This window comes from Lynx canadensis, chromosome C1, assembly GCF_007474595.2.
Source record: "Lynx canadensis isolate LIC74 chromosome C1, mLynCan4.pri.v2, whole genome shotgun sequence".
Classification (NCBI taxonomy): domain Eukaryota; kingdom Metazoa; phylum Chordata; class Mammalia; order Carnivora; family Felidae; genus Lynx; species Lynx canadensis.
In genome coordinates, this window is record NC_044310.1 from 208,152,337 (window position 1) to 208,729,052 (window position 576,716).

A 576,716-nucleotide genomic window follows, 5' to 3' on the forward strand; every position below is an offset into this window, starting at 1 on the left:
ACGGGTCGTGAGCATCTATGTCATGTATTGGTTTCGAGACAATGCAACTATGAGGTTAAAATCAGAGAACTTAGCCATTCACTTTTTCATTCATTCATTCATTCGTTCATTCATTCATTCAACGTATGTTGCTCTCTAAGTGCCAGGCACTGTTCTAGACATGGAGGATGCAATAAACTCATGATGCAAAAATGCAACAGAATTTCAGGTTAAACAGAGAACCACTAACTGGTGGGAAGCCTCCCTAAAGAGAGAGGGCCAGGTCAAGATCTTTGAGCAGGGCATTCTAAACGGCTGTCTCTGCAAAAGTCCAAAGTAGAGTGAAGTGCAAAGCATAGAAAGAAGAAGCATGGTTGGAACACATACTCATGGGGAAACGGTATGAGATGCTCAATATTGAGATTTCTTAGACACCCATGACTTCATAGCACAGCTGGTAAAAGACGAGCGAGTTCCAATTCGTCCTATTTCTGATACAAAGGTAGTTGATCGTACACCCATCTGGCATATTATGCAGAGCATTTAGCCTACTAGAGACATACATGGTTTTGCGATGAATTACCTAAAGAGCCTACTTAGTCCCTGTACTTTATGCTTTTAATATTACCAATGTCTTTTCTGAGGCTTTTTTCAATTAAGCCTTCCCTTTACTTCCTGTTAGTAGTGGGATGATATATATATATATATATATATATACACACACACACATATATATAGTAGCTATTTGCAGGAGTACTATTAACAAGTATTACAATGTGGGTTCAAAGGAAATAAAAACTTTATTAATAAAATAAGAGATTTTGCAAATTCAACAAACCAAACTCCCTTTTTATATGCTTTGCCAACAGTTGTAACCACACCCTTGAGTACATTAATTCTTCAGATCTCTGTAGGGACTCACACGCATGTACCTCTGCCTGTGGGGTGGAGATTTGCAAGCAACAGGATTCGATTAGAAGCAAAGAACGTTTTAGTCATGCAAAGATATTAACTTCTCTGTGCCTAAGCTACTTTCTTCCGAATACAGCCTAAGAGAGAGCTCATCCCTCTGAATGTTTGACAAAGTGACATTCCACAAGGAGCCGTGTTAAGGAGATAGTGCCTCTGAAGGTTTGTACTCGACTGTGCCCACCTGAGAATAAGAGCTTCCATTATTTCCTCGTGTGTACTTAGAGCTTTACTCATACTGTCATGCGTGGTTAATAGCAAAACCACCCAGCTCCAGTAATTCTCCTACTCAAGTAAGATGGGTGTGGTGGGTAGAAAACTAACTATTAAATTACAACTATACACTGTATTTCCCAGCAAGCTTTACAGCTGAGGGAAAAGGTTCGGAGAGATGACTTATCCAAGGTCACTTGGCAAGTTAGTGCCGGGATCAAGATTGCGGTCAGCCAGAACATATTGCGATATATTCTGTATCTTCAGAATATAGTCCCTCTGGGAAGTCTGTTGCCAGTTTTATTCCGAAGTAAGGAGGAACTTGCAAACTACTTTATTTAAAAATTGGAACATTGAAAACGTTCTTTAAAAACTTCCCTGATTAAAGAATTTAGGGCATTGACCTCCCGAGGGCGAGTCTGGGGAAGCCTGAACATTACTCTTCCTTGGAGGACTTCTCGTCCCCCCCTTCTGTATTCTACTCTGCTAATCCTTCCCTCTATCCGGCTCTGAAAAAACCTGATGTTGGTAAATTGTGTATATTCATGTTACTCTGCCGTTGTCACAATAGCAGTTCTGTTTCAGTGGGGTTTTGTTTTGTTTTGTTTTTCTTGTTTTGTTTTTGAGAGAGAGCGCACATGAGGTGGGGACAAGGGCAGAGGGAGAGAGAGAGAGAGAGAGAGAGAGAGAGAGAGAGAGAGAGAGAGAGAGAATCTTAAGCAGGCTCCATGCTGATTACAGAGCCTGACAGGGGGCTCAATTCCATAACCCTGGGATCAGACTTGAGCTGAAATCAACAGGCAGATGCTCAACTGACTGAGCCACCCAGGCACCCCTGTTTCAGTCTCGTCTTTAGAGGAGAACAAAAGGCTTTGAATCTTTCCATAGACTTTCTGTAGTGTTTGGCTAAGTTTGAGGGCTTCTTTCACTTTTAATATTACACCATTGGTATTGGGAACTATAGTAATGACCTATTTGAATAAATCTTTCATAAAAAAAAAGCTTCAAAAATGTTATTTCATCATCCAAAAGTTGTGTGATATTAACACCTGACTTTACTTATCAAATACTTACCAAATCAAAGCACTGAGGGAGGATCCTGTATTGAAATAAAATGAAACAAAACCCCAAGCCTCAAACTGATAGGCTTTAAATCTAGGATGTATTCTCGGATCTTCATTCATTCAGCATTAATTGTGCAGACATGCATTGAGCGTCCACCATATCCAGAGCCCCAGGGATTTCTACTGAGACAGACTACTTGCACCAATGGAACTCGCGATCCAGAGGGAGATGCTGTCATGTAAACATAGTTATCATGCGATGTGTTAAGGACAACATGACAAGCATTAAAACAACAATATACGGACACCCATTGTCTTTTACACTTAGGTTCCCCAGGCATTGAATTTTGTCTGGGAAATTGTCAGCAGAGCTTTGTCAGAGATTTTAGAACTTGGATATTTCAGGAAGCCAGAATCCACCATTTCTCCAAATTCCAAGTAGATTTTGTTAAAGATTTTATCGATGTTTGGGCAGAAACAAAAAGATTTTTTAAAAAAGGTGAAGACAGTTTTCCTTTATTAGGTGTATGTGAGAGAGAGACAAAGACAGAGACAGTGAAAAGGAAAAGACATTGAAATTATTACCCAGAAAACACCAAGGACTAAAACTGGCCTTCCTTGAGGAATAGGTGAGCCCTTATGGGAGGATCTATAATACTAGTGTTTTTTTATTTTATTTTATTTTATTTTATTTTTTTATTTTGCCTTTAGTGGGCCACCAGTAAATTATGGTTCACCACGTTTTTAACCATATAGATAGATAGATATAGATATATATCCATATACCTATATAGACATGGATATAGATAGAGATAGAGAAATCCATTCTGCTCATTGGCACTTTGCTAAGATAACTCAGGAAATCTGCTGTCTGATTTTTCTGAGATTCAAAATTTTGCTTTGGTCATTTCTGCATTAATAAAATTCTCTGTAATAAGAATTTCAGGGTTGAACTTAATATTTTGATTTTATCTCTCTTCACTGACAGATAGTTGTACTGATTTTAATATACTTCAATGGTCCATGAATGCATATATCCTAGGAATATCAAGACTGTTTAATCCCTAACCTTTCACACACTTCTCTTTAAATTTGAAAAGGAACTTCAAAACATCACATCCAGCTTCTTCACTTTTCAGATCAGAGAAATGAACCCAAATGAATCAGAGTGAATTGCCAGACATTGGTGAAAAATCCAGAAATACAGCCTTGTTTTATTCCAGTCCAATATTCTTTTCTCTACGAAAACTGCCTCATTTGTAGCTTTTCACAGATAATTTTGAATTATTTGCTTATGTTTTGAATATCTGGATTCTTTGAGTGTCCAAAATAATGTGTGAAATAAAAGGCTACCCAAATCTTCCACAACAAAGCAACTGAATTTATTTTGAAATGCCATTCAGTAAAGCCAAGTCTCAAAGGGGTTTCAAGACTATCACATTCCAAGGTATTTTTAGACGAGAAGAGAATAGAATTCTGGAAGCATGGACCTTCTCATTAAACAATTTAATACCAGTCTCCTAAGAAACCAATTTAGGCTGTGAGGTTGATTCTCCAAGGACATATTAAGAGTGCCAGGTTTGTCTTTCCTTATGACCTTTAGATTCTTTTTCCCCTCTGCTCACCCACTCCCCCCCAAAATATTAGACTGGAACTCTGTCTGCCATCTGGGAAATTTTGAAGACAAAATAAATATGAAAACATGAGACTTTTATTTATTTTTTTTTAAATTTTTTTTTCAACGTTTATTTATTTATTTTTGGGACAGAGAGAGACAGAGCTTGAACGGGGGAGGGGCAGAGAGAGAGGGAGACACAGAATCGGAAACAGGCTCCAGGCCCTGAGCCATCAGCCCAGAGCCCGACGCGGGGCTCGAACTCACGGACCGCGAGATCGTGACCTGGCCGAAGTCGGACGCTTAACCGACTGCGCCACCCAGGCGCCCCAACATGAGACTTTTAAATACTATGGATACGAATCTCAAAGGAAAAAAATTCTTTCCTTAAAAATTCCTTTTTAAATTTTTTATTAAATATAGTTTTAATGTTTATTTATTTGTGTGTGTGAGAGAGAAGGCAACCAGGGGAGGAACAGAGAGAGGGGGAGAGAGACACAGTATCTGAAGCAGGCTCCAGGCTCTGAGCTGTCAGCACAGAGCCCGGTGCAGGGCTTGAACTCACGAACTGAACTGTGAGATCGTGAGCTGAGCCAAAGTCAGACGCTTAACCGATTGAGCCACCCAGGCACCATTGCTTAAAATTTCAATGTCAAATCTTGTAAGAATCTAATGATCTTTGAAATATATTATTAGATATATCTATATCAGAAAATCATTATTCTAATTCTTTAAGAACACTCAAAGCAAATATTATAAGGCATGTTAGCTAGAATTTAAAGAAAAATCTTAAACATAAATAAAAAATTAAAAAAGAATTCCTGGGGCGCCTGGGTGGCGCAGTTGGTTAGGCGTCCGACTTCAGCCAGGTCACGATCTCGCGGTCCGTGAGTTCGAGCCCCGCGTCGGGCTCTGGGCTGATGGCTCAGAGCCTGGAGCCTGTTTCCGATTCTGTGTCTCCCTCTCTCTCTCTGCCCCTCCCCCGTTCATGCTCTGTCTCTCTCTGTCCCAAAAAATAAATAAACGTTGAAAAAAAAAATTAAAAAAAAAATAAATAAAAAAGAATTCCTTTATCTTATCTTATGTATTCTGCTACTAAAATTGCAACACATAGTCATATTAGGAAATCTTCATAAGCCTACCACCCAGTTACGGCTTCTGTTAATTACTTGTGCACTTTTAATCCAGAATTTATTTCACTGCACCTACCCATGTATCTATTTCTGTGTCTCCCTCCCTCTCTCTTAGTAAAATCTGTACCCACCTTCTTTCTACAATTTTCATGTTGTTTTACTCCAACATTTGCCTTTGTTTTTGTTGATGTCCTCAAATATCATTCAAATATATGAGTTTAATTTTGGCAAGTTGACCTCCTTGAAAGGATCATAATTAAGTCAGTCAATTCTTTTTTTGGGCATTCAGATTATGTTTGTGTGTGAATTTTGATACAATAAAAATCAGCATGTTTTAAGCGCTTACTATGAGGTATATAGTTTTATTAACTCACTGAAACAATTCATGATGTAAATACAAGTCTTGTGCAGAGACGTTGTAAGGGGATTTCAGAAGATAAGGTACTTGCCCAAGGTCATACTGCTGTTAAATGGAGAAATCTGAGTTTGATCCAAAATCAAAAGTCCATGTTCTCAACCAGGCTATAATGCCACCACATGGATATTTCTCTTTTGAATACTTTCAAGTCCTTTGCCTGCTTTTTAACTGGCATGATAATCTTGCTATTCACTCATTAAGAATACTGTACATCGAATACCTCTTTTCTCTTTAATTTGCCCTGACATCTTTTTGTACACTAAATTCAGAGCACATTGTGACTAGATTTGTAATCTGTCAATATTTTGATAGTTACTGGTAGTAAAATTTAATATCAGCAAAGCCAGATTGTCTCCCTGTTTTTATTTTTTTTCCAATACCTTTGGCTATTTAGATGAATTTCAGGTTTATTTTGCGAAGTCTCAAATCATTTCCAACTGGGAATTGCATGAGCTCTAGCAGTTAACTGGAGAACAATGAGTATACATTTCTTTAATCAGCCTCTGGATATTGATTGAATTCCTACTATGTGTCATGCACTGCTCTCTGAGCCTTCTCTCCAACAGTGAACGATACAGACAAAAATCCCAGCAATCTATCACAGACCTTACCTTCTTGCTGGGAGATACTGAAAATAAACCGGCAAATAGCTTCAATATCTGGGTTGTCAGGAGGTGATGAGTGAGATAGGGAAGAGTTGGTGGTGGGGTACAGCCTCTGGAATACTGAAAGTACACTTTTTCAGATCTCCTTCTGACTCTTATGACATCTATTCATCTTCGTACAGACATTTGGCCTTATGTTCTTAGATGTTTTCATTGCTATTAACATAGGATCTTTGTTACGTTATCAGAGTTCATCTAAAAATCTACTCATTCGTTTCAATGTGTTTCTGACTATCTTACTGCTTGCTCTTACCTAACTGTAGTTCCATTTGTTCTCCGAGTGTTAACATTGTTCTATTATGTCATCTGGAGAGAATATTTTTACTTCTCTGCTCTGATGGGTATATTTATTTTTAGGTTTCTTGTCTTCTGCTATTGTCTAGATTCTGGACGCTCGAAAAAGTAGTTGGCCAACTATTGCCAAGGGCCAAATCCAGTGTTCAACCTGTTTTTGTAACATGTCTTATTGGAATATGGCCACACCCATTTGTTTAAAAATTATGTGTCTGTTTAGTGCTAAATTGGCAGAGTTGAATAGTTGTGATACAGACCACATGTCTGTGAAGACCTAACCTACCTCTCCTCTGGAATATTATTGGAGTATAATCTAGTCCTAACTTCAAATATGCACTGGAATCACCTGCAGGGCTCCTTAACAAAGTGCTGCCCCTGCCTACACTCTTCCTTATATGTATGATATATATGATATTTGTTTTTCATTTTAGTATTTACGCATCAAACTGCATTGACAAGAAAATCCTGATGCCATTTTTATAGTATACTTCTGAAGTGAACATATTAGGTCTCTGCTGTCCTCATCATACGAAGTAGGAAATTTTGAACATTTTATTGTGTTCTGATCCAGGTTATATAATCTAGAAACCACAGTTTCTTTTAATAGCTTATGAAATTTCAACTGCAAGTACATCTGCATTCTGACTTTGAATTGAAAGCAATCCTTTATAACTTGAAAAAATGAGTCTAAGTTTATAGATCTCTTTATTTTTTCCCTACTTGGTATAAGGGTCAATTTTGTTAATTTCAACTTTTCCCCCAGAAGACCGTCTGTTTTACATAGGATAGTAACTGTTATTTACTGATGACTTAAAAATAGTTTCCTCCTCTTTTAACCCAAATTGCATATGTATTTCTTATCTTTGCAATTTTATTGGACATGCCATAAGGTTGTCTTTTGATGGCATTGTGGGTTTAATAGCTCCCTTTTCTCTTGCTAAAAAACAGCACTTATTTTCCTAATGCACTATTTTTTACATCCGCTTTATTTCTCCCTGTTTCTTCGTTGTTTATTTATTGTCATGGGGCATCTTTAATGACAATATTTGAGTACATTTTAAGAAGGATCTGATTTATTTGGCGTTTCCTGGGATGCCGCCATAACTCACAGAGATTTACAAGATGTGCTTTTAATCAGTTTACACCACGAATGTTATTTTCATTTTGTAAATCTGTACAATCCAATGGAAATTTGATACTGGCTTTTTTCTTAAAATGTTACTATTATTTATAGAATTACTACTATAACCTTACATATTTAATGGAAGCTATATATTTTGTTTTTTCAATATGTAGACAATATGTTGCACCATGTTAAAGTAATTTTACACGGAACAATTCATGTTTAAACACTCGGCATGCTAGAATGTATTAATTCCACAAGAATTGTCTGAATTTTGAAACTTCATAATATTGTACCTAAAACTGAAATAGATGATGTTTAATCCAGAACGAAGCAGTAAAAATCATTTGCCTGTTTCCGCCAATGTTTCAAAGAGTATATTGGCTAAAAAACAATGCCCCAAATTGGGAGAAATGGGATTTCCTCTTATTTCCTTTCTATTGTTTCTCTACTTCAGTTTGACAATTGCTACAGTTATCTTTGTTATTAGTCTTTAACTTTTACTTCTTTAGGCTGCCAGGGAAATTAGAGGCCACATGAAAGCAAATGTCTTCTTTAATGAGAGCGAGTCAATTTGCAGGGAACTTTCATTATGGAGTCTATTTTCTGTGTCCCATTTGAAGCTAATGGCCATGTTCTAGTGCTCAGGGAAGAGCAAGTTTAGTTTGTGGCACAAACGCATCGTTCTTGGGTTGCTCTGCACTTGTCCCTTGTTCTTGGTGGAACAAAAATGCTACTGAAATCCCATGAGGGAACATGATGCGTAACTATTGGCATTTGCTGACCTCATCTTATTCTGTTTAGGAAAATGTGCACTTCTTAAGTTATTCCTTTTTGCGATGTTTCCAAGTGAGGCTGTTTTTACTGTGAAGTCATTTGAATTGGACGGAACTCCTTGTTACCAGTTTGCCTTCTGCTCAGGAGGAGGAGAGGAGGAGGATGCCCCTCATCCCTAAACTGTGGCTAATCAGTGACCGTTGAGACTGAACTTTACCGAGAGCAGACGTACCATTCGCTGGGAATATTGCGGCCCTACAGAGTTCGATCAAGTTATTATTTTGGAACTCGTCAAATGTGTTTGGTCTCCATACCCCACTGACATGAAGGATCCTCGGTGCGATGCTTTCTCGTTGCCTTGTAGAAATTGATCCTAAAAACCAGCAACTCTTGAAAGATCACGACCGTCTGCTAATTGAATCAAATGCCTCCTGTATTAAGAGTTACATTCCAACAGTGTCCGTTCGTGCAGTATTTCTTATGCCCTGGTGTATTGAAGTGTATTCTGTCACGATTCTGAAACGAAACAATTCTTCCGGTAGTGGGTCCCCACTGACAAAAACAAACGCAGCCCTGGTTAAAACACCAAACAGTCACTTGTTAGCCTGCCAGCACATTCAAGCCTATAAGCATCTAACTTCTATTACTGACCTTTGCATTGCAAGAGCGTCTGCAATTCTTTTTTTAAGATATTTATTATTTTTGAGAGAGAGAGAGAGAGAGACAGAGTGCACAGGGGAAGAGAGAGAGAGGGAGACACAGAATCTGAAGCAGGCTCCAGGCTCCGAGCTATCAGGACAGAGCCCGACGTGGGGCTCGAACTCACGAACCTAGAGATCATGGCCTGGGCCGAGGTCAAACGCACAACTGACTGAGCCACCCAGGTGCCCCTAACGTCTGCACTTCTATGCGCTGAATATTTTAGCAAAAATTGGCCCGTTTATTTATATAAATGTATATCAAAGCATCTTTTCTCACTTTTTAAATTGAAACTACCATTACTTGGCACATAGAGTTATTAATGGTACAGATGAAGACAAGGAAATCACGCAAGTATTCTGGTCTTTGAACTAGGTCCCGGTGCCCACCAAAGTCTCTGAGTAAAGACAGCTCTTCTTGGCAAAAATGAATGTTAAAACACATAGACTTCTAGGGTCCAAATTAAGATTTTCTTGGCCACTTGAGGAGAAGGACTTGTAGGGGCACCTGGGTGGCTCAGTTGGTCGGGCGTCCGACTTCCGCTCAGGTCATGATCTCACGGTTTGTGGGTTTGAGCCCCACGTCGGGCTCTGTGCTGACAGCTCGGAGCCTGGAACCTGCTTCGGATTCTATGTCTCCCTCTCTCTCTGCCCCTCTCCCGCTGCGCTCTCTCTCAAAAATAAATAAACATGAATTTTTTTTTTTTTTAAAGAGAGAAGGACATGTAGAGAATGCTGTTTAAGTCCACGAGGACTCACCTACCACTGCCAGTCGTGGAGAAGCACCCATTAGGTGGTATCTTTTAAGTGTTGTCAGAAAGAAAAGAGCAAAAGAGATTGATTGGCACATTCCTCTGCCAGAGAGAGAGAGAGAAAAAAAAAATGAGCAAACAAAGCTGGATCACATAGTTAATATGTAAGCAGTAGCAGATTAGCACTGGGGAGAGGTTGATTATAATAAATGATAATGCCCCTGAGGAGGATTAAAAGAACATGTCCACACGTGGCATATGCTTTCCCTCTCTTATTTGAAATAGGCACTTGTAGGTTTGAGGACAGCAGAGAAGTAAGCATTGGCATCAGAGAAAATCACCACGGAGAAAATAGAGACATATGAGGAGCTAATTCTTACTATAGCAGGGAGATTATGACAGTGAGAAGCGGTCATAAGGGACATATATATATATATATATATATATTTTTGGTCTTCCCAGTCAAGGTCTGCTCTCCCCCTTCTAATAAGGACATCCCAGTCTCCTTTGGGGGCGTCACTGCTCAACACTCAGTCCACATGGAAGAGGCAGGGATAACCCCAGTCTTGGTTCCAGAAATCACCGTGTGATCTAAACCGGGACCATCAAAGCATCCCACACGGACACTTCCCATCACACACCATGCTCTGGTATAGTCTATACTGATACAAAGGTTGGCTCACCTGGAATTCTGCTGGCACAGTCAGGAAAAGGGTCTTCTTCTCCATGAGGATCGGTGAGACAGCAACCAGGGACAGTCAGCTCCAGGCGTCTGCACCTGCCTGATCCCCACCTTGAGAGGACAAACAAGCAGAACAGGGAAGAGAGCACCGCTGAGAGCTGGAGCCTCGGATTCCTGCCGTTTCATTCCAGCCCCTGCCCTGCTGAGGCCTCTACCAGTGGCTTCACCGACCACAGAAGCCGAAACTCTCTTCCTTTGCTTATGCTGCTTTGAGTTGGTTTTTCTCACTTGAAAGCAAAATAGTACGAATTCAGAAATATTGACAAAAGGTTGAGAAGTTTCTGGTGTACTTTGTAACACTACCGTCATCTCCACACGGACGTCAGTGATTCACTGGATTGAGTTGTGCCGTCACTCTCTTTCTCATGCATTTCTTATCTCTTTCTTTCTTTTTTTTTTTTTTAAATAATCCATCAATTTACCTTTTTTAGAAGCCAGGTAATCCCATGCTATGTTTTGGGCCCTGAAAACATGGTTTAATGAGACGCGAGTTTGTCCCTCTGCAGTTCCAAATTTAGTGAGGAAACAGAAATATAAACATGTGATGAGGAAAGAAGAGGGGTAAACACGATACTCTAAGAGTGTGCAAGGAGTGTCCGTGCCCAGAAGAGTAGACAAGGCTTTGTTGAGGTGGGCGTGATGGAGAAATGAGAAGATCCTCCCTGGTGAAGGAGGGTTTTCAGGGTGTTCTAGAGAGAGCAGACAGCAGATGCAAAAGATTGGGAAGGAGAGAAAGGAGGTCATGAGGGTGGTGTGGTGGGAACTAGGCATAGTGCAGAGGAACAGAAGCACAGGGTGTATGATGGGCAAAGCCCGGCTAAGAAGTTGGACAGGTCTGATCTTTCCTCTCTCGAAAATCGCTGTGCCAATTTCCACTTTGTGCCTTAGCTCACTTCTTTTTTCCAAGTGAATTTCTTACTTGTTTTTCATCACATGGCCAGAGTCCTCCTTTCCATTCCAGGCCCACCTCTGATCCTGCTGATGCCAAAGATGATTCTCTAGTCCTCTACTGTTCTCTCTCCCAGATGAACTCCTTCCTAGATTCTCATCCACCAGCCCGTGCAGGTTGAGCAAGGCACCTTGTCACTACCAGCGGGGGGGAGGTACCTGCTGTGATAATGACAACCCATGAGCCTGTCTCTGTTCCTGATGCCCTGAGACTGGCAGTGAAATGGGCACAGTCAGGAATGGGCTTTCCACAACCAGGCTTGGAGACAGTCTAACGCAACAAAAGGGAGCCTTGGTACACCTGAAAACTGGACAGGGGCAGAAGAGTTTCACCCATATGCTGATGTGGAACTCAAAAATTGTCTTCTTGTCAGAGAGAGTATTACAGAAAAATTGAAACGTTTAAATACTACACTATATATTTGCATATATGTGTATTTTCAGATATATGCATTTAAATAGCACTGTATACCTTTTTATATCCGTATAGTGTTATACGCATAAAATGTCCACTCTCTGATAGATTTTCAAGGGTAATTTTTGGCTGCATACCATCTGTTCCTTCTGCTTTTATTATAGAGGGAACTTTCATTTGAAATTAAGGGATTCAAGAGAGTCTGCAGTTATGGGTCAATGACATAAGAATCCATTGTTGTATAGCCCAGTACCATCCAATAAATATTCTTTGATTAAGGCAATGTTCTATGTTCATGCTGTCCATTGTGATAGCTCCTAGACATATATGTCTACTGAGCACTTAAAATGTGGCTAATGTGATTGAGGGACTAAACTTCCACTTTCCATTCATGAATCTAATTTTAATGGGGTCTATAGAAATTTAAAAACCACACCTGATTAGTGACCACCATACGATACAATTTGATGATGTTATTGGGGGTGAATAAAAAGATGCCTCACGAAGCCCTCTGTCCAACGGACATTGCTGGAATCTGTGTGTCTAGGCAGATGTCACCAAATAAAATTGCCTTAGGAGTACGGATTAGTTAGGATCCTCCAGAGAAACGGAACCAGTAAGATGTATATGAAAAAGAACTATCATAAGGAATAGCCTCACACAATTATGGAGGCTGAGTGGCCCCGAGATCTGCAGTCAGCAAGCTAGAGTCAGAACTGCGTTTGTGTTGTTCTAACCTGAGTCCAAAGGCCTGAGCACCAGGAAAGCTGATGGTGTGAATTCTAGTCTAAAGGCCAGCTGGCTGGAGATCCAAGAAGGGCTGATGTCGCAGGGGAATCTTAAGACTGGGAAAGACCTATGTTCTCACGCAACAGTCAGGCAGAAAGACTTAGTGTTTACGTTCTTCTCAGGTCTTCAAGTGAGTACGTGGGGGCCCCCTCACGTTAGGAAGGGCAATTTGCTTTACTCATTTCATTGATTAGGATGTAAATCTCCTCCAGGAACACCCTCTCAAACGCGTCCACAGAATAACGTTCGACCAAAGATAATGTTCACAACTTGCAGCCCAGCCAAGTTGACACATAAAATTATCCACTATAGAATATTTCTTTTTTTTTTTTTTTTGAGAGAGAGAGAGAGAGAGAGAGAGGTGGGGGAGGGGAAGAAGGAGAGAGAATCTCAGGCAGGCTCCATGTTCTTCATGGAGGCTTGAGGGGGAGCTCAGTTCCACAACCCTGGGATCGTGACCTCAGCTAAAATCAAGAGTGGGACGTTCAATGGACTGAGCCACCCAGGTGCCCCTCCACTACAGAAGATTTCTAATTTAACCTTAAGAGACAGATTACTTTGGGAAACTCAGGCAACAGGCTAGACAACACGTTAAAACATATTTGCAACTCCCTGGTCCTATAAATAGACAGGAGGGTAGAGAAATGACTCACAGGTCAAATTATGCTTTCTAATCACTCAGGTTTTCTGGTCTTTCCGTCTCTTCCTTTATTAACCCTTCACCCATCCACCTCCTGTTCTGTTGACCCGGAAAAACTAGCTAAGCACTTATACATTGGTACCACTCGGAAACAAAATATTTTCCCAGGGATTTTATTGCTCACAATTACATAATCTTCTGGAAGGTTTTTTTTTTTTTTTTTAAATCTACTTTCCCATTTCAGCACAGCATCAATTAAACATGACCTCTAATATGCCATACAGCCCAGTCTCTACATGGGAAGAGGTAGCTGTTGTGTATATAGATGCCCACCATTCCACCAGTGGGGACCATTTTCAGACACATAGCCTTGAAGGAATAAAGTGTTGTTGAGACCATCTGGACGGTGTATGCCACTGAACCCAGTTAAGGAAGGTCTCTCTGTCTGTCTGTCTGTCTCCCTCTCTCTATATATATTAATATAGACATTTAAGTCTCTATTAACATAGATTTATTAATTAATATTAATCTTATTAATCTTTATTAATCTTATTGATATAGACTTTTTATTAATGTCTACATTAATATGGACACTTAATATTCTGGCAGTCAGGTATAGAATTCTACAAGTCTTGCAGATGCCCAAGACAAGCCTTATAAGAATGTTCCCTTGCTTATTAAAACTTCCACCTACTAATTTGCAATGACCTGTCTCTTTCTTTGGTCTGTCCTTGCCCTCTGTGTATGGGGCCAGCTTGCAAAACAACACTTCTGCAGAAGCGTCTCTATCGGACTGAGATTGAAGCCAAAGCACAGAAGAAGGCAACGCGACACGAATCACAGAGAAGCAGTGTCGGAACCCTGACGCATGCCAAAGTCTACCCTATCTTCAGTCTGGTTATGAGATTGTCAATATCTGAGAAGCATCTGAAAATTTACTCTTTTTTGCAAGTCAATGAGTTAGGCTGCCAGTTCCATGGATGCTGGCAGACGGCATGAGACTAAGTACTAAGTAACAAAGGATGATTTAGTTCTTAAAACAATTGTGGCAGCCAGGGTATGAACATGGGCGCTGGTTCTCTGACCCCCGCCCCCCCCCCACCAAGTCTCACAGGATGGCATGAAGAGGGCTGGGAGATACCTATTCTTTTTTTTAAGTTTATTATTTATTTTGAGAGAGACAGAGAGAGAGAGAGCGGAGGAGGGGCAGAGAGAGGGAGAATCTCAAGCGGGCTTCACACTGTCCGCCTAGAGTCCAATGTGAGACTTGAATTCATGCAACTGTGAGATCATGACCTGGGCCAAAACTGAGAGTCAAACACTTAACCAGCTGAGCCACCCAGACACCCCTGAGAAGTACCTGTGCTCACAGTGGTTTGTGTTACAGGAGAGAAACCCTAAGCTCAGGGAATCTGAATCTTCATAACGGCGGTAAGCATGCCTTCTCTCTGCTCATGAAGGAGACATTACTCTTATGATACATACACTAACCTGGCCTGTTGTTGACTTTGGAGAGAGATGATATCTATCTTCCAAGGTTATTCACCATGCAACATCCTTGAAAAGATAGGCTGAGAGAAATACAGGCAGTGCCTCTGCTCACAAGATGTGCAGAAACAAAAGAGGTCCATCAAGAATTGTCTTTCAATAAGGAATAATAAGACCTAGTAAGGTTTAGGCCAACTTGGGTTGGTATTTTCTGTTATAGGATAGCTATCAAATCGTCCTTACTACTGTATGGAGGAAGGGTACACAGATCAGTATCGTGGGAATGTACCAGGTGCAAATGAGATCTATGTGAGCTTACTTTTGAGCAGGGAAGGCAGATGTTTTCCTGTCTTGCGACGGGTCTCAGTAATACATCTCACCCACTGATTTTACACTGACTGCTGGTTGAAATCCAGCATTTCCCTTCTCAAATCAGACCTTAGGCTAATATGTTGAGAAGAGGAATACAAAAGAGGGAAAGGGGTTTGATTTCTACCATGGGAGCTTCAGAGGTTGAGGGATGGAGATCAAAATGAAGAGATCAAGAGGACAGGGTGGACTCCGTTTCTAATTTAATTGCTAAAGTGAGTTTTTGTCTCTCAAAGAGTCTAAATCAATAGTGAGTGTTTATATCCAGAAAGCTGTCCTTTTCAAACCGTTTTTCCTTAGAGTTGGACCTCTTATATATCCATAGTAAATTAACTGAAGCTTTGAACAACCTAATTCCTTGTAAAAGTTATGTTGCTAAATAAGTTGTCAAGGGATTGTGGCAATGAATCGATATAATATGATTATCCTGGGAAAACATTTTATGAGAACTACAGCTACACAATTCAGAACAGTTCTGGTTTTTCTTGGTTCAGAAAAAAGGACCCTGTGGGTTTCATTACTGAAAATGGTTTCATTACTGAAATGCATATTTACTTTTAACGGATAAAAAACTGTGACATATGAGGAACATGCTAATTTTAATGATGCTGACACCTATGTTTAACAAAAAGAATGTGGACATTTGAATGACAAAGAGCTGGACATAGATGTGTTATGGTTTACATTGTCTAGTGAGGAAAAGAGCTCATACCCGGCTAGACAAAAAATTGAAATGGGGAAAAGAAAAGTTACATCTAGTCATATCTAGTTGATCCAACTTTGTCACATATTTCTATGTAAAAAATCAAATGGGGGGGGCGGAAATTTAAGCTGATTTGTATTGATTCACTCAACTAATAGGTTTTTTTTAAAGAACTTTTACAAATAACTTAGTATCTTTCTTTGCTGTCGTTAAATGTTTATTTATTTGAAAGAGAGAGAGAGAGAGCATGCATGGGGGAAACAAGCAGAGGGAGAGAGAGAATCTTAAGCAGGCTTCATGGTTAGTGTGGAGCAGGATATGGGGCTCCATCCCACGATTCTGGGATCATGACCTGAGCCGAAATCAAAAGTTGGATGCTCAACTGACTGAGCCACCCAGGTGCCCCAAGACTTTTTTTTAAGAAAATAGAGTAGGGGAGGGGCAGAGAGAGAGGGAGAGAAGAGAATTCTAAGCAGGGTCCATAGCCAGTGCAGAGCCCAGTGTGGGGGCCAGTCTCATGACCCTAAGATCATGACCTGAGTTGAAATCCAGAATCCAACACTTAAGCTACTAAGCCACCCAGGAGCCCCAGTAGTTTTTTTTCTTCTTTAATGAAATGACTCTCTTTAGTTCCCAGTAGTGAATAAACAGGCAAGTCCCTGTTCTCATGGGACTGATGTTGTGAAGATGCTCATCCAGACTGTCAATCAAGTTTATACTTTTGATGCATCCATTTCAAAAGAAAAATGACCTCAGTGACTTGGTGAAATGAAAGATCATGGCAATAACTTGAAACAGAAGATGCGGATTTGTTTCATTTCCTCTGCTTCTTGATTACCTGACACGAAAAACAAATAAACACACAAACAAAGTGGATAAAACATAAACACCCAATTCTCTAAAACTCTTTAAATCTTCTCTTCTCACCCCAAAATGGATGCCGCTCATCTGACCTCCCAGATTCACACTAAGTTGCAAAGGAAGAAACTTGATGTTTTGAGTTTTGCCTCAGCAGGGAAGAAATTACTCTCCCCTGCATTAACCAGGCTGGTTAAATGTCCTGCCTGTGACGTTAGAGAGCAACAAACAGCTCTGGGTCAGTCGGGGAAATCTGGCAGAGGGTGGAAGTTGAGAACTTCGCACAGGCTCTGGTCTAGTATTAGGGAAGGACAAAGAGAGGAGTATAGTGGCTTGTTTAGGCAGGAGAAGGTAAAGACCACTCTCCAGTTGATGGAGGTATGCCCAGATTCCCGTGGGTTTGCAGATCTAGATGTCACAGGGGAGTATTTTGTCTTTTGTCATCTCCCCAGAGAGGCTGATGAGAGGGACCCCCCCCCTCCCCGTAGAGGCTGTGAGTTAGACTTAGGGGAAGCGCCAGACCTCTCCCAGCCTCAGCCTTCTGTTATGGAGAAGCCCATTTGAGTACACAAGACCATCTTCAGCTGTCAAGATATAGAAGTATCAAACATCAGAGATAATGAGAGAGCCACTATCAGGACATGAACAGCTAGACCAGCCAATGTCAGAGACCATTATGAGAATTCTAATAGTGGACACAGGCAAAGCCAAGCTATGTGGATCCAAACACAGAGCCTTTCCACCCTGAGATACGAACAATCACACAGGCAGATAGTCTTTCTCGAAGAGGGTCTCATGCTAGTAATGTTTGCTTACAAGCTGGACCAGAAGAACAAGGGGAGAGAATCTACCAGCGCAGAGGAAGCGGCAAAGTCCTACAGATCCGATAACATAATTTGATCTCCAAAACTCTTCAGTTGTATAGAGTTTGCCAGAACAGTCTAGAATAAATTGTCATTAGATATACTTGGAAGTGAGGTACCGTAGCCAATTAGGCTACCATAATTCTGTCTAACAAACCCTACCCCATGCAACATCACCCATCTATGGCCCTGTGGGTCATCTGGAAAGGTTCTGCATGACAGGAGGGGGGCTTCTTTGGATTGGGTTCTACCACATATGAGAAGAGGCCGTGGCTACTTGGGGTCTGCTTTTTTCATGTCCTTCCTAAGAGTGCACAAAGACGAGCCAAACCACCTGTTCATATTTAAATTTCTGCTGGCATCGCATCTGCTCACTGTCCAAAGGTCACATGGCCAACCAGCAGGGAAGTACTCCACCTCAACAGAAGTGTGGGACTGAAATACTTGCTGAACAGGAAGCCAGTCTATGACAGGTGGAGACCATTCAGAACTCCATCCCCCCACATTTAATTATTAATATGATCATTAAATGCAATGATGTTTATTTGTGTTTATACCTGTTTCACGTGCCTTATATCTACCTTGCCATATATGCAAATTTACTATGTCACGCTTCACTTGATAGTTTGGTGGCTCTCTATTTTCAACTTCTTGGGGAGAATATCATTGTGCATCACAGATTCATTGGAATGCTGTTTTATCTTAATTAGGAGGAATGTTGCTGTCAATGGGTGCTAGGGAAAAAAAAGCTAATGAAACACTCTTAGACTGTTAATCGTAGCCCCGATCATGAGTGGTATGCTAAAGTGATTTTTTAAATTTCTTTTATTTTAAAGGTAATCACTACTCCAAATCTTTGCCATCATTGTGACAGCTTCAGAATTGTACTGATTTACAAATAATGTCAGAAGTGACTTAAAAATCTACCATTTTTTTTCTAACGCTCTCCCCAAAGTGGTAACCAAAGCCTTAAAATTCTGTGTTCTTTATTTGGTGAAGAACACACATTTCCCTTTTTATTTTAAAAAACGTTAGTGCACTTATACTAAGAATTTTACGGAGGAGCAAAATCCAGGTCAAAACTACTTGCTAAGTATACGTCCACCACTCAGGACAGGTCAGGGATCTTTCACACACAGTGTTCGCAGAGCATTTCAGTAACGCCAGGCGTCTAAACCCACTAATGAAAGAATCAAGGATTTTCAGGGCTCCCAAATATATCCACCTGCTGGATCAGACCCTGGGGGTTGTCAGAAAACCATGTGGGAAGGACCAGTCCGGCTTCCTTCTCTCTAAGTGTGCTGGCAGCCGAGGTAGGGATCTAAGATGCTTGAAACGTAGCTTCCCAAAGTTGCCTAGGAATCCGAAAGCTGAAATCTCTTGGAATCACATCACAAGCCAAAGCACAGATGTTTTTGGAAATGGTTTTATTGTGAAATTTTTGTCTAAAAACAAAAAGAAGTAAATGTGGTTACGACCACGGATTTAGGCTTATTGGAGTCTGGATTCCCATGCTGACTCTGCCCTTCACATAATGATGTGACACTTTGCAATGGTGCTCCGTGTCTGTACAATTGGGATGGCTCATAGCTACTCTTTGGAGTTGCCTGAGATTTGAACAGATGCACCTAAAATATTTCACACAGGTCTTGGCACATTATAAATGCTCACTCTATTATAACCATTATTGGTAGATGGCCATTTCCCCCATTAATTTGGTAATAAATCTCTCCCCAAACTCTGATTCATTAGCATTGCGATTGTGAGATTGGGCACGTGGGGATTTTGATGGGCAAGCCTTGTGAAAATGCATCATTAAGCATTTTTATGGTATGTTTGAATTGTAACAGAGCCAATTCTACCCCCGAGTACAGGCAACCTTGCTTTCCCCTTGAAGGTGATTTTGGCATGCATATTTATTCAACTCCACTCTGTCTACAGGGCCCCGTGTCTTTGATAAAATGTGTTAACAGAAGTCACTGGGCTCCTGCACAGGCTGCAAACTCATCGTTATACCCAAACTTTCTGGAAGCTACTTACATCCCTGGTTTGGAAGGCAGGGACACGGGACACCTGGAAGAAAAACATAGCTCTTCTGTACCCATCACCTCTCCCCAACTTCCCAGAAGAGGAGAAATGGGAAGCAAAATTAGCACGTGCCTTTTCTTCTGAAGAAAATGAGATTGATCTGAAATAGTTTCAGAAGAGGTTATCACTAGAAGTAAGTGGGAATTTAAGGCTCCCTATTGCCCACGGCAGTGGCTCTTAGAGAACATGCAAATACTCAACTACACTGAAAGCTGTTTTGTTTTCTTGTTCTTTTACTCAGCAGACAATCTCAAACCTTTTATAAGGCTTGTGCCAGTTTGTACCCATGATCCATTATTAAGAAGCATCTTTTTCTTTCTAATCTCCTTTATCTCACCCATTCCTCACCCACCTCCCGTCTTTACAAGATCATTGGCACTCTTTGGGAAGCACTGAGTGACTGAGTACATTCCCAGAAAATGCTGATATTCTAACCCCTCCCTCTGTCTTCAACCACATATGTAGATATGACTCCCTCTACTTGCCTCCCTAACTGCCTGGGCTGGCCCTTTCCCCAGGCAGGCTAGAGTCTCTCCCAGTTTGACTTCTTTGTGTTCAATGCCTACTTTGCTGGAGATGATATCATAGGTTCACTAAACACGATGGTACCACGATACCTCTTTATCAGCTAAGTTTTCTCCTGAAGCTTTAGATCCTCTGTGAAGTTTGTCTGATCATCTCATACGGTCCTCTGGCCCCGGGGATCCCCCAAAGTAACTTTGCGACAGCTCCTTTCCAAACTTCATTGCCCCCGTCAGCCTCCTGAGGTCAGGCTCACTCTGGATTCCTAGCCACGGGCTCAGCAGTAGGCACATGGCTAGTGTCCATTAAACGTCCCATGTATCACCGAATAAATTAAGAAATGGAATGAACAAAATAATGTAAGCTACAAAAATTTTTTGTTTTGGTTTGTTTTGTTTCGTTTTTCCTAGTCTCCTCCTTGGGGAGCAGAGATGGACAGCAGGGCCTGAGGAATGCCTGATTCAAACCCCTGTCTCTCCTTGCTCTAGCCAAAACTCTAACAAGCTATAAAACGTAAAAATTTTGCTTTCTTCACCTTCAAAACTGGATTAATTGAAGCCACTATCCTCATTGAACTATTGCATAGATAACATGAGTAAATACTTGGAAATAGCTCAGGGGTCATGGCTCTCCAAACTGTGCAGTGAGGTGCCCCGTGTGCTGTCCCGAACTCCGAAGAGAGATTTTTGAGTTTTCAAAGGAAAACAGACATCACACAAATTCCTGGCTCATAGTTTCCACATCAGACTGCACTACAATACTTTTGATGGTGGTTGTGACAAAAAGCAACTCTTTATTTATTTATTTTTTAAACTTATCTAAGTAATCTCTGCACCCAAGGCAGGGCTCAAACTCACGACCCTGTGGTCAAGAGTTGCATGCTCCTGGGACTGAGCCAGCCAGGCGCCCCCCAAAAGCAACTCTCATGCAAAAACCCATGTGGAACAGAGAAGGAGGGGAGATGTGCTGAGATGGGTTTTAAGTCTGGAGAAATTAATGACGCCTAACAGTTGCCTCATTGTGACACATTGGTGAATAACTATGGATACTTTGGAATGGAATAAAAAATTATCTTGGGGGAGGTCCCCTGGGTAGTGCAGTCGGTTAAGCGTCCGACTCGTGGTTGTGATCTTACAGTTTGAAAGTTCAAGCCCTGCATTGGGCTCTGCACTGATGCTGCGGGGCCCGATGGGATTCTGTCTCTCCTTCTCGCTGCCCCTCCCTGCTCATGCGTGCATGCGCGCTCTCCCTCTGTTTCTCAATGCATAACTAAACTCTAAAAAATTAAAAGAAAAAATATACATTATTTTTCCGCTCATATCTGTGTAGCAATTTTTCGAATCACTGCTAAGTTGTTACAATGTAACCTATTTGCAATACACATAGTTACTCAGATGTTCAGGACCTAATCATTTAATAAATGGAACTTTTAGGATTTATTTTTTCTTTGCCTGTAGGTGCCATGAAAAAGTTCCTGAGGGCTCCATGACTGAGAAAGTGTGGGGCCCTTTTACGTAGCATGGTGAATGGTTCTGACAGCAACTCAGTGAGTCTTAGCTTTTTCGACGGGACAGTGGTATTGAGATATATTGTGGGTTTCGTCCCTCATGTATTTTTTCCTCTTATGTCATGTCCTTCCCGTGAATGTATCCCACGCCTGGCGGGTTATTTCTCTGGGGAAACCACATGGCAGAACCGAAAACTTTTATGCAGAAGGCTTCCCTGCATGGCTTTGAAGGCCCAAGCTTATTATGTCGGTTTCCTCAGAGAGAAGAGAGCGATGTGTGCTTTGAAGGAACAAGGTGTGGAGAGGATTGCCCCGAGTCATAGAACAAGATGGAAATCTTCAGGTCCTGTGAATAGAATGGTCTACACCTCCCTTGTGGGATGCTCCGGGGAGATCAGTATGAGAACAAATCTTTCTCAACCTATTAAAAGCCGCTAGTGGTTCTCGGGTTAAGTGAAACTCAAGGACTGGTGGTCCAGGAGATGCGAACTCGAGTGACTGACCTAGCCTATCCTCTGTATACGTAATACTCCATGCATTTGAGAGAGAGATCTCTACAGATCTTTAACAAATAATAAATACCGTGTATTGGGCTCATTTTTTTTTTTTTTTTTTTTTTTTTATTCCAGGCACTTGGAAAAGACTTGCATCTTCTCACACGGTGCTAACAAAACTGTGAGTTCAGGTACCGTTATTAAGCTCCTTTTGAAAGCAAAGAAACTGAAGCTCAGAGAAGGCGTGTAACTTGCCCCAGGCCACACAGCCAATTAGTGGCAGAGAGCAGATGCAAATTCCAGAACCCTTGCCCTGCTGAATGTTGGTGGGGAAGCTTCTCATTCCAAAATGGCGGAAACCGAATCCAAACTAATTTACATGTAAAATACACACAAAAAAAATTGTCCAAAGTTTAGAGAGAGTGTATCTGCGCCAACTGGACCCAGTTGTTCGAATGATGCAGTTCGCCATCTGGCTCGCGTCTCTTGGCCCTGGCTCTCCTCTGTGCTGGCTTCATTCTGAGGAACTTACGTCCACAGGGGGCAAAGTGGCCACGGACCACCTCTGGTAGACCTCCGGCAGACTAGGACAGCCCAGCAGAAAGAGAGCCCCTCTTTCCCCGGACATTTCGAAAGAAGCCCCAGAACGAGTCTCATCGTCCTGGCTTCGTCATATGCCTAAAGCGGGGCTCAGGGAAATGAAACACGCTGATTGGCTAGTTCTGAGTCCCTCGCGCATCTTAGCCTCAGGTTGGATTTAGCCCCATGGGAACCGTCTGGATTAGAGTGAGGACAAAACAGTCCCTCCAGAGAAGATCAACTCGTCTTGACTGCAAAAGACAGAAGGGGTTCTGGCAGGCTAAGCAAACATCTCCCCTGTAAAAAGGATCTGCATCTGTATTTTCTGGCAAGAGAGGGCTTGGAGCGCTTGCGCCCATTTCAGAGGTTGGTCAAGTCTATTTGCACTTCTAGAATCCTCTGGATTTGGCACCAGCTGCCGCTGTGGGTTTCCCCTTGTTGCTGACACCTTGCAACGGGCATGCTTTCTCGTTCTTGCCCGACGGGAAAAGACGGTAGGAATCTGTCAACGGGAAACACCCTTCCCTGGTCTTGAGGCTCCGTGCGGGGAGGCAAAAACCACATCTGCATCTCGAATTCCATTCAGTTATCAGGAAGGACGAGGAACATGCCCTCGGGCAACAGGTGGGGGCTCACCGGCTTGTGGTCTAGGTGCTGGCTTGGCCAGGCTGCTTTGCAGCCCTCGTGGTAACTCCTCTGCGTGGTCGCAAACACCACTAGGTTTCAGTTGCCATGCAACTGCACGGTATTTCTCCATAATACTGCATTTCCTATGATTACAGCGTGAGCAGCTTTTATAGTCATAATATACCTTACACTCATGGCCAGGGCCTTTACATAAGAGGATCCCGATAGGGTGAATAGAGGGGCTCTTTATGTAAGTCCTTTCACCAAGCACTAAAAATACCCGCGCTTCCAATTTAGCTACGTGGCAGCCATCCTCTTCCAGTTAAATACACAATAGCTATGTTGGCAGGAGGTGATACGGAGGATTACACATCAGATTTCAAATGCGAAGATATTAGGTGGGCCGTAATAGAAACATCTCCGCCGAGAAGGCCTTGGGCACCTCGTCGGGGATGCTCCTCTGCCGACAGCTATGTTGGGGGTGTCTCCGAGTTGGGGACCTGGAAAAACGTCCTGATCGCCTTGGCTTTTTGCACGGAATGAGAGAACCCATGGAAAAGTGCACGGGGTCAGACACTCCTGAGTGACGCAGCCGTCCCGGGTCTGAAATGGCCACTTAGAACAAGCATTGAGGGTGACCTCACTGGAGTGCCGTTTGCCATTTGTTACAGAAAATTACTCCGTGTTCTGATGTCCTACTTTTCACCGAGTGAGTAGTCACTCACCTGGCAGGATCCGGCGCATTATTTTTAATCCCTTCACAAGAAACTTTCAAAAGCAGTATTATCATCAAGGAAACAATATTCTCTCTGAAAACAAGCAGGTCATCGAGTCCGCAAACATACCCATCAACCTTTAAAGGAAACTACCACATAACACGATAGAGGAAACCAGAACTAAACCGACTCAGTCTTAACTTGAATTAGCTGGCTAAATGTGTTATGAAAAATAAGTTGAAAGTAAAAGCTTTATTTGCAGTAACAAAGTAATTTTTTAAAAGATGTCTTCAAAAATCCGTCTTTTTTGGGAAACCACCCATTCTGGTCCTTCTCTTTTCTACCCAGTTACATCAAGCAAACAATATTTGGATTATTCTTATTTCATCTCCACTGCCATGATTGTTCAGTGTGAGCTGTCTTCCAATATTTATACCATTCTTTTCCTTTAATAGATTCCTTAAGATTTATAGGGACACATGGCTGCCTTGGTTAAGACATGTTTTCCCATCTTCCTTACAGCTAAGTTCGGCCATGAATATAAATCCCGACTTGTAGGATGTGAGTAGAAGTGACTTGTGTATCTTTCTGGTCATGCCCTCAGGGAAACAGATGAGTCCTCTCCTCTCCCCCACCCCTGCCTTTTTTTCCTTGGAATTTCAAAAGTGGACAATTCTTATGGGTGTTAAGGACTGGGAACTGAGTCTTGGGAGGTGTTGGCAGCCAGGTCTTCTATGGAGACCAGTCTAGTCGATAATGGGAAAACTTGAGCCAAGATGTAGGAGAAGAAAGAAAGAGAGAGAGAGAGATGAGAGAGGGAGAGAGAGAGAGAGAGAGAGGAGAGAGAGAGAGAGAGAGAAATTCTTGTAGGCATTGAGCCCTGTGTCTAGCTGGCTCTGGGGTTGTCTCTAGGTTGCTCAGACCCTCAATGGTGATGGAATACAGCATAGTATCTTTCTGATAGCTGTCTTCTTTTTTCAAGTTGATTTAAGTCTCGCTTCTGTTACAAGTAAAAACAATGATTTATCAAGCAAGATAGAGTCTCCTGCATTGTTCTCTAAGTTGGCCTATATAGATAGACTTCAATGAGTTTAAGACCTATAACCTTTTATATACACAAAAAATCTCCCATCATTAAGTACTCATTTAGGCTGTGTCAATTGTTTGCTGCATACAGTGACCAATTTCATTTTAGGACCTGAGTATAAAGAGAATAGCCATAGCTTATACTAGGTTTAAAATACAGGATTCCTCGCAGGGCAATATTTCCGTTAAAAACATGCAATTAATTTTAAATACACAGCTAATTTAAGTGGTTGGGAAACAAGCAACCTGCAGGTAGTCTAGGCAGCTTTAAAATGATTTTTTAAGATGAGTTTAGATGACTCGACATGTATGTGTTTAAAAATAAAATAAATGCTAAGGATCATTTACTATTTCACAAAGCAGTGAAATTAAACTGGGCTGTGTGTATTCAGTGCCTCAGGTTTTGGTTTTGCTTTACTATAGTATCCCTCCATTTATGCATTTTATCTTAACATGAATAGAAAATTTAATCATTATGGACAATGTTCTGAATATTTTAATTGAGATAAGAGTCTCCATTCAGATAAACATGCTGCTAAAAATCACCGGTAATTACCTTGGATGGACTTTTACTACCTGTTAATGGTGCACCCAGAATCAACTATTTCCCTTACTCTAATTTTATTTAATTAAATGAAATTTAGAGCATCTACTAAAAACTAATTTATGTCAAATCATTTATCTTGTTGTAATTATTGTGAGTTTATTTCAAATAAGTTGAATTTAAAATTATGGCAGTGCAGTGACTTTGAGAAGAATATATATTCTCCATATATATGTGTCTGTACATAAACATCTACACATGGCATTTAAGAGTTTATTAAAATTGGATCTTTTCAAGATACAGTTTGACATTCTTCTGACTTGTTTGTCTTTTCTTGTTTTTTTTTTTAATCTTTATTTTATTTTTGAGAGAGAGAGACAGAGCACGAGCAGGGGAGAAGCAGAGAGAGAGGGAGACACAGAATCTGAAGCAGGCTCCAGGCTCTGAGCTGTCAGCACACTGCCCAGCATGGGGCTTGAACTCAGGAACCATGAGATCATGACCCAAGCCAAAGGCAGCACTTAACTGACTGAGCCATCAGGGAACCCCTGTCTTCCATTGTTTTTAACAGGGTCAAAAAGAGTGGAAAAAAAGCAGAAATTCAAGAGAACAAAAGTTTCACAAAATTTGTTTTCTCTCATACCAGCTACATACACATCGCACTACATGATTTCCCAGGTGAATGCACCTGGGAACCCACCTGAACACAAAATATTATTTCCTAGGTGAAGAATTACAAGTCTGGTCACATTAACTCCAGACTGTCTCTCTGGGGGAAAGAGCACCAAACTGGGAGACAAAATACTAGATTATTTTCATGAATTCTTTTTTACTAATTTTTGCAGCTTTATTGAGGTATGAACAACAAAAATTGTCTACATTTAGGTCGTGATTTTTTTAAGCTATACAGTGTAATGATTTAATGTGCATATAATATGTGAAATGATTACCACAATAAAGTTAATTAACACATCCATCACCTCACATATTTTTTGCTGTGGTAAGAATACCTAAGATCTACTCTCAGAAAATTTGAAGTATACGAAACTGCATTGTTACCTATAGCCATCATGCTGTGCATTAGATCTCCAGAATTTGTTCATCTTCTAGCTGAAAGTTTGTACCCTTTGACCAAAATCTCCCCATTTCTCCCTCCCCTCAGCCTCTGACAACCACTATTATACCCTCTATGTCTATGAATCTGACTCTTTAAAATGTCATATATAAGTGTAATTAAATATATATATTATACACATACATACATACATACAACATGGTCTTTATCCATTCATTCACTGATGGACACGTAGGGGGTTTCCATATATTTCTTGGCTATTCAGAATAATACTTCAGTGACCATGGAGGTGCAAATATATCTTTGAGAATCTGATTTCATTTCCTTTAGATACATACCCAGAAGTGGGACTGTTGAATCATATGGTGGATCTATTTTTAATTTATGAGGAAACTTGATATTTTCCATAATGACTATACCAGAACATTAGATTTTACCACAGATTTATCATTGATGGGCTTTTCACAAATCATACACTTTTTCTGGCTACAAGTTCTAATTTTAAAATAAAGTCATTGGAAAAAACTAATTTGATGTATTTTATGTTATGTGGTTGGATTTAATACTGTTTTCTTACGATAACATTGCTGTAATTTTGATATGGTTGTGCTTTGTTTTTAGACAGGGTAGTTATAAATCTTATTTTATTATCAAGGAATAAAAAGGCAGTTTATTGAAATGCCTCATCTATACATAAGCATATAAGTGAGAATTTAATAGAGATATCTAGACTATACCAGGCTCTAATTTAAACTGTAAAATAAGTGAACCGTGATGTTATACTCTTCTGACTTTTACATTCTTTCCCCTCCTTATCTCAAAATGTCTTCACTAGATGCCTAAGTAGAGCTCACTCACAAAAATTTTCTTTAATTGTTTACTTATTAATTGTAAGCATTTGTACTTACAACCATACTTGATAGCCATGGGGAATATAATAATAACAACAACAGTAATAATGAAGAAGAAGAAGAAGAAGAAGAAGAAGAAGAAGAAGAAGCAAGAGGAGGAGGAAAAGGAGGGGAGGAGGAGGAGGAGGAGGAGGAAGAAGAGGAAAGGAACTCCATCGTTCCTATTCTGTATAATCATTTTTCAATAAGTAGTATTTATTTGGGTGCCAGGTGAATGTAGCCCCTGGGCTAGGGAGCAGGTGGGTATCTAAATCATCAAAGGTTTTTTCATGTCCCAAAATCCACTATCTACATTTCCTTAACTCTGGTCATTTTGTATGGTTGGCCTGGTTCTCTGTACTTGCTTTTAATATTTTGTTAATCTTTTGAACTTCAGGTTAAATATGATTTAAACTTGGAAAGTGACTGGCTTTAATTCTTGACTCTTTTCCTAAAGCTAGTACATTTCATTTCCCAGTGAAATGTATATTTCATGCATATTTTCCTATATATTCTTTTATTTGAAATTCTATTCCACATCCGGTTCTCTCAGACCCAAGAAAGGAGAAAACTAAAATGTGAAGAAATTCATAAAAATACGAAATTTTCATAACTACAAACTGACAAGCTAAGTCGCCTCCATGTTTCATTTCTATCATTGTCAGTCCTTCCGCCTGCCTACCTACATAGGCATTGGCCAAAAGAATCACAGGATTATAAACACACACTTTGCTTTTGTGGTCAGAGGTCTATTTATGATGAGAAAAAATTATTAAGCCAGTTGATATCCCCCAAAGTTAGGTGTAGGTGAACACAGATTCCTGAGTGGGTATTTGGTAACCTTCAGATAAAGGCAGAGCTTAAGTGAAGAAAAGAGAAGAATTGCAGAAACAATTGTGGTTCACTTGGGGAAAATCATTTGGAAAAAGGACTTTTCTCCATGCTCACAGGGCACTGATGTAGACACAGAATTGGGGCCACTTGTCCATATGCGTCCACTCTGCCCTTTACCGCCCTCTTTACTGAGGCCTGAAACACCTTCAGTCAGAACAGAGCTTCTGGTTAGAAATAAGCCTGAGACTGAAGTGCCCCCAAACGTGAACAACCACCAGCTACTTAACAAAATATGTATCAAGAGCCTTCTGTTTTCCAAGAAACTTTCTGAATACTTGAGAGGTGAGAGGAAAAAGAAAGTCAAGTTCCCTGCTCTCTTAGAATTTTATTACCACGGTAGAGACAAATAATAAATGAGTTAATAAGTGAATATATTATTACGATAGTAACATGCAATAAAAACGCATGAAAGGAAGTCAAATAGGGCAATCAGAAATAACGTTTTGCATTTTGCAAACAGTAACTCATGTAATTATCTCAAGTCTATGACATAGGTCCGATTGCCAGTTTTCCAATGAGGAAGTTGAATCACAGAGAAGTTAAGTATTGCTCACGATGATCACCAAGAAACCCCCTCACATTCGTATCTGAAATTTCTCAGAGCCCAGTGAATATTTCGTGTCTTATGTCTCCACCCTACGAAGTCTGGTTTACTTTTGGACTCCATTTGAAATATGTGACTTTATTCTTCCTAACCTTCTGGGCAAGGGCCGAAAAAAACCCGTGAATGAGAATAAAGCCTTAGAGACTAGAAACAGAACTAAGTTCTAGACAACCAAAGAAGAGGCTGTCTTTTCTTAGGCAAGCTTTTTAACATTCTGTCTCCAATTTCCCAATCTGTTTAATGAAGGGATTGCACTGGATTATCAACAAGGTCCTGTTGCTGTATTTAAATTTGACCTCAGAGTAATGGCCAGTCACCGAGAGAGTGAGCTAGGGCACGATCAAATCCGAACTTTATCCACAAGCACCTGAAATTTAATTCGTAGTCAGCCTGGAGTTAGAAAATGGAATGTTTAGGAATGATAATATGGGATTTATTATTTCCATTGTTTATCATGTTTTGAAGGAGTGTTGGTACCTCATGCCTTACTTTAGTGGTCAATTTCCCTGGCCTCCTTCATCAGCCTTAAAATGCCCCCAAATAACTTTATTTGGATCAACCAAATGAAGTGAGGAAATAGGCTTGGAGGAGAATACGTTGTAGGCTACAGCTTTCATTTGCTTCTTCCACTGTTCTCTCTAATTACTGATGGGTATTTTCAAATACTTATTAACTCTGTGTGAGCTCACATAAGACTACAATGTCTCCATTTAGGAAATACTATAGCATTTTAAGTGGCAGAAGCTGAAAACGAAGGGCGAGACTTGGCTCAGCATCGACTAAGGCAGTCACAGACGACCAAGTGGTCCCCAATCCTGAAGGACACAATCTTCCAAGCCCCGTTTTAAATGTTTTCATTAGACAGGTTGTTTCCACCTGCAATTCCTTCTTTCTTTATAATATGACTTTTCCCCAAATCCTATCTGGCCAATACACTACTCATACCTACTTTTGAATTTTTATCTCCTGGTTGCAGATATTGCCAACTCGGTAATGCGTTGGCCACATTTCCATTTCACAAATCCTCCTGACCCAGGCTTCTCATTTTGAAAATAAATGGAAACTCACAGATTCCAAAGGCTTCTCTTTCAGGGGGAATTTTGTGAAGACGGAATTTTACGTTTTCCCCCAAATTACCATATAAAATTATTATAAAAATAGCATATGCTTATTCGAGAAAACTAAGCAACACATACATCTACTTTTTAAAGAGTAAAAAAAAATCATTACCCAGATGTAAAAACAATTATACTATCTTTTCTGTACTAGAAAGTTCTCTCTGCATATAATAATTGTGTAACCTCAGACAAATCCCTTTAACTCCCCTTCAATATTCTAATTTCAAATGAGGAAAATTTGCTTGCTCATAAGATCCTTGTGGTGACTGAATGAGTTAATTTAGGTTGAGCACACAAAAACATCATGTTTACTGTTGTTATTATATTATGTTTATGCATGAGTTTTATATATGCATGTTTTATGCAATATTCTATTATTTCCTATGTAATAGAGCTATTCAATAAGTTTTAGTTCAATATCCTATAGATGAACAACCACTCTATTTGCTGGGATCCAGCAAAGAAGTACCTGGAAGGTACCTGTTCTCACAATGCTTGTATCCTCGTAAGAAAAAACTGGTAAAATTAAAACCGCGGTAAAAATATATTCATATACGCATGTATGTATGTGTGTATGCATTGGTGCATAAACAAGATAATATCACATAGCGATAAGTATTTGCAGAGAGAGTGGTCTGATTGATGGGATGATCAGTGAAGGGGTTGGTTTTCTTTTACAGATTGGGGGAGCAGGAAAAAATATGAAATCTGGGGCATTACTACATTTAGAAACCAAGCAGAGGAGGAAGCCAGCAAAGGAGACGAGGAGGGAGAAGTCCCTGAAATAAGAAGGAAAATAAAAGAATACAGTGTCACGGAGGATGAGATAAAATAGTACTACAAGTGGGAAGATAAAGGAAGACAATGGTCCCTGGATTTGAAAATATGAACGAATTGGTTTTAGGTATAGTATTGGTTATCTTTCCGAGTACTGCTCACTTTTCTCTGATTGCATCTATCACGAAGGTACACATTTATTGGTGCACATTAAGCACTAGACACGGGTTTGTTTTGTTGTTGTTTTGTTTGTTTTTACATGGACTTTCATATGGATTAACTGATTTAATCTTCACAATAAATTTCTGACCTCCACCAATATTATTGTCTCTTTTCAGATCACTAAACTGAGGCAGGGAGAGGTTTCGCAGCTTGCCCATTGTCAGGCAGTCAGGATACAGGTTGAGGGGCACACCAGCCTGACGATTCCTTCGTAGAAATAGTGTTCTCTTCCTCTTGACAGGGGTCACCTTCACATAAATGAATATGGATCTATACTGGCATTTTAATACTTGCGTAATATTTTTCAATCTCCTATTGTTGAATGTGTAGGAATGTTCAAATTTCTATTATAAACCATAAGCGGCCACAAACATATAGTTTTGTACGCTTACCATGCCCTTAACGTGCAACTATGATTTCCAAGACTGTGCTCCTTAAAGTAAATTAAAACACCATCAGATGTCCCTTCTTTTGGTTGTGTGCATTTATACAACTATCCATTTCTCCACATACTTGCCAACGCGGGCAATTATTTTAAAAATGAGCCACTTGTGATTTAATTTGCATTTTATTACTCTCGAGGTTAAACATTTTTTTTCTGTATTTACTTGCCATTTCAAATTCTTATTTTATGAATAACTCATACCTGTCTTTTGTTCTTGTTTAGCACTGTGGTGTTTCATTCTTGCTTATTTATAAGTTTTCCTTTTTATTAATAATACTAGCGTATTAATATTAATAATATAGGGGGACTACGTAACTGCTTAGCTCTCATCTATGTTGCAAATAATTTCTCAATTTTGCATTTAAATGATAACTTTATTTATAATCTTTTCCCATTTAAATATTTTGCATTTGCGTTTTGGAGGGCGCCTGGGTGGCTCAGTCAGTGAAGTGTCTGACTTCGGCTCAGGTCTTGATGACACAGTTTTTGAGTTTGAGCCCCATGTGAGGTTCTGTGCTGACAGTTCAGAGCCTGGAGCCCACTTTGGATTCCGCGTCTCCCTCTCTCTCTGCCCCTCTCCCGCTCATGCTCTGTCTCTCCCTCTCCTTAGAAAAAAACATTAAAAAATTAAAAAAAATAGTTGGCACTTTTATATATTCATGGGTTGTCACTTACTTGTTTCTAGGTTTCATGTTCTCTTTAGTTGGGCCAAATCCACCCCAAGATCGTATTAAAGTTTCTTTGCATAGATTGTTTTTAATTTTTTTTTAACATTTATTTATTTTTGAGACAGAGAGAGACAGAGCATGAACGGGGAGGGTCAGAGAGAGGGAGACACAGAATCGGAAACAAGCTCCAGGCTCTGAGCTGTCAGCACAGAGCCCGACGCGGGTCTCGAATTCACAGACCGCAAGATCATGACCTGAGCCGAAGTTGGCCGCTTAACTGACTGAGCCACCCAGGCACCCCTATAGATTGTTTTTTATATGCAAGCATTTGAGAGGAAGATGTGGAGCTGCATTGTCCAATATGGTAGCACTATCGGTATGTAAATTTAAGTGAAAATTAATTAAGATAAAATAAAATTTAAAATTTAGTTCCTCATTTTCACCGACCGCAATTCAAGCGCTCAAGAGCCACGTGCGGCTAGTGGCTATCATACTCAGCAGTGAAGGTATCATCGTATGAATTTTCACTGGACAGTGTTTCTTTAATGTTAATACGCATACCAATCCCTGAGGCATGTGTTAAAAGGCAGCTCCTGATTTCAGATGGTCTGGGGGAGACTGGGCTTCCACGTGAAACAAGCCCCCAGATGATGATGCTGTAACTTGTATCATACTTTGAATAGCAAACGCTGAGGCTTATTTTTATAAAAATCCTTTATGTGTATATATACGCGTTTCTGTTTGTTTAACTGTATTACTTACTGATATGCAATAGCATATCTATCATGTGCTAAACACCCGTATATGTTTGCCCTGGACTCTCTGAACTCTTCTATTGATTCACAGTCAACTGTCCGATGCTACAAGAAAATCAATATAGGTTTGCAGCATGCTTTCATGTTTAGTCAAGAAAATATCTATCAATAGCTTTGCAAGTTCCACCAAACATCAAATTTTATTTAAATTAAAAATACATTCACTTTGAAGCCAATTTAATAAGATGGAATTATTTACCAAATTCTTTCTTTTCCGGAAGAAAGCATTTATCTGTTTTCCTCTATCTCATTTTATGTCTCTGCTGTCAACTGAATGTCTGTGTCTCCCCAAATTTATATATTGAAACTCTACCCCCAATGTATTTGGAAGCAGGGTCTTGGGAGGTACTTAGGTTTAAATGAGGTCAGGAGAGTCTTAATCTCCATGATGAGATCAGGGTCCTTTTAAGAAGAGAAAGAGGGGCGCCTGGGTGGCGCAGCGGTTAAGCGTCCGACTTCAGCCAGGTCACGATCTCGCGGTCCGTGAGTTCGAGCCCCGCGTCAGGCTCTGGGCTGACGGCTCGGAGCCTGGAGCCTGTTTCCGATTCTGTGTCTCCCTCTCTCTCTGCCCCTCCCCCGTTCATGCTCTGTCTCTCTCTGTCCCAAAAATAAATAAACGTTGAAAAAAAATATATAAAAATAAAAAAGAAGAGAAAGAGAGACCAAATATTCCTTTCTCCCCACTGTGAGGACTCAGCAAGAAGGCTGCAAACCAGACCAGAGGAACTTCACTGGAGACTGAATCTGCCAGCACCTTGATCTTGGACTTCCCAGACTCTGAGACTGTGGGAAATAAATGTCTTGTTTTTTAAGCCCCCCAGTTCATGGTATTTTGTTATAGCAGTGTGAGCTCCAAGACAGTGCCTCATAAAAAAATTGTATTATTTTCTCTAATTACAATCCCTATGTTTGTGTATTCAGTTGGTCTTCCTATGGTACCCTAATTATTTCTAGTCAGTATTATTGATTATTCCTATGGTACCCTAATTATTTCTATGGTATTCCTATGGTACCCTAATTATTTCTAGTCAGTATGATTATTTTGGATTTTTCAGGAAAATTCGGATTTTTTTGGATCTAATATCCATTTTGGATTTTTCAGCGAGAAAATGGAGTTCCTTTGGAAAGGTTTTCCCTCTTTGAATGTTTGAGATTTAGGAGGGTCATTTTTTTTCTTTTAATTTTGATTTAGAATTTCATTTTTAAAAAGAGAACTTCATGTTCAATATATGAGCCTTTTTGAGTTTTCTACTTTGGCAAGCCACGCCATTAGTTGAGATCCAGAGTCACGCATTCCTTGAACAAATCCCTGCCACTGGCTAGATGCAACCTATATGCTGGGGCCCAGGGAATATAAAGGAAAGATACCACTTTTTCAGGAGTATTTGATGAGCACACTTGGAGGATGGAGTGAATATGTTTGGAAGAACATGAAAAAAATCTCCGGGGCACCTGGGTGGCTTATCCAGTTGAATGCCTGACTCTTGACTTCAGCTCAGGTTGATCCCAGGGTCATGGGATCGAGCTCAGCATCAAGTTCTGCACTGAGTGTGGAACCTGCTTGAGGTTCTCTCCCTGTCTCTCTACCCCTAACCCCCTCAAAAAAAAATCTTGTGACTTTATTCTTTACTAGTGATGTATTTATTGATGGAGTAGTTCATAATACAGAAAAGAGGTTTGGCTGTGGTAACTCAGGAGAGGCAACCTAGGTAAGGTATTCTTGATTTTTGAAACTTGAGTAAGCAATAGCCTTTCAAAAGAAGGAGAAGATTTGTTAGAGTGAGAGTATCGGTTTCACTAGAACATACGATGGTTTTTAAATAATTTTTTATAATTCTTGAGCATAGAGACAAATATAATTTATTATAACATAAAACCTTTTGAAATCTGCACTAGGAAATACCAGCTTGATAAAAGAAGAGGGATAGATTCATATGTTTGCATCAATTCGTGTGTTTCCAGTCATGGAATATTCCATTTATTGTCAGTTCCCCCCCTTGGCAGTATAAATTTAGCTTTTGTATATATTATTAGGTAATAAATCTCTCCCCCACCCTTACACACCAAGTTACTCAGTATTCTGGATCCTGGAGCAATGTATCATTATCCACTGCTTGACAGTCTCTAAGTCATGCACAACTTCTGTTGACATCTATATCATTGCATAGGCAAAAATCATGAGGAGCATATGGTTCTCATTCTACCTAGACTTTCATTTCATGCTGTTACCAGAATGCTCAGAAATCCTGATTGGATGGGAAGATTAGCTTTTCCCTAGTGGAATAATTTCATTATAATGGAGGTGTCATCTCCCTAAGCTAAATGTGGAAAGAATAATGGAAAGATTACAGATCATGAAAAAAGAAACTAGAGAGACTTTATTATAAATTATGACATGGCTTCGGAGAGTATATTTTGATATATTTGAATAAACCCCTTAAGTTTAGGTAACTAGATTGCTCACTTTCAATTTTCATGTTCTCGTGTGCCTCACTTTTATACAAAAAGCATTACCCACCATCTGGCTGATTTATAGACTAAGAAGCACTTTCAAGGTGCCAACGCTCCTTGTCTATCTGAGTTCATGGAAAGGACCTACTTAACCCCAATGACACCAACTCTGTCAGCCAGTAGAGCATAACAGAAAGAGCCCAACTTTACCCTGACGTAAGAACTTTAAAAGAAATAAGTCATGAGGCATTTAAATGACTGGTTTCTATGAGATCAGGAACACCTATGTATTTTACAGAGATGTTTAAGAAGTAAACCAACACATAATTTGAGCTTTGTTGGTTTTTCTGTACCTTTGTTGTTAATATAAAAAATTTCAACTTTAATTTTTGTACTGTGACGTTCTTCTCTAAATACTACTGAAATGAGTAGAGATGAATTCCACATTTGAATCTAAGGTTACTTGAAAGTAGAAATCCTTTTCTATTTCAATCAGTGAGACCTAAGGAACTAGTTGGGGGGACCTTCTAGACACCAACCCCCAAAGATGCCATTAATTCCTATACTCTACTATATCTCCAGAGAAGAAATTGCCTGATCAATATATACTGTGGCCTGGAATGAGGAAGGCATGGGATTGAGAAGATAGAGTTGATATAATGTGATGGCTCCCAAACTCTATTCTGTGCAAAGGAGAGAAAAAAATAAAAGAAATGAAGCAGGACAGAAACACAATAATCATAAATTTTTCTAAAGCTGAAAATGTTAAGTTTAAAGGGCTACACATTATTTTCTTGGGGTAAAAGTCCCTTTACTCTTGAGATATTTTGGGGGGAAATTTTTTTTTTATAGTTAGCAACCATAAGCCAGTGTCTCTGCATTTTATTTGAAATTATCCTGGGGCATGATATTAAAGTGACTGAACAGCTCCCTGTTGGCCAAAGATGATGAGAGGCACAGCAGCCCAGTGACCCTCAGATCCTAATCGCAATGAGCCAAGGAGTGTGAGGCCTGAAGCAAGGCAGTATGCTTGTCTGGGTTTTATTTTCTCCAAGGTAGAAATGGGCTTTACGCTAGTGTCTATTCAAGCTCTCTGTAGATAAAAATGTGTTCCACCGATCTTTATGGAGTTAACCAGTCATGATTAAGTATTTACAACTTCCTAAAATATCTGCCACATAATTTCTTTATAAAGAATCTTTTCTGCTTTGGGTCACATGCTGAAAGACGACTCCTATGACAACACTTGACCACCAAAAATAACGATACGCTCCTAAACCTCTCAATGAAGTGTGGGGCTGTTACTAGTTTGTAAGTGGTACTTGAGACAATTTTTCCCCCTACATGGTGCTAAGTTATTAGAATCTTCATAAGACAGAGGAGAGAGAGAGAGAGAGTGGGGGCAGGGCAGTAAAGAGAGGGAAAGAGAAAAAGAGAGAGGAGTGAGAGAGATGTGGCCTCTTCTCTTTCACAATTAAATTTCCCTTCCTTCTTTCATCTATCTGATCTTCCACAGATGTTCTGTTCTGTCCAAAGAGTGGAGGCACAAAGACTAGGAAATAAGTGACATATGGGATTTGTTTTAGGAATGCACATTAGGACATGTGAAAACTGAAACTCTTGTAGCAATGTAACATGTTGATTTTATTTTTCCTCAGATACATACAAGTTAAAAAAATAACATTTGCAACATCGTGGTACAGTTTCAGATGGCATTTACGAATCAGGAAGGTAAACCTAAGTTTATTATTTTTTATGGTCTGTTGATGCATGAAAAATTACATTCAGATCACATTTTTCTAAGAAATTAGTTATGAATTTAGATTTTGGGGATAACCTTTAGGAAAATCAGTTTGTGAGTGAAAGTAATTTACAAAAAGAGTTACTGGGAAAATGTGATGAAAAGAAATCTCCTGGTCACTATTGAATAATTTTCCCTCTCAAAATTGGTATTTCAGTCTCAACTAAGCAGAAACTCATTGCTTATTGTTATATTTACCATAATACCAACTAACACAATAAAACACCTATATTTTACTTCACTATACTTCTTACTTTGAAGGAAAACAAGTTAGATACAAACTTATGGGCTTGTATGTGTATGCATATACGCACGTATTTTTGTATACATATATGCATCTGTCTATAGAAGTTGTATTATATAACATGATAGATCTGCATATATTCAGCAGGCTTTTAAGAACGGAATGAGGAGAATCCTCAGGAAATGTAGGGAATAGGTTGACTTTCAGAAATTTCAACAGTGAATCTATAGGAGTTAGTGGCACACCGTGGTTAATTCACATCTTATTTTTGTTAAAAAAAAAATAGCGCGCTCTCTGAGTGAGAGCTTTATTCAACATACATGTGTGCTGTACATGTTCCTTCTAAGTGGGCTAGTTTTGTTCTCATGCCATGGGAGCAGGTGGCACGAGGCTGTTTTGATGAGGTTAAAAGGCTCCTCCCCTCTTTCCCCAAGCAGCAGCCTGAAGTACGTCAGCAGTAATTGTGTGCCTGGCTCGGCAGGGAGGGTGGAGGCAAAATTGGTATCAAATAAGGGTCTCAAACTGAGATCTTGATGTTCCATTTAAGTTGTTGCTCATTTTCATTAGCCATGCCAGGGGTGAAAAGCTTATAACTTAAACACCCTCTGTAGTAACAACATTTATTTTTGATGGATTTATGTTTTTCTTCTCCACAAAGCTGGAATGAGGGTTGTAGTGGATATAAATGAAGGGGTTTCTTTATCCTCTTTTCATTTTATCACTTACTAATCAGACTTCAGTTCAGACAGATAAAAGGGAGAGATTCTGTTGCCTAAATGTGAGGTCTTTAATGAGGATGGGAGGCCCCAGGGAGGCGAAATCCGAAGTAGAACGATGCTGCTCTCGGGTTTCTTGTCATTTCTTCAGTTGCTTCTTCGCCTCCCTTTTCCAAGGGGCCTAGTGAGCAGGAACTATCCAAGGTGCTAGAATGCTGGCCGCTTTGCCGTTCAATGCAGACGGACTGCAGAAACAGAGAAGAAAGATTACTGCTTATTCAGAAGGTAGGTTCTTTGTTTCAGAATCCCTGATTAATCAGCAGCAGCATCAACAGACTAAGGCAGCTGGAGAGGAGAGAGAGAGAAGCAGGAAGGGAGGGAGTCAGGGGCAGGGAGGGAGGGAGGGGAAAGAGAGAGAATGGGAGAGAGAGAGCTGGTTGTCACGGGGGAGGGACGATACCACAAGCTAGGCTGCTCTAAACCTTCTGTATGTAAGTGGCAATGAGAAAGAGCATCTTTTGGGCTGAGAGGAGACATTTAGAGAGGATGTTTCTGATTTTTTGTTTTCATTTATTGTTGTCTTCACAGAATATAATCAAATGAGGCACCTTAGCCAGCCTGGGTGATTGCTTCGAGTCTTGTAATCATCTGTGTAGCAAAGTGGGTAAAATCATTCAATTCCTTCCCTGCTGGACCTGGAAAGAGAGGGGCTGTGTGTTCATCCCCACCCATTAGCTATGCCCTCTTTTCTCTGAATGTCGATTTAAGGAAGCAGGCACCTGTCTCCTGCCACCGCATCTTCCTAGCAAACTTTAAAGGCCATTTTATCTGATAGGAAGAACATCAAGGATGCTCTGATCTCTAGTGATGAAGAATCTGGGAATGGACACTTTCCCCATCCAGATGCAATGCACTTTAATTGAAGAAAAACTGAGCTGAACTACAAGTCTATTTCTTATGGTGCTGGATTACTCCTACAGAACTGCCCAGAGATCAACCGCGAGAGAGGGCTCTGACAGACACTAGTCACCTTCTGATTGTTGCACTTAGCTCTCCCTGGAGACGTAAATTTTGGTATGTATCTCATTTTTCAGATTCTCTAAGCATGCTAATTGAATCCAGCACTAAATAGATCAAGCAATCTGGTTATGAAATGGAATGGGATTTTATCTGGGGATACTTAATGCTGAAGTTTGCATGTCTTATTAGGTGCAACAGAAATAAAGCCACAGCGAAGGCATCCAAGGCTTTAATAAGCCTCCGGCTATTTTGTGTCCTCTTACCCACTTAGTTACATTATCACGGAAATGGCTAAACTAGATTTTCATTGGTAAAATGAGCCATGTTGAATTATTAAAAGCATTGAAAATATTTTCCAGGGTATTAATTGGCATTCACATTGTGCATGCTAGCTATTTATCGGCTATTCCATACCATAAATATTTTACAACAGTCTCTCAGCACATTTGTGTCAGCCTACTTTGTATTCTCAAAAAAAACCTACCAAAAAATAAATAAATAAACTATCAGACTACACCAAGCTGAAACTGCTCCTTCCTAACAGAGTAGACATAAACCTCTTTGAGAAACATGAATTTTAACAGTCAGTATCAGGAAGATCTCATTAGTCTTATCACAACAATTATTTCTATAGAACTTTAGGGAGATTGTTTTACCTGGGGACACACACTTAATTTGTTGGGGTGTCTCCATTTAATTTTTCTAAAAACCAGGAACATTTTAAATACAAGAAATGTAGGTCTCCCCCAGCTGGAAGAACTATTACAGGAAATAATACTGTTCCTTCTCATTAAGAATTCCTAAAGTTGGCTTGGTACTGTAGAACTGTATTTTATTTTCTACACATACCCCCAAATAAGGGAATCCGATCTAAGAAGTTACACAATGTAGTTTTAGTCCATTTAATATGCAAGACTTTATCATCAGATAGTATGAAATAATGACGATAGAGCAAGACTGAACATTAACTCTTCTCCTAATTCTTCACATGTTAAACAATGCTCCAACTCATTTTTCTATATTGTCAGTTGGTAAACAGATTAATATGAGAGTATGTGAGCTACAAATGCCAAAATTGTTTTATTTTTCTGTGGAAATCACAACACACCTTTGCCAACTCAGCAAAGAGGACTCTGTGAAGGACACTGACAGTTGAGGAAATCAGTGAAAACAGACCTGAGAAAAAAAACCCGACAACTTCACAAAGAACTGTAGAGAAGCCCAAGGACTTGAGGCATCTGCAAAGTTTAGAAAAACAAGTGTAAAAATGCTAGAGACAAGAAGGTTGTCTATTGTTTAAAAAAAAGAAAAGTCATTCAATTAGATGGTTTTCATTGTAGCGCCAGTCAGCAATTTATCATACTGACTGTATCTACTTGCCAATACTGCCTTGTAAGCGTCTGGAAACACTTGGCCAAGGCTCAGAAAGTACCTCAGCCATTGACATTTTGTGTGAGTCCCTAATATTATCAGAAATGTGCTATCTCTTTAGACCATGGGCAAATAGCACCATGACAACCTGGAAGTTGGGGGCGGGTATCTGAGTTATGATACCACTCATTAACATGATCTATGCCCATTTTACCCACTTTGGGAAGGGAGAGAGTGGAGGAAAAAACGCGCTTCAAAGTAATCTGCTTTCGAGAAAAAAGCAATCAGCGTTTTTGTAGTCACTTCAACAGGCGCCCGTGGTTTAACTCTAACATTTCCCATGTTGAGCAGAACAGCTGCATTTTGATGAAAGTGAGAATAGAAAATGAGCATGACCATTTGTGGGGTTGAGGGTAGGATTTTAAGCACAATCAAAGTGAAATGATAAGATTTGTTGTTGACAGATTATCAGAAAAACAATTTTGACATGGTTTACACAGGTTACGAATTATAACCAGGCAATCTGGTCTGTTGATTTGGTCCTGTGTGAAGTCAGCGAATTCTAGAAATTAATTTGCATACAGATTTTACATATGTATATGAAGCCTGATTATTTAAATACTTATATTTTGACAATGCGTTTTCAAATTGGTCTGAGTACATGCAACAAATGTGAAAGATCTTTTTCTTCCTGCTGAATAAAAAAGAAATAGTCAAAATTGCCTTGGGAAACTTTTATTTGGCTGAGTCAATACTGCTGGACAAAATAGGATTCTCTATATCAGAGAAGATTCAATGATTGGAATGGGAGGGAAAATCAAATTTTAATAGGTCAGATTCTAATAACTTCCTCACAGCACTGGGGCAGGTGTGGTTTGAGAACCTCATAAATAACTGAGAAGTAGGGACTAGAAAACTTTCCCATAAGCAAATGAAATGAAATGCACAAATGTGAAATGAGGGCAACATGACGAGGCTTTCCATGAGGAAATGCATTCCCTAGCATGCATTTTCTCCTTCCCAGTCAACACAGACAGCATTATAAGAATAACACAGGATAAAGTTTACATTATTCTAGCTGTAACGTTATCTTATAGGGCTAACTGTAACCTGAAATTTAAGAAGCTTCTTAACTTCAAGAACTGGGGAGCACTTCTCTCCCAAACAGTTGCTTTTTCTTCCTCTGTCACTCAGCAGATATGGAAAATGTCTGGATTGATGGACTATTCACGATTTTAAATCTTGGAAAACCAAAGTTTTAGATGGAGAGCAGCTTCACCTCAGAAATTCCGAGTACACACTTTAAGAAGAGAAGAAAGAACCAGCCCCCACAAAGGCCAGTGGGCTAATTCATTTCAGTGATGCTTATATGCAAAGGGTCCTGCTTTTTTGGTAGGGGGTGGCAAAGGATCCGTCAGAAGGTTCTGCCTGAGAAGTCGGTTTACACACCCACCTGAGTCAGTTCTTGCAGAACCAGAGTGACTGATGTCACAGTGCATGAAATCACACTAAAGAGGGAATTTGTTCTGCATTTTAAGAAAAAAGAAATACTTTAACAAGTATAAGATGGCAGGCTTCATTTTTATCTGACCCTTTCTGTATGTCTTTTCTTCAACAGCAGCCTGCAATGAATCAAATGCTTTCTATACTATGGAGACCCCAATCTTGACATCAGTTAGTGACACATTAAATATCCTCTGGTAAATTGAGGCTGCAAAAAATTTATTCCTTAGTTTACAAGGGAATCTACATACATGTATGTGCTTAGTTAAAGTTTTGTATATACTTAATTCTCAAAAATATGCTCCCCCCTTTTTTTTTGTTTTAACATTGAAAGTCACGTAATGTCTCAGCTTCTTGAGTTCCTTGGATGCAAGCAGTGGCTATAGAATGAGAAAAAAGAAGGAAATGAATTTTTTATGTTTCTATGGATTCAATTTGGATACCTTTATGTATATTTTATGCTCCACATGTATATGTACTAGATAGTTTTATTTCAGTGGAAACATGGTAAAGAAATGAATTGCTACTTTCAGCTCTAGGCTCAGCATGGGTGAGGTACAGTGATGGTTTTACACAAAAGAAAATAAAGAAATGGCTAATACAAGACAAAGTTAAATGCTTAATGTTTTAAATATGACCTCAATCTCACCAGTTTAAATCGGTGCATCTAAGCTGAAGAGAGTGAAATTTAAATTTTAGGAGGTATCACAATACCATACAAAGTAATCTTTGTGAAGGGTGTGGTCTACAGGAAATAAGAAATAAGAGTGAAAGAATACAATAAAGCAGAGCGATTAAAACATCCAGCTGTATTTAAGCTAACATCTAATAAAAGCCAACAGCTTTTGGCTTTTATTAGAATGGCAACGATTTTAAATACAGTAATTCAAAATGAAACAAAGGAGGGTTTTCTGAATGCACCACACAGCAGTGGAAGAAAGGTGTAAGGTGAAGTTGTGAAGCTACCTATGATTTGTGTGGGGTTTCTGATCTCAGTCATTTTAGGTGCTTTCCCGGGAGACTCCTAACACAAATTCTCAATGTTCGCCACAACTTCCAAGAAAAAGAACACATATACAACTCTTGCACTATTTGAGTCCACGCCATGCATTCCTGATAAAACCCATCTACCTTGCAGACCAAGAATGTCAACTTTCAACCAATGCTCTAGGGGGAGCTAAAATGTCTAATTTGTTGCAAGCAAAAATGGCCACAAACACACACTGATCCAAAGGCAAGGGATGACTGGAGAAATGCAGAAGAGCCCTTCAACCTCACTCACTTTGTTGTCACAAATAAACCATGCAATCGTTTGAGATCTAATAAGAGTCTCTTGCATATTGCAATGGAGCTAAAGGCGCTATCTAAAGGAGAGGGGCCCTTTTGCTTCTTAACTATTGTGTTCCTAAGACGCCAACATGAAGAATTAAGTGCTCACGACAAGCCTTTATGAACTACTTGTACACAGGATTGTTGTTAAAGGGCCAGAGATAAACTTGATTTAATATCCAGCAGCCAAAATGAAGCCAAGTGTTTAGTGGCATGGACCATGCCTTGTTCAACATCTATCTTAGCCATAACTACACATTTCTGAAAGACAAACAGATTTATGACCATACCTGACTGGGTTCTCACTACATAGAAATGGTAGCAGTTGTAGTGAGACAGGCACTTCACGTACAGTTCACTTTTCTCTAGAGAGGCCTCACATTTGTTTAAGAAGGAGTGAATGAATGAGTCTCTGCATTCAGACTTCAGCTGGCTGAGAAACACCGGCTTGGAAGGGTGGAGCCCAAGTGTTTGAGCTTCATGGTTCCTCTGTGACAAAGCCCTTATCTTCTCGTGGTAGGAACTGGGGCGGAATGGATAAATGGTCTGTCTGCATGCCCTTGGTTAGGAAGCGAGTCTATGAAAGCCTTCCATGCCTCCCTTTGCACACCTGTGACTAAGAACGTGAACTGCATTAAACATTCTATTCGTGTATGTTTCAAAGTAAACATGTGTTTATTGAGGAGTTATTACTAAACACCATCTTGGCCACAATTAAGAATTAGGAAAAGGATGTAAGTAGTAATGTTAGTGACTAATAATTTTGCTCACATTTCCTGAACGCTCACATGTGCTTTCTAACTGAACGCTTACAGCAACATAAGGGAGTTAAGTATATTCCAACCGCCATTTTAACCACATGGAAACTAAAGCTTAGAGAAAGCTAAAGCTTCATTAAATGGCATAAAGTCAGAGACCTAGGGGTGCTTGCATTGTGATTTCAGGCCATACCGCCCAAGTCCTCAGTTACACTCTTCAGGACTGCCTAACCGCCCTCTGCCCCTACCCCACATTACAATCTGCCTTTTACATGTGGACAAGAGAGCAGGAGAGTGTGATGCTTAGACATTGGTGGGGTCCACGTCCATTTTTTATGGTTATTTTTGAAGCCTAGTTATTGTTATTGGATAATGTTCTGTGTTCATCCTCAAAACTGGTGACCACACACCATGACAAACTCGTGAAAGCTACCACCTGTGCTTGTCCCACTGACCACCGTGTTGCAATTTTTTAATTAATCGTCCTCTTACCCTGCAGTGTGAATGTTTAGAAGGACACAGGTTTGCCTTTATCAGTGCCTCATTCATAACAGGTGCTCAAGAAATACTTGAAGACATGAACGAGCGTAGAATCAAATCCCTCCCTAGAACTAGATGACAAGCATGATTTCATGCATCCAATTATCATTGTCCAGAAACTTTACTAGATTTTACGGTTTTTATCCTTCAAATTTCCATCTTAACTTTTCAGGTTATACTCTTACTACTTATAGCACAACTTTCCCTAGTATACATACTTGATGGCATTGTTATTTAATGTTGTCTCGGAACAAACATAATTTCAACTCCAGTCAATTTGAAAGACCACATAAAGAGATAATTAAGTTTCAGAAGTACCCAATTAACCTGGTTCATATCTGGAATATATAAACTGTATGGAGAATCTCTGGTGTCCTTTGGATGGGAGGAAAATTTAAGGGAAGAAACAAAAATTGGGGGGGGGGGTAATGCTTTTCACAGGGAGGCATATAAAGTTTTGCTCAAGGGCAAAGTGGGAGGGTTCTTCCACCCTGAGGCGTTGTCTCTGGAATCCTTGTCCTGACTTGGCCTGCTTAACTATGGTAGCATTAATTGCCATAAAGTTAGACAGAGCTTTTTTTTTTATCCAGGCACACCTAGTGTTGAAGTCCTTGGGAGAAGTGAGTTCCCAATAATGGTAATTCTTCAGCTTTCTGAGAATCCTATTCCTGTATTTTTTCCTGAAAATTGCAATCATTGGTAGCAGTAATTTCTTATTCTTATGCATGTCTACCCCTTGAGCATCTAAGCTCATGGACTTATAGTATAATACAATTCAATTATGCTAGACAGTTGAAATTAAAAGACCATTTTATGTGCCAACCCATTATGGCTCAAAACCAAACCAAATGTAATAAAACTCCACATAACAACAACAACAACAACAACAAAATCATGAGTCAACAAATAACTCATATCCCCTAGTTCCAACAACCTCTTACTGGCTGGAGAATAAATCTTTAAATTCAGAGTAGGAGTCAAATAACAGAAGAATTGACTGGCAGCTGAAACGCTAATAAACTCTGATAAGAAGTAAAGTTTCCATAGCTACCATCCAGGTATGGAACATGATTATACTTGTAAAAAACTCAAAATGAATATGATTCATAAGGGCAACGGTGAAAGCCTAGGACTTCTACATTAGATAGTTTGGCTGAGATTTAAAAAAACATATCTTCCTGGGGCTTTTAAAGAAAATAAAAGATGTAAACGTCATTTATAATTTTAAATGGCCAAAGTTTTTTCTTATTAATTGATTTTGCTTTTGCTTTTTCAATTTGATGCAATGATACCAGTTTCCTATACAATGGTGAATATGCAATTGAGGACAGTAAGCCTTATTAAGCTAGAAGGCTAAAATACTTATCTTGCATGCAATTAATTAAACTTCAGTTCTATTTTTGATTGATTAGAGCACCATTGCTCTATCCCCTGGCTTCATTGATTTCTATAATTCATTGGAATACATCTGCTTCAAAGCATCCTGATTTTCATAGCCTGGTGGTTATCTATCACCTGTCCATACACATACCCACATATGACATTGGCAATCTTTCACCTGTACTTTTATTATGAAGATATTAGCTAACATGACTGTATGCCTATTATTGTTAAACTTTATGTTAAATTCTTTATAACATCACCTCTCTAAATCGTTACATCAGCAAGAGGTAGAAGCTATTACTTCCATCATTTTGGAGGTGGACGGTATATATTGATCTGTTGAAAGTCCTGTGTTTTGTTGTTGTTTTAATTGGATCTTGGTTTTACAGTAATCCACTCTATGGTTTGCGTTTTTAGACCTTGACGTAGCAATGATAATTATAGTTGTCACTATTTGAGTTACCAGATTGGTAAGGATGGATATGGTCCTGTTGACCTACAGTATTTGAGTTCTAGCAGCTAGCCATCAGGAAGCACCATTTTGGAAAGTAATGATGGGTCAAAAAGGGTTTATTTCCAAAATAAATTATATTAGAAATGTGTATTTCCTTGTTTACTGTTATGTTATGCACAAATAGTATAGATTCGTAGGTCTTAATTTAAAACTAGAAGGAGAACACACACAATAAGAAAGTCTTTTCCAAATAATGTTATCATCTTATTTGAAATCTAGAAGTCTTTGTAGCAATTAGATAGAAATGAAGCTTGGATCTGATAGATCTTAATGATATAAGAACACATTTTTGAAAAACAAAATCGTGACTTTAAATACATAAACCAAACATTGAACTTGGCACCCTGTATTTGTACCTTCCCGTTACCTTTAAGTGCGAGAGATTTGGCCTTTGATGTTCTAATTTTGTTTCAGGGAATGTTTGCTACTCAGGCAACATTCATTGAATATTTACTTCTAATAGTCTTGGTGGTTCGTAGTTTCTAATGAGACGTTGTCTCCGAATAGATTCTACCATAATCTTTGGAATCTGGGGCTGAGAAGATATTAGGGTGACCAAACAGCACTTTGCTTTTTCTCCTCACCTTTGATAAAGGTAAAATGTGTTCTTATCCTACAGGAAGTGTTCCTTTTTACATGATCCCCTCCAAGATGATGAGTTCTAATCCCGAGGTAGACCCTTTGGACACATTTCTCCAATATATCGAGGACATGGGGATGAAGGCCTACGATGGCTTGGTTATTCAGAATGCATCAGACATTGCTCGAGAGAATGACCGCTTGAGAAATGAAACCAACCTGGCCTACTTGAAGGAGAAGAACGAAAAACGCCGAAGACAAGAAGAAGCAATAAAACGGTAAATATAAATACAAGTATTCTGAGTCTTGCATACACAAGGAGATCCATGAATTCTCACCTGTCTGTGATGTTGTCACCTGGTCAAGGCTGTGATGTTGTCAAGAAGGGGTTTACCCAAGTTAGACTTGATGAGAACAAGTGAAATTGACACCTCAACTATAACATAAACACAATTCATCCGGCTCTCAGTTCTTTCACTGTAGCTAACAAAAGTTATTTACTTTTGTGTTGTGCATGTGGAGGTATAGCTGGGATAGGGAAAGAATTCAGTTTTCTTTTAAAAAAAAATTCATACTAAACAACCCTTGATAAAAGCCCAAGGGAAACACTTAAACACTTCATAGTCAATGTTTGATGAAAATCTCCACCTTTAATGGTCTTTGTTTATGTTTAATACCTTATAATAGTTCATCTTCTTAGATTATAAAAAGACTTATCAATAATTAGAATTATATGAGCCTCTGAAGGCAGGAGGAACCCTCACTATGTGCTCTCAGTGCAGAGTTTTATGATGATTGCCAGGTGCCCCAGGTTCGTTGATATAAAATGACTTTTATGTTGCAAAATCTACCCCCTACAAGCAAATAAGTGCCAGATTATGGCTTCCACATTGAGGCTAAATGTCCTGGGGCAGAAACCCAAAGTACGATACACATCCTTTGATTTCCCAAAGAATGTTATAGTGTTTCCAGCATATGTGTGTGTGTGTGTGTGTGTGTGTGTGCGTGTGTGTGTGTGTACCAGGGGTGCAGGTAGAGGCATATTGTGTTATACAAAGTCTTCTTTCTTCAATAAGTTCTATTTACTAAGTACAAAGATTCAGAATTTAGAAAAATAATCCATGTCAATTAGCTGGATACTAAAAAATAATAGTTAAGCTATTTTAATAGTTGGTGGATGTTTCATCTAATCTGGTATTAATACTTGTACTTAAACTCTCTGTGAATGTTATCACATTAGGGAAAAGAAATTATTATTTTAAGATGAACTATTTATGGGGGCACCTGGGTGGCTCAGTCGGTTGAGTCCGACTTCAGCTCGGGTCATGGTCTCATGGTTCGTGAGTTTGAGCCTCGTGTCAGGCTCTGTGCTAACACCTCGGAGCCTGGAGCCTTCTTCAGATTCTGTCTCTCCCTCTCTCTCTGCCCCTTCCCCACTCACTCTCTGTTTCTCTTTCCTTCAAAAATAAGTAAACATTAAAAAAAAGAGATGAACTATTTATGAAGCTAGGTAAGGATGTTCTACTCTAATCATTTAGTGGCAAATACTTTTATGCAAGAGGTTTGAGAGAGAGAGAGAGAGAGAACTGGAAAGAAAAAACAATAAATGTTACGGAGGATTATTTTGAAAGCATGTAATCTTTTCATTTTGAAAATGGACATCTATGCTACCACCATGTATATAAATGTTTGCAAAATGACATACTTGATAAATATTGCCACAGTTGCATATATTTAAGTCAATACTTGTTGGGGACTATGTTATTTTTTATTTCTACCCATTTTAGTTGGTATCACAGATTTTATTTTTTATTTCTACCCATTTTAGTTGGTATCACAGATTTCCTTCTATGATATATTAAATGCCCTTTATATAGGACAATTTTTTTCTCCTGGGAATTACTTCTGATGGATTTCTGTATGTTTGTGAGCATTTTACTCTTATGGGAATGAGCTTTCTAAAATTCATAACAAAAAAGGGTGGCCCACTAGACTTCTAAAACAATTTCACCTCTAAAATGAAAAGTTTCCTGATCTTGATATTAAAACTCAATTGTTCATTCCTTTTTATAACCATATAAATAGAATTATTTGCAGAATAGTTTCATTAGATTTTACAGTACTGAAGTGTGCTTATCACTGTATCTGTGTTTCATCAACAACCTTTAGAAGAGTTCTAGCTAAAGATATTAGGACAGAAGATGTTTAATTTTTAAGTAGCTTACTGGTAAGTGTTCAAAGAGACGTAACCAACGACTCCAGAGAACTCTGAAGTCAAAGGGATGGGAACAGGGTTTTGGTAGGTGGCAACATAGCAAAATTCTGTCATTGCATAATAAGTGAGGCTGAGGAAATTCAGTTATTTGCAATTTGAGTTGGTCTCTGCTAGATTAATAAGTCAATATTTTCTAGTATCAAGTTAGAAAGCACATAAGTATAGAGAGTTTAGATCATACATTGAATTGAAAAAAAAAAGTCCCCAATGATCTGGACACCTTTATTTCCACATAATGCTCTCAGCATAAGATAAAACTTTAGCCTAGCTCTGTTTGCGAATAGAGCAAAGAACAGGAGTAAGTTATCAATCATGTTGTGTTTAGTTGGTGTTATTCACAGGAGAATTACAAAGATTTGTGATTTGTCAGTTTGACCCAATGAGGTGGGATTTTGGATATCACTCCATTTAGAATTTCTCCCTAGATGTGGGCAGATAGAGCGGGAGAATAAACCAACTTTGTAGGCATGAGAATGGCCAACTGGAGGTAAACAAACCTACAGGCACTAACAAAACGGGCTTATGTTCAAATTGAATTCTGACCACCCCCTGAAATAAGGCATATTCCTCGTCATAAGGAATAACACTGATTCAGGGCATCTCACACCTGAGGTCAAGGTGATTGAAGGCAAAGGGCAAAAATGAATGCAATATGCAACACGGTTGCTGATGTCCAAGCTACAATGTAAGTTTCATGAGAAGAATCATTCTATTTTTCTATACAGGTCTTACAACAGGATCTAATGTAAATGCATTGTTCAATAAACCTTTACTGCTAAATGTATTAGTTGATTGGAGAAATATATGTTGAAATTTTACTAATTGTCAGGCAATGTTCAAGACTTTGATGAGATGGCAATGAACAGAACAAAGTTTCTGATTATAAGGAAGCTACATTCTGAGGAAAGCGTGAATAGGAGATAGCACTAAACATATAAGTGTATATAAATAGGGGCGCCTGGGTGGCTCAGTCGGTTAAGCGTCCAACTTCAGCTCAGGTCATGATCTCACACTCTGTGAGTTGGAGCCCCGCATTGGGCTCTGGGCTGACAGCTCAGAGCCTGGAACCTGCTTCGGATTCTGTGTCTCCCACTCTCTCTGCTCCTCCCCTCTCACGCTCTGTCTCTCTCTGTCTCAAAAGTAAAATAAAAAATAAAAAAAGTATATATATGAATATTTATAAGAGGTGGTGAAACAAAGCTAGGCAAAGGAGATAAAAAACAGAGCCAAGGGAAGGCCCCTGAGATGATGGCAGAGGTGTGAAGTGTATGGCTATTGGCAGGAAGACAATTCTAAGCAGGGGGAATAGGAAGTATGAAGTGTTCTAAGAAAAGGACAAGAAGTCACACAGTGACCAAGGCAAGGATTTAGGGCATGTAAGTCTAGACTGGTAGTGAGCCATCAGGTAATGTAGAGCCTTATAAACTCGTGTGTTTTATTCTGAAGGAGAAAACAAAATTTGTTGGAGATTTCTGAGCAGAGGTGTGACTTGTGTTCACTGAACATTTTACCAGGATTACTCTTGCTCCTGTGCTGAATAGACTGATGGGGCATAACCAAATGTAAGACGTTCAGATAGAAAGCCTTTGCAGTAATTCAGGTGAGAGATGATGGTGGTTTGGACTAGGATGGTAATAGTAAGGGTGGCATTGGGGCGCCTGGGTGGCTCATTCGGTAAAACATCCGACTTCCGCTCAGGTCATGATCTCATGGTTGGTGAGTTTGAGCCCCGCATCAGGCTCTGTGCTGACAGCTCAGAGCCTAGAGCCTGCTTCGGATTCTGTGTCTCCTTCTCTCTGTGCCCCTCTCCTGCTTGCGCTCTGTCTCTATCTCTCAACAATGAATAAACGTTAAAAAAAACTTTTTTAAATTTAACGGTGGCATAAAATTATCAAATTATGGCACCATCAAAATTTTCTAATTGGTGTGATGTAGTAGTTGAGTAAGAGAAAAAACACCGAAGATGGCTTTCCATTTGTTTTGCTATTGTTTTGTGTGCGCGCGTGTGCTTGTGTGTGTGTTTTTCTTTGTCTTTTGCCTGAAACATGAGAAAAATGATGTTTTCATTTAACGAAATGGCAAAGACTAGAGAAGAAGTTTGAGTTAACTGTTAGAGGAATAAAAGATCATCTTTGGTGCCCCAGTTTTGTGAGCCTTTTTGGATGTCCAAGTGGAGAATGCTGGATAGGCAGTTGATCCAGGATTTATGGTAAGATCAAAGCTAGAGACACAAATATGAGGGTCCTCATAGTCTATAGAGTTGAAAGCATGAGCCTGGTTGAGTATACCTAGAATCTAAAATTAGAGAGGGAGGGGTGCCTGGGTGGCTCAGTTGGTTAAGCATCCAACTCTTGGTTTCAGCTCAGGTCATGATCTCACAGTTCATGGGTCTGAGCCCCATATTGGGCTCTGCGTTGACAGCGTGGAGCCTGCTTGGGATTCTCTCTCTCTCTCTCTCTCTCTCTCTCTCTCTCTCTCTCTCTCTCCCTCTTTGAGCCCCTTCCCTGCTCTCTCTCTCTCCTTCTCTATCAAGATAAATAAATAAACTTAAAATTTTTTTAAATAAAAATAAGAATAGAGAGAGATGGGAGAAGCACCCAGGACTGTTCCCTGGTATGCCTGTCTGCCTCCATGGTAGGGACAGTAGATGAATCCAGGAAGAACAGCCGTGAGAGAGGGGGAGAACCATGTAGGAGGGCGATGTCTTGGAGTGAAGTGACAGAAGTGGTCAAAGAAGAGAGACTTTTGGGTGCCTGGGTGGCTCAGTTGGTTAAACATTTGACTCTTGAAATCAGCTCAGGTCTTGATCTCAGAGTGATGAGCTGAAGCCCTGTATTGGGCTCTGTGCTGGGCATAGGGCCTACTTGAAGAAGAAGAAGAAGAAGAAGAAGAAGAAGAAGAAGAAGAAGCAGAAGCAGCAAGAGAAGGAGAAGGAGAAGGAGGAGATTTTACTGATGGATCAACTATGTTGAAACCTGAGAATTGAAGCCCCTTACCACACTGGTGTTGTTGACAAGAACAGTTTTGGTGAAGGGCTGGGGACAAAACCTCATGAGAGATAGGAAGAATGGAACAAAAGCAGAATATAGAGAACTCTTTTGAGGGTTTTGAGGCTAAAGAAATTACCAAATACAGTGAGTAATTGTAGTGGGAGGTGGGGGTCTATGGTACTTCGTGTTTCTTTTTCTTTTCCTTTAAGAAGAGAGAAAACTAGCTTATTTAAAATGCTGATATGAGCGATTACAATAGAAAGGGAAATGTTAATGGCTTAGACACAGGAAGGAAAAATGACTGTGATTATGTCCTTGAGTAGGTGGGAAGGGTTGGGATGTAAGTCATCTTGGGAAAAAGCACAGACTGCTCAGCCATCGTAGGAGAAGGGATGGCCCAGGGTACAGATGGCTGAATGAGCCTGAATGAATGACTAATTCTGCAACACAAGGCCCTGGACCCGGTTCATCCTATCCCAACACCATTGTGTTACTTCCACAATTTCCACAGCTGTTCGCGTGGTACGATTTGAAGAGGTTCTGGAATCTTGATTTAAAGTATGAATATCTTTGGGAAGAACAAAACACTAGCAAAGCCTCTTAAATCACTGAGACTTTTGATGTCTTTCTTTTCCCAAAGCATGGCCCATGTACAACAGGGGGACACAGAAGTCTCTGGATTTTGTTGGGGGATGGGGTCTGAGAGAGAAATGTCAAAGCAGTCAAACACATGGTGACTGGACAAAAGGAGGAGACCAAAGGCCTCCATGTGACTGTGCCAGGGCTCGCTGTGGGTATCTTACGTTAGCCCATCTCAGTATCCATTATAATATCCAAATGCAACTTGATTTTGCTTATATAGCGACCAGTATTTTGAAATCCTGACAATTTTTTTTTATTTAAACAATTTTTTTAAGGTTTATTTAGTTTTGAGAGAGAGCACAAGCGGGGAGGGGGCAGAGAGAGAGGGAGACACAGAACCGGAAGAAGGCTCCAGGTTCCGAGCTGTCAGTGCAGGACCTGATGTGGGGCTTGAATTCACAAACCGTGAGATGATGAACTGAACCGAAGTCCAACACTCAACCCCCTGAGCCACCCAGGTGCTCTGAGATTCTGACAATTTAAAATATAATAATCTTTTATTTTCTTCTTATAATACATTTTTGGAATTACTTCAACTTTCTTAATAGAAAATACATGTTTCATATTTTTGAAAACTCCGTGGCAAGATTCTGGTCACACAAGCATGCTGGGGTTTCAGCGTTGGCAACGGAGGCAGAATACTCACATCTATCTTTAACACACATTTTAATATTTTTAACATGTAATTTAGCCCAACTGTAAAGAAAATTCTACATGACATTAATGAACACAGTTTAATCAATTAAAATTTTTTAACATGTCTGCTGAATGCCTTCTTAAATATATGCAATGGTTTAATACATGAGATCGAAAGGCTGAAAATCTAAAGATGGGGCATGTTTGACCTTGAAAAGGCATTGATGATAATTCTCTGTGAAATATGCCAGTTGCAATTTCAGAAATGTGCAGACTGCCAAGGATTGCTTAAAAAATGGAAATAGGATTTCATATGATTGACCTTCTGGATCACATATGTGCCGAAATGCCTTTTGTGTTGAAGCTGGGAGGCTTAAAACACTGAGCTCTTAGAAAAAGAATCTCCTCACCCCTTTCTCAGTGTTGCACATCATTTAGGCTCTCTGAGCCCAATGCCATCTATATATTTTTAGTTTTACTTATTCATTTTGAAAGAGAGAGAGTATGTGAATATGAACAGGGGAGGGGCAGAGAGAGAGAGGAAGAGAGAGAATCCCAGGCAGGTTCTGCAGTGTCAGCACAGAGCCCGATGCAGGGCTCGATCTCACAAACTCTGAGATCATGACCTGAGCTGAATTCACGAGTCAGATGCTTAACCGACTGAGACATCCAGGTGCCCCCCCAATTCCATATTTTTAAACTAACTCGAGCCCCTTGTCACTACTAACTTTCTTGTACCTTCACTGCCATTTCTCACATGGGCTTTTACTGTCAAGGCTTTTGGGTGAAAACTTCTAAATAAATAAAAAGTGATATTTTCAGTGCTTCCTTTAACAGTCCCGAATAACATTTGATGAGAAAGAAAGGGAGAGAATGACTTAAAGGAGAAAAGTGCATGGAGAATGAAAAAAAATGATTTCAGTGGCTCATCATTTCTGCTATTTTAAATCCTAATGGTTTTGTTCAGGCACTGTTAAATGAGACTTACTTTTTATTAAAAAGCCTGGAAGGAAACAAACACTCAAAACCTATAGCTTCAGACGAGTGAGCTCACTTGAGGTGGGTTATAAAACTCCAGTTTGTCATAGGTGGGGGCGAAAAGGGATGTTTAAGAGACAGGGATGAAGTTATGTTGGACCACTGATGCAGCACAGGATACAGACATTAAGAAGGAAGCAACTTAGGGGCGCCTGGGTGGCTCAGTCGGTTAAGCGTCCAACTTCGGCTCAGGTCATGATCTCACAGTCCGTGAGTTCGAGCCTCATGGGCTCTGTGGTGCCAGCTCAGAGCCTGGAGCCTGCTTCGGATTCTGTGTCTCCCCCTCTTTCTGCCCCACCCCCCACTTGCGCTCACTCTCTCTCTCCCTCTCAAAAATACATAAACATTAAAAAAATAAAAAATAAAAAAAAGGAGGCAACTGACCAAGAACAGAATGTGGCCACAGACGACTTGTGAGGCTGTACCTGTGTGCACCTGTGAACATAAGACCTGTTTTAGAGGTTCGCTGTGTATAAGTAACACCTTGTTTCGGACATCAGGTAAGGCTATCCATTGAGGAGGAGGGACAGTCAAAATGAGTATCTGGTGTACCAAAAGTACATTGAGATTTGAAGCTTCCTTTTAAGTGAATTTGTCCTTCTGGATTATGGAATTTGTCCCTACACTGTCTCATTTGACTATTAGCCACAGTCTTTTGAAAATAATATCGGAAATATCCCTTCAGTTAAAAAAAAATGTTACCACTACATGTTTTTCTGAGTATGTTTTCTACTATAGGAAGGGGTTGGATTTTTTTTTTTTTTCCTAATGAAACAAATGTTACATTAGTGAAATTCTCCCAAACATTGCAAGTCTGGAAGACAGCTCTCAACTAGAGGAAAGTGGTTCTGTCACAAAGGACTACTTAGGCTGATTAGGAACATCTCTGTTCCCTGTGGATGCCCTCAAGGGATCTATATGAGGTTATATTTCCTCTTTAAAAGTGACAGTCAGAAATGGAATTAGATTACTTATGGCTCCTTAAAAAAATACATGCAATTCTACATTAGTATGTATACTTGGAAGCTATTTATATTTGAAGGTTTCAGTATTTCTGTGAGCCAGAGAGAAACAAAGAACAGCTAAAGATCCTTTAGACCATAGAGGGGAAAAAAAGTAAAAATAAAAATGAAGAAAAGATTGGCTTTTCTTTTTCAAAAACATTGTTCCCTAAAAAGCAAATTGTTCTAATACCAAAGTTTTGAATTGGTAAATATTTTAAATAATGACCCAAAGACACAATTACACAGAGAACTCTTAAGAGAGGAATGTTAACAGCTACATAAATCCTCTTTAGATAGTTACGGCTTCTCCGAAATCATACTCATGATTTGTGGCTGAAGACTTTATGGAAAGAGAGAGCATTTACTGACGTGCATTTTAGCCAGCAATCTATCCATCCAGTGCCTCATGAATACCCACTTTGGTCACAAATAGAGAATCTCGTTGGGTTTGCTTTAATTGGGGGCATGTAGAAAAACGAAATGCCCTATTTGTGTATCAAAACAGATGTGGAAACACCTTTGCTCAGGTGAGTGAGGGCAGTGAAATGAACCAGGCTTCGGAAACATAACTGTGTCACCTTTCAAAAATACTCCACAGCTAGTCTTAAAATCTTTAGAAATCCTCTATAGCTGGTAGAGAAATAGTCTACAATTAGCTAAAGCTGCTATGCTTGGAGCCTAGGAAGCAAACTCAAAAAGCCCTCAGCCAAAATCCTATCTAGAATGAAACTCAAATCTACAGCATGTCAGGGTTTTGCTGGAATGAATCAGCTGATCTGATCTGATGTGAATTTCTGACCTAATTTTGCTGTAGGACTCAGTGCTCAGGCAGAGAAAACAAGGTTAATGTGTTGATAAGGGGGTGAGATTAAACAGGCAGACAGTGTCTTAATAACCCTCTCTCTAATTTCAGCTTCCTCTTGTGTTTGTGATTAATTCCAATCACTTTTGTATTAATCATTTCAGGGAACCTCAAGCTGCTTTGCTTGTTTTTAGGTTAAAATTATGCAGCCAGATTTTCTTTTCTCTTTTTCCGAAGATAAACAAGATATCCAGGTCTGGAAGTCATTTTGGTTACGACGCCAAATGTATGGGGAAGTTTCTATTCGGAGACTCATACAATTAGAAGACAGAATTCAATAATTCACCTTGTCCTTCCCTCACTGATTGCTTTTTATTGAGCCAGAAGCCAAATCTACAAGGGCTGATCCTAAATAAATTGATTTATTGAAAGCGGTCCATTTTTTTTTCTCAGTGCTGGGGGGGAAGTTAATATTAATGAGCATATATCCAGGGACACCACTTATGCTCATGAATATTAGCTTTCCCTGCTTAGCCTAAGGACATCACATTGGTCCATTCTGGCCATTGTGCCTATTCATTTTGCAAGTCAAAGTGGTGTCTTCCATTGTCAGGAAGGGTCACCACAGTCCTGAGATGATTAAGGCAAACACTAGCATTCATCTATTTACAACATACACTGCATCGATATTGGTAATAAGGGTGATTTTAGGTTTTTCTCCAGTCACCTGCCAAGACAGATTAGAAGCCATATGGAGAGGGGGCCCTTTATGGCTCATTTAAGATAAACTTCCTTCTCTTTCTCACATACCTTCTTGGGAGCTATTTTTACTTGTGGTTATTTCGACTTTCATTATATTCTGGACCAAGCACTGACTTTACCTTTTAGAGATCTCAGTGTCTGTTCCATATCTGAAATAAATACACAGATGTTGGCAAGAGGAGGGGCTTTCAGAATATAACCCCATCCGGACCAGTCGGTCAGCATGAGGATTAAGCTCTTCTAATGCTGAGGAAATTGCAGCAAAGAGTAGACCTCCCAAACCTCCAAAATTACGGCATCCTGAGTGATTGAAAAGAAACCCATTGGAAAACGTAAGGTAATTTTTCTTTTAGAAGTAGTGTTAAATATTTAGAGATGGTTATAGATTAATTAGGCAACAGCTTTCAGCCCAGGGCTGTTTTTTATACTCTTCAGGCTCTCGGAGGATATTCTCAATCTTTAACTAAACATGGCCTTTGTAAAATGTTCAAAAACCCAGATAAGGGAAAGGAATTATGAGTCAGAGGATTTTTTAGCTACTAAAAATGCAATATGGCATAGAGAACCTGTCTAATGTAGCAAATGAAACTGCTAGAGATTGCACATGCTAATAAAATAGCTCCAAGGCTCTGTCCAACGTGGACTTAGTCTGAAAGAAACGTCATCATTATAAATTTATAGATCACCTTGAAATTAAGTTTAATCATGAATTGATGGAAGGAAAATCAAGCCCCCTCCCAAGATGAATCTTTGCTCAAGCCACATACCACTAGTTAAAAAGTGTTTTCAATAACACTCATATTTGGAGATGCATGACAATATTCATGTCCATACTACAATGTGAATATTACTAGCTTGCCAGGAAGCAGAGGAAGAAAAAGATACAAACTTTTTTTTTTTTTTTTTTTAGGAAAGCACTTTCAGTAAGTTATACAAGGAAGATGCTTTAAAAATAAAAAGACCAGCATTTAAACTCCATTATTTTAATTAGCAAAATGCATTTTAGTCTTTGATTCAAGGCTAAGCATACCACTCAGCCTAACCTGATGTTTGAATAAGAAATGAAGTTGTTCAGCAATGAAGAACGTTACTAAGGAGACGTTTTAATCCTATTAGGCTGATGTTTATGTGTGTTTCCTCGCTATTTTGTTTCTCTATGAAATGTTTCAGTGAGCATTTAGTGAACATCTATTTCACCGCAGGGGCTGTTCTAGGGGCTTGGGATAAAGCAGCAAACAAAATAGTAAAACTGTTTGCCTTTGTGGGATTTACAATCTCGGGGGAGTGGGATGAGGGAGACAGACAATAAGCAAGTAAAGTATAGAGTAAGTTAAAATGGGATGAGTTGTATGAAGAAAACTAAATCAGAGCATCGGAGCTCAGAGGTATGGGGAGAAGGCAATCTTACATAGATCGGTCAGGGAAAGCTCACTGAGCATGTCACATTTGAGCGGAAAAAGCTAGACCGATCTCCAGGGTGACACGTTTTTGGGATTAAGAAACCTCCAGAGAAGCTATCCTAGGTGGGCGCCTGCCTGGTACGTTTGAGGAACCTACCAGAGGTCAGTGTGACCAGAATGGGGCAAATGAGGAATGGGGTTGGATCATGACAGGACACTGTCGGGACTTTGGCTTTGACTCAGATGAGATGAGATGGGAAATCGTAGAGTTTTGAGACGCAGAATATGCCACATCTGACTGCTATGATTAAATGGAAGGTCGTGCCGCCTGCTCTGTGGAGAAGCAGGGCTAGAAGCGCCAACATCAGTTGGGAGGCTATAAAAACAATTGTGAGGAGGGAAAATGCTGGTGCGGACCTGAGTCCGTGGACAGGGGGAGGCGTGGGGGAAGTCGAGATACATTTTTGAAGGTAGAGTTGATAGAAGTTGGTGACAGATTCAATATGGAGTTGAGACCAAGGTAAAATCCTGGCATTTTCATTAACTAGGATGGAAGGACAGCAGGCAGAGGGTTTTGGTGAGAAAGATTTTGAATATACGAAGTTTGGTATGTTTATTAGCCTTCCAATGATTTGTTGATGTTTGTGGGGTTTTTTGTTTTTTTGTTTTTGTTTTTGGAAATGTTTATGTATTTTGAGAGAGAGAGAGCCAGCTGAGAGCATATGCGCAGGGGAGGGGGAGAGAGAGAGAGGGAGAGAGAGAATCCTAGCACAGAGCCTGACATGGGGCTCAATCCCACAGACCGTGAGATCATGACCTGTGCAGAAACCAAGAGTTGGACTCTTAACCTACTGAGCCACCCACGCTCCTCCAGCTGTTAATTTTGGTAAGAATTGATGTCTCAGTTTTGATCGTTTGTAGGCGGGAGACTGAATCATTTTAGAGAAATTTGAAATACTTTTATAAAACTCTCAAAGTTACACAGACACATGCACATTTAAGTCTGAGGACAGATTTTTTTTTTTAAGTGTTTATTCAGAGGAGAGCGAGCTTTGTAGGTTAATCACAGCGAATGAACAATTGCCTGGAGGTCTCTCCATTGTGCAGAGTTAGTGGAGTTAGTAATCTTGATTCTGAGAGCTACATGATCCATATTCTCACACCCCTCCAGTTTAGGGCAGAAATAAAAGCCTGGTCCTGTAATCTGAGACGTGAGATAAAAGGCAGGTAGGTGTAGACCCGCCAAAAACCTGACATTTCTGAAAAGAAAAAAAATGCTTCGACGATGGGTTGATTCAGTTATTAGTGCTGGTCATGTTCATTTCCGACCTTTTTACAATGATGGAGACGTAGATAATCAGATTGTTAATTGATGGGCATTGGGCACCTTTTCTGTTCTTAGGTATGACAATAAACCAGTAGATGATTAACCCATTGTAAACAGAAGATTTGGACTAACAGTGTGCGTGGGTGTAAGGAAACACAATCAAGTAGTGGGAAAATCCTAGCACCTAGACAAAGGTGAGATGAGTAACTTGTTTTCTAGCTTTAGCGAGACCCATTAAAACTTCTCTTGATTATTTTTTTAAAAGTTTTATGTATTTTTGAGAGAGAGAGAGAATGGGAGAGAGACAGACAGAGTGCGAGTGGGGGAGGGGCTGAGAGAGAGGGAGACAGAATCCGAAGCAGGCTCCAGGTTCTGACTTGTCAGCACAGAGTCTGACGCGGGGCTCGAACTCATAAACCAGGAGATCACGACCTGAGCTGAAGTCGGACACCTAACTGACAGAGCCACCCAAGTGCTCCAAAAAGTCTTTTAATCTTTAAAGTTAAGTTGACTCATTTGGTAATTAGAAGTAACAATATTCATTCTGTTGCATCGTTAACAGAAATAAAGAGAACAACATACAGGAAGCAACCGGTGGAATAGAGAACACATCGCTGCCGCTTAGAATTGGTAACCGCTATCATTGGTAGAATTTGTACTATTACCACTATTACTGCTTTTACTGTCATCATTATCACCTTTATCTCCATCCCATATTGTGGTTACCTTAAAAATGACAAGTGGCGCCACCTCCAAAAAGGTGCTGCCTCCATTTAGGGTGGAAACCAACACAGGGAAAGAAACAGGGCTGTTTGCTTTGAGCATTTGTACACGGCCCGTGTATCCCCCCTCTAATGTGAATTTCTTACTTGATCATTCTGTTTCATCTTCTTGATGTGCACACATTTTTGTTGTTTCTTCTAAAATCGTTAAAGTTACATGAGTGCTGGAAGAATTTGGGCATACAAATAGATTCCAAAGGTTGCACTAATTGGTAGTTTTAGTTTTAATTATTAAATTGGCTTCTAAGAGCAGAGAAACTGTCCCTTGTGCATAGTAGGTTTTGAAACATTTGTAAATCAAATCACATCGAACTCACTTGGTGTGCTGACAGTGGATTTCCCAAAGGAATAGTAAATAAACTGGTCTTGCATGTAATTTTTTAAAATGTAATTCGCTCTTGAATTTCCAGGTATTTTCAGGGCAGTACCCTCAAAGTTTTTCCTCTTGGCATATGAGCTGCTACATTTTTACTCTTTCCATGGAAATGTATACTTTCTGTGAAACTGCCATAACTTTTAGGTTAAAGACAAATAGAGAAGGAAATAATGAATCATGAAGATAAAATGACAACTACTTGATATCTTCAAGAGTTACAATCTTAAATGTGGTAGGTTTTTTTGCTTGTTTTTTGCTTGTTGTTTTTTGCTTTTTGCTTTTTTGTTGTTGTTTTGTTTTGTTTAAAGCAATATGCTCAGTGGTTTGATTTCTTTGCTGGAGAGCAATGTGACTTTCAACATAGCATGTAAATGCTGCTTAAAGGTTTCAACTTCACTTTGGTTTGAGGATTCGGGAAGGTTAGCTCAACAATAGCGCTTAACTGCCCTTTTCAGAGAGAAATTCTTTCACGTTACTTGTTGCGGTAATTGTAACTCTGATCTCTCCAGCTCTTTTTGAAGAGGACCAGAATTACATGGAGAAACTTTAGCCTTTAAGAATTTTCCTGGAGGGATTCCCAACCCCCTAGGATGCTTGCTGTTACATTGTCATGTATAATTTTTAAAATGCCCTTTCTAGTACACAACTGAAATTGTATTTGTTTGGGGGAGAAATGACACACAGGACTGGAAATGACTTGTCAAACAAGTTATTTTATAGATCATTTTTAAGGAGATTTTTTTTTTCAGCAGCTGGTAGTTTATTTTATTTTGGGGAGAGATGTCATTTTGTGATAAAAAAAATAAACAGTAATGGAGAAATAAAAAAAATAATGGGGAGATATTTCTATCGTGCTCCGAGTACATGTAGACTCAGCTCTCAGGAGAAAGGGGGTAGTTTCTTCTTTTTTCCCTCCTTCCATACCAGGTCTGAAATTGTATAGCAAGGGAAGTTTGATCATGGTAACGCTAGAATCTGAAATAATTTACCCTTAGGTTGCCTCTAAAGTGTTTTAGAGAAAACTCATTGCAATTAATGTAAATTATTCTCTTAGGCCTACTGGCCTCTGGGTGCTGAAACAAAAAGTTAAGAGATGTGTATTTTGTGACTTTTCTCTGGATTGTTACCGAGCCCTATTTGAAGTCCCAAGATCTCAGCAGCTCCCTACTCTTAGCAGATCAATACAAATATATTTTATTTAGAAAGAAATTCCATGTGCTTTAAAGCCCATGTTAGTACAGACACATTCATTTGTAGAAATGAGTTCTTCGAAATATCAAACTTTATTCGCAGAAAATTTTTTTTTCATATAATTTTACTTTTATTTCTTCTTAGTAACTTCTTAGGATTTTGATTTATTTCCTTAGTGTGTATGTTTTATAATATTGATTACAATCTGGCTTGTGTGTGTGTGTGTGCGCGTGTGTGCACTCTGTTCAGTTTGTGCACAATTATTTAAAAGCCTTGGTATTTCAAATAAAAGTAGAGAGGAAAAACACAGTCTCAAAACATAGTGCAAGGTTCAACAAGATTAAATAGGCTAAAGAGAGATGGGGGAGGGGACACAAAACGACTGCCCAGTAAAAGCCTTTTTAGCAAATCATGCTGAATCTCATTAATAAAGAATACGTCCACTAAAGCTGTACAATCAATCTGCCATGTGCATTAGTGATGTCTAGTCCAATTCAGGTAGATAAATTGTTCCCTAAGTGTTGGTCGGTTGCCACTCAAATCACAATACCAATAATACATGCCGTGCTGAATTTCTCCTGACTCATGATGAAATTTCCTTCACAGGGTTAGACTAGACCAAACAGGTGAAGGAGAAGGATGATGTCTGTCTGAATGAACACCACCATCTGTAGTGAAAAAGGATAGATAGGAAGAGAGGTCAGCAATAGACAGCAACACGACAAACCAATCTACCAAAAATAGACTGACGGGGAGTAATCCAACTAAACCCCGTTGCCCAAAGTGTCGGCTAAAAATACAACCGGAAAAGTATAGTCAATACAGCGTTCGCAAAGTCAGATGAGAGCATTAATGGCTCGCAGAGATATCCATCACGGGAGAACAGGCTCAAGACAAGGAGGATAAAAGGGAAGGGAAAACAGAGTCACTAAATACTTCCGTGAAGATTTTAATTACAGCATCTTAGTCTGGTTTCCACCCATGAACAATTCTACTCGATGATAGCTATCATGACTAGTATCTTTCCTCATGGCTCGCTATCAGAAGCATTCATTATTATAAAGACATACTTTTTAAAGGCACAATATAAGGTGTCCTTGTGAGATTCTTTGGTTGGGGTCGACGCCACATGATTATTCCATTGGCTTCATAGACAGCCTGAAAACGAAAGCACCTGCTTTTGAACCTGTAGTGGAAGGGAGAGTATTCCAGCATCTCTTACAAGATTAAAAGTCTCCGAGGAGATGGCGTGCATGTAAGAGAGCATTTTGAAACGAGGTGGAAATACTAAGCCTGAGCTGTTGTATGATTGCATTAAAGCGGAGGAATGAAAGATTAGCATGGTATTGGGTTTTAGGAAGGAGTGTCGCATGTGGATTTGTCATTAATGCAGTGACCCTATCTGCCCAAGCCTTTCCATTTCATTGTGACTTAGAATTCTAAAGAGAAGCCAGCTTTACACAGTCCCCTGTGTAAGTTGCCTTCAGCAAAGTACCTCTCTCTTTAATTTAACACAATTGGCAATCTTGGTTTGAGACACACTGTGATTTAGTTAACAACTCTGTCACCCCAGAGTTGAATGAGAAACTCCGCTCAGTTTTGATGACATGTATGAACTCTCTTGGAAGGTGATTTGGGGCTGGGGTGGGGACGGGCCTCGGTGACCGTGAGGAGGACCAGAAAAATCCTTCCTTTCGTGGCCTGATCTTCTCCTAGACAAATGGATGCATGTTTGTTTTTTAATGGTGTGCTTCGATAATGCATGCATGTTGTATTACCTCATTGACATGGAACGAAACCCCACTGCGATGAACACGCCCCAAACGAGCCACCTGATGCGACAGAGCGGTCTTCCCCTGCCAACTAGGGGGACTTGTGAGTTCCTGATAAGAATGCAGCGTATTCTGGGACCTGTTCACGCAAGAAATCGTATGTGGCAGACACATCACAACTTTCAATACCTTGAGCGATCAAATCCGCGCATGGCAGATCAGACCTGATACATCTCAAAACAATACTTAGCTCCACTTTCCTTGGCATTCACGTCCGAACTTTGGAGAGAAAGGGTTTCCCTCACCCCTTTCAAATCCATTCAGATAGACCGAAGAAGCAAACGAAGGAAATGTTGTTTTGTATTAAAAATGAGAGCGAGACAACAGATTAATTAAAGTTTTCATCAAGTTGTTTTTCTTCTCAAGTATCAGTACTTCAGATTAATCAAACATCCCATTTGTACACTTTCTCGAAAAGTTCCCAGCCTCAATTTGTATTATTGTAAACCTTAATCATCATTTCTGGGCAAAGCAAATAACCACACTTATATATACTGTAGGCAGTATCTATGTTCTGTTGCACACGGTTTATAAATTAGTGGAGCAGTTTTTTTTTTTTAAATTTTTGAACAATGACCTTTGAGAACTAGAGTGATGCTATCCTCTTATTTTACTTAAAACATAAAACAAATATAAAATCAGGCAAAAAAGAGGAAATTATAATTTGAGGGAATGCTAAATTGAAAAAAAGAATTAATGTTTATTTATTTTTTGAGAGAGAGGCAGAGGGTTAGTTGGGGAGGGGCAGAGAGAGAGGGAGACACAGAGTCCAAAGCGGCTCCGGGCCATCAGCACAGAGCCCAACGCGGGGCTTGAACTCACAAACCGCAAGGTTATAAGCTGGAGCCAGAAACTTAACTGACTGCACCCCCCAGATGCCCATACAATCTGAGGGAATTCTAGAGCCCTTAGGTTTGACTTTTATAGACAGGTAAATATAAATAATTGCATTGACCAGCAATGCAATTATGATATTTATATTGCATATATTTAGATGTGGCCAGGACATGGTCTTCTTAAAACCAAAGCATTAAATGGAAGTAAATTAGACATAAAGTAAGGATTAAAATGAGAAAAGAGAGTAGAGGTTAAGGAAATTTTAGCCAGGTCACTAAAATGCCACACTTTGTTTCCTTCTTCTCTAGCCTCTGAATTTCTATGTTTGCAAAAATGGTTGTTAGAAGTAATCATTAAAAGAATCCTTGCAGTTTTTAATAAAGTAAGCCAAAAATAATTTAAAGCTATGTCTATCACACTAAAAGTTGCATGTTTGAACTGGCACTTAATTACTACAATAACATCGCTTTTATAAAACCAAACTTTTGGCATGGCAACTTCAACAATAGAAATCAGGGTGTTGTTTTGTTTTTGATTTTTTAATGTTTATTTTTGAGAGAGAGAGTGCACGAGCGGGGGAGACAGGGGCAGAGATAGAGGGGAACAGAGTGTTTGAAGTGGGCTTTGTGCTGACAGCAGAGAGCCTGAGGTGGGGCTTGAACTCACAAACCGTGAGATCACCACCTGAGCTGAAGTCAGAGGCTTAACAGACTGAGCCACCCAGGCGCCCCCTAGGTATCAGGTTATTATTAAGGGAGAAAGTTTTCATAAAAAGGAGACAAAAACAGGAGGCACCTGGGTGGCTCAGTTGGTTAAAGCTTTGGGCTCTTGGTTTTGGCTGAGGTCATGATCTCATGGTTCATGGGTTTCAGCCCCATACAGGGGTCTGTGCCGATGGTGTGGAGCTTGCTTGGGATTCTCTTTCTCGGTCCCTCCCCTGATTGTGCACTCTTCTCTCTCTCTCTCTCTCTCTCTCTCTGTTTCTGTCTCTCTTTCTCTCTCTCTCTCAAAATAAATAAATAAACTTAAAAAAAAAAAAGGAGACAGAAACATATCTGGTGCCTGGCAAGTTGATGTCAATGGAGTGGCCATGTCCTTCTTGCTATGGAGTCAATGAAGCCACCAGAACTCAGCTACAGGATCAGGGAACATGGGGCGTTCGTCCTAACTCATGCCTACCAGACGGTGTATTTCAAACTAGTCAATTTGGCACATCAGAACTTTGACTCCAATTTTAGTGGGTTTTTTTTTATCTGTGAATATGTGTGTGTGTGTGTGTGTGTGTGTGTGTGTGCGTGCACTTCATCCACTGATGTTTTGATGGATTATACACAGAGCATTTCTCATCAGGAATTTATCCAACAAGTAAGGGCACTTTGGTTATTAAATTGAGGTCTCATGTTAGAGGCCATTAAGCAAATTATTTAGTGCCTTCTGCTTTAGAAGGCAAGGGCACAAGAACAGTATTTTATAACTGGTTAATTTCATGCTGCAATTAAAATCTTGACACACAGTTGGGATGGCAAACTTAACGCGACGGGGAAAATCGAAGAGGGGTTCTATTGTCAAGTTTCTGTTTGAAAAGGGACTTTTAAACAGAGTTCTTTCCAACACATTTAAGAATTCACCTTGATAGGGGAGTGGGGGAGAGAGGGAAATGGGTGATGGGCAATGAGGAGGACACTTGTTGGGATGAGCACTGGGTGTTGTATGTAAATGATGAATCACGAGAATCTGTCCCCCAAAACCAAGAGCACACTGTATACACTGTATGTTAGCCAACTTGACTATATATTATATTTAAAAAATAATTAAAGAAAAAAAAAGAATTGCATCTTCTGGCCTGTTGTGGGATGGAAACTACCTGTTGTTTAGAGAATAATCCAAGCAGAACTAAATTTTTGGGTTTTGAGATTTCTTTAGATTTTATACAAACAATAGGAATTGCATTATAATAGATTTTAGCAGACGCTTTAATGAAGAATGTTTCATAGGCAACTTTTTGGTAATAAAATTGGACTAATTCAATATACATGTTATACTAATGTCTAATTTTCATTTTGATGACTAAATCAGGAGAAAGTGGAATTATTTGTGTGTGCATGCATGTGTGTGTATGCACACACATGTGTGTGTGTGTGAGAGAGAGAGAGAGAGAGAGAGAAGAATACTGAAGTGTAAACTTGAGTTTATATTCATTACAGTGGGAAATATAGAGACAAATAAAAAGAGAGGTAGTTTGTCAAGAAAAAATTCTTGATATCTGAAATCAAAAGAAAATTCTAATGTCCTCTGGAAAATTAGTTTCGTATTATACTTACCTCTTGGAGGTTTTTTTTTTTTCTTGTTTCTACTTATTTAGTATTTTCATCTGAACCCATAGTACAATATAGCAGTTAACAGTGTAATCCTCAGTGTCAGACTTCCTTCCAGGACATCTGGAAGGGACGCCTTGTCCCTAACTTCCTCTGGTTGTGTGATCGTGGACAAATTACTGGAACTTTATGGGCTGTAAGTGTCTCCAGGATAGAGGGGTGGTGATAAGAATAGTACCTATAGCTTAGGATGTTACTAAAAAAAGCTCAGTGACATCAGCCATGTGGAGGGCTTAAAAGAGAAATCACAGGAAGCACTAAGTAAGTGTTAACTTTTATGCACTAAATTATACACAACACAAGGGCAGGGGCTTGGCCTGGCTCATTACTGCATTCTCAGAACCTAGAACTGTAGTTGTTCAGTAAGTATATTTGAATGATTTATTGAATGATCAATTGATATTATGAAACCTCACTCATGAATTACTAGAAAGTTAATAGTATAATGTAATTTGGGGGGATGCTAATTTTTTAAAGTTTTTACTTATTTATTTATTGAGAGAGAGAGAGAGAGAGGTGAATGGGGAAGGGTCAGAGAGAGAGGGAGAGAGAGAATCCCAAGCAGGCTCTGCACTGGCAGCAGGGAGCCTGACATGGGGCTTGAACTCACCAACCATGATATCATGACCTGAGCTGAAACCAAGACTCGGACGATTAACCAACTGAGCAACCCAGGTGATCCAAGAAGGTATGCTAATTTAATCCTTACCCTGTGAAAATATCTCCTTTGATATAAGCAGTACCATAAATCTCAAAATTATAAAATTATTCTTTTGGCTTCCATGTTGGGTCACTTTTTATAAGGCAAATGAAGAGACAACATATTAGTATAATCATATGACCAGTAGTTAACTTTGCCTTACTTTGAATGATTTATTGTATCCATTCCCAATAAAAGGTTAGTGATCCCCCTTTCAAAGGGATACCCGAGTGGCAAAGAGATGTGAATTGAATAGGGTAATAGGCTGCTAATAAACCCCTATTTTACAGTTTTTCTCAGATTTAAATTAATATGTAATGTCATCCAGTAGGAAAGTGGGTTTCCCGAAGTCATATAGTGAATTGTTGCTGAATTTAAAAGAGAAGCAAGACTAGTTTCCTCTTATAACTGACCTAAATTGTCTCATTTAGTTTAGATTCTTATTGTACATAAAAAATAGTTGGGTGATAAAACGTGGAATCTTGGGATTAAAAAGCTTAAAAACCTGCTAGAGATCTTTTTTAAAATTTTTTTAATGTTTATTTGTGAGAGAGAGAGACAGCCAGGCAGAGTGTGAGCAGGGGAGGGGCAGAGAGAGAGGGAGACACAGAATCCGAAGCAGGCTCCAGGCTCTGAGCTGTCAGCACAGAGCCCGACGCGGGGCTTGAACTCACAGACCACAAGATCATGACCTAAGCCGAAGTCGGATGCTCAACTGACTGAGCCACCCAGGCGCCCAAAAACCTGCTAGAGATCTTTGAAGGGAAAAAAAATTGCCTCTCATCCCTAAGATTCTTTTCACCAAACTCCAAAAAAAGGAGAATGAGTGCTAAGGACAGACTAAATTTTTAGTGTTGCCCAGATATTCATCATTCAGTAATTAACACCTAGGAAACTGGCAACAAAGCGATTATTTCTTATACAATATTAAGTGAGATACCAATAATGACACTCCATCAAACTGTGTAACGTTAGTCAAATTTATTTATCCTGAAAGTTTTTAGTTTCCTCATCCATGAAATTCATAATCATAATGCCCACTTTGCCAGATTGTAGTGAGGATTAAAGGGAATATCAATATTCCTAGAGAGGCCACTACTCTACAATTGGAGAAGGATGAGTGTTTCCGCCTCAAGTTCTGCCTCTGCTCACACTTGTGTATTTCACACCATTCATGACCCTATGTCTTGGGTGGGTCCCTATGTTGTTTCAAGACTAATCTCAAGTTTCATCTCTTTGAAACCTTCTCCGGTCTTCACATTGGTTGTGACATTGGTTGTTCACTCTTACTTGCTCTAAAGCACTCTCTCTAATTCTATTCTAACATTTAATGCATCCTCTATGATGATTTCCATATGTAAAGCTAAAACTGAGCCAAATAATGGCCATACCCTGGCACAGAATAGCATTACAACAAATAAGAGTCTAACAACTTGCGGGGCACCTGAGTGGCTCAGTCAGTTGAGCATCCACCTCTTCATTTCAGCTCAGGTCATGATCTCAGGGTTCATGAGTTTGAGGCCCACATTGGGTTCTTTGCTGACAATTTGGGATTTTTCCTTCTCCCTCTCTTTCTGCCCTTCTTCCTGCTCTCACTCTTTCTCTTTCAAAATAGATTTAAAAAAAAAATTTTAAAAAGTAGAGTCTAACCTTTAATCTGGACCTTTGCTGGAGTGTCTAAAAGAATAGCCAAGGGGTTATTTCGTTCAGGAAACTAATGACTCTCCTTCTCACCTATAAACTCGTAATTGGCCCCATACTGTACAACTCAGGCTTTCCTCTCTCCACTCCCTTCTCTGACTTTAAACTCTTAATTGCTTAGATCAACTAACTCTCTGGCTTTGGGGCATCTTGTGGAGAAACAAGAGAGGTTGATTTTTCCTTCTTCAACCTTTGTGCAGCACCTGAATTCTGCACAAAGGTCAGGTCCCTGGGCTGGGATGTAGCATCCTTCTTCCTTGGGAAATGACAAAAAGCAAAGTTCATAACAATGTATAGTTTAAAATCATCACTTTTGTCCCAGCCATAGTTGCCCCTTCTTCTCTCTTCCCTGTTAGATTGAGTTTCTTCTCAGTATAGGTATCAGGATAGAGCTCAGAAAAGCAATATATTGGAGTTCTGAATATAATTTGGCAACTGTGTTTCTTTTTGTTTTTAAGTGTATTTATTTATTTTGAAAGAGAGAGAGAGAGAGAGAGCGAGCATGAGGGGGGAGGAGGGGAAGAGAGAGAGTCAGAGAGAGAATCCAAAGCAGGCTCCATGCTGTCAGTGCAGAGCCCAATGCAGGACTTGAACTCATGAACCATGAGATCATGACCTGAGTCAAAAACAAGACTTGGACACTTAACCAACCGAGCCACCCAGGCGCCCTGGCAGCTGTGTTTCTTAAGATCCTCCTCTCTCTACCTGTACTTTCCCTCAGGTACCCTTTAGTCTATGAGTCAGCAAACATTTTTAGATAGTGGTTATTTTAGGTTTTGTGGACCATAAACTCACTGTGGCAACTAGTCAACTTTGCTACTGTAGCATAAAAGTACCTTGACAGTACTTAAACCATGAGCATTATAGTGTTCCAATAAAACTTTATTTACAGAAATAGATAGAGTGCCAGATTTAGCTTGTGGGCCAGTTTTCCAAATCCTGCTATTCTGTCCATTGGTTTTGTTGACCTAATTGTCACCATCCAGGCCAATTCTTCTAAAGGGAATTTCACTGGTATTCTACACTTCCCAAACATGTGAGTTGAAAGCATCAAGAAATTAGAACTATACTCTTGAAGAAGAAGAAGAAGAAGAAGAAGAAGAAGAAGAAGAAGAAGAAGGAGAAGGAGGAGGGGGGAGGAAGAGGGGGAGGAGGAAGAGGGGAAGAAGAAGAAGAAGAAGAAGAAGAAGAAGAAGAAGAAGAAGAAGAAGGAGAAGAACTGTACTTTCTGTGGAGTTCTCTAGCTGGATTATTGATCCAGATGCAAAACAAAATTTCAATAGAACTTTGAGAGAATTTTTGAAATTCTAGGATAGCTAGTTTTCAAGATGTGCTTAACGTAAGTAATAAAGGTGTGCATAATTATAAAGGCATGACGATAGCAGCTGACATTGATTTAGTGCTTATCTCCGACCAGATGCTCTGTATTTTTAACATGCTATGTCTGTTTAATCCAGATGATATTCCCATTAGTTGGAGCCTATCATTTGTTCCATTTTACAGATGGAGAGGCTGAGTCTTAGAGACTAGGAAGTTTGCCAAGATCACAAGATGAGTGGCATAATAGGGTTAGAGCTCAGGTATGTCTGACTTCAAAGAACAGTTCTGAAAACTAAGAGAGACAGAGAGAGAATCGGGAGGGTCAGAAATAATGCATAATTCTAGGAGTGGGATTTAGAGATGAGACATGGTGCTCCCATCAGTTGCTTCTCCTTGAGCCAATCTAGCAAGTCCCCTGGGCAATTCTAAATTCATCATCCAAATGCTGTGCTTGCCTTTTACATGGTGATACTGTGGAGAGTCAAGAGGACCTCTGAGTGCTCAGCGAGGGACCATAAAGTCTCCAAACCCACGATCCAGTTCTCGGGGCAGCTTTTACACAAAATTCGCAATGATGTCTTCAGATTTTCACAAATTTCAGCACACCCGGAATTTCTTGCCTGCAAAATGTCTGTGACATTTCAAAGAACCACAAAAAGAATCATTTTCTTTCAAAATAGAACATAATCAAGCAGCTACAAATTCCTCTATAATAGAAGCTTCAACATAGCACAAGAGGAAACAATGAACTACGGTTAATATATTTTTCAATTGTATGCTGATAATCCATTGACCATTTTGAGATAAACTCTCGAATAAATGGCATAACACATTTGCTTACAGACTCTAGTCTAAGTGCTGAATGTTTAACCAAAGCCTCTTAAAACGTCCTCGTTCAATGATTTTCTTATAGTATTAATTTGAATTCTGGTGTATCCTTGCTAGAGCAGCATATCAGAAAGAAAGAAAAAAAAAACTCACTTGCACACTATGTACTTACCATGGCAACCCCAGCATCACATGGTGCACATGCTAGTCTGGAGGCAAAGAGCTTCACGGGCTCTTAAACAGACACACACACCAGCCTCCTGGCCACGTGACTTCGCCTACAGTCAGCAGCCTTGGCCAAGAAAATGTGTCAGCATAAACTGATAAACTCTGGGTTATTCTGACTCCTGCAGTTCCCTGCCTTCTTTAGATCTGCTCACTCATTTTCTCTCCTTTTCTCCCTCACTCCCTCTTTCTCTTCCTTACTTTTCCTTATTTTCCATATAGAATGCAATAGTTAAAGATTTATTTACCATCTTAGACCGGCTCAAAATAATTCTTTGTATCGAAATTTCTGTGACTGGAAAAATATTTTGCAGTGTGCATGATCTTATTCGTTTTCCCGTCAGTGTCTCAGCATGTGAATGATATGCAACCTTTCTGAAGACCGACAAAAACGTCAAAATGTCCACAGCAGAGATGAGGGAAATTCGCGCAAACTATTTAAATCTCTTCTTCAGTTGAATGAGGGGATATTATTTGCTTAGCCATTATTTTAATAGCATCAAAGTTATTTATTAAGTAAAATGTGATTCATTTGGTTAAAACCAAAATCAAAGATAAATAGAGGCTTAAGTTAAAAAAAAAAAGTAAGCAAAATAAAATCTTAGACCAGGTGATGCATATCACTTCTATCTCTTGGAAACAGTGATGAAAATACAATGGCTCAATCTTTTTCAAAAATTGTTCCAAATCCCAGGCTAGTGTTTTAATCCACTTGGGTTAAACACATCATAGTTACATGCTTTCCATATGTTACTGCTATAGAAAAATCAAACCACCAACAAATAATATACTCTTGACATTCTTTCAGAGTTTCAGTTTACATATTGGTTTAATTAACAAAAGTCTATGTCTCAATTCCTTGCTGAGACTGCCTCTCTAGTTTAGCTTCAAGAACATAAAGGCAGCAGATTTTGCAAACAGACAACTCCCAAGATCCTACGTACGGTAATTAATGAATCTTGTGATTTGTGGTAAAGCTTTTGAACTTCAAGGGAGTCCATTTTCAATTTCCAATGCCAGTCAATCAGACTCCAGTGCTATTTCCTAAGTAATCACGTTTATGCACAAATGTTTTTAGTTAACAGCCATTGAATAATTGCCTGCCTTTAAGCTCTCTCTCTTCTAGCTCTCTCTCTCTCTCTCTCTTAAAAATGAGCTTGTTTGCTTGTGACCATTTTGGAAATGATCCAGAACAAAATATCATTAGCATGTTCCAGGAACTCATTTGCAAATGCATTTATGCATTAAGAAGCAGGGCCGTGTTGCCTCTATTGTGAAAACAGAAAGGGGCTGAGGAACTGAACATAGGAAGGGGTGACCAAAAGTTTCCATCAGTGAGAAAAATCTGATGTTCACTAACAAAAAAAAAAAAAAAAAAAAAGAAAGAAAAAAAAGAAAAAAAAAAAAAAAAAAAAAAAAAGAATTTAGTGTAAGAACATAGTAAACAAAGTTTCCAGCTAAAAATATACTGCAAATATGCATGTGAAGCCATATAATTCATAATAACAGTGTTTAGAGGTCTTGTCTGCAGAGGCTGATTATGTTGTAAACACATTTGTACTGTGTTAATGCGTACATATTCAGGTTTGGTTAATAGGAAAAAGGCAACATAAAATCATCTTGTTACCTACGTTAAGATATCTTTCTATATCTATATATTTATAGCTATATCTGTATATATATCCATTTGTATCTCTTTTCTACCATCTTCTTAAGAGCTGTGCCAGCTCTGATTCAGTCCTGCATCTTCCAAAATCCTACCTTACTAGTTCAATTTTTGTAACAAAGAACCAAATAACCTTGATTTAAGTAAGGTAAAAGACTCTTTCACTCCCATATTGTCTCTGTGACTGTCCAAACATAAATAGTCCAGGGCTGACATGACATCTGCATCACTTTTTGCATCTAAACTCCTTCATGTTTTTGTGATGCTGCTCATCTATCTTCTTGCACATTCTTTCTTGTGATCTAAGATCCATATCTGCTCCATCAAGTCCTGTCATACTTGCATTAAAAAAAGTAATAACATTTATTTATTTTTGAGAGATAGAAAGAGACAGAGCATGAGCAGGGGAGGGGCAGAGAGAGACAGGGAGACACGGAATCCAAAACAGGCTCCATGCTCTGAGCTGTCAGCACAGACCCCGAAGCGGGGCTTGAACCCATAAACTGTGAGATCATGACCTGAGTTGAAGTCAGATGCTTAACCAACTGAGCCACCCAGGCGCCCCCTGTCATGCCTGCATTTTAGTCACCAGAAAGGCAGAAAGGTAGTCAGGCTCCTTTATTTTAAAGCATGACCCAAAATTGCACACTTTTTTTTCACTTATTACCCATGACCTAGTCACATGATGCCACTTAGCTACATGGGATGCTGGGAAATGTAGTTTTTAGCTGAACAAGAAAACACACATTGATTGAGCATATCAAAGTCTCAACCACAGCCATTTTCTAGGGTAGACATTTTATACAGAGTGCTTAGGACATGCACTTAAGGTCTAATGAATACTTGAAATTTTAAAAAGCTTACTGGTCCCAAATACCAAAAGGAAAAAACAACCCCCCCCCAAAAAAAAAACAAAAACAAAAACAAAAACACAACACCCCACAAAATATAATTTAATGAAAATCTAATAACATATCTATGATCTGTAATTAGACAAAATTCATTAATTGTTTAATTCAGTATTCAGAAAAAGTCACTTCTTTTAAAAATAATATTCACATTCGATTTCCTTCCTTTAGAATATGCACGTTCGCTGATAAATTGTAGTCCATCATAAATGAAACAGGAAATGTATGGTCAAATATTTTCAAAGAGCAAATTTCAAACTACTTAAAAAGTGTCACAGCGAATCCCATATTAAATGTGGTTATGTGTATACATCTTAGTTTGTCCCCTAAAAGTTGAGTGAGAACGTCCCCAAACTAAGTGATTCAATGGTCTTCAAATAGCCTGTCAAAGAGTCCTGAATACATGATTTTTAACAACTGCTACAGTCAAGCTGTACAAGTCATAAAATGTCAGCTGTTTCATTAAACTGTATTTTACAAAATCAGTATTTATGGGATGTAGAACTGACCGCAAATAGAATGGGTGAGAATAATATGTCCCTCCATAATTATCAAGCCCTGACCCAGTATATTTTAATAAAAGAACGACTCTGATCCCAAGTGCCCGTGAGTTTCTCCTGTTCCCACAAAAGAGAGGGCTTTGTGTGAATGCTGTAGAGAAGCACTCTTTACGCTACCCTCAGAAGAGTTGGGGAGAAGATTGTGTGATACAACGGAGGCTATGAAGATAACCGGGTTCCCAGTCAGGATGCTGTAAGGGGGGCGGGGGAGCAGGTTGAGGGACAGCTGCCATTCTGCATCTTCCTGGGGGGCTTGAACGCTGCTTAGGAATTTCTGTCATCCAACAGCTACAGGACCACTCGTCTTTCTGCACAAAAATTAGGGGACTGTATCTATTTCTTTCTTAGAATTCTAGCAGAGCTTTGGAATATTTGTGGGCAAGCAGGGGCTGTTCTTTGAGCTAGCCGATGTGATCTTTGGTGCAATTACAAGAAAACATCTGAAAAGAAAAATAATGCTTTAGCTTCCTGTGATAGGAGAAGCAAGTGCTTTATTCGGAAAACGTTCGTGCATTTGACCGATACTGATTGATTGTTCGCTTTGTGCCTGCATTACTAATAGGCGTTGGCAGGTACAACGTGAACGTGGAGGTGCTCTTTTAAACTAGTTGGTAGCTTCTGGTAATGAATTTTTTTTGTGAACTTTCTCCTCTGAAGACTGCACATCATGTCATTTCGTAACAGGGAGATAAATGGACGGTTCCATGGTTACAGATGGGTACCAGCTATGTGTTATAACTTCACATATTTGGTATGTGCTTTAAATGAAAACCCTGTTTTGCATGCGTGTGTATGTGTACCCACATATACGTGGAAAACTGATACTGGCATGACTAAGCAACTTGAGACCCTCCAGATATGACAAGACTTGACTATGCCAGACGCTGATGCTGAATGATTCTTCTTTGGGCAGAACGCCATTGTTCTCGTGAGCCTTTGTACCACTGACTGAGTGCTCTCTGAGGCAAGCCTGAAAAGTGTCCTGGGATATGAAAAGGCATTTTACCCTGTGATATTGCTTTTGTTGCATCCTGACCCATGGTATGTGACTTTTTTACTAGCCTTTTAGATGTATGATATGTTTCTTTTTCTTTTTTTCTCTCTCTTTCTCTCCTTCTTTCTTTCTTCTTATGTGCCCTTAGAGATGTTCAGTAATCAAGTAAACATTGAAAGTAAACTAAGCAGAGACACAACTAGATGAGGGTGTCGTTTTACCTCGTTCCAAATATTTGGCAGTGAAGGATTAGTTAAGAAAGGGAAAGTGGCCTATGTAAAGACATAAAAAAAGAAAAGACGTCTGCTGAAACTCAACTGTACTTGTATTATAAACACAAATGAGGGTGAATTGAAATGGAGAGGCTTGAGTGCCAAATGATGCGTTATACATCAGTCCAAGGCACCAACACCAGCAGTCAAAATGGAAGTTAAGCGAGCTTAATTTTTTAATTTGACTTGACTGGTCAAATACTCAAATCTCAAATTTCCTCGTGCCCATAGCTGCAGTCCGCCTGTTGATTCAGTCTTCTGCCGGCAGGATAAGTTGCATATCATTCCCGATTATTAAAATGCTGAGAAATTTCTACATGTTGGTATTGCTTTTACTAATTAATTTCCCTGTCAAGTATTCACTTCAGGAAGTTAAAGGGATGAGTGTATATTATCGCAGTTCCCCTTCATAGCTTTTTTTCTTAGTCATTCTTATGCACACGCATACAAACAAAAGTAGATACACACGTACTCATTTGGTTATTAAACTTAACATTATTACAGGGCCATATACCATAGTGAACTTGCACTCTGGAAGCAGACAGATCTGTATTTAATCTTTGCCTCTACCGCTCGCTCTGTTTGAGAATCAGGTTGGTCATTTGTAAAAGGGAGATACTAATACTCCCTCTCTCATGGGATAGGTGTAAGAGTTCAGTGAGGTGATACTAAGTACTGTATATCTGTACCAGATATTAAGTACTAATAAACGTAAGATGTCATTATTCATTGATCACTTACTAGGTGCCAGTCACTGTGATTTGCAAATGTGCTGTGGACTTCTCCCTGCACTCCCTATCTTTACCTCCTGCACCCCACATTTAGTCCGCTTAACATGTGACAACCAAGTTGATTGGTCAGGTCGTTTCTTTCCTGACGTTTTCTATGCTTTCCTTTTGGCTCAAAAATTAAGACCAAGCAATCATTCGTCCCACATTCAAAATACATTAGTTTTCTCGGCTGCTGTAACAAAGCACCACGAACTGGGTGGCTTCAAAAACAGAAATGCATTGCCTCAGTTCTGGAGGCCAGAAGTCCAAAATCAAGGTGTTTTCTTGGATGGTTCCTTCTGAGGCTGTGAGGGGGCAATCTGTCCCAGCCTCTCCCCTGCTTCTGCTGCTTTACTGGCCATCTCTGGAGTTCTTTGGTGCATAGAAGCATCATCCCCATCTCCTCCTACATTTTCACATGGTGTTCTCCCCGTGTGTGTGCCAGTTTTCCCCTTTGTGTAAGGACCCCAGTCATGCTGGATTAGGGGACCATCCTACTCCAATATTGCCTCATCTTAAGTAATTATATCAGCTAAGACCTTATAACATGAATTTGTGGGAGGGAGAGGGACAAAATGATTTAACTTTCAAAACATGCCATAACCTGGCCCCAAACCCAGCTCTCTAACCTAAAACTTATCATTTCCTTCCATATAGAGGAAGGAAGGAAGGAAGGAAGGAAGGAAGGAAGGAAGGAAGGGGAAAGGGAGAGGGAAGGAATAAGGAAGGAGAGAAGGAAGGGAGGATGAGAGAGAGAAAAAAGGTGGGGGAGAAAAAAAAAACACTTTCTGGCCTCTACACCAACCACACTTCCCAGCATGTTTGCCTTCATAAACATGAAAGATGTCAGAGTGCCCTTTTCCCTTTTTTTTTGTTCTCAGGTCAAATTCTGCCAGCTTCATGTGCATTCATTGCCCTTTCTCCACTCCATTTTCTTCCCGCTTAACAGACTCTCCTTCTCTGAGCTTCTGCCCTATCAGACACCTCGCTCCCTCAGCTGGGGTCTGGTGCTGGGACTTAGGGAGTGGATACCCACAGGGGCAACAGATGGCTTGAGTAACCACAGAAGCTACCCTAATGAATGATCAAAATGGCTCTGCAGAGGAAAAGACGAGCTGAGCTATGAAATGGAAAATAGAATTCAGCAAGCTAGGTTGCACCCAAGGAATATAAATTAGAATAATCTTGTTATTTGGTGTCTCGCTTCCAAAGCCGAGCATCTGTGACTTCTGCAAAGGTGCTATGCTGGTCTGGGACATGAGTACTCCACGTGTCTTCCTCCAAAGCTCCTTGGATTGGCTTAATGGTGATCCAAAAGTTGCTTATGTTTACAGAGGTCAGTATATGGCAGGTGTAAAGGAAATTTCCTGCCCCTTCGTGTTCTCAGCATCTGAAGATGAGAGCTGGTATAAAACACCAGTATCACCGTATTTGGGGGTAGGTTTGTGTCAGCATGAGCTAAAAGGCAGACAAGTTGTCTCTGTCTGCTCGTAAGAGCAATCAAAGCTGGCTCCAACACCTGGGAATGCTTGGTCTCTGCTCTCAGAGCACATTACTAGGAGATCACAACTGCTTTGGTTTTTTCTCCTTCAGCTCGCTAAATAGAATAAACGTAATGCTCTTTGGTAAATCTGGGGGGTCGCTCTCAGAAAAGAAGGGCACTTCTCCACCTTGCTAAAAAAACTCAAATCAACACGTCTGCAAGTCTAAATGAGGCCTTCTTCACCTGACACAGACACTGGGCTGTGTGCTTCATGCACATTATCAGATTTAATCAACCTTTCAGAGGAGTCTTAGCAAGGTCAAGTAAGGGGCCCAAAGCCAAAGAGATAATAAGTTCGGAAATTACATCACATGTAGACCCGTCTTACACCGAAGCCTGCTTTTTAACCGTTGGGTTGCCTCTGCTGTGTCTCCGTAACTAATTAATGGATGAGGTTTTCAATTCAAATAGTTCGAGATGAAACAGTTGGTGATTCTTTCTCTTTCTGGATTAATATGGGTCATACATACGGTTGAAATAAGCGGCTGAGCACATGATTGTTTTCTTGCTATTTCTTGCTCATTAGATCTCGAGTGTGTTCCTAATAGCAAGTCTCAAATCACTTCTAAGCGTCTGCATCCTGACCCCTTTGCTATGCCAAGTTCAGTGCTGAGGACCTATCGTGTCCGGACTCTATTGGCTGGTTCTGAACCTTCAGCTTTCCTGGGGATAAGTGAGTTTCATTGGGTATAGATGAGTTTCATTTGACAACTACCACATTAAATCATGCGTTGGATAAGCTTGAGTATATATGCAGTGCTACTGCAATGGTTTTAAGAGCCCGCAATGGTTTTAACAGAACAAAAGATTCTGGTTTTATCAGAGATAGACACATGGCTCCCATTCTTCACAGTGCACTGCCTCTGCTATGGAGCTACAAGTGACAGGTTCATCTACTAAGCTCTGCCCTGGGAATTCAAGACCCTATTTAGCAAGTACTGTAAAATCACTGACAAATGCCTGATGCTTTTATATAGGGCTTTGCGTTGATTTAATATCTAGAGATAAAAGTATCAAGATGTTTTGGTAGATAATAACTTCACATATCTTTCTCTCTTTCCAAATTAAGGAATTAAGAATTAAAGGTGGTGGATATCTTTCAAACAATATCATTATAAGTCCAAGGGTAAAACAGGAAGACAATCTGAATGATATGTTCATCCATTTGCTCATTCATTCAACACATATTTATGTAACACTGACCATTTGTTTTTCGGCACTAAGAATTATGATAGAGGATGCACACGCTTTGGAAGTATGTAGGCTTTGCACCCAAACCAGCATTAAAGCATCAGGTAAGGCTTCCTAGGTGAAGGTAGAGGTGAGGTAAGACTTCTGTGATGAGTAGAAGTTAACGAGGATAAGATTAGGGAAAAGACTATTTTAGGGCAAAGGGAGAAACAAGCTAAGAAACTCCTAAGCATAATGGGTTTAAGAAACGCAAAGTAGTTTGATGTGACTGAAAGGAAATGTACTGGGTGAGTGGGATATGCTGGAGAAGAAAGCAGGGGCAGATGATATGTGAGTGAGTCTGAGTGAGTCCATGTGTTTGAAGGATAGGGAGGAGAGAGTTAAAGGCTGAGATCAGGTTGGAGATCATGGATACATAATGTCAATGAATTTCCCACTGGTGATGGGTTTTCTAGCAGTGCCCAGAATCTTGGATTAGGCTAAGGACAGGGCAAATCTATACAAGCTGTGTTTTTGAACGTCAGATCTAAAGGATATACTTGGGGCAAGGAAGTTGAAGATACAGGAAAAGAGTATAATTAAAGAGGTAGATCATGGAGGTGGCACCTGGGTGGCTCAATTGGTTGAGCATCTGACTCTGGATTTCAGCTCAGGTCATGATCTCATGGTTTATGGGTCCGACCCCCATATCAGGCTCTGTGCTCATGGGCACAGAACCTGCTTGGGATTCTCTCTCTCCCTCTCTGTCTGCTTCTCCCCCACTAATGCATGTGTGCTCTCTCTCTCTCTCTCTTTCTCTCTCAAAAAATAAATAAACCTTTTTTTTTAAAGAGATAGATGTGGAATCTGAACCCAATAGGGAAACACATTAAAACAAGAATGGCCTTTATAATTAGAGAGAAAGTAGAAAGGCTCACATTTGGACTTTATTTGAGGTTAAAGCACCAAGGAGTAGAACATGAGTTAGAGAAAGAGGAGAAGAGAGAGCTGAAATGATGGAAAGTGTGGCTACAGAATAGGGTGACTAGATTTATCATTTCAGTGGTGGAGAGTTCCAGGTCCCTGCAAATTGCGGGCTGCAGCCACGGGGGTGGGTCACTGAAGTACAATAGAAATAAAAGTTACTGGAAATGAGAACACCAAGGAAATGAAAGATAAGAATGAGTCAGTTTCTGTCTGGCACCGAAGATACCCAGAATGATCGCAACTCGTGGAGTGGATGAGGGCACGATGACCCATGTTCCCCGTCAGTGAATGAGGAAGAGTGAACAGAAGGAAAGCATAAGAAAATACCATGAAACTCAAGGAACCAGTGATTTTGTACATGAGGAAAACAGGCTAAATGCTTAGAAGTAGCAGAGGGAGGGCTATTGATTTTGCCTTCAGTTCCTGGGGTCCATCAGGTGGAATGAATGAAAAGATTTCATTTTGTATTAGCAATTAATGAGACATTGAGACAATGAGATTCTTAGCTGACAATTTCAGGCAATGCTACAAAATGCAGTTTTGACCACATGATGTAGGGTTAATCAGGTGGACTCATGGTTATGAAAGTTTCAGTTCAAATCTCAGCGTAAAAACAAACAAACAAAAAAACAAGAAACAAAATAAAACAAAACAAAACACCCAGCTTCCTCCAAGAAGAGTTCTGGTTCTTTTCAGCTAAGGAGCAATAGGAAATACTCAGGAAAGATGTCTTAATGCAAAGAGAATTTTATCAATGTGGAACATGGGTTACAGGGTCTAGGGTAGAATGACTCACAATTGGTAAGAATGATGAGCAGTTAGGAAAAGGACAAGGGGAGAGAGGAATAGACCAGGGTACATGATATAAGACACACGCATAATAAGAGACAAAAAGCTTGGAAAAGAGGTGGGGGGGGGGGAGATTATTGTGGAGGGCAGTGTCACATTTGGGGGAATGTCCAAGGGTAACATCTGTGAGGCATGCTGGATTGAATTAATCTGATCTCAATTTGCCAAAACATTGAGTTCTTCTAGTGGATGGAGGCAAATTTGCCTAGAATTCTAAGAATCCTGCTCAGTTTGGGTGAATTGTACTTCTGATAGATGAGAGACTCCTGTGTAAAATAATGGGAGATTCCCATTTTCCATTGTTTTCTACAGCCGTCTATGGAATTTAGGTAACTGGCGTCCATCACTGAGGAACAGATCCACCCCTGGTGTATAGATAGATCAGGTTCTGAGCCTGAAAGGCTAGGAGTAAGACCTCTCACCATGGGTATGTGGATATATAGGGAATAGCCCCCGAAAGGTTTGAACTGTAACTACAATACCAGTACTTGAGTGTCACTAAACTTCAAGCTGAAAATCTGGATAGGCTTATTTGAAAGAGCTGAATACAGAGGATTCTTTTATTATTATTATTTTTAATGTTTATTTTTGAGAGAGAGAGAGAGAGAGAGAGCACGAGCTAGGGAGGGACAAAGAGAGAGAGGGAGACACAGAATCCCAAGTAGGCTCCAGGCTCTGGGCTGTCAGCACAGAGCCCGACGTGGGGCTCGAACCCACAGATCACAGAGGATTCTTGCACATGACAGTGGGGAATTCACAAGACATCACCATGCTGTCTTGGGAGGACTTGCCTGGGCAACCGGCAGGTTTTTCTGGGATGAAACCTGTCTAAATTGCTGTGTGTTCATTAGGAATTTTCAGCTTTGAAATACCTACAGATGTAATCTGTATGAACGTACAGTTGCGCCAGGTCTGCTCAGTGATGTTGAGATTAAAAATATAAGTAGCTGATGCTCACGGCTTGATATACTGTAAGATGCCTCTCCCAAATGTCCCCTTTGCTCACGACCTACTTCCTGTTTCTGTTCAAATTGGCATATGAATGGGTTGTTCCTGCCCAGTGAAGCAGTTACAAGAGGAACAGTAATTTATTTTAGTAGACTTAAGTCAGTGTCATTCTGGAAAAGGTGATGTTATGCCACACGGATGCTTAGCATTATGCAGAGGGGCTGGGCTTGTATTTAAAAGGCAATCCTTGGGGCGCCCGGGTGGCTCAGTCAATTAGGCATCTGGCTTCAGCTCAGGTCATGATGTCGCGGTTTGTGAGTTCAAGCCCCGAGTCGGGCTCTGTGCTGACAGCTCAGAGCCTGGAGCCTGCTTCGGATTCTGTCTCCCTATCTCTCTGCTCCTCCCCTGTTCACACTCTGTCTCTCTCTCTCAAAAATAAATGAAAACATTAAAAAAAAAAATTAAAGGCAATCCTTGCAGAAAGAAGTTACTTAATTCTTCCTTAAGACCAGAAGTGTACCTTCCAGCAGCTTCCACAGATGAATTATGTTACATCCTAATGATCACATCGATGAATAATTGCCTTTTCTCAGACATGGTAATTTAAAAGCACCTATAGTTTTTATAATACATATTAATTTTTAAAAATATATAAAAATAATTTAAATATTCCATTTACTGATAAAATACTAAATTCTAACAAAAATATCTCAACTAGTGAAAGATATAAAGAGCATATGCATGATGTCTGTGTAAGGATTATGTGACATAATGGATTAGGAGCACAAGGTAGGGGTCTAGGATCAGAAAATAAAGCTAAGGCTAAAACAAAGAGTAGGGAATGAACAGAGAGCAAGGGGATTAGCAGAGCTGCTCAGAAATCCCAGCAGAATATGTCCAAGGTCGTCTGGGACCTAGAGATTGGAGAAATGGAGCCCTAGATATGCTGGGTCAAAGCAAGATGATTGATTGAGGTAATCAGGTAAGAATCCAAAAGACACAAATATTGAGAAGCATCAGAATAAATTTTAGAAAAATAGTCAGGAGCCAGGAAGTAACAGGAATCAAAGGGTAGGATTGAAACAACAGGACACGAATGTCAATAGGTTACGTTAGACTGGGGCTGAGATCTTGATGAGAAAAAGGAGTAGTTTCACACACCTACGGGAATTCTATGAATCAAGGAACAAATTACAGTAAAACCTTGGATTGCGAGTAACTTGTTCTGTGAGTAATCCGTAGGACGAGCAAATATCTCTGATGAATTTTAACTTGATAGATGAGTGATATCTTCTTGCATTACAAGTACCATTACGTGGTACCATTACGTGGCACCAATGTCACACGATCACCACGGAGCCAATGGATCTTGAAATTCGCTTTGATATACAAGTGCTTTGGATTAGAGGCAGGTTCTTGGAATGAATTATGTTTGCAAACCAAGGGTTTATTGTATAAAGCCTGGCTAAGGTCAAAAGTTGGCTTGCGGGAACTCAGAACCCCAGAAGGAAAAGAGCGGGCTTGCACAGCAAAGGCAAATGAGCATCCGGGCAGGAGAACCTAGGCCGGTGACTGCGTTACAGGTGCTCAGAGTGATACTGTAGTTCATACTGACCCAAGGGCTGTATACACCGAGGGTGCACAAGAAATAAATCATTTTTACTCCACCGTGCTAGCATTCTTCAAACTTAACTGAGAGAGCCCATGTTGGCCCCAACCCACATTGTTGCCTCCTTGAAAGTCCTTGGTGTCAGAAAATTCTGGGCTCAAATCACACATCTGCTACTAAACCTGAGCCAATCATGGGTTTTTTTGGGACTTAGTTTCTTCACTTAGGATAACTACCAACCTGACAGAGTTGTAGTAGACTTCCATGAGATAACCAAATGAAAATATCTACCTAGCATACTTAAATATTATTAGCTCCTTCCCTTCTTGTCTTTTCTAACGCATTCTCAGGCAGAATTTTAAGGCCCCAGACCCGCGGCTCTGGGAGTAGACATAAGTGCCAAGTCAAGGCTACTCTGATGTTCATGCAAACTGATTTCTTTACACATCAGTGCTTTTGTTTGAGCAGAGCCAATCTCTGAATGTGGTATAAAATGATGGTTCTGATGCATATATGGCTCCATGGGAAAAAAAAAAAAAAAAAAAAGGATGGGGGAGGGATATGGCATATTCCTGTTAAAAATAGAACCACACTTACAAGAAACTACCTGTAAAATAATGACAAGGCCCATTAATCACTAGACCAACTTTTTTTTTTTTTCTGGGAATTTTATATAAATACTACTCGAGAGTTTTGAGTTTTCTTTTGAGAAACAGCTGTAGAGTAATGGTCGCATACAGGTTAGGTCCCTTTCCCTTTGGACTGGTGAAGTCCCTTTATGAGATGTGAGCTCAGACTAAAGAGCAATAGTCACGGGCCATCTATCCAACTGAATTAACAAACGTTTACAGAGATCACATTATTGGCCTCGTGTGATCTGTCAGTTCCCAGGAAGTTTTACACATTCCTTTGTACGGTCTTGTGTCAAGCCAATATGGCAGCTGCTAGCTGGATTCAGATGATCTCAGTGGGTAGTTCCATATTGAATGGGTGAAACACCGAATGGCAATCATCTGCTCAGGTTGTAATTTTTTCAAATAACCTTGGAATTAGTTTGAAAGGTTGAAACTATATATGTTTAAATGGCCACCAACCACTCAGAAAAAATTACCATGCAAGCCATTGATTCCCAGAGAGATTTGTTTCCTGCCTTCATTATGGCATCAACACTGCCTATAGAAATTCAACATGTGGAGTCTAATTCTATACCAACTTAACCAGAATCAGTATGAATTAAATTATGCGCACTGGCAACTACGTCTTCCTTGAGTTCACTATTTCTTTCTCTTAGCGCACATGCCATCTGTGGTATTTTAAAGTGATGTGAACATATATGAATATAAAATTGTAATACAGACAGAAGTGCTTCTAAAAAGTGAAATCTTCCCAAATATATTTGTATAGAAACCTATACATACCTGAGTTATTTGATTTATTGATTTTATATGCACACACACACACACACACACACACATACACACCTGGGACATGGTAGCACAAGATGTAGGAATCAAATTTAAGGGAATATTATGTTTTCAATTAATTTACTTAGAGTAAACTTTTTGAGGGATATGATTAGTTATCTTGTAATAAAGGATCTGTAGAATTTACATGATGGTGAGGGAGGGAAAGCGGATGTCTGAGTTGGCTCCGGTCATTGGCCAGTGGTTGGAAAAATATTACCTTCACATCGTTTTGTTGCCAACTTATCCTACAATCACGAGGAGTTTTAGAAACACTAATGTTTTTCCAAACTAGTTTGGAAATGCTAATAATACACATAAAAACATGTTCAAAGATGACACTACTTACTTATGTCATTCATCTGCTTCTCCTGTAAAGTTGAGGATGGAAATGATGAAAATCTGGGATATTTTCTTCTTCTCTCCCTTTACCAGCATAAAATATGTGGAATAAAAAAAAGTTGGTCCACATTTTTTGTTATTGACCTAGCCAAGAGCTATGTCACTTGGTACTTTAATGATGTTCATATAACCTAATTTATAAAAACTTTTGTATTTTTCAAAACAAATATTATAGATGTATATCACTGACATTTTCTGTGGCAAAACATTACAAATGTTTGGGTTACTCATAACATCGTCAGATGTTTCAGCTAGAAAATGTTGACTTATTTTCTGTGCACAATTTTGCCAAAGTCCTACCTTCCCCAGATTGCTAAAACACATCAAAATTTTGTTCTTTTAATATTTTAAAGAATAACAAGAACTGTATCAATTGAACATAAAAATCACCCTGATTCACTGACAGTTCCAGTGCTTAATTAGAGCTTGGATTTCTGTGAAGCCAGGAAGCAGATCTTAGAATGATAGAATAACAAAGTTTTCAGAGGACCATCTGGAAAAAAAAATAGCGCTTCTCTCTCACTTGACCACTTTTTCACACTGGGTGTACAATTTATATAGTTTAATCTACTGAGTGATATGTATATTGGGTTTGCATTAACTGAATTCTCATGTGAATGGCCAAAATGTGATTTATGTGATCTGTGACACCTTTTAAGATGGTATTAAAAATATATGTATATATACATGTATATGTATACATACATTCATACATACAGGACTTAAAATCTGAGGAGCCCAATTTGGTATTGCACTAAAATAAAAATGAATTAGAGGCTCCTGGGTGGCTCAGTTGGTTATACATCAGGAAACTTGGGTCATGATCTCACAATTCGGACCCTGCTTGGGATTCTCTCTCTCCCTCTCTCTCTCTGCCCTTTGCCTGCTCTCTCTCTCTCTCTCTCTCTCTCTCAAAATATATAAATAAACATTTTAAAATAAATAAGTAAATAAAATAAAATAAAAACGTATTAAAGTGTTATACAAAATATTGGAAAGAAGATATTAAGGCTAAAGTGTCTTAATTAAAGAAATATATGAAATATAAATGCAAGTTAAATAATTTTTATTAGTATGTTTTGAAAAATTTGTTATTTACTTATTACTACTGACATTCAATCTTATCTTAGGCTAATAAACTTTCTTTGTCTAAATTTCCTCATCTATAAAGCTAGTACCAAACTTCTGGAGTTTTTGTGATAATTACACAATTAAGTGACTTAGAAAGTAAATGGGCCTTAGGAAGCATTAATGAAGATTAGTTGCCATTGTTGTTCATTCGTTCATTCATTCATTCATCTACCCATTCATTCCATCGAATATACTCTGCTGAATCTGGGATACAGAAACAAATAATTCTCTTGAATAACTTATTACACTGGGTAGATGGAGATGTGAAAAAATAATTACATTACCAACTAAGTTAAGAGAGACAAAATATGAACTTACAACACAGAGAGGAAGGAAATAGTAACTAACGAGGGGATAGAAATGAGAAGACCCAATACTGCGGTGCCTACAAATGTGAACAAGTTTTAGTGCTTAGCAATTCATTGTAAGATCCAATTATGTCACATTGATTTAGTAAAAACAACATATACTTCAAGGCGATGGAAATGTTCCTGTTAAGTGGTAAAGCCGTTCATACACAGCAGCAGGGTGATTAACAGGCCTACCAGGATTACCACTGCAGCCGTTACGTTTGGCTGCTAAGGAGACAATGAGTCCAAATAGATTGAGACAGTTTATCACTTATACAGACAGCAAAGTCAAGATCGGTGCGGTGTTTGCTCTCCATGTTTCTGGTCCCACAGTACAACTCTGAACCAGAGACACCATTTGCAAGATGTTGTGAGCAGTGTGTTTTCCACTGAGAAGCCAACGCGAAACTATAGCCAAGCAGTTTTGCAGACTTCCATGCAACTCCACATCTCCAGCCTGAGGTGGGGTTCAAGGCAGGTCCTCACCACACAGACATGGCAGGGAGTTGTGCTAGGACTCCAGTAAGACTGTGGTCCAGCCTTGCCCCGTGCGGCCTAGAAAGGGCGACATGGAAGGCTGTCAGGGTACTTCTTGCTGAAACTGTTCCCTTTCACCCAGCTTTGGACCCCATTGTTCTGTCATTTCCAAAAGAGATCACTTAACCTCCCTCCCTCAGGTTTGCTTAAAAACATGTTTGTTTTCTACCGTAATTTGTATTTGTAAAGCTGTTTATATATTAAACCTGTGGATCTTAAAGTATCCTAACATATTTGATACTAACATCCAAAAAAGACCAACTCTATTACATAAACCTTGAGACTTTGATATTAAAACAATTTACAGGAGTGGTTTAGGCTCAGGTCATGATCTCACTGTTCTTGAGATTGAACCGACTCTAGGCTCTGAGCTGAGAGTGCAGAGCTGGCTTGGGATTCTCTCTCTCCTTCTCTCTCTCTGCCCCTTCCATCCTTGCATGCACATGATTCAAATAAATAAATAATCAGTGTTTAGAAAAAACAATATACGTTATCTATGAATAAAGTCATTTGCGTCATAACCCCCAAACCTGCTGAAGGATGCTAACACTGAAGAGCCACTACAAATAAGAAAATATAAATAAGAATAATGTGAATGGGGCAATTGGGTGGCTTAGTCCGTTAAGGGTCCGATTTCAGCTCAGGTCATCATCTCGTGGTTTGTGGATTTGAGCCCCGCGTCAGGTTCTGTGCTGACAGCTCGGAGCCTGGAGCCTGCTTCGGATACTGCGTCTCCTTCTCTCTCTGCCTCTCCCCTGCTCATGCTCTGTCTCTCTCTGTCTCTCAAAAATAAATAAACATTAAAAAAGAAGAAGAATGTTGAGTACCTTCCATACTGGAAGGTTAGGACCTCAAATCTACTATCAATTCTTTAAACTAATATAGAATGGATGAAAGAATCAGACAAATGACTAGATTAAAAATGAGGTTGAAAGATCAAATACAAGAAATCTATGATACTCAGAGCACTAACCTAGAAGGAACTCGGAAATGGCTGGGGAATGGTAAAATCGATGTCTTCTACATTCGACTGCCTCATTTATGCCTAATTCAATATCAGCAGTTTGAACTTGTAGCCCCCTGACCAAGAGATTATAAAAGAAGATTCTGGATACAGTGAGCGCAGTTCCAAACAGCTGTTCAAACAAATGTAATTTCTGTGAATGTTCTTGATGTTCTTGGGTGTGATCTTTAGTTTAAAAAGAACTCGGGAGGGGATTCCATGTGAAGTGGAATTTACCAAGACTGAACTTGTGATAGAAAAGCAAACGAACCCGAAGCTGTCCCAGTTTGTTGCCACCTGAGATTGGCCTTTTCAGCTTTACTGGCAAAATACAAGTGCACGGTGGCAGTCGGTTACTAAGAGATTCAGCGCCGTGGAAGCAGAGGAAAGAAGGCATTCTGGTAGAAAAGCGAAAAAAAAAAAAAAAAGGGAGAGAGAGAGAGAGAGAGAGACAGCAGGCCAAGTGGAGGAGTTGGAATCTTTCCAGGCAATTAACACACCGCCCCCTGCTTTTGAGGACACAAGCTGTAATCCAGGGACAGTCATCAATAATCGTTAAAGATCAGGAGAAAGTGACATGGCTCTGATGGTGGCGGGTCACACTTAACAGAGAGCAGAGGAATTGTAGCAAACAGAGGGAGATGTATTTAAATTGAAATATTTAGGGGCTGGGGGGAGGAGGAGCAGGATCTTAGGTTATTCAAGGGGATACCTCTCTTTTCATAAAATACTCGAATTAATGTGCTTATTCTTTACTTATCAGTATAAAAAGGAAGTGTAAGCCCCCTGGGTGGCTCAGTTGGTTGAGCATCTGACTTCCCTTCAGGTTATGATCTCACAGTTCATGGGTTCTAGCCCCAGCCCCACATCGGGTTTTGTGCTGATAGGGCAGAACCTGCTTCAGATTCTCTGTCTCCCTCTCTCTCTGCCTCTCTCTCTCTCTCTCTCTCTCCTTCTCTCTCAAAAATAAACATTAAAAAAAATAAAAAGGAACTGAAAGAATGAATTAACCCGTAAATAAGCCTCTTTTACTAAAGTTATGGGTTGTGAATGCTTCTGAATTATTTATTTCTAGAATTCAGTTAATATATGTGTTCACAGTTCTTGCGGACGCACCCATTTCTAAATCCCCATGTATGCTGGTTCTCCTCTCCTCCAAGAGGGCTCTAACTTTAAGTTACACCTTCCAAGCTTCAAAATGATCATTGCTATTCAGAAGCACTGAATGGTGGCAAGCCTCGTCTTTGTCGTGCTCCAGAATCAAAATTAGCCAGCAGGGATTCAATGAACAATGTCTAAGTTTTTAGGCTGTTAATTTTCAAGTTGGTTTGCACACTGTGGGCTTTGTTTCTATGTGTTGCCGTTGTGGTTGGTATACATTCAGATCCGCACCAACTCTGGAGCGTGAGAAGGACACGTATGTGTTTATAGTAGATCATTTCTGCACAAACTGCAATACTGAATTCCTAGGGGACAGTGGAAATGTCTGTTATACCACCTCATTGTCTCTTGGAGTATCCAACACAACACACTGAACATATTTTTAGTGATGAAGGGGGATAAGAGCCAGTCAAACAAATACATATTTATTGAGCACTGACTATGTGACGAATACTCTGCTGGCCATAAAATAATCAAATGGAAGAATAGAATGAGTTAGGGTGCACATGTAAAAGTTTACATTGTAATGGTAGATGTTCACGCACTGGCAGTCTTTTATCCTTGAATCTGATTTTCTTTGACCATCTTGGGGAAGTGATAAGCACTGACCTCACCAGGCAGTTGTGAGAATCAGATGAAACAACACGTAGTAAAGTCCATTTCCATTTTGAAATGCACAATGCATAGCCCCAAGGCCAAACTCCTATTTTTTTCTAGCCACCATAATTAGTTCTGAGAATCTGACACCTAACAAATGTGTTAGATTATTCAAGGGGATACCTCTCTTTTCATAAAATACTCGAATTAATGTGCCTATTCTTTACTTATCAGCATAAAAAGGAAGTGTAAGGATTTTGTAGGATTCACCCTGAAGAATCAGTGAAAACACAATACACGGTCTTGGCCTTTACCTTCAAGACATGTATTTTATTTGGGGGCAAAATGATGTGGGCATTAGAAGTAACGCAAAATTCAATATGTGAAGGAGATAACAACCAGCTGTACCTTGATGTAGGTTTATAGGTGCTAAGTAGGGAGCAATCCTGTAGGCTGGAGGGGGCAAGCAAAGGCTTCATGTTGGAAACTGGACTTGGTAGAAAACGTTCAGCTAGAAAGAATAGGTTTCGTGGAGTATTTCTAAAGTCAGTAAATACGAAGAGTGAAACTCATGAGACACATTTTGTTTCTGAGGAGTCTGGTCTGGTTTTTAGCACTGATGGCAAACCCAAGTCGAAATGTCTCAGTGGGATTATTTAGCTCAATGGAATAAAATCTACAGTGACCCACCTGGCTTCAGCTCAAATGATGGCACTTGAAGAGGCCAGAGAAGGGAATGGTTAAGACGAGCCACCCTCTCGGGTTCAAACCCCAGTTCTGTCCCTCGATAACGGTGTGTCCTTTGGCACCCCTAAAGACTGTGTACCTCAGTTTCCTCAACTGTAACACGAGCATGTGATTGTCGCAACCAACAAAACAGCGTATTTACACGTGTAGTGCTCTCAACACTGCCTGTCACTCTGTGAATGCTCCACAAGTATTAATCTTGTAACTGTTAGGACTCTGTCTCTCTGGATTTCTGCCATCTCTCAGGCACCATGGGGTATCTAAAACCTCCCAGTTGAAGACCAGTAGAAAGAGCATGTCTTCTTCCAGGTAGTGGTTTTAACTGATCATCCTTAAACCATCTATGGCCAGGAGACTTCAGAAGACTTAGGTTTTGGCCAAGCCTGAATGAATACCCTTGCAGCAGGTGAGAAAATACCATGCAGAAGAGGGGAGGGGAGGTCCAAAAAGCAATATAAGCATGCCAGGACCACACAAAGGATGACTAAATATGAGATAGCAAAAACAGTAAGTCACTTATGCAAATGCTAAAAAGAATAATAAAATTAATCAATTAAATTAAAAAGAAAGGTTGGACCCAGGTTACGGAAGGGTTTAATTTTTTGGTATTGGCAAGAATGGGTGAGCACAATGAGGAAACATTAGGGACAAAAAAATTCAACCACCAGTCACCAGAAAGATAAGAAGTCATTGGAATCCATTTAGAACTCTCCTCACTGTGTGTTCTTGTCCATGGTGACTGACAAAAGCCTTTATTTTATTTTAAATGCCCTTGATCTTACAATATTATCACTTAACTTGTGTTCATAATTACATATGCAGGAACACAAAATGCACCTGTTTTTATACAGAGAATTACTTCATTGCACTGAAACAAAACTGAGGTTTTTTTCTTTATTATTATTATTATACTATGAAGATTTAGATCTGGCGAAACGCCATCACTATCTGTGAGAGTCATTTAGAGGCTGGAAATTATTGCTTTGCCTTTAAAAAAAAAAATATGTATATATATATATATATATATATATATATATAATACAGGATGAATGCATTTACCAGACTGAACAGATGATGTATACTTTATAGAACCCATTACCAACACTGTAATTTAAAGTAACAGGTGGAACACTTTATAGCTGATAGGAACGGCTGGCTAATTCCAGTTCAAATTGATCACAAAAGCTCACACAGCCCACGTTGCTCATTTTACTCAGCTACAAATTTCTGTGGCATTAAATAAATAGAACATAAAATAATGAGCAAAATCATGTGTTTTTTTTTTCCCTTGGCTTCAAAACTCCATTATATGATATGTTAAGAAAGGAAAGTTTATTCATTCGTACATTCATTCAACAAACATTTCATGAACTCCTTCGAAACCACGTGCTCTTAAGTTGCTTTCCATTCACTTGTTTAATCCTCTTAATCACTGTGCAGTAGGGAAACCAACCACCACTTTCTTGTCTCTATTCTCTATTATCTATAGCTATAGTTGCAAGTGTACACACGCATATCCGTAAATAGTACTGGGAAATATTGAATGATTTACTCACGTCAAATAACTTGGAAGCAGTAAAATGTAAAACATCCTCCTAAAATTTGGAGTCGTCCTAGGCCTTTTGGCACAAATTACCAAGAAGCATTGTTCTGGTTGAGGGACAATGAGGGTCCAAGTCTAATCTGCTTCATTCCAAGTATCTATAATCCAAGGGACTTGGATTCAAATTCTGTCCCTGCCATTCACTACGGGCACAATTTAGATGAAGTCTTTTAACTTCTCTGAGCCTCTGTTTAAAATGGAGAAACGAGGAGCACCCATCTAATGGAGTTGTGAGTAAGCAAATTAGGGTTGTAAGTTACATCCGCATTGCGCCAGACTCTTAGGAAAGGCTCAATAAATGTTAGCCATTATTATTAATCATCCAAATGAAACTTGAGTCCCCTCTGCAGATCTCATTTCAAAGGGTCATTCTGCCTAAAGCGAAGCACCTCAGGCAGAAGATAATTCATTAGGTCCCAAGGCAGCCATCTTATCCTTGGATAGCTAGCTCTCTTAGATGGTTGGAAAGTTATTTCTTAAGACGAATGAAATCCTTCTTCCTGTAACTTCTTCACATTGTCTCAAGTTTTACTCCCGAGGGCTATATTGTATAGTTTTTTCCTTCCTCTTTTATTTGACAGCCTCTCAGATATGTAAGGACAACTTTAGAGTTTCTCACTGAATTTGATTTGTTCTCAGTGAAGCAGCCAAAGATTGCCTAGGGTGTTAAGTTGATTAATTTTCTCTTATTGTTTATTTTGATTTGTTTCCTTTCCAAATCGGCGTTAAAAGGGACAATAAAATCTGCTAAAGCACATACATGCACCCACACCACAGTTCAGTTTCAACCTTAGTGTTACACTAAAATCTACTTCAGCTTTGGCTTTGTCGTTGGCCTTTGGAAGGCCGGGTAACCAAATGCCTGTTTCGGTGCAATTCCCAGAATTTTAAAATCTGTGTGTAATCAGCCCTTGAGACTTTTTAGGATACTTTCAAATCCAAATCGTGTACCCAGCTCAGTGATCAAATGAGGCACAGCATTCAACACTCTGGTATATTCACTTTCAAATACAGAGGAGCAGGCTAGATGTAAGTCAGGGTGTAAGTTCTTCTCTGTCTTTAGGGATTGAAAAGTGGATCAGCGATGGGAAGTATGAATGTTTATTTATTATTGTACAAATTAAAATATGATAGGAAAGCTGTTAATTTTATGCATAAAATATTAATGAAGGCCTTTGAAACAGTTAACAGGGAAACATACTGACAGCTAAGATAAATGTTTACATTAAGTAAGAGACTCTGCTATATCAGTGCTTCTCATACATTAATTGCTCACAAATCAGCCAAGCATCTTGTAAAAATACGGATTCTGATTCAGCTGAGTAGGACCTAAGACTCTGTTCCTTCTTGCAAGCTTGCACATGATATGGAAGAATTCCATTGAAGAATATGAAATCCGGCTTGTGATAATTCATGCTTAGAAGAATAAATACATGTGCAGAGTAGAAAAAAAAAACCAGAATGAGGTAGCATAATTCTAAGGCAATTATTTTAACATTTCAGCCAATAAAACAGCTTTTAATTACTGTTTTAGAACTTCCGGTGTGTAATTTCTTTAAGATCACAGAAGACAGATTCCAGGAAAAGTGCCAATCTGTTAATTTTTTTAAATAAAGAAATTAATGCTTTTGTGTTCCAATGTAAAACTTTAAAATTTTCACAAATATACTTATAGAACTAAAACTCAATCATAATTTTTTCCTAAGATTGCAGGTATTTTCTAGTACCCAGGATTTCAGTTTTGGTGGTGATATTGACTTGAACTTTAGCATGGTCGTCAGAACAATGGCCTCCCAAAGATGTCCATGTCCTAATCATGGAAACTCTGAGTATGTTATATTATATAGCAAAGTGGAATCGAGGTTACAGGTGGAATTAGGGTTGCTAAGAGGTGGCTGGAAAATGAGAAGATTTCTGTATTACCTAGATGCACGCAGTGTAATCACAAGGGTCCTTAAATGCAGAAGGAAGTGGAAGAAGAGTCAGAGGGGTGGGCCCTGGGCAAGGCTCTAACCATCCATTGCTGGCTTCAAAGATAGAGGAAGGGGCCTTAAATGAAGGAGAAGGGGCGGCCTGTAGAGTTGGAAAAGATAAGAAAACCGATTTTCTCCTGAAGTCTCTAAAAAGACCCGCAGGCATCTTAATTTTAACCGGCAAGACCCATTTCAGAATTCTGAACTCCAGAAGTGTAAGAAAATAAATTCGGGTGGTCTTCGCCACTGTGTTGATGGCCATTAATCACAGGGGCGATAGGAAACTGATACACTTGACTTTGTTGAGTAATTGTTTTAACACTTCGCAGTACACATTCAAATCATGAAACTCTGACCTAGGTCCATATCCGGATTCACATTCTCAGCTGTATATAATCTGTGCAAGACACGATTTCATGCCAAAAAGCCCGAGAAATGATGAGTAGCATGCCCCCTTCCGTAAATATTCCAACTATGATTTCCTCATAATTGATCGCATCATTTTATCAGGTATGGGCCAGATAGGGAACGGCTTTTTCTGAAACTGAGGTATAAATGTCCTTGATTTGATGCACAAGTGTGATTATGCTACATAAGATGAGAATAAACATGATGTCTTTCCTCAAGCCTTTTATTATTTGTGTATTTTCGAGATGATGTGTGCTGAAGGAGATGAAACATTGCCATAGATCTCCAGGGGAACTAAATTAAACACTGGTGGGTATTAGGGTCTTCTCACACATTTCTTCCCTCCTCTGGGATCAGACTTGCACCCTCCTCCAGTCTTCAGATTACTTGGGGGACATGTTTGAGAAGCGCGTTGCTTCTGAAGGAGTTTAGAGCATCTTAGTTCCAGATCTTCCATTTTGACATATTGGCCATTTTGAGTTAAAGGCACTTTAGAACCAGCAGGTACAACCAGGGCATTTTGACCTACCGGAAAGCAGGAGATACAACTCTCATGTTCAAGGGCACCTTGGACCTTCTGTATTGGGAAGATTAAAAGACACTCATCTTCAAGGATGAGACCTTGAGTCTGAAAGAATTCTAACAAACAGACCTTGTTAAATAATTCTTATTTTCTTTTACCCCTCTCCCACATAGTTAGGCGTGGTTCCTCAACTGCCTTACTTTTCTCAAACTCATATAAAAGCAAGTGGGTTTTGCCATTTCTTTAGGTCTGAATTTCCCCAGGAAGGCTCCCATATCATGTTAAACTTATAGTCCATAAATTTGGGTGCTTCTTTGCCACTAATCTGTCAGTTTAATTTTCATAGACAGTCATGGACACCGAGAGCAGTGGGGAAAACCGTTTTCCTCTTCTACACTTAGGTTAGAGGCTCTGCATTCACTAAACTGATTTAAGATTATCAACAAGTCTTAAGATTTCAATATGGATTAAGTAAGACATAAACCTATCGTTAGAAAATAATGCTGAAAGAGTCTTGTGATGGGTCTGCTCTCTTAATCATGAATCATGTGAGAATCTCTTGGGTTTTCAGAGGCCCTGGTCCATATGAAAATGAACATATTTATTTACCAGGAAGGTTGACCTCCTAGAATCCAAGCATACAGAAACAACCACCTTAATTGCTTTGTTGGTGGAGTTTTCAGTTGAAAGACATTTGCCACACATTACATTTTCATGACTGTGCTCTGCTCAATGACGAATGGGCTTACACTGCTCCTTTAAACAAAACAGAACAAAACAGAACAAAACAAAACAAAACAAAAAACCACCAGATGTGGCCCAGTGGAGGTCCTGCCCAGACTTTGTTCATGAGATCACATCTCCTGATGCCCCATTTGTCACTGATAGTTTCTCCTGTTGGCTCTGATTCATAGCCCAAGATCTGATACTTGTCTGACTTGCATCCTGGCATCTTCTCCTCGGAGACCGAGAACACAATTTTGGCTTGATTTTCTGTGTCTGCCCCTGGCTTCCATTCCTCCTTTCTTCATTGATTCATTATATATTGATCAAGACCCTGGTATGTGCCTGGCACTGGTCCAACACTGTTCCAGAGTGAATGCAGTGTACTTTCTTTGCTTTTCCTCTACCAATCACTGTCATGTACCTACTGTTGCTCTCTACTCAGCCCTCAAATTAATGCAGAACAGTATATTATTATATAGATTTAATGTCAATTGCTAATTTTCTTTTAAAGAGGATCCCCGGTTTGTTGCTAAAGATACGCTAATGCTTGTAAGTAGAGTATAGAAGAGACCACCGATCTTTCAATAACACACTCCTCCACCGATAAAAGAAAAAAATCACTTTGAATTAATCCCACTTTAATTCTTATTGTGGTTATCTTTGAATATCAAATAAACAGACAAAAACTCTAACACTGAACTACAGAAACTGCTGATGTATAAACTATAAGGAAAAGAAGAAAATGTCATTAAACCTAAACCAAGGAACAGAACAACATATTAACCCCTGAGTCTGAGTCCAAAGAACAACACAGACTCTTGTCAACTTCCACCAGCCTGAATGCATTTAGATAATAATAATTATGATTGAACAGATGATTCCATTATGCCATATGCGCCATTTTATTGGCCTCAAGAGTGTATTTGTGAATACACAGAAATGAATGTAATTCATTATTATGTTAACCACGACCAAAGGTCATATGGCAGACAGGTAGGAATAAGGATAGTGCCTAATGAAACATTTGCTTTTCTGTATTAAACATCATGAGAGGAAAACAGCAGTCTTAATACCCAAATGAGTCTACAAGGACCACAGTACCCACATGTGATGTTTTCTAGAACAAGTGTTTGATCGAGCAGAAATAATGTGGAATCATTTCCAGGGTGTTTTTCTGGCAAGTGATGTGCTGAGCTTTAGTTCTCCCTCCTTTTTCTTTAGTTACCTGATTAAATGTTACAACTGAACTAATTTCCACTGATGATTGAGAAAAAAATAAGCAATATACAAAGCACAAAGGAGATTCACTTAAGGGATCATTTAAGAAAATGTACATAGGTTAAAGCATTCTTTGCAGCTTTGTTAAAGATTTCAAAATACAAGTCAGAGTCTATAGGTAAGATTGGATTGCAAATGTTTTGATGAAATGAATGTCTGTATAGCTTTAATCCTTTCATTTAGAAAAGGAGATCATTTAAAATGTTTTCTTTTAATAGAACATAGCAAAGGCTTAGATTTATCTGAATGCCAGACAAAGTAATGCTGCTTTGTACTGGAGAAACATATCTCTGAGCTTTGATTCACACTAAAGAAGAAAACTCAGGTGCCTGGGTGGCTCAGTCAGTTAAGCGTCTGACTTTGGCTCAGGTTATGATCTCACAGTTCATTGGTTTGAGCCCCGCATCGGGCTCTGTGCTGACAGCTCAGAGCCTGGAGCCTGGAGCCTGCTTCAGATTCTGTGTCTCCCTCTCTCTCTGCCCCTCCGCTGCTCATGTGCTGTCTCTCTCTGTCTCAAAAATAAATAAAAACATGAAAAAAGTATCTCTTTTAAAAAATGCTTGGGTGTCCTACCTTTAGCAACTGCAAATTTCAACTTACAAATATTTGGTTTATTGGAAATATAAATGTTTCATTCCTTCTTATCAATTAGTTAAGAAGATACAATCTAGTTCTAAACTAATTCTTGATGAATTTCTCTGCAGACCTGTAGGGAGATGATGAATAACAGTCCCTTTCTTCGATAAAAATAACAAACTTCCCTTGAAAGCCACTATTAGAGTTTGCATCCGTCATCTCTTCTTCCAGTTTCCTAACCTCATACTTAGTCTCTTTTGAGTTTCTTTGTATCCTTTTGGAAACAGAAAGATCCATCTTCTTTCCCATTTTCAAGGAGTAGGGTAAATGAAGGGTGAGAGATATTTATAGTTACCTCCTACTCTATTGTATCACCCCCCCCTCCCCCTTAAAAAGAAAGTGCATCTAATAAAGCTGAACGATTTTACTTATTAATAGAAATGATTTTAAACTGTGTGTATATTTTTTTAATATGTCTTTTTTTTTAATTTAAATTTTACATCGTGCTCTTGTTATTTGCCTGTGTTTTCTTCCTCACCAGAATTTGGGTGCCACATAGTATTCAGATTAGGATGTGGGTTAAGGTAGAGTTAGAGTGTCCTGTTCATCATTGTATCCCACAGTGACTAACGTGGCACCCACCCCCCCCCCGCCCCCGCACTGGATGCTCACATAGTACTATTTTTTTTTTTTTCAACGTTTATTTATTTTTGGGACAGAGAGAGACAGAGCATGAACGGGGGAGGGGCAGAGAGAGAGGGAGACACAGAATCGGAAACAGGCTCCAGGCTCTGAGCCATCAGCCCAGAGCCCGACGCGGGGCTCGAACTCACAGACCGCGAGATCGTGACCTGGCTGAAGTCGGACGCTTAACCGACTGCGCCACCCAGGCGCCCTTATAGTACTATTTTTTAGGCACACTAAATGTCCATCGAGCTAAACTGTCTCTTCCTATCAGTGGATGAGCTGTGTCTGCGGACTAATGTAAACCTCCGTTGAACTATTTTAGTACATTGAAATGTAATTGGAAAAACTAGGCACATATACATTTGAAAGTGAGAAACACATGCTTTAATTAAGCATAGATTGGGGTAAATTCTTTCAGGTTTGTATTTTGGTGCCCTGGACGCTTACTCTGAGGGGTGTGATTACCTTTAGAGGGTATAAACAATTGAGGTGGGTGAAAAGATCCAGCATGGCACTGTCTTAGTTGCCCTTAAGTTGTGAAATTGATGCTAAGGAATCAATTGACGATATTTTTTGTATAGACATTATTTAGCATTCGTTATTATTAGCCTTTAAGAGATTCCAAGAGGATACCAACCTCCCTTACGGATAATCTACAATTAATAAGGTACCAATGTTCTATTAATCAATTAGATACATTTCAGATGACAGTTTTTGCTAATATTGCTCGTGGTACATTATTTTCATTGATGATTTACTTTGCCAAAATTATCAAAAAGCCCTCAACATCTGATTTTTAAAATCTTCCTATTTCATTAGAGGGTTTCCTAAGTTACGAAGCCACATTTGGTCATATATTTATAGTTTCATGTTGGGAGGTGGTAATGATTCTCTAATCCTGATATTCTCTTCCTGTGGAGCGACACCCATGAGTGTAATATTTCTAGGCTGTCTCTGAACACAGAAGGGGTGCGTCCACTCTCCAATTGATCCATTTGGAAGGAAGAGTCTGAGTGTGTCCATCTCAGCTCTTCCTTATTTTCTTTCTAGAGTAAGATGGCCAGAAGAGAGGGTGGGCTCCATGCTAGACCTTCTCCTCAGAATTTAAAATTAGCATTTAGAATTCATAGACGGGTTCATTGTGCCAAGCAGTAAATGAACACGCCTCATCTGGCGACTCAAAGAGAAATGAGCTTCTCCATCAAGTGAACCAAATTTCTTTTCAAAGAAATCATCAGTGATCATTTGCCCACCGGCACCGTGCGGCTTGTTCATATGCTCCATCAAAATTGTTTTTCACTCTTATGTGGATCCTGAGAAACTTAACAGGAACCCATGGGGGAGGGGAAGGAAAAAAAAAAAAAAAAAAAAAGGACGTTAGAGTGGGAGAGAGCCAAAGCATAAGAGACTGTTAAAAACTGAGAACAAACTGAGGGTTGATGGGGGGTGGGAGGGAGGGGCGGGTGGGTGATGGGTATTGAGGAGGGCACCTTTTGGGATGAGCACTGGGTGTTGTATGGAAACCAATTTGTCAATAAACTTCATATAAAAAAAAAAAAAAAAAAAAAAAAAAAAAAAAAAAAAAAAAAAAAAAATTGTTTTTCCCCATGCAAAGACTTAAAATTGATGATGGATTCCCCTAAATAAATGCCAGATGCGCCGTAACCATTTGTCCTATGTGAGGAGGTGTCTTGCTAAGTTATGTTAGGTTCCGGTCCAGACAAGTCTGTGCCAAACTTTGCCAGGGACTTGGGAACATATCGGGGTTTCTTTCCATACGGGCGTGGCACTGCAATTGCCACCCAGCCTGTGGTGCACGGTCCTCCATCCATCTTTTCTCATGGTCCTGGTAAAGTGGTATTTGAACACTTCGCTGAAAATAAGATACACTTTAGAGAAGAAAGAATGAACTTCAGGATATGCTAGGAATGGACCAGTAGAAAACAAAAATCTGTTCCTGGAATAAACCACAGAGAGTAGAAGGCAGAGTGGATTTGAAAGAGAAATTGGTCTCTTTCTGCACTTACCGAGATGTAGTCTTCACAACTTCCGCCTTGCACTTTTCCTCATGGGGCCCCAGATGTCTTCGCCCTGCTCTGTGCTTTGTATCTCCTGCCGTATTTTTATTTTGAAAGCCAGCATAGGACAAGAAAAGGGATCCAAGGATCCGTTACCTACCACTGATACATCCAAAATTCCATCACTCTACATGGATTGGAGATGGGAGACGTTCATTGACAAAAACCATGTCATCGTGTTTTTTGTTGATAGCTAATAGTGCGTAGATCACTACTGAAGATGGACAAGGTTCCGAATCATTGGTGGCAATAGCAATTATCACAGACTTTACACAAATTTTAAGCTAGTGTCACTGTGGACTTAGGAAATACAATAATGTATGTACCTTTGTTGTATTATTTGTTTGAGTCAATACGTGTATCTTCTGCCACAGATTGCAGTATAATTAAATGTGGGTGTCTCAACATCAACACTGATTAGTTAGCAATGTAAATTTCTAAAATGCTGGGTCCTAATTAGAAAGCGATTTCTCCCCTGAAGTCTATGCGTGCATCCTGTAAAAATATATTATCTAATTAAATAAAGTTGAACTATAAACGCATATTGTGTATAGGTAGGCTGTACATTTGCCTAGGTTTACTTAATTAATATGAAGGTTTAATTAATGAGATTTGCTATTCTACGCGTATTTCTCCAGAGATTTCTCAATAAATGTACGTGGCAGTCATTGTTACCAAGCTTGAATTAAAAAGTCTGTAGTCATAAAAACGACTAACATTTGGATTTAAAGAATGAAATGAAGGATACCTATGCTTCCTTTCTTTTCATTTTTCACTCTCTTGCCATGTCCTCTCCATTGCCCCCATCATCATTCCATTGAGATCTGACTTCACCTTTTTTTGTGTGTCTTGATGAGTTTAACCTCTTTTCCCGACCAAATGCATCCACCCAGACTAGAAGACTCCAGTTCCCAACTCTTCCATCCCAATGAATGGCTTTATAACTTTGATGATGTTATACTTGGGTCAGGGAAGAAATATGTCTGCTATTCATCTTCTTGATCTTATTAGATCATATATTTCCAGGCCAGCTCCAAAGAAATGTGATTCTCCCTAAACTATCTGAAATCCCTGGCTTTGTAAAACTGGATGACCTGAAACAGAATGTAAGACAATACAAGTGATTTTAGTAATTCTGAGTTCTATTCAAATCAGAATATTATTTAAAACCCCTTCCAGTAGCTTCAGTTGGTGCATGAAAAAAATAAAAAATGACCCGTTTTATGTTTCAGTAGCATGTGTCTGTACATGTCAAGAGCATTTTAAAATGTTGACTTAGATTGTTTAATCCATTCAATCTCAGTGATTATATTGAAAAAAAATTTTTTTAACCTCTATTTATTATTGAGAGACAGAGAGACACAGAGAGTGAGCAGGGGAGGGGTAGAGAGAGGGGGAGACACAGAATCCGAAGTAGGCTCCAGGCTCTGAGCTGTCAGCACAGAGCCCGATGTGGGGCTCGAACTCACAAACTGCCAGATCATGACCCGAGCCTAAATCGGTGGCCCAACCAACTGAGCCACCCAGGCACCCCATTAAGTGTTTGTAATCAACTGGTCCCTATAGACTAATGACCTATAGCAGAAGATGCAAACTCAGATACCCTACTGGGACTGGATGTGTAACGTACATAGTGAAGTAAGCTGGCCAGGTGAGAAATGGGTAGGTAGAGACTGGTGATCTAGAAATTTGCCTCTCAGCCCTACCTGTATGTAAGATGGCTCACCACTCTAAATTCCAAGGAATCATTGTTAAGGACGGGCTTCAGCCTACACCTCACTAACCCTGGACATGAATTTGACTACTTGTGCTGGGGAGTGGGATAAAGTCCAGTTGCACCTGTGGCATTTGGAATGATTGGCAGCAGATTACTGAATGGCAAATTTGCAGAAATAAATTTGTCAAATGGAATAGGTCATCAGTCAATCAATCATACCTTTTTTTTTTAAACATATTTTTAACTTCAGTATCTCTTTGATGAGCAGGTTATGTGCAAATAATTTGGTCCATTCTTCAGAAATCTTCCTACTTAAAAAAATGTGTTACTGAGCTTTATTTGTAATAGTGAACACTTGAGGGCAGGGGGGCCCACCCCCAGGGTACCCTAGAGTCACCAGCAAGAGATGAAACCAATACTTAATTATGCCATTTGGACAAATTGTTTTCAATGAAATCATATGGAGTCATTATTTCCCATATCACTCTGTCCTTTCCCTCCCCCCCCTCCCATAAAACCCCTCTTTGGGTCTTTCCCAGGAGACTCAGAAAGCATTCGGTTGCTAGGGCAGCAGGCAGATGCCGCGTAAGCAGAGCAGTTTGCCTGTGGATTATAAGCAGGTGCACATTTCAGGAATCATGGAGGACTCTGCTTGCAGCCAGAGACAGCTGACATAGGCCATCCTGGTGACTTCAGAGCTATAGAAGCTTGAGTCCTCATAGCAGATGTCCTAATACAGCAAAGACCTGTCAATGACACCTCCAATGCTAGATTGGATGGGAGGGACTGGGAGAGGAGGGGAGAGCAAAGTGGCTTCTAAACTGGTCCTTCCCGATAGGGAGTGCATCCGCAGGGGGCAGCCCATGGCCAGTGACTACTAGCTGCAGGGGTTTAAAAGCCAAGCTCAGGACACTTCTCACAGCCCTCTGAGCTCCAGAGCACATCTCAGCTGGACCTTTCCCCCTGCCCGTCTCAGCCCTTCTCCTCCACGTCTCTTCCCCTGGTGTTGGCCAGGTGTTGGCCTGAGAAACCTCCTGTGCTGCATCCTGTAACACTACTTCAAAATCAGCTTCATGACCTGATGCCATGATACTTGGGAGAGAAGCAGAGGGTCAGGTCTGTGGAGAAGATGCAGGAAGACATCTGTTGCATCAGAAACAATACAACACAAAACAACACAAAACAAAAACCTTGAGAAGCCAGGAGGGGGGCTGTAAATGATGAAGGCACTCTGCTTCTAACCCAACAGCAAGGGACACTGTTTGCACTTGCCTGGAGGGCATATGCACCATAAAGGGGCAGCACCAAACTCATCTCCAGCCTATTTCTGCATCAGGACTGATGAGGTCTCGTGGTGATGATGAGGTTTGTGGGGTTTGGAGCGGACAGCCAGAAAAAGAGTTCTTGAGGAAGTCTTGGGTGCAAAAATGGTGATTTTTATTAAAGCACCGGGATAGGACCTGTGGGCAGGAGGAGCTGGGCTGGGGTTGTGAAGACCGACTGGTTATATACTATGGAATTGGAGGAGGTAAAGACAGGAGAGAGGCCTCCAGAGGGACTTTGATATGCTAAAGAGGATATCCTAGCTATTGTCAGCTAAGGTTGATTTCCCTCTAGTAAGGCATTAACAGGAGGATGGCAGGGGGTTCCTAGAGAAATGTTCTAGTATGTATTTGCCTCAAGTGTTTGTCAATGGGCTGCGGGTTATAAGGAAATTTAATTTTACCTGTCATTTCCTTCTTGCTTTTGTTCCCCCACATCCCTATGGAGGGGAGGGTGATATTAGGGGCTCCAGGAAACTGAGTCTATAGGTTTCAGGAGATTAGGTTATTGATAAGATTGCCTTTTTCTTATAATTTACTAAGATATTTGTAAACTGATGGAGACTCGTGTCCTGTATGACTGTGATCTCCATCAGTATACCATTTGTTTTCTGTCCTTTCCTTTGTTCTTGGGCAGCCAGGAGAGCCTGGGGAATATCACATATATTCCAGGGGTGGGTGGGGAGGGGGATGTGCTAGCTTGTGCTTTGCCCCCAGCTTGTCCATCAAGGACCACTGATCCCGTTGTTTCCAGATCTTCTGGAATAAGGAGAAGCCAAAACTTTATTAATGTGAAATTTTCTGATTCTTGTAAGTGTGCGGGTTAAGAGGCAGTGAGCAATTTTTGTCTTCCTTTCTGATGTTTTTCCATCACATGGGTGGGTGGGTTGGGGGATGGTCAGAGCATGGCAGTGAGGCACAAATGTGCGCTCATCTTGCAAAGGGGAAGAGATGATCAGTGATTGTGTACCAGGAGCAACGCAGTCTGATTTGCCTGTAATGCATACTTCTCTTTCTCTTTGCTGCTTGCTCTCTGAAATGCTTTAGCTCATTTTGGGATAGTGTTTGTGCAGCAAACTCGGCATGAGATGAGCTATTTAGAGGATTTTAATCCGATTACTGGCAAAAGTTGTGAGTATTTCCATCTCGCCCTTGGATAGGGTATGAACTTGGGAATCCAATATGTGGAAGGCAATGAAATATACAATTTTGAGTACATAAAAGAACTGTTTTTAGGGGAATGGTGAATTCACTTAGTTTTCCCATAAAACCAAGAGCAAAAGGATGAGAAATGGGGAGTGGATTTTCTGCAATAGTGGGAACAAAGGCGTCTCCTTTGCCTGAACTCCAGGATTGTTATCTCAAAGTAGGTTTCTACATATTCATGAACCTGGCTCCGGGGCCAGTAGGCCCATTTGTATATTCTGTCATCCTCTGGGCACCTACCTGTCTACCTGTTACACCTCTGGATCAGACTCATGTAGGAATTTTTACTGTTGGGTGTTTCCTAGACCCCTACACATGCCAACACTACTTGCTGTGTGACCTTGAGGGCTTTGTTGAAAAACGCATCTGACATCCCATGAGTGCATTTCAATGGGACAAAAATCTGGGCTCCTTCCTCAACCAAAAATCACTGTGCTTTTTCACACTCAATAACTTCTGTCGATCATGGGGGTTCTTGTGAAATACGATCATGGGGGTTCTTGTGAAATACGCAGTTCCCCAACCATTCAGCAATTCCTTAAGCACAAAAATAACTGGGCTCTAAAGAAGCAATCAGCAGGCTTATTAAGGTTCACCTACAATTGAAGGCACCATGTTGTTTGTTAATTTACATTGCAAATATGGAGCTGGTGGCCTTAACCAGCCACTTGAATGGAGAGAGAGCTTTGATAACGTGGGGAGGAGCCTGCCCCCTTTGTGTGCCATCCCACAACACAGAAGGGAACAAAAATAACACATACACAATGTTTTCTGAATATACCACTTCTTCAAAACATCTTTCCTTCAAACATTTGCAAAAGATTTATGCCCTCTTGCCAAACCATGTTTTCCTTTACCCCATCTGTGACTTAGGGAAATTTGTGCAGTTTCTTTTATCTTGCTTATTTTCTGTGGGTGGCATGGATGTCTGTAACATCTTGCAGATATCTTCAGGGTTAAGAAAATGAGCATTTGGGCCTTCTTTGGGGGATAAAGAGACTACTTAAGTCAAAACATTAACACAAAGAGGGAAAATTACTTTAATTCTCTTATTTCAAGTATTCTTTGTCATATTTAAGACCCCAGGTGTGAGCCTTGCCCTGCTCCCCGTTGTGAAACTGATTAGGAGTTATGAAAAGTTAACAGGCAGGGCTGCGGGAGCTGTTCTTATGATTTTCTACTTTAACATGCTGTTTTGCAGTAAACTGGGTAGGTATATAAACAGGCGTATATCATTGTTCTAATAAAACATACAAATGGAGAGAGAGACGTATTACCAAAATATCAAAACTTGAAGTCTTTAGATAACAGATGGGATCTCAACAATTCTAATCAGCCGGATACCTCCTCAGCTACCTTTTATAATATTGGGAGAGGTTATATTTGGTCTAAATGAAACATCAATCATCAATCTGATCATCTTTGTTTTCACCTCAGTGGCCTCTTTTTCTGCCTGAAATAGACTTCCACTTGTTTTCTTAACGCTTCCAAATAGGCTGCTGATGTCTTACTACCTTTCAATCAGGTTTTTCTAGACCGATCAATTAGTAAAGCATTTATCAGATTATCAGCCACATGGGAATCCCAGGCTGGACTCTGTGATCCTCTTGGGATAGAAGATTGATAAAATAGTGTCCTTCAGATTCTTTTAGAAAAGCAATTAATTTAAATAAAGCAAGTACCACTGTGTCATTGCATACAAAAAAAAATAACTGAATTATATGGTATAAATGGATTCATTTGTTGAGTACAGGCATTCATTTAATGAATACTTATCGAGTTCTTACTACATATCAGTCACTATTCCAGGTTCCTGGAATAGAGGGATGAACAAACCCTTCATAGTTAATGCCTACAGTGAGTCAGTCTATGAAAATTTAGAGAAGTATGGGCTACACAGATGACAAGTACCTTCTTGATGGAGTTGGGGCGTATGTTGAGCATTGAGAGTAGAGTATTTTTTATGCGTTGAATTGTGTCCCTCCAAAGATGTGTTGAAGTCCTAAACCCCTGGTACCTGTGAATGTGACTTTTGAAAATAGGGTCTTTGTAGATATAATCAAGTTAAGATGAGGCCATACTAAATTCAGGTGAGCTCTGAATTCTATATGACTGGTATGTCTGGTCAGAAGAGGAGAAGAAACACAGAAATAAATCCAGAAATAAGGTAGTTTGAGTCACAGGTTCAGTTCAAGCAGACAAAGTATTGGCATTCAGATTAAGGATGTGATTGAATGATAAATGGAGAAACTCAGATCCAGCAAATAGAAAATCATTGAGAAAAAGAGGCATGACAAAGGGACATTTTAGGAAATTAATTCATCAGCAATACACAAACCCATGATCACTTAAGTAATCTAGTCATTCTAGCAACATCCACCATCCTAATGAGAAAGAGGAGAAGCTCTGAGGACATGAAGGACACAAAGAAAAGCTTCCTCTGATTGTGATAAGGAACGATTTCCTGTGACCCATGAATTTAACAGTTTGTATGTATACTTGAATTCTAACTTTGATATTGAGAATTCTTCTATCAATCAGGCAGGTGGTACTTCAAAACTCTGATTTCAGTAGACTAAAGTAAGGAGAAAAGTGTTAATTAACAACTAATAGGCCATTTTGAAGATTTCACAATGAAATATATTGCAGCTTTCTTATCTATTAGGCATTACAGAAACGGTAAGCGATTGCATTGTGTGTTTCTGTCTTAGAACGCACATACAGTTTTAAAACTTGGTATATTTTCCTTAAGTTACTTGTGATGTAATTTTTTGTGCCTAACATAATAGATCTGGTAAGATTCTACTTTTTAAAATATTACTATAGAAAAGCTCTGTCCTTCCTTATTTTCTCCATGTCTGCTTATCCCTATGTTAGATGTGAACATAGGTATATCCATTCCCCCAATTACTAGAAATAAAAGTAAAATCCCATTAGGTTTCACTTTGGCCTATTCATTAGGATAATTTGAAACTCCAAATTTCAGGACGTAAGTGCCTTCTTGAAGTCTGGCATACACAGTACAGGTTCTTTTTAATTTCCGTTGGATCTTGCTATTTGTGCCATACTTGAGGAAAAGCACGCTCAGCATTTCTGGTGGGTAAAAAGCAATTCTAAGGAAAACATCTCATGGGGGGATGCTTGCTGAGAAATTCTCCTTTCCCACAAAATACGGGGCATTGTGTGTTCTTTCTCACTTACATTTTGAAATGTTAATAGCCAACGCCTTACCAGGACTGTAGTGAAAAAACAAAAGCAAAAACCTGGCACATAATGATAGCACTGGACTGTAAAGACTAGAAAAACTTTTACGTAAGACTTTGCGTATATATTTATATATGTGCGTACATATGTTTACATACAATCTTACCTGAGTCTTATGTAAAGCATGCTTTCTTTTCAGATGACAATGCCAAAAATGTTGCTAAATCTAACTAACATGCATGCATACCTTTGCCAACAATATGTGTTAGAACGTTATTCAGGATCAACCTTCCATTCAATACGGAGGGATTTCAACAAACCTCCACTGTTCGTGGAAATTAATCAGACTCCAGCCACTCTGCAGAAAATGTCTGCCAGAAACCATGTCTGTATTATTGAACATGCTATAAACTTGGTTGTCCCCAAACAAAGCCATTGCAGTTTAAAAATCATACCTGAAGCTGTTTATGTACTGGTGTTTTTATATTCATGTGTGTGAATGAATGTGTGGGAAGCAGTGCAGTCTGGATGAATTTTAATTTTTTGGTTGCTTAGAAAACCTGCCTTTGTGACCTTGATCTTTGGCTATTGCTGTGATGATAGATTAAAAAGAATATAGCTGAGACTTTTTAAAAGCAATATTATGTCTCAAATAGCTGTTTTCACTCTCTGAGTTGAAGAAAATACCAAGGCACGGTTGTATTTAAACATATTTTGAAGTAATTTAGCTTATTTTCATTGGGAGTAGGTCTCTGAACTAGACTTATAGTAACACATTCATAGAAATATCCCAGGCAACCTCCCCATTGAAACACTTGCTTGTCTATAGTTGATTTTGGTGAATGCTAGTAACCACTTTTCACAAGGTTCTGGGTTCTAGGTGGGGGCATTACTATAAAGGCATTATCTTATTCTCCAAACAGCCCCTGTGAATATGCTGCCTCATTTGCCACAGGAGAAAAACAAGCTGAGAGAGGGTAAGTTGCTCACAATTGTGTGCAGCAAATGTCAAGGCCGGAATTGAACCTGGCTCTGTTTGCCTTCAATGCCAGACTCCACTGCCTCTCCATGGCAGTGAAAATGCTCCAAGGAATCCATTAAAATGCAGTATAAACATACCAAACGCACCCCGACATCACTTAGCTGCTAATTTTCACTTACAGAATGTATCCAAGAGGTCAAAAATAATGGCAAGAAATACCATTTAACAAGGGTTTATTGTATTCTCTACTGGATATTTAATCTTCCCACCATTCTTTGAGGGAGCTACCATATTGTCCTTGTCTTCTGTATGGAGTAGGTAAAGGTTAGGGGGTCAAGTGATTTGCCTAAAATCGCATGTCTAGTAAGAGGTAGAGCCTGCATTTGAAACTTGAGAACCTGGCTTCTAAGAATCATACTGCCTCCCAAGGAGAAGGAAACTGTTGAAAATCAGCCAGCTTTGACATCACACCTCTGAGAATCACACAGGTCTACTAGTCTGTTGGGATGCTAGCTTGGCTCTCCTTCACTTTCATATGGAGATAAGAGTCGCATGTTTGGCTATGCATTTTCAACAGGCAGCAAATAAGTAGACAATTCGAGGGGCGCCGGGGTGGCTCACTCGGTTGAGCATTCCAGCTTTGGCTCAGGTCATGATTTCACGGTTCGTGGGTTCGAGCCCCACGTCAGGCTCTGTGCTGACAGCTCAGAGCCTGGAGCCTGTTTCACGTTCTGTGTCTCCCGCTCTCTCTGCCCTTGCTCCCCCCTCTCTCTCACAAATAAACATTAAAAATTAAAAAAATAGAAGTAGACAATTAGAAGAGTGGACAGGGGAAGGGTGAGGTCAGAGTAATCTACAGTGGTGAACCCACTGACTCTAGAAGACAGTTACTGATTGGGAGGAAGGCACGTAAGTGCACTGAGGTGGGAAAGCATTTGGTACAGAGGCAAGAGGCCTTTAAAATGAAATCGTTCCCTAAACCCATCAGTCTATTTTCAAACATGGTACAAGACTGATGCTCTTAATTTTGACTTTGGGTAGAAAAGAAGGGGACAAATTATCAACATATGTTCAGTGGGTGCTGTTTAAAAATCCAGGAAGTTTGTCATTTTCTGAAACATTTATATCTAAATAGTAATTATTTTTTTTCATTTAAATTTTGTCTCCTAAATATTTCAGTGTAAGTTCTCCAGAAAGAAAGCAGATGAACTACCTCTCTCCTTGCTAACAATAGATAAATATGGTATTACTCCTTTGTTTTTCAAAACATCACCCATTTCAGAGATTTGTTATTTTCTGAATATATACCCAAGAGTGAGGGTCAGGACAACTGGAAAATTTTTCCCCACAAAGTACTTATGATCTTTGTCAGATACTCCAGTTCTGGGTCCATTAGGACTCGTTGTCTAGAATAAATCTTTTTTTTTCCCTATTTTTTCATGAATATTAAATTTATACATACCTCTGGTAGAAATTTGTGAATATATAGAAAACCATAGCAAACAATTATAAATGAACCAAACAAATGTATTCACTATTTGCATTTTGGAATATGTCACTGTGAAGAATATAAGTTTACCCAAATTAACAATTGTTTTATTGGCCAAATCTTGGACTGTTGCGAAACTAAACCAAAGTAACCACTTCACAGTATGGTGCACTAATGAGCTTCATTCTACTTCCTCAAATGATACCATCTTCTCTCTGTTCCTCCTCTAATGGAACTTAAATTTCTCTTTGTCACGTTAATCAACGGTAATGCTGATATTGAAAACATAAACAAGACTGAAGGAAGGAAGTGCAACTAACTTTTGTTTGACTTACACGTTATGAGTATAAATTCCACATGGGCTAGGGAAACAATATTCTACTTGAATCTGAAAGTAAAAATGGCATTTTGGTTTTTTGTGTGTATTTATGTTACTTCCACAAATCTAGATTGAGAAATCATTTAGTTGGTCATGTGTGAGGGTTACCATTTGAATGATTAAGTTACGTACCTAAAGAGTCAACATATACGGATTTCATTCAGCTCTTTTGCTGTTGTGTAGACAGAGCTAGAGAGTAAATCCCATATTTTGTTTATGATTAAAATCTCCCGGTCCAGGTTTTTGGATGTATCTTTCACAATACTGAACTGACTTCCCAAGGAGAAACTGAAAAAGACATTTGCCCCAGTTGCTAATAAACCTACATGCTTAGAATGTCCTCTGGGAATTAAATGGTCTTGGAGAACATGACACTTTATGGAATATAAACTCCTCATTTTATAGTGAGGGAAAAAGAAACCTGGAGCGGTTACGTGATTTTCTAATAAATATGTGAGGTCAGAATAGGTTTATGGAATAGTTCATAATTGCTTGGTAGTAGAGAAGCTCCATATATGTTCAGAGAAAATTTTGAGTTGAGTCTAAATAAGTTAATAAAAACCTATAGGGTGGGTTACTCTACTTTCCATAGATGTCCGAAAATGATTTTACATAAAAAAATGTGCCACGTTTCTGTTGATTGTAGGAACGTTCTATTTCTTGTGACTTTACCCAGCAATATGTTGGTAAATGTTGAACAGGATCCTTAGGAAAAGAAAATGTATGCAAATGTATATTTTATGACACACTTTTAAGTTCATTTACATTATTATCATTTTCTCCATCACTTTCCTAAATCCAGAAAATCAAAGCACTCAATCAAGACCTGAACTGTAATATTTGTGGATTTCCATGGTGTAAATACTACCATCGTGACTGATTTCAAGCTACCAACCACAGGTCACTCATTGCACAGTTGAAAAGAGGTATTATACACATCCTTATAGTATCATACCATGCAGATAGGGCCGGGGAATCCGAGATATAAATAATAGTAACGTAAGTAAAATAATTGGGCAGTGATGAGTTTTGAGTATGTTACTTTTATTCTTAATATGATTTATTTGTGAGTTCGTATATTTAATGTTTAGAAGTGCCTGTGTTTGTGGTGCCTGAGTGGCTCAGTTGGTCAAGCGTCTGACTTCCACTCAGGTCGTGATCCTGCTGTTCCTGGGTTCAAGCGTTGAGCTCTGTGCTGACAGCATGGAGCCTGGAACCTGCTTTGGATTCTGGGTCTCCCTCTCTCTCTGTCCCTCCCCACACATGCTCTGTCTGTCTCTTTCTCAAAAATTAATAAACATAAAAAAAAAAGAAAAGAAAATGTCTTCCCTTAAAAAAATTAAAAAAAATAAATAGAAGTGCCTGTGTTTAACACCTATTTTAGAAACTTTCTAAGCTTTTCGCAGTTGGGTGTTGCTTGCCTGTATGAACCAATTTTAACCACCACTGCCTATGTCTTTGGAGGGAAGAGTCTGTGAAAACAAACCAGACCAAAACAAAAAACACAAAACTGCACCATGCATTATGTTTCATATGTTGTATATGTCATATTCAGCATTTGTGAAGTACCTATATTATAAGTGTGCTTTTAGAAGCTTACCTCCAAAGCAATACTTCTCAAAATTTAATGTAAATTACTGGGGGATCTTGTTCAAATGCAGATTCTGATTTAGTAGTTCTGAGATTCTTTATTTCTAACAGGCTCCCAGATGTTACTGGTGCTGTTGGTCCCTGGACCATCCTTTGAATAACAAAACCCCGCATGAATTTGCTTAGAGTCTTAGTATATCAAAGAATCAATCTATGGCCTAAGTATAAAAAGAGAGGTACACATACATAATGTGCGCGTGCGTGTGTGTGTGTGTGTGTGTGTGTGTAATATGAAGGAGGCACCTCCATCTGCTCAAAACAGAAGAGTATGTAATTCTGTAAAGAAAACAGGAAGAAAATCAGAGTTAGAAGAATTGTAGATGGTCTCGTGGAGGAGGACAAACTGTCTCTGAGGAGAAGTAGGATCCACAAATTCGGGAACAAATTAGAAAATCAAATTTAAAGCCTTGAAGTCAAGGCTTATCCATCCTGGTATTTATAAAAAGAAAAATGTTTAAAGAATCCCAAAGCAGTTCAAACTCTTTGAAATTTTAGGTCGTAGGGGGAATATGTAAACCTTGAATTTCAGCCAGGGACATTTGAAATTAATCCCGTAGGCATTTATGGGAACATAAGTCATTAATAAAAAAATCGTATGCTCTAGGAAGTTTAATCCAATGTGCTATCCAAATTGGAGCCAAAGCAAGGCTGGTACAGAGAGGTTGTTTATCATAAGCCAGCAAAGAGTGAATGTTAAATGCCTGTGCCATGGGGTGCAAGAGTCTGGGAAGAACCTATGTCCTGGGGATGGGGTATGAAGATTCTGAGATGGGGAATCCCTACAGCGATGAGGAACATGATGGTGCAGCCATTTAAGTAACAGTCCTGGGAACAGAAGCCAGTCTCTCTCCCTCTCTCTCGATCTTTAATGTTGAGAAAAAGATGGAAGATATTAACTGTGCTTATTATTATTTTTCTCAAAGGTGAAGTGATTCAGAGGCATAACTCATGATACAATTAGTAACATGATCACCAGGAAGTTCATAAGCTTCTAAACTCTTGAGAAATCTTTTGTATGCTGGCTTTTTGCCATTGACCACAAGACACATTGGCTAGAAGTAAATCCAACAATCAGTTGCAGCTTTAGCCTGGAGTTGGGGACATTTATTTCTAATCATTCCATTGTTTCTATTGTTTTTATTCTTAGTGATCAGATGTTAATTTAAGACTCTTCCAGGAATCATCTGGGGATAAAAACAGATGACAATAACCTGTCATAAAAAATAGTGGTCCTAAGTGCAAGGTTCAGGAAGACGCGGCCAGAGTAATCCAGGAAAGGGCACTGCAGAAACTTACTGGAAGGTGGAGGAGAAAAGTATAGTTTAAACCCTCATATAGAAAAAAAAAAAAAAATTAAAAAAAAAATTTAAACCCTCATATAGAAAGCATTCTGTAAATAGTGGAAGGCGTGGAAGATGACTCTTCATGGGCAGTTCACAAGAAAAGTGTTTGAATTGTGAAAGAAAAGAGTAAAGAACTTTGACTCGCCAAATTTGAGATGCCATCAGGGAATCCAATCATTGTAAACAAATTAGAGATCTGGCCTTAGGGTGTCAATATGTTTTAAAATTATGATAGCAGATCTGATTGAATATCAAGGGAGTCAGTGTATTCATAGGTGATTCAGCGAACAGTCGATGAGGGGGAGCCAAAGAAGAGAAGGTAAGCAATGATAGAACAATTAATGGGAAGTATGTTGAAGAGTAAGGTTTTAGATCAGAGCTTCTTTGTACCCTCTGGCCAGAAGAAGGAATTCGGTTAAATAAAGCCACTGTCGTCAAATCCATTCCTTTGAATTCAGTCTAATTTGTATGGGAATTTCTAATTCTTGCAAAATCAGGTCAGTTATTCTTGATTTAAAATACAAGTTGTCCTAAATTAATACTCTACCTTAGTGCATTAGAGATACCAATGTGCTCTACTTATTAAGTGAATCTCAGAGAGAATACTTAATGAAAAAAATCCAGAAAATTTGAGCGACCCTAAATGACCCATTGGGATAGTTAAAAGGCACTGTTGCATATGCATATCAAAAGTCCCTTAATAAAACAGCATGGCATGCCAGAGGTTCAACTTTCTATGGGTTCTGGTAGTCCAGCCAAAATAATAACCTCTAATAGCTTTTTTGGATTTGTGACAATGCATTATTAAAACACTTAGAATTCCAAAACGCCATTATTTTCACTTCCTTTTTTAATCTACCAGCAATGACCAAAGGTTATTTGCTTATGCAGTCACCTTGTATATCTTATAGTGTGATCAGCATTTCCTTAAGGGCAGACTTGAGAAGATCCAGAGGTTAAATTTAGCCGGGTTGTTAGGATACGAAAAGCATCTCAATTTTATAGGATACATAATTGAATTTCATGAGATTTTCCCCAAAGTGATTTCCTTCCCCCAGTCCTGTTTTCTACAAAGTAGCTTTCTTAATGTAAAAACATTATTCTATCTCCACGTTCCTCTCTTCAATTTGTAACCAATCCCAAAGGTAAACCTACATTAAGAAATTCTAGTTTTTTACCTGTCTACGGACAGTGGTGAACTTCACCAGCTATGCCATCTTGATGAAAAGTAAATGCAATCAAAATTTGCATTACTTCCTAAGGAGCTCCAGACTGCTCTAAAGATGTAAATTCCTAACTCGGACAATCATTTCTGATAGTCTGAGACATTTTTAAATTTCAGAAAATTATTTTCTGAAAGATTTATCCTTGTTAAGACTATTTTTCTTCAACAGGCATTATGGAGTAACTGTGTAATAACAATTACAGTTGTTTTTGGGAAGAGTGGGTACAGATAAATGCTAGAAATTAAGTAACTATGATATCTTTGTTCTAAGATACATAAATTTATAATAGGAAAAATGGATAAGTAGAAGAAAATTCTGAAATACAACCAATTGTACTGGTAAAAATTAAAGGCATAGTAAGAACACGGAGAAAGATGGAGGTCAACCATACGGCCTTAAGGAATACTTCTTAAGTAAAAGAGCATTTGAGCTAGCCTTTGAAGAAATGTATGTTTTCAGTAGGACGGGTGTACTTCGTTCAAGGGAGACTGGCAGGGGAGAGTGTGAAGTGATAATTGAGGAACAAGAACGCAGGTTTTGTAAAAGGAGAAGTGGTTTGTATGATTGATACAGGATATATCGTGAGGCCATGTGTGGCAAAGTAGGCTGAGGGAATATCAAGGAGGATGTTGAATGCAAAACCGAAAAATATGGCAAGGTAGGTCCATTAAAGATGTTGAAGCAGGAGAATTGCATCTCTAGGGTTGTCTTTGAGATGACTTAAAACTTATTTGGTATGACCAGAACGACGCGAAGATAATTTTTTGGCATAATTTGTTTTTTAAGTTTGAAAAAACTGTTTTTAAGAATTTGCTAGAATTTTTTAATGTTTATTATTTTTTGAGAGAGAGAGAGAGACAAAGTATGAACAGGGGAGGGGCAGAGAAAGAGAGGGAGACACAGAATCCGAAGCAGGCTCCAGGTTCTGAGCTGTCAGCACAGAGCCGTCGCGGGGCTCGAACCCTCTGGCCCTGAAATCATGACCTGAGCAGAAGTTGGACGCTTAACTGACTGAGCCACCCAGGTGCCCCAAAAGTTGCTGTAAAGTAGCTCAATATCATGATTCAAGTAACAAGTTTCTTATAATATTATATATTATATATATAAGTATATATAATAATATACTTATTATACTTATAATAAGTATAAGATCCAAGTGTTAACTATCTTAAATTTAGAGTAAACAACCCTATTGCTTATTTACAACTTCCTTGTTTGATGTAATGTAAGGACTGTTATAATTCAACAAGAGACCTTCCTGTCCTCCTTAAATTGACATCTCTTTGAAATTTCAGAATGATTCTTAATTTAGGTGCCATGAAATCCAAGGGAGAAATAACAGAAAAATTGGAAGATGACTACTGATCTCCAGTTTTCCTTTAACAATGCCTTTTAATCAGAAATGTGTATCAATTAAAAGTCTTGCCTCATATAATTAATCTTCTCTCAAGAAGCAATCAGGTTATCCATGTACCTCTTGTGACTCTGTTGTTTATCAACCATCAAATCTCACCATTAAGTTGGTAAGTCATGATTATTACTTTTTGTTCTCTAATTAGTTATTGTCAATTCATCTAATGATCACTATTTTCATTAGCAAATGCTTTGGAAGGAAATTACTGCCGTAAGCCTAGTGAATTAATGCAGTTTGTTGTATTTATGTTTTTGTTCTAAATTTTGTTGCTAGTTTTTGAAGTCTGAACCTTGTGATGTCCTAATAAAGAACTGAATGGATTATGAACAGGAACAGAGAGAACACAGTTGGGGGGCCTGTTATAATTTTTCCATTTTTCAACGTCGTCCGAGGTTGGGATTTAAATTAATAGTGTTAACTTGTGAGCCACCTCTCTCCCTTAAGCAATGATGTAAAGGAGGATTTCTGAACATTTTAAAGATCACTAGATATGACTTGTATTGAAAACCAAATATATAAACTAGAAAAGGTTTGTGATGTTCTGGTTCAAAGTGAGCCTTTAGGAAGCAAGGCCTCTCAGACATTTATTTATGTCTTCAATAAATATTTTTCATTCCCGGTTTGACCCTGCATCGTGCTAAATGCTGGAGATAAGAATGAGGCAAACACTGAAACCCTGCAGTGTGTGATTTAGTTGCAGGAGTGAGACATCAAAAGGACAACCACAATCGCACGGGTGCGTGCGCACACACACACACACACACACACGCACGCACACACACATGCACACACACACACACACAGAAAGATGCAATGGCAACGGTAGTAATCGATCAAAAAAGCTGGCACAGCATTATGAGGGAGTGTAATGAGAGTAAAATTAAATAAAGCAACAGTACACAAAAATCTCTTACCCTTATACGGGAAGCCTGATGCCAATTCCTATTCTATTGTATTCTATCCCTTCCAAATGAAATTCTGATAGTGACCTACTAAATGGATTTCAAAACCCTTTAGCATCGCTAATACCTGCAATTTGACAGAAGAAGTGTTACTAAGGATTTTTTTCATGACAAAACATCTTTCCATCTGCTTTTGCCTATAAAAGTTTTGTTGTGCTGCCTCTAGAGTCATTAATTGTGTGGATGTGGGGACCAGTCTGAGAGGGAAAGGGGCTGAAAACCGTGTTCCACACCCGCACTGGGCACACTTGCTCTTGGTCTGTGCGCCCTGACTCTTCTGCACTGTCCCGTGGTCTTGGCCTTTGTTGCTGTCATTCTGTATCATGTCAACTATGAGGCTACTTAATATCTTTCCTCCTGCTTCACTCTGTCAGCCATAGGTTAAGGGATCTGAAAGGAAGGTGGGCCTCATAATCATGGATAAATGAGCTGTTTCAATAGAAAGATGCAGTGAAATTTCCCTGATGGTTCCAGGATGCACCCCTTACCCACCTTCCTCATCCCTCTTTCCTCAGTTGCCACAGAAAATTGAACCTTCCAGAATGTTGTTTTGTATGCTTCACATGCCCATTCTCCCTGTTGCCACCCCCTCCCTTCCTAGGATAGTTACTTCTTTAGAACTCGAGCTCCCGCCTCCTGGTCTCTGAGCTGGAATCCCTAAGGTGGCTCTTTTCCCCAGCCGGCCCCACCTGAGCAAATGACTTAGGTAAACAAATATGCAGTATTGCTGCAAAAAGGAAGGACAATAGGGTTGGAATGGGAGAGAGAAATGGATGAAATGTTGTATAGAGGCAGGATGAAGCCCGTGGACGCATTATTTCAGGGATCCCGTGGACTGTTCAGGACTTCTTCAGATAGCTGGTAAATATCTCATCTTCTTGTCGAGAAGAAACCAGCTTATGTTTTCCTAATGCTGTGTTGCTAGAGTGCACCTGTGTGAATTTTCTGCATTGCTAATTTATATGCAGATGATGAGTGATGTGAAAATCCGTCATTTATTTTTAAAAATGAAATTAATTCAGCATTACTCATAATGTCTGCCCTGATCTGAGCAGAAACTTTAAAAAGGAAAAGTGTGGTTTTCATGCTTAGTTTTAGAGCTATTTGTGGAACCCATAAACACTGGGCAAAAATACTGGTCAAAATAACTTCCTTTTATAATCATTTGTAAATTTGACAAGAGCCATGCACAGAAAGGGTATGAAGGGTATACAGACACATACACACGCTATTTTACATAATAATATATGAGTAATGGTATACCTAAGAAGAAAATTGCCTCTAAATAAATATTTATTGAACTCAGTGCTCCAAATCTTTGTTAATTTTAAGTTTTATATGGAGAACTGAAATGGGTTTATTTAGGTTTGAGTCACTAAAAGTTTCATGCAGAAATAATTTGATAACGTAATTGCTAAATGAGGAAAAACGTTATAGCCATTTCTCTGTTTCAGGCCCGGGAAAACAAGTATCTTGAAAAGTGTATCTTAAATTATTTTAAATGCTATCAAGTATTAGACTCTTTCACTTAAGGAACTAGAGAAATTATCAATACATGGAGGGCACTGAGTTTTAATTTGGTTTTAAATGTATAAATAAATATATTTTTAAATGAATGTTATTTTAAAAAATATTTTTTACATTTATTTATTTTTGAGAGACAGAGAGAGAAAGAGAGAGAGACAGAGCGAGCACATGAGCGACGGAGGGGCTGAGATAGGGGGAGACGCAGAATCCGAAACAGGCTCCAGGCTCTGAGCTGTCTGCACAGGGCCCGACGCGGGGCTCGAACTCACAAACCGTGAGATCGTGACCTGAGCCAAAGTTGGATGCTCAACTGACTGAGCCACCCAGGCACCCCATGAATATAATTTTTAAAGTCAAAAGACTCACATATGCTAAGATGCGTTTGGGGGTTGTGATTTGCGAGGCAAACGTGAGAGTCTTGGGATCTCTGACTTAAGAAGCAGTGATGTTTCCTCCACCGTTTTAATAAATGATCACCAAGTGTTTAGAGAAATTAGCTCTTTAGCAGGGTGCTTGATGGACCTGGGTATTCCACGTTGCCATGGGAAACATTGGGTGCCCAGGTATTCTAAGAAGCTCGGTTGTAGTGTGTAAGCGAACAACAGTTATATCGATTTGTTTACACTGTTCTTTTTTCTTAGCTCTGGAAGCGGGCACATCCTGGAGATTTCCAGAAAGGATGGTGTTCCAGTGTGTATTTTTCCAGGCCATCAGTCTCCAGTGAGCAATGGCACTGAGCTAAGAGCAAAACCATTCTCCAGGGCTCTGCCACTGGCTTCTGTGGCTTCAGGCTAGTTTGTGAATAATAAGAATTCTTATGCCCATTTGTATCTAGTGTTGAGATATCATTGATCATTTTGTAAAATCTTATTTAATTATCTCCATGACACCGTGAAGTAGGTAGGACAAGTATTTTCTCTCTGTTGCAGATGAGGGGCTGAAGATCAGAAATTAAATGATTCATTAAAGACTACTTAGCTCAGATAGCGCGTCAGATAAGGAGCCCTCATGCCTAGAATTCAGGTGTTTAGATGCAGACACCCTTTACTCTGTCTACTTGACCTTATGCTCCTGCTTAATGTCGATAAGCTGAATGTTCAATTTCCTCAGAGTTATGGTTAAGGTTAATCTCCGCTTTAAAATGCAATTTGTAAATGTTACTGTCTTTTTTTTTTTTTTTTTTGTAATGTTTATCTATTTTTGAGAGAGAGACAGAGGCAGAGTGTGAGCAGGGGAGGGGCAGAGAGAGAGGGAGACACAGAATCCGAAGCAGGCTCCAGGCTCTGAGCTGTCAGCACAGAGCCCTATGCGGGGCTTGAACTCACAGACTGTGACATCACGACCTGAGCCGAAGTCAGATGCTTAACCGACTGAGCCACCCAGGTGCCCCTGAATGTTACTGTTTGAACATGAACTTTGGAATCAAACTTGGTCAGCCTAGTCCAGTGGTTCTCAGTGTGGGGTTAGGACCACCAGTGGCTTTAGTATCACCCGGGAGCTGGCTAGAAATGAAAACTCTTGGGGCTCATGCCAGATCTATCAAGCCAGAAACACTAAGTGGAAGGCCCATTAATTTGGGTTTTAAAAAGGCCTCCAGGGGATTTTGAGACCTTCCAAAGTTTAGGTTCACCCGCCTGGCCTATGTGGACTTGGGGTGACGTACTTAGGACGAGTTGCTGACAGGAACCATTAGGTCTGTACCTCCTTTAATCCAACAGCTTTTTTAAAAAATGTTTATTTATTTTGAGAGAAAGAGAGTGAGAATGAGCACACACACAAGCTGGGAAGGGGCAGAAAGAAGGAGAACCCCAAGCAGGCTCCGGCTGTCAGCACAGATCCTGACGCAGGGGGCTCGATCCCACGAACTGCCCGATCATGACCTGAACTATAACCTCAACCGACTGAGCCACCCAGGCGCCTCTGCAGACATTGACAAATGCCCCTTGGGGATCAAAACTGTGCCTGCTTCCGTTGGGAACCTATGCCTCGTAGGGTTTGCTCTCACTTTTTCCATCTCATGGTGCCTACTTGGAGCACCTGTTCCCTGCCTACTCTTCCCTGGCCAGAAGAGCCATCGTCTTCTGAGCGACGCGTCCTTCTCCTGGCTGTGATTTCAGGACCCAGGTAAAACGAGGAGACCCAGATTCTTGAGAAACTTTGTTGCCATGCGTGAAAAATCCATCAGGAGTGAGAGTTAGTTAGTGAAGCCAAGAAAGCATTGAAAGTTTTTATGCTCCCGGCAACAGCCCACTTTGAAAGAATAGCCAAGGATGGGAGCTATGGTGGTAGATGAGCTGAGAAGAAAACTGCCAGCTATTAGCGGTTCTGTAGGAGGTAAATGTTCTGAGCTTTGATGCGACGGAGAATTCTCTGAAGACCCGTGCAAATGGCGCTGTGCAGGAGCCCGGAGAGCAAGCAGGCACAGGCACTGAGCCTTGCCCACTGCTGAGCTGGGCTTATGGTATTAGGTAGACATGATCCCTGCTTCCAAATGCCACTGATTTCCTCCATGGAGACATCTGCTTCTCATAAATAACCTTTGAAACAACCTCTGGATTTATTTCCAGCCCCCGCTCATCTAAATTCATTTTCCTCATTGAGAGCGATTGGGGCTGTATTAAAATATAGAAGAAAGAAAAAGCCGTCAGAACCCACTTTGGGGTAAGCTGGGTGGAGACAATACCCTCCTTCAGGCTCTGGGATGACATTTACTTGTCTCGCTTCCTCTCTTTCCCTTCACAGTTGGGTGTCTCTGGGCCCTCCCTTTTAAGAACATTACGGGATAATAGCTATTACCTCCTCTGAGTTCCAGCTGTTCCCCGGAAATCCCCACATTTATAAATTTGTGGTGGGAAGGGCCTTAGCAGCTATGGGTTAGTCAGTACCATGGGAGAAAGACAACACTGGGGTCACCAGCACCTCTGAAACCACACATAGACAAAAATCGTGGAGTGCCATCTGGTAACTAAGGCCAGCCTCTCACTTCTGCCTGTGCTGCTTCCTATCCTCTTGGACACTCTCTGGGTACTGAGTGGGCTTTGCCTGGCTTACCTTCCCTCTCTCTCTGGGAAGGACAACCTTGGCACACTTCCTGCTTTGCACTGGGAGTCAGTAAACCGTGGCCTGCCCCTGGCCACTAACGCATATCGGTGCCAGGCATGATGGGAGAGGACAATCCACAGAGACCCACAGGGGGCCCTCACAGCTTCCCTTGACCCCTGCTTGAGCCGAGAGCCTCTTTTCTGCTTTCTCCTAGTAACTTTCAACTTGATCGAATACAGATCTTTATACAAATTTTAGTTAGCTTGGATAGACCGGTTTCATCCCACTTTCTAAGGTAACCGATGGTATTTCTGGTGGTACTGTCTATTCACAGGCATCGAAAGGTTTTTATAGCTGTCATTTTCTGTTAGTCTCCATCACCCTCCCAAACATCTCCCCCTTATAATCACACCCACAGGAACAATTCCATAGGCGGTGTTTTAAACAGATCTTCCGCTACCTTTATGCACAGTGGCACATCTGTTCGTAGCATTGGCAGAAGCGTAGCTGACATTCATTCCCAGGATGCTTGGTATAAGAGGAGAGGAAAGGGCCCGCCGGGACGGGAAAAGGGATTCGGTCTCAGCATTCGCAAAGCTGTCTTTTTTTCTCTCGAAAATTTTCTTTTGACCTATACCGATTGACCATCAGAGAGTTCAAATCAAAATTTGTGGATTTCCATTCCATAATCCTGCTGCTACGTAGGAAAAAAGGAACACGTTTGGCAGCATAGACATAATGGAGTCACAAGTGCCAGGAAGAGAACGATAATCCGTGGCCTTTAAAAAGATAACAGATTTTGTTTATTTAATTTGAGAAAAAAAAAATTGGACTGTTCACTTTGTAAGTCCATCAGGGAAACTTAATGGAGTTCTTATTTCATCGTTTGGATAGGACTTTTATTTCCAAACTTTTCTGGGCAGGTGAGTGACCCCTTTGTGCGCCTCCTAAGGGACACTCTTCTGGGGCATATTTCAGCCAATTTCTACAACGGCCTATAGAGCTGTATTGTCATGAAATGACTTCCACCATGATGCTTGCTGAGAGTGAGTTTATCAGTAGTATTGAAACAAGGACTTCCCTTAACAGGTAACTCAAGACCACACAGTAAATAGGGAAGTACACCATCCAGGTAAGGAAACGAATAGTTTCCGGCATAGCTTTGCTAAGAATCCAGGGACAAGACCAGTCCCAACCCCACCTACAAAACTATTTAATGACTAGTGACACCAACTCTCGGCTGAAATAAGAAGTTTCCCTCACTTGGCTGCACACGTACTCCAAAGTCCACATCATACCTATGGGTTTTTTTTTTTTTTTTGCAGTTTTCCTCACAGATTAGAGCTTCCTCTTTTTCTTTCAAACATGAGCTGTCCCATCTGCCAGTAGCTGGTAATGAATCATAAAATAAGACAATGGATTTCTAATTTCTGATCGACTCTCTTATTAAAGTGTGATAAATAATGTACTGCCCCTTTTAGAGATGAAATGGGTATGTTCCCAAATCCCTAACTTTTGTGGGGGTCATGAAAGCATTGGGAGGTTCAACCCTGCTGCCCATCGTGAGACCCTGGAAGGCTTTTTAAATACCAGTGCCCAGGACCTTGACCCAGACCAAATAATAGATCTCTCTGGGGATGAATCCTTACACTACCATTTTTTACAGGTCTTCAGGTGGATCCAATGTGCAGTCGGGTTTGAAAATCACTAACTACAAGTCCATTCCCGAGAGGATGCTCATAGCTCTGTGAAATTCCCAGCAAAATAGCTTGGGAAACTATAAACTGTGAAATCTTCTTGGACGGTCACAATACACATTTGCATGGTGTTTATCTTCGTGACCTGCAGTTAAGAAACCTGCTGAACTGTCTTTAACTTGTCTGTTCTTCATGACTTGACTATGAAACTCTTAATTCACATACTGCCCATTAGAGGGGCTTCTATCTGTCAGAGCACTTCATAAAACACAGAACTAAGTACTCTGGGGGTTGGGGCAGTTTCTAGCTCTGAGATTCAATTTCCATTCTATTCTGTTCTGTTCTATACCATTCAACATGCGATGTTGTCCCAAAGGTATCCCTTTGATTACTTACAACATAAAGACTCTTGTTCAGCTCCCTTAGCAGCAGCACACGAAACCCACAATCATTATCCTTTGAGGAGAAATTTTCAAAGCATCTCCATGAATAATGCTTTGGAGCAGTGATCTAGGATGCTTGTGGCTAAATGAAAGGAAAGACTAGTTTTGCAGAACATTGGGGATTTTCCTTGTAGATGTAAGGACATTTCCCTGACTTTCTTTGTAAATTAAATATTATAAGTAGCACCTTCTGGGTAACAGTAATGTCCAGTAGACCAAGGAACCCTTGTTGCTTGAGAGGATTAGGTAACCCAAGACGAAGATTATCAATCCAGAGACTGAAAGGGAAGTTCAAACAGGGTTGACTCTGTCAGGAGCCCTGAAAAGACAAAGATAACTGAAAAGACAAAGATGTGGATTGAAATCTTGTTATATCTTTGTCTTTTCATAAATGTGGACTTGGCAAACTTTGTCCGAAAGTTTATTATTAGACAACCTTAAATACATCTGGAAACTTGCCTAATGAGTCACCTGACTAGTGTTAAGAGATGTTGAATCTCAAGTTTGCCTACCTGGAGCATCACTCTCTTGACTACTTTTGTGAGATTATTTATTTGGTCCACTATTTCATCAGTACTTCTTGACATTATTCTTGTTCCACGTTAATGCACAAGATGATCGGGACAGAATGAGAATCAAGATGAGAGTCTTAGGGTCTTTGAGTGCGATCCAGTCTATCCAACACCCCTTCCTAAAGATGCCTGAAGAGTTCTTAACACAGGACTTAGGAAAAAAAAAGTTTAAATAAAATTGCCACACTACAGAAGGATTATTGCATATAATTTGTTACCTGTAGCATAGTTATATAAGCAAGAAGTAACATATTCTATAACATACAATGCAAGAATCAAATTTCAATCAACTGTTCTCTAAAAAGCTAGAGAATTCCCTAGCTGGCTGTGGTCAAAGGAAATGTGCCATTGCTGATTAAACTCAAATCTGCTTCCTTAGGTATCTGGGTCCCACAACCTACCAATCTTATTTTGTGTTGAACACCACCACGCCCATCTGTGTTGAGGTGTTTTATTTCTTTTGTTATGGATTTTACATCAGAGTTGTTTAAGTGTCTGAGTGTGCAATCTCTCAGCAATTTCTTGAAATTCGGACTTAACTATAGCAACTCCTTCCCGTGTATTTCTACAGTTTTTATTACAATTATTTATCTTTGGTAGGGACTTTGTAAATTTCCTCCTCCTCCAATGCGGATACTGCAAAGCCGTCTGCTCCAGATGGCTCCTCTCCAGTGGGTTGGGCTGGGGTTCTTTACTCTGCAGTTAGTGATGTTTCAAGTCATGAGAGATGCTTAGAGTCTCAACTTTGGGCAGGTGACATTTCCAGTTGAGTATGGTCTCAGAAAGGCTTTTCTTCTCTACAAAAGTCATAGATTCTATATCACTTCATCTAAAGCAATAAAAGAGTTTTCCAGGCTCTAACAGCTCATGATTTAATCACTTACTTTCTTTATTTTTAGTATACATTGTCTGCACATTCTCAGGTAGTAAAAATTGGGAAAGCTGTGTCCCATCTGGCTGTGGAACAGGAATAGACAGAAACAGTGGAGAAGGTATTGGTGTGGACCAAAAGGATGTGGGTTGATTCTGGGGCCTGTATGGAGCAGGTAAATGTCAGAGTGTGTCCCTGAGTAGTTAAGGCCAGGAGAAGGTCCATGTGCCTATCGTGCATTGGCTGGTCCATGGTACCTGGGACTGGTGGGTCATAGGAGAACAAAGTCCCTATGGTGCCCACAGCTCACAGTGACTATCTCTCTGCTTGTTGATTGTAAGAAGCATCTACGTCAGGGCCATGAGAGGCAAGCCTGTTTGAACGAGGCCGTCTTGTCCAGCATATCTATATTCTAAGACACTATTTTTGGAATTTTTTTCTTTAAAAAATTCCCCATGTCCCATACATTTTAAGACTATGTAAAAGCTCTGGGGATAGGCAGGCCTGGTTCAAAACCAACTTAATTTCAAGCTGTGAGACCTTGGACAAGTTACTTAGGCCTCTTAAAGTTCATCTTTCCACCTGCAAAATGGGGACTATTATAGTTCCTAATTCATATGGTTCTTTGGAGATAGTTCATATACAGGATAGTGTCTTAAACATAGATGGTTATAATTTTATTATTGCTATCATTATTATTATTATGAGTAATTTAGTCCATACACTGTGCCAATTCATTAAATGCAGTTATCTGGTGTCATTAATCCTCAATTCAAATGTAAGTCATGTGGCATGATACAAACAGGCAGATTGTCATAGACGTGGAACATTCTGGAATTGAGTCTGCCAGTCAATTTACCAGAGTGTGTTCTTTCATTGATAAAATGGGTCCAATCACACAATACTGTGTATTCACAAGGACATTGTGGTACACATATCATTTGAGGAATACAGGTATTTTGCATAAATGTAAAAGACTGATAATTTAGATGTTACTTCCACGAGGTATCCTGTCAGTTTGCTTGGTGCAGTGTAAAGTAGGGACTGCTGAAATAAGTGCGCATTTATAACAACTTTCCTGTTTTTTGAAACGTGTGTTTAAGATGCATTCCCCAAAAATACATTGGTAGAGTGAGGACACTATTCCCGGTTTCAGGAAAAAGCTCGGGTTGTTGTAGAGCCATGAACTTGGAGCTGCAGAGTGACATCTTTTTATAGTCACGTTTATCTCACACCAGCACCGCACGTAAGGAGAAAACTCCCTATCATTTCTCAAGCCACTCAGAGCAAGCCCTTAACAATGGCCGAGAATCGAGCCCATGCTTCCAGTTGCCTCTGTGATCTTACCTCCGACTCTTCTCTTTAGTTTTTCTTCCTTGTTATTCAGTTATTTAATTTGTAAAATGGGGGTATGTGTGTAGAAACACATCATAAGGCATGTATGACAACACTCAGTGCTGCTAAGGGAAAAAAAAAAAAAACCAAATGATTTATAAATCCAAGTTGGTGGGAACACTGGCAGTTCCCCTCATGTGAGGGAATGTGACACATAGATCACCGACTTTCATTGAGCTAGACAAATTACTCAATGACTGTGTCTCCCCACAAAATTGGATGTGAACCAAAGTTTCTGTCACCTGATTTACTGTGAATAGTCTCTGTATCTCTGAAGGGAAATGGGAAGTGTTAGTTCGCTTGATTTTAAGGATGACTTCAAAAGGCAAGAATGACTCAGTCGCCATCATGCATTCAGTCACATCAAATCCTGCCCGTTGTGCAAATTCAGTCACTAATGCTTTACTTTGAGGTGACCAGCTCTTCTGGATTCACCTTCTTGCCCCCAATTAGCCATTCGTTTCTGCTCCAGAGCCTGCTTGTGTCTTGTGAAGGAAGATATCAGATATCAAGATACGACATTCCATTCCTTCCAGAAAACTGGGTCCTACGGAGGGTAAAAGAGGTTTGGAAGAAATGATTTGCAAACAGGCTTTCCACATGTATCTGTCAAGGTACGGTTGTGAGGTCTTGTTTTGTTTTGTGTTCTGAACTTGGTGGGACTGTCTAAGGGGATGTTGTTTACTATTTTTTACCATTCCTGCTAATGATGCTTTCGGGGTTGAGGTGGGGTGGGAAGATGTGGTGGAAAACACCGATTTCTGTTTAGAGAGCTGGTGTGCACAATGCAATTGCATTTGTACTTCCATCCTTATGGAAGAGTCTTGTTTGCCTGGATTTTACCAAAGTTTAAATGTAACACAAGAGAAAACTATGGAACTTGTTATGACTGCGTTTCTTCTACCATTGTTAGGAAAAACTCATAATACCCACCAAAAACAATGCATTAGCTTTATCTAAACTCACTAAATGTGGCCCGAAAAATTCAAAGCACTGCCTTTGCTCATCACGCAGAGTTCAATTAATGGTGCTTATGTAACTCTCCATTGTAAAATGTTTACCTGTGCTTATTTCGGTAATTTAGAAGGAAACATTAATAGGACAGTTTTTCTGAAAAGAGAGTCTCCCACATGTTCAAGGCTTCATGAAGACTGTTAAAAACAAACCTACGAAACAGCACTGGTCCCCACCTCACTTTAGGAACCTTTACCTTATTGGAGAACAAAACATTGAAACTATGAAATGAATTAGAAAAATAAAGTCTATCTTATCTGCACTTCTGCTGGTATAAGAAGTAGAGAAGCTTAGAGAAATCAGCTATCAGGGGGATCGGATTGAATGGTACTGGGGAATGAATTGGAGCTGGGTTTTAAAGAACAGGTAGGATTAGAAGAAATGGGAAGGGTAGCTTTTACCAGAAGAATGAATTAGTCACTCCATGACATCTGAAGGAGGTCTTCTTTTCTTTTTCTCTTTCACACCACTGCTCTCTTCGTGGTATCCATCCTGATCATCCAACTCCCACTTTGGGAAAGATAAATATCATGTTCTCTGTTGAACGACTAGGACCTAGCACTCTGCCTGTGTCAAACAGGTCTTCAAGAATTAATGGGGTTAATGAATTAACTGGGTATAGATTCATTAATCAGGTGTCTGTATTTTGGTGGAGGGCGTCGGGTGAGAATGGATATTGGTGACTATAGAGGCAGAAAATAAGGTTGAATATGTTTGGCGTTGTCACATTATAACATATTTTTAAATCAAATGCAGCTGTGGGCATAGGCTGACCTAGTAATGTTATGGCGAAGAGATGGGAGGAGGCTACGCACCAAACCTGGTGGTTGCATGGGGTCGCTTGTGCATGTGATGATGACAACCTTGTCTGCCATGCCCCTGAACCAACTGACCATGACGCCACATTTGACCGACCCTCGCTTTTCACATTAACACTGAAGTACAGGGATGAGGGCGTTGAGGGTATGTGCTGGGGAGTGATAATAATGAACTTAAGCTGTACACAGCAAGGCGATCTTTTCAGCAATTGAGGAGGAATACAGAGAAAATTGCAAAACCCGGTGGATAGGGGTGGCCAAATAAATTACAAAGAGGACTTGAGCTTAGCCAAGCAGAGGTAGTGAGCCAGAAAGATAGATGTTGGTAGTCAATAATGCAGATGTTTACATTGACTTTATGGAGAGGGCGAAGGTATTGGAAATCAAAAGGTCCAGGTCTGACCTCAGGAGTGGCGGCTGAGATAAGAAGAAACAAGGTATCTTTGAGAGAAGATATCAAGAAATTGAGTGGTCGGGGAATGTGTGAATATTTAACACTGTGTCTTATGTATTCCCAATTTAATCTAAAACTTACAATATTTCATCTCCCATTTTTTAAATGAAATGAGTCCAGTGAAATCTCTTTTGGTGATTTCAGTCTGGATTCAAATCCTAATATTTTTCAAGGCAAACTCTTTAAGAGAAAACTGAAACAGGTGCCCGCAAATGACAGTTACAAATGGAGGGTGGGGGGCAGGGAACTCTGCCAAGGAATCATTAAGTTAATTATGTTCCTTAAGTTGAACCATTCCTCAGTAAATAAGAAACTCCTTTTTCAATAAGGCAGCCATGAAGTCACATCTCCCTGGTCTTCTTGGATGTGCATAGAAGGGTTTATTTTAATAAGGTAGAGCTTGAATTTAAATGCGCTCTCCAATAAACTGTAAGCCCTGAGGGGGTGTGTATCTTTCACTAGGGTAAGGCACCGGCTCATTGTGCTCTCACATGCGACAAATAACAGATGATAAATATTATAATGAGGCCAACTAAGATACTGCATCCATTATCATGAGGAAATTGTTTCTTTTTATTTGAAGATGCACCGTGGGCATTAAAACTGTTGCTAATATGTTGTGATAATAGCTTCCAATTTGTTATGAATAAAGATGTGTAAGAGAGGATGAGGCCTGATCAAAGGCGAATTTTAACACCGGACCCTGAAGCCCCTAAGGGGTGCACCATAAAGCAAATAATCCAAGTGCTTGCGTTGACACAGAGCATTAGATTCAATTATTTTGTCTGAAGGAAACCAATCAGGGAAAGTGACTTGTTCCCGGAAAGTCATTCTAGAAAATAGGGAGCCAAGCTTCTGGCCTCTGTGTAGGCCATCCGTAGCATCTGTATTTCAGTCTATCACCTTATTACATTTCGGTGCATTAAGTGGATGTACAACCTGTTGGGGATAAAGACCGCACGTTGGCTACTCCATTTAGAGCAACTAATGCATCCATGAATGAGTATTTGGTTCTTAAGTAGCGTCTCTAGTGATTCACATTTACATGTCACATTGATTCTATGAATGAGGGATGGAAGGTTGGTTTTTAGAACTGCAGGCATTTTTTTTAATGGACTTTAAAAATACCAAGGAGTGCAGTTCTCAGCTTTACCAGTTTGCAGAGGTGGTATATTCAATAGAAAGGTTTGTGAAATGATTTTTGTTGTTAAACAGGAAAAACACTTTGTGAATATAACCTGACCTTGTTTTACATTCTCATTGGAATGCCACAAATATACTGAGGGATTGTTGGGTTAAGGTATTACTACCCCGTTTGAAAAGTGACTGACTCTATTTGGAAATGAATTCCCTAGTGGTCGCATGATGATTTAAGAGTAGAGCCAAAAACAAAATTTCCAAAAAAGATTGGGAAAAGCATGTGTGTGCACTATGTGTGTGTGTATCCGAGTATGTCAGTGTGTGTGTGTGTGTGTGTGTGTGTGTGTGTGTGAATGCGTGTGTAATCTATAGTGTCCTTCTCTGCAGATGCATAGCTTATAAAATTTTTTCCCCACTTCGTAGGTACTTCCTGGAAAAAAAAAGTGGTTTGACTATTCAGTTGTGGATCTTGAGTTCAGTTCTCTTTAGGAGTTGGGAATTTCTGGACAACATAATGTTCTTATTCTCTCTGTTTCACTCTATCTACTCACTTCTTTCCAAACCAAACTTCCACTAAAAAAAAAAAAAATTGGTCTGCCAGACTTATTTTAGTGAAGCAAAGTTTCTAGATAGTTGTAACACTTTAATACACCTGTAAATAATGCATGAATATAATTAACAACATTTTTCTTTTAATTAATGAGTGAATTTAATTTAAATCCTTCAATAGTAACCCATTACACTTTTATGCTCAAAAAAGCATACCACATGCCATAGGATATAAAGGAATGAACAAAGTTTGATCCCCATCCTCAAAAATTCCAGAGTCTCATGTTTGTATATAATGGCTATAATGTAAGGCAAAAAGTGACAAGTAATACCAAAGAAATTCAAGCTAAGGAGAGAGAGCATGTTGATGAAAGGATGATATTCAGGGAAGACACAACATTCAGATTAGACCCTGATGGACTTGAAATTTATTATGACTTTTTTCTTATAATTTTTTTAATGTTTATTTATTTTTGAAGGAAAGAGAGACAGAGCGTGAGCGGGGAAGGGGCAGAGAGAGAGGGAGACACAGAATCCAAAATGGGCTCTAGGCTCTGAATGTCAGCACAGAGCCCCACACGGGGCTTGAACTCACGAACTGAGAGATCATGACCTGAGCCGAAGTCAGTTGCTTAACTGACTGAGACACCCAGGCACCCCTATTATGACTTTTTTCAAATGGAAATGTAGTTTGGAAAGGAAAGGCTCCCAGGAGAGAGAACTATGTGAGCGGATGATAGAAAATTGGAAAGGAGGTCGGGCCAGATCATGCAAAGCCCGAATTGCCTTACAGAGGAAATGGACTCTATTTTGCATATTTCTAGAGAAACGAAGTGAGGTGATCCTATTTCTTTTTTATAACTATTTCTTCAGGTTAATGATTAGTATTCAGGAAAACTGAGATAGAGAATCCAACTAAGAGTATCACTTAGTGGTCAATGCTGAAAGTTAATATGAACCTTGCAGATGATTTGGAAAATAGGAAATCCAAGGAGAAGAGGGAGGCTTCGTTGACCAGTTGAATGTATGCATATAAGAAGAAACTAGGTGTCAAATTGTTTGGAAGGTTTAGTTCTCTGTGACTGATAGACTGATGATCCTATAGAGGACTAAGTATCAATAGAGGGAACAGGGGAATGATGCTGAGCTCACATTGGCTTTGAGTGTCAAATATCCATTTGGAAATATCCAGCATTGTAGAGAGAGAGCAAATATATGTCTTAGGCTACAAGAGACAGTGGAATATTAGATTAGAAATCATATAAATAAAGAGCGTTCAAGTCTTTAAAAATGCTATTTCTTTTGTCGGAAAAAGGAGAAATAAGGAAAACAGGACCTTGACTTGTACTGAAGCATGAGGGGTAGTAAGTCAGTGAAGATACTAAGTAGGAACAATGAAAATGATGAAAAGTAAAAAAGGATGATTGCAGGAAAGCCAAATAACAACAACAACAGGACATTCCAGAAAGAAGTTGTGCTCAAGAAGAGTGAAAACAGCTGTAAAGGGATAAAGAAGAATCTGAACACCCAAAAAGGAAAATCTCTGAGGTTACGGAATTAGAATATTATGTTGAAAAATTCTACTGAGGGAGATTGAGTCAAGAAACCAGAGAAAGGGCACAGTTCACGATGTGGAGAACTTCAACGTTGGAGAGAAAGACAAAGGAGTCTCCCGTTAGGGGGCAAAACTCTTCTCAGTGAAACAGACCTGCGGGTGCTCTGCTGAGGGCCTGGGCTGCGATTTACCAAAACCAGGGGGTCTTAAAACTTTGAAAGAGTCACGATGGAGTGTACACCATGGGTGAATGTAGTGTCACCCTCACTCTTAAAAAGGGTGACTTTAAGTTGAATTCAGATAATCTGAAAATATTATCTAGAAAGACATTGGGTGATTGTTGGCCTGATACAGAAGATGCAAGAACTCTGTATTTTTATGCATTGAGAGATCATTTCCACCACTGTTCTGTACAGGCATGTCTAGAGTTTCCTGATCTTTCCAAAGTACATTTTCCTCTGTCACCCCATAACTCCGTTGAAACTACAAACTTTTTCTGGGAACGGAGCAGAATATGTTGCAAGTGGCATTTCACTGTGCTCAAATACTCTGCGTCTGTAGTACTTTCCACAAAGGTTTTGAGATCTTTTATTCAAGAAATTTAGAGCATCATTCCATTGAATTTTAAGATGCCATTTTCAAGAGAGGCGCATATTACAAATCTTTGTGAGGGGTGAATGCCTTACATTTGAGATAGAACTGACATTAAAGCTTTCTTATTACAGTCTTCTCCTTTGGCTTGGCAAATCTTATCGTCTCTCTTCTAGAAGGTAAATGAATGAGTGACTATGGACTTGGAAGTTTTACAGATTCAAGGAAAACTCATTTTTCTAGCTGTGAAATGCATTTCTAGTAACTTTGGGCTATATCAATCCCTTTATGCCAATATCATGGATAATATAGGCTCTACAAAATGGGGTATAAATTTTCTTATTTTTGCATACATTATCAGCAGCTTTCAATGATGATATCAGATTCTAATGTAGCGATGTAGGTAATGATCTAGTCTGGGAAATTCCGTAGTTTCCCAGCTACTGATATGTAACTTCTCAGAAGAGAAAATATATTGAAATAGTACTGAAGAGCATAGCATCTGCTGCTTTTCCTGAGTTGTCTGGCTCTTTCCTGAATGGAGAACATTGTTTTGCACGTTATCACCACTAAGAAAATGTGCTCTCCTTCCAGGGTCCATTTCCAAAGTGACTTAAAAATGTAATGGCTTAAATAATTTTCCACGAGTGAATTAATATTCTGCATTATTTTTTTGGGCTGTATGCAATAGTATATATCAAGGAACATTTGATTTTTTAGAATGGTTATTTCTAAAGTAACTTCCTTTGAATCAATTATCTTTAAGTCTTGCATAATATTAGGGGAAGGACGGAGCGATGAAACCAACATTTTTTGAGACTTACTGTGCCTCTACTATCTACTATATGCCAGGTTCTTTGCTAGCGGGTTTATTTGTAGAATATGAATATAGAAGATCTAATATAATTGAGACTTGATTGAGCAAAAGTAAAAAAAATAGAGAAATATCAAGAAGAGAAACACATAAGCACATAAAACACTTAAAAACATTTTTTAACGTTTATTTATTTTTGAGAGAGACAGACAGAGAGACAGAGTCCCAGTGGGGGAGGGGCAGAGAAAGAGGGTGACACAGAATCTGAAGCAGGTTCCAGGCTCTGAGCTGTCACCACAGAGCCTGACATGGGGCTTGAACCCACGAACCTCGAGAACATGACCTGAGCCGAAGTCGGACGCGTAACCAACTGAGCCGCCCAGGTGCCCTGCACATACAAAACTTTTTAAAATTCACGGTTGTAAATACACATCGTTCACCAAATTTTGCAACAGTCATTCGCTTGTGTACATTTTCCCCAATTCCGCTTCTATAAAAACTTCGTGCTTAATATGTGCTCATTAGTTTTCCCTTTTTAATGTGGCTTCAGTTTCTTAAAAGCAGTGACAGAATTTCAAGACATTTGGGAAAACAAGCACAATTCAGAGTCCTTTTAGATTTCACAGATTTACCTTAATCTCATCTCATCCACGTAGACCTTTTTTTTTTTTTTTTTTTTTTTTTTTTTAAGTCTCCTTTTATTGAGAACCTTCGAAGCAGTCAACAGAGTTCCTAGGGAAATTCTCCCTAATTATTCACACTCATATTCTTTGGTTTATATAGTATTTAAAACTATATAACTATGGCCCAAAGCACAGTAGACATAAGCAGGATTGACAGCAAACATAACTAATTCTCAGAAGCACACAGTTACAATTTAGTTTCCAGAACATACGTGTGCGGACATGCCAGAGAGCTTGGCCTATTGACTATGGGTATTTAGAATGCTATGGCTGTTAATCAATATGTTTTACAAAGTTAAAGAAGAATCCAATCTAACCCATGGATCTGTTAAATAAAAATTATCTACAAACAATATGACAGGTAGCTATTAAGAGCCTCCATTTTTTAAAAAATTTTTTTTTTTAACGTTTATTTATTTTTGAGACAGAGAGAGACAGAGCCTGAACAGGGGAGGGGCAGATAGAGAGGGAGACACAGAATCTGAAACAGGCTCCAGGCTCTGAGCTGTCAGCACAGAGTCCGACGCGGGGCTCGAACTCAGGGACCGTGAGATCATGACCTGGGCCGAAGTCGGACGCTTAACCGACCAAGCCACCCAGGCGCCCCGCCTCCATTTTGTTTTAACAGTGAAAATACTTTTTGGATAATCTTACCTGAGTCTCATAGTGTCATTTCAGCTTTTATCCTTCCAATAATGGTTGGGGAATCCTAAGCCAAAAAAATTAAAGAAGAGAAGGTTCCCAAAAGTATCAAACTGTACTTCATGAGTCATATCTTTCCCTCCCTTCCATTATCCCTACCTACTTTCTTCTTTTTGGAAATAGTTGATGGTCTGTCCCTCAAGGGGCTCACAGACCAATAGAGGAGGTCCACTCACAGATGACAATTGTAGAGTGCCATAAAGGAAGGGCTCTGATATGGAGAAGCACAGAACCCCTTGACAGCCCAGATGGGAGGTATTGAGTTCAACTTTGATAAAGCCTGGCTGATAATGGGAGCCTCCTTCAAAGAAACTACTATATCTGAATTAGATCTTAAAACATGATTTAGCCAAAGGAAGAAGTTCAGGAAGACAGAGCAGCGTGACTGCTGCCTGGGGTCATGATGTAACCTGTCTGTCTTCTCAAGACTCATTGCCACACTTGACATGTGGTTGGTCTTGAACTTTACCTTTGAGTCAACAATCTGGAACAAAGTGAAGGTGGGAACATGTTATATCAGGATAATCTTAAAATCAAGGAGGGACAATGTTGCCGTTGAGACTTAGCATAAGATCTGAATATTTGAAAGACCTTGAGTGTTATATGAAATCACGCATTTTTAGTCCGAAGAAATGGAAAAGCCATCAGGGAGTTTTAATTTAGGGAGTGACATGAACAAATCTGCATTTACAAGGATAATCTGGCAGCAATGTGGAAAAAAAAAAGATCAGCTAAGAAGCCATTGCATTAATTGAGCCCAGAAATGATGAGCATCTAAACCAAAGCAGGACAGTGGAGACGGAGAAGAGGGGATTAAGTTGATCCTTGAATTCAAATTATTAACTCTTGTAACAAGGACAGGAATTAATAATGTCTGAGGACTCACAGATTTTTCCTTCCTCCTTTATCATAAATTAAGAAAATGGAGACTATATGGGAAATAGTGCAGACTGCCATTGAAAAACATTATCATCCTGGGCGCCTGGATGGCTCAGTAGGTTGAGCACCCGACTTCGGCTCAGGTCATGATCTCACAGTTTGTGAGTTCGAGCCCCGCATCGAGCTCTGTGCTCTCAGTTCCGAGCCTGGAGCCTGCTTTGGATTCTTTGTCTCCCCCTCTCTCTGCTCCTCCCTCACTCACGCTCTGTCTCTCTCTGTCTTTCAAAAAATGAATAAACGTTAAAAAAAAGAAAAAAAAGAAAAGAAAAACATTATCATCCATCCGGGTGGTTAAGAAACCCAGGAGTTACTCTTGAACTTTTCCAATCATATATTTCTGCATTCATTCATTTAATAAATGTTTATTGGGTGACCTCTTTGAGCCAGGCGTCATTCTAGCCTTTGGGAATACAAATCAAACAGGTCAATCAAGTTCTGCCCAAATACCTCTATAATTTTTTGGTTTCTCTAGATCCTCACGGTCAACACACAAATTCTCTTCTCCCCACTTCTCTCCCTTTTCTGATTAAGTTTTACTCGTGCTCTGTATCAGCTGAAAAGCCACTTCCTCCATGGGACTTCCCAGCCCCTCGGTCATGGTCAGGCCCTCACGACTCGTTCTTCCATTCCACCTGCTCTGTACTTCCTCTAAGGGCACATCCAACCACATGGTGCTGAAATCATGCTGGTTCAATAGCCTGTGGTTCCCTGAGGATACTGACCCCTGGGCTTTGGTCATGGCCAGAAAGTAAGTCCTCGGATACTTTTTGAATAAATAGTGAGTAAATGAATTAAATACCTCAACGTAGAGTTGTTTCTTCCTCTGTAAAAATTATACCTTTGAGAAAGCCAAACCCATATTATACTTTAAACTGGCCTGAAGTTAGCCCTGTCTGCTGAGGAGGTTCAAGGCCATTAAATGTTAACATTCTGTATTTCTAGTTTCCACTTCTAGGTTGGAAAAAATGAGCCACATATGGTTAGCTAAACTCATTTGTAAAAAGTTGGCATGTTCTCAAACCGCATTCAAAGCTTATGTCAGTTTTGAAGACACAAATAAAATATATTTTCTAGAACCTCCCCGTCTTTGGTTGAATTTTTGGAAAAGATCTCCCACGATGTGAAGTTCTGTAAACTATGTTCTAAGTTGAATCTGAATATCATGATTTGATTTGAATTTTCCCTATACCCTCTTTTCTTCAAGCCATGACACTTTAAGAAGCAGAGAAATCTTATTTATGTACAGACATAGGAAATATTTTAATTTTAAATTCCATAGTGCCATAGATAATAACATATGTTAATCTTAAAAGCAGTTGTCATGTCTTAGTAAAAATAAGTCTCTGAAAGATGTTCTGTAGAATGTTCTATGCCTAGTCTTTAATAAGCATATAACTTTGATAAAGGTTAACAATCTCTATTCCCTGCTCACACTTCCTTTACTTTTATTATTTTTAATTATTAATTATTAATTTATTATTATATCTTGGATTTTATTGTTATGAATAAGCATCAAGTGAATCATAGCATGATCAACCTCAAACTATTGACAATAAGTACTTTGTGATTAAAAATGTTACATTTGTGGGGCACCTGGGTGGCTCAGTTGGTTGAGCATCCGACTTTGGCTCAGGTCATGATCTCAGGGTTCATGATTTCAAGTTCCATGTTGGGTTTTGTGCTGACCGCTCAGAGCCTGGAGCTTGCTTCAGATTCTGTGTCTGCCTCTCTGCCCTTCTGCCACTTGTGCTCTCTCTCTCTCTCTCTCTCTCAAATTAAAAAGATTTTTTAAAAAGTTACATTTTTTTCAAGCATAACTCCCTAGCCATGATTGCCCTGAACCCTAACTTTCATAAAAATTTTAAATATTATGAAGTTTGACATAATAACCGTAAATGTATTCAGTAGATTTGCCAAACTCTATATTGTACTCAACCAATAATTATGGCAGAAAAAAATGAATTATTTTTGCTCTTTTTTCTTTACTTTGGAGCAATTTTTTTTTTCTGGATTTGGAAGTATGTCGTATGTCAATCACTGTCAAAGTCCACTTATGGAAATAAGCAAATTGTATTGATATTCCTTTATGGTGCTGTGGGCTGGAAACTGATCATTAAGATGTTTATTTTATAGTTGGGTACCGAGAGACAAAAAGTGATACGTAGATGCCTGGTAAATTAATGTTTGTCCAACTTCCATTTGTACTGGCCACATTGCTAGGTGACTTTGAAATTTTTAATCTTCTTTTAATTTCTTACAACAACCCTGGAAATTACTTCCATCATTATGAAGATAAAGGTAATTGAGGCTCAGAAAACATGTGCCTCCTACCTAAAATGAGAAAATTAGTCACTGGTTGATTAGATATGTCATACTCTTTCTGAAGTATCAAATTTGGGGCAGTGCTGAAATATTCTAGCAAGGAGAAATAACAGATTAGATGCTTAAGAATATCAACTTTAAGTATAACATCTGGAGCTAATGGAAATTGCGTGTTATCTCTTTGGGGCAGTTTTTTTTGTTTTCTTTTCTTTTCTGTTTTATTCTGTTTTGTTTTGCTTTTCCGTAACCATTCACCACAGCAGTTGACAAAACAAGTGTGTAAAGATTCCATTTTTAACACTTGGCCTTAAGATCCAAGAAGTGTCAATAAATAGCCAGACACAAGAAGTTAATGTCTGAAAAAAAAATCTAAGAGAGTTAAGATATTAGGGGCACAAAAGTAGAAATTAGGTATCACTGAGGACATGAAGTGCTGAGAATAAATGTTAGAGCTTAAGGCAAGAAATGCATAGCTTACAGCTTCGAATGAGCAACTGAGACTCAGAGAAGACATTAAGGGCGATGGTGAGTGAACAATTTGAAAGAAAATATGAACACAGTTTAATTTTACTGGAGCCAAGTTTCCGCATCAAAGTATACTGCGTGATTGAAAAAAATATATATACATATGGGACAAACATACAAGATAGTTTATTACTCCCACTTGTAGTGTTAAGTAGGAAGAATATTTACAAGCAAGAAATAAGTACAATACATTCATTTCCTGCTCCCGATGGCATCGACTGCATTTTCTGACATAAGTTAGTCAATAGCATTTATTTAGTAACTGGTTCACTTTGGACTTTTTCCAAAGCATGTGTCAGCAAATCCAACTATTATTGCCTTTGACACAATGGAATTTAGTGGACCGTATAACTGAAGGGTTTTAGGGTTGACCTAGCCGCAGGCATAACCAGATCCAGGTCTTCTACAATGCCACGGACCTGGTCCAACTAATCTCCCTTCATGGTGGCAAGAGGGATGAGGGGCGTCTGAGCTTGCACACAGAGCCCAGGATTTCCTCTGGTTGGACCTACCTGAGGCATTTGTCAGTCCCTACAACAATCTTCATGGCCACAGGGATCTGGTGGTGGATTGGCTCAGTCTGAGTAAAGAGGACTGGTCCCCACCCAGGAATTTCCATCGTCAGGAGTAGGGAGAATGGTTCCCTGGAAAGCACAGATGACAAAACTCTACCAAGCTCCAGAACTAAGCCCTCGATCTGACTATCCTCACAGAGGACTTACTTCCTTGGTTCATTGTTCCTTCATAAAACACGCATTTGAGCACTTACGATGTGCTAGTGACTACAGCAAGGAGCAAGAAGACAGGATACCTGCCCTCACGAAGCTCAGGGTGAGTGAATGCGTACAGTCCCTTGTAGTCCTAAAGGCCCAAGGGGGTTGAGATGAGTTCCATCTGCCAAAAATGGAGGCAAATATAATTAATGATGCCTTTCAAAGTCTGACATTTGGTTGAGGCATATTACCTGTCAAAATAGAAAAAGGTGTAACACACTAACCTCTTGGTCTATTTTATGGCCAACTTTTCTTGCACATAGATTAGCTGGAAATGATACTCAGAAGAGGCCAATGTTGAAGGGGAAAAGGATCACGTTCTGAGGCAGGAGTCCCTTTGGTAGGGCGAGCAGCACAGGGTTATTGGCATTTAGCCTTGTGTATCTGAAGAGAAGGCAAAAGGGAAACGACATCAAATGCAAACTTTTAAAGTCGTAATATTAATGAATGAAGTCCAAATATTAATTTTCTTCTACAATGCCTGACATGAAGGATTTGAGTAATTAGCAGATGATGGCAGTCAACTTGCCCACTGGCAAATTTTATTATCTCCTTTGCAGCAGTGGCCTTCATTCTCCTTTCAGGTTTCCCCCCATTTCCTTCATGGCTGAATGTGCCCCTTTTCTGGTACCAGATAAATATATCTTGAAGAATCAACATAAAAAATTCCAGGTGGTTCAGAAGTTTGTGAAGGTAGAGAAATACCAGATGATGCATCCGTGTCAAAGATGAATTTTTGAGCTCAACTCCACAGAATGGTTCCAGGAAAAAAAAAATCCAAGCAACAAACTCTTGGGTGATCCTTCAGTTTGCTTGAAAGAGGACATAGACGGATGGATGGATGGAATGCGATACTGTTTTTCTCCATTGGTTCTCAAGGAAGGCTCTGCTATGAAATATTGGCATGTTGGCTTCAACATCACACAGAGAAGCAAATACCTCTGTCACTTTGAGAGCTGACATCTCACCTTGCTAGCTCACCCTTTTCTAGGGTTGTGTTTTCATCTCTGAAAGGTGACAGTTCTCAGAAGGAGACACAAAACATTAATGCTGATGGATTTTCAAGAAGACAGCAAGACAAGTAACAATCTCTGTTGAATAGCATTGTCAAAGCAGTTTTGAAGTTCTTGTTTTGTACCTTTGTTTGTCTGTCGCAACCAACAGGTGCTTTGAAAAACAGAAGCAACTATTGAAGGAAGTTAAGAGAACGTGAGGACTATATTTGTCTAGATTATCCTGATACCTTGAGTTGAATGCAAGATTTTGCTTTGACTTTGCGTGCAGTTTCTTGAAGCTACATGGTGCCTTATAGTATTCTTTAAAAACAGTCTTACCAGGTGCATGATGATTCTACAAACAAAATTCAGGAGGACAGGATTTAAAAGTAAGACTTCTAAAGCCAAAATAATTAAGTGCATATTTTAAGTCAGACTCTGGCCTAAGAGCTTCATGTACAGTATCTCAGGTAAACTTGGTAACGATCCGTGAGGACAGGATTATTATTTAACAGATAGGGAAACGGGGTTAGGGATCAATAGCTACTATTGTTTGGTTTGTAAATGATGGCACTGGGGAGGGAGCCCACAACTCAGTGACTCCAGAGCACACATGTCCAGGCCTATGCATTAGCCAATAACTTGGTTGGGGGAAAAGTTTGTAAATATTTTATCAATTACTTCCGGGAAAATGACCTCCCTTGATTCAAGCAATACTTTTGCTTCGCTTTGTTTTCTATTGGAAAAAAAGTAACCTACAACTAGATCTTGCAGCATTGTCTTCATTGTGTAAGAAAAAGCATACTTGTTTAAATTCAGGATTATGAAACTTATTTTTATTTTTGTAACATGAGATGTGTCAGGCTTCATCTATCTTGAGTGTTACAGTCTTATTGCAAGAAGACTCTGCTTTCTTTAGCTCACATTACTTTCACTTCCAGCCAAGTATTCCTACAGTGGAGATGGTCCTACCTCCCCAACCACCATTTAAATGAAGCAAGAGATTGCCCTATTTTCACAAGCATTTATTATTTCTGGGGTCTCACATTCATTTTTAGGCTTTCCCTTCCCTCTTCTCTGGTTTCTGAATTTCATTGGTTGCATGAGTATTCCCACATAAGTCAGTTAATGCCCTCTCCAAAGCAGGCACCAAGCTAGATGGGGCTAGAAGTGTGAGAGATGTATTGAGAAAGATGCCTGGGATGATGGGAAGGGAGCAGGAATAGGCAGGGCTGGCCTCTGGGTCACAATGCAGTATGACATCTGCTAAAGGAGGAGGAGTGGGAGGGGAAAAACCTCCCACCACAGTGTAGCTATGGGAAATTCTAGAGCCAGCCAATAGGGGAGCTCAGACCCCAAGACCACCCAGAGAGGACTCCCACATGGGGTAGAAACAGCCAGGCCCCAAATCACATCATGCTCAGCTCTTGGCCAGGAGCTTTCCAGGGACAGAGTGACCTTGACTGAAATACTGCCCCAGATTTGATGACCTTGTACAAAGCTGGTGGCCAACAGCTCCTGTCCTTGGAGAAGTTTCTCTAGAGGAAGATCTAAGCCACATTCACCCTTTGCCCTCAGCAAAAGTTCTCCTACAGGTTTGTAAAACAGCTGTTTCATGGCTTCCTTAGGACTTCTTAGGACTTCTTCCTTAGGACTCTTCCTTCTCCTGAGGGGAAACTTACAAAGGAACAGTTAGAGCAATAAACTATAGCCCTCTCCATTGCAGTTCATATGGGGGCTGCAAGTGATACTCATTTTCTGTTCCCTCCACCATTTATTCTGAATTCACCTCATTGTCACCCTCACCTAACACCTCTCCTGGGCTCAATGGCTTACTTGGTGAGCCTAGTCCATCCCATGAGACATCTGAACCCCTGGTAACCAAACCCTTCTTGGGCCAGGGTTGCTGCATGGGACTGCATTTCAAAATCATGACTGGGCAAGGGAATACCAAAAGGGGTTCCACACATTTTTTGTTCTGCCCCATAATGTGGCAGCAGACCTGCCACCTCCTGCCGATCCAGGTGTAAGACCTGTTCCACAATGGAGACGTGTCTTCTGGCCTACTGGCTACTACAAAGGGAGTTCAAATTACCCAGGAAGCAGTTATGGCTTGTTGCTCAATGGAACCCTTCCTGTGTCTTCCAGAAAGAGTGTGCCTCCTTTGGAGAACAGAATCTCTAACCCTGTAGAGCCCAGAATCACAGGAACAGAAAATACAAATTCCCCATAATAACCACTGGGCCATTGGTTGTTGGATGACTTCATTTCTCATGGCAAGTTCTCTCTTTAAGGGAGATCTCAGTGGCCTATACTACAGCTGCTGTACCAGTATTTGGTCTCCTACCTTCAGACGATTATGTATCCCCACATATTGTTATGTAACTTGCAGTGTTTTCCTATTGAAGGAGAATCTATCCCCACCCCTTTGACATCAAGCTTGGTCATGAGACTGGTTTTAGCCAATGGAATGTGAATGAAAAATTTGATGTCATGTCTGAGCAGAAGCTTTAAGAGACACCACGTGGTTCAGTGAGGCCTTTTCTCTCTGCCACAAGAACATATCCCAGTAGGGGCTAGATCTTAGAATGGAGAAGATCCATAGAGAAGAGTTCTACACAGCTCATACACAACCAACCCAATTAATGCATGCAAGAAACTAACCTTTTTTGTTGTAAACCACTAAGAATCAGAGGTTATTAGTTACTGCAGGATAACCTAACAAGATATGACTAATAAATTGTACATTTTTTTTTTATCTGTGATACTGTGCTGGTCTCTGGCAAGTTTCCTTTGTCCCACTTTCTGATTTTTGTGTCTCCCTGGCTGTTTCTAACTAACAGATGTCTACTCATTAACGCCTCTAACTGTTGTTCTTCATGTTTCTGAGAGGTCTGGATTGGCTACATCAGAAGCATCTGGATATAGTCTTTAAAAACACACAACACATTGGCTGCACGTACAGAGGTTGTGACTCAAAAGATGTGATTCAGTAGTTGTCTTTATTTAGTATGGGTTCTAGAATCTGCATATTTTTAAACGTCCGCATGTTTCAATAAATTCAGGAATTAGTTGTATGCTATGGTCCAAACTTTTCAATTTGCTGTAAGCTAATCATCTTTATTGGTCTCTTGAACTTAGATATACGATAACCTTTATTTCTTACCCTTAACCTTGCGGTGGACAATGGCCTTTGTATCCAGATTATTTTAGTGCCATTCCTTTATCCTTCATTCGCAACCTGGTCAAATTAAACCAGCAACTCAGACCTACTATTGTTTGAAGTATGCATTGAATTTCTCTTTGAAAGAAGTGTGTGTGTGTGTGTGTGTGTGTGTGTGTGTGTCCATACATGGACATAGATGAACAGAAGCATTCAGAGTTAAAGGAAATTGTTTTCTGCTGAAAAAAAATGTAATTTTGAAATGAAACAGTAGAGCTAATTATCTGTCTGGAAAAAGGCGCAGGCTCGATTTAGGTCAAAAGTAACAGAGAAATTGCTGATACAATTATTCCTAGTAACTCTCTCATAAATGCCTACTCGCATTAACACATGCATAAATCCCCTCACGTGACTATGTTACTTGGAATGAGATGACTGTCTAAATAAATCCTTAAAGCACTCTTTGTTCAGTGATATGACAACAGAAATAAGGAAAATGATTGAAGGCAAAGTTACATGAAATCAAACACCTGTGACAAAAATGAGGGCCACCGTCATCACAAATCAAAGATATACCTTCCTATTCCATCACACCCATCCCCCCACCTCCACCACTCTTAGTCTGTCTTAAATTCTTAATGATTTTTCATAAACCATGCCATTTGAGTAAGCTTCGTTTATTTATTTATTTATTTTTTGATTGATGTGCTTGAAGAAAGCACAGAAAGTAAAATGCTTAGAAACACTGCACAGGCTTAGGATGCTTACTACTGTGATGTGAAAAGCTCCACCCAGGCAAGCCTTTGCTTTCATTCATGTTTCTGGATATCTCTGCTCTGGTTAGTGCCCTGAGTTTCCAGGTATCTTTATTTTGTTTCGCAAAGATGGGATATGCAGTGTCTGAATGTCAACTCAAAATATTCAGAAAAAAAGTAATAAATGTAAAAAAATACTTTTGACTGAGGGACAAGTTGTCGATGGAATTAATGCCAGAATCAGAGTCTCATGTTCCTGTTGAATGCTTTCTGGCTCTATCCACTGTGGTCACCTAATTGTCCTAAGTCCTGAACTGAAGAGGGAAAGAAAAAAAAACTTTCCTTATCGTTCCTGCTGGAATGTCAAATTTGTGACAAACGTTATAATGCTATAAAAGATATGGCACAGAGAATTACGAAACCTTACCTTGAACTTCATTGTTATAAAGGCAAGCCAGCCAAAATTAAGATTAAAAAAAAGTTTAAATAAACATGTCTGGAAAGGTAGACTAAACAGTCTCCCAAAATTCATATAGTGAAAGATACATTTTTATCATTCATATCAAAGAAAACCAGTGGGATATTTCTAACAATGTTTCTTCTATTGATGAATGAACATAAATGGGGAAAACTCTAGAAAAATCTCTTTTAAAAATTTTCATTGACATGTCCTTTTTCTTCAGAAAAGAGTCACCATTAACAACATAGAAAAAGGCCCCAGAGTCATTTCCTATATGATCCATTGAGTTTCAAAACTGAGATTTCTTCTATTTTAAAACATCTGTTCAAACTTTCCTACATAAAACTTAAGAACCTTACATTTAAGAATTTTACATATTCTGGGGTGCCTGAGTGGCTCAGTTGGTTAAGCCTCTGCCTCTTGATTTCGGCTCAGGTCATGATTTCAGCTCAGGTCATGAACTCATGGTTCGTGACATCGAGCCCTGGACCAGGCTCGCTGACAGCAGGGAGTCTGCGTGGGATTCTCTCTCTCCCCTTCCTTCTGCCCCTCCCCTGCTCATGCTCTCTCTCTCAAAAATAAATAAATAAACATGGGGTGCCTGGGTGGCTCAGTCAGTGAAGCGTCCGACTTCGGCTGCAAGGTCATGATCTTGCAGTTCGTGGGTTTGAGCCCCGCATCGGGCTCTGTGCTGACAGCTCAGAGCCCGGAGCCTGCTTTGGATGCTGTGTCCCCCTCTTTCTCTGCCCCTCCCCCGCTCATGCTCTGTCTCTCTCTGTCTCTCAATAATAAATAAAGATTTAAAAAATTAACAAAAAATAAACATTTAAAAACTTTGTCTCTTAGTGAGGTATTTAGAAGTATCCCAATATCACATGATATTTTAACTGCATCTCTTTAATTATCATTACCCTATTTTATTCTGTGAGGCAAGCTTATCAGTAGAACTAAGTTTCTAGTACAACTGAAGGTTTCTGGAGAACGAACAGAGGTTGGCAATTCTTTTCTCCAACCCTGCCTCCCTCCCTCTTTTCCTTCCTTCCTTCCTTCACCTCCTGTTCCCTTCCCGTCTCCCTATCTCCTTCCTCTCTCTCTCTCTCTCTCTCTCCATCCCATATTTGGTAATGGTACCCCTTTTGTTGCTGTTTGCTTTGTTTTCCCCACGATGCCAATCAGGTCAAAGTAGAGATGATTTTGGTGAAGCAGAGATCTCGGGTGCTGTCCATCTGACCTCAGTCATGTGTCAAAAGACGGTCTGTGAGTCACTGTCAGGGACTTGTTGTTGGCTTTTTCATCCACCACCAAGATTTCCTTCAAGAAAAACAATTGCCCCTTAAATGTACTATGCGGCATTTTCTTTTCCTCTAGAATACTATTTTGAGAACATCAGGAGGCCGGGGTGCTAGGATGGCTCGCAATAAGTGTCAGGGTTTCTGGTTATAAACACGTTATACCTGCTTTCCCGTCACACTTCAGGCCAGAGTGTGACGTTTGTAACAATGGACACGTGTCTTCCGCAGTCTAGCGTTTCAATGTGCTCTCGGCCGCTCGATAGACGCGCGCGCGTCCGTGACCTTGCCCTCCCGGCTCCCTTCACCTTCACGGATTTGGCTCTGCTTTCTTTTACAGCATAGGTGGCGAAGTGGGGCGGGGCCACGAAGGCACTTACGCGGGCAAACATTTCCGCATGGGATTCATGACGATGCCCGCTCCTCAGGACAGACTTCCCCATCCCTGCTCCAGCGGCTTTTCCGTGAGGTCCCAGTCCCTGCACTCGGTCGGGGGCACCGAGGACGACAGCAGCTGTGGCTCCCGCAGGCAGCCGCCCCCCAAGCCCAAGCGGGACCCCAGCACCAAGCTGAGCACGTCGTCCGAGACGGTCAACAGCACGGCGCCCGGCAAGAGCGGCAAGGCCGCCGAGCGGCCCGAAGGTAACACCTGGGCCCACTCCCCTGGGGACAGGCCAGGACGCGTCCGGGCAGCATGCAGACGAGCATGTGCCTGCCCATTCCCCCCCCATCCCCCCCACCCCAGGTCTCCCAGTCCTGCTCCCGTGTCCCTGAAGTCCCAGAAAGGAGGCATGGAGACCAGGAGGCCACTTAGTAAGGTGTTGACAAGTGACACCCGGCAAGATGTATTTATGTTATCCGAAAGGGAAGGCGATGTGTGTGTGTGTTTTGTCGTCCCCTAAAGCCTCACATCATTAGGAACTTGTTTTGCCTGGAAGATACCTAAAGTTTGTATGTTCTTGCTTTGATTAGTATTCCTCGTATAATTACAGAAGTATGATGTGATTATTAGGGGAACAATGTAAGGCAGAAAAATACACAGAGGGCAAATTGTTCCCCTTCTTAGAAATAATGATTTTGGAGGCGCTGGGGTGGCTCAGTCTGTTGAGCTCCTGCCTCTTGATTTTGGCTCAGGTCCCCATCCCAGGACGCAGCCCGCATGGGGCCTGCTCAAGAGTCTCTCTTTTCCTCTGCTTCCCTTCCCCGCTTGAGCGCCCTCTCTCTCGCGCTCAAATAACTTAAGACAAAGAAGAAGAAGAAATAATGATTTTGTACATTTTGACGTACTGCCTTCCAGTGAATATGAATTTATGCGCGACATGTGTTTGTAGGAAACACACACGCACACATGCTGTGTATATATTTCAGTGTCTGCTTCGATCTTTACCTCTAAAGTCTACCTGAGCCTCTGTTTTTCCTCGGCTGTGAAATGCACAAATCTCCCTCCGCCTCCTTGCTGGTCTGTGAGTGTGAATTAGGTCATGTTAACCGTAGATCTCACCAGATCTTTAGTAAGTTTCCGCCTTCCTGAGTTTTTCCTGACAGTCGGCTGAAGGCACAGCAGTCTCCAGTGCGCGTGGATACAAGCCCATCCAGAGTGTTGTGCGTAGCTGTGGAAAAGGCTTCCCAGGGCCACCCATGACCAGCTTGAGAGCATGGCTCTGCCGGGGCCCTTAGTGTTTCTCTCACCTGGTTTGTCCTTGACATTCTCCACAGCAGGCTTCCCCGGCCCCCAGGGTACCAAGTTCTGCAGTGGTTTGCAGCTGCCGGTGGAAGCCGGGTGGCCCTCTCCTCAACTGGGAAGGTATCTTTTGTCACATGGGCTCCCCAGTCCTTCACGAACGTTCCCTCACCTTCTGGTCTACCTCCTTCCACAGACGCTCAAGTTTAGCCCACGAGATGGGGCGTCCGTGAGGCATGTCACACCCCCGCCGTCCCCCTCTTTTCCTTTCCCTCCCATTGGTGTCCAAGTGCCGATTTGGCCAAAAACAAAACCTTCAGTGCATACTGAAGAGTGCAAATCAATGCCCAGAGGTGGAGCTCATCCACGCACTCTACAAGGAAAATCCGCCTTTGGGCTCGGTGTTTCCTACTACACGTATGTGCAAAAGCACGACTATGTGCATGTGTTTGAAAGAACCTGGGTGAATGACATGTACATGAATGCAGATTTACGAAGTTGAAATCATGATGCGTACGGTTTTGTGCTTGATTGTTCGCTTATTCTCCTGTGACTATTTTCCATGGCGTTCAGTTTAAGAAACACCATTTCGAAGAAGAGAGGTGTACATCACGGTACTTTATTTAATCATTCCCCTTGAGAAATGCTTAGGCCGGTCCAGCTTGTTTTGCTGTAATGAATGCCACTGACATGTGACTGCACTCGCTGGTGTGGGTCTGTTCGTGCAACTCTCCTCCTTGTTCCTCTGCTGCCTTAAGAGGAGATTAGAAAGCAGACCCCTTTTTCTCCTGATCCAAGGGCATTGGTATGTCCTTCAGCTTGTAACACACTGATGCTTATAGAAACTAGTCAGGTGTTTCATTTACTTGTTAATTAACACGCTGAAGGGCCCTGGAGATCTGCTTTGGTAAGTTTTAAATCTTGTGCTTAGGTTTTCTCCGGTGTTGATACGCAGTGTCTTTCATTTCTCTTTATTTTCCGTGATCTTATTTCCATAACTCACCCGTCTCCCACCTCTCATGCCAAAACGCTACGTAGTCAACGATGCTAGATTGTTTATAAAAGTAGTTTACTGATTTAGAGCGGCGATATCTGAGTGTTGAGGCTCATCTAGAAATATTGAGGAATCAAAGGGAATAGAAAAAGAACCCCCTGAAGGGGAGGGGAAAGATGAAACAGAGGAAGAAAGTAGTCAGTCAGGAGGGCGTGATCAAGCTGTGAAATGTTGCTGGTAACATCCCTGGAAGCGGTGTGAAATGCATGCCTCAGCATAGCCACCCCCACCCCCCCCCCAGCTCAGGAGAGGGTGACCTTGGGTCTTGAGAGCGAACGCATGTAGAAATACATGATGGTTGTCCCACAGAAGAAACATTTGAGTGGTGGTGATTCAGTTGTCTTAAAAGTACAACCGATTGCCAGTCCTTTAAGATGCTTTAGGTACCTAATTCCTGAGGTAGAGCCGCTCTTAACTCTTTCAGATCCCCTCACCATCTAAAGATCTAGGGTTTCAAATAGCTACGTATCAAACAGAAGAGAGTTGCTGTATTATGTGTTTTTCTGAGGGTAGAAGAGGAGAGAGTAGCTAAGTTACAGCAGCACGAAGATTTAAGTTAGATGTGGAAAACTACATCTAGCATGAGACTTGATCGGCATCGAGACTTGATGAGCATTGATCGGCATGAGCTTCTTAAACTGGAGGTCCAAGTTCCACACCTCTCCTCAAAAGGAGTAATAAGGGCGGATTGAGGAATCTTCAGCTGTAGCACTTCTTTGTGGAGGCTCAGTGGACCAGATGGGTTACTCGGATCCAGCGCAGGAAAGGTCAGCTTCTCCAGAAGAGTGATTCTCAATGCCAATTTCACCTCTTCAGAACACTTCATAAAAGGCAATCGCAAAACTGGATGCATTCGAATCTCCCCTCGCAAGTTTGACTTCATTAACAAGAGAGAATCAGGGCTCGGTTCAGAGATGGGGAAAAAAAAAATCTCGGGTCCGAAAGCACGCATGAGTATGTGTACACACAAAGCCAAAATCATATAAATATGTAGATTGTTCTTTTATGAATTCGCAGTTCTTTATAACCGGGAGTTAACTGGAGCTCATTACAGAGCATATGTTTTCTTTACAAATTTTCCTAGCTATCACAATTACAACGAAGATGAAAAGTGACTTCTGTGAATCTTCGTCTGTCTTTTCTTTTTACATTAAATGTCAGCAAAATCAAAATATTGATTCAGTGGCATTAGAATGATTTCCATGGTAACCGGCTTCTATTTAAGTAGGGGATTATGACTTCCCTGTGGATAAACGTAAAAAAGAAGTGGACTTTGTGGCGAAACAGCTTTTCAGAGTGGGAAAAAATAGCTTAACGATGAGCACACACAAAAATTACGTACCGAGAAAGTACAATTTAATTTTTTTAAACTTGTAATTCTATCACGCTGAGAATAAATATTGGTGACTGTATGTTAGGGTCTTCTACGATAGTAACACCTTTAAAAAGATACACAGTGGAGAAGAAATACTGGCCACAAGTATGCGATAAATATTTTAATTGCTTTTTTTTTTATTGCTTTGGTGCAGTATCTACTTGGTTTTAGGGATAGATTAGATTACATTAAGGGAGTTAATTGGAAAGGAGGAGAGGCCCTACCAGCTGTGTCTCATGTATGATCCAGAAAAAGCATGTATAAGCTCACATTCTTTGCCCCCTGCTGCTCAGGTACACATTCGTCCAGTTCCTCCATAGCGTCATAATTTGAGACACTACGTGGGGCAGGCAGAGACTATACCTAGGACCAACAGGCAAACATTGACTTTGGGCAAGTGATCCAATGAACCTGTTTCGTTACCTTTAAAATGAGTATAAAGAACTGAACATTGGGGCACCTGGGTGGCTCAGTCGGTTAGGCATCCGACTTCGGCTCAGGTCATGATCTCACGGTCTGTGAGTTCGAGCCCCGCGTCGGGCTCTGTGCTGACAGCTCAGAGCCTGGAGCCTGTTTCAGATTCTGTGTCTCCCTCTCTCTGACCCTCCCCCGTTCATGCTGTCTCTCCCTGTCTCAAAAATAAATAAACATTAAAAAAAATTAAAAAAAAAAAGAGCTGAACATTGATGGTGACTGTCTCCCTCCCAGCCTTATGACAACCCACTGGGCTAATGCCCATGATGGTGCATCGTAGGAAGAAATTGCTACACAGCTAGAAGTTAATACTGTTTTAAGACATACTTACTGACTATCAATAGGCCTGAATAACGTAAAATTTGAGTTTGGTTCAACACCTGTATTAAAGACAAATAGGAGAGGAAAAGGAAGCCCCCTCCCTGCCCCCACTCTACACGTTGGGCTGAACATTTTGTATACAACAGCCCAAATAACAGGGGAGTAGCGCCTGGGTGGCGCAGTCGGTTAAGCGTCCGACTTCAGCCAGGTCACGATCTCGCGGTCCGTGAGTTCGAGCCCCGCGTCAGGCTCTGGGCTGATGGCTCAGAGCCTGGAGCCTGTTTCCGATTCTGTGTCTCCCTCTCTCTCTGCCCCTCCCCCATTCATGCTCTGTCTCTCTCTGTCCCAAAAATAAATAAACGTTGAAAAAAAAAATTAAAAAAAAAAAAAGACTTAGAGCCCAAATAACAGGGGAGTAGTATCCAGGTGTAATCATCTTTTCATGGTATCATGACATTAGTATAATATTTAGTATAATGGGGGAAACGTTTCTTTAAACTTGAAATACTTCTGCATGTTGGAGTCCTTTAAAAAAACAAAGAATGCTTTTTTTTTTTTAATTGAGGGATAATTGACATGTAACATAGCAGTTTCAGGTGTATAACACGACGATTCAATATTTGTGTATATTGCAAAATGACCCACGCAATAAGTCTAGTTAACATCACAAAGAGTTATGGTTTTTTCTCTTATGTTGAGAACGGTAAAAAAAAAAAAAAAACATTTTGTGAAATGTTTATTTATTTTTTGAGAGAGAGAGAAAGAGAGAGAGAGGGAGACACAGGGTCTGAGCAGGGGAGGCGCAGAGAGAGAGAGAGAGAGGGAGACACAGCATCCGAAGCAGGCTCCGGGCTCTGAGCGGTTAGCACAGAGCCCGCAGGGCTCACACTCAGACCCAGAGATCGTGACCTGAGCCAAAGTCAGACACTCAACCGGCTGAGCCACCCAGGCACCCTTCAGGTTATTGGGTTATTTTTCATTCTTAATTTATAATACTCGTTTGTGATTGTCCCTTTACAAAACAATGAGAAGATATTTTTTTGGAATTGGGGTCGTTTTCCTGGCTTCTGATTTTACCTCTTATAGAGATGTTTAGTGGAGTCATATCTGTGAGTCAAAAATTAGAGTATCTGCAGAGATACTTGAATCATGACTGTCCTTAAAAACTTGAAATGTGGGAGTGCCTGGGTGGCTCAGTCGGTTAAGCACCTGACTTCATTCAGCTCAGGTCAGGATCTCCCGGTTAGCGAGTTGGAGCCCTGCATGGGCCCTGTGCTGACAGCTCAGAGTCTGACCTGCTTCAGATTCTGTGTCTCCCTCTCTCTCTGCTCCTCCCCTGCTCATTCTCTCTCTCTCTCTCTCTGTGTGTGTCTCTCTCTCAAATAAATTTAAAAAAAAGAAAACTTAAAAAAACAAAAACAAAAACAAAAAACTCGACATGTGTAGTCAAGCCAGCACCAAAGGCTAAATTCACTGTAAAGTCACTGCCTTAAAAACAAAACAAACAAACCGAATTCCTTTTTCAAGTTACCAAATGAAGAAAGTTACATTTCACGATGCTGGTTTTCGTGCTTCCATTTATTCAGCCAGTACTGCGAGCACCTCCCTGTTGGGGTGGGGATCCAGAGGCGAATGGAACAAGTGGTCTGTTCCCTCATGTCCCCTTGTAACCAATTTTGTTCCCAGCTTGGCAACTCAGCCTTCCGCTGTCACATCACAGAGCAAGCACTGACTTAAACTCCTTTCTAGAAACCAGAAAATCCAGCATGAGGGCCATGGGGGCTTCCTCTATGTAATTAGTTGTTTAGCTCCGAAAGGAGCAGTTTAACACATTTTAATAAAGTGCTTGTTCCTACAAAGAATATTTGCTGTTCTTTCCTTGTTCAAGGCTGACAATGGAAAGGTGCCCAAATCTGATTTTCCACCGAGAAAGCTTCAAAAGCGACCCGAGGGCATTTAAGGAGAGAGGAGGAGAAGGTTGAGTGCTTATTATCTTGGGAGAACTTTCGGGTTTCAGAATTCTGGTTTAGGGACATAAATCAGCACCACTCAGGGCCAGCCATACACTTGTTTTTGCTCAGTTATAGACCTCAGACGTTTATAAGGTACTCTGACAAAAATCTGAAGACTATTCCTTTTACAACTCAGCCTGACATGTTAAAGAAATAGGGTCTTTGAAGGCAAACAGGCATTGGTTTCACATCAGTGCTGGCAGCATTTAACCCTCTCTCTCAGCCTTGGTTTTCTCACCTGTAAAATGGGAATAACAATAGTGATTTGGGGGGTAGGCAGAATGGTATCCAAGAGAGTGTCCAAGGGTCCACACTCCCCGGCATACTCACCCTGTGTATTCCCTGGAACTAACATACCATTGGTGGCTTGAAGATAGACGAGGTCATGTGGCAAGGAATATCAGTGGCTTCTAAGAATTGAAGGTAGTCTCCAGCTAAAAGCCAGCAAGGAATCAAGGACCTTGGTTCTGTCACTGCAAGGGACTGAATTCTGCCAACACCAAAAGTGATCTTGGAAGTGGATTTGTCCCCGGCGTCCCCAGACAAGGATACAGTTGGGCTTCTATGTTGATTTCAGCCTGTGGGACCCTGAGGAGGGAGCCCAGCCTCCCGGGTTCTGGCTGTGCCCAGACTTCTGAGCTAAGGAACTGTGTGAGCTAGGATGAGGCTACTGATTCTTAAGCTACTGTGTTTGTGATCACTTGTTGTCACAGTGGTAAGTAATCCATCTTACCGAGTTGCTAGGCAGAAAACCTAGCAAAATGGAGGATGTGGCCCTTCCTCTCAGCACTGGGCTATTTTCTCAGGGAGTGAAGGGTGGCTCAGACAGTGCCAGTGGCTTTCCAGACTTCCCAGGCCAGACCTTGAAAGTAAACGAGATGACAGAACCTCAGGAAACACTGACATACCAGGTAGGGCTCTTGAGTATCTGCTCAGCTTTTTCTGAATTTGCTTGGATCTTTTTCCTGAGAGGGTCCTTCCTTTCTCACCCACAGGTTTTGTTCTTTCAAAGGGCTCAGCAGTGGCTTTTTGGGTGGCTTCTTTGAACCACTCATTTTGATGGCTGCAGCTCGCCCGCTTAGGGCCTTTTCCACATGACAAGTGGCACTTGTGCTTCACAGTGTGTGCCTAACGAGCGCTCAAGACCCCATGTAGCCCGGCACTAATAAAACACAATGAAAGGGGGAAAGCGAGCTCTCAAAATCTTCATAGTTCCGGCACTGGCGAGTGTTCTGGTGTGAATTCTTGTTTGTTTTATGGGATGCGATGTGGGAGATTGTCATCAGAGTCCCACATTCCTGGATTCCTCTTTCCAGGTTGACGGAATCAGAAGCTGCTAGGTTTCCTAGTGTTAAAGCCATCTGTCGAACCAGGCGCTGCTCAGATGGAGACAGGGTTGTACATCCACGGCGTGTGTGATCTTTCTCCAAACGTGCCCCGAGGCCCATGAATGAAGCAGTTTGCAAATCAATCATCACGTAACGCATCTCTCTCTCTCTCAGTCTTTGCCAGGTTTGTTGACTTTGCTCCAAAGAGCTACCTCGCCTCCAGTGGTCTCACCCAACATCCTTCTATTAAGAATCTGGATTTGGCCTCAATTACCTCAGTGTCTCAGATTCATAAGAGGATTTTTGTCCATGTTGTCGACACAGATGGATTTTTCCCTGAGAGACCAATAAGCTCAAAGTTCCTGAGTGTGGTGATCAGGACATTCATTTTGAGGGTGTTCACTTGCAACAAATTGACACAAACTTACTGACTTAAAACAACATACCTTTATTCTCTTACAGTTTGTATGAGTCAGGAGTCTCCTCAGCGTCTCCCAAGTCTGCAATCCAGGTGCCAGCTGGGGAGCTGGGGTCTCATCTGTGGCTCAGAGTCCTTTCCATGGTCACGTAGTTGTTGGCAGAATTGATTTTCTTCAGGTTGAAGGACACACAATCGCTTACTTCTTCTAGGATGGGAGTGGGGTGGGGGGGGAAGAGAGGGAGGAAGAGGGAGACTCTCTCACTTTTATTCTTACCCTTCAGGGAAGGCCTAGATCTTCTTTTGAATAGCTCATCTAGGATAATCTCCCTTTTGATGAATGGCATCCACTGATTAGGAACCTTAATTACAATGGAAAATCCCTTCACCTTTTCCCATATACTGTTAACTTAATCAATGGAGTTAAGAAACAAAAGAAAAGAAAACAAAAGAAAACAAAAAAAAACATTGTATTCACACTCCCGCTTGCACTCAAGGAGAGAGAATTATGTAGGATATAAGTCACAGAGGGAAGGGGTCTTTGGAACAGCCTAGAATTCTGGTTGCCTACTCAGAAAGATACAAAAGAGAATATGTACACATAGCCTTGTTAGAAACCATCCAGCCATCTGGTTGAATACTTCAGAAGTCAGTGTGTGGAAAATTAATTAGCAATGCGAGCAGTAAACAATAATTCACCAGAATAGTACAAATATCATAACATAATCTAAATAATTGGTAAATAAATAAGACATAACTCCCCTCTTCATTTCTCTCTTTGTCTTTCCTTTATCCCATATCAGGGAAGCCACTCCTGCTGCAAAATGCCTGGGTTGTTTTGCTGAGTTGAAAGTGGAAAAATATCATTTCTTTTGGCTTCAGTCTTCCTTGAAAGGCATGATAAAATACACTCCTCAGTCCCATAGTCTCCATGCTAAAGGACTTCTAGCACATAATGATCCAAGTAAAATAATGACACCAAAATGGTGCAAATATTTAAAATTGTGGTGTGTATAAATGTCAGTCTATTTGATCTTTGCTGCTGATTTTCCTCGTTGGCGAACTCTCTTGTTGACCCACTGGGCTAGTTTCACCCAGCGTGAGTCACTGTCTCGCGAGTCACTGTCTCGTGAGTCACTGTCCCCTAAAACACCATATGGAGGTAGGCCAGGTAATACACAGTATCCTTGATATGCCAGTGGTGCTCTCCAACATTTTCGACTGTAGTTTTCCCTAGAACCTCAGGACTGTAGGGATTAGTGGTGTTAATTTAAGCTATTTACCTTCTTGTCTTCTGCCTACCTGTTGAATAGCATTTTGATGACAAATAAAGATGAGACTGCGTGTTCCCAAGTTATGCAACTTCTGAATTAAACCAGTTTCATCAATTTCCATTTATGGGTACATGGACATACAAAATCATGCATCCACCAAGGAAGTAGAGAGCACTAGACATAACCCACATTGCAACTTGCCCCATGGTCTCTGTTTTTGTCTAGTCTTGAGCTTGGGTAGGTATTTGTCTCTTCTTTGCAATTATACGAAAGCATTAAGGAGGAATGTAGTCAGTTATTAAATTACTAATTACTAAGATTTTGTCAGACAAATGGAAGAAAGGGGTTTATACATTGCTTTCCTTAAATAACATCTGCCTCTTTTATTTCCTCCCTGCTCTGCAATGTTCTCACTTCTGTATTTCTTTAGACTTCAGCCTGGCCCCTAAGGCCTGAGAGTACCATCACTTCAGAGTCTCCTTGCACTTATGTAAGCATATTCCCTGGACATTAACCCAGCTCGTTACCCCAGTCAGTGTCTTTTGGAGAGTGTTTCCGATAGAAACATTTCCTTCCATTTGATTACATACAGCATTTGATATTTTACCAAACAGCTATTATATATGTAACTAAATTTAAAGTTTAATATTAAATTTAATATTAAAATAATTATAAATTTATAGTAATTGTGTACATATGTATATGTATAGACAGATATATATGTATATATATCTATATCTATACATATCTATGTATATGTATAGATATATATATATAATTTTAGGAAAATGGTGTGTTATTTATCTCAACATTCTCCATCTCATGGATAAAACAAAAATGGGAAGGGATCTTTAGTCCAGTAGTGGGTGGGCTTCCTCCAAAGCATGGTGGAAATGGGATTAGCTCATTTCAGACTAATCTAACCTTGACTACTAATCTAACCCACTTCCAACCTTGACCCTATGACCTCTTCAAGCCACCATCTCGTATGTCTCCTTGTTCAGTTGGTTTCTCAAAGGCCTTCTGCAAGTGCCTGCTCCACTGAGCCAACTCTTATTTGTTCCAGATGCATAACTCATTAACCGTCTCTACCTTCACCATGCCACTGAATCCAGTCTTGGTTCCCATCTCAATGGCTTCCTTTTGTGCCTATCCTTTGTTATTTCTCTTCAGCATTTTAGACATTGGTAACTCCCAAGTTGGTAACCCTGCTGCTCCATTGTTCATGCACCACCCTCTACTGGTTTTCTTCCTGACTTCTCTCTGAATCTCCTTTGATGGTGTCTCTTGTTCTGCCTGATTCTTAAATGATGATGTCTCCAGATTTTGCCCTTGGCGCTTATCTTCTACCATGATAGATAGTTGTTGAATCAATAAGTGATGAATCCACATACTCTCCAAATGTCTGACTGAATCCCTGGACCCACTTCTATCTATAGACATCACAGATTCTTTAAACTCATCATGCCCACAACGAACCAGCCAATTCCTCCATGTTTCCTCTCTCGATGTCGAGGTCAGAATGTAAGAGCCTTATCAGGTTTCTTTCCTTACCTTACCCTGAACATCTAACCCATTATCAAGTGTGGCCAGGTTCTGTCCCTCAGATGTCCCACGTCTGGCTCTCTCCATCATTTATGCTTTTACTCTCCCATCTCAGACCATCGTCATTTCTCACCTGGACAGCTGCCTGGCCTGCAGTTTCTTCTTCTCAAACCTACCCTCTTTACTACTGCCAGAGAGGACTTTTCTCATTTGCATATCCAGTCATATCATTATCCAGCTCCTGACTTCTCTGGGTCATTTGTTACCTACTTCCTCATTTACCCGATGAAAGCACAAAATGTGAGTATGGTCTTCATCATCTTACTCCTGCCCGCCTCCAGAGCCACATCTCCTACCATGTATGCCCCTCGTAGAGGTTCCAAACTACATGATTTTCTCTGAACAAGCCAAACTTGTTCCTGATCCCGGGCCCTTCTGTGCATGTGAAATTTCTTCTGTCTGGAATGCCTTTTCCAAGTTAGTCTCCATAGCAAGTTTCCATTCATCCAAGACCCCAGAGCAACTGCTACCCACACTGTCCACCCATCACTCAATCCCAGCTTGGTTTACAATAGAGTCACCGTTCTGAATGCAATACAATGCAATACAATGAGGTTTCATTAGGTTTGTGAGGCCTTATATTTTCTCCGCTGTTTTACATTTCTAAATCTTGGTAGGCACAGAAATTAATTATGGATAGTGTCAAAGAATACTGTTTACAGGCTGTAATGTGTTATTGGCACTGTAGACCTTTTAAGTTTATCCTCACTTTATAAGTCAAAGAAGGTTCAACCTGTGCCATTCAGATAAGGTATAAAAAACAAGTTTCTCAGTTGAGATGCTCTAAATAGAGACATGAGATTTCTTCCTCTTCAGTGACTTTGGAAGTCAGTTTTAGTCTTCCCTATTCTCATATATTTTGGGGTTTCCCCTCACCATTTCTGTTGTAGTCTTAAAGACCAGGGTTATCTTACAAATTATTTCTGTTTTTCCATTATAAAGGCATTCAGCTTCCGAGTGGTTCCTCACTCTACCTTCAAGAAGAGTGTGTAAAGCCATTTTTTAAGGCAGAGTGACTTCAAGTGTGCATAAATCTTGCCTTTAATTGACCTCGGTGAAACATCCACTTATTGAAGAAAGAGTGCTTTGGTTTTATGGCTGTGTGTCTGTACTGAGAGTTTCTATATTATGTATTGCTTTCTGTGATTTTTCTTGATAAGTGGGAGGGCAGTGATTTAAGACAAGCTTTTCAAATTTCTTTTTTGCTACAATATGTATTAAATTAAGTTGATTATATGGAGCAGAACATGGGAACACATCACCCTTTGGAACCCTCAGCTTTCTGACAACTTCATCGAACGAGAACAGCTAAAAACTAAGAAGAATTAAAAGAGAGGGAGCTTACTGGAGCTAAACTCCTTCTAGCACTGAGGCTTGTGAATTGTACAGAATGGCAGTTGCACATTTATTTGTTTGTTTTTAACTTAGTATACATTTGTTTGTAGGTCTTGTTTTCACACCCCCATAGCATGTTAGAGACAATGAATAATCAGGGGGAAAAGAACAACAAGGATCGTTTTACCTAATACTAAGAGGAGAGAAACAAAATTCAAAGACTTTGTAGAGTTTATGTCAAGTCCGAGAGCATCACCTGCTCAAAATGCCTTGACTACTCTCCCCCTGTATTACTTTCAGTGTTAGTAGTGATGCCCCTGAGGTTGTCATCAGTCAACAAATTTTTTAAATTTTTTTAACGTTTATTCATTTTTTGATAGAGAGAGACAGAGCGTGAGGGGGGAGAGGCAGAAAGAGAGGGAGACACAGAATCCAAAGCAAGCTCCAGGCTCTGACCTGACAGCACAGAGCCTGACACGGGGCTCGAACTCACGGACCGTGAGATCGTGACCTGAGCCGAAGTCGGACGCTTAACTGACTGAGCCACCCAAGCATCCCAGTCAACAAATATTTATTAAGTATCTGCTATGTGCTTGGCACATATGAAATGTCCCCTAAAGGACATTACAACCCAGGGAGGGCCACTGACATTTAAACAGGTAGTCATAATGCAATGGGATCAGTGTTCTGGTCGGTGAAGTATGGGATCTGTTGTGAGCATAGATCAAGGGCACCCACTTCAAACTAGAAGAGGTAGACACGGCTTTTCAGAGAAAGTATCTTCAACTGCTGAAAATAAAGATGCAGTATATTTTAATTTAATTTAATTTAATTTTTAAGTAAACACTGCATCCAATGTGGGGCTTGAACTCATGACCCAGAGATCAAGAGTCACATATTCTATCAACCGAGCCAGCCAGGTGCCTGGAGATGCAATGCATTTTAGAAATATTCCATGTAGAAATGCTTAAAGTGAAAAAGTGTACTGCTTCTGAGTGAGAATGCTCTTATATCTCTGGAAAATGTGGCTAACCAAGCTGATTTATATTCCTGTAGTTCCAAATAACCAAAGTTCTTCTCTCCACGTATAATCTTTATTTGAGGAGTTTAGATGTGTATTGTATCTCATAGAGCCTTTCATCTTTATGAGATACAAAGGACTGGGTTATCTTTCAAAGAAAGCTAAGAGTACACAGAGATGAACTTCACAGAGATGAACTGGGGATACTCACTTCCATAGAGGAAATCAACCTTGTATCCATATGTTAAACAGCAATGAGAAATTAAAATTAGATGTTGCCTGTTGTTACCTATTTCAATTGTATTTTTTCCCCTAACTATGTCTGGGTATATTGGCCATGATTATTTACTGGATATATAAACTTTGGAAAAGAAAAGGATATATATATATATCTATATACCTATATAGATATATATATATATATACATACTATTTCTATCTATGTGTGATTAACTCAAGGCTATATAGATCTATTCTTCAGATGCTTTGCTCTCTCTTATATCCTTAATCAGAAGTCAGGTGTCAGTGACAGTGAATATCTTTGTTTTAACAACATGTGCACACAGCTTGACAGTGAACACAAGCAAATTAAATATAAAACCAGTGGCCACATTCAAAAAATAACAGAAGAAGGAGTTATTGGTTTAGTTAACATGGTTAGATGCATTTGAGATGCTGGGACCACATTCTTCTGTGGTATCTTAAGGATGATACCTATAGCAATAAACAACTTCTATAATCTGTAATCTAGGACAAGTGGAAGGATTGGCACCTCTCTCAGTCCCCAGAGGATACAGAAATTCTGACATGTTAAGTTCCCCTCATATGGGACGGTATATTCAGAAAGGCAGCTGCTTGTGATCTGTTGATTATTCCTTCAACAAATATTTACTGACCATCTACTATGTGCCACTTACTGTTCTAGGAGTTTGAGATACATCCATGAACAACCTTTGGAAAAAGGTGCATACCTTTGAGGTATTTCTATTCCAGTAAGAGTAAGCAGTTCATAAACTATAGACTTAATAAACCCATAGACTGGCAAGGATGCTGGAAGGTTATAAAGGTTATGGAAGAAAGAAAAATCCGGAGCAAGGCCAAGGGGTCCAAAAGGCAGGAACACTTAAGTAGAGAGAGAAGAAAAGACTTCATCCTGATCTTTGAGTTAAGATAGTGATTCAGTCTAGACCCAATCAGGAGAAACCATGTGGTAATTTGAATAAGGAGCATATACTGTAAAGAATCATTTAACAGAATATTAAATTAATAAGAGATCAACTAGTAAGAGGGAAAGCAAACTGCAGAGAAAGCAGGAATAGAACATATGAAGAACAGCCCCTACTCCTAGGATTGAGATAGTGCCCTCCAGCCAGAGCTGAGTTCCAGGCCTTGCTGGGAGGTGCAGTTGTGAATTACTGGATGGCAGAAACATTCCTGTGGAACAGTGCTCTTGCTGGAAATCCACCTTCTGGAACTTGCCAGAGAACCTCCCTCTAGGGTGTGGGAAAAACCGTGCAGAGAAGTTTCTCATGAGAACTACTCCATCACAAGAGCCTCTGGGGTGGGGAGAGTTGCTGTAGGCAGCTGATGACTTTTGGGTGTTTCCGGAGCCCAGGCTAGAGAAGCTGTGGGCTCTATAGGAGCTGGACATAGGGAAGCCACTTGCACGGCAGGAACTTGGCTGGTGAGCTGTTGGAACCAGGAAGCAAGATCTCACTTTGCTGCAGTGTTTTTCCAGCATCTTCTACTGACAAAGCTTAACATTGTGCCAGCTGGCCCAGGAGAAGATATTTAAAGAGCCTAGATCTCCTGTCAAAAGCAGGAAGAGGATGAGTTTAGAAGTGAGAGACAATCAATTGATAACTTGCACAGACAGTAAGGAGATGGGGACGTGCGCTCGGTGGATGTCTTCAGGGAGAATGTTCCAAATAGAGAAGACAGTCGCTGCAAAGACCCAAAGGCAGGAAATACATAGGTAGGAGGTCAGTGTGGGGGGAACATTGTGGATGAAAAAGACAAGGCCCAGGGGCACTTGGATGACTCAGTAGGTAAAGCATGCAATTCTTGATCTTGGGGTGATGAGTTCAAGCCCCACATTGGGTGGAGAGCTTACTTAAAAAAAAAAATGCAGGACCAAGAAAGAGGTCAGAGAAGAAAAAGAAGGTGAGACCCTTCAGGACCTGGGCCATCCTAGGACTTGGCACCCAAGGGAGTCAGTCAAAGGGTGGAGTGGAAGAGTGGCATGATGTCTGAAAAGAATCATTGTCGTGGCTGCAGTGAGGACAGACTCATAGGGGTCAGATATAGAATCAGATCAGTTAGGAGACGTTTGCAGTAATCCAAGTGAGATGTGATGGTGGCTCAGAGCAAGGTAGGAGCTGTGGAATTGATGAGAAGTTGAAAAGTGTTACCTTTTTATTTGGAGCAGTTACTCATAGTCCTGCCCCATTCCTTCCTTACCAGGGATATAGCTCTAGCTCCAGATACAGGCATAGACATTGACATTGACATAGGTATAGATACTTAGGTGTAGATATATAGACGTGTTTAGGATATACAGGTCCTATCTGTAAGAAAAGAATCCCAGAGCTCTGTGTAGATGAAAGCTCATTAAATGTATGCTGTTGATTACATTTACATATTTTTCTTGCAATCTGGAAGGTTGTGAGTCAAGAATGAGTTGCAGCAAAAGATCTATAGGTGTTTAAATTATAAACATAGCAGTCACAGCTTTTCATCATTAAATAAATGCAAAAGGTTGTATTTAACTTTTCATGTTTACCAAACACAAATCTAGTTTAGAACATTATCTGAAAGCAGAGACGCTTTCTATGCAGACCCCAGGCCGTCTCCAGCTGGCCCTGTTGGCTTACTCAGCCTCCCTTCTTCTGCTCAGCCCAGGCTCTGCCCACAGCTTGGAGCTCAGTGTTCCCTCCTGCCCTCCAAATGCACTCGCTCCCTGCCCCTTGGCATTCTCGTAGACTTAGCTATGTTCAAATGCTGGCCTACTTCCCCCCTGGCCCCTGGAAAATTTATCACATTCTTCATATTCTTTAGGTTTCCATTTTAATCCCAGTCCAGAGTTATATTAGTTTCAGGTGTACCATATAGTGATTCAACACATCCATACATTCTTCACATTCTTGCTTCAAACCTTCATGAGTGAACTTACCCAGCTCCTCCCAGGACTGTATTTTTCCAGAACAAAGTATTCTTTTCTATGTGCTCCCTTCTGTACTCTTATTGCCACGCTTGGCATTGCTGCGTTGTTTTTTTTTTTTTTTTCCCCTACAAGACTGTCTTCTCCTTTAAGCTCCTTTAAGCTTCAATTCTTGAAGGTCTTAGTCTTTCTAATCTCCCTACCGAATTTCCCGAAATATGCTATGTTTAATAAATATATATCAAAGCTGACCTTTATGTATTTGGAAATGAAGTTACAGAGATTAATGTTAAATCTACTAATTAGAAAAACATTATCTAATAATCGTTGAGATCATTCTTGCCAATTATTTTTCACCTGTATGTACCAACTTGTGTCTATTACCATGAATTTCTTACTCCACTGGAGTATTTATTGAACTGGGGAGAAATTCTTTGCGATAGTCGATCTTACCTGTGGCATTTCCTACCCCTACAGGTACAATGAAATCCACACCGTATTAATACTTTAAAATACTTCAAAATGTTTTCATATGAAGCACGATAATTTTCTTTTAAACCTTGCACTTCCCGAGACTATCAAGTTAGACAGAGGACAACTACTCATGATTCTTAATCTTCTAGCATGTTCTGGGTGAAGTATGATATATGAACTATGCATATACTTTTATTAAGATTCATATTGTCACCAAATATAAGTGCTTAAAATAAAAAAAAGATCTGTGTATTAAGCAATGCACCTCACTGTTTAATTACATAATGCTCATGTGTCTCTGAGAGTAGGAGGTTTACTGGGGTTGTCAAGTTTCCTACCATTCTAAAATTATGCTAGATTGGAGCAAAACAAGAAGGCAGAGAAAAAGAAATGAAGTGGGATTTATAGCCACATAAATGAAACTGAGGGGAGAATAATTCAAAGATATTTGATGAGAGAGGGACCAATCCAAATCCAAATCACCACTCAGGACCACAGCTTGACAGAAGTTCTACATTAGGAAAACATTTATCTCAAACCTGAGAACCCTTTATCCTAAGGGATACATAATTTGTGATCTAACTTGTATGGTTAACTTCAAGTAATAAGCCAAACAAGAAACTGAGCAGTTCCTGTAATGAGAGCAAAAGTTCTCAGAACTTGGCTATTTGAAATGTTTTCCTCTGTTTCCCAGAATGGCACTTGAATACTATCCCTTTTGCGTGTAGACATATTTTATCTATTCTCTATTACTACATTTTTTCCAGTTGTATTGTAATTATCCATTCACATCTGTTGTCAACTCTAAGCAGTGACAAGAATCATGTTAATCTAGTGTATGTTTGGTGGTAGTAAGTGTTCAATTAAATGTCTGTTGAAAGAATAAGTAGTAGAATTAAGCATAACTCCTATGATTTTAGATTGAACAAGTGATTTATGATGGAGTTACCACTGAGATGGGGAAGATTAGGAAAGAGCTGAGTTTCAGATGAATGTGCTTAAGGTGCTTGTCAGATATTTAAGTGGAGGTAAACAGTATACAAGCGGATATAGTTCTCTAGAGAATTGGGCTAGAGCTATAAATTTGGCTGTCATTGTAATAGATATCATTTAGCCACTGAATTAGCTAGAATCACATTGGGAGAGAAAGCAGAAGAAAATCATAAGGTCTAGAAACAACCCATGTGCAACTCAGATTCAGTCAGGTGTCAGACGAGAAGCCAAGAAAGAAACCGGACAAAGTAACCAGTAAGCTAGGGGGAAGACAGGAGGTACTTTAAAAGCCAAGAGAAAAGAAGGTACCATGTGATATAGTGATAAATGGTGACAAGTCTTTGAGAACTTAACGTAGGTAGTGGGTGGAAGTCAGTCTGTTAGATCTGGCAATATAGAGGCCATTTGTGATCAGGACAAACACACACACACACACACACACACACACACACACACACAATTGGGGAATGGTGGAAACAGGAGGCAGATTTGAAGGGGACTGAAAAGAAAATGGACTATGAGGAAGTGGAGAGAGGGCAGATGTAATTTTTGAAAGGCTGGCCATGGAAAGAAGCAGCCAAATGGGGTTATAGCCAGAAGAGATAAGGGGTCAGAGTAAGACAGCTACATCCATACTTGTATAAACTATGGGAGGAACAAGAACAAGGAAGGATGGTGATGAGAAAGATACAAAAGAGAGGGAGAGGAGATGACCAATGGAGGAAAGTCCCCATCAAATGACAAAGGCCTCTGACAGGATGAAGGTTTCTTCTTCTTCTGTGTTTGACTGAACACAGTAAGTAGCTCTGTTCCATACAGTGTAGCTGAGGCCACTTACGCTATTTTTTCCGGCTGGAAGCTTGGCCAGAAGGTGGTCTTTCCACCTCTAGCAGCTCTCTTCATATGGGTTCTCACCATTCGGTAGTGTCCATTTATGCATGGCAACCACTTTCCAAGAGCAACCATTTCTAAGAGAACACACCTGATATTCAAGTATTTATCAAACATTTGCATCCATCATTCTTGTTAATATTCCTGTTGGCCAAGCAAGTCACATGGTCAAAGCCAGAGTTGATGTGGGAGAGACTATTCAAGGTTTTGCATGCTAGAGTTAAAGTTCATTGGGGGGGCCACTAAAGTAACCATCACAGGTTGCTTCTGTTTTCTGTTTCCTTTAAATATTTTTTTAATGTTTATTATTTTTTATTTTTTTTAAAAAAATTCTTAATGTGTATTTATTATTGAGAGACAGAGAGAGACAGAGTATGAGCATGGGAGGGGCGGGGAGAGGAGGAGACACAGAATTCGGAAGCAGGCTCCAGGCTCTGAGCTGTCAGCCCAGTGCCCGACGCGGGGCTCGAACCCATGAACCGTGAGATCATGACCTGAGCTGAAGTCGGACGCTTAACCTACTGAGCCACCGAGGCGCCCCTTTAATGTTTATTTTTGAGAGAAAGAGAGAGACAGAGCGTGAGTGGGGAGAAGGGCTGAGAGAGAGAGAGGTGGGGACACAAAATCTGAAGCAGGCTCCAGCTTCTGAGCTGTCAGCTCAGAGGCTGACACGGGGGTCAAACTCGTGAACCATGAGATCCTGACCTGAGCCGAAGTCGGACACTTAACCGACTGAATTACCCAGGCACCAGCTTCTGTTGTCTTAGTGCTTTGCTATGCCTTAAATGTTAGTCGGAAAAGACATACAGAAAGCAAGACTATCATTATGGGAATTGGAAATACATAATAGTATTTTGGGTAGGGTTGAATGCCTGTATGAGCTGTGTTTATGAATGTAATAGCAAATAACATCAATCTGTTATTGTGGATTTCTGTGATATTCTTCAGCAGCTCTCCCAGGCACAAAGGCAGCAGATTGGCAAGATCATTTACAAATGTTTGACTCTGGGAGAAAGTACGTAGATAGCAGAAAAGTGTCAGTGTATATAATACCTATCCTCTTGTCTTTTATGGACTTTCTTGTTCTTTTCCTTTAGGAATTACTGGTGCATTACAATCAATTTAGATATTTGCTATATTCAAATCAATATGTTAAGCTCTCAGAAGTTGAAAAATAAAAGCTATCAGATGCTATCGTTGGCATCGACACATTTATTTTAATAGTTGAAAATTTTATGAAATAGTTGAAGCCCTTTTTTCCATCACATAGGCCTTTGTTCCTTTCCTACTTTTCATTCATTACACGTACAGTTTTGCTCCATTTGCCCTTTTCAATGAAGGATAGATTGTCCAAAATTCCCTCACATGTTCAAACTTTTTTCCTTGGCTCTTATATTAGTCACTGTCCAGTCACAGATATAGAAATTACAGTTGCTATTTAAACACAGAGTATTTCATATAAGGAACTGATTCAACAGATATGGAAGCACTGAAAAGGCAAAAAGAGGATGCAGATAATAACCCAGAAATAGAAATTGCAGGAAGTGGTGACTGTCTTTTGGGAGCCAACGGAAGAGGTTTTTAAACCCCAGAAGCCTGGAGGAAGAGCCCTAAGTACAAGTCATCTAAAGTTCTGAGGAGAAAGAACTGCCTTCGAGACAGGATGAAGCTAGTTCTAGAATTGCTAGAAAAATCTGGAGACTGTAATCAAATGCCATCCCAATAGTGAACAACAAGATGCAAAACAGGAAGAAATAAATCCCTTCTCCTTCCTTTAGTTGTTCAGTCTTCCTGTCTTGCCTCCTTTTGGAAGATTGGAACAGGGAGCACCTGGCAAAACGTGAGCAAGGTTTGCGGAGACATTACCCCAGCACCACAGAGCTGACCAGGGAAGGGTGGGATTCGAGCTGATTGATGGTGTCTCAATGACCAGCACAGTTGCCCTCCACCATTTTGGCCATCATCTCTTCAGTACCATGACTGGGAGGGAAAACGATAAGCATAGCCCAGTGAATGGCGACTTATTATACCTTGATCCTTGGCCTTGGAAGTACTTTATTACATTGGCTTCAAAGAATACTTGGACATTTTTGTGAACCTAACCCTTATTTAAAAGGTTCCAGTAGCAAAAATGTGTGTATGCCTTCCATTTATGGCTTAATAACGAGGTGAACACTCGATCAAATTTTAGCAAAGATTAAAAAAGCAAAAAAGTGTCTCCTAAACATGAAAAAGAACAAAATTAGGCATTTAATGAACCTGTAACAGTCTGGCCCCTTGGTGTCCATTGCTAATCCTTTTTGGTACCAGAATTTTCATTTTTCAGTGGCAAGAAAAACAGTGAGCTATGCAAGACATATTGTTGTTTTGTTTTATTCTTGTGTCCTCTTATGGGCTTACTGTAAACTATTTGTATTACGGAAAAATTCCCAATCCATAAACATCTCTAGAACTGTCATTCAGAAAACATTTATCTTGATAACAGCTAATGCACAGATCATGGGAATTTTGAGCAGCATTTGTGAGATAATCACAGCTTTCTCAATGTAGTTATTATAGCAGCTTACAGAAACTGCAAGTATTTTCCAGTTTCTCTTCACAATTTTTTATCTTTATTTTCTATACAAAGTATGTTAATGCTTTTGGAATGATTTTTAGAGGATAATTCATAGACTGAAATAAGCATGTTCAAGCTTCCTCCCAGAAGGATTTGTGTTTTGACCAGCCATTTGGAAGGAGGTGGGAGCAGCCAAAATAAATATAGGATAGGTGGGAGGGGGAAAAACAAGCATTTTGTTTCATTCGTTTTATAAATATATTTCCTGCACCTGAGTTGAGTTTTTATTTTATTTCTGTTTTCTTCTCTTTTCCAAATTATATGTAGGACATATATTTTATGTCCTTTTTCTTCCTTTATCTAAATGATATGTAGAGTCAAATTTTAGCTATTCAATGAGGAACCTTCTCTTCCCTTCCTTGGGCATGGTCTTTTAGTGTCACCATCATAACCGAAGATTCTATGTTGTTAAAATCTTTTCATCACAGTCTTAGGTTAATAACATCTTTGATCTTTAGGGATTGTTAGAGTCCCCAGACTTAAGATGTATCCATCTGGTTAGCAATAGTGACTGGTGTGACCAACAGGTCTGGTGTTGTGTGCCAATGGATCCCACCGTAGGCTTTCCACAATATGGAAGCACGCCTCATCCCATCCACATGGGACCATTGCCACACAAACCAGTTGAGCCTGAGTAGTCCCCTCCTCTTCCTTTGCCCAGTAACAATATCAGCCAAAATCATGTGGTGATAATATGAGGACAATGGGAACTCTAGAATTTCTAGAATCACTTGAGCGGTGGTGACAGGTACGAATGGAAGAGATTGGTTGAGGGGCTCCTTCCTTCCTCCATTTCCACTCATCTCAGGCAAGAATCAACTACATACAATGAACTTGTGCTTCCTCATCGCCCCTCCCAAATCCTGACACCACAGCCTGATATTCCTTACCCAGTTCTTTGTTCCTATCAGCAGTTATTACGTTAAAAAATATTGTCTTACTCCTGCCACTATATAAACTCCGTGAGAGTGGGGGATCTTTTCACTGATCTTCTTCTTATTAACTAGAACACATGAAGATTTCTTAAATTTATTCATAAGAATTTAAAATGTTACCACATTGAAAGCTAGCTTTTTTTTTTTTAAATGAACATTCTTTTTTGGGGGAACATTCTCTTTTTTTAAGTTTATTTATTTATTTTGAGAGAAAGAGAGAATGTACAAGCAGGGGAGGAGTATAAAGACAGAGAGATTGAGGGAGAGAGAGAGAGAGAGAGAGAGAGAAAGAGAGAGAGAGAGAGAATGAATCCCAGGCAGGCTCCCAGCTGTCAGCATAGAGCCTGACACAGAGTTTGATCTCACAAACCACGAGATCATGACCTGAACCGAAATCAAGAGTTGGATACTTAACTGACTGAGCCAACCAGGCGCCCTGAAGAGCATTCTCTTAAGCAAACATAAACCCTTTGTGATCCTTAAATAATCCTGTGGAGATAATTTCATAACTTTGTAATATATACAATTTTGTTACATGTCAAACATATTGCATAGGCTAATGGGTGCAGCTTCAAACTAAATTTTAGTAGTTAAGAAAATAGAAATTCTGCTCTTGCTCATGTAACAGTCCAGGTGGGGGTGTTTATGGTCTGCCGTGGCCTCTCCCTATGTGATTTACCAAACTTCTTCGATGTTATGACTTTCTCTTTTGTGGGTTTCCTCAGCCATCAGCATCCAGCTGGCTGAAGGAGAAAGATATGGCTTCCTAATCACGTTGGCCTTGAAGAGACACACGTCACTTCTATTGATTCCATTCCCTTGATCAGAACTGTCATATGGCTTCTGCCCATCGTTATGCAGTCTTTAGTTGGACAGCCACTTTCTAGGCACGGTTCTCTACTCTGCCAGGGGAAGGATAAATGGTGATGAGTTGTTAACTATCTTTGCTACATTTCGTGACCAAGCTCTCCTGTAGCAAGAATTCTCATCAGGTTTTACTGTTATAATAATGCCTACTAACTAGAATATAATGTTTGACATCATTATCACTGGCAGTGTTCAGCTTTAGACTATAAATCACATTCAGGTCTATTTCAAATCTTTCTCATGCTGAGACCTAGCATGAGCAGCACCAGCAGAACTCGGGACGTGCTTTTCTCTTAAGCATGATTGACAGAGGCCAAGTCAACCACGCATGTCTAAATCCTCTTCATAGACATAAAATATATGAGATCCGCACTAGTTTCATTGGCCAATGCAAGTTACATGGTCAAGCTCAACAAAATGAGGAAGACAGTTCCCCCCATGGCATATATGGGGTTATGAGAGCGTGAATATCTGATGATATGTAAAATCCCCCACAGGCTTACATTGAACAGATTCAGACATAGAACTACAATTCAATATGGCATCTCAAATGGTTCCACCTGAGAATATAGGAGCCACTGAAACGAGAGAGGCTCAGATATTAAGAGGCCGCAGTGAAAGAGAGCCCATTTTGAAATACCAGTCTCCGGACTCAACTTCCTATTTTCCTTTCTTTATTTTATGCCCATTTCCTGGGCAAAGCTGTTTGATCGCTAACATGCAGCAATCCCAACTTTTCTTCTGTCAAACCCTGCCTTAGTGCTCCAATCTTGTTGACTAGTTTCTGTGCTTTCCATACCACCAAAGTTATGCTCCTTTCTGGGTCTTGGATAGTGTTATTATCTGCATGTAGAATGTCATCTGTAATCCTTCCTTCTCTCCATTGAAGATTTATGAAATGTCACCCTTTTGTGAAGATTTCTTGATCTTCTGGGCATTAGCTGTCTTTTTTCTTTCATCCATCCATCCAATCATCCATCCATCCATTATTCCATTTATCTATCTGCCCATCATTTCAACAATTATTTAATGGCTGCCTAGTAAATATCAAGCATTTTACAAAATGGATATTTAGCATGAATAAGATAGATAAAATCTGCAATTAAATAGAGCTTTATATTTTAGTGTAGAACATAGATATATGAACCAAAATATAAAAACGATTGCAGATATTGTGAACAAATAAAAACAGGGAAATACGATGGATGCTGATGAACTATGTTAAATATGTAGTCATGGATGGCCTTCTCAGTATTTGAGCTGAGAACAAAATGACGAAAACAAAATAGCCCATGAATCTTTAGTCAAATGTATAATTCAAATCAGAGTCACCATACCAAAAGAACCTGTAAAGCTTATCCTTTTTTCCCCTGGTATTCATTTATCATATTTATGTTTTTGGGTAAATACAAAAAAGACTAAGTACAATAGGCCAGGCTGATTGCCAGGGCCTATAATTTGCTCAATTATTTTAAGATGAGGTGAAATTACATTGTTAGAAGGGTCTTTATTTTTCTAACAAAGCCACAATTGAGCAAAATGGTGGAATAATATTGCCTAATGCATTAGAGTACTAGATTAAAAGATTCAGGGAAAAATGAACAAGGGTTCTTGGAAATATGACTTCCTTACTCTGGTTTTCCTGCCCTGCCTATACTACTTTGGGTACTGACTGGTTTGATCTCACGATGTGACCCTCCATAGGGGAGTAGTCTGACTGTGGAGGAAACACTGACTTTGTCACATTGACATTTAAGATATTTTGGTTTATATTAAGAACTAGCAATAGAGGTAAAAAAGTGAGGCTTGAGATTTCTACCCTTGGTGTCATATTCATTGCCTATCATTGATGTAACAACATGCCATAGATGTGGTGGTTAAAACACAAATTTATCTTCTGATAATTCCGTTGATAAGAGTGTCACTGGTCTGAGATCAACGTATCGGCAGGGTTGTATTCCTTTCTGAGGCCTGTAAGGAAGAATCCCTTTCTTCGACTTTTCCAGCTTTTATAGACCACATACACTCCTTGGTTTATTACCCGCTTCTTCCATCTCCAATGCCAGAAATAGCTGGTCAGGTCCTCCCATGACATCTCTCTGACCCTGCCTCTATCCTCAACTCCCTTCCTCTGACCACCGCCTGGGGACAGGTCCTCTGTTGTAAAGATTCATGAGATTGGATTAGACTCATCTGGATAATTCAGCCTAATCTCATCATCTCAAAGTCCTTAACCTTAATCACATATGCAAAGTCCCCTTTGCCTTGTAAGGTCAGATATTCATAGGTTCCAGACTTTAGCACACGGGCATCTTGGGGTCTGCCATGATTCCTCCTACCATAGCTTCTCTTTAGATTTATGACTGAGGGAGCATTTGGGTGGCTCAGTCAGTTAAGTGCTCAACCCTTGATTTTGGCTCAGGTCATGATCTCACCGTTTGTGAGATCAAGTCCCATATTGGACTCTGCACTGATAGCATGGAGCCTGCTGAGGATTCTCTCTCTCTCTCGCTCTCTCTCGCTCTCTCTGCCAATTTCCCACTCGCATGCACAAGCACATGCCCTCTCTTTCTCTCTCTTTCTATCAAAATAAACACTAAAATCTTTTACATACATACATACATACATACATAACTGTGACCTCTATGAATGTGGGAAGCCTCTGGAGATAGAGTCATTCCCTAATGAGACTACCCTGACTCCTGGGAATGGGGAAGGAGAACAAAAATGTCATCGTAGCCCTGTGACACCACTCAGCTTCTGACTGAGAACTCAACTCATCTGGGGGCTGAGTACTATTTGTAATGTGTTACTGGAATGCCCCAGCCTATTTGGTTTTTGCAACTGGAATTTGAGTCACTTTTTGAGGATGTTCTATGAGAACCTGGAAGGGTTGTTTTTATTATACTGGGAGGTAGAGGCCTCCTTTCCCCCCTCATTGTTGATGTTTTAGCATCATGTTCTGTCCTTTTGATGGATTCCAAAGTGTTCCTGGGAGGAAACTGCGCTGATAATTCTGATTTTAGCTACTCTTGCTCTGGGGACTGATTTGGGCCTTGTCTTTGATATTTCACTTCTGTAATCATTACCCTGATTTTTTGAAATATGAGTGTCAGTAAAGGCTTGCCAAGTCTGTTACTCATTTATCACTGAGAGGATGCTTTTAAGGAACGTCTTAAATGAAGGCATTGTACAAATGCCAAAAAAAGAAAAAAAGAAAAGAAAAGAAAAGAAAAGAAAAGTAAAACCACTATGTCTAGGGATTAGTAAAAACTTCCCATTGTCTGACCTCAATTAGGAAAAGCAGAAATATTTCTAAGGATTGCTTTCAAGATGCCTGAAGTGTCTTACTGGATGTTGGAGTTGACAATCTCCTAAGCTGAAGCTCTTTGCCATTAATGATCTAGTAACCTCATTTCTTTACTTCTTTTCAGAAACTCCTCATAGATTTATGTAATGCCCTCCCCTCGGTGCCAATGGTTGGATTTAAACCAGCATTTACTGGAAGTGAGAAGTCATTATGTGCAAAATTAATGGAAGGAACTTAAAAATCTCCAAAAAGATACATAAACATAAGATTAAAATGTTTGGACTGGAATGAAATGGGCTTTCTCAGCCATTTTTTTTATTATTACACTTATAAGGAGCCCCTTAAGATTTATTTTTTCCTAATTGCCCTCCCGTGAAACAGTACCACTGCTATCCTGTGTATCTGTTGATGTGCTGGATATATATCTTTCACTTACAGGAGGACAATAGTTTGCCCCTGATCCAAGAGTCAATTTCCACCCCGTTATGGAAGGTATCAACCCACCGGGAAAGCATGCTATAAATTGAAGGGGCGTATTTTATCTTCTCTGCGCTTTAAAGTTACTTATTTTAAATGTGAAACTGAATTATGATATGAAACTCATAAAATAAACATACACACAAAAATGATAAAGAACAGCAATTCTCCTGCCAGTCATAGAAAATAAATATATAATATACAATATATAAAAATATAATTTTGTAAATCCTAGCCATCTTTCTATGTCAATGGGCATATTATCACAATACCATTGATATGTTTTCAGAGTACTTCATCATATAGTTATAATGTCTCATAATTCAGGTACAAAACACTTTTCTCTGATATTTATGTTATGATACCTTATCTCCAAGGTAACACCAACATTCCTATTCCTTATTTTGAGAGAAACAACACTAGGATATAGAGCCTTTTATGTATCTTTTCCTACATGACTGAGTATTTCCTTGAGATCCACACCTACAAGTGCAATCTTCCAAATGTACTTTTCAGGGTCCTTTGATCCATGATGCTAAATTGCTCACCAAACCAGCATGATTCCTTTCAAAAAGCCATCATTATAGCAAAATTTGGATAGGATCTGGGTAACTGAGTGATTTCTTTCCTACCAATAAAATATTGCATTTGTATCTAGATGATTGGGCATGTTTTTAGAGGCTGTCATTGTTCAATTGGAGTAGAAACTCTCGGGAGCAAGCAGGAACCAGGAGATTTGTGATGTGTTCCGAATTTGACACGTGTCACTTGGCTTAACAGAACTTATATGGGTTTTTGTGGAAAAGGGGGCAGGAAAAATGGGTATCAGCCAAGTGGCTTTTGGTTTGACTCATTCTCGTTTCCTTTCCTACTTTTTATTTTCTGAAAACCATCCGCACATTCCATTCTAGCCTCTGCATGGATTTGCTGTAGAGGTCTGAGAGGGCAGAGAGGCAGGCCACAAGGAAGCACCTTCCAAGTACTGTTCTTATGGCTTCTTGTGAATTTCACAATGCAGCAAATGTTTATTGAGCAATTACTAGATGGCAGGCACTGCTGCAGGCCTGGGGGGATATAGGAGTGTCGGGAAGCAAGTCCGGGCCATCATAGAATAAAGGTTCCCATCCGGGGAGGCAAACAACAAGCAAGCAGACATAAATAAACATGCAAGGTGATGGCAGTTAGTGATGAATGCTATGAGGGTAAAGGAGAGAGTGGATGGTAGGGAGGAGGAGAGGCAAGGGAATGACTGTGTCAGAGAAAAACCCTTGGAGCAGAACTGAAATGAAGTGATGGAGCGAGCCAAGCAGATCCTGGTGGCAGAACATTCCAGACAGAGGGAAGAGTAAGCAAGCAGGCCCTGAGACTGGACCGTGCTTGGCAGTCAGGAATGAGAAGGAGGCTAGAGCAGACTCAGCGAGGAGGAGAGGGAGAGGAAAAGAAATTGGGAAGACAGATAAACAGTTAACGCGTGGCATTATAAGACGCAGTAAGGACCCCACAGCATCTCCAGTTTTGAATCATTGTGTTCAGTCATTCATCGTGTATCTTAAAGCTCCTGGTATGCCCCAGAGCCCAGAGCCTTGGCTAGACACTGAGTAAAGAAGGAGATGAAGACAGTCTGGGCTCTCATGGAGCCAGCACTCTGGGGAGGACACCGGAAGCACAGAGGCCAGGGTTTATCTTCCATAGTACTATCACGGCGGACGTGGAGGCCATTAGCTGGAACACAGCAACAATTCACCTGGATAGCTGCATTCTAAAAATCAGTTTATTTTTAATAAAATGATAGTTTTCTTTCAGCAGCTCGCATATATCATTCTATCATGGCGTGCATTATGTTGTTTTGCAATTAAATATCAAATCATCTGCTGACCCCCATGGATGGGGTTCCGGAACTAGGGGCCATATCTTTTCATCTGTTTTCTTCAATCCAGCTGTGTCTGGGGCTGGCTTTCACCAAATTCATGGCAGTGAACATAAGGATGTAACAGAAATAATTTAGTGAAGGTCTGGCTTCCTGTGTTTTGAAAAGTTCAGGACCCCACTGGACCGTAGGTAAAGGATTAGAATGTTTCCGAAAAGCTCACTAGAAACCCAGGAGACAGGGCAGGGCAGGAAGGAGTGGGGGCAGCGATTTGGATTACTGGTGCTTTTCCTACGTGTTTTGTCAGTTGTGAGTCTCACTTGCTGGTAAATAGTTAGAAATTATATGTGTTTTGTTTCCCCTTTAAATGGTAAATGCACCAGGGGAAAGAACAGGTTCTGCTCTGGCTTTGTGTGGGTGTATGACAAATGATACACAAATGAGGGAAACAATGCTTCTCATTGGAATCTGTACAGAGAAATACACAGAAAAATTCGAGAAATCCGGGGCATGTGGCTTCCTGCTCATTCTAAGGGCATTTACCACATGTGTCCAATGTGTCAATTATCTCCCTGACTCAGGAATTTCTGTTATTGTTTCAAGCAGCTTGCTGGCATAGCCCATTGGAAAGCTCTTATGCTCCGGTCTAAGTGCTGTGCACTGGAGGGTGATTGTCACAGGTTTCTAGGACATGGGTTTGATCGCAAAAGATCCTTATCTCCAAGGTAACACCAACATTCCTATTGGCTGAGAACAGTTTGTCTCCCCTGTTTGGGTCTTTGTGCTATTTGAAAAGCATTGTAGGGGCAAATTTGCTTGAGAACGTTCAGAGTCTTGGAAATGAAAGAGGCAGTACTGTTCCCAGTTACCTTCTGTGCTTGTCCTGCATAGTTTGTTCCTGCTGAACAACCGAGGACAGCACCCTAAAACTAGCCCCTGTCAACTTCATGTCCTGTGCTGTCCCGACTTGTACATTTTCAGCACCACACTCTTTTGTAGTTGTTTTGTCTCTACCTAAACTACCAGTTTGACATGGATAAACTTGGGCTGCATCTTTTCTCCTATTTTAATTGTGGTTAGACGTGGTCAGATAAGACGTCTAATGCTGAGACGAGGTCTTCAGACATGGTCTTCATTGCAAAATATTTCCGATGAAATTAGTAAGGGCTGTTTGGAATGAATGAGCAACATGAAAGCTTACACATTTTTATTCGTAGCTTTGCAAAAATTCTAATTTTATTCCAACACAGGCACCGGTCTAGGAGCTGAGGCCTACAAGGTGATGAAGACTAACATGATATTCCTATCTAGGGAGTAAGAAAGATATTCAACAACCAGTAACATGAATAAACATGCACCTAGAAATGGAGGTACAAAAAAAGAAGAGGTTTTCAGGGGAGATTCTTTGTAGATTGAATTTCTGAAGAAGAGGTCCCTGAGTGAAAATTAAACCAAGATCTAAAAGTTAAGTAAGAGGGGACAAAGGGAGTGAAGAATTCTAGGAAGAATTTGAGGAATTCTAGGTATCGGGAGCACATGGCAGGAGAAACTTGAATGGCAGGATCACTTCTTTCGTCTGAATCACTGGAAGAGAAGCCTGTGCCTGCTGGGAGTTATCACAAGGAGGAGCACTGTAGGAAGATGTGGAGAAAGATCTGGAAGCCATGACATGGAACACCTTATTTATCCTAATAATTATGAAGAAGTGTTGCCAGGCTTTGAGTAGGAGTGGGAGAGTAGGCTCATGACATGGTCAGAGCTAATTATGATTATAATAATTACAATTGTATTTATAAAGGATCTGATCAAACATTCTGACCATTTTCATTGTCACAAAGCAGGGCATTTCTAGGTATATAGAAGATAGATGGCGTCCCTGGGTGGCTCAGTCAGTTAAGCATCCATCTCTTGATTTTGGCTCAGGTGGTGATCTCATGGTTCATGGGTTAGAGCCCCTCATCAGGCTTTATGTTGACAAGGTGGAGCCTGCTTGGGATTCTGTCTCTCTCTCTCTCTCTGCCTCTCCCCTGCTCTCTCTTTCTCAAAAATATATAAATAAACTTAAAAACAAGAAAAGAGATGGATAAACAGATAAATGAACATATACATAAACATGTTAAACATACATGTTTGTACACACACACGCATATATATATATACACACACACACACACACACACACATACCCACACATGTGCCTGTGTGTGTGTGTGTGTGTGTGTGTGTGTGTACACACAGACATAGGTGTTTATGTACATACAAATTCAAATTTGAGTTTGAAAATATACTTTGAGACTTGGTTTAGAGGGTTTCTCTAAATTCCCATTACTATTACTATTACTATACTCAAACATCTATGAGTTCAAGTTTATCTTTTGGGTTAAGAGTCCAAGCTGATTTTGAGTTAGATGTTGAAGGTATGACTTGGAAGTAGAGAAAGAATCACAGGGAATAATCTGAAAATAATACAGGTTGGGTAAACCGTAATGGCCCTCTTTTTCCTTATATTTTAGGCTCAGAATTCATGTTATCCAGATGACTTTTATTATAACTAAAGCTAGCCTAAATCTAAAAATGAAACCAAATAATAACCTCTGTGGTTCCATTTGAATAATGGAAAGCCTAGAGTCACAAATAGCCCCGTGACTTCATCCAGGGTAAGGAAGGGCTGCAGCATCCTTGGGATGTTGCTTTGTGTGGCCCACCATTGGCCCCACGTCTGAGCTTTCTGTGGATTGAACAGAATTGCCAAATAATATGAGAAAGAAAACAGCACAGCTGGTCGGAGGCCCTGGGCTCGACAGTGAAGGCTTCTGCTCTCCCGTCGTATGGCACTGCTGGTGTTTGCATTGTTTGAACAGAGGCCAAGAACTTAGAACCAGAAAAGACCAGTGTCTACTTCTTTGGTCAGTGAGCTTCTGGCTTGAGTCAAATCACTCTGGGATAGATGGATGGGACCATTGTCTTCATCTTAATTTAGAGAATGGTAAATGGGAATTATATACAAAGCCTACGAAAGAAGAATTATAGGGTCATTAAAGAAAAACTGTGCACATGCAAAAAAGGAAATCTTTTCCCTTTCCAACCCCACTCTGTAAGAATGAAGGGGCACACTACACAGGGATAATGGGATATCCATAAAATCCAAAATGGAATCACACGAATATAAGAAAGCCTACGTGTTTATTACATGCATTTGGCATAAAACTTTAGGATGTCCTTGAGATGAGCCACCTCAATTTTTGGAAATATTCTCCTTCTCTTTTTTTAGAATCTAGTCACACTTTTCCTAAATTTGCGAAGCATGGAAAACAACCCCCAAATGTCATTTTGCAAAACCTAAGGGGTATATCTATGTTCAGAAAAAAAGAGTGTTTCAATAAGAGGTGTTAACCTGCTGAAGGTTTGGCTTTGCCAGGCATATGCTGTGATTTACATTCTTCATTTTTCCTTTTGTTTTGATTTTAATTGCATTATTAAATTAAAACTTACCGAAAGTGAACTTTCTTTTTTTTTTTTCAGCTTAAGCTAAGAAGCTAAAAATGCCAACACTGAAATGGCAATTGTCCCCCAAATTCCAATGCCCACATAATTTTAAGGGAAAGATTACAGCTTTCAAAATAAATTCACTTCTATTAGTGGATATACATAGGCTATAAACCTAATACAGAGGGAAACTGAAATATTGATCTCATACTTCAGTGAACATAAAATCTATATTTATTTAGGCAATCATTCATTTTACAATTTCCCAGAACTGGTAGGCTCTCTGGCATTGGCGCCATTAATTTTTATAGCTCCATGCTAAATAAGTGGGAAGTATGTGTGAAAGCATATGCTCTCATTACATATCTTCCAATGTAGTCAGAGACTCTGATTTTTTAATGAATGCTGATAATAATTGATAGGGATATTGCTTATACTTTTTTTTGAGACAGAGCGAGCGAGCGAGCATAAATGGTGGAGGGGGGCAGAGGGAGAGACAGAGAGAGAGAGAGAGAGAGAGAGAGAGAGAGAGAGAATTGTAAGCAGCCTCCGTGTCCACGGAGCCTGAAGCGGGGCTCAATCTCGTAACCGTGGGAGCATGACCTGAGCTGAAATCAAGGGTCACACTCTTAACTGACTGAGCCACCCAGGCGCCCCAATTGCTTATACGTTTTAAGCCGTCCTAGGGCAGTATGCTAACAACTTCTAATATAGTGTCTTTTTAAACCCTCACAATATCCTGTAAATAAGCATCATTATTATATCCATTTAAGAGTTGAGCTCAAGAAGGCTTAAAGAGGCTAGAGTTTAACTATCCCAACGTTACCCAATGACTAAGTTGGAATTGGAGTTCAGGCGCCCCTGACTCATAGATGAGTTTTGGTGATGTTGAAAACATATTTACCTATATATTTGTAAAACAAATAAACACCATCATCTCTAAAGGTAAATTATTCTTGGACGGTATGGCAACTTGAGTCACATCACCTGGGTTCAAAGTCGGTTTCTTTTACTTGGGCAAGTAACTGAATTTCTGTATAACTAAGTTTCAATGTCTGTAAAATGAGATTTATAATAGTATCACCATATAGGGATGTTGGGGGAGGATTAAATGAAGTAATCTTTCAAAAGCATATTGCCTGATACAAATAATGCATGTGACATATGGTAGCTATTATTACTACACTTGTTGTTATTATTATCATCATCATTACTACTACTATCTTTCATCATTAGAGGTGTCAGCATACATCAACACAACTTCGGTGAAGCTGAATGAAATGTTTTATGGTTCTCTAATTCCATGCTGCTTCCTTTGTGATCTCAGATACTTAAAAAGCTCACAAACATTTCTATCTTTATATCTCAACCAGGACAGATTTACAAAGGATAAGCCCCAGTAGATTGTATCTATGGAACTGCCGGGATTCAGCTTCTATAGAGTTGACTTGCCTGAGGGAGAGGGGGAATGTTCCAATCGTTAATCGGATTTTCCTCCCAACTTACTTTCCCCTAACATAATATCCTCCTGGGTTGAATCCAAATTAATTGAGTTTCTATTGGGTGCTCACCACTGTGTATTTTCCATGGCTACTTTTTTGTTGTCACATTTTTCTTTTTCCCCTCAAGACTCAGGAAATTAACTTATTTAGTAACTTTTCTCTGCAGGTAGAGATGCTGCAAGAGATAACCGATAGCCACGAATTTGTAAAGCTGATGGCTTCAAAATATTGAGGCAAAGAGATAAAAAGCCACTATCAAACCAGTGGTTTAATAACACAACTATCCCTAAGTTTTAAATATGTGTACTGTTTTGACACATCTCCATGAATTATTTGATTTACTACCGGGTGGAGGTGATGGCATGCATAGATAAAACCACCCAGTGAGTTCTTATTTGGGGAAACCTGTAGTGATGTAGACACATAGCTTTAATTAGTTAGGTTCTTTTCCTAAATGAAACAAATCTTTAAGATAAAGTAGTCCTCGAAACTCTAAGGAGATCAATTTTCACTAAAAAAAAAAAAAAAAAATGAAAATGGATGGAAGAAGGAAGAAAATCTGAAGGAAAGGATGAGAAAGAAAATTGAAAATTTTGAAACATTATGCATTGGTAGTTTATTGTCCAGTACACAAGTATCTATAGGAATAGTTGATCAAATGCCTATGGGGGGTAAGTCCCTCTGTTAAGTTTGTTGTTTTTTTTTTTTTAAAAGATGAGTTGTTTCTGTCTTTGGAAAGCTCATAATCTTTTTTTTTTTTTAATTTTTTTTTTCAACGTTTATTTATTTTTGGGACAGAGAGAGACAGAGCATGAACGGGGGAGGGGCAGAGAGAGAGGGAGACACAGAATCGGAAACAGGCTCCAGGCTCTGAGCCATCAGCCCAGAGCCCGACGCGGGGCTCGAACTCACGGACCGCAAGATCGTGACCTGGCTGAAGTCGGACGCTTAACCGACTGCGCCACTCAGGCGCCCCTGGAAAGCTCATAATCTTTAGGAGAGAGAACCCGATAACCAGGTGCAAGGTAGGAAGCGAAGGAGGTAACAAAGAAGAAATACGTGAAGCACAAGTAAAAAACAAAAACAAAAACAAAAAACAAAAAACAAAAAAAACTAAGCAGAAAGAAAGGAAGTATTGATGCTTGAATTAGGGCTTGAAGGATGGGAGGATTTGTGTTTCAGGGAGATAGTGGGAGAGGAGCAGAGGAGAGTGTCGGGGCGGCGTCTGAACACACACACATCTGAGAACTGTGGGCAATAGTGGACGTTTTCTTTGGCCACAGTGCAGAGTATGTGAAGAAGGCCAAAAAAAGCAAGGATGGCCATTATGTTTGGTTCTCATGGGAGGTCTGGTGTGCTACGAAGTGAAAGCATACTTGTGGCCTTGGTGGGAGTCGTTCTCTTGCTACTACGGAAAGATCCTGCTACGTGCAAGATGGTTAACCCGTAAGGGGGTTTCTGGGCACTTTTGTTTCCTATTTCCCACATCTGTGACCCTGTTTCAAATGGCCTTGCTATATTAAGTTTTGAATCCACGAAGAAAGTTTTTTTTTTTTTTTTTTTTTTTCAGGGAATGACTGCTATAACCCCCAAATTCATGGTCTAAGATAGTGTTTACAAAGTCATGAGACCTTACGTGTCTCTACTTTACATTGCAGGATCTAACCTGTGAATTCGGTCTACCCCTCTGAACTTTCCTTCGCATAAGGCAATGGAAAAAGGACTGTCTTAATTCCTCAGCTAATTTTTATGTTCTTCTGTTCTTCCTTTTTGGCAGGGAAAAATATTTAACCTGCCTCAGTTTCTATACATGGGCATGGTGGAATATTCCTCCTTTGATCGATCCTTCCATCACCTGTATGTTCATCTGTTTTGTCACTGTTATTATTCTCCACAAGCATCATCATCTTCCTGCCTCATAATTCAAATAATGCCTAAGAAATGGCAAAACTGAGAGTTGTTCATGGCTCTTTAGAGCCACTGGAGAATACCAGAAATCCTGAATGTTGACTAAGAATGTCAAAAGTCTACTGTTCCCTGACTAGTGAGGAGATATTTACTAAGAACGTCTGATGTTCCAGTCAGAGGATTTAACAAAGATCATGACAAATGGGGACCCACCTCCATCTCTCATGGAGATTGTACTCAAGTGGGAGAGAGGAAAATATATACACAAGCTTGGAAGCTTACATAAACCAGTTGAGAAATAAACAAGAGAAATATCTAATGTGATGTGTGCTGATTGAGTGGTCATGAAGATTTCTCTGAAGACATGACTTCATGCTGAGATCTGAATGCCACAAGGAAGCCAGACATGTATAGTTTGTGGATGTCAAACAAAAACCAGAGCTGAACAGTAGTTAAAGTGGCAAATATAAATTTTATTTAGGACTATAATGAGAGGGGAAAAGAGACCTCATACAGAGGTTCCTTTCCATCCAAACACAGCATGGGCAAGTGGGAGTTTATAGCCAAAGAGCAAGGTGGGGTTCGGTGGATGGAAAATTATAACAGAAGACATCAGTGGTAAAGGGGTTTCTGGTTGAACGGACTTAATAAGATTTTTGCTGAAGACAGGCTGGGGTGATCAGATATTCCCTGGGGGGTGGCAGGGAATGAAGAACCCAATCAGATATCGAAGATGATCAGATATTGAGGGTGGGGGGTTGGGATTAAAAGGATTTTAGCAGGGTTATGTAAAATTGGATTTTATAAGGAAGTGCACAGGTAAGCCTAGAGAAAGGTTCAGGAACCTGACTACTGTTTGGTCACACAAGAAATTTTGTCAGCTATGAAACCTGCTAATCATCCCCAACTGGGATGATCCCTGCAGAACAGTCCTTCTCCCTGATGGATGCATTGCCTCCAGTTCTTTTTTAATTTTTTTTCTAGATTTGTGTAAAGTATGGGATGTCAGGTGGAATCTGAAAGACTGCAGTTGTGAAGCCAAGGAAGTGCCCATAGCTCTGCACCATTTCTGTTCTTTATAAGTGGGCTGGGTCTAAAAGGCACCCAAGGACTGGACCAAGAGAACAGTGATTAGGAAAAAAGATACTGCCCGGGGGTGGAAATATCAACTATACAGTTGGGATAAGTATTGTGAACACAGGGCTGTGTCTCCTTGGAAATGCTGGCTGCCTTCCTGGACAGATTCCCATGAAATGGTGATACTGTGGTGAATTTTTTCTGGTGCAGTACTGGCCATCAATCTATAATCTCAGAAACTCCACCATCAGTTGTCTCGAATACCCAAGATGTCATAGTAACCAAGCTCAAAAGAGATGGGTATATGTCACAGTCTGTTTGGGCTGTTATATAAAATACCATAGATTGAGTAGCTTATAAACAACAGAAATGCACTTTCACAGTTTTGGAGGCTGGAAGTCCAAGATCAAGGGGCCAGCATGGTCATGTTCTGGTCGTGTTCCAGGTCTCCACATGGTAGAAGAGGCTGGGGGGTTTGTGGGGTCTCTTTCATAAGAGAATTAATGCCATTCAGAAGGGCTCCACACTGGTGAGCTCATCCTCTCTCAAGACCCTACTTTCTAACACCATAACACTGGGTGTTAAGATCCCAACATGTGAATTTGGAGTGGTGGGGGGGGGCGGCAAACATTCTGACCATAGCAGTCCATGAAACTTGTTTTTAATGAGAAACAGATGCATAGTATTTCGGAACTCAAAATTCTTACAAAGTTTCTTGACAAGTCTGAAGTTAGGAAAAGAAAGACTCATGAGAATCATATATATAGTGGCTTTAGGTTCTACGAGCATGCTGAGTCCATCCCCACAACAGAGATATAATGGAGGACCAGATACCCAGGGCACTGCTGTGGGGTGCCGCCATGTTTTCCTCTCTAAGCTTCCTGGTTTTATATTCCCTGTGGGTGGCAAGATCCCCTCTGGTTGTTCTTCCTTTAATATATTAATGCCTTCATTCTGATTTCAATCCAGTCTTTTTCACCAGAAAATATGTAATCTCTTTTTATATCTCTTCTTTGAATCATCCTGTGGTGATTTTATAATACTCAGAATGCAATCTTACTTCCTTAATTTTTCTATTCTGGAAAGATGCTTTCTGTTTCCTCAGGGTGCACACTGTACTCTAGTTCTATGAAAATAACAATAGCATTTTCTACGAGATATCTACACAAACAGGAAATTAATTCTGGGATTTCTTTCAGTTATCTATTGCCATGCAATAAACCAACCCCAAATGCTATGGCTTAAAAAACAGCAACAGTTTATTACTGCCTATTATTCTGTGAGTTGACTTGGCTTCTTTGAGTGATTCTTCTACCCTATATAACATTGGTTGGGGTCTCTCATTTGGCTGCATTCATCTGGTATTTGGGATGGGTTGGAAGGTCCAAGAACATGTCACTCACATGTCTGGGCTTACTTCCCCTCCACGTGGCCTCCTCACATCACCAGGTTGACTTTCTTCGTAGCGTGTTAGTCTGAGAGTTCTTACATGGGAGTTGACTTTTAAGATAGAGGAAGTGAAAACTGTCAGTCTTCCTAAGTCCAAGATTCAGAATATCACTTCTGCCACATTCCAGGGGTCAAGGTAAGTCACAAGGCCAGCCCTGATTTGAAAAGGGTTTGACAGACTCCAACCATTAATAGGTAGAAAGCACACAAAGTGGGAAGGAATTGAAGGTAACTATCTATGAAGACTGTCTACCACAATTTGCCTTTCAGCTACAATATTCCCAATAGGAAAAATATTCTCACCCTCTTGCCCAAACATTTCCTTACATGACAACAGCAGCTTGAAATCTCGGATTTCATCATTTCAATCATGCCCCTGTGCCATGAGGTTCTTTGAGTGCATTTCCTCATATGCAAAGGTCTTTAAGCTAAAAGTGCAATTGATCTGTCTTGCAAAACCTGACAGAGACTGGCAGCTCAGGAGCAGGAAAACTGCAATGCTGTTCAAAACAGGGGGGGCTGGAGGTTGGAAGGGCACATAGAAGTCACTGGCTCGTAGTGATTCTGAAGTCCAGTTCCACAACTTGCACCCGGTTGCCCCTAATCTGATGGCAGAAAATATGTAACGATTAGGTCCCTGCTTTCTCTGGTTTTGGTTCTCTGTGACTCTTTGTCTTACTCTCTGAGTCCTCACATCTGTTTTCCAAGTCATCTTTTCCTGTCCAGAAGAAGTGACCTGTCCCTCAAGAGACTTCTCAGCTCTCTTCCTGCCCTGAAAGTTTGGGAGCCCAAAGACTTTTTTTTTAATTTAAATTTGAACAGCGTCCCTTTTAGTCAAAGTTAACGAAGTGCCTTTACAGTGTTTGTGGTCTTCGTAAGAATCAAGTTATAGGCTATTCCATTAGACAAAAGACAAACACCAACTGTTTTGAGACAGACCTGTCTTCTCAGGGTTGTGGTCAGAGCGTTGTGGAACAACACTTGTAAGATTCTTAAAAGATTATTTCAGTTCTCTACCTTAATCTTTCAGAGATTTCAGTAAGGGGTCTTATTTGTAGATTTCAGTAAGGGGTCCAAATTAAGGGTCCACCCTTAATATGATTTTTACCTCAAGACCACCTTTTACTGGAAGAACTCTGGATTGACCTTTGCCCTGACGGCCATTTTTCACTTTGAAAACCCTTTGCTGATCTGACAAGTCTTCGTGGCAAGTCCTGCGTGCAATGATTTCCTTTCATTTTGCTTGAGAATGGAACACTTCCTTCCTTTGTCTCTTTCTTTCTCACACAGCCCTCTACCATACAACGCCAAACAAGCCAGCTGACATTTCCACATCCTTCCACAATTCTCCTTACTCAGGCTCACCCATTCATTAAGTACACTTTATATTTTCTACATCACCACAGGCAACCGTCTTGCCAACTTTCCACCAACCTATAACACCGTGTTCTTTTATTATGGCCTCTAATAGCAATTTTCTAACCAAATTTTTAGTCTTCCAATGGCTTCCTCACTGTCCTTCAGGCCTCTGTCACCATCCCAAGGCCAATGGATAAGTTTTAGATTTTCTGTTAAGGCAGCTCCATACTTCTGGTACCAGTTTCAGATATATGTATACATATATCTCCCCAAATTTAGAGACATAAAAGTAATGATCATATTTGCTTATAATTCTGTGGGTTGGGAATTCAGTGGGGTGCAGTGAGGATGAATTGTCACTGATTCAAAGTGTCTGCTCTCTCACCTCAGATGGTTCAGATAGTACAACGTTCACCAGAACTGCTTGACTGGGGTCGTACGGCCAGGATTTCATTTTCATTATTGATTGTTTTTCTTAGTTCTTTTCCCCTAGGCTGGCTTGGGCTTCTTCACTGCATGGTCATCTCAGAGTAGTTAGACTTCCTTCATGGTGTCTGACTTCCTTTGGAGGAAAGTGAAAACTGCCATATTCAACGGGAGAAAAGTACCTCACAAGGGACAAAGAAGTATGCACAGTTACTAGAAAGGAAAGAGTTGATGGAGCCCTCCCTGAAGGCCATCAACCAGCGATTGTCTGCTTTAGGACTGTTCAAACATCCCTTATCATAACTTATGAAAGATATGTGAGTCCTAGGAAATATCTATATACTTAAATATTGTTTCAACCAATAACCTCTACTCTTATCACGAGATGTACTCATATTTTCTAATCTGATTTAATTCATTTCGTTTAAAATATTGGTGACAAACTCCAATTTTATTTTATAATTACTGCGTTGAGATGAGTAATTTAAAAAAAAACAGTGGTTCTGATTAAAGTCTCTTATTATCTATGACAAAAATGAGTACATATAATAATGCACTTCAAAGTAATTTGCCCAAAGTTATGCAGCCTAACTGAAGCAAAGAAGTGATTAGAATCACGTCTTCTAGCTTAAGCCAAGACACTAAATCCCATTCAACTTGAAAACCATGCTTTGGACCAGTTCCATGTCTTACATCGTTTGTCTCCATCCAAACGTTGATCCGAGTTCTCTGTTTTCCAGAACAATAAGTCCTACAACTCCAATTCCGATCCTTTTTGCACATTAATCATACTTTCCTGGTCTTACAGTAAACAGATCAAGGGCACTTGCAACTCTCATTCCTTTATAAACAGCACCTTAATTTAACATACATACATACATACATACATACATAAATAAAGTAAAAAGGACCAATTTTGTGGATGGTATTGTAAAGCTTGTGACTGTGGAAATAAAAATATCCCTCAAACCCTTGGAATTTTGAGTTGTGAAAAGAGAGTTATTGTGAGCACAGTTCTGCTGAAAGTGGGAAATGTGTCTCTCACCTTCCAGAATCAGCCAGTTTCAGGATCGCACAGTGTGGACACTACTTCTCATCACTGGACTCTCTTTTCCCAATTGAATTGCCTGCGTAATATATCTCTATAACTGGAGCTACACAGTTAAGGTGCTACCATTATAGCGTAGGCTGGGAAGACCTTTTATTTTTTTTATGCTTTTATTTTGATTTCTGAGGAGACCTGTTAAAATGATATTCTATGCCAAATACCAAATAACAAATTACAGAACTATCCACCCCTGTTGTTTCCTTTTGTTTGAAAATGTATATGAGATTGAGGTGCCTCGGTGGCTCATTTGGTTAAGTGTCCAACTCTGGGTTTCGGCTCTGGTCTTGATCTCAAGGTTCTTGAGTTCGAGCCCTGCATCGGGCTCTGTATCGACAGTGCAGAGCCTGCTTGGGATTCTCTCTCTCTCTCTCTCTCTCTCTCTGCCCCTCCCCTGCTCTCTCTGTCTCTGTCTCTCTCAAAATAAATAAATAAATAAATAAATAAATAAATAAATCGTATAAAAGATTGAATTGAAATGATGAGATTTCATTTTTTTTTTTTAAGTCGTTGGTAGGAATTTTTGTCTCTTCTTCAGTAATGTACAGCCCTTGGGCTGCATAATTTCTAAGAGCCCTTCAAATTCTGAGATTCTGTGGCCAGTCAGGGAAATACTGACATGACCTGTGTTGTGTCTTCTTGGGACAGGAACATCCACAGATACTAAAGCAAGGTTTTACATTATATTTTTCTAATAAGGGAAAATTATTTCAGAAGGATAGGTTGACAAAGGACACGGTGAATTTCCAAAATTAACTGTGAAAGACGGATCATCTGGGCATGACTGAAAGCCGTGCATAACCTTTGTGCTCCGATATTTCATTTCAAAAATGTCACTTTCTGCTTATTCAATGCTACTGTCATTATACTATTTTAAGCATTAAAATTTGTGTTCTGGAGCTGAACAGGAATTATTGCCTCTATCTTTGGGTTTATTAGAAATAATTTAAAATTCATTCAATAGCAATAAAACTCACCTTTTTTATTATGGTTGAATTTGGTTTAATGTGGAAATTTGCAAGCAATTTTCATTGTCTTTTATTAGCAGTATTTCAGCATCTATGTATATAGATCAAGACTGTTTTGAAGTATTCTCTAAAGAAATGACTTTTTAAACATGATTTTTTTTCTTTAATTTTTAATGGCCTAGAGTGAGGTTAAGGTAGAATAAATTATGTGACAATGTTGTTTAAAATTTCAGACTTTGCCTTATATGGGCAAACTTTAAAAAAAGCGTATATGACAGTTAAAACAAATTTTTATTTCTCCATGAATTATTTACTCAATTGCAAGGGGGATATGGAATGGGAAGCAACTATTGCCCGGGAAAAAAAAAAAAAAAAAGTCTCCAGATATCAAAGGAGTGAATCTGTTTATTCATCCCTATCATCTGAAATTTACTTAACACTTTACTATCTAAATAAACCTCAATACGCTCATTTCAAATTTGGATCAATACAAAGAAAGAGGACCAGGAAACAAAATGTGCTTGCATTATATGAATCTGCCTGCATTAGGCTCTTTTTATCACACAGGGTAACGCAGAGGAATAAGGTTGCCCAGATAATGAAGTATTCCTTGGGCAAGGCCGGCTGGGGAATTACTTCAGCTGGTGGGCAGTAGAACAACGTGGAACAGGACAGAATGTGCCGAAGCAGACCACAACAACCAAAAAGCATCCAGAAAATGGGTTGGGATCAGAAGCACGTGCCCTGGCACAAATTAGAGATCGACGAGTCAGACTGAGAAAAGCAACCAGAATTACAGGTTGTGGGTACCGGGATGGATAGCTGGGAGGAATATTTCTGTATTTAGGTGTAATTGCTCTTTGTGACATGACTCCAGGGGATAAGAGGATACAGGGCAGAGGCAGGTGAAACGTACATTTAAAAAGGCTGGGAGAGAGTCGTATTAATTTTGAAAATAACAAAGCTATTTCAAGTATTTTAATGCCAGAAGATGGAATTAAAGTGAGTGCTTAACATTCAACTGTACAGGGTCTTTATGCTTAATGAATACACTATTATCCAAGTCATTTTGGGTTTCCATAACAAAATACCATAGACCAGCTTAAACAATAGCTTAAACAATAGACATTTATTTCCTCTCATTTCTTGAGGCCAGAGGTCCAAGATCAACGTGCTAGGATAGTTAGTTGGTTTCTGGTGAAAACTCTTCCTGACTTGTAGATGGTTGCCTTCTCACTACATACTCACATGGTGGACCCCTCCCCCTGCCCCCCCCCCACCCCTGGCCATGAGGGCCCAATCCTCATGATCTCATCCAAACCCAATTATCTCCCAAAGGCACCATCTCTAAATACCATTATATTGGGGGTTAGTGCCTCAACACGTTACTGTGGGAGGGATGCAATTCGGTCCATAGTAAAAGTGAATTTTGATTATCTAAGAGTCACCGTAAGAGTCACATATTATATTTTATTCCCCTGGTAAGACAATATCTGTGTTTAGTTTGGCACTAAAGTGGTCTCATAGTACGAATGGATTGCCTATATTCCTTCCTAATGAATAGTTGCTCTACTTTAATTCTATGCTGTGTTCTCGAACAAAACCTTTTCTTTCTTCAATAATTTCATAGATATGAAGTATTTTTACTTATTTTTTTTCTCTTCCTTTTGGCACGCAGAATGAGTGTCATCTGCTCACATTTTGAGTATAACCCAAGCATTGGTCGTGCCCATTCCAAAGGCCATCTTCTAATCTATGTGGGAAGAGGGACGTTGGTTCCAAGGTTGTTCGTGAGGCTACTGCCTCCCTAAGTATCAAGTCATTACCAGCCCTACCATGACCCCTCCCTGCCTGGGAATCCTGGGTTATAGTCTTCCCTTAGTGTAGTCTGCTTCCTAGTCTTGGGCTCAGATGCTTGAATTCTGCCTGTCCTGTTATTTCTTTCCATATAACTACCCAAGTCTAGGTGGGGATATCAGACTTCATGAAAAGTTAAAGAAAACAAAAACAGATTATAATTTAGAAGGTATAAAAAGGCTAATCTTATTCTACATGTGACCACTCCCATATAATGAATTATCATCTCATGGACACATTAATTCCTAGCTTTAGGTTTACCCTCCATTCACAGAGCACCTCGCCAATCAGACTTCTCTCCTCTAAGGTTTCCCCTTTAGCCCAACCCACTCAATCTCTAGAACCCAATAATCAGTGGCAAATATTTTCCCAGAGTGTGAGTTACTTAGCCTATATAAGACTCTGAGGTGGAAGAAGGTAGGAAACAAGCTTCAGAAGAATAGTCTGTATAGGCTTTTGTTCCTCTGCGTATTAACTCCCTGGCCCTCAAGTACTAAGTCAACTTTATTCAATTATGTATAATTTCACTTTATGCATCGGGCTCACATTTTTATATATCATCTGATGGGTTTTTTAATTCATGAAAATTAACATACACAGTAGTCTTTAAAACCAGTAAACTTTAAGACCAGTGAGAGATACAGAGAGGAGCTACTGGTCCACTTTGAGTCCCTCCTAAAGAATTCTCTAGGTATTTTTCACCCAATTGTGTCTCTAGGCTTTTCCCTTTTGGCACTAACAGACTCTATTGCTATAACCCCCTGGAACTCAGCATCTAGCTTTTCCCGATATGAGTTAAAGGAGAAGCCCAGATACATTAAGAAACTTCCCTTCGAAGAGGTGTTTGATTGTAGTGAGTAAAAACTCACTCATTAGGGGCACAGAAGAGTAGAATATTTGAAAGAATGACCCAGAAAAGTGAGAGACATAACCACTTCTAGAATGTTTGATGAGCTTCCTCCCTCTGAAGCCATGTTTGATGTGCAGAGCAGCCTGCTAACTAATCTTTAAGCGCTCGCTTCTCCTTTAGTAAGCTTTAGAAAAACTCCTGTGTCATAGTATGCTAATTGAAAAAAGCAAAATGATCTCAGGTGTTTCCTGATTTGTGCCTTGAGACCCCCCCCCCGTCCCCGCCCTTAAGGCTGCAAATTGTCGGGAAGCCTGTTATTTTCTCAATCGTTTTACACCTATAAGCTATACTGTCACCTTACATTATATGCTACTATTTACCGTAAGTAACTGCATTCCACCACACCGCATAATAATGATAATCATTGAAATCATATATCAGCACAATGAGCTAATGAGATAATAACAAGATGCCAGTACCTTCCCTGCATGCTAAATAATTGATTTCAGTCACAGACAAGTTGCCAGCCTGTTCCACCCCACTGTATAGTGTCAGAGTTTACGTTTCACTACAAGGGGTGCCCGCAGTAGGCTGTTGAATGCACTCGTACGTATATCTGTTGTGAGTTTCCAAAAGTTATTCTTGAAGCTTACACAGCATTCTCTGGTTTATTTCCTTGTAAGGCGCTCGAGGGGGTTCTGATGTCTCAGTGCAACATACCTAATAAATTCATTCCAAGATAGCATTTGGGATATCAAAAGGGATCTCATGAACAAAAACAGACAAATACACCCTAATCAACAATACCTGGAGATTCAGAGATTAACTTGTCTAGCCTCATAAGATTTTCACATCAATTTCCCTTGAAATATCAGACCCATCTGTATAGAAGTTATTTATCTGAACCAAGGCAGAGATTAAGTCTAGCAGGCTAGGACATTTTTATCCTAAATGAAAGCGAGATGCGATCATGTGCAATAGCCACAACATTAAAAGGGCTCAAATCCCATGGTATTTTTGTGACCATTTGTGCTCAAAGAAACTTGATTTTGTCCTCCTGAGTTTCTCACTTAATTCTTGGAGGTTAATCTTTATGAAGTTTATGATCGTTTTTATGGAACATGTTTCATCGGAAGGTTTCTCTTTAGAAATTCTAAGGCAGAGGGACGAATTGCCCTGGTTAATGCATTTGTCAGTGTCGGATTATTAATATTAGTTTGAAGACAAATATTAGTAGTACTGTTTTATCAGGTTTTCCTACGTATGGAAAGTGCTTGACTTTTTTTGAGTTTTAGTCTAAGCCTCAAACTAGAAATGAAGCAGATTACCACCTCCCATGCCGATCAAAAATTCATAGCAGTAGGGACGCCTGGGTGGCTTAGTCAGTTATGCTTATGATTTAGGCTCAGGTCATAATCTCGAGGTCCGTGAGTTTGAGCCCCACACGGGGCTCTGTGCTGACAGCTGAGAGCCTGGAGCCTGCTTTGGATTCTGTGCCTCCCTCTCTCTCTCTGCCTGTCCCCAGCTCTCACACTGTCTCAAATACAAATAAACATTAATTAAAAAAAAAAGGGGGGGGGGGCGCCTGGATGGCTCAGTCGGTTAAGCATCTGACTTCAGCTCAGGTCATGATCACAGCTTGTGAGTTCGAGCCCCATGTCTGGCTCTGTGCTGACAGCTCAGAGCCTGGAGCCTGCTTCGGATTCTGTGTCTCCCTCTCTCTCTGCCCCTCCCCCGTGCATGCTCTGTCTCTCTCTGTCTCAAAAATAAATAAAAACTTAAAAAAAAAAAAAGTTCCTAGGAGCCAACTCGAGTACAAGTCATTTTCGAAGGCTTTTCTATTTTAATAATCTATTTTACCTTTTTTTTTTTTAATTTTCTCTTTTGCAGTGTCCGCCAAACCGAGACCCCACAGTGATGAATATTCCAAGAAGATCCCTCCACCCAAACCCAAACGCAACCCGAACACTCAGCTGAGCACCTCTTTCGATGAAACATACATCAAGAAGCACGGGCCGCGGAGGACGTCGCTCCCGCGCGACCCCTCCCTGTCCCATGTCAGCAGCCCCGCGGGCGACCCCGAGGAGGAGGAGCCCGTGTACATCGAGATGGTGGGCAACATCCTCAGAGACTTCAGGAAGGAGGACGACGACCAGGGCGAGGCCGTCTACGAGGAGATGAAATACCCCATCTTCGACGACTTGGGCCAAGATTCCAAATGTGACCTTGACCATCACAGTTGCTCTTCGCAGTGTGCTACTCCCACGGTGCCTGACTCGGACTTCGCCAAGTCCTCCGTGCCATGTACTCCAAAGGGTTTGCTCTGTGACATCCCCCCGCCCTTCCCCAACCTGCTCTCCCACAGACCCCCGCTGCTGGTGTTCCCCCCCGCGCCCGTGCAGTGCTCCCCCAATTCCGACGAGTCTCCGCTCACCCCGCTAGAGGTCACCAAGCTGCCCGTGCTGGAAAACGTGTCTTACATGAAGCAGCAGCCGGGCGCGTCGCCGTCCGCACTGCCCTCCCACGCCTCCGGCCATCCCAAGCTGGACAAAGAGCAGGCGGCGGCCCTGGGCCCGAGCCCCGCGGCCTCCGCGGCCACCGCGCTGTCCTCGTCCCCGCCCCCGCCGTCCACGCTGTACCGGACGCAGTCCCCGCACGGCTACCCGAAGAGCCACTCGGCCTCGCCGTCGCCGGTCAGCATGGGGCGGTCCCTGACCCCGCTCAGCCTCAAGCGGCCGCCGCCCTACGACGCGGTGCACCCGGGCAGCCTGTCCAGGGGCTCCCCGGCGGGGCCGCATCCGAGCGCCAGGCCCGTGTCGCAGGACGGGGCCAAGATGGTCAACGCTGCGGTGAACACCTACGGCCCCGCGCCGGGCGCCTCCCGCTCCAGGACCCCCACGAGCCCCTTGGAAGAACTGACCAGCCTCTTCACCTCCGGGCGGAGCCTGCTGCGCAAGTCGTCGTCGAGCGGCCGCAGGTCTAAGGACCCCGCAGAGAGTAAGTGTGCAGAGTCCACGTTCCCTTAGAAGTAAGGCGAAGCCCCGGGGGTGCAGGTGAAGCCCCGAGGGCAGGGCCTTGGGTCCTTCCAGTTGAAATTCCAAAGTGGGGGCGCGCCTGGGTGGCCCAGTCGGTTCCCGCGGCTGACTTTGGCTCAGGTCGTGACCTCAGGGTTCATGTGGAGTTCAGCCCCTCCTGGGGCTCCGCGTCAAGCTCAGAGCCCGGTGCCCGCTTCAGATTGTGTCTCTTTTTCTCCCTGCCCCTCCCCTGCTTTGCACCCTGTCTCCGCTGCTCTCAAAAAAACCCAAAAAACAAAAAACAAAAAACAAAAACAACAAAACACACACAAAAAAACATTATGAAAAAAAAAGAGAGAGAGAGAAATTTCAAAGTGGGTTATTTAACTTTTGCGGTGCTGAAGGACACAGGGCGCTCTGGAATCACTCCAAGGGACAGCGGGCCTAGGGAAGAGATGTTATGAAAAAGAAGAATGACTTTTTGCGGGACGAAGTGTATAATCTAAACGGTCACAGTGGCTCTGGGAAAGTCGAACAAAGTAAACAGGTCACTATGGAATTTTGGGGTAAATGTCTTGATTTTTTGAGAAAAAGGTAGACATTCAAACATATTGATAAATGTTAACATGTATCTTTCTCTTTACATTAAAAACCCACTTGAGCAAATGCTAGTCCGATGCTTTTGCTGGAAGCATAGAAATTAGAATGGAATTTAGTATTTCTCTTAATGTAATGAACGATTCTCCTTGCACACTTCGTGTTGTGATATTCTTACATTCACTCTAAACTGGAAAAGGCTCATTGCTTCCCTTTTAACAACTCTGGTAATTAGAATCTTATGCCTATGTTACTCTTCCTAGAGACGCTGATATATAAATTACAGAAAGACCACTAAGTGGTGAATGGGTGGCCACTGAACTCCGAAGATGGGGAAATGTCTCTATATGAATGACTATCCTTTTGTGAGCCCCAAATCACTTCATAAGTTTACAGTAAAGTCCAAACAAATCCCAGTTTTCTCAGTGTCCGTTTCATGAAATTACACTGCTTTCCCTGGCTTAAAAATGCCTTAGGTACCTAAACTGGTAATTAATCATTTTCATCTCAGATCACCCCAATGCAGGATTTTATATATCCTCTCCCACAGTCACACTGAGTTCCTTCCCTAAAGGAAAAGCAAAAAATCAATACTTCTGACGATGGAGATGATGACGGCATTTCTTAGAATAATTAATATGTATTGGTAGTTAGAAGCCACTTATCCTGCCTTTTCTGCTTGTTTACCCAGAGAGATTTATGTAAGTATTACTGCTTAAGTAATCCCCTGCCCCCCAAATCATTTCATTTACCTGACTAAAGGGAAAAAATTTTCTAATCTATTAGACATGTCTGAAGTTAAATACATACATGCATTTTTAAAATGATTTTTTAAATTTTCTGAAGTTTATTTATTTTGAGAGACAGAGAGAGAGAGAGAGAGAGAACGAGCAGGGGAAGGGTAGACAGAGAGAGAGATAGAGAATCCCAAGTAGGCTCCACATTGTCAGCGCAGAGCCTGACATGGGGTTCAAACTCACAAATCTCAATTTCATGACCTGAGCTAAAATAAAGTCAGACACTTAACCTGACTGAGCCACCTTGACGCCCTTAAAATTAGTGTTAAACTGAATTAAAAATAAGGAGCAATTTATTTCTAAAATAGGGGTTCTTGGGGCACCTAGGTGGCTCAGTTGGTTGAGCATCCGACTCTTGATTTCAGCTCAGGTCATGATCCCAGGGTCGTGAAATCTAACCCTGCATTGGGATCAGTGTCAGAGCGTGTGGAGCCTGCTTAAGATTTTATCCTTCTTCCCCTCTCCCCCACTCACGCTCTCTCTCTCTCTCTCTCTCTCTCTCAAATAAAACAAAAAATAAAATAAAATAATGGTTCTCAGGAAAAAACAATTTGGGCACCAAGGACTTTCGGAAATGCCTGGAGACATTTTCAGTTGTCACAACCAGGGACACCACTGATACCAAGATAGAGGCAGAGATGCTGCTTAAAAGCTGACACAAAAAAGATGATCTGGGCCACCATGTGAGGAGAGGCAAGTTTGGTAAACCCTGACCTAAATAATTTATCAAAGCTTAAAGTTTCTTCTAGATGATTGATTTGGTTTAAGCACAGATCGGTTAAGATTTTTGGAATAAGTTGGAGGAAAAAAATGAACGAAAAAGATTTTACTTTCAAAATATGTGATGGTTAGTGTGAAATTAATGGACGTTTCATTCTAGAATTGGTGAAATTATTGGATTTTCTCCCTACCTACCAGTTTCTTTGGAGGATCCTTAACAGCTCCAGCTGGCAGCTATACCAATTAGCTAGAAAAAGTATATGTAAAAGAAATGATTAACTAATGAAGTTATTTCAAGAAAAATCCATCTGTTAGAATTCGGCTATGTGCTATATGTCACAGACTTCTCCATTCGAGTCCAAAACGAGCTTTGTGTACTTGTGAAACAAAGCTTATACATGGAAAAGTGATCCAGGCTCTTTATAGCTTTTAGGGATCTGAAGATTGAATTTCTTCCTTTCGTGTGCTATTAACCGTGTATCAAACCCTTCCGAGAAAGGGCATGTCTTGTGTTACGTTAACTTCGATATCTTACTTTATGTGAAGGGACGGGAAGAAAAATGCAGATAGTGCAAAGAATAATTTCATATTATTTACTTTGGACTCCAGAAGAAAATAGACACTATCAGAGGCTAAAAAAAGCATTGTGGCTCTCAGGATCTTTCTGTAATTTGAAAAGTAGATCCAAAGTTGTTGATATTTGAGTTAACCTATAATCACTGTTGTTAGTATATTCAGTGAGGCAACGCTCCCCTTTAGTCTTGTCAGATAGGATTTATAGACACCTACTGATACCATAGGAACAGAATAAATGGTATGAGGTAGTAGACATTCATGACTCCTAAATCTCAAGTATTTTTTGTTTTTTACATTTAAAGAACAAAGTTAAGGCTGGTATTTCTATCCTCCATACCCTCTGGCTTTCCCGGAAGTGCCGATTACGATAATTTACTAATACTCAATTCAAAGAAAATTTAATATTTGTTTTAACTTGAAAAATCTATGTTACATAAAATATGTGCCTTCAACTCTTATCTTAATAATCTATAACGTGGGCTGCCTGGGTGGCTCAGTCAGTTGAGCTTCTGACTTCTCTGAAGGTCATGATCTCGCGGTGCATGGGTTCAAGCCCCATGTAGGGCTCTGCGCTGACAGCTCAGAGCCTGGAGCCTGCTTTGGATTCTGCATTTCCCTCTCTCTCTCCCTCTCCCTCTCTCCCTCTCTCTCTCTCTCTCAAAAATAAAAATAAAACACTGAAAAATTTTTTTAAATAATCTGTAATGATACACCTAACTTATTACTTTCATATCTTAAAAGCTTTACAGCTGTTGATACTGATTGAGCAATAGGAAAGAAATAAATTCCATTTCACTGCATGATTTTCTAAATAAGGCCTTTGTATTAATTGTTCTAGGAAGTTTTTTCCCCTGGTTGATGGGACATTGTAATGTTGCTTTGTTCTATGTGAGGACACTTAATAGTCTCTCTCATGATAATAAATTTTATTTCAATTGGTTATGATTACTATTTCTTAATTTTGTGTGGAGAGATGGAATCTATGAGGCACGTAAGAGGTGATTCATTTGTATTTTATTGCTGTAAATTTTTGTCTTTATGAGAAGTAGGCGAAGTACAGATATGTTGACAGTGAATTTGGAGTATTCACCATAATAGTATTTAGAATATTTTTCTCTTCAAATAAAAAATATTTTCTTGGGGGAGGTGGTGCCTGGATGGCTCAGTCAGTTAAGCATCTGACCCTTGATTTCGGCTCAGGTCATAATCTCATGGTTGGTGGGATCAAACCCTGCGTCGAGCTGTGCCCCGAGAACTGGGAGCCTGCTTGGGATTCTGTCTCAGCCCCTCCCCGGCCCTCTCTCTCCCCAAAATAAACATTAAAAAAAAACAATAAATATTTTTAAAAGAAAGATTTTGCCTATGTTTAATATAAATGCATGAATATATGTTCCTATAAAAACATTCAAGTCACAATGAAGAATATAATTAAATTCTATAATACCCCCGAGGGAGAGCATGAGATAGGAAAGGTATAAGTGGAGAGATGTTAATAGAAAATTTAAGGAAAAATTAGAAACATAAAAAAGCAGTGTGACTAATTCAGAGACTAAGGCACCAAGAAAGATACAAAAGAAATGTAAATACAGGATGAAATAGACATATAAGCCAATATGGCCACCAATATATGAAGCACATGGAAAGGCACACATAGAGACCATGGAAGGACACAGAGACATGGTGGGCCTAAAGATAGAGCAAAGAAAAACAAAGATGTAGGCCCACTCATCCGGTATCAATATTAGAAAATCAAAAGAAACCCAAGATGTTGAGTTGGCGTTGGTGAAGAGTTTCATTATCCACAACAATATGCCACATTAACGGAGATGTACAATTTTGTACTGTTACATCTCATCTTTCAGCCTCTTGAAAATATTCCCATTTAAGACTTTTACATGCTATGTTATATTTTTACAATTGTAAATATAAATAGATCTTATGGGTTTGATGAAATAAACCTAGGAATCTAATGCAACCTTTGCCTTTCCATTCACTTTCTTAACATACACACACACACACACACACACACACACACACACACCTTTATCTTTTTGTAAGTTGTCTGAGGTACAGTAATGCTAAAATATTGGGCATTGCTAGTGAAGCAACGTTTCCAACTTACTCTTACTAATTTAATTTTAAAAAGAATTTTGAATTAAACAAAGAATGATTTTGGAAGACAATCTTTTAAAATATATTTCTGGGGGTGCCTGGGTGGCTCAGTTGGTTAAGCATCCGACTTTGACCCAGGTCATGATCTCACAGTTTGTGAGTTTAAGCCCCGTGTCAGGCTCTGTGCTGACAGCTCAGAGCCTGGAGCCTGCTTTGGATTCTGTGTCTCCCTCTCTCTCTGACCCTCTTGTGCTCTGTCTCTGTCTCTCAAAAATAAATACATGTAAAAAATAAAAGTAATTGAAAATTTAAATATATTTCTGTATTTATATATTATACGGCTTTTCAGAAAAAAGGGAGGGTATACTAACATAATGTAGCCATCTTTATGATTCAGGGTCATTGTTGTGATCATCATTGTATGCTTAACTGTGTGATCATGCACTTAAAGTGTCTAGCAGGGTGACCTGAACAGGAGACACCTCACGCAGTGGTGACTATCATTGTCCCCGGCCATTTGTAATAACGGTGGCACAGTGTTGATAGCTTAATAATTACTGGGATGTCTTCAGGAGATATTTGAGTTTGTAGCTCTGACTAACCCTTTACCGCTATATCATTTCAAGTTATTTCAATTCTTATGTCTGTTTCTTGTGGTTTTCTGGCTTCCTACCTTTCTTTTGGGTAGTTTTATTGATGTAGATAGGCTCTCTTTCCCTCCCTCCACCTCTTCTGTTATCCTTCAACTCTTTCCTTCATTGTCCTATCACACCATTAATCAGTTGTAGGCCAAAGAACAGATATACAACTTTGTCTTAGAAGCCTCTCATCCAATGTAAGTGTGTGACCTTCAGTGTAGAGACTCTGTGACCTTTACTTTCAAAGGCCACTTTAACCAGTTCACTGTCTTGAATGAAAAGTTCTTGGATTCCTATCTGAGCTGGTAAGAATACCGACTTCCCAAGAACTAGGCTGTCCTAGGAAACCTGAAATGAAAGTTAGTTATTTTAGGAGAACCTACACATTTGGTTTGGTGTGTTAACAATACTTTCTTCTGTAAAATTCAGAATGCAAAATAATTCAGGACTTTATATCTCCTCCTTTTCATTCCTGTGAAAGCAGGGGCTGAAAAGAGTGGCTAGGGCAAAAGCAAGTATTGAGAAGCCAAAGGGGATGGCAGAGAAGAGAATCTATGAGTCTGGGTCTCTCACTCGCTGTGAGAGTGGGTGAGCCCTCAGCCTGTGACTTTGGCCAGATCTTCTGGATGCCTAGTGACTTGGAGCCTCCTGACCAGAGTTGGGGGCTGGATCTGGAACTTGTAGAATTCTTGGATTCTTCAAAGCCATTTGGGACTCGAGCTACACTCAGAACACCTGAAGATTATCTCAGACTATTCCAGAAGGACTGGAAAGACCAAAGCCTATAGGTTTCATCAAACATCTTAAATAAAGACACGACCCTTGTCAGGTCCCTCTCCTGCCGTTTGTTGGTTGCACCCCTCCCTCTGCTCCGAGTCCCGTGCTGTGGCCTCAGACTATTTTCTGCCTCAGCAAGTCTCCTTCCAGCTCCTTAGAAGGGAAGTTGAGCCAGGACCCGAGTTATAATGATGCACTTGAGCCAAGACGGTGATGACCTACCAAAGCTTCAGAGAAGGTACTTGGGTGGTTTGAAGTATGTAGGTAAAGACATAGAAAGCCTAGGCGAGTGGTCCAAGAACGTCTTGCGGCATATTCACCTGAGTGTTTTCAAAAACACAGATTTCTGGGGCACCTGGATGGCTCAGCCGATGAAGCGTCCGACTCTTAGTTTCAGTTCAGGTGATGATACCATGGTTCATGAGATCGAGCCCCGTGTTGGGCTCCGTGCTGACAGCGAGGAGTCTGCTTGAGATTTTTTTTCTCCCTTCTCTCTCTGCCCCTCCCCACGTGTACACACGTGCTCTTTCTCTCTCTCTCTCTCTCAAAATAAATAAATGAACTTTAAAAAAGAACACAGATTCCTGGGCCTTGTTAGAGACTCATTCAATGAGAAACTCTGGAGGCTGGGCCTGAGATGTTGATTTTTTTAATGAAATCCCCAGTAATCCTGCTCTAACTCAACGATATATGGCTATAATTAGCATTGCCCTTTACTTGTATGCAAGGGAAACCTATAAAGCACTGTTTTCCTCTAACAACGTCAAAAACATAATTTTTGTAAGAGAAGGCAGAGAGAGGGGAGAGCTTAAAATGAGAGAATGTCGTTTTCCTTTCGTTGAGTAAGCTATGGGTTGGTTGGCAGTTTCAAAGAACACAAGTCAGGGTCATCTGGATGGATCAGTGGGGAAATCCATTTTTGCTCTGACTGGATTCTCCCAGAGACCTTGGGAGTTTCATAGTGGGGTATGTGGCAGGTGATCTGTGAAGAACGTCCATCCTGGTTCATTAGCCCATCCATCTTAGTCATGCCAGGCCTTTGCCATTCTCTTTATCAGAATTCCTCAGCACTTCAGTTTGAGAACCACCAGTAAGAGCTACTTCAGGCAGGAGCTGGTGCTGTTGGTCAGGGAAGCAGGAGAACTCAGGCCGGTAGAGGTCCCTACCCCAGAGGTCTGCCGAGATGGTTCCAGGCCACCCAAAGGGGAGGGCTAGCCAGAGCAGAGGGGGCCCTCCGATGGAGCCTCGACCCAGAACGAAGGTGTGCTTCCCCGAAAGGGCACCTAATCACATGATCTAGTTGATGTAGGACAGTAATATGACAGAATAGAGGTCTTCCCTGGAAAGACAGGGAAAGAAGGCATTATGAGGGCAATGAGGAGGTCTAGCTGTCATGACGGAGCGAGGATCCCAGGCATCAGAGCTGACGGCGGTAATGGAGAATGAGGTGGCAAAGTTCTAGGAAAATGCTTCTACGTCACACAGGTTTGTCTTAGGAACCGTTTCAAGACCAGATTTCAAGAACTATGGCCACAGCGGGATGCATCAAAGAAGCGAGCGGTGGGGACCTGGGAAAAGTGTGTGTGCCCAACCTTTTCCTTGAGAATGCTTCTGTGATAATGGTAGCAGATACTTTTACATGTTTCCTCTATGCCAGACGCTAGTCTAAGCATTTTCCATGTATTCCATCCTCGCTGAAATACTCTGAGGCAGGTGATATTAACATGGCCATTCTAAAGATGGGAGAAACTGAGGCACAGCCTCCCCAGAGTCACACACAGAGTAAATCTGGAACTTGAATCCAATTTTGTTTTTTTTTTTTGGCTCCAGAGTTTCTGGTTTTAATGATACTTTATGTACTCCTGACCAACACCCCCAATGTCTTTCCCCTCCCTATTGCCATTAAATTATAGCAGTTGTTATCAAATCTCTAATGACTTAGAGCGTTATCACTCCCAGGGGTATCAGCTTACTAAGAGAAAGCCGAATGTGTTCCTCAATGGCATGTACACCTTAACGGTTGTCATCAATTTAGGAAGGGGTTAGAAAACCTTTTCAGCACCCTCCCAAATTCACTTTGGAAGATCGTAGTCACTGTGATGGGCTCTTCTGTACAGCAGGCTTCTGCGCTGCCCCTCAGGGAGGACATGTGGTCTGCCCAGTGGACCTCATGTGTCGAGTGGACCTAAATGACCTGGGCAAAAAGATGTGAGTGCTCACCTCCATGCCTCTAAGTATAACTAAAGAGTGTATGTGTATATTTCTTTGGTCCATGAGATTTTCAACACTGAGCTACCAACTAGATGATTCTACTTCCAGGTTATCAGGGCTTTTGTCCTCGGCTGCTTGCTTCTTGTCCATAATTAGGTCATAGTTTGATTGCCTGTAGCTAGCCCAAGGGAAAAAGTAGCTTCTGGATCAAAAACCCCAGCCAATGCTCAAAGGCGCTGAGGGCCCTGGCCTCACTAGTCTAGAAACTGAGCTAGGAAAGCAAACGCTCCGAAAGAGCCCTATGCAACATGTAAGCTTTGAATCACCTCTTTTCTCTTTAGATTTGTGTTAATGTGCGGATGACAGAATCAGACACGTATCTTTGAAATTAAAATGAAAAAAAACATAGTTCTTCAAGAACATACTGACCTACTTAATTATTACTATTTTTTAAAGCTCAAGAAATTTCTTTTCGAGATGATGAGGTTAAAAGAGTGTAAGTAAAATCCCTTGATTCTGCAAATGCGTGTGACTTCTTGGTTAATTGGGACCATGACATTGTCTGTTTTCCTCATTCAGTTTCTTCTTGGATTGCAACATAGAATCACTGAAGAAGACATAATTTCATAAATAATTGCTCACCTTTCTGGGGGTAGCCGGCAACTGTCTTTGATTGATGCAGGCAGACGTGTTTATCCCCTGTGTTTATATTCTCCAGCTGCTGGATCTTTAAGTGCACTTTCTCGTTGGCAATTTAATCAACGATTTTCTCCATTAAGAAGAACCCTCCCTGCTTTACATTTATAAAATGCAAAACATTTCAATTCAGAAATAAAGCTACACCAGTCTATTAAAACAACAACAACAACAACAACAACACAAGATTCCCTTAGCTTGTATTTAATATAGTAGGAGGACTGATTTCTTTCCCTCCTATTGAATTGCCTCAAAGAAAAAATCCAATTTCTGATTTTTATTTAATATCCTAGGTTTTCAACACTTTGACATCTATAAGTAATAAAATATTAGTTATAAGTAAAGGCGTGCCTGTCGGCCCTACATTTGTCTTAGCTCCTAATTATATATGATCTAGAAGGCTCAGGCAGGGGCTGGATGTCACAAGAGATGGCTTCCATCTTGGCTCAACCATTAAAAAGCTTTGAGATTTTGGGTAAGTCAGTCCATCTCTTAATGCCTTAGTTTTCTCACTTTTCAAATGAAAATGTTAGGTGCTGAAACTGTGTGTCTCTTCTGGCTCTGTTGTTTGATGCATCTGTGGATTACTGGATGATGTGTACATCCCTCAAAACATGATTCTCTTCCTCCCTGTGAGACGGTCTGTCTGATGTTGTTCTCTCTTTCTGGAAGGGCTTCCTCATAAGTCCATAAAACAAAGTCTAATCCTTGAATCTCTGCTCAGAGCCTACCTACTTCTTCACAGAGTTTTTCTTATGCTATTGTCTACAAATAATAATCTCGTTCAAACTCCAAGAGCACTTTATACTTCTATAACAGTATGTGTCTTATTCTGACAAATTGTGAAGTTTTTTTTTTTTTTTCTTCTTCCTATTAAGACATTTGGCCAAGGGGGTCAAGGGTCATACCTTTCCATCATTTTACTTAAGGCAGCCCTCAGCCCAATACAATTTTTCTCAACGTTGATACACAATAAGTATTTATTGAACTTGTTGAATTAATAGACATAGTGACTTAAGAGGGCTGTTATACTCGAGGAAACAAAAGACATATGAGAAATGTTTGACCATTAAGTAGAAAGAAAAAGAAAAATCAGATCCTATGACTTAGAAAACTCCACACTGAAATCAATATAGTCATTCAGCCCAAAATGACCTATGTTGAATGCTGCGTTTGTCGCTTTTGCTCTTAAGTGTCCTGTTTCAAAGAATGTCTATTCCATTCTAGGCAGATTTATTAGGAGAAAGATGTAAAGAATATAGCCATAAAGCATTTAAATGTGGACCATTTTGTAGATGTCAGACCGTCATCAGTTTCTGTATAAATGAATAGCTGTGAAAATGGATCACTTCTCAGCATTTGGAGAGAGAGAGAGAGATGCATTCTTTAAGAGAATCATAGAGATCAACATTTTAAAGAAGGACTTCTCATCTGCTTAACGTGATGCATTATTGAACTTAGATGGTAAGGAGGATGAAAGCACATTCAACCAGGTCATTTAACCTCTTTGGCAGAAAGGTGCTGCATAAATCCAGGTAGCTCTTATCGTGTGACTGGAAGTCTTGCCCATATGTGCTGCCAGGTGAAAAGGGGTTCAAGTCGTAAAATCTTTGAAAAGCTTTTTTTTTTTTAATTTTCCAAAAACTCTGTTTTTTGGGATTCAGTAAATGGATGGCAATTCCAAATTTAACGAAGTGTCTGTAGTGGTGGATGGTGCTTCTCGGTTGAAGCGAGCTCGTTATTGTCGTTAGTTGATGGGAGCTAGGTTAATTACATGTTCTACTTCTAGTGGAATAACCAATCAACTGGAGAATCTGGGCGTTTGCTCTTCCCAAATGAAAGAAGTGAAAATACTAAATAGAATCTAACAGGGAGGAGGGAGTGTTAGTAACATGAATCTTTGAAGCAGCCTTTCCTGTCTCACCAAGTGTGTCCAGAGCAGCTGAACTTAAAGGATATCAAATATTTTTTTTCCTATGGTTTGCATGTATTTCCTTGTTGTAGATGAAACCTATGCAGTTAAGTGGGGAAAGAAAAAAGGAAGAAAGACAAAAGGTAGAAAGGGTCAGCAAATAAATATTGGGGGAATCCATGGATTGTTATGGGTGGGCAATCCTGAGGTAGGTTTCATTCCCATGACTCAAGTAAATCTGGACTCCCTGGGCTGTGTGTGTGGCTCAGTCGGTTAAGCATCTGACTCTTAATTTTAGCTCAGGTTATGATCTCATGATTTGTGGGATCGAGCCCTGCATCGGACTCTGCCCTGTCCAGCCCAGAGCCTGCTTGGGATTCCCTCTCTCCCTCTCTCTGCCCCTCCCCTGCTCGTGCGCTCTCTCTTTCTCAAAATAAACACATAAACTTAAAAATAAATGAAATCTAGATTCCCAGGAACTAGAAGATTTAGTCGGTTTCGGTGTTAGCCCCCAACGGAATGATCAGAACTCAGGTGAGGTATTGCTCTCTCAAAGCTATCCCATTCTGAGTATCAAAGTTGCCCCTAGATTCACAAGCTAGTTTCATTCTTTGATTGATTAGTTATTAACTACTTACTAATGATTCATGACAAGAGAGGTATGCCAAAACCATGAAGGCGGGCCCAAGCGAAATTTCAAACCTACGAAATTAAATTGCCTCAGGTTGGTCCTTGTTTGGTTGATTGATAATGTTACCTGAAGCCTGTGAAGAATTCACTTTGGCCTCTAAGCCAAGCTAGGTTTATGAGTTCTGAATATGAAGTATAATAAAACTGTCCATTGATGTTTCAGAGAAAAACAGCTTGATTGTCTATCCAGCCATGATTCTCTATTTCCCTTTCACGGCCGAACCACTCAAGTGAATGCTGTGCGTTTGCCGCCTCCAATTCTTGACCCCCTCACCCCATTTCCTCCAGTCCAGCTTCCTCTTCTGCTCACTCCCAAGTCACACGGGGCTGATGCCTAATTGGTCTCTCGCTCTGGCCTCTGCCTTCTTTTGGTTCTCTTCGACTTCACAGAACGTCTGACACTGTTATGTATTCCATCTGAAGACATTTCTCTTGATTTTCATGCAAAGTTACATCCTCATTAGCAATCCTTTTTGGACTGTGTCTTCTGCTTTTTTGGCAAGGGCCTGGGAGGTCTGCTCCTCCATTTATAAAAGAAAAAAAAAAACAAAAAAACTCTTTTGACACATGCCTGACACAGTGTTGTGATTAGCATTTAAGTGTTTGCTTCCCCAACTAAATTGTCAGGGCACAATACTGCGAGACTTTTTCATTGCAGCAACTAGCACATTTTCTGGCCCAAAGTACATCTTCAGTATGTGTTCCTTAAATCATCAAATGGCTGTTTGACTCGAGTGAATGAATGTGTATCCAAGCTCCACAATTAAATGGTAAATTTTTGAGAGCAAAGACTATATATTTTGTTTAAGTGCCCATGGTTTCTATGACTATGTTTTGCATGCTCAGTTTATACTTATGGCTTATTTTTCCGAAGCTAACATGTTTTAAATAGCAAAGCCCAATGGGATTACCCTGATTACCAAGCATTGATAATAATCTGATTTTTCACAGGATGCACAGATCGAGACTAGTTAATATATTTCAGAATCAACTGCTCCAAAGAATATCAATGGAGAACCCAGGTTTAGATCATTTTTATATGGAATGGTCAGAAGGGGATCAGGCCTGTTACTGATTAGGAAAACTAGGCAGTACTCAGCAAGGAAAATGAGAGCAAGTACCCATAATCTGATCGAAGTAGTTTGTTTATGTAGGAAATAAAGTAGGGTCCATCACAAATAGCATCGCATAGAGTTTCACTGAATGATTCGGGAAGCAGTATTAAGATATTATGTTGTAGATAGAAAATTATCACCTGGATTGTATGTGGTATACATATGGTCCATTTACTATTTAAATTCCAGCATTTCAGGGAAGTAAAACATGTTTCCCCGTTTCTATACGTTTGTTGGATTAAAAAAAAAACTCCTTTGCTTGACCAGCTTAAAAAACAATCTCATTATAATGGAAAGCAGTGTGGAGAGTTCCTTAAGATACACATATGGGCAAAGACACAGGAGTCAAATGTCCTGCGGTTGAAAGATGGATTTATCACTGAGCAACTGTGCTTTTAGGGCATGTCCCACTCTCCATGTATCAGTTTTTTCATATTTACCTCAGAGGATTGTGAAAAAAGGAAAATTGGGCTCAAGAAAAGACCCTGTAAAATGTAAATTGTGTGCAACTCTAAGGGGCAATTGACTTTTAGCTCTCTGTGGAAAGAATAAATATTTTATTAAAAAAATGAAGTCAGGTCAAAAATGAATTAAATTTTCAGAGATTCCATATTGTTTGGGTAAAGGATCTGACATCTTAAGTGGCTCATCCGGTAGCTGATGTGAGAAGCATAAAGCATTGGGGAGCATGTAAGCGGTTCTCTGTTCCCACAGGGGGCAGGCTGTTTTCTGGTTGCTGGAGGATATCTGAGCCTTGAAGGTGGAGGGGCATCATACCCGATGCAGTGCACTTACCCCTATCCTATAAAGAACAGCCCTGAGAACAAAGAGGCCATCTTCATTGTACAAAGGGTCAGGCAACCTGACGTGATTGTGAAAGGTGTTTCATCAGCGAAAGAAAAAAGTCACTCTAACTGAGGGGGCTGACACAGTTTTCAAATACAATAATTTTTTTTTTCTGGTTGAACATGGTTTATCTTTTAAAAGAAAAGCCTTGTTTCCACAAAGGTATAGGTATTAACCAATGAATTAGTTGGAAACCAAGAAGGCCCAAAATGCTTCATATAAAAAATATTTAGTATGTAGATGGGGGCTCTCAAAGTGTTTTTCTAAGCAGCTTCAGTAGAATTGCTTTTCCTTTTTTTTTTTTTAAGGTTTTATTTTATTTTTTGACAGAGAAACAGAGTGCAAGCAGGGGAGGGGCAGAGAGAGGGAGACACAGAATCCGAAGCAGGCTCCGGGCTCTTAGCTGCCAACACAGAGCCTGACGCGGGGCTCTAGCCTATGAACCGCAAGATCATGATGTGAGCCAAAGTCGGATGCTTCACTGCCCGAGCCACCCCCGTGCCCCTTTAAAAAATTTTTTTTAAGTTTATTTGTTTATTTTGAGAGAGACAGAGACAGCAAAGCCTCAGAGAAGGAGAGGGGGAGAGAGAGAGAGAGAGACAGAGAGTTCCAAGCAGGCTCTACACTGTCAGCACAGAGCCAGAGCCAGGGCTCGAACCCACGAAACCGTAAGATCATGATGGGAGCTGAAATGAGAGTTGGTCACTTAACCGAGCGAGCCACCCAGGTGCCCCATATCACTTTTCCTTTTAAAGTGGTTAGTTCATAGGCAACAAAATTTTAAGGTTAGCATTTGAAAAACTGTGCCAGAAAACAACAACACTTAAATCTTGTCTAGAAATCTGAACGTAACCACAGACACAGAAGGAATGCTAACCTCCTAAATACAGATTAACGGACGTTAGTAGGCAATGCATGAAGTGACCATCCCTAGAATGTCTCATAAATGGAAGGTTGACACAACGATAGCTGTTGAAATGCTTCCTTGTCAATTTCCTTATTTTTTTATTAACTTCCATGGCTTTCCTGGTAAAGTCTTTATCTAGATGCTAATTAAGCAGAGGTTTGCTTTGCGCATCGATTTTTAATATTCGCTCCTCGTGGTTAAATGAAACCTGCAGCGGACAGCTTCTCCAGTTAAAAGCAGTCCTGACCTACTTCCGTGGGAAATCAATGGAGGACTCAGGAAACTCACAAGTAGCTGGCGTTTAAGGAGCCCAGCTGCTTATTCGTATCGGTGTAAACCGTGTATTTCCCTGGGCTCCAGCATTCTCTGTCTTTACTAATTTTCAAAGTTTTTCTGGGGCACCTGGGTGGCTCAGTTGGTTGAGCGTCTAACTTGATTTTGGCTCAGGTCAGGATCTCACAGTTCGTGGGTTCGAACCCTGGTGTCCAGCTCTGCCCTGAGAGGGTGGTGTTTGCCTGGGATCATCTCTTGTCTCAACTCTCTCTCCACCCCTCCCCTGCTCACGCTCTCTCTCTCTCTCAAAAATAAATGCTTAAAAAAAAAAAAAAAGCTCTTCTAACAATAGAGAAGACCCTAGAAGCTACTGAGCCATACAAGTGAAGCCCAACCTGCGTTTTGTGCCCCTCGGGACTCAACAGAAACCCCTGGGTCTGGGACTGAGGCAGGGAAAGAAGGCCCTTAAAAGGCACCCGCTCACATTCAGATATAATCTATAAAGGAGTCAAATCCAATCTACCAGAGTAAGGTCTTCAGACACCTGTGTTCCAGGGTTTTTTTAAGACATATGAGATATAGCAAACTTTTTTGAAGGCTTGTATGTTAGATATCTGAATTGAAGGGCACGGAATAGGAACAAGAATCATACCCAGCTAGACAGCGGGGCAGTCGTCATGAGGACAAGCACGCCGGGGCTCTTTCTGGTGAGGGGCTCCTACGGAAGATCCGGTAAATTCCCTTCAAAAGTTAATGTGCAGCCACATAAGGGGTCGTGTGAAACCTGACAAAAACGGGAGAGTCGGCCTCATGCTAAATTCCAGAATAAAAGGCTAGAGGAGAGGGAGCCGGCAAAGTTGATGGAAGAAATAGTGTTTAGTGTAAGTAATTTTTACTCCCTTGGTTAAGTTTATTCCTAAGAATTTGGGGAGTTTTTGATGCCATTAATTCATAAATGTTTTAACCACATCTATGTGTTCATTCAGTGTTTCATTCATTCAGTGCATGTTTATAAAATACCTGCTGTATGCCAGACACTATTCCGGGTGCTAGAATCTCTATTTTGAAATGTCAGACAGTAAAACCTAAGAATTCAAATGAAGAGGAAAGGTACATTTATTAGTGGGGAGGGTGCCCTATGAGGGAAGACGTGGCAGTCAAACACATTGTTACACAGGTATAAAGAGTGAAAAAGACAAAAGGATGTGGAACAGAGAAAGGCACTGGGCTTCTCTTTCCCCCTTGCCTCTATGTTGTGCTTCTGACACCCCTGGTCCATGTCGCATTTCTTTAGGTTCTGAAGTTCGCAATGGCCTGGGTATCCTTGATCCACTGGATCTGGTGACCCTCAGCTGACGAGTGGTTTTGTTTGAGGCGTAATCATTAGCCTCAGTTGAAGAATCTTGCACTGCAAATACTAATCTCTTGTTCTTTTCCTTCTATTCCTTTGGTTTCTCTCTTTCTCTTCCTCTTTTTTAACCCCTAAGCCTAACCCCATGCAATGGCCATTGAAATTCTCTAAGGCCTTATTCATCATTCAGGTGATGTGGCCTCAAAAAAGTCTGCCAGCAGATAACTTATGAAACAAGGCATCACGGTAATAAAGAATATTGAGAACATCAGAAATAATGAATAACATGTAATCCAGGTCCTGTCTTATTTGCACTTAATTAATAAACAGGTGAGAAATAAACCCCTTATTCCTGAGGAACTTTGTGATTAATGCAATTCATATGTGCATTTTGTGTGTGTGTGTGTGTTTGTGTGTGTGAAAAAAGTGATGATGGCAAGGTGAAAGAAGGGAGCAGGTAGCATGTACCCAACCTAAAAGTAAGCTGAGAAAGAGAGACAGAGACAGAAGGAAAGAGAGAGAGGAGGAGGGAAAGAGAGAGGGGAGGAGGGAGAGAGAGAGAGAGAAGAAAGAGGATGGAAGGAAGGGAGGGTGGGAGAAAGGAAAGAAGGGAGGATGGAAGGAAGGAAAGATGGGAAAGAGGAAGGAAGGAAGGAAGGAAGGAAGGAAGGAAGGAAGGAAGGAAGGAAAAATAGGTAGAATAATATTTTTATATATGATTTTCAGGAAACTCTTATACCCTACCTTCCTTGACTCCAAAGAGAACAAATGGCGGATAAGACCCTTAACTTCCTGCTCTCCGTCCTTAGACCATGAGTCACACAGTGGGCACTCAAAAAATATTTGCCGGGCCTTGGAAATAGTCTTATTCAATTCCCTCATGTTATAGACAAACTGAAATCCAACAAGGTTCAAATATCAGAGCAAAAAATAGGATGTTATATAAAAGCACAAGCTATAGGGGTGCCTGGGTGGCTCAGTCAGTTGGGTGGGCAACTACAGCTCAGGTCATGATCTCGCGGTCTGTGGGTTTGAGCCCCACGTGGGGCTCTGTGCTGACAGCTCAGAGCCTGGAGCCTGCTTCCAATTCTGTGTCTCCCTCTCTCTCTGCCCCTTCCCTGCTTGTTCTCTGTCTCTCTCTCTCTCTCTCTCTCAAAAATAATAACCATTAAAAAAAATTTAAAGCACAACCTATAAAGACTTGCAGCTCTCCTGAATGGCTTCTAAAAATTAAAACAGCATTGTTTTAATAGAAATAGAAATAGAAATAGAAATAGAAATAGAAATAGAAATAATGGAAATAGATACATTTCCATTGGTTTTTCCCATAGCTTAACATGAACTTCTTGGCTGACTGCATTTAAAATACCATTTTTGGGGGGAAAACAAACCTAGTTAATTGGAGACTTTTCCTAAACAAGGTTTGGATTTTCTTTCCCCTCCGTCTTCAAATTTATATGTGTAGTTTTTCCACAAGAACGCTATGAAGAATTCCAGACTGGCCAACAATGATGGCCAACTTCTCTACTCTAGCTATATTTATCGAGAGAATTGGTCAGTTACAGTTAGCGAGAAATGTAATGCCTTATACATTCAGGTGTGCAGTCATCAGTTATATTACCCCTAAAAGGGTTAAAAATTCCACCTTGCTTTGCTTATGAAATTTTAATAGATCTGACTTTTTTAAGCCCCCAAATATGGCCATTAGTAACTGTGATTCCGACAATCTAAGTTTTGCATTTGCTTTGATAGAATTTAATTCTTTTTACCCTTTGTGATGAAGGGATTGTTCTTAGCATTTAGTGTTTGCTTCAGGAACATTTATGAATGTATTTTCAGAATTGCATCTTTCAGGAAGAATGTAAATGATATTTTCCTTCCCATGCATTAATATTTTTAGTGCCTTAATGCCTCTGTTTCTTTTAAAGAAGATTGAAGCATTTTTCCATCTGCCTGTTAAAATGATTTGAATCTTAATTAAAGTTGATTGCACCTGTGCATATATTCGACTACCCACACACCTCCCACCTACTAGTGAAAAAGCTTGTCTTTCCTTCGAAAATCAAGAGAGAGCACTATGACCTTTAAAAAAAATAGGCATCGAGAACAGACAACACTGAGAAGGAAGTATGATGTTTTCTGGCTACCTTACATCATGACTTTGTGTCTCCTAATGATTGTTTGGCAGGTGATGTAAATCAGCCAGTTATTTTCCTAAAAGTGCTCGTTTCTTTATCAATTATAAGGCAGCCTAGCTGAGGAAGCCATGCAAAAGAATCAAAATGCAACAACAAATTCTTGCCCAGCCACTCACTGATTGTGTGTGTTCTTAGCTTTAACAGCTCCATTTCCCCTTATTTGTGAAGATAGGCAATAAATAAATAAATAAATAAATAAATAAATAAATGATGGAGACCATTTTAAAATTTGATGTGGTCGAACATTTTTCTTCTCCACCTATAACATTTTTTCACGGAATTTTAATAAATTTAAATTGATTAGCTTCTACTTTTTTTTCCTTTCTCTTGGGTAAGGAAGGATAATTAAAATGCTTTCAGCTAAAATAGAAAAAACCAGGGAAATAACCCACCCAATCTACAAAAGAGTAATGAAAAGTATATTAAATATTGCTAAAAATGTTCCATTAAGCGTACAAGAGTGATTGTGAACCGTGGCTTTACTTCAGAAAGTCTTGGGAAGCTTTTAAAAAATTACCAATGTCAAGGCTCCAGCCTCAGCAATCTAACCTACTGGTGGCCCAGGCCTGGATATTTTTTGAAGGCTCCCCAAAAGTTTCTACTATGCAGTTAGGACTGGGAATCGTTAATATAAAATGTATTCTGGTACTTATCAGTAGAATCCTAAACTTGAAGACCCTTGAGTCCAGATGCCTCATTTAAAGAAAAGCAAATGAAGGTTCAGAAGGCGAAGGCGATTTGCTCAAGGCCTCACAGTTAATTAGGGGCTAAGTTTGAACTGGTACCCAGAGTCTCATAACCCCCCAAACAACTCTGTTTACACTGTACCCTGTTGGGGTTGGGACTTCCCAGATCTTGGTGTTCAGAGGTATGAACCTTCTGCCCTTGGTTTCTAAATTGCTGTAGGAATCCATGCACTGCGTTATTAGCAACAATTTTATATCTTCCAACAACATCGAAGCCATTTCTATAAAAATGTGGTAATAACCCATGCAAGAGGAACATCAGTTTTGATCCCAAATGCCTAATAGTAATTTCCTGTGCACATTAACTCAGTCTTGAGGATACATAAAAATGTCCTGCATTACCAAAGTCTTTCCAATCTATAAAACGTCTAGTAGCAGAATATTGTTTTGATCTTTCTAGGTATTCCCTTTCTCTTCCATTGTTCAACACATTATTCTGACTTCTGCCTAAGAAATAGACAAAAACAGAAATGCTGTAGAGGCATTGGTAGAATTCCACATTTTTTTTCCCCTGTAGCAGAAAAAGTGAATTTGGATTCCTTGCATTCGATAGATAATGGTCTATTTTCTCCCAATGGTCTTAGTAAGCAGTGACTTTGCTCACAAAGCCAAATCCTCGTGAATATCTCATATAAGGGCAACTCAAGTTATAGCCATGTTTTGTTTTGTTTTGTTTTGTTTAATTTGCTTCATACTATTGTTACTTCTCCTTGGGCTTGGCATCGTTTCTTCTGCATTTTGGCTGTGGAATTGCTTGTGATATTGGCAGCATCTACGGATATCTTGTATGTAAAACCACCTCTCTTTTGTCCTATGGTAAGGTATCATTAATTAGTTTGAAAACTCCTTAAAGCAAGCCAGAACTGTAATTTTAAGAACATTGGTCTTCAGTTGGTGGCTCTTTCATCAAATACTAGTTCTGTAATGGATTTAGATACACATAAATCCTATTTCACTTCAGAAGTTTAATTTTTTTTAATGTTGATTACTTTTTTTGAGACAGAGACAGAGGCAGAGAGAGACAGAGCACGAGCTGGGGAGGAGCAGAGAGAGAGAGAGAGAGAGAGAGAGGGAGACACAGAATCCGAAGCAGGCCCCAGGCTCTGAGCTGTCAGCACAGAGCCCGATGTGGGGCTCAAACCCACGAACTGTGAGATCATGACCTGAGCCAAAGTCAGATGCTCAACCGACTTAGCCACCGAGGCGCCCTAATTCCATTTCATTTTAAACTGAGGAAACAAGTGTATGATTTCAAGTTTGGGCCCCTTCTTTTTTTTATTTTTTTCCCATAGAGTTTCAGACCCAGAAAACACCTTAAAGATGCTATGGTCTAAATCCCTTATTTGAAATATGAGTACACAGAAGCACAGAAAGTCAGAAAAACATGCCCAGTGTCACCCAGATAATGGCAGAACCGTTCCCAGGGTCAAGTTTCCCAAACAATGAAATCCAGAGTTCTTTGTGCTATGACAGTCTGTATCCAGCATTGCTGTGACTGGGGCAGTAGAAAGGAGGAGAATGTAAAAATCACATATGTTTGAGTCCCGGTGGCCTCCTTTCTTCAACATGATTCTTTTTTAGATTGTCTGCTTTATGTTAATTTGCTGCCTTGTGTCCTACTTAAGAATGACTCCGTGTCAGGTCTTCTATAACCGTTGGCATCTAATTTTGGAATTTGTCAAAAGATGTAGATGTCTTAAAACATCCTAAGTCAAAATGTGGGCCTGATCTAGGTTACAAAGATTTTAGAACCTTAAAACTATGTTTGCCAAGTATCTTAGAATTCCATTTGTCCCTCTAAAGAGATTTTTATCAGTAGTTTCTCTATCAAATATTTGAAGGCACTAGATGTAGACGGAGGGAGATGAGCTTCGGAATGCTTCCAAATGTCAGGTCTTAAATGGGGGGGGGACTAAAAGCCCACCATTGGTATTATAGGGGGTGCCAGGAGTTGTGGGCATAAATATTTCATGTGGTAAATTATAAGGATGCATTTGCATTTTTATGCACTATTTTAAAGTAAAAAGAATTGTTGAACAATAAGGGCACTTTCCATAATTATGTTCCATTTTTAATATGCAGAGAATTGACTCTGAGTTCAGGGTAGTTATTTGATGAATTCTGAGTATAACCTTGTCTTGTATTTTGCTCTCTAAATTTTGACATCAGATTAAGACCAGACAATGAGGTTGGCTAGTAAAAAAATGATTATCTTGTCATCAAACATATGATGGGTTTTTGCAGTTCAAAAAGTGATCTTCATCTGGTAAATAGTCACAAGTTTAATCTACTTTAAAGGTAAACAGTGAAAAGTGTTTACAAAAAGATATACTACAAAATATTATATATTTCTGCATCATTGCATCTATGTTTGTACACCCCCATTGAAAAGGACGCCTAAGAAGTTGATGGCATCATAATGTTAAGACGGTGATATCTGTAGTTCTGTGGATTTCATGTGCCCGGAGATTAGATGATACTAATAATGCGTCTCTGACCTGGGATCACTGCTCACACATCTTCCCCTTGGTCCTTCTTGCATACTTCCCCAGGGAGAATCTTCCTTCAATGCTGATGGCGTCACCATACCCTGCTGTCACAAATACAAACTTTCCCTGTCATTCAAAACACTCCTTAATTTGTTTCTTTTCCATGTAAATTCGGGTCCCATTCTTTCCCAATATAAAGGCTTTCTTTCAGACAGGCTGAACTTATTAAGGAGTCTGAACCATTCAGTGTTCCCCTCCACCCTTCTTTTTTCAAGTGTTGGATTTGCCTGTGCTTTTTTTGCCAAGCTGGAAGTTTGCTGTTAGGTGGGATCAGCTTTTAGGAGGACAGACCCAAGGAAAGACTGATTGTGTTCAACAATCAGTTTCCCCTGGCTGTAAAACTCATCTAACCCTCCCCCCGCCATTCTTTGAATCACTATTTAATCAAGATTTCTTGACCTCTCAACTAGGAAAAATCATCTATTATACTTTCATTGTACTCTGCCATCTCTTTTTACTCCTCTTATCAGAGCTCTAATACTGTATTAGCTCATGTAAAAAAAATTATCCTCTCTCTTAGAAAAGGAGCCCCATGCAGGTAGAGGTCATGCTGTTTTGGTTCACTGTCTTAGTCTCTCACTGTCATAGTTCCTGACATGCAAAATGTCTATACATATGAAGCAAGGCATATGCATTTTACTATTGATTGAACATAAGAAGAAGGATATATATATATATATATATATACACACACATATATATATGTGTATATATGTACATATATATATGTGTATATATATATGTATATATATCTTCATTTTGCTTTTTTTAATCAAAGCAATCCCCCCCTCCAAAGTGTGTCAGAGTAAACTACTAAAAGCAGTCCTAGAAAATGCATGTTCTTTGTTTTCTGACTTGCTTCACTGTTACTGATAAATATCAGTTAATAGCTGTGCTTTGGATTACACAGTGTGCTGCAGGAATTTAATCCAGTCTGCATCCCATCTGAAAACTACTATGGACTTCTATATAACTTGCATAGTAAAGTGTCTTAGGAGCTGAGTTGTGCATAATTTATGCTATCTAGACTGACAACTAATTTCTCCTAAATCTCATTGCATTAATTTTCCTGTATATAGTCTTCAGATATCTTTAAAATAAAAGTGGGTTTAAAAAAATTTTATACTTTTTAAAACAAGGTAAATAATCCTCCTGAAAAGAACCCCAACAGAAGAAAAGAAAGCCAAACAATGCTTCACTGGTGTGGCTATTTGTTCAGAGAGACCTGAGTTCAAATCCTGATTCCTCCAATTACCCATCTCTGATTGGCGTTGGGGAACTTATTCGCCAGCAGGACCCTAAGCTTTCCCTAACAGTGAAGGTTATCACTCTACATGCCTCCAAAAGCTATGCAAAGATTAGAAATATTATTTGCAAAGAGTGTAGTTCAACATAAGATACATGGTCGCCACTGATTTCATGAAATTGTCATCACAATGCTGCTGCTGGTGTTATACAACATCGTTTAGAAGGGCTCCTGGGTGGCTCAGTTGGTTAAACGTCTGACTTCAGCTCAGGTCATGGTCTCACGGTTCGTGAGTTCAAGCCCCGCGTCGGGCTCTGTGCTGACAGCTCAGAGCCTGGAGCCTGTTTCCAATTCTGTGTCTCCTCCTCTGTCTGCCCCTCCCATTCTCAGTCTACCTCTCTCTGTCTCTCAATAGTAAATAAACATTAAACAAATTAAAAAAAAAAAGACATTGTTTAGAGCTGGCATTCTGCTTTCCAGTAGTAACTAGGAGACAAACAGGGAAAAAAAAACATTGTAGGTATTCTCTCTCTATTTTCTAAAACCAGGACCCCTGTTTATTTCAAGTCTCCTAATCAGGTGGCAGGAAAAGAAGTTGGATGTTAGGTTTGCCAGTGATGCTACACAACTCATTAATTTTTTTTTGTTTTTTTTTTTAAATTTTTTTTAATGTTTATTTATTTTTGGGACAGAGACAGACAGAGCATGAACGGGGGAGGGGCAGAGAGAGAGGGAGACACAGAATCTGAAACAGGCTCCAGGCTCTGAGCTGTCAGCACAGAGCCTGACGCGGGGCTCGAACTCACGGAGTGTAAGATCATGACCTGAGCCGAAGTTGGCCGCTTAACCGACTGAGCCACCCAGGCGCCCCTCATTAATGTTTTTTAAGAGCCCACTTTCTTAATTTCTTTTCTAGTTCACTGGGATTTGATTGGAAGGGGAATTAAACTAAACTACAAAAAAGTCACCTTGACAAATGTAAAACATTCTGAAGTATAAATAGAAGTATATTTTGGAATAGAAATAATAATACTGTTGAATCTTCATGAAGTATTTTGCTTTTTGTATGAACTTTGGCATTATAAAAGTAGATGACTTGGGGCACCTGGGTGGCTCATTCCGTTAAGTGCTGGACTTCAGTTCATGATCATGATCAGTTCAGCTCATGATCTCCCAGTTGGTGGGTTTGAGCCCCGCATCGGGTTCTGTGTGGACAGCTCAGAGCCTGGAGCCTGCTTTGGATTCTGTGTCTCCCTCTCTCTCTGCCCCTCCCCCATTTGTGCTCTCTCTCTCTCTCTCTCTCTCTCAAAACTAAATAAACATTAAAAAAGTTTAATAAAAAAAGATATACGATTTTAGACCCAGGAGGATGCTTAGAAATAATTTATTTTATTATATAATTTTATCTGAGGAAACTAAGGCTCTGGAAAGATGTTTTATTGAACCAACCTGACCATGGACTGTAGCTCATTTCAACCCCATCCAGAATGGTTCTGAGAAATATTTTTTAAATTTATTGTACATGTTTCCTGAACATATCTAATTTACAGCTAAATTATTATTATGCTAAAGAAATAGTTGCTATTTTGTTTGTGAATATAGTAGAAAGACCTTGTTTTAAAAATTCTTTCTTAGAGATTTTGTTCTTTGCTACTATTTTGGATGAAAAACTATTTGGGGAAAAAAAATTGGGGTGGCATTATCTTCATTCAAATGAATATAAATGAAATATACTGCTGCTTGGATGATCATTTTAGAGGCCCACCCACTTGTATATTCAGCAAATACTTATTGAAGCCATAGCATTTAAAATATTTATTAAATACTCGATAAAAATGTGTTTGTTAGTTTTATAAAGCTTTTTTATTCCAACTAGAACTGAGAGAGAAGGTGTGTTTGCCAGATTCTTACACCGTATTTGGCAATTTAACTAATCTCTTTGCCTCTCATTTTTCTGTCGGTGTACCATAGAACTATTGTCCTCATTAGAAAGTCAAGGGTTTCATGTTAAACTATATTCCACAGAAAGGAAAGCAAAAAGTAGTATCAGTTGAAATCTGCATGAAGGTAGTCCAATCGCTCTAACCCGATAACTGTAAAACCTCAGTGGCTTTGTACGATACAACTTACCTCCTGTTCACGTCATAGGACATGACATATGTCACGGGCATGTGATTCTCAGTTAGTGGGTGTTCCCGTGAAAGATGGGAAGGTCTCCCCGCAGTTACTGGGAAGTTTCCATCTGGTGGTCCCACCGGCACCAGCATCTGGGACTTCAAAACACTGCCAGCCAGCAGGAGGGGAATCTTCAAGAGGAGGAGGGATTTTGTGGGAAGTTTGATGACCCGACCTGGCGGTGACCTACATCTTATCCACCCACATTCTAATGGCCAGACCTCAGTTATGTGGCTCTCCCTCACTGCAAGGAATGCTGGGAAGTATAGTTTAACTGCATGCCCAGAGAGAACAGACTTGGTCGTCTGGTTGGACTCTGTCCACGGGTCCTCGTGGCTGCCGCATTCCCAGAGCAAACAAAAATATAGATTGAATTCTCTGAGTAAGTTTTCTCTTATTGCCCTGCAATACTAGAATTTCTTAAAGTATTACTAAAATGTGTCAACATTTGAGCTATGCCTGATGACTTCTGTGAAGGTGTTTTGTTTTTTTTTAAGTAGAGCTAATTTGTCAGTATTTCCACAATCCTCATCCACCTTGTTAAAAAAAAAAGTGAATAAGTAAATCATCTGGATGTTTAATTGAGAGTTAAAATTTTTTTAATGTTTTAATTATTTTTGAAAGAGAGACACACACACACACACACACACACACACACACACACAGACAGTACGAGTGGGGGAGGGGCATAGAGAGAGGGAGACACAGAATCCTAAGCAGGCCCCAGGCTCCAAGCTGTCAGCACACAGCCCGACGTGGGGCTCAAACTCGTGAACTAGGAGATCATGAACTGAGCCAACGTCAGACACTCAACCTACCGAGCCACACAGGCACCCCTAATTGAGAGTTTTAAAAGGCCAAACATGGTCTTTGAAAGTCTATTTATTATCACACTCTGATAAGTGCTATTCCTTGCAACCATAAACAACTGTAGAATATGAATCAGCATGTGAGTCCCCCTGTCTTCTGGTGAGAGGTGCATGCTGGGTAGTGGCCAGGAAACCTGTCTCTTTAGCAGGCCTTTGCTAATTGCCATCTGTGTGACCTTGAGCAAGATGTGTAAAAGCTCTGAGCTGTTTTTACACCTGTCAAATGATCCGGATTATTTGCGTCTTCAATCCTACCTCACTGTGCCTCCTCTATTTTGTTATTCTGTTACGTAACGCGCTTCATCTATCTTATTACAATGGAGGTTTTACTTTCTGTGCCTTCTTCACACAACCTGGACTTTCTTTCCAACTTTATTTGAAACCATGTAATCTGCAGAAGCCTGAGCTATTGTTCTTTCTCTATTTGTATTTGAGGAGCTGACATCCCTGAGATGTTGGGATTGACATAACTGACACCTAATGACAGAATTCACATGAGACAGGAGCAATAATAATAAATAAATAAATAAATGGCCCTGCTCCCTGGTGCCCTTTTGCTGTGGAAACATGGGAGCCTGTGCTCTCTTTTCCCTGGAGACTCCGGAGATGGAATAAGAGAAGAGCAGGGAGAGGACCCCAGTGCTCCCTTAAACTCACAAGAAAACCATGTCAAGCTATCTGGCTCTGACCAGCTCCAGATGGCAGTTTTAAAGGACACCAAGACATGCAATTAGTGTCCAGGCCAGGGTGCCCGGAAGAGTGAGCATTCTAGACTTGTACTGTGAGGAAGATGTGACCAGAGTGAGACAGACTGCCTCACTCTGGATTCTAAAGGGTGTCTGCTTTAAAACAGAAATAAACTCATTCTGAGTTGCTTCAGAAACAGGACTACCTACAACCAACAAATGATGGTGCTTGGAGGGAGGCCCACTTGGGCTCAGTATGAGAGCTTTCTAGCAATTAAAGATGTTCCAAAGGGAGCCAAACTGTCCTGTGAGGTGGAAACTCCCCCTCCCTGGAGCTCTTCTCCCAAAGGCAGGATGGCCAGCTCAGTAATGACTATGCACACCTTGCTTTTCCTGAGCTGTTACAACTGTGATTTCAAGGTCTTTTTCAGCTTTAAGTCTGATGATTGAATCTAATACCCATCTGATAATGCAATTTAGTTCAGTGCCTCCTTCAGCACTTCCAATGTGCTGCCTTTTCTGCCTAATTAATCTGCCTTGATCACCTTTCATTATTTCCACTGTTCAGCAGTTGGAATAGAATGGAGGGACTTTGATCCTGCTGATTATGTCAATAGGAAGGGACAATTCAGTAGCGTGTTTTTTTTTTTTTTTTTTTTTTTTTTTTTTTTTTCCATAGGAACCTCAAGGGCTCATCAGCTGGAGCCTTGGTTCTTTGTCACCAGATGTAGTGTCTGTATTTTGTAACCAAGGGGTCCCTATGTGAGAGGGTGAAATTTCAGGAATAATGGCAGTCACAAACCCCAGAGATAAAAGCCTCTTGTGTAAATCATTTGAATCATCTAGATGTTAATAGAAACAAGGGATATGCAAGTTAATCCTTATATATTGAAATAAGAAAGACGAAGGGACAGAAAGAGAAAAAAAAGACCGAAAGAAAGAAAGAAAGAAAGAAAGAAAGAAAGAAAGAAAGAGGAAGGAAGGAACAAAGAAAGAAAGGAAGAGAAAGAAAGAAAAGAAGAAAAGAAAGAGAAGAAAGGAAGGAAGGAAGGAAGGAAACAAGGAAGGAAGGAAGGAAGGAAGAAAGAAAGAAAGAAAAAATAAAGAGAAAGAAATGGGATCTTAATGTTCCTCCAGGAAAATGGTATGACTGGTCACATTTACAAGTAATACTAATTTTCCAGGCAAGTAACTTATTTTCTGGCCAGTAAGCAAGTCAGTTAGAAACATGTATGAATTAACAAAAATAACTTTAGCTAACTTGTGTTTGTCACTGAGGGTTGTTAGTTCATGCCGGGGCCCATGTGCTGGGTGAGATTGGAAAGGAGGGAGGGAGAAGCCATGGGTCATGGCCTACGTGGAGTAATGTCCAAGAATGAAGGCTAATTAATTAAGTGACCTGGGAAAAGTGTGCGTGCATTCATTCACCCTGTCTGTTCTCACTGAGGACTCTATTAGACACTGAGGACCAACATGAAACGTGGTCTTTGGTCATAAGATGCTGTGTATAGTCTGGTGAGGGAACTAGACATATAAATCAATAAGTACATGATCTTCCTGACCAGAAAAGAAGCAAGTCTGGAAAAAGGATAATGCTGTCTGTCAGTTTTCATGTGTGTGGTCCCCAGACGGCCATGTGGAAAGGTTCATCAATGCAATAATGTTGTCTTTGTTTCTAGAGTTTAAGAGGGATTTGGGGGGTCTGGAGACTGACAAGAATCCTCTGTACCACTTCTGTTGAGAGAGTAAATGCTGATGAGGAAGAGTGGGTCAGAGATCTTGGGAAAAGTTAGTATCTGGAAGGGGACAGACTTGGTGGGGAAAGCCATCAGACCTGGAAACTGAAGTCTTTCTAGGTGACCTAGAGCCCCTGGGCAGGGACACAGAGGGAGAAGAGTGAGGTAGAACTGAGAGACAAGTGCAGACCCACTTGTCAGGGAATATTCTGAGAAGGAGCCTCAGAATTAGCAGCGTGAACTGTGATAAGATTGGAATCCTGGAGAAAATATTCTGGTCATGAAAAGGTTGCTTCTAGCCTCTTATCCTTCTCTGTCCTTGTTTAACTTGAAAACCATAAGAAGTTTAGGACGAGAAAGTGCAAAATGCACAGTCTGAAAGACAAATGTGAAACATAACGTGTATTTCTCACAGCAAGATTTCAACTCAAGATCAGATTTCAGTGTGAGAATCAGATTTTAGGTAGGTAGTTGACATTCAGTCCTTCCAGGTAGTTGGCCCTATGCTGCAAGATCCCACCTAGAAATTTACCACAGCACCAAAGATTGATTTTGTTCAGGAATGTTTATGGTACTAAAATCAATTTTGTTTTTCAGCCTTTAAGAAAACATTGAAATATATGGATAGTGATAAATACCTCTTTATTCCTCTGAAAAGATTTCTTTGAGGTTTCAATGTGTCTTATTGTGTATATTTCTTAGTGTAATTGTCTGCCTTCTATTTCTTTATTTGCAACAGCTATTTGGAAGATTTTCATACATATTTTAATTAGAAAAATGCATTTTATAGGAAGTTTTTTTATGACTACATGCAAGAAACTAGATTTATTCCCAAATAAAATGCTCAAAAGTACGTTGATGATTTTCTTCCAGGTTTTTCAGCTTCGCCTTCTGTTTAGGAGGCAGATGTGAAGGTACATGGGTGCAAGTCTGAGTAGCATGATTTCTTCAATCCTTTTGTTCAAGTTTCTCTAAATACATCTGCCAAAATTCACTGAAGACTAACCTCTGGGACTTGAAAACAAAGAAGGAAGAACGAAAGGGGAAAAAAAGACTCCTTTTTGTTTCCAAAGCTGTATTGGGCTTTTATTTAGTTGAGGTTTGAGACCCAAATGACACTTCCCCAGGATGTGTATGTGACTAATTTGAATGAGAACAAAGAAACTGATGTAGGTGGAGGTGCTTTGACACACATCCTCAGCCTTTCATATTTAGAATGTTATCCAAACCTACAGGAAGGATAGATGCTGGATCCAATGTTCTGTGTAAGCATTTTTTAGTTTGGTTAGTTTCAGTTCCAGTGTTAGTAGATGCTGTGTGCATGTGTGTATGTGTGAGAAAGAGAGAGAGAAAGAACGCGAGAGAGAGAAAGACAGAGGGAGAGAGAGAGAGAGAGAGAAATAGTAAATTCTTAATGTTGCTATTGGAAAAAAAAACACAGAAGTTGATAATAAAAGCAAGCATCTCAGTGTTTTGTTTGAAATCTGGAAGAGTAGGTAAAGAGAAACAGATGGGTCATTAGGCTTTGAGGCTGTGACATTTGGAAGCCAGAGTTCCATTTTCCTTGAAACTGTGAATAAACAGCTTGGGAATAGTCTATGATGTTCTTTTCTGATACTGGTTTTATTCCACGGGACGCAGGGCACCAAAGAGCAAGTGTTAAATTGTCTTGCCGTAACTATGATGCTGGAATGTATTACTTTTTCAATACTTTTACTTCCTATATTTGATTTTAGTGTAACTGAGACTTAGGCTTATATGAGCCCCACTTAAAGGCCAGGAATCTTTCTGAAGTTTTTATTATAAGATGACCCTCCTGGTTGAAGTTTTATCTCATAGAGTAATACTCATGACATATGTTTACACAACTGCCTAGCTTGTTGGAGCTGGAAGGAACTATAGCGATGTGCATACAAATGAAGACCAAACAAATGAGAGCAGGCAAAGCCTATTCAGAGCTTGCTACAGCAAGCAGTTACCCACCATCACTTCTAATCGCAGAGATTCGAAGGCAAGGCGAAGAACGAGAAAAGTTGGTGGGAGAAACATAACGGCAAACAGGCAAGACTTCAGATTTGCCGCAAGTGGAGGCTGTTGGCATGGGGTAGTTGCCCGCAGACCAACCAGAAGGAGGGCGTCCTATGTGATTGGATAGAGATGCATATTTGATTTTCTCTGCTGGTCTTACGTTAGAAGCAGGGGCAAAAATCCAGGAAGCTATCAGTTATTAATCAAGTTAATTAACAATCAACCCTGGTTGTTTGGGGCCAAACAGACTGTTGTTTGGTTGCCTGGATTGGTTGTTAGAGATAGTAGTCTGACTTCCCGTAAGTCTGACTTAGGGAGGGTACATTGGCTTTCTGGGCTCATTACTGTAGATGATGGGTTGGAATTCTATTTCAATATGTGGTCTGGCAATTGTCCACTTGTGTTTTCAATCTCTCAGTGATTATCTAGTCCAAATGTAGAAGGGTTACGTAAATTCATAAAGGACAAATGGCTATGGTTAATTTTTTAAAATTTGTTTGAATGTCTATTTATTTTTGAGAATGAGAGAGAGAAACAGAGTGCAAGCAGGGGAGGTTCAGAGAGACACACACACACAGAATCTGAAGCAGGCTCCAGGCTCCGAGCTGTCAGCACAGAGCCCGACGTGGGGCTCAAACTCACAAACTGCAAGATCATGACCTGAGCAGAAGGCAGACGCTTAACCGACCGAGCCACTCGGGCACCTACAGTTCATTTAAATTAATAGTATCTTTTACATGTATGACACTGCTTAGTTTTAAAAATATTTTAAATTAAAGGTGCCTGGGCGGCTTAGTCGGCTAAGCGTCTGACTTCAGTTCAGGTCATGATCTCGCTGTTCCTGAGTTTCGAGCCCCACGGGCTCTTCGCTGCCAGCTTGGAGCCTGGAGCCTGTTTCAGATTCTGTGTCTCCCTCTCTTTCTCTGCCCCTGCACCCCGCTCATGCTCTGTCTTTCTCTCTCAAGAATAAATAAACATTAAAAAATTATTTTAATGTAGAATACCATTAGATCCTTCAAATTACATTGGAGAGGTTAGGCAGGGCTGATATTATCTTTACATTGTAGTTAAGAAAAATGAAAAAAAAAAAAAAAAAAAAAAATGAGGCTCCAAGAGGAGAACCCGAGTGCTCAGTGGCATGGATTACTAGCCCATGACCATGACCAGGGCTGCAAAACTGGGCCACTCAGATGACCTCACCTAGGACCTCTTACTCTATTATAAACCTCTTCTACCTCTGCCCCACAGATTCTGGTAATATGGAATCAAAGTGGGACATTTGTCCCACATTGCTGAAAGTTGATGAGTATTTGAGCCTAAACATAAAGAAACCAAAATACAGATTCCCTGAACCATTTCTGTGATTTTTTTTTTTACTGCAGTCTTTCCCAAAGATTCCTCATGTGAGTGATACTTCCAACGTGGTGACTTTTAGGGACACCTGGATGGCTCAGTCGGTTAAGCATCAGACTTTGGCTCAGGTCATGAACTCACACGGTTCCTGAGTTCCAGCTCCACATGGGGCTCTGTGCTGACGGCTCGGAGTCTGGAGCTTGCTTCCGATTCTGTGTCTCCCTCTCTCTCTGCCCCTCTCCCACTCGCTCTCTCTCTGTCGCTCAAAAATAAAGACATATTTAAAAAAGTAAAAAAAAAAATGGTGAATTCTACAACTGTGATTGTTAGAGAATCAGATTTTTGCAGAACACTATTAGCTCTGTGCCACTTTGATATATTTATAACACTTGCCTGATCCTCTTATTCTATTAGGAACACTGAATTTCCACACACATCAGAAAGATGCCCGAGGAGTTGAGAAACCTATTAAACAAATAAATAAATTAAATACTTATTGAGCAGCATGCTAGGTGCTAAGGACACCACATGGAAAAAAAAAAAAAAAGCAAAAAACAAAACTCAGTTCCTGCTTCCAAGGACTCAGGGCCTTTTGAGAAGAACAGATCCATCGAAAGATGATATATGACAGTATCAGTGCGGAGATGACCGAATCCCAGCCTGGGGTGGGGATATGGGTGGAGGAAGCTTCGGAGGATAGGAGGATACTTAAGTTGAATAACCCGGTCTGAGGGGCCTTCCCCAAGGAAGGACAAGATACAGAGGTATTCGAAGCAGGTGAGGTCGAGGACGGTGGCCCTCAAGACAGCCTTGTTTTGGTGGCAGGTGGAGGGGGGAGGAAGAAGGTACGACCAGTTTCGTGGTGTTTCTTGAACACAATGTTCAGGTGGGAAGTGATGGTGTGGAAGAGGAGTGGCAGGGTTGGGAGTCTTTTGGGTCATAGGAAAGAGATCAGATGTACTTCTGTGGGTCACAGGAGGCTTCTGGAGAGATGTGAGTCAAGAGTACACTATAAACAGGTTGTGTTGTTTTGTTTGTTTTTGGTTTTAAACACTTTTCTATAGGCACTATAGAAGGGCTGTGGCATCCATTCCCCGAAACAACACTGTTCTGAAAGTAACAAGCGGTTGTCACTCATATTACGACCTGTGTGTTTATTTTTTTAAGCTTATTTATTTTGAGAGAGCGTGTGTGTGCGTGTGTGCTAGCGTGAGCTGCAGAGGGGCAGAGAGAGAGAATCCCAGGCAGGCTGGGAGCTGTCGGCACAGAGCTGGATTCCGGGCTCAAACCCACCAACCTTGAGATCACGACCTGAGCTGAAATCAAGAGTGGGACACCTAAACGACCGAGCCACCCAGGTGCCCCTTGCTACGTGTGTTCTTGAACATTTCTGTACATGGGTACCAGAATGCCAATTATATCCATTCCCTATAAAATACACTTGGTTAGATTTGCATTTTAAACAGGTCATTTGGGCAGTATATGGAGTTCATGCTTTGGAGAGGGAAGGATAGATGGAGACTAAGAGAGAAGCTGCAGTAATGATTAGAGTTGGAACCAAAGTAACTGAGGTAGATATGATACAAAGGGCGGCAGAAGAGAAAGCAAGATTTTCATAAATAAAACCTGCAGAATATACTACTGATAGATTTGGGGAGTAGCAGTTAAAGAAAGGGAGAGACAAGCTTCTAGTTTGGGTGGTTGGCTGGACAGGACAGGAGGAGCTACTGGCTTAGTAAGAAATAGTGTCAGTCCAATATCTGAAATGTTAAATTTGTAATACCCATGGGGCATCCAGAGAGACCCAGCTGGCGGTTGGATAAAGGGGTGCAAAGTTCAGGAGAGGGGCACCTGGATGGCTCAGTTGGTTAAATGTCTGACTCTTGATTTCGGCTCAGGTCATGATCTCACAGTCCTGGGATCATCTAGCCCAGTGCTACGGTCTGCCCTGGGCATGAAGCCTGCTTGGGGTTCTCTTTCCCTTTCCCTCTGCCCCTCCTCTCTGTGTATGCATTTTCTCTCTCTCTCAAATAATAAATAAATAAATAAATAAATAAACAAACAAATAAATAAATCAAGCAAGCAAGCAAGCTCGGGGCAATGATCCAGGATTGTAGTAAACTATTTAAAAATCGCTAACAATCCTGGAAGGTAAAATCACAGGAAAAGTATTTCTAATAGAATGAGAAGAATAGCAGCTAACCTAGCATCTTGGGGACAACATATAAAGGACGGGTGAAGGAAGAGAACATATGAATGACAGGGAAATGGTGTTGTGTGTAGAACGCAACCCAGGAAGATGGGCCATTCGGGAAGCCAAGAGAATCGAAGATATAAATGAGAGTAATAAAGGAGTTGTCAAATGTCTTAGAAGTGTTTTCTAAATTTGCCAACTAGAATAGGAGCTCTTAGCACAAGCAGTTTTACTAGAGCGGTGGGCTGAATTCAGGAATTCACAGGGGGTAGCAGAATGAATGGAAGATATGACAGTAAAGACAGTGAGTGTAATATGCTCTTTAAGAAGTTTCCTTGAAGTTGAGGGGAACCTGGGAGGCTCAGTCGGTTAAGCGTCTGACTCTTGGTTTCAGCTCAGGTCATGATCTCACAGTTCATGGGATCAAGCCTGCATCAAGCTCTGCACTGTCAGCGCTGAAATTGCTTCAGATCTCTCTCTCTGTCTCTCTCTCTCTCTCTCTCTCTCTGTCTGTCTCTCTCTGCCCCTCCCCCCTCTCAAAAGTAAATAAACATTAAAAAAAAAGAAGTTTCTGGGGTCTCGGGGTGGCTCAGTCAGTTAAGCCTCCAACTTCGGCTCAGGTCATGATCTCACAGTCTGTGAGTTCAAGCCCCACGTCCGGCTCTGTGCTGACAGCTCAGAGCCTGGAGCCTGCTTCGGATTCTGTGTCTTCTTCTCTCTCTCTCTCCTCTGCTTGTGCTCTCTCTCTCTCTCTCAAAAATAAATAAGCATTAAAAAAATAAAAAAAAAAGAAGTTTCCTTGACAGTGAATGCAAGAGTTACTAAGAGACGCACGATTCATTGAGGTTTTCTCTTCCAATGAGAAAACTATTTCCCAGTGATATTAACCTGCACACGGTGATCTCCATCCCTGTTATATTTAAACGGTGTAATCTCCAACACATTTCCAAGTTCACAAAAATAGATTGAAAGCATATTAGAAAATCATTCTTTAATGTTTTAAAAGAATATGGGAAGAATTTGACTTATGTTTAACAGAATGTAATTCTGGTTAACACACAGAATCGACAGAGGAACTGAAAGTCCGAAGTCACAGCACGGAGCCATTACCAAAGTTGGAGAGCAAAGAGAGAGGGCATCACGGGGCATCTTCCAGAGAGCCTATCAAAGCTCAGGAATGGGATGGAACACCAGGACCGCCTGTAGTCACCAGCAGACTGGGAAGATGCTCCGTAAGCCCCACCTTGTTAGCAGGAAACCATAGCTCAGGTAAGATCATGATCTCTCACCCGGTGGTTCCTTGTTTCTCCAGAAACTACTTTTACACAACTGTCGCTTGGAGAACCATAATCACAGATATCACTGTCTCGACCCATAGAGACAGCATAAGTAGCCCTTCACACAAAGGGTTGAGACAATATATTGTCTCTGTTGGGGGGGGGGCATTAGTCACAGGGACATAGAGAAGTGAATAGCGCTTCTTGGAGCTGTATAACGAGGCAGCTCTGACAGCTTGAAACATCTGGTATTACATTTCTTTAAAGGCATGTAGAGGCCTCATCTAAAGCAGTTTTGTTTTGTTTTGTTTTTTAGAGAAAGAGCAAGAAAGCGGAGGAGGGGCAGAGGGAGAGGGAGAGAGAGAATCTCAAGCAGGGTCTATGCTCATTGCAGAGCCTGATGCGGGGCTCGATCTTGCGATCTTGAGATCATGACCTGAGCTGAAATCAAGAGTCAGATGCTCAACCGACTGAGCCACCAGGTGCCCCTAAAGCAGTTTTAATTTATAAAGTTTAAGTGATTTAGAGTTTATGTCTCCTTTGTTTCAAAATAGATCTTAGGCAACTGGGAAGAATTGAACAGAAAGTGAAAGTGAGGATTCATAGGTAACAAAAACTATCTGAAGGCAGTGGAGACAGTCTAGATCATGAAGTATGTGCAGTGATGAGCTGAACTCTGTAGCTGGACCTTGGGCATGCCACTAAGTTTCCAGATCTAAGTCAACCGAGTTAGAACACTTTAATGGAATTCACCTTTAAATTTCCCAAGCTGCAATTCAGATCTGCAGTGTAATTTTGAATTGTTGACAGATAAATATTATTAAACATCAAGTTTTTAGAAGCAGCATATGTTTGCTTTGAAGTGATTAGTCTTCATGAGGGACTCACCTAGAGCTGTCGGTGTAGGAGTCACAAATAATCAAGTGACCTCCCGTAGTTTTCAGGTTTCTACCCGTTAAGAATGTTAGAGGTCTGAAGAAAAGACCAATCCTTTAATGTTCTTTTCAACTCTGATACTCATCCTGGAAACCAATTTACATGTGTTCAGCCTGTGGTCTCTCTAGTAGTCATGCACAAGTTAAAATTGGAACAGTATGAATGATCTCTGTATTTGGGAAGGGATGTTTCTAGAACCGGACCCAGACAGAGACAGAGCAGTAGCTTCCCCAGACTTAAAATGTAACTCACAGTGTTGGTGATGGAGCCACAAAAATCTCGGGGAAGAAACAAGTGAATTTAGCAGAAAGTAAAAATGTATTTTTGTGAGTAGAGTATAAATAGCTATAGGTGTTTGAGAAGATGCATGTATTTTGTCAAAAAGAAAAGAAATGTAGGGAACAAATTATATTTTGTAGAAAAAACAACACCTCTCCCAAAGAAGGTTGACATCACTATCCAGTTGGGACTTATGATTAATTTTAGGCTTATTAGTAGTATTTTTTAATTATTTAAATTTTTACCAGTTCTAGGGGCGCCTGGGTGGCTGAGTCAGTTGAGCGACCGACTTCGGCTCAGGTCATGATCTCACAGTCTGTGAGTTTGAGCCCCGCGTCGGGCTCTGTGCTGACAGCTCTGAGCCTGGAGCCTGCTTCGGATTCTGTGTCTCCCTCTCTCTCTGCCCCCCCCCCCCCCCCCGCTCATGCTCTGTCTCTCTCTGTCTCAAAAATAAATAAACGTTAAAAAAATTGAAATTTATACCAGTTCTGTTTAAAAAAAACATGAATGATATGTACTCTTACTGGGACTAGAGGTCTAAAAGCAAAAACATTACCTGAATGTTTATTACGTAACAGCCACTGTCCTAGTGTCTGAGAGCACAATGATGAATAAGGCATCCTTGCATTTAGGTGCTCAATGTCAAGTGCAAGACAAATACAACCATTACAATATAATGTGTTAGATACAAATAATGCATGAAACAAAGAGAAATCAGTTCATTTCTCCTGGGAGTGTATGATTTGGGCAAGAACAATCAGGGGATTTTAGTGGGTAAAATAACAGCTTGAAGATGTAACATTTGACCTAGTAGAGCTTGAATCATCAAGAGCTGCTCACCAGGAGGATGCTGGAGAAGAAGTCGGCCGTCTGGATGAACACCTAAAATGCTGTAGGATGGAACAGAGTGTGTTTGGAGTGAAACGCGGGGGAAGACTGACAGAAGAAACTACAGAGTTGGTTGGTTCCAGAGAGCAAGAATCCTGAAGGGCCTTGTATATTACCTAGAAATGCTTTCAGCAACAACATGCCAATTACGTGGCTTAAGTAATAATGGCTTCTGCTAACCCCCATTGCACTGCCAGCTCCAAGTATTTTCCAACTGTTCACTGTTATCATTGAGGACACGGGGACTTTCTATTTTTTTTTAACTCTGCCCTTCTGCTACCCTTGACGATTTTTTCATGATCATGAGCTGACATTTCTGGGCATCGTGCCCCAGCAAACGGTCCCTTTCATCTGGTCGGCCTAAACTGGGAAACATGTCCTCTGGACCCATCATCACTCAGTGAAGGGGAATGGGATCTCCATGAGTTTACAGAGGGCCCTTCTTTCTCTTAAATCTCTCAGAAATGAAAGCAACAGTCTGTTCTCAGGGATAAGGGGAGAACAGCGTTACGTAAGCAATGGACAGTATCTGCCACATCATGGTTAGGGTTTGAACATTATGCGTAGCTATTTTGTAGTCACTTAAATACTTTTAAGATAGGTATAAGGCAATTCCATTTTCATCGTGAAAGGTTCATGATGACTCCAAGGCTTCCGGAAGTGGTGACTGCGTGGCCGTTTATTAAAATAGAAATTGTCCGTATGAGTTGCGTACCATAGTTTAGGTGAGGAAGTCAGGACTTCATTTCTGACTATGCTAAGTTGAGAGCGCTCTGGGACATCTAGTTTAGAAGCTAGTAGACACTTGGAATTACAGGTCTGGAGCTAAAGAGACTCAGCAGTATGACAGACTGAAGTTAGAGACGTTTGGAGTGTTCAGAACCCTAAGACCAGATGATTGTAAACTATAGGAAAAGGCCATGGAGACGGCAAGGAAAAGGAGTGTGGACCCTTGGCAACCAAACATTTTTAAGTGTGGGCAGAAGAAGAAGAATCCGTGCTATAAATGGAGGTGAAACAATTAGATGGTCCACAATTAAACTTTAACTGAACCTTCGGAAGGGTGCATAAAAATGAGTACAACCGTGATATGTTTTTGACACTTTGACGTGACTCCTCCGAGAAATTTAGAGTGTAAACAGGATTTATAACACACTTTCACTTTCTTCAACTGCAAATTCCTGAAGCGTCTCTTCTGCTTGTTGACATCTCAAATCTGCCTTCCTGGGTCTTTCAGCTCTGTTTGTAGGGCAGCAAACCTTCTGCTGATCGGAAGAAATGACATAAATATCTTCAGTCCCGCACCCTCTCCATCTTACGTGACGAAAGAAGTAGACAAAGGTGGAAAAAGAAAATATTTTTGGAACATTTTGATAAAGACACTTTTGTGCCTATGTTAAAAGAAATGTGAGGGGTGCCTGGGGGGGGGGGGCTCAGTGGGTTAATTGTCCAACTCTTGGTTTCAGCTCAGTCATGATCTCATGGTCCATGAGATCAAGTCCCAAGTTGGGCTCTTGCTGACTGCACAGAGCCTTCTTGGGATTCTCTCTCTCTCCTCTCTTTGCCCCTCCCCCACTTATCCTCTCTCTCTCTCTGTCTCTCTCTCTCTCTCTCTTCCCCTCTCTGTCTCTGTGTTTCCCACTCTCTCTCTATAAATAAATAAATAAATAAATAAATAAATAAAAACTTAATGAATAAATAAATGTGAAATGCAGGAGCAAATGTAGAGTCCCACAGACAACAACGTCAGTGCAAATTAGGGTTTCTTATGTACCAGATAAACTATCACCATGAACACTCAAAGAGCATTATGATTACTTGAACAGTGAGGTGGCCTTTGTCCATCTTAGGCAAATAACCAGTGAAGGGAGCATTTTGTTTGGAACAGAAGTTGGTATTTACCCTTCTCTTTTCGTCACACTACCTCTTCATTATTTTCTCCTCGCCACTGGGCCACTGAAAAACGAATCCCTCTACCAGAAACACCGGAACTGCGACCCATAATCTTTCTCCCTAAACAACAGAGATACTCAGGTCCACACCTAACGCTAGAGAGGAAAGAATACTTCACCTGTTCCACCTATCAATACCCACCTCTGCCAACTGTCTGCCTCTGGTTTTCTCTCTCTCTCTTTCACACAAGCACACACACACACACACGCGCGCGCACACGCACGGATGGACTGCTACCCGTCACAGACTATCGCTTTACCGAAAGCAGTTTAGCCACTTGGAATGGTTGCTTTTAACAACTCTTTTGAGGAATGGAAGAATTACCGACATAAAGCAAAGGAACGTGTCAGGAGATCTCAATTCTAATTAACATTGCCACTGGTTGCTGTGTTACTCTATTAAAGTCACTGCTGTTTAGTAAATCAGAGATTCCCCAGAGGGTGATTCCTGAAGGCAGTGGAGGATGGGGACCCAAATGCTCATGAAAATAATGGGAAAAAGTGGAAGTTATACAAGTGAATATAATCACAAAAATTCAAATTTCAATCACTGAATCAATCAACAAATAGTCTCTAAACAGCTTGTATCCAGCTCTGTAATGGTTTCTGCGGGACAGATAATCATGTCTGTGCCGGTGCATGTGCACTAACACGCATGCACACACACGCACACACACATTCACACACGCACACACACATTCACACACACACAGGTTATACGAAACATGGTCTCTGCCACTCAAAGATCTTGCTATGCTTCCTTACGACACAAAATGATGGAACATAAATTAATTAGTATAACTAAGTGTATTTTTATGGTCACCTACTGTTTACTGTACATTAATATCATCCAAAGAAGAGAAAACTAGGGCAGGCTTGAAAAACGATGGAGGGCTTAATGGAGACGTGGAGTCTTAAACCAAGATTATGTCAGGTATTATTTGTAATCAAGTCTTTTTGAAATAATGATAATTATTATTAATTGAGTAGAGATGTAGAGAGAAGTTTCCACATGGGGCAAAGAGGCTGAGTGAGGGTGCAGGCACACCTGTCATGGCTTATCCCTGCCAAGCCAGACTGACTGAAGAAGCATTTTTGGAAGTAAATACAGAAGGCCTTGGCTCAACTCTGTATGGAACAATCTTGAAAAGGCCTCAGTTTCTAGGGTCACCTAGGTGGCTTGGCCCATTAAGCATCCAACTGTGGCTCAGGTCGTGATCTCACGGCTCGTGGGTTCGAGCCCCGTGTCAGGCTCTGTGCTGATGGCTCAGAGCCTGGAGCCTGCTTCAGACTCTGGGTCTCCTGCTCTCTCTGTTCCTCCCCCACTCGTGCATTCCGTCTCTCTCCCTCAAAAATAAATAAACGTTGAAAGAAGACCTCAGCTTCTATGTGTTCAGCGATGTGTGTTTCTGCCATTTTGAGGAGATCCACCACGGGATGCAAACTGAAGTGCCAGGAGGACCAGCTGGAACATTAGCAAGTAAATGAGAAGACGTGCCTCCTTCAAAACAGACGTGCTTTGCTTATACATTCCATACGTGGGGATGTTCCTGACTCCCACAAAGCATTTTCCCCCATCCTTCCGGAAACTTGAAGTTTTTTTCTTATAGGTTATATATTTCCACATTGGCTAGAATCTTAGACATGAAAAAAAAATATTCCCCCATTGCAAAGAAAATCTGCGTACTGATGAGCATCAGGACTGAATGATGGACATGCAGGTGACCTGGAAAGCACAGGGGCCTCTCAAGGGGACAGAAGCTATTCGATGCCAGCTGATGCTCACCATGAGAACCGTTTACCCCAAATTTCAAGATTTAGTTGCTATTATGTGGACTCTCCCAAGTTTTAAATACGGCTCAAATTTCAGGAGAAATTGAATCGAATAATTCACTTCCTCTGGCTGGGTAAGACCTAAAGCTGCCAGTTTGCATTTTCTGGCTTGTAAATCAAGCAGTGACCATTCCATGAGGCATAGAATTGACCCTGCAGCAGAGAGGTTGGGTCACAGTAGAGGCAGCAGGTGCCGGTAGACATCCTGCCCTCTTGGCTTTCATTTTTCAGAAGCTGTACCTCCCTGAGAAGGATGTGCTGAGGGTCTGAGTGGGGATCAGAGAATGGCACATGGCTTTTGGTGAGCAAGAAGGGAGGAACTGAGGTATGGCATTCTGTGAATAGTAAGGACTAGCAGATTATCCCTTCACAACATCCTGGAACACTGGCCTGGCCTCTGACTGGGACAGGTGGACAGGTGGGTGTCAAGAGTCCGGATCTGGAGTTCTCTCTTGTTCAGCAAGAAAGCAGGATGCAGGATTAAAAATGCGAGAGAAGCTAATGTCCGGGGGGAGACAAGAGCCCCGAGTAAGGGCCTTTGCTCCGTTTTTATTAGCATCAGAAGACTTATAAGCATGATGGACGTGCACAAGGAAACAATGAAACCGTGAACATTAACTCACGGGCGTGGGGGAAAGGGGGTTTTGGAGATATGTGGTGTTAGGGGTTGGCGTCAATACAAAACAAGATTCTGGTGCTGGGCGAAGGTTGTTTTCAGCAGACATGAGGCACCACATCTGTTTACCTAAACTGGCCTAGGGGACAAGAAAGACAGAGCATGCTACCTCAGGGTCAACAAGGCACCTGTCTTTGGCTAATGAGCTCAACTCTGGGCAACTTTGTCCACTGAGGTCCATAACCCTATTTACCTGTTTACCTAATTTGGTCCTTCCTTCCCATGAAAGCTGCTTTCTGCTATTATACTAAGTTGGGGGGAGGCATTTCTGCCCTGAATACCTAATCTTGTTTACCTCATCTTGAATATTTTCATCTTGAGATTCCCTATTCCTGTACCTTTGTCCTGTACTGGGGACCTTTGTCCCGCTTGTCCTATACTGGACCTTTGTCCTATACTGGGGAACTTTGCCCCGTTTACCTATTTTATTTACCTAATCTTGTTTACCCAAACTTGGATGTGTACATCCTATGGCTTTCTAATTATTTATGCTTTGTTAACCCATCAGTGTAGGCTCAGGGAATTCCTAAGCTTGTTCCCCACAGGTGGATAGAGTTCACATGAGGTTTCCAGTGAGGCCAGACTTCATACTTTACGGTTCGAAATCCCCAAATATGGAACTCTGTCCTTCAAGGGAAAAAGAGACTCCCTCATGATGACCAGTATGGCCTGAAGACTTAAAAAGCCATCTTGTAGATTCTGCTCTAGAGAACAGTTCTGGGCCTTTTCATGACCCATTGCAGGGAAACATTTTCCACCACCATTCATGAGTCAGTCCTTCACATCCAAGAAGAGTCCTGTGCACACAAGTTCGGGGAAGCAAGAACACACATAGTTTTGGTTTCATTGAAAGAAAACAAAGAAATGTGCCAATTCTCGCACGCCACATTTGTAGAGTAAAATTTATGCATAAAATATAAGATAGTGGTTGAGCACTGGGATTTGGCCATCCAGTAGATCTGGATTTGAATTTTAGATCCGTTTTTTTGTTTTTTGTTTTTTGTATTAGTGATAGCATGGGGTACATCCCATCATCTCACTGAGCTTCATCATAAGGGATAGACAATAATATCATCTAACTCAGAGATGCTGTTGAGAATTAAAGGTGAGAATTAAGTGAGATAATGTGTTAACACACTTAGTATGGTATCTGGAGCACTACAGACATTAAGTAAATACTAGCTAGCACTATGACTCCAGATACCTTTCCAGATATCTTTACAAGAGAGCACAGAGAAACACTGGTACGGGGTAATGCAAGAAAGTTTCTATAAGTGGTGGCATTTGAGCTGGGCCTTGAACTGAGACAAATTTAAACAGAGACGGAAGCAAGAGAAGTGCAGCCAAAGGGATCTTGGGTTGTTTTGTTGGGGACAGTGAGAGCTCCAGTTCCAACCTGACCACTGAGCATACCCATTCCCCAGACTATGGTTTCTAAGACATTAGCCACTCTAATTCATATTCTAATCATGTCTTTGAAGAATAGGAAGATTACAAAGACGTTAGGGTGTTAGCCAAAGGCCTAAGATTGGATATCCACCAAGGAGATCTAGCTGAATGGGAGCCATTTAATACAAGCAACAGAAAACCAGGATTCAGCAAAGGGAATGACGATTGAATTCCAGAGTATAGTCTTTGAATACCGAATTTTTACCAGTTGAATTTTTTGAGCTCATTTATCTATTTTGAGAGAGAGAGACAGCAAGCATGCACACGCACAAGTGCACACACGAGCAGGGGCGGGGCAGAGAGGGAGAGAGAGAATCCCAAGCGGGCTCCACACTGTTCATGAGGCTAGAACTCAAGAACCGTGAGATCGTGACATGAGCTGAAACCAAGAGTCTGACACTTGACTAACTGAGCCACCCGGGAGCCCCTTAACCAGTTGATTTTTAAGAAAGATGCTTTCCTCTTGAAAATTCCAAAGCCTTTTTACTGATGATGCTGGAATCACTGGCGAACTTTGCTAATAAACCTCCTGGCAGCTACAGCTCAAAAACATTCATGATCCAGCCCTTTATATCCAAGAAGAGTCCTAAGTACACAAACTGAGAGAAGTTGACCAGTGTCAAATTGGGCAGCAGGACTGGGAACTGTGGAATAGTATTTATGACAGTAATTCCTGGCAAAACATACCAAACCTATATGGTTTTATTCTCTCTCTTTTTTAGTCCCGGTGAGCCATGCTTTGCAACAATGTTAATAAGTTAATATTTTGGTGGGAATGACTTGAGGAAATTTCATTACACTGCTGTGCCCCAGTTTTTCTATCTTCATAGAAAAGATAAAGGAAATCTCACTGTGTAGGTCATTGTAAGGATTAATTTTCAAAACGCATAGAAATGCCTGGTATAAAGCTGGCTTATAATAGCTAGTAGGCCCACAGTTTATGCTGCTACCCTTCAATTTTACTTAAAAAATCTGAAAACTTTCAGGTTTTTTTCTAGGACCGAGACTGAATGTTTCCTTGGGAAAGCAGAGCTCATTGCAAGTGTGATACAGGGTTTTCTCTAGATACACATGATGTAACTGGCTACAGGACCACTGACAGTCCGTGCTTTTGTTTGTGGATTTTCCGACAAAGATTTTAGGTCAGCGTCATAGCCATTTTCGGGTTCCCCTGAGGCTACATTTATAAAATTTGGGGAAAGGATCAGGTGCAGGCTTTAAGACTTGGTTGCTGCATTATACAGAATCATCATAAAAATCTTAATCTCTCGCAGTGTTTCTGTTCTGCTTAGTAGCAATGAATGGGATTTGAAATTATGCTGTCGAGGATGTGCAAATCACAAGAAAATATTGATATCTCCAAATGTAAACATATCTTTTAATAAACACCTGACTTTCATTCATTCATTCATTCATTCATTCCCTTTATATTTATTTTCTAACAAATATTTCTTCAGCATCTACCCTATACCATTGCAGGGGCGAGGTGCAGAGGTGCAAAGCGTGCAAGGCAAATATGGTACACCAGACCCACATTCCCAAAGGGTATAGTCTAACAGGGGAGACAGAAATAAAATAAAACATTCTCTTTTTTTTAAGTTTTATTTATTTATTTTTTTTTTTGAGAGAATGAATGAGACAGAGCGTGTGCAGACAAGTGGGGGAGGGGCAGAGAGAGGGAGACACAGAATCCGAAGTAAGCTTCACGCTCTGAGCTGTCAGTACAAAACCCAACGCTGGGCTTGAACCCACAAACTGTGAGATAATGACCTAAGCTGATGTGAGATGCTTAACCAACTGAGCCACCCAGGCGCCCCTAAAATAAGAGTTTCTTATAAATGTTATGAGGGGGGAGTACTAAAGACAGTGACATGATTTATTCTCTGGTAATTCAGACAGGCTTCCTAGAGAAAGTGATATTAAATTTGATACTGGCATGACAAATACGAGTTAGGAAGTAAGAAGGGATAGAGTGTGCCTACAGCTCACTCACTGAAGTGTGGATGAAAAAGATTTACTTTCAGAACCCAACTGGTATTAAGCATTTTAATATGGTGACATAATTCCCAAACCATATCCTTTTCTCCTTCTTCCATTTCTTCACATGATCTGGCGCATTTGGGATGCAGTTATGGTCCCAATACTCTCCTTCCCTTGTATCCATGCTCTCGCAATGCACTTTTGTAGTTTCTTATCAGGAAGCAAGGTCTGTTTCTTACCCCCCTTGAATCTGGGTTGGCCTCGTGTCTTCTGTTGACCAGTTGAATGAAATGGAAGGGACTGTGAAGCTCATTTCTGAGCTTCAGCCTCAAGAATACTTCTACTTGCTCTTTTCTAACCCTACCACCACCATGTAAACGAACTGGAGCTAGCCTTTTGGAGAAGGGGATACGTGGAGGAGAGCCAAGAGTCTTCGGCCTTCATGTAGCCAACCCCCAAACATGTGAGAAAACACAACATGAGATTGCAGAAATACCTCCTTGACCACAGGTACATTATTGAGCCCAGCTGGGACCAGAAGAACCACTTAACTGATTCGTGGACTCAGGAACAGAACCAAATGACTGTTGTTTTGAGTCACTGAGTTTGGGTATAACAGAAAATAGTTAACTGACAAAGATGTCACAGTCTGTTTGAATTTTTGCTGATTTTCCCTCAAATGGACATGCTTTATTGTGATGATTAGCAGAGCATGCTCATTGCAAAACAAAGTCAGGGGTGCCAAAGTCAGGGGTACTTGCCTGAAGCCTCTGACTTCAGCTCAGTTCATGATTTCATGGTTCACAAGTTCAAGCCCTGCATTGGGCTCTGTGCTGATGGCTCAGAGCCCGGAGCCCACTTCGGATTCTGTGTCTCCCTCTCTGCCCCTCTCCCACTCAGGCGCGGGTTCTCTCTCTTTCTCTCAAAAATAAATAAACATAAAAAAAAAGAAAAACAGAAAGTCAAAGTAAAAAGTGAAAACCCACTCTCATATCTTTTGCTTTGCCATCCCATGTTTCAAAGCATAACTTTTAACTGTCATGGTGTCACTGTCTAGGAGCTATGTATTGAGAGGAACCATGAGTTCTCTCTCATTTTGATCATGCAACAGGAACAAAACACCAATCTGGTAGATTTCAGGCCTCCACTGTAATTTGGGCTTTTCTGCAGGATGTTGACTAACTTCCTGCTTGGCTCCCCAGCAGCCCTCAGCAGCTGTGGGCTTTAGTGTCTACGACCCTCCAGGCTGTCATTCTGTACAGTCGGCTTAGGCACCAGAACATAGTTCTCCACATCTGCTCTCCCTCTCAGTTATAATTGGGTGCATGGTTATTTCCTCTGGGAACACTGGCCAGATCTCGTTGCTAGGTTCTGCTCAGTATTTTCACACTCTAGCGTTTAACACTCTCTTCCCTAATTCTAGTAGTAAACACATAACAGAATTCTCATTTGGAGAGCCTTCGGAGGGAAATGTAAGTCAGATCCCCAATAGCCCACTTTTATTTCTCTGTGGAAAACTGTGACTTCGGCCCGCTAGAATTTGTGATCACCAGAGAAATAGTTTGGTTTGTATTTCTCCCGATGCTGGCCAGATGGCTTTGAGAAACAAACAGAAAAGGGGAACGTGGGGTGAGTTAACCATTTTAAAACAGCCAGAGTGTGTCTTTATCGGAATTGAATGTAAATAAGCAGGGTATAACCTGTGGAAAGGTAATTTAAAAATGATAGAAGGTAATTACTCTCACATAGCAAGGCAAAAAGCTAGACCATAGAAGCATAACTTGCAAAGGAAGCGATCAAAATGAATTTTGTTGTCCTTAAGTGAACTCTCATCTCTAGCCTAGGAAAATGGTTGCAGGCTGAGAGACTAGACTCTAGGTATTAGAGAACCTTGGAGATAGACACTGGGTATTTGTGTGATGACTCTCCATCCTTGAAAGAAACTTCCCAGTGGAGAATCAAGGGAGGGAAACTAATGGGACTACCTGTAAATCTTGCCATTGGCCTCTAGTCATTGAGCGGATACAGTAAAATAAAAGTGCGAGAGGTTAGCTGTGTAGGCAGAGCAGAGAGCTGCCGGGCAAATAACTGTCCAGCCACTGATGGTGGGTTAAAAGTGTGCATAAAGTGGGTTTTCCATGGACCAGATTAGGCCAGAGAGAGAAACCCTGGGGTTGGATTAGGTCATGTGATTGCCAGGAGTGGTGAGGACTCTGCAGGACGTGGCTCAAGGGGTACTACAGGATGTTCAGTGGGCAGCCAGAAGGAGATCGCCAGGTGGGAGATGGCCATTCAAGGGAGGCCTTTAGGGTACACTCGAAAGCACCCCAAGAAGAGAGTTGTTCCCTTCTTCTTTCATCTCTGGTGTCAGTGAAGAAGACCTTCCCTACCCCCTCTCCTCAACCCCTCCCTCCTCTCTTGGCCCTTGTCAAGGCAGATATGTTGGGGACCAAGTTAGGGGCAGAGGGGCAGCCTGGAGATGAGGCAGAGAGAAAGGTCGTCTACTTGTGTGCCAGGAACAGGGCTAAATGGGCTAGGAGAGAATGTTTCCTTGAAACAAAGTTCAAAATTGTAATTAATGTAAAAAAAAAACCACTAGACATTTAAATTATTACTCCAATACGACTTTTTTTTTTTGACTTGAAGAAACTGATTTTTTTTTTGTCTTTTCAAGTTTTTATTTAAATTCTAGTTAGTTAACATATAGTGCAATATTGGTTTCGGGAGTAGAATTCAGTGACTCCTTATAACACCCAGGGCTCATCACAAGTGCCCTCTTTAATGCCCATCACCCATCTAGCCCATCCCCCACCCACCTCCCTCCATCAACCCTCAGTTTGTTCTCAGTCTTTAAGAGTCTCTTAGGGCTTTTTCCCTCTCTCTTTTTTTTCCTCCCTCCTAAACACTCATCTGTTTTGCTTCTTAAATTCCACATGTGAGTGAAATAATATGGTATTTGTCTTTCTCTGACTTATGTCACTTAGCATAATACACTCTAGCTCCATCCATGTCATTGCAAACAGCAAGATTTCATTCTTTTTGATGGCTGAGTAATATTCAATTGTGTGTGTATGAGTGTGTGTGTGTGTGTGTGTGTGTGTGTGTGTGTGTATACCACATCTTTACCAATTCACCAGTCGGTGGACATTTTGGTTCTCTCCGTAGTTTGGCTATTGTTGATAATGCTGCATGTACCGCTTCAAATCTGTATTTTTTGTATCCTTTGGGTAAATACCTAGTAGTGAAATTGCTGGATTGTAGAGTACTATTTTTGGCTTTTTGAGGAACCTCTGTACTATTCTCCACAGTGGCTGCACCAGTTAGCATTCCCACCAAGAGTGCAAGAGGGTTCCCCTTTCTCCACATCCTCACTAACACCTGTTGTTTCTTGTGTTATTAATTTTAGCCACTCTGACAGGTGTGAGGTGATATGGACAAAATTAATTATCAAAATGAAAAGGAAAGTTCTGGGAGTTGGCCTAGGCTTTATCCAAAGGACGAGAAAGAACTGCCTACTACCCCACCGCGGGTTAGAACTGGTTTGTGGGGAAAAAAGAATAACTTTGTTTTCTGATGGCATTGGAGGTCCTCTGCGTTCAATTGAACAGTGAAATATACAAGTTTAAAGAAAACAGAACTTGATATAATTACAAAGTGTACTCTAAGATTATTGCACATCATATTTAATCCAAATTCTGGAATTTAAGTTGATCACTTTTATGGATCATCTGTGACCCATTTAAAATAATGCCTTATATTTATTTGCCATGTGTTAGCTTTTCCAATACTTTTGTAAGTGCTGTCTCATTTGATCTTCACAAAAACCTGTACATCTCTGGCGTGGTGTTGTGATCTGATTATTTAGGTGACCAAACTGACGCTCAAGAGAAATCAAGTAAATTGCCCATTGGTATGTAGCAGATTCAAATAAAAAGATGGCTTTCAGGGGCACCTGGGTGCCTCAGATGGTTAAGCATCTGACTTCAGCTCAGGTCATGATCTCGCAGTTCATGAGTTGAGCTCCCTTCTGACAGCTCAGAGCCTGCTTTGGATTCTGTGTCTCCTTCTCTCTGCCCTTCCCCCGCTCATACTCTGTCTCCTTCTCTTCCTCAAAAATAAACATTAAAAAAAAAGAGAAAGAAACATATTTCAGGTTCCTGACCCTTAGTACAGCTCTCTTTCCATGGTTTAATTAGACTGGGTTTCCCTATTTCCACCTGCAGGCTCATAAATCCATTAATTTATTCATCCACTCATTTATTTAGCTAATTTCTTTCAATATAAAGCTATCAAGCATTGAACATATGCCAGTGGGAGAAATTGCCATTAATAACAAAAGTTAAGAATATAATTAATCTGTAACCAAGCCACCAACCAAGGAAAATGACGCCGCACTTTTTCTTGAGTGTGTTACACGGCATCCAGGAGACATGGGAACTGAGATCTCAGGTGAATTAGGGGGAAGAGCATGAGGGTATGGTGAGAGGAAGCTGAGGGCCTGACAAGGGCTAGGCCAGCTGCCTATATGAGTGATTCCTGATCTTTAGGTCTTTAGGTCTTACCTAAAGATGACAGGAAGTCGCTTATGGATTTTAAACTTGGGGCTTGTGTGATCAGATTTACAAAGTTAGCTAATGCATCAGCATCCTAAACCAAAGGAAACAGAATTATGAAGATAAATGTGCTGCCCTAAATAACTTGCCTTGTAAATCCAAAGAAGAAACATTTTCTCTGTTGTCTCAGCTCTGAAGTTCCTCTGTCCCTATAACTAAGTGAGGGGTGCTTACAACGGATTGTTTTGATCCATCTAAAAATTAATTCTTGAGCACCTGAACAAGCATGTCACACATGGGGTTTTTCCCCCTGAAAAAAACAGCAACATTATGTGCGCTTGTTTTTCTTTGGTTTCATCGTTTACTCATTCAGCAAATTTCTCCCAGTGAGAACACGTGTTTGAACAGCACGGTATGGGGTAATGACAGATGACCTTTGCCTCCAAGGAGCATATATGATGGGGTTGATTTTATATAGCAAGGGGGCATTATTGCCCCATTCAATAAGACAGGATGCTGGACTTTGTTTTGCACTAGTTTGCTGTGTTTTCTCTAAACCATTTATATTCTTTTTCCTATTTTTTTTTCTATCAAGATGGTTGGCTAAAGTTATGGGAGCCATTTGGAATTCAAGAAATTTGATGATGCTAACTGGTATGCGTAGGTGTGTGTATAATTTTAAGCTTGGGTCTTATGTGATCCAATGTGCAAAGTCAGCTAACTACTATCATATACAATACATAAGTATATGTGTGAGTACACACACACACACACACACACACACACAGTCCCTTAAACTTGATTTCTACTAAACTAGACCATGGCATTATATACTATACAGATACCCTGAAAACTGGTGGGAAAAAATACAATTTGATAATGATTTCATTCTTGTCAGAGAAATTCTGAATTTCCAGGTACTCTCTGTGAGAGTCCCGTGGGCAAAAAATAGTTAAACAGGCAGATACAATTCAGATAACACACAAGGTAGCTCCACCTCCTTGCCTCTCAGTAGATCAATCCTGTTTGAGGACCACAATGACAATACACTGGCTTGAGTGTTGACCTGAGTGCCAGCTCCTTCTGCCTTTCCCTGCAGGGAGCATGGTTCCACCCTGTGCCCTCTCTCCGAGGACTCCTCCTGACATTACTCCCCAGTTGCCCGTCGTTGGCTTGCTTTGCAAAAGCCCTGTGGGTATGCTGCACCAGCAGTATTCACAAAGAATGCCCCGTTTCTGTGAAAAGCCATAGTAGACACGACAAAGAAGAAGGTTCCTTCTGACTTATGCTGGGCGTTTACAGAGACTAGTTCTGGAAGCTTTGTAAGCCTACCAGAGTATGTATCAAATAACAGTGGCACTCCCACCTACTGTCCAAAGCAGGCACTGCATTTTCCCCTCAATTTTTTTTTTTAATGTTAAAATTCAGTCGAAGTCTGGTCAATGTATTTTTTGCCTTTTTGCTGGCAACTTGGGGAAAGTGAAAGAAAGGAAGACTATGCTTTTAACGTACTAATGAGACATGTGCAAACAACTCGTCTTTTACCCTGGCTTCATTCTTTAAAATATGGTTTAAAACAATTCATTCGATCAATAATTCATGAGTCCTGATCAAGGGTCAGTTATGTTACTCAGGGGAAATGTATAGGGGAATGAGACAGACGTGGCTCCTGTCTTCACAGAGCACATGATCTAGTATATGAGGGAAGGGAAAGAAGGGGGGGGGGGGGACAAATGCACCAAGCAGAGCGGAAAGGCGTGATTAAAATCGTAGAGGAAGAGAAGACGTGGGGCTTTAGGAGACCCTGACGGGGCGTGGCAGGGGTGAGGCTGCAGATGAGACTGGTTATGTAAACTGAGTCACGTGTACCGTTGTGAGGAGGCGGTTTAGATCTCCTTATAATATAAGCAGAGGAGGCGAATGGTCAGATTGGCCTTGAAAGAATACAAATAGCCAACATTTCTTGACATCCTATGCGGGTTGCTTGGGTAAAATCTCCGATTATTCTCTTATTTCTTACAAGAACTTCATGAAATGGATACATTTATTTCTTCCCATCTTACCTGCGGACAAACTGAAGCTTAAAGAAGTCAAGCAAGTGGTCCACGATGGTCCGCTGCTAAGTGACGAGAGCTTAGCGGCCCTGACTCGAGAGCCCCGGCAAAAATCGGAAGGCAGCCCTCATTGACTGACTTGTGTCACATGTCCTCCCCTGAGCCAATCAGTGAGTCTGAGGGGATGGAATAATTGATTGGACGGACCTGTGTCACGTGGTCACTTCTGGGGCTGGAATCATGGCGCCTCCTTGCACAGAGCTGTAAGGTCTGAATGTGTTGGTTATGTTGTTCTCCAAAGGAAATTCAAACTGTTCTTCCAGAAAAATAAGAGCAGGTGGATTCTGGACCGGTGAAAATGAATGACAGACTACCCTTACCTCGCTTAAATTTAATTTTAAAGCATTTTTTTAAAAATCACGTTTAACCATTTGCTACCAAAACTGTTACCAACAGCTTTAGAAGAATTTTAGCAAATAGCAAACTTGAGTTAGACATAATCCTAACAACATTACGAAAAGAAAGCACAAAGAGTAAATCAGAAAGGAGGAGTAAAAGCCATGACCTTAGTAAACGAAGCTTAGGATCCATCAAGAGCACTTTTGAGGGCATTTCAGTTATTCCAACAGATTTCATTTATGAACGTCAAAGAATCAATGAATGAACCTTGGAGGTTGCTTCTTATTATAAATGATAAAAGTGCCCTGAGAATTTGGATGGCTTCCCTCAGGTCTCGGAGGCAGGCAACACCTTTTCTTGGACATTGTCACAGAGACTTTCCTAGGGTAGCATTTCAAAACTGGTTGTTTTCCCAATCCCCTAAAGTTTTCAAAGGTTTTCCTTTGTGCTTCAACATGGTATTTTCCTTTGTTTCAATCTGTGTTTTTTAAGTACTCCAATGACATATTAATTATATAAAAAAGTTACCTTTTTAAAGGAACTCTTTGGGGACTCAGAGTCTATATAAAGTGACTATTCTCAAAATCTTCAGTCTCAGGACTCCATATGTTCATAAAACTTACTGAGAATCCCAAAGGGTTCTCCTGGATCTGAAAGTTAAGTCTAACATACGGGTTAAGTATGACAATATTTATCATATGAGAAATTAAAATTGAAAATTAAGAAAATTATTCATTAAAAATAAATCCATCATATGTTAGCATAAACATTTTTTATGAAAAAGAACTATACTCCTAAACTATAACAAATGGTGAAGAGATTGAAATTGTTTTATGTGTTTGTAAATCTCTTTATTATCTGACTTAATAGAACATAGATTCTCGTAGCTGCTTTGGACTCAATCTGTTGTAATACGTTGCTTTGGTTAAAATATATGAAGGGAATCTGGCTTTGTACAGATGTGTAACTGGGGGAAAAAAGGAATATTTTGATAGCCTTTTCATATAATTGTGTATATTCTTTTTCAATATCCTACCCAAACTCAACAAATAGCAGTTTTGTAAGGGTTAGTTACCTATCAATAAACTCATCATACTCTGTTGCATTAAACTCATTGGTCTATCTTGCACTTTAAATGGATCTTTTATCCATGCATGATTTATAAGATCATGCTTTTAGAAAGTATCGGTTCACAAAGTCATGCAAATCTTCCATATGTTGACACATTTCATTATAAAAATCAATACAGCACATTAATTAATATCACCACTGATCTCATAAGAAAAGTCTTTCAGTATTAGGATGCTGTCTAGCTCACAGTGGTGCAGACAAGTTTTTCAAAATTTGAATTCCTGCTTGAAAGCTCAAATTTATCATTGTCAGCAAATTCTGTCAGTTGTCTTCCTTAAAGCAATAGGCTTACTTTATTCATTTTTGACAAAATATCTGTCAATTACTCAAGTCTGTGTGGCAATGAAAAATACATAATTACCACTACAGTTTGGTGCTGTTGCTTTGATGTGCTAAGGTCACAGCTGATTTATGCAGCATGGTTTTTGGACTTTGAGTGCATTTGTCAACCCAGTGGGAAAAGCAAATTACCTCTTACTTAATACTTCTTTGAAAATAGCTTTGACCTTATGTCACTACCTCCTCATAGGATCTTAGAGACCTCCAGAAGTTCTGCTACGGAGTGAACAGACATGGCCATTATTGGAAATCAGATTGAAGTTCCCTTCCATCGTGGACTTGACCACATATGCTTTTGGATAAGTCTTGTTCCTAGGCACACAATGCTGAACTTACGTTCATAATGGACAATGGTTCAAGGCAAAAGCATAAGGACCATGGCCATGGAAATAAAACCTACCATAAGGACCATATAAATTATTTTGGACCAAATTTTGTTTCAAGATGTTTGTTTTTAAATAAACCACAGGGCTCCTGGGGGCTCAGTCAGTTAAGCATCCAACTTCGGCTCAGGTCATGATCTCACAGTTTGTGGGTTCGAGCTGCACATCGGGCTCTGTGCTGACAGCTCAGAGCCTGGAGACTGCTTCAGATTCTGTGTCTCCCTCTCTCTCTGCCCCTCCCCTGCTCACACACTCTCTCTCTGTGTCTCTCTCAAAAATGAATAAACATTAAAAAAATGTTGAAGTAAACCACAAATGTCAATGGTATAAAAAAAGACGTCATTAGTATTTCATCCAGTTTTGATTTTCATTTATTAGGAATAAAGAGTTTTTACATTAATAAGGTGGGTGATACATAAAATTGAAACTTGGATTTCCTTCTTTTTATTTTGTCATTTAGAAGTGAAATATAACACATTTTAAAAATAAGTTAAAATGGGGCCCCTGGGTGGCTCAGTCAGTTGAGTCACTCAGGTCATGATCTCACAGTTTGTGGGTTCAAGCCCCACATTGGGCTCTGTGCTGCCAGCTCAGAGCCTGGAGCCTGCTTCAGATTCTGTGTCTCCCTCTCTCTCTGCCCCCCCTCTGCTCATGTTATTTCTCTCTCTCTCTCTCTCTCTCAAAAATAAACATTAAAATTTTTTAATAAAAAATTTTAAAAAATAGGTTACATTATTTTTGTCATGTTTTCATTCCTAATACGGGTGATGAAGGGTTTTATTAAACTTTTGTTTGTTTGTTTATTCTGTTTCTGATGCCATAATACAAGGTAAAATGCCTATCCCCATGGTAATATGCATTTGATCCTGATACAAATCATGCTATGTCTTTCTAAATTTGTATCTTGGCAAATGGATTTTCTTTATGTTATGGTAGTAAGTATAATTAAACAGCATATATTACTTAATTTTTAAAAGTTTATTTATTTATTTTGAGAGAAAGAGAGAGAGAGAGAGAGAAAGAGAGAAGGCATGCAAGTGGGGAGGGGCAGAGAGCGAGAGGGAGAGAGACAGAGAATCCCAAGCAGGCTCTACACTGTCAACATGGTGCCCAATGCAGGGCTCGACCTCACGAACAGCAAAATTGTGACCTAAGGTTGGACACTTAACCGACTGAACCGCCCAGGCACCCCAGTAGCATATATTACTTATTAAAAAGGTAAAATATATTCCTTTATACACATATACTATAATTTTATTTTAATGTGAAATAAAGTATTCTTGAAGACAAGAACACCTTTTATATGCAGCTAAAGTGATAAATACCCTAAGGGGTGTTTCAGAAATTATATATTACGTGGGGTACCTGGGCGGCTCAGTCGGTTGAGAGTCGGACTCTTGATATCGGCTCAGGTCATAATCGCACAGTCCTGGGATCCAGCCTCGTGTCAGGCTCCAAGCTGAGCAGAGCCTGCTTGAGATAGTCTCCCCCCACCCCGTCTCCCTCTCCCTCCCTTGCTCATGTGCACGCTCTCTCTCTCTCTTTCAAAATAAATAAATAAACTTAAGAAGAAAAAGAAATTATATATTACAATAAAAGAGGCTGTCAAAAAAACAAAAACAAAAACGAAAAACTGTTAATGCCACACCATGCTATCCTGCCAGGTAAGAAACCAAGCATGCATTGCAGTATGTAGGGCATCCCTGTGTGGTAGGCAGTAGTATGATTTATATTATGTCTACATAAGAAAGTGGAAAGTGGTAAGGGGGATCTCAGCTCTTCAGACATTTAGAAGGAACACAGGTGGGCATTCCTAACTCTACATGCATGTGATTCTCCTTCTCTCCACAATGGATCTTGTACTTCTACAAGTACTTCTAGAAGCCATCCTTGGCCCATAAACTCTACCTATCATGTCTCCACCTCACTTTTCTTTGGGTTTTAGATCTTCACCAGAATTCCAGTATTCCCAAGGAGAATTACCAGTTCGTCCAGTATCTATAGTTTTACCCTCTGGCCCTGCAGATAACACTAGGACCTTGGTCTGTGACTATGGGGTACTTGGGACTCATCCAAAGCTATGTAAGTCTCATTCAGAGGAAAGCTCCACGGAACGCTGGAGAGAGGAATATCTTCTCCCAGGGTAGATGTTTGCATCCTGCTGGTTTTCTTTCTCTGGTCACAAAATGATCACAACTATGATTAGGCCCGTTTTCTCTTTTCAGCGCCATACTGACAATGCTGAGGCCTATGAGTTTCTCAGGGATCTACACAAATATTGGGTATTAAAAATAAAATGGTAGCACTAAAATTCCAGAAGAAACTTCCAGGTTAACATTAATGAATGTTTAATGAAATTATACAAAGTATGGCATCAGGTTCACGGAATCAATTGTTAAATTCAGTATTAAAACAATTCTATTACAGTTACTTGGTGATCAAAAAGGATGAAATCTTACCATTCTGGATGGAGGTAGAGTGTATTCTGCTAAGCAAAATAAGTCAGTCAGAAAAAGACCAACATCATATGATTTCACCCATATATGGAATTAAAAAAAAAACAGATGAACATAGGGTAAGGGAAGGAAAAATAAGACAAAAACAGAGAGGGAAGCAAACCATAAGAGACACTTAAATACAGAGAACAAATTGAGGGCTGCTGGAGGGGTGTTGGGTAGCAGGGTGGGCTAAATAGGTGATGGGCATTAAGGAAGGTACTTGTTGGGACGAGCACTGGGTGTTATATGTGAGTGATGAATCACGAAATTCTACTCCTGAAACTATTATTACACTATATGGCAAGTAACTTGGATTTCAAGAAAATTTAGAAATAAATAAATAAAACAATTATATTACGTTTGGGAACAATTTCTAGATTCGGTTGTGTCATACTGCAAGAATTCTTGAGTCTACTTGATTATTGCCTAGAAATCATAGCCAGTCATGAATGAATTGGATTATTCACAGTCCAATCATTCCTGAAGCAAAATTATAAAAATGCATGCAAATTATATACAGGACACATGACATTTAGCGTGGGACTTGAGGGCATCTTATGTGTTTACTTGTGATGAGTGATGGAAGCCTTTAAACAAAGTGGTGGGAACCATGAAGGTTTTACTATAGTCCTGGTACAACTACCACTTATTACTTAAACACCAGTTTATCTCAAATAGCATATATGTTATTTCCAACAAATGCCTTCCTTAGAAATGAAAGTAGAATTTGTAATAAGCATACTTTGTTGTATTGTAAAGGGACCTCTCTGTGACTTCCGTATAGCCTTGAGCCATTGATTAGAAACTTTCAGCAACATGACTTGGGGAAATCATGATATGTTTCTGCTACTGGAGAAAAATATTGTGTATTAGGGAAAAAAAACTAAGATAGAGGAAAGATATGTCTCAGAATTTGACTGATTTTATTTCTTTGATGCTAGATGAAAGTGTTTTCTTTGGTGAAAATGCCCTACTCTCCTGTGCTGTGTAGATACAGAGGTTGAGAAGAGTCATTTGTCTTTGCTTTCTGAAAGCAAAGAGAACTCCAGTACTCACAATAATAGCAGTGAATGCCTCAGAGATTATTTGGTAACACAACTAAGGACATGATTTTGAAGAGAAATACAATTCACCTTGAAGGGAAGATGAGAAATGATTGAGAAATGACTATCTCTACAACAAAACAAAACGAAACGAAACAAAACAGTGATAAATTGAATCCACTAAGAATAAAAACAAAGAAATATTAAGTGACACAGTTTGCTGGGTACTTACATAATAAAAATTTTAAGATGATCATGAGTCATTACTTGGGAAACATTTCATGATAATATCTTGATAATGGTTTATTCCAAAAAGTTAAAGTTGGTCTTTCTTTTCTTTTCCTTTTCTTTCCTTTCCTTTTCTTTGTTCTTTCCTTTTTCTTTTGTTTCTTCTTTCTTTCCTTCCTTCCTTCCTTCCTTCCTTCCTTCCTTCCTTCTTTCCTTCCTTCCTCCCTCCCTCCCCTTCCTTCCTTCCTTCCTTCCTTCCTTCCTTCCTTCCTTCCTTCCTTCCTTCCTTCCTTCCTTCCTCCCTCCCTTCCTTCCTGCCTTCTCGGCTTCTTTTTCTATTCTTTCTTTTCCCCTCTGATTCTCTTTCTTCCTTAATCTACTACGTTTTTCTTTTTCTTTCTTCTCTTTGCACTTGATCTGCATTGAAATTTCATATACGACATCAACTGTTACTTCTAGGATGATGATTAATAATAGAGCTTACAAAGAAAGAAGCTTTTCCTTGGATGTGGGAATAACAGGTGCCTTTTAGTTCATCATTAATCTCTTAACAAAATGGAATGAGTTTTTCTTGAGGGAGGAAAGTTCTACCTTAGATCTCTTTTGAGGAACATGGCCATTGTTCTTGAGCCCCCCAAAAACCTTGGCAGTTTTTACATGAACAAAATTCAGGATGAAAATGTACTGTTTTTAGTGTCATGGCTCCTAAGCTTCCCTGTTTAAGGCTCAAAGCACAGTGTATTTCCAAGGGCAGGTAAGATGGACAATTTAACTTCAATGTCATAGCCCTAAAGAATCTCTGTGAGGCTTGGTTTTAATCAGAATCTTTTCTGGGATTTTTTGATTTTTGGGGCTTCTTCAAACAATTCTTTTGGTCAAGGAACCTTGGTAGATGCTACATCATAAAGACCCCCAACATGGTCCTTTAAACTCCATTATATAATAAACTTGAAATGCATGTAAGGGCCATGTAAAACCGAAAGAAGGGCAAAGAGCCAAAATGAGAAAGATGAAGATAAACCAAAACTTTACAATTGTAATAATATCCCTACAACATGACACCATTAAGCAGTAATGTTATGTAGTGTGTATGTGTGTGTATTTGTCTCTGTAAGCATGTGGACATAATGACTTTATGGTCACAATGTTAGTCTGCTGCTGCAGGTAGAATCATGACCCATATGAGCCATGTTGGGATCCAATGGTTGACTCCAGTGTGACCTCACCTTAGCGCTAGCCCACAGGGTAGTCGGCTAGTAGCCTAAACTGCTGTGTGTAATGTGGATTGAGTGGTTTATACTGCAGTACCTAAGGGGGCTTCGTGAGCTCAGACATGCTCTGGACTGATGTCCAATGGTGGTAAGACAAAGCCTTTGCAGGTCATAATGAAATGGGGAGTCTGTCTGGATTTTGGTACAGCTCAGTCTGTTCCTTAGAGATATCTTTGTCTATGTTTGAAAGAGGCTGGTTAAGTCAGAATCTGAGTGGAAACCTAGCAGGAGAAATTAATCCATAGGTACACTAGATAATGTAAAAGGCCTCGAATTGTGTCACTCATCAGATAATCTCTTTAATATAAACTGGAAAAGGACCTTAAGTAAAGAAATATTATTTGCCGTCTTTTCCTAGGAAAAAATAGTGAATTTTCTGACTCCATGTGACTAAATGTGCAACCACAGCAAAGGGATGCATGGAAACATTGGCCCCGTTCTAAATACACATCAACCAGGATTGTGATAGATGCTTTACCCGTTATTTTATATAATAAAAGATGATTTGCTGAGGTATGCAAGGATTTATGCCTCCTGGGAAATGAGATTAACTTCTAAGTTACAGTGATAGTTTATGCCATCGTATGATACTGTTATATTTAAACACCTTTCAAAAGTGGTTGAGTAGACTAGAATCATCTGCATAAAAAGTAAGGCAAGGAGAGTTTCCAACCTCATGCCTCCTCTGAAATGGACCCTAGAACATCACAAAGCCTTTGAATGAGAATCACTGCCTTTGTAAGTGGGGAGGTAGGCCTTGAACTCAGGCCTTAAAGCATATTCTACATTACTTGCATTGCCTCCATTTGTTTTTAGGAGTTGCCTTGACCTTTCCTAGGTTAAACTGAGTGTCTTCAGTGAAAGAAAAATGCATATTAATTGAACACTTACTGCGTGGCCCACACCGACATAAATGCCCAAAGCCGCAGCAGGCATTGCAAACACTGTATAAGTGCTAAGGCAGTTTCAGAAGAGAGACTCAGGATGCTTCACAGTAGGAAGGACTTGCTGAAGGTGGTCTTCAGAAATGGGTAAGACTTAGTCTGACAGAAGTCCACACAAGGGCCCACCCTGAGGTGAAGGACAGAAGCAGGATCAAATGCAGAAACTGAGAGGGGAAGACAGTTGCATGTGCTTTGGGGAGAACAGTGGAAACAGAGTGGATCTGAGCAGATCACAGGAGGCCTCTGAAAATTAGTCAAGGGGGTTTGAAGTTTTTCTCATATGAAATATGGAATAATTAGAAAACTTGGAATAAGGTGGGTGGCTTCAAAGTAATTTAGGAAGCTCAGTCTAGGAAAATGGTGTCTAAGTTGGTTTTGAGCAGAGAGATTATGGGGGTCAGCAAGGAGATTTCCAATATATACATGTGTATGTAAGTATGTGTAGAAATTGGCAGCTTTTCTAGCTAACTGTGTAACTCTATGGAATATCTTTCAGATTAGAGATAATTCAAATATAGCCCAGACAGAAGATGGAATATACCTGGCACTCAAAAAGTTACAGCCAATATAAACGTCTGTGACAAAAGTATTTTCTTCTCAAACGTCTTCATCTATATTAACATTGAAATTAAGATCCGATCTGTACCCTCTTGGATGAAGGGAACTCTTCCATTCCCAAATTCTAATCTCCAACGTATCCCATCAATGGCCTGGGAAACTCATTTGAGCTTCTGAAATCAAAGAAGAGTTAGGGGAATGTTTTTATAACTTGGAAAATACTATCATTATGAAAAATACCAAACGTCTTAGAAGATGGTTGTCAACTTGAAAGTGAATAGAGATAAATTAGAGAAGGGCTACCTTTCAGCCCAAGCCCCAGGTTCTAGATTTCAAGATTAGAAGAAGGAAAAAAAAAAACAGAGAGAGAGAGAGAGAGAGAGAGAAAGAAAGGAAGGGAGGGAGGGAGAGAGGAAATATTTTGGAGCAGGTAGAAAAGACATTTCAAGACCTCTGGACCAGCGCTGGAGGAAACGTTCATGTCACTTGCTTTTTTTTCCTGAATGGGGCTCTTGCTCTCTCACTCGCTCTATAAAAACTAACCCCAAGTGAGGTAAAATGCCTGAGGGAACAAGGCCTCTGCTTGTTCCCTTGGCTCGTTCTTTATTTCCGGGAGCTGAGTGCAAATAAAGCTCGTTTTCGAGTCGGTTGTCGTGAGGCTGTCACGACCTGCCAGGTACCAGCAAGCATCTGCAGTATTCAATGCACTGAAAGAGCGTGCTGCAAAACAATACGGGAGCCTGAACGCCGTTGGTCGCTGCAGACCCTGCTCAGCTAATACTTTGCCTTTTCCCCCCCTTTTCACAGAAGCGAAAGTAAGCTGCAAATTAGGCCGGTCTGCGTCCACATCAGGTGTGCCCCCTCCATCAGTGACGCCTCTCAGGCAAGCCAGTGACCCGCAACAGAGCCAGGTACCATCACCGTTAGCCAATCGTGATTGACTTCGTGTGATGCAACATGCCAGGCGCTTCCACGTCTGTCTGTCCTGTGTTGCCGTAGACAACTCTTGCGTTTGCTTTTATTTTTCTATGTGTGTATGGGTGGAGGGGGTGAGTTGTGGCGGTCTGTGTTCTCATCCGGAAGGGAAAGTCTTTCTTCTCTGTGACTGGTGAAACTTCCTTTGCTGTTTGTTACCAAATCGTTTTTTTGTCTCTGGTTCCCATCATTCTGTAATATTAATGTAGTAAATTTGTACTCTATGTATTGGCTTAGTGGTTATTTATTTTTTTTTTAAAAGCTCTTCCTCTCTTCCATGTTTTGTGTACTTTTATACTGTCTCTGAAAATTTATCAACATTTGATAAATTTATCTACTTTGTTTCATGTAGATTTCTTTTTAAATGTTTTGTCTATAACACTTGCACAGATGTTGTCAATGAATTTGTACATATCTTTCAGCTCTTATCCTATTAGACTGTAATATTTGTGGCCGTTTTGCTTTTATTTCTATTTAGCTTGGAGCATGATTGTAAGACACTGTGGCTATCGATGTCCTTATAAATATTCATATGCCAACTCATCTGGATTGAACATGGCAGCCAGTCTTCTTTCTTAGGCTATAAAGACAAATTGACCGACCAGATAATCTAGATATTTACCAAAAACTGTAGATTCATAAGGCGATCTTTAAATAAATGATTTTCCTCTCTTACACCAACAACATCAGAAATGTTCTCAGAAAGAGAATGTAAGTGTTCATGCATGGTAAATAAATAAGATCTCTATTATCGCTTGGAGAAAAGAGACAAGAAATAAAGGCATAAACTAAAACATCATTTAATCCTTTACAGTAAGAGTATGTTGCTCTGACGTTCATTTGGGTACATGGTTGTCTCTGGGGAATAATCACGACACATAAATGTCTGTGCATAACTCACCCAATAGAAATTCAGTACGTTGACTTAATTTGTGAAACTTAATTGTTGTTAGTGTTAAGTATTACGGGTGTTAAATAGGATAATGTCATCCTGGAGTGATTTCTCTCCACTTCCCAGCTTTAATCTTTGCATTCATAAAACTCTTCTGAAATAGTAAATTATAAAACTAGTGAGGGTACCTCCATGGGAACTGTCCATTACTGATTAGCAAATTACATATTCATCAATTATTTAAAATGTCAAGCTATTTTAAAAACATAACTAAGCAGAATAATTGCATTTTTTTTCTAGTGGGAGACATGGTGCTGTTTAGTTTTTGGTCTGGCTTAAATGTGCACAGGATTTGATTTATGAATATATGAGTTATCTATAAACACGAGAGATGAGAGGCTTCTCTCAAGGGCATCTCAAGTGTCATTTAGATTTCCTTGTGTCTTAATTTAAAATGTTAAATGCTTTCATAACTAAATGTATCCAGCTCAAACACTTTGGGGGTAAAAAAAAAGAAGAAACAACAGGACAAGGAATTAATAAATAAATAATGTAATTAACCTCACTGAGATAAAATTAGTTTCTTAGTTGATTCAGAGCTATTTCAAAAACTTACATTTACTGATATTTAAAAATTTAAAAATTGAATCCAGAAAGGGGAGAAATTTAGCTGTCAGGAGATTGCATTAATATAAATGATTTTCCAAGGACATGTACCTTGCTATTACTTTACCCTCAGTATCACGGGGAGGTTTTGTGTTCTTTGTTTTGTTTTGCTTTTTTCCTAATTATCTTTATAGTTGCTTCATCCTAAACCCCTTTAATTGTAAGGGTCCCTGGGTTAAAATGATAGCAGTTTCCTGGGATAAACTTCTGAAATAAAAACAAGACAGGATTTTTGTGCTTTCGCATTACCAACTCTATTCACCTGATGGCGTAGTCTTTATTCTTCAAAATATAGCAACATGAGAAAGCCCCAACCAGCAGAAATTCTGGCCCACATCCATATGGTAGATAGGCTGTCAGGGCTCTGAACTAGAAGGCTAGCCTCTGAGACTCTCTTCTGTGGCTTGTGACTGGTTGTAGTATTTGCCTGTTCTTGTACTAAAGAAGTAAATAGGCTCAGAAGATCCTTGCTTTGCATTCCTATGACTTAGGACTAAAGTCAATGGTTACCTGTTGAGGATCTCTTCTCACCCAGTTCTCAGACCCTTGACTGAGATGTCTAAGTAACAACCCTTTGTTGTGTTGATGACACTGCCCTTTGTTCAGTAACCCAAGGCGGTGTTGACTTGTTGACTGTAAGAGTGAATATTCACACACCAACTAGGCTATGGAACACCTACCATTATCAAATAAATATCCCCCCCCCCTCACTTTGGATACCAGGATTCCCAGTAATTATTTAATAACAGAATGTGTAATAAGAGATGAATCCACCTCTCGTTAGGAAATCATGGAAAACCACGTGATCTCTTTCAAACAAACAAAAGCAATCACCAATCCCTAAAATAATTCCAATGGGTGCTTATGAGCTGAGAAAGTTGGCTTTAGGATGCCTGTGCCGTTTCAGCCATATTAAGGGGCATTACCGTTCATAGAGAAGGTACTGTGCTTTCTTTCAGATTGTTCATATCTGATCCCTTTTCAATTTCTTCAGTAGAAGCTTTTGACTTGCCGTTACATGTCATGGTAGGAGCTTTCTCAGAAGTACTGCAAGAAGGGTATATAGAAGTGCCTGATACTGCTACAGCAGAAAAATACAGAGGTGCCCACAGTGGCCCTCCAGGCCTAGGCCAATAATGACTGTCCACCCCCGAAGAATCTAGAGACAGTCCTTAACTGACTGAGCTACAGAGGAGCCTAGGGCCAACAGTGACTGCCTACCTTCTGCATTTGTGTATCAACAAAGGTCAAGGTAACATTGCTTGATTTTGCAATCTTTTGGTCTCAGGTAACTACAGCAGAGGCAAGATTTGTAGAAATACATAATCTTATCTGACTGGAAGTTCAAAAGACGTAAGTTAAAATGTAAAGCTCAGGAAAGAAGGGAGTTGGAAAGCATGTAGAGTCCAATATTCTTTGAAATTCAGAGAGATGAAAACACATTACTTTCTTTGTGAATTCACTCTGGAATAAGTAGACTAGACAAGGGGCAGGAATTTTATTGCCATGAAGCCGCATATGTTGGCATTTGTCTGAATGTAGATCTTTGGAAATTAAACCGAACTTCTGTGCCTCCTGTGAAAAAATAAAAGCTTTTCTTTTCCTTAGTTATAAAAACAAAACTGTCTAGTGGTCACATTGAACTTGGAGCACATGTAACTTTCTCTTTTTTCCTTATATAATTAAGTAGAAAGCCATGTGTTCAGAAGAAAGGGGGCGGCCACCTTTGTAGACAGTAGAAAGGGGAGTTCATGTCATGCCCCTGATTCAGCCGAGAACAAGCCTACCTCTGGGAATGGGACCCCCATTCCATTGGCAATCATACCATCTGTGGTCTTGCTGCAGCAGGTGATAGGACAGCCGCTAATGCTCTTGGCCATGTGACAGCCATGCTTTCTTTCAAGAAGGGTGCCGCGAGGCTGTGTCTCTAAACGGAAGTGCCAGTTTTCCTTGGAAAAATGTTCCCAAAGAACGTTTGTATTTGTGTTTCAAGGAAGGAAGGAGATGAGCACCACACCCTCCACTGTCCACACACACAATACACACATGCGGACGCGCTCGCACACGCACATACACACACACGTAGACACTGACATTTACATACACTTACGCTCCATGATACACACAGACTCTCACACACTCACGTATACATATACATACTTGCTCACACTTGCACACTCAATCACTTGTGAATGTGCCCACTTCACATTTGTTAGGTAACACATCCCTGTGTCAAATCAGAGAATCCCAGAGCAGTGATCACATCACATCACATCACAGCATCACATCGCCATAACAGTGATCTAAGTGTTGAAATGAAACCTCACCTTCTCCCTGAGGCTGGCTAGTTGATCTTTCTAACCTGGATTATCTCTGGTGATCCTTGTTCTTGGGGAGGGGTTGGGAAAAGGCTGTCTGTACTGTCCTTTGGACATACATTTCAAAGGCTGACAGACCCAAATCTCTTTGGAAATCTCACAGTCGCCTCTGAAGCCATTATCTCTTGTTCTGTGGGCCCTCTGTGCCGTGACAGATGCCTCTTCACTACCTAGGACAGGCCTCACCCCGGCGTCTTTTCTGTGTCCTCACAAGCTGTTAGCCGGTCAAACACCCCAGGTCCATTCAGCCTGCCCCTTCAGTATGATTTCTCAAACATTTATTCCTTTCAGTGCCAGTCCTCTGGACCCTTTCCAAGCTCCTAACATCCTCTTTCGATATTTGATGATCCTGCTGGGGAGTAATGAGAGCCAGCCTGGGCTGACTGCAGAGCAGAACATGTTCTCTTTCCTTATGGATGCCATAGCTATGTCTGCAAGCCAGCATCAGGACAGCTTTTCTCTTCTAGAAAGAGCATGTTGGAGTGGCCAAAGCTTGGCACATGTCCAGCATGTGTTCTGGCCATGCCTGGATGTCAAAGTTATTTTTGAGATACCCTTATAAAAAAGGAAATCAAATCATTCAAAGATACGGATTAGGGATCAGTATATATGATTCTGTGCCCAATTCAGGGGCATACCTCTAATGGCCAGCACACTGTGTGAGAATCAGTGATCTTTGCTGACTCACAAAGTTTCTCCCTTGATAAATGTCTCTCTATATATGTCCTTGAAAAAATGTTTTTCTCACACACTCTAACACTGACCCTTTCCTTAATTTTCTACCTCCGATGCAGTGGGATGTGTTGATTGGTCCCACAGTCTCAGTAATGCTTTGTCTTAAAGCTTTGAGAAGATCACCGTTCTGTCTCAGGGTCTCTGTCAGTTCTGGGCTTTCATTTAATTTTCCAGATAGTCAGAACATTTGTACATAGAACCTGTCGGAGCCTGGAAAGCATAAGGAAGGTGAAAGACAAAGGGAGACCGAGTATTTTAACATAAATACTCAAACTAGGACGTGGCAATTCTGATTCCATCCACTCAATGCCTACCTACATCTCTGAATAATGTAACCTTAAAGGGTATGTTCCAATTTAACTTCACCTTCAATACATGGGAGCAGGTAGAAAAATAGAAGAAACAAACGCTAAGAATAAAGAAGCCTTAATGATGCTTTCGCCTTAGAATTTCCATGCCACCATTAGCATGGATGTGGCTTGTTTTGCCAAGACTATACATCCTTTATTCTGGCGTTAAGCCTTGTAGACCTACAACATATGTATTAAGAGGTTTCATCTGATCAGTTGTATATATATTTTCAAATGTTTGCTATCTAGAAGCTGAAGTCTTGTGGTGGATGGGAGGGAACAGTGTTAGGCAAGGAGGGAACAGAATATGGCATGTGCCACCCCAACTTAACACAAAGAAGGGGTCCTTTCCCGGCATCTCTTTTTCAAATGTTGAACAAACTTTTGTTGTTGTTGTTAAGACCCTGTGACTATTCCAGTTACTCTTATGAGACCTGATCTGAGAGAATGTTCTGCATTGTCTTTGTACTTTACACAGCTGATTCGATTGTATGCTCATTATTACAGTGCATGATGGGAATGGGCGAAAGGCAGAAACAGAACACACAACCAAGCAGCAAATGTTGAACTCACTTCATTAACACATAGCTTCCCACCACAGAGTTTCCTTCAGGCCTTGGGATAGATTTTACAATGACTCCTATTGTTTGCTTCATTCTGCATACAAGTTGACTGTTACGTATTTCCAAATATGTAAAAACTCAACAAGGATACTTGAAAAACCCTGCTACCTTTAGAAGGCAACCATCATCACGCTCGAGAAGGGTTTACCTGTACTAAGTTAAAATTGTAAAATAAAGTGTTATGTTAACAAAGATTATGTTACAAAGAAATTATAGTTATTTGTTATAATAATGATATTTACTGAAGAGATTGGACCTAGCCCTGTGAAATGTGGAATAAATTCATATTATAATTAAAAATGTCAGTGTTTATATTGATCTCTTGCCATGCATTATGGCAAAAGTGCATTACAATAATGCAGGTGTCCAAAAGCAAAAACAAACAAACAAAAAGCATTATCTTATGTGTGCTCTCAATAATCCTGTCTGATTGCTTTATATAAATATTAGGCTTTAGTACCCTATAAGACTCTCTACAATTGTTTTCATGTTTAAAGAAAAAAAAAACCCAAAATTTTGTTGTTACTTTTAAATAATAGACAAATCCGGTAACATGTTTAATGAAATATTGGCATTCTTTGGTTTCCACTTTTATACAAAGAATTCAAGTAGCAGGGACTCCGATTGCTTTTCACAACACACTACAGTATAGCTAAGAAATCTGACCTGTTATTCAGGCATCATCCTGTGTTAACTTTTGTATATTTCAGGCGGCGAAATATTCAGAAATCATCTTTTAGAGAGCAGTATTCTCATGAGCGGTCTCGCAGTCACTCCATTATTGAATAGGATGAACTGAAACAAATGTATCCCCGTGCCATTCTGCCAACCCCCGCCCCCCACACATATAATCTTGCCATTTATTCCTTTAGAATAGGAGGCAGAGTGTACCAGATGAGGACGTTCTAGAAGAAGTCACGAACCAACTGGCACAGAGAGGTGGGGATGGGGACAAAGGGACTCTGAGACTGTACATCCTCTGACTGCCGCAGTCCCTGATATGTGTGTGTGTATCCTCAGCATCAGAGTTGATAACCCCACCCACCAGAGCTGCAGGCAAAAGTGTGAAGTAGCTAAAGTCTATAGCCAGCATCCTTGAACTCGTGGAAAAGACCAAACATTGCTCGGATTTCTTCAATGAGGTTTAGCATGACGAAAGCCATGTGCCGCTTATTGCCATCTCTGATGTGTTTATTGTATTCCAGGACTGTTCTGAGAGCTTCCCCACATCACCGCAGGCAAGCTCTCAAGAGTTCAACCAGTGGGTACCATTGCCATCCCACATTACAACTGAGGTACTCAAGTACCTTGTCCGAGTTTTGGACCTGTTAGATGTCAGTCTGTGATCTTAGCTACTCAGCTGAATGAAAACCTGAGCTTTTGAGGTGGATTTGATTAGATTATGATTATTAGACTCTTGAATCCACCAATTGGTGGCTTGAGACCTTGAATACATTGTTCAACTTTTCGGAGTCTGTTTCCTTATCCGTAAAATGGGCGTGGTGTTACCTGCCTGGTATAGCTGGTGTTGTTGTTGTTGTTGAGGATTAATGAGATAGCATGTGTAGGGAAAGTCTTGGATAGACAGACACAAACTGCTAGAAAAATATTCTTTCTCTTTTCCCGGATAGCTTTTCCTTCTTCCGAATAGTCAACTTTCCTGCTTGCTAGAAAATCCTAAGTGGGAGAGTCATTCTAATCCGTGGGATTCCAAAGGGGATGGGCACGGAGGGAATGGTTGCGTCCACCCTGTGTTACGGACCTTGCACAGAACTGCTAGTGCGTGGTGATAAGAAAAGGCAGACAGACCTTTAGTCAGTTTTATTACTGATTTTAAATTCTCTGGACAGTGCATCTGTCTCCCTCTTGCCAAGCTTCTGAGCTGAATTGGTTTTTCCCACCCCCTCCTTGGTGTACATGATATGACTGGATTCATTGTTCCTTTTCCAAATAGGAAATTAGGTACTCGGTGATTCACTACACAACAGGAGTCCACATTGGGCATTTCTTCCTACCTTATCAGTCTCATGTGTGCCTTGGAAGCCAAGTGAGTAGAAACCAACTAAGGCTATCGTTTCAGAATTCCACCTGCCCCCAGTACCACTTTACTCTCCTATTTGAGTTCAAGTATGAATGAACGTGAGGAAAATGTTCCGACTGCTGAGGAAACCATTACTTGCTGGGGCCAGGACGACGGGTATAGAGAAACAGGTTAGGCTTGTTACCCACTTCCACACTTAAAGCTTTCCCAGACCATGGTTTTAAACACCTGACTTCTAACCCGCGTCTTGCGGAGGGAACGTGTGCCAAGAGTAGTCCAGATACATGGGGTCAGATGGCACCATTTTGTATTTCTTTTTTTTTTTTATGCTTATTTATATTTGAGGTGGAGAGAGACAGAGCGCAAGCAGGGGAGGGGCAGAGAGAGGGGGAGACACAGAATCTGAAGCAGGCTCCGGGCTCTGAGCCGTCAGCACAGAGCCCGACTCGGGGCTGGAGATTCACGAACAGTGAGCTCACGACCTGAGCTGAAGTCGGACGCTTAACCCACTGAGCCACCCAGGCGCCCCACCATGTTGTATTTCTTCAGCCAAGTCACAGACAGTGGAATCGATATTGTTTAGTCCTTTCTAGCTTCCTTTATTCCTCTTGAAACGCCCAGGGTGTCCTTCTTTACTAAACTAACGATAACATGGATGTGTCCGGGAAAGCAAAGCCGACGATTTTAAATCACATCAGTCCCTTCAGTTTATTCCAGGTGTTTTCAAGCTGATCTTTCAAGTCCCCAATTTCGTGTCAATTTTTATTCAACAATTGGAAAATAGAAAGTCGGGGGTGGGGGCGCTGTCGAAAATATTTCACTGCTAGACTTATTCCAAATGTCCGGTATACTTAAAAGTGAGGCTTTGGCTCAGTCTAGAGAAGAAATGATCAATTTATCATGGTAGAGCTTGTGGGAGTTGTATACAAATAGATAGCCTTTGAAGGACCATTAAAGCTTTACAGATTGATAGCTCCATTTGAGAGCTAAATGCTATGGTGGTGTTTTGCTGCCAGTTGTTAGCGAAGTCCACAGAAACCTTCATCATGGACTTTAACTACTGAAACGAGTAGCAGGCTTTGGATGGGGCTGGCCCATCTAACGTGGGGAAAGTACTGTAACGTTAGGCGGACCCATAGCGCCACCTAGCGTCCAGAGTGTGCTTTGCACTCTGTACTTGGGTTCTAAAAATAAATGAATCCAGCAAAACTGCTTTATGACAGAGAAAATATGCTGTTTGCGATAATAACCATAATGCTTATAAGAACCCACAATGAATACTTTTGATATTTGTTTTGGATAATGTTCATGACTTTAGTCTTGCAATTTTAGGTTATCTAACTTAAAACAATTTTTTTCTAATGCTTATTTATTTTTGAGAGAGAGAGAGACAGAGACAGAGCACGAGTGGAGGACGGCCAGAGAGAATGAGGGAGACTCAGAATCTGAATCAGGCTCCAGGCTCTGAGCTGTTCTCACAGAGCCCGACACGGGACTTGAACCCATGAACCATGAGATCATGACCTGAGCCAAAGTCAGACGCTTAACCTACCGCCAGCCAGGCGCCCCTAGGTTATCTAACTTTTAAATATACCTTTCTGTACTTTTGTGGGGAGAGGTATGACGAACCATGGCCAGCAATCTCTGAAAGTTGTGCATCATTTATGATGAGATGCAGGCATTTTCATTAGGACTTATGACCTCTTCTGTGTGTTGTAATTTTCTGAATCCAACCTGAGCCTCTTGGAAAGGAGATCATTTTTCCTATATTGCATTCTGAAAAGAAAGCTAGCAGAGAAAACTCGACTGGCTGAATGAAAGAATTCCTGTTGATTGCTTTTGTTTATCATGAACATATTTGAAACATATCACTTAGAATTCTTTTCTGAAAAGAGAAGCCTCCCTAACTAGTGGGTAAAATTACCTCCAACTTAAGTTGCATGTAGATCAGGAGGAAACCTTTATGCTACATTAATGTCGGGTTGGGTTATACTACCCCAGACTCAAAATAATAAATACACCCACATTATGAGTGCCTTAGTCAAGAAGCACTAGAAATCTTTCCTTTTCCCACCACTTTCTGTTCTTCATCTATGGGCAAATTGTTGTTCTCTGTTCTGTACTGCAAATAAACATTATCTTTCTGGTTGAAAGCATCTTCTCCAAAGAAAGTCAATTTGTAAAATGGCTTTTGTTGAAGAGCGTCTGGGTGGCTCAGTCAGTTAACTGTCTGACTTCAGCTCAGGTCATGATCTCACAGCTCGTGAGTTCGAGTCCCACATTGGGCTCTGTGCTGACAGCTCGGAGCCTAGAGCCTGCTTCGGATTTTGTGTCTCTGTCTCTCTCTGCCCCTCCCCCACTCATGCTCTGTCTCTCTGTCTGGATGTCTCTCAAAAATAAACATTAAAAATTTTTTTTAATAAATAAATAAAATGGCTTTTGTTGAGCGCCTACTATATGCTCGGCACAGTGTTCAGGATGTTTTATTACCTAATTTTATTCTCACAACCTACATATGCAGTAGATAACATTATCCCCATTTCACTGATGGGAAAACCAAGGCTAGAGAGTATGTTACCTGTTGAAGGTCTCATTGCTAGTAGTAGCTATGTGGACAGGAGGTATGAGCCCAGGTGGTTCTGTCTACTACATGTTTGTTTTCTTTTCTACCAGAAATAGCTGCCCTTCTGAATGTGCTCTCTTTGTAAAACCCCCCTTCCTTCATTTCTATTAATGTCATTCATTGATTTATTTAATCATTCTTTGATTTTCCTGGGTCTTGCCTTTGAACCTCTCTAGATTAAGAGCTAGCATAACAGAGGGTCAAATTCAACTAAGACTTCAACTGAACAAGGTACCAGTTCGGAGCAGGATCTCCAAGAGTGAAGCAAGGCTGGGAATGTAGCCCCTGGAAGGAGGCTCGATGGCATTGACTGTCTCATTCTCTTATGGACCGTGGACTGCTGTTGAGAGAAACCAGCCGTGCAGGCGTGGGTGCGTGTGCGTGAGAGTGTGCACGTGCACAAGTAGGAACGCGGACACCTGAGCACATCTTATTCTTTGCACACACTGAAAAGAAAACGCACCCCCTCACACACATGCACACGTACACACAGCTTCTAGAGCACTGATGTAGATTTAACCAACAGCACACAAAAGACAAATAATGTATTCACCATGATTTATCCAGCTTCTGGGCTTCCACGGGGAATCTGTGAACAGACACTTTAAAGGGGGAGGAAGCAACCAGACTGTCACTTCAAAGCCTTTGTTTCCTAAAATAAATGCTGCATTAGAGGTAGTTAATAATCCCTAGTTGTCAGCTATTTTGACAAGGATCGTATTTGGAATACTGCATTTAATGACTTAGTTCCCAGGAAATGCGGAAGTTACTTGAAGGGCCACAAGGTGTCAAAAAGAATCATACCCAGCCCAGTCATCTTTGCCCATGAAAGGGCTGAGGCTCTTCAGGAGTAGCCTTTGCGGTCAGTCACTTATCCTTCAGGATGCAATCTAGAGAGGAACCCAAACTGTGCTGTCGTTTGACCGATGCTAACAAATAATGAAACAAGGAACCTTTGGAGAAGTCTTGCATTGGAAGCACTTAACATCCATGGTTGCTTTTCCCAGACCTTGTGGAATTTCCAGGTCTTTTGATTTCTACATCCATACGAAATGAGATAATGAATGTAAAATGACATTTTAAGCTAGAATATTTAAATGTAAATGCTTATTTTCAATCATTTATTATTTAACACGTAGTCCCCCCCCCCTTTTTTTTTAACATTTAACTTTGAGCAAAGAAGTGCAAGGCACTGTCCGGAAGCCTTAGGGGGGAACAGGACAGGCCACAGGACAGGAGAGCAGGAGACAGCAAGACTGGGGCCGCTCCAACAGCTCTAGGTTCTGGCTTCTCTCAGACCCAAAGGTGTCTTGGAGAGTGATCATGAGGTTTTATGACAGGTTCATCCTTTTCCCCAATGGGTGACCCTTCTCTCGACCTGTCCCCATATCTAGCCTCCACACCACAAGAGACTATGTGTTGACTCCTCAGTGTAAAATTCTGTAAAGTGTGCCCATTGCTTACAGGATGGATGATAAAGGGCTTTGCCTGGATTTCAAGACCTATATGATCGGCCCTGGTCTTTCTGTCCACCTTCATTATCCAGCACCCTATCTGGTCCATCTCATGCCTATCTACGTACCCTGCATGGTTCTTTCTCACTTTCAAATGTCCCAGGGATGCCTCCAAGATTTGCCTAACATTTACGTCTTCTTGGAACACCCTCCCTAATCTTGGGGTCCTGGAAATCAGTGCTTATCTGTACATCAAACCTGGAATCGGTGTGAGAGCACAGATAGCTGTGAATAGGGTTGTGATGGCTCCTAGACATAGGGTGAGAGTTTGAATGGCTGTGTTCTCCGGCCACAACCCTCCCAGGCATATCTCCCATCCCCATATCTCCCTATACTTTGTACTTACTACGCCTTATTTTTATATAAAGTAAAGGGGAGAGTGTTCGGGTTCAGAGCCGACGGCCGAGAGAGAATTCTTGAGACGTCTTTGGTGCAAAAAGGTGGTTTTATTAAAGCACAGAGACAGGACCCATGGGCAGAAAGAGCTGCCCAGGGATTATGAGGAGTGACTGATTATACACTTGCAGGTTGGGAGGGGGTTAGGGATAGAATAAGTCTTTAAGGTATTTTGGAAACAAGGTTTCCAGGACCTTGAGGGGCTAGCTGCTGTTAGGAAAAGGTCATTTATTACTGTTGAGTAAAAACTCAGTCATGAGACCCTTCAGATGTATATCAGGGGGCCATAATCTTGGAGTATGATTGCTGATTGCCAATCTATAACTTAGGGGGTAGAGATAAAGGAAGTTTCCAAAGGAGGTTTTATATGTTAAAATAGACTCAGGGGATCCTGGAGGGTTGAGATAATGTTAAGCTAAGATTGCTTTTGCCCCTAGCAAAGTGTCATCATCCAAGCAGCTGAGTTCCTAGAGGAAGGTCTGTCTGCCTGTCTCAAGGACTTGTCAGCAGGCTGTGAGTTGTATGGAAATTTAATTTTTTTTTCTTCTGCCTTTGTTTCCCACATCCTAAAAGAGAACATTGTCTGAGGATGTTAGCCTCTGTTCTGATACCCGGAAAAAGCAATCTGGGGAAAGGTCAGGTTAGAAAGATTCCTTTGCTATCAGAGTTTTCAATTGGCAGTTGTGCATTGGAAATTACAAAGAGGAGGCTGCACCATGTCATGTTTCTCAAATATATTTGACCATGGAACCCTCCCCGCCTCCGTTTTTTTTTTTTTTTTTTTCATTTTTCCAAAGAGCCTCTTTTTTAATTCCAAAGATGCAGATTATAAGTGTCTGGCTCTTTAAGGGCTGGGGTGTATATTTTCATCTTAGAAATCTCTAGTCGTCCTGTACATACTGAATGAATAAATTAATGGTACAGGTGGAAACAGATAAGCATCTCATTGTAAAGCTGTTATAATAATTTGCAGAAGCATTTGGGCTCCTGACAGGTGGCTCTGCGCATAGTCCTCACATATGCCCACCTCCATCAGTTTACTGTTTTTACCTGCTGGTGGAGGATGAGAGACAACTAAATGTTAGAGAAGAGATTTAAAATTCAGGGGCCACCGAGGGAGATAAAACAACGACTGCAATTCACAGGAAAAGGGAAATACCTATTCAATTCATTCCTAAAAATTCTTTCTTTCTTTCTTTCTTTCTTTCTTTCTTTCTTTCTTTCTTCTTTCTCTTTCTTCTTTCTCTCTCTTTCTTTCTTTTTTTTTTTTAAAGCAGCTTTATTAATACAAGGAGGGACAGTATGTCATGGGGCCCATTTTAGAAAAGTAGTAAACTTTAATGATGCAAGAATATATTGAGGACAGAACAGAAACTGGGATTGGAGGAAATTAAGACCTTTATGGTCCCTCATGGAAGTGATTATGAAGCTCTCTCCCCACAAATAGTTCACTCTGAAATTTTATTTTTTTAAAATAACACAAAGCTTACACAACGTTTACATTTCTGACACCTGCCACATTGCGTGTTCATCTATTCACATTCTGATGTGTGGAAGGTCTTCTCCCACACCACCGAGCAATTCTTCAACACCAGCTGGGTATCCTATGACTTAACTCAATTCTGACTGCAAATAACTCAATTATCTGCCTGCGGATGGCACCAGATCCCACAGGTCAAGGGCTTGGCTCTACAAGACTGGCCCCACCAGTCTTGCCATAATGGAAAGTCCAGGTTGTCACTCCGCTTCTGACCAACTGGCTCTAAATCTGAGGTTCCTACGACCCCCTCCTTGGGTTCAGGCATTTGGCTGAAGCGGCTCACAGAACTTAGAGAAACTTTTACTTACTAGATCACTGGGTCATTACGAAAGAATATAAATCAGGATGAGTGGATGGAAGAGGTGCCTTCCTCTTGACAAGAGGTGCCTTGTCCCCAGGACAAGTTCTGGGGAAGTGAGGTACTGCTTCCAATGCTCTCTGAGAACCCCCTTCTCTCTTTGAATCTCTACACATTTACCAACCTGTGGAAGAAAGCTCTAGAACTTCTTCCTTTTGGGTTTTCACAAAGGCTTCATGCCACAGGTTGGATTGATTAATCCATTGACTATTGATGATTGAACTCATTCTCCAGGGCCTCTCCCCTCCCTGGCGGTGGGTGGAGCTAAAAGTGCCAACCCTCCAATCACGCATGTGGTTGGCTCCATTGGCAAGCAGCCCCCCATCCTGCCTGGTTTCCAAAAGTCATCTCATTAGCATAACAAAAGACACCTTTACTGTTCTCTTGGCAGGTAATTCCAAGGGTTTGAGGAGCAGTGTGCCAGGAAGAGGGGTGAAGACCAAGGACAGATTCCTTATTATGAATCCCACTATCACAGTCTTTATATATTCTACTTCATTTAACTTTTCTTTTTACAAAATTTTGCATAAGGTTACTGAAGCTGAACCCCTTCTGTCTTGCATCCAGTCTTTTTTTTCTATTGTTTTGCCCCCGATTTTGAGGGCAGGTGACCTCAACACATGACAACTTGTCTCTTGGGTGATTGAGCACATGTTACATGCCCGCAGAATTTCTAAAACTATTCCTGCAGCCAACTTTAAATACAAAGGCAAGAGTTCAAAAAGTGTTTTTTGAAAAGGTGTGAGAACTATCAGTGACAAAGAGCTATTTGCTATTGTAGGATGCTGACTTAAAAGAAAGTCTACCCTCCTGCTATACTGTCTGTCTTCTCAAAAAGAGTCATGGAAGGGAGACTTCTAATTCAACTATTAACTGTGTAATGAGTTGTGGGCGCGAAGAGTTGCTAAAGCTGCCAGAAGAGGGCAGCATTTTGTCTTTACCCGTTTCCTTTAAAATTCAGGACAGATTTTCCGGGTCCTTAAGGAAGTGCCACATGTCAACACTCGCCATGGACATGAAGAGAAATTATGTGGAGGGGTGAGGCCAACAGAATGATCTGGAATAGAGCATGTCATGTTTTTTTCCTCCCTTCTCTTCCTGCCTCTTATCTTTCTTTCCTCTTCCTCTTCGATGCTCCCGGTACAGCGACTAGACCCTAGGAAATACGATTCACTGCAGGATATTACTAGGTGCAAACTTTCTGATGCTGTTACATGCTACAGCTCTGCAAACAGTCATTTGAGGTCTGGGCAAAAAGACAGTGTGGATCAAATTAATTTGGGGCCATCTTACCTTCTCCTCTTCCTTCTAAAGCCTCCCTGCTCTAAAATCACCTACCTCACACAACATTTTCCAGCCTGTGTCTCATACCCACTGGCTAACCTACCACCTTTTGAACCACTAACCAAATACTAATAACTAATAAGAGTAACTGTCATTGCTAGTTACTACCACGTAGAACTGTCATTGAGGCTTTGCAGTAATTAGCATTAGCCCTTTAGAGTTTGCAAGCTGCTTTCATGCATTCACTCAACAAACGCTCATTCTCCATCTGAAAAGCACCAGGTGTTCTGATAGATGCTCAGTGGTTGATAAAACTTTTTGCGTTTAAAGGAACTTCGGCCTGATAAACGATACACGCACACGCACACGCACGCACACCCCACACATTTTAATCGTGACATTTCATCTCTAAATACTTAAACTGTATCTCTAAGACCAAGGACATATTTTCTAAACAGTCACACCCCAAAAGGCAGTCAAGTCAACTCTACTGACTTAATACTATGGCCTCATATAAAGCCGATTTTCAAATCTCTACGAGTGTCCCAATACTATGCCCTTCCCCAATCCAGGGTCCAACCTGGCATCACATATTGCATTCAGTTTTCATAGTCTTTTTAAAAATTACTTTTCATTATGAGTATTTCTGAGCTGCGATGATTTTTCACTGCGCTGAAATTTTCAGTCTAGAACAGTTTTGTTTTGTTTTGTTTTTCAGAATGACCCTTAGTTTTGATGATTGTTCCTTTGTGACTAGAGTTAGTTAAACATTTTGAGCCAGAAGACCACTTGTGAAGGTCTTCTCAGAGAATCACATGGCACACAATGTTCCATGACTGGCAACATGATGTTGGATCACTTGATGAAGGCTGTTTTTCTATTCTAAATACTCGGTGGGGCGCCTGGGTGGCTCAGTCGTTAAGCGTCCGGCTTCGGCTCAGGTCATGATCTCACGGTCCGTGAGTTCGAGCCCCGCGTCGGGCTCTGTGCTGACAGATCAGAGCCTGGAGCCTGTTTCAGATTCTGTGTTTCCCTCTGTCTCTGCCCTTCCCCTGCTCATGCTCTGCCTCTCTCTGTCTCAAAAATAAAATAAAATAAAATAAAATAAAATAAAATAAAATAAAAACATTAAATACTCAGTACCAGGAGGGAGGGATCGGGGAGGCTCTGTTGGAGTCTGTTCACCACAAGACCAAATCCACTGATTAAATACATTTTGCCTCTTGCATTTTATTTTTAAAAAAAGAAAAAAAAAATGATCAATTTCTAAATAGATTTGACTTTACATTTTCCTTTGTGACCATCACAATGAGTCTGCAAGTTGCATCCTTACGCTCTACGTCTGATGAGAAAACTGAAAAACAAAAGGTCAAGTCTCAAGTTTACATAGCTAGCAATGGCAAATCTGGTATTTTTTAACCCTTTCCAGTCACTCCCCATGCCATGTTTTTTCTTATATGGATCAGCCTCAAATACCGAGCACAAATGTTTTGTACCGTTCATCACCACTAGAGGGGGGAAGAGGAATTTCAAAGTTAATATATGGGAAATCTTGAGAGTACAGAGTTCCGTGCTGGGGACTGCTTAAACCTGAATGAATAATAATAAAAAAAAGATGCTGTATCCCCACTGCCGCCCCACCTTTTTTTTTTTTTTTTGCTCATTTAAGTTAAGATAGATTGAATATACATTAATACAGACATTGTAGAATAAGATTAAAGACAAATATAAACACTAGCCAACTATGAAATGAATAATGGCCCATATTTAATTTATAATAAGGTTTTAGATAAGAGAAGCAGTTGGTTGTTTTTTTCCAATATGTATTATCTATCTGCAAGCATAAAACATAGTACATGCACTTATGGAACAGGCATTGAATCTCTCTTTTTCCATGAATCTATCTTTTTTCCTTTTTAGAGAAAAGACAGAAAGTCATTATGGAGTATGAACTTGGCATTTATTATACTGTGTTGTTTTAAAATTAAAGGACCCCAATTAAATATCTGTATATTACATCTTTACCTACCACAGTAAGATATCATGATGTTTAATTCATCTTTAAAAATTCACTACCGTGGAAAAATACAAGGCAAAGCTAATCTTTACACTGACTCGATTATTAAAACAGACCTTATCTTGTGATATAAATAGAAACCTACATTTTTGATTCCCAAAGTAACAGCAATAACAAAATAGTAATCAATGGGGGAAAAGAAAGAAAGAAAGAAAGAAAGAAAGAAAGAAGAAAACAAAAAATAGAAGCCTGGTCCTCTCATGTCAGCCCTATGAAAACAGATGTCCCACACATACTGGATAGACTTTGAAAATCATAGGGAAGTGCTAAAGTGAATAACAGAAAATAAATCAAAACCTCATTAATATTTAAAGTGCTAAATGAAGAAAATGTAAAGTAGTAATAGAAAATATATAATAATGCTACACTTTAAAGAGGAAAAAAGGAAGATTGAAAGAAAGAAACATGACATATTGTAGTTCTGTCCCACTGTCAGATGATGTGTGGTGCAAAAAGGTCAACTTAGTAGGTACTATGATTCAAAACTTGTTTAGGGGCACCTGGGTGGCTCAGTCGGTTGAACATCCAACTTTGGCTGAGGTCATCATCTCACAGTCTGTGTGTTCGATCCCCATGTCGGGCTCTGTGCTGACAGCTCCGAGCCTGGAGCCTGCTTCAGATTCTGTGTCTCTTCTCTCTGCCCCTCCCCTGCTTGCACTCTGTCTCTCTCTGTCTCTCTCTCTCAAAGATAAGTACATATTTAAAAAAAAAGATCTTTTGTTTAAAGCCAGTTTGAGGACCTCCTCTGAAGAGTCAGGAACTATGAAGAGTTGGAGGGCGCAGGGATTCACCTTGTATAAGGGAAAGCTGAAACACTCTTCAGATGAAGAGCTTTGCCTGGCGCATTCTGGCCCTCTAAGACACACCCTCTGCTCTGAACAGTGGATCTGGTAATTGTGGGTCCTACCTTGGAAGGATGTGTAGATAAACCATGATGAGTTCCTCTGACCAAATCCATTTCAAACAACTTTGCTATGGTTCCCTCTCCACGGCTTTAACGATATACATGGCCACCAAGGAATAAAGGATGGAGATCATCTGTTTCTCATCTTAACCCAAGAGGCAGGTTTAACTAGAGGAAATGGGTGGATGCTGTTGTATAAAGTATTTTTATGAGACCGGAGAGGAAAATCCTGGAATGTTTTACCAGGAGAGGTCGTGAAATCTTCCCTTTGGAGACCTTTAAAACCATAGCAGATTCCCAAATTGATGAGCCGATACTAGTCTGGCTCTGCCCACAGGCAAGCGAAAGGATTTGTCGATGGGTCTTTAGGACTTTATAAATATAATTTTATGGGAAGAAAATGTTGTAAAGGCCCTTATAAAATGATGGCCTTAATTATCATTTGTATGCCCTTGTACTGCCACACAGGGGTGCTATTGACTTAGTGTATCTCTTCCTCAGAAAATGATTTTAGTATTTTCTCCAAAAATCTTACCAGAGGCTTTTGGCAATCACGTTGGCAGAATCAGAGAACAAGTCGCAATTTTAAAATATATTTTGGAATTTTAAAATACATTTCGGAATGACAGAGATCTGGATTAAAGTCAATTTTCCTAAAAGGCATTTGGACTGCTTGTAACAATCTCTTTAGAAAAATAAACACCATCCCTGGATTATCACTATGGATCAATAACAAACTACACTCCTTCCAGGCAGTAATAGGAGTTATAGACACTTGTAAATCAAATCACCATCTTAGGCTGTGATCAGGCAACCCTTTTGGTACTGGAATTGTAGGACTGATGAGCAGTTCTTAGAAAAAGGGGATAGTTAGAAAACTCAGTCTTCTTTGAGGAATGAGTGTGGCAAAACAAAAACAGTGGGGACCCCAGCCGTTGGACTTCCAACCGTTCTTCCTTGGCAGGGAGGGGAAATGCCAAAGGGCTCTTCAACCATTTCTGTACTCGTCACCCATAGTTCTCTGTTCCCCCCTTAATATTGGGCATAATACCAAAGCAGGTGTTCTGTCACTGAGCTGAACTGAAGCTCACGGATTTGCTGTGTGGTGAGCAGCGGACCCATTGAAGGCTGAGGAAGCATGGTGAAGTCACAAAGCTCAGGGTCTTAATTTTCCTAAGTTGGATCCATTACAGTTTTAGTAACTAGCTTCCTGCTCTGAGAGCTGCTGGGTAGAGAGAAGAAGCGAAGGTGAATGAAAACCTCCCATTTCTCCTAGCAAGACTTGGATGAGGACACCAGTGTCTTCAAGAGAGGGTAACTTGCAGAGAATTTGAGGCTTTGGATGTCTATTAGGTTGTATGAGTTTGGAGGTTTAAAAGGCATCCTGACATGACCTGTGTAGAAGGACTGCATTTTCTGGTGTTTGCAAATAAAATGCTTTGTGAACTTAACCTAAAAATAGTCTTAGAGATTATTAATTAATCTTTTCTCTGGAATCTTTGGTGGGGAGTGGGGAAGGTTCGCACACCTGGAGTACTTGAGAAGAAATATTTGTGTTCACACTTGCCCCTTGGGGCTGTTACTGGTGAGTGTGCAGAGGGCAGCAGTGAAGTATGTCATTTTTGGAGAAGCTACAGACGGGCAAAGTGAGTCAGCACAGGCTGTGGGATGGAAAGTTACCCTCAGTCCAGAAGCTTTGTCCTATGACCACAACTCCTGACCTGTCATTGCTTTGTGTATTTTTCTCCTTTTGCTACTTGAGACCAGGAAGCTGTCTATATTTGCTATTAGTCAATCAACAAGTGGGACATATGTTACATCCCATATCCCGAGTCCGATCTCTTTGTAGGGTCTCTTGGGAGTGATATGTGGAGAAAGAAACAGAGGTTCTATTCGGTTCCAGTGGGGGTGAAGATTTGTGGATGTTTGCCAAGGGTACGGGGGTCACCAGGATTCAGAGAACTCAAATGGGAATACAATCTGGGAGTTATATCTTTCATAACATTCTGATTTTAGAGTAGATTGTATTTAGAGCAGTGAGGGGCAAAACTCCAGGCTTACATGCTGACAGAAGAGAAACGATATGGCACTTAATTTCTAGAGTAAAATGAATGGTTATCCATGACTGCCTTCTCGTATCATTTGGCAAGATATGTTTTTTTCACAAGCTGCATAGGTTGCATTAATGATTTTCATTAGTCATTGTTTATTAATGGTGAAAGAGTGTCCATGGCTCTTCTCAAAACTTGGAACAAATTAATGGCTTCCATTTTCAAAGGTCAAGTTCTTTCAGAGCTTTTTCTAAAATTTCATGGGAGGAAGGCAACTTTTCATTTAATTTGTAGCATTTTCTTAAATGAGTAAAAGTAAACATAATAACCATTTGTTTCTTTCCAGAATCCTATATGTTTTTGAATTGCATGATAAGATATGAAATATAAGCTTTGGGGACCCAGAGGCATCCTCCCAGAATATTATTTATGAAACTCATTGCTCATGAACATGGTATGATTGGTTGTAAATGTGCAGATGTGCAGGGTCTTTGAGTCTAGTCCTAGCTCAATTATCCCCTTGCTAGATTCCATGGACAAATTATTTAACCTCTCTGACTCAGGTGTCTTATCTGAAAAATTGTGGTAATTAAGATGAGTTGTAATTATAGTTCTAAAGAGTATAGGATAATGGTAATTTATGACAAAATAGATTTGACAACATCATCGGTTTTGTTATCATTGCTCAGTCCTCAAAGGACAATGAATAAATTATTTCATTTCTGTCCCAGCTAAGAGAAAGATACTAAATATATTATATGAGAAACTTGGCAAGTTGTGTTCAGGGAAAAATGTAGCTTGACAAGTATGGACATCATTACAATTGTTTTTGGAGGCATGTTCTCATTTTAGAAGAATGTTTTAAAAAAGCAAATACTTATTTCAGAAAAAAAAAACAGAAAAGAAAACATTAGTAATACTATATAATTTGAAATCATGATACTAGGAAAAAAAAGTAAGTGTACTAAGTAAGAAGTTGTACTATATATGATACAGTGAGTATTTGGATACTTTTAAAAAATTGTGCCTATAATGTTCATTAAAGCATATAATAATTATATTGAATTATGTAATTCTGTTGATTATCTAATGTAACTCAAAACTTATTTATTTATTTATTTAAATGTTCATTTATTTTTGAGAGAGAAAGAAAAAAAAAGAGTGGGGGAGGGGCAGAGAGAAGGAGACAGAGAATCCCAAGCAGGCACCACACCGACTGCAGAGATCCCGAGATGGGGCTCGAACCCCTAAACCGTGAGATCATGACCTGAGCCAAAGTCAGATGCTTAACCGACTGAGCCACCCAGGCGCCCCTCAAAACAATATTTACAAACTGGAAACACATTGGTAACACATGTTTACTTCAGAGTGTAATTTCTAATGGTTTTAAATTTTTTCAAATCAGTTTTATTATTGACTCTTTTTTCTACTTCTCAAGAATGCTCCTGCGTGTAGAAAGATGGTGTGAAGTCCATCAACCCTGAAAACTCTCTGCCTGTCACCACCCTGCTCTGGAACCTTAGTTTCCTCACCTGTAACATGGAAATGGTCACAGTGCTTTTAGTGAATATAAATGGAGACATGAGATGAGATGATGTATTGAGCAGGTAGCGTTGTTTTTGACATGCTCTGATGTCCGGTCTACCTCGTAACATTTCCCCTTGTCTTAGAAGTCATGAGTGAGTGTTTGGCTACAGCAGGACAGCTTCTCAGGAGCTGCAATACCTCTAGTCAGAAGGTCAATGGAAGGCTCTAAAAGCTGTTATGAAGCTTGACAAAATACATCTCTCCCTCATTAACCAAAGATATCTTTGACAGAGATTAAAAGGTTGCTCAGATTTAAAAGTATGGAAAAGCTCTAGTCGAAAAGGCCCTGCCTTATAAGGTGTGGGGTTTTCTTACATTGGCAAGAGGTTGCTATTCATTCACAGACTGTCTTACCATGAGTCCCAAATATGGCACCGCTCCTGAATTACTCTACTGACAATAATTTGCATTTTTCTAGAGCTGTAGGGCTCAATTTTCTCAAGATTAGTATTACTATTTTAATTTTTATTTTAGGGAGAAAAAGCATGTGAGCATGGGGGAGGGAAGGAGGGGGAGAGAGAGAGAGAGAGAGAGAGAGAGAGAGAGAGAGAGAATTTTAAACAGGCTCCACACCCAGCTCAGCACCCGAGGAGGGGTTCGATCCCATGATCCTGGGATCATGACCTGAGGCCAAATCAAGAGTCAGACACTCAACCGACTGAGCCATCCAGGTGTCCGAAGATTATTTTTAATTCAAGACTATTTTTAATTTTATGAACATAAATGTGTAAATGACAGAGATAACACCTTTTACTTATATAACTTTTTATAAAGATATGATATATTTTATTGGCCTCTATACATAATCAAATTGTAATAGAGACTAGCATTCTTATTTTTAAAAGTGGAAAGTTGAGACTGTTTATAACTTCCCTAATGTCCCTTCCAATGCAATTTTATTCCCTGAAAACTACTAATGGATATTAGCTATGGTTTGTTTTGTAATTCTGAACCCACACGTTCATTAAAAAAAGTATATAAAGAGAGCATCTCATTAGTATGTTGCATATCATTTCCATAATTAGATATGTATCCATCCATAGAAGTCCTTTTTTAATTTTTTTTAATGTGTACTTATTTTTGAAAGAGATAGAAAGCATGAGTGGGGAAGGACAGAGAGAGAGGAAAGAGAGAGAGAGAGAGAGAGAGAGAGCCAGCATGGGTGGGGGAGGGGCAGACAGAGAAGGAGACACAGAATCTGAAGCAGGCTCCAGGCTCCAAGCTGTCAGCAAAGAGCCCAATGCGGGGCTCGAACCCGCTAACCGTGATATCATGACCTGAGCCGAAGTTGGAAACTTAACTGACTGAGCCACCCAGGCACCCCCATCCATAGAAGTCTTTTTAAAAGTAAGATGTAAAGTACTGGAAAATATCATTCTGAGACATTGCACCCTAGATCTGGATATAGCCACATGAAAAAACTAGCTAGAATGCAAGTTGTAAAATAACAATACACTTCTTCACACTTTGTGTGCTTTTTTACATTTGTGATTATGGATTGAGTAGCTAAGCGGCCATAACAGGCATAGCCCAAAATTTTAGTATTTTTCCCCTGAAGTAGTGTTTCTCTGTCACACAAATTCAACATGGATGTTCCTGGTCGATGGCTATTTCTGATTTGGGGACCAACCTGGGCTTCTCCCAAGGTAGAGCTCTGTCATTCCTGAGAACATCTGTATCTTCAACTGAATCTGCTACCTCCGGCTGGTAGGTGAGGGATGGAGGGAAAAGAGAGATCATGCATGAAAGATTTATTTCAGTCTGTCTTGAGAGAGACACATTGAATTTAGTTACAAGGTCCTTTGTAACTAGAAGGGTGTATGTAGGTTTCAGTAAGTAATTATTGTAGATGTAAATGCACAAATCATGGTAGCAGGCATGGATTGAAAACAGCGGGGTCTAAAGTCTTCGGAATTGCTGAGGGGTTACTGAATTCAGAGAGAAGCAGTGGGGCACTGAAGATTCTGGAGTTAGATTCGGCTATTCTGTTGCCTGGTGGTACCTCTTTGGACAGCACTGTAACTCCGGTGAGCCTCAGATACTTAACCCGTGAGACAGGAAGAGAAAGAAAATGAACACTTATTGGCCACATGCTCTTTTCCAGAAACGGTGATAGATAAGTAATAGAAAAGGTTTAGAATCCCACCGTAGTCACAAAACTGCTTGAGAGTTGTATTTCAAGAAAAATAAAACAGGCTCGTTACTGTTTGCTGTTGTGGTCCTGTGTACAGCCATGAGAAATTATAAGGTCTTTCATGAATAATACATGATTATTCTACTAGAAGATAGCCAATGCATTTAGAATTATCTCTATGTTAGCAGGTGTGGAGAACCATAGGAAGAACAGTTGCAATGGGAAACAAGAGGGGCGCCTGAGTGGCTCAGTCGGTTAAGCGTCCAACTTCAGCTCAGCTCATGACCTTGTGGTTTGTGAGTTCGAGCACCACATCAGGCTCTCTGCTGTCAGCACAAAACCCTCTTTGGATCCTCTGTGTCCCTCTCTCTGCTCTCCCCCACTTGTGCTCTCTCTATCTCCCTCCCTCTCTCTCTCTTTCTCAAAAATAGTAAGTAAACACTTTAGGGGCACCTGGGAGTTAGTGGGTTCGAGCCCCGCGTCGGGCTCTGTGCCGACAGCTCAGAGCCTGGAGCCTCCTTTGGATTCTGTGTCTCCCTCTCTCTCTGCCCCTACCCCACTAGAACTGTCTCTCTCTCAAAAAACTAAACATCAATTTTTTAAAAATACTAAATAAACATTTTTAAAAAGTGGGAAAGAAGAAATGAAAACAGTAGTAGGATTTTTAGGCCACCTCAATTCCATTTGAACCCTCTAGCAGCTACAAACTATTACAAAACACCCATATCCTCCTTCTCCCCCCTAGTCTTTGTGATTTTCATTTCTTCCCCCACTTGTGTTTTATTTCTGAGTGGTCTATGCATCTGACCTGGGGAGAAGAAAGGTTGTCATTTTAGCTGTTATGAAATCATGGGTTTCTGAAGGTGTTGGTTATTTCTTCAGGCTCTCAGAACAGCATGTCAAGAAGGATTCCTCATATTTTCAAAAGTAATAGGCGTATCACATCTTCAGACATCTAAAGATGTCCTTGACTGAGAGAAATCATCATTTAATTTGCCTTGGGAGTGATATGGGAGCCCAGAGTTCTTAGGAAGGAGTTGTAAGCAATGAGATCATGAAAACAGACATGACCATCAGGTCCACACATTTCAATAACAACCTAACTTACGTAGCCATAATGCTCTGACAATGGGAGCCCTTTGACGTTTCTAGGCAGATAAATGGCGTGATGAAAGCCATTCTCTAGGGACACGGATGTACAATAGCAGTCATCACCCCTCTTTCTTAGTGACTTGTCAACCAGGGTAGAGGCACAAGGACAATCCTGGAATAATTTCCAGCAAGGACTTTACTGCTTTAAATCTTTGATTTGATTCCACTTTTGAACATAAACAGTCCTTATGTACAGAAGGGAATGATACTGTGGCCCACACATGATTCTCTGGAAGGTGGGTGCTGGGAATGCTGGGGGATGGAACAGTCATTTTCTGGGTGATAACTCAAGTCACTTCCAGGATGAAAGAGCGTATGAACAGGATGAACACTAGAAGCTTTGCAAGTATTGATTTAGAAGAGACTTTGTGCATACGGGTTTGGTTTTTAAGCTAGGTGGCCTTCTCAATGGTTAACACTTTAATTACCATTTAATAAGAAATTCCTTCCAGTTTTCAAACGTTAGCCGATTGCATCCAACTGCCCTCATGAGAAGTGCATTACCAGCAAATAAGAGCTGTTAATCCTGGAAATTAGATGTCAAGACGTTCAGTTTGAGCCTTGCATGGAAACCCTTGTGTGTTTCTCCGTCAAGCACATCTTCCACAGGACATGCCTGTCCCAAACAGCAGTTAGCTGAGCCTCTGTTGCATTCGTAGCCCTTCTGAAGGAGGTCTTTCTGGGCAGTGAGTAAACAGAAGAGAAGGAAGAAGCCAGTGGAAGATACAAAGGCAGCAGGGAAAGCACCTGTCTCTTGAGCTTGGTAGATCATACGCTACAAGGAGACCTTTCGCTGTTGGGTTGATTTTGGGTTTCTCATATGAGGCGATGGGTTTTTCCTGCCTTTCTGTACCGACCACGTGAAGAGTTGAATGAATTTGGCTAAAAGGTATTGGCCGACCTCTTCTGAGAAAATGCAAATATAAGAGTCCAATGCACTTATGGTCAAAATTACAAGGCTGACTTTGATTACTTGAGGAGTCGGGGCTAGCCAGGAGGTGGGATGAAAGGCCTCGAGCTTTAGGTCCGTGTGGCCCAGACATGGAATCACAGAATGAAAGGAGATTTATTTAAATGGCACAGTTAGGGAGACACAGACCCCGATGCCTGCAGCTGCCTGGCAGGAATTAATAGTGCTTGCTCACTTTGATAGAATCAGCGGTACAGCAAATATTTTTCTCCTATTAAAAATTTCATTACCAGTAAAATGTAAAGTGGCAACTGGCACTTTGCTTCAGCATGGAATAAAAACGGGGACCGGGTTGAAGTGAAAGAGATAAGCCTACGTAAAGAGAGGGGAGAAAACTCACCTCCACCAACTGTTGCCAGGCTTCTCTGATTTTTCAGGAGAACCCCAAAATCTAGAGGCGCCTGTCTCCCCCTTCCCCTCTCTTTCTCTCCTTTAACATGCAATCTACTGATTTTTCTTTTTTCACATCGGCTCAAAAATGTAAAATATCGTGCACCTTATATGAAATACAGCTATGAGCCCCATGCGGCCCTGAATTTTACTGTGTGCCCTCTGGTTCTTTCTAACCTGAGGCCAATACGCATGAACTGACTTGCCCGGAGATAGTCAGTAACAAGGCTGGCTTCAGAATTGTTGGGATCAGAAGTGTGTTTCTCCTTTATAGCAGAGGGGTGCTCATATTGGGCAATGCTTTCTGGTGGAGGAAAAAAATATATTTTATGTACTTTCCCAGCTTTATTCAAAGTTATAAGAACTAAAAATGATTGTAAGCTATTCCAGAGATTATTATTAAAGTCTGTTCCTTGAGGGCTAGGATATTCTGCTTGCCTGTGAAACTCCCTCTCTTTTTCTAGATAAAACAAATGTTTACTGAGATGTGACTCTCCTTAATTTATCTGTGGTCAAGTCCATATGCGCTATTAAAAGCCAATATTTTGTAATGAAATTAAACTTGAAATTACATTAATGCTAATGTAAGTGATTAAGAGAATATACTTAGTGAAAAACATCAATACACTTCTTGTAATTGAATTTTATCTTCTAATACTGTTTGCTCCTTAAGGGAATGTCTCTTTAAGGCATTCTACTTATAAACTTCTTGCTCATTTAAAAACATAAATTAATTCTGAAACCTGCTCAGAGGGTTTTTTTTTCCTTTATTACAAACAATTAGTTTAATCAATTAACAGCTGAAATTGTATCTGTAGTCATTATTAGGTTTAATTGCTGAGAACTATGTTGTGTCTTTTTAATTGGGAAAAATGTATCACAATTTTTAATAGCCTTTTTACTTTCCAAGGGCAAAGACTTTATGATCATAAAATAATACAAAGCTGAATCAAAAATAATATATGTATTTTTGTATAATATAATATTTATATATTTTGTTATTTTAAATTATTTTATTATTATATAACATTTTACATATTCTATTGTGGTTGGCGTATTAATTATATATTATCTAATATAAGTATGTTATTAATTATTCTATTACATTACATCATATTATATATTTTTAAGAGTATGCATGGTTCTGCCTATGGACATAAACATAATTTTTTACATAAGTTTTTTTAATGTTTAATTATTTTTAAGAGACAGAGACAGAGTGTGAGCAGGGGAGGGGCAGAGAGAGGGAGACACAGAATCGGACGCAGGCTCCAGGCTCTGAGCTGTCAGCACAGAACTCGATATGGGACTTGAACCCACAAACCATGAGATCATGACCTGAGCCGAAGTTGGATGCTTAACTGAGTGAGCCACTCACGTGCCCCGACATAATACTTTCTATATGTGACATGAATCAGCTTTTCTCTGAAAAGCCTCGTCTTGCATTTTGATATATGAATGTCATATATTACATTATATAGCATTTAGGCTTATGTTAGATGTCCTTCACTACTTTATATACATTTTAATACAGCAACTTTAAGGAAATTTCAGACGTTTGAGAATTATATCAAAAATCAATTATTTCTCATACAATACTGTCATCGTGTCTCAGCCATTTTTCTGTATCCTTGCACAGAAGAATCCACTTATTACATGTGTAGATATGCTCTGTATACCTGTATAAAGATGCAAATACCATGTCATTCACATCTAGATGAATTAGATAGAGAGGTTTCCATTATATGCTTGACAAGCCTTTCGCCAGGAAACAGACACTAAATTACGTACAATTGCCAATTTGCATTTTGCGTGTCTTCATAAGAGATACAAAGTTAACACCCAATTCTGACAACTTGCTTTTTGCTTTTAGTTGTCATCTTGTAATATGGAAACGTGATGCATTTACAATGTTTCAAACCTTCCATTTTCTGCATGTTGAAATTTTATTCTTCTCTAAAATTTGGCTACAGCAAAGAATTTGTAAAATGATGGCTTGATGCAATTAGCATCCCTGGCCTTTTTCCATGATGCAACTTTTTTCCTTGAGCTTTTTCTCCAAATGCAACTCATTGAATCAGCTAACATTCCTGCCGCTCATTCAAGAGATACCAGTAACTCACCATACTTGTGAATATACCTAGAGAAGCAGACGTGTGTGCAGAAGGATTACTACATTGTCTGCTACCATGAAAGGGAGAAAAAAGATGTTTATTGAAATGAATTGCAGTATGGTTGATGAAACAACCAGAAAACTATCTCCAGAGGGAGGCACTTGGCTTGAGGCAGTGTCCGTAGCAGGTAATAATACACGCTCAGCACTTACTTGTGTGGAAGTCCTACCAGTGAGTAAGAGGTTTGGAAGGGAGATGAGATGGATGTTTATACAGCGAGTAACAAATCGTCATTCTTATTGTTATTGAAATTGTTACGGAAATTGTGTCCACTTGGACACATCTCCAATCAGGACACCCCATCCATTTACATTAAATGTTTCACTAATCGTATCTTTAAGAAGGCAGCCAAAAGGGAGATAAAGCAAAGAGAAGAGAGGAACTAGGTTTGCAGTTCAACTCTGGGATGTTAAAGATAATCAAATGACAATTTTCCAAGGCCTTATGAGTATATTCTTGTGGGTTAGATGCAAGGAACATGCACGGTGGACAGAAGGTCTGACCCAGGGAGGGAGATTATCATGTTCTGCTCCCTTGTTAATTCCTTTTCACACCCAGTATGGAGTCTGTCTCCGGGGGCTGCTAAGTGATCTTTAACCTCTTGCGAACTTGAGTTTCTCATCTGGAAAATGGTGATCACAGGGTTATTGTGAGGCTAGCGTGAAATGAATCAAGTGAATGTTCACATGATGCCTTGCCCACTGAGAGGAAACACTTTGGTTACTGTGTGCATGATTTCAATAACATGATGAGAGGGTGGTGGTGATGACTGAAATGGCAAATATGACAAATAATAAGGTCAAAGTTTCACTTCTCCGCTAAAGTTTTCATAGATTATAAATCTTCTAACCTTTTAATCTTTCAGCAACAAACTTTATCACCTTTATTTAATCTAGTACATTTTCCCATGTCATTAACTATGTGAAGTGAAAGTACCATAATAACTCTGTGTGTGTGTGTGTGTGTGTGTGTGTGCGTATGTTGTTTCCAGTTTGGGCCACTTTAATCACAATTAGCTGTGGTATGATCTGGTGTAATGAGAAGGGCATAGACTTTGACATTAGTGTATTTAGGTCTTGAATCCCAATTCTTGTTCTGCCTTCTATTAGGAATATGATGCTGTAGATACTATTCAACCTCTTCAAGCCTCAGTTTATCCTTGAAAGAATAGCAATAAGACATGCTTATAGAATGATTAAGCTTTAAAAGAATTAATATATGCTAAGTGCCTGCTGAGAGTCTGGAACAGGGTTTATGCACAAGAAATCACGGTTGCTGCTTATTACATTGTTGATATTATGATTGTTCCTGAGACTGGGACAGTCCTTTGCTCCAAAGCCACATGACCAAAGGTGAATATAACTTGCTAACTTATTTTAGAACTTTTGAAAATCATTCAGGAGTGTTTTAAATCATTCATTGAGTTCAATCAATAATCTTAAGACATGAGATTTTACCAGCTGTAGTCACCATTTTTTCTCTTCAGTGATATTATTGACACATATATTCCTTCAGCAAAACTTTTATTATTATATTTTTTGAACAACATGATAGCCAGGAGATCCCTAGAAATTTTCAACAATTTAATAATAGATGTATGATTGATATATATATATATATATATATATATATATATGCAAAAACATGCAAGTACATATATACACAAAAGTATGATACATAATTTTATACACACATATATAAAATGTGTGTGTATATATCTTCAGGAATATATATGAAATGTACATATGTATATGTGTTTCGTGTGGATGTGTATGTCCTTGTGGTAGACTTCTAGACAGGCTTCAAAACAGATTTTTATTTTCTTTTAAGGGAATATAATGATTCTTTTAGACATACTTGTTAAATATTTTCCTAAGTGAAACACTTAAGAAGACCATTGTAATAAATTGCAACCTGGAAGACTACATTTGTCCAAAATATGCATCATCTGAAGCAGAAAAATGAATTTTTTTTTTCCTTGGAAAAGACTGATTAGGTGTATAGGTGAGTATGGATGTAGATTTATGTTTCAAGAAGATAATGGTTACACCAGGGCAATTTGAAAAGGGGAAGAACAATTTTTTCACTTAGACATTATTTTCCTTAAGGTAGAATTGATATATATATATTTTAACGATTGAGTGTTTCACTCTAGCTACTACCTTGTAAAATGACATTATAAGACAGAAGTGCAGAATTTAAAATGTGACTAAACCATTATGATTAACAAATATATGCTTGAACAGTTGATTAAATACTTGTAATAAATAAATGTAGGTTCTTAGCTCATGAAGAATTAAAAAGTAAAATTTGTCTCTTCATTGTTTTAACTTTTGTCTCATTTTCCACCTTAAATATATTTTTCCCTTCCTAAGCAACATATTTTTCAGTGACGAGGAAAAGTATAAATAAATTAAGTAAAATATGAATTAAAGAGTTTGCTGAAGCCATAAACTTGAAAAATATAAATCATTATATTTATAGATTATTGAAAAGGCAGGGGGGTTAAAGAATAACAAATGGAGGCATTTTGAAACATATCAATTGATTTGACTTTGGAAAAATTAGAAACATCTGTCTGTAATAACAGAAATGACTATAAAGTGTCAGACACTGGAAATAATTAGCATAAATAAAATGTAAGTACCTGTTTAAAATTGTTTAAAAAATATAAAGTAAGTAAATATATAATATAATATAATATAATATAATATAATATAATATAATATATATATATAATATAAAGTAAGTAAAAATACCACCTCATTAGAGACCAAAAAAAAAAAAAAAGAGTAAACCAAGGGTATGAATCAACTTTTCTGTTATTAAATGTTTTGGAAATATGCAATCTCATTGAACTCACTATTAATAATAGCAAATGTTGAAATCAAAGTGTTCTTCTAGACACAGAACATTTATAGGGTTTTTGGGTTGTTGCTTGCTTGTGTCTTTGGTAACACAACCCGTGCTAGTAGGGTATGAATCCCACACTGCTTATGGGAATGGAAAATGGTTTAATTTTTCTGGAAGAACAGGAGGCTATATCTGCATCAAAAGCCTTAAAATGGTCTGATGCTTGACTTGGGAGTTACTTTTTTGAGAGGATTTCTGTAAGAAAATGTCATAAAGTATTGAAACATGACTTACAGCATTTAAAAAATGAAATCCAACCAAAGTAAAGGTATTCATAATGAATAATTTGTTTTTGTTAACATGTCTTGAAAAAAGCATCTAAAACTCTATAATAATGAGGAAAACACAAGGATATGAAGTTTTATATATAGTGGAATCATAAGTTAAAAATAATTTGTATGTTTAGGTTCATACACAGTGGTTACATATATACATGATTATAATTATGTATATATGATTTATATGTAAGGAAATATATTTAACATTTTGTGTGGTGGTATCACAATTGATTTTTCCCTTAAATTACTATAATCCATATTTGGTAAGATAGGCATAAGTTACTTTTATAACCAGAAGAAACAAGTGGAAAATCTACTTCTCAGGTTAGTCGCTTTAAAATTTATTTCAAAGAAACTTTAACTATTTATTATGATACTTCTTTGAGGGTACTGACTTAAGATTCTAGGGCTACCAAAATAACATAAACAGGATTTCTGTTTTCCAGAATTTCAGAATCCTGTGCAAAACTCATAATTAATACGATATTCATAGCATTAGGAGACCTACTGACTTCAAGAATGAATGAATGAATGAATGAATGCTGTGCCAGCAGTAAGCAAGCATGGCTATCATAGTGGATCTCAGAATGGATTGGATTCTTGCTGCATTTGGCTGGACTTTAAAAGCATAAATCAGATTTCACATGAAAAATAAGGGTTCAAAGAGGCAGAGAATTCCAGAATGGGGAAATACCCTGATTTAAAGAATGGAAGCAAATCTTGTGCCTGTGGTGTTGGGTGAGTTGTGATAGCCTGTATGATGGGAGTACAAAGTAAATAATGGAGTGAAATAATTAGCCAGAAAAGACAATGTTGAAGTTCACTGTGGTGTGTCTGGGGCATTGACTGTTTTCTGGAGGAAGTGGGGAGCCGTAATATGATTTTGTGGGGGCCTCACCGAGAGTACTTGGGCAGAAGAGTGGCTGCAGGATTACAGGTGACCTGTACGTGCAACAGTAGAGGCCATATCGATAGTTCAGGAACTGAATCAAGAAACTGACACTGGAAATGTGAATATAGGTGACAGATTTGAGAAACATTTCTGAAATAGAATTAAACACTTTTTGGATCATTTGAATGCCATTACCTAAGCCCCACTTCACGCAGAACCTAGAGTCGGACTCTGGGGATGTTAACTAAGAATGTGCATTTTAACAAGCTCTCAGGGGATGCCAAATGCGTACCGATGTTTGGGGGGCATGGGTTGGTCACCTAACCTGAGCCAAAGGGCCAAGGATGCTGAGACCTCACCATTCAAAGGATATGAATCCTTGAGACCCCAAGGATTCAAAGACCTTAGAGTCTGAGAAAGATGCTCTCAACTGCAGAACATCCAGGATGTGGCTTCCATGGAATCAAGGGCTGAGTTTAAGGTCGGATGGCTCTTAAGGTTCAAAAACTGTAGGAAATAATTTTTTTTAACCTTGTACACTTGGCATATTGCTGAGTTCAGCTGAACCGAAGTGGAATAAAATCATTTATGTATTAAAAAAATTTTTTTTAACATTTATTTATTTTTGAGAGACAGAGAGAGACAGAGCATGAGCAGGGGAGGGGCAGAGAGAGAGGGAGACACAGAGTCTGAAGCAGGCTGCAGGCTCTGAGCAAGCTGTCAGCACAGAGCCTGATGCGGGGATTGATCCCACGAACCGTGAGATCACGACCTGAGCTGAAGCTGGACTCCCAGCGGACTGAGCCACCCAGGCGCCCCTCTATTTTGTCTTTAAAGCCACGGAATTGTAAGGCTGTTTTTGATTAGTGAGTTTTACATAATTGATCATGTAAGCAAGCACAAATATGTAAAACCAAATAGCTTACATGGCTTGAAATAACAACATGTGATGTTTCTCATATGCCTAGTAGTTGATCAGAGATTATACATAAAGGGGATCTGCAGATCTAGAAAAGGAAGGTGGAGTTGGTGTATGCCCATGATGTTGCATTCAAAAGCAGCTCTGAAACCAAGATGTGGCTCTCATTTTGTCAATATATCTGCATTTTAAAGTGAAATTTGGTGGGGCGCCTGAGTGGTGCAGTCGGTTGGGCATCCGACTCTAGCTCAAGTCATGATCTTGCGGTTCGTGAGTTCGAGCCCCGCGTCGGGCTCTGTGCTGACACCTCAGAGCCTGGAGCCTACTTCGAATTCTGTGTCTCCCTCTCTCTGTGCCCCTCCCCCACTCACACTCTGTCTCTCTCTTTCAAAAATAAAGATTAAAAAAAATTTTTAAGTGAAATTTTGGCATCCAAAGTAAAATCTGCAGTTCCCATAGAAGCCTTAGGTATACACTTGTCTAATAATTCTTTCATAAAGCAGAGGTTCTGAGTCAAAGTTGTTGATAAATGAGAGAGGAGGACAAGGGAATAATTTAAGAAGCACCCAATCAATAGATCAGAATTAAAGATGGGAAAAAAAAATAGAAGCAAAAAACTATTTAAAAAGCTAAAGATAGGCCAAAGATACTATTGTTACAAATAACATCATCAAAATCTAAAGTTAGGAGAATTTTATACATATGTTTAATTCTCGTAATATCAGAAAGAAAACAATATAACTTCCTTGTGGAGCCTCACGAATGGTCTCTGTCACCACTGTGTAATTCTGCTTTATAATGTGAACACAGCCACGGATGATACGTCCACAAATGGACATTCTGGGTGTCCATTAGACGTTCATAGACACTGCCACTTGAATTTGATATAATTTTCATGTGTCAAAAAACATTCTTTTTTTTTTTTGGTTTCGTTTGGTTTTGTTCAACTGTTTAAACACACAAAACAGAAATTCTTGCTTATGAGCTGTACAAAAATAGGCAGTGGGCTGTATTTGGGAAGTGGGTTGTATTTTGCCAACCACTGATGGTTACCTTGAAGTTAGATGTAAAAAAGCCACAGTTACTTACATGTTTATTTTTTTATGTATGTTTTGTTAATAGAGTTTCCATCTCTTTGCTCACTCCAAAGGACAGGAAGAACACTTTCAATGACAGCACTAACAGCTCTGGCTGACCTCAGGACACCTATGGATAAGGGAATGCATGGAGGCAGCAGACTCACTACCTCCCATAATTCCTGAAAAATTAGCTTTCCTTTCTCCAGTCACACTTCCCCTTCCTTGTTGCCCCGCCAATGCCATCCATGCTCTCCTAGGGAAATTTTCTGCAGGGTAAAGAGAACATGCAAAGAAATTTGGTGACTCTAAGCTTCTTTTTCAGTCAGATTAAGGTTTACACTCCCGTGTTGGAAATGGTGATTTTCCATAAGAGGGGTTACGGGAGGTGGAGAAATTGGCACAGAGAGAGTAACATGGAACTGATTTTTTATTTTCCTGAGAGCATCTGAAAATTAGTGCTGGTGTGGGGTCTATTGTTTTAAGAAATTAAATTTTATTCACAAGTCACGGTTACATTTAATTCCAAGGCCAACGAGACACTTGCTCGACATTGCTTGGTCCTTTAAGTCTTTGGTAAATTACTGCTTGTTTTACATGTTAACTCATGAGGCACAAACAAATCAAGTCAATGAAGCTATGCCTACCTGTATCAATTTGATTCCAGTATCCATTTTAGTGTTGAAGTGCTAACGTTGAAATGCTTATTTCAGATTTTTTTAAATCTCTTTATGGTTTTCATATTTTGGAAATTAAATAATTTTAAATAAATATATGGAGATTTATTATTGAACATATTATCATTCTTCTGGTCTTTGGATAAAATATACTCAATATCAGAAAGTACTTAGTTTATTTCCTAGAGAAAGTAATGATTGAAGTAAATTAAAGATTCCTTGACATTTATGTTATTCTGCATGCATTGAAGGATCAGTAGATAAGATCATTAACAGTGTCTGGGGCTTTACAATTTCCCAATCCAATTGCCTCTGTTCATTGCCTCCTATAACCATGTGAAGTATGATGTATGTGGCAATACATGAAATGTGTATATAAAGTATGTCCAATATACATAATATATATAAAGCATATACAAATATATATACTATGTGTATATGAATTATGTATCAATATACATACAATGTATATAGGAAGGGCATACAACTTCAGAGAGATACATGACTTTTCAGTATGATAAAACAATCAAGATCCCAATCAAGTTAGTTAACTTTTTCCATTATACCGTGTTGCTTCCATCTAAAAACATTGCAAGGTAAACTGCAGTTAGCATTTGGAATGAATGTGGTTTCTTCAGGTGATTTTTAAAAAATATATCTTTTGAACTTCATAATAGTTTTACATTTACAGAGAGGCTGCAAAGAGGGCACAGAGGGTTCCTGTATGCCCCACACCGAGTTTCCCCCTTTTTTAAATATCTTATATTGCTGCTGTGTATCAGTATTGAAACCGTATTTTTAAAGCCCACACATTACTTGGATTTTCTTAGTTTTTACGTATCTGTTTCAGGATCTTTTCCAGGATACCGCACTAGTCAATTTCAGTTATCATGTCTCTTTGCCTTCTCTAGATTGCGACAGTTTCTCAGACTTCCCTTATTTTGGCTGATCTTAACAGTTTTGAGGATTTCTGGACTGGCATTTTATAGGGTATTTCTCATTTTGTGTTTGGTGTTTTTCTCATGGTTAGGTTGGGATTAATGGGTTTCGGAGAGGAGGAGCTCAGAGGCAATGTGCCTTTCTCATCACATCATACCAAGGGTCCATACAGTCCACATGACTTCCCGTTGTCAATGACTGGTGTGCTGTGTATAGTGTTTGCCAGAGCTTCCCACGGTTAAGTTACCCTCCTCTGTCTTTCCATACCGTATCCTTGGGAAAGAAGTCACTGTATGTAGCCTGCTCCTAAGGGATGAGGATTTATGTTTCCCTTCCTTGAGGAGGGACTTCACTGGATTTTATCTGCCTCAACTTATTAGCCAAGAATATTACCTCTGCCGGATCATGTTGTCCGAGAGATGTAACGAGATTCATATTAATTGAGCAATTGTCTTACAATTGTCTCCTAATGTATGCTTGTTGTAAATCAAACCCAAAAGTTCTTTTAACTCCAGGTTGAAATGAAATGGAATTTTACAGCTAAATTGAAACCGGTCTTGAAGAATTTCGTGACAAATCATGAAATATTTTATGGGTAGTATTCTTAACACACCTCCTATAAATACTTAACATGTTATTTGCTATGTACAAACTAATAAATTGAAGCATCTTACTATCAGTGAAATGTGATTTTTAGACATGTTTTCTGCCATGTAAATTGCCCTAGTGGTAACATTGGAGTTTAATGTCAGGAATTAAAAAGAATGTGCACCCTCCAGAAAGAAATATTGAAAAAACAGATGCTATTTAAACGTAAACACGGAAAATAGATTTGTCTTCCACCAAATGAATCACATTTAACAAGCATTTATTTCATCTTAACATAGTAATAATTTTCTTGGGTATTTTAAATGAGAAAAAAAATATTTGACAACAACTTAATATGAGATGATCCTATAGCATTCTTTGCCAGACTTATTAAAATATTGAAATTAAAAAAATTTTGAATTGGCTATTTTCTAATACCGTGTATTTAAATTCTCTTTAAAATATCTAGCCTTCATTCATGTACTGACAAATGTTTTCTCACAGAATTTGTATTGACTATATATCTGGCCACCAAAAGAAAATAGTTTAATATTAAAAAGCCAGTCTGAGAAAAAGGAGTTGATTTTCTTCTATTAATATTTGAAACCATTAGATCAATCAAGTGGACACTTAACTATTTTAAAATAAAAATGTAAAGAACATGAAAATCATGCTTTGTAACCCTTTATTCTTAAACTTATTTTTTAGATTTTTAAAGAATGGATTATTCTTAAATTGACACACTTATAAAGTATAAACTTCTAATTGGCAGAAAACACATACTTATAGGTAATGTAATGCAGTTATACATGCGTAAAATGTAACGATAACTCTGAAATATATTAGAGATACTGTTGTTAGAGCAATTTAGGAAAAATATTATTTTTCAGTGACATGTACTGATTTGCACTCTTAAATATTAAAGGAGATTAGATATTATCCAATTTGTGGGGAGAAGTAAATACAATGCAAATGTTGAAGTGATGTAAATATCCTACCTTAAAGAAGTTGGAGGTTTTGCGGTTTTATTGGAATGTGTAACAGACCCAGTGAGATTTTACTGAGAAGAAAATTATCTGGAGAGCTTTCCAAGGGTGAACAAACACTGTTCAATGATGGTGGCTTCTATTCGTTCATAAAACTTTTATCAAGAGCTTAATGACTCTGTTCTGCATGTTGGGTCTGCTAATGGATAAAATTTGGGGCTTCCCCTCTGGGAATTCTATGTTATAAATTCCATTTTAAGAGTTTATAGTCACTCAATAAATTTTGCTTGTATTTCCACCCAAATAGAGTTACTGTATTTTTATTGCATGGGTTATCAAGTTCTAAAATATTAGAAATCTTTTGAAAAAATTCCAAGCCATTTTGGGCAATGTTCTGTTGGTGCAAAAACCTATTGGTTAGATTAAAACCTATTATCTGGTTAAACCTATTTAATAAACATCTAGAATTTCATTTGAAAGGAAAATACCCGTGGCTGTGAAACATGGCTCATTCTTTCAAGGAACTTTGTATCGAATTAGGTACAAATATACAAGGTATTTATCTACGAGTACCATCTTCCGGACTCCAAATCCAAGCCGTTGATTTGGATTTATTTGATAAACACTTTTTATTCCCTCCTTAAAGCCATAAATATGTTTGTATTTTTTGAGTAGCACCCGGATATGGTAGTACCTATGCCAGTAACTATTATTATAATTTCTAGATAATATTCAGTAGATTGAGCCTGCTGTAGTAGAAAGACTATTCACTGTGGAGTCAGACAGATCCAAGTTTGGTAGAGGTCTGTCTCCCATGTAGTAAAATGAGACCTAGATCTACTTTCTCGATCTCCTTTCTGAGACTCTGTTTTTTCACTTGTACTGGGTAGATAAATCCTAGCTTTCGGGGTAGCTGGGAGGATTCCGGGTAACACACACAGAGCTCTTCACACACGCTTGGCAGAGAGCAGGCACGAAAAACTCCCATGTGTTTGTCAGTGCGGCAGTGACAATACTTAGGCAATGATTTAGTGTTTTGAAAAATGACTTCACCTTCATTATCCAAGTTAACCCTTATATCGACTTCTGGAATTGAAATAGGATCAATTCAGCTATTCAGATAAAGATACCAGGAAGTACAATTGCAGGGAGGAGTTTGATACATCCAGGCTTTGATTTCTTGTCTTCTAGCTCTAGATCCTGCTGTCTCCATGAAGGATTGCGAATCATGAGAATTCAGTCTTGCCTTGTTCGCACCAGAAACTTACCTGCCTGGCTTTGGGCAACGTGTGCAGTTTCTTGAAGCCGTGGCTTCCTCACCTGGACATTGAGAACATTGTGCTCCTTTATCTTCCCCATCCTTCCCAGTTGTACATGTACGCTGAAAGTCAGTATAGTGTAGTTGTTAAAGGCAAGGTGTTAGGAATGAACTCCTGGGATCCAATCCCGACTCTGACATCTGCTGGCTCTGTAAGCTTAGGCACGTCACTAGATCTCTCTAAGTCTCATTTTAGTCATCTTTATGGATTAATGAATAGCACTTACTTCAAAGCATCATCATTGTGAGGAGTGAATGAATGAAATTACGCAGAATATGTAGAATGGGATCTGGTACAGAGTAAGCGTTATATAAGTATTGGTGCTGATATTTATGCTAAAATTGTAACATCTAATACAGTGACTCCAGCTGAGCTATTTTAGCCCTTAAAGTCAAAGAGTAGACGTGCTTAGACACAGCTTCCTCATGCTGGATTGGTGGCCCGATCACATTCCTCTCCTTGTTTGGCAGATGCAACTCGGTAGTTCTGTTCTAAAGAAGATTTACCAGAGGACATGACCACATATACCTACCAGGGTGCAATGTTCATCTTTCAAGAAATATGTTATGTCTATCAGTACACGGTCAGCTCTGAACCATCTCCTGGCACGTAACTGACCCCAGGAATCTGTTTCTCTAAAGTGCCTGGGTCAGCGTGAAGGCACAGGTCAATGATTCTAATTAGACATTTGCTGAAGCATCAAAAGCATGCAAAAATTCTTTGCAAAAAATTATTTGGGCATTTAAATTCCAAGCATTCGATGCACAGGCGAAGTCGTTTTGGTAGAATTATGAAAAATCTTAATTCTGTATGTTTTTTATAAAAAAAAAGTTTTATTTCAAGAACAAAAATGTTCTTTAAAATCTTCAAAACATCTCATATTCATATTAGATCTCACTGAAAAGCAGTTCCAATAATTGAACTTAGACACCTAGAAGACAATGGAGTCAACATAAAAGTCATGGGTAAATACAAGGCAAATAGCTTTAAAAAAGAAAGGGTTATCTCTACACTGTGAGCTCCTGAAACTTATCAGAAAAATCTTCTCACCCAAATAGTTGTTTAATTATATCACAAAGTCAAGTACAAAACTTATTTATAGTCCCCATATGTCAATTTTGCTTTGTAAGAATTACAAAGGTAAAGAAACAGCTGACATTTTCTCAAAACCACGACTAGCACGGTGCAAAAAAAAAAAAAAAAAAAAATGACGACAACAACAACACGATTGCTTTCGTTCCATTTTTTTTTGCTTCTGTATTCACTGTTTCTTTTTTGCTAGGTGGCATGCATGCAGTGGTTTCATGGAGACCATACAATGCTTGAGATGATTGAGAAAAAGCGTTGCTTGTGCAAGGAAATAAAAGCTAGACAGAAAACGGAAAAAGGCCTTTGCAAACAGGATAGCATGCCTATCCTACCCAGCTGGAAGAAGAATGCAGGGGCAAAGAAGTACAGCCCTCCACCCTACTCTAAGCAGCAAACGGTGTTCTGGGACACCGCCATATGACTGTGCGCAGGATGGCGTGAGGTCCACACGGAGAGGGAGGTCGACTCAGTCTTGAGATAAAGAACTGTTACGTGTCTTCTCTGTCGGGATGGAATGCCAGTGCTTCCCCGGAAAACCCATGGGAAGCTGTGCCTACTCACAGGCAACTTCAACATAAAATGTATATTAATTGTATCCTTGCAATTAAGACACTTATTTATCCCGGATTATTTTGAATCCAAAAGATATTAAGATGTAAATATTTTACTAGTTTATGGGTGACACCTGAAATAATACACATTATACGGATATAAATTACAGAAATATCGAGAGTTTTACTATATGATATAATTTCGGTATTAACTGGTTTGTTATCTCTTTTATATGTAATCCCTTGATGCCTTTTATTATTAATTTTTGCATTTAAGACGTTATTATTTTTTTTCTGTCCACATTTGGCTTCTGTATGAGAGCTCACAGCTATAAAAATCATGTTCAATCACATAATATAAGATCTGGTGCTAGTAATGTAGAAATCGAGTATCATATTCGTCAAGAACATCTGTTGCTTTGTAAGTTTCTAAGGATTTGACAGGAAATGAATGCAAATGTGATGCTTAATTTGGACGTCCACATTACATCAATACCAATATTTTTGCTACATTGGCTTTATAAGAATTTCTCTTCAATATTGTCTTGTTTATACTAAGCAGTCATTAGACTCCAGAGAAAGTTATTAGGATATATTTGGATTTCCCAGCAGAAAACATTTCCTTCAGAAATGACTTTAGGGACATGTGTCCTTGCATCATTGATCTGATTGGAGGAGACCAGGGTTCACTGTGACAATGGAAGGAATAAGGAATCAATAGCTAAACAGCATGACTGCTTTCAAGAAAGCAGGACCAGGGGCCTCACAGCCACTGCAATCACTATTTTTAAGTAACTTTTCAAGTGTATGTTTGTTTCCCCTAGAAAATGAGAAATAAACATTCAGACGGACGCATTTACATATTTTAGCACGTTAAATGCCAATCTGTCTCAAAATTAAGGCCCATTAACAAACTAGTGTTTCTTAAGTTTTTTCAAACGAGTTCTCACCACATTTTGGGGTCGCAATCTTCTGTGCATGACCATCACACCCGTTCTTACTGCTTAGGACACCATGACCAAAGAGTTTTGACCCCTTGTTTCTTTTATTTTGTTTCCAGGAAGAGGCGGGAAATGCAGGGGAGAGGGGGTGGAAGGGGTGGATTCAATTTTATGTGGTGGTAAAATTTAAGTTAAACAAATCATATATATCTTTTAAGAGTAACTTGTTAGTTGAATATAAATATTGCCACGGATGAATAAAAAGGAAACTATCGCGTATATTTTGTAATATTTAAATTACTATTTATGCTTCCTAAAATTGACAGTATGTGATTCTTCTTTAACAATCAATTTAGTATTATATTTCTGAGAGAAAAAGGTACGTGTTAGAAGTTATTGTCATAGTGGTTTTCCTCGTAAGGGTGTTGACAGCAAGAGTCACTGCTGCTCAATAAAACCAAATAACAGGAGTTAGGGAATTTTTGTAATCTATATTGCTAACAACCTAGTGATGCTTTACCAGTAATCGTTCCTTTCAAGCCTTTGAAATGCTATAAAATAATTTTTTAATATTTTATAAGTAATGGATATTTTGATGTCCAACTAGAATTCTGAAAGAATAAGGAAAAAGGGTAAGTGGGAGCATGTGTATCTGTTGTTTTTGCGTGAATGAGTTCTCAGCAGGAGAACTGTATACGTACAGTGCTTACTGAGGTTTTAGGTTTTGCTTGTATCACTGAAGTGGTAAAAAAACAAACAAACAAAAAAGCAGGATCACAAGTACAGGAAATCATGGAGAGATCTTAAGTGGCTTCAATAAATCCTACTGCCGTGTTTCACCAGTTAGAGATTATATTTCAAACCCAACAATCAATGGAGTACCAATCGAAGAGGGATGGAAATGTGTTAAGATAAAATCAGCATAGACATAAAATGTGCTGAGGACCCAGGTTAGCCTGATTCAGGTCATTCTGACCACAGGTACTCAAGCCAATCAATGAGGCGTAAGATATCAATTCTCAGCATCTTGATGATGATCTTGGTGTATGTATATGTATATTCAAGCTCAGTATGGTAATGGCTGGATAATTCCTTTGAAATTTATATTTCGGTAACATATCCAAGTGTGTTTTTCAGATGCCAATCTTTCCCCCTATCTTTCTGAATAAGGGAGAAGATATTTCTCACTGCTGGCCACTTGTCAAGAAGGAAACAGAGGTACTGAAATGATGTGTGTTGGATTCAGACATTCCCATTTGTTCTGCCAAACTCATGATGTTGCCAGGTTTCATGGACTCTTTTTTCAAGCAAGTTATTTTCTGAGAAGGCAGCTTGTTTGAAAATCTGACCTTGGGCAACTATTTCTATTTAATATCTCCAAATCTTCCTTTCCATGGGAAGTAATTGAACGATCTGGAAAAGTGGCTTCGCTGATATTTGACTCCGTAACTTTTATTCAGTGCCCAAACCACTGTCCATTGCAGCTTAGCTGATAGGGCCATAACCATTCTATAATTAATTTTCTCTTTGTGTAGCGTTTCTTTGTATGGAGAAAAAGAAGTCATTAGGATACAAAGAAAAATCAGTGTATTCTCTCGTGGCAGGCAACCAGGATGCTTCAGTCTGTGAACTTGGTCAGATGATCAACATTCCACATACAGAACACAATGGGAAGGTATAGCTCATATTTTTAGCAGTGCCAAAGAGCAAATGGTATCCTGGCATGGTTATCGGGTGGGAAGAGCTCATACCTATGAGAAATGGTCTTTTCACAGCAAATTTTACAGAAACAGAACTTTATTGGCTGTCAGCAAGATGCTTTTCTATAGGAAGAACTTGTTAGCACACAAGAGACCAATTTCTTTAGAGTCGATGTAAGGGAAAAATCAAATTCTGCATTTCTGTGCAATGCCAGAAACTAGCAGCTTCTGAGGTTTTATGGCAGTTCCTCACAGGAACACTGCTACCCTTTCCCCCATATTTATGCTGCGGATGCAAGTTCAGATGAAGGTGATTGATTTGCGTTAAGTGAAGGTTAATGTCCACCCGTACAAAATATTCGGGAAAGTGAAAGAAAGCAAAACTTAAGAGGTTAACGTTTGTAGTTTTAAAGAATATACACATTCAAATATCCAGAAATGGTCTGGATACCACAAGACACAACTTCCCTTTTCAAAACAGGATGTTGGGACTTGGGACACGGAGGTTCCATATAGTTTTGTTGAATGCTTCCAGAGAATAGAGAAACATTTTTCTTACTACACTCTGGCTTTGGCCTCATCCTCACATATCATTTGGTTTGACTCTTCGGGCCTGTTTAGTAATCAAGTAAAGAAAGAAAGAAAAACAAAAGAACTAAGCAACCTTTTCGGGTTATTGTTTTAATGAACTATAGAAGGCATCAAAACAATGCACATTAACGATACAATTTAAATATCACCTATATGTTAAAGTGAATCACTTCACTAAAGCAGAAAAGAGATTGTAAGTTCATTATGGCTACCTATAAAATTAAAAAAAAAAAACTTTCCTCTGATTTAAGCAGTAGGTGATCTGAGAGGAGATACAATTTACCCTTTTAAAGGAATACAAGTAGGATGGAATAACAATTCATAGGGCATTGTATCCCAAACTTAAATGGAACTGAAGAAAAATGGTACCTATAATATGTAAGATTAACTTACTACATCTTCCCTCCATGGGAACATTGATAGCTAATTGTAGAATGTGGACAATTTATTAATTTATTATTAGCAGTTCATGGTTGAGAAACGTATTAGTTATTTTTAAAAATTCTGTGAAGCACTTGGAATTAAATATTCAAAAAGATATGATCCCTGCCTTCAAGGAACTTAATTATGCAATCCTTAAAGTTTCAAAACAAAGCCAATTATTTCTAAGAAGGTATACAATATCACATGTTTGACATCTCCTTTGTGTTTATATATGGTATTCTCTCTTTTTTTCCAGATCAAGTGTACAGTCGAAAAAAATACTAAAACATATTAAAGTTAATGTCTAAGTATAAAATGTTTATGTATAAGACTCTATATGTACACATAGGATATGTACTGCTGTCTATGTATCTCAGTGAAAGGATAACACGTTTGCCATGTTGGACTTGAACATTGTGGCTTGTTGTTTGGATTGATTTAAAACCCTTTGATATTTGGGTCAATTACATTGCAGCAAAGTGTGTGTAATCTGGAAAAAAAAAACATCTGATTACATTTCCCTTTAAATATTACACAGTTTCAAATTTAAGGGGAAACGCCTTTACAGAAACATTGCTGGATTTATCGCAACCAAGTACGTATGAAGATCTTTTCGAAGTGTTCAATTGTCCCCAAATGTGACTGGGTTCGCCCACCCTAAAAACATCTACATTTACACATGTATACACCCACATACAGTATACATACTGTATATAATATATATGAAAATGTTTAGTATGCACTTCTTTTGTTTGGAACTCCTTGAGTTAACATTTATAGTGTAGCAATTGGCATAAAGTGCACTGTGATTATAAAAAGCAAAGCACAGTAAAGTCACAGGTCTTGTTATCTTGCACTAAAAATGTGTTTACGTATTTAGCAATTGTATGTTTACTTTTTTGCTCTTTTCAAGAAACTAAAACAAATAGCTATTGAGAGATGATATAAAATATTGTTTTCTAGTGGATAATGGCACGACATTTTTAAAAGACAGGGTTTTTAAAAGAAACCATTAAACATCCATTTCAACATAACGTGTTTACCGTATCGAAGAAGCTGAATGTCATATTACATTTTCATAACTCATTAAAAATGTCAGGTATGTGCCTGAAAAATTGTGCAAATAAGCATTAGCTAACAGATTTCTCTATTCATGTGTTGTTAGCCATTTCTATATGCATATTAATATAAACACTGATGTTTTAATTTCTCTTAATTTTTGTACTTGATTTTTTTAGGTAACATGTAATTATAAATGTACTTTGATACTACTGAGTAACCAGATGTTGTTGGGAAACAATTTGTTTTCTTTAGTGCATTGGCAATATTTTACAATACTTTTGTGCTTATTTATTTGTGCTCCCGTGTAATTATAATAAAAGCAATAGTTTAAATTAGTTGACTTTGTTGCTGTTGGTATTCATTCACCAAGAAACACGATTTGTGAGAATCTTTCGAAGAAAAGCCCATACAATTTTCAACTTCAGGAGTGATCCCTGACATTGTATGTATCGTGGACGAGTGGCAGGGGTGAATAGTGAGACCCTAGACTCTTCAATTTAGCTAGGTGACCCCCAGTGGTCCTCAATCACCACTTGGCTTCTGCCTCATGCAGAGGAGTCACTAAATAAGAAGAAACGACACTTTTCTTCCTTCAATATGCACCTAATTCCAATTAAATGACTCAGCATGGGTCTGAAATATGCTGGAGGCATTAAGAAAAAATCCAGCCATCTTAGACCTGCGTACATAAAACGTTTATGGCATGGGTGTTTGCCACGTTCATGCATTCAATCATACCTCTGAAATTAATCTAGATTAAATAGGGAACAAGTGTTTGTGGTTAACACTTACTGGGGTTACCAATAGCTAAAATGTCATTGGGCACTTGACATATGTAAAACAAGGTTCTGGAACTCGGCAAGCTTACACAAAAAAAGTATACTTGTGATAATATAGTCTCCTGTAATAGTTTCTCATGGCCGCTTCATCAATCACTTACATCTTCTGCCACAGGTCCAATTGCAGTGTGATTTATTACAATTTTATAATTCCTCAAATTCCTTTCATGTTCATTTCTTAAAAGAAATCCAGTCTATCCCCACCATTTAGCCCCTCGTCCAGCCACTCCGTGTTCTGTGGGCATTGTACTTGAGGGTTGAACCAGAAATAATCATGCTCCACATCGTCAATGCTGCAAGTTTCCATCCATCTCAGCTCACAACAAGAAGTACCCCCATATTCTATATCATCTCTTCTATTTCCCCAACTGCCACTAAGACTTATTTGTTTCCAACTTTATGATCTCACAGTCTGATTAATTATGTTGATAGTAGAATGCATGATAAAACAAAAAAATGGCCTCTGGCCATTTGCATAGGAGAATAAGTGAATGTATTAACATGTATAAGTGAATATCTATTAGTAGAATGTCAGGCAATGTGGCAGACTAGGAGATTGGAAGAGGAGGAAGTTTATGCAGGGGGCACCTGGGTGGCTCAGTCTGTTGAGCATCTGACTTCGGCTCAGGTCATGATCTCACGGCCTGTGAGTTCGAGCCCCGCATCGGTCTCTGTGCCCACAGCTCAGAGCCTGAAGTCTGCTTTGGATTCTGTGTCTCCTTTTCTCTCTGTCCATCCCCACTCATGCTTTCTCTCTCTTTCTCTCTCTCTCGAAAATAAACATTAAAAAAAGGTTTATGGATAAATTTGCACAACATCACCTCAAATCATGTCCCCTAGAATTGTGCTTCTCATACTTTGCTACATAGAAGAGTCATGCTGGCAATTTCTAAAATCTATTGTCCACAAAGCATCCTGCAGGGAGTCCCAACCTTGTTAAATTTTGAAAGTACTCAAGAGACTCCATTGTGTGGCCCAAATTGAGGATTAGATCAGTACTTCTCCAACTTTAACAAACATGCCTATCGCCTGCCGATCGTATTAACGTACACGTCCTGATTCATCAGAGTCTGAGATTTGGCATTTCTAGAAGATCCCAGGAGATGCTGATGCTGTCCGTCCATAGACTATTTACTAAGCAACGACTCCCAGATGACTCACTTCTCTGCCGATTATCAGGTAGCCTTTGGTACCACACTCTAGAGCACTGGTACTCAAAGTGTATTTCACGGATGGACAACACAGAATTATCTTGGGACTGGTTAGAAATGCAAAATCTTAAGCTCCATCCTAGACGGATCTCTGGAGCTGAGATGCATGAATCTTCGGGGCTGGGCTTCATTGATCTGTTTTAGGAAGCTATCCAGATGATTCTTATTCCCAGTAAAGCTTGAGAAACAGTGCCCTGGATCATTGCCCAGGTGTGGTTTTCGACCACGGCAGCTCATTACATTCCTCTCGGGATATTTTATTTATTACTGATGGCTGGGCCCACTTCTATTGATTCTGGGTTTATCAGGCTAGGTTTCAGGGCTAGACAATTTTTCCTTCTTTTCCTTCACCCCCCCCCCCATCTCTTCCTTCGTATCTTTTCTGCTTTCTTCCCCACAACCTCCCAGATGATTAGAATATGAAGCTGTTACTGAGAAAGCTATATTAAAGAATCACCTCTGTTCCGTATATTGGAAATTGTGTCACGTTCACCAGAAACAATATTTTGCACCAAATGCAAAAAATGTGTCCATTCATAGCCCTACTGTTAATTAGAGGCACCTCATGGCAAACAGTACTGCTGTGGGGAGAAACTTCCAGCTTTTGGTTAAATCAATTCTTTGTGATTAGGTGTCCATCTGCCCTCTGAAGAAGTCAATATTCTATGAGGACAGGGATGTTATTTTTTTTTTTTTAATTTTTTTTCAACTTTTTTTTTATTTATTTTTGGGACAGAGAGAGACAGAGCATGAACAGGGGAGGGGCAGAGAGAGAGGGAGACACAGAATCGGAAACAGGCTCCAGGCTCCGAGCCATCAGCCCAGAGCCCGACGCGGGGCTCGAACTCCCGGACCGCGAGATCGTGACCTGGCTGAAGTCGGACGCTTAACCGACTGCGCCACCCAGCGCCCTGGGGATGTTATTTTTAATGTTTGTTTATTTATTTTGAGAGAGAGAGAGAGCATGCAGCTGGGGGGCGGGGGAGGCAGAGAGAGAGAAAAGAGAGAGAGAATCCCAAGCAGTCTCCAAGCTATTGGCACAGAGTCCAATGAGGGGCTCAATTCCACAAAATAGGAGATGGAAGTCTGAGCTGAAACCAAGAGTTGGATGCTCAACCAACTGAGCCAACCCCCTTTTTTTAAGGTACCCTTTAAAAATTATTCTGGGTATTTCTTAGAAATTGGTGTTCAGGTGTTACTCAGAAATCTTTGTTGTTGGTAATAGTATTAGGAGACTATCAAATGTCCCCCAGGTTGGAACTGATGTCCACCAGTCAAAGACCGATCTGTACCCCAAGCACATACAAACACATGGTGTGGTGTTTGGATCTTCATTACAATGCCACCTGTTCATAATAGTTATTATTATTTTTTATAGTTGGTCATCTAATACTATATAGTAATTTTCAGAAAGGGGCTAACTGGGCTTACTAGTTGTAAATCTTTTATTCTCCAAGGTGTCTGGCCCATTGCTCTGCACATGAAAATCTTAAATAATATTCATTGACTTCCTTTGTGGATTTATTCAACAAATATTTATCAAAGTCCTCCTACACCCAGTACTGTTCTGGACAGTGACAGGTCATGCAAAGTCCTCGCACTTTATCGACACATTCTTTTCCTTTCTGTGTTTCATCACCATGAAACAAGAATTGTCTGAGGTCTTGTGACATATATTAATTCATAGCCCAAGATTACTGTAAATACATATATTATTTATATCGTTATGGTTTATATCTATCCATCTACATATTTATTTAAACTCCACTCCGTTGTAAAATAAATTAAAACTACATTTATTGATGCATAAAATATAGCAAGGTAACATGTGTTAGCAATGTGTGAGAACTATAAGAAGGAAATAAAAAAAAAAAGATTAAAGCATGAAATAAAAGCATCCAGGAATGAGGTTAGCTCACAAAAATGCATACAGCGATACCTATGTAATTACTAACTATAAGTTTAGAATTTATCATCAGAGGAATACCACCGATAATGATAATAAAATGGCTGTTATGATTTATTGCTTACTCCATGCCAGATACTGATCTGTTTTTAATATGTTCCACTTAATTCTTACCTCAACTCTATGATTATCTTCATTTTCTACATAAAGTAATTGAAGTTTACAGACGTTGTCCAAACTTCTACAAATAGTAGTTACAGATCCTGGAAACTCAAACGAGGATTATCTGGTTCTAAAACAAAAACCAATGCAACACAGCCTCTTATTTAAATTACTTTTTGTCAATTTGGTATTTGCTGTATACAGAAGTTCAAAGACATTTTGACACTATGCAAACACCATGCTGTATTCACATACCACAAATGGAATTAATCCATTTAGATACTTAAGACCAAAGAGACAGTATGTTCTCAACAATAGAAAAATTTTACAACTATAGCTCAGTGTGAGGGATTTTAGTTTTTCAGAAATATTTGTCTTTATTGATCATTTCTTATTAATCTTCTAACTGGTTGCATAGAAGATCAAATGAATTCACTAAGGTCAAATGAATTCACTAAAGTCAAAGGGTAAATTGGCTTTTGAATTGATTTTTCTGGTACATTTTCCTTAGAGCAATTATCATTGCCACACTATGTTGTATTCAGTTTCTTGATATGTTTCAAAGTACCTTCTCAGCTGCATTAAAAAAAAAGACATATTGGGGCGCCTGGGTGGCTCAGTCGGTTGAGTGTCGGACTTCGGCTCAGGTCATGATCTCACGGTTCAGGAGTTCAAGCCCTTCGTTGGGCTCTGTCCTGACAGCTCAGATCCTGGAGCCTGTTTTGGATTCTGTGTCTCCCTCTCTCTGCCCCTTCTCCGCTCGTGCTCTCTGTCTCTCAAAAATGAATAAATGTTAAAAAATTAAAAAAAAAAGACATATTGGCTTAAGGAGGTACTTTGTTTTAGGCAGTACATCTATCCAACTTTTGTTAGTCTTTCTTTAGGGAACATACTGAATGATATCATATTTATAAAGGAAAGAGAAGGGAAGAGAAGAGACAAGGAGAGAGAGGGAGAGAGAGAGAATGAGAGAGAACTAGAAAGAGAGATAATAGAACAATATCTGTTATTAAGTAAAAGCGTACCATTCCACAGGGCATTAACACCTCAATACTATCTTCCTCAGCAATATTTCTTCACAACGGTCCTTGAAAGGTATTACTCATGACACTGGGATAGGAAAAAAAAAAGCATTTGTTATTATTTTATAGCTAATAATTTAGCTAAGCTAAATAAGAATTTTTTGTGTATTTAAAATATAAAGTTAGTGTGTTAAAGTACTTGATTTGATTCACTGTCTTGAGTGCTTATATGTCAGCCATTATTATCCATGACAGGGATATGGTTGTGAATAAATGAAACGATGACGACCTTACTCCTTTTTAGAGTTCACACAACTGATACGATCAATCATGTCGAGGTTGAAGATGGTATCACCAAGCTAACGCCCCCATACAAACCTCAAGGATGTATCACCTGGCGTTCAGGTAATACTCAAATGTGGCAAAATTGAGAAGTATTTGAATGGCTAAAGGGAGCTTGATCTGAGACCAGAAAGATTATCCATTGCCTCTGCCAGAAGAAGCTTTATTCATATGTCCACCTTACTCATTCCCTTGGGATTTGACATCTTCATGTTGGAGATCACATATATGGACATATTGATTTGCTAGGAATTAATATGGATACACTTCTTTTATAATGGAAAATTTCTGAAAAAAATCATGCAAACCACTGAAACCACTTGGTAAATATTTAGACATCCCTGATAGTATCAAAATAATCTATGTGCCTGAGGATTCTCTAGATTTTATCTGAGACTAACTGCTTGTCCTATTCTAGAGACTTCACATAGTTTACAGTATCAACTACATTGTCCAAGTTCCAAACAGTTCCACGTGGTTCCAGTAACCCACTGACACAGTATCGTACTACAAGTCCCTGCCTTCTCCTGTCATACATCGGAGATCTCAAACTCAAATGACTGTATGCATTGGATAAGAGAAAAGAGTCACTAGGGGCTCCTGGGTGGCTCAGCTGGTGAAACATCCAATTCGGTTTCGGCTCAGGTCATGATCTCACGGTTTGTGATTTTGAGCCCCGTGTCAGGCTCTGTGCTGACCGTGCGGAGCTTGCTGGGGATTCTCTCTCCCCCTCTCTCTCTCTGCCTCTCCCTGCTTATGTGTGCTCTCTCTCTCTTTCTCCCAAAATAAATAAATGAACTTAAAAACAAAAAGAGAGAGACAAGTCACTCCCTTCAAATATTGAAAAAGGCAATAAACAAGGTAGAGGTTGAAACAAATGGAGGATGAAGGGGATGATAGATCACAACGTAAACTTGGACGGAGGTAAGAAGTTTGCTGGTAAAGACACAAGGGTAGGGATATTATAAAGCTAAAAAATAAGTTCCGGACTATGTAGTTCTGGGAGAGGGACCATTCATCTCAAAGGCTGCTGGGTGGAAACTTTGAAAGAAGTTGACCTCATTTTTATTTAAATGTGTGGCCTTGTTTCAAATTAATATCAGGATTCTGCAGAAGAACCCAGTGGGGAACTTGATCAGAGCAATTTAGAAAGGCAAGCAAGACAGCAACTCGCGGCATAAAAATGAATAAGGTCATTACAGAGAAGCAAGTAAGGCAAAAATCATTGGCCTCGATATTTTCTGATGACTCCTCAGAGCTTTCTCTTTCTGGTTTATAAAATGTATTATTCACTAAATCCGAAGAGGTGACTAGAGATGGAAGCAACGAATAGTTACTATGCAAAGACCTGGAGGAGGCTTTCAGATATTTGAGGGACTGTAAAAGCTCTGAGATAGAATGGGGTTTGATGTGCTGACGAACCCCACTGGCCACAGATATCGTAAAGATGAAGTCAGGGAGAGAGGCAGGGGCCAGGTTACATAGGCACGGTGGAATTTATCTGCCAAGCTGTGCAAAGTATATCACCTAAGTATCTAAAACCCAGAGGCATGGGTAGAGTTTAAGAGTATATAGATCTACTAAAAAGGATATCCTGGACACTTCCCTAAACGAATTAACCTACCTCTCAAAAAATGTGTGAAAAAACAAAAAGCACCAAACATTTAATGAAAACTAACAACACAAATGAATGGAAATCCAATAGAATTTATTAAGATCATAATAAATTATGGTTAGATTGAGCATCAGAGGTAGGTTTGATGTGAAACTAATGAAGCTTGAATTTTGTGCTACACACGTGTAAAAGCTACTCTAGGATGCCAGGACAGACCCTAGTAATATGTTTGCATGGTCATACGATTTTGTGAAATTTGAAAAAGTGGGTCGTTTTGACTAGTCAGTTCAGAGTGATGCCTTTTTCTATTTTAATTTATTTTCCATCCTATTTGGCCTTAATTTGGGATGACTGGAGTGGCTGTGGGAATTTGGGGATATGGCTAAGAAGTTAGGCTGGATATACATTTACTTTAGACTTAGTACCTTTTCACCTGAATTACGGAATTCATAATTTTGTTTATTTTTTCCCCAATTTGTATAAGCGTCAGTCCTCACAGAATTTGGAGTTGCGCTGACTTTCACAGATTTTCATAGATACTGAATGATATTATGAATTGAATATTAAACTTTTTGGCAACTTAAGCACTTGTATCCACATAGAAATGACTAGATAGTAGAAAGTTAAATATACCTGTAAAAGTAACCCGTTTATATCCTTTAAGCTCCAAATCTACCCCCTCATTACCTGCTCTATGAGGATGCCTTTGGGTCCTGTAGTTTTTCTTTGCAACTTGCATCATGTAAAGATTTGTCAACAGGAGGCGATAGAGAGACACTACAGAAGGAAAAGACTTCTCTCCAAGTCCTTTTTTTCTCATCTACTTCCTGCTCCTATTTTGCTGCTGCCCACAGAGTGTGCCAAGGGCTACCCAAGTGATGCTTCCCCCAATCCAGTTGGAATGGTACCCCAGAGGGATGTTTCTGGCTTACCTGGGGACCATGCTGCAGTTCTTGCCCAAGGCAACTCGGCAAGCTTCTTTGACATCCAGGGAGCCACAACCATACTCTAACAAGGTCTGAATTTCTTGAGGAAGGGATTCCCATCTTCCATATTTGTTCCTTCCTTGAGTCATCTCCCTCAGCCCTAGGGTAATTTTTAGAATCTTCTTTCCTGCTGTATAGAGGTTTCCATGCCATAGTTGACAATTCTCGACATCAAACTTTCATTGTTCAAATTATTATGTGGTTTCCATCTTCTGATTGGATTTTGACTGATGTCACATTTCGGAACAGCTTTTTATTCAGGTTCACTAATATTATGATGTTTTTCCTTTTCACAGATACTTCTCTGAACTATTCCCCAGTTCATTAAGATAAATGCAGGCTTCTTATACCATATAGCAACACTTAACACTGACGGCGACACAAACTGGTGATTGACTTTTGGAGCCAAATGCATATTAGTCAGTTTTGGTCCTACTTACTTGTTTTAGAAAGTTTAAAAAAATTCTTTTTTTTTTTTAAGTTTACTTATTTATTTTTTGGGGAGGGGGAGGCCAGAGACAGAGGAAGAGAGAATATCCCAAGCAGTCTCCATGCTCAGCACAGAACCCAATGTGGGGCTTGATCTCACGCAGCGTGAGATCATGACCTGAGCCAAAATCCAGAGTTGGACTCTTAACCGACTGAGCCACCCAGGCATCCCAATACATTCTTTCTATAGTTTATTCTGATACTCTTAATCTCTTGTTGTTAAAAGAAGACACTCATTTGAAATTTAGCATGCCCTCTGATTTCATTCCTTCCAAGTTCGTTATTCTTTTGCTAATGTTAACTGAAATTAAACGTAGCACATTTGATGTTTGAAAACGAAATTTGGATGTGGGTGGAAGGCTTGGTCTTGAAGTAGAAGAATGACTTTCACGGGTACCTGGGTGGCTCAGTTGGTTGAGCTCTTGATTTCAGCTCAGGTCATGATTCCAGGGTAGTGGGATTGAGCTCTGAGTCAGGCTCTGCGTTGTGTGTGGAGTCTGCTTAGGATTCTCTCTCTCTCTCTCTCTCTCTCTGCCCCTCCCTTGATCTCTCTCTCCCTCTCTCTCTCTCTTGCAAAAAAAAAAAAAAAAAGAATGACTTTCAAATGTTCAGTCCAAAGCAAAAATTCTAAATTCTAACTTGCTCTAATGCATATAATTGGTTTAGGAGTTAAAGGCCTTCATGGGGGACAGTGAAATGATGAGTGAAATGATAAAGGGATTACCTATGTAATCTACCATTCTACAGGAAAATAAAGTTGCTATCCTTTATTGTACATGGTATGTATATTGGAAGATGAAAATTCATCGATAAATAGGTGGTAAAAAATCTAATAGAGCTTGTATCCTTCTGGAGAAAACAAAACTTTATGAGGACACCAAGAACTACAAGATTATCGCTCATTCTCATAAAATGAGTGAAGATAAATATTTTATTTTCCCAATTCTTAAATACAGAACGTGAAAATTTCCTGTTCTGATACCTCAGATTTGAGGATATATACGTAGATTTGAGGATATATCATGATTTTCTAAAACATCAGATCATATAATGACACTAATGTGATGCATACAACTTATCCCTGATTGTAATGTCTCCCTCTGGGTGTGGGGCCCTCGAGAGCATCTGGGCCTCTCTCTTTGGCCTCTCTCTCATTTACCTCACTCACCCATTCGCCCAGGAAGGGAGAATGACACAGGTTTTAGTTTGGGGTGAAAACCTGGCATAACTACTCTCCATGTCAAGATGTGCATTCTGACCTGTTACCATTTGAAGCTTCACGAACCTAACAGCAGACCTTCGGCTTTAGTATACTGCCATCTCATGTCTCATGACTATAAAACCAGGCATATGGCTAAAGGTAAATTAAGGTTTTAATACATATTAAAATCAGGAAATCTTTTCTTCTCTGCTTCAGAAACCTTTTTCCTTCTAGAGAAAAAAAATGGTTGGAAACATACTTGTGCACCTTCTCAATCAGGCAGCAGGAAATTATACGTATATAAATGGAACCAAAGGTTCTGTTGGGGAAAAAACCTGGGCCCATGTGTCCCCATGGCTGGGATGGGCTGGAGCTGAGCAGCCATAGATACATAAGGCAGATCACCTCCCATCTGATCTACTCTTTTCCTCTCCCTGTCACCTGCCCCAGCCCCATTTCTTCCCATTCATGTTGATAGTGTGACGCCTGTTTGAACTCTCTACTTCAGATACTTGGGTGGTCTTTCTTTATGATGATGTGCATTCTTTTAAAAAACAAATCTGTAATGTTTTTATTTATTTTTGAGAGACAGAGAGAGGCAGAGCGTGAGCCGGGGAGAGCAGAGAAAGAGAGAGAGGGAGACGCAGAATCCGAAGCAAGCTCCAGGCTCTAAGCTGTCAGCACAGAGCCTGACACGGGGCTTCAACTCACGAGCCTTGAGGTCATGACCTGAGCCAAAGTCAAAAACTTAACTAACTGAGCCAGCCAGGTGCCCCGGATGATGTGCATTCTTAAGATGAAGAAACACTGTGACCACCAAGTCATCTTGTGGGACTTGTGTTTATGACAATAATGGTCCACCATCCTCAAGAACAGCATTCATTCATCAGCAATCAGCAGGGCCAATAGGGTCTACATATCAGTTCTTTCCAAATGTTCACAGGTTCAGCCCCACTAGAAGCAGATGCTGATGCAAGATGTTTGTTATAAATCCACCAAAAAAAGCAGATTATTCAACAAATCATGTGGGCACAATTATTCATTTGAACAAAACATAATACATTGCAGTCACTACCTTGCACCATTCACTGAAATAAATTCTAGTTGGATTTAAGAGTTAAACATAAAACAACCCTTAAAACTATAATGGAATTTTGTAAATAATTTAAGTTATAATAAAAATATAATTATTTTATAGTGCTTTGCTGACTGGGGAAAAACTTCCTAAGCCCAACATATTCTAGATTCCATGTCTATCAAGAAGACAGAGATTTTACTATATGAAAGTCAGAGCTCTGTGTCATAAAACACATGAGAAATGAAATTTAAAAGCAAAAGATAGACTAGGAGAGAGTATTTGCAACATGTACAACGTATCCAGTATAAGGAAGCCTAACATATAAGATTCCCTAAAAATCTAGGGGCACCTGGCTGGCTTAGTCTGTGGAGCATGTGACTCTTGACCTTGGGTTTACACTCCACATTGCATATAGAAATCACTTAAAAATCAAATCTTAGAAAAAAAAAAGTGTTCCTAAAAATCTAAACGGCACAACAAAATAGTAGAAATACAGACAAAAGATATGGGTAGGCAAGTCAGAGTAGATAGAAAGAACTCACACACACACAAACATAGTCAAATTAATAAACAGAAACTACAAATTAAATGACATTGGTCCATATTTCTAGATCTTCAGATCCTACAAATATTTCATGGTTGATAGATCAATATTAATGAACCAATATTGACTATAGCGTAAGTCAATATGTATCCTCATGACTAATTCTAATAGTGTAAACAGTTACAACGTTTTAGAGGATGATAATATCTGACTGACTCTATGGAAAATCTGCCTTGAGTACAAGAATATAAGAGATAAATTTAAGATTGTCTATTGCCACTATTTTATATACGTTAACAATTGCAAGTGATACCAGTTCTGTTATTAGGAAAACAACTGCGTTTAAAAATCGTACATATGGGGTCGCCTGGGTGGCTCAGTCGGTTAAGCGTCAGACTTTGACTCAAGTCACGTATTCATGGTTCATGAGTTCTAGCCCTGTATCCATCGGACTCTGCTCTCAACCCAGAGCCTGCTTTCGATCTTCTAGGACCCCTCTCTCTGCGCCTCCCCTACTTGCGCTCTCTCTCTATCTCTGCTGATGCTCTATATCTCCCTGATGCGGGAGTACCCCTCCAGAATCTCATTGGCCTAAAATACGAGGTTATTTCTTGCTCAGACATGGCCCTCTCAGGTCAACTGGGGACTCTGTCCTGTATCTTCTCACCCAGGGTCCGGGCAGATGGAGCCGTCATCAGTCCCTCAGTCTGGGGTATTTCACCAGACCCCGTAGCTGAGGAGAGGTCATGGTGCCTTACAGACAGCATGTAAAGCTTCCGCCTGAAAGTGATTCAAGTCTCCGCCGCTTACATTCTATTCACAGGGCCACACCTAACCCCACGGGTGCCACAAATTATACTTATGCCTATGAGGGATACTAGGAACTAAGGTACTACGGCATTGTGGAGTGAAAGATATTGCAACTCTCATGAGGCGGATAAGCATGTTCATATTTTAGTTGCAAAGTCATCCAGCTCTACGGGATATTTACATTCCATTGCCATTTGGAAACCACATATATTTGCATACGTACATATGTATTTATGTAAATGGATAGACAGTTTTGAAGTCATAAACCATTAACAAGAGGAAGTGGTACGTCCTCGGTCAAGAGCAGTGAGGGGGTACTTGTATCTTTGCTTTATATATTGCAATCTACTTTTCCAAAGGTAATTGTAGTCATGCATCGATACATTATTTGTTTGATCTAAAAACAGGTGAAAAGAAAGGCCCCGCGTGGTCTTGAGACTTTTTCCGCTTCTCCAGAAGGGGGAAAAATGCCAAGAAGTGACAGGAACAATAAATAACGACTATCTACATCTTGTGTGTGGAGTTGTTATCTGTATGTTGAATATCCCAAGAAATATTTGTGTGGATTTAGCAACTGCATCTTGTATGTCCCAAGCAATATCTGTGAGAATTGGTGAAGACGTCAAGGTTCTGTTAGCTGTTCCCAGATGAAGGAGTCGTTAACTTTTGGTTTCATCAGACGGCAATGCATGTCACTAGGGAATATCAGCCCCTAGTCTCTTCCCTGTGGCTCACTGTTTCTCAAGAAAGGGTTATTGAAGGGGAAGGTTCTGGCCCATTTTCCTCAGTGGTCATCACTTTCTAAACATACAAACACGCGCCCACACGGTGCTGTTAACCGTGGCCTCTCTCAGTTATTAGGTTGTTTCCACAGGCGTCAGGACCTTCCTGCAGTTAGAGGCAGATGGGAGCCCCTTGCCCTCACCTTGCTACGAAGCGATCTGCTAGCGATAAAGCAAGTGTAGAATTCGGCCACACTTGGAAACCGCTCTAAGCAGGGGGACTCGAATATGATCACGCATGCAGTCCCACCAGCTCACTGAAGGTCGGCTCTCTGAAGAGCCGCTTACACACAGGTCTGCTAGAGGGAGGTGAGACAATGTTAAAGGACAAGTGTCGGCTACTCCCAGTCGGCTCAGGTGACACAATCCAGTGAAGATGGCTTGGGGCAGGGCTTAAGTCACCCTTAAGCCGAGGGCTCACGCTGAGAAGTGTGGATCCTGACGTTGAGTTCATGCAAGGGTGGGGCTGCTGGGAGATGCTCACAATTTGCACATTACTCCCTTCTCCAGTGAAACACGTTTCTAGAAACCATTCTGCCACACGAACAGCCCTCCGTTGCTAATTACAGATAAAGCTGCCAGATACGCTTGTGGCATCACTTCTGGAATATGCGTTTAAACAAGCACGAACACAGATACCACTTCCTATGCCAAAGTATTTGCAAGTAAATTACATACACTATCACCTTTGGCATGTCGAAGGCACAGTGGCAGAGATGACCGAAGCAAGCAATGAGGAGGTGTATCTTACCTGAAACTGCCTTCTGAGTAATAACATAACCAACAAATTGCCCTACTTTTGAGAACCATGTGCTCCGGGGTGGGATGTGGGGGCTAATAAACACGAGTGAAAAACCACTTCTTTCCTGAAAATATCTTTTGTTGGCTTAAACTCGAAACCATCCTTACAGCTATTTTTGGTTATAAGTAATATGTAGGTAAACATCAAATTAGTCATTGTTATTCTTACTTTCAATACACGTTTTATTTTACATGCAAGTTCATTTAGAGGACCCCCCCCCAATTATACAGCTCGCAACATACAGAGACGAAGCTACCAATGTATTTTTGGAGAATACGTTCATGGTGGTTCGGAGTCATCGGAGTTCATTTGGGGCATACTTGTATCTTGAACTCCTATGGTACCACTCAGTCTTGAGTTTCAACAGTCGACCCAAAATAAACAATTCTTGCACAGTGATTGTGAAGACACATAAAGAGAAGTTGAGTTATTGCAGTTGGTTTATGCTGTGTTTCAAATGTAAAACAGTGAAACAGCGTGAATTGTAAGGTGTAATATTTTTGTATGGCACAGCGAGTTTTAATTTGCACGCGGAATGTTGTACTGAATGAAGATGATTCGTTACATTTGTACGGCGAAATGTGTATGAATTTTAGGTACATAAAAATAAAATCAAAACTTCGTTCTTCTTTCTTGATTATTATTATTATTTTTTTTCCAAAACTGAAATAAAACGTCACCACAGCAGCACGGCTTGGTAATTGCCTGAACTGTATTTGTTTTGCTAACATTGCCAAAAAAGTTAGAGTACATTTCGTTAACATTACATTTGGGTAATGAAGTAGGTGTACATGTCACCAAATGTACATCAGTGTGTATTTTTCGCTATCATATCTACAAAAGTTAATAGGCAATTATTTATATAGCTTGTATAGAACTGTCCCCTAAAGATCAAAGTTCAAACTGCTTAGTGGGATGTAAAAACTGATTAAAAATGGTGTTTTTCCTTTTAATATTGCGGTGGAGTTGACCCACAATGTTACAATGGTTTTGGGTATACACGTAGTGGTTCCACAACTCTATACATTATGCTATGCTCACTATAAGCATAGTTACCATGTGTTGCCATACAACATCATTGACTAAATGCCCTATGTTATACCTTTCATCCCCGTGACTTATTCATTCTATAAGGGGAATCCTGTACCTTCTCTTCCCCTTCACGCGTTTTTTCCCAGACCTTCACCCCCACCCCCAGCTTTTTAATTTTTATACTGAACAATTATTTTATTTTGTTTTACTTCACCTTTACTAATTTAATTATGTATGCAAAGTTCAACCAGAGAAACTTTTTACTGTCTGCTCCTCTTTTCTGGCTATTATTTTTAATTCGTTTGATTTCATAATTACTACTAAAAGCAATTTTTTCCTATAGAGGAGGGGGGATTAAAAAGCGATTCACTACAGAGAGAAAAAAATACATTAGGTACTGGTTATAACACACACATCCAGACACACAGACTCTCACACACACCAACTCATTTAGCATTCTGGATATTTCTCTGCCCTTCAAGCTTAACTGCCAACAGAGGAGCTCAATAGCATACAGCCCACTGCTCCTGGGACCTTTCCCAAGACTTCCTTTGAACATTCTCCCCTTATCTGAGGGACCAGCCTGCAGAGAAAAGGGGACAGAAGACAAGCAAGCCCATGGGGTTCTCCCGTGTGACAGATACGGAAAACTTTCTCTCTTCTTTAGTTCAGTCTTTCCGTTTTCACCAAGAAAAGAACATACAGAACCCTATAAGGATATGCTCTTAAACAGAGCCCTTTGATACTGTCTAATCTGCCTCCAACTTGGGGTTCCTCAGCATTACGGTAGTAACAAATGTAGAAAGGCAGTATATTTGGGTCCAAATGAAATTCCAGAAATCTGTGCCATCTCTTCCTGTTGGTGGCTGAAGCTGGACTTTTGGTCAGGTGCTAGGCATGAGCAGGACTCAGGGAGCTATCATACTTTTCCTCTTCTGATGCAGCATGAAAGTGACTTTTGCTGCCCCGTATATGTATACTGTCCACATAAGCCATACAAACCTGGGGGGGGGGTGTCTTTTTTTTTTAAATTTAATTTTGTATGTCTATTTCATAAATAAGGAAGCACACTTTTCAGGGTGCTATAATAATCTGCCCAGGACCACTCATCTGCTTAGTGGCAGACCAAGGATTTGACTTTAAATCTGGTTTTAAAAACCCACTCACTTTCTACCACTTTGCTGTTATCCATAGTGGATATTAATTTAGCAAATGCTGAAGAGCAGTGAACATTATTTTAAAATCATGAGAATACAAATTTTCACAGGATAAATACTCGGGAATTGAGACGATATTAGCCAGGGTTCCCCAGTAAGGATTCTTTATAAGGATTTAGCTCACGTGATCATGGAGGCTGACAAGTCCTGAGATCTGCAGGGAGAATTGTTCTGCTGGAGACCCAGGAGAGCCAATGTGGTAGTTCTAGTTCAAGTTGAAGGACTTGAGAACCAGGAGAGCCAATGGATGGTGTAGTTCCAGTCCTAAAGCTAGGAAGCTTGAGACCCATGGTGGTTTTGTTTTGTTTTGTTTTTAGTTTTTGAGAGAGAGAGAGACAGAGAGACAGAGAGAGACAGAAAGAGAGAGAAAGCTTGAGTGGGGAGGGGCAGAGGGGAGACAGAGAATCTTAAGCACACCCAATGCAGAGCCGGACATGGGACTTGATCTCACAACTGTGAGAATATGACCTGAACCAAACTCAAGAGTCAGATGCTCAACCAGCTGAGCCACCTAGGTGCACCAAGTTGATGTTTTAACATAAGTCCGAAGGCAGGAATAAAGCTGATGTCCCAGTCTGAAAGCTATCAGGCAAGAGGTATTCTTGCCTGATACCCGTGCAGGGCAGATGTGTGTGTGTGTGTGTGTGTGTGTGTGTGTGTGTGTGGCGGGGGGAGGGGGGGAGGGGTATTCTTGTCAGTCTTTTTGTTACATTTAGGCCTTCAACTGATTGATGAGGCCCACCCACATTAGAGAGGTCAGCCTCCTTTAGTCAGTCTGATTCAAATGTTAATCTTACCTAAAAACATGTTCACGGGAATACCCAGAACAATGTTTGATCAAATTTCCAGGCACCCTGTGGCCCAGTCAAGTTGATACATAAAATTCATCATCATAGAAACCTCATAGTATAACAAGCTTGCTTCTGGGACTGTTAGCTTTTCTAGATATTAACTTTCTAAAAATTAGATTGTGGAATAGCATAATAAACCACCTTTCTCATCTTCTCAGGAACGTATTATATGTGTATTTTTCAGGAACTATATTTCTTTATATTATGACAAATCTGTTTGTGCTGAATTTCATTTATCTTGTTCTCTGTGCAGTGATTAACCCGATTCTTAAATAAATTGTGAAAATCTTCAAGAAGCTTTTTTTGAAATTCCTTTGGGTGGCATTAAGCACTAAGGATGTTAATTGAATCCTTAAATTTTCATTTAAGTCAGGTTATTTTTACCCACAGGCTATCTAGTTATCAAATGTCTATTTATCAAAATAGATCTGTCCTCTTACCTTTTAAACTTTATTCTCATTTTTTAGAGGATAAATGATCTCTATTGATTTTTCTTTGTAAGTTTCTATTTTATAAGTCATACTAAGAAACGGCTCATTCCCTAGTTAATTTTTTATCCTATATTACAGATTAAATGGAGAAACCTCTAAAAATATAATTCTAAGTATATTGGATGTGGTATATTACGTGCAGAAAACACTTTTGTTCGATGATCACTGCTCATGAAAACTGTCAGAATTTTTTATGAGTGCACTTAGTTAAAAATCATCAAGGTAATAATTTTATGGTACTTAATATTTTCAAATGGAATTACATTTATTAAACCTGATTAGTAGTCAATGGACCCATGAAGCTTGAAGCAAAGTGATATCAGACTCATCAATCAAAGCTTTAAAAGGTTAGAGGCTTTTGCAAGATTATGTAGCCAGCACCCTTCCTGTATTTAGATCTTAATGATTCCAGGTTGTAAGAATGTATTCTATTTTAAAATCCCTCAGGATTCCCTAAGGATTTATCATGAAAAGGGTTATTGTATGGCAATGTGTAGCAGTAATAAAATATGTTCTTGATGTTTTTAAGCATAAAACTGAGGTGCTTTGAAGATTCATCTTTCTCTTCACTTACAAAACTTAGATAATACCTGATAATGCATACTTTCTTTTCTTCATATTTGGTATTTAAAACATTTTTTTAATGTTTTATTTTATGTTTGAGAGAGTGTGAGCAGGCAAAGGGCAGATAGAGAGGGAGACACAGAATCCAAAGCAAACTCCAGGCTCTGAGCTGTCTGACCTGACCATTGCAGGGCTTGAAATCACAAACTGCAAGATCATGGCCTGAGCCGAAGTCGGACGCTTAGCCGACTGAGCCACCCGGGCGCCCCTCGTACTTTCTTATTTTGAGAAAATTCCTTAAACTTTAACGAGAACTGTTAGAACATCAGTTTAAATACAACCACAGCTCCCACTCAACCCTTTTAAATGGTCTTCCAATGACAGAAGAGGGCAAATGGGAGAAAACAAAACAATGCCTGATATTTACAGGCCCCTGAAGGTTCAGCGTTAATCTGAATGGTTTTTAAGAGCCACTGGACTATGGGGGTGAGCAGGTCACAGGAACCCACCCATCCAGGTGGCAGAAACTGATTCTTTGTCATCTGGTAGAAGCTTTTTTTCTCTAGCAGATCCCAGAGGTGCTGAGAGGAAAGTCAAGGCAGGCACACAGCAGGCCTCTGGGTACCCAGAGTAGGTGTGCTGGAGACCTGAATTTAGAATTCATAATGATCTTGACCTGAGGCTGAAATTCAAAACAATTTTATTTCTGGGACTGAACCAGGAGGATTTAGCAGTTCGGGTCAGGTTCAATATTGAAAATGTTTTTAATTGACCACTTTTGTTTTAGGAAGTTGTGTACGTTTACTGTTTGGTGAAACTCACTTACTGGTGAAGGCTGGTCCATATGACGACTTTCCAGCTTGAGTCTGAATTGCGATTCCTAGAGTGTAGTGTATAGATCATCAGGAAGTCACTGGAAGAATCAGCTGCCAGAAGGGGCTCCTGGGTGGATCAGTGGGTTAAGTGGCTGACTTCAGCTCAGGTCATGATCTCGCGGTCCGTGAGTTCTAGCCCCGTGTCAGGCTCTGTGCTGACAGCTCAGAGCCCGGAGTCTGCTTCAGATTCTATGTCTCTCTCCCTGTCCCTCTGCCACTCTCTCTGTCTCCCCCCTCAGAAACAAAAACAAAAACAAAAACAAAAAAACATTAAAAACAAAACAAGTTAAAGGATATTCTGCACACAGGGTAGGATTAAAAGAGCAAAGCAAGAGGAAACAAAAGAAGCTATTTATTCAAGTACCGGCCCGAAAGAGATTGACAAGAAGCACTGAGAATGGCTTTCCAGTTGTGGGGGGCATCGAAATGCTTTGGACTGGGTGAAAAGTGTGAAAGTTCATTTGTTTATTAAAAAAAAAAAAAAGAGCAGGGGGAGTGCCTGGGTGGTTCAGTTGGTTAAGCATCCAACTCTTGATTTCCACTTAGGTCATGATCTCAGCGTTCATGGGATTGAGCTCCATGTCAGGCTCTACACTGACCACATGAAGCCTGCTTGGGATTCTCTCTCTCCCTCTCTCTCTGCCCCCCTCCTGCTCACATCCACGTTCGCATGCTCTCTATCCTAAAATAAATAAACATTAAAAAAAAAAAAAAAAGCAGCAGCAGCAGCATACAATAAATCACCGATCCTGGTCTCCGATGAAAGACTTGTGCCCTCTACTCTCCCCTAAAAGTCAATGCCTGACTGGTAATGGGGACGGGGGTTAGAATAGATTTTCCATAGTTTGGTGAACTCAGAAGCAGGAGAGATTTTTATAGTATTTCTATCTAAATCCCTGGAATCTGGCAAGCCTCACAGAGTCCCTCATGCATGACCCAGAAATAGAAGAGTATGATGGAGTTGTGAAGATATTTCAAGACAGACTTCAATAGCACTGCCAAGTTTTCCTGACCACAGAGTGGAGCAGGGGAGGGGCTAACTGTTGATGTTACTCAGGATGAAGACCAGCCGAGGAGAGACTGGGAAGAAAACTGGACAGCTCTGTGTCATCTCAGCAGAGGTCAGCGTGGGCAGATGTGGATCGAGGACCAGCACACCTCCTCCTTCTTATGCTTTCGCCATCCTGAAGCTCCCAGATTGTTCACGCTTTCTCAGAAAAGGAAGGACAGGGGAAACCCAAACTTCCCAGGAAAGTCCTGAAGCGACCGCTATTTCTCTGAAGGAGAAGTTTGGAAAAACACAGGATGGTGGCAAAACACATAGTTTGAGGAGACAGGGTGGGGGAGGGGGAAAAGAGGGAGGAAGGGAAAAGAAAGAAGAAAGAGGAATAAAAAGAACAAAAGGAAGGAAGGAGAAGGAACGGAATAGAAATGGAAAAGGAAACGAAATAAATAGGCAATGGGAAATGATAAAACTGAAATGCACGAACAAGTCACAGCCCACGTAGAAGCAACTCACACTGTGGTGTGATTCAGTAAAATGAAATAAACCCAACTTGATCTTGATACTTGGGACATCTGTTTCAGCTTTCACAAAGGTCCTAACATTAAATCTGAGATAAAGACGGGATTCTAACACAGTGGCCATAAAATCACCTGCACTGTCCTAATCACGTGGCCATGTGTGTGCTCTAGAGCTTGGGAGTGAGGATATGGAAAAGAAGCAAGGCCAGCTTGGGTATAGGTGCAGAACAGCCCGTGAAAGTTCACCAAGTTAATCGCTTACAAAAGGAAAAAAATTCACTGGCAAGGTGGGAGATGACAGAGGGAAGGAATTCTTGCGGGGCACGTAAGGGTAGTGACAACTTCGATTTAAGAAGCAGGGAAGGGATAACAGACACCATGAAAATTCTATGGAAAAAGAAGTAGAAGTATCTGTACAATACTCATATTATAAGAGGTCAGTATAAAAAAATAAGAGAAATAATACCACCATCAAACACTGGGACTAGAGATGGAGAACGTGGGGCAAAGTGTTTTAAGCTAAATCATTGATCATAGTGAGGAGAAAATAGGTATTGTTTTTATTAAAGAGTATCAAGCATATTATCCAAAATTAGGGAGGAAAAACCTTAAGATATTTAAAAAAAAAACAAATTAAAAGGGAACTGTAGAGTATGGGATTAGGAAAGAAAGAATTCCAGAAGTGTACAATTCTTCTGTACAATTTGATGTTATTGTGAGCAAGAATTACTACAATAAAGATTCCATGACTGTAATGATAATGCCACTTGGGGTCATGGTTAAATACCTGGATTTTAAGTCTATCATTTACTACTTAGTGGCTGGAGGCTTGAGAAATTTTCTTTAACCTTTCCTGTCTTAGTTTCTTGGTCTGTAAAATGGGAGTTATAGGATTATTGCAAGGACCTAATCTGTGAATTTAATCTCTAAGTGTTAATCTGTGTATTCAGACATGTGGAAGTACATTATGAATGTTGGATTTAACGATTTAGCACTTCTGACCCTTAACAGATTTATATTTGCCTATAAAATGGTGACTCTAAAATCTATATGACTAAGTGTTATTTACGCTTTTCATTTACATGTTGCTAGGGGGATAAGACCTCTTCTGAATGCGTTACTTCCTTTTCATCCCCCAGCCCCAGGGTGACTGATTGAGTTTCCATCTTTTGTCATATGGCCCTTTGTGGTAGCCTTCGTGGACTTCTCCCCCTCATCCCAGATTTCTAGCCCTCTATTTACCATCCACACTCATTCAGGAAGATATTTTTAACCTGGTCAAATCTCTCTCCTCCTTAAAAGTCTTCAGTGTTTCTCTGGATGCCTCAGTTGGGTAAGCACCCAACTCTTGATTTTGGCTCAGGTCATGATCTTGCCATCATGAGACAGAGCCCCAAGTAGGGCTCTGCACTGACAGCATGGAGCCTGCTTGGGATTCTCTCTCTCCCTCTCTCTCTCTCTCTGCCCCTCCCGACTTGCTCTCTCTCTCTCTCAAAATAAATAAATAAACTTAAAAAATATATATCTTAAAAAAAAAGTCTTCAGTGTTTTCCAACTGCCTAAGGAGACAGTTTCTACTTTTAGACAAAGAAACAAACCTATTCCATTTCCCTGTTAAACATCTTATGAGCAGGCCATGCTGAACACTTATATTTCCTGAAATAATCTATTGAGATAATTATTCCTCTCTGTAGGAAATGAGCTTCATCCAATATAGATAGTAGGATTTTAACACATGTTTACCGAATGAATAAATGAATGAATGAATTAATAAATAAATGAATAAATGAGATTATAAAACCATAATAACCCTGTTGTTTGATTCCACAAATAGATTATATTTATTCTACTTCTAAAGAGCTCAGGAAAAAAGAACAAAACAAAAACCACTATGCGATCTTTTTCTGTGCCATATAAATCCAATATGATAAAAATACAACCCAATCTTTTCCTCCATGTTTAGGGCTCTGATTAGAATAGAGTCTTACTGACAGTTGATTCTGAATACATATTTGTTGAATGAGTTAATACATGAATGGCTAAATGGATGAATGCATTAATATGCATTCATTCCAAGTTCAAGAACTCCTATTTAACACAGTTAATTGAATTTTACTACTGGCTGTATTTGAGTTTCCTCATTTTAGAATTAAAAAGTTCAATCCCTAGTATAGTTAAATGTCTAGGTATTCTTAAAATAGAGGATATGTAAATGCAAAACTAGATCCAAAACTGGGCTATTCAATATTTGTCTATGCTAATTCCCTGTAAAAGCTTCTTCTCTATTAAAAGTATCCCCCACCCGCCCCCAGCATTAGTCTCCTTTTCAGTCTCTATTTGTTCTTGCTACAGTAATGATACAGAGGATCCCAGCCCCCCCAGGAGTTGAAAATCACCTTAGTCCCATCCCCTGTGAGCGTGGATGCTGTGAGGGGAAGATCTTTCCAAAGAAGAGTGGGCTGGGTCCAGGCAGTTTGAAGAAGGTGTGTGATTAATGCAGGATGGTGAACGGTAATGGCTGCCGTCCAAGGGCAACAGCAAGCTGAGTAGTGGAACTCAGTGGGAAGACCTGCACGTGTGTACAAGGCAGATAAAGAAAGACCTCAATAAATTGTTTAGGCTGTAATTATTGCAGCTTGCAAATATTTTTTTTTTAATTTTTTTTTCAACATTTATTTATTTTTGAGACAAAGAGAGAGAGAGATCATGAACAGGGGAGGGTCAGAGAAAGAGGGAGACACAGAATCTGAAACAGGCTCCAGGCTCTGAGCTGTCAGCCCAGAGCCCGACGCGGGGCTCAAACTCACGGACCGCGAGATCATGACCTGAGCCGAAGTCGGCCGCTTAACCGACTGAGCCACCCAGGCGCCCCGCAGCTTGCAAATATTTTTAATAGCAACCAGGAGAATCAGACCAGAGCTTGGTGGGTATGAACCAGTTCTCAGCTTCTGGGTTTCCCTTATTCCCCCTCTGCCTCTCAATATTAAAACCGTTTTGGTGATAATTCACCAAAGACCAGAGGTGCACATCCATTGCTTTCATTTTGAGGCTCAGGGTATTGGGAGCCGGCATGATGAAAAACAGCTTGGTCCTCAGGTAAGCAAATGAGTTCATCTCATTTCAATTATAGGATTTATGTTTCCCATTTAGTTATGAGAAGATGCCATAAAACTCTAATTGCCTAGAGGCAGAAAACTGTGACAAACTTGATTCTTATCCTTTATGTCATTTCTTGGATTTTGACGGCAGATGCTCAAAGTATAATTTTCTGTCAAATGAACGACAATGTTGAAAAGGCGGTGGTTAAATTCATCAGTGATAACCAATAGAAACAATGTATGGCTGAATCAGACCATGAAGTAAGAAAGAAGTTAAAATTTATTTCTTGTTCCCACGTGGAGATGACAGTTAAAATAATGGGTCTATGCCTGAGCAAGACCATGGGTTTATGTGGACTTTAGAGCCATCCTACAAGTTGGTTTAGAGACTTTGGCAATTGTGTCACTGATTCTCCAAGACGAAACGGCCTAAGATTTCCATACGTCTCTCTGGGATTCTTTTGTTTGGGGATGACCCTGTGTTTAGCGTTGACAACCAAGTCATGGTTATATATTACATTTGTTGCGGTAATCACGTTTATTTCTGTTTATGGTTGTCTATTCACTTCCCTCTCTAGGAGACTTTCAGCTTTATGAGGAAAGGGCCACATGGGTCCTGTCCACCGGTTCACAGCACAGTTCCTGTCCTGATTAATGGGCATTGAATAAAAGAGTCATGATGTAATTTTGAAGTCTAAACATTTGACAGAACAAGTCATTAGAGGGCAGAACAAGTGTTCGTAGTCAGTATCTGCCAAGAAAATATTTTGGATAAATTCGAGCAAAAACGAGCTACGATTTTTCAAAAATGGAATATGATTCCTTGTGAACTGTTGAGTACTCTTTCATCCAGTAAAAACTCTGCACTTGGATCATGGTAACAATCAAACAGCAATGCTCAGTGTCTACAAAGCCTTTTGTGACATAATCTTCCACCGTGACTTGAGCTTCTCTCCACAGCCCAGGGTTCAGCTGGTTCCTCAGTCCACTTGCCTTCCCCACTTTCCTTTCTGATACAAGGCATTTCTTTGGACAGGGCACTCCTTCTCCATGGGAAGCTAATCTCTTCTTTGCAGGTCATTTCATTACCATTCTCTGAATTTTAAAGATTTTTTTACATGTTTATTTATTTATTTTGAGAGATGAGAAAGAGAGAGAGAGGGAGGGAGAACATGCACACACATGAGTGGGGGAGGGGCAGAGAGCGAAGAAGAGAGAGAATCCCAAGCAGGGACAGAGCTGTCAGCACAGAGCCGGACTGAGGGCTCGATCTCACAAACTGTGAGGTCGTGACCTGAGCTGAAATCAAGAGTCAGACACTTAACTGACTAAGCCGCCCAGGGACCCCACCATTCTCTAAATTTTAGAGTTAAGACTCTTACTACTCATCTTTCCAATGCATTCCCTTTTGTAACTGTCTCACAGCATTTGGATTATGTATGTATGCTGTTTCACAAGAGCCACTGAAGTCAGAGATGATTTCTTACAGTCACTGGATCCCTAGCACCCAGAATGGATCAATAAATGTTAGTAGGATGAATGGATAAATTAATCCTGGCTTAAGCTTTAAGAATTAGCCTACTACTCGCAATGGTTAGTTTTTTTTTTTTGTTTTTTAAATTTTTTTTTTCAACGTTTATTTATTTTTGGGACAGAGAGAGACAGAGCATGAATGGGGGAGGGGCAGAAAGAGAGGGAGACACAGAATCGGAAACAGGCTCCAGGCTCTGAGCCATCAGCCCAGAGCCCGACGCGGGGCTCGAACTCACGGACCGCGAGATCGTGACCTGGCTGAAGTTGGGCGCTTAACCGACTGCGCCACCCAGGCGCCCCTCGCAATGGTTAGTTTTATTCCTCAACTTAACTGGACCACTGGGCTGCCCAGAGATTTGGGCAAATGTCATTCTGGGTGTTTCTGTGAGGGTGTTTTTGGAGGAGGTGGATGAACATTCAAATTGGATAGACTGAGTAAAGCAGATTATCTTCCCTAGTATGGGTGGACCTCATCCAATCAGTTGAAGGCCTGAATGGAACAAAAGGGCTGACCCTCTTTCAGGTAAGAGAGAATCCTTCCTGTCTGCCTTTGCATTGGGACATCAGTTTTTTTTTCTGTCTTCGGACTTGAGCTGAAACCTTGGCTCTTCTGGGTCTTTAGCTTACCAACTGTGTATCTTGGAACTTGTCACCTTCTATAATCATGTGATCTGATTCCTTCCAATAAATCTCTGTTTATATATTTGTATATCCTATTGGTTTTATCCCTTTGGAGAATGCTGATTAATGTATTACTTGTTAGTCAAAACAAAATAACCTGGAACATTTTTCTCTTTAACTTTCGACGTCTTCTGATATTTTCTTTTGTATTATAAGATACAGTCATCTGGGTGACTGAGGTCTTAAGATAAACATCTTTGATTTCTTCGTGGTATTTTCCTTTCCTTTCCATACCTGTATCATTTTCTAGCTCGACCTGACTTTTAATAACAAGTTTGAAGTATTTTTTTTAAATTAAAAACAGACAACTGCAGAGAAAGAAGAGTATCTTTTACTTCTGAACTTTACGCGCATTTTTCAACAAAAAAGAACCAATATTTAATAACATTTTTTCATATCAGTATATAACCTATTGCCTGGCCAATTACTTTTTATTGATCCGAATTTATTGCTTGTATGAGCTTTGGAGATTTGTGAAGTTGACCCTGTATCTTCAGTGGTCGGCCCTTATTAAAAGAGTTTGTAAAACTGCAAATGTTTTATATTAGCTTGAATACAGCTGCGTTTGTACAAAACATCAACGTCCATTGATAGGGAAAAAAGTGACACATACAGAATTAAAACGTTAAGGATATTAAGGCCTATGTTCTGGGAGACAAAACTACATTAAAGCCTCAGTTATTTAGAAGCTGCGTTTTGGCAGCACAGAGGAATATCCTAATTATTATAGATGACATTAATGATCATGGTGATGACTGAAAATAAAACTAAAATGCAAAGATAGTCGTTAAAAATGAAGCCCCAGTTGAAGCCGCTAATTACACTTAATGTGCCACAGGTTAGCGGATTAGCCAGCCAGAAGGAGAGAATATTACTGCTATGGGTGTTCTGTTTGGGAACACTGGCAGGAAGAGACAGGGCTCAAAATTCGTAAGATCATGTCGTTCTACGGCTTAAAAGTTACTAACGGCTTCTGGCCTTTGGCATAACATCTGATTTCCTTTCTTAATCTCTAAATCCCCCTGTGTCCTGGCCCTTTGCCCGTCTGTTCCTGATCACTGAGATTCAAGTCTCCCTGACCCTGTTTCTGTCCCGTTTATGTCTCCTTCACTGGATTTCTACTTACTGTTTCCTCCCCTGCAACTGTTTTTGAGCAAATATTGTTTGCTTTCGTCTTTCGGGTCTGAGCCCAGAAGTCACCCTCATGGCCTTCTCTGAGAATCTCATCTGATAGGTGGTTCTCCCCTTGTGCTCCAAGTAACACCCTATGTTATCACTGCGTTTGTTTTCTTAAATGCACTCGTCAGCAACATTCTTCATTGATTTCTCTGACTCCCCATGTTAGAATTCAAACGTCATGGGAGGACGGACCTGGTCTGTCTCGTTCATTGCTACATTCACAGTTCCTCCGAAAGTGCCTGTGCCGTAGGCTTGATGAATAAGTGGGTCAGGCGTAAGTCCTAATGCCACAGAGGCCTTTCAGAACAACTATCAAACCTGGCATTCGGGAATCAGTGCTGAGTGGGTGATCAACTTTGTTTTCCTTTTACCCTGTTACCACTGCTGAATTTCATTCGGGGAATTCTCCCTGTAGGTTCCCTTCTGCTGTTTTAAACTGGGTATCTATTTCTCAATTTATAAATATGCAAATTACATGAATGCAGATTATATGGGCACTTGGCTCTGATCATGGATTCACTATCTCATTCTTCATCCTACAATTGGGCAACTGATGGTTTATCATAGGATTGGATTGAGTAACTTTAAAATCATAGACAATGTTCACCAAAGATGTGCAAAAAACGATAATCAAATATATTTGCTATTTAGATGGATATTTAATAACTAGGCGTGGGCTCATGATATAAATTAGAACCATTTTGAGTTTCAGGACTCAGTTTTAAGAAAGTTGAAGGATACATCTTTTTCTATAAAGAGACCGAGGTAATAATCACTATTCCTAAAGACTGGAAATTTAACTTTTCCCATAAGTACTAATTTGGTTGTCCTGTGATTTGTAGTTGTCAGAGCAAAGATATTGCCTGTAGATGTTTGGCAAGAAAGGCTTCCTTAAAGTCACCGAGATGCACAGTTTATAATGTCATTTATACTCGACTTCCGGTAAATCAGAAGATTTAAGTCATACCCCAGAAGCCAGATGAAGCAGGTATGGCAAAAATCCAGTTTGGGGTGTAATTTTGGCAGATATCCAACAGGCGCACGAGCATGTCAGGATTCCCTGGCCTCAGATAAAGAACTGGTGTCACGGGAAGAGGACTCGAAGTTTCTGAGCTAGCCTAATCATCGATGGATTTGTGTCATGGTGGAATTTTAGCAGTGCTAGAAAAACTTTCCCTGCTATGACACCATAAAAGTCAAACTTAGGAAACTTGAGGAGGATCAACAGGATACAGTTGTGGGAGGAACTCATAACTTAGGGGATGGGATAAATATATCTATCTGCAATTATAATATATTACCATCTGTGCCCTTACTGAGACATGGATACTGTAGAACACAGAACGCAACCTGAGAGAAAATATGAAATCACTATTCCTGTCAGCTGGGTTCAAAGAGGAGTAGGGTTTCTCAGTACCGTGCAGGGCGGGGAAACATGGGACATTTCACACAAAGGAAGACACTTCAACCTTTCAGTAGAAAGTTTTCACCTCTAAGACGGCGGAAAGAGGATGCCAGCTGGAACCCAACAGCAATGAAAACTGAACCAACAGTGACAAATCCAATGGTTACCTTTGCAGTAGGGTTGGGGCCTAGGTGGAGGCTGGGAACTGCCTCACACACAGAGGGTGGCCCACATAGCAGACTTAGTCTAGTTAGCTCAGTGGTCCTTAACATGGGAGAACTTCACCTCTGTGAGACATGCAGAGCGAGTTTGATTGTCATAATGGGGAAGAGGTGCATTGACTTCTAATGGGTAGAGACCAAAACTGCTGCAAAGCCTCCTACACAGGACAGCCCCTACAACAGAGAATTACTTGGTTCCAATGTCCATAGTGCTGTGGTTAAAAGACCCAGATTAGACATACTCAGTTTCAATTACAGCAGGATAGGGTGCAAGTTTCTGGCATTTAATGTAGAACTTTAGAGATGTTTCATCTTTGGGGTTCCTGGGTGGGTCAGTTGGTTGAACATCCGACTCTTGGTTTCAGTTCAGGTCATGATCTCATGGTTTGTGGGATAGAGCCGTGCATCAGGCTGTGCACTGACAGTGTGGAGCCTGCTTGGGATTCTGTCCCTTTCTCTGCCCCTCCCTGGGCACGTGCACGCTCGCTCTCTCTCTCTCTCAAAATAAATAAACTTTAATTTAAAAAAAGAAAGAAAGGAATGTTCCTTCTCCGTACCCTAAAATATCCTGCGTTCTGTGGTCTGAGAAATTCTTAGGCATTTCTCTCGCCCAGTCTTTCCTTCTAAACTTTGCCTCCCGCCTCAAATACTGATGAGACTGGTTATGTATAAGTAATACTGTGACTTGGAAAAGAGGCCATATTTCAGACTGCAAAAAAAGACACTTGAGGATCATTGATATTAATGAACCACTGTTAAATAGTCTGGTAGTTCTGTCTCATACTGATTGTAAAAGTTTGGCCTTCTTGCATACTTCCCGACTTCTTGATCCAGGTTCTTCTTGCCTTGCTTTCCCTTCATGGACCTTGAAGAAGGATTTACACCCCAGGAGAAAAAGGATCCCTAGAAGGCAGAACTCACAGATCAGATACTGGCAGTGGTTGCAAACTAAACAGTTAAGGCCTTTTTTGTAAGTAGGCCCTGTCTTTCCTTCTTGATGTGCACAGAATTTTGTCACTCTGACTCTCTGTCCATATTTGTTATATACCATTTAATTCTTCAGAGGTCTTAAGGATTAAAGTTGATATTAAAGAATACAAAGTCTGTGAGCTCCTGGGTGGCTTAGTCGGTTGAGCATCTGACTCTTGATTTCAGCTCAGGTCATGAGCTCGTGGTTTGTGAGTTCGAGCCCCACTTCCGGCTCTGTGCTGACAGCACGAAGCCTGCTTGAGATTCTCTCCTTCCCTCTCTCTGTGTCCCTCTCCTCTCTCTCTCTCTCTCTCTCTCTCTCTCTCTCTCTCAAAATAAATAAATAAACTTTAAAAAAAGAATGTGAAATCTGAGTTATGATTTTAAATTTAAGATGTTAGGGAAGTTAGGTCATCCTGAGAGATCCATAAAAGAGCAAATATTTCAGATGTTTGCATCTGTTCATCTTGAAATATACGTACACATAATCCAATACCTGCCCCTGGACATGGGATGTTCCAAGGTAACAGAAACTCTGCCAAGTAATTCATAGGTCAGGGCAGAATAAATCATTAAAATACAGGCAGAAACGTTAGTCAGACAAACTGATGAGATTGCTGCTGAATCAAGAATGAAAACAAAACATAAAACGAAACGAAACAAAACAAAAAACCTTCGCGGTTGGGCCACCCTCATAGATTTCCTCAACAAACACCTTGGAATAGTCCTGTACTTGGTGACTTGATTCTGCGGTCTTGCGTTATCAACGTCTGTCACTTCACTGCTTCAGAGAATGATCATTTGAGAGAAAATGTCATTTCAAAGCTAATAATGGAAAGAGAAAGAAAGTGGCACTCATTTGTCTGGCAGTATTTACCTTGTGTTCCTGGAAATAAAAAAAAAAAAAGATAAATTCAAGCTATTTGGAAATCTGAGTCAACATTGTGAGCCAGGATGGCAAGCGTTGCCATCCATAAGAGTCGCCCAAAATACATGTTAAAAGTGCATATTCCTGGGGCGCCTGGGTGGCGCAGTCGGTTAAGCGTCCGACTTCAGCCAGGTCACGATCTCGCGGTCCGCGAGTTCGAGCCCCGCGTCAGGCTCTGGGCTGATGGCTCGGAGCCTGGAGCCTGTTTCCAATTCTGTGTCTCCCTCTCTCTCTGCCCCTCCCCCGTTCATGCTCTGTCTCTCTCTGTCCCAAAAATAAATAAACGTTGAAAAAAAAAAAAAATTAAAAAAAAAAAAAAAGTGCATATTCCTGGGGTGCCTAGGTGGCTCAGTCAGTTACGTGTCTGACTGGCTCAGGTCCTGATCTCACGGTTCATGGGTTTGAGCCCCGCCTCCGGATCTGTGCTCACAACTGAGAGCCTGGATCCTGCTTCAGATTCTGTGTCCCCCTGTCTCTCTGTCCCTCCTCTGCTCGCACTCTCTCTCTTTCAAAAATAAATAAACATTAAAAAAATTAAAAAGAAAGTGCATATTCCCCACCCACCCCCATGAATTCTGCAACAGGCATTTTTCACATGCTCTAAAGGTATTTCTGGACCAGTGCTGTAACTGTACAAAAAAGCTGTCAACGTTGTCAGTTCAAGGTTTATTGGGCAGCAGAAAAAAAAATGGGGCACATGATAAGGGCTCAGTAAATATATGCTGAAAGAATTCTCTTTTCCTAGAAAGAAATTTCTTGCTACTTTCATTATCAGTGGATTGCTGATGGTCTTATTTGAATATACAATATTTTAGAGAAAGTCAACTCTTTCTTAATTATTCTCCACCTTGCGTTAGATGACTTTTAGTCTTTGGTGTTAGAAAACTCACGTTAAGTCTTTCCTTTCCTAGTAATGTGACCCTGGACACTTCTTTTGACATCCCTTGGCCTTTTGGCCTTAGTTTTTAAATTTCAAAATATCACATAGCACCGAAAAGTCAAACAGGAAACAGTATATGTGACACAGTAGAAAGTGTGCCATGAATGTTATTTTACGATTCCTAGAAATCAATTATGAACTGGAATCCAGGATTGCATCACAGAGGCAGTGGCAATGAGTTATGTTTAATCAATCCTCTGCTCTTAGGAAAATATGTTTTCCTCCATGGCTGGGAGCAAGCCAGATTTAAAGTAAATGCAAGTTAAATGGCAGTTGGCAAATTCAAGTTGTACCTTCCCTATGTCTTTTTGCTTTGTTGTTTCAAGCATCAGCATCACCGAGGCATTAGCCACCTTACTGTTCGCCTGATTCGGAAGACAGTGGTCACCCACCTCCCATAGAGGTCAACTAATCTCTACTAGGAGAGCAGATGGCCTGTGGACGGAGAAGAAGGCTGGTTAAGAGAACTATCCCACTTCTGAGCCCCAACCCTCATGCCACCTTTTCCTACGTATACGTGCAAACTCACACCCTCAAGTAGACGCGTGCGGCATTCCCCTTGATTCTCACCCTGTAAAAGAGTCACATGGGTTCCTCTTTACCCCCCCCCCTTTCGGGTGCACTGTGTGAAATGTATGTGTTGGTATGCTGAAAATGTATCCCTAAAGAAGGATCATTCTTTCAGGGTGTTGGCCAAAGTAGTTCACCAGGGAGGGTAAGGGGGAACCAAGTCCCGTGTTTCGATTCTCAAACTGTTTTCAATTAGGAAATGACTTCTGTGTTTCTCCCGCTCAGGTGCCTTTGATCAGTGAAAAGCACAACTATTCAGTCCCACAGACCCCCCCCCCCCCATCAGAACCCACAGAAGCTAACCCGTTGCCCAGCTGGCTTCTATTCCGGTACGTTCCTGGACACAGGCAGATGTATCCTGAACCTGGCTGGCCTCTCCTTGTGCTCGGGCTCCAGACTCCGAGAGGCTAACTGAGGAATGCTCAGAGTTGTTTTTGTTTCTTACACCGGCGGGGGGTGGGGGGCTCGGCCTAGAGGATGGAGCCATTCCTCTGAGCGGCCGTGTGCCATCGCCAAGCCCTGGCCCTGCTGTCCCTGGAGTCGCTGTAAGATCGGAGGGGTGGCTATTTTTCACCGCTGGCGAATGATCGTGGATGTTGAGAAGGGAAGGCTGCACGATCAATAACAATAATGATGATAATAATCGTGCGTGTGTGGGACAGCATCCATTTTGTGACACTTTCGCTATCGGTTATGTTTGGACTCTGAGTTCAGGGGAGGGCCACGGAGAAGAGCAAGGGATGGTGGAGAGGCTTCTCTCACTCCCTTTCTTCAATCTTTCCCCCCTTTGCAGCCGGATCGACTTGACCGGGTCTGATCAGCCAAAGGCCCCTGCCTCCACATACCCTTTTCCCGTGTCTTTGGTTGCTCCCCTTTCTTTCTCCTAAGCCACAACTTCTCTCTTAGAGGAGGATTTTTTTTTTACGTTTTTAAGAAAATCGATTATGATGACAAGGTATTATTTAAGATCAATTAGTTAGGGGATATACTAGCTGAGCCAATCCATTGATAAATTAACAGTCTGGCCCCCAGGGTATGTATGTCTGCTTTCCTAAACGCTCAAAACACATATTCTATTGTCTGGGCTTGAACTTAGCATCTGATTCATGATAGGTTCTCAATATAACGTACCATCTATCAGTCTCTGTATATGCCTTTCTTCAGCTATGTTCACCAATAATCATCCTCTGTTTTACATCAATACGCCAAAAGAGTGTATGAATCCCCCACTTGATGGTTTTGCATTTCCCTACAATACAATCTCAATGACATCATTCACCTTCAACTATAAAATAAACATCTTCCGTCACTGGGTCCACTAGATGCAAAACCCTGGAAACATAAACAAATATTTTGATTTTGTTTACATATGTGCCACCAGCTGCTTCAGAAAATCCACTTGGAAAAAACTGCAAAATTAGAGAAGAACCCCCATATTGGAAACACCTGCATTTCAATCCTCAACCAAAAGCCGGAAAGTAAACACCACAATATTAAACTCATTCATCTGGGGGGGAAATCTACTCCCGAGCGTATCTGAGATATTGTTTAATTTTACATAAAAGAGAGTGAGTGGCAAGCAGAGAGAAGAGAGCAGACAAAACGGCGAGGCTCGCTGTGGTGGTGGGGGGGCAGCTGTGTCTCATCAGAGTGGATTTTGATGGATTGTTGGAAAGTTCAGAGCACCCCAAATATACTGAGCTTCTCTTCTGCCTACACCCTTTACAGCCTATAAAGAGGATAATTTGACCACACATTCATTTTCCATCAGCAGGAAGCCCATTTGCTAAGTCTGTGCCAGGAGCTTAATTCAGTTAAACACTTACTCAGAGCCAATGACGTGCTGAGCACTGTACTAAGTGTCAGGGATACAGAGATGAATAAAAGGACTTCTTTCCTTTAGGGATCTACAATTCCGTGAGGTTTGAAATACCCGTGAATCATTGTGTAATATTCGTGATTCGTGCTGGAATGGAGGTTAGGGCTGAACCAGTGGTCGCTCCGAGGAGGAAATAATGAAGTCTTGCAAGGCTCAGGGAAGCCTCCATAGGAGAAATGATGGTTCGTTTGAGTCTTGGAGTATGTGTAGGAGTTTCTCCAAAATTTAGGTAATGCAAGATGAGTTGGCAAGTGTGAAGGTGATGTTAGAAACAAAGGCAGAAGGAAATGTAGATAAAATTAAATTTCCTTATGACCTGCAGCCCATTGACAAATCTTTGGGCAAGCAGATGTAACATTCCTTCAGGAACTCCCTAATCTCTTAATGTTAATGCTTTGCTAGAGGGAAAAACAGCCTTAGCTTGACAATAGCTAAACCTCTAGGATCCTGTGGACCCCCTTTAGCATATGAAAGTCCTTTGGAAACTTCTCCTTGCTTTTACCTCCCCCAACTCCCATAATCCCTGGGCAGCTCTTTCTGCCCAAGGGTCCTGTCTCCGTGCTTCAATAAAACCACCTTTTTGCACCAAAGGTGTCCCAAGAGTTCTTTCTTGGTCATCAGCCCTGGACCCCAATATTTTCCACATCAAAGGGAGTTACAAATGTGTGCTCCAGGCAAAGAAAACATCATTGCAAAAATGATGAGAGCTCCCCATGACTGCCAGGAGGCCTGGGGGGCACACAGGCTCAGGGACACTTGGTCCCCCTGCGGATGCACACTGCCCCCAGGTTCCAAACTTGTACCCTCCTGCGCACTCCATTGTTTTGTGGCATATCCTTTCCAAATCACTAGGTCAAAGATAAAATTAGTATTAACAGGAATTTCAGGATGGCAAGAACAGAACATTAAACCAAGCTTGGAGCCTCTCTGAGCCCTCAGTGGGGGCCCTTTGCTACCCTGCAGATTTCAGGTTAAGAAGCCAGCTCAGGCTTAGCTCAATTCTCATCCCCGGGTAACATAGAGTATGGTCAACAAACATTGTTTCCTTTCAATTTTCTCTCAGATTTAGTATTACCTGGGCTTGGAACTCAAACACATTGGGGAAGTCTGGAGGGGGAAGCCAGCAACAGTGGCTTGAGGCTGGGGCCAGAGGCAGGGCCCAGATCCTGCAAACCTTTCACAGCACGTTGGAATTTGATGTTTATCCTACGAGTGCACGTACACTGCTGAATGATTTCAGATAAGGGTGTCACACATCAGGTTTGTAGACTAAGAAATTCAGTTTGGTGTTAAAGCGGCAGATGGATTTGATGTGGAGAAACAGGAGGTAGGGAACCAGATCTGAGCGTTACAGGTGGGGGGAATCTTTGACCTCCCTGCCTGTAGAGATTAAGGCACCAGGGGATACCTGGGGAATGATCTAGTTCTGAGTGTGCCTGCCCTAATTTCTCCCACTAGGGGGAAAATTCCTCGGGATTGGGGGGTGCCTTTTACGTAGTAGATGCTTAATATATATTGCCTGAGGTTTTCCTAGCTGTCTGAGTAATCACATCAAAATCATGACTCACATAGAGATCTTAGTCTGAATTTTACCTGAAAAATTTTACCTGAAAAATACCCGATCAGAGGCAAATGGATTTTTGAAGCACAGCTGTATATAGCAGTGTTCACCAATGCTCTTGAATGAAGTTAAATACCTGAGAGTCATCTTCCCAGAGAAAAATATAAACGCACCACTGTATTGTCTTAAAGACACAGATCAATCAACTGATATTTGTTGATAAAGGAAATTATAGTTCTATTTGTAGAGAAGAGGTGATACTTTAGGCAGCTATCCTTTATTGCCTAGGATTTCGATATCACAGTCAAAAGGGATTGGAACTCTTAATATGAATGGACCAGTGGAGCAGATTTCAACCCTTCCTTTAGACCCGACCTGGAGCTTTTTAAAAATTACCCTTGCCTGCCTTCCACCACAACTGATTTAGAATCTCTGGGAGTGAAACTTGGGTGTCTGATTTTTGTTGAGTTACAATTTACACGCACTAAAATGCACCCATTTAAAGGGATTTCCATCCCTACGATGCGGTTTTGGAATGGTGGTATGTCCGGAGCTGAAGGCAAGGAAAGAATTCTTGAGAAGTCTTTGGTGCAAAAAGGTGGTTTTGATGAAGTTTTGGGGGTGATGGTGGGGTTCGTGGGGCCCAGAGCCGATGACCAAGAAGGAGTTCTTGAAGATATCTTTGGTGCAAAAAGGTGATTTTATTAAAACATGGGCAGGACCCATGGATAGGGGGAGCTGCACTGTAAGTGTGTGTGTGGGGGGGTGACCACTTTATGGAGTTGGGGGCGAAGGAGTTTCCAAAGAGACTTTCACATACTAAAGACTTAGTGGAGGCCTAGCTATTGTCAAGCTAAGGCTGTTTTTCCCTCTAGCAAAGCATTAACATTAAGAGATTAGGGAGTTCCTGAAGGAATGTTACATCTGCTTGCCCAAAGACTTGTCAATGGGCTGCAGGTCATAAGGAAATTTAATTTTATCTACATTTCCTTCTGCCTTTGTTTCCAACATCACCTATAGTTGGGTCTTTTCCAGAATGTCATGTAAATGTAGTCAAAGTATTTAGTCTTTTGTACCTGGTGTCTTTCACACAACATGCTGTGTTTGAGACTCATCCTAGTGTTAAGTGTGATAGTAGAGCATTCCTTTATGCTGTAGAGAGAATACTGAGGGGTATTCCAGAGTATGGTTATACCACAATTTATTTCTCCATCCATTAGTTGATGGGGACACCTGACCTTTTTAAAAGCCTCCCAGTTGATTGTAAAGCGCAACAAAGGTTGAGAACCACGAGTATAGAGAACCTTAAATATGCATATTATTTTATATTTGACCAAAACGCTCTCACCGTGTCTCAGTTATCATACTTGTGCTCATTGATTTAACATGATATATGTGGAAGAAGTTAGAATTACCACAGCTGTTTTGCAGGCCACACTGTCTGATGCACATGGAAACTCTGGGTCATGTCTGCCTAATAATTACTTTCTCCTTTGCATTACCTAAAAATAATTACCTAAAAATATATGTGCTTTTCAAAGACATAGTGAATGAGTACCCCGCACATCCAACTATCCGTTATCGATAAAGTCTGATACGCTGGTGGCAGGTTGAAGAGAAACAAATCATTCACATTTCAAATCATTTTCTCTTACCCATAAATGGAAAATTCTTGCCTCTGTAGAGAAAGACTGGTTTTAGGATGCAAGATTATTAAACTAGCCTGTACATATTTCTGACCACTTGGAAAGCATTATGAGAGTATTTCAGTATCCAAGTCTACAAATTATGATGAAGAACAATTTATAAGGACACAGCCATTTCCTTCCTAAATGCTTGGTTGTGACAGTTAGTCTGGCCCTCTCCGCCTTTAAAGGCAACACTTCGAAGCAACGTGATCAGGAATATTCTGGAAACTTCAACATCGCAATGAAAAAGTATATTTGTCAGTGCATTTTTTTTAAATGGATTTCTAGGGTAGTTTTTAAATTGCTGTGATTTAATAGACTGTTTGATGTTGGATACATCATGCAACTGCATCATAATGAGATGGCTGGGGGCCCTGAAGCCTCCACAGAGACTTTCACAAGAGATCAGCTGCTTGAGAACAAAGGGTTGAATTTGGCTTCCAGAGAGTAAAACACCATTTGAGGGAGTTTTTCTGAGTTAAGTCAAACTTGAACTTTATACTTTTTAAAAAGAATGAAGTGCACAAGGTCCTGTGCTGATGAGGTAAGATCAAGCACAACCTGAATTTGAGTAAATTTAACTGATGTTCTTAAATATTATGACCTCTCTCCACCCTGAAAATGCTACCGTTGAGAACTGAGCTCTTTGGGTCTGACACGCTCCATGATGATTGCAATCTCTTGGCCTCAGGAAATAAAAGTATTACCTAGAATTTCTGATGTCTCTTTTGTCTGCCTATTTAAGGAATAATACTAATAATATTAATAATAATAATAATCCCCTTTCAGAATTGTTAGGCATCAGCTCCTCTACTTTGATGGGGTGATACTCATTAAGCTGGAATGGCTAACAAAAGTTAAGGAGATTTATTCTTCATTTTGTTTTGCATATTTTATTCAATTCACTGAAAAATTCTTTCTTTTGGCAACCAAAGGAAAATGCAGCATTGATTTCCTGAGAGACTCTTATTCTGTTCTCCTACATACATGCACACACAGATATATTTTTGAAGGAATTCCTGGTTTCTGAGAACCTGCCAAATCTTGCAAAGATAGCAATGAGGTAATTCTAAAGTCAGTGATACTTGTGGCCTCTGACAAACAGGGGGAAATGCTCAAAAGAGAATCACCCCAGGAATCAAGCAAGAATCTTAATGAAGTGAAATAAAATTGGGAGAGAGTATGTATTTTCTCATTTGCTTACAAAGAACTTAACATTATTTCAAGGTAATATCTAATTAAGTAGTTTGAAGACTGTGTGGTGGGTTGAATAGTGTCCTCCCCAAAATTCATGTCCTTCCTAGGACTTCAGAACGTGACCTTATTTGGAAATAGAGTCATTGCCAACATCATTAGTTAAGATAAGGTCACAATGGAATAGGTGGGTCTGTAATCCAACATGATTTGTGTCCTTATAAGAGGAGAAGGGGCACAGAGACACAGACACAGAAGGAAAACAGCCTTGTGAATACTGACCAGATATGACAGGATGCAACCATAGGCCAAGCACCGCCTGGGGCTCCCCGAAGCTGGGATCCAGGGAAGAATTTTCCCCTGGGGGCTTAGGAGGGAATGTGGCTCTGGCAACACCTAGATTTTGGACTTCAACCCTCCAGAACTGTCAGAGAATACATTTCTGTTGTTCTAAGCCACTGATTTTCTGGTACCTTGTGATGGGAGTCCTAGGCAACTAATACATCTTGCCACTGGAATTTTGCCCAAAGTGAGAATTTGAGGCTTACCATTCCAAAGACTTGTGGTCTAGGAGGAGTCAGGAAACTTTAGGAAAACAAGCAAAGAAACAAAGGGAGCATCTCTTCACTTCTGCTCATCTATGACTTCCTCACCATGCCATATGTTGTAATCTCTGAGCTAACAGTATCAGGATCACCTGAGGTTCTCAACAAGCCTGTTGGCTGGAAGTATTTTTGGTTAGAGCCAAGGGATCTGCATTTTACTAAGTTCTTTATATCTTTCTCACGAATGCTAGAATTTTGAATTATTTCCGTACAGAGTCTTATCTATCACCACCTTTGAGAGATAATTAGACAAACACCCACTGATCCGTTAAGGTCAACAAAGGCTCAGTCTTGTCCTCAAAACTGTACATGGGACCATGTGAAATCCAAACACTGGACAGAATCAGGGACCCAACAAGTTCCACACAGTGTCTTAAGAGGACAAGGAACTTCCCAACAGCACATGAGCAGGTAACTTTTCATTTTCTTCCCACTCGCCCAATTTCTATAGCAAATAATGGGACAAGTCCTTGGTCGTCTTACCTTATGCCAAAACCATGGCAGCTGGAACTTGGAAAGGATGAAGGAGAAATATGGAAACCACCAAATGTAGAACTTGATACCTGTATGGTTTTCTTCTTTAACCCTTTGATAAAAGTAAAAATCACATGCCTTCAAGATAAATTAAAAATCACTACCCTACTAGTGAGAACTACACTACTAAGACAAAATTTACAAAGAAAAAAAAAAACTCTTCTGGAAGGGAAATTCCACTTCACAAGAGCTTTTGAAGAACATAAATCTGAAATTACATTTATATGAAGTAAATGAGGCAAATAATTGGCTAAAGGATTTGAAATGGAAATTCTAAATCTCTCCTTTTTTATTTGAGACTATCAGGATCCTTATATTTGTGCAGTACGTGTATGAATTATACAAGTGAGATAACTCATGTTTGCTTCCTCTAAATATAGACATTTGTGATTGTAATGACAAGCTTTTCTCTGATTTCCTTTTACAAACATTGGGTTTTGAAAAGTTTTAACAGTGTGGAAAAGACAAGAGAATAATGTAACGATTACTTAACGCAGCTACTCCCCAATTTTAACAAACTTTATAATATTTCTCTGTAATGTGATTATGAACAAGATACATAGGGAATTATAGACCAAACTGTAGACCTTCTGGGATAGAGCTTCTCCCTAAGGAATGTGGTGAAAACCTCAAGACAAGGGAAGGCAACCTGGCTCTGTGTGTGTGCGGGCGACATTTCCTCACAACTCTGTAACACAGGCCGCCCATTCAGACTGTATGTTACCATATATGGGAGACCAAGGAGCAAAAATTGCAAAAAAGACAACCTCTTCCCCCCTTCCCCCCACTGCGCTCAGGGCTCAGTCTTTTGGGTCTTAGCCCGCTGAGCCCGTGCTGGCACGAAGAAAGCTGCTTCCTGGAAAGAAAAACCTCGGTGTCCCAACTCTTTGTGTGTGATTTACTGCTACACTTCTTTATCTGCTTCTTGGGAACATTCTTTCACTTCTATAGAAGGAAGTGCTCTCTCATCTCCCTATGGTCGGCCTTCTCTCTCCCTGCCACTTATATCTCCATGGTTATATATATGCATATGTAAATATATTTGGTTTTATTCAACTCAACTGGTAAACAGTATACTCTATTATTTGGATACAAAACAGTTTCTTTTAGATATTTCCCAAATCATGGATTATTTCTTCCTAAGTATTCACGATATTGAGGTATCATAATTTTTTAAATCTCACACATGATATCTGTTTTTTTTTTTTATATTTTATAACTGGCATCGTTGGTATAAGGACATTACTGATTTTCAGATGGTAGTCTTCTTGATTGTATGTAACCTTGCTCTTACTAGTGTTAATTGTGTTTGTTTGTTTGTTTGTTTGTTTTTTGAAAGACTTTTTATTTAAGTAATCATATCACCTGCATATAAAAATGTTCTTTCTTGGGGCATCTTGATGGTTTAGTCAGTGAAACATCCAACTCTTGACCTCAGCTCAAGTCTTGATTTCAGGGTCAAGCGTTCAAGCCTTGCACTGGGCTCTACCCTGAGTGCGAAGCTTATTAAAAAAAAAAAAATCATGGTGCCTAGTTGGCTTGGTTTCAGCTCAGGTCATGATCTCTTCGTTTGTAGGTTTGAGCCCCATGTAGGGCTCTGCACTGACAGCATGGAAACCACTTGGAATTCTCTTTCCCTCTCTCTGCACTTCCCCTGCTCGCTCACTCACTCTCTCTCAAGATAAATAAATAAACATTAAAAAAAAAGTTTTCCTTATCTTTTATTTGTATCGCCTATTGAATGACTTGGGGATCTCTGGGAAAGAGTTATGATGTCAGGATATGGTAGAGGTATACTGTTCCTGACATTAATAGGAATATTTCTGATGCTATAAAAGTAAGCATAGTGATGATTAGAAACGAGCCATTCTTCTAGTAAATTGCTGTTATACATATCGTCAGAGCGAAGCCAATAGGAGAATGATATTGACAGAGCTTCGAAAAGCTTGATAGGAAAAAAAAAAGCCAGCACTTTATGGGAGAGAAAGTTATAACTCACAGCTATTCTTTATATAGAAATATTGGTCATAACATATCCTTGTCAATGACCTGAACTATCTCTTCAGACAGTAGACTCTGGACATAATTGACACACAGAAATCATTGTTTGAAATATACAAAATGAATAATTCATCTGATAATGATAAAATTAAATGCATAATAACTATGGCAACAAAAGAAACATAGTGTTTTCTTTTTCTGAATTTCCTGTAATAACCATGCAAGTAAAAGTAATTAAAACATGAAATAAACTTTACTGTATGAAAAAGAAAAAAGGAATTAATGAATACTTTTAAATTACAGCATTTGTCTTTTCCAAACACAGGGGAAAAATGGTAAAAGAACATAGCATGTTTTAGTAATGTATAAAAACATAGCTTTTGTTTTTGAGCATTAAAAAGTTAAACATAACATTTTCATAAAAAAATTTTATCAGGCTAAACATATTTCCCTTTATTTCTGGCATGCTAGAGTTTTGTTTTCATCATAAATGGGTATTTATAATACTTTTCCTGCATCTGTTGAGATCATCACACAATTTTTGTACCACAACCTACAAAGTTGCTCAAATCCTGACCTTGAACATTCCTGTATTCCTGAATAATAAGTTTTACTTAATTATAATATTCATTTATATATTGGGAATTCATATAGAATGTTTTCACTTACATTCACAGTGTGATTATTTTATTATTATCCTTTTTAAATTTTTTTAAGGTTTATTTATTTTTGAGACAGAGAGAGACAGAGAGTGAGCAGGGAAGGGGCAGAGAGAGAGGGAGACACAGAATTCGAAGCAGGCTCCAGGCTCTGAGCTGTCAGCACAGAGCCCGACGCGGGGCTTGAACCAACAAATTGTGAGATCATGACCTGAGCTGAAGTCGGATGCTCAACCAACTGAGCCACCCAGGCATCCCTGATTATTTTATTATTTTTCTTATAATAATCCTTACAAAGTGTTACCATCAAAGGACATTACCACATGTACATCAAAATGGGTGGACTTCTGTCTTTTGTTTTCCTTGACATGATTTTAGAGGACACAGATTATCTACCTCTTTAAGTTTTAACGTAAGCTTGCCTATAAAATCCTCTAAGCCTATTTTCTTTTGGGGTTGTGATGAGATAGTCTGGGAGGTAGGTTTATTTCTTTAATAAGCAATTCATTCACTTTAATGGTTATGAGTCCATTAGAGCATTCCATTTCTTATTTCTAACAGCTTTGTTAAAGTACAATTTCCATACTGTAAAGTCCCCTGTAAAATTCAATGACTTTTAGTAAATTTGCAGACTTGTTTAGCCATTATCACAATCCAACTTTAAAACATCTTTATGCCACCAGAAGCTCCGTGGTGCCTGTGTGTGGCCATCTCCTAATCCCACCCCCGACTTTGAGCAACCACTGATTTATTTTCTGACAGATTTGCATATTCTGGGCATTTCATGTAAAAGGAATCATACAAATGTAATCTTTAGCACTTGTCTTTTCTTCCACTGAACATATTGTTTTTGAGTTTCCTAGTATCGTAGCAGGTATCAGTAGTTGATTCACTTCTTTTTTATTTTAGTATTTACTGTCTATTTTTCATGAATTTGCTTTGAAATCTCCATTTTCTCCAATATTTCTTTAATGTTTTAAAATGGGTTGAAAAGTTTGTTGACTGAATCTATTTTTTTTAAAGTTCATTTATTTGTTTTGAGAGAGAGAGAGAGAGAGAGAGAGAGCATGAGCAGGGCAGGGGCAGGCAGAAGAGAGAGAGAATCCCAAGTAGGCTCAACACTGTCAGCGCAGACCCAGTGTGGGGCTTGAACTCATGAACAGTGAGATCATGACAGCAGAAATCAAGAGTTGGACGCTTAACCAACTGAGCCACCCAGGTGCCCATGTTGACTGAATCCATTAATCTTACTTAAATCTTTTATTTGTCATTTGATTCCTATTTTTGGTTCCAAGTATGCTGCTGCTGCATCTGCTGCTGCTTCTTCTTCTTCTTCCTTTTTTTTTTTTTAAGAGAGGGAGAGAGTGTGCAAGCTGGAAGTGGAGGGGCAGAGAGAGAGAGAGAGAGAGAGAGAGAGAGAGAATCTTAAGCAGGCTCCACACTCAGTTCAGAGCTCAATACAGGACTCATTCCCATTACTGTAGGATCATGATCTGAGCCAAGATTAAGAGTCAGATGCTCAACCAAAGCATCCAGTCACATACACACCCCCCCCGCCATGATGCTTTTATTTGTGCTTGTTCTCTTTATTATTTTTTGAAAAATATGACAAAAGATTTATATTTTTAACACTTTTCAAATAGCCAGTTCTTGATTTTATTATTTCTATACCATTTGTTTCATTTTTATTTATTTCTTTTTTTTTTAACTTGTTTTATTTATTTCTTTTTTTTAATTTACATCCAAATTAGTTAGCATATAGTGAAACAATGATTTCAGGAGTAGATTCCTTAGTGCCCCGACCCATTTAGCCCATCCCCCCTCCCACAAGCCCTCCAGTAACCCTCAGTTTGTTCTCCATATTTATGAGTCTCTTCTGTTTTGTCCCCCTCCCTGTTTTTATATTATTTTTGTTTCCCTTCCCTTATGTTCATCTGTTTTGTCTCTTAAAGTCCTCATAGGAGTGAAATCATATGATTTTTGTCTTTCTCTGACTGACTAATTTCACTTAGCATAATACCCTCCAGTTCCATACACATAGTTGTAAATGGCAAGGTTCCATTCTTTTTGATTGCTGAGTAATACTCCATTGTATATATATACCACATCTTCTTGATCCATTCATCCATCGATGGACATTTGGGCTCTTTCCATAGTTTGGCTATTGCTGATAGTGCTGCTATAAACATGGGGGTGCATGTGTCCCTTCGAAACAGCACATCTGTCTTCCATGGATAAATGCCTAGTAGTGCAATTGCTGGGTCGTAGGGTAGTTCTATTTTTAGTTTTTTGAGAAACCTCCATACTGTTTTCCAGAGTAGCTGCACCAGTTTGCATTCCCACCAGCAGTGCAAAAGAGATCCTCTTTCTCCACATCCTCTCCAACATCTGTTGTTGCCTAAGTTGCTAATGTTAGCCATTGTGACAGGTGTGAGGTGGTATCTCATCGTGGTTTTGATATATATTACCCTGATGATGAGTGATGTTGAGCATTTTTTCATGTGTCAGCTGGCCATCTGGATGTCTTCTTTGGAGAAATGTCTATTCATGTCTTTTGCCCATTTCTTCACTGGATTATTTGTTTTTTGGGTAGTGAGTTTGATAAGTTCTTTGTAGACTTTGGATACTAACCTTTTATCTGATATGTCATTTGTAAATATCTTCTCCCATTCCATTGGTTGCCTTTTAGTTTTGCTGATTGCTTCCTTCGCTGTGCAGAAGTTTTTTATTTTGATGAGGTCCCAGTAGTTCATTTTTGCTTTTGTTTCCCTTGCCTCCGGAGATGTGTTAAGAAGTTGCTGTGGCCAAGAACAAAGAGGTTTTTGCTTGCTTTCTCCTCTAAGATTTTGGTGGCTTCCTGTCTTACATTGAGGTCTTTCGTCCATTTTGAGTTTATTTTTGTGTATGGTATAAGAAAGTGGTCCAGGTTCGTTCTTCTACATGTCGCTGTCCAGTTTTCCCAGCACCACTTGCTGAAGAGACTGTCTTTATTCCATTGGATATTCTTTTCTGCTTTGTCAAAGATTAGTTGGTCATACATTTGTGGGTCCATTTCTGGGTTCTCTATTCTGTTCCATTGATCTGAGTGTCTGTTCTTGTGCCAATACCATACTGTCTTGATGATTACAGCTTTGTAGTATAGCTTTAAGTCTGGGATTGTGGTGCCTCCTGCTTTGGTTTTCTTTTTCAACATCGCTTTGGCTATTTGGGGTCTTTTCTGGTTCCATACAAATTTTAAGATTATTTGTTCTAGCTTGGTGAAGAATGCTGGTGTTATTTTGATAGGGATTGCATTGAATATGCAGATTGCTTTGGGTAGTATCGACATTTGAACAATATTTGTTCTTCCTATTCAGGAGCATGGAATCTGTTTTCATTTTTTTGTATCGTCTTCAATTTCTTTCATAAGTTTTCTATAGTTTTTGGTGTATAGATTTTTTACTTCTTTGGTTAGATTTATTCCTAGGTATTTTATAGGTTTTTGTGCAACTGTAAATGGGATCAATTCCTTGATTTCTCTGTCACTTCATTGTTGGTGTATAGGAATGCACCCGATTTCTGTGCATTGATTTTATATCCTGCAACTTTGCTGAATTCATGAATCAGTTCTAGCAGTTTTTTGGTGGAATATTTGGGTTTTCCCTATACACTATCATGTCATCTGTGAAGAGTGAAAGTTTGGCCTCCTCCTGGCTGATTTGGATGCCTTTTATTTCTTTGTGTTGTCTGATTGCAGAGGCTGAGACTTCCAATACTATGTTGAATAACAGTGGCGATTGTGGACATCCCTGTCTTGTTCCTGACCTTAGGGAGAAAGCTCTCAGTTTTTCCCCATTGAGGATGATATTAGCGTTGGGTCATTCATATATGGCTTTTATGATCTTGAGGTATGCTCCTTCTATCCTTACTTTCTTGAGGGTTTTTATCAAGAAAGGATGCTGTATTTTTTCAAATGCTTTCTCTGCATCTCTTGAGAGGATCATATGGTTCTTGTCCATTCTTTTATTGATGTGATGAATCATGTTAATTGTTTTGCAGATATTGAACCAGCCCTGCATCCCAGGTATAAATCCCACTTGATTGTGGTGAATAATTTTTTTAATGTATTGTTGGATCCGGTTGGCTAATATCTTGTTGAGGATTTTTGTATCCATGTTCATCAGGGAAATTGGTCTATAGTTCTCCTTTTTAGTGGGGTCTCTGGTTTTGGAATCAAGGTAATGCTCACTTCATTGAAAGTTCTTCATTGAAAGTTTCCTTCCATTTCTATTTTTTTGGAACAGTTTCAAGAGAATAGGTGTTAACGCTTCCTTAAATGTTTGGTAGAATTCCCCTGGAAAGCCATGTGGCCCTGGACTCTTGTTTTTTCGCAGAATTTTGATTACTAATTCGATTTCCTTACTGGTTACGGGTCTGTTAAAATTTTCTATTTCTTCCTGTTTCAGTTTTGGTAGTGTCTATGTTTCTAGGAATTTGTCCATTTCTTCCAGATTGCCCATTTTATTGGCATATAATTGCTCATCATATTCTCTTATTATTGTTTTTATTTCTGCTGTGTTGGTTGTGATCCCTCATCTTTCATTCTTGATTTTATTTATTTGGGTCCTTTCCTTTTTCTTCTTGATCAAACTGGCTGGTGGTTTATCAATTTTGTTAATTCTTTCAAAGAACCAGCTTCTGGTTTCATTGATCTGTTCTGTTTTTTGGGTTTTGATAGCATTAATTTTCACTCTAATATTTATTATTTCCTGTCTTCTGCTGGTTTGGGGTTTTATTTGTTGTTCTTTTTCCAGCTCCTTAAGGCGTAAGGTTAGGTTGTGAATCTGAGATCTTTCTTCCTTCTTTAGGAAAGCCTGGATTACTATATACTTTCCTCTTATGGCCACCTTTGCTGCGTCCCAGAGGTTTTGGGTTGTGGTGTTATCATTTTCATTGACTTCCATATACTTTTTAATTTCCTCTTTAACTGCTTGGTTAGCCCATTTATTCTTTAGTAGGATGTTCTTCAGTCTCCAAGTATTTGTTACATTTCCAAATTTTTTCTTGTGGTTGATTTTGAGTTTCATAGTGTTGTGGTCTGAAAATATGCACGATATGATCTTGATCTTTTTGTACTTCCTTAGGGCTGATTTGTGTACCAGTATATGGTCTATTCTGGAGAACGTTCCATGTGCACTGGAGAAGAATGTATATTCTGCTGCTTTAGGATGAAATGTTCTGAATATATCTGTTAAGTCCATCTGGTCCAGTGTGTCATTCAAAGCCATTATTTCCTTGTTGATTTTTTAATTAGATTATCTGTCCATTGCTGTGAGTGGGGTGTTGAAGTCTCCTACTATTATGCTATTACTATCGATGAGTTTCTTTGTTTGTGATTAATTGATTTATATATTTGGGCACTCCACATTTGGCACATAAATGTTTACAATTGTTAGGTCTTCTTGGTCTATAGGCCCCTTGATTATGATATAATGCCCTTCTGCATCTCTTAATACAGTCTTTATTTTAAAGTCTAAATTGTCTGATATAAGTATGGCTACCCAGGCTTTCTTTTGTTGACCATTAGCATGATAGATGGTTCTCCATCTCCTTATTTTCAATCTGAAGGTGTCTTTAGGCCTAAAGTGGGTCTCTTGTAAACAGCATATAGATGGATCTTGTTTTCTTATCCTTTCTGTTACCCTATGTCTTTTGATAGAAGCATTGAGTCCATTGACGTTTAGAGTGAGTATTGAGAGTTGGAGTTTCTGGTGGTGTTCTCTGGTCCTTTCTAATCTTTGTTGCTTTTGGTATATATATATATATATATTCATCTTTTCTTCCCTCAGAGAGTGCCCCTTAAAATTTCTTGCAGGGCTGGTTTAGTGGTCACAAACTCCTTTAATTTTTGTTTGTCTGGGAAACTTTTTATCTATCCTTCTATTTTGAATGACAGTCTTGCTGGATAAAGAATTCTTGGATACATATTTTTCTGATTCAGCACATTGAATATATCCTGCCACTCCTTTCTTGCCTGCCAAGTTTCTGTGGATAGGTCTGTTGCAAACCTGATCTGTCTTCCTTGGTAGGTGAAGGACTTTTTTTCTCTTGCTGCTTTTATGATTCTCTCCTTGCCTGAGTATTTTGTGAATTTGATTACGATATGCCTTGTTGATTGTCGGTTTTGGTTGAATCTGAATGGAGTCCTCTGTGCTTCCTGGATTTTGATGTCTGTGTCTTTCCCCAGGTTAGGAAAGTTTTCTGCTATGACTTGCTCACATAACCCTTCTACCCCAATTTCTCTCTCTTCCTTTGTTGGGACCTCTATGATTCTGATGTTGTTCCTTTTTAATGAGTCACTGATTTCTCTAATTCTTAAATCATGCTCTTTTGCCTTAATCTCCCTTTTTGTATGCTTCATTACACTCTGTAAGTTTGTCCTCTATATCACTGATTCTCTGTTCTACCTCATCCATCCTTGCCGCCACTGCATCCATCCGTGATTGCAGCTCAGTTATAGCATTTTTAATTTCATTCTATTTTTTACTTCTTTTATCTCTGCAGAAAGGGATTCTAATCTCCAGCTAGTATTCTTATTATCGTGATTCGAAATTCTGGTTCAGACATCTTGCTTGTATCTGTGTTGGTTAAATCCCTGGCTGTCGTTTCTTTGTGCTTTTTCTTTTGGGGTGAATTCCTTTGTTTTGTCATGTTGAAGGCAGAAAAGGAATTAATTAGGTAGAAAAATTAAAATTTAAAAAATTAAAATTAAAAATTAAAATTAAACACACACACACACACACACACACACACACACACAAATCTAATAAATGATGTTAGATCCTAGGGGTGTTTTGGTCTGGGTGTTGAAAGTTGTTTGACAGACTAGAGAAAAAAAAGGGGTACAAAAAGGGGAAAAAAAGGAAATCGATTGAGAATTTGAATAAATACACTGAAGTAGACTAAAATGAGATGATGGGAGTAAAATAGAATTTGAAAAAATTTACACAAAAGTAAAGAATATAGTGGGAAAAAATTAAAGTATTTTTAATAAAGATTCAAAATAAAAATGAATTTTTTCTCTTTCTGCATTCAAGAAAAAGAAACAAAACATAGAAAAAAGAAAGAAATAGTTTGAAAATTTGAAAAAGTGAATACACTGTAGTGGACTAAAATAAAATGATGGAAGTAAAATAGAATTTGAAAAAATTTACATACAAGCAAAAAATATAGTAAAAAATTAAAGAAAAATATTTTTAATAGAAATTGAAAGTAAAAATGAAGTTTTCCTCTTTCTGCATTCAAGAAAAAGAAAAGAAATGCAAACGAGAAACAAGAAAAAGAAAAAAAGGAAATCGTTTGAAAATTTGAAAAAGTGAATACACTGAAGTAGACTAAATTAAAATGATGGAATTAAGAAAGAATTTGAATAAATTTACACAAAAGTAAAAAATATATTAAAAATTTAAAGAAAAATAGTTTTAATAACAATTGAAAATAAAAATGAATTTTTTTCTCTTTCTGTATTCAAGAAAAAGAAAAGTAGTGTAAAAGAGAAAAAAAAGAAAGAAAGAAAATTGAACAGATGGACCTACTAACAGATTGAAATAGGACTGAAATTACTTCGTTTTTCCCTACAAGTCACACATGTATGCTTTACAGTCCATAAACTAAGTTGGCGGTGAGACTTGTGTTCTTGAAGAGCAAGGTTGGCTCAGTTCGGCAGGGCTCAGGGTATTGGCTCTGTTCTCCACTAGATGGCGCTGCTAGACTACTGGGGTGGATTGTTGCGGCACTCGTTGGTGCGTATGCACAGGCGCGGGAGCGGTGAAAATGGCGCCATCCAGCTACCCAGTCTGTTCTCCCCCATCAGCAATCTTGCACCCGTCCTGTCTTCAGCTTTCATCCACTCCCTGCTTCTTCACTGTCTGTGACCAAGCCCCAGGCAGTACCTCTCTCCCGAGTTTTGTTTTTGTTTTCCCCAGCCCCTTACTTCCGAAGGACTGTGGCTTTGACCTGTTCCGCCCCTCTGCGGGCGGGTCTCACCGAGCAGTGGCCAAATGTTGGCTGCACCCAGGAATGCTTGTGGGACCCTTCTGCCAGTGCCCCAAGAATACCGCCAGATGCCAGCCTGCCCCGGAAAAAGTTTGTGAGATAGTGTAGCAGCTACACTTTCAGGGATTATGGAAAATCACCACACACATCTGGCACCAGGCTTCACCCTTAACGACCTTGTTCCAGCACCAGCGAGTGTGGCCGCCTTCTGGGTTCTGCTGGGACCAGGTGGCTTCAGCCGTCTCCACCAAAGATCCTTCCAGCAGTGGAACCGCTTTTCCCCGTGTGGCCCGAGAACCTCCCGGACCCCACTCCATTCCTGGGGATTCGCCCTTCCCACCAGAGCACCGCCAGGTATGGAGCTGTGGAGTTGCAGCCTTTGCGCTCCCCTTGTTTATAGTCTTAATGGAATTTAAACCTTTCCTTTCCCTTTCTCCCTTTTTAATTTAGTCCCTGTGGCTGTTTCCAATTTTCCACTTTCTCTCCAGCTGCTTTTGGGGAAGGGGTGCTTTTCCTGTATTCTCCCCTCCCCCAGGCTCCATCCTCTCTCCACCAGCAAAAGTGACTCCCTGCCCACTACCAGCTTCTCTCTCCCCAAGTTCACCTCTCTGTGCCACGTACCTGCTGAATTCTGTGGTTCAGGTTGTGCAGATTGTTGTGTTAATCCTCCCATCAGTTTTCTAGGTGTGTAGGATGGTTTAGTGTTGGTCTGGCTGTACTTCATGGACGCGAGGCACACAAAAAGCTTCCATGCTGTTCTGCCATCTTGGCCCCTCCCCGTCTTATTTCTTTTCATTATTGTACTTTCCACGGATTTTGTTATCTGCTGATCTTTTCTTAATTTCTTTTATGAAATGATTAATTTATCCAATTTATTTTCAGTCTTTTAAGTCTTTTTAAGGCTATCATATATTTTTCCACTTTTAGCCATACTTAAGTATATCTCACAAGTTTTAATATGTGATATTTTCATTCTGTTTTATTTATACATATGAAATATTTTAAAAATAGGCACCTTACCTACCACATATTTATAGTTCCTTTTTTCTCCTGACCCCACAACCAATAAAATAATTGCTATGCTAACTTTGATATTTATCAATCTCCTGTGTTTATTATACTTTATTTTTTAATTATTTTTAAATACAGCAAAATAGTTTTTTTTTAATCTTTTTTAAGTGTTTATTAAAATTCTAGTTAACATACACTGTAATGTTAGTCTCAGGTGTACAATATAGTGATTCAACACGTCCATACATCACCTGGTGCTCATCACAAGTGCCTTCCTTAATCCCCATCACCTGTTTCATCCGTAGCCTTACCCACCTCCCCTCTGGTGACCATCAGTTTGTGTTCTAGAGTTAAGAGTCCGTTTCTTGGTTTGCCTCCACCTCTCTATTTTCTCCCTTTGCTCATTTGCCTTTCTTTCTTTTTAAAAATTTTTTTTTATTCTCAAGTTAGTTAACATACAGTGTAGTCTTGGCTTCAGAAGTAGAACCCAGTGATTTACTGTTAACATATAACACCCAGTGTTCATCCCAACAAGGGCCCTCCTTAATGTCCATCATCCATTTTCCCCAACCCCTCACCCTTCACCCCTCACCCCTTTACTCCCTTCAGTATCAACCTTCAGTTTGTTCTCTGTATTTAAGAGTCTTTTGTGGTTTGCTTCCCTCTCTGTTTTTATCTTATTTTCTCTTCCCTTTCTCAATGATCATCTGTTAAGTTTTTAATACACATATATTCTTTTCCAAAATCCACAGCTGCATGCCATTCAATAGCATTGATGTAACACAATGTATCCATTTCTTTTTTTGAGGAACACTTAGATTTTTGAAAACGATTTCTATTATAAGTGACGCTTCTGCAAACATTTTAGTGTATGTCTCCTTACATATGCTATGAGAGATTTTCTAGAAGATAAAGAAAAAAAACAAAACAAAAAACAACTTCCTTTATGAATCGCAGAGTATATGGCATCTTCAGCTTCACTAGAGGTTTCCAAATATTTCTCGGACCAGCATTTCAGCCCAAAGGAAAAGAGAACCATTAGCACGGAGAGGATAAAACTTCAATTCCTTGTCTGAAATTGAGTCACATGGACAGTAGCTACACGTAGCTACAAGTAAAGCTGCGAAATGTGTCTCTAGCTTGAAATTATGTGCATCACTAAAACCTAGAGGTATGCCATCACTATTGTCAAAATAATATGGAGGAGGGGGGAATAATATGGAGGAGAGGAGAATAGTAACAGCTTCTACAAAAGTACCCAAAAATCTATGTGCCTCTTTTCCCATACCAGCACTCACCTACTCACCCAAAGGAGATGACCTAAAGTGCCTCCGTGCCCAAGAGATCCAATAGGTTCTGCCCCTTCTCACACCCAATGGACAGTAGGAGAAGGGACAGGAACGCCTATGTTTGAGGAAAGCAGACTGACTATCAAGTGTCTGATATATGCCATTTCCTGAGAGTGGAGTTTTGTAGTTCTCATTGAGAGACAAGTCTTCATAATTTCTAGGCACCTGGATATCTCTATGCAGAGATCTATGGCTCACACCCTGTAAAGAGCAATAAATTCTTTGTGCACATTGGTATATTGGGTCGTGTTATTCTGACACTCATGACTCTTCATCTTAACGATTCCGGGCACTTATCCAACACTTTTTTGCCCTCTCTTGCTCTGGAAGGTTGGATAAAAACAATAAAAGACAGGATCATTGAAAATATTGGGTTTTTGTACTCTTTGGTAAAAATGCTCTATGAAATTGTGGTCTTGAGTTGTATGTCTCATCACTGTTGTATATTTCTACTTACAGTATTATGGAAGATGACAATAGTTTAATAAAATAATATGACTCTTTCTCTGAAGCCAGTGTAGTTCAATACCAGATAGATTTAACCATATCTTAAAAGAACAGAACAGTTACATGAGTCAAGGAATTTTGCTAAGTTTTAGAGCTTTTGATTAGATGTAACCATTGCCTTAGGCAGATGATTTGGAACATCTGTTTATTGATACGTTGTGTGTAAGATAATCCTCCATCTAAGTGTAACTTTAAGATACATTAAATATGACTATTGTAAAAAGGAGTAAAATTGTCAAATACATTATTAGTATTTTGGAAAATAGAAACAATAGCAATAAAGTACAATTTAGGGGATTGGAACTTTCACAGATTCCTGGAGAAGGCAAAAATGAAATACTTTTTGTATATAGTTCATTGACAATACCAATGAAAATATTAATGATATATATTTAATATAGAATCTTAATATTGAGAATTAACCCTAAAAAATACATTTCTATCTATGGGCAAGGAGGCATGGATAATTGACATCTATTAATAGAAAAATTATAAAATTCTATATGGTATATATATAGAAGGCAATGCTATGTAGTAGGAAAAAATAAGGTAGACCTTTATATTAGTTTTCTGTGTTGTATAATGGATTACCACAAACTCAGTAGTTTATAAGAATAGAGATTTGTTATCTCAGTTCCTGTGAGTTGGGAGTTAGGTGCTGCTTATTATGGGCTTCTACTGAGGGTTTCATAAGGCTAAAGTTGTTTCTGGGCTGTGTTCTCATATTGAATCTCATGTGGGGAAGAATCTGCATCCACAGTTACACGGGTTGTTGGAAGATTCATTTCCTTGTGGTTGTAGGATTGAGGGGTCTGGCTTGCGCTGGTTGTTGGCTGAGGGTCACCCTCTGTTCCCAGAGGCCATAATTCCTAGAGGCTGCTGCAGTTTCTTTCCACAAGGTTGCTTACTTCATCAAGTTGCTAAGGAGAGTCTCTGAAAAACACCTGCTAGGAAGACAAAATCTTATGTGTTACTTGCGTAAAATAATCACAGGAGTTACGTTCCATCGCTTTTGTCACTATTGATAAGAAGCAAGTCATAGGTCTGGCCCATACTCAGAGTGAGAGGATTATATACAGATGTAAACATCAGGAAGTAGGGTGCAAGGAGGGACCACCCTAAGGTCTGTCTACCAGGAAGTCTATGTGCTGATAGGGGGATGATTTCTAAGATGTGTTACTGAGAAGGAAAAAAAGTTATTTATATTGTATACCTATGTATGTGTGCACACATAGGCAGGTACTTGTTTTTGCCTCTGAAGACAAACAATGGGGGAAAACTATTTGGAGTGGAAAGAGGATTAACAAGTCAATTTCTGTCTTATTTTTTAATGTTGCAATTTGCATGCAGTATATACATATATATATGTATATAACACAGTATATATACATATATACATATATATGTGCATATATACGTGTATAAATATATAGATATACATATATATGTATATATATATGTATATATACTGTGTTAATAAAAGAGTTTTTTCTTTGCTTTGCTTTACTTTTTTTTTTTTTTTCAGAAAGGAAGAGAGTGGGTGAAGAGTGGAGATACAGAGAGCTAGAGCGAGAGCGAGAGCGAGAGCGAGAGAGAGAGAGAGAGAGAGAGAGAATCTTAAGCAGGTGACATGCCCAGCAGAGAGCCTGAGACAGGGCTTAATGCCACAACCCTGGGATCGTGAACCTGATCAAGAGTCAGATACCTAACCAACTAAGCCACCCAGGTGCTCCGAAAGAGTTAATTGTTTAAATTTATGGTGTTTTATGGCTATTTGGAAACCTAAAGCAGAGGTAATGACTTTTGCAAAACAAAAAACCCATTTTGCAAAGAGTTTGAGAATCTAAGCTCTGATTTCTTATTTTCCTTTGAGCAATTTATGGAGTGGCCTAGGCATTCTGAGCCTCAGTGTTTTAATTTGAATTTTGGTAAAGTTGGAGTACAAAATCTCTTTGGGGCACCTGGGTGGCTCGGTTGGTTATGTATCCAACTCTGGATTTCAGCTCAGGTCATGACCTCATGGTCCATGAGATTGAGCCTTGTATCTGGATCCATAGTAACAGTGCAGAGCCTGCTTGGGATTCTCTCTCTCTCTCTATGTGCTCCGCCCCTGCTTGTGTGTACTCCCTCTCTCTCAAAATAAGTAAACTTAAAAAAAATCTCATAAATCTCTTTTAAATACAAATCAATCAAATATTGAATAGGTAGTAACCAAATACAATTATGAAAATAACAAATATTTTATAAAGGAAGATCTTTTAAGCATGAGGTGGAGTTAGACTAGGGGGGTGGGCGAAACCCATCAAGCACACAAGGGTCTGTCTGATGGAGTTGAGGAAAAGAAGGGGGAGGGGAAAGAAAATAACACCAAGTCAAAGGGAGCAGAACCTTGGAATTAAGGTAAAGCTTATGCTGAAATGGCTTAGAATTCACTAAGAGAGGAGACAGGTCATCTGCATAACTTTAAGTTGCCATCAGACGATTTTATTTTTATTTTTAATTGAACTTCTTACTTTTATACGCTTGCAGATACCCATGTACTTGTAAGCATGAGAATACAGAGAGAACTTATACACACTTTATTCAGTTTCTCCCTATGATGATATCTTGCAAAACTATACTACAATGTCATGACCAGGATATCTGACATTGATACGGTCAAGATACAGAATGTTTCCATTATCACAAAGATTCTGGAAATTGTCCCTTTAAAACCACACCCACTTCCTTCCTGCCACCACTTGCTCCTTAACTTCCGGCAACCACTAATGTGTTGTCCATTTTTATAATTTGGTCATTTCGAGAAGGTTAATAGGAATGGAATCATATAGGTATGTAGCTGTTTGGGCTTTTATCGCTAGCAGAATTCTTGGGCTATTTGTTTACGTTGCAACATTTATCTGTAGTTTTTCCTTTTTATTTCTGAGTAGTATTCCATTGTGTTGTTCTACCACGTGTCTCCAGTGAATGTCTCCATTCACTCACTGAAGGAACTCTGAATTTGGGGGTATTTTTAATGAAGCTGTTATAAACATTTGCATAAAGGTTTTTGTGTGAAAATAAATCTTTATTTTTTTGAAGTTTATTTATTTTAAGAGAGAGAGAGACAGAGAGAGAGGGTGAGCGAGCACAGATGGGGGAGGGGCAGAGAGAGAAGGGGACAGAAGACCCTAAGCCGGCTCTGCACTGACAGCAGAGAGCCTGATGCAAGGCTCGAACTCATGAACCTCAAGATTGTGATCTGAGCCCAAGTCAGAAGCTTAACCGACTGAACCACCCAGGGGCCTCTAAATCTTCATCTCTTTGGGAAACTGCATAGGAGAGCAATTCATGAGTTTTTTGGTGTCTGTATGTTTAGGTTTTAAGAAACTGCCTTTTTTTTTTTCTTATAGTGGCTGAGCCACCTCACATTCTTACCTTCAGTGTAAAAGCAGTACAGTTTCTTCACATTCTCGCCAGCATTTGATTTAAGACCTAATTTCTTTCTTTTTTTTTTAGTGATTTTGAGAGATGGCTTAGTTTTCATGTGTATTTCTCCAATGACTAAGATGTTGAATAACTTTATGAGCTTATTTGCCATCTGTATATGCTCCTCAGTGAAATAGCTCTTCATGTTTTTTGCTCATGTTCTAATTGGATTAGACTAAAAGAAAATCCAGGGACCTTTGCCACCACGTTATTTCTCTGGTTCAAAGGTCTCTAGGTAGTCTGCCTTCTCTCTGCCTTTTTGAGTTTCCTTATGCTTATTCTATATGTAATACACAGGGTTTATAGCTGTACTTAGTAGAAAATTAGATCTACTCCATTTTCCTGGAAGTATCTTTTTAAAATATGAATTTATGTCCTACCTTATTTCACCAAGAATTTGAGACACATTACAGAATACTGATAGCCAGACTGATATTTTTTTTTTTTTTTTTTTTTTTTTTTTTTAATGTTTATTTATTTTGGGGACAGAGAGAGACAGAGCATGAATGGGGGAGGGGCAGAGAGAGAGGGAGACACAGAATCGGAAGCAGGCTCCAGGCTCTGAGCCATCAGCCCAGAGCCTGACGCGGGGCTCGAACTCCCGGACCGCGAGATCGTGACCTGGCTGAAGTCGGACGCTTAACCGACTGCGCCACCCAGGCGCCCCGAGACTGATATTTTTGACAGCATAGATGTAAGTAGATATAATTGCACTGAAAAACCTTAAAATACCTAGGGATAAACCTCACCAAAGGGGTAAAAGATATCTATGTTGAAAACTATAGAAAGCTTATGAAAGAAATTGAAGAAGACATAAAGAAATGGAAAAACATTCCATGCTCATGGATTGGAAGAACAAATCTCATCAAAATATTGATACAACCCAAAGCGATCTACACATTTAATGCGATACCCATCAAAATCACACTAGCATTCTTCACAGAGCTAGAACAAACAATTCTAAAATATGTATGGAACCACAAAAGACTCTGAATAGCCAAAGTGATGTTGAAAAAGAAAACCAAAACATGAGGCATCACAATTCCAGACTTCAAGTTGTATTACAAAGTTGTAATCATAAAGACAGTATGGTACTGGCACAAGAAAAGACACTCAGATCAATGGAACAGAATAGAGAACCCAGAAATGGACTCACAAATGTATGGCTAACTAACCTTTGACAAAACAGGAAAGAATATCCAATGGAAAAAAGACAGTCTCTTCAGCAAATGGTGTTGGGAAAAATTACAAGCGACATGCAAAAGAATGAACTAGACCAATTTCTCACACTATACATAAAAACAAACTCAAAATGGATGAAAGATCTAAATGTAAGACAGTAAACCATCAAAATCCTAAAGGAGAACACAGGCAGCAACCTCTTTGACCATGGCTGCAGGAACTTCTTACTAGATGTTTCCAGAGGCAAGGGAAACAAAAGCAAAAATAAGCTATTGGGACCTCATCAAGATAAAAAGCTTTTGCACAGCAAAGGAAAAAATCAACAAAACTAAAAGGCAACCGATGGAATGGGAGAAGATATTTGCAAATGACATAACTGATAAATGGTTAGTGTCCAAAATCTATAAAGAACTTATCAAACTCAACACCCGGAAGAGAAATAATCCAGTGAAGAAATGGGCAAAAGACATGAACAGACACTTTTCCAAAGAAGACACCCAGATGGCTAACAGACACATGAAAAGATGCTCAAATCACTCATCATCAGGGAAATACAAAACAAAACCATAATGAGATACCACCTCACACCTCTCAGAATGGCTAAAATGAAACAGAAAACATCAACAGATGTTGACAAGGATGCAGAGAAAGGAGAACACTTCTTCACTGCTGGTAAAAATGCAAACTGGTGCAGCCATTCTGGAAAACGGTATGGAGGTTCCTCAAAAAATTAAAAATAAAGCTGCCTTATGACCCAGCAATTGCACTACTACATATTTATCTAAAGGATATAAAAGGGCTGATTCGAAGGGGCACGTGCACCCCAATGTTTATAGCAGCACTATCAAAAATATCCAAATTATGGAAAGAGACCAAATGTCCATCACCAGATGAATGGATAAAGAAGATGTGGTATACATATACGATGGAATGTTCGCTGGTGATCAAAAAGAATGAAATCTTGCCATTTTCAACAACAAGGATGGAACTAGAATGTATGATAGCTAAGCAAAAGAAGTCAGTCAGAGAACGATAAATATCATATAATTTCACTCATTTGTGGAATTTAAGAAACAAAACAGATGAACATAGGGAAAGAGAAAGAAAGCCAAGAAAAAGAGAAAGGGAGGCAAACCATAAGAGACTCTCAAATACAGAGAACAAACTTAGGGTTGCTGGAGGGGTGTTTGTGGGGGGATGGGTTAAATGGGGGATGGGTATTAAGGAGACCACTTGTTGGGATGAGCACTGGGTGTTGTATGTATGTAAGTGATGAATCACTGGGTTCTATTCCTGAAACCATTATTACACTATATGTTAACTAATTCGGATTTAAATAAAGTTAAAAATAAAAAGAGAAGATAACTCAAGTCTCACTACTTCCATGACCTCTTTTCCTCTGTTCCTACCCTTAGGGAATATTCCCTATTTTTTTTTTTATTTTTTTTTAAATTTTTTTTTTTTAACGTTCATTTATTTTTGAGACAGAGAGAGACAGAGCATGAACGGGGGAGGGGCAGAGAGAGAGGGAGACATGGAATCGGAAACAGGCTCCAGGCTCCGAGCCATCAGCCCAGAGCCCGACGCGGGGCTCGAACTCCTGGACCGCGAGATCGTGACCTGGCTGAAGTCAGACGCCTAACCGACTGCGCCACCCAGGCGCCCCTGTCTCTCTTGTTCTAATTGACTTTAAATGTTATTTATATATTTCAGATACAAGCATCTTCCTGCTCTTTTTTTTGCTTATTTCTTGATAAGGAGTCCCAGATAATTCATTTTCAACCTTTCTTGTTTTTAAATGTACACTTAAGGCTCTAAGCTTTTGTTAAACCATTAGCTATGTCTCACAAATTTTGATAAGTTGTGTTTTCACTGCAACTTAGTTCAAATATTTCTGATTTCTATTTTAAGTTCTCTTTTTTCCTCATGGATTAATTAAAAACACATTACTTAATTTCCAAACATTTGATTACTTGATAACTATTTTGTTTGTTTTATTTCTAAGCTAATATCTATTGGGATCAGGGAATGTACTCTGCATGATTTCAATCCTTTCAATTTTGTTGACTTACTTTATGGTTCAGTATATTGCCTTTTCCTAGATCTGCTCGATCTTCATTCAAGATAGATTGTTACATTCATTTCCTCATTCAATTATTCAACAATTTCTCCAGGGACTAACAATGCAATGTTAAGCATAAAGCAAATATCATTTTAAAGTTCCCCAGAGTGTGAAACATGAGGATAAGCAGGATGAAGCCATGTGTGTGTGTGTGTGTGTGTGTGTGTGTGTGTGTGTGTATCTCACAAATAATTTGATATATTTGTGCTGTATTTGTATGTATATGCATATATATTTCATGAATAATTTGACTCAATTTCCTTAATAGTTCTGAATATATTGCTTCTGTTTTTTTTAATTGATATCCCCAACTCTCTCTTTACCTTTAGTGCAATGAATGAAATATGCATTAGTTTCTAATTTAATTTTTTCTGGTGTCTGTCATAAGAGACAGACATAAGATCATTTCATTCTCCACAATGCAAAGGGTTAGACATGTCAAGTGTTATTATTTGTTATTGCCATCTTACAAATGACAAAAGCAGATTCAGAGACTTCTCTGAGGGGTGTAAATCTTGCCTGCCTATGTTGTAAGGTCGGTGTCAACATTAAATGGAACAACATGGTGAAGGTATTTTGTAAAATTGTAGGCTTTGTGCATATGAATGTTGTATGGTACACTCACAAAGACTTCTCAAAAAAATATAGCTCAGGTACTGTTTAAAACTGTAACTCTCATTACCAATATCACTGCTTTTGGAGTTAACTTTAATATGTAAAGGCACAACTCCTTACTGATAACTCTTTTTCCAAACATTTAATTGGTGAGAATTTTTGAGAGTGTTCAAGTCAAATTAGAAATTAGCCATTTCCATGGTTTATTTCCCCAATGACTTTGAGGAGTTAATGTTTGGGTTTTCAGCCTAAATTTGCCATGAAGTTCCCTCCAGCCTTTTTAGAGGAAGAAACCAAGGACTCCAAATCATCCTCCGTGGAAGTATATTTAAAAAAAAAACAACCCTAGAACTTAGTTGGATTTAAGGGCCTTTTTGGGTGGAGACTCTGTGGTGGTTGTAGCTTTAATCTTGACCTAAACTTCCTCTGCTTTTTAAAAATAAACTCTAAGCATTGTTTCTTGGATCTAATTGCAAGTGATCTTTCCAGAAAAAGAACAACTCTGTTTTGAAAGAACCTAGTAAGTACTACTGAAACCTATGTGATGGAAGGTTGGTCAGACTCTAAATGGCTAAAACCGGAAATTCCCCAAGACCATAACATTCTTTAATTGTAGCCAAGCAGTGTGCACCAAGGGAAGAATCCTTTCTAGTTCTAAACCATTTGGACTAAGATATTTCATAGAATTTTGGTTTTCTTTTAAATGATTTTAGCAAAACTCTTATTTTAAGAATTGGCATGCAAGTTAGTGCCATTATAAACATAGGACTGGTGTTTTTTCTCCAAAAATGATGTATCCATTTGAGCATAACTGGAAAACTCAGAATGAGCCAATATTAATTTCATGGCATTCAGCTCATCTATACAGGCAAATGTGTTATACCCTCTTGAAATGAAATGCTTGGTCCCTCATCTCTAACATGGCAGACATGTTCTGGAATACAAACAACCTTTGTTTACAAGAGGCAAATAATGGCCTCGGTGTCCTGTAATTGATTTTCAGGGCCCAATACTGGAGTAAATAGTTCAGTATTCCATTACTACAGTCGGTTTCACGAATCAGTCTAAATAAATGTGTTTGCTTTGCAGTCTTGAATCAATACAAACAAATTTGCAGAGTTCTTACATGGTGGGGAGAAGAGTGCATGAGTTTGTGAAGACTTTTTGTTGTTCTGAAATACCATTTTAAAAACGTTCCCAGATCTTGAATTTTTAAAGTAAAACTCTGAGAGACTACATTCCTTTACCAAATAACATTACATGCTGAATGCTTTTGATCATATATACATACATACAATTATATACATATAATTTATCCAAAGTGTTTTTCATTACTGTAATCCAAAGTTGCCTTACTTTTATAAAATGTAGTGTTTCAAATTAAAACATACAAAGACTAAAATAAAACAAAACATGAAAAGACGTGCAAGTATTTAGGTTTAGCAGAATACAAAGTTCTTGACAACTAGATGATGAATAATTTTTCTTCCAGTTATCCTTACCTAGGTCTACTGACCATAGAACATGTGCAAGAAGGTTTAACATCAATACCAGGATGTTCGTATATGCCTACCTGCCTGCTTGTCTTTCTCCTATTATATATTTATCGACAGTCTATCCTACTTCAGACAATTTGCTAAAAGCTGTTGATATAAAGGTGAGACACCGTGCATTTGTCTTCGTTCAGGCTGCTTATAAACAACACAATGTATTTCTCACAATTCTTAGGGAAGCAAAGGTCAAGGAACTGGTGGATTCAGTGTCTGGTGAGGTCTTGTTTCCTGGTTCATAGACAGCTTCTTCTCACTGTGCCCTTACTACATACAGGAAGGGGTGAAGGAACTCTCTGGGCCTCTTTTGTAAGAGCAGAGTCCTCATGACCTAATAACCCCCTAAAAGTCCCATCTCCAAATACCATCACATTGGGAATTAGGTCTCCACATATGAATTTTAGAGAGGATACATACACTCAGTTTATAGCAATATGGAAACAAAAAATTCCAGTATAGGTTATGTGATGCAGAGTTTTAATCAAAGTGCTGCAGAACATTAATAGACTAATTTTAGTTTTTATTTTTATTTTTTTAATGTTTATTTATTTTGAGAAAGAGAGAGAGCGAGCAGGGGAGTGGCAGAGAGAGAGAGAGGGAGAGAATATCCCAAGCGGGCCCCATGCTGTCAGCACAGAACTGTGAGATCACGACCTAACCCAAAATCAGGAGTCAGATGCTTAAACGACTGATTCACCCAGGCTCCCCAGGATAGAATAATTTCGGAGGTAAAATTAGAAGTAACTTTACAGAGGAGATGTAATTTGAGTAGGGCATTGAAGGAAGATTAGACAAACTTAAAAGGGAGAGAATCCTTATAAATACTATGGGCACAGGCTAATTCTTAATTCAGAAAAATAATCCAAGTAAAATTTTAATGGACATTAGAATCATCTGTGAGATTGTTTCAAATGGCATTTACCCCTCTTCCTCATCGCTCATCACTCCAAGATTATCTTAGGCCTGACAACCCCTGTTCAAGATTCATTACAAAAAAGAGTGATCTCAAGGGGTGGAAGAACATTATGTCCTTCAAGGGCATGGAAGACAGAAGAATTTAGGATCACTGCTTGGTACAAATCTACCATTGCTACCTGGATGAACTGCTTAAGCTTTAACCGTCAGCTAGTTCAGGGGCGCCTGGGTGGCTCAGCCCTTTAAGCGTCCGACTTCACCTCAGGTCATGATCTCACTGCTTGTGAGTTCGAGCCCCGCGTCGGGCTCTGTGCTGTCAGCTCAGAGCCTGGACCCTGCTTCGGATTCTGTGTCTCCCTCTCTCTCCCTGCCCCTCCCCTGCTCACACTCTGTCTCTCTCTTTCAAAAATAAATAAACATTAAAAAAATTTTTTTTTTTTTAAAAGAGGCAGCTAGTTCAGCAAGAAGATTCTATAGGCAATGACTGATGGCAAATGAGTCCCTAGGAATGAAGATAACCCAGGAATGAAGATAACCACACACGATTTCTCTAATAGCATGATGGGGTGAAACTTTTCAGCGTGGACGTATAGTGCAGTGACTTGTTTGGCTCAGCATATACATCTCTGACAGTTACTCAGAGTGCAGTCCAAGACCACGATCATGTACGTCAGCATCAGCATCACCTAGCACATTTAAATACAAACCGATTCCCTAGGCCTCTAACAAGATTCACGGCATCAGAACCCCTGGGCATAAGAACAGTGTATCTGAACTTTAAGCATCTTTCCAGATGGTTCTCTTGCCTGTTGAAGTTTGCAATGGAATGAGATGAATTTTAGGCATGATGAATTCAATGCTACTTCACCTTTGGAAGCTTTGCCTTTCCTTTGAAACAGACTAAGGTAAAGATAAGCCTGATATAGGGGTGTTAGCATTACCACTAAACGTCTCTGGACCTCCAGGTTTTTTTCTTCAAATCTAGTCATTAACCACTGAACTCGATGGCTTTTAAATCACTCAATTATCCATGTTTTCATCCAGACAATACATATTCCTCTAGTACCTTCTGTGTGTTAAGCACTGCTATATGAGGACCATAAACAACATTTTCTGGGAGAATCTTGCTTCAAACACTGTGCTCAGTTATCAGACGAAAGGTACTATAACGTGGGTGCTCTATATGGGGCTGCAACTCTCAGAAAGACTATTCTTCTCAATGAGGCTATTTTTCTTCCCTGAGTAAGCTTTGAGAATTAAATTTTCTCTATGCTGAAAGCTCTGTCTAGGCAGATTTACAATAATTGCCCTTTGGTGCTTTGGGGGAACTCTTACTCTGCAAGAGTCTTAATGGATACAAGAGGGTTTATTACTCAATTCTTGAGGGCACAAGCGGTCAATTCCTTGAATTAATTTTTAGTATAGCGCAGGTGGTTAAAAAGCAAAATTCCCTTTTGGGACATAGAATGACAAACGTTTGGACAGATAGTAAACCTTCAGGCAATCAAAGAAAATATATTATAGTAGAAGCCCGTGGAATTCTGAAGGTAAGGTAGAAGATTGTACATTAGGATTTTCAGGGACCTTGTAGACATTTTCTTGTTTCAGTAAATAAATATTTAGTTCCTTCCTTTCAGGGTCAACTGCCCACAGTGACATTTTGGATGATCATGGAATGTCATGGAGGGGTTTGTATGCCATGAAATAAAGGTAAGTGTGTTTCTAAAGAGCAGAATAGTAAAAGGCACAATTTACGAATCTTCATCCAGTAATGAAACTTGTAGTAAATAGTTTTCATGTTTTCATTATGATTTGTTTATTTCCTTAGCCAGAAGATCTCAAGAAGCATTAACTTAGTGAAACATCACAACTAGTGGTGTAAGAGGGTCAAAACAAAACATATGGCAAATAGAAGATGAAAAGTGGTTTTCCTTAAAGGAAAGTTCATTTCACGGTTAGGGCCCGCAAAGATCTTTTCTGCTTGTAACTTCATTCATAAATGAAGCTTGAATTTCAACAGAGAAACCACCTGTTTTTGTTTTTGTCTTTGTTTTCTTTCCCACCACAGAACATGAGGTTTTTTGATGGTTTTTGCTCAACTTTGCTTCTCCCACATTTCATGCCATTGTTAGTTATTCTGCCACTTGAAATCTTTGCTCACAGTTCTGCCTACACTCCAGGCTCTTGACTGAGAGAACTCACAGTTCTCAAGCCTTATTTTTGTTCCATAAGTTCTGCATCCTCATGGTCACCGTTCCTATGGCTTCAACTCTCATCTCTAGGCTGACGCTGCATCCGGAGCCTACAAATTTGATTCCCTTAGAGAATCTTCTCTTCTTCTTTTATCCTACCCTCTGGGCTCCCTATCACTCAGAAGAGGTCATCTCAAAACTGCCTCTGGTGAGGCTCTCACTCACCCTCTCAAGCCCGACTAATGGCTTCTTTCTCTGTGTGGTCTTGGTCCTTTCCACAAAGCTTCACCAATATATCACAATTCGGGGCACATCTCTCTCTCTCCTGCAGATTAGGAGGACAGCATCCATCTTTTATTTAGTGAGCCATGCTTCGTAGACAGCAATAAGAATTCTGCCGTAAGGATTGAATAAAGAGATCCAGGTTGGACAAAATGGTGGTATTGGCAAAGACAAACCCCTAATTCTACTAAAAAGCACACGAAAATGTTGGAAAAAGACAGGAAAGATGGTGTTGACAATTCCAAATGCACACATATGGAGAAGATAGTATAATTTCATGAGTTGATAGATACCGAGGTGACTTATCGAGGAATTGAAATGTTAGACTCTCTTACTGCTGGGACCTGAAATTTTTACCTGTATGAAAGGAGAAAAGATATAACCTTGAGCTTGAGGAAGGTGAGGAACCAGAACTAGGAACTCTTCTTGAAATAGAATCTTAGAAGGACAGCTCCTACTGAGCAGCTAAGCCTGCACCATGAGTTGCCATGGAGATTAAATTTACATGAAGGGCCTGTTTTAATTCTTCGTCTTAGGAATTGTCAAATATGTTTTGGGCTGCTGAAATCCATGGATGTTCCTCACAAACACAATACCATTTGTTAGGGATAATTGCACAATCCTGATTCTGTGGGACTGCCATAGATAAATCAGTTACTCCTAAAATAATTTCACTAACACAAATGACAAGGCAACTATCCACCGTGAGAAAAAGCTAGCACACAAAATATATAGAACAGCTACAAAGTGTAAAGATAAAAAAATCACATGAAAATTTAGAAAATAAAATGTTTATAGCTATTAAAGATGCAAAAAAATAAAGGAATAGAAATTTTATCAACATTCTATGATAAAACGAAAGGACACTTAAAAAGAACAAAATTAGGACACCTAGCTGGCTCAGTCGGTGGTACAAGCAACTCTTGATCTTGGGGTTATAAATTTGAGCCCCACGTTGGGTGTAGAGATTACTTAAAAATAAAATCTTGAAAAAAGAGAAAAGAACCAAATAGACCTTAAGCAAATGAAAAAGATAGTAGTTAACTTAAAATTTCAGAGGACAAGTTTGACAGTTCAAGGCTTGGCTTGTGTGCGTATCTGTGACCTTGTAAACAGATGCAGGACGGAGAAAAAAAAGATGATTAAAAAGACTTGAACCTAGCATCCAGGGATATCTAGAGGAAGAAAGAGCATGAAGAGAAAGCTAAATTTGGAAATATGTGGAACAAGAACGTTTAGAATCGAATCAACGGGAGACTTGTTTGCTTAGAACGCAGAACCACAGTGATTCTTGAACATAGTAAAATAAGGCTATGTCACAGTGTCACAGCAAAGCCCTAAATCCACAGGAAAATATTCTTTAAGGTTACCAAAGGAAAAGACTGACTTAAGTGTAAAAAACTGACAAGTAGACAGATAATAATTTTCATCACCTTAGGTGGGGCCAGAGAGTAACTTAATTATAAAATTAAAAAGCAAAACAGTAGGGGAGCCTGTAAGGAAAAAGCAAGCTACACCATGTCCTAACAAAAAGCAAGTTGTCACGGAAATGTTGCTGTCAGAAAAGGCATCCTTCAAGGCCAAAAGTCCTATGAGGGACAAAGATCAATGTATGAAATAAAAGGAACGATTTTCCAGGAAGTGACAGCAACCCTAAGCTTCACTCTTTCACTGATACATAGCAAAATTTATAAAACAGTAATTCACTGGGATATGAAATTGGCAGATTTATAAATGTATTAGATAATATTAAGGGATTTAAAAATATTTGTTTCAGAAATTGACAGACCTATTAGACAAAGAATTAAGAAGACTTGAACAAAAAATCTTAATATGCTTGATCTAGTGCACACACATACACATACACATGTAATAAGGGAAATTAGGTAATATATAGAAAATTAGGGATAATTAGGTAATACATATTACTTTCAAAGAAACATGGCACATTTTAAGAAATTAACTGTATTATTCCGTACTTCAAAAGAAGTACTAGGGAGCGCCTGGGTGGTTTAGTCGGTTAAGTGTCTGACTTTGGCTCAGGTCATGATCTTACATTTCATGGGTTTGAGCCCAGCATCGGGCTCTGTGCTAACAGCTCAGAGCCTGGAGCCTGCTTCAGATTCTGTGTCTCCTTCTCTCTCTGCTCCTTCCCCACTCATGCTCTATCTCTCTTTGTCTCTCAAAAATAATTAAACCTTAAAAATTAAATTGAAAAAAAGAAGTACTGAATATAATGACCATGATCTCTAAAAAAATGTAGTAAGATTAGACACTAATAAGAAAACAACCAAAAAAAATTTTAAAAATTAAAAAAAAAACCTTTTAAGAAATCTAAAGTAATTAATGTGAATCAGAAAAGAAAAAAAAATAATAATAAAGTAATCAGAGCTGAATGACATTGAACTACCTTTTCAGAATGTAAGACATAGCAAAGAGTGGGGCTTATGGGGAAGTAAGACCAATTAAATCTATATGATTGAAAAAAAGATTTAAAATTACCTTTAAAAAGTTGGGAAAAGAACACAGACTAGATCCAAAGAAAGTAGGAGAAACAAGAATAATAATAATAATAAAAAAAAAACTAACCAGTGGAATAGAAAACAAAGGAACCTAATAGGTACTAGAGACTAATAAACGAGGCAGTCTCTTGCCCGTATTGGTTCAGCACCATAGAGAAGGCACAGAAACAGGTGGGGATAGTGATACATAAATATGGAACACTATGGACTTGTATAATAAATTTGAAACTTTAACTAACATGAAGAGATTTGACAGAAAAATACTTTTACTGTAAGTAACTAAAAAAATTACATAGAAAACTTCAAAGAGCCCCTTTTCTTAGTCGACATAAACAAAAATACTATAGACTGGATGGTTTTTAAACAACAGAAATTTATCTCTGACAGTGCTGGAAGCTGGGAAATCCAAGGTCAAGGCGTCAGCGCATTCGACGTCTGATGAGGATCCCCTCTCTGGTTCGTGGCCAGCTATCTTCTTGCTGTGTCCTCACATGGGCTTCTTTTACGAGGGCACTAATCTCCTTCATGAGGGCTCCAGCCTCATGACCTAATCACCTCCCAAAGACTCCACCTCCAAACACTCTCATCTTGGTCATTAGGTTTTAATCCATGAATTTTGTGGGGACACAAACCTCCAGTGTATAGCACCCATCAACTGTTTCCATTGGAAACAAAATGTGCTTGCCACCCCATATGGACACGTACATTCAAGATGGATTAATGGCCTAAGTATTAAAAGTAGAATGTTTAAATGATAGAAGAAAGTGTAGATAATATTCTTTTAAGATAACGACTGAAGTAATTAAATAAAGCCATCAGACTGAGGGGCTCTAAATCCTCAGAAGCTGATACAGCAGACCAAAACCTGGGCCAGAATCAATGGACTTGAATCTGAGAAAATGAGACTTACGAACAACGAATCCCAAACACCGACTAGTCTTTCCCAAATAAGGCAACTGCTGAAGGTGTAGCCAATCAAATGATTTCCTAGTTTGCTCTCATGTCTTTACAAAAAACTCTCCCCAGAGGAGTGAAGCTCCTTTGGAGGATCACTTGTAACTACCTTTGGTATGGCACTGCCCTGTTCAAATTGATGTCTCCTCAAAGAAATTCTTGAAGATTTTAAGGTGCCTCCCTTTACCTTTCCACACAATGTGGAAAAAGATTTACTAAATAAGATACAGAATGTATAAATCAGAACTAATATGCACATTATTTATATGTGTTCTGACAGTAGTTATGAAATACTTTTTCAACCTAGAGGGCAGTATTGAGGACTAATAAGAAAAGGGGTTGCCTAAGAAAATTTGACAAGTTTCAGTTTCTGCTGATCGTGGGTCCTAGGGTTGCTTTTTCTGAAGTAGACTCCAAAACAGCACTGTCTTGCAAGGGCTAAGAATTTGAGTTACAATCTTAACTTGGGGTGGACTTTACTCCATGCACTGTATACATTTGGGAATGGGAGTAGGTGAGCATTTTCATGGTCCCTAAATTTAGAGACCAGAAGTGCTAAGTACAAGACCTAAGACCGTGCAGAGCAATGGAAAGAAAGTCTTATACAACTAAGCGACAACTCAAACTTCAATATAAATCCTTTCTTTGAATGAGATTGCCATCCCCGAGCATCTTTTTATACAGAAACGTAGGACTACTACCCACAACAGAGTGCCAGGGCGTTCAATCTACAAGCCGAGGCCCTGAGAAGGCAAACCAGGGCAAGGGATCAGAAGCTTTGGTACAGTCACGTGGGTGGAGAGCTCTGTAACCAAGCAGATTGTGGAAATGTCATGAAGATTGTGGGGTGCCCAGCATCTAAGTCTGCTAATGCTAGATTTCAACAAGAATATTGTTTCAGGAGGCCTCTTGGTATTGCTGAGACATTAGTAATGTCGACATTGCCTCAACAGACCACGTGGAGGTGAGGGGTAATCTTTGCGTGCCAGACCTCGTGCTAGATGCTTTAGTTTATCTCATCACGACCCTAGGAAGTCCTTGGGAGAATGAGGCCAAAAGAGGCCAGCACCAGGATTCAGTAGAGCCTTCCTGACTGCAAAGCTTGTGTTCTTTATTTTCCAAGATCATTTTGAAAGAGGTGTGATTAGGGGCGCCGGGGTGCCTCAGTCGGTTGAGCGTGCATAATCGGTTCAGGTCATCATCTCACGGTTCTTGGGTTCAAGCCCCATGTCAAGCTCTGTGCTTATAGCTCAGAGCCTGGTGCCTGCTTTGGATTCTGTCTCCCTCTCTCGGCTCCCCAGCTCCCTCGCTCTCTCTGTGTCTCTCAGAAATAAACATTAAAAAAAAAAAACAAATAAATAGGTGTTATTATGCCCACTTATCAGTTGAAGAATCTAATGGTGGGTGCCCGATTTTCAACCTGGAGTTTCCTTTTTATATTCCAATATTCCCCAAATTGGTCTTTACTCTGCATTCACTTTTACTTCAGTCTAGGATACATGTGTACGTGTGTGAGAGAGAGACAAAGACAGAAGAAAAGAAGGGAACATTTGAGTCTTGGCATCTTTCCGGTTTAGAATTTTTTATAACATTTTTTTTTTTTGGTTGGAACAGTTACTAGAATATTATTCTGCTTTTTCTACCCATCAAGTTTTAACTGAAGTTAAAGCGAATAAAAGTTACACATACCTGAGGATGTCAGAACAACAAATTGCCTTTTCTTCAGCTGATTACCTTGTGAACCAAGGTAAGGCTTGTAGACTCACAACCAACCCCTCCCCAAACTACTTGCGAAACACATAAAGGAATCAGGGGCACCACACTGTGTCTGGTTGTTTGGTCTCTTAACCCAAAGTTCAGATGATCAGCTCTTGTCATTTTCATTTTACCCTAGATTTAAGGCCTACAGTTCCTCAGTAAATCAAATGCTCCCGTTTGTTCTTCCTAGTTTTTATTATTATTGTTATTATTATTTTTTTAATTTGAAAAGTCTGCAACTGTGAATCAGAGGGATTTCTCTGCTCAAACTGTTTTCTTTGGATTCCAACGGAGTGACCCAGAACACATTTGGATACTTCGCTGAATGTTTAGTTGGTAAACAGCATCCCTGTCAGTATTAGAGCCTCTTTGACAACAGACCGGATAATGGGGCTGTTTCCTGGTAGCTAATCCTTGCCTCTAATGAGATAATACTTTTCGAACACCATGGACTTCTCCAGGTTTGTGGTGTAACTGAAAATCACGTTCCCGTAATTTTCTATTTTGACTGGCTGGCTTCATGGTGAAGTCAGGTTAAAAAAACTATGGAAAACTGTGGGTGGTTTGTCTCTAACACTTTCTTAGAATTGGAGAAACTGTTCAGTTCCTCCCATGACAGGGACATGTTCCTTTTCATGTGGTGATTTCTTCCTATTACAAATCCAGAGTTTGATTTGAGGGCCTTTGCACATTGCTTTTGTATTGGTTGAAATCTTCTGTGTTTTATAATATGTGAATTTAGGAGAAAGAGAGTAAATTGAACAAGTAGAGTAGGGATTTTTTTTTAACTGTAAATTTTCTAAGTGATTTCAAGGTCGTTATCTCTTATTCATTGTATGTAATGAGAATGTTGCTGGCAATCACTCATGCCTTGATCTCCTACTATTGGATGCCATAAGGCCTAGTTCTGACGTGCAAAGGTCCTACTTAACTATTTTCCATATGGTCAGCTTCCAAAGAACTTCATGACAATGTATATAACAAACGTAAACATCTTATGCTTTGGATTTCTTTAATCAATATTTAACTTCCTTTTGCTTTGCGTTTTATTTATGAGACACTTGCAAGAATTAGCGTGGGTTACTGTTTTCTACTTCATGATCTGATAATATATTTCTTACTGAAGGTTTTGCTGTACAAATTAGAAATGTCAGAAATAGAACTACTTACAAAAATGGGTTAAAATGCCTAAGTCTATAATTAAAGCTCTCAACCTTTAAATTAATTGATATTGGATGTTGCAATAACAATTTGTCTTTTTCGATGACTGCACCTAGACGATGCATAACTTATTATTAAATGGGTGCCTGGGGGGCTCATCTCTGTGGTGGAGACGGTTTGATGCCTTCTAGAATCTAGGCCTATTTTATATCGTCCTTAACAGAGTCCTGATATTGGTTGAACCATCACTGCCTGAAATGAGTGTCCACATATCTCAGCTTTCCATACGTGCTAGATGTGACATGTGACTAATTTATGGCCATAAGATACAAAGGCAACTTTTTGGTGGGACTTTTTTCAAACAGAGGTACAATCCTCTTCTTTGTTCCTTTTCTTCCATCCTATGGTTTGGAATGCAAATGTGATAGCTGGAGCTCTAATAGGTGTTTTGGATGGTGAAGCAAGAACAAGCTGGTTGTCTGCCATGTTGGAAGGTGCCCAGGCTATACTAACATTAGGTAACCAACCTCTGGACTTCTTTTATAAGAGAGGGAAATAAAGTTCATCTTATTTAAGATAGTAATTTCTCTTTCTAAAGTTGTATGAACACAAACCTAATTCTGACTGGAAAAAAAAAATCATCTCTCTACAATGAGTAATGGTAGTTATGGGAATAACTAACATTTATTCAGTTTTCACTATGTCAGACACTATGCTAAATACCTCGTATTAATTAATTTGATCTCCACAACAACCTTATAAGATAGATAATTATTATTTCCTTTTTAATAGATGAGAAATTGAGGATTGAAGTGGCAGGCAGAGAATCCAGGCTCCAAAGTAGGTAATCTGACTCTAGAGCATTGCTTCCTACCCCTGGGCTATATGTTACCCTTGAAATGTCAGTACTGGTCACTTTCTAGTTGTGGTCAGACTGCCCACACACATCACGTCACCCCATAGTCTCCTGCCGTCTTCACGACACCCGTGACACTTAAATATATATGCAGACCAGATAAAATAAATGCTTATTGATTAATTGCTATTTCCCAGAACTGTGATAAACGTATGATCGATATTCTCATTCAATTTGAACCATTGTACTGTGGGGAAACATAATAAAGCATAAGAGTTAAAAGTATAATTTTTACAGACATAGTGACTGACCCCAGGACTCCTACTTACTAGGTTTGTGACGTTTTACAAATTAGATACTTTCTGTACCTCAGTTTCCTCATCTGTATAAAGGGGGAGGATAATAGTGGTTGCATTATAAGATTTTTAGGACTTGAAATAGTTAACTCCTAAAAAGTGCTTAGAAAAGAGCCTAGTGCATAGGAATCACTCCATGCAATTGAGCTATTCATTAATATGCCTCTCTTATTACAGATGAGAGACCTGAGACCCAGATAAGATGGTGAACCAGCTCTTGTGGACCAGCTGTCTTGGAAACAGACAGAGGTTAGTTGCAGAAATTATATCAGACAGTTCTGTCAATAGTAACACCTGGAGACAGAGGAGAGTGAGGAGGGCAGGTGTGAGCAGAGAGAAATGTTGATCTGTGATGCAAATACAGTTCTACCATTTTCCTCTGCTGATGTCCCAGAACTGGCTGGTTCTAGAACTGGTTTTAGAACTGAGTTTAGTTCTAAAACCCTTTAGAACTGTCTGTAATTGAGATGGGTTTAGGTATCTGTACCTGCCCTTTGACCTGTCGGGATGGGAAGGGCTCCAGTAACAAGGCAGAGCACAGGGCGAGGCAGTGCCCTCTGCTGGAGGGTGATTTCCCAGGGAGATCTCATGGGACAGCCTCCAGCAGCCCATCGGTCTTGAGTTCGTCCTGGGGGGTTGCATCTGCACAGCACCAAACTGTGCCCAGTGCATCCTCACAAAGTTTCCACATCATAAATGAAGGAGGTGCATGCAAAGCCACATCTGTACAGCCTGCCTGCTGCCTCTTTGGGCTGTGTTGTAAACCCTTTCATACATCTTAGGGAAGAACAACTTAATGTCGAGAAGTAACCACGGATTGACATTGGAGGGAACCCACATGAAACAGCTCCCCTAGAATGTAGCAGAAAAAATTAATACAACTCAGGTCATCGTTGGCATTATTTGACTTTTTTCTCCTCTTTTCTGGATGGAGCTTCAATGTTAGACTGTGTTCTCTGGAGATGTAGAGGAATAAAGGAAGAAGTATGAGAAAAGCTATGGAAATGAATGGGACAATTAATTAATTAATTGGGTAACTCCTGATAGATGTTTCATGGTTTTTTTTTAATTTTTTTAAAGTTCATTTATTTATTTTGAGAGAGAGAGAGAGAGAGAAAGCATGAGTGGGGTAGGGGCAGAGAGAGAGGGAGAGAGAATTCCAAGCAGATTCCATGTTGTCAGTGCAAGACCTGACACGGAGCTTGAACTCACAAACTGTGAGATCATGACCTGAGAGGAGATCAACAGCCAGACCCTTAACTGAATGAACCATCCAGACACTCCGTCATGTTTTATTCTTTTCCAAGTCAACTCTTGATTATCTGTACCATAAGTCGAGTCTAAGGTAAATAAACCATTAGTGTTTGTCTATGTATCACCAAAGATTTCAGCAAGTAAGTTCTTAGAGGTGATGTACAGGGATGGACAGCACTGAGCCAGGGACTAGGAACCTGTGTGTGTGTCACCGCATTGTCTTCTGTTGTTCCTATAGCCCCACTGTGCCTGAGGAAGCACTTCTGCACAGGCTCTAGGGATCAAAAACTTGAGTATCGCATTGCATAAGAGAGTCAAGTTTGGAGATTGACACTGAACCTCACAGTATTTGATAATGAATCTTGCTAATTTTGTTTAACCCAAGTTTTCTGGGACTTAATTACCATTTCATGGTTTCTTAGATCAACATCCTAAAGAATGCATGCAGGGAAATTCTACTCTCTGCTCACCTTGTACGTGGGCCCTTCTCCATTCCTGTTTTGTTTTGTCTCTTAGTGTCTCCTGGTGGGGGATAGTGACAGGTTCCATCTCTGTGTCCAGGCCCATTCTGGTTTCTACCATCTATCATTACAGTTTCAGAAGAACCCAGCAGCTACAGGTATATGACAGCCTGGACTCATGTTGCACGATAAACCCTCCTCATGATCTGATGTGCCATGAAGAGCCCGTTTGGCGATGTTAATGGCATCTTTGCTCCCTCCTTCCCGTCTCTCATGGTGTCATCTCAGAGTTCTGGAATTCTTCTTTGATCCTTGGGCCCTATGATGCCCACATACCTATTCCACTGCCCACCCTGAAACCTAACTTTGCTTACTTACTTCCATGACTGCTCACCTATCCCCTTCCTGTCTCCTTTGGGAAACCAGAACCAGCAGCTTATAGGGACTAACTTCTCTCCTGTAGTTCAGTCCATACAGTTGTTTTCCTTCTGGTCCCTCGTGGAGCCTTACCTTGATCACGCTATAGGACCACGTTGTACTGCACTTCCTTGAGCCGTGTTTGACTTACTCTGGAGCACCTAGATCCCCCCTTTAGGAGCAGATTAGACAACCGCATGGATTTCCAGTAACCTTCTGCCAAAACAGGATCAGTGCATCGAAAGGAACTGTACCTTTAGCTAGAATTACTTCCAGCTTCCTTTTGTCCCTTTCAGCACTACTTTCTGTTTGTCCCAGCATGCCTCAGACTGGGGCTTCTTCCCCTTACTACAAGAGCTAGATGTGTGATTCAAGATGAGGTCATTTTTATGACACCTGAGCCATTTATTTATTTATTTATTTATTTATTTATTTATTTATTTATTTTTTAAATGTTTATTTATTTTGGGGAGACAGAGAGACAGAGTGCAAGCAGGGGAGGGGCAGAGAGAGAGGGAGACACAGAATCGGAAGCAGGCTCCAGGCTCCGAACTGTCAGCACAGAGCCCGACGTGGGGCTCGAATCCACAAAGCGCAGGACCATGACCTGAGTCGAAGTCGGACGCTCAACAGACGGAGCCACCCAGGCACCCCCGAGCCATTTTTATCTAATCTGGCCTTGCTAGTACAGCTGCGTCATGATCTATAAAGAGGTGGCAAGTAGTAAGACACTCTGATATTGGTGGGGGATCCAGCACTGGACATTTTACTACCATTGCTGCTTGTAAGCAGAGTGCAGGACGCTAAAAATACAAAGAGGAGTAAGTCCGTGCCTATCCTCAGTAGTCTTTTGATCTAGCTGGAAAGATAGTTCATTACATACTGTGTTCATTCATCTGTGTTGATAGAAGAAAGCATTATTATGAGGTTGAATATCGTAGCCAATAACATCCACAATCAGAGGAAGGGTTCACTCTCCCCTGTGGGAAAGGGTTCACACTCCCCTGTTTTCCCTATAGGAAAACCCTGAATTTGGCCTTGAAAGCGTAGAAAACAAACAGTGAGCTCCATGTGACAGGACTATTTTTGAGCAGTGGCTTCCAGGGGATAGTTTTGGGCTTTGGGGAGATTTAAAAAATAGAACAAAGTCCTTGATTTCAGGAACTGACAATGTAATTATAGAAATAGAACTAACACATGAGAAACATTAGTGGATGGTAGATGTGATATAAATGTGGGGCACAGATTACAAATGATGCAGAAGTGGAGAGGGAAAGGGAAATAGAAGGGGACTGGAGAGGTTGTGAAAGTATTGTGGAGACAATGGGAATGAAGTAATGTCTTAAAATATGGGTGGTATTTCAGTAGCAGAGGGGTATCCGAAGGGGTGAATAACGGGCTAAGAAAAAGACTCCTATTAGGACAGCCACATGCCTTGGTTGGTCTGGAAGTTGTGACTTAATTATTAATAGTACCAACTTTTGCTCTCCAATGCGCCTCTGTTTGGATGAGAAATTAGGTGGTCACTGACTTTTGAGGGACTTCTCTATAATCCCTTTCAATGAACATGCCATTAATACATCTACTAGAGAGCTCTATTAATACGTCTCTATTCGAAGATGCCTACCTTTTCTTGGTTTCTGTTTCAGGCATTTTAAAAGTTTGCTCATGTCGTGGCATTTCTAATATAACTTTTGGAGTGAAAATCGAATAGCACATGCTGTTTGTCTCTGGCCCACAAGACTCCATTACATGCATTATATATAACCTGTTTCCTTTGGAGGGAGATACAGCAGAGGAAGCTGGTTTCTGTGGTTCTGATTTCACTCTATTTTCCCCTATGGATTCGTTATATTACATGACAGCAAACAGCTCCATTTCCATTACTTGGAGTCCCAAACTCCAAAAATATGCTTGAAGAAAACGGTGTTCATTAGAAAAAAAGTGAAAGTGGCTTCAGAAGATGTTTCTTTTTTGGAAACTATGTTTCTTTGTGGCAAAACAAACCTGCTGTTCATAGCTCACAGCTGTACATCTGTGTATCTGCTAAAACATGATGGATCAGGATTAATAAATGCTAATGGTTCCTAAGGGTGGGCATTTCATACCCCTTTGACGAGTTAAACCTTTTTCGAAACATACGGGTTTTACAGTTATGGGAAATCCACACGTTTAATCTCTGTTTTTGTTTCAGGGACACAATAAGTAGGTAACGATACTTAAGAAAATAAGCGATTTAAAATTTATGTGGAATATAATGTGTTACGTTCCAAGCCTTATGACTTACAGGAAACTAAAATAACATTTATGTCTCCTGGAAAGAAAAAAAAATTTCCAGATCTTCGAAAATCTTTGACTTTCTCATCCTATTTCTTATTCGTGTAAATTCCCAACTCCCAAACTCCAAGAATATCTATTTGCTATAGAGTGAGATTACTACCCAGTTTGAACCTCAGATCAATATAGAAAAAAATAACTCTCAGAGCCAGCCAAAGAAAACATTTATTAGTATTATTTTGTCTGATACGCTTTGTCATTCTCTCTCCTTTCTCATCGGGTAAATTTGGCTGTGGTCTCATGGGCGATGGCTACTCCGTGAGCTATCTGGCACTCACACCATCATTTCCCTCTCTCAGCTGGGAATCCTGAGAAACCAGCCTTTAGAGTGAAAAATAAAGAGAAGAGCTTGGACAACCTTTAGTGGGAAATATCATTTGGTTTGTAACTGGGTGGTAGATCACTTATTCCTCAAGCCAGATGAACTGCAGAAATACTGAGAACTGCCACCAGATTTGTCCCTTCTGAAACTGACCCTTCTGTGTGTTTGAGAAAGGAAAGCAGGAAGAGTGTTTCAAATGCATAATCTGTATCTGTGCTGCCCAATATGCCCACCACTACCCATGTGTGTCTATTTAAATATAAATCAATAAAATTAAGTCAAAACAGCCACATTTCAAGTGTTCAGTAAGCACACGTGGATATTGGTGACCACACTGGGCACAAAAGAATTTGAAGCAAAACGTTTTTATTATTGCAGAAAGTTCTGTGGATAACACCAACCTTCACGATCTCTGACTAAAATGTGTCATAAGATTAACATTATATTCAGTGTGGCTATAACATGCTTACTTGGCAAAGAGGATACAATGAAGGGGTGTGGCTAATGGGGTAGTAATTTGGGAAAAGGAAACTTTGGGTGGGAAAAAGAACCGTGGAACTCTATGGGAAGAAGAGAAAGTTTTCTTATGACTACCATCTCGGTTTATACTAAGAGGACTTTAACTCACTTCTTGCTATGACTTTGACATATCTTTTGTCCCAAGATTAATGAAATATCATACATTTTCAATTCAATTCTAGAAAGCTTTAAAATTACAGAATGCTAACTCTGGATGACTTAGGAAAGCATTCATTTGTATAAGCGTTATTATATTTAAATGGTCAATAATAGTTAAGGATAATAGTCTCATTACAAAATGCACAAAACTTCCCCAAAAAAGCCAAAAGTACACAGATATGATTCCTATCTCCATTTATTATTTTATGTGTAACTTCTAGGAATTTATCTTTCCTCAGTTCATTTTCACCACACCAAAACTTCTAATAGCACGTATTTGAGGAATTTTGTCAGAATGAGTACTAAGGCAAATGTGACTGACAGTTTATCCCAAATATGTATATTCATATAGAACTAATGTAAATGTTCGTATGGAACATTATGGAACAAATGTACCTAAATTAGTACATTTTCAATTCAATCCTAGAAAAATTTGAATTTACACAATGCTAAATCTGGATGACTTGGGAAAGCTTTCATTTATATAGGCCTTATTACATTTAAGTAATAAATAATAGCTAAGGATAATAGTCTCTGTTAATACACCAAAATGTATTAACTTAGGTAGCAATATGAACATAATGCATGTAACAGAGCAAAGTTTTATTAAATGAAGCAAACCTAAATTCAAAATCAAATATATTGGCTGTGATGAAATCACAGTTTCTTTTTCCCGTTCTGTAATAACCCATATAGCTTAAATATCATGATCGATATCATGTGGATATAAGACGACTGAAAACTCTTTAAAAACTTGTCCAAATGTTTTGAAAAAATGAATTCTGAATTCTATTCACTATAAACACTTATGTTGTTTTTTAGCTTAGTAATTCATTTTAAATAAATATTTATTAAGTTCTTAGATGGTCTTGGCTCTATGCTAGCTATCAATGGGCAGGGCCATGAATGGGGGAGGCCAGGTCCCTGCCCACGCAGACTTTGTGACTCATTCTCTAAGGGGGTAAACAGGCAATAAATATGTAAATCAATTAATAAGTGGGATGAAGGCAAGGAAATAATACAATAGAAAATACGTGGAGCAAATGGAGATGGCAGAGTCCAGAGTAGTCAGAGAACTTTCTGTTGATTGACGAGATTTCAGATGGAGGAAGCTAGCGTAAGACACCTTCAGAAAGCATGTTACCCGTACTGATTTTAAAGTATGCCCATTCACAGCTTTATCCAAATGTCACTCTATCTGGCAGATGAAAAGTAACCTATTAAAGAAAATAGGTCACAACTGAGGACAAGATCCTAATGTCTTTTATTTCGTTTATTCCACAATTATTTGTCAAATGCTTACGATATTTCATGCTGTGGGCTAGTCGCTGGAAACACAATTCTAAGCAAAATAGCCTTCGATGTTACCTCAGACCAGGCTTTGTGGATTACTGGCCCTCAGGAATGGAGAGCATGGTTCAATGATGAGTACCATCTTTGCCAAAAAAAAAAAAAAAAAAAAAAAAAAAAAAAAAAAAGTCAGAGGTTAAAAACAAACAAACGCAAAAATAACAAAAGTGACAGAGGAGAAGTCTTAAAATTATATGACACTCAAAGGCTTTACCCTTTTGGTTAGAAATTTCTGTTTCATCACCTGCCCCAACAATCTCTATGATTGATAGTGTCATATTTATAGCTCCAGGATGAAAAACAGAAAGTCTTCTCTTTAATTAGATGCTTGCAAAAATTGTGAATGGTCAGTGAGAAAGGAGATAGAGCCAGAGGCTGATGTTGCTTTAGTTTATCATTCCTCCACCTGCTCTTTAAAGGCCAGTTTGTTTCCCACTAATTGTCTCTGGCGTGGAGTTGGCAAGATTATCTGCAGACTTTCTCTATTGTGGTCTAGGTCAGCTTCACCCCATGGGAGAAAAGCAGGATCTGGTTCATTGAATCAAAGACCTAAAAAAGTCATGGAGGAAGTTTTCCTATAATCTTGAAGTTTATTTTGTAAACAAGCCCTCTTTAATCACAGCTTTCTAAGCTATTCTGTCTCACTTCAAAGTCCTTTTGCGCCGCCCCCAAGTCACATTTTTGGTGCACAGACAAGGAATGTGCCTGTCAAAAGCAGCCATCATTACCACTCACCACCCTGGTTACGCTTTTTAAAAAAAGCCCAGGACGCTCCAGCAAGTCCTCTGAACAATGACTAAAAACGTCTTCTAAGAAGAATGAATCTAATCAATCCATTTGTTTTGATATCTGTCTTTAAAAAGCAGTTGGTGACATTGTCCTATACTTGAAAGGGAGATGCAAATGAGGAAGAGGTGACCTTTCTCCTACTCTTCAACTTCTCAAAGTAGTGTGAGAGTCAAGGAAACCAGAACCCGAGAGTGAGAACTCTTTGTACGGATGGCAAAAGGAAGTGTTTCCGTTCTTGGGGGATGCAATGCCATATGATTCCACATCTAGTATATGGAGCCCATAGAGGTAGTCGTCTAAAATCAGAGACTGGGTGAAATAAAATGTCCATAATGATAATTGCAACCCATTCTCATATGTTGTATTTTTTTTGTGCCAGATACGTTTCTAAGCTCTTCACATTTGCTAACACATTTAATCCTCCCAGTGTTGCTACTCTTATTGTAGAGACTCTTATTACGATCCCCATTTTCTTGAAGGGGAAACTGAGGCAAAGAGAGTTTAAGTAACTCATGCAAGATTACACAGAGCGTGGGTGGTGGAGCAGGGCTTCAATTTTTCTACCTGGGCTTTGGAGATTACTCTCTTAGCATCTCAGCAAAGTTACGTTTCATAGGGAAGTGTTGAAAAAGTATGCTCTCCATGGACTAGACATTACTTGTGTATAAATATTCATTCATGTATTATATCACGCCATTTGTTCTGTTCATAGTAAACTGAATATGAAATATTTCTATGAATATTTCTACAATATATGCCCCTTAAATAAAAGAAACAAACCGGGGCGCCTGGGTGGCGCAGTCGGTTAAGCGTCCGACTTCAGCCAGGTCACGATCTCGCGGTCCGGGAGTTCGAGCCCCGCGTCGGGCTCTGGGCTCTGGGCTGATGGCTCGGAGCCTGGAGCCTGTTTCCGATTCTGTGTCTCCCTCTCTCTCTGCTCCTCCCCCGTTCATGCTCTGTCTCTCTCTGTCCCAAAAATAAGTAAACGTTGAAAAAAAAAATAAAATAAAAAAAAAAAAAAGAAACAAACAAAAACTATGGCAAAGATCCGTTCAAGTGAAAACATACAATGATTGCTCATAATTGTCCACATGGATGTGGGTGTCAAATAGGAAGTACTAGAGTAGCCACCAAATCAGCAAAAAGCAAGCTTTTTTTTTTTTTTTTCCACAGTGGCAATCTCCTAAGCATTTTGCAAGGTTCTTTTAAGCTAAACACACGTTTCCTAAAGAAAAAAGCAATGCCAATTTGGAACACTCTAAGAATGAAAAGCTTTGGTGAATATAGTTCCCATGTGTGTTGAGCTGGAATAGAGGACCCATTATAGACTGTTTGTGCCTCCCTGCCCCCCACTCCAGTTGCATATATTGAAATCCTAACCCCCAATGTGATGGTATTAAGATACAGCCATTGAAAAGTAATTAGGTTCTGAGGAGATCAGGAGAGTGGTCTCCATGCTATTAGTGCCTTTATAAAAAGAGAAAGAGACAACAGAACTTCCACTGTCTGCTGTGTGAGGATTCTGACAAGGTGGCCGTCCCCAAACCAGGAAGAGGACCCTCACTGGGAATCTAATTGACCAGCACTTGGATCTTGGACTTCCCAGTCTCCAAAACTGTGCGAAAGAAATGTCTATTGTTTACGCCACCCAGTCTATGGTGCTTGGTTATGGCAACCCGAACAGACAAAGACAGAACTCATGGACCCTAGAGTCCTTGCTCTGTAAGGACAGAAGCACATTGGCATCACCATGAGGTGAAACCAGAGAACGAAACCAAGTGTATTAGTTTCTTGTGGCTGCTCTAACCAATGACCACAAACTGGGTGGCTGAGAACAAGAGAAATTTGTTCTCACAGTTCTGGAGGCCAGAGGCCACATTCACGGTGTTGGCAAGGCCACGTTCCCTCTGGAGTCTCTAGGGGGGAATCCATCCTTTGCCTCTTCCAGTTTTTGGTGGTTATTGGCACTCCTTGACTTGCAGCTGAATCACTCTGTTCTCTCTCTGTGGTCACATTGCCTCCTTCCCTCTGCCTATGTCTTCTCTTTTGTGTCTGACTCAAATCTCCCTCTGTCTTTCTCTTTTAAGGACACTTGTAATTTGTTTTAAGACTCCCCGGATAATCTAGGATTATCTCCTCATCTCAAGATCCTTAACTCAAGTATACCTGCAAAATCCTTTTTCTCCTAATAGGATCATATTGACAGGTTCCTGGAATTAGGATGTGGGCAGCTCTTTTGGGGGACCACCATTCAATCCAATGCACCCAAGTGAAAACAAGAGCAGCCAGGGAGGCCTGGGTGGCCCCGCCGGTTAAGTGCCTGACTCTTGATTTCAGCGCAAGTCATAACCTCACAGTTCGTGGGACTGAGCCCTGTGTCGAGTTCTGCCCTGACGGCACTGACAGTGTGGAGCCCGCCTGGGATTCTCTGTCTCTACCTCTCTCTCTCTCTGCCCCTCCTCCATTCACTCTCTCTCTCAAGATAAATGAATAAACATTAAAAACCAAAACCAAAAACAAACCAAGATCAGCCAAGGGGTATCATCTCTGGGGTTAGTTCTCCTGGTGAAGGTGCTGGCATTACAAACCTCTCCTTCACCTTAACCCCAAACCCAGGACAAGTGTTAATTGTGAAGGAGTGTCTGTTAGATCTGAATGTATGCACATAGCATACCTGATTTGCAGGAGTCAGTAAGTCCTTAGATTGCAACATAATGTGAATTATAGTTAGATTAACTTTCCCTGTTTTGTCTGACAGTAATTCCATACTAGGTGTTGATGAATAAAGATACATTAAATATGGCTTCTGCCCTTGAGGAATGGGGCATTAAATTGTACAGGGTGAATGCACTGGAAGTTTGACATTCTAAAACATTTGATATTCCTGTCTGTGAAAATGTTTCTTGTTCTTCATATTGTGAATTCCTTGTCTTTGTCAGTTCTCTATCGTCAGTGTCTATCACAGACCTGGAAGTATTCGCTGTTGTGCATTTAAAAGCAGGTTCATGGTGCGAATGAAAGAATGTTGGCCATAGCAGTGTCCTTCTACCTGGAATCAGTAGTGGCGAATCCATCAACTTAGACAACAACTCAGAATAAAAGATTTAATTTAATTGAAGACCGGTCTCTCAACATCTACATTAGATGCTATACTTGAGTGTTCTTATTTGCCTAATTGCCCATGACTAAGCAAGCTCCCCCACTTCTATTAATTCCTAGTTGTTTCTTTTCCTCTTCAGGTTATATAGGGAATTCTTTTTTTAACTTTATTGAGGTCTAATTGACAAATAAAGTTTTAAGATGTTGAAAATGTACATAGTGATGATTTAATATACATATATTTAGTGAAAGGCTTATCTTCATCTAGTTAATTAATAAATCTGTCACTATATGTGTATAAATGTGTGTGTGTGTGTGTGTGTGTGTGTGTAGAGAGGGCCATTGGAATTCTAGTCTCTTAGCAAATATCAATTATATACTACAGTAGTATCAACTACAGTTACCATGTTAGTGCCTCAGACCTTATTTATCTTATAGCTGAAAAATTGTACCCTTTCACTCACCTCTCCCGATTTTCCCCACCTCCCAGCCCGTGGTAACCACTTTTCTACTCTCTATATTATGATTTTAACTTTGTTTTTCCTTTAAAGATTATACATGTAAGTGATACCATGCAGTATTTGTCTTTTTCTGATGTATTTCACTTAGCGTAATGTTCTTGGGGTCCATCCGTATTGTCACAAACAGTAGGATTTCCTTCTTTCTCAAAACTGAATGACATTTTCTATGCATATTATATATATCACATACATCTTTTATATATTGCATACACCATATGCATATCATATATATCATTTATCACATCTTTATCCATTAATTTGAAGATGGGCATTTAAGTTTTTTTCACATCTTGGTTATTGTAAATCATGCTCCAATGAACATGAGAGTGGAGGTATCTCTTTGATATCTTGTTTTCATTGCCTTTGGATACGTGCCCAGATGTGGTATTGGTGGTAAAAGCTATGGTAATTCTATCTTTAATTTTTTGAGAAACCACCCTACTCTAATGACTGTACATAATGACTGCACCCAGTTACATTCCTGCCAATAAGGTACAAAGGTTCCCTTTTCTCCACATCTTCACCACGTGTTACTTGTGGTCCTTCTGCTAACAGCTATTCTGGGAAGTGTGATTATATCTCATGGTGGTTTTGATTTGGATTATCCCGAAGGTTAGTGATGTTGAGCATTTTTTCACGTACTTGGTAGCCATTTGTACATCTTCTAGTTATTCTAGAAGTATTCTAGAATTCTAGTATTCTAGTTATTCCATGTGTGCATGGAATTATAATAATTCTGATTTAAGTTTAAGAAAGAAAATTACAAATGGGCACCTGGAGAGTAATACAAAAACATGTACGTTTAACAGAAAATGATTAGAATGAGGATTTATACTCGGCATATGTTCTCTAAGGATTTGGTTGCTTCATGAGTGGAGCATTTGTATAAAAAGTTTTATTTACTTATCTGTGTGTCTGATTCCTTAATAAGCTCCTATTAAAGTTTGGCAGGGGGACCCTGAAAAGTGTATTCTGGCTGCCCTCTGGTAACAAAAGTGAATTGCTTTCATCTGAAATAATGTTAGGTCACTAACGTCCTACATATCCATCAGTAATGGCAGCTCACATTTGTCAAACAGACTGTGCTTGGTGAAAATCATTTTGTATTTGATTCTCACAGGAGTCATGTGTTAAGTGAATCAAATGTCATTACCTCCGTTATATAGATGGGGAAGCTGAGGGTCAGGGAAGGTAAGCGATTTGCCTGAAGCCACACAGCTGGGGAATGGTTGAGAGGGAGTCTAACTCAGGGGATGTGGTTCAAGACCCATCCTCCTGTAGTCACCATTTATACACTCACCCTCTTGGGGTCCTCCACATCAACTCTGGTGTGTACCACAAGGTCTTCCTTCCTCCACTGTTACAGGCACGGAGATTTCTTTACTTCCCTTCTGAGCCCCAGACGCCATCTTATTTTCTGGTCATCTACCGCCCCAGCCATTTCCATGTTCCTTTCTTTTGCACCTTCCCTTCATGTATTTTTACTTGGGGCAATTTGCATTCCTTTTTCTCAGAGAATACTTTCTTTCTGATCGAGGCAGCTGCTCTGCTCACACAGCGACATTCTCCTGTGTGTTGCAGGGCAACGACCCTGAAGTGATAAAGTAAGGGCAGGGCATTGGAGTCCCTGAAGAGCTGGAGAACCACGGTTTGAGGAACAGTGTTGTTTGTGCTGTCTCCTTCTGGGGACAGACCTATTTGGGCAGGTGTAAGCCCATAGAACGTAAAGTGAGAAAACTCAAATTCCAGATCTAACTCTCTTCCCCGCTGTCTCTGTTTTTGTGGACAAGCCCCTTTGACTCTCAGATGCCTGACCTCTCATTTCTAGAATAGTAATACTAGCAACACATGCAGCTTTGAGACCGCGGGCGTGAAAAACATTAAAATATTGTAAGGTGGCAGAGAAGTGTCAGCCATTTCTCTCTGTATTCCAAGCACCACTTTGGGTTAATAAATTCTGTCTTTGATCATAATTTTGTGTTGGAGCAGAGTCTGCTTTGACAGGCTGATGAGCCATCTGTACGTGAGGACGGCTTGTATCTGTTCAAGTAATGCAGACTTCCATCAGCCATGGTACAAGAATCCAAACCAGATTAACATACCAGACGATGGTACTAGGCCTTTATATTGTTCTGTGCCTTTTACTTCCACCTTTCATCACTTAGTCCCCGCGTACCCATAATTGCTCTTGAAGGGAAGATATCACTAAGGCTCCAGTGTGGTTTCATACTTGGCTTCCAAAAGAGACATTCATTCCCTTTGCTTTTTCAAGACAGTTGACCTGTATCCTCACAGTCATGCTGTGTTGATGCTGTTTACAAATGTATGCTGTTTGGTTTGTATATTTCTATACTCTACCTACTTTGATTGTCTATTTGTGTTGTTTTTTTTTTTTTACTCTACCTACTTCTTGGAAATGGATTTGAAGTCGCTAATATATACTTTTGGGGAAATCAAAGCAAAATAATTTCTAATGTGAACCATGTCTGAGTATGAGGCTGTTATAGCTCCAGCTTATTAATCTTTGGGACATAAAACAAAACCTGCCTTATTAATTGCCATGCCAAGATGAAAAGGCTGTATGAAATATACTGTATTATGTTGCCATCAGTTTGACTAAATGTTTTAATGAATGACTTTATTGTGTTTGTACCCTGAGGCTTGTTAAATTTAAGGCCATTTTGAAAAAAATGAAAAGGAAGAAAAGTAATCTTGTGAATGTGATTACCTGCCCATGCGTGGTGGAAATTAACGATCACAAAGGTCACTCTTACTGGGAAAAATAGGATCACCCTTGGCTTGTGTCCCAGGGCTAAGTAATCTGCAATTCCAGGACACCCACTGCTCAGTCTTTCAGAGAAATTTGTTGTATACAATACACCAAGGGCCTTCCTGCTTTTGAGTATCTTTGAGAGGTTTCGGAATATTAAGATTCTCTGTCACAGTGACCCTTCTTCCTGTCTTCCTTTCCTCCTTCCCTCTTCCCATTTCTTCCTTCCTTCCCTCTTCCCCTACCTTCTTTCCTTCCTTCCTTCCTTCCTTCGTCCCAGAAGAATAAGTGACACACACTATGCTCACTGTCTAGTATTTCTACTCTGTTTAGGATAACCAGGACTTATAGTCTTAATTTTCTTAAATGACAAAAATAAATTCCTATGCAAGAAACCAATTTTACTTATATGACAGCAGAAGGATTTTTCTGGGGGATGGATTGTGCACAATAAAAAACAACATTGTAAATAATTGTGTGAATTCAGTCAATGCCAATATTATAGTGGAGTCTGAAAAATGACAGATTCAGGAGCAAATCTGAGCGGAAGACATACTTTAATTTGTGCTTTATGGAGTTTTATAAATTTGAAGTACAACTTCAAAATTTAAAGGTTAAATGTTCAAATAAAATATTTCAGCTCCTTTTTATGTTAATTTATTGTCAAGTTAGCTGACATACAGTGTAGTCTTGGTTTCAGCAGATTCCTGTCATACATCATTTACATACAACACCCAGTGCACTCAATGCCCATCACTCCAACCCCTCCACCCCCATTAGTCTTCAGTTTGTTCTCTGTATTTAAGAGTCTTTTGTGGTTCAAGGCGCCTGGGTGGCTCAGTCAGTTCAGCGTCCGACTTCGGCTCAGGTCATGATCTCGCAGTTCATGAGTTCGAGCCCTGCGTCGGGCTCTGTGCTGACAGCTCAGAGCCTGGAGCCTGCTTCAGATTCTGTGTCTCCCTCTCTCTCTGCCCCTTCCCCACTCATGCTCTGTCTCTCTCTGTCTCTCAGAAATGAATGAAAATTAAAATTTTTTTTAAAATAAAAAAAAATCTTTTGTGGTTTCCCTCCCTCTCTGTAACTTATTTTTCCATCCCTTCCCATATGGTCGTCTGTTAAGTTTTTCAGATTCCACATATGAGTGAAAACATATGATATCTGTCTTTCTCTGACCACCTTATTTCACTTAACATAATATCCTCCAGTTCCATCCACATTATTTCAAATAGGAAGATTTTGTTATTTTTCATCACCAAGTAGCATTCCATTGTGTGTATATAACACATCTTCTCTATCCATCCATCAGTTGATGGACATTTGGGCTCTTTCCATAATTTGGCTATTGTTGATAGTACTGCTATAAACATTGGGGTGCGTGCGCCCCTATGAATCAGCACTCCTGTGTCCTTTGGATAAATTCCTAGTAGTGCTATTGCTGGGTTGTAGGGCAATTCTATTTTTAACTTTTTGAGGAAGCTTCACACTGTTTTCCAGAGCAGCTGCACCAGTTTTCATTCCCACAGACAGTGCAAGAGGGTTCCCCTTTCTCCATATCCTTGCCAACATCAGTTATTTCCTGAGTTGTTCCTTTTAGCCACTCAGACCAGTCTGAGGTGGTATCTCAATGTGGTTTTGATTTGTATTTCCCTGATGATGAGTGATGTTGAGGATCTTTTCATGTGTCAGTTGGCCATCTGCATGTCTTTTTTTTTTTGGAAAAGTGTCTATTCATGTCTTCTGCCCATTTCTTCACTGGATTATTTGTTTTTTGGCTGTTGAGTTTGATAAGTTCTTTATAGATTTTGGATACTAACCCTTTATCAGATATGTCATTTGCAAATATCTTCTCCCATTCTGTTGGTTGCTTTTTTAGTTTTGTTGATTGTTTCCTTTGCTGTGCAGAAGCTTTTTAACTTGATGAGGTCACAGTAGTTCATTTTTGCTTTTATTCCCCTTGTATTCAGAGACATGTCAAGCAAGGAGTTGCTGTGGCCGAGGCAAAGAGGTGGTTGCCAGTTTTGTCTTCTAGGATTTTGATGGTTTCCTGTCATATATTTAGGTCTTTCATCCATTTTGAATTTATTTTTTGTGTATGGTGTAAGAAAGTGGTCCAATTTAATTCTTTTGCATGTGCTATCCAGTTCTCCCAGAACCATGTGCTAAAGAGACTGTCTTTTTTCCATTGGAGACTCTTTCCTGCTTTGTCAAAGATTATTTGGCCATGCATTTGTGGGTCTATTTCTGGGTTCTCTATTCTATTCCATTGGTCTATGTGTCTGTTTTTGTGCCAATACCATACTGTCTTCATGATTACGGCTTTGTAGTACCAGCTAAACCTGGGATCATGATGCCTCCAGCTTTGGTTTTCTTTTTCAACATTACTTCGGCTATTTGGGGTCTTTTCTGATTCCATGCAAATTTTAGGATTGTTTGTTCTAGCTCTGTGAAGAATGGTGGTGGTATCTTGATTGGTGTTGCATTGAATGTGTAGATTGCTTTGTGTAGCATTGATATTTTAACAATATGTCTTCTTCCAATCCATGAGCATGGAATGTTTTTCCATTTCTTTGTGTCTTCTTCAATTTCTTTCATTAGCTTTCTATAATTTTCAGCATACGGATCTTTTACCTCTTTAGTTAGTTTTATTCCTAGGTATTTTTTGGTTCTTGATGCAATTGTAAATGGGATCAATTACTTGATATCTCTTTCTGTTATCTTATTACTGGTGTATAGAAACACAACCGATTTCTGTATACTGACTTTGTATCCTGTGACTTTGCTGAATTCATGTATCAGCTCTAGCAGCTTTTTGGTGGAATTTTTCGGATTTCCATATAGAGTATCATGTCATCTGTGAAAAGTGAAAGTTTGACTTCTTCTTTACCAATTTGTATGCTTTTTATTTAATTTTGTTGTTTGATCGCTGATGCTAGGACTTCCAACATTATGTTAAACAATAGCGGTGAGAGTGGACATCCCTGTCGTGCTCCTAATCTCAGGGGGAAGCTCTCAGTTTTTCCCCATTGGGGACAATATTAGCTGTGGGCCTTTCATATATGGCTTTTATGATGCTAAGGTATGTTCCTTCTATCCTGACTTTCTTGAGGGTTTTTATTAAGAAACATCGCTGTATTTTGTCAAGTGCTTTTTCTGCATCCATTGACAGGATCATATTGTTCTTAACCTTTATTCTATTAATGTGATGTATCATGTTGGTTGATTTGTGAATACTGAACAAGCCCTGCAGCCCAGGAATAAATCCCACTTGATTATGGTGAATAATTCTTTTAATATACCATTGAACTTGATTTGCTAGTATCTTGTTGAGAATTTTTGCATCTATGTTCATCAGGGAGATTGGCTTGTAATCCTCCTCTTTAGTAGGGGTCTCTGTCTGGCTTGGGAATCAAGGTAATGATGGCTTCATAGAATGAGTCTGGAAGCTTTCCCTCTGTGTCTATTTTTTGGAATAGCTTGAGAAGAATAGGTATTAACTCTACTTTAAATGTCTCGTAGAATTCCCCTGGGAAACCATCTGGCCCAGGACTTTTATTTGTTGGGAGATTTTTAATAACTGATTAAATTTCTTTGCTGGTTATGGGTCTGTTCAAATTTTCTATTTCTTCCCTTTTGAATTTTGGTAGTGTGTGAGTGTCGACGATATTGTCCATTTCTTCCAGATTGTCCAGTTTGTTGGCATATAAGTTTTCATAGTATTCTCTAATAATTTTGGGGTTTTTTTTGTCGTGTTGGTTGTGATGTCTCCTTTTTCATTTGTGATTTTATCTATTTGGGTTCTCTATCTTTTTGAGAAGTCTGGCTAGGGGTTTATCAATCTTGTTTATTCTTTCAAAAACCAGCTCTTAGAGTCATTGATCTGTTCTACTACTTTTTTTATTCTATATTGTTTATATCTGCTCTAATCTTTATTATTTCTCTTCTTCTGCTGGATTTGGGCTTTCTTTGCTCTTATGTTTTTAGTTCCTTTAGGTGTGAGGTTGTTTTTGTGTACTTGGACCTTTCTTGCTTCTTGAGATAGGCCTGGATTGCAATGTATTTTCCTCTTAGGACTGCCTTGCTGCATCCCAAAGGGTTTCAGCTGTCATGTTTTCATTTTCATTTGTTTCCATATATTTTTTATTTCCATATATTTTTTTAATTTCTTCTTTAATTTTCTGGTTGACCTATTCATTCTTTAGTAAGATGTTCTTTAACTACTATGTATTTGGGGGTTTTCCAATTTTTTCTTGTGGTTGATTTCAAATTTCATAGCATTGTGATCGAAAAACATGCATGGTAGGACCTCAATCCTTTTATATTTATTAAAGGGCTGTTTGTTGACACAGTATGTGATCTATTTTGGAGAATGTTCCATGTGCACTCAAGAAGAATGTGTATTCTGCTTCCTTTGGATGAAAAGTTCTGAAAATATCTGCTAAGTCCATCTGGTCCAGTGTATCATTCAGAGCCATTGCTTCCTTATTGATTTTCTACCTAGATGATCTGTCCATTACTGTAAGTGGAGGATTAAAGCCCCCTACAATCACAGTATTGTTATCTATACATGTTTGTGATTGATTTATATGTTTGGGTGTTCCATGTTGGAGGTATAAACATTTACAGTTGTTACCTCTTCTTGATGGATAGACCCCTTAATTATGATATAATGCCTTTCTTCATCTCTTGTTACAGGCTTTATTTTCAAATCTAGTTTGTCTGATATAAGTATGGCTACTCCAGCTTTCTTTGACATCTGGTAGCAAGATAGATGGTTCTCCATCCCCTCACTTTCAATCTGAAGGTGTCCTCAGGTCTAAAACGAGTCTCTTGGTGGGCAGCATATGGATGGATCTTGTTTTTGTTTTTGTTTTTGTTTTTATCCATTCTGATACCCTGTGTCTTTTGATTGGGGAATTTAGTCCTTTTACATTCAGAATGATTATTGACAGATAGGGATTTAGTGTCATTGTGTTGTGGGTTTCAGGCTTGTAGTGATGTCTCTGGTCCTTTGTAGCTTTTGCTGCTTTCCACTCACAGAGTCCGGCTTAGGATCTCCTACAGGGCTGGTTTAGTGGTCATGAGATCCTTTAGTTTTTGTTTGTCTGGGAAAGACTTTATCTCTCCTTCTATTCTGACTTACAGCCTTGCTGGATAAAGGATACTTGGCTGCATATTTTCCTATTCATGACATTGAATATTTCCTGCCACTCCTTTCTGACCTTCCATGTTTCAGTAGACAGATCTGCTACTACCCTTATGTGTCTACCCTTGTAGTTTAAGGCCCATTTGTCCCTAGCTGCTTTCAGAATTCTCTCTTTATCTTCATATTTTTTCCAGTTTGACTATGATATGTCATGGTGTTGACATGTTCTTGTTGATTTTGAAGGGAATTCTCTGTGTCTCTTGGATTTGGATGTCTGCTTCCTTCTGCAGATTAGGGAAGTTCTCAGCGATAACTTTTTTCAAATAAACCTTCTGTCCTTTTGTCTTCTTCTTCTGGAACTCCTATGATATAAATATTTCATTTCATTGAATCACTTAGGTCTCTAATTCTCCCCTTGTGGTTTAGTAATTTCCTTTCCCTCTTTTTCTCAGCTTCATCATTTTCCATAATTTTATCTTCTGTTTCACCTATTCTCTCCTCTGCTTCTCCCATCCTTGCTGTCACTACACCTAGTTAATTTTGCTTCTCATTTACAACATGTCTTAATTCATTGTGACTATGTATTAGGTCCTTGATATCTGCATCAATAGATTTGATGCTATCTTCTATGCTTTTTTCAAGCCCAACTATGAGTCTTATGACCATTATTCTAAATTCTTGTTTATATATTTTGTTTATATCTGTTTTGAACAATTCTCTGGCTGTCATTTCTTCCTATAATTTCTTTTGAGGAGAATTCTTCCCACAACTCCTTTTTTTCTTTAATGTTTATTTATTTCTGAGAGAGAGAGAGAGAGAGAGAGAGAGAGAGAGAATAAGCAGGAGAGGGGCAGAGAAAGGGAGACACATAATCTGAAGCAGACTCCAGGCTCCAATCTGTCAGCACAGAGCCCAATGGGGAGTTTGAATCCATGAAGTGTGAGATCATGACCTGAGCCAACCAGGGGCCCCTCAGCTCCTTTTGAAAATATTAGAGAAGGGAGTACTCAGCCTACATTCTGACATGGCTAAAATTGTCTCTCTTCTCCAAATTTGACTGTAGTCTGTGACACTCATGCCACATAGGTATAAGATTTTAGTCATGGTCACTTTGCTAATCAATGATATATGTAATGACATATGTTTTAATTGCTGGTGTTTTTTTCTAAGGCACTTATAATATGCAATCATAGGTAACATAATGCTTACAGAAAGAAAACTCTGTTCCCATTATAAATGGATCATTTGTATTTAGCTATAAGAAAGAACAAGGCAGAAATTTCTTTGCCCAGTACTTGGTACAGTCGACCAACTTACCATCATCATTAACCAAGCAAGAATGTTGGATTGTTGAAAACCAAAACTGATCTCATAATCAGTGGTCTTTGATTTTCCTTAGTAGTACTTAGAGCATAATTTATAACTTAAACTATGGTGTCCATTTTCTGGTTGTTTATCCCATACATCCAGTGGAATTGTTCCTTTGTAAGCTCACTGACTCTAACATTAGTGAATATTCACTGTGAAACCTCAAAGAATATCTAGAGCCTTAACCTGACATCACCGAGTACTTTATTACTGGGTTATATAAACTGACTGCCAAATCAAACCTCAGGAAACCATAATGTCTTTAGATGATTGGTTGGTGGGCTCCTGGCCATGTAGAACATATTACATATTCTTTATATCAGTGTATTCCCAGTCATTTTTCCATCAATCATTGCTCTTTCATTCTCTTCAGATTCTCAATGGTCCTAATAGGCCTTGTCCATAGTTTCTTTCAATTAATTTCCCTTCAGTTTTTCTTTGATAACCCCAGGCTACCATGATACTTATGGAACCCTTAATAATGCCCAATTCTGTAAATCTTGAATTTCCCAATGATCTCTACATTCTTTTGTTTTTATTTGTTATTTCTTTTATACTCAGATCTTAAATGTATTGGGAAAGGAGTTTTATAACTGTCACTCAAAGCAAAATAGCAGATACTTTTTCTTTTTCTGCTAACCATCCTTCTAAACCCATCCACAATCACTTGTGTTTAAACTTATCAAGGTTCAGTCAACATACATTAAGCTACTATACTTAAAGCATGTAACTGGTTATGTTTTAGAATATATGTCAAAATTAATAAATAAATAATCACCACAATTCAGTTGAGATAGTAGTTGAGAACTCGTCAGCTGAGAGCATGTGCTCTATTCAAATATTAAAGTGCTATATTCAGATATAAGAAGTCGCATAGGATATATAATATGCATGGCTCTGACAGCTTTCAATGGCTGAAAGCTTAAGATGGGAAACACATATCCACATATATGTTCTTATATATCCACACATAAAGAAAAACATACATACGTACATATACATGTATATATGAAAGTATATAGTATGATGGAATATAAACATTTTTAAGAAAAACTTTCAAAGACATTACAAAGCAATGTTTGTCTAGAGCAGCATTAAAAGGGTATATTTATATGATGATGATATGTAGGTAATATACTCGAGTAAGTTTGACTAGGAAATTCATTAGCCTATCCAAAAGTTACCTTCCTAATTCTTTTACCACAGACACATTGTCTCATCGAAAAGACAAAGAACTAAGTACTCTGCTTAGGTGGAACATCAAAGTACATAGAACATGAACAAAGGTGATACTTTTAATATAAAAGACAAGGAAGATATGAGGGATTTCTTGGGTTCAAAAAGAAAAAGATACCAGGTAACACAGAAGGGAAACCCTGCTAAGAAAAAAGCAGTGGAGGACCCAGTTTGATTTTGCAAATTAATGTTTATAATTCGTCCATTATGATCTAAAAAGAGCACTGTCAGCCACTTCTAATTTATGATGCTTTTCTTGCTCAACTCTTCTGACAATAGAAATGACATTTCCTTATAGCAGAGCTGAATTCTAGAATGTACTCCCTTAAGTGAGATCAGCAGTTTCCTACCCATTTCTGAAATATATCCATCAAAATTATTGGACCCTCTCTTTCCATTCTTAGTGATTCCCAGAAAAAAATTGTTTTCCTTAAAAAACAGGAAAGAAAGTTTTATTTGAATCTCCCACAATATATACATTTTTTCGCTTGTGGAGCTATTTTAGTACCTCCTTATCTCTTTTTCCAAGTAATATAAAATGATTTTTTTTTTTGTTTTTAATGGCAGCTGAAAAAAGTACTTTAAAAATTTTTTTTCCAACGTTTATTTATTTTTGGGACAGAGAGAGACAGAGCATGAACGGGGGAGGGGCAGAGAGAGAGGGAGACACAGAATCGGAAACAGGCTCCAGGCTCTGAGCCATCAGCCCAGAGCCCGACGCGGGGCTCGAACTCACGGACCGCGAGATCGTGACCTGGCTGAAGTCGGGCGCTTAACCGACTGCGCCACCCAGGCGCCCCTGCAATGACTCATTTTAAGTAGCTATTCTGGCTATTCTGAGGTACATACTTTCTTATTAGCATAATACCAGTTAGCACTTTGAGACAAAATACACTACATATATTCTACAATATACAAATATTCAGCTTTGTGTATGATTTCTTTCTCTTCTTTTTCTCTCTCTTTGAAAAGGAATGGATGAAGCCAAACTAGACACATACACATATGTATGTTCTGAATCTTTGGGCTTGGCCATAAATCTCTAGGGCCCATAATAATATAATTTATGAAAGTTTAGTAGGAATGGATTCTCTTTATAGGTGAAAGAGTCTTAATAGTAATATCTATCATGTTGAAATTATAGGTGTGAGTCTTTTTTAGCAATTGGATGTGTTTCAAAATGTGGGTAAGTTTTTAAGATACAAATTCTTTTCATATGTGAATCTAAGGTCCATTTTTTAAAAGAGCACTCTTGTAGTATTCTTTCTTTCTTTCTTTCTTTCTTTCTTTCTTTCTTTCTTTCCTTCCTCCTTCTTTCCCGTCATTATGTTTATTTGAGTATAATTGACACACAATATTACATTCTTTATGTTTTTAAGTTTATCTTGAGAGAGAGAGAGAGCACAAGTGGGGGAGGAACAGAGAGAGAGGGAGAGAGGAATAATACAAAGCAGACTCTACAATGTCACTGCAGAGCCTGATGCAGGCTTCTATTCACTAAGTCAAAATCAAGAGCACACTTAACGGACTGAGCCATCCAAGCACCCCGACACACAAGGTTACATTAGTTTCAGGTGTACAACATAGTGATTCAACAACTCTATAGTTAATTCTCACCTCAAGTGTAGCTACTATTTGTTACCATACAACACTATTACGGTATCATTGACTATATTCCCTGTGCTGTACCTTTTATTCCCATGACTTATTCATCCATAAAGAAATACACCTCAAAAAAAAAAAAAAAAGAAAACAGAAAAAAGAAATACACCTACATTTGTTGCTTTAGGACTCAATTTATAATTTTTCCTTTAAAATCTCTAAGCTTTAAATAAGTGAAATTTTAATGTTTATTTACTTTTGAGAGAGAGAGACAGAGACAGAGTGCAAGGAGGGGAGGGGCAGGGAGAGAAAGAGTGAGACACAGAATCAAAAGCAGGGTCCAGGCTCCTAGCTGCCAGTACAGAGCCTGAGAGGGAAATAAACTCACAAACTGTGAGATATTGACTGGAGCCAAAGTCAGATGCTTAACCAACTGAGCCACCCAGGCACCCCTAAATAAGTAAAATTTTATTTTATTTTATTTTATTTTATTTTATTTTTTAATGTTTATTCATTTTTTTTGAGAGAGGGAGAAAAACAGAGCATGAGTGGGGGAGGGGCAGAGAGAGAAGGAGACACAGAATCTGAAGCAGGCTTCAGTCTCTTAGTTGTCAGCATAGATCCTCATGTGGGGCTTGAACTAAAGAAATGTGAGTTCGTGACCTGACTGAAGTCAGATGCTTAACTGACTGAGTCACCTTGGCACCCCCAAAAGGTGAAATTTTAAATGAAATAGGCACAGGCTTTATATGGATCACAGGCATCTCCCGGGTTTGTAAACATAGAATTTGTGTGTGTGTGTGTGTGTGTGTGTGATTTGAATATGGAATTTTTTATTTAGACAGCCTATTAAGAGTTGGTTCCTTTCTTCATCAGAGCAAAACCAGTCCATTTTCCCCTTCTGCAGTTGTCCCTGAACTTAGCACATTTCCTTAAACAGAAATTAGTAGATGCCAAAATATCCAGTTAAAGTCAAAATAACATGCGATTATGTCTTTCTCCTGAAGGATTCATAAATGAAAGTGCTGTGAAGAGAAGCGTAAACACTCATCAACATTGGCTTGGACAGAAAACAAGCTCCAAGATTTGTCTCCATGGGAAGCAGATCGTCAGGGCTTTCTCTTCCTTACAAGGGGACAAGTACCCTTTAGTACTGTTTCTGTGTCTAGTAAAATGGATGTGATCATTTCCTTGAAAGCTCCATTTTTGACTTTTTAAAAACTAAACTTTTAATTTTAGATCAGTTTTACACTCACAGGAGAATTGTGAAGATATAGAGAGCTCCTGTACCCCTGACTTCCAGTACCTTCTATCAACATTTTACTATATCATATACAGGCATCACAAGAACTGAACAAATATTAATATATTATTTTTATTAAAATTTTTTAATGTTTATTTTTGAGAGAGAGATAGCCCAAGCAGGGGAAGAGCAGAAAGAGAGAGAGAGAGAGACAGACAGAGACAGAGACACAAAATCTGAATGAAGCAGTCTCCAGACTTTGAGCTATCAGCAGAGCCTGATGTGGGGCTGAAACTCACAAGCCATGAGATCATGACCAGATCCATAGTCAGATGCTTAACCAACTGAGCCATGAGGCACCTTACTATATTATTACTAACTAAAATCCAGTTTATTCAAATTTCTTTGCTTTCCATCTAATATCTTTTTCTGTTTCAGGAGTCCATCTAGGATACCACATTACTTATAGTAGTCATGGCTCCTTAAACTCTTTTTGGCTGTGACCATTTCTTGTTTGAAAATATTTTTTATTCTTTTAAAAAAAATTTTTTTTTAATTTTTTTTCAACGTTTATTTATTTTTGGGACAGAGAGAGACAGAGCATGAACGGGCAAGGGGCAGAGAGAGAGGGAGACACAGAATCGGAAACAGGCTCCAGGCTCTGAGCCATCAGCCCAGATCCCGACGCGGGGCTCAAACTCACGGAGTGCGAGATCATGACCTGGCTGAAGTCGGACGCTTAACCGACTGCGCCACCCAGGCGCCCCTAAAAAAATTTTTTTAATGCTTATTTATTTTTGAGACAGAGAGAGACAGAGCATGAACGGGGGAGGGATAGAGAGAGACGGAGACACAGAATCGGAAGCAGGCTCCAGGCTCTGAGCCATTAGCCCAGAGCCTGACGCGGGGCTCGAACTCACGGACCGCGAGATCGTGACCTGAGCTGAAGTCAGATGCTTAACCGACCGAGCCACCCAGGTGCCCCTATTCTTTATTTATTTTTGAGAGAGAGACAGCAAGACACAGTGGGGGGAGGAACAGAGAGAGAGGGAAACACAGAATCCGAAGCGGGATCCAAGCTCTGAGCTGTCAGCAGAGCCCGATGTGGGGCTCAAAACCTATGAACCTCATGATCATGACCTGAGCCCAAGTTGGACATTTAACCAAATGAGCCACCCAGGTGCATTCACCATTTCTTGTTTTAATAACCAAAATCAAGGTGACATATATTTTTTCATAAGTATTTTTTCAAAAGTTTTATAGTTTTGCATTTTACATTTAGATCCATGGTCCATTTTGAATTAATTTTTATGTAAGGACTCTGCCTATGATTGTTTCATCCCTTCTTCCTTCCACCTTCTTCTTTTTTCTTTTTATCAATGGATGTCCAAAATTTCCAGCACAGTTTGTTGAAAAGAGCATCCTTTCTCAAATTGACTTTGAATCTTTGTCAAGATCATTTGACAGTATAAGTCTATTTCTGGGCTCTCTATTGTGTTTCATTGAAATATGTTTCTATTTTATCACCTGTACTAAACCTCTTGAGAGGGCTTAATAGTCTTATGAGAGAGAGAGAGAGAGAGAGAAGCAGTTGTTAGGTCCCAAGATCTATACGGTGAGTAGGCAAGCTAGAACCTCCCCCAATGGTCTGGTTCCAATTTGAGTCTCAAGACTTGAGAATCAAAAAGCCAAAGATGCAGCTCCCATTTGAAACCTGGTAGGATCAAGACACAGGAAAGACAGTTGTTCCAGTTCAAATATGAAAGCAGGGAAAAGCCAGTGTCCCCATTTGAAAGCTATCAGGCAAGAATACACTCAGGGGAAGGTCAGCATTTTTCTTCTATTCAGGATTTCAACCCCTTGTATAAAGCCCATTCGCATCATAGAAGGATTCTGTTTAACTTAGTCTACCAATTTAAATCTTAACCTAATCATAAACACCCAGAAACAAGCAAAAATAATGTTGGATCAAATATCTGGACCCTCTCTGGCTCAGTAAAGTTAACACATGTAATTACTTCCTTTACTTCCTTTTCCTACCTTATTGTACTATCAGAACTTCTCAACACAATGATGAATACATGTGTGAGATAGTATCTTTGTTTTGTCCCCCATCTTGGGGACAAAGTGGCCAGTCATATCATTAAGTATGATGTCATCTATAGTATGATGTCAGTTTTACCTTTTTGTAGATGTTCTTTATCATCTGAGAAAATTCTCCTCTATTCCTAGTTTGCTAAGATGGGTTTTTGCTGTTGTTGATTGCCATGAGTGAGGATTGGATTTTATAAAATACTTTTTCTGCATCTACTAGTATGATCATGTCATTTTTATTTTTTAGCATGTTGATGTGATGGATGACATGGAAAAGTTTTTGAATGTTAAACCAGGCTTGCATACCTCTACACCACTTATTTGTGGTGTATAATAATTATTTTTGCTTTATTTGTTAAAAATGTACTGAGGATTTTGCATCTGCATTCATGAGATATAAAGGTCTTTAGTGTTCATTTCTTATAATTTATTTGGTTATGATATTATAGATTTTTTTTTCAGTTTTTACCCCATGTATTTTGATCCTCTTTGGTTGAGTACATACACATTTAGGATTATATATCTTATTGGAGAATTGAGCCCTTTATTATTATGTTAGGTATCTCTTTATTCCTGATAATTTCTCTTTTCAGAAGTTTCCTTTGTTTAAAGTTAACATAACAATTCCAGCTTTGTTTCCATTAGTTTTATCATGCTATATCTCTATTCTTTTACTTTTAGCCTGTCTGAATCTTTATAATTAGAATGGGTTTATTAGTAAGAAGATATTGTGTCTTGTTAATTAATTTTCAGAGAATTTTTAAAATGTTTAAACAATTGGGGCACCTGGGTGGCTCAGTGCATTGAATTTCTGGATTTGGCTCAGGTCAGGATCTCATGGCTCCTGAGTTCAAGCCCCATATGGGCTTACTGCTATCAGCACGGAGCCCACTTTAGATCCTCTGTCCCCCTCACTTTCTGCCCCTCCCCTATTCATGCTCTCTCAAAACTAAATAAGAACATTAAAAAATACATAAATAAATTTTAAAACAGTTTAGCAACATTTAAACTAATACCAATTTTCACCTTCTAAAATAATACTTAATGAGGAGTCATTGTAGTCAAACATCAGAAAAGAATTACTTTGGTTATTAGAATATATTTTAAGTGCTTAAAGACCCTTTGATCTTTTATAATTCAAATTTATATTGCCTGATGTTCATTGTAATTCCTTACATAGTATTTGATTTCTTACAATTAGTTTTTAATATGATTCCAAGGATATTTAGGGGTAAAATCAGAATTATAACTGCTTCTAGCTGACATCAAATTAAAAGAATTTATTGAAATACTTCTTCTGACGCTGTATTAGAAATTTAACTAGAGTGCATAATTTCATTAATTGTTTCCTACTGCAGATGATCAGATATCTTTATAACTGATCAGATGTTAGTATAATTTAATGAGTATTAGGAACAGGTTTGTAATCAAGAGGGCCAAGTTTCAAATTCTTACTATGCTAAATACCAGCTATAGGACTATGGGTACATTATGTAAACTCTTTGAATTGCAAATATCAGTTCAACTAATATAGGACTCAAAAACACAAACTATAGACTTGGAAGTAGTTTCTTGACCATACTTTGCCATTTATTAACTGTGTAAAATAGGTTCAGTTAATTTCACTGAGTCTATTTTCTCATCTGTTAAATGGGATATTATAATTTAGTTACAGTGATTTTTTTTGAAAATTAAACAAATTTTATGCTACATTTATTAATAAAATTTAAATTAGAAGGTGCCTAAAAGGTGCTTAACACATTATATTTCCTAAATAAATCATAAAAGTTATTCTTAATTCTCGAATTAGAAATTATCAGGGTTAATTAATATGCTTTTTGAGTTTATCTTGGCCTTTTATATTTTTTCTGTTTCTTTCTTTACATTTAAGTTCTCTCTCACTAACATCTCTCTGGAAATCCTATTCTTTGACTTGCCATGAGCTAGAAAATGAAATATCAGTGTCCACTGATAGATGAATAATATAATACGATGGAATATTACTCAGTCATGAAAGGAGATGAAATCTTGCCATTTGTGACAACATGGAAAGACCTGGATGGTATTATGCTAGCTGAAATAAGTCAGACAAGAAAAGACAAATACCATATGATTTTGCTTATGTGTGAGATAAATAAATAAATAAATAAATAAATAAATAAATAAATAAAACAAATGAACAAACAACAACAGAGCAGAAATGGACTCATAAACACAGATAGAAAATTGGTGGTTGCCAGAGGGAACAAGAGCTGAGGGATGGGTAAAAACAGGTGAAAGGGGTTATGAGGTACAAGTCTCCAGCTATTAAGTAAATGTCATAGAGATAAAAAGTACAGTATAGGGAATATAGTTAATCGTGTTTTAATAACTTTGTGTGATGACTGATGGTGACTACATTTATCATGGTGAACATTTCATATTATATATAATTGAATCGCTATGTTGTGCACCTGAAACTGATATAATATTGTATGTCAAGCACATTTCAGTACAAAACTAAACATGTTATAAATAAGTAAAAAAACCCACAAAAATAAACACAAAAAAACACAAAAGACACAAAACTGAAAAACTCTAAGCCAAATACATGGACTATTCCATGGGAATTGTGTGTCTCCTGCTATGTATGACCTGGTATTTGGAGACTTGTAAAAAACATTTTGCTTCTTGACCAAGTTCTATAACAAGCTGTTTGTCAGGCATCTGACTTTCCTGTAGGTGAGCTATTTTGTAGTAAATGTTGAGATGGAACTAAGCATTTGCGGTGGTGACAACGGCATAGAGATGTGACTTCCAAACGTGCCCTGTCTCTGAGTCTAGGTCACATTTTCTATTTTTGTTTATTTTCATTCATTATGCTCTCCACCTTGAGATCTCAGGAATCTGTATTTTAATTTTTTTTAACATTCATTTACTATTGAGAGACAGAGAGAGACAAAGCATGAGCAGGGTCGGGGCAGAGACAGGGGGAGACACAGAATCCGAAGCAGACTCCAGGCTCTGATCTGCCAGCACAGAGCCCGATGCGGGGCTCGAACCCACAGACTGCGAGATCGTGACCTGAGCTGAAGTCAGACGCTTAACCGACTGAGCCACCCAGGCGCCCCAGGAATCTGTATTTTAAAGGCTGACATAGCACTTCCACTTTTTCTCATGAAGGAATAACTGAGGGGAATTGACCTTCTGCACAGATATAAAACTAAACAAAATACAAGAAAAGCTTCAGACATTATAAAAAGTGTAGTGCACATATGTGGAATTTAAGAAACAAAACAAATGAATATACGGGAAGGGACAAAAAAGAGAGAGAGAGGGAAGCAAACCATAAAACACTCTTAACTGTAGAGAACAAGTTGAGAGTTGATGGGAGGAGGTAGGTAGGGGATGGGCTAAATGCGTGATGGGCACTAAGGAGGGCACTTAGTGCGATGAGCACTGGGTTTAACATGTGAGTGATGAATCATTAAATTCTATACCTGATACCAATGTTACCATTTTACCATATATGTTAACTAACTAGAATTTAAATAAAAACTTGAACCCCCCCCCAAAAAAAGAAAAAAGAAAGGTGGTGTAGAATTGTAATAACTAATAGAAGAAAAATGGATAAAAAATAGCCTGTAATTGTCTCAGTTTACAACCGAAGACAGTTTCCAGGCCACAGTGCAGGATGGGCTAACCAAACAGGCCCTAGTAGTCTTGATGTGCTGAGAAGAGAGAGAACAGAGTTTTCAAGGGAAAAAGTGACTAGACGGTATGAGGCGGAATATGTAACAAGGAACTGTCCACAGAAAAAGACAACTCTGGCTCTTTGGGAAGTAATCTGTGCCCATGGGAGAAGAGAACCGCTATAGTCTAGGGAAAGAAATAGTAAAGAGACGTAGCCCCCAAACTCTCCCACAGCTCACACAGACCTGGGAGTACTTGGTGTTCCTTCCAGACAAAGTGGAAACTACTCAGAATATACAGGATATTGGACATAGTGCTCAGAAGCACCTTGCCCTAGCAGTGGAACTCAATTAGTCCCAAAACAAAGTTTTCTCTAGGACTCCAATAAAAACTAATCTCAAAAGAATCAAACTGATTCATGGTTATTTAATGAAGCACCACAACAAAATCCAACATCCTTCAAAAGAATAATTTAAAAAACCCTCAGCAATCAACAATGAAATTAAATGACATCCAAGAAGCAACATGGCCCACAGGTAGGGGAAATTCGGTTAAAAGAAATAGATACTAAAGTGACTGAGACTTAGTAGCTAAGGAATTTTAAAAGTTATTTTAAATGTTATAAGTATACATTGGAATATAAAGAAAAATGAATTTGATGAGGATAAATGGAATATATTTTCAAAAGATCCAAATGGAATACCTAAAAATGAATGATATCATCTCTGAAATTAAAAATACACTGAATATCATTGATTGAAGATTAGGCATTGCATAGTAAAAAACTCAGTGAACTTAAAAAATACAGAAATAAACACTTACAGATGAAGCACAAAAAGAAAAAGTACTTAAAAACACAGAAACGACAATAGAAACAAAACGGATAGAGCCTCCAAAATCTGTAGGAAAATATCAGGTAGTCAAACACATGTAATTTGAGTTCCCAAAACAGGGGTAAGAAGAATTTGTCAAAAAAAAAAATTGAAAATAGAATGGCTGAAAGTTTTCCTTTTTTACGAAAATTTAAAATACCTGTGATAACAATAAGCTCAATAAACACCAAGCAAAATAAACACAAAGAAAATTACAGCAAGGTCTATAATAATTGAATTGTTAAAAACCATTAACGACTGTTAGAGAAATAAGACACATTATACTAAGAAAAAAAAGATAAGAATGATGGCTGATCTTTAATCAGACATCACAGAGGCTAGGACAAATTAACAAAGTTTAACAAGGGCATTGAAAAACTATCAACCAGAATCTATACCTAGAAAAATATGTATCACAAAAATAAAGGAGAGAAATCATTGCAGAACACAAACAGCTGAGATAATTCATCGCCAGCAGATCTGTACTACAGGAAATATTTAAGATTCCCTAGGTTCTTTAGATCTACAAAGAGAATAAAGAATGGCAGTAATGGCATGGATAAAAATAACAGGTTTTTATTTCTGATTTTTTTATTGAAAATATTTTTGAGAAAAGTATGATGAGGTAATAGTAGCCAATTTGGGGCAATGAGTATACCAGTGTTATATTTTTCTTTGTACTCATTGTAGCTTTATTACTTTTAAATTATTTATTATTTTTTCATTTGAGTATAGTTGACACACCATGTTATATTTGTTTTAGGTGTGCAACATAGTGATTCAACATTTCTGTACGTTATTCTATGCTCCACCACAAATGTAGTAGCTAGCTACCATTTGTCACCATACGACACTTACAATATCATTGACTCTATTCCTTATACTGTGCCTTTTATTCCTATGAGTTACTCATTCCATAACTCGAAGCCTGTATCTCATTCCCCTTCACCCACTTTGCCCATCTCTCTGACTTACCTCCCTTCTGGCAAACCATCAGTTTATTCTCTTTATTTATAGGTCTGATTCTGCTTTTTGTTTGTTTATTCATTGTTTTGTTTTGTTTTTAGGTTCCACAGATGAGTGAAATAATATATTTGTCTTTTTTAATTTGACTTATTTCACTTAGCATAGTACTCTCTAGATCCATTCATGTTTGCTTTTCATTTTTTTCATCTCTTGAAAAGATAAATGCTTAAAGCAAATATAATAGAAATATGTTATGAATTTTATAACATGTTGATGGGAAGGAGGAAATGGAGATATTGTCATAAGGTGTTATACATTAAGTGACATTCTATTATTTAATTATAAACTTGTAAGTTAAACATATATGGTAAACCTAGAGCAACTACAAAATAATAAAATAAAAAAGTACTGATGATCAAGCTAAAGTAAAGATAAAATCACAATCAATTCATATAAAAGGTAGAGTAGAGGGAAAAATAACAAGGAATGAATGGAACAAATAGAAAACATAGATATCATATTGATAAGTACAATACATGTAAATAGCTTAAATACCCCAATGAAAAGGCAGAGGTTGTTCACATTGGATAAAGTAGCAAGATACAAAATTTTATGTTAAATGAAAGACGCTAGATGCAAAATACTACATAACCTATGATTTAACTTACATGAAGTTATAAAATGGCAAAATTTTAGTGAGGGGAGAAAATTAATTTCCAGTGGGTTTGGGGGGATTTGGGGCTTGATGTGAATCTTGATTGTGGGAGTGATTACAAAGCTACTTCTGTTTGTTAAAATTTACAAACTGAGCACTTAAAATGGGCAACTTTTATTATATAAAATTTATAGCTAAATAAAAATGAATTTTACAACTTTTGTGAGCATTTACATTTGGAAATCAGAAGTGGTTTTCAGGGAACCTTTATTTCTGTTAGATTCTTTTGGGTTTTGGATTTTATATTTGGTAATGGGTTTTGCAGAGGAGGAGGGAATTATCAAAGTATCTACCTTACGCACGTATTCATTAAATTATTCTTAATAAGTTGGGTACTCGAAAAAGGCAAATTTAAGGTAGGTGGTTAGTCAGTATCAAGATGTATTTTTAAACATAAAATGTTTTCACATTTGGCCTTTAGAATCCCAATGTTATTTTTTCAAAATTATATTCCCTCCTGTTTAGCTGTCAGAATAAAACCAATGGCAGTTCCATTCTAGAAACTGGCCACAGTGAGATTCAAAACCATTGCATACTTGAACAGGCTATTTGGAAAAGGAAAGGGCCCTCTATATTATACAAGGCAATAAAATTCTCTCTTTCCACAGTTGTTTTGGCTATTGCTTGAGAAATTTCACAAAGATTTCTCATAATCATCAGATTCTATTCTGATCCTGGTAATGTTAGTCTCCATCTGTGGTTGGTTAATATTGCGTGTTAGTATCACTATCATATAAGTAATATATATTTTTTTTTAAGAAGAGATGAAACTTGTGCAAGCAAACAATGAGAGAGTATTTTAAGAATTTGAACCAAAGCTTATACACGTGTGTAGATAATAAAAATTGTAGCAAATGAACTTTACTTACAGGTGGAGCTACTTAATGATATAATTTTAGCCATTTGCGCTTATCATGAGATTAGTAATAATGAGAAAGTCTAATTTAATTCAGAAAGTAATCAGAAACAGAGAATGCAAGCAAATGCAGCAAGTGACTAGGCTCTCTTTGGTAATTTAACGTCCTGGAATTCACTTAAACTAAAATAAATTGTTGGAAGTGTCCTCTTGGGTGTCCATTAGAGCTTTATGGCAGATTTAAGGACTTGGAATAGCCTCACTCCAGACCCAGGAGGCCTGAGTGTCTCTTTGATCAATTATTGTACTTCCATTAAAATTTTTAACTTCACTGTGGGGGCATCTTGATCACTCTGCATCTTGCTACAGCTGTCAGATCATCTAAGTCTTTTACTTTTAAAGGTTATCGCTCCTCTCTGTAAATGAGTCCAATGTTTAAGGGGTCCAACATGGAACTGATTAAATCTTCCCTGCTGAACTAGGAATTGACTTTGCCTAGTAGTGAAAGATGTTTTATCATAAAACACCCTAGTGAAATTCATGGACAGTCCTCTTAACAATTTGGCTGATAGAGCAACATCAATAGTAGCTTTGATGGCTCAGCCACGTTGACAACCTTTTATAATAATAGAGGTGCTTAATATATGTTGTAATAGTATATTGTGTATAGTGACTTTGTACTCTTTGTATTTCTATTTTGAAGTGAATTGTCTGCTTGAAAAATGGCTAATGAATGACTACCAAAAAAAAAAAAAAAAAAAAAAGCAAGTTAACTGTAGGTGGCAAATATCTTTTCTTCAAGTATTTACTGGACCAGTTATTAAAAAGTTACGTCATGCAATGAAATGAATGCTTGCTCCTTATCTGCATTAAAGGAAAATTATGAATTAATTAGAAAATTTTAAAGTATTTTGATCTCCTGAAATCTGATATGTGTGTGTATATACACACACACACACACACACACACACACATATATATATGTAGCATTACTATACCTTAACTATATATATTATATATATGTATATATATAATATATATTATATATGTAGTATTACTTTAATAGTAGTACATTTAGTGATTATTAAATGAAAGTTCTTACTGTTACTCTGTGTATTCACCTTTATTTCTAATTTCTAGCTCTTTTTTAAATTTTTTGGTAGCTTTCTATATAGGCTTTGATATTCAATTCTTGAAACAACTTTGGATTCCTGTCAATTTTTATTCATTTGCTCAGAAGTCAAGTTAGTGAAGTGCACCCTAATATATAAATATCAGGCTAATATCTTTGTCTTGAAAGTTAGCAACGTACTAACATCCCATTCTTGGAGAAAAATTTTATGAGTCAATCACTGTGCAGTTAGTTGGTAGAGATTTGGTCAGTCAGTCACAGGAGTCAAATTTTATGTATACTTGCATTCCATTTTTTAATAGCATCAAATATACTCAATAGACAGTAACTATAATAAAAATGTTACATAATTGAGGAGAATGGTAGTGGTAAGAGATTAGATATTCATGACATTCTAAGGGTAAAATCAAAAGAGGGGAAATATAGGTTTCCACCCAAGCTAACCACCATTACTAATCACTAAAAAAACTAAATAATGCCTGAAGAAGAATTATTCAGCTTGATGTACCAAACATCGTCATATTTTTTAATAAAAATTTAGTATTTGAATTCATAACAATTTGTTTTTCTGTATATCTTCAGCTTGATGTAGGTTATTAAATGTTCATTTAATTTAAACAATTTTTGAAGCCTTTTAACCAATATTGCATTAAAAATTAACAAGAGGTGGAGCTCCTGGGTGGCTCAGTCGGTTAAACATCTGACTTTGGCTCAGGCCATTATCTCACAGTTCATGAGTTCGAGCCCCATGTTGGGCTCTGTGCTAGAGCACTAGAGCCTGCTTTGGATTCTGTGTGTGTGTGTGTGTGTGTGTGTGTGTGTGTGTGCCTCTCTCCCACCTCTCTCTCTAAAGAATAAATAAACATTAAAAATGTAAAAAAAAAAATTAAGAGGTTTAATGTTTATGGAGAACTTTTGATCTTTCCTAAGTCAATATTATCTCAAATCAGACCAAAATCTTACCAAAAACGTTGTATTCCCTAGGTATATTCTGTAATAAAAAGATGAAGTCAATATGAAGAGACAACAGATGAACTGGTGCTGTATCTTCTTTCTATGAGAAAGAAAGTTCATTTTTATATTACTCAAAATGGATGGGAGGGGTGACTGGGCGGCTCAGTTGGTTGAGAGTCTGACTCTTGATTTTGGCTCAGACCATGATCTCACAGTTTCATGAGTTTGAGCCCTGCATGGGGATCTCTCTGCACACTGAGGGAGCCTGCTTAGGATTCTCCCTCTCTCCTTCCCTCTCTGCCCCTCCCCCGCTCGTGCTCTCCCTATCCCTCTCAAAATAAGTAAGCAAACTTTAAAGAAAAATGGATGGGAGAAAAAAAAGATCAGCCTGCTCCCTCAAAGACAGTGCCATCCTAATCAAAATTTTGTGGTTGAGGTGAAGGAGTATGTGTTTGTATGTGTTTGTGTTTTTAAGTTCCTAACTTAAAATGTTTATGCCTATACACATTTATATAAAATGACTTGGTATTCATTTTCTAAAATTCTCTTTAAATTCATTTTTGTTTTGGCCATATTTGTCCTTTGTTCTTCCCTGTGTGCTCTCTTTCATGCTCATTCAGAGAAGTAAAGGGTTGAATGTTTAGGTACGTGTTGGTTTCTTAGGGTGACCATAAGAAATTTATTCTCTCATAGCTATGGAAGCTAAAAGATCTTAATCCAAATGTTGGCAGGATTGCTTCCTTTTGAAAGCTATGAGAGAGCATTTGTTCTATGCACCTCCCCTAGCTTATGGTGATTGCTGGCAATCCTTAGTTTCGTTGGTTTGCAGACACATCACTGTAACCTCAGTTTCTGTCTTCATGTAACATTCTTCCCTTTGCGTGTCTGTGTCTCTTCTCCTCTTCTTCTAAGGACATCAGCCATATTGGATTCAGGGTTCACCCTAATCTAGTATGGCCTCATCTTAACTTGATTACATTAAAGGCCCTATTTTCTTTTTTTTTTTTTAATTTTTTTTTTCAACGTTTATTTATTTTTGGGACAGAGAGAGACAGAGCATGAACAGGGGAGGGGCAGAGAGAGAGGGAGACACAGAATCGGAAACAGGCTCCAGGCTCCGAGCCATCAGCCCAGAGCCTGACGCGGGGCTCGAACTCACGGACCGCGAGATCGTGACCTGGCTGAAGTCGGACGCTTAACCGACTGCGCCACCCAGGCGCCCCTAAAGGCCCTATTTTCAAGTAATATTATGTATAAAGGTACTGGGGGTTAGGACTTCAATATATCTTTTTGTGGGACACAATTCAACCCACCACACGTTTACAGCATGTGTATACATCCATACACAAGTAGTTTCTAGAAGCGTCTTCTTTTCTTCACACAATGGTATCTTTCACAAAGTCTGTCACTTGCTAATTGACTTGCCATGCAAGATTTTATCGTCTTATCCAGTCAGGTATGAACTATCTTTCCTTTTAGAAGTTCTGGGTTGACAATTTTTGTCGCGACACTTTCTCCAGGAGCAGCTGATCCCTTAATTTCTTAAAGCAGTTGTTGTGGACAATGCTACTAGCTTCAATACCCCTGCCATGCTTCTTTCTCTTACTAATTGAACCCCTGGACTGTTGTGTCGATGGCTTCCCAGACAAAGTGCACTTGACCAACGTCCTTATGGTCTGGGACGTCCATGTTATTCAACTCTGTTATATGGAATGTGAGCAGAACGAAGTCCTGCCTTGAAAAAAAGGTGCATGGCCTCCTCTGACCTACCACCACCTCTTACTTCGTACTTCCCACCTCTTCCTCCCTCCCCTACACTCTGGCTGGGATGTTTGTGAGTCACTTTGGACCATGAGGATGTGGGCAATACCCAAGGACTCCAAAGCAACTACATGGCAAAGAGTCGTTTCTCGATGTGATAATGTCCCCATATGAGCTCCAGATTCCTGTGGGAGAGAAATACACTGTCTTGTTTAAACCATTATTTGGGGACTCAATTATAGTAGCACAACTATACCCTAAATACTATAGCAGCCTAAGAATCTCAGGTGTTCCACATTTAGAAACTCTCAACTGTCGGGCAAACGGAGTTTGAAAACAACAGCATTACTTGGGATTCCAGTCACACTGAGAGATTGATTTGCCTGCATAATTGTCTGTTTATAAAAAATAGAATATTTGTCCCATTATTTTCCAGCATACTGCTTAATGATTCCTTAGTATCTCTGTGTTTATTCAGGCACCTAGTAATTATTTTTCTTAAGCAAGGCTAACAGAAAACCAAAGAAGTTCAAATAATAATTTTGCAAATATGAATTATAGGCTCAAACTTGAGTTTGACATTTTCAATGGTGGGTGTGAGATTTCCTGAGGCCACAGGGACAACTGTGTGTTTAACACCTGTTTGTTTTATTTAATAACATCATGCACTGCACTTAGCAAGATCAGTAGCTTTCAACTCTCAATAAACATATTTTCACATTCTCTAAAAACAGCATTCGATCTAATTTTTTCTTTTCTTAAGTAGTATTTTTTTTTTATCATGCCATTCTTACCAATATCAATCTTCTTTTATACTGAAGTATTTAATTTTAATAAAAATCTAACTGGAGAGATAAGATTAGACATGATCAGTCTTCACCCCTTTACTAAGGTGTCTTTCTCACCCCAACCTTTAAGTGTTGGCTTTTTTCCAAATTGTGACTTCAGTCACCTTCCTACCTCCCTCTATATCACCATTTTTTTAATTCCATTTTGTATTTTTATTTTTTAATTTTTTTTAACGTTTATTTATTTTTGAAACAGAGAGAGTCAGAACATGAACGGGGGAGGGTCAGAGAGAGAGGGAGACATAGAATCTGAAACAGGCTCTGGGCTCTGAGCGGTCAGCACAGAGCCAGACGCGGGCTTGAACTCACAGACCGCGAGATCATGACCTGAGCCGAAGTCAGATGCTTAACCGACTGAGCCACCCAGGCACCCCTCAATTTTTTATTTTGAGAGAGACAGAGAGAGCAAGCAGGGGAGGGGCAGAGAGTGAGAATTGCAAATAGGCTTCAGCACAGAGCCTGCAGGGCTAGAACTCATTCACTGTGAGATCATGAGCGGAGCCAAAACCAGGAGTCCGACGCTTAACCGACTGAGCCACCCAGGCACCCCTCTACAACCATTTAAGTTAATATCCTTTTCCACTCATTGTAAGATCCAGAACTGAACTTGCTTTTCTCCTATACAAGCGGAAACTCTTTCCTATTCTCCTCATATTCCAGTGTCAGCCTATAAAAGAAAATCATTCTGTCACCACCTCAGCTTTTGCAGAAATTCTGGAGAAAACCTTTCATCCTTACTCACCCAGAAGAGGTAGATTGGCTTATTTGTGACGGTCTGCAAGGCAACACTGGGTCAACCTCTATTACTTTTTCTGGGGCTGCTTGTCTCACAGCCAGGTTGGAAGGCCCTTTGGCTCCCTCATCTCCAATGACCTACATGAGTCAAGGCTGAGAACCTGGTTTTCACCAGCAGTCGGGGAAGCCATGCTCTATGATGTTCTTTGTTTATAGCTGGCTTTGTGCACCACATTGCAACCCGTCTTGTGGCTGGCAAGGTGTTTGGAACATAAGTATGTCCCAATGTCTAGAACTCTTTGGCAGGTAACTGAAAGCCCCCAATTTAGTCTCACATCAAAACCTCACTCAAGCCCATCCAATACACCATGATTCATACATTTTTCAATTGTTGAGCTCCATGTACCTAGAGAGAATGCTTATGTTTACGGGCTTACCAGTAAGTTGGTTAAAATATGCTAGATAAGAGCTTCTTTGGTGTGTTACAAGACCTTCAAAATCAGGCCCCAAATTTATTTTCTTCTCCTGAGATATAATTTTTACTTTTCCATTTATCTTATGATCCTGTAAGAGATAGAGTGTAGACTGATTTTTCAAGATGTGAGGGAAAGTGGAAATAAAGTGACAGCAAGTAAGGCAGGAGGAGAAACAAAGATGAGAAAGAGAAAGTAAAAATATGAGAATGACAAGTTGAATATGTTTTTAAGCATACTTGAGAAAAATCTCTGGATCTGGAAATCAGGAGCCCCTTTTACCTCCAAGAGCAGAGATCAGCAGACTAAATTTAAATAGGTAAATTGCTTAACAAATGAAGAGGAGAAGTAAAAATAATGGAGGCAACATCACATTTTAGGTGATGTGAGAAGAACACTGACAGGCTAACACGATGAACGTGACTCTGAACCAGGTGCTTGTGCAGGAAATCAAGAGTCCATGCGGTCACGCTTCAACACCAGGCTTCAGGAAGGAGCTGTCATGGTCATGAAAGTCTGTATCTGTGCTGGTATCTACATCTAAATCTGTATTTATATGTCTCTATATCCATATCCTTATCTATATGCGTTTCCATATCTGTATCTGTATCTCTCCATGTCCATATATGTATCCATATCCATATCTTTATCTGTATCTATAATATCCATTTCCATATCTATATTTGTATCCATATCTGTATCTATTTATCTATATCTATCTATATCTATATCATCTATATCTGTATCCATATCCATGTCTATCTATATCTATATCTATATATGTCTATCTGTATCTTTATTTGTATCCGTATCCATATCCATATCTATATCTATATCTATATCTATATCTATATCTATATCTAAATCTATATCTATATCATCTATATCTATATCTATATCTATATCTATATCTATCTATATCTACATTTATATCTACATCTGTATCCAACCTGCTTCCCAATATTATAGTTCACACGAACTGATATAGCATTCTTTTGAGTAGAGTTAAATTATTAGAGCTCATTGCATATATTTCATAGGAAGGAAATCCAATTTTTTCCTTTTTATTTACTTTAAATATATATATTACATATATTTTCATATAATATATAATAAAATATAAAATATATATTATATAATATGTATAATAACATATAACATATATATAATATATTACATGTTATATGTTATATTATATTATATATATTATATATATAACATATATATATGTTAACATATATATAACATAACATGTATATGTATATGTGTATATATATAACATATATATAACATAACATGTATATGTATATGTATATATATGTTATGTTATATATATATGTTATATATGTGTGTATATATGTGTTATATATGTTATATATATGTGTATATATACATATATATGTGTATATATATGTTATGTTATATATATGTTACATATATATGTGTTAACATATATATCATATAACATATATATAACATGTGTTATAATACATATATATGTTATATATATATGTTACATATATATGTGTTAACATATATATAATATAACATATATAACATATATATACAATATATGTTATATGTTATATATATTATATTATATTATATTTTATGGTATATATATTATATATGTTTTATATAATTTATAATATAATATAATATAATATAATACAATATAATATAATATATATAGTATACAATATATGATATATAATATATAATATAATATAATATAATTATGATATATATGACATATATGTATATATGATATATGATATATAATATATAATATTATATAATATATAAAATATATATAATATATACACCATATAATATAATATAATATTATATATAACATATAATATAACATATAATATATTATATATGTGTGTATATACATATATTAAAGTAAATAAAAAGGAAAAAGTGGATTGCCTTCCTAGGAAATATACGGAATGAGTTGTAATAATTTAACTCTACTCAAAAGAATGCTATATCAGTTCATGTGAACTAATATTGGGAGGCAGATTAGATATAGACATAGATATAATGTAGATATACAGATATAGATATGGATATATATAGATATACACATATATATATATATTTATATATATATGGTTATTTATTTATTTTGAGAGACAGAGCCCAAGAGGGGAAGGTACATAGAGGGAGACAGAGAATCCAAAGCAGGCTCCTAGCTGTCAGCATAGAGCCCGACACAGGGGCTTGAACTCAGGAACCATGAGATCATGAATGGAGCTGAATTTGGATGCCCAACCAACTGAGCCACCCAGGCGCCCCTAAAAAAGAATTTTATTTTTGAGAGAGAGAGGGAGAGGGAGGGAGAGAGAGAGAGAGAACAAGTGTGTGCACACATGGGGGATGGGCAGAGAGAGAGGGAGACAGGATCTGAAGTGGGCTCTGGGCTGAGAGCAGAGAGCTCATTGTGGGGCTTGAACTCACTAGCTGTGATATCATGACCTGAGGTGAAGTTGGACACAACCAACTGAACCACACAGGCGCCCTTTTTTTTTTTTCCTTTTTAAAGTCACTGTTCATTTACTTAACTAACATTTGCTGTGCTATGCAGTTTACCAGACAAGCAGGAGTAAATCAGTGAGCATACAGAGTAGTTGTGCACCCTTATAGAATTTTCAGTGAGGTAGGGAATGTACTCTTAAAATTATTTTTTACATGAAATAAGTGCTAAGGAAGAGAAATTAGAAAGTGCCTTCTGATTAATAACTGGAAACTTCATTTTTTCTGAGTAAGTAAGAAACTAGGGGCAGGTGAGGGGGCCTCATGGTGGAGGAGGAAAGGGATGTATGACAGACTTGAAAGTGAAGACATGAGAGCTTTGGAGGAGCAGAGAGAACAGCGAGCTTAGGCGTCTGAAGGAGGGAGATTGTGGTATCTTTACAGAAGAGAAGAATCGCATGATTGGTGAAATGAACAAGGGTAAAGGTGATAAAAATGACTCTTAAAAAAAAGGAGGGGGTCCAATTTTCATCAGGCCAATTAAAGACTGTAAATTTTATTACAGAGATGTTTCACACAGTTACATTTAAGAGAGTTCCGTCAGGAGGTAGGAGTGCAAAATGGATAGATAGGAGGGAGTCAGAATGAAGGCAGTGGGCCAGGCTGGGGGACACAGCGGTGTTAACTGGCCTGTGATGGTGAGGATGGGGAGAAGTAAAAGAATTCTAAAGGCATTTAGGAGGTAAAATACAAAGATATACTCGTAGATTCCTGAGTAAGAAAAATGGAGGACATGGGGAGGATCTTGGCTGAGCATCTAGGTAGAGGATATAATTTCCTAATAGAAGAAATAATGGAGGGCCATCATTTCTGGAGTGAAGGGTGTCTCCCCCTGCCTGTCTAGCCTTCTGACATCCAAGCCTCAGTAAACATCCCATCTCTGCACGTTGGTTTGCTAGGGCTACCATAGCAGAGTACCACAGACTGGGTGGGCCTAAATAATACAAATTGATTTTATCAATTTGAAGCTGGAAACCCAAAATCAGGGTGTTGGATAGTTTGGTTTCTCCTGAGGCCTCTCTCCTTGGCATGTAGATGGCTTCCTTCTTGCTGTGTCCTCATATGACCTTTCCTCTGTGTGCAACACATTTCTGGTATCTCTGTCTTCTTATGAGGAAACCAATCCTTTTGGATGAGGACTTCAATCTCATGCCCTCATTTAATTGCATTGACCTCTTTAGAGGACCTCCTTTTAATAGTCACATTGCGGGGTTAGGGCTTCAACATATGAATTTGGGAGTAGGGAACACAATTTAATTCATAGACTCTCCCATGATGCACTAGATTCTTTCTTCAGTAGCTTTTACTACACATAAAGCCAAAACTGGTATTACTTAGTTGGAAATAAATGTCTAAACATTTTAAAACCTTTTTCCATCATACCTCAATAAAGCTGGAAAAAAGAATACAAACTCATTATTTATTACTTCCACAGATATTTATTTAGTGTCTACACTGTATTATCATTGTTATTATCTGACATTGGGTCAGAACCAAGCACCGTATTTCTCAAACTGTAACCAGTGGAGTACTTTTCCCTAAAATCTTTTGTAGACTTATGCTTGTGTAAAATAGCTGAATGTATGAATATATGCTTAGGTATTGCACCATTATCAATATGCTGGTAAGGTTTGTAAATGCTGATGCTCAATTTCCATAATGTTGTTGCAGATTACTAATTATGGAAATTCAAAGACTCAGTCCATATTGAAGGCAGCACTGCTGAGTGAGACATAAACCAGTAATACAAAGGTTCTGAATTTCATTCCAGTAGAGAATCCATCAAGTAAACAAATAGTTAAAGTAAAATATAACCTCAATACCATGGTACATTATGGACCTCTTACATATGTAAAAGAGTTGGGTCTCTATTGTACTGACAGAAGCCAATTGTACAGCATGGAAAATCTCCTACACCCAAGTCCAGAATTGGTGGCAATGGTTTCCTTCCAAGGATGGAGACTAAATAAAAAGGAGAAGGGAGATGTGTAATTTTCACTCTTAACCTTTTATACCCTTTAGCTTTTCTTTTTTTAATTCTGTGCATCATTTACTCACGTTGATTCATTAATATTAAAACTAGAATTTTGGGGGCGTCTGCGTAGCTCAGTCAATTAAGCATCCAACTCTTGATTTCAGCTCAAGTCATGACCTCATGGTTGTGAGATGGAGCCCTGTGTCGGGCTCTATGTTGATAGTGTGGAGCCTGCTTGGGATTCTCTGTCTCCCTCTCTCTCTGCCCCTCCCCTCTTCTGCCTCTCTCCCCCTTAAAAATAAATTTAAAAAACATTAAAAAAATAAAACTAGAATTGAATAGACTAATGGAGGTATAAAGGTCTAGATAGCTTTTAGTAAAAATATAGATACTCTTCAAACTCCATTTAAAATATTAATAATTTTCATGATAAAATCAGTCTTAATGCATTTAATAAGTCCTTTGCTCCTGTGTGTGCACCCAACCTGTTATGTCAACACAGTGTGCACACACACACGTACATATGCACAAACACAATACATATGATATATGATTATTCTTAAGGTTGTTCTGCCATTGATTTTATTTATTCAGGTTAAAAGGAAGTGGTTTCCATTAAATGTTTTAAGCTCTTGTAAAGTAAATTTTTTTCCCTTAATTCCTTGGGGAAAATACATCCATCCAAATAAAGGATCAAAGGACTCCAGTGTGGTGAGATATGAGCATGGCTGTTTCTTTTGTTTAAGTCTGATAGCCTAGTCATATGTGTGCCACATGAGGTCGACTATACATGGCTGGGGATGACACTTTTCAAAGATAAACCCCAATGCTTATTCATCAACTTTTCCTGTTATGAATATTTTCAGACATTTGAGCATATTTTTCCTGAATGCTACAGTCTGAGAGGCCAAATAACATGAACAATACAGAAACTAAAAAAAGACTGTCAGTGTCATCCTTTGGGTCTTGTTACCATGAAGATTCACAAGCATCAACCTGGCCCAGTCATATATTGATGCCATTTCTGGACATTTTGAAAGTAGATAAAAATCATAAGACTATTGACACAAGTGAAGGGGCTAGTCATGGTGACAATTCTTTACCTTTCATTGGTAACTAATTAACTAATTCATTCCATAAATAATCCTGGACCTGAACTTCTTTTTTTTTTTCAACGTTTATTTATTTTTGGGACAGAGAGAGACAGAGCATGAACGGGCGAGGGGCAGAGAGAGAGGGAGACACAGAATCGGAAACAGGCTCCAGGCTCTGAGCCATCAGCCCAGAGCCCGACGCGGGGCTCGAACTCCCGGACCGCGAGATCGTGACCTGGCTGAAGTAGGACGCTTAACCCACTGCGCCACCCAGGCGCCCCATGGACCTGAACTTCTATCTGCAAGACTTGATGATGATCCAAGGTGCTGCTCATGGAGAGTAAAATCACACAGACAATGAACATTAGGTTTTTGCCTGTGAGTATTGATAGTTCAGGAGTAGAAAGATACCAAGTGAATAAGAATTAATAACATAAGGTAGACTGTATTATGAACCATAGCAGAAATCTAAGAAAAACATGGAATCTGGAAATATGACCTGAGTTTAGGGCTTCAGGGTGAGTTTTGCCAAGAAGTTCATCCAAACAGCAAGGTCAAACTGCCAAGGAAAAGTGTCCAGCTCCATATTCTTCAGAGACATTGGGAATACGTCCTGTTAAGTTCTTTCCGCAAAGAGTCATCACCAGGTCCTTAATGGGAACAGGCTGTCCTCAATTAAGATGCCATCATGAAATCACCTTAACACAGTTACAAGGTTGTTAGGTGACAAGCAGGCTGGTCCTGTTACAGGCTCCTTTGGGTGAGTCAGTTTACATCCTGAAAGGTGAGCCCTCTTGTGTTACCTGAGCCCATAAGTCTGTGGTCTGCAACTTCCACTGACTGCCATCTTTTCAGAATTGGGAGAAAAAAAAACTCTTAAAAATAAAATCTTCTTTTGTTCCTAACTGTTGGTAGTTTTACAAAAGCTTGACAAAATAAGGTTTGGAATTAGACATACTTTGGTTCACCCCCTCTGAATTTACTAGTTGTGTTACTTGGATAACTTATCTACACTATTGATTGTTCACGTGTAAATGTACATTAGGTAATATATGATAAGTATATGCCAGGCACGGAGTAAGCATCTAGTAATGTTTACCTATTATCATGATAATGGCATTATTGTTATTTAGCTGCCAAGCACGCTTCCTCCATATTTAAGGCTGGGTGTATAGTTCTCTTTGCCTAGAAATATCTCCAGTGATTTTCCGCTTCCCCAGGTCCACTCCCATTTTGCAATCCTGTTTAAATCCAATCTTATAATTCCTACAAAGCATAGTTCTGGCCCTCAAATTAAATGCTTATTTGATCAAACGCAATTTCACGTTCGTTAGTCTAGTTAGAGATTTAGTAAGTGGCTAAAAAAAAAAAAAGAGGATAAGATTAACCCATATCAGTTATTTCTAGCACTGTAATTTGGATATAGGAGAGATACAATCAATTTGATTGGAAGAATGGATAGATCTCCTACGTTCAAATTATGGCTCCATTACCTAACAGGTGTGTGAATTTGGGCACTTTATGTCACTTCCCCAAATCTTAGTTTTATCATGTGAAAAGAGATGTTAAGCATACTATTTCAGAGGGTGGTACTTCCTTGTCTGAAACCAGCTTTTTCAGATTTCTGTAACATCCTATGGTATCAGTGGTAAGAGCATCACTGTTATCCACACCATCCACTATACCAGAAAGGTATACCGAGACCAGTTACTTTTATCTTACTATTTTAAGCTCTATCTGATTTGAACAATATCTGCTTAAATATTACTTGTTATTTACTGGATCTGCAGTCAGGTAGCCTGGATTCAGATCTTGGCTCTACAAATCGATATTTCATAATTCTGAGAATTTTATTCAAAAGATAGATGGTTCCAGAGAGATATCTGATGATAGGTTTCTCTCAGGAATTTCTAAAAAGCCTTACTAGATTTTCTTGCCAATGTATATCAAAATTTGCCATTTCTCTTTCCCAGAAAGATTAGGTATGCAAAAATGAGACAAGAAGGAATGATAGACAAACGGTATTGTTAATGTAACATTGAGCCAGGAATCTGAATGCTTGGATGTATAAAGCCAAGTCTTATTGAACTAGACATGCTTGAGCAGAGTTTCCAATCACAACCATCACCTTAGAGTGATACAGATTACAAAGGTTTCATAAAACCTGAAATAGATTTGTTATTCCAAATAGTTTTCATGAGAGTATCAATGAAAATGATATTGACATTTAACTTTTCTTTAAGATGATTTTGAAAAACAAATTAATCTTTCCAACTTTGAGTGAATATGTCCCATACCACCACCATCTCCTGCCATAGCAGAGATCCTGGAAAAATACTGTTGGAAATTAAATAGAAAGCAAAAGTGAGTTTTGAGGAACCTCATTTGGGCCACTTACCTGCAGCTTTCAGGTTATACTAGATGTCATGCTGCTGGACAACTGTAAGAATGATAGGCTCATCTTACAGAAATTGGAGCTTTCCTATCTCTACTTGATCAGTCACTTGTTTATTTGATCATTGATTTAATCACCTAACATTTAATGAATTGTTATATGGCCAAGGCACCACTTTATCTCTGTGAAAGCAAGCAAGCAAGCAAGCAAACAAACAGATTCTGCTTTTTGTTTGTTTCCACAGTAAAATAAAGCTCTTTGTGCAGCAAGTCTAGACTGGAAAATTTTGCATGAGTTCCATGTATAAAACAGGAATGGGGAATACTTATACAAGAAATATGTGAGTAGATGTTCTTAGAACCTACCACAAAATACAAAAGTTGGGGAAATATATATACCTTTTCAATGACACCTTCCATCAATGTTCCATCTACAATTGATATACATACTTCAGATTTTTGTGGTATGTTTACATGTACTCTCACATTCCCATATAAAATATAAGCATATATATGTATATATTCCCATATAAAATTCCCATTATATTCCCAAATAAAATATAAGATATATATATGTTGTTTTAATATATATATTAAATTATATATATATATGTTGTTTTAAAGGATTATAGGTTTGTTTTAAACATAAATCAGTTTGTGCTAGAATTCTAAAATTTGTTTTCTTTATATCTGTATTTTGGAGATTTTCCTGTATTGGTATATTTAGCTGTACAGTTGACTGTTGAAAAATGTGGGATTAGGGGCACTAGCCCCTACACAGTCAAAATCTGTGCACAATTTTTTAATTTTATTTATTTGTATTTTTTGAGTATAGTTGACACAAAATGTTAGTTTCAGGTGTACAACTTAGTGATTTGACAAGCTTATACATGATGCCATGTTCACCACTAAATAGCTACCATCTGTCCCATTACACTGCTATTAAAATATCATTGATTGTATTGTTTATGGTCAGTGTTTTATTCTCATGACTTACCCATTCCATAACTGGAAGCTTATATCTTCCTTTCCCCTTCATCCATTTTGTCCAAAGCCTCACCTCCCTCTCCTCTGGTCACCATCAGTTTGTTCTCTGATTCTGCATTTTCTTTATTGATTCATTTTTTAAGATTCCACTTATGAGCAGAATCATAAGGTATTTGTCTTTCTCAGTCTGATTTTCTCAGTCTGATTTAGCATAATACTCTTTAGATCCATCCATGTTGTCCCAAATGGAATGATTTCATCCATTTTTATAGCTGTGTAATATTCCAGTGTGTGTGTGTGTGTGTGTGTGTGTGTGTACATGTGTGTATGCACACACGTGTGTATGCGTTGTGTGTATATAGCACTTTCCTTATTCATTCATGTATTGATGGATACTTAAGTTTTTTCCATGTCTTGGTTATTGTGATTAGTGCTGCAATAAACATAAGGTGCATATATATTTTCAAGTTAGTGTTTTCATTTACCTGGGTCAATGTCCAATAGTGGAATTATATGATAGTTCTATTTTTAATTTTTTGAGGAAACTCTGTACTGTTTTCCACAATGGCAGTACCAATTTTCATTCCCACCAACACTGCATGCAGATTCTTTTTTCTCTCCACATCCTTGACAACATTTTGTTTCTTGCCTTCTCAACTTTAGCCATTGTAACAGACATAAGATGATATCCCATTGTGCTTTTGATTTGAATTTCCTTGATGATGAGTAATGTTGAGCATTTTTTCATGTGTTTGATGGCCATCTGTATATCTTTTTTGGAAGGATGTCTATTCAGGTACTCTGCCCAGTTTTTAATCAGTTGGTTTTGTTTGTTTGTTTGTTTTGTTTTGTTGGTGTTGAGTTGTATACGTTCTTTATATATTGTGGATACTAACTCTTTATTGGGTCCATCATTTGCAAATATCTTTTTCCATTCAGTAGATTGTTTTTTAGTTTTGTTGTTAGTTTCCTTTGTTATGCAGAAACTTTTTATGCTGATGCAGTCCCAACATTGTTTTGCTTTTGTTTACCTGCCTTAGAAGACATATCTAGAAACATGTTGTTATGGCTGATATCAGTGGAATTATTGCCTATGCTCTTTTCCAGGATTTTTATGGCTATAGATCTCACATTTAGGTTTTTATCCATTTTGAGTATATTTTTGTATACGGTGTGAAAAAGTGGTCCAGTTTCATTCTTTTGCATGTAGCTGTCCAATTTTCCCAGCACTATTTCTTGGAAAGACTGTCTTTTCCCCATTGCATATTCTTGCTTTCTTTGGCATAGATTAATTGACTATATAATCATGAGTTTTGTCTAAGGTCTCATTCTGGTTCATGTGTATAAACCCTCCCAATAGGATAAATAGTTGATTAACACATATATTGCATGTCATATGTATTATATACTGTCTTCTTACAATAAAGAAAATGAGAAAGAAAAATTTTATTAAGAAAATAGTAAAGAAGTTTCCTCTTTTTGTTTATTCATCTTTGTTTTTTACTTTCCATATAAGAGTTAAATCATATGATATTTGTCTTTCTCAGTCTGACTTTAACATAATACCCAGAAGAGAAATACATTTATAGTACTATATTATATGTATCAAAAAACAAAAAAAAATCCCTGTATAAGTGGATCCATGCTGTTTAAACCCATATTATTCCAGAATCAACTGTGGTTTCTTTTTTGTTTTTGGTACTTTCTTTTTTTAATTGAAGCACGGAAGACTAATGCAGGGAGGTGTGTTTTAAAGCTAATCCTTAGTATTCACCTATAAGATGGATGTCTTAATCACCAATTTGTAAAAGGGGAAATAAAGCTAAAAGATGAAGAACAATTCCCCATCTCTGAAAGCAGTAATTACTGAGGTCTGTATATGAATTTAAATCTTTTTGTACCTTGCTTTAGTTTTTTTTTTTTTGCTTCTTAAATTTTATTCAATATCTCATTTATAAAGTCAGAAGATATAAAGATAATTTGTGCATTTGTAAGATGAGGTGGACTTGGTAAAAATAAATAATATTGCTTAAATAAGAATGCTCAAATTTGGGGTGTATAGCTTTTAAACAGCCTTATTTGGATCAACTTGGGTTTATTTCTGGTATTTTTTACTAGAAAAAAAGTTATGAATTTATTATTGAGCAATACAGAAATGCAACAGAGGTTATTGCAAAGAGGCTGGGTGGGTACAAATGAAACAAGAGGGGAGAAGAGTTAGAGTGTTCATCTTTTGGGTTTTCCCCAGAGGTAGGTGCTAAAGCAAATAATTGGAGCCAGGTAGTTACTGGGGAAGAAATTCCAAAAGGCACTAGTAAGGAAGTGTGGAAGGTGAAACCAAGAAAAAATGAACCCAATATCCAGTGCATCAATGGTTTTTGCATAACTGTGGCTCTATCCTTCAGTTGAACCTTTGAGTAATAACGTAGAAACTGCTTCACAAGCGTCCTACCAAAGATGGAGAGAGTCTAAAATATATAGCCACAAAGTCCTATACCCCTACAGTTGGAAATTGTCACAGGGGGGTGTTAATTCCTCTGTTTAGTCCTCCAATTCCAGGTTGTGTCTGTTTTTGGCTACATGGCCTTTCAAGGCAGAGAGCAAAACAGAGAATGCCTTAGCAGAAAGCCACAAAGTACAGGGAACTATCCACCACCACTGTGCTGAAATCAAATGGACAGAAGGAATATGGTATAGGGCACCACAAATATCAGCTCCAGTCTTATTCTGTTAAGCAGTGAATAGGCAGGCCCTGGTTTTACACTAGATGGAAAAAAAATCTCTGTTGGCCTGTCCATCTCTTCATTGATAAAGTCTCTTCTTATTCTTCCCCATCCACCAACCTACACTAACCTTCACACAAGCCCTACTTGCATCTTGCCATCATGAAACACATTATGTGCATCAACAAAAATACTAAAGTGGTGTTAATTGATAAGCTATATTTCACAGTCACAATTAAATTTTAATCGCCTGCCTTCAAAGAAGGGGAAGATTCATGGAACAAAGAAATGTATTACACGACAGCTGGATCGTGAGGCCATCATTTTAAGGCTGGGTTTTATTCTACCTAATTAAAACAGGGACGCTGGAAATGAGAAAGAAAAATAAATATGTTCAGGGAAAATGTGTTCACCAATTCACTTATTTGTGTTTGTAATTATTCAACACTGCTTTATAAAGGGCCTCATATGTCACAGACATGGTGTGGGATATTACAGACACTACAAAATACAGCTTAGAACAAGGTGGAAAAAGTCACAGGTCACAAAACTCAAGTAACTTTGGCTTAGAGAAGAGATATGATGAATATGTAACAAATAAATTAATGGGACAATTGCTTATTCCAGTAAGTGTTATGAAGGAAACCAACACAGTGATAAAATAAAGAATTACTGAATAGGAAATAATGGGTAGGAGAGCTTTACACATGGTTGGGAGTAAAGCCCTCTTTGACCATATATACGCAAATTTCCTTAGCGTGGAAAAACAGTCCACCATTTTCAAAAACACCTGGAAAACCAGTCATATCACAGTCCAAATGAATGCTGTCAGATGGGGCGCCTGGGTGGCTCAGTCGGTTAAGTGTCCGACTTTGGCTCAAGTCATGATCTCGCGGTTTGTGAGTTTGAGCCTCGCGTCGGGCTCTGTGCTGACAGCTCAGACCCTGGAGCCTGCTTCAGATTTTGTGTCTGCCTCTCTCTCTGCCCCTCCCCTGCTCATGCTCTTAACAAATGAGTGTTGTCCTTGGAGTTGTGTTGTGCACAATGCATAGTCATATGTGATAGCATTGATGGGAAAGAAGATTTGGAAAGGAGCTTTCTAGGCCAAACAAAGAGCAAACATGAATGCTCTTAGTTGGGAAATTATAAGTTTAATTTTGGAGATGAATGTGTGCGGGAAAAAATAGGGAGAAAGTGGTTAAAAGAAACAGACAAGAGTCGATTATACAGAATCTTGTTGACCATGAGAAGGGGGGTATGAAGAAGATGCGAAAAGAGAAAAAAAGGAAATAAGAAAAAGATGGCGAGAAAGAAGAAGAGGAGGAAATAGACAAGGAGGAGAAAATTAAACCAGATAGAACCAAAGAACCAAAGAGTGGTAATACCGTTGAGGGATAAAATCAAAGAGCCCAGTGATTTAGGAGAAATGATCAAGATGCAGAAAACAAAAATGGTAGAACTCATCGCTATCTTAGAGAAGGGAATACCCTAGGGGCACCTGGGTGGCGCAGTCGGTTAAGCGTCGGACTTCAGCCAGGTCACGATCTCTCGGTCCGTGAGTTCGAGCCCCGCGTCAGGCTCTGGGCTGATGGCTCAGAGCCTGGAGCCTGTTTCGGATTCTGTGTCTCCCTCTCTCTCTGCCCCTCCCCCGTTCATGCTCTGTCTCTCTCTGTCCCAAAAATAAATAAACCTTGAGAAGGGAATACCCTAAAAACCTTAGAAGGTGTAATAAGTATACTTTCGGATACGTGAAGAACTTTAATCTGGAAGGGAAACTGATGAAGAGGTAGGAAGTGTTTATTCTGATTTACTGAGCTTTTAAATGTTTTCTCATGTTGGTTTGTTTGTTTTTCTCATGTTTATTTAGAGAGAGAAAATAAGTCGGGAGGGGCAGGGAGAGCCCAAGCAGGCTCCGTGCTATCAGTGCAGAGCCCTACACAGGACTCAGTCCCAGGAGCTGTGAGATCATGACCTGAGCCGAGATCAAGAGTCTAACACTTTACTGACTGAACCAGCTACGTGCACGTATTCTGTTTTACTGGGATTTGAAAGCCACGCTTATTCAGTCGTCCTTATGGAGACAAGTATGGACAGACAGTCCTACAAAATCTGTTAAAAAATTCCAGTCTCTTGTACTATATTTTACTTATACTTTAGTAATCCCAGGAGACAGATTTCCCATGTTCTTGTGTTGACTTAATTTCAAATGTGTGGAAAAGAAAAAAATTGAAGCAGTTATACAGCTTGACAGGCACAAACAGGTTTTGCTCTGCTACCCACATATTCTGTAAGATTGTCATTCTTTATGTCTTTGCACTTGGCATTCACAATGTACAGTACCAATTATTCAGTTGTGGAGAAATTCCTGTGTTGTTTTGAAATGAGTTATAATCAGTTATAAAATTTGACATGCATGTAATGTAATGTCCAAAGACATTAGAGCTCCCGGATATGTTTTCTATTTGTGGTGGTGATAGGGACAAGATGAGGATTTAATTTGCTACTTCTCACCCAGATGAAAGGTGCAAACTTTGTTCTTCTTTCTTAAATTTCTCTGTGGAGAGATATGAAAAAATCTGGCCTCCGAGTTCATTGTGTGTTTCGTGTTTGGTTTAGCAGACAGAATATCAGACGGAAGCAGCACCCAGCACGATGGGCATAAGAACACATATGAAATACATCTGGCCAAGAGTCACTGGGCTTGTCAATGGCTGGGCTGCTTAAAAAGAGTTTAACATCTTAGATCAAGTGTCCAGCATGTGAAGAATTAGGACAGGACTGCTTGCCCTCATGGATGCCATTTGTATGAACGGAAAGGCTAATGTATCCCCATGCCTCGTACATACCTGGTGCTCTCCCATGGTCATCGCCAGCAACCAGACTGCCTTCTGGAAGGAGCACTTCATGTTGACTTAACAATGGAAAGCACTTGGTGTTAAATTCTACTATTGCTTGGCTACCCTAGAAAGTGAAGCTCCAAATCCACGAGAATCTCATGTCTGTGTTAGCACCCATTTCTTTTTCATTCCTTCCATTCAATTGCTTATTCGACGAAGATTTATTACGCACATGTTTTGTACCAGGCAATGTGAGAGGGAATGGAACGCCGAATTCCCTAAGATCCCCTCTGTGCAGTATGGTGCTACATCAAATCAGCCTGTTCCAGCGGCTGCCCCGGTGTTATTTCAGATCTTTAATGGCATCATATCGTAGCGATCTCATGGGAGGGCTGAGTGGGATTCCTCACTTCTCATAATATCAGGAAATAAAATGTCCAAAAGCTCATGAGACCAAATCATCTATGAAGCCTGAATACTTGCAGTTAGATGCTGTGACTGTCTCTAGTTTGTGAACAAGAAAACTTTAGGTACTGAATAAGTAGAAAAGCCTGGGCACGTTCCTGACAAGGTGCTTTGGTCCATAGGACAATTTTGATTTGTTCGCTGTTTGATGTGGATTTCCTAGTTGGAAATAACAGTCTTTGAATAAGGAATCTGTGAATATGCCTCAGAAAATAATGGGTGGTCTGGCCACTTGTTTTTAAGTGTAAAACATGCAGTATTTACATCTAGAAATGAGCTGCTTAGAGACAAGCCTCTATAGGAGATGCCATCTACCTAATGTACCAGAGTCAGAATTTCATCTGATATTCAGGGTTGAACTTTCTTGCGCGAATAGTGATATGCCCATAACTACAGCTATGTCTATTTATTTATCAGTTTTCGTAACTGTACATATATGCCCCGTAGGATGAATTATAAACTTTGGACTTCATATAAAAAGTGTTTATTTAGAGGCCCCTGGGTGGCTCAGTCAGTTAAGTGTCTGACTCTTGATTTCAGCTCAGGTCATGATCTCATGGTTCATGGGATCGAGCCCTGCTTTGGGCTCTGTGCTGACAGCCAAAGCCTACTTGGGATTCTTCTCTTTCAGCCCCTCCCTGGCTCTCTCTCTTTCAAAACAAATAAACATTTTTTTTAAAAAGCACGTATTAAAAAAATGTGTGTGGGGGAGGCACTCGGGTGGCTCAGTCAGTTAAGCGTCTGACTTTGGCTCAGGTCATGATCTCGGGGTTTGTGGCTTTGAGCCCCGCGTCTGGCTCAGTACTGACAGCTCAGAGCCTGGAGCCTGCTTTCGATTCTGAGTCCTCCCCACCCGTTTTCTGCCCCTCCCCTACTCACTCCCTGTCTCTCTGTATCTCTCAAAAATAAATAAATGTTAAAAAAATTTTAAAAAGAAAAGAAAAAAAAAGTGTGTGTGTGTGTGTGTGTGTGTGTGTCTGTGTGTATTTACACTGGGATTTAGGTATTCTCCCAGACCATTGCATTAAGTGATGGATCAGTGCCTCTTATCCTGTGTTTTTTGACTTCAGTTTTTAGACTCCAACACCTCCTCCCACATAATTAAAATCTAACCCTTATAATAAGTTAATGATTTAAAAAAATAAGTTTATTAATTTTTGAGAGAGAGAGAGAGAGAACGAGCATGGGAGGGGCAGAGAGAGAGGGAGACACAGAATCCGAAGCAGGCTCCAGGCTCTGAGCTGTCAGCACAGAGCCCGACACGGGGCTCGAACTCACAAGACATGAGATCATGACCTGAGCCAAAGTCAGACGCTCACCCGACTGAGCCACCCAGGCGCCCCTAATGATTCTTATAATACCCAGGATGGGTGGGCTTCCAGGTTAACTTTTGACTAATAATATGTGGGGTGGATGGAGGAACAATAACCTGTGCTTTAAATGGATCACTCTGGTGTTTGGAAGGCGTGTAAGAAAGAATTAATAGGCCTTGCTAAAATGTTAAAATACTTTATAAATATCCATTTTTAGATTTCTGAATCTTGAAAAATGTAAGGTTCTGACAATATTGGTCAATGATGAGCTGAGTAATTGCTTCCCCTTAATTGGAACAGGTGGCCTGTGGTTTTTCCCAGTCTCCATTGGTCCTTATTATCTTATACATTTCCCATTTTCTTCCTTGACAATACACGTCTGGTTCCTCTATGTCAGCCTTTTATTGAGTGTTTAATAAACAATACTCTTTTTTTCTATGATGCCGTTATTATTGTTAAGAGGTTTCGTGGAAGAATGGAAAGAATATCGGGCTTTGAGCCAGAATCTCGGAGCACAATTAATGTGTCACTAATTACTCCAGTTACACTGGACCTTTCAGAATCTCCTAATCTGTAACAGTGAGGATAGAAACATCTGTTCCACCTCCCCACAGAGCTGCTGTGAGGATCTAATGGGGGCAATAACTCTCCTTCTCTGGCTTTCGTACCATGCAGAGTCTGCCTCTCACTTTATTCTGTCTCCCGTTTTAATTCCTCATGTTGTTGGTACGTTGTTCGTCACCACGAGGTCACTAAGTCCTTGAGGACTAGTAACGCGCTCGATTCATCTTTGCAGCTCTCGTTGTTGAGCAGAGAGCTTCAAACACAGTGATGCTAAGTAACAATTTAAGTTTGGTAAGCAGTGTATAGGCGATGTTTTACAAACTGTGAGCGGATCCAAACATATAAAAGTTTAGCACGTTCCTGAGTCTACATCTTGCTTCTCAGCCTACCGGCCTGTAATGGGATCACCTGAGCGGTATGGGTAGGTCCACCGTCAACCCGAATCTACAGGCAGAGCCTGACTGTAGCTGTGAGTTGATCGTGTTGGCAAATTTCAAGAAATCCAACTCAAAGTGACTGAAGCTCTGAAAGACTGAGAAGCTCACAGGTTGGAATGGTCCAGATGTGGCTTGATTGAGTACTATTTGTTCTTCTCTGATTCTTATGCCTTGGCTTTTTCTCTGTATTTCTTGTTTTACTTGAAACTGGATTGCCTAGTTGTGAAATGACAGGCATAAAATGCTGTAGCAATTTTAGGTTTCATATCTGCTCACAACACTGTATAGAAGAGACGACACTTGTGTCCCAGAACTCATAGCGAATATCCTGGTATCCATGTTCATTGGACACGTAGGGTTTCGCGAAGGAGTAGGTTACCTGGAAATATGACAAGATGGGCTGCGTGACTTTGGATGATACTCATAAGGGGTGTTATTGACTTTTTTGGGTGTAACATTTCTTTTTTATGTGGACACATGCATATTTTTTCTTGCTGCCACTCAGTGTAGTGGCACCTTGTAGGAACTGAGAAAACTGAAAGTGTCCCCCTCTGACTGACTTCTCTTGGGGTGCCTCATTGGTTAAAACTAATGAGAGTTCTTTCCTAAAGCTGGCGTGGAATCAGATGCTGCTGCGCATTGAAGAAATTGTGGAATATCTGTCGCGGATTCAACTAGAGTGTCTGTAACGCACTGAACGTCCCTCAGCCCCACTTCTGCCCAAAGTCATATATTGATATCCTAATCTCCAAAGTGATGGTGCTTTGAGGTGAGAACTTTGGGAGGTATTAGAGTTAGATGAAGTCATGAGGGTGGAGTGCCATGATGGGTAAGTGCCCTTAGATGAAGAGAAGAAGAAGAAGAAGAAGAAGAGGAGAAAGAGGTGGGGAAGGAGGAGGATTAAGGTGGGGGAGAAGGGAGAGGGGAAAGAGGAGGAAGAAAGAAACACCATAGCGCATGCACTCTTGCATCATTTCTCTCTCTCCCTCTCTCTCACTCTCACTCTTGCTCTACTATGTGAGAATATAATGAAAAGGAGGACATCTGCAAACCAGGAAGGGAGCTTTCCCCAGCACTTGGCCATTCACTCAAATCATGGGACTTCTAGCCTCTAGACTTGTGAGAAATAAATTTCTGTTGTTTAAGCCACCCAGTCTATCGTATTTTGTTATGGTGGCCAGACATGACTAAGACAGCATCCAATACATTGTCAGGCAGCCAGAAACCTCAGCGAGACTGGTGGCCACTTCCGTTATGTAGAATCACAACACAGAGACCAAGAAATACTTCTCTTCCTCCAATTCCATTAAGAAAAAAATGGCAATCATTTATCGCCATTACATTAGGCGCTTTATCTCATGTAATATTCCTAATTCTGCAGTCAGTGTTAACATCCCCCCTCAGATAAGGAAACTAAAGCTCGTAATGTGTTAGTAAATTTCGTGTTGACACAGCTGGTAGGAGGCTATGTCAGGAGTCAGCAAATGTTTTTCTGTAAAGGGACAGATAGTTAATATTCTAGGTTCTAGGATAGCGTCTGTCACAACTACTCTGTCACAAAAGCAGCCATGAACTATATGTAAACAAATGGGCATGCGGCTTGCTCCAATAAAACTATTCATAGCCACTACGATTTGAATTTCATATAATTTTCACGTGTCATTAAATACGCTTTTTCTTTTGATTCTTTTTAACCACATAAAAGTTGCAAAACCATTCTTCGATCATGAGCACATGAAAAGAGGCAGTATGCTGGGTTTGGCCTGTGGGTCATACTTTGCTGATTCCTGAGGTACACCATGTTGCCACCCAGAAAAGTCTCACTGGATTCTAGGATGGAAGTAGGGGAATTTCTGTGGCCAACTCGTTGTGAAGGCACCATTCTTAGCTTCATACCTATGGAAAGTGCTCTTGATAACCACGTTGTCAGGGATGCACAGTCTAGAGGTTCTTTAGGACTTTTTCGGCTCTTAATGACTCTTGGACCATTGGGTCAACCCATTTACATGGATTCAAGTCTTCAGTTGTCACCAGGGCATGTTCTGTGAGGACATCATAGAATGCCTGCCTCAAATCTGGCCAACGATGTCTGTCCCCTCTTTGCTGTGCTACCATTGTTTATAATTTTGCATTCATTAAGAAAACATATTCTTTAGCCTGATAATGCCTGTTAATTTTTCTAATGTATGTTTCTTTTAACACAAACATTAAAAAGATACATTTTAGGACAAGTGTTTGGTAGCTCTTTTCTTCCCCCTTTAAGAATTATCCCAGGCCACCAAAGGCAATCAGGAACCGACACCTGTCATTTAGCACCAGTTGGATTTGCTCATCAGTGATTCATCCTGGACCAAGTTCAGGACCAGCCTGAGGCAGAGGCAAGTGAGGCAGCTGCCTGGGGGAGAATCAGTACAAAATTGAACAGGTGCCTGGAGGCCTGAATACTTCAAATATTTAAGATGGGAAGCTTGCCCACAAATAATTTTAAACACACACATTTATCTTCTGGTTTTGCCTTCAAGTCCATTTTTGTAAAAGCATTTCAGTTTCCTTCTGTAGGTTCACTCTTCATTTTAGAAAGGTTTCATATTTTTTTTCTTTTTTTAACATGGAAAGTCAATATATTGTCAAATACTCAGCTTAATGAGCTGTTTTACATTACACACACACACACACACACACCCATGTATCCAAACTAAGGGGGAGAAAAAGACTGAATCCTATAAAATCTCTTATTAAAAGTATAAGGTAGATAATTCTGCCTTTAATATTTCATTGTAATTCAGTTCTGAATTTCCGTTGTATGAACCCACTGACTTCTAGACACAGCCATAAGGAGCCATTTATGAGTACTTGTGAGCTATGGCTGTACTGGGCAAGCCTTGGTCTCCTGATTGCAATTTAAGGTAAAGTTTAAGCACTTAGAATGTCTGGAGATTTCTTTCAGGGGTCAATATCCAAATCATGTGGCCCTGGGAGTTAGTTCTCATGTCCATCTGGACAGGATCAAGACTGTTGGAAGAATGTTATTTAAATACCTTGCTTTGTGATTTTGTTTGCTGTTTGCTATCGTTATTTTTTAGTTTCTTTTTGTTTTGTTGCTTGGTCGCTCTCATTTCGTAACCTCAGCATTACCCCACTAAATGTAATTCACATTTTTTTTAATCTCAAAGAATAAAGGCACAAGTTTGGCACATTAACAACTTAAGAACATGTCAAATGTCTTGGGCCTTTATTTTGTTTTCCTCTTTGCAAAATATTTATTTCGTTTGATGCCTTTCTACTGAGTTTCTTATGTTGCTATTATTCCTAAGAAATGTTACCATTGTTCTAGCATGTCTATCAACAAAGAAGCATTTACTAACACATGTTGATGGAAATGTTACAGACAGTAGGAAAACCATCCACTCATCCTTTTAAGACATTATACTGACTGAATTTCTCCCACACGTTAAGCCCTCTGTGGATGCTGAAGATACAGTTTAAAATAGGTCAAACACATTTCCCAAACCTGATGCAGTCACCGATCTAATAAGGGAGGTACAAAATAAGCAATATTGGGTTATGTTTTAGAATATAATGTGGTGTGTGAAAATGTCATTAAATACCAACTCTAATAGTGCTAAGTGTCCTGCCCTCCCCAAATACATATGTGACTGACTGTGGCAGTACCTGGAGAAGGAAAAGTTGATGGGTAGATCTGGGCTGAGTAGATACTGATAAGGAATAGGACCATCAGAAAATGTTTTATGAATACCCACCTCAGGTATGAACTGGGGGTACCATCCCAGCTTTTCAACTGAAGAAATTGAAGTTCAGAGAGGTGAAGTGCCCAGGAGGGTTTGGCACTAAGTGCTCTGGCCAAGATTTGGAGAGACAGCCTCGTGCACATGTTGGTGAACATGCACGTAAGTGGAACCTCTGCCATTTGCCGGCTTTGTGACCTTGGCATGTTGCTTAACCTCTGTGTGACTCAGTTTCTTTATCTATAGGATGGGTGTATGAAGAATCCCTCCCTCATTTAAATTACTGCGAAGATTAAATAGGTAATATTAGCCAAGAATTTAGAACGGGACTGGCATACGACTAGATCCACATAAACATTTGCCAAATAAAATTAATTTAAAATATGAGTATCAGGTCTGTCTGACTCCAGAACCTGTTGCTTTTATACTCTGCACTGTGCTATCTCTTGGGGCGCAGCTACTGGTACTAAGTTTATCCCTCTTTCCTTCTCTTTCCCACCAGCTGCAGCCTTGTGAGGTCAGAAGAAGAGACTCAGAGATAGGGTGGAAGTAAGGAAACATGAATTCTCCATTCGGGCATTATGACCATCACGCTTACTTTTTCAAAAAACGGACGAAATTGGGTTTGTTTGGCAGGACAGGCTAAACAAACTTATTGTTTCTCTAGGGCCTTCATGGAAAGAAAATAAAACCAAGAAGGAACAAAAACCTTTCCTTTGTTTTAATGCATGACATTTCATTTGGAGGGAAGATTTCTTCCATCCTCCAATTGATGTTTTTAGACAAAACAGTTAAGTTCATATAAACAATTCCATGCCTCCTCCCAGAGGGTGTATTAACCTAGGTATTGTAGCTGGGTAGAAGTTGAATCATCTAGCAACTTAAAAAAAATTTTAATGTTATTTATTATTGACAGAGAGAGAGAGAGAGAGAGAGAGAGAAGGGGAGGGACAGAGGGAGAGAGAGACACAGAATCTGAAGCAGGTTCCAGGCTCTGACCTGTCAGCACAGAGCCCAACGCGGGGCTCGAACTCATGAACCGCGAGATCATGACCTGAGTAGAAGTCGGATGCTTAATCGACTGAGCCACCCAGGCGCTCCATCATCTAGCAACTTTTAGACAAGAAATGAATAAATGAATGGCTATTTATTTTATTTTAAAATATGTATTTAATTTAAAATAAAAATATTTATTTATTTTTAACCGGTACAAAATTTCTAGCCATTGAGGGCAAAGTAATGTTGCTGTGATAGCTTTGGATGTATCTAGGATTATTTTACACCATAGGGCGCAGTTATATATTTGGTTACAAAAATTCTGATGGAAGATAGTCTCATTTTATCAATGAGACAAAGGGACTTGAAATAAATATCACTTTGATCTGCTTAGTTATTTATAACCTCTAATAAAATAGATAAATCAGGTTAGCCAGTATCTCCTTGAAGTCCAGAAATGCTGTTTTCTAGATTTTAAAAAAAGTTACCTATTAACACTCCATAGAACAAATAAATCTTATGATTAATTCTCCATAAATAGTCTGATTCATAACATTCCCCGGGCGCAGAGTAAATCAAACTGTAAAAATGTCTGATCTGCCATAACAGGTTGATGTTTTATCAAATGATGCTAAATATTTAAGAACTGGAAAAGTAACTTAGACTGTATGCATTCTATTGTAAGCCTTTTAAGAGTGTAACACCTTATTAAGGTAAAGTTACCACTGTAAATCCAATAATTCGAGTTTTGTATTAAATTGTTTTCTAAAATTCATCCATGTGCCACCCTCAATAAATCCATAACAAGTTTAATGAAAAATTTTGAAAGATACACCAGCATGTGCTTCTCAGGGAACTACTCGGGTGTCTGGCTTCACCTTTATAAATGAGCTAAATCGATTTTAAGTTTCATTATTTTTCTTTTATTTGTCATCTTCTGGAAAAGCTTAATTTCTCTAGCCCTTACACTGTCCAACTTCTGGCTGAGAATACCAAATCCAACAATTGCAACTCTTTGAATCGCAGTTTAATCCTCTCTGCAGTGGAGAATAATTTTACCTCTTTTACGGTCTTGTGAGAATTAACTAAAATTCTACATGGAAAGCTCTTGGAAAAAGTACTTGGCAAATATTAAGCACTCAATAAAAAGACACTACTGTTAATATTAAAATTAAAAATGTACATTCATGCGCCTGCCCAGGCACAAAGTGAGACTGAGAAATGTTTTCTCTTCCTTTCCATTATTATTATTATTATTATTACTAGGTAAGATAAAGTAATTTTTAAAAAAAATTTAATCTCTATTTCCAAGAGGGTATCATGTTTTTGTTAAAAAAATTTCAACACATAAATGTAAGACCTTTAAAGGAAATGAAGTTGATTAATTGATACATACATTCAGCAAATATACCAGTGAACCTCTCTGTGACAGACTATACTCATGTTCAGAATAAACAAAAAGGATAATGAATGCACTATACCTCTTAGTCCAAACATCTCACCACTGAAAGGGAGATAAGGTGCAAAATGGTTTTTACAATTTTGCCATTCGTGGGTAAAGTGTTATAATGGGAGTATTAGAGAAGTTTGGTAGAACCCAGAACTTACTAAGTTTTAAAGCTAATGACCAATGTTTGTTAAGCACGTTACCAATATCTGAGTATTGGTTGCTTACTTACATTTACTTATATAAAGATTGGGATTTTTGTTCCTTGCCTTTGTAGTTCTCACAACGTAATCAAACAGTAAAAGTATATAGTATCGAGAGTGTAGTAATAATACAAATCAGCAATATAAGTAACGTCAAATTGCAGCGACAAACCACCTCAAAGGAGGGAGAAGTCAATTAGGGTCGAATTTTCTTCAAAAAAAGGCTTTCTGGTGGAAGAAAGGGCTTTAACTGGTTTTTGATATATAGATAGGACTGAAGTACCTAGAGACTATAGAAAGGAGATCTTTCTAGGCTTGTATCAAGTTTTTAGGCTCGCCCAGGTACCGATATGAAAAAGTGCAAGTGGAAAGCCCTGGGCTGGCCGGTGCTGCTTTTTGGCTACACGAAAGCTTTGTGGGAGATTCAAGAGACAGCCTGTGGATTCTGAGGTTCCTTGATTACAAAGTAAGGCAATCATCTCTTGGAGGCATAGGAGAGAGTTATATTCCCCTCTGCATATTAGGTAATTAATAAATAATTCAAAATAAAAGAATGTGTACCTGCTTGTATTCGTGCCCTCACAAAGTGCATTTTGAAAACAGGAGGTGCTAAACTAGAGACCCAGTTAGGGATTGAGCTAATAAACCAGCAAGAGACAACTAAAAGTACTTCCTGTGTACAGAGTTGAAAAAGTCATACTCAATAGCTTTATTCTAATAGACTGCAGTAATTTAAAGTGGCAAAGTTACAGAGGACAGGTTTCAAAGCCTCAGTGAATTGAAATCAGGTAACCACTGGCCCTTTGTCTCAGATCTCAGGTGAGTACCATGGAAGGAGGAGCACCTAAGACCTGGGAGCACCCGTCCTTAGGTTCGGATTTTTACTTCTCTACATACAGTTCGCTAATAGTATTAACACAATATGTCAATAAGGCACTGATTTTGCCCCAAGTCTTACTATTATGCAACTGTTTTTATTTTCTTCCATTTCCCTTAGTCTTTACCCTGTGAAAAGCTCTTTTCAAAAAGTCTTCGTCATTAAATACCTGCAATTTTGTAGTCTTTATTTTCACCAACTCCATTGCATATATTTATCTTGTTGCTTCAGTAATCATCATTACAGTTGTAACGGTTATCTGATGTTTTTTTGACTTAATGTCTTATAATTTACTGTCTTTCTATTGTTGGATACTTAGGTGGTTTCCTCTTTTTTATTTTACCAGTAGAGTTAATGCTGTAATTAATAATTGCATGCATCCAGTCGTGTTCCTTTTTTGAATTATTTCTTTAGGATACACTCTCGGGAGAGATATTACTGGGTCAAAGGTATAAAGGTTTTTATAGCTTTTCAGACAGGTTGCCAAATTGCTTTCCGAAAGGATTTTACTACATCAATTTATAATACCCCAGGTGCCTCTCCTGATAATAATGCGTGTATTTTCACTCACTTACTATCCCATGCTATCCATTACAGCATCGTCTATGAGTATCCAAGCTGAGGATCAGGTGGATTATTCTTATTTCATCTCTATTCTCCCAAAGATAATCATGTCTTCTTCTGTTGCTTTAATACCGTGAGGAATCTCCTGTTCCCATTTATGGCCCCCTGCAGAATCACTATCATCTAGGATTTTCCTTACGATAGGCAGAGGATAATTGGGACTCCTGCCTCATTGAGAGAAATTTTTGAAAAGACTTTGCAGAGGGAAGAATAATGGATTAAGACAGAATCAGTGACACTCAGTATTTGTTGAGCCAACTAGGTTTCCCTGGCCTCCCAGGATGTTAGAATCTAATCTAGTATTTTATCTTTTCGATAAATTATTTATAAATCCATGATTACTTGTGATTTTGTGCAGACCCTCTGGTTCAGGAAAGCATTATTGTTGCAACATTTCCTCCTCAAACACATAAGGCACAAGGATCATTAAGAGTCCTCATTTGGCGTAAGACCTGGCCTCAGATTCTGATGCCACAGCGTCTAAACCTTAAGGCTATGGAAACTGATATGAATTCTCTAACCCTTGAATTTCTCATTCATTAAAAGAGGATGGTATTAACTCCTACATAATCCTACTGTGAAGACTGAATGAGATAATGCAGGTAGAGAGTTCTGTGGAATGCTCAGAACATGGCACACCCCCAATAAATATTAACCCTTCGAAGACAATAGCACAGATTAAATATGTTTTCTCCATTAAAGCTAGTTGAAATATACCAAGCCCAGTGGTGGGAAAATCTCACATACCGTTTCAAATATCCTGAGAGTATTTCTGAAACATTTTCCAGCCCTGGGTGTTTGAGAACATTTGTTGAAAGCTATCAATCCTCTCTCCCTAGAAAAATACAAGCTGCCTCCAAGCTCTCTAAGCTGAGTTCGCTAACCTCAGGTTAAAATCCCTCTTTTTATATTTAATTACAAATATGAAGAAACCAAGCCTCCAAGAACTTGTGTAGTCTGTTCAATATTGCATAATTTTCTAAAATCATAAAGCAGATCAGAATAACTATGCCTGCTATTTTTCTAAAAATGTATATTCAGAAGCATCCAGTGACAGCTGAACTTAGTTTTGTTTTTTTTTTTTTGTAAAGACAAAGACTGTAAAACAAAAGTTCATTTTTATGAAAACAGAATTTTCAGTCATTTTGACTACTTTTTTTCCCAACCAATGTCAAGGATTACATTTGCTATACAATATAGAAATTTTACTTCTTTGGGGTGCCTGGGGAGCTCTGCCGATTAAGTGTCCAACTCTTGATTTGGGCTCAGGTCATGATCACATGGTTCCTGAGATCAAGCCCCGTGTTGGGCTCCCCCTCCTTCTGCCCCTCCCCTGCTGGTGCCCATGCACACACACACACACACTGTTTCTCAAACAAACAAACAAACAAACAAAAATAATAAAAAAAAGATATTTTACTTCTTTATATTTTCTAATTCACATTTTCTGGTGTATCATTCCTGCCCAGCCTCTGTTACAGACCAGGAAACATCAACACATTTAGTTATATGGTATCAACTTTCAAGATTATTGACTCAGAGGCAAGTAACAAAAGAGAATTATTTTCCCCCGAGGCTTAGTTCTTCATAGTATCTAATTACATTTAAAGTTCTGTACATCCTAATGTTTTCAAAGTTCAAAGAAATAGAAAAAGCAACTCATCTTTCCTTAAAATCAGGGGGAGAGATCTACAGTGAAAGGAAGATGCCTGATCCACAAATCCTTAAGAGTTAGTAGATAAGTAGGTTTATAAAAATAGTAAGCCATGTACTTAAGACACCTCTTCCTTTATCTAAAAATCTACCTTTCTGTTTATATGGCAAATAGATAACGAGTAAAGAGTAGAGAATATGGAAGTAGGTCCCGGAATACCTGTTACACATGTCAATATAATTTAATATATTATAAATGTGATAGTTTACTTGGTGAAATTATTCTATAGGGTTGCAGATATGACTGGGTGCCTATATAATTTAATAGATGTGTCAATCTAATTTAATATATCATAAACGAGGTATTTTATTTGGTGATATTATTTCATAATGGTGCAGGTAAGATGGGCTGCCTATCTGGTAAAAATATAAGATTGGATCCTGTAGTGGATGCTATGATGTGCTTCCAGATTCCTCCTCTTACCCCAGTGGCTGAGAGGGTTCCTTATAGACAGTCTTGTCAATCTTGTTTGGAATTGCCCAGCTGAAAAAAACTGCTTAACCCAAGTCATAGCACCTACCCAGGGCAGCCGTGACCAATAATTGGACCAGCCTCCTCACTCTATTCCAGTTTCGGAGGCTTCACGGACTTGACTAGAGCCCTCACTGAGATGTCATGGCCATCCAGCTACTCCCTCAGCCCAATCTTACTTCCACAGGTTATAATCCCAAGAGCATGCCATGATACACTGTGTGCTCAGTAAATCTTCATTTTAGAGTCAGTGTCCCAGGGAACCAACCTGTGTCAGACTCCAGTCTTAATCTGAATTTATCAATTCTGTATGTAAAATTAAATAAACAATACAAATAAAAATATGGTCAGAAAATCTAGAAGACTATGTTTACCTACGGGAGAAACTTTCTTAATCAGGACTAGAAACCCAAGGCATTAAAAAAAAAAGATGGACATATATTAATACGATTAAAATTCTTCTGTATGACAAATATTTTTGGTTACTCCTTTTCTTCCTTTCATTCTTTTAAAAATCTGTTCCAAATGGGATTTTGCCACATCATATATTTTTAAGTACTTGATAAATATGTGTTGCATTAATGAATAAATAGCAAAAAAATAGCAAAATAAATTCTAAAGATAAACATTTGATTTTAGAAAAAAAAGTATTTTTGATTCAGACCTCAATTTATAATATTCAATAGCTCCTCAATTTTGACTAAAAGGAAACAACCCAACAGAAAAATGTGTAAATGTGGGAAAGCAAAGAAGCAAATGTAGACATATCACAGACATACGGGAAAAAAAATGTTAAAGCTCAATAAAATTCAAGGAAATGTAATTCTTAATGAAATTATATTTTTACATCCATTACGGTAATTTAAACAAAGAAATAAAAAAAGAGAAAAAAATACATCTATTGCTGGTGAAAACTTGGAACTGTTAGAGTTTTTCCAAGAATACTCTCATAACATCTCTAGAATTAAAAATACACATACGTTTGGAACAAGAAATTTTATCTTGAAACTTTTCTTGACAGATAAAAAGTACCAGAACCTTGGAACATAAGAATCTAGAGCAGTAAAGCAACTATGGCCAAAAAAAAAGAAGAAAGAAAAGAAACGGGAATGTTCTTCAGTAAGAAAACGATTTGATCAATTATGAGACATGTACACATACCCTGGAATATGTTACAGTTATTGAAGATAATGAATTAGAGCTGTATGCCCACTGTGGTGTATGAAACAGGTGTGGGAGGAGATGGTGGGGACGAATTACCTGGATAAAAGCAAGAAGGTGGTTCATTGTCTGTCATCCGTATGCTTAACTAGAAGTCACCTGGCTGTTTAGTACTTTTGTATGCTGGTGATTCCAATAACATTAATGGTACATTCTTCTCCACCAGTCAATATCCTTCTCCTATTAACTGGTATCCCATTGTGTTCTTGGTATCCCACTACCTTGCTCTTGGTATCCCATTATGTTCCAGTTAACGTGGGAACCTTTCCATAAAGTGCTGTGTTGAGTGGCAAAAGAAAAATACAAAATTTGTATATCATGTATGCTATTTTTTTTTTAAATAAAGGTCAAAAATCCTGTACCTATACCCAAATGTATGTGAGGATACATCACACCTGTAATGCGTTGCAGAGATATTCATACATGATTAAAAGGATTATCTGAGCATTAGAAGAAAGACTGAAGGCCACCTACTAGACTGTGAACATGGGCTCTGGGGGACTGGGAGACAGCAGTGGAGAGGAAGGAAAAGAGAAGGCAAGATAAGTAAAAACTAAATTTTCAACTGCTGCATTAAAAATGTATATGGGGGGCACCTAGGTGGCTCAGTCGGTTAAGCATCTGACTTTGGCTCAGGTCATGATCTTGTGGTTCGTGGGTTCGAGCCCCGCATCAGGCTCTGTGCTGACAGCTCAGAGCCTGGAGCCTGCTTCAGGTTCTGTGTCGCCCTCACTCTCTGCCCCTCCCCCGCTCACACTGTCTCTCTCTGTCTCTCAAAAATGAATAAATGTAAAAAAATAAAATGAAAAAAAACAAGCAGAAAATAACAAATCGTCATACCTTCTTTTTATGCTTATTTTTCTATTTCGAGAGAGGAGAGAGAGCAAGAGAGCAAGAGGGCAGAGGGGCAAAAACAGCGTGCGTGAGAGAATTCCAAGCAGACCCCATGTGGGGCTTGATCCCAGGACGTTTAAATCATGATGGGAGAGCTGAAACCAAGAATCGGACACTCAACTGACTGAACCACCCAGGCGCCCTAATGTTTCACGCTTAAAAAATTTTTTTTAAATATTTATTTATGGGGCACCTGGGTGGCTCAGTCGATTGGGCGTCCTACTTGGGCTCAGGTCATGATCTCATGGCTTGTGGGTTTGAACCCGGCGCGGGGCTCTGTGCTGACAGCTCAGAGCCTGGAGCCTGCCTCGGATTCTGTGTCTCCCTCTCTCTCTGCCCCTCCTCCACTTGTGCTCTATCTCTCTCTGTCTCTCAAAAATAAATAAATGTAAAAAGAAATTTTTTTAATATTTATTTATTTTTAAGAGACAGAGAGAGATTGCGAGCAGAGGAGGGGAAGAGAGAGAGAGAGAGAGAGGGAGAGAATCCAAAACAGGCTCTGAGCTGTCAGTGCAGAGCCCAAGGCGGGGCTCAAACCCACAGACCATGAGATCATGACCTGAGCTGAAGTTGGACGCTTAGCCGAATGACCCACCCGGGTACCCGCCTCCCCAAATTTCTGTACTGTTAAGCTGAAATTTTGGAATCCGGATTTTGGAGCTCCATACTGTGTGAAGATTTAAGGATCTGAAATCCAATGTGAAAGGCTGCACTGACAGACCAGAGTAGGAAGAGAGCTGATGAACTCATACGTGCCCCTAAAACCCAAGGTTCCCTTCATCAGGGGGATCCCACCACCTGCTTACCTAGCAAGTGGAGAAAACAGATTCATTTAGTGCAATATGAATGCATATCCAGGATACTTACACACCACTGCAGTATTGTATAGTATAGTATTATAGTGTACTATAGTATAGTACAGTATAGTATAGTATTCAGAATGAAGACAAATTTTCAACCTCATTTTCTTTAGAATGAACATAATCAAATGGTTAACAGAGAGTTCCAATCATTTTGACTTCCTCATTTCCCGGTTTGTTTGCTTATGTGTTTAGTTATCCAGGAAATTCTCACACAAATGAGTTAGATTTTGACTGTAAGCTTTATAAACACAAAAGCTAAGCCTCTACTAGTTCGAAGAAAGCAGAGCTGGGGCGAGGTTGGGGGTGATAGTTTGTACCTGACACAAAGCAAACATTTTAATTATATCTAATCAGAAACAGATTTTGTTTTGAATTCCAATGTCAAAGCCAGCAGTCTGCATTGAGGAATCTGCACGGAGGCACAATAGATTTCTCCATTAGTCATTCCGGCTGCTTTGTTCATGTCACTGTGACCTTTCAGAGAACACAGTATCCTTGGAGACTTTAAAATCATGTTCTAGGTGAACCTCATAAAGTACATGAAGTCTATAATCCTACCCCGTGTAAAATATTGTGAATTTCCTAACAAAAGAAAAAGCGTCTTGTTTTGTTTCCCTTTGTTTTCTGGATTAAGAGACATGTTGGGATTTAGGGAGTCTATTGCTTGCATCTACGTTACTGGATTCGTAACATCAGCAACTTACTACAAATAAATAGGAAGGGTTAAATATTTTTGAGTTGAGTCTTTTAATTTTAGGCAGAGAGACAATATAGCAAATCAAAAAGGATGTTTGGCAAGTACAACCTTTCAGTTCCATGTCTACCTTAGTGAATGGGTAGTGCTGAATTCTTTCTAACAAAGAAAAACAAAAATTGATTTCTATAAAGAGCTTCATTTTCAGGGCGCCTGGGAGGTTCAGTCATTGAAGCATCCAACTCCTGATTTTGGCTCATGATCTCATGGTGCGTGAGTTCGAGCTCTGCTTGGGGCTCTGTGCTGACAGCATGGAGCCTGCTTGGGGTTCTCTCTTGCCTTCTCTCTCTGCCCCTCCCTCTCTCTCACTCTCAAAACTAAATAAATAAATAAACAACCAAACTTTTTTAAAAAGTTAAAAAAATGAAGAGCTTCATTTTCAATCTCTGCAATAGGGTTTTGCCACACATTGCTTTAATTAAATACTTAAAGTCCATGTCATAAGACCACTTCCAAGGTCTTTGAGATTTTTGAGCTGCCAAACTCATATGAGTGCAGCAAGACTGGGTCATGTTGTTATTCAAATTTCTACACCTCAAATAGAATTATATCAGGGCCTATATTATTTTTAGAAAGAAATAAACTTCTATTTTGCAGACGTGGAAGCTGGGTTAAGAATTTGGATCTGTTCACCTCGGCATAGTACGTGTCACTTTGGAGTCTAATTCCTTGTCCATGTATGAAAATGGGTCATTCATCCCAAGCCAAAATTCTGATCAGGCACCTTTTTTCTGGAACATTCTGAAATTCGATGGCAAAAAATAAAGGCAATTAAATATTTCCTCAGATTGTAAGCAAATAGCCTGAGTCTTGCAATGACTACTTGACAAAGAATTTTGGCTTGTAGATTTTCTTAGCAAGCTTCTCAAGAAATTATTACAGTTGTTGACTTGAGACCCATTTAGTTTATTTTTGTTTCATCCTTTTGTTTTTTTTTTTTAATTCAACACTCATGGCATGAGTTTAAAGAACCAAAGGCAATATAACTTATGTTTAATTTTCATATCCGTGTCCCTTAATAGTTACATTATTAATCTCTATCTGAGTTTTTAAAATTAGAGATATAGAAAAAACAATCTAGGTCTAAAAGAGCTTTTGGAAACAGTAAATTTTATAGATGACATGTAATTCTTGGATATATTTGAGAAAAAAAAGCATACTTTTGAGTTGAGTTTGATACTTTTCAACTTGCATAAGAACCTTTCAACTTTTCAACATGGAGAAGATAACCAACCTATAAACTCAAGCACTGACCATAAATGCAAAATTAAAAAGAAAATTATATACAAATTTAATTAAACAAACAAATTCTAATGGTGTTTTGGAAAATAACTGAATAGGATTCATTTCCTTCCTATTCAGCTAAACCTAGTTCACCTAGTCATAATGATGAACATTTACTGCAGGTCTTAGTTTGTGTTGGGAACTCTGGTAAGCTCTTTATATGCATTATTTTATTTAAGCTCCTCAACAACCCTACGTAGTGTGCGTTTGTATTAATTATAAGAAAGCCGACTGCTATAACAATAAAACCCCGTAATTTGTCTCTTTATTAAAATCCATTTTTTTCTCACTCATAACATCCAATTAATTATAGTTTGGAGCATGGGAAGTTACCTTTTTCACACAGCCATTCAAGGCCTCAGACTGAAGGAGGCAATACCATACACAAAACACATGATTTCCAATAATCGCTATGGACAACAAAATCCACCAATCACATGGAGGAAAAGAATGGTTGGAAGATAACATGGGATAATTTTATTGGCCAGGTTTGGAAGTAGCATACAAAGAATTCCACCATATGGTCCCATGTTACTTTAAAGAAGGCTGGGAAATGTTGACTAGCTCTGTGCCCAAGAGGAATGGGAAACTAGCAGATTTGGTGAGTAGCTAGTCAGTCTCAACCACAGAACAAGTATGGATTCTACTGTTCTGCTAAGGAAACTAAGACTTTGTTAAGTTTCAGCTCTAGCATATGAGGGACAATAAGGCATGTCTTTTTCATGGTCTTGATTTGTGAATAGCTTAGTTTATTACCTGAATAAATCTTTTATATTCTGTATTTATGTGCTGGACAAAGTCTATTATGGAAAGAGCTCCAATGTCCATTGACTGATGAATTGATAAAGAAGATGTGGCATATATATATATACAATGAAATGTTACTTGGTGATCAAAAAATGAAATCTTGCCATTTGCAACAACAATGTGGATGGAACTAGAGTGTATTATGCTAACAAAAGAAGTCAGTCAGAGACAGACAAATATCATGATTTCACTCATATGTGGAATTTAAGAAACAAAACAGATGAACATAGGGAAAGGAAATGAAAAATAAAATAAGAAAAAGAGAGGAAGGCAAACCATAAGATAATTCTTTTTTAAAATTTGTTTTAGTGTTTATTTATTTTTGACAGAGAGAGAGAGAGAGACAGGGTACAAGCCGGGGTGGGGGGCGGGGAACAGAGAGAGAGGGAGACACAGAATCCGAAGCAGGCTCCAGGCTCTGAGCTGTCAGCACAGAGCCTGACTCGAGGCTTGAACTCACAGACTGTGAGATCATGACCTGAGCCGAAGCTGGTCGCTCAACCAACTGAGCCACCCGGGCGCCCCATAAGATAACTCTTAAATACAGAGAACAAACTGAGGGTTGCTGGAGGGAAGCAGGTGGGAGGATGGGCTAAATGGGAGACGGGTATTAAGGAGGGCACTTGCTGCGATGAGCACTGGGTGTTACGTGTAAGTGATGAATCACTGGGTTCTACTCCTGAAACCAATACTACACTGTATATTAACTAACTTGAATTTAAATTAAAAAGATGTATATATTTTAAAAAGTCTATGCTTCTTGATATAACACCCAGTTTGTATGTAATAGATGTTCAATAAATAGTTTGATAAAGTCGGTTAAACATCTGACTTCAGCTCAGGTCATGATCTCACGGTTCATGAGTTCGAGTCCCACATTGGATGAGCTTGATCTCTGCTCTGGGTGAGCACGAGCCCTGCCTTGGGTGAGCCCCACTTTTCTCTCCCTCTCTCTCTGTCTCTGCGCCTTGTGCGATTCTCTCTCTCTCTCTCCCTCTGCCCCTGGCTCACTCGTGCCCTCTCTCTTAAAAAAAAAAAAAAAAAAAGTTTGATTAAACATTTTTCAAGTAAACTCAAAAAAATAAACACTTTGGGACTTGTATATATTTTTATTTTTTAACTTTACTTATTTATTAAGAGAGAGAGACTGAGCATGAATAGGGGAGGGGCAGAGAGAGAGAGGCAGAGCGAATTCCAAGCAGGCTCCACACTGCCAGCACAGAGCCAGACGCAGGGCTTGAACTCATGAACTGTGAGATCTTGGCCTGAGCTGAAACCAAGAGTCAGACACTTAATGACTGAGCCATCCAGGCGTGCCTCCAAGTAAACTTTCATTTTATTTGGCAGCTGGTTAAATCCTTGTAGGTTTTCAGTAGCCAGATACATAAAAATTAAGCGTGTGATGAAACTAAATAGTCAAAGGAGTCTTGGTTGGATAATGGCTATATTTGGCAAGTCTAAACTGACTGACCATCAAAGGCAATGAAATGACAACCTGGTGTAGCTGAATGAAAGACAGCATATATCCAGACCTGCACATAGTGCCTTTCCTGAACTGTAGGCAGGCTTGACAGACCACCAGGAAAGGGACCCGAGAGTCCAACAGGCTGTGAATAGCCCAGCTCACCATAGTCTCTTCTCTGAGCGTCTGAATCTTTACCTAAGCAATTCAGGGATGAAGAAAAGATGGGTAAAATGGATTCTTGTAAAAACTGAAGTCCTTAAGAGATTATCCATTAATTTGTGCTACCTGGATCTGGGTAAGATCCAAGCTCTTGTCCTCTCTGAGGCCAAGTTGACTTTGAGCTATTCCTTTGACTTTGTGAGCCATATTTTCAACAAGTTTCTCTTTTGAATAATTTTGCTGCCATTTCTGTTGCGTTCAAGTTAGAACAGTAGCAAAAAATATCATATGTATCACCAGGGTATTATTTTATTGTATTGCTAGCCTCAACAGCAATTAGAAAGTAAACTGTTTATGAATTTTAAGGGGTGCCTCGTTGGCTCAGTTGGTTAAGCCTCTGACTCTCGATTTTGGCTCGGGTCATGATCTCACAGTTTGTGAGATGGAGGGAGCCCTGTGTTGGGCTTTGCGCTGACAGCCCAGAGCCTTCTTGGGATTCTCTCTCTCCTATCTCTGCCCCTCCCCAGCTCATTCTCATTCCCTCTCTCTCTCTCTGTCTCTCAAAATAAATGAACTTAAAAAACAGAATTTTAAGTCAGTTTGGTCACCCAGGGAATAAAGTGTAAGAGAGCTAAAACTGTTCTTTTATCAAAAACCAATCAAGTTTGGCTTTTCCGTGCCTAGCACAGCCCTGGCTTGTGAGCCCAGAAGCAGCTGAAATGTGTAGCAGCTCTAAAGCACCAGATGCTGGATCAAGTGAACAGCGTGTTTGCTCCTCGCTTATCTGCCAGTCCTCCAAACTGAGAGAACGTCTGTCCCTCATCATTCTCCCAAGGAACAGAGTCGAGTGTGCCTTGTCAGGAGCTGAGGTAAAGAAGACCTGAGTGCCGTGGTTCCTCAAGATTGATGGCAAGGTCTGAAATGATGCTACCTACCCTGCAGGCTTAATGGATGCCATCAACATTGACAAGACTGGAGAAAATTTCCATCTGACCTAGGACACCAAGTTTTACTTTGTTGTTCATCATTTTACACCCAAGAAAGCTAAGCACAAGATGTGTAAGGTGAGGAAAATCTTCGTGGGCACACACGGAATCCCTCAACTGGTGACTGATTCACTATTCGGATTGATTTTGAGATTGGCCGGATTGCCAATTTCATCACGTTTGACACTGGTAATCTGTGTGTATGGTGAGTGGAGGGGCTAACTGAGGAAGAATTGGTGTGGTCATCAACAGAGAGAGACATTCTGGTTCTTTGGATATGTTAATGTCAAAGATATGATGGCACCAGCTTTGCAACCCAGCCCTCCAACATTTTCACTTTTGGTGAATGCAACAAATTATGGATTTCTCTTCCCCAAGGAAAAGATATCCATCTCACCATTGTTGAAGAGAGAGACAAGAGTGAGTGAAATGATTGGGAAGGTCTTTGTATTTAATTAAAGATAATACAGCATGATTTTCTGACGTATGCCCAGTTACTACAACATCTGGTTGTTGTTCAAAGTGACTTTTTTATCAGCCCCAGTGACCCAGTAGCCAATGAGAAGTGCATATAGTTAATGACTTATTGTCCATCACTTGCTGTCTGTCTCTCATCTAACTAATGAATTAAACTCTTTCTGGAGGCAAAATTCATTCCAAACTTCATTGAGCTTTCAGACTCTTAAAGTTCACAAGGCAATCTTGTTCAATCTTGTTCATAATATAAATATTCTGAGCTAAGGAAGACAGGAAAGGCACATACATTCTCAGCAGGTCTTGGGGGCCAAATCTAAGCAGATTTTTTTGTTAGCGTAAAACCTCTGGGCCTTGTATCCTAATTTTTAAATTAATACAGATTTTTGCATTCATCTCTCGAAAATATCCATGTTTGTTCTTTGTTGTCATTGTTCCTACCATTTCTACACGACTTTGGAAAATGTTTCTGCTCTAGGACAAGTGTATTGCTTATCCTATGGCATTGAGAAGTCCTAGCATATTACCATATTCTCCTGAGGGCACTTAATGACGTGTCTGTAAACCAAGACCCTATGCTGCCACTGATGATAACCTTTACGTTTTCACCTTTTGGGATATTATTACCATTATCTCTTTGCCGTCATCAGTTGTACCGCTGTCATATTTGAGCTATATTTTCATCACATATACGTACTTCATTCTGATATATAGATCAGAGATCACCAGAGCTCACCTACATGTTGAAATCAAATGAAATGCTTGAGTTTGTTCATTTATTCAAGAATTAGAGTCTCTGTTCAGAAAGGCTGTAATTGGAATTGGAGAACCTGTCCTGGAGTTGACATCGCTTGACATAAGCACTGATCCATAATTTAACAATGCTACAGGCTCTCTCTCATATTTCCATAGTGTCTCAACAGAGCTAGCTGGTGACAACATGTGCTACTTTTGCTTTGCACATGCCGTCGTTCCTGTCACTGGTGTAGAGGATCATTCCAATCCATGATAGTTATCTGCTGCCCTTGAGAAAAGACATGGGGTTGGGACCCCAGCACCTAGATGTCAAAATCTAGTCAAGACACGAAGGCATCTCAAAAGACAAAGGACAAAACTCCTCTTCTCCGGAGATGTGAGCTGATATCGGGAAGGCACCAAAAAATGTCATGGAGAAAAGAATCTGATTTCTTTGTATGGAAGCTGCTAATGCTGCTTCCCTCTCCCTCCTCTACCTCATCCTTCTCCTCCACCTCATCCTTCTCCTCCCTCTTCTCCCATTTCCTGTCCTTCTCCTTTTCTTTTTCTTTCTCCTCCTTCCTCTTGTAAGTAATTATCAAAGGCAGTTCTAGAGCCTACCTCCCACGAGGCCCAACGTGGCAAAATAAAAACCAACTTTGTTACGGACAGACCGAACTCCATAACAACTTAAACTAACCCAGGACCCTAAAGATCAACAGTGACTAAAAAAAAGTGGAGTTGGAAACTGCTAATATGTATTTTGTTACATAAGGGTGATTTTTTTCATTTCTATGTTTCCAGTCCCTAACTCGTTGATGGGTATTCCATACCCAAGATGTTCAAACTGAGTTTGCACTGGGCTTTTCCCACAATCACTGCCTTCTCCTCAAGTTTTCTTTTGTTCTCTTCATCAAAGATAATGTCATGTCTTCCATCTTGCAGCTGCCTAGACACTTCTGTCCCTTCATTCTCCTGCTACAGCTAAACCGTTCTATATCCTCAACTCCTTTTCCCTCAATTTCTATCCAGTTGCGTTCTTTATCCACTCCCCATGTACACCCTTCCTTCTTTAATAATCTTTTGGGGCCACCAATGAACATTTCCAGACAAAAGTATTGAAATGGCTTGCAAGGTGGTTTTCTCGGACTTAGAGTCCATACCCTCCAAACAGTGTTCCATTCTGCTCCTAAAACAGAACTTCTGAAGTAAATATGATCATGATATTTTCCAGTACAATTATCTCAATTCCTCATCTCTTACGAAATGAAGTGCATGCTTTTTATGAGGCAATGATCAGTTTTCTGTTCATCTCTGAAGCCTCATTTGGAGATTTCAGTGTCCTGACCCCAAACCACACTCAGTGACTTTTTGTTCCAAGAATATAGACATATTAAGATTAAAATACCCACAAGAAGTGTAACATGGAGCTATAGTTCTGAGCTCTTATTTGCACAACTATGCATCATGCAAATTAAGCATCCGATACTATAACCACTGATCATCTTTCACACTTTCTTGCCTGACTACTGGCTGTTATTTAGGTGTGCCTCTGGAATGTTCTTCTTTGGCCACTGGGCAGATACCTACTTACCCTTCAACATCCATCAGGTGCCACCTTTGAACTCATGAGGGATATGATCTTTTTTCCTTCCAGCATAACACACATCTATTTCTATTATAGTCTCCTCCCACATGCTTGCACTGTGACAGTCTATGCATCAGTCACCTATACAACATAGTGAGGCAGCAGAAGACTGAAATCTTACCTTATTTACCTGTATTTACAGATAAAAATCAGTTTCTGAAAAATAAAATAAATAATGAATGAATAAATAAAAGGATTTAGTGAAAGGGAGATAGATGCAATATAAATGGAAGATGTTGTGCGAATGGATGAATCTGTAGAGATTACAACTATTTATGCAGTGTAATATCTTTGTGAAGAAACTTTCTACCAAATATCTTAAATACATATATATCTTGACATTTGACAAGAGATAAACAACTTTAATAATACTGGTGTTTTGAAGACTCTGAAAAATCAAATTTCTGTATTTTCATCATAAAAAAATGAGGTATATTTGTGGGAGGCAGGTTTTTTCCTTGGGTCATGCCATCCATCCAAGCTTTTAAAATATAGTTAATAAAATCATAGTAATACTCTTTCATTGTCTTAATTTTCTTTAATCTTAATCTTTATTTCACGTTTCTCGAACATTTTCAAGGGGTTTCTAAGTTAGCATAAAACCCAAAGTTCTTACCAGTTATACACAGTTTGGCTGCTCATTATTCTGACTCCAGTCCCTTCCAACCTAGTCCTGCTCATAGTTCAGTCATATAAACTCCTTGCTCTTTGCTGAACATGCCAATCCCTGTCTAATCTCAGGGTCTTGCTGTCCTCTCTGCCCAGAACACTCTCTCTCCAGATCGTCTCCTGAGTAATGCCCTCGTATATTTCAGGTCCTGGCACCCCATTAGAATCTTTCCCTTATCACATTGGATAGAAACACTGCTTCCCATTCCTCATCATTCACGAACCCTTGCCCTGCTGTCACCACCTGACACATCACGGGCAGGTTGAATTGCTTATTTTATGTACCCTCCCCCCACCCAACGAGAAAGGAAGCCCCACAGAATCGGAAACTGCTTTATTCTGGTGAATTTTTATCCCTTAAAATAGTACTGGCAGATGAAGCGTTTGATAATATTTGTTGAATTAGTGAAGAAATACTTTGATAAAGTTTAAGCCATATGAAAATATTTTACAACTTCTTAAACTTCTCATTTAAAAATTATTATATACAAAAGTGGCAAAGGTAGTACAGAGAGATGACAGATGCTCTTGCGCCCATTCTGTCCCTATCAAACACTGCATCTTAATTGAATATAGAACAAGATGAAAAACGAGGGTATTGACATTGATATAATAGGTGTGCATAGTTCTGAATCATTTTATCAAATGTGTGTATTCATCCGATCATTGTAATCAATGCATGAGGTTATCCCATCATCACAAAGACCTTCCTTGTGCTACCCCTTAGTAGTTACACACATCCCCCCATGTCTCTTTATTCCTAACCCCTGACAACCACTAATCTGCTTGGCATCTCCATATTTTTAAAAATAATTTTGAGACTATTATGGATATAAAATCAGAGATCATGTGACCTTTGAGATTGGTCTTTTTCATTCAGCATAATGTCCATGAGATCCATCCAATTGTTGTATCAATGGTTCATTTTTTTTTTTATTGCTGAGTAATAGTCCATGATATGGATGCACCACAGTTAAACCATTCACCTATTGAGGGACATTTTGGCTGTTTCAGGTTTGGGCGATTACCAAGAAAAAGTTATTTTTGTAAAAGAGAGTACAGGTTTTTGTGTGGACATAAGCTTTTGGTTTTTTTGGATAAATATCCAGGCGTGCAATTGCTGGGTTTATTGTAATTGTACTTTCATTTTTAAAAAAATACCAAACTATCTTCTAGAGTGACTATGCCATTTTACATTCTCACCGGCAATGAACGAATATAGATCCAGTTTTTCTGTATTGTTATCAGCATTTGCCTGGTGAAAAATTGTGTGTTGTCACCAGAGTATATTCTCTTTTAGTAAGTGTGTAGTAATATTTCTTTTCCCTAGTGATTAGTGATGTTAAACATATTTTCATACAATTATTTGTTATTGTGTTAATTACCTATTTTCTAATTGGATTCCTTTTGCTATTGTTTTCTACCTAACAGTTGAATTTGGGGAGTTCTTTACATATTTTAGATCTGAGTCCTTTACCAGCTATGTGGTTGACAAAGACTTTCTTCCCAGCTTGTCTTTTAATTGACATAACAGGGTCATTCACAGTTATGATAACATCTAATTAATGGGTATATATTTTTTTCTTTTATGGATTGTGCTTTTGGTGACAGTTCTAAGAACGTTTTATCAAGCCCTGAGGCCTGAAAATTTCCTTTTATGTTATCTTCTTAAAGTTTTATAGTTTCATATTTTCCATTTAAATCTATTATACATTCTAAGTTAATTTTCTATGAGATGTGAAGTTGGGCTTTTGAAGGTGTGAGGTCCATTTTCTTCTTTCTTTTTTATAAACATTTGTAAAATTAGTTTATTTATTTATTTTGAGAGAGAGAGAGAGAGAGAGAGAGAGAGAGAGAGAGAGAGAGAATGAGCTGGGGAGGAGGAGAGAGAGAGGGGGAAAGAGAGTCCGAAGCAGGCTCTGTCCTGACAGCAGCAAGATCATGACCTGAACCCAAGTTGGATGATTGACTGAGCCACCCAGGTGCCCCTTGTTTGTTTGTTTATAGAAGCTCAGTTTCTCCAGCACCACTTGTTGGAAAGGCTATATACGTCCTCTGATGAACTGCCTTTGCTCCATCATGAAACATTTAATGGGCATGATTTTATGAATCTATTCCTGGATTCGTCCTTCTGTTCTATTGATCTATATGTCCTTCCCTCCACAAACACCACATAGTCATGATAATTATAGCTATATATTATATCTTGAATTCGAATAGAATATTTCCTCCCACTTTATTCTTCTTTTAACAGAATTATTTTAGCTCTTGTAGTTACTTTGCCTTTCCATACAGTTTTAGAATAACCTCATTTATATTTCCAAAAACTCTTGTGGAGATTTGATAAGATTGCATCAAGCATGCATATCAATTTGGGGAGAATTGGCTCTGATCAGTCTTCTAAGCCAAGGAAATGAAATGTCTCTCATTTATTTGGATTTTATTTGATTTTTCCATCAGTATTTTGTTGTTTGTAGCGGAAAAAATTTCTACATGTTTTTGTTAGGTTTACACCTAAGTGTTTCAGTTTTAGAGCTATTGTAAAGTGTATTGGGTTTTTAATTTGTGTTTCTATATACTTGTTGCTATAATATAGAAATGTAGTTGATTTTTCTGTTTACATTGTTTCTTGTGAACTTTCTGTTTCTGGACTTAGTCCTGGAATTTTTTTATAGATCCCTTAGGGTTTTCTACATAGACTATCATATTATTTGCATAGAGAGAGAGAACTTTATTTTTTTTTTAATTTTTTAATGTTTATTTATTTTTGAGAGAGAGAGAGAGTGCGAGCAGGTGAGGGGCAGAGAGAGAGAGAGAGAGACCCAGAATCTGAAGCAGGTTCCAGGCTCCGAGCAGTCAGCACAAAGCCCGATATGGGGCTCAAACCCATGAACTGTGAGATCATGACCTGAACTGAAGTCCGACACCTAATTGACTGAGCCACCGAGGCATCCCGAGAGAGAACCTTATTTATTTATTTATTTATTTATTTATTTATTTCCAACTTGCCTGTTTTGCATGCTGTGCTGTTGTCATTTTGGTCTTTTAGTTTGCTGGCTAGAACTTCTGGTATAATAGTGATGGCACTGGTGAGAGCAGATATACTTCCCCTGTTCCTGATTTTATGGGGAGAGCGTTCAGTAATTAGATATTAAGTATGGTATAATCTGTGGGTATTTTTGGAGGTGTTTTATCAAGTTGAGTTATTACACTATTCAGTATAATACTGGAAGCCCTGGGTTAAAAGTCTGTACTGAATTGAAAGGAAAATAAACAGTTTGAAAGGAAGAAATAAAATTGCTTTTACTCAGCACGGGAAAAAATGGATATGTAAAAAACTCTAAAGAATATACATAAATATTCCTTGAATTAAGAAGTGATTAAGATAAAGGACATTATATAAAAGTGCATCGCTTACCTGTATACAGGTATTGAACAAATGAAATTTGAATTCAAAAACAAATACCATTTAGAGTAATACCATATATGAAATACTTAGGTATAAATATATCAAAATTTGCGTATAATATGTTTGCATAACACTACAAAACACTGATGAAAGCAATCATAGATAATGTCTATAAATGGAGAAATATTCCATGTTCATGGATCAGTAGACTCAATATTGTTAAAATGTTAATTCTTCCCACCGTGATCCATAAAATAAATGGAGTCTCAAGCAAAACCCTTGCAAGTTATTTTGTGGATATAAACAAACTGATTCTGAAATGTATATGGGAAGGTAAAGAACCTGAAATAAGAAACACAATGTTGGAGAAAAGAAAGAACAAAGTTAGAGAACTTACAGTGCTCAATTTCAAGACATACTATAAAACTACAGTAATCAAGACAGAGGAATGGTATTGAAACAGTACACACTTAAATCAGTGAAACCCAACAAATAGACCCAAACAATTATATTCAAATGATTTTTGACAAAGGCAGCAAAGGCAATTCACTGGAGAGAGAATAGTTATTTTCAAATGGTGGTAGAACTACTGATGGTTCACATGCCATAAAAGAAGGAGAAGGAGGAGGAAGAGGAGGAGGAGGAGGAGGAGAAGAGGAAGAGAAGAAGAAGAAGAAGAAGAAGAAGAAGAAGAAGAAGAAGAAGAAAGAGGAGGAGGAGGAAGAGGGGGAAGAGGAGGAGAAAAGAAGTCAGACACAGCTTTTGCACATTATACAAAAATTACTGAAAACAGAACACAGATGTAAATGTACAAATAACTTTTTAGAAAACAAAATAGGACATAATCTAGATGATCATGGTAATGAGTTGTTAGATACAACTAAAAAAATCACCATTCATTAAATAAGGAACAGGTAATTTAGACTTTATTAGATTTAAAAATTCACATACATGCAAGATGCTGTTATGAGAATAAGGTAAGTCACAACACAGGAGAAAATATTAGCAAAATATGTTCTTGGAACAATAACTGAAATATATAAAGACCTCTTAAACCCAACAATAGGAAAACACACAATCCATTTTAAGAAATGGGCAAAATATCTGAACAGACACTTCTCTCAAGGCGATATACAGATGCCAAGCATGTGAAAAATGCTCAATATTATTTGTCGTTAGGGAAATTCACATTAAAAGAACAAAGATACACCATAATATACCTATTGGGATGGCTTAAATCCCAAACTTGACAATAATTGCTGGCAAAGATATAGAACAGCAAGAACTCTCATTTCTGGTAAAATGCCAAGTGCCACAGCCACTTTGGAAGACAGTGTGACACTTTCTTACATGATGAAGCATAGTTCCGATCCTAGGTATCTACCTAATTTACACTCATACAAAATACTACACACAAATGTTTATAGCAATTTTATTCAAAACAGTTTTCGGTAAGTGAATGGATAAACAAACTTGGATACATCCATGTGATAGAACACATTTTAGCAAGAAAAAGAAATGAGATACCAAGCCATACGCAAACATGGTTGAATCATAAAAGCATATTGCTAATCTCAATAAATCAGAAAGAAAGGATGAACAATATATACGGTATATAATATAGTATGTAATACATACCATGTACTGTACAATTCTATTTATGTGACATTCTGAGGAAGATAAAATTATAGAAACCATAAACATGTCAGTTGTTGCCACGGCTTTGGGAAGGAGAAAGAGTTGAACGGGTGAAATAGGGGATTTTCTCAGGTAGTGAAACTATTCTGTGTGATAACATACCACCAGGCGCATGAAACTAGGCATTTGTCAAAACCCACAGAACTTTACAGAAAAAAAAATAATGAACCTTAATATGTGCATATTTAAAATACCGCTTGGCAGATTGGGAGATTCCAGGATGGGAGTCACTGTGACAAAAATATGGGACTATGTTACAAATGCATCAAATAACTTCTCTCAAGAGATTAGAGGGAAAGATACTAAGTAATTTTGGAAATGAATAGAGACTATAACACAAAGACTAAAGAAAATACATATAAGCACTGTACTTGATTTGGTAAAGTTGTTTCCGATGGGGGTATCAGTTAACATTTTTGAAACCACTATACGTATATTCTAGAAGTGAACAATTAATTAAATGGAAGTTGAACGGTGGGAGTTAATTTTCTCATGCTGGTGTGGAAGCTACAGCTAAGCAAGGAAAGAAAGCTAGAATGAACCATGTAATAATGAGTTAGAGTGGAGATTCCAGCATAAATATGTTTAGCTTAATATAAATACATACATATGCAGATATAGATTTGCAAAGTACATGAAATAGTATAAATGCATATATTTTCTTGCTCTTTTCAGCTAAAAGGGCCTTGAAACAACTCTATCCCAGTAGCAATGAGTTTACCTGGTGCCCATGTCTTTGTCTCTACTGCCATTCTCAACAAAAGGAACCTAAGAATTTTGAGAAATGGCTGATTCGAGGGCTAAGTCAGAGAATCTACAAGAGGAGCCTGGATTATGTTGCAGGGCCAAAAAGTGAGGTGCTTAAAAGTACTTGAATGGGGGTATGTCAAAGGGACGTAGGAGGTAATGGAAAGCTGGAACAATTTTAGCAAGGAAATGAACAAATTAGTGTTGGATTATAGCCAATGTAAAAATAAATAGCCATGAGTCTAGGCCAATTACTTATATGGGAAAAATAAATAAAGGGGAGAAAATAAACCTCCAATGGAGGAGAATTTTAAATAATTTATGTAGATACTCACCCTGAAGGAGACTCCTGCACTCACTCCCTAATCCTTAAGTGTAGACTGCACATAGTGACTTTTCCCTAAAGAGTACAGTGTAGAAAGGGACATAAGAGTAACTTTACTGCAGAGAGATCTGACAAACTGTACCTCAGTCAGGAGATCAAGGTTTACTCAACAAGGATAAGTCAAGTTGATAGTACACACTTTTGATATGACATGATGGGCATGGCACTTTACCTTTGCGGTCTTATCCCCCAAAACACAGCAGCCTGATCATGAGAACAACAACAGACAAATCTCATTGGCAGGACTTTCTATAAAATATCCTACCAGTGTTTTTCAAAACTGCCAACGTTATCAAAAATAAGAAAAAGCCTAGCATTGTATAATGACAGACAGTAACTGTGGGGAGCAGGGCATAATGTGTAGAGAAGTTGAATCACTATGTTGCGCACCCGAAACTAATGTAACATTGTGTATCAAATATAAGTTGAAAAAAATAAAAATTAATGTAAGTTAAATTAAAAAAAAAAACAAGGGGCGTCCGACTTCAGCCGGGTCACGATCTCGCGGTCCGTGAGTTCGAGCCCCGCGTCAGGCTCTGGGCTGATGGCTCAGAGCCTGGAGCCTGTTTCCGATTCTGTGTCTCCCTCTGTCTCTGCCCCTCCCCCGTTCATGCTCTGTCTCTCTCTGTCCCAAAAATAAATAAACGTTGAAAAAAAAAATTAAAAAAAAAAAAACAAACAAGGTAAGTCCTGGAAACTGACACAGTGAAGGAAATCATGAAGAAACATGATCATGATGAGTAAATGTATTGTGGTACCCTGGATGACGCTACATAACAGAAGAAGACACAAATACTAGGTAAATCTGAATAAAGCATAGATTTTCGTGAGTAGCAATGCATCAGTATTTGTAACTTATGGCCAATGTCTACCACTAATGTAATGTATTAAGTATGGGAAAACTGGGTGTGAAGTATATAGGAACTCTGTACTATCTTTGCAAGCTTCATGTAAATCTAAAACTATTATTTAAAAAATGTTATTAAAAAAACCAGCATTCTCTTCCAAAAATCATAAATATAGGAGGCTAAAAAAGTACTTATGTATCTTACAGGCAGCTGATATATTATTTAAGACACAATGATTAAGAATCTCACCTTTTCTTTAAAAGTTTATTTATTTAGTTACTTTGAGAGAGTGAGGGAGAGAGAGAGAGAGACGGAGAGAAAGAATCCTAAGCAGGCTCTGTGCTGACAATGCAGAGCCCAAGGTCAGGCTCGATCTCACAACTGGGAGATCATGACCTGAGCAAAAATCAAGAGTTGGATGCTCAACCAAATGAGCCACCCAGACACCCCAAGAATCTCACCTTTTATCTTTGTATTATATATTCATATATTTTCCACTAACACTTAACTAGAACTCACTCTTCTTTCAACCAACTCACTGGCTTAAGCAAACTTGTACTGTTACCTTCAACTTGTAGTAATAACTAATGGAAACATAAACTGAAATGCTTGAGCCAAAAATTTCTAGGAGGAAAGGAAAGAGGAAAAAAAACACTGTAAATGTTAGGATACCAGACTGTAATCAATTTCCTTAATGGTAATTGATTCCTGAGGTAGTAATATTTCCCAGGTGGTAAAACTTGGAAATAAAACATACAACAGTTAAATTTTACTGCTTAATGATAAAAATATTAGTCTAAAGGATTTTTAAAATATGGATGCTATCAACCATGTTAGATTAATACAATGAAAGCTGTCTTCAAGTCTGTTCTCAGTACCCATGCTGTGAGTGCCGAACTTGTAAAGTGATTATTAATCAGAACAACCCTCATTTGGTATTTTAGAAAAGGACTATTTTATGCTGGCAGCTTGAAGATGCATTCACTGCAACAAAGTGCAGTGTGCATCCTAGTGTGATCCAATTTCTAAGCTTTAATGATATATTCATATCAGAAGCTCTACGACAAGTCTCTAAATGTGGTAACTGCCCTCTGGTCAGTCTGGTTGTGTTAGTGTTCTTAATGCCGTGAAGGCCGAGGTCAAGAAAACATCCCTCTGTGTTTGAAACCAGTAAAAATAAATAGCAAATGGTTGGGATTCACCATCCGCAGGAAGAGTTCTCCTTAAGCAGGGATGTGTATTATCTGTTGCTAAGGAGAGTGGGGACAACCAGCTCTGATTTTCATGATGATAGCATGTCACGCACAGTAGAATGCAACGAGAGGAAGGTACAACCTAGTCCACTCACCTGTCACAGTGCAGTGTGGAGTTAGAAGGTGTGAACTTTTTTGGACCATGTGGTATTGATGATATTTGTCAATTTTTGGCAAAAATAAAAGGAATATTTAGGTAGTGTAACCGAAAGTATTCAAACTTCAAGAGTGGTGGGGGGACCAAAGAGTAAGAACATTCTAACTAATTTTCTTAGGAAAACAGATATTCTGGTTTTTGCTGACTCTAGCAGGTATTTCTGTAGCAATAGTCCTGAATGAGAGAAGACTGTGAATTAGGATGCCACACAACCTATTGGAACTATTCTTCTAGAAAATTCCATCTCTGGCGCTCAGTGGTAATATTTGGATCTATAACTTGGCCTCCTCAGGAAACATGCCCTTTAAAAATGACAGGAGAAGTTACCACCTCTAGTTTTCAAACCAGATGTGACTGCCATGTTAAAATGTTAATTTGGGATCCAGGATTATTAACAAGTTTCTTGAGACTTTGTTCACATGAGTCGATGCATCTAAAACTAATCAATTGTCTATGTATTGAGCTGCCCTGTTTTCAAGGAACTGTGTCGGGCATGAAGAATAAAAAAAAAAAATGTAGACTCATAAAATTCAAAGGGCTCGTAAGCCAGAGAAGGAGATAAATATGTACGCAATCAGGTTTAATCCAAGTTCAAGCATTATGGGAGCCTAGAAGAGAAGGTGATTAATTCAAAATGTTGGAACTGGAGACCATTTCCCAGAAGAAATGAGAGCTGGGCTACACTTGAAACACACAGAGATTTACCACACAGAGAGTTGCTAATGTAATTGGTAAACTAGAGAATGGACATAGCAGGATCATATAATCAGAAAGTACATGACGTGTTTAGGGGAGGAAATATTTTTGGTGTGAGGATGTCCCGGGACCTATGACTAGAGGATAGGAAGCTGATTTTTATTTTTGTATTTTTTTATATATATATTTTATTTTTGGAAGGTTATTTATTAGCATGAGAGAGAGAGCGCACAAGAGAGAGCCTGTGTGAGCAGGGGAGAGGCAGAGAGAGAGGGAGAGAGAAAATCCCAAGCAGATACCGCACTGTTAATGCAGAGCCCAAAGCGGGGCTCAATCTCATGAACCGTGAGAACATGACCTGAGCTGAAATCAAGAGCTAAGTCGGATGCCCGACCGGCTGAGCCACCCTGGGGCCCCGGCAGCTGATTTTTAGATAAAGGAAGAAGTGGTGTAAATACCTTGCTTACTATTTCTGTAAACCTACTGATCTACCACTCTTTTTCCTCCAAATAAAAGCCATGAGTAACATTCTCTCATCAATTTATCTGTCTCTCATTATTGACGGTGATCTTCATTGCGGGAAAGAAAAGCGTACTGGCATTATAACCTGTCACCGAAAGGTTCTTAGTGCATTCCATTACGGTTCAATGAACGATGTCCACCGGGAGCACTCCTAGATCCAAACAAGGTGGGGTTTATTAATTGCGCTGCAGAAGTGCGGAGCACTTCAGAGAGGAAACTTGGGGGTGACTATGATGGGGGTTAAGGGTGGACATTTACGGGACGTGGACTTGTGTCTGGTGAGTTTAAGGAGGAAGTAGGGTAGCCGGAGTCAGCCCTGCACTGGGCGCTCTAAGTAGCAGGGGCCAGTTTGTGACTTGGTACCTTAATAAGCGTATCCCTGAGCTGGGAGGCTTGAAGCGGGGTCAGAGTTGTGATGGAAAAGAAGCCGTAGCCATTCCTGTTGATCAGTGGAGGGGAAGGTTTAGTCATGCCTGTGGCACTGGCATGGCCTCATCAGTGTTCTGGATCGAGTGTTGTTGGTGCTCTGATGGGAATGGTGCAGTCTGGTCGTCAGGAGGCCCATCCTTATTCTCGCTGATTGTCTGCACGGCTGGTTTTCATGGTGTCCCCGGCCACTCATGTTCTTCATTCTTGGTTGAATATCTGCCGAGGACACGTCCAAGTTGTCGTGTCCCGCTGCCGTTATTGTTCACCGGTGTTGTTTTTGAGCAACAGAGTGATATATCTAGATCATTAAAAATAGCTGTGTTTACCTTGCGAAAGACGCTGGAAAGCTGACGCTCTGAAGGCATGGAAAGGAGTTAGGAGGCTATTTCAAAAATGTAGGTAAAATGACGGTAATCTTGGCCTAGACATTGAGATCAGAGAAATAAAAGTCGGGAGACACTTCCACGGTGGGATCCGTGACTCAGCAGCCAATTGACGCAGGTCATCCAGGGGTGGGTCCGAAAGGATTTTGCAGTAAGCGTATCGAATGCACATATATAATTAAGTACCTAATTTCGAAATACTCATGGCGTTACATGCTTTTGTTTATGCATTGTGACTATCACAGTGGTTGGGAGACGAGTAAAATAATCTTTGCCTTCGTGCGATTCACTGTCAGGAGCGGTGCACAGATATCTGCAAATACACGATGAATATAAGTGATGCGGCGAAGGATTATGAGACCCTACAGACTTTGTGGAATTGGGAATTACCCCAGGGAGGTCACCTGGAATCTGGGACTTGAAATACAAAGGAGGGAGGACAGAAGCTGCCACAATATTGTGAAGTCTAAAGCAAACAGCTGATGCTACCAACACTCCCATATGAATATACAAACATAAAGAACGGCTCATAAGTAACTAGGCACACTAGTATAGACTGGAAGGGTGTAGCGGGGTTTTGCAAAAAATGGGTTAGGGTGTGAGTCCATGCTGAGGACATGTACTTGGAAACGCGTGGGAGCCGTGTGCACCATGAATGCAGTGAGCCAAAGCGACTCCTCGTATACATTAATTTTATGATATCGGTAATTAAATATAAATTGGCCATGGGAAAAACCTACAATAGCCAACTTATTTATAGTTTATGTTCTGCAGAATCACGCCTCTCGTCTCCCGGGCATAGTAAACCCTGTTTTGTTTATAAAGGCCTCCACTGACACGTTTTCTACCATGTCCTCTAAAATCTGGTTCCAAGGGCGCCTGGGTGGCTCAATCAGTTAAGCCTCTGACTTCGGCTCAGGCCATGATCTCCTGGTTTGGTCTGTGAGTTCGAGCCCCACTTTGGGCTCTCTGCTGTCAGCACAGAGCCTGCTTCGGATCCTCTCTCTCTCTCTCTCTCTCTCTCTGCCCCTCCCCCGGCCCTCAAAAATTCAACATTTACAAATCAAATCAAATCAAATCTGGTTCCAGCGTTAACAACTTTCATTGCCAGGATCTTTTGTTTTTTTTTTTTTTTTTTCCTTTTCCTCACGGCATGGTAGCACTTTCTTCTCGGGCTTGCTGGTTCCTGCATCGTGGTGACCGCGTGATCTTGGTTGTCTGAAGCCCCAGTCGCCATCGCAATTTCAGGATCACCCAAGGCAGACAGCTTCATTTTCCTTGAACAAGCCAGGAAAGTACACTCCGTGAACATGTCCCCTGCCCCCGCGATGCCGGGCCCCTTCCATTTTGGTTGGCCTGTCAGATTCCTAGACAAACAGACAGACGAGAGATAAACTCTCTCTGCCTCGACGTGCTACGTGTCAAGCTGAAGACAAAAATCCACACCCCCCCCCTCACCCCGTGGTATTTTAAAATCCCAAGCGAAGGCTGCAAGTGACAAAGACCAGGTAGTACCCACCGCTCCAGAGCCTGACCGACAATGGCCTGTTAATGATCAAATCCAGATGTGGTGCTGGGCTGGAAGAAATGTCACCGGCCCCTGGCCTTGGCTTAGCAAGGCCGCAATGTTCCCAATATGTCAACAGACACAGTCCGAGCAGACTTCTGTAGCTTCCCTCTGCGGGGAAGGTTCTCTGGAGGCTGTGTGGAGCCTGTTTCGGTGACTGGTTTCGTGGCATCTTAACAGCTCTGTGTCCTTGCCCCTTTCATTCCCCATATCCACCTTAAGCACCTCGGCTGCCCTGTTGAGTCCCGAAAAGACACTTCTGTCTTCCAGAGGTAACCTGATTCCACACCCTCCACCCCCATTCGCTTCACCCGCCTCCTCCACATTTAGGGAGCTTCCTGTATTTCAGATGGCCGGTGTTGCAAAGAGAAACTTCTTTTCTCGTTTTTGTCTCGTTTTCTAGTTAATTATCTTAATTCTTGAAAATACCTAGTAAGGTGTCTTGCCTGTGGAAGTCCTCAGTAAAAATGTATCTCCTTTCTGTCATCTTAAACACATACACCCACACTCAGAGAGAGAGAGAGAGAGAGAGAGAGAGAGGAAGGAGGAGGAGGAAGAGGAGAGGAAGAAAAGAATGATCTTACAAGTTAAGTATGTTTTGGGAACAAAACTGCAAAAGCAGAAGTAAATCACCATATCCTCGAGAAACAGGTGTAGAACAAATTTAGACAAGCAGTGATGGCACTGATACAAAGAGAACTATCTAGATTAATTTGTACTGCTGTTGCCCTCCATCAAGAGAGTTCATCAGGAATTAAGTACTCAGACTCAACATACACCACCTCCATCGCCCCGGTCAGATCCGGGGAATCTTCCTTCGCTCCCTTGGTCTAGCCACACTCTGGGTCTTCCTCCCAGCTCCTCAAACTTTCCAGACAGATGCTTGGCTCAGGAATTTACATTGCTTTCTTCTCCCTAACTGAACCCCTGTCCCCATGTGGTAAAACCAATATAATCTCTCACCTGCTTCAGGTCCTTGTTTAAATGCTCTCTTCCCAGCTAGGCTTTTCCTGAACCTGCTAAATTACAGGGCACGTTCCAACCATTATCACTTTTGGAAATCCTCATCATGGGAAATAGTTTCCCATAATTCTTATTGCAATCTGACATACTGCTTATCTATATGCTTATACCACCTTCTCAACTCCAACTAAAATGTCATTCAGTAGATGATCCCTGAAATAATGATGAGGGGCGACCGGGTGTCTCAGTCTATTGAGGGTCTGACTCTTTATTTCTGCTCGGGTCATGATCTCACGGTCAAGGCCCATGTTGGGCTCTGAGTTGGCAGGATGGAGCCTGCTTGTGATTCTCTCCCCCTCCCCTTCTCTCTGCTCCTGTCCCGCTTGCACTCTCTCTCTCTCTCTCAAAATAAATAAATACGCTTAAAAATATTAAAAAATAAAAAAAATACTGATGAAATAAATGAATGGATGGTTGTTCACATATAAAAGAATACTAAATAGTTGAAGAGTAAAATCATGAGAAGTTATAAGCTTAGAATCATGAGAAGTTATAAGCTTAGAAGATGTTTATCAGTTTAACTCAGGAAATCACCCAATTGTCCATTCTCTCCCCCAAGGGGATTATTCCCTCTACCAAAATGGATAGACTCACTGAGAAGCTGATATAATTATCCTTCATTTCCCTTCTTTTTTTTTAAGTTTAGTTATTTACTGTGTATGTGTGTGTGTGTGTGTGTGTGTGTGTGTGTGCCTATGTGTCTGTGTGTGTGTGTGTGTGTGTGTGTGTGAGAGAGAGAGAGAGAGAGAGAGAGAATTCCAAGCCCACTCCACACTGCCAGCACAGAGCCCGAACTCAAGTTCAAGCCCCACATCAGGCACAGAGATTACTTTAAAAAAAAAAAAGAAATATTATTGAATAAATGAATCAAGAAAAATAGAATACCAAAGCAATTTGAACCAAATGAAAAGCTCCGTAGACATAAATAGGCAAAAACTCTTTGGGCGTAAGTAAGTAGCCCTAGATATTTAGCAGAAGGTATATCAGCAAAAGTAACATATCTCAGCAATAAAACTGATGCAGACTATATAACGGTGAATAGTGAATAGGTAAAGATTTAAAATTATTTACAATTAACAAAATTGCTTAAAGAAAAATCCGCTGCTTGGAGCTTACAAACCAAGATAAATAGTAGCTAGACTGAAAGAGACAGAAATAGAAACAGAGATAGAGAGAAATTGACTTCCTGGAGAATGGATTACTGACCATTTTCTCAGGCACATCTTATTCACAGATTCACCAGTTCATATGTGAAAATAATTTAAAATCATGACACACACTCCTCAATTCCCTCTCCTTGAGTGTGGACCTGTAACTTGCCTGTAACCAATATAACATAGCAAAAGTGAAGAGATTTTGCAGATTTAATTAAGGTCTTTAGCTAGTTAACTTTTAGTTTATCCAAAGCGAGATTCCCTTAGGTAGTCCTGATCTGATCAGGTAATTCTTTCCAAGAGGATTTTGAGGGGCACCTGGGTGGCTCAGCCAGTGAAGTATCCACTCTTGATTTCGGCTCAGGTCATGATCTTATAGTCATGAGATAAAGCCTCATGTCGGACTCCGTGCTGAGCATTGGCCCTGCTTGGGATTCTCTCTCTCTCTCTCTCTCTCTCTCTCTCTCTCTCTCCCCTGCTCACAAATTCTCTCTCTCTCTGAAAATAAATTTAAAAAAAACATTTATAAATAAATAAATAAATAAATAAATAAGAGAGGATTTGGGGTTGGGCATGGAAGAAGTCAGAGATTCTCCTGCTAGTTCTACCGACACAAACTACCACGTGAACCACCTCTGGGAAGACATATGTGTCAAAAATGGTCAAGCATCAGACATTTTATAGGGTTCACCTTATATACACAATGCATTGTAAATAATATGGTTGGTGCTCTGTATTAGTTATTTGTTGCTGCATAACTGATTACCATGAAGTGGCTTAGGCACCCATTTTCGATCTCTGCGTTTGCATAGGTCGGAAGTCAAGGAACAGCCTACATGGGTTCTGTGCTCAGAGTCCTACAGGCTGACATCCAGATATTAAGGGACCTGCGTTCTTTACCTGGTGCTCAGGGCTGTCTTCTGTCTCCCCTGAATCTATATATGATTACCATCCCAGAGATTTCTACCACTTTACTTTCTTCATTACATGTTAGCTTAAAGAACCAGATGCATGAATTGAGAGGACTTTATCTGATTATAATAGGTGATATATTATTTAGCCTACATAGGCAAAGTAAATAGCATCCGTTAGTGAAAGATGCCTTAAGAAATGTTCCATTAGAAATTAGTTATTTGTTATTTATCGACATTGGGTGTTTAAAAAAGACTTTGAGAAAGCTAATTGGATCATTTCTGAAAGTATCTGAATTTCTCTTGGTAAAAAGAACTAGCTAAATATATTTAGTATTATCTGGAAGACATTCTGACACATAATTGTGTCTCAATAATTTAATTTTTCTCTAGATAAAAATTCAAATTTACCGTATTTTTACAGATAGCCGAAAAACTAAATTGAAGGCTACCTACCTAATGTCATGCTTCATTGGTCTTCTATACAGAGGCAATGTGTTTTAATATAAACTCATATGCCATGAACATAGCTAACCTGGAGTATATGAGGACAAAGGAATCTGTGAGAAAAGGATGTCTTAGTGCCTGCTTACACATCGGAGAGAAAAATACCAATGATTATAATGTTTCAAGTTGATTTACTTTTTGAATATTCTTTGGCGTTATGTATGAACTACCTAAACAGAAACCGATTGGCTAGTAAGGGCAGATGTACCTCACCTACGGAAGTAATTTACTTTTGATTTCTTTTTAGGTGAGTATTCAGAAAGATATTCAAAGGCAAAACAAATTTAACTGTAAAAATTAAAAAGGCATGGTAAAATACTATGGAAATACATATAGGGATCATTTTGTATGGAAGCATGGAATTTTCTCTTATTCCAGAAAGACATGTAAAAATAAGAATTATCATATTCTTTTATTTTATTTCATATCATTTTCCTCCCTCCCTCCCTCCTTCCCTCCTTCTTCCCTTCCTCCATTCCCCCCTTCCCCTCTTCCTCCCTTTCTCCCTTCCTTCCTTCCTTCCTTCCTTCCTTCCTTCCTTCCTTCCTGGTTCCAAGTACTTATTGAGCTTCTACTCTGCTGGTGCATTGGGGAAATAGTGAACAAAACAGACATAATCCCTGCACTTATGTAGTGTTTATTCTATGGGGGAAAGACAATTGAAAACAATAAATATACAATATAAAGTTGTAAATAAATAATATGAACTTAAGCAGTTGAGGGCTTGGGGATGGTGGGGGTTGCTTTTTTAGATACCAAAAACATGACCCATTGGCACATCTGGGGGAGCAAAGTGAAGGGCACTTCCGTTTTGTTTTGTTTTGTTTTGTTTTGTTTTGTTTTTGTTTTCTATTATACTGAACTAGGAGAGGTAAGGTCCGTCTCTGGGCTACACCAAGGCTGTTGTCTTCTCTAATCCCAGCTTTTCAGGTTTTCCTTTGCACCTTCTCATGAGGGTAAGAAGTCTCCAATCTGTAGAGGACCGAAAGGAGAGCAGTGCCATCTGTCAACGTAGTACTAACGGTCCCTCGGGGACTGGATGTTCGGGAGCAGAGCAAACCGTTAGGAGTGTTTTCGTGGAATAAAGGCAGAGGGGGAGGATGCAGGTGCCCCATGAGAGCCGCAGGAGTGCCCGGTGACAGGGAGAGGAGGGGAGGACATTTGGAGAGGTCATGGGAAGGCTCAGGAAAGAAAGGTGAAAGACCCCAAAAGCCAGCTTTTCATACTTGGCACTGGGGCCCACCAGTGACGATAGTCTTTCCAACATCTGAAAATTATCACGGGTGGCTGGACCCACTAACACGAAGCCTTAGCATGGCGCATCTGTGAATTCACGGGCACGATATGTTTCTCACTTCTAGGTGCACACGCGGGCACACACTGTTAGCATGGAAAACAGCACTAAGTTTTACCTACAGGAAATATGGTTTCATTTCTTGCCCCACAGCTTATGCACTCTGTGATCTAGGACAAGTCACATCAGCCTCTCATTTCGATTTTATATTACCAGAATTTAAAGGTTCTTGGCTATGCACTTTTTCGTGAGAAAAGACCAACGCTCTTGGTGATTGAACATTTTCTCTAATTTCTGTCGTGGCTCCTTTATTTTTGCCTGTCTTTCTGTGCCTGTTAGGTCTTATTTATTTCACCATTGTTTTTATTTGGGGGCCACTTTGGAGTAGCCATATTTCTTACAAAGAGAATTAGGGGATCTTGCTTTATGTTTGAATTTGTGTGTCCTAAACTTATAATACGAAGTTCAAGCCAAATTGCTACAATATTTTAAGATCACTGATATGCTGGGGTGCCTGGGTGGCTCAGTCGGTTAAGCGACCCACTTTGGCTCAGGTCATGATCTTGTGGTTTGTGAATTCGAGCCCCGTATCCCGCTCTGTGCTGACAGCTCAGAGCCTGGAGCCTGCTTTGGATTCTGTGTCTCCCTCCTTCTCTGCTCCTCCCCAGCTTGCTCTCTCTCTCTCTCTCTCTCTCAAAAAATACATAAACATTAAAAAAATGAAAAACAAATAAATAAAAATAAAATCACTGATATGCTTATTCACATGTTTTCATCTCAATTTTTCTTTTGTTCTCTTGTGATTTACCTATTTTCCTGACCTCTATGTCTGTTTCTGGATCACTCAGTTTCTAAATTTGCTTCATTATTCTGATGCTCCAATGTAATCTATCTTTTTATCCTTTTTTAAAAAAAATTTATTTTTTATTTTTTTCAGAGAAAGAGAGCAAGCGGTGGCGGGGGGGTGGTGGGGCAGAGCAGGAGGGAGACAGAGAATCCGAAGCAGGCTCTGTGCTGCCAGCACAGAGCCCAATGTGGGGTTCCAACTCAGAGGTCACAACCTGAGTTAAAATCAAGAGTCGAATGCCCAACCAACTGAGCTACCCAGGTGCCCCCATCTTTTTATCTTTATGTAGTGAAAGTCATATAATTTTTTATATGAAATACATTATTTTCCAGTTGCATTCTTGTGGAAGCTTTACTTCATACTAAACACACACACACGCGCACACACACAGAATATGTTTAAATGTTGTTTTAGTCCTAGAAAATCAAAGTATAATATTAGAAATTTTGAGCTTTTGAAACCAATTTGACAATAAATTTCATATATTAAAAAAAAAGAAATTTTGAACTTTCATCTTTAAAGATGAGTGAGGTATATTATGTATTTGGTTACTTTTAGGATGTCAGGTGTGATAATCTTGGATTTAAATATGAAAATGAATATGATGATATAAATTCCCATCAAAATGTTGCAGCTTCCTCTATAGCTCCTTATGCACTCTGTCCTTTATAACGCACACATATTATTCTCTATTTATTACAATTTTTTATTGTGCTGGGAATTCTTAGATGAAATGTCCATCTTTTTACCCTTAAAATCGGCCTTACTTTTCGTGCAGTTCTTTACAAATGTGTTTTATTCTTTATATGCTCCTCAGACCTGTATTTTTAATTTATATGACCTTTTGATAATTGCTAAATGGCAGTACAAGACAAGCATTAACGAGATGACGAATTAGGTATAGACTAGTGTGGATGTGTTCTTTGCCTCTTAAGAGCTCAAAGGCATGAAGACAATTTTCTGAGGCTAAAAAAAAATGGGCCCATTTAAAACTGGGGTTGTGTTCATCATTGGTGTCACAGTTGGAAATGAAGTGTGACAGGCGGCTGTTAACTCTGGCAACTTGTCATGTACCAGCTGTTTTGTCACAACTCAAAGGGCCCACAGGCAAATTCTATGCTGAAACAATTAAATGATAAAGAAATAGAATCACATAAAAATAACACAAAATACCAAAAGACACTCAAGTTTCAGCAATCAATAAACAAGGTGAGTCCCCACGGGGAAGCATCCATCAAAGGAGAAATGGAGATTTATTTACCCTTAGTACCTTCAAAGAACAAAAATCAAACTCTGTGATTCTTCATGATGGCCTCTAGATTCTATTTCGACGAAATTCTCAAGCTAATAGATCTAGTGTTCTTTTAAAATTCCAATCAGAATGCCATAGTGCAACAGGATTATTGCAAGGATGTTCCTTAAAATGAAATTTCTCCAAAGAAATACCTAAATTATAGCCACAAAGTGTAATCTCTATTCTTTAAGGGCTTTATTGTTAACACATCAAAACTCTGGGCAGAACTTCAAGACATCACAGTTTCCATGGAATTCATTAATATGAGTCGTATCACCTCAGAGAATATGGTGACTATTTCCCGATTCTTCCCTTTAATTTAATTAATTAATTTAATTTAATTTAATTGATTAATTCTGAGAGAGGGGAGGGGGAGGGGCAGAGAGAGCAGCGCAGAGCCTGAGGTGGGGCTCAATCCCACAAGCCATGAGATCATGACTTGAGCTGAAATCAAGAGTCGGACGCTTAACTGACTGAGCCATCCAGGTGCGCCATCCCTAAATCTTCTCTTATAACTTGAGTTTTGAAACCAATGGCCTCAGCACCATTGGGTGGGGTGTTCACCACCCTCGGGCTCTTAATTCACTTGTTGGGGCACTACCACTTTGTTAGCACTGGTGGCGTTAATACAACTCTGCTTTGACTATTGGGGTGGTAGCCTTGAACACAGTAAGCCAGGCTGGGTTCCTTCCTTTAGCAATCCTAGAACGCAGAACAGGAGGAGTGTGGGACACACAGAGAAAGAAGAAGCATGAGACCAAGATGAGGATACAGGACACCATTTAATGCTCAAGTCCTGGAGTAAGATAAATCCGGGTTTGAATACTGACTCCACTACCAGCTGTATGGCTATAGACACATCATTTGAACACTCTAAGCTGCAGAAGTGTTTGTCGTTAAACAGAGGAGACCCTACCTTCTCTCGATATAACTGAGGTTTAAATCACATGATCTTTAGAGGATTGCGAGCAGAATTTGTAATACCTTAATAAACATTTCTTATTGTTTTGGTTGTTCCTGCTTGTGTTCTATTGATCACCATCGTAACTATTATTATTTTTAATTTTATGGCTTTAAACTCCACAAAATCTGCTTCAACTTTTATTTCATCCAGGAAATAGTTTCTCATCTTTTTTCCTGTATCATGTGAGATCTATTCTACCCTAAAGCCCTTCCATATGTACCTATGCTTGCCTTACCTGAGACAGCACCAACTCACGAGTGTATAGATGAGATTTCCAGGTGCCTGGTGGCTCAGCCGGTTAAGCCTCGGACTCTGGATTTCAGCTCAGGTCACGATCTGATGGTTCTTGAGATTAAGCCCCACATTGGGTTCTACCTGTCAGCACAGAGCCTGCTTGAGATTCTCTCCTTCCCTTCTCTGCCCCTCCCCTGCTCACACTCCCTCTTTCTCAAAATAAATACATAAACTTAAAAAAAATCAGACTTCATCTATTTACGTGTCCCTATCATATATAGCATGGTACTTTATATGTATTAAGAGCTCAGTTTTGCTTGTGGAATTGGATTGGTACCAGATTTCTGCATAATCTGTTATAGAACTTTAGTGTTCCCTCATGTAGTTGCAAAACCACTACTTGAAATTTGAATCTTTCATTACAACTTTATAATATTGTTTATGGACCCATAAATGTGTCATTATGACTTAGATTTTTTTTGACTCAAGATGACCAAGCTTCTGCCTTGTGGAATCTCAGAATCCCTAAATCTAGCTTTTCTCCTAGAAAACTGAGAACTTTCCTCTGCAAGTTGCGAATTAGGTTATTATGAAGTTGAAAATACGTTCTTGATAAAATATGCTTGGAGAGACATCACAGGGCAATTTTTTAGACATTCTATGAGCAAAAATAACTGCTTTTATTGGGCCAACCTCTGATAACACAGGAATCTATTTGATACTCTGAATGACGGAGGCGCTAGGAACCTTTGTTTCTTTGTTCATGATCCCATTTTCAAGGATTTGGAGGGTCTTGACATGACTTCACAAAGAATCAAGCAACTCTCAAGGTTCAATCATGACCTGTGGGACCCATCTGGATTGATTTTGATTTCCAATTTGGAATGAAAATTGGTAAGTTAATTCTTTATTTTTACCACATGTTCTGAAGTTTTCCAGAATTAGGCCAAACAGTTGAAAAAGAAAATGAATTTGATGGAAAATGAAAGACTCAAGTAGATGACCCCTTGGATACTTAAAGCAAAATCAATGTTGAGAATATCAGAAAGAGTTCTGAGCATTTGTTGATTGAAACCAAGAAGTGGGAAACTAGAGAATAATCCAAGCACAACAGAAATTGTTGACAGAGGACAGAGAGCCACATGGTTCCTACTAGGGGAAGAGGCAAACTCTGAAGCATCTGGATCCTGGGACCTTTTAAAATCATGCTTCAAAGACAGTTAAAACTATACCGGCAAACTTATTTTGTGAGTCCTAAAGGGCATCTGTAGAGTGTCTATGTCATAGGATAAAGCTGCAATGACATGAAAAGAGAGCAGTTTTTTTTTCTTTTTTTTTTAAGTGTATTTTGAGAGAGAGAGGGAGAGGGAGAAGGAGCTCGTGTGCATGTGTGAATGGGACAGAAGCAGAGAGCGGAGAGAGAATCCCAACTAGGCTCTGCACCGTCAGCACAGAGCCAGATGCTTGAACCCACAAACCACGAGATCATGACATGAGCTGACACCAAGAGTCTGATGCTTAAGTGACAGCCACCTAGCTGCCCCAGAAAGAGAGCTGTTCTTATTAAAACACTAAGAGAAGTGCCAAGTGTGTAATCTCAATTAGATACGAACATTATTGTTCTTGTGCTAGGGTCTTAACCATGGCACCCAGTAGCTTAGATTATGGAATCAGAGAATGCAAATCTGGATACCATCTAATCCAACTACCTCCTTCTTTTAAGAATTTTTTAATGTTTTTGTTATTTATTTTTGAGACAGAGAGAGACAGAGCATGAACGGGGGAGGGTCAGAGAGAGAGCGAAACACAGAATCCGAAGCAGGCTCCAGGCTCTGAGCTGTCAGCACAGAGCCTGACGTGGGGTTCGAACTCCCGGACCACGAGATCATGACCCGAGCGGAAGTCGGACACTTAACCGACTGAGGCACCCAGGCGCCCCTCCTTTATTTTTTTAAATTATTTTTTTAAACAGAGGAGGAATCATAAATTCAGACGGAGTAAGTTGCTCAAAATATTTATTACGTATTTCAAGTCGCAAGTATTGAGAACCCCAAAACAATTTAATTGTAACTATTAAAATTATCTCTACATTTGAAAACCCAGAGGAGGGCTGTCTTCATGAGCAGCTTTGTTCAGGAGCTCAATCGTTGTCACAGGGGACTTGACCGCCTTGCCTATCTCAGATCAGTCAACTCCTCCTCTCCAGGGTTGAGGCTCCAAGCATGAAGGGGCTCTAAGTATGAACAAGGTGATAACAGGTCTGCCTCACGCCTTTGAAGTCTGAGTCTAGCAGGAAATAAATTTTCCTTCCACGTGGCCATCCACCTGTGGCCCCCACAGAAGCATGGTACTTTGCTTTAATTAGACCAACTATAGAATTAGTCCCTACTGTGACTTAATCATTGTGGCCAGGAAGATATGAAGCAATGATTGGCTTAAATCTGACATGGGGTGGGCATTTCATCCTTAAAGATGGACGTGGGACTCAGATGCCACGGACTGAAAGTAGAAGAGGAGGGTCCCCCACGACAAAAGAAATGAGACATTTCCAAGAGAAAGCAGATACAAGCTGAGGGAGGAAGCAACTGTTAAATCAAGATTTAATTCAGAGGAACGGTCAGGACGGTCACTAAAATATTGCATCTCTTAGCGTCTTTATATAAAAAACATATAGTCCATGTATGTGGTAGGTTGTAATTATTATTCATTTGCATTTGGTGCTCCTTCTTGTGGGAAGACTGTACTCCAATGAAACCTGGATTCTCCTGTGAGCAGATACAACATGCAACATTTCTGAGTGGAAGCTTCCAGAGCCAGCACATGGTTAACAAATTTGGTCTTCCTTCTGCCATTACAACCTGTGGTGCTTTGGCTGGAAGTCTTCTCCATGAGCCTGGTCCCAGCAGTGAAGATGAATTGGTGCAGATTCATTGGCAACATATAAAGTACATAGAACGTGAGAAAGAAATGGGTTTTCCTTGTAATATAGTAGCACTTAGGACATCAGAACATAACTTAGCCTGACTGATACAACATCCGAAAAACAATCACCAAATTCGCTTCCTGTTTGGCATTTGTAGACCAAGAAGAATCTTCTATTCTACTGCTTTTTTCTAATTGTATTGCCCCCCAGAAGAGCTAGGGAAATTATTTTAATTTGTCATAATTTATTTGGGTTTGGTGAAATTCACCATTTTAAGTTTTCTCTGTGTCTAATCTGAAATATCACACATGACTGTATGACCTTGGGCCCATTTTTTTATCCATTAGACATTATATTCTTTAGCTCTGAAATACTGTGTTCAATCACTAGATGAGGTCCAAAGCCAACTCTGTCAATGAGTATCTATGGTGCCATGAGTTCATATTTTTCATTCCTTTATAACACTTACTACAGTTTGTAATTATCCATCCTCTTGTTGATTTTTAAAATCTTGATTTCTCCACACTAGACTATAAGCTCCAGGAGGGCAGGGACTATTTCTGCCCTTTTTACCATTGCACACCCAGTGCCTAGCAGAGTGACTCATATATAGCAGAATGAATCATGTTGTTATTTGTTGTTACAAGTGCTATATGGATCTTTTGGCTTAAATAGAACATTCTTTAGGTGAATAGCTTTGAGTGGGCATTATCTCATATTTGTCTATGCCAAATGTTATAAATGTCTTATGTCCAGACATAATACACAGCATTTATTCTATAAATATGCATCTTCATGAAATCAGAAATATACATCTTCTTTGGTGTTGACAGTAAAAAATAACAAAAAAAAAAACCACTATAAATCATTGCAAATCAAAGAAAACTGTTAACCTCATAGGCTTGGCCTGTTGGAAATTAAAGCATGTGGGAGTTTATGGGTTAATACTCAGTGATACGTACACAGACTGTTAGGTTTCTTTTCCTTCCTTCCTTCCTTCCTTCCTTCCTTCCTTCCTTCCTTCCTCTTCTCCTTCTTCTTCTCCTTCTTCTTCTTCTTCTTCTTCTTCTTCTTCTTCTTTTTCTTCTTCTTCTCTCTTCTTTTTAACTCAACGTTGATTTGAAGCAAAATACTAATAATGGTTAAATTTTTAAGCAATTCCCCCTTTTGCCTCTAGATGTCTCACCTGGAATTCTGATGATAGAAGATATTCTGATGCAATATTCCACTACACACTTGGCTGAAATGTCATCTTGGGAAGTAAAACAGTAAACCATGTGAAGTTAACTGCAGTTGGGTCAAAACATTCCATCAGTACTTTTTTTTTTAACTTTCTGGAAAAATGCAAATAACAGATGGTGGGAGAATAGGCAGATTTATGAGAAAAATGACTTTGTATTAGTCATTCTGATGAGCCACATCCCAAGGAGGCCTTGCCTTTTTGGCTATGATGAACAGTTTCCAGGTGTAACCCTTGATGTTGAGAAAGTGATATTTAAGACAATGGTCATCAGCCCATCTTAGCAGCTTTTTTCCTACTTCAAAAATAATTCATACCGCTTACATCTCCGTAGGCGAGGTATGGAATTCAAATTATTAATATATGTCTTTAGGATATGACTTATAGAAAAATAATGATGACTGTAGCATAAGAAAATTGAGTCTACAAGTTACACCGGAAGCAAAAGTAACAGTTTTACTCCTTGAGAGGATAAGAAACATTTTTGTAATAGGCCAAAAGAGTTTATTTGTTAGGATTTTTGAACATAAGTAATGAGAAATAGTTCTCCTGCAAATATTCCTATTAGTAAAAGAGCTTTCCCAGGACCATATGTTACACAGATCAATGTATACTATATTTGCAAATCCTATGATAACATTTGGTAAGGGAAATGTGAAAAGACAGACGACATTAAATGCTTTAGAAATAATATTCCGTTTAAGATGATATTCAGACTACCTCCAAGTAGTTTAGCAAAGTAGTAATCCAAGCTAATCACTTGGGTATATTTATCTACACTGAGTTTCTACCACAAAATCGAGATTTCCCAAAGTGAGAGAGGGACAGTCTTTTTGTCCCTGCAACTGTCTGGCAAAAGCAGATAATCAACATTTGTTTGTTACAAAAAAGTGAACTAATAAAAGATCAGTGCAATCTGATTATTTTCTTCATTATTTACTTAAGAAATGTTTTGTTCTCTCTGTCTCTCTCTCTTTCTCTCTCTCTCTCTCTCGTAGCCTTTCATTGTACTAGGCTTAAATTTCTGTGGCTTAAATTTGGTTTTTTTGTTCTTGTTTTATTTGGGGCCTTGCAGGTCTAAAGAAAAGTTTACATTGACTTTTCCAGTCATTTTGACTTGGGTTCAAATCAGACACCAATGAAACTAGCCAATGTATGATTCTCTAGGTTTCCAGCACAACTGTTTTGACAAAACCAAAAATAGTAATAATCCCAGTGTGCCCTATGTTCCCTATGCTTCTGTTTCATTTTGATAAATCAACATTTCTTTTTTTTATTTTTCTTTTTTTATTTTTTTATTAAAAAAAAATTTTTTTTTCAACGTTTATTTATTTTTGGGACAGAGAGAGACAGAGCATGAACGGGGGAGGGGCAGAGAGAGAGGGAGACACAGAATCGGAAACAGGCTCCAGGCTCTGAGCCATCAGCCCAGAGCCTGAAGCGGGGCTCGAACTCACGGACCGCGAGATCGTGACCTGGCTGAAGTCGGACGCTTTAACCGACTGCGCCACCCAGGTGCCCCAATCAACATTTCTTTTTAGTCAGTTCAGCTCAGTTTGGATTATGTAAGTCATATGTACAATATTTCACTTCCATAGTTGAAAGTATCTTCAGGGGTGTCTAGGTGGCTCAGATGGGTAAGCGTCTGACTCTTGATTTTGGCTCTGGTCATGGCCTCACAGTCGCGGGATTGAGCCTCACATCAGGCTCTGCTCTGAGCATGGACCCTGCTTAAGATCCTTTCTCTCCCTCCACCCCTCCCCCGCTTGCACACGTGTGCTCTCTCTCTCTCTCTCTATAAAAAAAAAATAAATGTATAAGTATTTTCAAAGAATCATCACAAACCACATGATCATCTGTAAACTTTTATAGGGCTCTCCCCAGGCTAGTCCCATCCTCCTTTTCCAGCTTCTTCTTCCTCTAATAATTCCAAAAGAATCTAAGATCTCCTCCTATATTTACTTATTGTGATAAATTGTTATTTAACTCAAATATTGCCTACTTCATGATGCCTATTCTGGTTTACTCAGGTAGTTGTGACCAAATCCAAACCCACTCTCAAAAATTGAAGAACAATTATTTGCTTCCTTGTCTCAAGCTGTTGGCTCACAACCTCAGGAGTTCCCGATGAAATCTGAATCTGGTCCCTTTACAGTGAGGGCAGGGAGAGACTGAAGAAATAGGCAGACCACTCCAGGTTGGGAAGTGGCAGTTTCTACATACAAGGGAATTGACATCTGAGGCTTGCCTTGGGAAACTGTAAGACAAGTAAATTTCTTTACCTGCCCATCCGAATCTTAAAAATTTATGTAAGAGCCTTAATGGGTTCAGTCTTGTATACAGTCCAGATGGCCCTAACAACACCTTTCTCTCCCCAGACTACGTCATTGAGACAGGTACATTGTCCTGCTAGTGTAGGAACTGTAGGCGGGACATTCATTTCAAAGACAAGGAAGATGGCGAGGAGCCTTCTGTTACCTGAGTCTACCTCTCAAGTCAACTGGCAGTCACATTCTCCTGATGACCTCCTCCAACATAAGCCAGATTTTGAGGTCAGTGAGGTCAACAACTGTAGCCTATTACTAAGAAAATTGCTTGACCTTCAACAAAAGTTGGTTGAAAGAAGTTGAATTATACTTGTTAATTTACCAGCTAAAGGAATTGATGCAGACAACATTATCCACGGGAGGAAGATTGGTATAGCTCTGGTGAGTTACTAGTGGGACGTAAGGCACCAGTAAGAAGAAGATAAGAGAAAGACTGAGAGAAGTTAGTAAAAAAAGACAGAGACTGAAGAATATAAATAAAAATGAGGAGGAAGAAGTAGAAGTTAAATATAATGAGCAGCAAGAAAGGTAAGCTTTTTTTTTTTTTCCTCTGAATGACATTATTTCTGGGATCTTCTGTCTTAGCTCCACCTTATCTTGAAACCCCAACTTAGGGGCAACTGGGTGGCTCAGTGGGTTAAGCGCCCAACTCCTGGTTTTGGCTCAGGTCGAACCCATTTGGGGTTCTCTCTCTCCCTCTCTCTAGACCCCTCCCATAATCTTGCTATCTCTCAAAGTAAATACATTAATTAAAAAAAACGAAAAAGAAAAAGCAACCCCAACTTACTTGATCGCAGTTCACTGGAATTTGACCAGCCTTTAAAATTTGGGAATCGAGCTAGGGATCAGACAACAATCCACCAGGGCTGTGCAGGTCTGAGAAGTGTGAATGTCCACCCAACTCCCTGCTCCCTTCTCCCTTTCTCTGAAGAAGATCGTATTCTAATGGCCTCAGTTTCTTTTGACCAGAGTAGTACCTACTTTCCAGAGCATATTCTGAGTGATTTGTCTATGGAGAAGCTGGAATTTTCTGGGAGACCTACACTTGCCTATAAAACTGGGAAGTATTTAAAATTCAAAACAGTTGTATATCAGTTGGGGATGATTCTCTTAGATTGCCTTGGTGGCAAGTTTCAAATTCTAAAGGATGCCTCTTAGGCTAGAATTCTCACAGAACTCTTCCAGGTATGAGATTCTATTATTCTATTCTGGAAATTAAATTAGGGGTGTGAAATCCAATCCCCTAATCATAACAGTTCAATTAAATTTTTGTCTGTTACTAATGTAATAATAATTATTTATATGTGTATATATGTTTATATATATATAATGTACACATATATAATTTATATGTGTGTATATAATGTGTATAGTGTATATAATATGTATATATGTTTATATATATAATGTACACATATATAATTTATATGTGTGTATATATGTTTACATAAATAATATATACAATATGTTTACATATAATATAATGTTTATATATAATATGTTTCTATTATATATAATATAATATGTTTATATTTTTCTATATATATACTTTTATATATATATATTTATTTATTTATTTATATCTTCCAGGTATAATTTAATTTTAAAAGAAACCTTAAAATATTTGAAGTAGTTACCAGACTTTAAACTTTTAGATTCTTCTTTTCAGTAATATCAGAAAAGGAAGTAAGCTTTGATTTCTTCATAAATTCAACACATAAAAATTTACTGAAAATCTATCAGGAGCCAACCCTTGCTAGGTGCTTGGATTGGAGCAATGAAGCCAACATTCTTTGCCCACCACCTGAAGCAGATGCTTGAATGGACCTAAAGGCTAGCAGGTCTAGTTAAATCATGTATTTTGGAAAGAGTTGGACACCAGTGCTCGTATAACTCTGATTCACAGCCATTCAGCATTTAAAAATATTTTTTCTAACATTTATTTATTTTTGAGAGACAGAGAGAGACAGAGCAGGCGTGGGGGAGGGGCAGAGAGAGAGGGAGACACTGAATCCGAAGCAGGCTCCAGGCTCCAAGCTGTCAGCACAGAGCCGACGCGGGGCTCGAACTCACGAACCGCGAGATCATGACCTGTGTCGAAGTTGGATGCTCAACGGACTGAACCACCCAGGAGCCCCAACTTTTTCTTTAATTACAGCAAAACAATCTGTTTTTAAAACCCTTATAAGGATGTTAACAATGACAAATATATTTTCCTTAGTACATTAACCGTTTCACTTATAAATGCAGCTAAGGTTTGCGAAATATAGGTGGCTTGTTGAGAATACAGAAAACGTAAGTTGAGCTGATGCAAAGTTTATGATTTATTTTTAGAACTCTGTAGGGAGCCTGCTTGAATTTAATTCTAATAGTCCATGCAGGTGCCATGTTAGGATGTTGACAAAAACAGATGGTTCTTTCAAACGATGTAATTGACGAGTTTTTAATAAAGATATTCCCCCTTTTTTTTTTCAAGCGGTGTGGACAAGATTTAAAGAAACAAACAAAGGATGGGTCATCACACAGGGGCAAAGAGCTCTGAGGAGTTATCACCTCTTCCCCTGAGTAGAGAAATGGGTTAGGAGAACATGGGGAATGTGTATGGACAGGACTGCCTGGGGACACTATGGCCTTTGGCAGAGAGATGCAGCCAACCTGTGGCCACTTGGCAAGGGGAGTCATGGTAAAATAGATACCCTGGCCACATTCTCCTCCTCCAACTCAGTCTACTGTCAGTGCTTCCCATCGGCCCAACCCACAGGAAGCCAGACAGCAAGGTAGCTCACCGATGAGATTCATAACAGTCAAGCTTCTACAGCTTAGACGAGAATGGAAAAGGCTGGTGTGGGGAATCTGGATAAGAGTATGGAGAACATCAGAACAGTATTCATTAGAAGTCATTAAAATTATGTCTTGATGTTTTTAGTTTAACATTGAAAAAATGGCTTTCACGACAGAAAAGTATATGAATTCTCTTTTGTTTTATTTTTTTTAATTAAAAAAATGTGTAACCTTTAATGATTTTTGAGGAAAGGGGAGAGGCAGAGAGAGGGAAAGAGAGGCTCTGAAGTAGGCTTCGCTGTGCTGTGAGCGCAGGATCGGATGCAAGGCTTGAACTCATGAATAGTGCGATCATGACCTGAGCCGAAACCAGGAGTCGGAGGCTTAACCTACTGAGCCACCCAGGCGCCCCTGAATTTCTATTTTGTTTTGAAAATGATGTTCAAAATTTAAATTGGTATCTTTTCATCGTTCACTTCAGTAGACTACGAAAACATCTGAACCCATATTTCTAGATGTTATTTTTATATCACAGGGAGGACAGTATTTTCTCAAATATTAGTGAAAAAGTTCCTCTTTAGATTATTTAATAGTAATGGAAGTATTTCTCAATCTTTGTATTGCTGCCTGGCATACAGTTGGCCCTTCAAAATTAATTGAATAGAGGAGCCCGGGTGGCTCAGTGGGTTAGGCATCTGACTTCGGCTCAGGTCATGATCTCACAGTTTGTGGGTTTGAGCCTCACATCAGGCTCTGTGCTGACAGCTCAGAGCCTGGAGCCTGCTTCAGCTTCTGCGTCTCCCTCTCTTTGTCTGTCCCCGCCCAGCTCACAGTCTGTCTCTTTCTCTCTCAAAAATAAGTAATTGAGTAAAAAGCATGAAAGAAGCGAAAAGGTATATTCACGTACACCAGTCATCAGAAGTATTTTGAACTGGTTCATTTTAAGTCCTAGAAATAAACAGATACTTTAAGGTATCCTATTTTTAGGATATACAAGCTGATGACTACCTCCTATTTTTTGTGGAATAAATCACTTTGTTTTACTTTGCTTCGATTCATGTTTCGTAATTGACAATACACACTTCATACACAATCTGGTTTCGATCAAACTGCTGGCTCTATCAAGAGCAGCGTATTTTGGCAAAGCAATTAATTCCTTGCAATTCCCACATCATATATTTTAAATATATATCAAATATTTTGCTACAGCTTGGCCAGTGCAGCACAGCTAGCAAACCCTTCATAAGAAAGGCCGCAATGTCACGTTGGCATGAAAATAGAATCTGGGCTGAGAAGTGGAGAGAAAAATAAAAGTTCTCTTAAGGTCAAGGGCAACAGCTGAGCAGCTCTGCGGCTACCTGCTTCAAAGGATACAGTGTCTTGTGTTTATAGATTAAATGTTGGTTTCTATGGGGGGGGAGGGTGGTCATAGGAGCAAATATCCCTGACACCCAAACAAAATAATCCCAAATAAAATGGATGATGTAGCCCTTAGTAAAAAGGGAGTTAACTATTCATGGGAAAAAATGCATGACCTCACTCTTTCAGAATACACTGTGATTCATCAGCATTTTCCAGCTTTCTTGCCCTGCTTGCTTTGAATTTACAACTCCGCCCCTTTCCCTTTCGCCCCCAAGGTTAGATAACTGCATTGAAGGTGCTGGGGGTTTGACAAGGAGGGTGAAACTTCCAAGAAGCCCAGGGTTTGTGGAAGTATATTTGGTGTCAGTAATTTAGAGGCACTGTCTTTGCTGACGACAGACTTTTCTCAAGAGCTAAATGTTACACTTGTTTCTTTACTTTTTTTTTTTTTTTTTTTTTTGTCTCAGAGCTGTCTCAGAGCTGTGCTATTGTGTTGGTTGAAAAAGAAGCCTCTGTGATCATGAGGAGAACGTAATGGGAATAATATCTAGAGATGTGTTTATACGTAGAAGGAATCAGCTAAAAATATCATGACAAGCAGGCTAATTTACAAGTTTAAGTTGTCACACTTGCAAAAACGTCGAAGGGCGATCTGCCCGTCCCCTTCTTACGAAAACCACCGTAGTTTGATCAAGTGACCATGAGCCCACTGCCTTGAAATTGCAACCAAATTGTTTGTGCAGTGTTATGTATCTACGGAAACAAATGCGGACGTCTAGAATTACATTATTAATTTCTTTCGAGCCATGTGCGCTTCAAAGATTTTTCAAAAACTAGTAATGCTGAGCTCCATGCTGTGGGTGGAAGCTCCAGGTTCTGTCCTTGCTCTCTGGACATCCATGTACCTTCTCGTAATTTCATGATGTTTGGATGCTGCAATGTGGGGGCTGGGGAGCAACGATCCCGCCTGGTCTGTTCTACCGGACATCTACAGCTTTGTACAGGGGGTGATAGGACAGGTCAGGGGAAAAGGTTTTTGAACCCATCTGCTGCTTTCAACTACACTCTACCAGTGAGCTGAAGCTTACACAGCACCGTGGTGCCTGTTAAAATGTAGATCCCTAGGCCCCACCTCCTGAGATCCAGCGGTGGTAGTCCTGGAGTCTGTATTTTTTTATTGGGAATCTCTGGGCCCTGAGCACTACCTGGTTTTGGGTCAGAAGACTGATTTTTAGAAATCAAGTCAGGCCAATAGATTTTCATGTATGCTGAGCAATTTCTGCAAGAATCATTTCCCTGCTTCTCAGAAGCTGGTGGTTTAGACCCATTAAAGTGGCAGGGATAGTCCTGGCCCTCAAAAATTCCAGACACTCTCTCTAAAAACGCATTAGCCAGTAGTGATCTGAAGAGGGTGGTTGGGGGTAGCTTAAACGTGACATATCAGTATTGCCTCCTCATTCAGCTGGCTTCATGGCTCCAGTGTAGATGCAATCCCGATTAGCAGCATCCCCTGCCCCCACCCTGGGACCTGGGTAAGTCACAGACTTCGTGCTATGGCCTCATGCCTTTGGAACAGTAGGTATTTGGAGGGGGGTGAGAACTGGGACCGGGTTCCCACAGCCCCTCTCTTAGTTCAGAGGTGCATGCATGCCCGCGTGGTCTGTGGGTCTCCCATGCCCTGCGTCCCCCCGCATTTCTGCTTGGCTCTCGGCCTTGATGTCGCTGGCTGGGCAGATAAAACATTTGTTTTCCCTCTGAGAGCTTTCCTTTCTGCTCTATTTGCACTTCTGTCATTCTGTATTCTGATGATAAACCCCATCTGATTCCGACTAACCGCTTACGCTCTACTCGGTCAGCACTAGGGCTGAGTGTAAATATTCTTAGGTGTTTTCGTGAGGTTGTTTGACCAACCAAATTGCGCGATATTTCCGGGAGTCTGTTATTTCCTTTTTTCTTCTTTTAAAATTTTTTTTTAAAACATTTTATTTTATTTTTTGAGAGGCACAGAGAGACAGAGCACGAGCAGGGAAGGGGCAGAGAGAGAGGGAGACACAGGATCCAAGGAGGGGATCTGTGCTGTCAGCACAAAGCCCGATGTGGGGCTCAAACCCACGAATGTGAGATCATGACCTGAGCCGGTCAGACGCTCAGCCGACTGAGCCACCCAGGCATCCCCCTTTTTTTCTTCTTCTTTTTCTTCTTCTTCTTTTTTTTGGGGGGTGTGCAAGCGAGCAAGGGAAAGATGGAGAGAGAGAGAGAGAGAGAGAAGCAGGGCTCACCCAAAGCGGGGCTCGAACTCACAAACTGTGAGAACATGACCTGAGCTGAAGTCAGATGCTTAACTGACTGAGCCACTCCAGCGCCCCAGGAACCTGTTATTTTTCTTTTTAGGAAACCCAACTTGGGATCACTCCAATAAGCTTGTCAGTGTAAACAATTCATTACTTAGTTTATGACACTGATGCTTACTTTTTGTAATCAACATTATTTGGGGTATAATTTATATACAATAAAATCCCCATGTAAAATGCACAAGTTGGAGACTTTTTTAAACCTTTCTTTTATTTTGAAATAATTGTAGATACACAGGAAGTTGCAAAGATAGTACAGAGGGTCCCCTATACCTTCCACCCAGATTCGTTCAATACTTACATCTTACAGAGTTCCAGTATAATTCTAAGACCAACAAAGTGATGTTAGCATAAAGTGTATGTCATTTTATCATGTGTGTAGATTGGTGTAGCCACCACTATAGTCAAGATACAAAACTCCATCACCATAAAGATTTTGCCCAAGTTACCCCTTTGCAGTTACAATCGTTACTTTCCTTCAACCACCCTAATCCCTGACAATCACTCATCTGTTGTTTTCTCCGTAGTTTTGTCATTTCCAGAATGTTCCATAAATGGAAGCAGACAGAATGTGACCTTTTGAGACCGATTTTTCTGACTCAACATAATGCCCTTCGTATTCATCCACGTTGTTGTAAGTTTCTTCTTTTTTATTGCCGAGTAATGTTCCCATCTAGGCTTATTTGCATACTGAACTTATCTATACACCTAAAGGCTTATTGATGTGGCTTATACTGTTATACAACAACGCTAAGAAAACAGAAATACAAAATTGTGAGTATTGAAAAATAGAAAGGCCTAGTAAGCTAACCTTAGTGAATGATAACATTGTCACTATGGTTAAGTTTCAGAATGAGCTTCGAAATTCCTGGCATCCAGGTTAAAAAAAAGAACACGATAAATGGCACAACTCTCATTATTAGAAACAAGGAGTCCTGCCAGTTCTTCCATGGAGAGAACTTTTCTAAATCTAGAAGAGATAACTCAGGAGAGGTTTTACGTAGACCATGTTGATGCAACGTATGACATTCTCGGCCACACATCTACGGCAAAAGCAAACACGGATCTTACTCCCCTGGCTACTTTTCACTCTGACTCGGCCACAAGACCAAAAGCAAGCTCTCAAGGGACAACTCCACAAATCCAATCAGCAAGACATCACAGGGGGCCCCTGGCTGGCTCAGTCGGTTAAATGTCTGACTCTTGCCTTCAGTTCAGGTCACGATCTCATAGTTTGTGGGTTCAAGCCCCTTGTGCTGACAGCGCAGAGCAGGATTCTCTCTCTCCTTCCTTCTCTGCCCCTCCCTTGAAAAATAAATAAAAAATAAAAATAAAAAAATATATAAGACATGACATGGCCAGCACTCAATACAGCATAAAGGAGGCTACAGGGGGGCTCCTATGTCCTCTATGAGGAAGTACATCATATTGGAGGGATACTCAATGCCAGCACATTATCTGTCTTGCCAGAAAATATAGGATGAAAGCTATTTGAGACACAAATGTGTGACTCCAGGTGGGGTGTCAGGTGTACCCTGGATGGGAAGATGGTCCTACGTAGCCATTAGGGTCTGATGCTATTAAACCGGCCTCCTTTGCACTATTTCCAAGCTAACAAAGCACCTTTCCTTTACAGTTTGTAAGCAGAAGAGAAGAGGAAGAGAAGGGTGCTGGCTGCACAACAGATATATCCCAGGGATCCTGGCATTATATTTCTCGTTATAAAATTTGCCTTCTTGCGTAACGTGTTTCCAGAGAGTTTGATTGCTGGTATATCCCTCTTCTGCTCCTTCCGGAAGGTACACTTCCTCTTCATCTGATCAACAAATTAAGCTTCCAAGATGAAAGAGTTTCAGGGCCCGAACCTTGGAGAAATCATCAAAGCCAAGGCCACTTTGTTTCCCTGATGACACCTCTGGTCTCTCAGCACGTCCTTCTCTTTCAGACATTTACGGTTACATGTGATCATCATTAATATTTTCCTCGCGGTTTTTTTTTAATGTTTGTTTATTTTTGAGAGACAGAGAGAGACAGAGCAGGAGTGGGGGAGGGGCAGAGACAGAGGGAGACACAGAATCCGAAGCAGCCTCCAGGTTCTGAGCCGGCAGCACAGAGCATGACGCGGGGCTCGAACCGCGAGGTCATGACCTGAGCCCAAGCTGACTGCCTAACCGACTGAGCCACCCAGGCGCCCCACTCATAGTTCTTTTACACTTTCAGTTCGGGGATGTGATTAAAGTTAGCTGACTCCTAGAGCATCCTTGTCTAAGAACAGTTCTTTCCTGGTTCAAATGGCTCCTCACATCTCTCTGTGCTGGTCCCATCTCAACCCGGGAAGCACAGTCAGTATTCTTCCCTGTCGCCATGAAACGTCCCTTAGAAAGAACACTTCCTTTTGACTTGTTCATTATTCTTGCACCCCTCAGGTGTCCACTTCAGCTGCTCTCACGTCTCTGGGAAGGTGATTCCAGTCCTCTGCTTCCCCTGCGTCTCCTTTCGGGCCCATCAGGTCAGTGTTCCATAGACCAGATGTCCTTGTAGTGAATAAACCCCCCTTTGTCTTATTTTGCTATGTGTTCTGTCTCTCTAGTTTTGCGTCTATGACTTGGGGCACCTCCAATTTATAATCTACCTCCTATGTAACTCCTACCAAGAAATGCATGTTAATAGCTTTCTATTGTTGCATGACAAATTGCCACAAACCTGGCACCACAAAATAATACAAATTTATTACCTCACTGTTTCTGTAAATTTGGGCACGGTGTGACTGGATTCCCCATTCAGAGTCTGACTGGGATGAAATTAAGGTATAAGTGGAGGCTTCAGTCTTATCTGGCTTCATGGTCCTATTCCAGGATCGCTGATGTTGACCGGAGTAGAATTTATTTCACTGAAGTGGCAGGTTGGAGACCCCATTCTCTTTCCAGTTGATGGCCAGAGACAGCTCCCAGCAACTAGAGGCTGCCTGAGGTTCCTTGCCACATGGCTTCCGTTGGTAGTTTGCAACCTACGTCACTTTCTTCCAGGACAGTTAGTGCGTATCTCTCCGACTTTCTCTTGTATGATCTGCCGGAGAAAACTCTCCGCTTTTAAAGAACACGTGTCATGAGGTCAGGCCCATCCAGATAATTTCCCTATCTCAGGCTCTACTGATTGAGGATTTTAACTACATCTGTAAAATCCCTTCACTGTGGTAGCTGGGTTAGTGGGCTAATTAACTGTGACAAGGTGTGTACATGGAGCCACAGGAATTCTTGGAGGGACCCTCTTAGAATTCTGCCTCCTGGTCAGGTTTAGAGTGAAATGAATAAAGAGTAAGTTTTGGGGTCCCTCATTTGCATAACCTTTTCCAACTCTCTAGGGAAGACCCTAGCGATGTGTTCACATGATCATATGTTTATATTCTTTGCGAACGTAATGTATTTTGCCCACGTTGCGGTAATGCAACTCTTACCTAACCCACTATGAAGTCCCTCTGTCTTTGGTTGTGTCATGGTATTTTGGGGACCTAGTTAAGGGGAAGATGGGTTAGGGACACTCTCAATTTCTGCATAAGGTGGTATTTTTATATGGTACCCAGTCACTTTTGGGCACTAGCTGGGAACACCTTACAGGAATGCTCCCGCTGTTCACAATACCCGCACACCTGTTGACGTAACATAAAGGTGTATCTATCCAAGGTTGCAATGCATTATGAATGAGCCTCATGGGATCCAGTGCTGGAAATGTGTGCGAAGAGAAGGAGGAAAAGTAGTTTTAGCATGTGTGGAGCTGGAAGCGTTTCCTCCTTCTCTTCCTTCTCTTGGGGTGCCTAGTGTGGCCCAATCAGTTGAGTGTCTGACTCTTGGTTTTGGATGGGGTCATGGTCCCAAGGTCATAAGATTGAGCTGCTTGGGATTCTCCCTCTCTCTCTCTCTCTCTCCCTCCCCCTCACCTTTCTTCCCAGTCATTCTCTCTCTCTCTCAAAAAAAAAAAAAAAAGAATGATTTTTCTTATAAACCACCATGCATTCCAAATGTGTCTGCAGTACATGAATACAAGAGAACAAGAATGGTGAGCAAAAACCTAATCAACACAATCAACTTAATTACAGCTAGCATTTAAGATTCTGTATCTATTTATTTATTTATTTATAACTAAAATTTACCTTCCCACTTTTTGTTTTTAAGTGGCACTGCTTCTCGTGATAGTTTGCCATGATCAAGAATCGGAACGTTGTTTGGCCGAGCAGTGGATACCTGCCTTGGTTTGCCACCATGCAGGATCCGAACACTGCTGAAGTGTGTAGGACTTCCCACTGTTTACTGAAACAACTTTCTTGTTAACCATGGCAAAATGTCCGGCTCTGAAAATACTCTTCTGAGAACCCCCATGAACTCACCACGACTCCAGTATAATGCATATTTAGAGGGATTTCTGTGAGTCTTTGAAAATGTGTGGTTTATCACAAATTGCCAAAAACTTGCCTGCAGTGCTGTTTATCAGCACTAAATTATTTCAAGCGTTCTTCCTGTTAAAGCTTTTAATGTTCAATGTGACTCCTTATGCTAACGTTATATTGATCACTGGTGTTTCTGCTCCCACAAAACAAGGCACATTCATAAAATTCGGATTTTGCACAAAGGTCGCTTTTTCTTAAACGTTGCATTTAAATTGATTCATTCTAAGAATTTCCTCTCTATTCCTATAAATCTGATACGGAGACTGTTTGAATGGATCGGTCACTGGAATGAATCAGATAATGCGTTACACATTAAGGCAAAGTAAATTTAACCTACCGCTGGTAAAAATGGAGTTGGATGTGTGCGGTTTTTGTACAACGTGCAATCTGTTGTGTTTGATCTCCTCTTTGGGGGGTGGGGGTGGGAGAGGGCAGTCTACACACAAATACGCCAAATGAATATATGTTTATGCAGGCAAATAAATGATCCTTTTCTCTTCCAGCAGTCTCTTAACCCCACCTCTGATTCCAGGCGAGGCCGCAATCTCTGGGTGGAGTTTACCTACACTACTCGGCACAACTTTTCTACATATAATTCTGAAAGAGGTTTTTACTTTATAATTTTATTTGAGGGGAAAAAAAAAGCACAGTTACTAAGGTCGATCTGTACACAGATTGTGTATTCAAATAAATGATTTTGGATGCTTTCAAAAACCAAGTGCATAGTTCTTCCAAATTTTAAGTATACCCCCTCCATAAGAGCCATATTATCATGTATGGAAGTCTCGTTAAATACAGAATTGTAGAATTGTGTCTCGGGCAACTTGCAGATATGGTTCAGCCAGCTGGGCTGACTGAAGAGGTTTGTTCAGTTAAATAGCTGAACTGGTCAAAGCGAAGTTCCAGGAAAAGGAGTTGTTGACAGTTAAGTGAGTCAAAGCAGTTGAGTTGTTTATGTGTGTGAACATGAACTAGTCAGGAAACAAAATGACCTTGAAATTAAATCTCAGCATCTTGATTGTGCAGATTTTGGCATATTTATTTACCTACTCCAGAAAATTCATTCATAAAATTCTTCTAGAAGTTGTTACTTGTAAATCTCACAGGAAATTATTATCTGGTGTCTTTTCCATTTGGTGCTATAGGCCACGAGTAAAAGGGAAAGAAATCCAGCACTGAAGCTCTAAGTTATCAATGCCATTCTGAGAATGTTCTTATGGGAAAGATGATTGCCTCATTTAAAAAATGAACGCTATTACTACATAACTTGTTAAGGACTGGAGCGTGTCTCCCATATAACTTGGAGTTACTATTAATATTTGTGCTAGTCATACAAATAATAACATACAAGGTCATGTGAATTAAGTTCTTATTAATCATATTAGTAAATAAAATGCATTTAAAATACAATTCCATTCAATCTACACATGTATACTGAGGATTTATTTTTATCAAAAAACATTTTGAGAGATTTAACAACAGCCAAACTAAGATCATGTCCCTTCCTTCTAAGGTCATTGCAGTCTGACGATGAAGTCCTATAAAGGCAAATTTCTTAGATCCAGTGGACCAAACAAAAAAACCTGCTTTTAGAGGCTTCAAAAGCAAACAAAAGGCATTTCTTTTTCTCAGTAGCTCTAAAAACTTACCTATTTCTGACAACAAAATACTAATATATATTTTTTTAATTTTAATCCATTTATGTATTTATTTATTGAAGACGAGATAGAGACCATGGGGGAAAGAGATCAAGGCAGGGAGAGAGAGAGAGAGAGAGAGAGAGAGAGAGAGAGAGAGAGAGAGAATCCAAAGCAGGTTCCATACCTAGCACAGAACCCAAAGAAGGGTTCATTCTCACGACCATGAGATCATGACCTGAGCCAAAATCATGAGTTGAATGCTTAACCTCCTAAGCCATCCAGGTGCCCATAATATTGTACATTTCATTAAAAAATTTTGTGTGTGTGTAAAATTAAGACCCGCGATAGTTTTTTCTTACCCAACGTGATCTACTTTATTTTCCAGGTGTAAGAACTTACCTGCGGCTTGTAGGGTTTGGTCATTGTTCCACAGCATGTTTGATGATGTGAAATAGAAAACGTGGCAAAGAAGTGATGCACTTTGAGTGTCAGAAAAGTGGAATTTAACATTTTATCCTTATATTCTATTTATATTAATTTTTATATTATGCTCTCATATTTTATTCTTAAGAAATATTTTCTTATTTGGGTTTTGTTACCTTTGATTTGGGGAAGATTTGTGCAGTTCAGTTCTCTATGAATCATTTTCTGTTTGATAGAAGTCCCTATTCAACAGAGGTAAATTTCTGTAAGCAACATTGCAGTCCCCATAAACTGTTATACTCTCTGTAAGTATGTTATAGTGCTATCAAACATTTTATCTCCACTTTTTAAAAGTAAGTTGCCTCTGACTTGATATAAGAGATGTTTGGGGTAAGAGATGTTACCTGATACAGGTAACGAAGTGCATGTCTGTAGAAAGTGGACACTTTGTTATAGAACGTGGGGTTTTATCCCTGAAATATAGATCCCAGGTGCAATAAATCATTCGTTAACTCTGCTTTCAATACATTAGTATAAGATCATTTCATGTTTAGTTTTTTTTGTTCAGTTCTGTTTTGTCTTTTTGCTTATGTGTATGTATGTGTTTGACTTACCCAGGTGTCTAGTTGCACGTTTTAGGAAAAGGCTAACATGTCCAAGGCAACTTGCTTTTACATCCCTTCAATATTATATCTCTTTGGGAAGAAAATGTTTTTCCCCCTTACTTATGTTTTTATAGACGTTTTTATCAAGCTATCTGTTATTAAATGCATAGTCAGAGAAATCTTCAGCAATACAAACTTACGAAACACAGGCTATAATAATTCTGTGGCCACAGCCCATAAAACCAGTGAACTGAACAATGTCCACTACAGTCAGTTGTGAACTTGAACCCATGACTTTAATCATATTAGTTTGGTATCACTGTATTTGTTTTCTCCCAAGATATGAGCTAAACTCCTGAAAATGGTCTGTGATTTCTGAGTTCATCGACAGCAAATAGTTCAAATAATACATGGTTAGTATCTTAAAAGTCACTATTGAACTTTGACTTTCTCTAACCACTATCCCAACCTCCAAAGCACTATATTTCTTGTTGAAGGCATAGTGATAACAGTTTCAAAGGACATACCTTTATTTTTTCAACTATTCAGTGTTTCTGAGATACCAGACTCCATGCGAGATACTTAAAATGCAGCAGGGAACAAGAGAAAATATGATGCCTTCCATCATGCAGCTTTGAGTTCGAAGGAAGACAGCATGAAACCAATTTATGGAAAAGAAAAGGCAAGAGGAGAGTAGCTGGTCCACACTGGTAGTGTTGTGAATGCCCTCAGAATTGTTCTCACAGCTCAATATAAACCAGGAGAAATGCATAGATATTTAATGTTAACTGTCAGCTCGTCTCACTAAATTTAGCCTGGTGCACAACCTACCTGTATGTGTAGGCAGGTAAAATGGGATAATACAAATTAGTGGAAATGTTTTGTTTTGTTTTGTTTTGTTTTGTTTTGGACAAGGTGTTCTCAAAGTCACCACCATTAGTGCAATATGAATGTTTAAAGATATATATTTTTATACACCAACATCCAGAACTGCAAACCAACTGCTTAATCTCTTCTCATCTAATAAAATACCTATGTATTCTATTTCTGGGTTAAAAAAAAAAAAGAAAAGAAAAGAACTGCAAACTTGTAGAGACTTTATGATTGTCTGAAACAAAGAACAATCATGAATAATTTTCAATAGTGATGTGACCACACTCAACGTTTGCCTTATACTCTGTCTTTAGAACCTAACTTCGGGTTACATGAGACTCTACTGTATTTCTTTCCGGGGTCCAACTTGAAGAATATTACTAACTTTTTAAAAAATTTATTTCAGTGAACTTACTATATTTAGATTAATCTTAAAAAAACAGAGAGAGATAAAGTGCTATTTCTTGGCTATGAAAAGGGAAAATATTAAGTATTCTCAATATTACACAGACAGCCATTATTAGAGTAAAAATATGACCCAGATCTACTTATTGGATTTTAACAATTTTTTTTAAGCAGGCTACTTCTTTTTTTTTTTTTAATGTTTATTTATTTTGAGACAGAGAGAGACAGAGTGCGAGTGGGGGAGGGGCAGAGAGAGAGGGAGACACAGAATCTGAAACAGGCTCCAGGCTCCGAGCTGTCAGCACAGAGCCCGACGCGGGGCTCGAACCCACGAACCGCGAGATCATGACCTGAGCCGAAGTCGGACGCTTAACCGACTGAGCCACCCAGGCACCTCTAAGCAGGCTACTTCTAGCAATAGGACTGGTCATTAAAAAACAAAACAAAACAAAAATAAAAACAGAATGTACGCATCAAATGAACTATATTTGCTGTAAGCAATCTTGTTTGTCTGTGTATCCAATTTTGCTGCTAACGTGAAGAAACTTTTGGAACTCATTTTTGGAAAGATGTCCAGAATCCGCAACATGCTCCTTGAAGGAGTCTTGACAATGGCAAGTGACAGCAGCTGGCTGTGTTGGTGAGACATTCAGGACCTTGATCTGGTCAAGTAAAGGTGAGCTCTGGCAGTTCCCACGTGGGCAAGAGTCATGGTTAATTAAAGTCATGGTTAATGGTCCTAATGATATGAAAGGATCCAAAATGGTTCTCTGGCCATTTGCAAACAAGCATGAGGTGACTTTTTTTCCCCCTCATGTGTGCGTGCCGTTTCCATATATAATATATTTGCATAATGTGCTATAAATTTTGACAGAATACTGTCCTCTGACCCCATCCTCTCCTGCAGTGCAATAGTCTGGTGAGGATTATTCACGATTGATAGATGGATTCATTTTCCAACTAGATACCTGGATCCAAATGAATGCTTTAATATTTCAACCCCTTAAAAATGTAATGAAAAACCTGTCATGGGTAATAAGTTGCAATGAAGTGTCTGAGCACCTTATTAAGTGACAGGCTCTCTGTGATTTCAGACTCCAGTTGCCCTGGATTTGAGTTATGTGTAGTTAACTAAGCTAGGGGTGGTGTGTGTTAAGAACAATGTAATAATCTTCAGAGAGATCACAGTTGGCGTCAACAACAAAAGACATCAGTCTGTTTTCTGTAAAAATATGAAAATAATTTTACAAAACTTTCACACCATACACCATGAGGTATAATCTGAAGTCCATTAGACATCTCATTTCCTTTTCTCAGCCTCCTTGCTTTGCTTGGTGTTCATTTAGCTTTTTGTCTACTCCTTTACCTATTAACCAAAAAAAAAAAAAAATAATAATAATATAATCCTTTGGACAAATCTGGATTGCTAGGAGAAAATAATTCAGAAAGCTTTATGAACACTTTTTTGGTGACTTCAACAATGGAAAATTAGCAATCATAAATGTTAGGGTGGCCTTTCATGGGCACGTTCTGGGTTTATATTTCAAGAATCAGACTGCCTTACTAAATGCAGCCCAGAATCAAAAGTTCTATTACGCTGATAAATGTGACTTTCCACTTCAGGAAAGTTCCTTTTTTTCCAGTCTGTGTTTTATGTGGCTGTTTGTTACTGAGACAAACCGAATGGCAAAATCAATATAAATGGCCCTTGAGGCCCAGCGAGACCACAAGAAAGTGTAGCATCATTAAACTAAATTACAGACAAGCACTTAAGGAGACGAATAAGTATTTTGTTACCATAAGTCCTCTTCTTTTTTTTTTTTATGGTGTGGATGATTGAAAATGTTTACAGAACATGTGTAGCACCACTACCAAGGCTTCTGTGGTGGTGCCTTAATGGGTACACCTTAGTTGCTATGGTTGTTTTAACTAGACAAGAGGGTATAACAGAGGGAGGAGGCAGAACTCATAGTGTTTTTCTAAGCCCCAGTCTCTACCTGGTATTAGGAAAAAAGTGCTTTCATGTAACTCGGGAGAGCTAATATTCAGTGAGATGAGGAGACGAATAACGAACACCAGCCAGAGAGTGAGTGTAATCTTGTTACTCTACAGACATGGGTGTGGGGCCTGGGGTGAGCCAGGAAGGGACACCGGAGGGGATAAGCTGAAGAAATACTACAATACAGTCTCCGTCAGGGTCTCCCTTTGTGTTCGCTAGGAAGATGCTCCCTGGTGCCCATCAACTCCTCTACAGTAGATGAAAACAGAGACAGAAGGAATAAGCTCAATTAGTTGATAAACTGAAAAAGGGCCCACAAGCTAGAACCCAGGAAATAAGCTTTAAAACAATTTCTATTGGGATGCCTGGGTGGCTCAGTGGGTTGAGCATCAGATGACGGCTCAGGTGATGGTTTCCCAGTCTGTGGATTCAAGACCCGTGTCGGGCTCTGTGCTGACAGCTCAGAGCCTGGAGCCTACTTCGGATTCTGTGTCTCCCTCTCTCTTTGCCTCTCTCTCTCTCTCTCTCTCTCTCTCCCTCTCTCAAAAATAAACAGTAAATTTTTTTTTTAAGTTTTTGGAGAAAACATCTCAAGAGAAAGAAGAATAAATTGCCTAGAATATTTTAGACTCAGAACTCAGGTTGTAAATGACCCGTGCACTTGAGCAATACAGCGTGTGTGACATGCCCTCTGTGGGTGGCAGTTTAGAGCAGTGGTCGATAAGCAATGCATCGCAATCTCTGAAAGCAAAACCAAATAAATTAATTTCACTAAGCTTCTTGTATGAGGTATTTAAGTTTAATAGTAGAAAAAATGTACTTGCATTATAAAATAACGATGGTTTTGAGTTCCTCCATCCAGGATTTTTTTCTTCTTTATATGTGCGATTTTAAACGGAAATTTAAGAGATGTTTCATACCAAATGTTTTGCTACAAATTATTTTCGTGACACATACACAGGTTTTGATTTTAACATGAACCTTCTCTGGGAAGTTCAAATCATTTAGAGCTTTTATCAAAGATCGTATTCAGCAGAAGGTTATGCTTGTTTGCCTATACTGGCTACTAGAGTCATGAATTTGGAGGAATCATTATATATATATATATATATATATATATGGATATACATATATATATATATATATATATATATGGATATACATATATATATATATATATATATATGTATATCCTTATCACTGCCAGCTGTTATCGTGACAGATTAAATGGGAGATAAATAGACAATTTTTGTCTCAGTAAATCAAAAGACTTTTTTTATTGGTTATAAATGACATTGAGCTACACTTCTGCAAGGCATAAGGGCAGTTCACGCCTTTTTCAGGAAAAAAATATTATATTCAATGGGCCTACTGAAAATTTGTCTTCAATACAGTAATTCTATTATAGGTGAAAAAAGATAAAATTTAAAGAAACTAAAACACAGATAAATTATTTTTATTTGTCCTCTGACAGCTGAGGTAGAGATGTCCAATGCTCACACATGTGTATTTTGTCTTTCTTTTCAGGTCTCTGGAAGGATTAGCATTTGTTGCCTTTGCACTATGCATCACTATGCAACTGGTTCTGGTCAGAGAGTGGTGAGCAGAAGTTACCCGGATCACCTCGAGACTAAAGCATTTAATTGCTGGTATGACTTCCCCAGCACTCTATCCCTCTCCTCTGACAATCATGGCGGAAGACTCGTACTCTAATGGTAGAACCACAGTTTGAAGCATCACGGAGCAACAAATTCCTAGTTGGAGAATAGTTACTTAACAGAGTTACCTGGATGTGTTAGGGGTACAAGTTGTAGCAAATACAGCTTTACACATGTTTTGCTTCATGCTATTTCCATGTAGAGCCTAACGTAAAAGTGTTCATGGTGTGATATGGTTTCAGATTTGATTCACCAGAGCTTATTAGAAGCTGAAACAAAACTAAATACTAAAGGCGAACAACATGACCAAGTTAGCCAAATATAGGAAACTCACCTTCATGCCATAATTTAGAATTAAAAGGATGGTTCCATGGAGGTAATATGTCAGATATTGTGTTGGCAACTGTCTTTCTCTTAGAAAAGCATCTCTTACCCATATAAACAGAACTTTTGTGAGCATTACACTTTACTAAGTCAATATTCTATAGCAGCCAGCATCTCTGATTTACAGGGTATTATAGTTGGCAGAGAGATATAAAGAGAAACCCGGAGGGTAATGTTTGGTTATCTTATTTCTGGAAGGCAGGAAGTGACAAATATAGCCAAGGGAAACCCACCCCATGCCAGCTATCCCTGGGTGCTTTAATGAAATTCAATTTTTTTTAAATAATGTTACTTTTTTAGTGCATTGAAAATAACAAATTTTGGAAACTATTTTTTCTGTCCTGAGAATGATGTATTTTTCAGACAAGAGTTGTTGTGGTTTTTCTTCATTTGGGAGCATTTATACTTATTGAGAACTATAGGGACATTTGGAAAGTTACAAAAGCCGTAAGAGACAAATTTTGAACACTAAACGTGCTTGTTGCTTTGGGATATTTCACCTGAAGAAGAAAAAATTTGGATGGTCCTCATAATATCTTGTGAAAACTTATGTGTTGGAAAATTCTGTGGTGGTGACATAATTTAATATCCCTGTAGAACATCATATATGTATTCTCACTACCTTCTCGTCTTGGTCTTATGTCCCTTCATCAACTCTTGTTAAGTGAGGATACTGACATTCTGAAATTTACTAAATAAAAGCATGGGGAATATTTAGGACCTTATTTTATCTATTTTTTCCTTACAATTACGGGTGTGTGTGTGTGTGTGTGTGTGTGTTTATCTCTAGAACTTCAAGCATAAAAACAGAGTTTCGGGGGAGGTCATTGAGAGGATGTGACCACCCATGAGCTGGACACTGGCAATTAGAGGCTCCTCACTTTCTCCCCTGACCTTGGAACATGTATTTCACTTACTCTCAGAGGCTGCCACAAAGACGTAGCCTTGAGATGGTGAGGTGGTATTGAGACCATCTGGATGGTATATGTTGTCCAGTTAAGGCCTATCTATAAACTTTTAAGATTTGGGGGATGGGTGCAGAGATCTACTCATCTGAGACCACCCAAGACAAGCCTTGTATGTAAGTTCCCTTGCTCATTAAACTTGCCAGCTACTGACCCCTGGTAATCTCTTTCTTCAATCCCTCCCTACCCTTTGTGTATGGGAGCCAGTATCAGATTATACCAGAGAAACTCCCAAGGAGGTTGCAAATCAACAAAATGGAAAAAAAAATATTTTTTTAAAGTCATTTGTTGTAGTAAGCAGAATAATTCTCCTTTCAAACGAGTCCACATCCTAAACCTTAGGAACCATGGAAATATTAAGTTGCATGGCAAAGGGGAATGAAGGTTGTTCGTGGATTTGAGGTTGCTAATCCAGTGACCTTAAAATAGGCAAGATCATCCCGGATTTTCCAGGTGACCCAAAGGCGTTCACAAAGGGCCTTAAATGTAGAGAAGGGGTCCAGGAGATAGTGCCAGAGTGCAACAATGTGAGAAAGACTGGACCCTGATGACTTTGAAGATGGAAGACAGAGACCATAAGCCAAGGAATGAGAATGATCTCTAGAAGCTGAAAAAGGGAAGGCAATGGATTTCACTATTGGAGGCTCCAGGGCAGATTACAGTCTTGTCCCAAGATTTTGTATAGTGACACCCAAGTCAGGCTTCTCACAGAGACTATAACAAATTTGTGTTTTGAGCTAGTGTGTTAGTGGTCATTTCCTACAGCCAGCAGAGGAAACTAGTTAATGTATCTGTAATGCTGTGTTAGAAATAAAAACTCTGAAAAGTGCTGCGTTTTACGTCTATGAGAAAGCACCACAAAAAGCACCATAATCAACTGTTCTTGATTTCAACCAACGACTCAAAACAGACACACAAAGGCTACAGACAAATTTGGATCAGAGCAAGTTGGAGTTTTATTGAAAATGACCTTCATTCTCTAGAATGGAAGGGTTTGGGCGAAACAGGATCTGATTCCTAAAAGAAGTAGAAGAGGCTCAATGCTCTCTGTTCTTGGGCCCTGATCTGATGCAGTTTTCCAGGGAGACAGAGACATAAACTAGATTCTCCTGTGAAGTCCTTCTACACCCACAAGTCTATGATTGAAGAATAAATCACAACAAGCCAGCATCTTGAAAGGTCAGGCTAAAGTTTGCCACTGAGTTGGACTGGGTCACAAGCTGTGAATGTTATTTAATACTGAGGCAGATTGTAAACTCGCCAGTCCAATCAGACTCTACTTTGATGTCATGCTTTTGCTTTGTACGCTCTGTTTTATGGCAGTTTATGTTTATTTCACATATATTTTCCTTTCTTCCTACTTACATAATTCTTAAAATTGGTTCTTCTGCATGCTGCTTAAGTAACATATTAATCTAGCCAATCTGTAAGCCTCCACCATCACTTGGTTCCAATTTTAACCCCATTATTGTATAAAATTTCATGTTTACAACATTCTAACTCTGTGTTAAGAATAACAGTCTCAGTCACTGAGGCTTATGGGGCCTTCGACATTTCCAAGTATGACAAGCAGTCACAGAGAGGACGTGCACATTTAAAAACGTTATTTTGTGGAGTAGTAACAATTTTCTAACTGAAGGTGGGAAAAGTCTTCTGCGGCCCCTAGGATAGGAAACTGGGATGCATGCTCAATCGGAGTAAATGCACAGAATTTATAATCTGATTTTCCTTCCTGCATTAATAGCATTAATCTGTCAGCTGCAAATCATTACAACCGAAAGTTAAGTCAGTTTGATATTGGCAATCATGTGACCTGTTCCTACAAATACAGGGTTTTTCAGATTTCACCATTAAAGTTACCATGATAAAAAAAAAAATCTAAACTCATTTTTAGAACAACATACAGCTGATTACAAGTTTTAAGAAGCCGTTGTAATGTGAAAATATCAAAAATCTCTTTAGCAGATCGACACCTGAAACTAATGTAACATTGTGTGTAAACTGTGAGAAAGGTTTTAAAAAATTAAAACTAAATCCACATAAATCATAAAAAACATCCAGTGTTGCAAAAATAATGACGTACAATTGACTTCTTAAGTTAATGGCTTGTGAACAGGACTGCCAAGCCACTTTTTATAGTGGAGTCTAGCTATTTGCACGGAACTTCGAGTTTCTGAGACAAGGTTTGAAGCAAAAGGAGACTCATTTTGAAAAGTGTTGATTGATCTGAAATGTTTTGTTGTGGTTTTCTCTGGTGTAACTGCTGGTATATAGCAAACTGTACTAACAGCTGGATGACAGCTGAGCAGAGACAGTAGTTTTGCAAGTTCCCCAGGTGTTTGGAGTCAAGAATTTGTCAAAAAATGTGTAAATTTTGGTTTGTCAGAACAACTTTTGTTTCGTTCTCATCCTCTTTCTCTTTCTCTTCTCCTCTCACCCACCACTTCATCTTTTAGCTGTTTCCTTACCCTTTTTCCTATACATATTATTTTGTATTTTTTTCTACTCCATATTCTCCCTTCAAAGCCTCTTTCCTTTTGTATGGCCCCTTCTCTCACTCATTCTCTATCCCATCACCCTATACTGCCACTTTTCTTAGTTATTTAGTCATTTTTTTTTCTGTCTTAAGACTCCACATAGCCCCAGCCCCAAAAGAGAATATTCCATTCTGTTCCTCCTGGATAACAGTCACAAGAATCTTGATGAGATGCTCATGGTTCCTCCTACTCTCTTCTTGACTGTTAAGTTGTCAGTCATCTTCTTTCACCTTCAAATTGTCACTATTTTCTTTTATTGAAAGCCATCATCAGATCTTAATTGCTTACACTTGAAAGGAATAATCCATCAGTCCCATGTCACATTTCCAAAGTGTCTTGTCCCAACTCAGAATGTTGGGTCTTCCTTGTTAATGTCTCTAGAGTTGACGTGAGTATAGTTTTGACTATTTCCAAACAACCAATAGAAACTGGTTGAGAAATACACTTTTACTCTTTGGCCCTTTCTTTAAGTAACAAACAAAATATTTCTCCCAGCTTTGGAAATTGTCTCTCATAAATTCTTCAGTTTGTTTTCTGTTGTTCTGTTTTACTGAAGACTTTTCCATGAAAAGTGAGAAATCCAGACTCAGACAAGTTAAACCAAAAGGAAGGAAAATTGTTGCCTCAAATAGTCAGCAGTTCACAGCAATATTATCTTCAGGTTCAGTTTGAGCTAAAGCATCGATGACGTAATCATGTTTCCTCTCTCTTTTCCTCCTTAAAAGATACAGTTCTGTATCTTTTATGTGTTGGTCTAATTACCTGCCCCCCTGTTACATAGAATGGATTTCTGTAGGGTCATAATTCCAAGACAATATTCTACAAACTTAAACTCCAAAAGTTAGTCTTTTCCAGCTTCAACAGAATTTGGAAGACAGAAAGCCTCCCTCAGGCTTATGCCATTCTTCTGAAAGATCATGGAAACAATGGTACTCTGTGTGGCCCAGTTCAAATAATACCAATACCTCTTTAGTGGTAGAAGTGGGAGGGATGGGAGATTATGGCATGGCTCCTTGATTAAAATTACTACCAAAACTACCTGAAAATGGAGGAAGTATTCCCAAAGAAAGATGAGAAATAACTTGAAGTGGACAAAAACTATATTTAGCATAGTCCAATCTACGGGGACTCTTCCAAAATAATACAATTCTGGGGAATAACCTTATAAACTCCGGAACAAGGAAGATATGCAGATATCAGAAGATTCCAGAGGACCAGTTAAATTTCAACAAATAGCAAAGGTAGTTCTAGATTACACAATTAATTTAATACATTTGGGATATGTCTGGATTTAAGTGGCTCTGTTAAATCCTTAGACTGAAATAGTTACATTTTTTTTTATGTCACATGTGAACAAGAATAGGTTCACATGTATTAGTGGATCCAAAGTTAGGAGTTTTATGTTTTTGTTTTCGTTTTCCTTCCCAACCTTCATTCTTCCTCTTCTAGTACTTGAATTCCCATTTGAAATACTATTTTTATTGTTTGCAGCCTAAAACCTTAAGTTGTAGCAGTCCCTGCCCCAATAACATTCAAAACCCTTAAGAATAACCTACAAGACTTACTGACTCTTGCTTCAGTGTTCTCTAATCTTCTGTTCTCTCACACTAATCCACACGCTGTATTACAAACTGGCCCCCCTTGCAGTTCCTCATGCATATTAAGCACACACCCACCTGAAGCCCTTTACCCCTACTGTGTCTTTTTTTCTGAACACTATCCTCCCCATAATCACATGGCTCACTTCTTCCTCACATAATGAATATCTTTTTTCAGATATCTCCATCTCAGGGAGTACTGCAGTGAGCGGTCTACCTAAAGCAAATAGAAAAGCCCTCTCCCATTAGTGTCTTCAATTTTTTTCATAGTGCTTTTTACCAAACATATTATTTGTACACCAACGTTGCATATTGTATCTACACATTATATTTCTGTTTGTTTATTTCCTCTTTACCTACTGATATGTGAGTTACTTAAGACAGGTTGATTTGTTCTTTGCTATATTTCAGGACCCAGGACAGTAACCTGACACATTGTTGGTACACGATTAATATTTACTAAGTAAATTCCTGAAGGGAGAAAGAATGACTAAATGGTCCCATAAGTCAGATACAAATGTAAGTTCGTGACCTAGGTTTATCTGGTCAGAATATTTTATCTCCTGGCCAGCGTTATTCTTCAGGAGTGGCCATGAGACTTATATCAAATGAATGATACATATTCACAGTAAATCTATGTCACTACAGGAAAAATAACACAAATCAAAACAATGAGACCCATGAAGAGGTCAGCCTGAGCAATAATCCAACATAGATATGATGAGCAGCATGTTGACTTTAGTAACCTTTCCTCTCTTTTTCTTATAGCAGTTGGAGCTGGTTTTCTTTTTTTCTGAAGTTGAAATAATTTGGAAGTTCCCTGATATTTCTTTCCAAAAGAGATTTAGTGCCTGCAGTGCAATCAGAAATTGATAAGTATGTTGATTTTTTGTTACTACAATTTTTTACAAATTTTATAAGTTTTGCTAATTTAGAATATGATACCATATTGCTGTTTTAGTGTATGTGAATTATAGTGTCATTTAATGATGGATCAACTGAATCATTAGTAATGACTTGAAAATTTGAGGTGACATCACAACATGACCAAATAAGATGCCCTCACTCATGTCCCCCTCTCATCAACAATCTAGCAGCCATCTTTGGACAAAGGTATCTTTTTGGGAGTTGTGGGATCCAGAACTACTTGCCAATGGACCTAGGAGGAGTATTTCTCACTCACACATCAGGTAATATGCATACAGACCTCATTCCTGACTATGGCAGCAGTGGCCCATGAACCAGCTCTATCCCCTCTTGGCCACAGTATGAGAGCCTCTGGAAAACGCTATCTTAGACAAGCAACCACAGATGAGAGCCTTTATGGAAATCCAGATTTCCAGTGGAGAGGTTTTGACACAATGTTGGGAGTAAAGAACATGAGTTTGTATGCACAGAAGAGAGTAAGAGGAACCTTACTCACAACACCCTTCCCACAAAGTGGCACAGCTCAGGGTGGTGAGACTTTCTCAGCCTATGATTTCTCCTAAGGGTAAAAGTGAGAGTGTGTGAGTGAGTGCCCAGCTTTCCCAGCTCTGTGGGATACCATCAAGGAGGTCCATTTTGTGTCTCAATTTCTCCAGACTGCTGAGTCATGAGCTGCATGAATGAGGATCAAGAAGAGGGAGGGTGGGGAATGGCAGATAGGACTCATGGAGGGTGAAAGAGACAAGGATCCTACTAGCTGTGTTATGGACACAATTAAGAAACTTGACATGAAGTAAGTCAGAGAAAGACAAGTACCAAATGATTTCATTTATATGTGAAATCGAAACAACAAAACAAATAAATAAATAAACAAATAAATAAATAAAAGACAGAAACAGAACCATGAAAACAGAACAAACTGATGATTATCAGAGGGGAAGAGAATAGAGGGTTGGGGAAAATGGGTGGAGGGGAGTAGGAAATACAGGGATAAAAATATATTCAACGGTATTGTAATAGGATTGTATGGTGACAGATGGTAGCTACCCTTGTGGTGAGCATAGCATAACAAATAGACTTATCCAATTATTAGTTGTAGACCTGAAATTAACGTAACACTACATGTCAACCTTACAACTATACTTCAATCATTTTAAAAAAGCCCACTTATGAACCACTAAGAATGCCTTGTATACAGACTCACCAAATGGACCACAGGCACTCCCAGGGCTCTGCACACCTCACCCATACACCCTGTCCTTCCTGTGGCTGTCTCTCAGTGTGCACTCTCCATGGTGGCGAGGGTGATTTTTGGCAGACAACCAGTAAGAATACACAGAAAAGTAGCCTGATTCTGTGGGTCAGGGAAAGACCACACTTGAGCATTATCCCTCCCTTGGAAAAGCAGAAGGGAGGCTGTCAGCACCCTCCCCAGTATGTTGCAGGATGAAGAAAAGGCATAAAAACTTAAGAATTTGACCACAAGAGGGAGCAAGCAGCATGGAGCAGGCATAACCATAGGAGGTCTGAGAAGGCCTCAGAATCCCTAGCAGGGCTAATGGAAGGTATCTCTCTTCCAAAGTCAATAAAGACTGCTTTATGTCACTGCTACTTGAAATGTGAAGACAGCAATGTAAGACCTGAAAAAACATGAAAAACCTAGAAAAAAATGACACCGCTATGGGCTAACAATAATCATCCAGTGATCAATGCCAAAGACATGAGGATCTACGATTTACCCAATAAAAGTTCAAAATAGTTATTTTTAAAAACTTCTGTGAGTTACAAGAAAACACAGAAAGATATTTAAGAGAAATCCAGAACACAATACATGAACAAAAAAAAATGAGCTTAAAAAAAAGAGAGATAGAAATCATAAGAGAATCAACTGGAAATTCCAGAGCTGAAGAATACAATAAATGAAATGAAAAATGCAACATATGGCATCAATAAGAGAATGGATCAAGCAGAAAAAAGGATTTGTGAATCAGAAGACAGGACCTTTGAAATAATCCATTCAGAAAAATAAATGAAAAAGAGCAACGAAAGCCTACATGATTATGAGACACCATCAAAAGAAACAACCTGAAAATTATTGAGGTCCCAGAAGAAGAGAGGGGGAAAAGATGCAGAAATCTTATTTAAAAAATTAATGTCTAGGGACTTCCCAAATCTGGGAAAGAATTTAGATATGCAAGTTCATGAAACTCATAGGGCACCAAACAAAGTCAACGTAAGGAGATCCTCTCCAAGACATATAATACAACTGTCACAAATCAAGACAGAGAGAGAATCTTAAAAGCAACAAGAGAAAACAAGTTTGTAACTTATAAGGGAACCTCCATATGGGTCTAAACAGAGTCCTCAGCAGAAACCTGACAGTCCAGGAGAGTGTGAGATGATATATTCTAGTTGCTGAAAGGAAAACCAAACCTGCCAAACAAGCATACCCTATCCACAAAAGCTGTCCTTCAGAAATGAAGGAGAGATAAAGACTTTCCTAGCCCGAAAAAACCTGAAGGAGTTCATCACCCCTTGATCTGACTTATAAGAAATGGTGAAATGAGTTCTTCAAGCTGAAAGGAGAGAATGCTAGTTAGTAACATTGAAATATACAGCACACTGGTGGAAATAAGTATATAGTCAAATTCAGAATACTCCAACATTGTACTATGGTGGGGTATGAACCACTTAACTCTAGTATAAAGATTAAAAATAAAAATCGTCAAAAATAATTATAACAACAATAATTTGTTAACAGATACACAAAAATAGGCATCAAAGTTTTTGTGACATCAAAAACTTAAAAGGAGGGAAAATAAAAGAGCAGTTCTTATATGTGATCAAAATTAAGTCATTATTAGCATAAAACAGATTGTAATATCTGTAAGATATTGGATGCAAGTCTTAGAGTTACTATAAAGCAAAAATCTACAGTAGATACACAAAAAAATAAAGAGAAGGGAATCAAATCATAGCCTCATGGAAAATCATTACTTTTAAAAAGGAATGCATGGGGCACCTGGGTGGCTTAGTCGCTTAAGTGTCTGACTTTGGTTCACATCATGATCCCCTGGTTCGTGGGTTCGAGCCCCATGCCGGGCTCTGTGCTGACAGCTCGGATCCTGCAGCCAGCTTCCGATTCTGTGGCTCCCTCTCTCTCTGCCCCTCCCCAGTTCACACTCTCTCTCTCAAAAATAAATAAATAAGTAAACAAACAAACAAAATTTAAAAAAAAAAGAAATGCAGCAAGAGAAGAAGAAAGGAACAAGGAAACTACAAAACAACTGGAAAGCCATTGATAAGATGGCATTTGTAAGTCCTTACCTATCAATAATTACTCTCCATGAAAATGAATTGCATTCTCTAATCAAAAGACATAGAATGGCTACATGGATAGGAAACAAGACCCAGCTACATGCTAGCTTACAAGAGGTTCACTTCAGCTCTAAGGACAAACATGGGCTTAAAGTGAAGGGACGCCAAAAAAGAAAGTATAAATCAAAAGAGAGCAGGAGAAGGTGTACTTCTATCAAACAAAATATACTTTAACTCAAAACCGGTAACAAGAGGCAAGGTCATTATATAAGGATACAAGGGCCAATTCATGAGCAAGAAAAAAAAACAGTAGTAAATATATATACCCTCAGCATTGGTACAGCTAAATGCATCAAACAAATACTAACACATCTAAACGGAGAGATAGACAAGGATACAATAATAGTAGGGTACTTCAATACCCTACTTACAGCAATAGATATATCATCCAAACATAAAATCAAGAAAACTGTTGGACTTTTAATAGCTTTAGGCCAAATGGACCTAACTGACATGCACAGAACATTCCACGCATCAGCAAGAGAACACACATTCTTTTCAAGCCCACATGGAATATTCTCCAGAATAGATCAGATGTTAAGTCATAAAACAAATCTAACAAATTTAAGAAGATTGAGATCACACCAAGTGTGTTTTCCAACCACAGTGGTATGAAACTAGAAATTAATAACAGGAGGAATAATGGAAAATTGACTATTTCATGGAAATTAAACAACACACTCCTGAACAATCAATGGGGCAAAGAAGAAACCAAAGAAATGAAAAATAACATCAGGAAACAAATGAAAATGGGAACACATATCAAAACTTATGGGATGCAACAAAAGCAGACATAAGAGGCAAGTTTATAGTGATAAACACCTTACGGTAAGAAAAAAGAAGGATCTCAGATAAACAACCTAACCCTACCTCTCCGGAAACTAGAAAAAGAACAAACTCAGCCCAAAGTTAGCAGAAAGAAGGAAATAACAAAGAACAAAACAGAAATTAATGAAATAGAGAGTGGAAAAAACAGAACAAATCAACAAAACTAAGAGCCATTTTTTTTTCAAAAAGATAAACAAAATTAACAAACCTTTAGCTGGACTAAGAATAAAAGAGATGATTCAAATAAATAAAATCAGAAATGAAAAGGAAATATTACAACTTATGCAAAGGATTGTAAGAGTCTATTATGAACAATTGTACACCAACAAATGGAATAAGCTAGAAGGAATGGATGGATTCCTGTAAAATGCAACCCACTAAGACTGAATTATGAAGAATTAGAAAATTTAAACAGAGCAAAAACAGGCAAGAAAATGAATCAGTAATCAAAAGCCTCCCAACATAGAAAAGCCAAATGGTTTCACTGGTAAATTCTACCAAACTTTTAAATAAGAACTAATACTTTAATCTCCAAGTATTCACAGTCTTTCCAATTTTTTCTTGTGGTTGATTTCAAGTTTCATAGCGTCGTGGTATGAAAATATTCATGGTATGACCTAGATCTTTTTGTACTTGTTGAGGGCTGATTTGTGACCCAGTATGTGATCTATTCTGGAGAATGTTCCATGTGCACTCAAGAAGAATGTGTATTCTGCTGCTATAGGATGAATATATATGTTAAGTCCATCTGGTCCAGTGTGTCATTCAAAGCCATTGTTTCCTTGTTTATTTTCACTTAGATTATCTGTCCATTGCTGAAAGGGGGGTTTTGAGTCCCGTACTTTTATGATATTATTATTGGTGTGTTTCTTCATGTTTGTATTTAATTTATGTGGTTTATATATTTGGGTGCTTCCAAGTTGAAGGCTCTGAAAAACAGAGCCAACAAAAAATCAAAAATAGAACTACCTAACCTATGATCCAGCAAATGCACTACCAAGTATTTATCCAAAGGATACAAAAATGCTAATTCGAAGGGGCACATGCACCCCAACAGCTGCACTGTCAACAACGGCCAAATTATGGAAAGAGCCCAAATGGATAAAAAGATGTGGCGTGTGTGTGTGTGTGTGTGTGTGTGTGTGTGTGTATAATGGAATATTGCTCAGTGATCAAAAAGAATGAATTCTTGCCATTTGCAACAATGTAGATGGAAATAGAGTGTGTTACTCTAAGCAAAATAGGTCGTTAGAGAAAGATAAATATCATATGATTTCACTCATATGTGGAATTTAAGAAACTAAACAGATGAACATAGGGGAAGGGAGGAAAATAAAAACAGAGAGGGAGGCAAACCATAAGAAACTCTTAAATACAGAGAAGAAATTGAGGTTTGCTGTAGGAGGGTTGGGGTGTGTGTGAGTTAAATGGGTTATGGCCATTAACGAGAGCATTGTTGGGATGAGCGCTGGGTATTATATGTAAGTGATAGACCACTAAATTCTACTCCTGAAGTCGTTATTATACTATATACTAACTAACTTGGATTTAAATAAAAATAGAAAAAAAAGAACTAATACTAATCTTTCTTAAAGTTTTCCAAAAGATTGAGGAGGGGTAAACACTTCTAAACTCATTTTACAAGGCCAGCATTACCTTATTACTAAAGTCAGATAAGGGCACTATAAGCAAAGGAAAATACTGGCCAATATTCGTGATAAATATAGATGCGAAAGTTGTTCAACCAAATACATTTGTAAACTAAGTTCAACAGTACACTAAGAGGCTCACACACCAAGATCAAGTAAGATTTACTCTTTGGATGCAAGAGCGGTTCAACATACACAAATAAGCAAATATGATACACCACATTAATAGAATGAAGGATAAAACTAATATGATCATCTCAATAGATGAAAAGCATTTGACAAAACAAAATACCTATTCATGATTAAAAATTCTCAACAAATTGGGTATAGAAGAACATACCTCAACATAATAAAGACCAAATAGGACAAGCCTATAGCAAACATCATACTCAACAGTGAAAGGTTGAAACTTTCCCTTTAAGATCAGGAAGAAGACAATGGTACCCGCTCTCATCACTTCTGTTCAACTTAGTACTGGAAGTTGTAGCCAGAGCAATTATGCCAAGAAGGGGGGGGGGGGGTGGGAAGGAGAAATGAAAAGAAGGAAAAAAAAAGAAAAGGCATCTTGATCAGAAAGGAAGAAGTAAAATGGTCTCTGTTTGCAGATATAGAAAATCCTAAAAGTTCACCAAAAATTGTTGGAACTCATCAACAAATTAAGTTTCAGTAAAGAACATCAACATAGAGAAATTATTTGCATTTATATACACTAAGAACAGAATATCAGAAAAATAAAGAAAGGAAATCCCATTCACAATAGCATCAAAACCAATAAAATGCATAGGAATAAATTTAACCAAAGAGGCGAGAGATCTTTACACTTAAAGCTATCAGATTTTGGGGCGCCTGGGTGGCGCAGTCGGTTAAGCGTCCGACTTCAGCCAGGTCACGATCTCGCGGTCCGTGAGTTCGAGCCCCGCGTCAGGCTCTGGGCTGATGGCTCAGAGCCTGGAGCCTGTTTCCGATTCTGTGTCTCCCTCTCTCTCTGCCCCTCCCCCGTTCATGCTCTGTCTCTCTCTGTCCCAAAAATAAATAAACAAAAAAAAGCTATCAGATTTTGATGAAAGAAATTGAAGAAGATACAGTGAATGGAAAGATGCCCTTGTTCATGGATTGGAAAATTAATATTATTGAAATGCCCATACTACCCATACTACCCAACACATCTCTAAATGTCATGTAATCCCTATCAAATAAAGTATATTAAAAAGCTATAGTAATCAATCAATATAGTACTGGTATTAAAAACAAACACACAAACAAAAAACCATACACGCCAATGGCAGAGAATCAAGAGCCCAGAAATGAACTCTCATAAATGTGATTGGCTAATATTTGGCAAGGGAGTTAAGAGTACTCAGTGTGGAAAAGATAGTTTCCTCCATAAATGGAACTGAGAAAAATAGACAAACATTTGTAGAAGAATGAAATTGAACCCCTATGTTACACTACCACAAAAGTTAACTTTAAAATGGATTATATACTTAATCATAAGATCTCAAACTCTAAACTCCTGAAACAAAGCAAGGACAAAGCTCCTCGATATCATCTGGACAATAAGCTTTGGGATATGACAAAAGCACAAGCAACACAAGTAAAAATTAACAAGTGAGATTACATGTAGAAACTAACAAGCTTTTGCACAGAAAAAGAAACCACCAACAAAATAAAAAGTCAGCCTATGAAATAAGGAGGAAATATTTGCAAACCACACATCTGATAAGGGGTTAATATCCCAAATACATAAGAAGCACAACTCAATTGCAAAAAACAATCTGATTAAAAAAATAGAGGAACTGATTAGTCATTTTCCCCAAGAAGACGTACAAATCATGAACTGAGACACAAAAAGTGCTCAATATCGCTAATCATCAGGTAAATGCAAATAAATCCACAATGATCTATCACTTCACACCTGCTAGAATGGCCACCATCACCTAGACCAGAGATAAGGAAACTGCCTTAGCGTCAGTTTATGGATGAATGGATAAAGAAGATGTGGTGTATATATAGACAATAGAATATTCAGCCAGGAGAAAGAAGAAATCGGGCCTTTTGTGACAATATGAGGGAAACCAGAGGGCACGATGCTAAAAGAAATGTCAATGGAGAAACATGAATACTGTATGACAGAACTTATATATGGGATCTAGAAAAGCAGAATTCATACAAATGGGATAGAATCATGGTTACAGGCAGTAGAGGTGTGGGAGACTGTGGAGCTATTAGTCAAAGAGTACAAATTTCCAGTTATGAGATGAGTAAGTTTTGGGGATCTAATGTACAACATGATGATTATTGCTAAAAATGCTCCTATACTTGAATGTTTCTAAGAGAGTAAACTGAAATGTTTTGACCACAAAAAGAAATGGTAATTATTTGAGGTGATGAAAGTGTTAACTAACCCTCCTGTGATAATAATTTTGCAAAATATGTGTATCTAATTTTAAAAAGAAGAGAAAATTCGGATGTCCTCTTTATACAACATTACTGTCACCAATCTGTCACTTATGTTTGTAGCAAAAGCCTTCCCCCATCTCAATAGAGCAGAGAATTTCAGATGGGAAAGACCGAAGAATCACGTCATACCCAATTATTTTACAGATTAGCACACTAATATCAGGGAAATGTAATAATCCAGGTAGTAAATTAAAAGTCCCTACGTGGTTCATCTCATATAAGCCTTGTCAAAAACTTAGCTGAATTTTTGTATTTACATATTCACAAATAGAAATGTAGCTGTGAAACTGAAACCAAATTAGCAGTCAGTGGTGACTAAATATTTCATAGCAGGTGCAGCCCTTAAATTTGTCTTGTCTCACATTCCGAATGGCGCAACAAATCCAAAACCTCCAACTATATTCAATCAACACAACCTAATACAAGTGAATGCAAATACCTAATGTGAAAGGTCAAGATTAATACCAGGAAATCAGTGGCATGACTACTGTTAAAGACTGACCTAAGTGTCAATAATAGCATCCAATCATAACAGAGATAAGGTTTGACTTACTCATCCTGGTTAATTCGGTTCAACGTTTAAAATGTGATCTAGCCTTTCCCCTTAGTGTCTATTTATGTGATCCTTCAGCTGTGTGATTATATCACAGGCCCAAAACAGTACCTCGAAATACAGGCTGTAAATTACTAACGCAGCATACATAAGGTTAGAGCACAAACTAGCATCTCAGCTAATTCATTTACAAATTATCATTTAGAAAGATATCAAAAAATGGGAGCAAGAGTTCCATGTATTGTTTTATTTCAAGCATGGTTGTAGCATCTTTATAGGTTCTAAGATCATCCTTAGGGAGGTCACATAATATCTTATTGTCAGATCTTAAATATATCAAGTTTTTAATGCCCATAATAGTTCTCCGAGGCAGGTACAATAATCACCTATGCTTTACATTTAGGGAAACTGAGGTACAGAAAAACAGTTCAAGGTCATTAGTCACAGAGCTCCATAGAATTGTTAGATTTACTAAATGGTTTTAATATGATTAGAAATTACTATTTGCACTTGAAATTATTGTTTATTCAATTATCAAACATATGTTGAGCCTCTGACATGTCCAGATAACTGTTGTGGAACCAATATGCAGCTATAAAGAACAATAAAATCTACAGATGAGTCAGACCCTCACAGTCTTACTACTAAGGACAGGGAGACATTAAAAAAAAAAAAAGGTATGTTTTTAGTCTCAAAGTTCTTTTGTTAAATTATTTTAAAAAATAAGTTTTTATTTCAATTCCAGTTAGCTAACATACAGCGTTATCAGATTCAAATTTACAATATAGTAATTCAACAGTTCCATACATCACCCAGTGATGTGGGTGCACTCTTTAATCCCCATCACCTATTTACCCACCCCCCACTCCACACTGTGTAACCATACAAATGTGTAACCATTTGTTCTCTGTAGTTAAGAGTCTGTTTCTTGGTTTCTCTCTCTCTCTCTCCCTCTCTCTCTCTCTCTCTCTCTCTCCCTCTCTCTCTCTCTTTCTCTCTCTCTCTCCCTATCCCTAGCTCTCTTATTTTTTTCTCTTTGCTTGTATGTTTTGTTTCTTAAATTCCACATATGAGTGAAATCATATGGTATTTGTCTTTCTTTGATTGACTTAGTTCATTAAGCACTATACTCTCAAGCTCCATCAATATCATTGCAAATGACAAGATTTCATTCTTTTTTATGGCTGATTTATATATATATATATGTTATATATATATATATGTTATATATATATGATATATATAAATGTGTGTATAACATCTTATTTATTATATATCTATATCTATATCTATATCTATATCTATATCTATATCTATATCTATATCTATCTATCTTCTTTATTCGCCAATTGATGGACACTTGGGAGTCTTTCTGTATCTTGGTTATTGCAAATAATGTTGCTATAAACGTAGGGGTGCATGTATCCCTTTGAATTAGTGTTCTTGTATTTTTGGGGTGAATACCTCTTAGTGTGATTGCTGGATCATATGGTAGTTCTATTTTTAACTTTTTGAGGGACCTCCATACTTTTTTCCACAGTGGCTGCACCAGTCTTCATTCCCACCAACAGGGCATGAGTGTTCCTTTTTCTCCACATCCTCACCAACACCAGGTGTTTCTTGTGTTGCTGATTTTAGTCATTCTGATAGGTGTGAGATGCTATCTCTTTGTATTTTTGACTTGCATTTCCCTGATGATAAATGATGATGAACACCTTTTCATAGATCTGTTGACCATCTGTATGCCCTCTCTGGAGAAATGTCTGTTCACATCTTCTGCCCATTTTTTAATTGGATTATTTGTTTTTTGGGTGTTGAGTTGTATATGTTCTTTATATATTTTGGATACTAACCTTTTATTGGATGTCATTTGCAAATATCTTCTCCCACTCTGTAGGTTGCCTTTTAGTTTTGTTGATTATTTCCTTTGTTGTACAGAAGTTTTTATTTTCTTGTAATCCCAGTAATTTATTTTTGCTTTTGTTTCCCTTGCCTCAGGAGATATATCTAGAAAGAGGTTGCTATGGTCAATGTCAAAGAAATTACTGCCCACGTTTGTTCTAGGATTTTTATGGTTTCAGGTCTAACATTTACATCTTTAATTAATTTTGAATTTATTTATTTATTTAAAATTTTTTTCTATGCTTGAGAAAGAGAGAGAAAGAGAGAGAGAGAGAGAGAGAGAGAGAGAGAGCATGAGGAGGAGAGGGGCAGAGTGAGAGAGGTACACAGAATTGGAAGCAGGCTCCAGGCTCTGAGTTGTCAGCACACAGCCTGATGCGGGGCTCGAACTCACAAGCCGTGAGATTATGATTTGAACCAAAGTCGGACGCTTTACTGACTGAGCCAATTTTGAATTTATTTTTGTGTATGATGTAAGAAAGTGGTCCAGTTTCATTCTTTTGCATGTTGCTGTCCAGTTTTCCCAACACCATTTGTTGAAGAAACTGTCTTTTTCCCATTGATATTCTTTCCTGCTTTGTTGAAGATTAATTGACCACATAATTTTGGATTTGTTTCTGGATTTTCTATTATGTACTGTTGATCTATATGCCTGTTTTGGTGCCAGTACCATACTGTTTTAGTTACTACAGCTTCGTAATATAACTTTAAGTCTGGAATGTGATGATTTTAGTTTTGTTTTTCCTTTTTCAAGATTTCTTTGGATTTTGGGGGTCGTTTGTGATCCCATTCAAATTTCAGGATTGTTTATTCAGTTCTTTGAAAAATGCTGTTCGTATTTTGATAGGGATTGCGTTAAATGTGTACATAACTTTGGGGTCGTTTAGACATTTTAATAATATTTGTTCTTCTAATCCATGAGCATGGAATGTTTTTTTCCATTTATTTGTGTCATGTTCAATTTTTTTCATCAGTGTTTTATAGTTTTCAGAGTACATACAAGTCTTTCACCTCTTTGGCTAGGTTTATTGCTAGGTACCTTATTATTTTGGGTACAATTATAAATGGGATTGATTTTTAAATTTCTCCCTTTGGTGCTTCGTTATTGGTGTGTAGAAATGCAACAGATTTCTGTACAATGATTTTATCCTCTGAATTTACTGAAATTGTTTATCTGTTTTAGCTACTTTTTGGTGGGATCTTTGGGTTTTCTATATATAGTATGTCATTTGCACATAGAGAAAGGTTTATTTCGTTCTTACTACTTTGGATGCCTCTTATTTCTTTTTGTTGTTGAATTACTGTGGTTAGAACTTACAGTAGTATTTTGAATAAAAGTGGTGAGAGTGGACATCCTTTTCTTGCTCCTAACTTTAAGGTACAAGTATTTTCTCTATCGATTATATTTTTGAGAGAAAGAGAGAGGGGGGAGGGAAGGGTAGAGAGAGATGGAGAGAGAGAATCCCAAGCAGACTATGCACTGTCAGTGTAGAGCCCAACGAGGTCTAGAACCCATGAACTATGAAATCATGACCTGAGCCTAAATCAAGAGTTGGACATGTAACCAAATAAGTCACCCAGGCACCCCCATATAAGGCTTCTGTTATGTTGAGGTGTATTCTCTCTAAACCTAATTTGCTGAGGGTTTTATCATCAATGGATATTGTACTTTGTTAAATGCTCATATGGTTCTTATTTTTTCTCTTATTGATGTGATATATCATAAGATTGATTTGTAAATATTGAACCACCGTGGCAACCCAGGAATAAATCCCACTTGATTGTGGTGAATGATTTTTTTAAATGTATTGTTGAATCCAGTTTGCTAGGATTTTTTGAGAATTTTTGCATCTATGTTCATCAGTGACATTGGTCCATAGTTCTCTTTTTCAATGGTGTATTTCCCTGGTTTTAGTATTAGGGTAATGCTGGCCTCACAGAATGAATCTGGGAGTTTTCTTTCCTCTTCTATTTTCAAAATAGTTTAAAAAGATAAGCAATAATTCTTCAAATGTTTGGTAGAATTTGTCTGCAAATCCGCCTGGTCCTGGACTTTTGTTTGTTAGGAAATTTTTAATTGCTGACTAAATTTCTGTGCTGGTTATTAGGCTATTCAAACTTTCTATTTCTTCATGTTTCAGTTTTAGTAGTTTATATATTTCTAGGAATTTACACATTTCTTCCAGTTAGTCCAATTTTTTGGCATATAGTTTTTCATAATTTTCTGTTACGTTTGTATTTCTGTGGAGCTCGTTGTTATTTTTCCTCTCTCACTTGTGATTTATTTATTTCACTCCTTTCTCTTTTGTCCTTGATAATTCTATCTAGATGTTTATCAAATGTATTGATTTTTTTCAAAGAACCAACTCTGGTTTGATGAAGTTAAGTTGAGGGCCACCTGGGTGGCTCAGTCAATTGAGTGTCCGATTTCAGATCAGGTCATGATCTCATGGTTCGTGGGTTCAAGCCCGATGTTAGGCTTTGTGCTGAAGCTCAGAGCCTGGAGCCTGCTTCAGATTCTGTCCTCTTTCTCTCTGCCCATCCCCCACTCACACTCTGTCTCTCAAAAACAAACATTAAAAGTTGAAGTTAAGTGGGGCGCCTGGGAGGCGCAGTCGGTTGAGCGTCCGACTTCAGCCAGGTCACGATCTCGCGGTCCGTGAGTTCGAGCCCCGCGTCGGGCTCTGGGCTGATGGCTCAGAGCCTGGAGCCTGTTTCCGGTTCTGTGTCTCCCTCTCTCTCTGCCCCTCCCCCATTCATGCTCTGTCTCTCTCTGTCCCAAAAATAAATAAACGTTGAAAAAAAAAATTTAAAAAAAAAGTTGAAGTTAAGTTGAATAAAATAACGGAGCAAAGAGTGACAGTTAGTGAGTGGGATAATATACTTTAGAAAAGGTGATCCAAAAAGATGAAGCAACATTTTAGTTGATACTTCAAGGTGATAAATACCCAGCCATATAGAAATACAAGAGAAGAACATTTTAGGCAGAGTGTATAGCAAGTGACAATTTCTTATTTGGACATGAGGTTGGCATGATCAAAGGACAAAAAGAAGCTAAAGAGCATGAAATGGACAGAGGTGGGAATAAAACTAGAGGAGTAGATGGGGGGTGGGGTCGCAGATTCTGGAGGGCTTCAGAACCCAAGATAAGGATTGTTGACATAAAAAGCAAGCATTAGAGAATTTTAAACATTTTTATGGTATGCACACGATCTTATTTGCATTTTACAAGATGACTTAGCTTGCATTGTAGAGAATGAACTCTAAAGAGAAATGGACAGAGGGAAAAGCAAGGTAACTAGTGGAGAGATGTTGCAGTAGTCCAGATAAAAGATTGCGGACACAATTTGTCAGTAAGGGAAACCTTCAAACTGCTTTGTTACTGTGAGCTCTCCTTCATTCCAAAGTGGATTCCAGCTTCCTGTTTCCATCAGCTAATGTTTGGGATTCTCATCTAAACTTTAAGGTCCATCAGAACCCAATGTTCGGGCTTAGATTAAAGGATGGAGATTGTTATGACCCTAATACCCTATTCCTCCACCCTTGTCAACTGGAAATATACCATATAGATTCTTGTCTATTGGGAAGCATAGAATAGAATTTATGGCCATAATGTATTCTGAAAAATCTTCAGTTGAGTCAGTTCACCAATATGTAACCAATAATTCCAAATTCCTCTGCGTAGTTACTGTCCCAAAGGCAGAGCTCCTGGTATGTCACATCTGTTTATGTGATGTTCCTCTATCGAGAGCAGCAGAGTACCTAGACTCACAAAGGTAATTATTCTGCTATAATATGTATCTGTCTCACTTCTCATCAAATATTCCATTCCTGTTAGTATTAAAGTTAATTTTTATTGGGATACAGATACATGAAAGAACATTCAGAAAAGAGCAGATAGAGGGGTGCCTAGGTGGCTCAATCGGTTGGGCAGCTGACTACAGCTCAGGTCATGATCTTGTGGTCTGTGAGTTCAAGTCCCACATTGGGCTCTGTCCTGAGCACTCAGAGCCTGGACTCTGCTTCTGATTCTGTGTCTCCCTCTCTGTCTGCCCCTTCCCTGCTTGCTCTCAGTCTCTCTCTCTCTCTCAGAAATAATAAACAATAATTTTTTTTAAACAAAAGAGCAGATAGAATGACATAGAAGTTGAAATCATCCACCAGAGGAACCACTAAAGGAAACCTAACTCTTTGGCCAAGAGAATATGAAGCATTAACAAGAATTAAATAGTTTTTAAATACTGATGAGATCTCCGGAATTTTTTATGGGTTTAAGAGTTTGTAAGTGTACCTGGGAGATAGATTTTATTTCAAACTGAGGAAGTACCACGTTGGCCAGAGATTGCATGCGTTCCTCAATGGATATTTATTTTTTTGCAGGCCCAGAAAACCTTCCCTCCAACTTTTAGAAATGGCATCTTGTTGGTATTTAAGAAAAACAAACAAAAAAACACAACAAGCAAATAAACAAACAAAATTCTAAGTATACCTACTTTGAGTAAGTACAAAATGCAACTCAACTCCATCTCACAGCCTCAGAGATGGGCATGGCACTTACAGGTATAGGATCAATCGGATTATCATGCCCTCCGAATGACAGTGGTCGATTCAGAGATGGGCACTATACCCAAGCCACGCAAAAAAAAAAAAAAAGACTCAACTCCAGGATAGTTATTTGAACTGAGCTCTCTTTCCTTTAGAGTTGCTGAACTAGGGAGACAGAACCTTAGAAATTCCAAAGGCCCCAATCTGGAGAGAGATAGTGTCTGAGAATAAAGCAGATATTGAAAAAAGAGTGAATCAGATTGTGGAAAGAGTATGTTACGTGAGTCCTTAAATTCCCTTCTTACTTGAGTCATTTTGAATCGTATTTTTGTTACTGGCAAACAAATATGACCTGATTAACACAGGATGGTGCCTATATGCAATAGACAGAGAATAAACATGTGCAATTTACTTCTTTCCAAAAGATTGCAGTACACTCAGGAAAACATAACTAATTTCCATGAAAAATAAACAAGATGATGGGGCAGCATGTAATTAATGACCAAACTGATGGCTTATAACATGTGTTTTGTGCCCAGTAATATATGCAGTAGCCCATTAAAAACAACCTCTTACATGCTCTTATAAGTAGTGCCTTTGATATGTTACATAATCTGTTTTTCAGTTTCCCTATCAATGAAATGAGAGATATGACAGCATCTATCTTACAGAATCGCTCACAGTTTAACTGAATAATATATAAAGCTTATGACACCATGCTGGCAAATAATTAGTGTTCAATAAGGATGAAACTACAATTGTCATTGTTGTTGTTGCAGCTGTTGTTGTCATTATTATCATTATACCTGTGGTAGGCAGCTTGTGACATGGCTTCTAATGATTCCCCCATCTTGATATTCCTGTCTTTGTATAACTTCCTCCTCTTGAGTATTGACTGTATCTAGTGGCTTGCTTCCAATAAATAGAAAACAGAAAAAAATGATAGAATATGATGGGATACACAAGACCATGGCTTCTATCTGGCTAGCGTTTTCTCTCTCTTGCAGCTGCTACTTTCTTCCCTCCCACTTGCTTGCTGTGAAGAAAACAGCCACCAGGTGTTAAGATAAGGTAGAGAGGTAGAGAGGCAGCAAGGGATGGATGCAGCCTCTGACTGCAGCCTGTGAGGAAGCAAATTCTAGCAATAACTACGTGGGTGAGCTTGGAAGCAAAGTTCTCCCCAGTCAAGCCTTTAGAAGAGAATGCAAGCTCGGCTGACAGTTTGGTCGCAAACCGTGCCTGCATTTCTGATCCACAGAAACTATGATATAATAAACGTCTTTTGTTTCAAGCCGTTAGATTTTCGGGTCAATTCTGATGCAGCAAGAGATAACTTATACAGTCACCACCATTAGTAAGACATACTCAAAGGGATACTGTGTCCCTGGAATGTCTTCTGAAGAGTACGGACTTTGAAAGACGGGTAGGAGTGGGATAGACATAAGAGGTGACCACAGAGCGTAGGGTCATGTAAAGCGACAGAATAACATGGGCTAAAGCATCAACAACAGAATACTTAGTACCTAAGAATCATTGAGAAAAGCATAAATAAGATTAAAATAGGAGGATTGAAGCATGTTTAATTAGATGGATGTAGAAAAAATGTCAAGGGAGCTAGAATGTAGACTTTTTCACTAGGCTTATTAGATATTTGATAGCAGCATAAGATTCTGCCTTAATGCTCTCTTTTCAAAGTGCCTAAAATCGTGCCTGTGATAAAATAGTCAAAAAAACACTTTTTGAGTGAGAAATAAATGGGCATAGTGTGCCTTACGAGGCGTCAGGAATCTCCGGAGGATTTTAAAGTCAGAAGTGGCGTGCTGAAAACAATGTTTATGGAAAGTGATTTGAGAGGACATCTGTACCTTGGAATATAGAGAGAACAACTGCTGCCATAGAGGTCAGCTCTAATCCACATGTGAAGACATGTGAACACAGACTAGAGGGAGAGCAGGAGGCATAGAAGACACCCAGAGTCAAGAACAGGTCGCTCAGAAAGTCACAGGTAACCAAGCTGTGCTCAGAAGGCCAGATCTGTTTTTTTGACTGTCACTACAAATGATTGATTGATCTATTTCTTCTAGTACACTATGGAGTAACTGAACTAGGAATTCTCTATCCATTCTGTGTTCCACTACTCTCCATCTGTCCATAAGTGCACCTGTTGTCCATCTGTAGCTGGAAGAGCTAGAAATCTATAGGGAAAGGTGGCTGTTAGGAGTATACAGTGTCACATGCCAAGAGCAGTATTTGCAGAAAGAAGGACAGTCATGAAAATGAATTCCAAATGCCCATGTTTCCTATCGTTCAACCTACTGACATACTACTTGATCACTGAAGTATATAAAATTAAGCTTCATAAATCTAGGGCAGAAGTGAGGTAAATAAAAATCACTGTATCTAAGAATCAGCCCACTATTTTTTTGTTGTTGTTAACAACATAGTGTTAAGTTCTGAGTAAATTAAAAATAAATTAAGCATGCACTTATACACATTATCTCTACCCTAATGAATTTCACAACCTGACTGGCTTTAAAAAAACAAAAGTGCACAATTAGTCACACAAAAGGGTAAGTGAAGAGTCATTATATGATGGAGATACTCTTAATGTGTAGCGTTAAATAATAAGAGTGATTTAACTGTGTCAATATTTAATGGAAGATTGATTTGTATGTAGAAAGCCTATCTATTTACATATTAAAATAAAATAAAAATATTTGAGAGACTTTTTGTAAGGCAGTCACTTTTCTTTCTTCCTTATTTCCTGTTTGCAATTTTATTGTTTGCCATACCTATTTGCTTTGTTTTGTTACTAGAAGCTATCTTGACAGTCTATAAAAAATGAATAAATTATTATTTAAATATAATAAAAACCACACGGAAAAATAATCAATAGCAACGTGACAATGAAATAGAGATTATTTGATCTACGTGAAAGTAAACTATATGATATTCTTGAGAAAACTGAACCAAATAACATGTGGGATTTATGCCCACATGAGAGGTCATCTTTAGGTGAGAGAATAATCAGGCCATTTCAGTTTGTACCTTTTTTTTTTTTTTTCCAGGTAAACTTCTCATTCAAATACAACATGCTTACAGAAAGTACATAAATCAAAGGTGTAGAGTTCCATAAATTTTTAGAAATTGAACCCAACTGTGCAGTCAAAACCCAGATCAAAAAGCGGAATATTGCTAGCACCCCATAAAGTCCCCTAATAGCCTCCATGGCACTTCTGCTTTTCTGAAGGATACACACTCTACTCATTTCTGAAATCATTAACAACATATGCTTATTTTATAAGTTGTGATTAAATGTTCATTGAAATAATTTTACTTTTTATTTATGTTGTGTGAATTATAGTCATTTAAGTAATGATATCATATTAAATGAATGTATTAATATAGTAAAATGTATTTATTCATCTACCGTAGATGGGCATTTGAGTTGATTTCCCATTTGGGGCTATTACAAACAATGTTGCTATAAGCCAATTGCTATCAAGTGAAAAATTATATATATATAAATATATTTATATTTATATTTATATATAGAGAGAGAGGGAGAATTGGACAAGGCACTGGGCTCTGTGTGAAATTCTTTAGATGAATGATTTCATGTCATATTCAATAAAACAGGATGTGATAGTTACTATTATTTTACCCATCCTTGAGCTGTAGGAATTGAGGTTTGGGAAGGTTCAGTTACTTGCCCAAGGTGACATAGCTCATCAGTAGGGGAGGCAGGATTTACGATTCAACGAATAAAATCGCTAATATGTGCCAGAACTTCTTGTAGAAGCAATAGAAATAGCAATAAACAGAACAGATCAAAATTCCTGTCAACCATTTTAGTTGGTGTTGGGGGAGCAGATGATAAGCTATGTCCTATGTTAGCTGGTGAGGTGATGGGTATAAAGAGGAAGATAAAGGGAAATAAGGAGTGGGAGGACTCTCTAATTGCAGAGTCTGTGCTGTTTATGACATATTAAGCCAATAAATATACATTTATAATTTCTTAATAGAGATTTCCTAAAAATACTGTGCATCACTTTTTTTTCTTTTTCTCTTCCTTTTTTTTTTTTTTTTTGGTAAACAATCTACTGGCCATATTAATGTACAGTTCATTAAACAAAATGAAACAAAAGAAAGCAAATAAAGAAAAGCTTATAGCACAGGATTTAATTGCAAGATCTCCAACGACTGATTTTGAGTAAGTAGCAAAACTATTTGTACTTATAAACAGTGGTGGGGAAATCATATCTGGACGCATACTCTTAGTTAATGAAAAAATTAGAAGTAACACACCAGAAAGGATTCAGTTATTAGCACCTGCCAATTTGATGTAACCTTTATTCTAAGGAATAATTTACTTAAAGATAAAATGATAGAAATTGATTTTAAAGTATTTTATATATTGTATTGAGGTTAGTGGGTCATATGGGCACCATTGCTATTTCAGGTTTTTTTTGTGGTTTTTTGTTTTTTTGGGTTTTTTTGTTTTTTAAAGAGAGCTGGGTAGAATAGTCTGACAAAAGATTTTTGCCTCTGGGGTGACATATCCTTGAGATCCTACCCATGATGCATATAATGACTACAAATTTTGAAAAATTATGAACAAACATAAACAATGACCCAAAGGCGTTGGAGAGTGAAACGAAGCACACTATTTCTGGATGGAAGTTGACATTTGAAAGAAGCAAGCGGCATAATTGAATTACTAGTTTTATGGCTTTTAACCCAGGGGCAGGCAAAAACCTACACACGGGTCATCTAAAAACACTGATAGAAAACCCAGACTTTCTAGTCTGAAGAACTGTAGAAAAAGATTTGGCAAACTATAGCCATTGGTAAGCTGTTAGGAAGAGGTCCAGAAAGGACTGAAGCAAAGAAGAACTCCAAATGTTGTATATAAACTATTCCCAATTTCAGGCTGACCTCTAACCCTCAGATATGGGACATATTCTAAAATGTACAATAACACTGAGGCTGAGTTGCCAGCCAAGAAAAGAATTTACAGTTTGAATCCAACCAGGTTAATTACATGTTAAAGAAAAGAAAGCAAACAAATCACATGTATATAATTGCATCCAGAACATACCTAATATAACGTTCACAATGTCCATGATAAAATCTAATGCTACTAGATGTATGAAGAACCAGAAAATGTGAGCAATTAAAAAAGAAAAGACTACTGAGATGATGTAGATGTTGGATTTATTAGAAAAAAATTTTAAATCCTTCTAATTCTATAAAAGATCATAAAGGAAAGCGTTCTCAATATAAATAAACACATATAAAATTTCATCAGCAAGATGAAAGCAATTTTAAAATCAAATGGAAATTCCCCAGGAAAAGGCTACAATATTAAAAAAAAATTAAATCACTGAATTTTGACAATCACAGAAGGAGATAATGGAGGAAATAATCAGCAAACTTGTAGAAATATCAACAAAAACTATCCAATAAAAAAAAGAAACATAATGAAGCAAAATTTACATACAGTCAGGGACCTGTGGATCAGTATAAAATATTCTAACATATGTGTAATTGTAGCATTCGAATAAAGGGAAAACAGAGAAAGATGAAGCAAAATATTAGGTGAGAATTGACATCTGTACAATGTGGAGTCCTCCAATATGTGGGCACAATATGACTCTCCACTAATTTATATCTCCTTTGATATTATTATCAGTGTTTTGCAGTTGTATAAGTTTACATTATCACATTTTTATGCAACTATAAATGGTATGGAATTTTCAGTTTTGGTGTCAATGTGTTCATTGCTTTGGAAATACAATTGATTTTTGTATGTTTCTTTTGTATCTTGTACTGTTGCCGAAGTCACTTATTCTAGGAATATTTTCTATTCGCCTATTTGTTTTGCAAATTATTAGGATTTTCTACATAGACAATTATGTCGTTTAAATTTTTTTTCCTTCTTTTATGTTCTGTATGCATTTTATTTCCTTTTCTTGCCTTAATGTGTTGGATAGAACTTCTAGCAATATGTCAAATAAGAATAACAAAAGTAATCGTTCTTGCCTTTTTCCCAGTCTGAAGGGAAAAGAATTTAGTCTATCACCATTACATTGATAGCTATAGATTCTTATGGTTCTCTTTTGTCAAATTGAGTAAGTTCCTATCTATTCCTAGATTTCCAAGTGTTTTTAATCATTTATGGACTTTTGAAATTTCTCAATTGTTTTTTATGCATCAGCTGATATGATCATGTGATTTGTCTTCTTCAGAGCCTATTAATAGTTTATTAGTTAATTACTGGTTGCTTTATTAATATTGAACAAGATTTGGGATAAACTATCTACTGTGGTGATATCATTTAAAAAAATTGTCTATCATTGTAATGAATTATAAACTCACTGTGGTCGTGCTATACTGTAATTTTTGTTGAATTTGTTTTGATAATGTTGTATTATGGAATATTATACCTATACTTTTGAGTGAGATTTTCCTGTAATTTTCTGTTTTGAAAATTCTTCAGATGTTAAATACTGTTATCAAGTTTGTACTGACTTTACAAAATGAATTAAAAAGTATTCCATCTATTTCTATTCTTCGGAAGAATTTGTATGTGTTTGTTGTTTTTTCTGTTTGGTAGGTTTGGAAGAATATTCTGGTGAATTCTTTCCAATCTTGGTAATTTGTATTTTTCTAGAAATCGGCCATTTTGTCTAGATTTTAATTTTTATTGCTTTAAAGTTGATCATGATAACTTTGTATATCTTTTAAATGCCTGTGGTGTTAGTAGTTATGTTATTCTTTTAAGTCTTGGTTACTTAAGGTGTCTCTCTTCTCTCTCTGATGTTCAATATGATAAGTATCATATCAATTATATTAGTCTTTCTGAAGTGCTAAGTTTTGGTTTTGTTGATTCACTATATTGTACTTATTCTCTATTTCATTATTTTCCACTTTATATTACATTCCCTTCTACTTTATTTGGACTTAATTTAATGTTAATAGTATAATTTCTTGAAAAGGATTTTCAGATAATTATTTTTTGCCTTCCTTTTTATCTAATAAACCAATTTAAGGCAAAAATTTCTCTATAAGCACAACTGTGCTGCATCTCACCTGTTGACATATATAATAGTTTTATTCATATTAAGTTCAATGTATTTTCTAATTTTGGGTGGAATTGATTTTACGAAGTACATTTCTCTGTTTAGAAACATGCTCCTTAATTTCCCAAGATATGGAGATTTTTAAGTTATTTTTTTGTTTTGATTTTCAGATTAATTCTGCTCTGATATAGGAATTGACGATGCATTATTTAAATCCTATGTCATGTTGAGACCAGCTGTGTTGCTAGGAGTGTTCATTTTTGTTAAATATTTAATTTTCACCTCTTTTAAAAATTATTTTGCACCTATTGGGTTCAGTACTTTTATATGTTAGTTAAGCCAAGTCTGGAACTCTACATGCTTACTACCTTTTCCATCTGCTTATTCTATCAATTACTAAAGAAAGATTATTAAAATCTCTCAATTTTTAAAAATTTGATGATTCTATACTTTTAGGCTTGTCAATTTTTTTCTTTCTGTATTTTGGTCTAGATTATATGTGTGTATCCATTTAATCGCTAAACATTTTGCTGGATAACTGTTTACTATTATAAAATATACCTTTTATTTCTATTAATTATTCTTGCCTTAAAGTATTTGTCAGACATTCATTTGGCGGGTTCTTCTTGTATTGTTTACATGGTATAGATACATGGTATCCACCCTTTTAATGTCACCATTTAAATTTTGATATAACTCTAAAAATGGAATGTTATATTGAAAATATAAACACAAAGTGGGTGGTCAGTTCTTCCTACTAATACCCTCAATCTTTCCATTGTAATATGGTTGCCTGATTATAATCAATTAATCCGTGAGTCTTTGTTTGGGTACTTGTGTGGAGGTGAAGTTCTCATTGGCAATTGCCCAACTAATACAAGCAGAATCAGTGATTCCAGTGTTTCATGAACAAATCTTTATTGGTGGAGTCACACACACACACACACACACACAAAATAGTGTAACCTGTTTAAAGGAATTGGATATTTCAATTTTAAAGAATATAACAAAATTCACATTAAGCCAGATAAATGCTAAATGTTACACTTTATGTACAAGGAGCCTTAGTTTGTCTCTTTTCTAAAATGAAAAGGATATAGGGAGGGAAATTTAAAAAGTGAAACTTTCATCAAAGAAAAACTATAAAGAAAAAATAAACAAAGGTTCTTACAATGAGCATAAGAAACAGTAAGTAGAATAAAACAATGCAGTCAGTGAATTGAGTTAACAGAGGAAGACTTTTAATATTTCTCCACATTCAGAGGAAAGAACAAAGAAATAAAAATAATGAACAAAAAGATAACAATGAAGTACAGACAACAGGATTTAAGCAATAGTTCATTGCTGTTCATAAAGAAGAAACTAGAAGTAAAAATATAGGGGCATCAACCATGTGTATAGAAATGTGTAATAGAAAAATAGTTTTTGTGAATGGACAAAAATTTTCTCTCCCTCTCTCTCTCTCTCTTTCCCCCTATGTTCATCAATTTCATTTCTTAAGTTCCACATATAAGTGAAATTATATGGCATTTGTCTTTCACTGACTTATTTCACTTAGCATAATACACCTTAACTCCATCCACATCATTACAATAGAAAGGATTCATTCTCTTTCTGTGGCTGAGTAATATTCCATCATATGTATATACCACAATGTCTTTATCCACTCATCAGTTGTTGGATCTTTGGGTTCTTTCCATAATTTGGCTGTTGTTGCTAATGCTGCTGTAAACATTGGAATGGATGTGCCCCTTTGAATCAGTATTTTTGTATCCTTTGGGTAAATATCTAATTGTTGGATCATAGGATAGCCCTATTGTTAACTTTTTGAAGAACCTCCATATGGTTTTCCAGAGTGGCTACATCAGCTTGCATTCCCCCAAACAGTGTAATACACCCAGGATGAGTTTTAAATGATAGCAGAAAATTTTCACAACATTATACAAATGTCAAGTTGAGTTCATGCTAAAAAGGATGAAATTGTTAAAAACGTTACCATTATACTTAATAATAACAATGTATATTTCAAGCTTGAAAATACGGAAAAGAAAAATGTCAACTTTCTGGATATACAGGCGCATAACATTCACCTATGACATTTAAATTAATATAAGATCAACTATTGACTTCACTATTTTAGAGATAATTTTAGTAAATATAAAAACAAGTTCTCAAAGATGAGGACAGGCTGACCCTCCAGGGAACGTATGTACGATGAAATGTCTCCCGCTCATAATTACCTATAAGTACAAAATAGTACCTTTTGGATTTAAAAAAAATATTACATGACTGCAAGCTTATAATTAAAATTCAAAAGGTAGTAGGACATACAATAAAAAGAAAGATTGTATCTATCTCAGCTCTTCTAGGGTGCTGAGGAGAGGAGGCTGGAAACACTTTCAATGGTTATTATCATTTCCTTCCTTTCTATAGCTATAAATGACAAAATTAGAGCTCCATTTATTTTTTGTTAAAGTGAGTACGTACTCTCTTGCTTTCTAATATGATAGATTAAGATTTAGAAATTTATACCACTAGCCTCTGTTTCCTTTCTGGTGTAGGTATAAACATTGTTGGTTTTTCCATTTGTCACTTCTCTTACTAAAGCGTAAAATTAATTCTCTCTTTCTTGTTGAACCAGACTTATTCAGTTTTTTTTATAAGATGAAGGCTTTAACATATCTTCCATTTCTTCTCATCCTCCATCTTTTAATTGCTGCAACAACATCTTTACTCTTATATCATAAGGCTGATAACGTTTACATTATTACATTATGTTCAGTAAACATAATTAGATTTTATGTGATATATCTTAAGTTGATTCTAAAAGTTGAGAACCATTCCATAATTATTGCGATTATTCATAGTGTTTATTGTAGAGCCAAGAAGATCCAAGGTCACAACCTCATGCTATTTAAAACAGTGCATTATTAGAGTCGACAGAATGGATTCATAATTTTTATACACCGTCAATCATTTTGATAATACTCTCAGATTTCTCCTAAGAGCTCCATAATCCATCTGCCATCGACTTCCCATATTTCTCCAATTTCTCCCTCCTAGAATGTTCTACTCTCACACTCTTATGTTGACTTGTTGCTTTCCAAATTTCCTATTCCATTTTCATATGGAGGGCACGTCGCTGCTTCCCTGAAGCACTATTTCATGGCTCCCATGTCTTCTTTCTTAATCTCCTCTTGCTTTTAGAGTATATCCTTATATCCTTTCTGCCTAAAGAAGGCAGAAAGAAAGAACAAAATTTTTGAGATGTTGTATATCTCAGAAATATACGTTTTAATCCTTTATGTTTTTGTTCTGTACTCTGGGAGATACTTTTGGCATTATTTTCTGCTTCTTTGATTTTTTTTTTTAATGAAAATGTCAGTATCACTTCAAAGAACTTATTTTTGTTCTTTGCTTATTTTTCATAGTTCACCCTTCCTGTGTTATCAATCAATACAATATCTCCTTGAATCTGGCAACACAAGTGAAAAATTTTTGTAATTTATTTTCTGTTCCTTGATGTATCACTATTTACTTTACCATTTATTTTGTCCTTCTTTTTCATATTGTTGGTATCCTTTGACGATCTGGTAGTCATTGACTGTCTTTTACTATGTAAAGATATGGCCATAAAAATATTACTTAAGACTAGTATGTGTATAAGCAGGATTGTTGTCTGACATGCTTTACTTTACAATGATTGGGCATGAGCCAGACTTTACATTAGGTAACACCTAAATTCAAACATACCAAAATGTAACCTGTAGATATCTCTGGTTGCAATAGAGGCTTGGTAACTAAAAATAGAGCTTCCCAGACTCAGTAGAAAAAATAGTGGGGGAGAGAATGGTTGGCAATGGCTTATTAGCCAGTCACTTTTGTCTTCTACAGCTACTTCTCTTCTCAAATTTACCGGATAATTCCCATCACCTAATGGTCTCAATTTCTATTTTCCAAACCTCTATTACAATAGACTTTTTCAGTGAAAGAAAAACAGTAAAAATGGCAACAAACATTCGTTTAATGTCCTAGGTACTCCCGGTGCATTGATTAATTTCACCTTGACAAAACCCTGTGGGAAAGGTATTGAGGCACAAAGAGATGACAAGTGGAGCGAACCTAGGCAGGCTGGCACCAGACCCAAAGCTTAGTTCTACACTGTGAATTAGTGAATAAATAAAATGGTGTCTTGAAAATCTCTCTTCTTTTGGCTGCTATAACATTATCCTCCTTTGAGGTTTTCTCCACCTCATTGGCCTTTTCCTCTAACCTACTTTCTAAATGTTGAAGTGCCTCAGGTCTTGCAAATGGGCCTTCTTCTAGTCTCACTTTAATCTTGTTCCAGCTGCATAGATTTTAATAACATCCGTATTCTCATGCTTCCCAAATGTAATCCTCCTTTCTGAACATCCAAATTTGAATGTTGTACATTTCCTTTCCATCTGAGACTTAACGTTGTCTAGAGCGAAGAATTGCTCTATTTCTCAATTTTTGTTCCTTGCCTGTCCTTCCTCATCTCATTATGTATTGCTGCTCAGGTGTTCAAACCCAACATCCAAGAGTCAATTTTAACACATCCATTCTCTTACCTGAAACATCCATTCACTGATTAACAGGTTTAGCTTACTCAGTCTACCTATGAATCCATCCCACGTATAACCACCTTCCTCCAAGTCCATTGCCTTTCCTAGTCTGAACATTCATACACCCATACTAGGACTTCTGCCTGAGCCTCCTGACAGGTCTCCTTGATTGTGAGGGATGTAAAACTTTCTAATATCTTTTCACTTCACATGCTGACGATTGTTTTAAAGGGAAAATTAGACTATTGCACCCCTTGCTTACAGCCTTCAATCACCACTTTGAATCAAGTACCTGGAATAAAACGACTTATCACGGTTTTAGAGTCCTGCATGATTATACTGCTGAACCTGTACAATTTTTCCTACTTTTTTTGTGAGCAAAGCCACACTCACATTGGTCATGCAACTAACTCATTTACCTCCTTTCAAGTCTACTCTATAGGCAGTTTCTTCATCCTGCAATTTCTTATCCAGACCCTGCTTTCTTACTTCAGCTTTATCTGTCTGATTTAATCGTATGCTTCTGGAATCAGCTCTAATGTATTTTCCTTAGAAGGACCTTCTTCTACTACATAGTTTTATATAAGTATCTATAGTACTTTCTTTAACCAAATTCCATTCATTTCATGGTATTCATGAAAATTCACTTAGAGTTAGAAACAAGAGATAAATAATGGTTTATTCCTACTTTGTAGGAACTTAATATTTAACTGAGGAGACACACATACATGCGCCAGAATACAATGTAGACAAAGCTTTAATAGTGGTATTTCCACAGTTCCATGACAAGACAGGGACAGGATATATTAATTTAGCTTTTAGTGGGATGGGAAGGAGAAGCCTCACAGTATGACAGTTTAGTTGCTGAGTGACTGAATCTATCTGAGAGAGAGATTTTGATATTTGAAAAAAAAAATGTGTCACTTGAAAATTGCAAGCCTCTTCTTTCCTCTGGAACAGAGAGCCATTATTCTCCTTTATCATAAGATAAAAGATATATTATTTTTCTTTTTAATTTGTTAATATTTATTTATTATTGAGAGACAGAGAGAGACAGCATGAGCAGGGGAGGGGCAGAGAGAGAGGGAGACACAGAATCCAAAGCAGGCTCTGAGCTGTCAGCACAGAGCTGGACGCAGGGCTTGAACTCACAAACTGCATATCATGACCTGAGCCGAAGTTGGACACTCAATCGACTGAGCCACCCAGGCACCCAAAAAGATATATTATTTTGAAAATGGATATTTACATAGAGAAGAAATGGACCTGATGTATTGTCCTTAAGACCATGAAGTCATAGGGGATACTAGGACAATGGAGATGGAAGAAAATCATGATAGGTTATAACCTCTGCATGTAGACCTGTTAATTCCCATTTGTGTCCACATATCTAAACATTGCTCTCCATTAGCAGCTCAGCTCATATTATGTCTTTCTCAGAGCAAGCAATCTGTTTTGTGGTTAGCCATTCAGAACACTCTTCTCTGAGAAAAATTAAGAGCTGCTGAAAGATACAATTTGCTACTCAAATAACAAAATTAAAAGATTAGGTAAAGATAAGTAATATAGTTGCATATAATTTTAGGTTTATGTTCTTTTCCTCCTCATTCCCCAGTTACTTCTAACCTTATTTTGTCCCTAAATAAAGTATTAGCGATAGTTTCTATTCTATGATGCTTTCTTGACAATGTGAGTTTGGTTTAAAGGAAAAGTGCTTTGGGGAGCCTGGGTGGCGCAGTCGGTTAAGCGTCCGACTTCAGCCAGGTCACGATCCGCGAGTTCGAGCCCCGCGTCAGGCTCTGGGCTGATGGCTCGGAGCCTGGAGGCTGTTTCCGATTTTGTGTCTCCCTCTCTCTCTGCCCCTCCCCTGTTCATGCTCTGTCTCTCTCTGTCCCAAAAATAAATAAAAAGCGTTGGAAAAACAATTTTAAAGGAAAAGTGCTTCATTGTGATTAAAATCCTAAAACTTTTCAATCATTGTCATAACATGAGCTTTGAGGTCCAAATTACTTGTAGCTAAAGCCTTCCTAATGTCCTTTTGATATTTTCAAAATATTTTCAAATAGATATCCCTAATTTGTATCTTAACTCATAAACTAGTAAGCAGTGCTAAACAATTTTCAATATTTATGTAAAAAAATTGGCTGCAAAAAAAGAAAACTGGTTGTATATAAACACTGAAGTTGAGCCTTAGAAACTGATATATATATATATATATATATGCATATGTATATACATATATATATATATATATATAAAACTTTTGATCAAATGCAATAATTTGGGACAGCTACCTTTATACATATAATGAAAACACCTATTTTTATCACATTGATGATCCCTTACATTATTAGTGATTACAGCCAAGATAATATGATTATGTGCCATAAAACATAGAATGTCATCAGAAATGGGGAAGTAAGGACTTCCAAGAATTCATCTCTCCATAAAAGCAAATACCTGACAAAATTTGCTACATTGTTTTTCTCCCCCCAGAGCTCTGGGAATTAACAAAAGGCTTCTAGCAACCAGGGAAGCATTTAGTCAAGATAAACTGCTGAATCTCAGTCAGAACAGCAAGACCCCTTCTCACCAGCTCAGCCATAGCCTTGAAAAATAACATCCCATACTCCTGGTACTTGAGATAGAATGGACCTCATTCCTAAACAGTTGTCATTATTGGACCTGTCTGGTGGTTCCCTGGAAACCCTCACTCAAAAGGCTTGTCTTAATTCAAATTCACTTGATCTCTCCCAGCTCTAAGTGCCTTGATGGACAAGGCATTTGTCTAATGCTTTAACATCAAAGCTGTCTGAGACTATGGATAAAAGTTGGGGCAAATAATAGATTAGCCAAAAAGCTTAAAATAAAAAGCTGTCAAACGAGATGTCCCTAGGGGATTTAAAATGCTTGTGTCTGGAAACCTAGAAAGCAGTCCACTTTCACAGGCTGCATGCTGTTGTGTGCATGCTCACAAAAGACAGGAGAGGCCCCAAGATGTCACCTCTGACTGACCTTGAGGTTCAAATAAAAGGACACTAGACAGTAACACAAGTACACATAAAGAAATAAGAAGTGCTGGTAAATACAAGTAAATATAAAGGCAGTATAAAATGTACTTGTGTTTGTAGCTCTACTATTGTGTTTTTTTCTCCACTATTTGATTTAAATGACAGTTGCATAATGCAATAATTGTAAATCTAAGTTACTGGGCACGCAACATGTAAGGATTTAGTTGTGATAATCATAGCATAAAGGTGGGGGGATAGAGCTATACAGGACCAAAATTCTTGTATGCTATTAAAAGTAAATTGGTATTAATCCAGATGTTAATGATAATCCCCAGGACAACCACTAATAACTCAAAAATATATAGTAAAAGAAACTATAAGAAAAAAAAAGGCACCCTAGAAAATATATATTTAACACAAAGTAAGGTAGTAATGGAGTAATTATGATCTGAAACACATAGAAAATAACAAAATGTTTGAAGTAAATTACATTTTATCAATAATTACATTAAATGTAAATGGCTTACAAATTATGGAAAGAGCCTAAATGTCCATCAACTGATGAATGGATAAAGAAATTGTGGTTTTTATACACAATGGAATACTACGTGGCAATGAGAAAAAATGAAATATGGCCTTTTGTAGCAACGTGGATGGAACTGGAGAGTGTGATGCTAAGTGAAATAAGCCATACAGAGAAAGACAGATACCATATGGTTTCACTCTTATGTGGATCCTGAGAAACTTAACAGGAACCCATGGGGGAGGGGAAGGAAAAAAAAAAAAAGACGTTAGAGTGGGAGAGAGCCAAAGCATAAGAGACTGTTAAAAACTGAGAACAAACTGAGGGTTGATGGGGGGTGGGAGGGAGGGGAGGGTGGGTGATGGGTATTGAGGAGGGCACCTTTTGGGATGAGCACTGGGTGTTGTATGGAAACCAATTTGTCAATAAATTTCATATATATAAAAAAATAAAATAAATAAAATAAAAAAAATAAAAAAAATGTAAATGGCTTAATTTCTTCAATTAAAAGATAGAAGTTATTAAATTAATTATTAAAGTAAAAGGCAGAATGGATAAAAAATATTCAATTTGTGTTATATACAAAAGATGCACTTTAGATTCAAATACACAGATAGGTTGAATGTAAAAATATTAGTAGATACACCATGTAAATAATAACCAAAAGAGTTGGGATGGATATAGCAATATTATACAAAATGGACTTTAAGACATAAATTGTTACCAGAGACAAAGAAGGACACTTTATACTGATGAAAGGTGAATCTATCAAGAAGATATAACTATTATAAACATATGCACATGACAACAAAGCCCAAAAATATTTGAAGCAAAATTGAATGAATTAAAGGGAAAAATAGATTTTCAACAGTATCAGTTGACTTCAATAATGGATAGAACAAGACAGAAGATCAACAAAGAAGTAGAAAACTTGAACAATACTATACAACAGTAGACATAACAGATATCTACAGGACAGTTTACCCAATAAACCCATAATTTTTATACATTTCAATTACACATGGAACATTCTCTGGGATAGATCTTAGGTTAGACTGTAAAATAAGTTAGACAAATGTAAAAGAATTGAAATTATACAGAGCATGTTCTCCAACCATAATGAAATGCAATTAGAAATCACTAACAGAAGGGTATTTATGAAATGTGTAAAAATGTAGAAAATAAAATATTGCTAAATAACTAATTGATCAATGAAGAAAACACAAGAGAAATGAGAAAGTATTTTGCAATAAGTAAAACTAAAAATAAAACATGCCAAAACTTAATGGGATACAGCCAAATGGTGCTCAAAAAGATATTTATAGCTCTAAACATGTACATTAAAAAGGGAGAAAATCTCAAATCAATAACTTAAAACTTCCACCTTAAAAAACTAAAAACCGGAGAAGAAAATAACACCAAAACAAGCAGAAGGAAGAAAATGATAGAGATTATAGTGAAAATAAAGAAATTAGAAATAGAAAAACAATAAAGAGAATCAATACAATCAAAAGTTGGCTCTATGAAAAGATCAACAAAATTGACAATCTTTTACTGATATTTGCCAAGGAAAGAAAGGAAGAAGACTCAAATTGCTAAAATCAGAAATGCGGTAGGAGATGTTACAGCTGACATTATAAATATAAGAAAGGCTTTAAGGGAATATTATGAGTAATAATAGGTTAAGAATCTAGATAACCTAGATGAATTGCACAAATTCTTAGGAGACTCAAATGATCAAAACTGATTTCTAAAAGCAAAAAAATAATTAAAACTGAATAAATAAGCTTATAACAAATAAAGAAATTGAAATGATGATAATAACAATCAACCTCTCACAAAGAAACTCTCAAAACCAGGTTGGCTTTACAGACGTATCATATCAAATGTTGAAAGGAGAATTATTGTGAATCCCTCATAAGGAATTTCTAAAATTTTTAAAAATTCTTTTAAAAACTGGAAAAGAAGTGAAATTTTCCTAACTGATTTTATGAGGTCAGTATTACCTTGATACCAAATCCAAACACATAACAAAAGAAGAAAACTGCTGACCAACATCTTTGAATATAAATGCAAAAAACCTCAGTGGAATATCAGCAAATTAAATCCAGCGACATATAAAAAGAATTATACAAAAAAAGAAAAAAGGATTTTGTACCATGACCAAATGGCATTCATCTCAGGTATGCATGACTGGCTTAACATTTGAAAATCATATTGTGTGTGTGTGTGTGTGTGTGTGTGTGTGTGTGTGTGTATCCTAAAGAATCCACACTCAAAGATGTTAGAATTAGTAAATGAGTTCAACAGTGTTGCAGAATACAAGATCAATATGTAAAAATCAGTTGTATTTCTACACATTACCATTGAACAATCTAAATGTAAAATCAAATTAATTCCATTTATAACAGCATCAAGCAAAATAAACCACTTAGGAATAAACTTAACCAGGAAGTACAGGACTTGTACACTGCAAACTACAAAATATTGTGGAAAGTAATTAAAAAAATTAAATGAAAGGAAATAAGAGAGAAGACATTAATCTTCATGGATTGGAAGGCATAATTGTTATAATGGCAATACTCTTCAAATTGATCTGCAGATTCAATAAAATCCTCAGTGCCTTAAAAATAATAAAATAAAATAAAATAAAATAAAATAAAATAAAATAAAATAAAATTCTAACTGCCTTCTTAAAAGAAATAAACAAGCTTATCCTAAATTTTACTGAAATAGCAACAGACAAAGAATGGTCAAAATAATCTTGAAAAAGATGAACAAATTTAGAGAACACATGCTTCCTGATTTCAGAACCTATTACAAAACTACAGTAATCAAAACAATGTGACACTTACAAAAGGATTGACATATAGGTTAATACAGCAGAATTGAAACTTCAGAAACGAATCCCTTCATTTATAGTTAGTTAACTTTTGTAAGGGTGCTGTATCAGTTTTTTAGAGCTTCCATTACAAAGTACCACAAACTGGGTGGCTCAAAACAATTAAGCTCATTGTCTCAGGTTTAGGGGCTAGAAGTCTGAAATCAAGGTATCAGCAGGGCCATGATCTTTCTGAAAGCTTCTCTGCCTCTTCTTCTTAGCTTTTGTTGGTTTTTCTTGCCATCTTTGGTATTCCTTGGGTTGCAGTTTCCTGACTCCACTCTCTGCTTTCATCATCACATGACATTTTCCCTGTGTGTCTCTGTCTCCACACAGAGGGCCATCTTCTTATAAGGACATCCATTAGGTAGGATTCAGGACCCACCCTATCCCAATCTGACCTCATCTTAATTACATATGCAACCCTGTATTTACATAAGATCACATGCTGAGGTACTGGGATCGGGATTTCAATACATCCTTTATGAAGGAGACACAAGTCAACCTATAACAGATACGAAGACAATTCTATGGAAAAAGAATAGTTTCTTTCAACAAATAGGACTAGGGCAACTAGCTGTCTACAAGCTTAAGAATGAATTTGGGTCCGCTACCTCACCTATAAACAAAATCAACCCAAAATCGATCCAATGCTTAAGTGTAAGATTTAAAACTCCAAGTTCTGAGAAGAAAACATAGGTGTATATCTTCATGACATGGATTAGACAACGGTTTCTTAAATATGACACCAAAATCACGCAAACAAGGAAAAACAAATCGGGCTTCACCTCATTAAAACCCTTTGTGAATCAGAGGACATTATCGCATAAGTAAAGAGACAAATCATGGAAGGTGAGAAAATATTTGCAAGCCATAAGTCTTGTAATGGTCTAGTGTCCAGAATATATAAAGAACTCTTAAAACCCAACCATAAAAAGACAAATGACCCAAATAAAAAAATAGTAAAAAACACAAATAGACATATCTGTTAAAAGGATACAAAAAAACGATGCTCTTGTCGTGGAGCTCACATTTTGTCTGGGGGAGTACAAAAAGGAAACAGATGTGTTAAATAAGTAGGGCACACATCAGAGTGATGAGTACTATGTAGAGGAATAGAATTTGTGCTATGAGAGTAAGTAGGTGGATACATTACATGAAGAGTTGTGTTAGTTGGTTAGGGTAGTGCTAATGATTGGTAAAAAGAAACACAAATTTAGTGGCTTCACAGTTATGTAACAACCCAGTGGGGTTATAGTATAGAGAAAGGTCTCCATGAAGTCATTCAGAGACATGGACTGATGCCAATTCTGCCATATTCAACACTTGGCTTCCAAGCTTGCTCTGCATGACCCTTCTGCTCTGCAGAAGGAAAAGAACACGGAGAATGGCAGACTGGATCTTTTGCATTCCTGGCCTGGGAGTCACATACATCACTTCTTCTGGTATGCTATTGGTTCATACTCTGTCGCACGGTTACCCTCAGTCTCCATAACCAGAAGAGAGACTGGAAACTAGCCTATCTATTTGCCATGAAGAATGGAAAACCAATTTAAAAAAATTTTTTTTAATGTTGACTTATTTTGGAGACAGACAGACAGACAGAGTGTGAGCAGGGGAGGGGCAGAGAGAGCGGGAGGCACAGAAACCGAAGCAGGCTCCAGGCTGCGAGCTGTCAAAATAGAGCCCCATGTGGGGTTCAAACTCACAAATCATGAGATCATGATCTGAGCCGAAATAGGACGTTCAACTGACTGAGCTACCCAGGTGCCCCAGAAAACCAAATTTTTGATGGAGAGCTATAGTCCTCTTACAAATTGTGAGATCACATAGACTATGATGAGAAACCAGCAGAGAGCCTTAGGAATAGAATTAGGATTGTATTTGATTTAATTTGATTTGATTTGATTTGATTTGCATGCTTCAAAGAGCCCTCGGACTATGAATAATGGCTCAGAGAAGGTCAGGATTGGGAGTGTGGAGGCCAGTTAGAAGGCTGTTACAGTGAGATGATGGGGACTTCATGGTGACTTGAAAGTAAGGGACAATTCTAATGGGGATGGAGGGCTAACACGGATACATTCAGGATGAGCTTGAAACTCTTCAAAATTAGGCACAATTCATGAATATAGGTCTTCTCCACATTTCTTCTTAGATGTTTCTTCTCCTTAGCTTATTTCTTATCAGAGATATCTACTTGCACTTCAAAAATATTTAATCAAAAAAAATATTTAATCAATTCTGTACCCAGGTAACCTCGGTGGCTGGTTTTAGTCTTATTCTATAATGTTAAATGAGTGCGGCTTTTTCCCTAGTTGTCATTACCGGATGCTTAGATGATGTCCCCTTCTGTAAACAAAAACAACCCAAGGATTTCAAAGAGCTCATATAAGTTAAATCCTCTCTCCAGTTGTGTAATAAGGTTGGCGCTAAATCCAGGGGTGAGAATCTCCAGCAGCTGGGGGAGGGCAGAGGGAAATGAAGCCTATTGCAAGCCCATGTGACAGTCATGATTCATAATAGGAATCTGGGTCAGAATTTGCAGCTGGGGAAGCACCAGGAAAAGATTAGTTTTATTATAAAAGCATGTACTTAATTACAGCTCAGAGCTGGAGTGGGGGGTGAATTGCACAGCTGGAAGGGAAAAGCAAATTAATTTGTTGACTTTTAAAGCCCTCTTATAGTGAAATATGCCCCCTCCTGTTTTAGCATCGGGTTATAACTGAAAATTTTTTAGAGTAGCCTCAGAGCAAAAGTGGGCATGATGCAATATAACAGCAGATAACTTACAGGAGATATTTCCTCAGCCTGCTGAACTGTAAAAGCTGTGGACTATGGTTACTTTTTACACAATAAACAAAGCCTGGCCTGCAGTCAGACTGTTTTCCTTAACTGGCAAAATCACCTCCAGAGAAGACAATGTTCTTATAAACAATATCTTTGATTTATGCTACAGAGTCAATATTGATCACTGGACTCCCTAGCGAGACCTAATTGACAGAAACCAGCATCCTGGTAGCAGGAAATAAAGACATTCAAATATACACCAGGTTGATATGTTAAAAGAGTGGGACTTGATGTTTTCAAGCCAAAATGCGTTAGTTATAAAATAAACCAAGGACGTAAAAACCTTGGCAAATTTCACAATAGCTAAGTTGTATCTCATTTGGCCATGCGTTGAACAAGGCAATGAAGTGCAAAATAAAAGCCCAGCAATCTAGCTGGAGGTAAAGATATGGATACATTAACCAATAATTAATAATCCAGGGCACATCCAGGAATAAGTCAGAGAAGGTAAGTGTTGGTAAGCAACTTAAAGGGGAGAGTATCAGATAAGCAGAGGCCAAGAGTTTGCAGTCATAAACAAGATATTAATTGGAAGCAAGAACACAAAGTTGGTGGACACAAGGGTGTCAGTAATAAATTTTTTTAATAGCAAGGTTCAGAGAATCTGAGACTTTTCAACAATCATGAATCAGAGTATGATAATTAAATTTATCTGGAGATTCAGAAAATATTTCAAGGCAAAGTAAAATATTTAATTAGTGTATTTAAAACTAGTGTAATATGCCATTTTATGCTCTCTGAAACATTTTCAAAATCTCTTTAAAATTTGAACTATTATAATAAAGAGAGAAGATTAACATAATTAACAATCTGTTGAGTTATACTAACTTTATCTTATTTTATATTAGGACACTAAAATAACATTCAAATTTTAATTATTCCTCTATAAAAATTTATTGAGGACTTTGTATGAGAAAACACTTTGCTTAATGCTGTCACTGAATTCATATATGCTAGTGACTTATATAAGTATTTTATATATATGTATTATATATATGTATATACATACATATATAATATATATGTATATACATATGTATACATAATATATATATGTATATACATGTATACATAATATATATATATATGTATATACATATGTATACATAATATATATATATGTATATACATATATATACATAATATATATATATGTATGTATATATGTAGCCAATTTGAAGGCATTGCATCTTAATAGAAGTCCTAAGTAATTCCCAGCCATTTATATATGGATTATCTGATGATTGATTCTGAGATCATAAATTTCTAATGCATTTTAATTAATGCATAATTATGCAAATTATGTACCAATATTTACAACACTGAGACTCTCTTTGGTGATAATTTGAAGGATAGTATAAAATAATAGAATCGATATTGACTAGGTAGTCAGCCAACTCCACTCTGGACCTGGTTCTCCCACTAAATGAAAGGCATAAACTTTCACAAACAGCTTCTGGGCCTTTCTAGTCTAGAAAATGGATCACCAGACTAGATACTATTTATGGTTCCTTCCATCTCTAAAAATTATCTACGTGTTCCAAAATGGTAGCCATGTATAATATGCAAGCCATTGCAGCCTGTGCAAAAAATCTTCCTGCAAATAGAGCATCATATCTTGACTTCTAGATGTGAACAGTGACAGACTTGGAGCTGTCACCTGTCTTTGAGGTAGGCCTGGCTTTCACTTTTGTTGGCTTATTCATTTTTTGAGAGAGTGCAAGCTGGGGAGGGGCAGAGAGAAGGGGACAGAGGGTCTGAGGCAGGCTCTGCACTGACAGCAGAGAGCCCAGTGTGGGGCTCGAGCTCATCAAGTGCAAGATCATGACCTGAGCTTAAGTGGGAAGCTCAACCGACTGAGACACCCAGGTGCCCCCCCGGCTTTACTTTTAACAGGCATCTAAGTATAGACTTCTACCAAAGAATGAAGAAAGCAATAAATCCACCAGTAATTCTAACTCCACCACATATGACTGTCATCATCCCTAAACCTAAGCATAGCGCTTGAAAAAAAAGGCTTTCCATGGACTTAATTTTCAATTTGAGTACCTTCGACTTGGCTAGAATAAGCAAAATCTGGTTAGCCAAATAAGTGTCCAGTTTATCCAGGATCCAAATCTAATTTTGAAATATAATACTGAGGTTTCATCAAGAGAGTGTGTTTTAAAACACTGGGACAAGGGCATAGTCTAAAAATACCAAAGACCTCAAAAACCATAATAAATAAATGACAACAGTAATTAGAGCTAACAATGCGTAGCCCTTCCTGTAAGGGCTGTTCCTGTTCTAAGGACTTCAAATGACTTAACTCATTTAATTCATTTAATGCTCGCAACACAACTTTGAGAAAGATACTATTGTTTTCCATATCTTATAGATGATAGAACCGAGGAAGAGAGGTTCAGTAACTTTTCTCATGATTGTACAGTCGATAAGAGGCACAAAATGGCTTTCGAATAAAAACGATCTGGCTCTGGAATTCAGACACTGAGTCATTTGCTACATTACTGCTGCATTACTGTTGAGAGGAAAGACAACAACCAAAGCAACACCAATATGACAGGCAGCTTTGAAGGTGTCCTGTTGTGTGTGGTGCTCCAGTCAGGGTAGCATTCTTGCCCAAATCGCTCTCAGTTCCCAACCCTTTCTTGACAAATGTTTGTGGAATCATAAAGGATTCCAAAGAAGCATAAAATGGGCTCCCTGTCATCAAAGCGATTGAAATCAAGTGTTGGTGGTAACATAGACGTAGGGAGGGAAACCCTTGGCCCAGAGTAGTGGGCAAGAGCCTGAGCTGAACGGAAAAGAATTAGTCTAGGCCAGAAAGGAGGGCATAAGCTCAACTGTCTTGGTGATTTCCTCTTAGATGGTGCTTAAAATCCTCAAGCTCCTCACATCTTTGACTAGAGACAGTGCATGAAAAAGCAAATGTTATAGAAGTAAGAAATCACATTAAATTATTACTGGGAATGAATCAGCTCATTTTGGAGAATCATTCCTTGTCATATTACCAGACCTGGTGTTTCCATGGAGGACCCTATCGACACAGGTGAGCCTTCTTGGACAGAGTACATGCACCGGGCAGTAATGCTGAGCACAGCCATGGGACAGAGACAGAGGGCTAAAACTGATGGTAGGTTTCATGACTCTACATAGGACACTCTCCTGATAATCAGGGAAAGAGTATTTGGGCATTGAAATAATTGAGGAGGGTTGCGTTTAGATTTGCTGGTTGAAAAGAACGCACGAAATATTTACTTCTCTTTACTGATCCCTAAATGGAAAACAAAATTTCCCATTGTAGGCCAGAGCAAAAGCTTCTCCATTTCTTTTTTTCTCCTCTTTCAGTAAAATACATTCCGGATATCTAGGACCCCTTATGAAATATTCCAAAGAGCATCAGTCATCTCGGCCACACTATCACCACAATTTCTGGGACTTAATGGCCTCTAGAGGCTTCCCGGATGTTCTCTGTAGTTTCCCATTTCTGGTTCCTTCAGTCATGTCAGAAGTTACTATAAGCAGTTTGACTTCCAGAAACCAGATGGATGAAGTCTCAGAGAACAAAGGCTCTTTGGCTAAGTAAATTACTTAGGGGCCTATTGTGCTCTGCATCAACACTTTGCCCACAAACTGGTTTTGTGGGATCATTTCTACATTTGCCACATAAGTCACTAAATGTGTGAATTTTAGGAAGAACACGAGCTAAAATGTTGCCTATAGAAATATCATTTGGAAACAATATGTTTCTATATTTCAAATGAAACTCCTATGCTTAGAATTGCAGCCCTAACAAAATTAAAAAAAAATGTGTCTACGTATATATTATGTATATATGTATATATATACATGCACACATATACATATATTATAATGACTTTATATTGTTACATTGCATTTTATTTATCCCTTAATTTTATTTAAGATAAATGCCATTATAGATATAATTATTGTTTTACTTTATTTTAATCTTGACAAATAGGTATTTTGGTAATAATTAGGGATATAGTTTGGTCATCTTTCCCCTTATCTAAAGGGCAGACAAGAGAATGTTAAAATGCTTGCAAAATTTGTACAACACACAATTTCAGGACGAGTTCCTCAGAAAATGTGTTGTAATCTGAGTCACCAGAGGGACTTCTGAGTAGAATATTTGGAGAAAAGTAGTAGTGTGAGCTTTAAAAAAAAAAAAACATATTCTTGGATACAGAATAAAATAGACATGAGAGTCTACTATTGAAATTCGACTTTTTCTTTCTTTTTAGTTCGTAGGTGAAACACTCCTGCCCAGAAACCTTCAAATTAATGAACATATCTTTTGTCATTTGATATAATGTATCATTAGCCATGTGTGGAAGTAATTCAAGGAGTTGCTTGTAAATGTGTGACTTAAAAATCAGTTATGGGCCAGGTTATATGATAACATGGTTCTACTGAGATTTGTGATAACAACCATATGCTTGTTCTCCATATCAGGGCTCTAAACTGTGGAAGGGAGTTTCAGACAGGCGGGGGCCAGTTTACAGCTTACAGAGTGGATCAGACAATGGACCATAAGACCCTGAAGTATGTGTCTCATTTATAAAGCCTGAGGTGAGAATGTATCTTAGAGTAGACTTCTCTTTCCAAAACTTTAAAACTGTGAGGAGAGCTGATTCTGAAAAATTGATTTATTCACCTTCCAGCCAGTTCTTTGGAGAATCACAGGCCTGCCTCGAACCTCTGTCAAAATCAGACCAATATGATGAAAGTCAATTCAAAAATTATTTTGTCGGGGCGCCTGAGTGGCTCAGTCGGTTAAGTGTCCGACTTCGGCTCAGGTCATGATCTCACACTCCGTGAGTTCAAGCCCCGCGTCGGGCTCTGTGCTGACAGCTCGGAGCCTGGAGCCTGTTTCAGATTTTGTGTCTCCCTCTCTCTCGGACCCTCCCCCATTCATGCTGTGTCTCTCTCTGTCTTAAAAATAAATAAACGTTCAAATTTTAAGAATTATTTTGTCAGGTGAATAATTCACCTAAAGACAAATTGATTTGCTTGCTTGTGTTACCATGATCATATAATAGCTAAATAAAAATATGCCTTTTAGAGGACAAACTCTTGCCTCCAGCCATCCACCCCTCAATTACAACTATATTATGCTTGAAGAAAAATCCAAAAAATGTACTGTTAGAGAAGGATAGTGTGTAGTCTTTCCAAAAATTATTTTATAGAAATCCTTTTCTTTTTTAATGTTTTATTTATTTATTTTGAGAGAGAGAGAGAGAGAGAGAGAGAGAGAGAGAAAGAGAATCCCAAGCAGGCTCTGTGCTGGCAGTGCAGAGCCCAACGTGGTGCTTGATCTCACAAACCAGGAGATCATGATCTGAGCCGAGATCAAGAGCTGGATGCTTAACCAACTGAACTACTCAGATGCCCCTATAGAAATCCTTTTCTACAGAGCATTTAAGGAGACTAATATGATGTGGAATATACTTAGGCAGAGGATAATCTAGAACACAGGAAAAAGAAATCTCCAGAACGAGAAATCAGTAGAGCCCATTCAAACACAGTCTAAGGAAAGGATGTCCTGGCACTCAACCTCTGAACACTGGTCTTTGGGGAGGATTATGCTTTTTGAGTCATTTAATTATCTCCTCTGAGTCTGACTCTCCACTTACAGAACAATTATCTGATTAAAGTTTGGCTTCTGATGGAGATTTGCCTGCAAAGAGGGAATGTGCTGCTTGGGCCAACAGTGCCACTGCAGCCCTATGCTTTGACTTCACTGGAACTTCCAGTTCTTCCAATCCCTCAATCTTTTCTTTTCATTGCTTTGCTCCTCAGCCAACATGGAATTCATGAATTATTCCAGAATTTTGGCTTGCCATTTACCAATGTTCTAAAGTCCCTTGTTTCTCTGTTTTTTCTTCTTCTTCTTCGCATGATGAAATCACAGCTCTAGATGAACTTTAACTACATTTCTGTGTTTGCACCCATGCTGCTGAATTCTGGTGGACAATGTCCCCAGATGTTTGCTGAATTTAGGATTACTAACCTCAAACAGACCCTCCACACTGCCTACAAAACATTGGATTTTTTAATTCCACTCAGTTTCCAAAACTCCACCGTGACTTTTTCTAATTTTCTCTATTGCAGTCAGATCTCGGACTCCCCATCTCTTGCTTTCTGTAGAGAACATGAAGGAAATCCAGAGGGAATGCCTCTTCTTTCCACTGGAATGCATACAATTTTACCTACATTCATGCAAATCGTTTCTTTCTCCCCTGCTATTAGAATGAGGAATAGAACCACCTCCCTTTTAAGGTCAATCCAATAACTGTGCTTTGAGTTGCTTCTCTCACCTTTTCAGACACCATGCACTACTTAATTATTATTGCCTCCTTTACATGTGCATAAACATCAATAAAGCACACACATATACGTAAACACACATGTAATACACTCTGGAGACTTCCACCTGCCTCAAAGCTATAAGCCTATACCTTCTTCAAAACATTTCAACAAATCTCTATATTTAGTGTGTCCTTCCTTTAATTATCTTTCATTGTATCCAGTGCCTGTTTGATGAAGCTTGACTTAAACCAGATTTTAATTTCTTCTTTTCTGTTTAAATATCTTTTGATCAAAATTTTGATAATTTATGGGTGCCTTGGTGACTCAATTGATTAAGTGTCTGACTTTAGCTCAGGTTATGTCTCAGAGTTCATGGGTTCAAGCTCTGCATTGGGCTCTGTGCTGACAGTGCAAAGCCTGGAGTCTGCTTTGGATTCTGTGTCTCCCTCTCTCTCTCTGACTCTCCCCTGCTCATGTTCTCTCCCTCTCTCTCTCTCTCTCTCTAAGAAATAAATAAACATTAAAATTGTTTTTAATTGATAATTTATATTTACCTGGAATTTTCAGTTTAACCTTAGATGTCCAAATGGGTCTACATAACATTGTAGAATTGATCTCTTGTAATTTTTGTGCATCTTCTCCATTGCTTTAGTTAAGACTCCTTTCTCATTCATAATGTTATTTTGTTCCCTTTATTATTTGATCAGACTTTTCAAAGATTTGCCTAAGTCACTGAAATTTTCAAAGAACTACTTTTGGATTCATTAATAAGTTCTTATGTTCATATTTGTATTGATTAATTTCTTCTTCCATCTTTATTAGTTCTTCTACCAACTTGAAGTTTACTTTGTTACTTATTCTTTGGCTTCATTTCTGCATTTTATATTTTATCAATTTATAAAAGCAAATGTATTTAAGGCTATAAATGTTCCACTTAGTATCATCCTATCCACATTCCATTGGTTTCATAGCATTATGTTTTCATTGTCGTTTATTTATAAATAATCTCTAATTTTGGTTTTAACTTTTGCTTTAACCCAACAGTTATGTAAAAGTATATTTTTAACTCTCCTTATAATGTACTCTGTATAATGTGTAATTTAAGGAATTGCTTAAAATTTTCTTTGTAGCCTAAGACCTTGGCCAATTTTTGTAATACTCATGGATATTTGCAAAAATCTCTTTCTCTTAGGAATAAAATCTATTGCGGACAAAGATCGATATTTCTACAAAATTACATTTTTAAAAAAAATTTCTATAGCATATCTCATTCTAGGAGAGAGTTGTGCATACCTGTATTTTTTGTTGATGCCCTGTTTTCTAAAAGTTCATACTGAAAAGTGTTCAATAAAGCCAATTAAACCAAAGTTTCAATACATGTAAATTACCTGTGATACCTGCTCACATGAATTTTTCTCATAATTTTGTCCACAATATTTTAGTTGAGCTGTTTCATTTGTTTCAAACTCTCTAGATGTGATGTTTTTAAATTTGCTAAATCAATATGTGTTTTTTAACAAATGAAATAGTGCACAGATACCAAAAAAAAAGAAAGAAAAAGAAACAAACAAAAAAAAAACAAGAAAGAAAAAAAAAGAAAATCCAATTATTTTTCTTTTATTACTCACACCCCTAAATTAATCAATGTTATATTTCCAGTATGTATGTTTTCATAACTTTTCCCTAGACCATCATGAGCAACTACTTATCTTCCTTAAAGTAAGAAAAAGGTAGCTAGATTTTCTTACTAAAGAGGTTCTGTTATGAGATGATAGGTGAAAATTTATAGAATCTATAAAGCTAATTGTAGAATTCACTTCCTTAGTCCCTTCTCTATAATAAAAAAGAAGCAAAAAAAGAAAGAAAGAAAGAAAGAAAGAAAGAAAGAAAAAAAGAAAGAAAGAAAAGGGAAGGAAGGAGGGAGGGAGGAAGAAAGAAAAGAAGAAAGACAAAGGAAAGAGAAAAAGAAAGAAAAAGAACATTTCCTAGACATTTTTCTTAGTGCTAGATTTCAAATGTACCCATGTTATGTCTTGGGGAAATTATGTCTTAGAAATACTTTTTAAGTAAATGCTATGGACTGAATGTTTTGTACCCCCTCCCCAATTCATTTGTTGAAACCCTAATTCCCAGGGTGGTGATATTTGGAGGAGAGGCCTTAGGAGGTGATTAAGTTATGAAAATGAAGCTCTCATGAATGTTATTAGTGTCTATATAAGAGACGCTAGCAAAACAATCTCTCTTTTAGCCATGTGAGGATGGCAAGGAGGTAGCCATCTGCAAACCAGGAAGAGGGCTTTCATTGGACTTTGAATCTGCTGATCCCTTGACCTTGGACTTCAGCTCTAGAACTGTGGGAAATAAATGATTATTGCTTAAGCCACCCATTCTATGATATTTGTGTTATAGCAGCCCAAACTGGTCAACACAGTGTGACATTTGGTAATGAACATTATGTATCAATTTTATCAATCTTACATATTATTATACATAGAAATTTGTCAAAAATCTGGAGATTATATTACATAGCTACAGTAATCAGGACAGTGTAGTGTTGGCAAAAAAAAAAAAAATGGATTAATAGATCAATGGAACAGAATAGAGAGCCCAGAAATAGACCACATAGACATGGTCAACTGATATTTGACACAGAACAAGGACAATACAATGGAGGAAAGATAGCCTTTTTTAGTGTATTTTATTTTAGAAAGAGAGAGAGAGAGATCACAAGCCAGGGAGAAGGGCAGAGAGAGAGACAATAAGCAGGCTCGATGCTCAGCCCAGAGCCCAATGTAGGGCTTGATCCCACAACCCTGGGATCATGACCTGAGCCAAAATTAAGAGTCAGACACTCAATCAACTGAGCCACCCAGGCTCCCCAAAGATTATCTCTTTTATAGGTGGTGCTAGAACAACTAGACGTGCTAAAAATTAATCTATATACCTTATACCATTCACAATCTATTCATAGATCTAAATGCAAAAGAGCAAACTATAAAATGCCTAAAAAATAAAACAAAACCTAGATGACCTTTGATATGTCAGTCACTTTTTAGATACAATATCGTAGCCATGATCCATGCTAGAAAGGATTGATAAGGTCGACTTTACTAAAATTAAAAAAAAAAAAATCTGCTCTAAGAAAAACAATATCAAGAAAATGAGAAAACAGGCCACAGACTGGGAGAAATTGCTTGCAAAAAACACATCAGATAAAGGACTAGTATCCAAAATATACAAAGAATTCTTGAAACTCAACAAAAAGGAAACAAACAACCCAATTAAAAAATGGGCCAAAGACCTGAACAGACATTTCACAGAGGAGATACACAAATGACAAATAAGCATATGAAAAGAAACTCCACATTGTATGTCATCAGGGAAATGCCAACAAAAACGAGATACCACTGCATACCTATTAGAATGGCCAAAATCTAAAACACTGACAACACGAAATGGCAGTGAGAATATGAAGCAACGGGAACTCTCATTCATTGCTGCTGGGGACAGTTTGACAGTTTCTACAAACCAGTCTTAACTTATGATCCAGCAATCCTGCTCCTTTGTATTCACCCAAAAGAGTTTGAAATCTTGATCTACACATAGACCAAGTTCTACACATAGAACTGTGCATATGGATATATATAGCAGCTTTATTTACAATTGCCAAAATTGAAAACAACGAGATTTTCTTCAGTGGGTGAATGGTTAAATAAACTTGTATATTCAGACGATGTAATATTGTTTGGTGCTAAAAATAAATGAGCTATCAAGGCATGAAAAGACAAGAAGAAAACTTAAATGCATACTAGTAAGTGAAGGAAACCAATCTGAAAATGCAATAAATACTGCATGATTCCAACTATGTGAATTTCTGGAAAACGCAAACTATGGAGACAATAAAAAAGTCAGTCATTGCCTGGGGCTGGAGTCAGGGGGAAGGATGAATGGGCAGAGCACAGAGAATTTTTAGGACAGTGAAAATACACTGTATTTTACACCATATTATAATTATGGGTACCTGTCATTATACTTTTGTGCAAACCCATATAATATATAATGCCAAGAGTAAGTGCTACTGTAGTCTATAGACTTTGGGTAATTGAGATGGGTCAAGCTTTGTCAATAGTAGCAATGTATACTCTAGTGTGGGATATTGAATATCTAAATGAGTTAGTTAAATTCAACTCCAAGAGATAATATCCATTTGTAAAATGGGCCCCTTGGTTTGTCATGCCTGAACCTTACTTAGCTCCTCTAAATGCCTTGCAGTTCTATATCTCTGAAATCAAGAGTATGAAAAGATTATAAAAATCTGTCCATTTGGGGGCACTTGGGTGCTCAGTAGTTGAGCATCTGACTCTTGATTTCTGCTCAGGTCATGATCCTGGGGTTGTGACATCGAGCCCAGCATTAGGCTCTGTGTGGAGCATGGAGCCTACTTAAGATTCTCTCACTCCCTCTGCTCCCCTCCCCTGCTTGTGCACTCTGTCGCTAATAATAACAACAACAATAATAATAATAATAATAATAAATAATTCAATATTCATATGTCCTTTTAATTTTTAAGAAAATAATTTAAAAATGAAACCATACATGGACGCCTGGGTGGCTCAGTTGGTTGAGCGTCTGACTTCAGCTCAGGTCATGATCTCACAGTTCGTGAGTTCGAGCCCCGCGTCGGGCTCTGTGCTGACAGCTCCGAGCCTGGAGCCTGCTTTGGATTCTGTGTCTCCCTCTCTCTCTGCCCCTCCCCCTCCTGCACTCTGTCTCTGTGTCTTGAAACTAAATAAATATTGATTTTTTTAAAATGAAACCAAACAAAATACAAAGAAAAAAGAGAAATAAAGAGATACAATTTAAAACTGTTGTGCAAAGGCCAATATCACACTTTGATATGCTACGCTTGCATTTGGCAAGTGTATTTAGTGTCTAAATGTTCTATATATGCAAAAGATTCTGTGAACCTAACGAAGTCAATTATGCAGCTCCCTCCACTTGTCAGAAAGGTAAAGCACACTTAGGAAGGTCAGGATTATTTCAGCTCTAAATTGAGGAATATCTGCATCAAAGAAACCTTCAAGTGACCTTGGCCATGCTCTGCTTACTAACCAGCCCTGACTTAACATGATGACATATATCATTGTCAACAGAAAACTTCAAAGAAATCAGGGTACTGGATGCCTATGATGGATGCTAAGTGATGAAATCCCCACTCTGATGTTAATTATTTGTTTAGAAGCTATTGACACACATTACACAATCTGTTTTTTCAGAGATTTTGATGAAAAAAAAGCAATGTAGCAATAAGGTTTCAATTTTTAAAAGGCCACATTTGCAAGCATATTATACACACTTTCCAACACCCAAGCTCAGAAGAATTTAAAAGTATTTTGTGCATTCTATTTTCCTCAATAGAAAAAAAAAAAACACCTTAAAACAACGTGAAAGACCAACATGGGACCATATAAATAAATTTGTGGCTATAAGTAATAGGCTAATAATGCAGCCATGAAACTAGATATGTGGCTTTATGTTTCTGTTTAGTGTCATGGGAGAATAGCCATGTCATTTTAAGAATTAAACTAAATTACAAAACGTGTGCATGTTGATTCCATTTGGTTGCATGATATATTTGTGTGTGCATATATATATATATGTGTGTGTGTGTGTGTGTGTGTGTGTGTATAAATATATATATGTATTTGTACTTGACCACATGCATGCATACACATACGCATGGATTTCTTTGCTTTTATATTCTTTCCCCACATTTCCTTGCAGGCCAGAATTATTTTCTCCCTCTTTCATCTAGTTCATGGATGTGTATGACCAAAGAGTTTTCTCCAGGTAAGAGTTTCTGATGTTTTCCCAGGGCAGGGTTTCTGGAAGCTGCTGTGCTTTCTCTGTGGCTCCAGTTCTCAGTAGAGTGGCCCAGCACGATTATGATTTCCTCCGGCATGATTCTAGCTTCTGACACCTGTCTATCAGCCTCCAGCCCTGCTAACTGCCCCTCGTCCCTTTCTTCCTTTAGAGTAAGGTCAGTGATGACTTCATCCGGTTGGCATATTGTCTCTACTTGGATTCTCAGTTGTTCTACCACCAGGGTATACAATATTAAACTTTTGTTTTACTTCCTAAAAGGTCCTATGTTGCTGGTTTGGCCCTGATGAACACCACTCTCATACACAGAGACATACAAAGAAACAGTGCTTAAAAAAAAAATCATAAAAAAAAAAGATAGGGTACCTGGGTGGCTCAGTCAATTAAGTGACCAACTCTTGATTTTGACTCAGGTCACGATCTCACAGTTTGTGAGCCTGAGCCCTGCTTCCCACTCTGTGCTGACAGTGCAGAGCCTGTTTGGGATTCTCTCTCTCTCTCTCTCTCTCTCTCTCTCTCTTTCACCCCCCCCTCCCTCTCTCTGTCCCTCCCACCTCTCTCTTTCTCCCTCAAAGTAAATAAATTTAAATTTTTTTAAGAAAAGAAAAATAAATAAAGAAAAGAAACTGTTGGAATCTATAATGGCCCCAAGTATTCTTACTCCAGAACTCACTGTCTAGAGCCTCATGCTAAATTTCTCCCTTGATGGAATTTACCCTAATCTAGAATATTTACATAAGACTTAAGTTACTCTGTCCATACTCTGGGAAGATCAGTGTGCTTCCTCGGGTTTTTGATTCTGTCGAGAATTTAACAGTCTGGTGGCTTCTTGTTTTAAATTTCTGCTCTCATGGGATTTAATCTGATTTATTTTTCTCCTCTAATTTCTATAGAGCTGTTTAGTTTCCTTGTCTCTTTTCTTGAGATTATGTCTTCTGGGCCTCCTGTTTCTCAAACAATGTGACCTATTAGGGTATTTTCCTAAATAAAGACAGTTCCTTCCCTAGAACTTCCTAGTTCTTTCCATAAGAACTCTGGGGCCAGCTGCCAAGTTAACAATTCTTTACCCATCCACAGAGATTATTTCTTGCTGATGAGATTAAGGATGACTTTCTTTATGTTGATTTGTCATTTTAAATTATTTTTATAATGAGCACATATCACTTGTGTGGTTAGAATAACTCTGCCAACCACAATAACTGTTCTCATTTTTCCAAAGAAATAAATTTGCTATGAGTTCAGAATATTTAAACTAAATTCACCACTGCCCCAAACTCAAGAAACATTTTTCAACCAAAGGAGTAAATGATTTAACATACAGAGTTTGAGATCAAATATTTAATAGAAAGGGGGAGAACACTTAACTCATTTTCACACACAAAGAAATAAATGATTACAGTTATAGAATAATTACTTAGGTTCTGCATAATAGTGTTTTATCACAGGCTTTGTCTTAAGATTGGTTCTTAATTTTTAATAGTAGCCTAAAGTGATAAGAAAAGTAAACAAAAACAAAAACAAGAAAATAACTGTTGTGGATGTATTATTTAGGATATAACTCATTATTCATTCCCACAAATCTCTCAGACATTGAAAATCTATTGTAATTATATAAACTACTACTTACAGTAAATAGACCATTGAAAGTGGCATATATATATATCTATATATTAAGATAAAAATCACTTATATATATGTGTATATATACACATATATATAAGTGATTTTTATCTTAATAGTATTTGTTGTAATGAGATTTGGCCTGTATAGATCCCTCCAACAAGACAAATACATAGAACAATAAAAAGGGAGCCTAGAGAATGAATAATACTGGGTTTCATCCAGCTTGGTAAGACCCATGTCAAAAGGACTTAACCTAAATATCAAAGATACTTTATTAAGTGCAGCTCTGGTGTTTAGTGGTGAGCATAGCTGCCTTCCAAAGATAGTTTGTTAAGAACCAAGTGATCCCTGGAGGAAGAGGAAGAAGATGATAATTTTGAATTTTCCCTTTGACTCATGTACAGCTCTTAGTTAACAAACACTGGTAAACATCTAAATGAAAGGCAATGTGTAAGATACCAGACTACCCAGAGATGAGAGTCAAAATTCTCCTTCTTGAAGAACTCTCACACTAGAAGAAAGGCAGACAAATGCTCATGATACAATCCAGTGTGATAAGTGGATTATAGAAATACTCAGTGTGCTATAAGAGCCTTGGAAATTGCAGGGTGAAGTGGAAAGATAACCTTAACTGGGGCTGAAGGAAGTAACAACGACTCTATTGCTGACCAAATTTTGGTTGGTTCCTCTGAGCCTTCTTCTCCACCAAACTCGACGTTGGCCCCCATCTGGTTATCGGTCTGCTCCACTGAGTCTTAGCAAAGAATCCTGCTAAGTCATCACTGAAACTTGATATCTGGTCAGGTTCCTCATCTCCCATCTTGGCTAAGTCCTTGGCCTGCCTTTAGCAGAAATCTTGTTAGGTCAGTTTATCAAGAGTCACCCTACCCTAATGTCCCTCTCCTTTTAGTAACTATCCATTCACTGACCCCTTCACCCTGCCTGTTAGCTATAAATCCCCACTGGTCCTTGTTGTATTTAGAGTTGAACCTGATTTCTCTCGCCTACTGCAGTACCCCTATTACAACAGTCTTGCATCAAGTCTTCCTTACCATTTTAGCAAATGTCAGAATAAGTTTTTATTTAATGCAAGGCTTTTTGGAAGGGCTTATAATGGACCTAAATCATGAAGGATAAGGAAGAAAAGATTGGGGGGAAAAAAAAGCAGTGAAGAACATTCTTCATTCTTTCCACTTCTTCACAGCCAGAGGAAAGGACTTTCCAAAAGTAGTGCCTTTAGGGGCGCCTGGGTGGCTCAGTGGGTGGAGCATCGGACTTCGGCTCAGGTCATGATCTCGCGGTTTGTGAGTTCTAACCCCGCGACCGGCTCTGTGCTGACAGCTCAGAGCCTGGAGCCTGCTTCAGATTCGGTCTCTCTCTCTCTCTCTCTGCCCTTCCCCCACTCACACTCTGTCTCTCCCTCAAAAATAAATAAACATTAAAAAAAATTAAAAAAAAAAGCAGTAGCTTTAAGAGTCTGTTATGCTTGGAGAAGCATGGATTTGATGTGGTCGGAAAGTAAATGCACTGACATGGTGGTGTGAGATGAGGCTGGAGACATTGGCCAAGGACTGCTCCTGCATGAAGGATCTTGAGTACCCGACCAAGGAGTTTGTATTTACTCTAAATAACATTTGTATTTTTCTAAATTAAAAAAAAAATAATGTTTATTTATTATTGAGAGACAGAGAGAGAGAGACAGAGCATGAGCATGGGAGGGGCAGAGACAGGAGAAGACACAGAATCCGAAGCAGGCTCCAGGCTCCGAGCTGTCGGCACAGAGCCCGCCTCGGGGCTCAAACTCATGAACCCTGAGATCATGACCTGAGCTGAAGTCGGACGCTTAACGGACTGAGCTACCCAGGCGCCCCATCTAAATAACATTTGCAGAAATGTGACATTGTTGGATTTTCCTTTTAGAAGGACCACTGTGGCAGCTGTGCGGAGCATGAATTGAGGGATGTGTATTTGGTGGTCTGCATGCCTAGCCTAGGAAGCTCAGAGATTAATGGGTAGTGAGAGTCTCAGTGAAGACCTGAGTGGGTGGGAAGAATTAATGGGTGGGACTGGACTGATTCACCCAGACATCGGTAAGAGATAAAGTTCTATGGCCATGGATAAGGCACAAGCCTTCCCCCTTTCTCTACTGGGTTTCCCTGACTGGGGTAATGGGAAGGGTGGTGGCTCATTTATTGAAATAGCATATATAACAAGAGGGAGGAGGTTGGAGGAAAAGATGATGATTTCACTTTTTTTTTCCCCCTTTAAATCCCATTATGAGAAATTTAGAGAATGGAAATTGCTAAACGGCTGTGCAGTCTTTGGAATTAGCTGTGTAAGACCAAATTACAGTAATTCATAACTATAATCATTCTAAATCCATTTGATTTTAATATGTTTCAAATATTTTTTACTGTATAATTTACAAGAAAATTGTTCTATATTAAAATGGTCATTTTCTCTAATTGCATATTACCAAATCAGGGTAGACTATGAAACAGAAATGTGTCTGGGTAAATTTGCAAGGCAGGATGAGCTAGAATTCTGAAGTAGCTTATTGCTGAGCTCTTCTGGGTAGAATAGCACAGAAGACACTAGGATGTCTTATTTCTGATGGTATTTTTTTTTTAACTGACACACACACTGAATTTACCTTATCGTTAATATTGAGGGTCTTTCTCCCTCTCTTTCTCTTGAGGTATTAAATTTAAATCCTTTATAGGGTTAAGCTGATTTAAAAGAATGTTCTCAACTTTTGACAATTTTAACTGGAAATCAGAGAACAAAGAGTTTCCCAAAGGAAAATTTGCTCAAATATAGATAGCACATGCATTTAGAAATGGTAATATTTACTAATCCATTGGAAAATGTTCCAATATGTATATAAACGTCAACATTTCCTGAAAATACCATTGGACAGGATATATGGACATCTGATGATAATTATATTTCTAGTGGCCCTCAAATGTTCCTCATAAGACAACAGTTCAAACTACAGCACTGAATGGAAGGTGTACAACATCCCCATTACCATCTTAAAGAGCTTAGTACCCAATATGCTGTTATCCCTTAAACACACATGGCAACATGAGGCATATACTTGTTTTATGATGAAAGTGTGAGACTGCGAATATGTTCAGGTGGCAAAAAAATGATCACTAAATAAATATATTGCTGATGACACCAATCTTCAGAGAAAAGGTCTATACAGACATACAAATGAAAAAAAAATCAGTAAATATTACTTGTAGGAATTATAGCAAAGATAAATGGGAAGGGGTTAAATATGGAGGTAAAGTACCACCCACACAGCATAAACTCCTAATGTTAATCTACTGTTGCAAGGCAATGTTATGTCGGTCTTACTTTTACCTGGAAAAATGGGTAAGTGGGGTGGGGGGGAGGAGAATTGCTGGGCCACCATGCAGTGTCACTTAAAATAAAAGCAAATATTTATTAGTAAGTCAATGAAACAGAACCATTATAATAACAGCTTGGATTTACATTCTAATCCTACAATGACGCAAAACCTCAACAGGAAGCTTTCTTTCCCAGTCATAGCAGACTGTAGGAAATATAAATGGAACTCTGTTCTAAAAGATAATTTCAGGGGCGCCTGGTGGCTCAGTCGGTTAAACGTTTGACTTCGGGTCAGGGCATGATCTCATGGTTCATGAGTTCAAGCCCTGCGTTGGGCTCTGTGCTGACAGCCCAGAGCTTGGAGCCTGCTTCAGATTCTGTATCTCCTTTTCTCCCTGCCTCTCCCCTGTTCATGCTCTCTCTCTCTTTCTCAAAAATAAATAAGCGTTAAAATTTTTTAAAAATAAATAAATAAAAGGTAATTTCAGGTGGCTTTTTTTTTCTTGTGGCTGTAGTTTGAAATAGTTTTGTCCCTAATTGAGAATACCTATCTATGTTCATTTTCAGATTTGACAAAAAAAAAAAAAAAAAAAAAAAGCAAAACAAAATGTTTCTGTCACAAATAAATATCATGCAGTAACAGATGTCCAGGACCTCAGAAGCTGGACTGACAACCAACTACTACCGAATTTGATAGTGTATACATTTTTGTTTAGTCCTTAACAAAGTGACATATGATTTCTTTGGGGATTAAGTTTAGCCTGATAGTCTGACTTTTTTTTTTTCTGGACAACTAGCAGATTGGATGAGGCTTAGTAGTTTCTTTGAAGGGCTAAAGGATGACACAGATTATTTCTGCCTTTTTCAACTAATGCAATCATGAAAAAAGACATGCCATAGGGCACAGGATTGAGAAAAGTCAGATGGTACAGGAAATAATCTCAGCATTGACTAATACGCTCAGCCAAGAACATAATTGCTAAAATAACCTTGAAAGGGGTGAAAGTACTGAATACTGCGGTGGTGATTACCCTGATTTTAATTACTCTGGTTTAAATGGAATGAAATAGGGCTCTAACTCCGTTAATTAACAAGCCTATCCACAGGTGATCTCTAAATGCTCCGTGTATAGCTCCCATTAATGCAGGAAACGTACATGCCTAGAAATGGCAAGTCTGCATATTAAACCCAATTATGCAGTTTACAAGAGAATTGGCGTTCTTTTATTTTTCCACAAGAAAATTACAGTGAAGGGTGATGGGAGAAAGCGGAAAGAGTGGGGCAGAGGGAATGTTGCATACATTAATGATTAACGATCTAGAGGCCGTGCCTTTCTTGAATTAGTTCGTATTTTAAGGAGAACAAAGCGGCTGTCCTGCTGGGTGCGTTTTCAGTAGGATGCCTGACTGGCTTAGTTTTTATCTGACCACGATGTGGTTTCAATTAGCAGTAGCACTTACAGCACTAGTGGCAGTCACTGTACCAGAAAATATGAGTCTAAAGGGGTTGAAAGATAGTCCAAATGCATGCAGGGGACGTATAAGTGTGCACAGCTTTAACTTCTCCCTGCCTAACCATCCCGGTCCTTAATAGTCTCTGCAGGTTTTGAGAACTCGAGGTGGGTGTCATATCACATCTAAACCATGTCCTCTATAACTTCTTTTCACTCTCGCTCTCTCTCTTATTATACTTGCCTAACTATGCTTTGGGCAAAGTCAAGAGAGGGCTTATTTCTACTTCATATCAGTAATACAAGCTTGGACTTTTTTTTTTTTTTTCATTACCATCAGGAAAACTACAACACACATAAACTGACTCAAATCCACTGCTGATTTTTTTTTTAATGCAGTATTTCCAAATGTGAAAATGGCTAAATTTGAAAGAAGAGATCGATGGGCCAGCCGGTCTCCTAGGAAATGGGAAGAAACATGTGGAACAAACACAAATCCAGAAGAATGATAAGGATGGCTTGCAGGGTTAGTGTGCCCTTCCTGACACGTTCCAAATCGCTGACTAGAAAAACTCAGACGCAAATGAACCCCTAACTGAATCGGAAGTTCAGTTTCTTTCCAGATGCCTGGTGGTTTTCACTATTGAGGCTTACCAAGGATCAGTACCCGAGAGATGGCTAATTTCCTCTTGACTCCTCCCTCTCTATTAGGATATTACCTGCCACCAGGTATGTAACTTGCTTATAACCTTCAGATCTGCAAGGTTTTCCACATATCATGGGGGATTCGAAATCAAAGACAAAAATCACAATTTTCTTACTCAGTTACATCCAGGAAAGATCTTGGTTAAAAGAGTGAAGTAGGGGTTATAAAAAACATATTTCACAATATAGAGCATAACTTAAATACATCCAAATAGCTATACCCAAATTATTTGCCATGATCAAAAGTGCAACTCAGGGGTCAGCAAATTATGCTTCATGGGCCAAACCTGGACCTCCCCCTGGAACACAGTCCTACCTTTTGTGTATGTATTATTTGTCCGCTTTTCGGCTAGAATGGCAGAATTTAGTAGCAGCGATAGCAAAGCCTCAAACATTTATTATCTGGATCTCTAAGGAGAAAGTTTGCTAAAAGGGATGTGACTTAAACTTCATTTAAACAAAAGTAGAATGTTTTCATTAAGTTTTCCTGAGTCATTTTGCCTCTACTTTAAATAAATAAATAAATAAATAAATAAATAGAAACTTTTTAAAAGATATACCTCCAACTTTCAAATATGCAAGTAGGAGACAAAGTACCAAACCCCACACGACCATAAGCAAGGAGCTGTTAGCAGTGCTATAGTGATGAGGCAAATGTAGATACTAGAAACGAAGGCAAACTATAGACTAGAGGCTTCAGAAAAACAGGAAACAATTCTCAATGTTTCTCCTTCACTTAAAATATGACATTGCCTTAAAACCCCTCTTATCTGTAAATCAAGAAGAGAACCCAAATATATTCCTAGATACTCAGATACACATAATCATAAGTGGAGTGCCTTCAATCAAATCAATTCCTCACCTAGTATATTGTAAAAGCAGTAAATATTCTTTAAAATGTCAACCAGTGGTTAAAACAAAACATACAATTAATGAGGCCTTGCAGTTGGAACAGAAAGATATCTCTATTCAAACGACTGACATTTAAGTAATGCTAGATATGCACACAGATGTTCCTTGCACCATTAAAATACAAACCAGTCTGGGACCTGTACCCAGCTAGGCAAAAAATAGAAGGACCAGGAGCAGAGAAATCAAAGGGTAAGGTCTCAATCCAGAAGAAATAAGTGTAGAAAACTGTACCAACAGCTATTAGCATGAAACTGTTATTTTTTTTATTTTAAATTTTATTTAAATCCAAGTTAGTTAACATATAGTGTAATAATGGTTTCAGGAGTAGAACCCAGTGATTCATCACTTACATATAATACCCGATGCTCATCACAACGAGCGTCCTTAATACTCATCACCGATTTAGCCCATCCCCCCACCCACCACCCCTCCAGCAACCCACAGTTTGTTCTTTGTATTTAAGAGCCTTTATGGTTTGCCACAAGAAACTGTTATCAATAATGATTTACTGCTAAATAAAAAATATATATATGTGAGAAAAAAATATGTGTATATGTGTATGTGTGTATATATATATATATATACACATACATATATACACACACATACTGTTCAGAATACTGTCTATGTAGTCTATTTCATAATGTTGATTTTTTTCAACTGATATTTTTTTTTTAATTTTTTTTTTTTAATTTTTTTTTCAACGTTTTTTTTTTTTTTTCATTTATTTTTGGGACAGAGAGAGACAGAGCATGAACGGGGGAGGGGCAGAGAGAGAGGGAGACACAGAATCGGAAACAGGCTCCAGGCTCTGAGCCATCAGCCCAGAGCCCGACGCGGGGCTCGAACTCACGGACCGCGAGATCGTGACCTGGCTGAAGTCGGATGCTTAACCGACTGCGCCACCCAGGCGCCCCTCAACTGATATTTTTAACTCATATAAATTCTAAAGTAAAAGAAACTGCAAAGTTATTTTGTTTTCTTTTTTTTAAGTTTACTTATTTTGAGAGAGAGAGTGTATGTGTGTGCACATGTGGGGGAGGGGCAGACAGAGAGAGAGGGAGACAGAGAATTCCAAGCAGGCTCCACACTGTCAGCGCAGAACCCGATGTGAGGCTCGAACTCATGAACTGTGAGATCACGTCCTGAGCTGAAATCAAGAGATGAACACTTTATCAAGCAAGCTGTCCAGGTACCCTGTGAAGTTATTTTAATGCTAAAGAGAGATCATAAATGAGGTAGGTTGCTTCTTCTTATAGACTACACAAGTAACACAGCTGAATTATTTTTCCGACTACATGAATTCATATGAATAATTCTTCATATCCATCACTTCTTCATATCCATCATAGATTCGACTCTTATATGTAAGGTATTTGGTGAACATCTATTTTATGCCAGGCACTGGTGTAGGTGCCTCCAATTCAGCAATGAGAAACACAGAAATCCGTGCCTTCGTTGGAACAAACAATCTAACCCAGGAGACGGACAACTAAGGGCCAAATTGAGTGGCTCTGCTTTCAAATGTATATCCCGATCTAATCAATTCTCCACCTCTACCACTATGGTGCAAGTCACATCGCCATCATCTCTTGTCTGGATGATTTCATTAACTTCCTGATTGCTCCCCCTGCTTTGGCCCTTGTCCCCAAGTTACATTCTTCAGATCAGAACTAGAGTAATCCCATTAAAACCTGATAATAATGCGTCTTCCTTTTTGAAAGCCCTCCGATGGTTTTCCACTTTGTGGGAATGAAACAAAAAGTCCTACTGTTGCTTCCAAGTGTGTACCCTGAGCCCCATCTCCGATCTCACCTCCTACAGCTCTTCTTCTACACGAGACCTATGGGCCTCTCCATTGCTTCTTGAAAACGCCAGACATAAGGAAACACCTGTCTCGGAAGGGCTGAACTTGTTCCCTCCACAGATGTCCCCGTCCCCTTAGTCCCTGGAAAGCCACATGCCTTGCTTCTTCCCTTCATTCCTGTTTCTGTCCAGCCGCCACCTTGGTTTTGACCTTAACACAATCTCTTCTGTGAGCTCACCCAAATAATAGAAACATAAAAGATTTACAAGTCTTTGCAAAATAGATTTCACAATTTTTAAATGTATAGTTGATTCAAAATGAGGAATAATTAATTTTGAAAGTCCTTTCTAATGACTCCTAAGATATTTATTTTTAGTCATTCACATTAAAATTATTAACAAAAACTATTTAGGGCTGGCCATGGATCTTTTTATTTTCTCATTTTTGGAAATAAACTCAGATATAACATATACCCCATATTTAGAAGTGCTTATGTAGATAAAACTATATGGAGTAAGGAATGAAAGTGCTTTACTTTTGAAGGAAGAAGAAATACAGAATTCCTCTAACTTTATCAAATGTAATATAAGTAAATGAATACTATTTCATAGTTTCCATCAGATTTTTCAGCTTCAGGACTATAGGATTAATAACAGCAAACTTTCATCCTGTCTGTATGTTCACTCTGCCTTTCAGATATGCACCCCCAGGTAAAGTAAAACCAGTACAAATTCTGTTGGTGTTTCTTTCTTCTGAATCAGTTACATCACTATTTGACTTGTTACCATTTTTACATTCACAAAATGTGCTTTTTTTACTTAACAAAAACACAGTGAAGTTCATTTCAACCACTGTAAACTATGCTTAAAAATAAATACTACCAAGCCCACTTCTCTAATTTAGCTAATAATATTTAACTATACATGAAAACCAACAGGCTAGATTAAAACTTACAAGGGATGCGGGTGCCTGGGTGGCTCACCCGTGTAAGCATCTGACTCCTGATTTAGGCTCAGGTCACGATCTCGCAGTTGGTGAGATCAAGCCCTGTGTTGGGCTCTGTGCTGACAGACAGCATGGAACCTTCTTGGGATTCTCTCTCCCTCTGTCTCTTCCTCTCCCACTGTCCCTCCCCATTAATCCCCATCCCTCTCTCAGTAAATGAGTCAACACTTTAAAAAATTACAAGGGATGTAAAACTACACCGATTAAACGTTCTGTCTTCTCCCCGTTTTCTCCAGACTCTTGCTTTCCCAGCAACAGTTACATAATTCTGGACTCGCTCATCCGGAAACAAAACAAACACACAAACAAGCACACAAGCTTCATCCTCTGTCCCAAAGGAGAAAAGTGGAGCTGGGAGACATAAAGAGTTTGGCCAATACCACAAGGATTTTGCACGGGGCAAAACTGAAGCCAAGATTCTCTCTCTGACGTTGACATCAGGCAAAGGCCTTCAGAGGCTGTACCCTCCAGGTCAAGCATGCAAATTCAGGAAACCAGCTAATCTGCATTTAATCTCAGCTATTTTATCCACTAGCTATTAATTTCCTTTATCTCTTTAAACTATGTAGCCTCATAACCTACTGCACAGGGTTATCGCGAAGAATGATGAATGTAAAGTGTTTGCTCTAGTACCTGGCACTTAATTCATGCTCAATAAATATTAGGTATTGTTATTAGTCCTCATTCTATGTCACTATTTTGCCTTGTGTATTGAATCTTTATTTTCTTTTATTTTTTTTAATTTAACATGTATTTATTATTGAGAGACAGAGAGAAACAGAGTGTGAGCAGGGGAGGGGCAGAGAGAGGAGGCGACACAGAATCGGGAGCAGGCTCCAGGCTCGGAGCTGTCAGCCCAGAGGGCCACCCAGGGCTCGAACCCATGAGCTGTGAGATCATGACCTGAGCCGAAGTAGATGTTGAGCTGACTGAACCATCCCGACGCCCCTGTGTTGAATCTTTAAAAAATGCACGGCTTTCCCTTTTGTTTCTCTTGCCAAGATGAGTTATATGTGGTCTGAAATCTCTTTATGCCTACCATCATCACTGTAATGGGGGTCTCACCCTCTCCCTGCAGTAGGGTACTGGCTGGTATTAGGACTGCTCATCTCCTACAGTCTTGCACAACCAACATGCTCTAGATGCTGCCTCCAACATGCTAGTCCTCTGCTCTTTCAATGACACCCTCTGTTATCACCACAGTTAGACTAGACGCCTCAGTCTTTCAAACTGCCCATACTCAGAACTAATCACTTCATGTTTTAGAGCATTCAAGTGTTCCTTGCCAGCTCCGTCCCTAGCCCTGTCCCCTCAAGTCACCGTGGCAGCATGCTGTCGTAGTTAAGCATGCTGTCTCTGAAATCAAGGACGTTGAGTTCAAATCTTGGCTTCCCCAGTATCTGCAACAAGCAGGTTACTCAATCTTGCGAAATTTGTTTCCTCCTGTACAAAATGAAGATATTGATAGTAAAAATATGTTTTGTTGGGACCAAATAAGATAAAGCTGTCCCATAGTCAGCATCCAGTAAACCCCTGATGGAGAGCATATCTGGTCTTCTCTCTTCGTTCTTCTGCCCGGCCAAAGCTACTCCTCCTTTATGCCCCGTCTCTTGTATTCTTTACTCCTTGGGCAACGTTTTTTTAAGAAGCTCTAGACCATTGTGTAGGCCCTTACTGATCATGCTTTACTTCATTTCCCCAATAGATGATAAGTCTTTTGAGGACAGGGAGTATATTTTATCCTCTGGTAGCCTCTGCAGTGCCTACTGTCGACTGCCCAGTCTGCCAAAACTGCTTACCAAGCTTCCCGAGGGACACGAGACCAACATGAGATGGGAGCGATCATTGGAAAAGGTGATGGCCTTAAGTGCTTTGGACTCCTTGCCATTTTTAAAATCAATAACCAGGAAGTGATGAGGTAGTTCATTATACTTCTCTGACCCATATCACCTGTCACCATTTATCCACACAGGTAGGCTTTTTAAAAAAAAAATCTTTAACATGTATTTATTTTTAAGAGGCAGAGAGAGACAGAGCATGAGCAGGGGAAAGGGCAGAGAGAGAAGGAGACACAGAATCTGAAGCAGGCTCCAGGCTCTGAGCTGTTAGTACACAGCCTGACGTGGGGCTTGAACTCACAAACTGTGAGATCATGACCAGAGCTGAAGTCGGACGCTTAACTGACTGAGCCATCCAGGCGCTCCCACACAGGTAGACTTCAGATGATCAACAACCATGGACAAAACCTGGAATTTTAGCAAAGGTAGGGTTAATAGCCACCAGAACATCAGCATCATCTATATAGAACACGGTCAAGATCTTACCATGAGGCTTCTGAAAAAAATATAGCTGCCATATCTTTGCCTACATCTTATGTTCTCCAAGCATCATGTGTCGATCTCCAGAGTTTGTTTCCCCAAAGAATAATTCTATTACGTCTCTTCTTTTTTTTTTTTTTTTTTTTTAAATTTTTTTTTTTTCAACATTTATTTATTTTTTGGGACAGAGAGAGACAGAGCATGAACGGCGGAGGGGCAGAGAGAGAGGGAGACACAGAATCGGAAACAGGCTCCAGGCTCTGAGCCATCAGCCCAGAGCCCGACGCGGGGCTCGAACTCACGGACCGCGAGATCGTGACCTGGCTGAAGTCGGACGCTTAACCGACTGCGCCACCCAGGCGCCCCATATTACGTCTCTTCAAAGTGCATACAGAATCGCATCTTGACAAGGTAAAGGGCAAAGAAAAGATGACCCCATTTTACAACATCTATTAATTCTATGGAGAAAACATGACATTTTATGGGTAGCGACAGATAACACTTCTCTCCTTGAGTACATTCACTCTAGGAATAGAGATAGCAATCTACCTTAGCCCTGACATGGCTACTCGTGATAAATGCGTTACAACTGATGTTTAACAAAATCATCTATTGGAAGAAACTTTATATTATAAAAGAGTACTATGGAAAACCATTTCATTTGCATTTTTAATACTGATGAAATAATCAATGCTTTTAGAGACAGTGATATAAACCAGCCCTCAAAGTAGTTTACCTGAACATGCTTGTGTTGCATAAAATTGAAGGGAGGGAGAAAATGCTATTCTTCCAGTAATGGAGTGAAGGAGTCATAGGGATACAAGATACAGTACAGGGAATATAGTCCCTGGTATTGAGCCAGTGTTACATGGTGACTGACGATAGCTACACTTCTGAGCAGAGCATAATGTACAAGCTTGTGGAATCACTATGTTGTACACTTGAAACTAAGGTAACATTGTATGTCAACTGTACTTTAGTAAAAAAAGAAAATGCCATTGCAGGGGCGCCTGGGTGGCTCAGTGGATTAAGCCTCCGACTTCGGCTGAGGTCATGATCTCCCACTCCGTGAGTTGGAGCCCCGCGTCGGGCTCTGTGCTGACAGCTCGGAGCCTGGAACCTGCTTCAGATTCTATGTCTCCCTCTCTCTGACCCTCCCCCATTCATGGTCTGTCTCTCTCTGTCTCAAAAATAAACATTAAAAATTTTTTTTTAAATGCTACTGTGAAATTGCAGAGAGATCTAATGTACAATCAGATGAGAAAGCTCCATATGCTTCTATGTGTGATGACTTTCAGCCTAGGAGATAGGTATATGCATAATACGTACTACCTATGTCTATGCAATATACATTAAAATATATGTTACATATAACACGATTTATTACATAAATGTGATACAGTTGTTCAAAGCGCTGTTTAGGTAAATTAAAATTATTTTTTTTAAGCACGTACAGTGAAACTTAGATTTAAAATAAAAAAAAGCGTATATCTTTGGGGCCAAGAGAGATCGTTTTTATTGTATACACGTAATTTGAGATTTTTAACTTTTATCTTACACAGGGAGCCTCTTCACCTGAGACAGACTTCCCTGACGGGAGGAGCAGAGTTTTCTCAGATATTAGTAGCATTAAGTTATCTCTCTCAGTAAAGGGAATAAATCCAGTTTCAAAGTTTGTGGGAGGAGGAGGGTCCTTGTGATGCAATCCTCCCTCACACACATAGGCACCATCCCTCCACTGAGGGAGAATGCCTGAAGAGGTACTCAGCTGAGGGAAGTCAGCCTCCCCAAATCCCATAGGTGAGGGCACCAGGGCCTAAATCCTGAAGGCTTGAAGAAGACACCCGGGAAACACACCACAGAATCCACTACAGTGGCCTTGAGGGGTGACTTCTGGAAAAGCAAACCTCCGTGTTCTCTTCTTCGGTATGTTTACAAACCCTCCACTGTATGCTTCCCCTTCCGTAGCTGCCCCTTCCCTCCACAAACCTCCCAACGTCCTCAAGACGCTGCACAGAACACTCTGCCCTCTTTCTCGCTGAAACTGAAACTTGACCCATTATGAGGATGCAGCCATCTTAACGGTGACGACTTATTCTCCTTTCCACCCGCCCGGTACGTTGGCCAACATTCTCCTCCATCCTCCCTGCCGGATCTTTCCTTCTGCACTCCTTTGAAACTCGGGACACCTGGGTATCTTATCTTCTACTCTTTCTGGTTTCTACCAACTAACATCTTTGCTACCTTCTCACATTTTTCAAAGATGGTGGCACCTGCCTCGTGGTATTATTCCCTACCCCACATCATGACATCATTCTAGTCAGTGAACAGCATTCCAGTCAGTGTGTGGGGGGGGAATATGACAGCTCCACCACAAAAAAAGTGGAATGCAGGGCTTGAGCATTAAAATCGGGCCAAAAATTAGAGGTAGAAGCCATATCAGAGGGGAATGACTCAGAAAAGGTAGGTTGAGGGGTGCCTGGGTGGCTCAGTTGGCTAAGCATCCCACTCTTTTGGCTCAGGTCATGATCTTGTGGTTTGTGAGTTCAAGCCCTGTGTAGGGCTCTGTGTTGACAGTGTGGAGCCTGCTTGGGATTCTCTCTCTCTCTCCCTCTCTCTCTGCCCTTTCCCTGCTCATGCGCGTGCTCCCTCTCTCTCAAAATAAATAAATAAACCTAAAAAAAAGTAGGTTTAAGTCGAGTCATGATCACATGACTCATGACAAAGAATGTGATATTCTGATGTCGGACCGCAGACAGTAGTAAAGCTGACAAGAACTTTCCCAAAAGCTCAAGGAGGCTCTGACAACTTTTATTTAGTTAAGAATTCTTGATACTTTTTCTTTCCCTGCATTCAATCCACAGACCTTTTTGAGTGCATCCACAGGCAAGATCTTAGGTTAAGCACACCGAAAGATGTACCCAGTGCTTTGGTATAGGGAACAAGTGAATGCAGAACCCTATTGATTCATTGATACAGTATACACTTAATTTAATGTCCTGAAGAAACAGAAGCAATTTTAGAGAGTTAATCTGCCATCTGGAATACAAAATATAGGTATATGTTCTTTATTCTGTTTTAATCAGGACACAACCTGGAGTCCATAAAAGAAATTGCTGACAGATTTGGTACATAGAACTTCATATGTTTCTGCGATGATGTCTCTATTAGCAAAGTTAAAAGATAAACAACAATCTTGGAGAAATGTTTACACTGCATAAAAGAAGCAAAGGCTCTCTTCATAAAGAATTTTTAGAAATAAAAAAGAAAAAGATCCACAGAGGAATGGGGCAAGGGGTCTGAACAGACAAGTCCCAGGAAACACTACCAGTGGCCGATAAATTTAAGACTCATTCTACCTCAGCAGTAATAGAGACAGGCCAGTGAGGAATCCATGTGACATTATATTTGTTTAAGATCTTGACAAAACTTGCTTTATTTTGTTTTTTAATGATAATAAGCAGTGATTGAGACTGTATGAAAACAGTAGTCTGGCTGCATACGACTCAGGGGCACATAAACTGTTTTTGCACTTTGGAGAGTAATTTGGTAGTGTCTATACATTAAAAATTCCCATGCCCTTTGGCCTAGTAATTCCACTGCAATCTAGCCTACTTCTGTAGGCTAGCACGGATGGTCAAAGATTTCTAAGAATGCCAGTTTTAACATTACTTAGAAAAATTTTAAAAACGGAAGTAACCTAATTACGTATCAATAGAGTAGTAGGAAAATAAACCATGAAGTCTTATGTAGTAGTTCTGAGAATGTAGTGAGTTATAGGTCCTGATGAAGAAAGATCTTACTGGCATATCAAGTGAAAAAATTAAGACTTCACAGAGTAATAGAGTACGATTGAATTTATTATTCTGAACGAATGGATATGGTTGGTGTGACCTGACTGCCTCAGTTGGTAGAGCATGAGAGTCTTGATCTTGGGGTTTAGGTGTGAACCCCACATTGGGTGCAGAGATTACTTAAAAATAATATGCGGTTGCATGTGTATGCACACAAAAATATTTTACAAGGTCTTGGGGCGCCTGGGTGGTTCAGTCGGTTGGGCGACCGACTTCGGCTCAGGTCATGATCTCGCGCCCCGTGAGTTCGAGCCCCGCGTCGGGCTCTGTGCTGACGGCTCGGAGCCTGGAGCCTCTTTCGGGTTCTGTGTCTCCCTCTCTCTCTGACCCTCCCCCGTTCATGCTCTGTCTCTCTCTCAAAAATAAATAAACATAAAAAAAATTTAAAAAAATATTTTACAAGGTCTGGATGGAAACAGCAACTACTTCTGGAGAAGGAAGTAATTTGCAGAAGGGGGCCTTCGCGGGAAATTTTCATTGTTTAATCTGTATAGCACTGTATTATGTAAACTTTTTGCAACAAAAATATATGCTTGTATGACTGAAAGAATAAACAACACAGATTAAATTTTTCCTAATATTGGAGAAAAACTGTAAAGTTAACGAACGCTTAAAGGAAAAAAAAAACACACCTTGATTATTACTGTACTAAAAGAGGGAAAAAACAAACGTGAACTGCTCTGCTATGCTTATTTCTGATTGAATTCCAGTACGATGGTAAAATAATGCATTAAAAGGTAACCACTTTGTGATTAAGTAAAGGATTTAGCATTGCATATTTCAAAATGTGAATTTGGGTACAAACCAGTTTGCTTCTTTGTTTTCCCTGTAAAGCTTTAGGTGATAAAAGTTGATAGTTTGCTCTGTGTGTGTGTGTGTGTGTGTGTGTGTGTGTGACTAATTCTCAGGCAAAATAAAATCGTTATTACCTGCGAAGGTATTTCCCATTCCATTCAGGCCCCTTAAATAGCTTCAGTGCACCTCTAGGTATAAAGATCATATTTCCCTAACTGAAAAGAGTGCACTTTACACACTGGGCAGACACCTACCATTCTCCTGTGTTTGTTGTGAGACCCATAGTCGTGTTAATGCTAATAAAGAACTTGTGGTCCTTCCCACTTTTAGTCACGCTCTGAAATCCTTCCCTAACCTGCTCCGGGTCATCATTTTGACATCACAAGATCCGCTTGCGCCGCTGCAGTGCATTTTAACACCTCATACTATTATCCCTGGAAGGGGAAGTTCTACTCAAATCCCAGGAGTGCTTTAAACTGTACTTCCTAGGTTAATTAGCCTCCCGCAAAGTTCTTCGCGCTACGTCCCCCCCCCCCCAAGGGGGAGGTCTCTGCAAAGCAAAAACAAAAACAACAAACAAACAAGCCAACAACACAAAAAACAAAAACGTCCTCCAGTGGACCATCCACCGTGTGATACTACAGCAGGGAGAAAGCAGAGGTGCAAGATTTGGAAATGGAGGGTGGAATTCCCTTTCTTTACATGCAAGCGGTGGGGGGGGGGCTGGCTATTTTCTCTATGGGAAGGACTGGGTCTTGTGGTAAGTAGCATTTCTATTGTAGATGTTGTACATATGTATAAGTATATATATTGCATGTTGCATACATAGTGCATATATACCCTGAATAAAGGGAGTGAGGCCGATCTCTTTTTATTTGATGCTAATCTCCTCTCTCCCGCCTCCAGTGGCCTGGGAGCACCCCTCTTTCTAATAAATGGCTGGCAGAGCAGACCATTCAGGCTCTCCCCTTTGATCACCTCCGAGCTGTCAGCCCGTGCTGCTGTCTTCCTCCCAGCTCTTGTTCCTGCCTAAAAGTGGAAGTAATACCCCCTGAAAGAAATACCCTAGGTGTCCTGCGAAGCATCAATCTATTTCTTCTTTTTCTTCTCTTTTTGTCCCCCCCAGAGGCCCACCCTCCCAGCTTGAACAAATCCCCCTCTTCCTCCCTCCCTCCCCCTCTGCAGAGTCGCGGTTCCTTTGGAGCCCCCTCCACTGGGCAGGAGTGACCCCCTGGGCCCCCGCAGTCTGCGACGCTACCACCCGGCCAGACGGGGGAGGCCCCGCCCGCCCCGCCCGCCCCTGCAAGCCCACACTCCCTCTGCCTCGCCCGCCGGGAGCCGGATTCTGCAGCCATCTGAGTTTGCGTGTGCTGCCTTTGCTTTCTGGAAGGCACGCATTGTTTTCCTCTGAATGCAGCCTTTCTGTGACCCGCCCCCCAATTCCTCCTTCTCCCTCCCCCCGCCTGGGACTTGGGATCGCCCCGCGGGCGCCCCGGGAGCGCGCGGGGTCTCCCGCCGCCCGCCGCAGTGTCGGGGGCGGCTGGGAGTGCGACCCAGCGCCGGCGGTGAACACGTTTCCCGGCGCGTGTCCCCCTTTCTTGTTTACAGCTGAGATGATAAGCAATCTGTGTCCCCTCTTATCATCGTGTCAGGCGGTGACGTTGAGTTTGTAAATATTATTCAAAGGGAATAATTTGCAAAGGCAAGCAATCACAGGCGGAGTATATGGACCGTGAGGTTTGTCCTCAAGGTGTTTACCGGGAGAGGGAAGGGGCTAGGAAATGGGGGAGGTTATGGAGGGGGGAGGGCGACTCCGAGGGACTCCGATTCTGTGACAGTGACAGAACTAATTAAACATAATGTTGCTTAAAAGCCTTTGCTCCCTTCCTGAAATTGCTTGGAGGTATGCATTATTAAAAAAAAAAAATGTAGCAAGGGGAAGACTGAGGGTGACTGAATACGACTCAGTGTACCGACTCACAAACGTCAAACTGCTGTGGAAAGAAATACAGCACACAGGCTGCGCGGAGGCCCCAGCCAGGGAAGCTGGATCCGCTCAGTGGAAAATTCCTGCCGGGGACGTGTTTCCATTTCCAATGGGGAGAAAGAGGGTGTTGTTGGAAGCTGGCGATTCTTTGGAAAATCCAGAAAACACAAGGAGGATGACGAAGTGACCTCACTGAACTCTGAGAAATTAAGCAAACAAGTCGTTGGAGCCCACACAGCACATTGTTACAATGTCTGTGCCTGGGGAGCCAAGCTGAGCCGCGTGTTGGGTGCAGAGGCAGGAGCCCGGCTCCCCTGGTCCCCGGAGAGGAAAGAAGTGGTATTTTAGGCACTAGCAGGGTAGGGGAGCATGACTGCAGACGCCTGTATGTGATGAGGACATGCGGACTCCGCCAGGAGACTTGTGAGTTTAGGGACGTCTGGAGTTCGCAGCCTGAATACTAAACGCTGGTGGCACCTTTGTTTATCACAGAGCAGAGGATCTCAGTTTAGGCTGCACGTTTCTGTGGGGAACCTCAGCCCCTAAGAGGGGAGTCCACCAGCTATGACTAGCGAGGGGGGGTCTCTGGAAGAGGTTAGTAGGGGAAGTCTTCAAAGGTTAGGGGGATTGTATCAGGAGGAACTAGTTAAAGGTGCTGGACACATTTTTTCCCCCCAGGCAGCGGGAAGGCATCCTATAGCTGCAACTAGAATTACCATTTCATGTCATCTAAACGCATCCCGGCGGAGAGAAAGGGAGACTCGTCAGAAGCCATGCTTTTTGTTGTTCTGCAAAGCTGCTGTCGGAAAGAAAGGGGGGAGATATGCCAGGCATTGAAAGCTTTACCCTGCACGATGCATCTCCACTGATCTTCCTTTGCTAGGCTGTTCCTTTCTCTACCAGACCTACCTACAGCATCCTGACAAGTTGGAGAAAACTTGTTTGGCTTCTATGGCCGTGGG

General features: G+C 39.2%; 1 protein-coding gene, 1 long non-coding RNA gene and 1 pseudogene across 2 annotated transcripts; 2 read left to right on the forward strand and 1 right to left on the reverse strand.

Moving 5' to 3' along the window:
• Positions 1–38,909: 38,909 nt before the first annotated feature.
• On the forward strand, positions 38,910–301,005 carry NYAP2 (neuronal tyrosine-phosphorylated phosphoinositide-3-kinase adaptor 2). Its single transcript, XM_030327346.1, has 7 exons — positions 38,910–39,472; positions 47,436–47,673; positions 148,280–148,581; positions 195,306–196,412; positions 231,490–231,696; positions 257,906–258,009; positions 298,782–301,005. Exons 2-7 carry the CDS (start codon positions 47,453–47,455, stop codon positions 299,007–299,009), a joined length of 2,169 nt encoding a protein of 722 aa, XP_030183206.1. The 5' UTR covers positions 38,910–39,472; positions 47,436–47,452; the 3' UTR covers positions 299,010–301,005.
• Positions 270,102–290,492, reverse strand: LOC115521860. The gene is made up of 3 exons (XR_003971187.1): positions 290,481–290,492; positions 288,276–288,278; positions 270,102–270,178 (listed from the first exon to the last, which is right to left on the reverse strand). It is a non-coding gene; the product is annotated as an uncharacterized LOC115521860 (long non-coding RNA).
• Positions 301,006–451,912: 150,907 nt separating the features above from the next.
• LOC115519917 lies at positions 451,913–466,208 on the forward strand (annotated as a pseudogene).
• Positions 466,209–576,716: the final 110,508 nt, after the last annotated feature.

Excerpts from the sequence above, each read along its gene's own strand:
- NYAP2 (XM_030327346.1), top strand. The coding sequence starts at position 47,453 with ATGATCCCCTCCAAGATGATGAGTTCTAATCCCGAGGTAGACCCTTTG. Across the intron at positions 231,697-257,905 it reads AGCAGGAAACCATAGCTCAG|AAGCGAAAGTAAGCTGCAAA; the intron begins GTAAGATCATGA and ends CCCTTTTCACAG. Across the intron at positions 258,010-298,781 it reads GTGACCCGCAACAGAGCCAG|GTGGCATGCATGCAGTGGTT; the intron begins GTACCATCACCG and ends CTTTTTTGCTAG.